This window comes from Sebastes umbrosus, chromosome 10, assembly GCF_015220745.1.
Source record: "Sebastes umbrosus isolate fSebUmb1 chromosome 10, fSebUmb1.pri, whole genome shotgun sequence".
NCBI lineage: Eukaryota > Metazoa > Chordata > Actinopteri > Perciformes > Sebastidae > Sebastes > Sebastes umbrosus.
Genome location: NC_051278.1, coordinates 4505086 through 5017327, shown reverse-complemented (window position 1 = coordinate 5017327; position 512242 = coordinate 4505086). Strand labels below are relative to the sequence as shown.

The 512242-nt window shown below is 38.7% G+C and overlaps 29 protein-coding genes and 4 long non-coding RNA genes across 86 annotated transcripts in view; 16 read left to right on the top strand and 17 right to left on the bottom strand.

Moving 5' to 3' along the window:
* LOC119495557 (synapse differentiation-inducing gene protein 1) overlaps window positions 1–3706 on the top strand; it is a 7440-nt gene extending 3734 nt beyond the window's left edge. For 2 of the 3 annotated variants that reach the window (XM_037782183.1, XM_037782182.1), the window contains exon 4: window positions 1254–3706. In XM_037782183.1, the coding sequence (XP_037638111.1) occupies window positions 1254–1412 (159 nt within the window). In that variant the 3' untranslated portion in view covers window positions 1413–3706. Of the gene's footprint in view, window positions 1–132; window positions 731–1253 lie in introns of those variants that run through there. The other variant, XM_037782184.1, reaches the window with a different exon arrangement.
* A 2738-nt stretch (window positions 3707–6444) lies between these two features.
* Window positions 6445–20569, top strand: LOC119495556 (GTPase IMAP family member 7-like). Of its 3 annotated transcripts, none has more exons than XM_037782179.1 (4): window positions 6445–6582; window positions 7767–7905; window positions 18124–18168; window positions 19243–20569. In XM_037782179.1, exons 2-4 carry the CDS (start codon window positions 7824–7826, stop codon window positions 20046–20048), a joined length of 933 nt encoding a protein of 310 aa, XP_037638107.1. In that variant the 5' UTR covers window positions 6445–6582; window positions 7767–7823; the 3' UTR covers window positions 20049–20569. The 3 variants fall into 3 exon arrangements, with proteins under 3 accessions (XP_037638107.1, XP_037638108.1, XP_037638109.1); XM_037782180.1 differs by lacking the exon at window positions 6445–6582 and adding an exon at window positions 7005–7101; XM_037782181.1 differs by lacking the exons at window positions 6445–6582; window positions 7767–7905 and adding an exon at window positions 17267–17352 and having other exon boundaries at window positions 18027–18168.
* On the bottom strand, window positions 12313–15784 carry LOC119495559 (GTPase IMAP family member 9-like). 3 transcript variants are annotated; one of them, XM_037782186.1, is made up of 3 exons: window positions 15260–15784; window positions 13725–13900; window positions 12313–13018 (listed from the first exon to the last, which is right to left on the bottom strand). In XM_037782186.1, exons 2-3 carry the CDS (start codon window positions 13735–13737, stop codon window positions 12393–12395), a joined length of 639 nt encoding a protein of 212 aa, XP_037638114.1. In that variant the 5' UTR covers window positions 13738–13900; window positions 15260–15784; the 3' UTR covers window positions 12313–12392. The 3 variants fall into 3 exon arrangements, with proteins under 3 accessions (XP_037638114.1, XP_037638116.1, XP_037638115.1); XM_037782188.1 differs by having other exon boundaries at window positions 12313–13015; XM_037782187.1 differs by lacking the exon at window positions 15260–15784 and having other exon boundaries at window positions 13725–14262.
* Window positions 20570–24272: 3703 nt separating the features above from the next.
* On the top strand, window positions 24273–27685 carry LOC119495566 (cystatin-F). Its single transcript, XM_037782197.1, has 4 exons — window positions 24273–24441; window positions 25625–25803; window positions 26469–26591; window positions 27488–27685. Exons 1-4 carry the CDS (start codon window positions 24390–24392, stop codon window positions 27587–27589), a joined length of 456 nt encoding a protein of 151 aa, XP_037638125.1. The 5' UTR covers window positions 24273–24389; the 3' UTR covers window positions 27590–27685.
* Window positions 27686–29461: 1776 nt separating this feature from the next.
* Window positions 29462–38422, bottom strand: LOC119495548 (adipocyte plasma membrane associated protein). Its single transcript, XM_037782170.1, has 9 exons — window positions 38160–38422; window positions 35919–36035; window positions 34495–34610; window positions 34016–34108; window positions 32974–33090; window positions 32365–32539; window positions 31632–31766; window positions 31293–31485; window positions 29462–30754 (listed from the first exon to the last, which is right to left on the bottom strand). The coding sequence occupies exons 1-9, from the start codon at window positions 38249–38251 to the stop codon at window positions 30545–30547; spliced, it is 1248 nt and encodes a 415-aa protein (XP_037638098.1). The 5' UTR covers window positions 38252–38422; the 3' UTR covers window positions 29462–30544.
* An 882-nt stretch (window positions 38423–39304) lies between these two features.
* Window positions 39305–43825, bottom strand: LOC119495533 (oocyte zinc finger protein XlCOF6-like). Of its 2 annotated transcripts, XM_037782138.1 has the most exons (4): window positions 43595–43824; window positions 41858–41946; window positions 41226–41587; window positions 39305–41142 (listed from the first exon to the last, which is right to left on the bottom strand). In XM_037782138.1, exons 1-4 carry the CDS (start codon window positions 43700–43702, stop codon window positions 39524–39526), a joined length of 2178 nt encoding a protein of 725 aa, XP_037638066.1. In that variant the 5' UTR covers window positions 43703–43824; the 3' UTR covers window positions 39305–39523. The 2 variants fall into 2 exon arrangements, with proteins under 2 accessions (XP_037638066.1, XP_037638065.1); XM_037782137.1 differs by having other exon boundaries at window positions 41226–41946; window positions 43595–43825.
* A 1810-nt stretch (window positions 43826–45635) lies between these two features.
* acss1 (acyl-CoA synthetase short chain family member 1) lies at window positions 45636–61562 on the bottom strand. The gene is made up of 14 exons (XM_037782143.1): window positions 61125–61562; window positions 58639–58735; window positions 56418–56617; window positions 55019–55194; window positions 54627–54779; window positions 52694–52841; window positions 52134–52271; window positions 51182–51274; window positions 50120–50232; window positions 47665–47791; window positions 47454–47581; window positions 47159–47222; window positions 46112–46233; window positions 45636–46002 (listed from the first exon to the last, which is right to left on the bottom strand). The coding sequence occupies exons 1-14, from the start codon at window positions 61468–61470 to the stop codon at window positions 45835–45837; spliced, it is 2073 nt and encodes a 690-aa protein (XP_037638071.1). The 5' UTR covers window positions 61471–61562; the 3' UTR covers window positions 45636–45834.
* Window positions 61563–64172: 2610 nt separating this feature from the next.
* Window positions 64173–70443, bottom strand: LOC119495539 (zinc finger protein 627-like). 2 transcript variants are annotated; one of them, XR_005208512.1, is made up of 7 exons: window positions 70004–70443; window positions 68923–69277; window positions 68469–68527; window positions 68311–68383; window positions 67601–68214; window positions 65962–66907; window positions 64173–64469 (listed from the first exon to the last, which is right to left on the bottom strand). XR_005208512.1 is itself a non-coding variant. In XM_037782148.1 (6 exons), exons 1-6 carry the CDS (start codon window positions 70130–70132, stop codon window positions 66308–66310), a joined length of 1830 nt encoding a protein of 609 aa, XP_037638076.1. In that variant the 5' UTR covers window positions 70133–70443; the 3' UTR covers window positions 65375–66307. The 2 variants fall into 2 exon arrangements, 1 of the variants encoding a protein (XP_037638076.1); XM_037782148.1 differs by lacking the exon at window positions 64173–64469 and having other exon boundaries at window positions 65375–66907.
* A 1105-nt stretch (window positions 70444–71548) lies between these two features.
* On the bottom strand, window positions 71549–78205 carry vsx1 (visual system homeobox 1 homolog, chx10-like). Of its 2 annotated transcripts, none has more exons than XM_037782174.1 (5): window positions 77625–78205; window positions 75719–75794; window positions 74930–75053; window positions 73531–73726; window positions 71549–72577 (listed from the first exon to the last, which is right to left on the bottom strand). In XM_037782174.1, exons 1-5 carry the CDS (start codon window positions 78067–78069, stop codon window positions 72264–72266), a joined length of 1155 nt encoding a protein of 384 aa, XP_037638102.1. In that variant the 5' UTR covers window positions 78070–78205; the 3' UTR covers window positions 71549–72263. The 2 variants fall into 2 exon arrangements, with proteins under 2 accessions (XP_037638102.1, XP_037638103.1); XM_037782175.1 differs by having other exon boundaries at window positions 73546–73726.
* An 18104-nt stretch (window positions 78206–96309) lies between these two features.
* entpd6 (ectonucleoside triphosphate diphosphohydrolase 6) lies at window positions 96310–112348 on the top strand. Of its 2 annotated transcripts, none has more exons than XM_037782157.1 (14): window positions 96310–96463; window positions 98317–98608; window positions 99757–99833; window positions 101116–101259; window positions 102591–102666; window positions 106361–106396; window positions 106656–106744; window positions 107103–107182; window positions 108439–108503; window positions 108881–108982; window positions 109077–109217; window positions 109344–109400; window positions 109702–109814; window positions 110654–112348. In XM_037782157.1, exons 2-14 carry the CDS (start codon window positions 98362–98364, stop codon window positions 110735–110737), a joined length of 1311 nt encoding a protein of 436 aa, XP_037638085.1. In that variant the 5' UTR covers window positions 96310–96463; window positions 98317–98361; the 3' UTR covers window positions 110738–112348. The 2 variants fall into 2 exon arrangements, with proteins under 2 accessions (XP_037638085.1, XP_037638084.1); XM_037782156.1 differs by having other exon boundaries at window positions 96325–96463; window positions 98314–98608.
* Window positions 112349–113532: 1184 nt separating this feature from the next.
* Window positions 113533–116072, bottom strand: LOC119495577 (barrier-to-autointegration factor-like). The gene is made up of 4 exons (XM_037782214.1): window positions 116043–116072; window positions 114825–114952; window positions 113962–114112; window positions 113533–113881 (listed from the first exon to the last, which is right to left on the bottom strand). Exons 2-3 carry the CDS (start codon window positions 114945–114947, stop codon window positions 113966–113968), a joined length of 270 nt encoding a protein of 89 aa, XP_037638142.1. The 5' UTR covers window positions 114948–114952; window positions 116043–116072; the 3' UTR covers window positions 113533–113881; window positions 113962–113965.
* A 5670-nt stretch (window positions 116073–121742) lies between these two features.
* On the bottom strand, window positions 121743–123920 carry LOC119495576 (barrier-to-autointegration factor B-like). The gene is made up of 3 exons (XM_037782213.1): window positions 123890–123920; window positions 122646–122773; window positions 121743–121925 (listed from the first exon to the last, which is right to left on the bottom strand). Exons 2-3 carry the CDS (start codon window positions 122766–122768, stop codon window positions 121779–121781), a joined length of 270 nt encoding a protein of 89 aa, XP_037638141.1. The 5' UTR covers window positions 122769–122773; window positions 123890–123920; the 3' UTR covers window positions 121743–121778.
* A 3826-nt stretch (window positions 123921–127746) lies between these two features.
* On the bottom strand, window positions 127747–137252 carry LOC119495574 (barrier-to-autointegration factor-like). 5 transcript variants are annotated; one of them, XM_037782209.1, is made up of 5 exons: window positions 130400–130582; window positions 130129–130198; window positions 129014–129141; window positions 128141–128294; window positions 127747–128020 (listed from the first exon to the last, which is right to left on the bottom strand). In XM_037782209.1, exons 3-4 carry the CDS (start codon window positions 129134–129136, stop codon window positions 128148–128150), a joined length of 270 nt encoding a protein of 89 aa, XP_037638137.1. In that variant the 5' UTR covers window positions 129137–129141; window positions 130129–130198; window positions 130400–130582; the 3' UTR covers window positions 127747–128020; window positions 128141–128147. The 5 variants fall into 5 exon arrangements, 4 of the variants coding, with proteins under 4 accessions (XP_037638137.1, XP_037638136.1, XP_037638139.1 ...); XM_037782208.1 differs by having other exon boundaries at window positions 130129–130186; window positions 130408–130516; XM_037782211.1 differs by lacking the exons at window positions 130129–130198; window positions 130400–130582 and adding an exon at window positions 136901–137063.
* LOC119495581 lies at window positions 127882–128382 on the top strand. The gene is made up of 2 exons (XR_005208515.1): window positions 127882–128019; window positions 128140–128382. It is a non-coding gene; the product is annotated as an uncharacterized LOC119495581 (long non-coding RNA).
* Window positions 137253–139006: 1754 nt separating the features above from the next.
* LOC119495573 (barrier-to-autointegration factor B-like) lies at window positions 139007–140138 on the bottom strand. The gene is made up of 2 exons (XM_037782207.1): window positions 140013–140138; window positions 139007–139434 (listed from the first exon to the last, which is right to left on the bottom strand). Exons 1-2 carry the CDS (start codon window positions 140136–140138, stop codon window positions 139288–139290), a joined length of 273 nt encoding a protein of 90 aa, XP_037638135.1. The 3' UTR covers window positions 139007–139287.
* A 2482-nt stretch (window positions 140139–142620) lies between these two features.
* LOC119495572 (barrier-to-autointegration factor-like) lies at window positions 142621–145472 on the bottom strand. 4 transcript variants are annotated; one of them, XM_037782203.1, is made up of 4 exons: window positions 145330–145472; window positions 144570–144627; window positions 143500–143630; window positions 142621–142985 (listed from the first exon to the last, which is right to left on the bottom strand). In XM_037782203.1, exons 3-4 carry the CDS (start codon window positions 143623–143625, stop codon window positions 142839–142841), a joined length of 273 nt encoding a protein of 90 aa, XP_037638131.1. In that variant the 5' UTR covers window positions 143626–143630; window positions 144570–144627; window positions 145330–145472; the 3' UTR covers window positions 142621–142838. The 4 variants fall into 4 exon arrangements, with proteins under 4 accessions (XP_037638131.1, XP_037638132.1, XP_037638133.1 ...); XM_037782204.1 differs by having other exon boundaries at window positions 145301–145404; XM_037782205.1 differs by lacking the exon at window positions 144570–144627 and having other exon boundaries at window positions 145330–145463.
* A 1578-nt stretch (window positions 145473–147050) lies between these two features.
* On the top strand, window positions 147051–162188 carry pygb (phosphorylase, glycogen; brain). Its single transcript, XM_037782136.1, has 20 exons — window positions 147051–147455; window positions 149478–149579; window positions 150133–150211; window positions 150889–150992; window positions 151127–151258; window positions 151354–151465; window positions 151721–151803; window positions 151975–152118; window positions 152606–152698; window positions 152849–152995; window positions 154031–154194; window positions 155117–155231; window positions 155680–155781; window positions 156051–156198; window positions 156375–156433; window positions 156507–156648; window positions 156777–156984; window positions 157999–158133; window positions 158311–158377; window positions 159872–162188. The coding sequence occupies exons 1-20, from the start codon at window positions 147213–147215 to the stop codon at window positions 160070–160072; spliced, it is 2580 nt and encodes an 859-aa protein (XP_037638064.1). The 5' UTR covers window positions 147051–147212; the 3' UTR covers window positions 160073–162188.
* A 1427-nt stretch (window positions 162189–163615) lies between these two features.
* Window positions 163616–179179, bottom strand: abhd12 (abhydrolase domain containing 12, lysophospholipase). 2 transcript variants are annotated; one of them, XM_037782172.1, is made up of 14 exons: window positions 179044–179179; window positions 177247–177409; window positions 168729–168850; window positions 167990–168095; window positions 167434–167553; window positions 167301–167331; window positions 167140–167185; window positions 166871–167003; window positions 166542–166579; window positions 166202–166281; window positions 166024–166106; window positions 164578–164656; window positions 164312–164439; window positions 163616–164083 (listed from the first exon to the last, which is right to left on the bottom strand). In XM_037782172.1, the coding sequence occupies exons 2-14, from the start codon at window positions 177405–177407 to the stop codon at window positions 164038–164040; spliced, it is 1173 nt and encodes a 390-aa protein (XP_037638100.1). In that variant the 5' UTR covers window positions 177408–177409; window positions 179044–179179; the 3' UTR covers window positions 163616–164037. The 2 variants fall into 2 exon arrangements, with proteins under 2 accessions (XP_037638100.1, XP_037638101.1); XM_037782173.1 differs by lacking the exon at window positions 179044–179179 and adding an exon at window positions 178778–179018.
* Window positions 179180–180275: 1096 nt separating this feature from the next.
* gins1 (GINS complex subunit 1 (Psf1 homolog)) lies at window positions 180276–184299 on the top strand. Its single transcript, XM_037782191.1, has 7 exons — window positions 180276–180471; window positions 181034–181098; window positions 181204–181302; window positions 181733–181823; window positions 182863–182979; window positions 183175–183249; window positions 184077–184299. The coding sequence occupies exons 1-7, from the start codon at window positions 180397–180399 to the stop codon at window positions 184143–184145; spliced, it is 591 nt and encodes a 196-aa protein (XP_037638119.1). The 5' UTR covers window positions 180276–180396; the 3' UTR covers window positions 184146–184299.
* A 1317-nt stretch (window positions 184300–185616) lies between these two features.
* Window positions 185617–220261, bottom strand: ninl (ninein-like). 6 transcript variants are annotated; one of them, XM_037782096.1, is made up of 31 exons: window positions 220083–220261; window positions 218504–218717; window positions 217921–218017; window positions 215011–215213; window positions 211290–211356; window positions 209902–210017; window positions 209680–209826; window positions 207568–207744; window positions 205802–205938; window positions 204583–204723; window positions 204063–204237; window positions 203677–203787; window positions 202626–202712; window positions 200479–200629; window positions 198067–198135; window positions 197770–197894; window positions 197545–197625; window positions 196705–196841; window positions 196489–196626; window positions 193943–195469; window positions 192663–192767; window positions 191303–191372; window positions 191054–191221; window positions 190829–190945; window positions 190201–190314; window positions 189967–190113; window positions 189104–189253; window positions 188910–189023; window positions 188623–188832; window positions 187693–187806; window positions 185617–187605 (listed from the first exon to the last, which is right to left on the bottom strand). In XM_037782096.1, exons 2-31 carry the CDS (start codon window positions 218684–218686, stop codon window positions 187414–187416), a joined length of 5370 nt encoding a protein of 1789 aa, XP_037638024.1. In that variant the 5' UTR covers window positions 218687–218717; window positions 220083–220261; the 3' UTR covers window positions 185617–187413. The 6 variants fall into 6 exon arrangements, with proteins under 6 accessions (XP_037638024.1, XP_037638025.1, XP_037638029.1 ...); XM_037782097.1 differs by lacking the exon at window positions 220083–220261 and adding an exon at window positions 219899–219996; XM_037782101.1 differs by lacking the exon at window positions 193943–195469 and having other exon boundaries at window positions 220083–220258.
* A 4666-nt stretch (window positions 220262–224927) lies between these two features.
* Window positions 224928–277888, top strand: LOC119495526 (NACHT, LRR and PYD domains-containing protein 12-like). 19 transcript variants are annotated; one of them, XM_037782104.1, is made up of 16 exons: window positions 224932–225406; window positions 225771–225872; window positions 226557–226635; window positions 226796–227024; window positions 227179–228982; window positions 229080–229253; window positions 252175–252348; window positions 253551–253724; window positions 267160–267333; window positions 268818–268991; window positions 269936–270109; window positions 271714–271887; window positions 273851–274024; window positions 274420–274593; window positions 276560–276606; window positions 276746–277885. In XM_037782104.1, exons 1-16 carry the CDS (start codon window positions 225156–225158, stop codon window positions 277297–277299), a joined length of 4632 nt encoding a protein of 1543 aa, XP_037638032.1. In that variant the 5' UTR covers window positions 224932–225155; the 3' UTR covers window positions 277300–277885. The 19 variants fall into 19 exon arrangements, with proteins under 19 accessions (XP_037638036.1, XP_037638039.1, XP_037638050.1 ...); XM_037782108.1 differs by lacking the exons at window positions 226557–226635; window positions 226796–227024; window positions 227179–228982; ... (2 more) ...; window positions 253551–253724; window positions 273851–274024 and adding exons at window positions 247515–247619; window positions 263885–263989; window positions 264668–264746; window positions 264907–265111; window positions 265266–267063 and having other exon boundaries at window positions 224928–225406; window positions 225768–225872; window positions 276746–277888; XM_037782107.1 differs by lacking the exons at window positions 268818–268991; window positions 269936–270109 and having other exon boundaries at window positions 225768–225872; window positions 276746–277884.
* Window positions 277889–283939: 6051 nt separating this feature from the next.
* On the top strand, window positions 283940–294167 carry sncga (synuclein, gamma a). 2 transcript variants are annotated; one of them, XM_037782200.1, is made up of 6 exons: window positions 283940–284291; window positions 289836–289877; window positions 290072–290199; window positions 290916–290942; window positions 293379–293435; window positions 293520–294167. In XM_037782200.1, exons 1-5 carry the CDS (start codon window positions 284171–284173, stop codon window positions 293433–293435), a joined length of 375 nt encoding a protein of 124 aa, XP_037638128.1. In that variant the 5' UTR covers window positions 283940–284170; the 3' UTR covers window positions 293520–294167. The 2 variants fall into 2 exon arrangements, with proteins under 2 accessions (XP_037638128.1, XP_037638129.1); XM_037782201.1 differs by lacking the exon at window positions 290916–290942 and having other exon boundaries at window positions 284018–284291.
* Window positions 294168–300117: 5950 nt separating this feature from the next.
* LOC119495547 (circumsporozoite protein-like) lies at window positions 300118–341116 on the top strand. Of its 5 annotated transcripts, XM_037782165.1 has the most exons (18): window positions 300118–300270; window positions 301563–301661; window positions 302801–302875; window positions 304463–304534; window positions 306149–306220; window positions 312533–312607; window positions 314198–314269; window positions 315302–315379; window positions 319278–319355; window positions 319822–319899; window positions 331272–331337; window positions 332543–332608; window positions 333639–333704; window positions 334714–334779; window positions 335963–336034; window positions 337423–337494; window positions 338883–338954; window positions 340637–341116. In XM_037782165.1, exons 1-18 carry the CDS (start codon window positions 300198–300200, stop codon window positions 340660–340662), a joined length of 1278 nt encoding a protein of 425 aa, XP_037638093.1. In that variant the 5' UTR covers window positions 300118–300197; the 3' UTR covers window positions 340663–341116. The 5 variants fall into 5 exon arrangements, with proteins under 5 accessions (XP_037638093.1, XP_037638094.1, XP_037638095.1 ...); XM_037782166.1 differs by lacking the exons at window positions 314198–314269; window positions 315302–315379 and having other exon boundaries at window positions 334714–334780; window positions 335961–336034; window positions 337408–337494; XM_037782167.1 differs by lacking the exons at window positions 319278–319355; window positions 319822–319899 and having other exon boundaries at window positions 334714–334780; window positions 335961–336034; window positions 337408–337494.
* Window positions 341117–342551: 1435 nt separating this feature from the next.
* Window positions 342552–345464, top strand: LOC119495563 (secreted acidic protein 1A-like). The gene is made up of 3 exons (XM_037782192.1): window positions 342552–342735; window positions 344828–345259; window positions 345335–345464. Exons 1-3 carry the CDS (start codon window positions 342708–342710, stop codon window positions 345385–345387), a joined length of 513 nt encoding a protein of 170 aa, XP_037638120.1. The 5' UTR covers window positions 342552–342707; the 3' UTR covers window positions 345388–345464.
* Window positions 345465–347412: 1948 nt separating this feature from the next.
* On the bottom strand, window positions 347413–357922 carry shld2 (shieldin complex subunit 2). 5 transcript variants are annotated; one of them, XM_037782139.1, is made up of 11 exons: window positions 357790–357922; window positions 352581–352748; window positions 350756–351693; window positions 350023–350173; window positions 349733–349840; window positions 349454–349648; window positions 349082–349228; window positions 348724–348933; window positions 348307–348550; window positions 347890–348005; window positions 347413–347713 (listed from the first exon to the last, which is right to left on the bottom strand). In XM_037782139.1, exons 2-11 carry the CDS (start codon window positions 352741–352743, stop codon window positions 347541–347543), a joined length of 2445 nt encoding a protein of 814 aa, XP_037638067.1. In that variant the 5' UTR covers window positions 352744–352748; window positions 357790–357922; the 3' UTR covers window positions 347413–347540. The 5 variants fall into 5 exon arrangements, 3 of the variants coding, with proteins under 3 accessions (XP_037638067.1, XP_037638068.1, XP_037638069.1); XM_037782140.1 differs by having other exon boundaries at window positions 347413–347707; XM_037782141.1 differs by having other exon boundaries at window positions 350756–351438.
* On the top strand, window positions 352643–355844 carry LOC119495589. The gene is made up of 3 exons (XR_005208524.1): window positions 352643–352782; window positions 354052–354113; window positions 354219–355844. It is a non-coding gene; the product is annotated as an uncharacterized LOC119495589 (long non-coding RNA).
* LOC119495543 (glutamate dehydrogenase, mitochondrial-like) lies at window positions 357656–379323 on the top strand. The gene is made up of 13 exons (XM_037782152.1): window positions 357656–358201; window positions 366388–366468; window positions 366734–366789; window positions 368744–368807; window positions 369372–369466; window positions 370321–370500; window positions 372874–373011; window positions 373951–374088; window positions 374232–374312; window positions 374874–374997; window positions 375200–375291; window positions 375646–375708; window positions 376038–379323. Exons 1-13 carry the CDS (start codon window positions 357784–357786, stop codon window positions 376155–376157), a joined length of 1650 nt encoding a protein of 549 aa, XP_037638080.1. The 5' UTR covers window positions 357656–357783; the 3' UTR covers window positions 376158–379323.
* Window positions 379324–381487: 2164 nt separating this feature from the next.
* On the top strand, window positions 381488–405296 carry nfkb2 (nuclear factor of kappa light polypeptide gene enhancer in B-cells 2 (p49/p100)). 4 transcript variants are annotated; one of them, XM_037782135.1, is made up of 24 exons: window positions 381488–381625; window positions 384323–384430; window positions 388249–388288; window positions 390404–390479; window positions 392064–392104; window positions 394287–394385; window positions 394747–394898; window positions 395427–395539; window positions 396147–396305; window positions 397240–397344; window positions 397592–397680; window positions 398026–398164; window positions 399222–399338; window positions 399512–399730; window positions 399854–399995; window positions 400118–400232; window positions 401002–401209; window positions 401569–401738; window positions 401990–402092; window positions 402355–402527; window positions 402654–402735; window positions 402824–402993; window positions 403086–403197; window positions 404105–405296. In XM_037782135.1, the coding sequence occupies exons 2-24, from the start codon at window positions 384414–384416 to the stop codon at window positions 404173–404175; spliced, it is 2712 nt and encodes a 903-aa protein (XP_037638063.1). In that variant the 5' UTR covers window positions 381488–381625; window positions 384323–384413; the 3' UTR covers window positions 404176–405296. The 4 variants fall into 4 exon arrangements, with proteins under 4 accessions (XP_037638063.1, XP_037638060.1, XP_037638062.1 ...); XM_037782132.1 differs by having other exon boundaries at window positions 399479–399730; XM_037782134.1 differs by lacking the exons at window positions 381488–381625; window positions 384323–384430 and adding an exon at window positions 385235–385304 and having other exon boundaries at window positions 399479–399730.
* An 8345-nt stretch (window positions 405297–413641) lies between these two features.
* Window positions 413642–463021, bottom strand: psda (pleckstrin and Sec7 domain containing a). Its single transcript, XM_037782103.1, has 19 exons — window positions 461489–463021; window positions 452201–454794; window positions 451447–451561; window positions 449115–449389; window positions 448461–448750; window positions 448051–448285; window positions 447707–447966; window positions 432999–433196; window positions 432833–432913; window positions 432149–432261; window positions 431339–431397; window positions 429924–430013; window positions 420517–420560; window positions 419187–419377; window positions 418411–418481; window positions 417761–417918; window positions 417188–417332; window positions 416891–417034; window positions 413642–415227 (listed from the first exon to the last, which is right to left on the bottom strand). The coding sequence occupies exons 2-19, from the start codon at window positions 454616–454618 to the stop codon at window positions 414907–414909; spliced, it is 5208 nt and encodes a 1735-aa protein (XP_037638031.1). The 5' UTR covers window positions 454619–454794; window positions 461489–463021; the 3' UTR covers window positions 413642–414906.
* Window positions 463022–471368: 8347 nt separating this feature from the next.
* Window positions 471369–475485, top strand: elovl6l (ELOVL family member 6, elongation of long chain fatty acids like). Its single transcript, XM_037782185.1, has 4 exons — window positions 471369–471545; window positions 473654–473785; window positions 474489–474640; window positions 474769–475485. The coding sequence occupies exons 1-4, from the start codon at window positions 471442–471444 to the stop codon at window positions 475197–475199; spliced, it is 819 nt and encodes a 272-aa protein (XP_037638113.1). The 5' UTR covers window positions 471369–471441; the 3' UTR covers window positions 475200–475485.
* Window positions 475486–478459: 2974 nt separating this feature from the next.
* aifm2 (apoptosis inducing factor mitochondria associated 2) lies at window positions 478460–487814 on the bottom strand. The gene is made up of 9 exons (XM_037782177.1): window positions 487707–487814; window positions 486324–486501; window positions 484467–484582; window positions 483738–483857; window positions 483554–483646; window positions 482961–483069; window positions 482712–482864; window positions 481535–481735; window positions 478460–478774 (listed from the first exon to the last, which is right to left on the bottom strand). The coding sequence occupies exons 2-9, from the start codon at window positions 486376–486378 to the stop codon at window positions 478623–478625; spliced, it is 999 nt and encodes a 332-aa protein (XP_037638105.1). The 5' UTR covers window positions 486379–486501; window positions 487707–487814; the 3' UTR covers window positions 478460–478622.
* A 2335-nt stretch (window positions 487815–490149) lies between these two features.
* LOC119495586 lies at window positions 490150–499899 on the top strand. The gene is made up of 4 exons (XR_005208521.1): window positions 490150–490164; window positions 490923–490932; window positions 498746–498906; window positions 499011–499899. It is a non-coding gene; the product is annotated as an uncharacterized LOC119495586 (long non-coding RNA).
* LOC119495587 lies at window positions 490626–491836 on the bottom strand. Its single transcript, XR_005208522.1, has 4 exons — window positions 491765–491836; window positions 491682–491684; window positions 490869–491021; window positions 490626–490729 (listed from the first exon to the last, which is right to left on the bottom strand). It is a non-coding gene; the product is annotated as an uncharacterized LOC119495587 (long non-coding RNA).
* Window positions 499900–512242: the final 12343 nt, after the last annotated feature.

Genomic DNA, 512242 nt, shown 5'->3' with positions numbered 1-512242 from the left:
AAATATCAATTTATGTCACATTGTATCAATATTAATGGCTACACTTTTTAAATATTATTTTTGCTACTTTTAATGGAATAATTATTTATCGAGTAATTTATTTATTTACTCATTTATTTTTTATTTTGGCAGGTTCCTTCCTCCATACCGAGAAAGATGTTCACTGGACTATGTGGCTCTTCAACTGTGTTATTTATTTCAGGCCGGAGCAGTTGTGACGCCTTTAGTTGTTGGAGATTTGGGAACATTTTGGGGGAAAAGTTTGAAAGTGTTTGAAAATTATATAAATTTCAATGGAGTTCTGTATCATGTGTGTGAAGACTCGGCGAACGGGAATACTCCGGCTGAGAGGTTTTTTAGTCGTCTCGTTGTTGTTGTGCGGTGGCGGCTGATCTGCTGCATGTGTTGTGGATGTGGTTTCCATGGTAACTGCACACCTACAGCTCCAAAAGAGACAGGGCTGGTTGCTAGTGGCAACGCATCCCACACTGAAATCCATCAGTGAACAACAGAAAGCTCTGCAGGAGGAGGAGGAGGAGGAGAGTCATGTTAAATAATAGTTCACCACAAACAGGAAGACATGACTGTCATCTCTCCTGTCTGCTGGGAGGTCAAAGGTCGTGTCATTTAAACATGTACATACTGTAAACACGAAACAGGCTCAGAGTGCGGTGTGTTGTCTGATAATCTGATGATCCAAGACTACTGAATAAAACATCTGCTCTCTGAATGATGATTCTATTTCTATCTGTTAGAAGAGAAGAACATCAGTAGAAGAGCTGATTAACTTTAGAGAGCCGGAGGTCTGAAACCAAACAGGATGTTTTGCTTCCTGATCACATCAGCTTCATTACAGACTGATTAAAGAGCAGAGGGACTGATGTTCTTCTTCTGCTTCTTAATCTCGTTTCTTCTTCTGTGGTTGTTTCTGTCTGTTAACCCTCTGAGACCCACAATAGATCCGTTTTAGTCTTTTTTTTAGGGGGGTAGATAGCAGGTCAACAGTAGATGTCACATAGAAGTGGTGTACGTCATCTGAAAGCTGGAACCTGGAGATTAATTTGAGATGATGCTCAGCACTGTGTGTCAAGTTCTTCTAGTCATAAATCAGAAATAAACATCAATTAATTAACTAAAATAAATAGTGAAAGTGTACAAGGGTTTAGAACATTATGATAGAAGTATATGATAGTCATTTCCATGCGTCTCAGTCTGGTTTCTACTAACTCCTCCCCTTCCCACTCCTCCTCTAGACCAATAAGGCGGTGTCTAAAGGAGACTTCCATCTGGCGAGCTCCAGCTCGAGGCGGGCTCTCTTCCTGGCAGTGCTGTCAATCACCATCGGGACAGGTATCTATGTGGGCGTGGCCGTGGCGCTCATCGCCTACCTCTCCAAGAACCACCACTGGTAAACCTCGTCGTCAGGGAGGAAAAATTACCCATCAGGCACCGGGAATGTGTTTGGAATCCTCACCTGGAGTCTCCAGGTGAGTCGGCAGGTCGGCCCGCTGCGATGAGCTGGAGGACGACTTCCTGTTTGCAGACAACGGCGGCGTCCGTTCAACCAAAACACGGCGAGACGTTTGTTTTTCTGCGTGGTGACGTCACTCGTGTCAGGTGACTCCTGAGACCTTTAAACCAATCAGATGGTTTGTTTTTCTCTCTGTTGGGATCCACTTCGTTTAATGAACATTTCCAGTGTGATTTTTTTAATTTAAACTTTAATACGACACTGAACTCTTACCAGATGAATAGTCTCCTCTATATCAGTGAAACATTGACTTTATGTAGTGAAACAGAGACAGGTGAGTTTTATTCTCGATGTTTCTAATTTGGATGATGAAGAAAGTTTCTGTCGCCGTTCCAATAAAAACACATTTTGGGATTCAAGAGGCTTCAAATGGCAAAAAACTGTGGAAACAATTGAAACTGAAGTTATTCAAACGCCACAGTAGAAAATAAAACAACAGACAGATTTGTGCAGTCTGAACCAAGCTGAAGCTGATTAGGACCTTTTTCATCATCTTACATTGTTTTCTTATTATTTCCTTCCAAACAATAAAAATGCACCAAACTTTGCAGAACAGTTATTATCTAGATCGCTGGTTCCCAGCCAGGGGGTCTCGACCTCCTAGTGTGGCTGTAAGGGGTTAAGGGGTGTAACGGCACGTTGTAACTTTTCACATGGCGCAATTACATACAAAGTCACGCGAATGGCGCGACACGAACACGCAAAATTTGCGTCATTTGAGTTGAAATATTTCAACTGAAGCGAGGAATTCGTGTGATGTTGTGTCGCGAAAGCCAACGGTGTCGCGAAAATTTGCTTCGCTCTTGGTTTGAACACTAATGAACTAAAAACAGAAACGGGATGTGGCCGATAAACAAAATCACACTGGAAGTAAAATTGAACACAACGAGATACGCATGCTCAGAAGAACTGGATCACTGGATCTGGATCTCTGGATCACTGGATTAGTGGATCACTGGATCTGGATCACTGGATCACTGGATCACTGGATCACTGGATCTGTATCTAGATCACTGGAACAGGATCACTGGAACGGGATCACTGGATCACTGGATCTGTAACTCTGGATCTGTATCTAGATCACTGGATCACTGGATCACTGGATTACTGGATCATTGGATCTGGATCTAGATCACTGGAACAGGATCACTGGAACGGGATCACTGGATCACTGGATCTGTAACTCTGGATCTGTATCTAGATCACTGGATTACTGGATCACTGGATCACTGGATCACTGGATCACTGGATCTGGATCCCTGGACTGACTGGTCCCTGTTTGTGTATCAGAACACAAAGACTGGATCGATCGTTGTAATCAAGACTCTTGAACTCGGTTTCTTTCTCTGTGTGGATTTATTTGGTTCTGCTCCAGTTTCTGTGGTTCTGTTCAGGTTTTTATCATAAACACACAGCTACTCAAATAATGTATATCACAGTCGTGCGTCATATATATATATATATATACTGTATATATATATATGTATATATATATATGCATATATATATATATGCATATATATATACTGGGCTAAAGGGCTGAAACCACCATCAGTCATGTTGTTGTATAGATTCACCTGCTGGGCTGTGATGTCACCCACACCTGTACACTTATTAACACCTGTGGCTAAATGTTTTCCTTTAATCAAACTCACACTTCTGATATTTTGGTAAATCCTGGAGCCCGCCAGAAGTCACATGGTTGGGAAATGTATTTTTTTATATATATATATATAAATATATATATATAATTTTATTTCTACCATGTGACCTCTGGTGCTTCAGCTGCGTTCCATTTGATGGAAATTTCAACTGCCTTGAAGTCCGATTTCCAATCCAATTTTCCAAAGTCCAATCAACTTCGTATGTGCAAAATACAGTGTAATGCATTGTCATCAATTAGTATTGCTAACCGTGGCTAAACTGGCTGGAGCTAACCACATTATGGTTTCTGACTTGTACTGGAATGACGCTCTGATCTGGTGCAACTTCATTGAGACGCTCTGATTTCTGAGGTAAATGGAACACAGCATTCGTCTCCGTGTGTCCAGTACATGGATGTATTAAAAGAACTGGATACAGCATTGGAAGCGGGGCCCCGTTCATTCCTATGAAAGTTACTCAATGGCGCATGAAGCCTAAATGGCTCCACTTCCGTCTGGAAAAGTACCCGGATCTTGGGCATATGGAACATGCGCAGTAGCGTCTGCTCGGTCACATGACTCGGTCACATGACTCGGTCACGGGGTCCCAACGTCACAGTCTTGGTCTCACTCACATGAACGGAAGAAGGGAAATAACTTGATTCAGCTATTAGTGCATTTTACAACTTTAAAAACGTAATTTTTTAAATAAGGGCTATTAGTGCGTTCGTACAGTTGATTCACCTAAAAAAAAAGTTATCCGCTGAGTTACAGACGTCTCTTTCCCAATGTAAGTCTATGGGAAAAAGTATTTTTGGACCCAATGGCATCACGTGACGGACACAGAAGTTGCAGTAACGCCATTTGATCGCTACGAAAGTTGGGATCGACGACCGGCGCACTTCCTGGGGGCTTGGTCAAGTACAGAGACAAGTCCAGGATGTGGTTAGCCTAGCTTAGCACAAAGATTGGAAGCAGGGGGAAACTGTTATCTTAGCTCCATCACAAGAGGAAAAAATACATTGAACTCTGCATTCACACACACACACTTCCTGCCCAGCTGGTAAAACAAACAGAGCTGCTCTGTGATTGGTTGTTTTTCTTCTTTTTTAACTCGCTTGCCAATAAAAATTAAATGTCGTATTTCCACTGAAGCGTTTGTGTTTGTGTTTAAAGAATCATTTTAATCAGGAGGGTCAGGTAACGTTGGTACGTTGGTCCAGACTCAAACGTCTCAACAACATCCATATCTCAACTGGTTTCTGATGCTGAACAGCGTCTATAAGCTCTACTGTTTCCACCCGGACAACAATACAGCTACACCCATTAGAGTAACACAATTGTAATTGGCCCCAGTGCAAATTGTTATTTTGGGCCGTCGTCCCAAACACAAACACACGCTCGTGTGCACACAACCACTCCAGACAACTGCTATGCCACCATAGAGAGGATCACCATGCAACTCCCATCCTGCAAACCAGCCTGTGATCAGCAACACGGACAGCAGCCGGAGCGCCAGATTTATCAATATTAATTTAACAGCCTGCCCTGAAGTAGCCCAATAGTAATCACAGACACAGATTACAGTAGATGCACATTTTCCAACATATGAGGGAAGGTTCTGTGTTGTATGTACAATGCGTTAAATGTATAAAATCAATAAATATATATATTTTTTTGAAGAAATAAGAAGTTTAACATAAAAATGCTGTTGCAGTGATCTTATTATTTAGTTATTTTCACTCTTTAAAAGTCACCAGTCTCTGAAACTAATGTTTCTGGAGGAGGACTCCCAGACCCCCCATCTTTAGGTAAGAAATTCTCCCTATTATTAAGGTCTCAAGGTTGGACAGTATGCTCATCTGGGGGCCATGAATGTCAAACACAATTTAAAAGTTTGGGCCATTCATGAAGTAAATGTTGAGATATTTCACTAGATAAGTGGAAACTTTGACCTGATGATGGCGCTGGAGGAAAAGTCAGAGGATCACCAACGTTACTACAGTTCATCCTGAATGATGAAGCACATCTCATCAACAACCATCACACAGATGTTGAGACGTTTCAGTCTGAACAAAGCGGCGAACCGACCGACCGACCCTCAGATCTGAGAAGCAGCAACCAGAGAATGGACGCCATTTTAGCTGAATAAATAACGAATTTGATAATCAAAGATGCATTTTTCATTGATCAACTAAACATTTCTTTAAGAGTGAAAAGGCGTCAGAAGAACTTCACTAACAACATCTTTAAAAACAGGTATCAGAGCTTGTGATGGTCCGGAAACGTTCCAGTGTTTCTGGTTTCAGAGCAGCAGCTGTTTCCTCAAAGCTGACGTCAACGTCTCACAATTAGATTAGATGAAGGTCTAATGAGCTCGGAGGGGAAATGAAGACAGACGGACGAGCAGTGAGCAGATCATAACAGCAGATAGATGCAGATTATTGCTGCATCAAACGTATGGTTTATTTACAAGCCTTTTATTAATCTGTTTGTATATTTTAAATTGTACATCATTTTTATAATCCCAGTTTTGGATGAACTGATTATACATTTCATTAAACTGTCCAGTGGATGACACACACACATATATATATATATATATATATATATATATAAAAACTACAAAGAAATAAAATAAAACAATATTATATCTCATATATACAATATATAACAACAAATAAATAACAATAGGTGCGATAAGCACATATTTTAATAATGCCTGTGTTTTTTAATAGAATAGAATATTTATGCATCGAGCGTATGGTTTATTTACAAGCCTACTTTTTATTAATCTGTTTGTATAATTAAAATTGTGCATCTTGTTTTTTGGCCGTCACCATGTTTGTCTTTGGCCATCGCCATCTTGGTTTTTGACCGTGGCCATCTTGGTTTTTGGCCGTCGCCATCGTGGTTTTTTGCCGTCGCCATGTTGGTTTTTGGCCGTCGCCGTCTTGGTTTTTGGCCGTCGCCGTCTTGGTTTTTGGTCGTCACCATCTTGGTTTTTGGTCGTCACCATGTTGGTTTTTGGTCGTCTCCATCTTGGTTTTTGGCCGTCGCCATCTTGGTTTTTGGCCGTCGCCGTCTTGGTTTTTGGTCGTCTCCATCTTGGTTTTTGGTCGTCACCATCTTGGTTTTTGGTCGTCACCATGTTGGTTTTTGGTCGTCTCCATCTTGGTTTTTGGCCGTCGCCGTCTTGGTTTTTGGTCGTCGCCGTCTTGGTTTTTGGTCGTCACCATGTTGGTTTTTGGTCGTCTCCATCTTGGTTTTTGGTCGTCTCCATCTTGGTTTTTGGTCGTCTCCATCTTGGTTTTTGACCGTCTCCATGTTGGTTTTTGGCCATTGTCATCTTGGTATTTGTCCATCACCATCTTGGTTTTTGGCCGAGACAAATCCAAAATTTCATTGGTAAGACTTAAAAATGCCCGTAGCAGCAGAAACACCAATGAATGTTTTTTACAGTCATGAATCTGTGCAGATTTTTTGTGTGTTTTCTATAATCTGTTTTAGTATTAGAATCATTCATCGTCTATTTTTATACTCCGATCGTACAGTTTATTAATCTGAGCGTACGTTTCATTCATTTGTGCATTATGTTTATTTCCTGTGATGTGGGTATTAGTTTATATATTGTATTTCTTAAAAGCCTCTAACTCTGAACTGTCATATCTGGAGTTTAACATCAGATGAAACAGAGCAGACAAACTGAGTTTTGTCTCTGAGGAGGCGGAGGAGGGTTCGAGGTTACTCAGGGTCACACAGCTCTGACTCATCGTCGTACTGAACGCGCTCAGTTCGGAGATAAAGATCTGTATGATAAACAGCTGTTACAGAGGCAGAGCTGGTGGGGGCTGATGGGTAATTAACCTGATGCATTGTGGTTGATCTGATGGGAAGGAGCAGCCATCCAATGCATTTATATGAACAGTGAGTTTGTCTAAATATCTTTGTGGGGACCTGAAGTTTAACCTTCACAGTGAGGACAGTTTCAGAAAGTAAATGTTTTTTGCAGCATCACCACGTCGGGGATTCTTTCACAACAATGACCGGCTCGCTGTACATTATCCCTTACATAAAAGTGATGAATTACAGCCAATATATCCATTATTACAGCCGCATACAGCTAGCAGGAAGCTGGCAGAAGCGGATATGTCATATGAGCGTGCAGGGCGGTGCAGTCCCGTGGGTCTGATGACCGTTCATTATGGCGAGGAAAATAACTCTGGATTCAGCTTTTAGTTTATTTTACAACTTTTAGTACATAATGATTTAAATGAGGGATATTTAAGTGTTCCTAATGGGAAGTTGATTTACCTAAAAAAAAAAAGATCCTCTGATTTACAGACGTCCCTTTATTCATCCATGGACACAGACTCATTGGCGTTTTCAGTCCAAAATGGCGGCGGCGCTACCGCAGCGCCATCTAGCAGAGTTTCATCTCTTTGCTTCTATACTCCTTGGTAGCATAACACACCACAATCTACCACACACTGTCAGAAGGAGAGGTGCATCGTGGGTAATGTAGGCGACAGGTTTAACCAGGAATAAGAATGTGGGGAATAGAAAAAGAGGATATAAGATGGTTGTTTTAGTTTCAGGCTGACCATCAGGAGGACTCCTTTAAGATCTGTGAGTGAGTGAACGCCCACATGGACCATCATCATCATCATCATCATCATCATCCGGATCTGTTGGGCTTCCCATTCCCATTGAGTGCTGCAGTCTGTGAAGGTAAGACAGAGTTTATTCAAGTTTAACTGTCTGAAGTAGAAGGGAAACCATTAATCTTTTAATCTATTAGTCTGTTGTGAGAAAATGAATCAATAACAGTATTAATAATCGATCACAGAAGTGTGTGGGTGAAATCAGTTTATTATAAAACTCTATTGGGTTAATGGAGCATGACATCATGAGGCGGGTCGGGCTTGGTACTGGACTGTTGTGGTTCAGAGGGAGCTGAAGCTGGTCTAAACCCTCACCTGGTGGTCCTCAGAGACTGGGAGAGGAGCTCAGATATCCTATTAGAGTCACCGGTCCAACATCTGATCCAGATCCTCCTGGACGCCTCCCTTTGTCCCTTTGGAGGTTTTCTGTCCAGCTGGTGGGAGACCCCGGGATAGAGATTATAGATCTGGCCTGGTCTCGGAACGCCTCGTTGTCACCCAGGACTATAGCACTTTACTAAAAACAATGTTTACAAAGTGCTTCATAGGATACAATAATGAGGAAAACGGATGCAACTAAACACACCAACGATGTAGAGGACAAAGCCTGCCAAAATCAAAAATAAATACATGACTCGATAAATAAATAAATGTCATCAAATGTAGCAAAAATAATATTAAAAATAAATGTAGCCATTAATTGATAAAATGTGACATAAATTGATATTACTGTTTTCATTTTATTTATTTGTATTAATTCCCTTATTTATTTACTCTTCTGTTTAATGTTCCCTTTAATTTATTTATGTATTTATTTTTATTGATTTAAAAATGTCTTTATTTACTTTACATTTATTTTTTATAATGAGGCAGAAATGCATAAAGAATTATGTATTTATTTATATTAATTTAAAAATAGATTTCTTTATTTTTGCATTTATTCATTTTTTTTATTATTTATTTTATAAAGGCTGTGGAGAAGGGGGAAGCCGGAGGTCCAGAGGAACACAGAGCTGGAGGAACTGAAAGCCAAATTCACCGGGGAGATGTTTGAGATGCAAAAAGAAATGCTGAAACTAAGATTTGAGGCTGAAGCAAGAGCTCGGGCTGAACAACGAAATGCTGTACAACCCCCCATCATAATGCCTCCAAACTGTGTAATCAGCTGAGCAGCTGAAGCTATCTGGTTTAACAGCAAGATACAAAATCTCTAATAATTGCTGAGCGTAATAAGAAAATAATGTTCAATCATTTATGATTTATTTCATGTACTGTAGTAGTGTTAAGACTGCTTTAGATAATCCACAGGTTACAGGCTTTTAATAATTACAATAAATAAACAAATATGACAGGAAATAAACATAATGAATGCACGTAATATATATATATATAAACATAGGTACGCTTAAACCACTACAGTGTTTGTTTATACATAATAAAACGGACAACGGATTATAAAAAATACACACAATTAATAAAAAATGCCAAAAAAGTTAAAAAGAAAAAAATGTCAGTATATAAATAATATTTATGACTGAAAAAAAACCTCATTATAATTGATTATTAAACAATATGCACAGTTTAATGAAATACAAAATCAAATAAACAACCAAAAGCTTGGATTATAAAAAATTATGCACAATTTAAAAAATATGCAGAGATTAATAACAAGTAGGCTCGTAAATGAGCAATACATAAAACAATATATACATGATTAATAAAATGTACACATGGATTAATAAACCATGTGCTAAATTAATTAAAAGTATGCATGATTAATAAAAAAATATTCATGAATTAATAAACTGTATGCTCGGATTAATAAAACGTGTTTTTGGAGTACACTCAGATTATGCAAAATACACACAAATAATCTAAATTTATCAATAAAACATACACTTGTATTAATAAACGGTTTAATTAACCTTTCACTTGGATTATGACAAATATGCATGAATACAAATTATGGTCTTAATAATAATAATAAACTGGTTTAGGGGATATTTTAAAGCACAACATCAGGATTATTTGTATTTATGTATTCAATATGTGTACATGTATCTGTATAAAAGTGTGTCTAAGTGTATTAAAGTGAAGCAGCATTTAATTGATTTACCAGCTGGATTAATCTGTGGTGTCGTTGTGTGATGCTGTTGTTTGTCTGTTGTTACCATGGTGACGGAGGGTTGTGATGGAGAGCAGTTGAAGAAGCATCCTGATGCTGGAAACGGTTTTAATAATCAATAAAATAACTTCAACTAAAGGTTTATTTCATGTCCACTGGGGAGAATCTCACCCATCATGCTCCAACATCACATTCACTGGCATTATAATGTTTAACAGGGATAAAAATGTGTAAACGTTGTGGAACAAACAAAGCAGGAACACAGATAATTACACAACTGTCCATGAATGTATTGCCCCAGTGCATGCTGGGAGGGTTCCCAACAAACCTACCTCATGTAACCCATAGACTTATATACATAGGCGCCACATTGGACGCTTCAGCCCGCTGTGGCGAAACGCCAACGTGGGCGCCATATTGGACAGGGCAAGACTTGCCTGTAACTCTATACAAGTGAACAGGGAAGTTTTTCTGGATAAAAAGCACTATAACGTCTACATTTCTCAACCGATTTCAACGAGTCGTTATTATATTAAAGGGTTTATGATCTACGAGGAGTAGACAAATAAAGTTTTGTCTCCAGTTACTTAGAATCTGGATAGTTGAGCTATAATCGCTGCTAGACGCTCAGGAGACGAGTGTGTACCGTAGGCTGACGTGAACTGAATTACTGACGGGATAGAAAATAATTAATTTATCAAAAGGAATTGTTAAAACTCACGTTTGTCAAGTATAACTTTGACTTATTTTCCTTGTTTAAGGTTAATACTTGTAGAGAGGTCCCTGTATAATATAATATAATATAATATGATGTACAATGAAATGTTTTTCTCTGTTTTAGCGATCATCAATCATTACCCCTAACACTGCTACTGCAGTTACTATTACGTTCATTTTCAGGCATTTATCATTAACATACTAATAAGAGCAATCAGAATAAGAGGCAAAGGAACGTTGTGTCTAAAGTTAACGTTACCCATGGCAAAATGACTTTAACTATTGTAACTTCAAAACCAATTGATGGCTTTTAAGTTGTGTAACGTTAGCTGCTAGTTAATCTCCACAACATGTTAGCGCACCTAAAGGAACTTAAGATAGCGTTGAATAAAAAAAATTAGCTAACGTTAAATATTGCCGAGAGTTAACGTACTGTTCAGACATGCCATCAGCTTTATTGTTTGCAATATTATGTTATGCATAACATATCTATAAACTAACAGCTTAACAATAACGAACGCTTATCTGATGAGCTAAGTTACAAACGTTTTGATAATGAGAACAATTCTGAAAGGAAGATGTCATATTACATACGACCCTTTAATAATGACCTATTAATTGATTGAATCCTACCATATCGAGGGACAGACCGGTGATCCATGGACCGGAAGCCAGTAATGTTTTGAACAGTTTTTCACCAAATGTTTTGGGAAAAGAAAAAAACAATCGCAACGTTAACTCAACGTTACTCCGCATGTATCATAAACGTTTGAATATAATAATAACAAATCAGTTGAGAAAAGTAGACGTTATAGTGCTTTTTATCCAGAAAAACAGCAGCTCCCCCATTCACTTGTATAGGCCAGTCTTGCCAGGTCAAATATGGCGCCCACGTTGAAGTATGATCCAGGACTCAATGCGGCGTCTATTTATATATGTCTATGATGTAACCACCATAGCTTAGCAGCCCAATAGTATCCCTGGAGGTTCGGCATCATAAGGTAAGTACAACAGGGTTAAGTGAAGCCTTGAGCGCCGACTGTTCCAAATACAGTCGTGCTAGTTAATTCTGTTAAAAACTGAGTCGGAGGAGCACGTTGAATACTCTGGAAGAGGTAAAGACATTTAGGATAGATGTTCATAATAATGGTAGATCTGTCCTATCTGTTTACTATTTTTTATTATAGTCTGAAGGCGCGACAGATTCTATTGTGGAAAATAAATTCCAGCTTAATGTAAGCTAACATTGGTAGAATGAACCATTTAATAACTGTCCTTTTCTGTACTAAACAAGAAGATAATGGTGACAGAAAATCAGGAACAGACGGAAGATAAACAGTAACTCGGATCAGTAGCCACTTAGTGGCCTAGAAACCACTGGAGTCTAAATAGGTAGCCGAAGGGGTAAAAGCCTGGCAGCTTGGAGACAATGGAATCTAGAGTTAATGGAAAAGTACCCAGTACTAATGGGAAAAAAATAGAATCTGAATAATTAGGACATTTATTTTTAGAAAATTTAAATATTTTTAGAAAGTGAGGACATTTTTAGAAAATTAGGACATTTCTTTTCAGAAAATTAAGACATTTTTAGAAAGTGGGGACATTATTAGAAAATTAAGAGATTTTTAGAAAGTGTGGGCATATTTAGAAAATTAAGACATTTATTTTTAGAAAATTTAAACATTTTTAGAAAGTGGGGCATTTTTTAAAAATTAGCCCACTCTCAGTGTTTCTTCTTCTGCTCTCTTGTACATCTCTGTGGTGTAGTACGTTCCGCCGTTGTCCTCGACCATCGCGTCTATCTTCTCTAGAAGCTGACTGACTTGAGACGGGTCGTCCACCTCGTTGTTGAAGACATGATAACGGCCGTGACACTTCTCAATGATGTCAGGCAGGTCTTTGCTCTTTGAAATGAACTCTTCAATGGTTTGTTTCTTCAGCTTGTCTCCATAAGTGAACAACACCATCGTGTATTTATCGGCGTCTCCACCAAAAGTCTCCTGAATCATTTTCACGGTTTGTCTCTCCTCCTCTGTGAACCGGCCCAGCTGAACAATCACCAGGAAGGCGTGAGGACCAGGAGAGGACATATCGATGCACATCTTGATCTTCCTCCACACATCTTCATGGGTTAAACTGGTCCCAAACAGTCCTGGAGTGTCGATCACAGCAACCTTTTGTCCTCCAACCTCTCCTCTTTCTTTCCTGCATTCTGATGTCACAGATATTGCAGAAAGTTCAGACTCAAAAGCTTCTCGACCCAAGATGGTGTTTCCTGCTGAACTCTTCCCCGACCCGGTCTTCCCAATCAGGACAATCCTCCATTCATCAGAACCTGCTGATAAAACAATACACAGTTCTTTACATGAGACAGTGTGAGGACTGATGAAACGCACAAAAACAGAAATCTAGATATTATAAACTGTCTCTGGAGGTCATCCAGGATTCAGAGAACTATAGTTAAGTATGTCTTTCTCGTTTGGAGTCACATTTAAAGAGATCAAGAGCATGTGACTGAAAGTATCTCTTGGTTGCGATGAGGCAATGAGATGCAGGACGTCGTCGGACATGGCCGAATAGGAATCGGGCAGGACGTTGGTGGGCACGGCTGACTTCCGGCACGGGCAGGTGTGTGGGAAAAAGTATTTTTTGGGCTCAATGGCATCATGTCACGGACCGCAAGTTGTAATTCCACAGTTTAGCCACTTCAAAAATTTGCCTCAAATCCCGGCGCTCTTCGGTGCTTGAGCTCAAGACTTATCTTCTTTAGATAGGCAGGAAGGACAACCGGTTCTAGCTGGTCTTTGTAGACATTACCTCTTCATGATGTGGTTATACAAGACAATTAAAGACATAAACTGGTGACCAAGTAGAGATCTTTACGTTTTTGGTGTTGGACGGTAGCCCCTCAAGGTAAAGTTAACCCAGTATTGCACTGGTGCCATATTGAGCTAAATTTGGTTGACTTTGACTAAAGTGATTAGATTTGAAGAAATCCTTTAAATCATTAGTTGATGTTTTGTTTCAGAAAAGAAATGTATTACCTGTTGATACCATGTCTCTCAGCTGGAACTGATTCAGAGTCAGACAGAGGGCTGGATGGCAGCGTTTTATCAAGCTAATCAGCTGAGCCTCCTCAGATTGATCAACAAACAGGATTGTTGGTCGCTGGCTGACAGATCGCTGATGATGAATAATGTCACAATCAGACGTCCTGATGCTGGAAAGGCGGGAACCAAAGCAGGAAAGCAAGATCTTCTTATTTTCAAGTTCCTCAATACATCATATATACAACATGCAGATGGAACGTACACATAAACAGAATATAAAGGCAGTAATAATAATGATAAGTTATCCATCCATTTATCCATTATCTTCCTCTTATCCGGGGTCGGGTCGCGGGGGCAGCAGGCTTAGCAGGGAACTCCAGACGTCTTTCTCTCCAGCAACATTTTCCATCTCTTCCTGGGGGACCCTGAGGCGTTCCCAGACCAGATATATAATCTCTCCAGCGTGTTCTGGGTCTACCCCGGGGCCTCTTACCAGTTGGACGTGCCCAGAAAACCTCCAAAGGGAGGCGTCCAGGAGGATCCGGAGCAGATGTTGAACCACCTCAGCTGGTCCCTTTCTACCCAAAGGAGCAGCATCTCTACTCCGAACACCCTCTGAATGTCTGAGCTCCTCACCCTATCTCTAAGGCTGAGCCCAGCAACCCTACGAAGGAAGCTCATTTCGGCCGCTTGTACCCGCGATCTCATTCTTTCGGTCTCTACCCAAAGCTCATGACCGTAGGTGAGGGTTGGAATGTAGATGGAATGGTAAATGGAGAGCTTCGCCTTCCGGCTCAGCTCCCTCTTCACCACAACGGTCCGGTACAGCGCCCGCATAACTGCTGACGCCGCACCATTATACCCTCACTGGTGAACAAGACCCCGAGATACTTGAACTCCCTCACTTGGCGCAGTGACTCACTCCCAACCCGTAGGGCGCAGTCCACAGTCCAGCAGCACCGGCCCAATCGGCCCGGTGGATAATCCGTGCCTGGCCTCCCTTTGAAGGTTTTCCAGGCACTTCCAACTGGTACGAGGCCTCGGGGTAGACCCAGAACACTTTGGAGATATTATATATCTGGTCTGGCCTGGGAACGCCTCAGGATCCCCCAGGAAGACCTGGAAACGTTGCTGGGAAGAGGAACGTCTGGAATACCCCGCTAAGCCTGCTGCCCCCGCGACCCAGCCCCGGATAAGTGGAAGATAATGGATGGATGATTTAAATTCTCATTAGTATATTTCATCACTATTTCACTGTCTAGTTACTATTGTCGTAGTTGATTTAATTGTCTAGTTTATAAATCTAATTATGAACCATCTAATCTCTAGTGAAATGATTGGATAATAACTGCGAGGGGACGATGACATCATCACTTTCTTCCCTCTACTTTGTTTTGCTGACTTACTTCTGCTCTGATCGATTAATAGTACTGTTATTGATTCATTTTCTCACAACAGACTAATAGATTAATAGACTGATGCTTTCACTTCTACTTCAGACAGTTAAACTTGAGTAAACTCTGTCTTACCTTCACAGACTGCAGCACTCGATGGGAAGCCCAACAGATCCTGATGATGATGATGATGATGTTTCCTTTGAAAATGAATGAATCTCTTCTTCCTGACTGCTGTTACATCTTTACATTTCTTATCTCCACGCGGGCGTTGGCTCTGCACAATGTGAGTTTTTGATCATGAGATGTGTGAATGTTGTTATCTTGAGGACTTTTGACCTGTATAAATTGTCTCCATTGTCACAAAAACTGCAGTTAAACATTTATTTTTGTGCACTGGGAGGTTTTTAATTGGTTACCTTTTTTAAATGATGGTTGGAGACCAGCGTTTCCCATAAAGGTATATATTATATTATCTTACAGTCACTTAGCGGTGACTGTAAGATAAGATAATATAAACCTCTACGGGAAATTGGGTTTGTTGCAGCTGCACAAGGAAAGAAGTTCAGATAAATAGATAGAGAAAGCAAAAGAAAGAAATAACAACCTGCTGGCCTCCAGTCTGCAGCTGCAGGGCTGTATGGAGCTCATTTAATGGACCAGGTTTAGTGTAATAGCAGGATGTGTATTTTAGTCAGAATAATGCCTGTTAATACCCAATGTGAATATATTTCGTACATTAATGTTGAAACAAGAAAAGGAATATAGGCTACCAGTCACAAACGTTTATATGATACATATTGAGCTAATTGTTTGAGTCATGGAGAAGGGGCTGAACCATTAGACGTATACTTCTTCCTACTCCTTTTTGGACGTAACGTTTATTTATGTTGATTATTTGTTTACTGGGTAAACAGTGGGTGTACCGGCGGTTATATAGGTAGGTAGGCAGGACCAGCATGCACCTGGGTGGGCTTATGTTTTTTTTTACCAGAACAAGAGCGGCAGTGACATCCATGTTTTCTTTGTGCTTCGTTTTCTGCTTTTTTGGATAATTAAATCATCAGAAACACAAACATTCTGCGTGGACAAGGGACTCTTTTGCCTGCGTAAACCACATTACCCATGGTGCATCAGTGGGCCTTTGATTTAAGGTTGATTTTTGCTACAAATGGCCACTAAACCATCACAAATAAACATGTTACAGATTAAAGTCTGAACCACTAGATGTCATGTTGTGTTCATGTTTATATGTATTACAGACTCTGATGGTTCAAACTCACAGAGGTTGATATCTTTTAATGTTGGAGACTGAAAAGTGAGCGGAGTTGTAGAAACACCCGTATATTTAATGTTCAGCAGCAACAGAACTGCCGTCACTGTGCAGGATGTTATAATTAGAGGTTTAGATCACTGACCTGCAACATGTCGCCACTCGTGATGAAGATGAAGATGATGATCATCATGTTGAGACTGCTTCAGTCTGACAGGTTTCTGATGAGACAGCTGTGCTGCTGAGCTGCAGTGCATGTTGGGATACGGAGGCTTCCTGTGAGGTTTGAGGATTCATGACTCAGCATTATTTCTGAGCAGGTACAGGAAGTGACATCACATGTGTGAGAAGAAGAAGTGAACCGGCCATTCCTGCAACAACAAACTGATCTGTGGTCAGAGCGTCGCCGCCTCACAGGAAACACAGACGAGTCCATCATACAGATCTTTATGTACGACGACGAGTCCAGATGTGACAGTTTGGAGTTTCAGGCTTTTATTCTGGGAAGATCTTTCCTGACAAGAAAAACAACTACGCACATGACAGGAAATAAACATAATACAAAATATGCACAAATTAATGAAACATTCGCTCAGATTGATAAACTTGGATAATAAAGAATTGAGGATTAATAAAAAACAACATACACAGATAAATAAAACGTACACATGGATTGAATGAACTCGTTCGGCAGATTGTTTGGTTTGTGCACAAAAATAAATATTTAACTGCAGTCAGTGTGACGATGACTGCTGTTGTACAGGTCAGGTCAAAAGTCCTCAAGATCATAAAGTTATGCAGTATGTAGACATATAATATCACCATATCTCATGATTGAAAACTCCAATTGTGCAGAGTCAACGCCCACATGGAGATAAGAGATGTGAAGTTTTAACAACAGTCAGTAAACCTCATCGTCCGGATCTGGTCCCATCGAGAGCTCGAGTCTGAGAAGGTAGGACAAATATTAATAACTATTTAATGTCTGAAGTAGAACTGAAACCATCAGTCTATTAATCTATTAGTCTGCTGTGAGGAAGTTAATGAACAATAATATTATATATGATCATCATCGTCACCTTGAATCTTTTTATATTGCTGCTGTACGACCAGAAAAAAAGATTTCACACTGCCTAAATCCAATTAATGAGTAGGCAATGAAATAAATGTTAATTCTTATAAAACTCTACTCAAACTTGATTCGATATGCTTTAATATATTCTGAGTATAATTTGAAGGCTTTTTTATTTATTTTATGATATATATGTTTCAGGATGACTAATAATTAATTAAATAGATACTCTATTTAGATAAATATATGTTTGATTATATTCCAAGTATCTATTTGAAGTTTTTATTTATTTCTCCTGCTAAGGGCCTTTTAATTTATTTTATGATACGTATTATTTCAGGACGAGTCTAATAAATAATGAAATATAGACAAATATGTGAGTATGTAGATACAGTAAAGAGACAGATTTATCCTTATTATTACTGCCTTTATATTCTGTTTATGTGTACGTTCCATCTGTATGTTGTTAAATTCAAACCTGTACATACGACGTCTGGAGGAACCTGGTCACAAAATAAGAAGATCTTGCTTTTGTGCTTTGGTTCTCGTCTTTCCAGCGTCAGGACTTCTGGTTGTGACATTATTCATCATCATCCATCCGTCAGCCAACAACCAACTGATTATCCGGATAAAAACGCTGCCATCCAGCCCTCATTCTGACTCTGAATCAGTTCCAACTGAGAGACATGGTATCAACAGGTAATGCACTTCTCTTCTGACATGTCTCCTCAACGGAGCTAAAGCATGTTGATCTGTTTTATTTCACCTTCATCTGAAAACAAAAAATATTTTATGATTGATTTAATCTTTATTCAATCAGGCAGCCTCACTGAGATTAAGATCTGTTTTCCGAGCGAGGCCTGTACTAGGAAGCAGCACTTAGGGTCAGCGAGGTAACTTCACGGTTTTCAGTCATACAACGGTGGATCACTTCTTACCGGGGTAGATCACCATGGTAACTGATGCTGAACACCTGACCTGCTCCGGAGCAGGTTATGTTCCAGATAAGAGATCAACTCGTATAAAATCTCCGCCTACTGACCAATCAGAGCTCGGTGATCAGATCGTGTGACAATATTAAACAAACATGACGCAGTTACAGTCATAATCCAGACTAAACACAGTTTAAACTGACAGATGCAGGAAGAACAACTGGCTGTATGCTGTGGATGTTTACCGCTTTGAATTATGTTTTTATAATGCTCTTTTATCTTGCTCTCAAGTCCGTTTCTATGGCAAGCCATTTTAACATTTAATAGCTAGACAGGATATTCATTAGAGATATCTGCAACGTCGTTTTGCCTAGTCAAAACTCTAATTCAAGATATCCCTAATTCTATTTTGACTAAACAAAACTCTAATTTTAGATATCCGTAATTACATTTTGAGTTGTACAATTCAAACTACTTTTGCCATTCATGTGTATTTTCTCATTAAGAATATCCACAATTCAGATGTGGATATCCGTAATTCACGCCGCCAACATCCTGCAACATCCTGCCCACCGACATTCTGTCCGATCCTCAGTCGTCCGTGCCCGCCGGTGACCTTAATTACACTCCCTCATCGCGACCAAGAATTATTGCCAGTCTCAGAGTCACACTCTTGATCTCTTCTAAAATATAACTCCAAATGAGAAAGACATACAGAACTTTAGTTTTCTGAATCCTGGATGACCTTCAGAGACCATTTGTAATGTCTGGATTTCTGTTTTCAGATCACATCAGTCCTCACACTGTCTCATGTAAAGTTCTGTGTATTTGTGTCTGACAGGTTCTGATGAATGGAGGGTTGTCCTGATTGGGAAGACCGGGTCGGGGAAGAGTTCAGCAGCAAACACCATCTTGGGTCGAGAAGCTTTTGAGTCTGAACTTTCTGCAATATCTGTGACATCTAAATGCAAGAAAGAAAGAGGAGAGGTTGCAGGGCGAAAGGTTGCTGTCATCGACACTCCCGGGCTGTTTGACACCAGTTTAACCAATGAAACTGTGTGGGAGGAGATCGGTAGCTGCATCGGTATGTCCTCTCCTGGTCCTCATGCCTTCCTGGTGATTGTTCAGCTGGGCCGGTTCACAGAGGAGGAGAGACAAACCGTGAAAATGATTCAGGAGACTTTTGGTGAAGACGCCGATAAATACACGATGGTGTTGTTCACTTATGGAGACAAGCTGAAGAAACAAACCATCGAAGCGTTCATTTCCAAGAGCAAAGACCTGCAAGACATCACTGGGAAGTGTCACGGCCGTTATCACGTCTTCAACAACGAGGCGGAAAACTTGTCTCAAGTCAGTCAGCTTCTAGAGAAGATAGACAAGATGATCGAGGACAACGGCGGGTCGTTCTACACCACAGAGATGTACCAGAAAGCAGAGGAAGAAATAAAGAAGGAGAAAGAACGAATCCTGAAAGAGTCGGAGGCTGAGAGGAACAAAGAGCTGGAGGAAATGAAAGCCAAATATGAAGGCGAGAGGCTGAGGATGGAACAAGAAGCTAAGAGACTCAGAGATGAGGCTGAAGCAAGAGCTCAGGCTGAGAGACAAAACACTGTACGACCCAAACGCAGATGTGTAATCCTTTGAGCAGCTGAAGCTTTAACAGCAAGAGCAACGGTTTACATAGAAATCGCAAATCTTTGCTGAGCGTAATGAGAGAATAAAGTTGATTCCTTTATTGTTTATTTCATTTCTTGTAGTGGTGTTAAGGCTACTTTAGATAATACCAGGGGTTTGACTCTGTGGCACCCCCCCACTCCTACTTATTTTTGTTACTACTATTATTCTTTGTCTTACTTCTGTTTAATAATGCTTTAAGTTTTGGAACTACAGTTCCCAATGAGAGATGTAAACAGGAAGGATAATGTCGCCCTGTTGTTTTGACCCAATTAAAGGAATACTTCACCCCACAAAATGACCATCTGTATATTAATTACTCACCCTGTGTTATCTTGATTCTTGATGAAAACTTTGTTTTTCTCTCTCAGGCCTCCACGGTGAACGGAGAATCCAAAAACAGACAAAAGTCAAAAATGTATTGAAGTGAATGGGGGCCGTATTTTACAACAGCAAAACTATATCAAAACATCCGCTTACAAACTCTCACACACCTCATGCAGTATAATATATCATATAATCTGTTAACAGATGGACAGCTCTACCATTATTATGAACATCCATCCTAAATGTCTTTACCTCTTCCAGAGTATTCTACATGCTCCTCCGACTCACTTTGTAACAGAATGAACAAGCACGATTGTATTTAGAACAGTCGGCGCTCAAGGCTTCACTTAACCCTGTTGTACTAACCTTATGATGCCGAATCCAGGGATACTATTGGGCTGCTAAGCTATGGTGGTTACATCATACCTATATACATAGACGCCGCATTGACTCCTGCCTGGATCGAATCGTTAAAGTCATTTTGGCATGTTTATTTATTTTTGCATTTATTTTTAATTTTGGCATTTATTTTTAATTTATTTATTTCTGCAGGATTCTCCCTTTGCATTTCACCTTATTTAGTTCCCCAAACTTTATTTCTGTATTCTTTTCTTTATACATTTCTTTATGCATTTCTGCCTCATTATGAAAAATAAATATAAAATAAATACAAAATAAATGAATAAATAAAAAATAAATGCAAAAAACTTTTTTTTTATGGACATTTTTTCATACTTTTTTTTCCCAACATTTTTCAAACTTTTATTTCAGACTTTTTTGCCCAACATTTTTCAAAAATATCCGTAAAAGAAAGTCTGAAAAAAAAGTTTGAAAAATGTCTGAAAACATTTTTGAAAAATGTTGGAAAAAAAAGTTTGAAATATTTTGGAAAAAAAGACTAAACAATATCTGAAAAAGGTAAAAAAAATAAATAAAAAAAAAAATCGGAAAAACGTCGGAAAAAATTGTCTGAAAAAAAAAGTTTGAAAAAATGTCCGCAAAAAAAAGTTTGGAAAATGTCTGAAAAAAAGATAGAAAAATGTTGGGAAAAAGTCTAAAAAATGTCTGAAAAAAAAAGTCTGAAAAATGTTGGAAAAAAAAGTCTGAAAAAATGTCCGTAAAAAAAAAAGTCTGAAAAATGTCTGAAAAAAATGTCTGAAAAGCTAAGTTTGCAAAATGTCCGTAAAAAAAAAGTCTAAACAATGTCTAGAAAAAAGTAAAAAAAAAAAAAAAAATTAAAAGTCTGAAAAATGTCTGAGAACATTTTTGAAAAATGTTGGAAAAAAAAGTCTGAAAAAAGTCTGAAACAAATATTTGCAAAATGTTGGGAAAAAAAGTCTAAACAATGTCTGAAAAAGGTAAAAAAAAAAAAAAAAGTCTGAGAAATGTCTGAAAAAAAAAGTTTGCAAAATATTGGGAAAAAAAGTATGAAATAATGACCGTAAAAAAAAGTCTGAAAAATTTCTGAAAACTATTTTGCAAAATGTTGGAAAAAAAAGTAGGAAAAAATGTCCATTAAAAAAAAGTTTGAAAAATGTCTGAAGATAATGTCTAAAACAAAGTTTGAAAAATGTTGGGAAAAAAAGTCTAAAAAAAATGTCTGATGAAAAAAGTTTGGAAAATGTCTGAAAAAAAAAGTTTGAAATATGTTCAAAAAAAAAGTCTAAACAATGTCTGAAAAAAGTAAAAAAATAAATAAAAAAAGTCTAAAAATCGTCTGAAAAAAATGTCTGGAAAAAAAAGTATGAAAAAATATCCGTAAAAAAAAAGTTTGGAAAATGTCTGAAAAAAAAGTTTGAAAAATGTCCGTAAAAAAAAGTTTGAAAAATGTTGGGAAAAAAAGTCTGAAAAATGTCTGAAAAAAAAAAAAAAAAAAAAAAGTCTGAAAAATGTCTGAAAACATTTTTGAAAAATGTTGGAAAAAAAAGTTTGAAATATTTTGGAAAAAAAGACTAAACAATATCTGAAAAAGGTAAAAAAATAAATAAAAACAAAAGTCGGAAAAACGTCGGAAAAAATTGACTGAAAAAAAAAGTTTGAAAAAATGTCCGCAAAAAAAAGTTTGGAAAATGTCTGAAAAAAAGATAGAAAAATGTTGGGAAAAAGTCTAAACAATGTCTGAAAAACATAAAAAGAAAAAAAAAAAATTTTGGGAAAAAAAAGTATGAAAAAATTTCCGTAAAAAAAAAGTTTTGAAAATGTCTGAAAAAAAAAGTTTGAAAAATGTTGGAAAACAAGTCTAAACAATGTCTGAAAAAGGTAAAAAAAAAAAAAAGGGAGGCGTCCAGGAGGATCCGGATCAGATGTTGGACCAGCGGCTCTAATAGGATATCTGAGCTCCTCTCCCGGTCTCTGAGGACCACCAGGTGAGGGTTTAGACCAGCTTCAGCTCCCTCTGAACCACAACAGTCCAGTACCACACCCGACCCGCCTCATGATGTCATGCTCCATTAACCCAATAGAGTATTACAATAAACTGATTTCACCCACACACTTCTGTGATTGATTATTAATACTGTTATTGATTCATTTTCTCACAACAGACTAATAGATTAAAAGATTAATGGTTTCCCTTCTACTTCAGACAGTTAAACTTGAATAAACTCTGTCTTACCTTCACAGACTTGAGGACTATTGACGTGTCCAACAGTCTCCACCGTCACACACAAAGGTTTTGGACTTGGTTTCATTTTTTAACAATGGTTGGCGACCAGCGTTTCAGGAACATAACACTGCTAAGTGACTGTAAGATAAGATAATATAAACCTCTACGGGAAATTGGGTTTGTTGCAGCAGCACAAGGAAATAAGTTCAGATAAATAGAGAAAGCAAAAGAAAGAAATAACAACCTGCTGGCCTCCAGTCTGCAGCTGCAGGGCTGTATGGAGCTCATTTAATGGACCAGGTTTAGTGTAATAGCAGGATGTGTATTTTAGTCAGAATAATGCCTGTTAATACCCAATGTGAATGTATGTTGTACATTGATGTTGAAACAAGAAAAGGAATATAGGCTACCAGTCACAAACATTTATATGATACATACTGAGCTAATTGTTTGAGTCATGGAGAAGGGGCTCAACCATAAAAAGAATACTTCTTCCTACTCCTTTTCGGACGTAACATTTATTTATGTTGATTATTTGTTTACTGGGTAAACGGTGGGTGTACCGGCGGTTATATAGGTAGGTAGGAAGATAGGACCAGCATGCACCTGGGTGGGCTTATGTTTTTTTTACCAGAACAAGAGCGGCAGTGACATCCATGTTTTCTTTGTGCATCGTTTGCTGCTTTTTTGGATAATTAAATCATCAGAAACACAAACATTCTGCGTGGACAATGGACTCTTTTGCCTGCGTAAACCACATTACCCATGGTGCATCAGTGGCCCTTTGAGTTAAGGTTGATTTTTGCTACAAATGGCCACTAAACCATCACAAATAAACATGTTACAGATTAAAGTCTGAACCACTAGATGTCATGTTGTGTTCATGTTTATATGTGTTACAGACTCTGATGGTTCAAACTCACAGAGGTTGATTTCTTTTAATGTTGGAGACTGAAAAGTGAGCGGAGTTGTAGAAACACCTGTATATTTAATGTTCAGCAGCAACAGAACTGCCGTCACTGTGCAGGATGTTATAATTAGAGGTTTAGATCAATGACCTGCGACATGCCGCCACTCGTTGTGATGAATATGAAGATGATGATCTTCATGTTGAGACTGCTTCAGTCTGACAGGTTTCTGATGAGACAGCTGTGCTGCTGAGCTGCAGTGCATGCTGGGAAACGGAGGCTTCCTGTGAGGGTTGTAGATTCATGACTCAGCGTTATTTCAGTCTCTGAGCAGGTACAGGAAGTGACATCACATGTGTGAGAAGAAGAAGTGAACCGGCCGGTCCTGCAACAACAAACTGATCTGTGGTCAGAGCGTCGCCGCCTCACAGGAAACACAGAGGAGTCCTGACAGAGACAAGAGCAGAGTGCATGATGGGACTGAAGATGTTGCTGCTGCTCGGCTCGCTGCTCGCCGTTCTGGGTAAAACACTTCCTGTTTCCTTCTTGTTTAACTTGTTTTAATGTTTAGTTCAGTCAAGTCAGAACACATTAATCCAGTTTTTGTACTTCACCAGAGTCACACTGAACATGAACCACAAACTGACTCACTGTTTAGTAAATCTAACACTAAAATTAGGTCTAAAGTTAGAAATGTAAAGTTTCCAGAAGTTGTTTGAAAAGTTAAAATGATTTAAGATGAATTTACGTTTGTACATCGATGTGATCAGACAGCACGTTGTCTCATCAGTAGGATACACAATACTGTAATAGTCAAACATCTTTACGTTGGTTTAACTGCATTTCTTTTCACAGTTTCTTGACTTATTGTCTCTTTATTATTATAAATTATTTATTTAGACATTTTTCACACTTTTTTCAGACTTTTCTTGTGCCTTTCTTCTGCCTTTCTTTCAGACATTTTTATTTTTTATTTTTTTTCATCATTTTTCACACTTTTTTTAAATTTATTTATTTTTTACATTTTTCAGACTTTTTTTCTGGAAATTTTAAGCTAATAATCTTGATTGTTTATATTTAGTTTTATTTGCACTTTTTCTCACTTTGCTCTTCAGCTGCTGAACAACCAGTTCCCTCTGAATTAATAACGTTTGATTTTAGCTTCAAAAGAGAAACAGGCTTCTTTTTCATCCAATAATAAACCTGCAGTTATTTAGTGATGATAAATAAAACACTTCAACAGGAACAAGACGGAGAATATTGAGAAGACTTTAACTTCCTGTCAATGGACTCACTGATTAATGGACTAATTGATTAATAGACTAATGGTTTCAGCTGTACTTGTATAAACTGTTGGAGGTTAATTTATAACTAAACATCAGATTTTATAAACTCTTCACATGTTTGGTGTGTAAGAGTCTGAATTAGTAAAGTAACTAAAGCTGTCAGATAAATGCAGTGTAGTAGAAAGTACAATAATACTTCAGATTTGTACTGAAGTTCAGTACTTGAGTAAATGTACTGTAGACGTCCTGCAGACTGAAGAATCCATCAGAACAAACGTTATTGAAGCAAATCTAACTGGATCTATTTGATATCTTTTATATTTAATTAACTGCTTCTGTGACAATAAATACGTTGAAACAAACAGCACCTTGTTGAGGTCAAAGGTCAGCAGAGGTGACTGTCCTCCTCTTCCCTTGCAGAGGTGAGGTTGGTGGTGAGCAGCCATCATGGCCGCTCCATGCCCGGGTCTCCCAGCAACGTCAGTAGGACGGACCCCGGCCTCTTGCTCGCCGTCCTCAGCGCCGCCGGCTTCTACAACAACCAATCAAACGACGCCTTCCTCTTCAAGCCCTCCGCCATCGACAGAGCACAGCGGCAGGTAGGACGCAGGAAACACCTCATGTCTGGGGGGTCAAAGGTCAATTATTTACCTTAAAATACCCTTACAGATTTATCCTGAAGTTACATTCAGGCCTAAAACTGAAAGTTAAACAACATTAACAACATGCCGCTTTCACAGTTTCTACATTAATCAGGAAACTCTGTAATGTACCCGTACTGATGATGTCATGAACGTACTGTGAACACTTTGTAACCTATCAAGAGATTTAAAGGATTTTTAACAGGTTAAAATCACTTAAATTAATCTATAACTTAAAGTGAAATCTGGAGTCAGCACTGTAATATTAATCCGTTCTATCTTATTATAATTATGTGTATTTAATGTAATTCTGTCCATCCTTGTTGAGTATGTGGAGGTAAAGGTCTGTGAGTGTCTTTGTGTACATATCATATATGTTATTATATTTTAATGTCACCCTAACTGATAGATTAAGGTCATTTTAAGATACACATTTGAATTTACTCGTCATGGTAAATGGGAAGTTATGAAGTTATGTTGGTGCAATGATTGAATGTTCACTAAAGGTGGAGCTGATTTTAATGACTTTGTAAATAAAAATATATACTCAAATACAGTACTAACATGAGGACTAACTAGTAGAGTAGTGAGTACTATGTTGAGGTACTTGTACTGTGTTTCAGCTGGTTAAGGGGCTCAAGTACATCGTAGATCTGGAGATCTCCAGAACCGTCTGCCGTAAACGAGACGACAACCACGACAATCTGTCCAACTGTGACCTTCAGCCTGAAGGTCGTCTGCATCAGGTGAGTCTCAACAGGAAGTAGAAGTCCGTTTGCTCTCCAGGCGAGTTCGATAAGATGAACGACTTCCCGGAGTCTTTTTGTACTGAATGAACAAACAAGATATAATGTGTTAAATAGAGGGCAGGATATGTAGTTAAAGGACTTTTAAAAGGACTGTTTATAAGAATCAGAAATTGCTTGTTAACAGCGACACCTGTGGCCGTTAAGTCAATGAAAGTCAGCGTCCTGTTGCTCGCGCTCGCGCTCGCTCTACATAGACATGAACAATCATCGCTCAAAACAGTGAGGCGACACACGTTAGCTAAAACCACAATATCACTCTATATATCAGCTGCTTGGCAGTAATGTTAGCTGACCAGACGAAGGTCTCTCCATGAATCACTGCTGATACTAGTGTTGGCTTTTCCTGCCTCAGCCTCCTGACCGCGGCCGGAGGGAACGGGGGAGACACCGGAGTTTTGGTCGGAGACGATAACGTTTCTCGCTGCGGAGCCCCGTCACTTCACAAGACACGGGAAACCTCTGTTGGTCTGGAGGAGCTGCAGCAGTTATTTCTGCACAAACGTCCACTGTACATTCACTAGATATTCTCAGAGCTACTAACTCTTCTTCAGTGTGGAGTGTGCGCGCATGCACGTGAGGTGGAGCGAGAACGAGCTAAGCTACGGTCTCCCACGCGTCCTCCGACCGCGGCCAACACTGTTTTCGAGACGGGCTTCACTAGATATAACTTTGCGGTTTTGGTGCTTCCGTGTAGTTTGTGTTGGAGTCTGAGTCTGAACAGCGTAGCCACACGCGAGCGCGCATGGGACACCGACCCGCAATGATTTATACGTTTAATAAGTTACAAACAGTCCCTTTAATGTGAAACTTGTACTTCCTGTTGTGTTTTCCAGACGTTTCAGTGCCACACTGAGGTCTGGGTGGTCCCCTGGGAGGGTCAGACCACGACTCTGAAGCTTAACTGTAAAACCAACCTCCATCATCTTCGCCTGTGATGCTGATGTTACATCCACCCGTCTGCTGCTGCTGCTCCTCCTTCTTCTCCTCCTCACCTGTAAAACCAAAATAAAATCAGCCTTTTCGATACTGAAGTTTTGCAGATTTATTTCTATATTTACTGAGACACTCGGCGGCGTTCAGTGAAGGAGAAACAGTCGTGTCTTTAATCCTCGATGACGCCGCCTGCTGGTCAGAAGGATGTACATATTGTATCAAATCTGACAACAATTTGAATTTGTGACATTCGTTTCAACATAAAAAAAAGTTATGCCACAGAAATGTTTAACATGCAACAAATCAGTATGTGAAGTCTGAAATAATTAGAAAAAAATACTTTTACTTTAAAATGTCTATTTGTGTCTATTACTTGATAATGTCCAGTCTACCACAGACATTATTTATTCTGAAATATTTAGTATGTAAATGAATGGTTTTCATTAAAACAGCAGATTTATTTCTGTTTTTATTTAAAGGAAGCTGAAAAGCTGCAGAACAGGTTCAAACAAACACAGATCCAAATAAAGGAGAAGAGAGTTCAGAGAGATATCATCTAAAAATACACATCAAAACTAATATGATGAAATAACACTGAAGCAGAAACAAAGGTTTGAGATGCTAAAAACAGAAAATTAAAACATCTTAGTGCAAAACAACAGAGACTTAAACTACATTTGGCAGCTGGTCTCCACAGCTCAGACATGAAGAACGTCTTCAAACACAACAGATGTGATCATCATCGGCTGCTTTCAGGAACAGCAGCTGCTAACGGATCGTTATCTTGACTTAGTCATCCACACTAGTTATCTCGAGATAATCAGCTCTTCTAATAATCAGGACTAAACTAAGGGGTCCACACTACGCTAGAAACAAGATGATTTTGGGCCTAATTCCTCCAGACGTTCTAAAGATTATCTTTCCAGATGTTTCTGTGCTGTGAGGTATGTTCAGGGTGTTTTTTACGATCAGATATCCTGTTGTGTCCTCGGGAAACACAACAGGATATCTGTATATTTAACATGTTTAATATTTGTTCAATAATTGAATTTAATAATTTGTTCATGTTCTGGTGTTGTTGCGGACATTTTTCAGACTTTTGTTCTTCCTTTCTTCCGTCTTTTTTCAGACATTTTTCTGACTTTTATCGGACAATTTTCAGACTTTTCTGCCTTTATTACGCTTTTTTTTTTTTTTTTTTTTTAAAGGTCCCATATCGTGTTCATTTTCAGGTTCATACTTGTATTTTGTGTTTCTACTAGAACATGTTCACATGCTGCAATGTTAAAAAAAAACTACTTTCCTCATACTGTCAGCCTTAATATGCCTGTATTCACCCTCTGTCTGAAACGCTCCGTTTTAGCGCATTTCGACAGAATTGCGACGAAATTGCAACAGAATTGCGTTGCTAGGCAACAGCTTGGGTCCATGTGTACTTCCTGTCAGCTGATGACATTCACATACACTGCGACCAGGAAATAAACTGGGACACATTTAGAATGTTTATGTTTAAATCTGTGTAAAGGGTCTAAATATTGTATATTTGTGACATCACAAATGGACAGAAATCCTGACGGATTTTTTCAAATTCAGAGTTTCTGAATACAGGCTGTGTGTATTTCCCTGTGGATTGAGCGTTTCGATACTTTCACAGTATTTATGTAGGACTTAAGCCTGCTTTATAATAAAAAAACATTAAAATCACACTTTTTTATAATATGGGGCCTTTAACATTTTTCTGACTTTTTTTGGACATTTGTCGGACTCTTCTTCTGCCTTTCTTCCACCTTTTGTTTGACATTTTTTCTGACTTTTTGGGTCATTTTTCAGACTTTTTTCCTGACTTTTCTTCTGCCTTTGTTCCACCTTTTTTCATATATTTTTCGGACATTTTTCTCTCACATTTTACACATCTGGTAAGATTGGTAGCCAGCCTTAAGTCAGGCTACCAGGACTGGTTGGTAACAGTAACTGGTCCTATTGGTGGGGACAGAACAGGAAGTACCAAAGCTTGTTTTCCTGAGATTATGCCAACATGCTAAATATGACACATGACAGTCGGGTTCTGACTATGTTACTACCTCTCTGAGCTCTGATTTATCTGACTTGGTGTCAGAAAACCAAACAAACATGGACGTCATTCAAAGTAAATCAACTCAAACTGATTAGAAAGGTTTCCGTAATTAGAAAATAAAATGATTGTTTAGAGTTACATTTGTATGCGACACTCATCCTTGATGACATCTGTCAGCTCAGGCTAGCTAATATATATTAAAGTGAGAAATGGCAGCAAGTAGCAATAACGATGCTAACCCAGTGAATACAGAGTTAGCTCTGGTAGACAGAAAATGACCTGCGGGTGACCCAAAACACCAAGGAAAAATAATGATGTCACCATGACTTAGCAGCAGCTTGCTAGTTAGCGGTACAATGAGCAAGCTAGCCCACAGGTGAATAAGCCAAATAGCTAGTGAGCGAGTTAATTAGATTGAGCTAGCTAGTTAGCTAGCACTGTTTTCAGCCGGTTAGTGCGAGATTCTTTTCTTTTCACCAGGTAAGCGTGATTGCAGGGCCGGGTATCGTTTGCCGATCAGAACCTGAGTTTCCGAACCAATACGCCAGAGTACGGTTCATGACGACCACAAAACAAAAACGGCTAACATGAACACAATGTCGGGGGATCCACTGCGATGGCTGTCGTGTTGGTGGCGTCACTGGGATTCACCCTCTGCAGACCATCGATGTTTCAATTTAATTTTGCGTTAATCCCTCAAAAATTTCACTCTGGAACAAATTCGTTGACCGACCGCCATCCGAGTCCGACAAACCTGTGACTATTTCACCTCCTGGTGCATCATGACATCACTGTTAGGAACGAACGCCGTGTCACGGTTTCAGACTAAGTCACAAATGTCCGTCTGTATGTCCGTCGATTGACTCAGCGTTTTCCTTTTTTTTTAGACCTTACGCAGGTCTAGTTTGGCGATGTACGGCGAGCGGAAGGAGCCCAGGTACAGATTCCCATCATGCTCGTGGACTTCGCTGACGTAGGCCGCCACCAGGCCGTTGGGGTCATGGAAGCTCCGAGTGCAGATGCCGCCGTCATGGAGCTCTGCCACCAGGCTGTACCGAGGAACGAACTTCATCAGCACCTCCTGACTGAAGAGCTGGAGAGGAGGGAGTGAAGGAAAGAAGGAAGCAGTTAGGACGGAAGGAGGAGGGATGGAGAGATGGAGGAAGGAGGGTAGGAAAGAAGTTTATTACATAACAATGTCCGTCTCTGAGAGGACACCTATGAGTCATTATTGTCTCTATGAGGACACCTATGGGTCGTTATTGAGTGTACGAGGACACCCGAGAGTCGTTATTGTGTCTACGAGGACACGTGAGTCGTTATTGTCTCTACGAGGACACCTATAAGTCGTTAATGTCTCAATGAGGACACCTGCGAGTCGTTATTGTGTCTACGAAGACACCTGTGAGTCAATATTGTGTCTACGAGGACACCTGTGAGTCATTATTGTGTCTACTAGGACACCTGCGGGCTGTTATTGTCTCTACGAGGACACCTATAAGTCGTTAATGTCTCAATGAGGACACCTGCGAGTCGTTATTGTGTCTACGAGGACACCTGGGAGTCGTTATTGTGTCTACGAGGAGGACCAGCTGGAAGCCTGGACCTGGTCTCTCTCTGTCCCTTTTTACCTTGAAGATGAGTTTCTTGATCCAGGGTCTCTGGGACAGGAAGTCCAGCATGGAGAAGCCGGGGTTTGGCCGCACAGCTGACATGGCCACCCAGTAACCTCCGGTCGAGCTCGGACGGATGTTGTCGGGAAAACCGGGCAGGTTGTCGATGAACGTGTCCATCCCACCTTTGTTTAGACCGGCAACATGGACTCTGACACGGAAACACGATAGAGACTCTTAACTGATTGTTGATACCCGAGTTTTTGTACTGATACTAAAACTGGACTTTTTCTCATACTTTACACCTGTATTGTGATATGAACCATTTAAGACATGTATTACATATACAGTACATACCTGCGTATCCGGGCCATGGTGGTCTCCGCCACCAGCACCGACTCCTCGTCGGGAAGCAGCTGGATGCCGTTTGGGAATCGAAGGTTCTCCATCACCACCGTCAGCTCTCTGCTCTCTGTGTCGTACTCCAACACTCTGACAGGAAACAACACATAACACACAGGTGGGCTTTTAATGTGAAAATTCAGCAGGAAGTGTGAAACAATTATCCATTAATTAATTCTACAGAAGAATCATGTCTGTTCTGGCGTGCTCACCAGAACAATTAATTTTGTTTTTTAAATTCAACTAATGTATTGTAAAATCACTTCAAATATATCATTTTGTTGTTGTGTCTGCTTTAATATGTACAGTTTACATTTATTGATCAATATAATTTAAACACGAGTCTTTGCTATAAAGACAAAAGTAGAAAGAAAAAAAAAGTTAAATTGAAGAGCTTTTTAAAAAAAATAAAAAACAATTAAAAGTGCATTTCTCTTCATTTCTTTTTTTTAATTATTTTTTTTACTATTCAACAGGCATTATAAATCTTCCATATAAACTTTGTATATTTGTGGAACTGGACATTATACTGAATTTATCTAGACGTCAGGTAAACATGGAGGAATTGTTTCTAGAGAGGACTCTCACTGAAATATGATCAGATATGAAACAAAGACAGTAGAAATAAAAGCCTGTAATATCTCTACTAAAAGAAGATTTAAGGTGAAGAAGCAGTGTAATCGTATACCGTCCGTCCGCCGTGGCCTCCATGATGAGGTGCATGTAGTCTCTGCGCTGCCACCGGCTGCTGGAGTCAGTGAAGTACAACTTCTTCCCGTCCTGAGTCACCGCCACGTCGTTGATGAACGACAGCTTCCTGCCGGCGACCTCCTGACCCCCCGACACCAACCGGGTCGCTTCACCTGCACAGAGGAACAACCCAGAGACGCGCTGAGGACGGAGATCAGACTCTAATGCTTCTGGTCATCAGAAAATGCTGATAGATTCCTCTTGATCTCAGCTAAATATGAAATATCTCAAAAACTATAAAACATGTTGACTCCGTGAACAAGTGATATGAGGAGAACTTGTTCTTTATAGAGAACATCGAACCAAACAAACGTCGCTAAAACAAGACACACTTACTACCACTACTGTAGTTGTTGCTGTTTAGGAACATTTTAATTATTTCACTTTATATTTTGCTTGTTTTATTGATTCTGTGTGATATTAAAATAGTTTTTATTGTTGTTGTTGTTTTTGTGAGGAGAACAGAATAAAGAAATAAACATGTTGACTGTTGAATGAACATGTGAGAGTCAGAACAAAGCAGGAAGGAAACAGAGAGAGATCCTACCTGTGGTGGGGTTGACCTCGAATAGACCCAGGTAGGCGTCGGCTACAAACAGAGTCCCGTTGGGTCCGACTCGGATCCCCAACGGCCTCCCACAGCTGGGCTCGTCCTCTTTTGAGCCTGCAGGACACACGGCAGGAAGAACTCAGGTTAAGATGTTCATGTTCCTCATCTCTTCATTTCAGAATAACCGCATTTATATTAAACATTTCACACACGAGAAGAAACTGTAGTAGATCTACATTAAAAATTTAATTAATTTAGTTTAATTGAACATTAAAGCCGTCATACACACCTGAATAACGAGGAGAAATGTGTATGTCTATATACAGTATACTGTGTATATATATGTGTGTGTATATATATATATATATGAATCGATTTCTTTCCCACCCCTAATTATCAGTGAGTTTCCTGTTTGAAGAACCGCCACAATAAGTTAATTTCAACCCTCAGAGAGTCAGACTGAACGCTGTGTCAAAATAAAACGCCTTCTTCCCTGCACTCACTTCCTGTTTCACAATAAGAAAACGCTCTCTTGTTGTTTGTAACCCGTCAGTGTTTGCTCCGTTAACGTTCTGTGTAAGGTGTCTTTGAGTTTTTAGAAAAGCGCTTTATAAATAAAATGTATTATTATTATTATTCATTCTGTGTTTTATTAAATTAAAAGATGAATTTCAAATAAAACCGACACACTTCAGTAATCAGAGAGTCTGTGACTGTGTTTGTGGTTGGCCCGGAGAGTTTACTGGACGTCACATGTTTGACCTGGTTTGTGTGTTTAGTGTTGAAACAGCAGAAAGTGAACAGTAAGCAGAAGCAGGTGTCAACATGGCGGAGCGTTTGTTCACTCGGTTGAGAAACTGACTGTTAAAACTACAGAGAAGAAACACCAGATAACTGAGTCAAGTGTAGCAGCAACCCCAGGCACCATGTCACCTAAACCTTTAAACTAAACTAAACTTTAAATTAAACTTAAACATATTTGAATGTTAAACTAAACCTAAAGTTAATCAAAGTGAATGTAAAGCTCAGTTTTTCTCACCACAGGGCAGTTTTCCGAGTCTCGTCACCGTGTGAATTCTTCGACCAACCAACTTCACGATCTTCCCGTCAGCTGTTCCGGTATACAAAACATCTGCAGACAGAAGAGACAAACATCTGTCAGCTCTCAGTCTTCTTCATGGTCTTCGTCCAACTAAACTAAACCTTTTGGATGTCAGGTTAAATATGAAGCCATAAAGATCTCATTTCATTGTGATTGTGTGCTCTTTCTGACCCAGACTGAGGCAGGACACTGACCTCTGACCTCTGAATGTTTCAAAATGTGATGAAACATTTTCAGTCAGACAGCAGCAGAGTTAGAGGGTCAGTGTGTTTCTGTTTCACTGGTTACCACAGTCACATTTTACCTCAACTAAACTAAACTAAACTAAACTAAACTAAACTAAGCTAAGCTAAGCTAAGCTAAACTAAACTAAACTAAGCTAAACTTGAACCTAAACTGGAAGGGATCCCACTGACCTCCGATGTTGACGATGGACTCTGGTCCACTGATCTGGTCTTCAAACAGTCTTTGAGCGTCTCGGAGCTTCAGGTTGGGCTCCCAGCAGCCCTTCATCACCGGAGGGTCCTTCAGACTGCAGCACACAAAACAACATTTACATTTTTATCTTTATTTCATCTAAATATCACAACTTCTTTCTCCAAGTATTACAGGTTCTTTTTTTAATTAGAACTTTTTTCTAGAAATAATGTGACTTTATTCTCAAAATATTACAACTTTTTTTCTCAAATTAACAACTTAATACTCAAAACACTGCAATGTAGAAATAATGCAACTATTAATATATATATATATTAATAAAATATTCCAACTTGATTTTTTTTAATATTACAATGTTACTCACGTTACCGTATAACAACATATTCTCAAAGTATTATAACTTTTTTCACTACATTTTAATTTTAATATTTTTCTCTCAAAACATTACAACTTTATTTTGGAAAAATTTAAACTATATTCTCAAACGCTAACAGTGTCCTCGACATTTCCGTCCATAACTGAGTCTTAAAGTCTGAGTTTATATATAATAAGAGAAAACTGAGTATGTCATTGGCTTCTAACACAAATCAACTTATTAGAATGAAGGGTTTTATTATTATTATTATTTTATAGAAGGTATTGACATTTATTTCTAGATAATTCCTGAAACAAATCGATGCCGGTAGGTTTTATTTTTGCTGTATAGATTAAAGTGTCAAGAGTGACCTGGCACAGAGGGCAGCATAAACTGTCTAATATATATATATCTATGTAGATATATAGATATATATATCTATATATCTACATAGATATAGATATATATATATATATATATATATATAGAGATATAAGATGTCTAATAATTTAACTGTAAAATAGTTTAGTTGTGAGTCCATCTCAGATTGTGTGTCAGGATAAAGTGTCTGCATCAGATGTTTCTTAAAGCTTCTTGTCGTGAATTATTAACCAGCAGAAGCTGCAGAGTCAGCAGATATTCACAGTTCAAATATTCACTGTGTGTTCACACCGTGTTCAGTCCTCCTGCACTGTGGCTCATCAGATACGTATAACTACAGCAATGTCATCAATATCAGTTTAAATAAAGATTCATATAATGTGAGATTATTATGATCCATGAAGAGGACCCTCTCCCTATGTAGATATGAAGGACTCATTCTAAGCTAACGAAAACACAGCGACTCTTATCAGGTGATTATACACTAAATAAAACATACTTATTGTTATTATATTACATTTCTGCCAATAGATCCCCCTAAATGTTACACACTGCTCCTTTAAATCCTCCAGGTGTTCTCAGGTCTGATGGACGTTACAGAAGTTGTTCTGTGACTGAAATGTTTGAAAGAATTAAATATCTTCTGGGGAGAGCAGACCAACTCACCTGAACGCTTCGGGGTGGATGGGAGACTCGAGGATGAGGATGATGACCAGCAGAGGAAGAAGCAGAAAGCCGCCCAGAGAGAGCAGAGTCACCTGGAAAACCTTCCCGCTGTAGGTGCTGAGAGAGGAAACAACACCTGAATACTGAGAACATCAACTTTATTATCATCTACAGCAGGGGTTCTCAACCTTTTGTAACTCGAGGCCCACTTCCGATTGTTAAAACATTTCCGAGGACCACCTACCCAAATAAATAACAAAGTGGGCTATAAATATGTGTGATGCCACCGTCAGGTGTAATGACCCACATAAATATTCAGCTTACCCTCACCCATCACTCCCTGCCATTATGAATCCAAAGTATTCAGGGTCATATTTCCTCACCAAACACTTTTACTGGTTTCAAAAATTACTGGATTTTGTGTCACTGCATCTGTGACATACGTATATGTCTGTAAAGGGGAGACTCGTGGGTACCCATAGAACTTAATTTCATTCACCTATCTTGAGGTCAGAGTTCAAGGGACCCCTTTGAAAATGGCCATGGCAGTTTTTCCTCACCAAAATGTAGCGTAATTTTGGAGCGTTATTTTGCCTCCTTCATGACAAGCTAGTATGACATTGTTGGTACCGATGGATTCATAGGTTTTTCTAGTTTCATATGATACCAGTATCTTCACTCTAGCTTTAAAAGTGAGCCCGCTACAACCTCTGAAATACAGATTAGCGGTTAATCTAACCATTTGGCAGCACCTTCGCGGCCCACTAGGTGGCTCTCTGAGGCCCACCAGTGGGCCCCGGCCCAGAGGTTGAGAATAGCTGATCTACAGTCGAGTGGCAGACAAAAAAAAATACATTGGCAGGAAGTGAAGAGTTAATTTCAGACCCTGTATATGACATTAAGATCTACAAGCCAAATGCCAACTACACAGTCATATTTAATCTACCGTATCTAGCTAAATGAAACCCATAATGTTAGCCTACCTTTGTGTCTGACTGTATACTTTATACACTACATTTAGTCTGTTTATTCTCTGTGCAGTGTTTTGTGTTATCTTTTGACACTTGCAGTAAACAGCCAGCGGATGGCTCCCTCACCCTTTATCCTCCAAAAATGGCCGCCATGCGGTCGCTGACGTCACGTTCCCATTCCCTATAATAATCTAATACATCGCCATTTATTAGCTGATCAGATTTAGTTTTAATAATCTGAATCTGTAGAGCCGTTAGATAAATGTAATGCAGTAAAAACAAAGATTAAGGAATCAAACAGACGACAACAGCCGCTGGCGCCATTTTGGACTGAAAACGTTTATTATATTTACAATATTTTATTATTCAACACAGGCTGTTTTGGTGGAAAATAAAAAATAGAATAGAAATAATTTAGTTTTACTTTTGTACGGCACTTTGTAGGCGGACGTTTTACTGGCGTCCGGTAGCCGCTTTCAGTCCAAAATGGCGGAAGCTTGGCTCTGCTGCTTTATTAAAAAGTAGTACAAAATAGAATAAAATAAAGTACAAGTACCTCACATTTTTAGTACAGTACTTTAGTTAGTGTACTTAGTTACTTTCCACCACTGTATTTAGCTGCTGCCTTATTTAATTATGTGGATCAGCAGGAAGCTAACAGGAAGCTAACAGGAAGCTAACAAGAAGCTAACAAGAAGCTAACAGGAAGCTAACAGGAAGCTAACAAGAAGCTAACAGGAAGCTAACAGGAAGCTAACAGGAAGCTAACAGGAAGCTAACAAGAAGCTAACAGGAAGCTAACAGGAAGCTAACAGGAAGCTAACAGGAAGCTAACAAGAAGCTAACAGGAAGCTAACAAGAAGCTAACAAGAAGCTAACAGGAAGCTAACAGGAAGCTAACAGGAAGCTAACAGGAAGCTAACAAGAAGCTAACAGGAAGCTAACAGGAAGCTAACAGGAAGCTAACAGGAAGCTAACAAGAAGCTAACAGCAGGAAGCTAACAGGAAGCTAACAAGAAGCTAACAGGAAGCTAACAGGAAGCTAACAGGAACCTAACCGGAAGCTAACAGGAAGCTAACCGGAAGCTAACAGGTAATCAATAACCAGTTTCCTGTTTGAAATCAGCTCGTTATGATCAATAATTCAGACGTAAACACTTCCGGTAATCTAATCAATAATCAATAATCAATCAGCCTCTGAGCTCGGTTCTCGGTGGGTCAGACAGCGGTCCCGGTTCTGTTCCGGTTCTGTCCCGGTTCTGTTCCGTACCTGGATCCCTTGTGTTGGTGCTCCGGCAGCTCGTCGGTGATGACATGCGGTCGGTGAACCCGCCGGTACCGGAGCCCCTCCGTCTCATTCATGACGTTAACCCGGTTCGGTTAGGCTCGGATCAGCTGCTGTGGAATTGTAGAGCTGGAGCGGCTCGCTGTGTTGATGTTTAACCCGGTAACAGAGGGAGTAAAACCGGAGAGAACCGACTGACCATCCTACCGGAGCGGTACACCTCACCGACCACTGACAGCTTCCGGTCTGTGACTTCAAAACAAAAGACCCACATCTTACATTTACAAAATTTACAAAAATAAAAACAAAACAGAAAAAAAAAAATTACTTAACAAACTTCATAATAATATATGTTTTAAATGAAATAAATATATAATAAATTATTTTTAAAAAAATATAGAAAATCCAAATTAATTAAAAGAAAAAGATATAAGAAAAAAGGAGAAAACAGAAAAAATAAATAAAACTAAAAAACGAATGAAATTGTAAAATTTGAAAAGACAAGAAATATTAAATTAAATAAAATGCAAAAAAAAAAGCACAAAAAAACAATTACAAAAGAATATAAAATAAAAACAAATCAGAAAAAAATAAATTAATAAATTGAAATAAATATATAATAAATTATAAATCAATTATAGAAAATCCAAATGCATAAAAAGAAAAAGATAAGAAAAAATTATAAAAAGTTTAAAAAAGGAGAAAACAGAAAAAAATAACACTAAATTTTTTTTAAAAGACTAAAGGAAAATTAAATTAAATAAAAAGCAAAAAAAAGCAAAAAAAAAAAAAATACAAAAATTACAAAAGATAATAAAAAAAACGTGAAAAATAATTAAAATTAAAAAAGACATGATTTTTTAATAAAAATAAAACATAAAAATGAAAACACTAATTACAAAAGAAAGTCATAAAAGAAAAAGTAATAAATGAAAAAGTGAAAAAAAACACATTCAAATTAAAATAATAAATAAACATCAAAAGTAAAAGCAAATAATAAATTAGAATAAATTAAGCAAAACAAATATTACCATAAACATGAAAGGGAGCTAAAAACATGTCATTTACATCATTAAATGGACTTTAAACTTTTAAATTCCGGGAAGAAAGTAGAAAATTAGGGACAGAAATGAATGTTGCATTTATTTATTTATGGTATTTACACACAATAACAAACATGTCTTTTCGGCCTGAACATATGGGAGATCAGTCTGGATGATGTCAGGGAGGATTTCTGATAAATATTTCCATCAAATAACTAATTTTTCACTCGATTTAGTCCCTTCACCCTCAAATTACATCCTGTTCCTGTCGGACTGTTCCTGTTGGACTCCTCCTGTCTGCGGCGTTCATTGAGCAGAGACACACTTGTGCTCCCGTAGGCTCCTCATGGAGGTGAAGCTCCGGCTGCAGGAGGAGCAGCTGAACGGTTTCTGACCCGTATGAACTAGCTGGTGAGACTTCAGGTTGTTGTTCTGACTGAATGTTTTCCCGCAGACGCTGCACTCGAACGGTTTCTCTCCGCTGTGGACGCGTTTGTGTCTGACGAGGTTTTGCGACACGCTGAAACTCTTCCCGCAGAACTCGCAGACATACGGTTTCTCTCCACTGTGTGTGCGCTCGTGCAGCTTGGCGCTCGCCTGCGTGGAGAACGTTTTCTGACACTGAGCGCAGCTGAACAGTTTCCCCTCCGAGTGGCTGCGTCGGTGCGTCTTCAGGTAGCTGAGCGAGCTGTAGCCGCGGCCACACACGTCGCAGGAGAACACTTTGTTGCCGGCGTGCAGCTGCAGGTGAGTTTTAAGGATCTGGGCGGTGGTGAAGCTCTTCCCACACTCGTGGCAGGTGTGAGCTTTCTGCCCGCTGTGAGCCAACTGGTGGCGTTTCAGCGACGTGGACGAGGAGAAGTTTTTTCCACACTCACTGCAGCTGTACGGTTTGATGCCAGCATGGCTCCGCTCGTGTACCAGCAGCGCGCTGCGCTGTCTGAAGCCCTTCCCGCAGGCGTTGCAGATGAACGCCCACTCGCCGCTGTGCACGGCGTGGTGTACCTTCAGGTGTCCCGCCTGCGTGAAGCTGCTGCCGCACACGTCGCAGCTGAACTCCCGTCGGCCCGAGTGGACGAGCCGGTGGCGGCGAAGGTTGGCCGACACGCTGAAGTTCTTCCCGCAGGTGTCACAGCTGAAGGCCTTCTCTCCGGTGTGGACGCGGCGGTGAACCGACAGGCTGCTCCGGCTGGAGAAACAGTTCCCGCACTGCTCGCAGGTGTGCGGCCGCTCACCGGTGTGCGTCTTCTGGTGAACTCTGAGGCCGCTCCGCTGGCTGAAGGTCTTCCTGCAGACGCTGCAGGTGAACGGCCTCAGTCCTTTGTGGACGGTCAGCTGGTGGACGTGGACGCTGCGGAGCGTGGTGAATCCTTTCTCGCACGTGGGACATTTAAAGGGTTTGTCCTTCAGGTGGACTCTCTGGTGTGCAGACAGGTAGCTGTGTTTAGAGAACTCCTTCCCACACTCCACACACCTGAACCTGTTGTTTGTCTTCTGACAGGTGAGTCTGTGCTCTCGGAGGCAGCACTTCGCCGCCAGCGTCTCGCCGCAGGACGAACACGTGAGCAGCCGGCCGCGGCGCCCCCAGCTCGACGTCTGGTGCGTCCTGAGGTGGCCGCGGGTCCCGAACGCCTTCCCGCAGTGAGAACAGCGGTAGGGCCGCTGCTTGTTGTGCACGGTGAGCTGGTGGACGCGGACGCTGCTGCGGGCGGAGAACGCCTTCCCACAGGTGGGGCAGGTGAAGGGCCGCTCTCGGCTGTGGACTCGCATGTGAGCGCTCAGGTTGGTCCGTCTGGAGAAGCTGCTGCTGCAGACGCTGCAGCTGAAGGTCCGCCCGCTGCCCGCCGGACCAGTCTGCTTTGATTGGCTGCTGTCACCTGTCGGAGCGTCTGATTGGTGGCTCAGCTCCACCTGAACGTCTCCTGCTGCAGAGGGAGATGAAAGAGAAGGAAGGATGAACATGTAGCAGCTCCTCTGATCACATGACGCTGGTTCATTGAGTCCTTACTGTAATTCTGCTCCTGGTTCTCCTCCTTCAGCTTCATCGGCTCGTAGTTCTCCTCCTTCAGCCTCCTCAGCTCCTGGTTCTCTTCCTGTAGCCTCCTCATCTCCTGGTTCTCTTCCTGCAGCCTCGTCAGCTCCTGGTTCTCCTCCTGTAGCCTCCTCAGCTCCTGGTTCTCCTCCTGCAGCCTCCTCAGCTCATGGTTCTCCTCCTTCAGCCTTCTCAGCTCCTGGTTCTCCTCCTGCAGCCTCCTCAGCTCCTGGTTCTCCTCCTGCAGCCTCCTCAGGTCCTGATTCTCCTCCTGTAGCCTCCTCAGCTCCTGGTTCTCCTTCTGCAGCCTCCTCAGCTCCTGGTTCACTTCCTGTAGCCTCCTCATCTCCTGGTTCTCTTCCTGCAGCCTCGTCAGCTCCTGGTTCTCCTCCTGTAGCCTCCTCAGCTCCTGGTTCTCCTCCTGCAGCCTCCTCAGCTCATGGTTCTCCTCCTTCAGCCTTCTTAGCTCCTGGTTCTCCTCCTGCAGCCTCCTCAGCTCCTGGTTCTCCTCCTGCAGCCTCCTCAGGTCCTGATTCTCCTCCTGTAGCCTCCTCAGCTCCTGGTTCTCCTTCTGCAGCCTCCTCAGCTCCTGGTTCACTTCCTGTAGCCTCCTCAGCTCCTGGTTCTTCTCCTGCAGCCTCCTCAGCTCCTGCAGCAGAGCCTCTCCGAGTCTCCTCATCACAGCCAGCAGCTCCTCCTGCAACACACACGTATACATATATATATATATATAAATTATATATATAAAGGGGATCTATTGTTGGATTAGGCTGATTTAGTTTTAACCAGGTGTTCCTAATAAACTGTGTAAATCATTCAGATTCAATATACATAAACAAGCAGAAAGTACATTTTATATTAAAAACATAAAAACCAAAGAAAACACACAGTCTGATTCTCTGTTAAATTCAATAATCCGACTCCCAGCAGAGAAAATGTGCATGTGAATTCACCATTTTTATCTCATATTTCTGGGGTTATCACCTGATTCTCACATATTTTCGGATTAAAATAATAATAATAAAAAAAACATCTCTCTTGTTAAAACCTCAGAACTTAAAATAAAATAATAAAATGTTGAAAGAAAAACCTAAACAGTTAACACACTGAATATGAAATGTGAAGATATGAGATTAAATATTATACATCATTATTGTAATAATAAAGTAACACGTCTGGATCAGTATTTGTACTGTGTTTCAGTTTTTAGTCTGTATTAAATAATATAATTAATGAATAACTAAAGCTAATAACCAGCGGTGGAGGAAGTCCTCAGGTCCGTTACTGCAGTGAAAGTACTACTGAGAGAGTACTACTGCAGTAAAAGTACTACTGAGAGAGTATTCAGGTCTGTTACTGCAGTAGAAGTACTACTGAGAGAGTACTACTGCAGTAAAAGTACTACTGAGAGTACTACTGCAGTAAAAGTACTACTGAGAGAGTATTCAGGTCCGTTACTGCAGTAGAAGTACTACTGCAGTAAAAGTACTACTGAGAGTACTACTGCAGTAAAAGTACTACTGAGAGAGTATTCAGGTCCGTTACTGCAGTAGAAGTACTACTGAGAGAGTACTACTGCAGTAAAAGTACTACTGAGAGTACTACTGCAGTAAAAGTACTACTGAGAGAGTACTACTGCAGTAAAAGTACTACTCAGAGAGTACTACTGCAGTAGAAGTACTACTGAGAGAGTACTACTGCAGTAAAAGTACTACTGAGAGTACTACTGCAGTAAAAGTACTACTGAGAGAGTACTACTGCAGTAAAAGTACTACTGAGAGTACTACTGCAGTAGAAGTACTACTGAGAGAGTACTACTGCAGTAAAAGTACTACTCAGAGAGTACTACTGCAGTAGAAGTACTACTGAGAGAGTACTACTGCAGTAAAAGTACTACTGAGAGTACTACTGCAGTAGAAGTACTACTGAGAGAGTACTACTGCAGTAAAAGTACTACTCAGAGAGTACTACTGCAGTAGAAGTACTACTGAGAGAGTACTACTGCAGTAAAAGTACTACTGAGAGTACTACTGCAGTAGAAGTACTACTGAGAGAGTACTACTGCAGTAAAAGTACTACTCAGAGAGTACTACTGCAGTAGAAGTACTACTGAGAGAGTACTACTGCAGTAGAAGTACTACTGAGAGAGTACTACTGCAGTAAAAGTACTACTCAGAGAGTACTACTGCAGTAGAAGTACTACTGAGAGAGTACTACTGCAGTAGAAGTACTACTGAGAGTACTACTGCAGTAAAAGTACTACTGAGAGAGTACTACTGCAGTAGAAGTACTACTAAGAGAGTACTACTGCAGTAGAAGTACTACTAAGAGAGTACTCAGCTGACCTCAGTCTTTGACTCTTCTTCTTCTTCTCTGTGTTTGAGTCGCTGACAGATTTCAGTCACCACCGTCAACAGGAAGTCCTCCAGCAGCTGCTCCACAGAGGAACACATCTTATAGCACCAAATAAAGATGAATTAAGAGGAATTAAACCTCACAGAGGATCAGTCTCTGGTGTTGTTGTCACTGAGCGGCCATTACTGCAACCTCACTGACGTCACATCCGGTTTTACGACAGCAGGAGTGAGCGGAAGTGCGCATGACCGCCCCCTGCTGGCCGGAAGTCAAACACACCACCACAACAACAACAACAACAACAACAGCAATAAAAGTACATCAATAAAACTCTATTTATAACCAACTGAGTACTTACATCAGTATTACACATTATTACCCATGATTATTACACAAAAGTTGTTTTTAAATTTTAAATATCTGTAATATATTAATTGTTATGTATTTGTAACTATAATATATACATATATATATATATATATGTATATATATATATATATATATATATATATATATATATAACAGACAGACAGCAATTTTAATGTTAATTGGTGAATCTTTATTTCAGTACGTTCATGACACACAGAGTTTCTGATCCGATCAATTGTCAATAAACCATTGGCAGAGCATTTTGGCAAATTGTTTTTGGGCGCTACCCACATAATCAGCTGTGCTGCTCATCCCAAAAATGCATGATCCTTACAAGTTTGACATCATTGTGAAGGTAAATAAACACGCTTTCCAACAATATAAAATACAATGCCAATTAGCATTGTAACAACAGAGAAATAATTCACCGAACACAAGTTTCTGAACTTTTTTTTCCAAGTTTATATATACATATAAATATATGTATAAACTCTAATAAGATGTAAAACAGACAGACATCAGAGTTTAAGTTTATTAGTGAATCTTTATTTCTGTAGGTTCATGATACACAGAGTTTCTGATCCAATCAACTGTCAATAAACAATTTCAGCTGCAAAACTCTAAATCTATAAAAATAAGTTCATGTTCACAAAATATTTATCTGTTAAATAGAAATCATCTGAAGAAAAAAGAGTCGAGGAAAATAGAAGAAAAGGACTTGATTCAGATATTTTTGGGCTCAAACTCTAAAATATATTTGAATTAAAATCTAATTTAAAATGAACAAATAATTAATATATTGTTTTCATAACCCAAAATACGATTAGAAATTTAAGTTTTGTTCAAAACTAAAACACAGGAGGCACCAACACTATAAAAAGTTTACAGTAAATTTGACATTTGAAATAAAAAAAAACGTGTTCTTAGAGGATTTAAGGCTGATGACACACACACACATATATATATATATATATATATATATATATATACATATATATATATATATATAGCTTAGCATAAAGACTGGAAACAGGGGGAACCACTTCCTCCCTGTGTTTTAAAGATGGCAGCAGGAAGTTCTTCTTCCTCTATCCTTCACTCTGCTTCCTGTACTTCTTTTTACTTTTCTTTTTTTATTGCCTTTATTTCACAAACTGGTCATACAGGTTCAATTACAAAGACATGTGCAAAACTGTAAAAGGAACAACAAGACAAAATAACAGATGCCAGGGGATAAACAGTTTACAAGTACAAAGCCAGGGAAAATAAACATTTAGATAAATATATTAAAAGGAGGTGCATAAAGTTACTGTCTTAATAGCTTTTTTGTTTTCGGAGGAGAGAATCAATTTCAAATCAATGTTCAAATACAAAAAAATGAAGGTTTAGATTTACTAAATTTGGATTTATATATATGAAATTTAGCTAAAAGAATAATCAGATTAATAATATAATCTTCTTTGATTTTTGTTTGTTACCTTTATGGAAACCAAACAAAACATTCTCTAGACATAGAATAAAATCAGGGTCATTATTATCAATAATGAATCTACTCAAGTCTTTCCACAGCCTGTTGCTATGGTCACAGTGCCAGAATAAATGAAGAAGAGTTTCTGGGAGTACATCGCAGAATGAACAGTTTACATTGATGTCTGGTTTAAATTTAACAAGATAATGACTTGCTGGATAATATCTGTGAAGGATTTTAAAGGATACTTCTCTTATTTTGTTTGTCGAAAGATACTTATAGGGTAGAGTCCAGATGTTCTTCCACTTGAGGTCTTTTACAAGGTTGTTCCAGTAATTGACAACATAAGGCACACAAACAATATCATTCTGAAATAAATGACGTATACCTTTATTATTTTTGCTTCCTGTACTTCTCGTGGGCCTCGATGATCTCCTTGACGACGGACGGGTCGTCCAGAGTCGACACGTCGCCGAGGTCACCCGTCATCTCCGTGGCAACCTTCCTGAGGATCCGCCTCATGATCTTCCCAGAGCGAGTCTTCGGCAGCCGCTTCACCACCTGAGGGACAACAGGAAATACTGACTCCTGATTGGCTGACAGGTGTCTTCATATCAAGTTAAAAAACACCTGGACTGATGTTCATCCAGGCGTTCCAGGTGTGCCTCACCAGGAAGTGCTCCGGGACGGCGTATCTGGCGATCTTTGTGGAGACGAGTTCTCTGAGCTGCTGGAGGACGACGGGGACGTCGTCAACGCAGTCCTCCTTCAAAACCACGAAGGCAAACGGTACTGAGGCCACACAAAGAAACACACGTTTTAAACACCGTTAACTTCACTACATCAACCAGCTGAAGCAATAAACTAAAGATTACGTTCGTCATTCAAGGACAGAAAGAACTACAAAATGCTGTAAAACAAAGATCTTCTCCTCGTCGCTGAGATTTAGAAAGCTTCAAAGATAACTCTCTAGATACATAAATTAATAAATTAATGTGATTAATATTCTGCTCTGTGATTGGCTCCTTATTATTAACATTAAACTGCTTTTACTGCTGGTTATTGCACTGTTTATCTCTTGTTTACATTTAAATACACTACTTGTATTTTTATATTTTTATATTTTTGCACTCCATGTTTGTGTTCATCCATCCTCTATATGTTCTGAGCTGTATATTTATCAGCAGGTTTACTATCAGACCAGCAGGAGGCAGCAGAGCGCCACTCATCAAACTTCATGTTTAACTTGAGCTCATCTGATTTTTACTGCACAATAACAAGCGACAGTGATACAGCAGACAGACAGCTGCAAACAGATGTTTAATGTTTAATCAGTGTCTTGAGGAACGGTTTACCACTGACGATTAGACTCTTTAAAACGTTTTTATTTTATTTAGTTGTTTGTTCAATACTGTTGTCTTGTGATTTTATGAAGATATTCTGTGTTTATTAATTATATTCTCTTATTTATGTCTGTGTTTTATTGACTCTCCTTAGTTTTTAAATGTGCTCTATAAATAAACTTATTTCACTGAATTATCTTCTTTCTTTTCTTTAGTTTCTACTCCAACGCTCACCTCCATACCTTTATTTTGAAAGTGCCAAAGAGCAATAAAGTTTTATTTTGTATTTGTGCTGACCCCATGCCTGAACACCTGACCAGCAGCTGACATGTTTACATAGAAACAGCAGCAGCAGAGGATCATGGGAGTCTCACCTTCTCCTTTGATGTCATGAGGGAATCCAATTACAGCTGTTTCTGGAACAGCTGGATGTTCATCCTGCAGAACCAAACAAATCACAGATATATTATTATTACTATTATTACTATTAGTTCTTCTTTTTACTATTATTATTTATTCTTCTTTTTGTCATTGTTATTATTAGCTATTATTATTAGTTAGTGCTTCTTCTTATTATTATTAGTTTAATAAATAATGTATCTACAATTCTTATAATCAGAGTGTATTTATATTTATATAAGATGTCTCCTGTGTTTTGTGGCGTCTCACCAGAGCGTCCTCGATTTCCGCCGTACCGAGTCGATGGCCGCTGACGTTGATGACGTCATCCATGCGACCGGTTATCTGGTAGTAACCGTCCTCTGACCGGTACGCTCCGTCACCGGTAAAATAATAACCTGACAGAATAAAAAACATACACACATCAGCTCACAGACTGAGATTATGAATATAAATACATATAAATAAATAAATAACTGACCAGGATACGGTTTGAAATATGCGTCGATGAATCTCTGGTGGTCTCCGTAGATGCTGCGAGCCATCCCAGGCCACGGCCGGCTGATACACAGAGCGCCACTGACGCCGCCACCTGACAGAGGTTCACCCTGACGACAACAGGACGATGGACATATACTCCGATAAATACACACAGCTGGAAACTAGATACTGTAGTGCTGGTAGCACTGTAGCGGTTAGAGTTTAGAAATATTACAACATGAGTCATAACCTCTGATCAGCCACCAAACTCTGTGGAATTTTCTTAGTATTTAAAAAAGTTGCAAAATTTCCCTTGTGACTTTTAGGTTGTAGCGGCTTTTAAAGCTAGAGTGAAGATACTGGTATCTTATGACACCAGGAATCCATCGGTACCAACCATGTCATACTAGCTTGTCATGAAGGAGTTTAAATAACGCTCCAAACTTACGCTAAATTTTGGGGAGGAAAAACTGTCATGTCCATTTTCAAAGGGGTCCCTTGACCTCTGACCTCCAGATGTGTGAATGTAAATGGGTTCTCTGGGTACCCACGAGTCTCCCCTTTACAGACATGCCCACTTTATGATAATCACATGCAGTTTGGGGCAGGTCATAGTCAAGTCAGCACACTGACATACCTACAGCTGTTGTTGCCTGTTGGGCTGCAGTTTGCCATGTTATGAATTGAGCATATTTTTATGCTAAATGCAGTACCTGTGAGGGTTTCTGGACAATATCTATCTATAATAATAATAATAATAATATTTTTATATTGTAGTATTTCTACTTTGACTGTGAATACTGCTTCTACCACTGAATAAACCACTAAATCACCTCTCATAAAACATTTCAGGGTCATTTGTTTCAGTAGAACCTGATCGACCGTCTATCTGGTCGGTCTGTTGGTAGATTTCCACGCTGAGAATGAGGCCAGCGTCAAACTGTCGATGAAACACATGACGGCCGCCGTTTGTGTTAACTCAGAGAGGATTGGAGTGAAAGTGAAGTGACCTCGACCTCCTCTGAGGATGAAGTGTGAAACTGAAGGAGGCCTAATCTAATCTAATCTACACTCAGTAACCAGCGATGATGAGAAACCCTCGAGCGCCCGCAGATTACAGTCCTTTAATAGAAGGAGGGAAATGGGGAAACTAGCGGATAATTAATTTGGGGGCGCGGTGATCATCCTGAAAGTCTGTTAATCAAAGCAAACAGATGCTGCTGGTCCTGTTTTAATAGAAAGATTAAACTGAGAGAAAGAAAGAGAGGGTGTCATTCTTAGGCTTGTTTGACCTCTTACATCTAAAGGTCAAGTGGGGTTAACGAGACGCAGGGATTGATGGGGGATCAGATCTGAAGCTGATTGGGGGAGGGCTAACTGGAAACCTATCAAATCAGTCTTTAAAACACACTTTCATCAACAGAAACTCAATATTTTCACTTATATCAACACTTTTCTTTTGTTATTTTCATGTCATGTGTCCAAATATTTTTCTTTAAAAATCTCATGTGCAGAGTCAAAACACCAATGAACTGATCCTAGTGACAGAAGAGTTGTCTGTGTATCTAAAGACTAAAATTAACAATCACAAAGAGACAAGAAAACAACCACAAAGAGTCTAAAAACGACCACAAAGAGACCTAAAGATGCACAAAACGACCACAATGAGACACAAAACGACCACAAAGAGACATAAAGAGACTCAAAACGACTAAAAAGAGACTCAAAGAGACTCAAAGCAACAACTAAGAGATGCAAAACGAAAATAAAGTGATGCAAAGAGACTCAAAACAGAGACATAAAGAGATGCAAAATGACCACAAAGAGACACAAAACGAACACAAAGAGATGCAAAACTACCACAAAGAGACTCAAAATTACAAAAAAGAGACACAAAACAACCACAAAGAAACACAAAAATCCCACAAAGAGACACAAAACGACCTCAAAGGAACACAAAACAACAACAAAGAGATGCAAAACAACCAAACTTAAAGGTAAAGTTCTACCTTTTTAGGATGTCCTTATATGAAGCTACAACCAGCGGCTGGTTAGCTTAGCTTAGCATAAAGACTGGAAACAGGGGGAAACTGCTAGCCTGGCTTATTGCAGAGGTAACATAATCCACCTACCAGCTCCTCTAAAGCTCTCTGATTAACACGTTATATATCTCTTTGTTGAATCTGAACAAAAACTGAAGTGTAAAAACAACAATCTGTGGTTTTATTCTTAGATAGGACCAGTCTAGAGTAGAGGTCTGGGACCAGGGTGTGACTATACATATACTTTACTAACTAAGTGTGAAGTTACTGGTGAAGTCCTAATCAGACGTTTGAACATCAGGTTCTCTGGCTATGAGCTCACAGTTGGTTTCAACAAACCAGCCAAAGACTGAACAGCTTTCCTTGTTCAGAGTATTTAAGTGTTGTTTTGTGTTGGTGCAGCTCTGTTTTCACCTCCTCTCCCATGAGATCAGGCTGGATACCGAAGAACGGCCTCATTGCCATCGCTGGGATGATGGCGGCTCCTTCCTCTGCAGGACGAGGGGCGATACAGACGCCACCGGTCTCTATACGGGGAGGAAGTGGACAGGATTTACTCCACAGAGGAGGAGGGTGTTACTCTGTGATATGGCGTTCGAGTGCAGCTGGGTTTGTTCATCAAATATTTGATGATAAATATTAAACCAGGCGTTAACGCACCTGCAGACTGACGTGCCTGCAGCAGGTAGGCGTGTTTGTAACGCTGAGGTCAGGTCATTCAAGATTTACTGTTGATATTAAAACTGATATTACTAGAGGCAGCCACAGTCTGAAGGGGACTACTTTAATGTTTGTTAATCTGTGTGATATGTATGAATATTTATTTCTAATCAAATACATAAAGTAAATATTTAACATTAATTCTATATGCAGCGGTTACCTCAGGCTGCCACTAGAGGGCCTCAGATGTTGCTTCTACATGCAGCTTTAATTTCCTTTAATTTCTTAATTTATTGGGGATTTTTCTCCTTTTAAGAGAAAGAAGCAGCTGGCAGAGAGTCTAAAGTCTGATTTAAAAACAACACACACACTCACTGGGTGGTGATTGTCGAGGAATTAGGTCACACACACACACACACACACTCTCTGTCAGTGATCCTCGACGATCTTGTCCTGGGGGGTTGGCGTTGGGTTGACGTTGGGTTGGCGTTGGGGGTCTAAGTGTGTTGAGGATTTGATCTTAATTCATTTTCTGCAGAGCTGCAGATGTTCTGCTGCTAATCGTTGAAATTAGGGTTAAAGCTTCAGTAAAGAGAGAATCAGGCGGACTTAAAGAGGAAACCACATCTGATGGTACGTGTCCACAGCCTCCGTCCTTCCAATTCATTGTCTATGTAAGCAGCCGTGCAATGCATTCTGGTAGCATGGCGGCGCGTTTCAAGAGACAGGTCGTCACGTCGCCCGCTCTTCATTTGCATATAGTTGAGGTCTAGGCTACTTTATGTACTGAGCTGACGACTACTCGTTATGTCTCACCTGTCTGCCACCAGGTGTCCACAAGAGGACAGCGTCCGTCTCCAACCACACTGTGGAACCAGTGCCAGGCCTCGTGGTTAATGGGCTCTCCCACTGCAAACACACACACACACACACACACACACACACACACACACAGTTTATATGGTTTCATAAAACTTACAACAGCTTCCAGTTTGTCCTTGTTGCTTCTAGAGCTGTTAATGGGATAATAACACATAAACGCAACTTGTGATTTTTAGGTTGTAGCCGGCTCAGTTTTAAAAGAGTGAAGATACTGGTAACATATGAAACTAAAGAATCCATTGGTACCAACCATGTCATACTAGCTTGTCATGAAGGAGGCTAAATAACGCTCCAAACTTATGCTAAATTTTGGTGAGGAAAAACTAGCATGGCCATTTTCAAAGGGGTCCCTTGACCTCAGACCTCAAGATATGTGAATGTGTGAGGGTTTTTGTCCAAAAAAATTTCCGAAAAATGTCCCAAAAAAATCGTCGTTGTTGTCGTAGTCGTTGTTGTCGTAGTCGTTGAAGTTGTTGTCGTTGTCGTCGTCGTCGCCGTCGTCGTCATCGTCATTGTCATCGTCGTCATCGTCGTCATCGTCGTCATCGTCATAGACGTTGTTGTCGTTGTCATCGTTGTCGTTTTTTTTTCCGTAGCCGCTGTCGTCGTTGTCATCGTCGTTATTGTTGTCGTCGTTGTTGTCGTCATAGTCATTGTTGTTATTATTACTATTATAATTATTATTATTATTTATACATCTTTTATAATAATCCAGATGTAGAACACTGACACTAATGAGTATTTTTGATACTTTAAATACATTTTGATGCCAGTACTTTATTTACTGAAGTAAATCTCTGAATGCATTACTTTTACATGTACTGGAGTATTTTAATGGTGTGGTACTGCCACTTCAGTAGAGTATCTGAGTACTTGTTGGTGGTACCTGATGCGAGCGTCCTCAGAGACGAGCGGTCGTACTTCTTCACCCAGCTCTCGTCGTACTTCAGCAGCAGACGCAGAGCCGTCGGCGCTCCGTAGAACTGGGTGATCCTCAGACGCTCCACCGTCTCCCAGTACCGGCCTGATGGACACACACACACATGAACACATGAACACACACATGAAGACACATGAACACATGAACACACTGTACGAACCAACAACAAACAGGTCAAAGGTCAAGCCCATATACTTCCTTTCAGGAACTCAGATGAAACCCGACAACAAAACAATAGAGGTGAGATAAAGAGGCAACTGAAGGTCATAAACATTACTGAGTAACCAGGAAGTCTCCATTCATTCATTCATTCATTCAGCACACCTCAGCTCTACTCTCAGCTGACTCTGAGAGGAGGATGAGGAGGAGGATTGGATGTTTGTTGGTGAAATGCATGTTGGGAGTCGTAGTAAACTTCTTTTTTATCAGAGAAGCAGATGTTTTCTGAGACAGCTGTTCCTGTTCTGGTGGTCTGGAGCCTGCAGGTCTCTGGTTCTGGATCTTACCTGGGTCTGGGTAAACCGGTGTGCTCTCAAACAGGACGGTGGTGGCGCCGTTGCTCAGCGGGCCGTACACCACGTAGCTATGTCCCGTTATCCAGCCGACGTCCGCCACGCAGCCGAACACGTCGCCGTCCCGGTGGTCGAACACGTACTGGAGAAATCACAAAACGACAACACGACGGTTAACGCTTCAGGTTCACATCGCTCGGACTACAACTGTCTGCTTCTAATAAACTACATCTCCCACAAGATGATAATGATGCAGTTTTTCTGCAAGAATTAAAAAACAAACAAACAGGATTTTTTTTGTTTCCATTCTGTTTGTTATTATTTATAATGCACTTTTTTGCAAAAATGATTGAAAAATTCATTGTACCAGCATTTCTATTTTTTTGGGTGGGAAGTGTTTGTGGTGGGATCACGTTTGAAAACGCCCTGATTAGTGGAGTTTACATTCAAGCGAATACTTTTGAAATGTTGATGAAAAAGAACGGTGAATTAGGAGCATTTCCATCAGCTGGTTTGGAGCAAATTAACTCGTCTACAGTGTAGTTTGGTCAGTAGTTGGCGCTATAGGCTGGCTGTACATTATACCGCTTATTACACGGCTACTTACTGAAGAAATCAATAATTTGACACAAAAATGGTCCTCCAGAGTTCGAGACCAGAACTGCACCCATAGCAACGGTCTGTTATACATAGCAACGGTCTGCTATACATAGCAACGGTCTGCTATACATAGCAACGGTCTGCTATACATAGCAATGGTTAGTTATAATGAGAATTATTATTATCAGTCGACTCAAATGATCCCAAAACACAACAGAAGTAGTGACCAATCAGTGATCAGAGAGTCTGATGAGTCCTGATGAATGAACCGTTCAGTGAACTCTGAATGTTTTAACTGTTTAGAGGAAAAATCTGGAGACAAGAAGAGACGTTCAGCAACACCTCCGCCCTGTCTGTCTCAGTGTCTCTGTCCCTGCTGTGGACTCAGCGGTCCTCGTCTCTCTCTCTGTCTCAGTGTCTCTCAGTGTGTGTCTCTCTCTCTCTCTCTCTCAGTGTCTCTCAGGAGCTCTCTCTCTCTCTCTCTGTCTCAGTGTCTCTCTGTCTCAGTGTCTCTCAGTCTCTCTCTCTCTCAGTGTCTCTGGCGTGAACTCAGTGTTTCTTGTCTTTTTCAGATAAAGCAGCTTTTGTTCTGTTGTTTCATCCAAACAAGCAGCGAATCAAAAACTCTGATCTGCTTTACAAATGACCACTGATGACTAGAGGGAGGGGGTTATTATGGTTTATGTTAACATGTAACATTACACACACACACACACACACACACACACACACACAGAAAGTAGATATTGCTGCTTGTCAATCAGAAAAAGCTAATTTAAAGCTATTCAGAGGCAGATTTATCCTTCTGCTCTTCTCTCTCCTCCTCCTCCTCCTCCTCTCTCTTCTCCTCCTCCTGTTGTATAACAGCTCCTCTTTGTCTTTATGTCCTCATTAATCACAACGAGCTGCTCTGTTGGTACTGAGTGGACGTTTGTGTTTCATTCCTACTCACCAAACTAAAAACTGACACAACCTTTTCAAAATAAATGTTCCACTTTCCACACTTCCTGTCTGTGTGACGTGAATGTGACAAACATTCAGATAAATATCACCTTAGAGATAAATATAACCTTAGAGATAAATATCACCGTAGAGATAAATATCACGTTAGATAAGAAGGAAAACATTTCTGTACCTCATGAGGAGGTAAGGAGAGATAGAAGAAGAGGAAAGATAGAAGGAGGTAGGGAAGGGAAGAAGGCCATACAATAGGAGACAAAGAGGAAGAGAAAGAAAGGAGAGGAGGAGGTGGAGAAGGACAGAAGGATGTAGGGAAGGATAGGAGGAGGTAGGGAAGGAGACGAGGAGGTGAGGTGTGAGGGAGTACCTGGTGTGTGAGAGAGGTGTACAGCAGGTATCCAGCCTGTGTGTGAACGATGCCTTTAGGTTTCCCCGTACTTCCTGATGTGTAGAGAAGAAACAGAAGATCCTCGCTGTCCAGAGGCTCCGCGGGACAGACGGGGGACACGGAGGACATCACCTGGAATGCAGGACAACAGGTAACTGTACTACTACTACTACTACTACTACTCATACTACTACTGATACTACTGCGGGACAAACGGGGGACACGGAGGACATCACCTGGAACGCAGGACAACAGGTAACTGTACCACTACTACTACTACTGATACTACTACTACTACTACTGATACTACTACTGCAGGACAGACGTGGGACACAGAGGTATTGATCAGGTGTATTGCTCAGGTGTCTCACCTCCTCCAGGGGGACGTCAAGCGGTCCCATCACAGCAGGCTTTTCTGTCCTCTGAGAGACGAAGACGTGTTGGACAGTCGGACAGATCTTCACTGCTGCGTCCACTGTAGCTTTGAGGTCGATGAGTCGGCCGCCTCTCACACCTTGATTACAGGTGACCACGGCTTTACACTGGGCTGCGAACGCAACACACACCTGGTTAATTACACTGAACTTCTCACTCTCTTCCAGAGTCTTTATTTTGTTTATCTACCTGCTAATCAAAGCTAAAATGAAGCATGACGTGTTCAGGAGTTGACTTGACTCCTGTTTAGCTTCACATGTTCTTCATATTGTTCCTGTAATAAACACCGCAGCTTCTAGCAACACTTTACTTTACTGCACCGCACTTTATCTCAAAGACTCTGCCGGTGTGTCCAGCTCATTCCTGCTCATACACTAAGCTAAACTCCCATCATGCTCTGCTTCACCTGCTGCTCAGCTGGGCGTGTAAACGCCGTGTTTGGGTTTGAAGGCAGCGATTGTTTCCAAAACACACAAGCCCTTGAGCGGCGTGTGTGACCTCCAGAGATCTGCCATGAGCAACTACTGAGAGCTGCAGCTCCGTTTATATCTGTGGACGCTGTGAATGACTGGTGGGTGGAGCCACAGTTACAGGTTCAGCTCCCATCAGAGTTCAGAGTGATCCTGTGTGAAGGTCTGGGAATATAATGGAAATAAGAATAAAAGTAAACAGCTCCTCCCCTCAGGTTCCTGCTGCTCTGACCTTCATGCTGCTGCAGCTGAAGGAAAAGTGTTCAGATAAACTTCTCGACGACTCTCAACATGAAGTTTTGTCCAATGATCACCTACTTTCTAGTACTACTTTAATACTACTAACTGACATTCAGAACAGGTCCGTAGCCAAGACTGTAGAAATACTATCATAGTATAATAAGTCCCCCACTGTGACAACGCTTACCCTAAGTAATGTTTGACCAATTTTATTTTTCAATATTTTCTCTATTAATTTAAGCACTAAAGTATGTTTTTGGCAAGTTTTTATCACCCTACAAATGTCCAATAAAAAGTCTGAAAAATGTCTGAAAAAAGTCTTAAAATGTTTATAATGTTAAAATTTGGGATGTGCGCTACCACCTTATATTGATTGAACAAGAATGATGAACCACATTTCATACATTTCAACCAGATATTTCACTAAAATATACAAAAGTCAACCTCATGGTGACAGGAAATGTGCTGCAAAACCAAACCTAGGAGCTAAAAGCAGCTAAAAAGCTCCAGATGCAGTCTCTCTAACATCCAGTCGTTGCTGCCCCAATAATACTCTGAGTTGAAGTGAATATGAAAACCCTCCTCAAGGTTTAGGTTAGAACAAAGGGCCCGGAGGAAGACTCACCATCCTGGATCCTCCCTGCTAGGGCCTCTGAGCTGAAGCCAGCAAACACCACGGTGTGCACCGCTCCGATACGGGCGCACGCCAACATGGCCGCCACCGCAAGTGGTGACACCGGCATGTAAATGGCCACCGTGTCCCCCTTTTGGATCCCATGGTTCTTGAGGGTGTTGGCCAGGCGGCAGGTCGTCTCCAGCAGCTCTCTGTTGGACAAACAACAGGACACTGGGTTGATGGTGATGATGATGATGATGATGATGATGATATCTTAATCGTCCTCCAAAGGAAAATGTATTGCATGAAAAGAAAGTACATAACTCAGATTCAGTTATGTAAAGCCAAGATTGCAACCCAAGCTGTCCAGTCCAATTCAAGGTAAGGTAGCCTAACAGCCATAAAAAAGAGAAACCGGCTATTATTTATTTTTTAATGTAGACCTAATTGAGAGAGTAGATGTTTTAGAGATGTTTTACAGATAGCTGTAGTTTTTATGGCCTTGTATTCTGACTAACTGCACTCAGATACGTAATACTTAAAGTGGCATTTAATACATTGAAGTTTGGCATTTGGCTTTAAAACGGTAAATGCGCTGGTATACTGTAAATACACCTTCCAAAAGTTAGAAGCAGATAAACAGTTAATAACATTATATCAGTCTTTGAAATCATCAACTATTCACTTGCAGGCACCTTCTGCACATCACTTGTATTCAAATAAATTGTGTAAAATAACTAACTAACATAAGTTATTCATTACCCAACTTGTGTGACTGTTAAACTTTACGAGCTGAACATACGTCTTTTGCACAGACTGCAATATGTTCCGTTACATTTATGGTGCTGAGATAACTTCAGGACAACACACTATGTAGATAACACAAAGACCTGTGTCATCTGCATACAGGAAGGATACAGCTAACTATAGAACAATAACACAATAACACAAGGTATCACTGCTCACTGCTTGACCTCTACTAAAGTAGAGACAAAAGTTTTGCCCTTTTGGAACTAATGGAATTAATGGGCATTAATTAATTAACTAATGGGCATCCTGGACTTCTAACCCCCAAAAGGCACAACTAGACCACACTGCCAACCATCATACCAAATTTGTAGTTCCTAAGTTAAATAGTTTTAGAGTTCTGCTCCGGAAACGAAAGAGTATATAGCGCTATATACCCCCAACTGTGTTGTCGCGGGGGTATAATAAAGAGCAGTATCATCTGCATAGTGGGAGGATATGAGACTTAAAGGTACTATATGTAACTTTTTTCATGTACTAATCGTTTTGTATTGCCAATGTGTGACCGGATTGTAATGTCACTTTGAAAAAATTAGATCTTCCTCGACTTTGTCGGTTGCCTGTAACAGCGTGTGAACTGATTTCTATATATAGGACTCTGGACTGTTTCCCAGGAAAATCCTGTAATGGCAATTTTCATATCTGCAGTTTAACACTGTACCTTTAGATAATCTCAGGGCCTCACATGTTCATCTTTGTCACCATAGGACAGTGACCTGACATTTTAGATCTCTGTAACTGCAAACAACAGATTGCTGAAATACTTGTTATGTCTTGTGATGCTCTGTTGTCTGCTGTGTGCTGACACATTGATATACTTTCTATCCTTCTCTTCTTTTCTTCTTTGCACTTATCTTCATGTTATGCTTTAAATGTATAAATACTGACTACTCTTTGTATTCGGGGCTCACTTGCCACAGTCCACAACAGGTGGCTGTGCTCGTGAGTCCATCTGCAGTCCATCTGCAGATGTTTTAGTTATTAATGTATCCCTTTTTATTAAATTCACTGAAAGACAAGTTGTTACGTTGGTTTGTGTCTTGTTTTAACAGAAACTGCCACCACAATCCAAAAGGATGTGATGTTCATGTGCGCTCCCGAGTGTCTTTCCTCCCTTCAGCTTCCCTACAGCGCCAACAGTGTGTAGCTAACACAGCAAAATACTGTCTTGAGTGGATAACATCAGCTAATTCAACCAGAAGTTATTCTAAATATGATATTTAGAGTAATTGCCGAATGCCCGATATCGCAATGTAGGAAAATAATGAATAATTTGTGTATCCACTCAGTGATTTGGATCTGCTCCAAAATATAAAGAGTTCTTCCGTGGCCCACGCTACAAAATTAGGGGCAGTAGTTTTTCCGTAATCCAGCTGACAAACCGAACTGAAAACATGACCTCCTTGTTTGCAGATGTTCATACCTGTAAGTGATCTTCACCTCAGTGCCCGGTTCGTCTCGCTCCCAGATCAGAGCCACTCGGTCCGGATCTTTCTCAACGTGGACGTCCAGACAGTTCACTGAAACATAAAATCATCTTCAGGAAGACTCTCAGTGTTGTTTACAGTATGATATCACTGTATTTTTACTGTCTTTAAAAACCTCTGACATTCATCAACCCTTTACATTTTCATCAACCTGTAGAAGACCATGTCAACTTTCAACTTAAGTGAAAACAAAAAACTCACATAGGTTTTATAATGATAATAATGTCCTTGCCTAGTTTCAAACATCTGCTATGAAACACTGGGGGGACGGGTTTTAACATTTAGTGTTTTTATCCTGTATCCTGCTTCAATTTAATGTATAACATTTGTTCTGTATGTCGTTTATAGTTCATTTTTTATTCGTTCACTTTTTGTTTCTGTCTGTATTTAAAGTTGGATTGAATCTGTGTGCCTTTGTTTGTTTGTTTTCCTTGATGAATGTGTGGAAATGTGTGTTATGTGTACGTTTATTTATGACAGAATAAAAACTTTATTTTAAAAGGGAAAAAAAGTAAAATTCCCGATTTCTGGCCTAATAGAAAAACCCCTGTGAGGTCAAACCTGGTTAGTGTAATGTCTGGCACGATGGCAAAAAGGAGCTCTGAAATGATTAATCGATTAATTGATTTATTGCTCAACATTGCCACATACTTTGATAATCAACGGATCATAAAATCATTAAGCACAAAGTCCAATCATTGTCCGTTTGCAGCGTCTCCAGTGTGATGATTTGATGTTTTTCTCTGTTTAATATCACCGTAAACTGAATATGTATTTGCTTTTGGACTAGTTGTACAAAACGAGACATTTTAGGATGTCGCTCTGAGACATTTTGAGAGACGTATTTTCACCATTTTCTGACATTTTATAGACCAAACAATTAATGTCTGTTGAACTGAAAAGAAAAATAATCTTTAGTAGCCCAACTGCACTGGATGTGAATCTGTGGAGCCCCAAATGTTGGCTTATGTCTCGTTGGTGACTCCGTAGAAAGAAAGAGAAAGCTTGTTCTATAAATCACATGTGAATGGAAAGACATGAGACCATGTTCTTCCCTGTATTGTGCAGTAATATCCCTTATATCTTGGAATTATTAACACAGTATATGTTGTTTTGGAAAATACAACAAATACACGTCTTCTCGTCTGAGTCGTGTTGAAAGTGATCCTGATGGAAACTGTCTTCATTTATTCTGTGATTGAAAATTAATCCTGAAATGGGATTAACACTGAAGATCCTGTTTGTGTCTCACGCAAAAAAATAATTTATGTAACAAGTGAAAAACAAAATCCTCCTGTATCAGATCGGATACAATACGAATCATCCAGCTGTGGTTATTGGAATATTATTGGATTATTATCAGAGACAGAAAAACAACAGAAAGGAGGATAAAGACACAAAACACTCACTGCACAAACTGTCTCTTTATGTACTATATATACTGGGTATATACTGTATATATATATATATATATATATATATATATATATATATAATTTTTTTTTTTTAAACTGTTATACCTATGGGCCAAGGGGCCATTGGCCACCCCACTTTACAGCCCTGACACACTTTCTTTTTAAGGTTATTAATCGTTGTATCCCTGCAAATACCCCTCTAGTTCAGCACAGTGTAAAAAGCCTCTGTGTGTCCGGACTGGAGGCTGTCAGAGTGTTTTTACTCTCCAGATATCATGTTAATGTGTTGAGCAGCTGTCTGCTCTACTCCATCTCAGCTGAATCTCACATAACCTGAACTCAACTGGCTGAAGTCTATTTTATTTTCGACATGAGGTTGAAAACTCTGAATAATGTATTTTTATAAACACTAAATAATATAAAAAAACACAGAATAATATTTTTAATAAACACTGAATCATATTTTTAATAAACACTTAATAATATATTGAATAAACACTTAATAATATTTTAATAATCCCTGAATATTTTTTTTTTTAAATCCCTGAATAATATATATTTTTTTCTAAACTGAAAAATATTTCTTAATAAACACTGAATTATGTATTTAATAAACACTTAATAATATTTTTAATAAGCACTGAATATTATTTCTTAGTAAACACTGAATAATATTGTAATAAACACTGAATAATATTGTAATAAACACTGAATAATGTATTTAATAAACACTGAATAATGTATTTAATAAACACTGAATAATGTATTTATCCACCTCTTGGAGCAGGTTTATTATTGTGATGCTGATACTTTAGTAACTTTTCAGGAGTTGTAGTACTTGTAGTATTTCTACTCTCTAGTACTGGTATTAGTACTTTTCCTGCAGCAGTAGGAGTTCTCAGCTTCCCGCCTTTACAAAGGGATTGGTTCTATTGATCTATTGATTATCGATCAGCAGACAGATTATTGATTATCGGTCAGCAGACGGTTTATTGATCATGTCTCACCGGACACGTTGAGCTTCCCTCCCAGGAACCAGCTGATCTTCCCGCTGCTGAGCTCGCAATCCCGGACCCGGTGGAACGGTTCCACCCAGCGGAGCCGGTCTGCGGCTGCGGATCCCCAGAACTGATCCGGATCCGAGACCGAGAGCCGGTACAGATCCCGGTAGGAGAGCCGGGACAGCCTGGAGCTCCAGGTGCCCGGTGGAGGAGGAGGAGGAGGTGGAGGTGAAGGTGAAGGAGGAGGCAGAGAGGACACACACCTGTGTTGACCAGGTCCAGTTCTGGTCCTGGTCTGAGCCGGTCTCAGGAGGGTCCTGAAGAGTCTGCTGCTGCTGCTGAGAGCAGCCATGTTGGTGTTCTGCAGTCAGAAGAGTAGCTGACTCAGACTCAGACTCAACCTCCCTCTGGCTCTGGCTCTGTCTCTGTCTGTCTCAGGTGTTCTCAGGTGTGGAGCAACTGTAGTGCGTGACGTCACGTGACGTTTTAAACCAATCACACGCAGCCTGCTGGAGCAAGTGACAGTCAGAGATGGACTAAAGTGACAAACTTTGCTTCTGACAAAGTGACTGAAACTGTTTTTGCATAAATCATTTTTTATTTTTCAATAAATTATTTTCTTTTTATATGATAAAGACTTTCTTACCTCAATTCTTTATTGTTTTATCTCATTTTATTTTATAAATTATGATTATATAATACATCACACATGTATTTAATTTAGTTTTACCAAAATATATCTTTTATCTTATCAAAATTATTTCCCTTTCATTTTCAATGTTATTTAATTGTATTTATATTTTAACACATTTAACAGTTACTGAAACTGTTTTGGAATAAATCATTTTCTTTTTTTTTATGATAAAAAAACTCATTTTATTTTCTATTTATGATTTAATTTATAAATTATAAAATACATCACACATGTATATAATTAATTTTCCTTTATTTAACTAAATAATAACAATGTATATTTTAATATATTTTCTTTATTTCTCCTTCATTTTCAATGTTATTTAATTGTATTCTTAATTTGTTTCCCGTTAATTTTGTTTCTCAGATCAGTTACAGGAGATTAATAACTGAAAACATCATGAATGTTGCTTTTGTGTGGAAAACAGCCACATTAATGTGGTCAAAACATGAGATGTTTTGAGACTCTAAACATCTCATGTTTAGAGTAAAAAAACACACCAAAAAACATCAACATCAAATAAAACAAGTAAAAATGTTCTTTGTTATTTTCCAGTATCTATATGTTTTCATAAACAAGATTCATATAATAATTGAAGCTGAATTATTCAGAAAACTTAAATCAGATAAAAGAAGTTCAGGTTGTTGACAATCAGATGACGTCATAGTAAACATTTATACTGAATCATAATGTTATTAAATCTGCTCTGACAGCTGCTGCCTCCTGTAGCTCAGCTCAGGAACTGCACTCTCAACATCAAACTGTTTTTATACTGTTTTTCTGTGTGAAGGACTGCCTGTTTGTGTGAATGGTGCTACATAAATAAACAGAGTTAAAACAATCTGATGAAGACTGTGTGATACGGTTGAAAGCTCCAGAACAAGACAGGAAGTGAGATTGTTTTGTTTAAACTCATGTTAAAAATTATATATAAAATGATAACACAACATTATTATTTAATACTAAAGTAACTCAAATAATAAGGTGTATTTTCCAATTTAACAATTTATCATCATCTATGTATTTATTCAACTTGGATTATTTTACATTTTTTTTGTATATTTATGTTTATTCATTTACTTATTTTCCTGGTGCATGCTCTGGATGTTATCATGGGTTTATACAGTGAATTGTCAGAGTTGTATCAACAGAAAAACAGAAATAAAAACACACAAATAAAAATAAATATTTAAAGTCTCAGAATCCATAAAGAAACAGAAACGTTGGATTTTATTAAAGCTGTTTGTTTTCACGTTTAACCCTTTAAGTAGATTAATTTAGTGCTGGTTGAACCTGCTGCTGGAAGCTGATTAGTTTGTTTTTAATGATGTTAAACCTGCAGATCAGACGGATCTGAATTCAGTTGTTATCACAACAATACATATATCTATCAATCTATATGTATCTATATCAATACATGTATGTAGATCAATACATGTGTCTATATCAGTACATGTGTGTATATCAGTACATGTATGTATAGAAGAAGCAGCATCAGGAGGAATGCTCTGAAGCATCTTCAGTTAGTTTAATGATGCTGAGCTGCTCATATAACATGCTCACTGTAGGCTAGCTGTTTCCACCTGCTCCCAGTCTTTATGCTAAGCTAAGCTAAGCTCTGAGAGAGAAAGAGAAGAATTGTTCATCAGATCAGTAAAGCTAGCCTGGCTCTGTCCAGAGGTAACAACCTACCAGCTCCTCTAAAGTTTACCACACGTACTGCATATCGTATTGTATTGTAGTTTTGTCTCGTGTTTTTATGGATAACAGGTTTGGTGTTTTTCTTTCAAATGCAGGAAGAACAATTTGCAGGTGAAGTTGAACAAATAATATTATTATTATTATTATTATTTAGGGCTGCAACTAATTGTGTTTTTCATTGTCGATTAATCTGTAGATTATTTTTTCCATTAATCAATTAGTTGTTTGGTCTATAAAATGTGGATCAGTCTTTCCCAAAGATGACGTCCTCAGGTGTCTGAAAGATATTCAGTTTACTGTCATAGAGGAGCAAAGAAACCAGAAAATATTCACATTTTTCTTAAGGAAAAATTACTCAAACTGATTAATGAATTATCGAAATAGTTGGCGAAATTTAATACAACTAATAGATTAATCGCTGCGGCTCTAATATTATTACTATGTTTTTAAATTAATTAATTAATTACATTTTGAAGTGTGTTCTTCCCGTCTCTTGTTTGGTTATACTATATCTTTGAAAATGATGCTTCACAATAGAAACAGTTGAAACAATAGATTGTCTTTTTGAACATATTAATGAGCGTCGCTGGAGGAGCCGGAGATCCAACGACTGTATCTCTGTGATAATAACAATATCAGTCTATAAATCACAGATTAACATGTTGTATGAGGTTTATTTAATCTGTTCATTCTCACTGAAGATCAGTGACTTCCTGACGTCTCCTGGAAATAAAACAGTGAAGTATCTGATGAGATGTGAATTTGTTGTGCTGCAGCTGTTCAGCGACCTCTGACCTCAGATCTGATGTGTGTCCATCAGATACTGTAATCTGTTTGAGCAGCAGCCTAATCGCTCATAATTCCCACTTTACTGCTGTCGGATGATAATTGATGCTGCTCTCTGTAATCCAGCGCTGACGCTCTGTCACTGTGTGTTTGTGTGTTTTCCTGCAGACCTGAGGTTAGATTAAAGGATGTATACAACCGTTAATCCCACCTACAATAGATTTAATCACCTTTATGACGTTTAATGATCCTGATGACTGATTGTTGATGTGAAAGATTAAACACAACAACAGGTCTCTTTACAATGTAAAAATCAATAAAAACAAGAAAAAAACAAGTAACACAAATAGATTTATTAATTCCATAATCATTGTCTACCACAGAAAGCTTCATGTGTCAACAAAGATTTGTTCTGTTGTTGAGATCTGTCAGGCTTTTTTGATATGACTTGGCATTATAAACTATTTTTTAGGCTTCCTGGCCACTGGAGCTCCAAAATTCATAATTCACAGTTTCAATTGTTAATATACGACGGAGTATTAGGGCCACATCGAGGGGAAACAAAATCTGATATTTCTAGAATAAAGTCATAATATTACGAGAATAAAGTCATAATTTAATGAGAATAAATTCATACTATTTCAAGACAAAAAAAAATCGTAATATTGCAAGAATAATGTCATAACTATGAGAAAAAAGTAATTTCCTCCTCCACAAAAGAGGCAGTTTCCCCATCAGGTCTGTGTGTTTTTTTCTTCGGAATAAACGCAGTTTCTTGCACAATCTTTTCAAGGTCCTGATACTGATGATGATGTGGTGCTGATGTGCCAAAAGATGAAGTATTTCGTTATTTGTGAAACCTAAACTAAAGTATAACTTCACAAGATGCTCCATGTTCCTCACGCTGCTCTATTTCCCCTCTAAAATAACACGTAAAATTACGTCTTTTAATATTATGACTTTATTCTCATACTAGGACTTTTTTTCTTGTAAATGTATGACTTTACTCTCTTAATATTACGACTTTTTTTCTCTTAAACTTATGACTTTATTCGCAAAATCTCAGATTTTTTTCCCCCCTCAATGTGGCCCTAAAACTCCGTCGTATTAACATGCCTATGTTGAAAAATGACATACTAGTTGTTTTTTTACTGCAATTTATATGGTCTAAAAAAATCGGATTTAAGCATAAATGGTGGGTTTTGATAAACTTGGCAACCCAGTTACAGAAATACAAAAAACAACAACAGAGCACCTCATCTGTTTGTTTCTCTATTAAAGGGACGCTACACCACCATTACTGTGGCGAGTCTGATCTGAGGTCAGAGGTGACACTCTGTGTGTTTTCCTGCAGGTCAGATTAAAGGATGTATACAACCGTTAATCCCACCTACAATAGATTTAATCACCTTCATGACGGTTAATGATCCTGATGGCTGATTGTTGATGTGAAATATTAAACTCAACAACAGAGCGCATCCTCATCCTGTTTGTCGCTCTATTAAAGGGACGCTACAATAGGGATGTCACGGTGAGGAAATTGTCCCACCGGTTAATCATTTTGTGACAACACCGGTGTTACCGATTACACCGGACATTTTACAAGAAAAGATGACGCTCAATATCTGTAGCTATATTGTAGCTGTGTCTGTTGATCTTTACCGTCGGGTGGCGGTTTGTCTGGCCTCTCCGGTCCAGCTTTCACTGCGAGGTCGCCGGTTTCACCAAATCCTCCGCCATCTCTCGGTCTGTCAACTCTCTCTCGTCACGTGTGTGAAATATGACACCTGCTACTCTGCGCTGAGACTCCGTATGGATGCATTCATGTTCAGTTTATAGCGTCCATCGTCTGACTATCTATTAATAGTCGTGGAAATGAACTAAATGGCTTTTATATTTGTAAAAAAAAAAGCAAAACAACGGTGGGGGCGGGGGGTACGTAATGTTATCAGTGTGTGCCCGACCACTGTGTAACACCGGTAACAACGACCACCGCGACAAGCCTACATTACACTACCGTTTCTACGATCGAGTCTGATTCGAGGTCAGAGGTCACTCTCTTCCTCTGCTGCACCTGCTTCAGGTGAGCTTTGGTCCGCCGGTGAGCCTTCAGGAAGGTGAGCAGGCGGAACTGCTTGCCGCAGTCGAGGCAGCTGTGCGGCGTCTCTCCGGTGTGGATGCTGCGGTGCCTCATGTAGCTGGTGGCCAGGTTGAAGGTCTTTGAGCAGAGGGAACACTTGTAAGGTTTCTCCCCAGTGTGGGTGTACCGGTGCTCTCTCAGCTGCTGCTTCAAACCGTAACTCTTCCCGCAGACTTCGCAGCGGTACGGCTTCTCCCCCGTGTGGCTCCTCTGGTGGATTTTAAACTGGGACGGGCTGGCGAACGTCCTGCCGCACACCTCGCAGGTGATGATGGCGTCTCCGGCGGACAGCTCGTCAGCGGGCAGCTCATGCGGGTGTTTGCTGATGACGTGGTTCCTCAGGGAGCGGTAGCTCTTGCCGCAGATGGAGCAGAGCGGTTTCTCTCCGGTGTGGATCACCTCGTGGCTGCGCAGGTTGGCGGCCTGGTTGAAGCCCTTCCCACAGGTAGAGCACTGGTACGGCCGCACCTTAGGGGTTGAAGAAAATATCCAAATAATCAAATATCATGATATTATGGTTTGTGATACTGTATTGATTCTCAAAAACACTGTATGGATTATAAATTATTAGTTTACAGTTTAGTCAATACTTAGAGATGTGCCCTCTGTTCTGATTGTATTAAAAAAGTCAAATGTTTTACTCAGATTTTATGCATATGGCAGTGTGTTCTTTATAATATCAGTTTTCATAACATTTTATTTGAAAAAAATCCCAATATATCGCCTTGCTTACAGTATCGCAATAAATCGCAATTTATTACACGGCTTTGTTGAATACTCAATTCTGAATGGTTAGTCATGGCATTCTGCGGTCTGTTTTTTTCCTTATAGCAGACCGTTGCTATGTATAACACACCGTTGCTATGAATAACAGACAGTTGCTATGAATAACAGACCATTGCTATGTATAACAGACCGTTGCTATGGGCGCAATTCTGATGTCGGACTCTGGTGGTCCATTTTTGTGTCAAATTATTGATTTCTTAAGTAATTAGCCGTGTACTAAGTGGAATAATGTACAGCTAGCGGGTCATTGTTGTGAAGGAAACCCTGACAGGACGATGCTCGCTGTATATTATTCCTTACATATTGAATCGTAACCCCTGTATCGTGATACGTATCGTATCGCCAGATTCTTGCCAATACATGGCCATAACGCACCTCGCGGTGCACCAGTTTGTGGCGCTTCAGGTGACAGGCGTGGTAGAAGCTCTTCCCGCAGACGTCGCAGACAAACGTCTTCTCGAAGTGGGTCATCTTGTGCGTCTTCAGCAGGCTGACACAGGAGTAGCCCTTCCCGCAGATGTCGCAGTGGCACGTTTTCTCTCCAGTGTGCCGCGCCTTCACGTGCAGGTCGCGGTGAGCTTTGTGGTTGAACGTCTTGTGGCAGTAGTCGCAGTTGTACGGCAGCAGCCCGTGCTCTTTGATGGTGTGCTGGCGGAGTCTCAGGATGCCCCTGAACGTCGCCCCGCACACGGAGCATGTTGGGTGAGACTTCTGGTGGTCAGAGAGTCGCTCTGCGTTTGGAAACATCATCCCACACTGCGAGCACTGGCAGGGACTTCCTGTTGGTTCTTTCAGAGACCTGCTGGGGGCTTTTTTCGGCCGTCTGCTGCAGGGCCGTTTCTTTCTGCGTCCTGCAGAGACTCCGCCCTCCACTGATGAGGCGATGCCGGGTGGCGGCCTAGCGTACTCGTGGTCGGGGAAATCAGCCTGCGGCGAAGGGGTGGAGGTGGAGCGCTTGTTGTGCAGAGTCAAGACAGGTTTATTCTCACCTGCAATACAAGAAACTTTGAGTTGGTACTTAACTCTAGAATCATCTTCCTGAAACGTACGACTGGTTATGAATGAATAAGGTCAGATAAACTCACCGTTAGCATTAGCATTAGCATTAGCATGGTTCGGCAGTGGCACCAGCACAAACTTGGAGTCGGCAGCAGCGTTCTACAAAACAGGAAACAGTACTGTGTGTTGAGTGTGATCAGAGCTCAGATATCTTCTCTCTGTTAGTGTGGATTCACTCACTGACCCTGTAAAACATGAAGTAGGTCTGTCCTGAGGGGGGGCGCCCACCTCCACCTCCTCCACCTGAAACACACAGGAAACACTCAGCGGGGCGTTTTATATTCACACTGTGCATATTATTTATTATCCTCTTTGTTTTAAACACTTTAAACTGATCTATTTGACATATTTTCACTGTAAATGCACTCCGCAATTACATACAAAGTTGATGCAAAGAGGCAAATAGACGTGAATAGCTAACTAAGCTCACCTCTAGTCTTCATGCAGCTACCTGTGGTGGGTATTTATATATTGGGTATAGCACCAATATAATATTCAAAAGAAGTCTATATGAATAACCCACTCTTGTGTCATTCATAATTTAGCAAGTGGATTTTTTTCCAGAAGTAAAGAGCTCCTGAGTTGGGATGCTAATGCTGGAGCTAATAGAAATCAGCTTAAGTAGAAATTCAGCTCACCTTCTGTCGCCTTCACTAAACATTTGCTGCTCTCATCAGACTCAGGTGGACCCTTAAGGTCTCCTGCTGGACCCTTAAGGTCTCCTGCTGGACCCTTACGGTCTCCTGGTGGACCCTTACGGTCTCCTGATGGACCCTTACGGTCTCTTGGTGGATTCTTACGGCCTCCTGGTGGATCCTTCAGGCCTCCTGGTGGATCTTTCAGGCCTCCTGGTGGATCCTTCAAGCCTCCTAGTGGATCCTTAAGGTTCAGGTCTCCTGATGGATCCTTCAGGCTTCCTGGAGGCTTGACCATCTTCAGGATTTTATCAACAGCTTGGACACACAGACTGTCCACCAGTTTTTTGAGTTTTTCCTGAAATAAAATGACATAAATCAGTGAAAGTTAACACATTATGAGCAGCTCTTGTTATTGTTTGTTAATAATGAACTCCAGTTACATATCTGTACATTTAATGCTGTTCAGCTACGAGCCAGTCTATTAAAAGGAAGACTTTATTCCTTGTATGAATCACGAGGAGTCACTGGTGAACCATTACACCCTTCATACTGGTCCTTGCACCATAAAATACAGAGTTTAAACAGCTGCGTCTCACTTGATTCAACTGAAACCAATTTAACCAGTAGACCATAAAAGTAAGTCAAGATTAATTCATAAAGCACTTCTCAACACATAGATAACAAAATACTGCTCAATAAAAGCAATGAAAGACAACATATAAAGGACAGGAAGAGGCACAAGAGCAACCACATAGAATTAAAACTATTGATATGACGCTGAGTGTAAAGTCAAGCTCTTGTTTGATATTAAGCTATAACTGTTAACTCCAAACTGAAAGTGCTTAAATTAGAAGATTTTTTTGAAAGGAGTTTGGTGTAACTACATGAGGACTATGAATACAGTTAAGCTCTTGTTTGATATTAGTCTATAACGGTTAACTCCAAACTGAAAGTGCTTAAATTAGAATGTTTTTGAATGGAGTCTGGTGTAACTGACTAACTGACGTTCTAACTGTCGTCAGACCGGAAGTGTGGTATCGTAAAGTTAGCTCTTAGCTACAGTTAGCTTCAGGTAGCTTACCTCGGTTTTGGGATTTTGTTTCCTCAAAGAGACTTTCTCCTTCGCGGTAAACATCTCCGTCATCACCGCCTCGGCCAGGTTGCTCACTATGAGCGTCAGGTCATTTTTTAAAGTGGTTAAATCGGCCATGTTTAAGTATTCCTGCACTTAGCAGCCGGCTAGCTTTAGCTTTAGCACAGTAACGGCTCGAGACAACGACGCGGATAAAGGAAGTGATGTAGTTGTCTCGTCCAACGGCTAATGGCCTCCAAAGTAAAAGCACCTGCTAAAACCTACAAAATAAAACGCAGTATTTGGGTTTTATAACAGTATTTCATATTTTTTTTACAAAATTCTTTTATTTTTTTTGATTATTTTTTTGATCATACAGTCCCGGTGCTGTTGTATGGAGAACTAAATGCCATTATATTAAATAAATGACTAAATTAAATAATTAAGAAAGAAATGCAGAAAAGCCTCAATTATCAACGATGGTGATTCAAATTTAATTAAAACATTTTGACAATCGTCAAATGATAAGTCCATTTCACTTTTTTTTTTACATTATGGCAGCTTTATTCCTACAGGAAAAATTAGTTGCTTTGCATTTTCATTCTTTCTGATCATATGTTAATTAAACGTAAATTAAAATATTCTGCAGTGTTTGTGTTGTGTTGAATGAGCAAAATAAAAAAAGACGTAATTGTCTCGTCCAACGGCTAATGCCCTCCAAAGTAAAATCACCTGCTATAACCTACAAAGTAAAACGCAGTATTTGGGTTTTATAACAGTATTTTTTTTTTTTTTACAAAATTCTTTTATTTTTTTGATTATTTTACTTTATTTGGTACAGTTCCGGTGCTGTGGTATGGAGGACTAAAGCTGCCATTATATTAAATAAATGAATAAATGATAAATAATAAAAAAAGAAATGCAGAAAAGCCTCAATTATCAACGATGATTCAAATTTAAATGGCTAATGGCCTCCAAAGTAAAATCACCTGCTAAAACCTACAAAATAAAATGCAGTATTGGGTTTTATAACAGTATTTTTTTTTTACAAAATTCTTTTATTTTTTGGATTATTTGACTTTATTTGGTACAGTTGCACCGCTGCAGTATGGAGGACTAAAGCTGCCATTATGTTAAATAAATGAATAAATGAAATGAGAAAGAAAGAAAGAAAGAAAAGCCTCAATTATCAACGATGATGATTCAAATTTAAAAGTCCAGTTTGCAAAATTAATTCAATTTTAAGTTTCAAATTTTTTGACAATCGTCAAATGATAAGTCCATTTCAATTTTTTTTAAACATTATGGCAGCTTTATTCCTACATGAAAAATTAGTTGCTTTGCATTTTCAAACCTGAAAATATAAATGAAAATTAGATTTCTGTACGCTGAGCTGAGACATGTATAATAATCAGTCTGTTTAGTGCTCATTCATTCTGATCAATCATATGTTAATTAAACGTAAATTAAAATATTCTGCAGTGTTTGTGTTGTGTTGAATGATCAAAATAAAATCCCAGTGATTCAAAAAATACTTTGTTTTTTATTCACCAATCTGCTGCTGTACATACATGATATTAATAACAATAATAATAATAATAATAATAGTAATAATAACCTTTTTAAATATTACATTTAAATTACATTCATTCACAGAGCTTCAGTGCTTGACAGACAGTCAAACTATAAAACACAACAGGAATAAAACATTAAATAGCCTCTTATTTCCCAAAAGATCACGGATATAAAACATACTCTCAGTACAATACGATGATGACAAACACACAGACAGAGACATTTACATCCTCCTCCAACAGTTCATAGGTCTTTTAGAAAAGACTCGACTCTCAGTCTGATTCCTCAAAGTCCGTCTGACTATGGCGGCGGTAGCGGCGCTAGCGGCGCTAGCGGCGACTTTACGTTTGCATGTTTTCATCCAGGGAGCACAGAGAGGTCGCTGTCTTTTAGCACACTGATGTTTGCTTCATTGTTGGGATGCTAAAATTACAGCTCTCTAATATTACATTTTAAATAAGCAGTAAATGTTTGTTAGTATAATATAATATTACCTAAAAGCTCATTTTTTAGCGTGCTAACCCAGAGTAGCATTTAATTTATATAAAATATATTTTTATTTCTCCTTTTTGTGAAAACATAAACAACAGAATGGTTGTTCTCCGATTGGCTGTTCCCTGAAAGAAGACCCAATCAGATCTCTGTGCTCCCGCTGCCATCGTCAGACAGTCACCGCGTTTCACTCATCCGACCTTCAGCTGCGTTCGTCCGATTCGCCAACGCTCTGCCGCCTTGGCGAGGAGGCGGACTTTACCCCGGCCTCCTCCTGCTGCTGCTGTTTGGATGAGCTGGACAGGTCGATGGCCACCTCCTCCTCCATATCCTCCATCTCCAGCAGCTCCTCCTCCTCCTCCTCCCGAGCCTCGTGCTGCACCTCCCGAGCCTCGCCGCTGCCGCCGCCTCCAATCCGTCGTTCCGAGGCGTCGCAGAACGAGTCGGATCGGGTCGAGTCCGACTCCCGAGGGCTGGAACACTTTTTGGATATTTCTAGAGACTTCTTGTGCATTCCTGTGAGGACAGAGACATTCACATACATTATTACGTATTATTACACCGATTATAACATTATATAATTATATGAATGCTGTGGTGTCAGTTATTGTTATTTATTACATGGCGCTGTTGAATACTCAATTCTGATTGGTCAATCACAGCGTTCTACGGTCTGTTATTTCTTTATGACAGACCGTTGCTACGTATAACAGACCGTTGCTACGTATAACAGACCGTTGCTACGTATAGCAGACCGCTGCTATGTATAACAGACCGTTGCTACGTATAGCAGACCGTTGCTACGTGTAACAGACCGTTGCTATGTATAACAGACCGTTGCTATGTATAACAGACCGTTGCTACGTATAACAGACCGCTGCTATGTGTAACAGACCGTTGCTACGTATAGCAGATCGTTGCTACGTGTAACAGACCGTTGCTATGTATAACAGACCGTTGCTATGTATAACAGACCGTTGCTACGTATAACAGACCGTTGCTATGTATAACAGACTTCGCTGCTCTAAAACAGTAGTAGCACAGTGAAGGCTACTGTTTTGGAGCGGAGAAGAAGAATAGATTTCCGGTTATGGATGGTATCAGATCCGTGCATAGACTGGCGCTCTCGCCGATACCCGGTGTCGAATTTTGGGCAGTATGGGATGCATTTCTGATACTGTATCGGTATCGGAATAACTCAAGGAGTATTGTCTTTTCCAGAACAATGGAAAAACTGGATATTTGTGCCTGTAAACGTAGTCACGGACAGGAAACTGACAGCTCAGATTTAAATGAAGTAAATGTTGATGGTGAGGCTATCCGGACCTTCTTGGTCACATGATGAATATACATGGAGTCTGTGACGTTGACCCGGTTTTAGTGTTGACGTGTGATGAAAACATTGAACTAATTTTTTATTTAAACAGTGTGTATTGATGCATGGTGTGGTGCATGTGCGTGGCACTGACGTGTATGCGGCTCACCGAGCAGCCAGGGGGCGCAGGATCCCATCATGCCGTTCTTGGCGGAGTTGAGGATGGACTCTGGCAGCGGGATGGAGTGTCGCACCATCGCGCCGTACAGGCCGTACTCCGCCATGACGCTGCTGCGACCCCAACACTTCTCACGCTTTCGCCACTTGGCACGCCGGTTCTGGAACCACACCTGGAAAACAATACGACAAAAATACACAAAAGTTCAAAACCAGTGCTTTAAAACTGTTTAAAAATATACATTAAATGTGCAGAATAGACGTGAAAATGTCAAAATTAAATTTGTGCACAAATTATATTAATATTGGAGTTATAAAGTAAACTTTAAGTTACTTTAAATGTACTTTTAATATTTATTTTCTCTGTATTTTATTTAGACATTATCAAATGTTTTCTATGTATTCCCAAACTTTTTTTCACAGGTTTTCTTTGCTGTGAGCAGTTTTAACAATACAATTCTGGTTTTACCTGAAACTTCTCACATTGTTTCATTTGAAATATTTTTTAATTAGAAATAAAACAAGTCAAATGATCAAGACCTTGATTTAGGATGTAGTTGTATTTGGTCAACCAATAATCATCTTACGACCTCTCTTTGTATCTTGTGACCTTCTGGCGGGGTCCTGAGCCACATGTTGGGAACCACCATTTATAAATACTGTGTGTGATACTTTTGAGACACTTTTCATATATTTTTCACGTATTTTATAATGTTTTGGGTTATTTTTCAGACATTTTTCATATATTTTACTATTTTTTTGGGATAATTTTACAGACATGTTTAATATATGTTTCATGCATATATACACAATTTTTTTTTTTAAATGTCTGACAAATTTATGAAAACATCCCCAAAATATTAGTAAAATATGTGAAAAATTTTAGTGAAAAATGTCTGAAAAATATCCCCAAAAATATTTTTAATTATGTGAAAAATATATGAAAAATGTCCAGAAAGTATCACACACGTGGTTCCCAACATGGGGCTCAGGACCCCTCCAGAGGGTCACAAGATACAAAGAGAGGTGGTAAGATGATTATTGGTTGACCAAATACAACTACATCCTAACTCAAGGTCCACTCACTTGCTTTTTCTGTAGCTTTCAACCACAACTCATGGTCTTCTTCAGTGGATGAAGATTTACTATTCCCAAAGTCAAGGATGAACATTTATACTCAAGATTATATTTATATTATATATTAATTCATTTTTTATCATTAAAAATATGAATATATGTTTAAGTTTATTATTAAGAGTCTAAATTTCTGTCAAATAATGAATGCAGTTTCTGTCCAGCTGCAGACAGATGTGTCTGTGGTCAGTGATGATCAGCTGTGTGTATATATATATATATATTTATGTGTGTGGTCTCACCTGTATTCTGTCCTCAGGCAGCTCCGTCTTCATGGCGAGCATCTCTCGGGCGTAGACGTCTGGGTAGTGAGCCTCATGGAAAGCTTTCTCCAGCTCCTCCAGCTGGTGGGACGTGAACACCGTCCTGAAGACACAACACAACAACATCAGCTGCTGACAGACGGACGGATGGATGGTTAATCTGAAACTAACAGGAAGCTCAGCCTCTGTTATACAGAGGACATTTATTCTGTTTCTTTCCTCAAACATCAAAACACATTTACATTTCTTCATCTGCTTTTATTTACAACCAAAGTTTAAAGAAAACACATTTTATTATATATTTTTATCTTTATTATTTATTTTGTCCTTCTTTATCTGATACATTGTCTCTAATTGCTCTGGTATAGTTTCTATTTCTACTTATATTCTTATTTTAGTTGTTTACACTTCTAAATATCTATTTATTTTAATTTCTCTATCTGAACTCATTTCTGTCCTGAACTCCCCTCTGGACATAAATAAGGATTTATCTTATTTTATCTTTTATATATATGTTTATGTTGTGTTTATTTTTCCTGTATGAGGATGAGTCATCTTGTATGTATTTTATATTTGCTCATTAAATCATAATAGTGTAGTCTGATAAGAGAGAAAGTCAAACGCTTATAAATTCAGTGAAAATATATAAATTAATATTTAACCATGAATTAAATATATAAATTAATAAAAAATATATGATTGTTTTGATTTTTTGCTGTGATTTCTAAAAGAAAAAATAATGAATAATAATAATAATGTAATAATCACCTGTGTCTCCTCTTCTTCCTCTTCTGAGAATTGTTGGAGCTTTTGGAGTCGTTGCGGTCAGAGAGACACTCTTCATCTGAAACAAGAAAAAACTCCTCATTAGCTCTCATCTAGTCATATTTACTGAAACTCATCTACTGGTTTAATAAAACATGTTTCGATTGAATCGAAATGAAGCAAAAAAAACACCAATAAAACCCTCTGATGATACAATCATTAAATTAATTTAATCAAACATTATAACATTAGTTAGTGAGGCTTTTTAAATTGTTTTTATTTCAGGAGCTTTTTAAGAGATAAAAAGCGAAACGAAACTGACAGTGAAACCCGAACTGAGCCGAACCAAACCGAACCGGACTGAGCCGAACCAAACCGAACCGGACTGAGCCGAACCGAACTGAACCGATCTGAGAAAATGTAGTTACAGAACCACAGCCAGCAGTCCGTCAGGACAAATACTCAGTTAAAAGATAAAAATAAGAAAAAAAGATAAATAGATCCAGCTGTTAGAAAAACAAGGAAAAGGTTTCAAAACCCGAACCGAACTGAGCCGAACAGAAAGATAAAATCAAAAACAGTTTAGAGAAAAAGAAAAAACGAATCAAACAAATAATTTAAGTTTAATAAAGAATAAAATGTTTAGTTTACTTTAGAAAAGAAGAGAAAAATTTGAGGAAACAGGAAAAATGTTTCAAACCCCGAACCGAACCGAACCGAACTGAACCGAACCGAACCGAGGTCCCGTTTCAGCAGGTATACCACTTTGTTTTTGTTGCTGCATGTGTTTACAGTTTCAGAGCCATTGGGCCTCATTCATGTTTGTGCACACAGATTTGATTTTAACTTTTGCATTTGCACCGTGATATTTTAAAAACGAAATATTGATATCATGTTAATAATACACAAATGATAATATTGTGTAAATAATCTAACGCCTCTTAAATTAATTTTTATATATCCTATACAGTATAATGGTTGGAGACTCTCTCTCTCCACCTCTCTACACATTTGCAAAAAAAAAACGACAAAATGCACAATAAATAAAGTTAAAGATGAATTTGACTGACAGTATTATTATTCTGTTGTATTATTACAATAATATTGTTATCATGCAGAGCCAAACTGAGCCGAACTGAGAACATTTAGTTACAGAACCACAGTCCGTCCAGATAAATACTCAGTTTAAAGAAAAAAATAAGGAAAAAGATAAATCAATTTAAAAAAACAAAAGCTCAGTTTGAAAAAGAGGGAATAACCCGAACCGAACCGAAAGATAAAATCAAAATCAAAGTTTAAAAGAAAAAACGAACAAAATGTTTAAAAACTTTTTTTAAATAAAAATTAGAGAAAAATATCATATTATAAAAAGGTTAAAAAGGAGTCCTGATTCAGCTCCACTTTAACTCCTATATTGAATATCCTTTTTCTGCCTTTTAGTAAGAGATGTTGTGAATGAGGAAATAGAGTGATTTGTACATTATGGTGGTCTAAGACCTGCTCTATATAAAACGCGTCTTGAGATAACTTCTGTTGTGATTTGATGCTTTATAAAAATAAATTGAATTGATTTGAATTAAACACTTCGGAAGAATAAAACGGTTCGAACCGAACTGAGAACATTTAGTTACAGAACCAGCCAGCAGTCCGTCCAGATAAATACTCAGTTTAAAGATAAAAATAAGGAAAAAGATAAATGGATTTAAAAAAAGAGATAAAAGAAAACGGAAAGATAAAATCAAAAACAAAGTTTAAAAGAAAAAACGAACAAAATGTTTAAAAACTTTTTTTAAATAAAAATGAGAGAAAAATATCATATTATAAAAAGCTTGAATAGAGGTCCAGATTCAGCTCCACTTTAAACACAGAGTAGAAGAATAAAACGGGTCCGAACCGGACCGGGTCGTACCGGAGTAGTTGTCCCTCTGGGCCTCCAGGTTCTGCAGGTTCTGCAGATAGTGGCTCTCGGTCCGGGTCTGCAGTAGAGGCAGGTGACCCGGCAGGAAGCAGGGACCCCCTCCGGGCTGCTGGGCCGCCAGGCTGCACAAGAACCCGAGACCCAGCGGCAGAGACCCGCCCGGGAACGAGAACCCGCCCAGACCGGAACCGGGAGGTCCGGGAGGCTCCATCCCGGGTACGGAGGAGGACAGACCCGAACCCGGACCCGAACCCGGGGCCAGGCCGGCCGGCTGCCGGGCCTGCAGGTCTGACTCCAGACCCAGCAGGTCGGTGATGGCAAAGCCTTTGGACCGGAACCCGGAGCCATGCAGCCGGGATTTATCAATCCCGAACCCCGGAGACAACATCCGGACTTTGGGTTTCTCTTCACTCAGCTGGTCCCGACCGGTCATCATCAGGAGACTGGACCGGGTCCTTCTGGAGACAGGAGACTGGACCGGGTCCTTCTGTAGACAGGAGGATGAGACTGAACCAGGTCCTTCTAGACTGGAGGATGGAGGAGACTGAACCAGGTCCTTCTAGACTGGAGGATGGAGGAGACTGGACCAGGTCCTTTTGGAGGATGATGGACACACCGGGACGCCCCGGGTGGCGGGCTCTCTTTATGTGGCCTCAGTCTCCGGAGACCAGATCAGCATCCAATCAGAAGAGAGAGATGCTGCTGGGGGGGTTAGAGGATTAATTGCCTCCAATTTCCCGCCAATCAGATCCGGATTTCCTCTCCGGACACAAGAGGAGAAGTTTTCATTTATTTATCTTTGATCACACAAAGTAATCAGTTACATTATACTGTAATCAGTTACATTATACTGTAATCAGTTACATTATACACAGTAATCAGTTACATTATACACAGTAATCAGTTACATTATACTGTAATCAGTTACATTATACTGTAATCAGTTACATTATACACAGTAATCAGTTACATTATACTGTAATCAGTTACATTATACACAGTAATCAGTTACATTATACTGTAATCAGTTACATTATATTGTAATCAGTTACATTATACAGTAATCAGTTACATTATACTGTAATCAGTTACATTATACACAGTAATCAGTTACATTATACTGTAATCAGTTACATTATACACAGTAATCAGTTACATTATACTGTAATCAGTTACATTATACTGTAATCAGTTACATTTTAATGTAATCAGTTACATTATACTGTAATCAGTTACATTATACTGTAATCAGTTACATTATACACAGTAATCAGTTACATTATACTGTAATCAGTTATATTATACTGTAATCAGTTACATTATACTGTAATCAGTTACGTTATACACACACTGTAATCAGTTACATTATACACAGTAATCAGTTACATTATATACATTGTAATCAGTTACATTATATACACTGTAATCAGTTACATTACACACAGTAATCAGTTACATTATGTACTGTAATCAGTTACATTATGTACACAGTAATCAGTTACATTATACACAGTAATCAGTTACATTATACACAGTAATCAGTTACATTATACTGTAATCAGTTACATTATACACAGTAATCAGTAACATTATACACAGTAAGCAGTTACATTATACTGTAATCAGTTACATTATACACAGTAAGCAGTTACATTATACTGTAATCAGTTACATTATACACAGTAATCAGTAACATTATACACAGTAAGCAGTTACATTATACTGTAATCAGTTACATTATACACAGTAATCAGTTACATTATACTGTAATCAGTTACATTATACACAGTAATCAGTTACATTATACACAGTAATCAGTAACATTATACACAGTAAGCAGTTACATTATGTACACAGTAATCAGTTACATTACACACAGTAATCAGTTACATTATACACAGTAAGCAGTTACATTATACTGTAATCAGTTACATAACATTGATGTTGACATAACTTCATTATTATTATTGTTTTCATCAAATAGGAATATACTATAATAATAATAATAATAACAACAACAAACATAATAATAATAATAATAATAATAATAATAATAATAATGATAATGATAATGATAATGATAATGATAATAACAATAATAATAATAATAATAATAATAATAAGGACCATATAGCAGATTTTATTTTTCTGACCTGACATCCTCTGAACTACCTGAAAAAACATCCAACATTTGTTTGTCTGCTACAAGTTAATTATTATTATTATTATTATTATTATTATTATTATTATTATTATTATTATTATACATCTTCCAGATTTTTCTGAACACTTGTTCTATCAGCAGTTCTACAAACTGGTTTCTAATAATAAAACGACTCTTATTTAATTTCTCAAATATGAAACAAAAACAGGTGAATAATGTTTCAATTCAATTAAATTCAATATAAACATTTAACACCCTGGTCGTTATATTTAGACTTCCCTTTTTCATATTATTTTAATACATATATATAAAACTCATCTTTGAGAAGCAGCTGTGTCCATTTAAATTAATTATTTCTAAATATCAAATGCATTTAATAAAGGCAATTATATATAATTAAATACATAAACACAATACATAAAGGAACAAACTCAGTTCATTAAACAACCAGAGACTAAACTATAAACTTTAAATTATTATTACACACATTTATTTTAAATACACTATGTATAATATAATATAATATAATATAATATAATGTAATATAATATAATATAATATAATATAATATAAAGTATAAAGGAGTGAGATAATAGAAGGACACTCTGAGAAATAAAACAAATAAAGTAAATGAAGTCACATGTTAGATTGTTTTCACACCCATTAAAATGATAATTGTTGTATCATTTAATTATTATTTAATTATTTTGTTTTCTAGCTTTTTTGTTGACGAATCAGATTAAATCTTGTTTAAATTTAACATTAAAACATTATTATTATTATTATTAATATTATTATTATTAATAATAATAATAATAATAATAATAATTAACAAAAATAAAAACAGATTAAATTTGCTTCAATTATCTGTGATAAGCAGATTCCTCTCATTGTTTGATCATTTTTACCTTCACACACACACACATAGACACACACACACACGCACACACGCACACACACGCACACTGCCAGCCTGCAGTCAATCCCGAGGGATTAAAAGCCAACTGACTTTCATCAGGAGGAGCTTCGTTATTTGATTCTGACATTAAGACATTTACTCACATATTGTAATACATATATTGAATAATAAAACAATATGTATTATACAGTATTTGTATTATAATATACTCATATATTATAATACATATACTATATGATAAAACTACATGTATTATACAATATATATGTATTATTATAATATACATCCTGGTTCACAATTACAAATAGATTTCATGCTGACCACGAAAAAGACATGAAATTTGTGTCTTAACTTCGTGACTATTTGATAAACTGCTGTGCGACTGGGCTGAATATTTATCTACTGGAGAGGTTAAATGTCAACAATCCTGCTTTTTAAATATTTCCCTTTTTTCTGACATTGATTAAGTTTTTATTAATCTTAACTAAAATACTTTTGATACGAGGCATTAAACATCTTCACATTATTTTATTGCACAATACATAACTTTACCTTAAGTACTTTAAGTATATTTTACTGCACAATACATACTTTTACTTTAAGTATATTTTACTGCACAGTGCATGCTTTCACCTTAAGTACTTTTAGTATATTTTACTGCACAATGTCTACTTTTACCTTAATTACTTTAAGTATATTTTACTGCACAATGTCTACTTTTACCTTAAGTACTTTAAGTATAATTTACTGCACAATGTCTACTTTTACCTTAAGTACTTTAAGTATATAGTAATGCACAATGCATACTTTTACCGTAAGTACTTTTAGTATATTTTACTGCACAATGCATACTTTTACTTTAAGTACTTTAAGTATATTTCACTGCAAAATGCATACTTTTACTTTAAGTACTTTAAGTATATTTCACTGCACAATGCTTACTTTTACTTTAAGTACTTTAAGTATATTTCAATGCAAAATGCATACTTTTACTTTAAGTACTTTAAGTATATTTCACTGCACAATGCTTACTTTTACTTTAAGTACGTTAAGTATATTTCACTGCACAATGCTTACTTTTACTTTAAGTACTTTAAGTATATTTCACTGCACAATGCATACTTTTACTTTAAGTACTTTAAGTATATTTCACTGCACAATGCTTACTTTTACTTTAAGTACTTTAAGTATATTTCACTGCACAATGCATACTTTTACCTTAAGTACTTTAAGTATATTTTACTGCACAATGCTTACTACTATTGCATTCTATGTCTCTGTTACTCTGTTTATTGTGTCTTCTGATTCCATGAAAATGAACAGACAATGTAACCACTAAAACACACACACACACACACACACACACACACGCACGCACGCACGCACGCACGCACGCACGCACGCACACGCGCGCGCACACACACACACACACACACACACACACACACACACACACAAACACACACACATAAAGTTGAGTTGTAATAAAATGATGACGCAGCTTCAGAGTTTTTGCAGATTATAAAAATAAAATCAGAACATCAGTTTTCTGGTGTAATCTGAAGAGAAGGTGCTGAGGTTGGATTAAAGTCAGTGTGTGTGTGTGTGTGTGTGTGTGTGTGTGTGTGTGTGTGTGTGTGTGTGTGTGTGTGTGTGTGTGTGTGTGTGTGTGTGTGTGTGGACGTATGCTCATTTTAAAACTACGTGGATTACCATTATATATCTGAGGAGGGACACTGATTGATTATGTGGCTCTGAATAATCTTCAGATTAAGGGCCGCTATTCTTTATCCTTGTCCACCGTTTTTTGATCTCCGTCCTTCGTGTCTCCGTTGTTTTATTTCTTTTGTAATTAATCTGCAGCGACTGAGTGTTGCGTGTTGAAGGACGGTAATCGCCACTGATCAGAGGTCAGCTCAGAGCTCTGTCAGGTGATGTGGCGGCCATGTTGGACGTCTTTTTATTCTGGTTTTGGTTTATGTTGTTAAAGAGCTTTAACAACCAGCCGTGGAGGAAGTACTCTCATCTTCTACTGCAGTAAAAGTGCTAGTACTCACATCCTCTACTGCAGTAAAAGTACTAATACTCACATCCTCTACTGCAGTAAAAGTACTAATACTCACATCCTCTACTGCAGTAAAAGTACTAAATAAGTCCTGCATTCAAAACCTTACACTAAAGTAAAAGTGTATATCAGCTAAATGCACTTAAAGTATTTAAGGTAAAAGTATGTATTGTGCAATAAAATATACTTAAAGTAAAAGTATGCATTGTGCAGTAAAATACTTCTGTAATGTACCTCTGTGATGTAGTGGAGTAGAAGTAGTAGAAAGTAGCAGAACATGGAAATACTCCAGTAAAGTACAAGTTTCTTAAATGTATGTAATTAAAAAGTAGTTATACACCAAACAGGAACCACTAGAACAAGATTAAACACTAAATCCAGACGAGGTTTTCCTGCTGAACGCAGCAGATCAGCTCATTTAAAAAGCTAATATTAATTAATTAAGCTAAAGTATCCTGTTGTGATTTAGCATAAAGAAGGAAACAATACAAACGTGCTGATGAATATTGTTGCTATGGTTACTAACTGCACTGATAATAATAATAATAATTTAAGACATCATTTCTCTGTAAAGTTGTGAAAGTAATGTTGAAGGCAACAATCTGGTTTTATGTGTTAAAAATAAAGAACTTTAATGATAGTTTTTTTTGTGTGTATTTTCATAAAGCAGCTGGACACGTTCAATTACTTATTCATGACGTCCTCCCTCATTGATTATCGGTGAAAAGATGAGGGCGGGTTGGTTCCTCTGACGACTCTTCAGGGAATAAAAGACGTTTGACATAAAGCAGCAGCAGCCGGTCTGGTTCACTCATTCATTCATTCACTCATTCATTCATTCATTCATTCATTCATTCATTACAGTCAGTGGGACTGTTGAGGCGAAAACAGGCTGTTAACTCATCAACTGTTTACTGTGTTTATATCTCTCATTAGTTAACAGGAAGCTATAAAAGATGATTATTTATTAAACATATCTGCATGTTTTACACCCACTTTTTCTTCTTCTCTACTTTCTCAAAGCAAAGCTGGTTCTGGCTTTTATTACCGAACGTACGTCATCATAAAAAGATGAGCTTTATTCACATGTTACGACTCGGCCGGTCAGTATCTGGTAGGACATAATGAGGACCTGTAGATGTTCATGGTGACAGTTAAAGCACATACAGTATGTGGATCTAGTGAATTTATCCTTCAGCTCAAAGTGCAGCCAAACCTGAGATTAGGCTCCAGAATCTGACACAGCTCCTTCCTTTAAACCAGAACCAGACCAGTTTAAAGAACCAGAACCAGACCAGTTTAAAGGACCCGAACCAGACCAGTTTAAAGGACCACAACCAGACCAGTTTAAAGGACCACAACCAGACCAGTTTAAAGACCAGACAAGTTTAAAGAACCAGAACCAGAACCAGACCAGTTTAAAGGACCAGAACTAGATCAGTTTAAAGTACCAGAACCAGATCAGTTTAAAGTACCAGAACCAGACCAGTTTAAAGAACCAGAACCAGATCAGTTTAAAGTACCAGAACCAGATCAGTTTAAAGCACCACAACCAGACCAGTTTAAAGGACCAGACCAGTTTACAGGACCAGAACCAGTTTAAAGGACCAAACCAGTTTAAAGAACCAGAACCAGACCAGTTTAAAGGACCAGAACCAGTTTAAAGGATCAGAAGCAGTTTAAAGGACCAGAACCAGTTTAAAGGATCAGAACCAGTTTAAAGGATCAGAAGCAGTTTAAAGGACCAGAACCAGTTTAAAGGATCAGAACCAGTTTAAAGGATCAGAACCAGTGTGTGTTTGTCCTGCTCATCATCAGATTTTAAAGTTTTGATTCATTTCTCTAAGAATCTCTCCGTGTGAAACTTTCTGCAGCAACAGGTTGATTTATGGATCCGTCCTGTTGTCCCAGTAGTCCCAGTTGTCCCAGTGGACCGTGTCCAGCTGCTGGCGGGTCACCAGCGTGTTAATGAGCCTAATTAAAGCAGCAGCTGTAATTAGAGGCTGGTGCTGCAGCAGCTCGCCGCCTGTAAGCGATAGCAGTAATTCAGGCGGCAGACGGCTGCAGCTCCCCGCCGTTTTGTTGTTCATTGTTTTCTCTGCTCTATTGTTTACCGCCGGCAACGGCAACAATAGTCTGGCCACGCGTCCCCCCCCTCAAACCTCCACACCCACCACCAGTCCCCACCAGTCCCCACCTACAGCCCTCTTTGGCCCACTAATTATTCATAAATGCACATTTATGCAAATAGCGCTGATAGATTAACCTAATTCAGTGATGTAAACAACTCCTGGGTCGGGATTACAGTTTTTAAATTAGACTGTCTGGAAGTCTGGACCATATACTCTTATACACCCCCCTCCCTTCATTTACATTTAGTAATCTGGGCCCTTAAAGTGCACGAGGCCAAGCCAGACAAACAAGCAGAGAAAGCTAGAGTCTGTCTGCTGCCATTAGCACTAATGGCTAATGATTAAAAGATTTAATACCGTACCACCATCAGGCGTCACGCCGCCACCGCCGCCACACGGTGCCAACGCGTGCCGCTCCGCTCTGTGAGCTACATTATGCTAATTTAAAACCTCGACCCAAAAGCACAACTACATGTGAGAGAAGTTTTCTTTATGTATCAGTCAGTGACTTCCTGAGACGATGAGCTGCTTATTAAATATTGAAATGATGATTCATAACTTCTACTTTCTCAGCAGATTCACAGTTTCACCGTCTCCCGGAGGATGAAGACACTTTCCCAAGCTGAAACCTCTGACCTTTGACCCTGACCCTTCACTCCTCCCAGCCCTCTTTCTGACCCTAATCCTTCAGCTGCCACTCACAGTTGAAGGTGAGTGTTGTGAGTGTTTTCAGTTAAAAGATGAAACTCGATTACTGAAAAACAGCATTAATAAAAAGGAAATAAAACATTTAGTAAAAGTGATCAAACTGTTTTATTTCCTGTTTAAATCTGCTCACATATTGATGCTCAGCTTCCAGTTTGTTTCCCCAACGACTGCTACTTTCTTCTGATCTGATTCAACTGGTGCTCAAACTAAACTGCTACTACTAAACTAAATAACATCTATTAGTAAAGAGGACTTTCTACCAGCTGAAAGCACGAAACACCAATCAGACAAAAAACTATTAGTAAAATATGTGAAAAAATAGTGAAAGATATCAGAAAAATATGAAAAAAACATCTGGAAAATATTCGTATTCAAATATGGGAGAAATATCTGAAAATTTTTGGTAAAATGTGCTTTAAAAATCAATCATGAAAAAATGTCTGAAAAATATTTGAAAAATGTCTGTAAAATATTTGAAGAATATCCAAAAAATATTAGTAAAATATGTGAAAAATATCTTGAAAATATCCAAAAAATAAGTGAAAAATTTCCAAAAATATCAGAAAATGTCTGAAAAATATTAGTAAAATATGTGAAAAAATATTAGAAAAATATTAGAAAAATACGAGGAATGAGTGAAATGTATAGTCAAATATTTTTAAAAAATTTTTAAAAATATCTGAAAAATGTCTTGAAATTATTAGAAAAATATCCCAAAAGATATATGAAAAATGTCCGAGAAATGTGTGAAAAAAATTCCCAAAAATGTCAAATAAATATGTGAAAAAATATTTGAAACATATTAGTAAAATGTGTTTTTTCACATATTTTACTAATATTTTTCAGACATTTTTCTAATGTTTTCCAGATATTTTTCTAATATTTTTCAATTGTGAAAAATATCTGAAAACTATTCCTCTCAGCTATCTGAGTGGACACAATCATGCTTTGTGGAAACACATTACCTAGCTAAAAGATAACTCACTGATGAAATAAAATATGTCACCAGTTTAAAATTATGTATATTAAACAGTTCATAAAGTATCAAAGCGATAAAACAACGTTCAGTGTGATTTTATGTTCAATATTAATATGAAAACATCCACTGAAGGTTGTGCAGGAGGAAACAGAGAGGAGGCACGAGACATCTGACACGAGCCTGGCATCATGACAACCTGCTCCTCTTCATCAGCATCATCATCACCATCACCATGACACCCAGCAGGACTCTCTCTGTCTCTGTCTGTCTGTGTTTCCTCGAGCCTGTAAATAATCCCAGAGCTCCTAATCTGCTGTAAACTCTGCAGGTGCAGTTTTTTACTGTAATCTGACGAAACCAGCAGAGAGAGAGAGCACGCTTTGTTTTATTTAAGAAGGGGGGGGGGAGTAATTTTGTTGATTACTGGTATTAAGTTAAAACCATATGTCTCCCTGTTTGCATGCTTCAGTTTGTAGAATATTAAATAATCCACAAACGAAGACGATTTAGCTGCACAGAATTGCACTTTTCCACTCTTCCTCTCTCCCAGCATGCACCAGCTGTCTGCCACCAGATGTCACGTTTATCTTCAGCTTGTAATAGTAATAATAATAATAATAATAATAATCTATTGTGTTGTTAATGTCTTACTTATTGCTTCAGTCAAAGGGGTGGATTTGTTTTTATGATCTTTATCTATAATCACTTTCACTCATTGTTGATTTATTTCGGTTGAATACTTTTATTAAGAGGTGAAAGAAGTATTCACATCTCTCACTTGAGCAAAAGAATTATAATTAAATAAAAAAAAAGAAAATGCACAATATATTATATACAATACATTACAAATGATAAAGAAACAAATGATGAAAAGTAAATAATATATAATGAATAATAAATAATATGCAATTTATAAAAAGAAAAAGAAATATACAATATAGACTTCATTATAAATGATAAAACACAATAAAAAATAAATATAATGAATAATAAATAATATGCAATATTTAAAAACAAAAATAAATATATACAGTAATATACACTACATTATAAATGATAAAAAACGATAGAAAAACAAGTAGTATATAATGCATAATAACTAATATGCTATATATGAAAACAAAAATAAAAATATAATATACAATATACAATATACCATATATAATATACAACAAATTATAAATTATTAAAAAAGCAAACAATAAAAAATAAATAATATATAGTGAATATTAAATATAATATGCAATATTTAAAATGAATATATATAACATACACTACATTATAAAAAACTATAAAAATAAATAATATATAATGTATAATAAATAATATGCAATATATAAAAAACAAAATAAATAACTAATATACAACATACCATATATAGCCTAATATACAGTGTCTGTCTGCAGGATCGGTGTTGCCTTCAGGGTCCGTGACACACTTCCTGTCAATAAAACCCAAATTAAGCAAATTGCAGCAGAAAGAGAGAAGCAGGTTCTCCTTCATCTCTTCATCGTTGCTGCTGCTGATCTCATTGTAGCCTCCAATCCAAGTTAGCAGGGATTATCTCCATGGAAAGGGCATTAAGAGGCGGATAACCTCAGCTTGGAGGCAGTTAATCTAGTAGCATGTTAATGAGTCTTGTAGTGGATTGCTTAAATTAAAAGCAAATATCAACAGTCATTTGGCTAAAGGAGGCGAGTGGCTGGCCTCAATAATATGCATTAAGTGATTTGAGTCGCTCAGTAATCATGTAATGTGAGTGAAAAACAATAAAATTAACAGGTTATCAGGAGATGAAGGCGCTGAGGGGAATTTAGGACTTTTTTATAAAACCTCATCTGTTTACAGAACAAACTTTGATTCCAGTTTCCGATGCAGTAACAATAATAATAATAATAATAATAATAATAATAATAACGCAGTTATAATGTGTTATTAATGGTTTTATTAATGGTTAATAAAGGCTATTAAAAGAGACAACTTCTGGGTCGTTGTTGTCGCTGACGTCCAGCAGGACATCTGAACCAGAGACCACTCATTAAATCTATAACATTAACACCTTTATTACACTATTTATTGATGCATCACAAACACATATAAACACGTAAAACACATGTTTTTATTAATAGAGAAGAACTGCTCTATGAAGCATTATTAAATGATTTATTAACCATGAATTAGTAACAGTTTATTAAAGCTTTATAAAGACATAAAAAGATGAAATCAGAAACATTTCTGAAATGTTACATATTAATAATTGTAATCAAGTAATCAGATTACTAATTACACAACAGTCAAAGTAATTAGTTACATTACTCTTATAATACTTTCAACAACTTTTATAAGTTAATAAATTAATACGTTTTCTCAGTGTTTTCTGGTTTAAGTGATAAATGTTTCACTCTGATGTGAAGCGTAGTCACTTCCTTTTTCCTATCTATCTCTTTTTTTCCCAGAATCCTTTGTGTAATTTGACCTTTAAGTGACATGAAATGATGCAAAAGTTGAGCTTTGATTTGATTAAGTTTGAGTTGAAGCTTTGCGACCGCTCCAATCGTCATGCAGCAGATTGTAAAACAATATGTAATCTAACAATATAATCTGACTTCATATTAATCTGTATTCAAACATCATGTCTGAAATATGTTTTCTGTCCCGCTGCAGAAAAATTATGATTAAACTCTGAGGATTTCATTCTCCTCAAGCTGCAGGCAATGTTCATTTACACACAGCTGGAAGAGAAGAAATAATAATGTGCAATGTGCAATATATAATACAAAATAATTAATAATAACAAGTCATAAATAATATGCTATAAATAATATACAATATGCCATATTATAATATACAATAAAATATACAACATAAACATAAATAATAAAGAATATGCAATATATATTAAATAATATACCATAGTATAATATACAATAAAATATAAAAAAACAATAAATAATGTACAATATATAATAAACAATAAAAAGAAATAAATAATAAATAATAAATAAATAATATACAATATACCATATATGATATACAATAAACTATAGAAATAAGCAAGGAACAATACATAATATGCAATAAATAATAAATAATATATAATACACAATGAAAATAATGAATAATAAATAATGGATAACAGATACTTTATAATATACAATAAAGATAATCATATATAATATAATCTATAATAACATATAATTATGTAATATGTGCAGCTCCTGTCACAAAAATTAAGAATGTAAAAATGGATTTGATCTGTATTCTATGATCAAATATGAATTATGATATTAATCATAACAGTATAATTGTGCCGTTAATGTTGGATCAGACTCGGCGGTGATTTTATAGCTGTTGGTTATGAAATTGTGAGGTGGAGAAAATATCAGAAACACATAAATAAATATTACGTTGGTGGAAGAAGTATTCAGATCCTTTACTGCAGTAAAAGTACCAATGAACTATGTACAAATACTAAAGTCCTGCATTTAACATCATACTTAAATAAAAGTACACAAGTATTATCAGCATGTGCTAAAAGTATTAAAAGTAAAATCGTCTGTTACGATAAATAACATTATTAATACTGAGCTAGTTTTAACTTCAGGGAGCAACCGAGGGGATGACATCACTGTCACCTGTTGTCCCGATAAGCCAATCAGGACAGATTATTATTATTATTATTATTATTTATATTCTGGTCTGTGTTTGGATGTCAGACTGACTCTCTGATGATGAACGACAGTAAACAGCCTGTGGATGTTGTTTACTATATGTCTATATATGTCTATAATAAGAGAAGTGTGTGTCTGTAGCATCTATACGTGTGTGTGTGGGGGGGGGGGCTTAGTGCTGCACTATGAATTGTTTTCTGTCTCTTATATATGAGCTTATTGAGGAGAAACTGCAGCTGTCAACATCTGGACTGATGCTGAACACACGCAACATCTGCATTAACTCACACTGATCATCACAGACCCAACAACACGAGGCCTTCTCTCTCAGAACATTAGCTTAGCTTAGCATAAAGACTGGAAGCAGGGGGAAACTGTTAGCCTGAAGCGTCAAGTGCGGTGTCTTTGTATATACTATGTCTATGTATATAATTTATGTCTATGGCGCTGACCATCTGCCGACAGGAAGTTGATATTGGACGTTCTGGTTTTCACAATAAGAGACAGCTTTCTGAAACAGCACTCTGAGGGTCAACAGAAGAATTAGAGCAGAGCATTAATGGATAATTCAGTGTGCAGACGCTGCATTCTTTATAATGTAGTGGAGTAAATATACCAGTAGTTGAGTACATGTACCTGTTAGTACCCGTCTGGCTGACCTCAGTGGAGGATTAGCTGTTTGGGCTTCTTTCATTTTTCAATCTATTTTAAACAATGCCTTCAGATTAGCCGTCAGAGTCAGAGTGCATCAAATAAAGAAAATTGCATTAAATTATCCCATTAATATTATTATATTTGCTGCTCCGACATTATATAATGAAACAAAGTGGTTTTAGTCACTCATCCCCTCAGCTCTCATCCAGGAAGGAGCCATGCTAGTAAATGGAAAGTGGATTGGCCTGTTATAATGAAAACAAATAGAGAGGACGAGGACGCCGCAGAGGACAGCAGGAAGTCACTTTATTCACTGAAGACGCAGAGGACGCGTCAGTCAGCTGCACGACGAGCAGAATGATCTCTATAGTCATAAATGAAATTTGGCAGGATTCCCTCGTTGTAGTTAAAATTAAAAATAAACATATAAATAAATAAAAGAAGTGATAAAAAAAAATAATAACAGCATAAAAACATATAGCGGCACTTAATTTTAATTTACACATTTATAAATGTGCAAATTTACAAATTTACATATTTGCAAGTAAACTTTACTCACAGTAAACTACTAGTTCAATAGTTTTTATACTGCAAGTATACTAACTTATAATTAAAAATATATCTTGATCGAAAGATTAAGTACAAGTATAAGCCAAGTATACTTAGACTTTTTGTATACTTGTATATACTTGTAGTCCACTTTATAGTTTATGAGTGCACATTAACGTATATTCAGTACTAGTTAAATAGTTTTTATACGTATACTAACTTATTATTTTCTTAAGTATATCTTGATCAAAAGATTAAGTACAAGTGTAAGCCAAGTATACTTAGACTTTTCTGTGAACTTGTCCGTATGAGCCAAGTGCACTTAAGTATACTTTTGTTAAGTATATTTCTGATAAGTACATAAAAAGTAAAGTGAAAGTATACTCTTATTTTAAGTATAAAAGAAGTATACTAATAGCACACTTGAATAAACTTCTTTTTGGTAAGGGTAGCTAGTTACTTTCACATCCGCCGTTCATGGATGTATTTATGGCGCTGTTGCACGACATGACGCCTCACAAAGGAGATAACGGCGAACACTCTGACGTCACAAACCAAAAACTCTGTTTTACAAGAGCTCCGATTTTAGTGACCTACCCAGGACGCCGTTTGGTGGACAAAAGGTCAAAACACATCTACAAAAATCCCTGTGTGGACAAGGCATGAAACTGCGACCAAAACAGAAGATGTGAACATCTCACTGAAAAACTGTGACTGTTATTTAATTTTGTGTTTCTTTGACAATTTTTTTGAACGTTTTTAAAGAAATAATCCTCCTTCAGTGCTGAAAGTGTCCTGCAGGTTTATTTCTGTCACTAATGGCTTGTTTTCTGGACTAACCAGCAGAGTTAAGCCCTCAGAACAAGAACACGCTGAATAATAATGAAAATAATGGATAAAAACCCTTTAATCTGCCTCTTAATGTAGCCACAGTCGTCTAATCCAGATCTTATTTGTTCTGTTTTCCTGCGGGATGAGATGGTGTTTAATCGACTTTGGGAGAATTAGTCATTCCTTATTACCGTCGTGGTTTTTACAGGACTTTCCTGGAAAATCCTATTCAACACACATTTTAATTTCATTTCAGCGGCTCAATCATGTTGAGGGCAATGTAAATAATCCAATAACATTAATCATCATTTCTTTTCCTTTTTGTCCTCGTTGTTTTTTCCTACGAAAATAGACCAGCGGCCGGCGGATTCACTCTCCTTTATTGGTTTTTAGAAGCTCTGATGGTTTTATAAAATGTCATCATGACCCCAATTACTCAGAATATTTCTTCTGTTAATCTGACAAACACCAAAAGCTTCTGCTTCCATCCAGTTAATGTTAAAAATCAGAAATATTCTCATAATCCAGGTGGTTTATTCTCTTTATTTCTTTCTTAAATGAGAATTTACTAAATCATCATATTAATGTATCGAGATTGTAATTCAGCAGAATAAATTATGGCACTATGAGTTAGTAATTCAAATTATTGACCTTTTTCGGTATAATTATCTGTCGGCTGTTGTTAATTAACTCTCTAAGACGCGCGATTCCGACCAACTTTACTGCCGTTCAGAGTCTCCAGCAGGTTCAGTTTTGAAACTAGAAAACCTAAAGAATCCATCGGTACCAACCATGTCATACTAGCTTGTTGGGAAGGAGGTTAAATAACGCTTCAAACTTTAGCTAAATTTTAGCAAGGAAAAACTGGCATGTCCATTTTCAAAGGGGTCCCTTGACCTCTGACCTCCAGATATGTGAATGTAAATGGGTTCTATGGGTACCCACGAGTCTCCCCTTTACAGACATGCCCACTTTATGATAATCACATGCAGTATAAATGTGTTATTTTCTCCTATTCTAAAATGATTTGTTTGAATATTTCTGCATACTCGGGTCCCTAAACAGTCTTGAATTACATAAATTGGGTATCACTGTAAAGCTGAGACTCTTGTGGATCCAATGAGCCCAACTGTATTCATGTGTGATAATGTTAGTTCCCATATTAGCCAGTAGTTTCATTGTAGAGAGACCATTTTTTTAAACGTGACCTAACTGTATAAAATGACTTGTGGTGACCTCTAGGATAATCACAGCCTCATGAAACTTTACAACCACAAACTAGAGACCTAGAGCATTCAGAGGATGGATGGCTTTACTAAGTAGATTGACAATAATGGGGTTTCTGAGCAGTTTACACAACAGAAGTGTACATACATACATACTTGTTTTTTTTGATTATTTTTTGTTATCTTATTGACATCATTATTGATCTTATTTGTTATTATCTAAGTTTTACTTGATCATACTTTTTGATACTTTTTTTATTGATTTTATACTGTGCTCAATGGTAGAATGTGATGATGCACAGGGTAAATGTCATGGCCAAAGTCTCCATTGTGTGCACATAGCCTCCTGTAGTGGATATCAGTAGTATTTTATAGCCAGATTACCTTTCAAGAGGTACACTTTGGGTATCCAAGTGGCCAAATGGAGAGTCCGCCTGGTCCTATCCTTACTAAAACCTTTGTAGACTCTATGTGCTTTGTGTTATTTCTATCTGCTTTGGCACAGTTGTAGTCGAGGAGTTGCTGAATGAATTCAGTGGCATCTCTGTGCATGGCATCATTGCTATAATGGTGTTATCCACTGTCTAATCAAGGATAAAAATTTACATTTTTCCTTTGGTTCATCACAATTTACTCAGGCATAGTAACAGTCACAATGTTACTGACACTGGGGATGAATTCTCTGTGGTCTTATCTATCGTTAGAGACCAAGATCATGCATATAGACCTGGTAGTTGTGGAGCTATTCTTGATGTTTAATTTTACTTGTGCATGTACAACGGAGCTTCTGCACATTTTAAAATGTCAGTTAATCCATTGAAACTGTCTCCCAGCAGGTTGTGTTGGTGTGTTTCTGCAGCCCTCCGTGACAGGATGACCAGTGTGTCGTCTCTCTGCAGCTGCTGCAGCCTGCAGATGATGATAATAATCAGAGATAAATAAGATGCAGCAGCCTAATAAGGCTCAGAAAATAAGGCAGCTCAGTCCAGATGTCCCCGCTGCGTCTCCTAATCCACGCTCAACTCCTACAAGATGAAAGTACAATCTTCTATCAATTATTATCCAAACATACTGAATTATAGCTCCAGAAATCCCTCAAATTATTCCCTAATAATCCTCCTGATGGGATCACATGACCCAGATACATCAGTCCCATGACCTGCAGCTCAGCCTCCTCTTCATCTCCACATTTATATCAGAAAGTATCTGATCAAACAAACAACACTCATTTATCTATTTAACATTTAGCAGAATTTAACTTCATTAGTGGCTCATTAAGAGTAAATTAACCCTAATTATTACATGTTCTCTCTATTCATGTTGGTCTTTATTGACTTTATTATTTACTCCACATTCATGGTGTCTTTTATTCAGTCTGACTTCTCATTCAGTCAACGTTTAAAGCTGCCAGTTCTTGTAAAAAAAAAAGAATTCAAGAACAATGACAAAGAGGTCTATAAAAATATACAAATGTTAATGAAAATGTACATGAACAGTTCAAAGTTGTAAAAGTGTCTGAACGTAAAAGTGTCTGACTCTGCAGGACGACGACGACGATGAGGATGTTCTGTCCTCCATCACTGTGATGAAGATTACACAACCATTAACCTCCATTAACTGATCATATAAAGAGCTGCTTACAGGTCACATGACAGGAAGAGGAGCAGGACGAGGAGGAGAGAGGAGGAGGAGGAAGAAGGAGGAAGAGAAGAGGAGGAGGAAGAAGGAGGAAGAGAGGAGGAGGAGGAGGAGGAAGAGGAGGAGGAGGAGCAACAGGAGGAGAGAGGAGGAGGAGGAAGAAGGAGGAAGAGAGGAGGAGGAGGAGGAGGAGGAGGAGGAAGAGGAGGAGTTTTTTAAACCCTCAGATTTGTTGCTTATTTGTTATTTGTTAAATTTATGACTTTACACTCATAATATGACTTTTTTTCTCGGAATATTATGACTTTATTCTCGAAATTTCAGATTTTTTTTTTTCCCTCAATGTGGCCCTAATACTCCGTCGTAGAAATCTGAAGGATTGCCACCAAAACTGAAAAGAATTTGTATTTTCTGTTTTTTTTTTATTTCCATATTACAATAACTTTCTTGGCATCAGACTTACTAAAATAATATAACATTATAATATACAAATAATACAAAAATGTGTCCAACAAGTAAAATAATCATATATGTATATTAAAAAAGAATCATAAAACAAATGTGTTATTATTTTTTTCAATAGACTTTAAAGGTCCCATATCATGCTCATTTTCAGGTTCATACTAGTATTTTGTATTTCTACTAGAACATGTTTACATGCTGTAATGTTAAAAAAACAACTTTATTTTCCTCATAATGTCTGCCTGAATATACCTGTATTTACCCTCTCTGTCTGAAACGCTCCATTTTAGTGCATTTCAACGGAATTGCAACGGAATTGCGTTGCTAGGCAACAGCTTGGGTCCATGTTTACTTCCTGTCAGCTGATGACATGCACATACACTGCAACAGGAAATAAACTTGGACACATTTAGAATGTTTACGTTTAAAACCCTGAAAGGATCTATATATTGTATATTTGTGACATCACAAATGGACAGAAATCCTATAACGGCTTGTTTCAAACGCACAATTTCTAAATACGGGCTGTGTGTGTTTCTCCGTATATTGAGCGTTTTGATAGTTTAACAGTATTTATAAAGCACTTAAACCTGCTTCATAATATAAAAGACATGAAAATCTCACTTTTTTACAATATGAGACCTTTAATGTAAAACAGAAGTGTTATTGTTCTCGTGTTTTCAGCCACGTTACCAGCTCCGTTCAGAGTGACGTCATCAGACGGCGCCGTGTTGTTGTCAGTAGAGTCCAGTAGAGTTTAGTAGAGTTCAGCAGCAGTAGAGACACAATGAAGTGATTATTTAACGGAGCAGCTGCTGACGGGTTCGGCTCGGTACGTAAACACCCGGTTCTCACGGTTTGTCCTGTTTCTCCAGCTGTTAAAGCTGTTAGCATGCTGCTAGTTAGCTCCTCATGCTAACATGCTAACCTTCAGCTAGCTAACTGTTAGCATGCTGCTAGTTAGCTCCTCATGCTAACATGCTAACCTTTAAATGTCCTTTAAACAACTTTCACGATATCAAGACAGGGCAGCTTTATGTGTGGAGCACATTTCAGCAACAGGGCAATTCAAAGTGCTTTACATGAACATTCAAGGACATTAAGACATAATTAAAACCTTAAAAAAAAACATAAAAACATTAAAGATTAGAAAATAAAAGCTGGGATAGAAGCTAAAATAGAATATAACACACAAGAGTAAAGGCTCTAGTGCAGTATATAAGATCATTATCTGGTTTAATAAAAGGCAGCAGCAAACAGGAAAGTTTGAAGCTTTGATTTAAATTAGTAGTGCTGTCAAAATGTTCACTTTCTAACATCATTCATATGAAAAAATAAAGACATTCGATATAAAAACAATAGGACTATATTCTATTGCACATGGTTTAATAATGGAATACTGACAGTTGGCCAATTACTTAATAAAAATGGTTATTTATTATTATATAAAGAATTTCTTGCAAGGCACAAGACACACACACAAATCCAATCATGACAAAAACAGTCAGGAATTTATCTATTGTATGTTACCTCCTTCTATCCCATGCTTTAGAAAGATATTCAGAAAATACAAAAAACATTATCAAAAAGATTAATTCATGGTTTATTTAATAGGGACCAATAAAATGTACATAGACAACTTAAAAACAGCTATCTGATGCCAGTGGCATAGGCAAGGCAAGGCAAGGCAGCTTTATTTGTAGAGCACATTTCAGCAGCAGGGCAATTCAAAGTGCTTTACATAAACATTCAAGAACATTGCGATAACGTGCAGAAGAACATTAAGACATAATTAAAACAGTTATAAAAACATTAAAGATTAGAAAATAAATCAAGCTAAAAATAAAAACTAGGATAGAAGCTGAAATAGAATATAACACACAAGATTAAAATCTCCAGTGCAGTATAAGATCATTATCAGGAACGTTTTAAGCTTTGATTTAAAAAGAACTCAGAGTTGGAGTTGATCCTGCAGGTTTCTGGGAGCTTGTTCCAAATATTTGGTGCATAAAAACTGAACGCTGCTTCTGCATGTTTAGTTGTGACTCTGAGGACTCTAAGCAGACCTGATCCAGATGACCTGAGAGGTCTGGATGGTTCAGAACATAGCAGAAGATCAGAAATGTATTTTGGCCATAAACCATTTAGTGCTTTAATAAACAGCAGCAGTATTTTGAAATCAATTCTCTGAGAGACATATAGATATCTAATGGACGTTTTGAAACAAAAGTGAGTGAGTTAATATCCTGTTATAATAGTAGCTACTTACTAAAGTTTAGTGACTAAACAGAGCAACTTATTATGATTCCATGCCAAACTCCATTCAAATATCTGCCAATTTAATATCATGTATTCTGTTCTTATTTTTATCCAATTTTATCAGTTAAAAAACTTTTCCAGGAAATAGTTTTAATGACAGAAATGGCTAGCTGCTAACTGGTTGCTGTTTTCAGGTTTCTCAGATTTTTCCAGCTACTAACTAGCTTTCAAGAATTCAAAGAATCCAAGTTGTTCCCTCCTCCTTGAAACACCTCGTGTGAATATATGTAGAGTATGTATGATGCAGTAGTCGCAGCTCCTTAATAATCAGAGCAACTTGCATTTACACACAAAACACCAAACAGATTTAATTTGAATAGGTCGTATTTTCAGCAAACCAAGTATTTTCTTTGATTCCTCCAGCAGACTCTCAGGATGCAGCTCTTGTAGCTCCACACAGAATGAGTCGTGATGAAGAGACCAAAGTTGGCCGGAGTGTTCCTCTTTGTGGGCTGCCTGCTCGCCTACCTGATGTTTGTGAAGCGTCACTACTCCGCCACAAAGCCCAGACTACCTCCCTACTACCAGCCCGGCTCGGACCAGCTCACAGACGATAGGCCCGCCTCTGCTGGACGGAGCTTCCAGTATGGCATCATGTTTGACGCTGGGAGCACTGGGACCAGAATCCATGTCTTCAAGTTCCAGATCGAGAACAATGGTACAGTAGTGGGATATTGTATTAATATTGGCATATCTTCTTTAATTCATCCAATAGGCAAAGTGAAGCCCAAGATGCAGCTGTTTTAACCCAAATTGAAATAATTCAAGTGAATATTTTAATGTCCTGTTGCAGTAAACAGAGCAACTAATATGATTCCATGCCAAACTCCATTCAAATATCTGCCAATTTATTATCAGCTTGCATGAAAATTGATGAGGAATATTGGTGTATTTTCTTTAATTCCTTAATTAATGCCTATTTGAATGTCCTGTTGCTGTTGTGATTCCACACCAAACTCCATTCAAATATCTGCCAATTTAATTATGTGTTGTAACCTAAGTATGCAGTGTAGATCAGAGCACAGTACTGAATGTAGCAATGCTTTCTGGGACTTGTAGTTCTCCTCTCCTGAAGTTTTCTGAACTTTTGTTTTTAAAGTTTTTTGGGGGGGGTTTCTTTATGTTTTGGGAGCTGACTTACTAATATTTGGATCAGATACTAATATTGTGAACAGAGGCTGATATGAAACAGGATATTTGGAGGTTAAACCTCTGTAGTCGATGCTAAATGGATTCATATGGATCCTTTCAGATTAAATTGTAAAGGTTTATAGAGCAGGCCTCACTGAACTGCTTTTAGTGTATTTAAAATCCAAACATTAATTACCAGCTGTGAATCCCAGCAGACAAGAGGAGCTTTCAGCTGTAAGTCCTGCTCTGCTGTGGAGCTGCTGCCAGAGTCAAAATGGACACAAACTCATTAGTGCGTTTTAGAGGTTTTTGGTTTATTAGGCTTAGAGAAAGTTTCCTGCGGAGCTCGGCCAAATGCCTTCGTTATCGCATTTAACTGCTAAGCTAAATCACACAGGCTGAGTGCTGTTTTGGCTCCTTTGTTAGCATCAGAGCTAACCGGACTAATGGAAGCACCTGTTAGTTATACAGACTGGGATTGTCATTAAGAGCTTAATGACAGCTCAAATGTAGGCGCAGGTCCAGGGTCAGCCAGTTAAATTAAATGTGGTTGTAAAACACTGAGGCATCAGGACTTATTGCCTTTCTTTCATCATTTCAGACACAAACCGAGCCCTTTAATATCTCTTTATGGTGAAGCTTATAGATGTGTGTTTTATGTCATGTTTCCTGCAGAAGCTCCCAAACTGGCCCACGAGACTTTCAGAGCCATCAAACCTGGACTGTCTGCGTACGCTGATGAGCCAGAGAAGGTCGGTTTTACTACTTGATGGTATTTACTTGCTAAATGAAATGAATTTTGGGTACAACAAAAGACGGACTGTCCACCAGTGAATTCCATTTCTGAACTGAATGAGATAAATTAGCAGCTATACGAATGCTGTAGAGCTGAAACGGTTAGTTCAATAATCAATTAGTCGATCGCCAGAAAATTGATCCGCAACAATTGTGATGATCAAGTCATTTTTTTAGCAACAATGGCAAAAGTTGAAGAGCTCCAACTTCTAACATGTCAACATTTTCTGGTTTTCTGTAAAAAAAATATGACAAAAATGTCCAAAGAATAGGTGTGAAATATCCCGAAATTTTGCAAAAAAACGTTTTGAAAATTTTCTGAAAATGAGTAGTAAAATATGTGAAAAATTATTGGAAAATATCCTAAAAATATGTCAAAATGTGCGAAACAAATCAGAAAAACAAGTGGAAAATATCCTAAAGATATGTGAATAATATCAGAGAGATTAATGTAAAAAATCTGAAAAATATGTGAAAAATGTCAGAAAATTATTAGTAAAATTTGTGAAAAATATCAGGGAAATTATTGGAAAATGTCCTAAAAATATGTGAAATTAGTTTGAGAAATATGTGAAAAATATCTGAAAGTTATTGGAAAATATCCCAAAAATATGTGAAAAATGTGCAGAAAATATGTGAAAAATATCTGAAAATTATCCCAAAAATGTCCTAAGATTATTAGTAAAATATGTGAAGAATATAAATGAGAAATGTCAGCAAAATATCAGAGGAGACAGTTTGGATTAAACTAGAAACTTGAATGTGCTAATGATGACAAAACTACAAAATATACATAGAATTAATATATAAAATGTATATGCAAATTATGTCTGTCAAACTTAACACATAACATTCTGTTTTTCTTCTATCACGGTAAACTGAATGTCTCTGAGAGAGTTGAAGGGAGGCAAAGATACTGAAGGAGGTGAATTTGAGTCAAAGATGGAGTCACAATTCGGTGAAACAGGAAACACATGTTGATATCATTCAGAGTGACTTCATCATCTCTGATGTCATCACAATAAACGTCCAGAAACCCACTTAGAAATCAAAGAGAAAAGCAGTTTTCTTCAGTCTCACAGTAATCCAGTGATAGTTGTCTGTACGGTGACACTAAGACAGGAGCTGATCACAGATCACAGATGTTAATGGAGATGCTTTGACTACATGGAGGCTAATATACACTAAAGGGCACCTCGCTGTAGCTGACCTCCTGTCTGTCTCCTCCCGTGTGTCCAGTGTACATCAGGAATCACAGAGCTCCTGGAGGTGGCCAAGTCCAGCATCCCATCCTCCATGTGGACCATCACCCCCGTGGTCCTGAAGGCCACGGCGGGCCTGCGCCTGCTGCCTGGAGAGAAGGCCAAACACCTGCTGGACACGGTGAGACTCGCAATCCAGTTTATTCACAGTTTATTGTCTGAGGAGGTCTTCCGATCCGACACAGACCTGTTGAACCTGAACCTGATGTGCATGGATCGACTTAGAAAATAAAACATCCCCCGATCCTAAAGGGGCCGAGGACAGTCCCAGACCTGATCCAAACTGGCAGCAGGGTGATGGGGACAGTATTTTTAACTGAACACAGCAGTTTTTTTACAGCAACATGTTAAAGATCAAATCAAACATCCGTCCTGAAGGTGATCAATCACTTAAACATCCGTGTATAATAATCAATAATCTGCTGGTGTTCTCCATCACATTCAGCTGCTCTGCTGCATTATGCAAGTAGTAGAGTTGCTTTAGCTAATATCCTCACAGGAAGCTAATGCTGATGATGAAGAGGAGGAGGAGGCTCTTCATCATCGTGATGTCCAAAAAAGAGAAAGTCTATTAAAGCTTTTAAGTAATCAGTAATAACAGGACTACAGCAGTGAGCCAGAATGTGATTTAATCTGAAGCTTTGCTCTTATTATCAGACTGGTCTTGAATCAGCCAAACACAGAGCTGATTACACAGAGAGGGGATATAAATATGATTATATTAAAATATAATAACACATTAACACAGAGATATGTAATGCACCGCATGTCTTTGTGGTTCTTTATCGTGAAGAAGAAGTGGAAAAATTTCCGAAAATTATCAGAAAAGTATTGGTCAAATGTGTTAAATAATTCCCAAAAATATGTGAAACATATCAGAAAAATAAATTAAAAAATGTGCAAAATATATTAAAAATATGTCAGAAAAATATGTGAAAAAAGTCTGAAAATGATTAGTAATATATATGTAAAGTATACAATAAACAACTTATTATGACCACTTTCTGTAAGTTTTATATATATTGTTTGAAATCAGTCACAAAAAGTCTTTGTTTTGTTTTGTTTTCACTTTTTAGTGTGTTATATATAATATATAGTTATAGTTATTATATATTATTATATACAGTATATTATAGTTACAGTTAGTTATATAAAAGAAGAAGAGTGTTTCACTAAATGTTGAACTGTTCCTGTAAGAGTGAAAAAAAACACACACACAAAAACACAGCCATTAGTAATAATTTGCTAATGACACTAATAATGTAAAATAGCAGATATAAACAAATGTTTGAATTGCAGGATGTTTGAGGACCCTCCACATGTTTGTACCACCTCAAAGTCTCACTTTATTTTCAGTCTTAAAGTTCCCAGAGAGAGAGGTTTGGTGTTTAGGTTTATTAATTAACAATCAGCCAGTTAATGCGTTTACTCTGTGCTTCCCTTTGTGTCCAGGTGAGGACGCTGTTTCTGGAGTCTCCGTTTCTGTCCAGAGACGACAGTGTGTCCATCATGGACGGCACCGATGAAGGTACGAAGTCCTTAAACCGTCTATAAAGTATGTTTATATAATAACATATATAATGTGTGGTGTGTTGACGCTGTTCACTACCTGCTCAGGTACTCTGTTTACTACCTGCTCAGGTGCTCTGTTCACTACCTGCTCAGGCACTCTGTTCACTACCTGCTCAGGTACTCGGTATACTACCTGCTCAGGTGCTCTGTTCACTACCTGCTCAGGTACTCTGTTCACTCCCTGCTCACGTACTCTGTTCACTACTTGCTCAGGTCAGGTACTCTGTTCACTATCTGCTCAGGTCAGGTACTCTGTTCACTACCTGCTCAGGTACTCGGTATACTACCTGCTCAGGTGCTCTGTTCACTTCCTGCTCAGGTACTCTGTTCACTACCTGCTCAGGTACTCTGTTCACTACCTGCTCAGGTACTCTGTTCACTACGTGTTCAGGTACTCTGTTCACTACGTGTTCAGGTACTCTGTTCACTACCTGCTCAGGTACTCTGTACACTACCTGCTCAGGTACTCTGTTCACTACGTGCTCATGTACTCTGTACACTGCGTGCTCAGGTACTTTGTTCACTACCTGCTCAGGTACTCTGTTCACTACCTGCTCAGGTACTCTGTTCACTACCTGCTCAGGTACTCTGTTCACTTCCTGCTCCGGTACTCTGTTCACTACCTGCCCAGGTACTCTGTATACTACCTGCTCAGGTACTCTGTTCACTACCTGCTCAGGTACTCTGTTTACTACCTGCTCAGGTACACTGTTCACTACCTGCTCAGGTACTCTGTATACTACCTGCTCAGGTACTCTGTTCACTACCTGCTCAGGTTCTCTATTCACTACCTGCTCATGTTCACTACCTGCTCAGGTACTCTCAATCCTTGCTCAGGTACACTGTTCACTACCTGCTCATGTTCACTACCTGCTCAGGTACTCTGTATACTACCTGCTCAGGTACTCTGTTCACTGCCTGCTCAGGTACACTGTTCACTACCTGCTCATGTTCACTACCCGCTCAGGTACTCTGTATACTACCTGCTCAGGTACTCTGTTCACTACCTGCTGGTTAACATAGTGAAGTATTTAGCAGCTGAAAAGACAGATATTTCCCTCAGAAGGTGGTGGAGACCAAAAACAGAGAGAATATTGGACTCAGATTCTTCAGGTGACACAAACACAAAGTCTCCTGATGAATCATCACGTCTTTCTACAAGTTTAACATAAAACCACCATAAAATCAGTTAGTGTAGCTTTAATGTAACCTGAAGAGACAGAAACATAGAACAGTATTAAAGTAGATCATATAAAATTAAAAACGTTGGTATTTCAAAGCTGATCAGCATTAATGTATTAATATTAATTAATGTAACCACTGTGTAAAAACAGCTGAATGTTCCTGTAAGAGTTTCCTGTGACCTCTCATACGGTCTCATACTGAACATGATCCTCATCTCTTTATAAGTTTATTAGATTATAGAGACTTTGTGCGTCTCTACATCTCCTCATCGTTTCATTTGTTTAATCCGTGAAGCCGCTCGCATGATTCTCCTCCTCCTCCTTCTGTTCCTCCTCCTCAGAGGTCCCACTCTGATTTCCCCAACGAAAACCGCCAATATGGAGGATTAAACAATATGGAGGATTAGAATTAGTGAAAAATGTCTGAAAAATATCTGGAAAATATCAAAGAAATATTAGTAAAATATGTGAACAAATTTGTGAAAAAAATTCCCAAATTATGTGAAAAATATCCCCAAAAATGGCGAAAAACAAATGTTAAAAAATATCCCAAAAATATATTAAAAATGCCTGAAAATTATTAGTAAAATATGTGAAAAAAGTAGTGAAAATATTTCCCAAAATATCCAAACAATATCAGAAAAATATGTTAAAATTATTAGTAAAGTATGTGAAAAAAGTAGTGAAATTATTCCAAAAAACACGTGAAAAATATTCCAAAATGTCGGAAAAATATGTTGAAAAATATCTCAAAAATATGTGAAAATTATTAGTAATGTATATGAAAAAAATAGTGAAAAACTTGTGAAAAATATCCTAAAAATTTCAGAAAAATATTTTTAAAAATATCCAAAAATATGTGAAAAAAGTCCTGAAAAATTTATGAAAATTGTGTGAAACATATCCAAAACATGTCGAAAAATTGTGTAAAAAAGTTCCAAAAATATATATAAAAAATGTCAGAAATTATTAGTAAAATATGTAAAAAAAGTAGTGAAAAACAAATTGCTGCGTTTATAGTTTTGTTCAGTGTATGTATATTTATTAAAAACTGACATTTGTAGACAGTCAGCCAATGGTGAAATGATGCAGACTTCGAAGAGTTGCTTTATATACCTGAGGTAGGTGGAAATGACCTGTATAGTAGATACAACAGTGATGATATTCACATGTTGAAAACGGTGTATTTAAACTGTAAAAACTATAATTTCCAGGTACAGTGGGTGTTTAGTGTTACAGGGTTACTGACACTATGTGGCTGTGTTCATCAGACTGATGTTAGTAGTTTGATTCCTGCTTCCTTTATGAACTTATTGATATTATTATTATTATTATATGGATCCAGATGGGAACCCCTCAGCTGCCAGATGTTGCCTCCTGGTTGACCTTTCTTCTTCTTCTGTGCCATCACAATGCACAGAGGACAGAAGATATATATATATAGGAATGTTGGTTCTGTGCTTTAAATGCTCGCTCTGTATGGACACAAAGCTCGCCCACTTATAATCCAATCCTTTTTAAAGTAGTTCATACAAGCAATTATGGCCGTGTGGGATAATGTCCCACTTAATCTTGAAGAGGGGAGGGAGGGAGGACGATTATCTCCCCGTTTATTCCTGAGGCTGAAATGTTTTCTCCTTCCCTCTGAGTGGGATCAGCTCGTTACGCCCATAAATGTCTTTTAATGATTACTGAATTAACTTCTTATCCCGCTCCACTTTTCCTCTAATGGACAGATTCCTGCTCCCTTTCAGGAGTCCGAGCGGCTTCCATCAGCCTTATTACGGCTGCCACAGTCTGCCGTTCTTGGCCTGGATGCTGCTCATCCCTCGCTGAGATTACCCTCCGAGCGCCCCGAATGGAGGCGACTTATTGTTAATGCAGGGGGCGGCGGGGTGCTAAGTGCCGGTGTTTAGCTTCCTGACCTAAAGCCGAGTCTCTCTCCGGCGTTCGCTCTTGTTTGTTTTGTTTGGAGAATTGCTTCTTAGAGTTTAATGTTAAAGCTCGTATGATACAGTTTCTATGAAGCCCTTTAATCATCCGCGGCTGCATGCGGGCGGGGTCAGAGGTCGCTGGTAAAAGGCTCTAATGCACGTAGCTGAGTGACTGACACTAATGTTGTCTTTGAGTTGACCTCAATAAGCAGATCTCTCTTTAGATCTTTTCACTATTCATGTTTAAATTATTAACTTTATCAAACGTCTCCTCTGTGTATACAGGAGGAGGACACAGTCTCATGAACTCTAAATTACTGATTAATCGATTAGAAAATTGATAAATGTCGAGTAACGTTCAGCTTTTATATTGATGTTCTTCTTTCCTTCAATAATAACTCTTCTAACAGAGATAAAAACTAGCGCTAACATGTTATTATCACGTTTACTTTGACAGCCCTAGTTGAAATATAAAATATGAAGCATCTTTGAATTTAAATATTGTTGATTAAACTCTGTTTTCTCCGTTCAGGGATTTCTGCCTGGATCACCGTCAACTTCCTCACTGGTGAGAGCACACACACACACACACACACACACACGCACACAAACACAAACACAAACGCACACACACACGTACACACACGTACACACACGTACAGTATACACTAACAGGAAGAGGAAGAGTTGGTGTGTTCTCATGCAAGAGTGGTTGTAAGATTAATGTTGTGTGTAACCAGATTAATGTGGACCACAATAGTGATTACCTGTTATTGGATTATACTGCAGCTCTCTGTTTCTCATAATCTCCCCCCCCCCCCCCCCAGGTGATCTTCACAGTACTGACTCGTCCACAGTGGGGATGTTGGATTTGGGGGGTGGGTCGACTCAGATCACCTTCAGCCCTCAGGACGAGGTGAGGTTCTCTCTACCATTGTTTTCTTATGGGGGAGAGCGTTGGCACCCAACTAGGACCCTTGGTGTGGCACACCATATAAAATTGTCGAACGCTGCAAAGTTGAATTATTTCAACTCAATTGGCGCTGACCTTTCACAGCTCAACCAATGAGATGTCAGCTGTATTTGGCGTGTAGAGAGTGATGGAAAAAAAACATTCTCCTGTTGCACAGCGAGACGTTTCATTCACCCCAACTCAAAATTTTACTGACTTTTTTTTTTTTTACCTTTTTTTCAGACATTTTATTTAGTAAGAAATTACTAATAATTAATAATTAAATCAGCTCAAAGACTCATGATTTTGTTTTTGTGTGCAGAAAACCATCCAGATGTCACCCATCGACTACATCAGATCCTTCCAGATGTTCAACAACACACACACTGTCTACACTCACAGGTACACACACACACACACACACACACACAAACACACGCAAAAAACATTGTTTTTCATGCACTGGTCAGTTTACAGATTTTGGGCTATATAGCTTCCATAAGTGGTCTTCTTTCAGACTACTGAAAAAAAACATTTATTTTACTACTTTGTTTATTTGTGTCTGTAGATTTCTACTGAGGGGGTAATATAGTAAAATATGTGATAAAATGTCTGAAAAATATAAGTAAAATTTGTAAAAAAATGTCTGAAACATATTAGTAAAATATGTGTAAGATGTCCGAAAAACATTAGTAGAATAAGTCCTGAATATTATTAATAAAATATGTGAAGAATGTCCAAAAATTATTTGTAAAATATGTCCGAAAAATATTTTTGAAAAATGTCTAAAAAATATTAGTAAAAATGTGAAAATTGACAGAAAAATATTTGTAAACTGTCTTGGAATATTAGTAAAATATGTGGAAAATGTTCGAAAAATATTAGTAAAATATGTCCCAAAAATATTGGTAAAATATGTGAAAAATGGCTGGAAAATAATAGTAAAATATTGCCAAAAAATACTTATAAAATATTGCCAAAAAATACTAGTAAAATATGTGTAAAATGGCCAAAAATGATTAGTAAAATATGTGAAAAATGTTCGAAGAATATTATAAAAATATTGGTTAAATATGTGAAAAATGTCCATCAAATATTTGTGAAAACTCTCCGAAAAATATTTGTAAAATATGTGAAAAATATCCCCAAAATATTAGTAAAATATGTGAAAAATGTCCGTAATATATTACTAAAATATGTGAAAAATATCCTGAAAAATATTAGTAGAACATGTCTGAAAAATATCAGTAAACTATGTGAAAATATCCGAAAAATATTAGTTAAATATGTGAAAAATGTCCAAAAAATATTAGTAAAATATGTGAAATATCCGAATAATAAAACCAAAAGTTAGCATTAGATAATGCCTCATGTGCATATTTAAACATAACATTTTCAGAAAACTTTTAATGCAAAAAAAATATTATCTTAGTGTCAGTAATCAACCGGTGAATGGTGATATCATCATCATGGTGATAACTAGTAGTTAAACCTGGAGTGTCTCCTCTTAATAACTGAGATAAAGATGATGACTCTGACTTTAGGTTTCTTTTGGTGTGTAATTTAAGTGTTAATCAAAATAGTTTCAGATGAATTCTCTGTTGATTGAGTTATTGATTTATAAATAAATAAGTGATAATGATAAATCCTCTCTGCAGTTATCTGGGTCTCGGTCTGATGTCGGCTCGACTCGCCGTCTTAGGAGGCGTCGACGCTTCACCCCGTACGTACCTTTATTCTTACTCTTGTTTTTCAGTTTGCTTTCATCTCTGCCTTTTATAACCCCCCTCTCTCACACACACACACACACACACACACACACACGCGCGCAGAGATAAATAAGCCATTATCTAATCTTTTAATAACACAGCAAGATTAATTCCTTGCCTGCCAGCTGTTGCTGCGATTTAGCTGCTGTAAGAAGCTGCAGCCCAGATCCACTCTGCTGTCTGTCTGTGTGTCTGTCTGTCTGTGTACAGAGAGTGGACAAAATAACAGAAACACCATCTAGTTCATGACTTTGTGTTTCTTTTGCTGAGTAATCACATGTTTTTATATATATGTGTGTGTGTGTGTGTGTGTGTGTGTGTGTGTGAGCAGTAGGGGGCAGCACTGAGCTGGTCAGCCCCTGCCTTGCTCCAGAGTCCTCGGGCAGCTGGGAGCACGCTGACGTCATCTACACTGTGAAGGGACAGAAGGCAGGTGAGGTCCATAGAGTGATTTGATTGGTTGTTTTGGTTACCCATCATGCAGTGGGAGCGTGTAGGAACCCTGTGTTTGTGTGTGTGTGTTTCAGGGGAGCCGGTCTACGAGGCGTGTCTGACCAAAGTGGAGAAGGTTCTGTACAGGAAGGTGGTGAAAGTGTCCGAGGCCGCAGACGTGGACTTCTACGCCTTCTCCTACTACTACGACCGTGCCGTCGACCTCGGGGTCATTGGTACGAAGCTAATGCTAATAATGATAATAATAATAATCTGTGATGTATTCAGGAAAGTCTCCTGTTTGAATCATCAGAACTAAACATGAACAGCTGAGTTAGAGATGTGATGTGTTGTGTGTTCAGAGGAGAAGAAGGGAGGAACCATTCAAGTGGCCGATTACATCAGCGCAGCTAAAAGAGGTGAGCAGACGGCGCCATCCAGCGGTCAACACGGTCAACTACACTATGTTTGTTATATTTTTCACATATTTTACAAATATTTTTGGGACATTTTTCACATATTTTTCAATCATATTTCACATAATTTACAAATATTTTTCGGACATTTTTCACATATTTTACTAATATTTTTGTCATTTTTCAAATATTTTTCAGACATATTTTACATATTTTTCACATATTTTACTAATATTTTTGGGATATTTTTCACAAATTTTTCAGACGTATTTTACTAATAGATCAACATGTGATGTTGTCTCAGTGTGCAGCGGTCGGCCCCTTAGTTCTCTGCAGAGTCCCTTCCTCTGTCTGGACCTGGTCTACATCTCAGTCCTGCTGCAGGAGCTTGGATTCCCCCCAGACAAACAATTCAAGGTGAGGAACACCACAGAGTCTGGACCAACACAGAGTCTGGACTCAGAGTCTTTTTCCACATATTTTACTGAGATTTTTTCACTAATATTTTACTAATATTTTTCACAAATATTTTTCACGTATTTTATTATTATTTTTCACATATTTTTATGACATTTTTTTTTTACAAATTTTACTAATATTTTTATGACATTTTTTATATATTTCACTATTATTTTTTGGATCTTTTCAAATGTTTTACTCTTTTTTTTTTTTTTACATATTTTCCTAATATTTTAAAGACATTTTCACATATTTTACTATTTTTTCAGACATTTTCCACATAATGTAGTATTATTTTTTGCACTTTTTCAAATATTTTACTTTTTTTCTGAGATATTTTACTAATATTTTTCTCTAATATTTTTCTGATGTTTTTTAACTGATTTTAGTCAGATTTTGGGGATTTTTCTTTTCACAATATATTAGCAGTATTTTTTGGACATATTTTACAAATATTTTTCACAAATATTTTACTCATATTTTTAGGACATTTTTCTACATATTTTACTAATATTTTTAATATATTTTACTAATATTTTTCACTAATTATATTTTTAGGATATTTTTCACATATTTTACTATTTTTCACAAATATGTTTCTAATAATTTTCAGACATTTTTCACATATTTTACTAACATTTTTGGGAAAGTTTTCACATATATTACCAATATTTTTTGGACAAATTTAACAAGTATTTTTGGAAATTTTTTGGATGGAGTCTGGACCCAGAGTCCGGACCATAGTGTGTTTAATCAGGGTCTAACCCATCTTCTGTGTGTGTGTTTGTGCGTTGCAGCTGGCGAGGACGATCAACCAGGTGGAAACCAGTTGGGCTCTGGGAGCAACTTTTCATTACATCGAGTCCCTGAAGAGACACTGAAGCTTTTATTGTGAAAAACCTCACAAAGATCCTGAATGTCCTGAGGAGATCCTGGACTTCTCAAGGTGACCTCATACAGTACCCACACACATGACATCAGTATGACATCATGTGTGACCGTCCAATCAGATGCTCTGCTGCTCCTCCGACTGTTTTCATATTTAAGCTCTGAACAAAGTGACCTCATGGAAACACTCAACCTCAAAGGCAGCCGTGGAAAGTACTCGGTAGTACTGTAATTTTGAGGTACTTGAGTATTTCCATTTTCTGCTACTTTACTTCTTTACATTTATTTAACTGACAGCTTTAGTTACTTTTCAGGTGAAGATTTAACGTGTTAAACATGTGATCAGTTTAAAAGATATGATGCTTTCTTATAAATTAAACTACATTTAAGGATATAAAATAGTTATAATTAGTTCTACCTGGACAACATTAAAATGCTGCTTACATAAATGCATCAATAATAATATTCTAATAATATATATAGAACACTGAGTAGGGTCACTTTGAATAAGGAGTATTTTCTAAGTACATTTTGATGATAATACTTTTGTACTTTTACTTTAAAGCATTTAGGGGGATCTATTGGCAGGAATGTAAAATAATATTCATAACTATGTTTTCATTAGTGTATAATCAGCTGAAAATCAGAATCATTGTGTTTTTGTTAGCTAATAATGAGTCCTTCGTATCTACATAGGGAGCGGGTCCTCTTCACAGAGTCCGTCATGTTTCTACAGTAGTCCAGAACGGACAAACCAAAGTTTCAGTTGTTTACAATCCGCAAATGTATTGCTAGATGTCACCAGATTCTAAACACTGCTCCTTTAAGATGAATGCATGTTTCACAAAAATCACAAGTTGCGTAAATTTACAAGTTTTATTCTCTTAAATTTACGACTTTAATCCAACAGAATATCTGAGTTTTTCTTGTAAATTTACGACTTTAATCTCACAGAATATCTGAGTTTTTCTTGTAAATTTACAAGTATTTTTCTAGTAAATTTGTGACTTTAATTTCATAAATTCAGAGTTTTTCCTCTGAATATTACCCTCCTCCTCTGGCTCTGTAATATATATATTTTTACCTACAGTGTCGCTGATACGCCGTCGTAGTATTCGGCCGATCTGGTTCATAAAGGGGGATTATAGCAGCATGTCTTTATTTTGAATCTGTTCATTATTTGTACTGATATTGAATGTTTGTGCCAAAAATATGAACCGTTTTTTTTACAGATTTTACTGACAGACGTTTATAACATCATTTATGACTCTAACATATTTGGAGGATCGTTTATTTAAAACGGTCGCTCTGTGAAAACACAGTAAAGAATCGTTAATTAGAATCAGATGTCACACAGTCGTATTGTCGATCATCTCACACTCTCCCAGTTCAACCAGTAAACAAAGACACTGGGTTCATGTCTCTGACCTCATGATGATTTACTCTGTTTGATTGTTTTCACGATGAAGGACTTCCTGTTTTTATGTGTGTTTGGTACAAAATCTGCAATAAACAGACGTGAATGTTTCTCTGAGCTTTGGTTATATTTAGATTTTATTTCAAACATGTAAGAATAAACAAGAATAATAAACTAAATAAATCCATATTACATGTCTGAAGTTCTATGGTCCTAACCCTTTTCTATAACTTCAATAATTAACTTAATGTTCATTATATCCAGCATAACTGAACTATTTACCTTTAGTACATAGCTTAAATAATTCCCAAATATCTCAACTAATATAATAATATAATAATAACTACAGGACGTTGAAAGAAAAGGGTTTAAAATTTTCAGGCTGATAGAAAATAATTATTTCACTAAGATACTAAGATACGACACTACATTTACAGTACCTACAGTACATATTGATGCCAATACTTCTGTACTTTTAAACATTTTGAATGCAGTACTTTTACATGTAAAGAGTACTTTTACACTGTGGTAATAGTACTTTTACTGCAGTAAAATATGGGAGTACTTCTTCCTCCACTGGCTGATATCTGTAAAGGCTTCTTGTTCTGGTCACAGCCACCGAGGGGCGCTAACATGGCTGTGGACTATTATTCTGTAGTTTAGCATCAGGAGGTCATATATGGAGGACAGAACCTGCCAAAAAAGATAAATAAATAAATGACTCAATAATTAAATGTTATTAAATGTGGAAAAAATAATATTAAAAATAAATGTAACCATTAATTAATTGATAAAATGTGACAAATTGATATTTGTTTTAATTTGTTTCTTTATTTATTTATCATTGTATATATTCCCTTATTTATTTACTCCTCTGTTTAATTTCATTTATTCATATATTTATTTTTAAATGTATTTATATATTTTTGCATTTATTTTTTAATTATTTTATATTTCTTTTTAAATGCATGTTTATACGTTGATAAATAATAAATACGTTTGGGGAAATAAATAGGGTGAAATGCAAAGGGAAATCCTGCAGAAATAATTAAAAAAAAAGCAAAAATACATAAATATTTACATGCATTTACTAAATAAAGTAATTAAAAAATGTATACAAATAAATACATAAATAAAAAGGAAAATTAAACAGAAGAGTAAACAAATAAGGGAATTAATACAAATATAAATAAATAAAGAAGCAAATTAAAACAAACACATTTTTCTCACATTTTATCAATTAATTAATGGCTACATTTATTTTTAATATTTTTTCTACACAATTATCAACTAATTTATTCATTTATTTTTGATATTGGCAGGTTCTGTCCTCCACAGACACAAGATGGACAAAACAGAAAAATACTTCTCTATTGTACAACATTTATTTAGTGTTGCTTCTTTTCTTGTGAAATACTGCAAACTGAATGAAACACGACCTCGTTGACGTTGATTTAATGTGTCACCAGCTTACAGGTTCCGTAGAGACCCTGAACGCACCACCAGCTATTCAGACACAAAGCTTTTATTCAACTTTCCCCAAAGAAACAAGCTCATAAAAACAGAAAACAAACACCTGTGATGTCACAGCGAGCTGGCGTCAAGCCGGCTGAAATGCTTTAAAGCCAACAGAGTTATGAGCTGTAATTGAAGCTTCAGACGCAGGAAGTGAGGAGCTCGGGATGAACAGGAAGAGGCGGGGTCTCTGGTGAAGAGGCGGGGTCTCTGGTGAAGAGGCGGGGTCTCTGGTGAAGAGGCGGAGTCTCTGGTGAAGAGGCGGGGTCTCTGGTGAGGAGGCGGAGTCTCAGAGGTTGTTGTCACACCACTCCCTCAGACAGTCATAGCACAATCCGGCCTGACGGATGGTCGCGCCGCTGGCATCCTTCAGCCAATTGGTAAACCCCCCGCGGTCTCTATTTAGCCTCAGGAACTGACCCAGAACTGCGTCGGCCTGGAAACACACAGAAAATACATTAATTATACACAGTAAATACATTACAATCACACAGAGAACATGAAAAAAAACACAGAAAATACATTAAAAAAATCACACAGAAAACATGAAAAAATTTAAAATACATGGAAAAAAACGTAGAAAATATATATATAAAAAAACACATTTAAAACACAAAAAAAACTGGGAAAACAGAAAAAAAACAAAAATTCAAAACCCATAAAAAATAAAAAATTCACGAAAGACACAAACAAAAAAATACATCAAAAACACAAAAAACGAGACAAACACAAAAATATATATATAGAAACAAAACACGCGGAAAACTAAATGAAAAAATACACAAAAAAAACATGCACACAAAAACTCACATTAAAAAAAAACATGAAAATCACACACACAAAAAAAGAAGAACGTGGATCAGATTCATCAAAGAGTCTGAGATTCAAGTTTACAATAAAAGTTATTAAACTGATTCAAATTTGAATTTATAAAAAGGTCTTTATTATATGAGTTTACATGGCTGAAAGCCCTGGAAAAGGCAAATAAGTGGACCTTTGAGTTGGGACTGTCAGGTTTACTGACACAACTCAGAGTTGAATATGAATTTTATAGAGAAAATATCGACAGTTTAAAACGATAATAAAATAATTGATCATCTCAAATACATGACGGATGTAAACGCCGTAGTTTTGTGTGTTTCGTTCACCCTGTTGAAGCCCTGCTGCTCCAGCTTCGACGCCCGACTCTCTCCGATGCCCGGCAGACACCTCACCGACTTGTTTCCCATCGGCTCGCTGACAAACAGTCGGTGTTTCAGAGTGGTCGACATCCTCGCTGCAAAATATTAAAATAGGTAAAAACTACAGCAAGACGTCACAACAGATGATTGAGTCCTGACTGCGTTATAGATTATTAATTAATTTAAATAATTTCTCTAATAAAAATAAGATCTGGTTCCAGTTTTTGAAATGTTCAGATTTGTTAATTTTCTCTGTTTCATCTCAGTTTAAATAAAAAGTTGAACATTTATAATCTTTATATTTCATAACTAGAGTTTCTCTGATGTGGAAATGTGCTGCTTTTCTCTGTTTTCTGTGAAAGTAAAACAGCAAATATTAACGTGTGAGAAACATTCAATTAAAATATTAAAACCGAAACAATTCATCAATTCTCTAATCAATTAATTTCCTGTTGATCAATATTTTCAGCGCTAATAGGAGAAAAATTTTATTATTAGTATTTAAATGACTACTCAGGCCATAACTAAATCTTGAAAAGAAAATTATATAAAAATATATCAAATTAAAAGGAATAAAATAATTTTTTAAAAAGGATGGAAAAACGTGTTTGTAGATTTTAGGTTTATATTTTTACTTTAATATTCAGATCAGATTTTACGTCTGTACAGGAAAAAAAACTCTCTTATATAAGTTTATTATAATTTAAAGCATATTTCAGATGCAGTGGTGGAAGAAGTACTGAGATCCTAGTACTAGTACCACACTGAAAATACTCCACTACAAGTAAAAGTTCTGCATTCAACACTTTTTACTGGATCATCAGATGAATGTAGTTGAGTAAATGTAATTAGTTACTCTCCAGTACTGTTCAGTCATGATGTCATCACTAGCTGATCAATCTGATATTAATTATCGATTTATCAGTTGTTTAGGGCTAAATGGGGCTTTTATTTTGTACTACAAAATTAAACAAATCAGAGATCAGACAGCTGGAGTCTCTCTCCCAGTGAAACCAGTAGAACCAGACTGCAGATCTCCTGCTGGATCTGGTTCAGACTCTACCTGCTGGATCTGATTCAGACTCTACCTGCTGGATCTGGTCCAGACTCTACCTGCTGGATCTTGTTCAGACTCTACCTGCTGGATCTTGTCCAGACTCTACCTGCTTCACAAAGAGGCTTTACCTGCTGAAGGTTGACCGGTTTCACGTGTTGAGGATCAGGTTGGTTCAGACAGACAGACTGACAGAGACACAGAGACAGAGAGAGACAGAGACACAGAGACAGACACACAGACACAGAGAGACAGAGACAGAGACACCGACACAGAGAGACAGAGACAGAGACACCGACACAGAGACAGAGAGACACAGAGACACAGAGACAGAGACAGAGACACCGACACAGAGAGACAGAGACAGATAGACAGAGACACAGAGACAGAGACAGACACAGAGAAAGAGACACAGAGACAGAGACAGAGACAGAGAGACACAGAGACAGATACACAGACAGAGACAGAGAGACACAGAGACAGAGACACAGAGAGAGAGACACAGAGACAGAGAGACACAGAGAGACAGAGACACAGAGACAGAGACACGGAGACAGAGACACAGAGACAGAGACACAGAGACACAGAGAGACAGAGACACAGAGACAGAGACACAGACAAAGACACAGAGACACAGAGAGACAGAGACAGAGAGACAGAGACACAAAAACAGGTTAAACTTCATCACAACTGAACTCAAACTATAAATAACACATTAAACATCACCTGAGAGTTACCTGAAGCGGCAGGAAGCGGTGTGACTAAACTGAGACTCAGAAAACACCTCAAACTCCTCGAGGAAGCCTCCCGCCACAAATAAACTTTACTTGTTCTAACAGAACAGGTAGACGTTTTATTCTGAAGCCCGGAAAAACGAGCCGCGTCAAGCTGACTCGTTGAAAGATAAGATCAGATATTCCTATATTAGTCCCACAGTGGGGACATTTGCAGTGTACAGCAGCAAAAGGGATAGTGCAAAAAACAAGATGCATCAGCTAACACAGTAAAAAAGAGCTAAACAAGATTGATAAAAAAAATCCTCCTCTGCTACTATCGGTATATGAATAAATGCACCAAACCTGACTATATTTTTGACTAAATCTAGACTGCTGTCTACGGTGCACTGCAGGGGGTTTTAGAGTCTTAAGAAAGTTTTCAAACATGATTAATTGTTAAAATTAAGTAACATTTTGAGATTAAATATACTCCGAATTAATGTCTGGTACCTAATCATGCAAAAACTATATGGGTCATGCTTTTACAGGATCAAGTGGGTTCAGACCGACAGACTGACAGAGACACAGAGACAGAGAGACAGAGACACAGAGACAGAGAGACAGAGAGACATAGACACAAAGACACAGAGAGAGAGACAGAGAGACAGAGGCAGAGAGACAGAGAGACAGAGACAGAGAGACAGAGACACAGAGACACAGAGACACAGAGAGACAGAGACAGAGAGACAGAGAGACATAGACACGAAGACACAGAGACAGAGAGACACAGAGAGACAGAGACAGAGAGACACAGAGAGACAGAGATACAGAGACACAGACAGAGAGACACAGAGACACAGAGACACAGAGACAGAGAGACAGAGACACAGAGACACAGAGAGACAGAGACAGAGACACAGAGACAGACACACAGAGACAGAGACACAGAGACAGAGAGACAGAGACACAGAGACAGACACACAGACACAGAGACACAGAGACAGAGACACCGACACAGAGAGACAGAGACAGAGACACCGACACAGAGACAGAGAGAGACACAGACACAGAGACACAGACAGAGACAGAGACAGAGACACAGAGAGACAGAGACACAGAAACACAGAGACACAGAGACACAGAGACAGAGACAGAGACACCGACACAGAGAGACAGAGACAGAGACACAGAGACAGAGACAGACACAGAGACACAGAAATGGAGACACAGAGACAGAGACAGAGAGACACAGAGACAGAGACACAGAGACAGATACACAGACAGAGGTAAATAAGGAACTTCTTTCAGTGCTGATATCAGATCAGTTTTGTCTCCACAGATAAACATCAGCTGCAGAGCAGGCAGTTTTTAGATAAAGATCTGAACAGGAAACAGATTGTGAACATTCAGGATCTGTCAGTCCAAAAACAACATTAAACACAAACTTATAGGACATAAACCAGTTCCTCCTCAAAGGTTGCTGCTTTAACACTGACGTTAATGTTATAATTTATCTTCACTGTATTCATCCTCAGCCTTATCTTAGCTTCTACTTTCTTTAATATTATTATTATTATTGCATCATAATTTTGTTGTTTTGAAATACATCTTGTTTGGAGCATTTAAATTATTCTTTAAATTGATATTTACATCTATAAGACACTAAATAATCCTGATTCTTCAGCCGAATTAAACAACAGTGACTCAGTAAATATGCAAAGTTACAGCTCTCTTCATACATCATGTTCTTTGGTCGATAATTGAGGAAATATTAAAATTGTCGGATAATTGAATAGAGTCTGATCCACTTTCCCCCATACAAGACCTTAATCTCGCATGAAGGACAAGCCAGACTCTATTCGCAATATTAATCTTAAATGCATGCAATTTAAAATACAATACTTAAGATAGAGATTGATAAAAAATCCTCCTCTGCTACTATCGGTATATGAATAAATGCACCAAACCTGACTATATTTTTGACTAAATCTAGACTGCTGTCTACGGTGCACTGCAGGGGGTTTTAGAGTCTTAAGAAAGTTTTCAAACATGATTAATTGTTAAAATTAAGTAACATTTTGAGATTAAATATACTCCGAATTAATGTCTGGTACCTTATCATGCAAAAACTAAATGGGTCATGCTTTTACAGGATCAAGTGGGTTCAGACCGACAGACTGACAGAGACACAGAGACAGAGACAAAGAGACAGAGAGACAGAGAAAGAGAGACAGAGAGACAGAGACAGAGAGACAGAGAGACAGAGAGACAGAGACAGAGAGACAGAGACACAGAGACACAGAGACAGAGAGACAGAGAGACAGAGAGACAGAGACAGAGAGACCGAGACACAGAGACACAGAGACAGAGAGACAGAGAGACAGAGACACAGAGACACAGAGACAGAGACACAGAGACACAGAGAGACAGAGACAGAGACACAGAGACAGAGACACAAAACCAGGTTAAACTTCATCACAACTGAACTCAAACTACACAAATAACACATTAAACAGAACCTGAGAGTTACCTGAAGCGGCATGAAGCGGTGCGACTCACCTGAGACTCAGAAAACACCTCAAACTCCTCGAGGAAGCCTCCCGCCCCAAATAAACTTTACTTGTTCTAACAGAACAGGTAGGCGTTTTATTCTGAAACCTGGAAAAACGAGAAAAACAAGAAGCATCAGCTAGCACAGTAAAAAGGAGCTAAACAAAGTGTAACAAAATACAAAATATGAACCATTTAAATAGAAGGAGTATAAAAATAGGAGCAGTATATACAGTATTGACAATAAACAGACTATTAACAAAATTGCACAAGTGGAAAATGATATTGCACAGTGAGAATGAATGAATGAATGAATGAATGAAATTCCAACAGATAAAATATCAGGTTATTGTCAGTTTTTTGGTGTGTAAGTGTAAGTGGTCTACTGGGAGCAGTGCTGGTTGTGGAGTCTGACAGCTGCAGGAAGGAAGGACCTGCGATAGCTCCTTGACACACTTAAACTGATTTTTCTACTGCATGAGAGAGATTTGTTTGTATGTGATTTTTTTACTCAAATACTGTACAATTCTGAGGTACTTGTACTTTACTTGAGTATTTCCATGTTCTGCTACTTTCTACTTCTACTCCACTACATCCCAGAGGGAAATATAGTACTTTTTACTGCACTACATTTATCTGACAGCTTTAGTTACTTTAGATCACGGGTCAGCAACCTTTACTATCAAAAGAGCCATTTTAAGCAAAAGCAAAAAAAAACAAATCTGTCTGGAGCCGCAAAACATTTAATCATTGTGATGAAGTTAACACAGTTTATGGTTTAAGTATATAGTATATAAGTCTAATGCAGTGAGGGCCAAAGTGCAAATGTGCGACAGAGTATTAGGGCCACATTGAGGGAAAAAAAATGTGAGATTTCCAGAATAAAGTTATAACTTTACGAGAAAAAAAGTCGTAATATTACGAGAATAGTCATAACTTTACGAGAAAAAAATAAAGTAACACGTAAAATTACTACTTTACAATATTATGACTTTATTCTCAAAGTAGTACAACTGTTTTTTTCTCGTAAACTTGTGACTTATTCCTGGTCCCTCCAGGCCCCGCCCCCTCAGTACCAGCTGGTCTCCTCTGTGGGCGTGTCTTCGCGGCTGCGTGTTGTTCTTCTTGCTCTACCTGCCAGGTGATCATCTCTACCTGACAGGTGATTCTCCTTCACTCCAGCGGCTTGTCCTCACCTCCCAGTCCGCTCTCCGTGCTCCTCCTGGCAGCTGTCTCTGTGTGAACATGGCGGCTCCGCTGACCGACCAGGAGAAGCGGAAGCAGATCAGTGTCCGCGGCATCGCGGAGCTCGGTGACGTCGTGGAGATCAAACGGAGCTTCAACCGACACCTGGAGTACTTTTACACTGTGGTAATAGTACTTTTACTGCAGTAAAATATGGGAGTACTTCTTCCTCCACTGGCTGATATCTGTAAAGGCTTCTTGTTCTGGTCACAGCCACTGAGGGGCGCTAACATGGCTGTGGACTATTATTCTGTAGTTTAGCATCAGGAGGTCACAAATGGAGGACAGAACCTGCCAAAATCAAAAATAAATAAATAAATGACTCAATAATTAAATGTTATTAAATGTGGCAAAAATAATATAAAAAATAAATGTAACCATTAATTAATTGATAAAATGTGACAAATTGATATTTGTTTTAATTTGTTTCTTTATTTATTTATCATTGTATATATTCCCTTATTTATTTACTCCTCTGTTTAATTTTATTTATTCATATATTTATTTTTAAATGTATTTATATATTTTTGCATTTATTTTTTAATTATTTTATATTTCTTTTTAAATGCATGTTTATAAATAATAAATACGTTTGGGGAAATAAATAGAGTGAAATGCAAAGGGAAATCCTGCAGAAATAATTAAAAAAAAAGCAAAAATACATAAATATTTACATGCATTTACTAAATAAAGTAATTAAAAAATGTATACAAATAAATACATAAATAAAAAGGAAAATTAAACAGAAGAGTAAACAAATAAGGGAATTAATACAAATATAAATAAATAAAGAAGCAAATTAAAACAAACAAATTTGTCACAATTTATCAATTAATTAATGGCTACATTTATTTTTAATATTTTTTCTACACATAATTATCACCTAATTTATTCATTTATTTTTGATTTTGAGCAGGTTCTGTCCTCCACAGACACAAGATGGTCAAAACAGAAAAATACTTCTATTGTACAACATTTATTTAGTGTTGCTTCTTTTCTTGTGAAATACTGCAAACTGAATGAAACACGACCTCGTTGATGTTGATTTAATGTGTCACCAGCTTACACGTTCCGTAGAGACCCTGAACGCACCACCAGCTATTCAGACACAAAGCTTTTATTCAACTTTCCCCAAAGAAACAAGCTCATAAAAACAGGAAACAAACACCTGTGATGTCACAGCGAGCTGGCGTGAAGCCGGCTGAAACGCTTTAAAGCCAACAGAGTTATGAGCTGTGATTGAAGCTTCAGATGCAGGAAGTGAGGAGCTCGGGATGAACAGGAAGAGGCGGGGTCTCTGGTGAGGAGGCGGGGTCTCTGGTGAAGAGGCGGGGTCTCTGGTGAGGAGGCGGAGTCTCAGAGGTTGTTGTCACACCACTCCCCCAGACAGTCATAGCACAATCCGGCCTCACGGGAGTTCGCGCCGCTGGCATCCTTCAGCCAATTGGTGAACCCCCCACGGTCTCTATTTAGCCTCAGGAACTGACCCAGAACTGCGTCGGCCTGGAAACACACAGAAAATACATTAATTATACACAGTAAATACATTACAATCACACAGAGAACATGAAAAAAAACACAGAAAATACATTAAAAAAATCACACAGAAAACATGAAAAAATTTAAAATACATGGAAAAAAACGTAGAAAATATATATATAAAAAAACACATTTAAAACACAAAAAAAACTGGGAAAACAGAAAAAAACAAAAATTCAAAACCCATAAAAAATAAAAAATTCACGAAAGACACAAACAAACAAATTCATGAAAAACACAAAAAACGAGACAAACACAAAAATATATATATAGAAACAAAACACGCGGAAAACTAAATGAAAAAATACACAAAAAAAACATGCACACAAAAACTCACATTAAAAAAAAACATGAAAATCACACACACAAAAAAAGAAGAACGTGGATCAGATTCATCAAAGAGTCTGAACAGTCTGAGATTCAAGTTTACAATAAAAGTTATTAAACTGATTCAAATTTGAATTTATAAAAAGGTCTTTATTATATGAGTTTACATGGCTGAAAGCCCTGGAAAAGGCAAATAAGTGGACCTTTGAGTTGGGACTGTCAGGTTTACTGACACAACTCAGAGTTGAATATGAATTTTATAGAGAAAATATTGACAGTTTAAAACGATAATAAAATAATTGATCATCTCAAATACATGACGGATGTAAACGCCGTAGTTTTGTGTGTTTCGTTCACCCTGTTGAAGCCCTGCTGCTCCAGCTTCGACGCCCGACTCTCTCCGATGCCCGGCAGACACCTCACCGACTTGTTTCCCATCGGCTCGCTGACAAACAGTCGGTGTTTCAGAGTGGTCGACATCCTCGCTGCAAAATATTAAATTAGGTAAAAACTACAGCAAGACGTCACAACAGATGATTGAGTCCTGACTGCGTTATAGATTATTAATTAATTTAAATAATTTCTCTAATAAAAATAAGATCTGGTTCCAGTTTTTGAAATGTTCAGATTTGTTAATTTTCTCTGTTTCATCTCAGTTTAAATAAAAAGTTGAACATTTATAATCTTTATATTTCATAACTAGAGTTTCTCTGATGTGGAAATGTGCTGCTTTTCTCTGTTTTCTGTGAAAGTAAAACAGCAAATATTAACGTGTGAGAAACATTCAATTAAAATATTAAAACCGAAACAATTCATCAATTCTCTAATCAATTAATTTCCTGTTGATCAATATTTTCAGCGCTAATAGGAGAAAAATTTTATTATTATTATTTAAATGACTACTCAGGCCATAACTAAATCTTGAAAAGAAAATTATATAAAAATATATCAAATTAAAAGGAATAAAATAATTTTTTAAAAAGGATGGAAAAACGTGTTTGTAGATTTTAGGTTTATATTTTTACTTTAATATTCAGATCAGATTTTACGTCTGTACAGGAAAAAAAAACTCTCTTATATAAGTTTATTATAATTTAAAGCATATTTCAGATGCAGTGGTGGAAGAAGTACTCAGATCCTAGTACTAGTACCACAATGAAAATACTCCACTACAAGTAAAAGTCCTGCATTCAACACTTTTTACTGGATCATCAGCTGAATGTAGTTGAGTAAATGTAATTAGTTACTCTCCAGTACTGTTCAGTCATGATGTCATCACTAGCTGATCAATCTGATATTAATTATCGATTTATCAGTTGTTTAGGGCTAAATGGGGCTTTTATTTTGTACTACAAAATTAAACAAATCAGAGATCAGACAGCTGGAGTCTCTCTCCCAGTGAAACCAGTAGAACCAGACTGCAGATCTCCTGCTGGATCTGGTTCAGACTCTACCTGCTGGATCTGATTCAGACTCTACCTGCTGGATCTGGTCCAGACTCTACCTGCTGGATCTGGTCCAGACTCTACCTGCTGGATCTTGTTCAGACTCTACCTGCTGGATCTTGTCCAGACTCTACCTGCTTCACAAAGAGGCTTTACCTGCTGAAGGTTGACCGGTTTCACGTGTTGAGGATCAGGTTGGTTCAGACAGACAGACTGACAGAGACACAGAGACAGAGAGAGACAGAGACACAGAGACACAGAGACAGAGAGAGACAGAGACACAGAGACAGACACACAGACACAGAGAGACAGAGACAGAGACACCGACACAGAGAGACAGAGACAGAGACACCGACACAGAGACAGAGAGACACAGAGACACAGAGACAGAGACAGAGACACCGACACAGAGAGACAGAGACAGATAGACAGAGACACAGAGACAGAGACAGACACAGAGAAAGAGACACAGAGACAGAGACAGAGACAGAGAGACACAGAGACAGATACACAGACAGAGACAGAGAGACACAGAGACAGAGACACAGAGAGAGAGACACAGAGACAGAGAGACACAGAGAGACAGAGACACAGAGACAGAGACACGGAGACAGAGACACAGAGACAGAGACACAGAGACACAGAGAGACAGAGACACAGAGACAGAGACACAGACAAAGACACAGAGACACAGAGAGACAGAGACAGAGAGACAGAGACACAAAAACAGGTTAAACTTCATCACAACTGAACTCAAACTATAAATAACACATTAAACATCACCTGAGAGTTACCTGAAGCGGCAGGAAGCGGTGTGACTAAACTGAGACTCAGAAAACACCTCAAACTCCTCGAGGAAGCCTCCCGCCACAAATAAACTTTACTTGTTCTAACAGAACAGGTAGACGTTTTATTCTGAAGCCCGGAAAAACGAGCCGCGTCAAGCTGACTCGTTGAAAGATAAGATCAGATATTCCTATATTAGTCCCACAGTGGGGACATTTGCAGTGTACAGCAGCAAAAGGGATAGTGCAAAAAACAAGATGCATCAGCTAACACAGTAAAAAAGAGCTAAACAAGATTGATAAAAAAAATCCTCCTCTGCTACTATCGGTATATGAATAAATGCACCAAACCTGACTATATTTTTGACTAAATCTAGACTGCTGTCTATGGTGCACTGCAGGGGGTTTCAACTCTTAAGAAAGTTTTCAAACATGATTAATTGTTAAAATTAAGTAACATTTTGAGATTAAATATACTCTGAATTAATGTCTGGTACCTAATCATGCAAAAACTATATGGGTCATGCTTTTACAGGATCAAGTGGGTTCAGACCGACAGACTGACAGAGACACAGAGACAGAGAGACAGAGACAGAGAGACAGAGAAAGAGAGACAGAGAGACAGAGACAGAGAGACAGAGAGACAGAGAGACAGAGACAGAGAGACAGAGACACAGAGACAGAGAGACAGAGACACAGAGACAGAGAGACAGAGAGACAGAGAGACAGAGACAGAGAGACCGAGACACAGAGACACAGAGACAGAGAGACAGAGAGACAGAGACACAGAGACACAGAGACAGAGACACAGAGACACAGAGAGACAGAGACAGAGACACAGAGACAGAGACACAAAACCAGGTTAAACTTCATCACAACTGAACTCAAACTACACAAATAACACATTAAACAGAACCTGAGAGTTACCTGAAGCGGCATGAAGCGGTGCGACTCACCTGAGACTCAGAAAACACCTCAAACTCCTCGAGGAAGCCTCCCGCCCCAAATAAACTTTACTTGTTCTAACAGAACAGGTAGGCGTTTTATTCTGAAACCCGGAAAAACGAGAAAAACAAGAAGCATCAGCTAACACAGTAAAAAGGAGCTAAACAAAGTGTAACAAAATACAAAATATGAACCATTTAAATAGAAGGAGTATAAAAATAGGAGCAGTATATACAGTATTGACAATAAACAGACTATTAACAAAATTGCACAAGTGGAAAATGATATTGCACAGTGAGAATGAATGAATGAATGAATGAATGAAATTCCAACAGATAAAATATCAGGTTATTGTCAGTTTTTTGGTGTGTAAGTGTAAGTGGTCTACTGGGAGCAGTGCTGGTTGTGGAGTCTGACAGCTGCAGGAAGGAAGGACCTGCGATAGCTCCTTGACACACTTAAACTGATTTTTCTACTGCATGAGAGAGATTTGTTTGTATGTGATTTTTTTACTCAAATACTGTACAATTCTGAGGTACTTGTACTTTACTTGAGTATTTCCATGTTCTGCTACTTTCTACTTCTACTCCACTACATCCCAGAGGGAAATATAGTACTTTTTACTGCACTACATTTATCTGACAGCTTTAGTTTACTTTAGATCACGGGTCAGCAACCTTTACTATCAAAAGAGCCATTTTAAGCAAAAGCAAAAAAAAACAAATCTGTCTGGAGCCGCAAAACATTTAATCATTGTGATGAAGTTAACACAGTTTATGGTTTAAGTATATAGTATATAAGTCTAATGCAGTGAGGGCCAAAGTGCAAATGTGCGACAGAGTATTAGGGCCACATTGAGGGAAAAAAAATGTGAGATTTCCAGAATAAAGTTATAACTTTACGAGAAAAAAAGTCGTAATATTACGAGAATAGTCATAACTTTACGAGAAAAAAATAAAGTAACGCGTAAAATTACTACTTTACAATATTATGACTTTATTCTCAAAGTAGTACAACTGTTTTTTTCTCGTAAACTTGTGACTTATTCCTGGTCCCTCCAGGCCCCGCCCCCTCAGTACCAGCTGGTCTCCTCTGTGGGCGTGTCTTCGTGGCTGCATGTTGTTCTTCCTGCTCTACCTGCCAGGTGATCATCTCTACCTGACAGGTGATTCTCCTTCACTCCAGCGGCTTGTCCTCACCTCCCAGTCCGCTCTCCGTGCTCCTCCTGGCAGCTGTCTCTGTGTGAACATGGCGGCTCCGCTGACCGACCAGGAGAAGCGGAAGCAGATCAGTGTCCGCGGCATCGCGGAGCTCGGTGACGTCGTGGAGATCAAACGGAGCTTCAATCGACACCTGGAGTACTTTTACACTGTGGTAATAGTACTTTTACTGCAGTAAAATATGGGAGTACTTCTTCCTCCACTGGCTGATATCTGTAAAGGCTTCTTGTTCTGGTCACAGCCACTGGGGGGCGCTAACATGGCTGTGGACTATTATTCTGTAGTTTAGCATCAGGAGGTCACAAATGGAGGACAGAACCTGCCAAAATCAAAAATAAATAAATAAATGACTCAATAATTAAATGTTATTAAATGTGGCAAAAATAATATAAAAAATAAATGTAACCATTAATTAATTGATAAAATGTGACAAATTGATATTTGTTTTAATTTGTTTCTTTATTTATTTATCATTGTATATATTCCCTTATTTATTTACTCCTCTGTTTAATTTCATTTATTCATATATTTATTTTTAAATGTATTTATATATTTTTGCATTTATTTTTTAATTATTTTATATTTCTTTTTAAATGCATGTTTATAAATAATAAATACGTTTGGGGAAATAAATAGGGTGAAATGCAAAGGGAAATCCTGCAGAAATAATTAAAAAAAAAGCAAAAATACATAAATATTTACATGCATTTACTAAATAAAGTAATTAAAAAATGTATACAAATAAATACATAAATAAAAAGGAAAATTAAACAGAAGAGTAAACAAATAAGGGAATTAATACAAATATAAATAAATAAAGAAGCAAATTAAAACAAACACATTTGTCACAATTTATCAATTAATTAATGGCTACATTTATTTTTAATATTTTTTCTACACATAATTATCACCTAATTTATTCATTTATTTTTGATTTTGAGCAGGTTCTGTCCTCCACAGACACAAGATGGTCAAAACAGAAAAATACTTCTATTGTACAACATTTATTTAGTGTTGCTTCTTTTCTTGTGAAATACTGCAAACTGAATGAAACACGACCTCGTTGATGTTGATTTAATGTGTCACCAGCTAAAAGGTTTCGTAGAGACCCAGAACGCACCACCAGCTATTCAGACACAAAGCTTTTATTCAACTTTCCCCAAAGAAACAAGCTCATAAAAACAGGAAACAAACACCTGTGATGTCCCAGCGAGCTGGCGTGAAGCCGGCTGAAACGCTTTAAAGCCAACAGAGTTATGAGCTGTGATTGAAGCTTCAGACGCAGGAAGTGAGGAGCTCGGGATGAACAGGAAGAGGCGGGGTCTCTGGTGAAGAGGTGGAGTCTCTAGTGAAGAGGCGGGGTCTCTGGTGAAGAGGCGGGGTCTCTGGTGAAGAGGCGGAGTCTCTAGTGAAGAGGCGGGGTCTCTGGTGAAGAGGCGGGGTCTCTGGTGAAGAGGCGGAGTCTCAGAGGTTGTTGTCACACCACTCCCCCAGACAGTCATAGCACAATCCGGCCTGACGGATGTTCGCGCCGCTGGCATCCTTCAGCCAATTGGTGAACCTCTGGCGGTCTCTATTTAGCCTCAGGAACTGACCCAGAACTGCGTCGGCCTGGAAACACACAGAAAATACATTAATTATACACAGTAAATACATTACAATCACACAGAGAACATGAAAAAAAACACAGAAAATACATTAAAAAAATCACACAGAAAACATGAAAAAATTTAAAATACATGGAAAAAAACGTAGAAAATATATATATAAAAAAACACATTTAAAACACAAAAAAAACTGGGAAAACAGAAAAAAACAAAAATTCAAAACCCATAAAAAATAAAAAATTCACGAAAGACACAAACAAAAAAATACATCAAAAACACAAAAAACGAGACAAACACAAAAATATATATATAGAAACAAAACACGCGGAAAACTAAATGAAAAAATACACAAAAAAACATGCACACAAAAACTCACATTAAAAAAAAACATGAAAATCACACACACAAAAAAAGAAGAACGTGGATCAGATTCATCAAAGAGTCTGAACAGTCTGAGATTCAAGTTTATAATAAAAGTTATTAAACTGATTCAAATTTGAATTTATAAAAAGGTCTTTATTATATGAGTTTACATGGCTGAAAGCCCTGGAAAAGGCAAATAAGTGGACCTTTGAGTTGGGACTGTCAGGTTTACTGACACAACTCAGAGTTGAATATGAATTTTATAGAGAAAATATCGACAGTTTAAAACGATAATAAAATAATTGATCATCTCAAATACATGACGGATGTAAACGCTGTAGTTTTGTGTGTTTCGTTCACCCTGTTGAAGTCCTGCTGCTCCAGCTTCGACGCCCGACTCTCTCCGATGCCCGGCAGACACCTCACCGACTTGTTTCCCATCGGCTCGCTGACAAACAGTCGGTGTTTCAGAGTGGTCGACATCCTCGCTGCAAAATATTAAATTAGGTAAAAACTACAGCAAGACGTCACAACAGATGATTGAGTCCTGACTGCGTTATAGATTATTAATTAATTTAAATAATTTCTCTAATAAAAATAAGAACTGGTTCCAGTTTTTGAAATGTTCAGATTTGTTCATTTTCTCTGTTTCATCTCAGTTTAAATAAAAAGTTGAACATTTATAATCTTTATATTTCATAACTAGAGTTTCTCTGATGTGGAAATGTGCTGCTTTTCTCTGTTTTCTGTGAAAGTAAAACAGCAAATATTAACGTGTGAGAAACATTAAATTAAAATATTAAAACCGAAACAATTCATCAATTCTCTAATCAATTAATTTCCTGTTGATCAATATTTTCAGCGCTAATAGGAGAAAAAATGTATTATTAGTATTTAAATGACTACTCAGGCCATAACTAAATCTTGAAAAGAAAATTATATAAAAATATATCAAATTAAAAGGAATAAAATCATTTTTTAAAAAAGGATGGAAAAACGTGTTTGTAGATTTTATGTTTATATTTTTACTTTAATATTCAGATAAGAATTTAAATCTGTACAGAAAAAAAAACTCTCTTATATAAGTTTATTATAATTTAAAGCATATTTCAGATGCAGTGGTGGAAGAAGTACTCAGATCCTAGTACTAGTACCACACTGAAAATACTCCACTACAAGTAAAAGTCCTGCATTCAACACTTTTTACTGGATCATCAGCTGAATGTAGTTGAGTAAATGTAATTAGTTACTTTCCAGTACAGTTCAGTCGTGATGTCATCACTAGCTGATCAATCTGATATTAATTATCGATTTATCAGTTGTTTAGGGCTAAATGGGGCTTTTATTTTGTACTACAAAATTAAACAAATCAGAGATCAGACAGCTGGAGTCTCTCTCCCAGTGAAACCAGTAGAACCAGCAGATCTCCTGCTGGACCTGGTCCAGACTCTACCTGCTTCACAAAGAGGTTTTACCTGCTGAAGGTGGACCGGTTTCAGGTGCTGGAGGATCAGGTAGGTTCAGACAGACAGACTGACAGAGACACAGAGACACAGAGACACAAAGATAGAAAGATAGAGACACAGAGACACAGAGACACAAAGATAGAAAGATAGAGACACAGAGATAGAGACACAGAGACAGAGAGACAGAGACACAGAGACAGAGAGACAGAGACACAAAAACAGTTTAAACTTCAACACAACTGAACTCAAACTACACAAATAACACATTAAACATCACCTGAGAGTTACCTGAAGCGGCAAGAAGCGGTGTGACGAGGCTTCGGAGCGTGTATCGAGTGATCCAAGGGGTTTTCCGCGATGCGCGTATCTGGGCTTGTATGTTTTATACCAATGACGTCATGATGACATCCGAAGCCCCGCTGCCCGGACATACCATACCGCTGACTGGTTCATGAAGTGGTTCAGATCTTCACTGGTTCAACCAATGCCACTTTCCAGAAGTGACACAGAACACTAATATTACTCCTCCTGCAATTATTATATTATATTACACTACAATACAATTATTGACCAAAGGATTGGTTTACACACATAAGATGCATTATTCACAAAACAATTACAGTTTATTATACATGTATCTTATATACTCATAATATACTTACTAAATAGACATTTTATTATATATGATATATATATAAATTGATTACATGGTAATAGATTTTTTTTCATTGTTTATAGTCATTCCCAACAGCCTTTACTGGCGCAAAATACAGTATATCACAGATCTGTGGTCCCAGTAGACCACAACCAGCACTGCTCCCAGTAGAGCACTTACACACCAAAAGCTGACAAACTGACAATAACCTGATATTTCCAGGTGTATTTTCATTCATTCTCACTGTGCAATATCATTTTCCACTTGTGCAATTTTGTTAATAGTCTGTTTGTTGTCAATACTGTATATACTGCTCCTATTTTTATATTTCCTATCTTTATACTTGGTTCATATTTTGTTACATTTTGTTTAGCTCTTTTTTACTGTGTTAACTAATGCATCTTGTTTTTGGCACTATCCCCTTTGCTGCTGTACACTGCAAACGTCCCCACTGCGGGACTAATAAAGGAATATCTGATCTTATCGTGGTTAAGATCATATCTGTCTGATTTACACTCTTTGACCACCAGGTGGTTTCGTGAGCACATGAAGCCTCGAGCAATGAACCCTTTTCCGAACCAATTTGTTGGAAAGCTTCAAAGCTTCTTGTGGTTTCATCTCGCCATCACTACCAAACTCCTCGAGGAAGCCTCCCGCCACAAAGAAACTTTACTTGTTCTAACAGAACAGGAGGCGTTTTATTCTGAAACCCGGAAATACGAGCCTCGTCAAGCTGACGCTCTGAGTCTGACGTCATGACGCAGACAGTCAAAGATAGTTTGTGATGAAGATGAGTCACTCGGTGAAAAGATAAAATAAGATATTTCTTTATTAGTCCTGCAGTGGAGAAATTTGTAGTGTACAGCAGCAAAGGGGATAGTGCAAAAACAAGAAGCATCAGCTAACACAGTAAAAAATAGCTAAACAAAATATGAACCAAGTATAAAGATAGGAAGTATAAAAATAGGAGCAGTATATACAGTATTGACAATAAACAGACTATTTACAAAATTGCACAAGTGGAAAATGATATTGCACAGTGAGAATGAATGAATGAATGAAATTCCACCTGAAAATATCAGGTTATTGTCAGTTTTTTGGTGTGTAAGGGTAAGTGGTCTACTGGGAGCAGTGCTGGTTGTGGAGTCTGACAGCTGCAGGAAGGAAGGACCTGCTATAGCTCTCCTTCACACACTTAAACTGATTTTTCTACTGCATGAGAGAGATTTGTTTGTATGTGATTTTTTTACTCAAGTAATGTACAATTCTGAGGTACTTGAACTTTACTTGAGTATTTCCATGTTCTGCTATTTTCTACTTCTACTCCACTACATCTCAGAGGGAAATATAGTACTTTTTACTGCACTACATTTATCTGACAGCTTTAGTTACTTTAGATTAGGGGTCAGCAACCTTTACTATCAAAAGAACCATTTTAGGCAAAAGCAAAAAAAAAAAAAAATCTGTCTGGAGCCGCAAAACATTTGAGTATTGTGATGAAAGTAACACAGTTTATGGTTTAAGTATATAGTATATAAGTTTAATGCAGTGAGGGCCAAAGTGCAAATGTGCGACAGAGTATTAGGGCCACATTGAGGGAAAAAAAATGTGAGATTTCCAGAATAAAGTTATAACTTTACGAGAAAAAAGGCGTAATATTACGAGAATAAAGTCATAACTTTACAAGGAAAAAAGTCGTAATATTGTGAGAATAAAGTCATAACTTTACGAGAAACAAAGTCGTAATATTACGAGAATAGTCATAACTTTAAGAGAAAAAAGTGGTAATATTGTGAGAATAAAGTCATTACTTTACAAGAAACAAAGTCGTAATATTACGAGAATAAAGTCATAACTTTAAGAGAAAAAAGTCGTAATATTGTGAGAATAAAGTCATTACTTAAGGAGAAAAAAAGTCGTAAAATTACGAGAATAGTCATAACTTTACGAGAAAAAAAGAAAATAGCACGTAAAATTACTACTTTACAATATTATGACTTTATTCTCATAATATTACAACTTTTTTTCTCGTAAACTTTTGACTTTATTCTCGTAATATGACTTTATTCTCGGTCCATCCAGGCCCCGGTCCCTCCAGGTCCCTCCAGGTCCCGCCCCCTCAGTACCAGCTGGTCTCCTCTGTGGGCGTGTCTTCGTGTCTGCTTGTTGTTCTTCCTGCTCTACCTGCCAGGTGATCTTCTCTACCTGCCAGGTGATCCTCCTTCACTCCAGTGGCTCGTCCTCACCTCTCAGTCCGCTCTCCGTGCTCCTCCTCCCGGCTGTCTCAGTGTGAACATGGCGGCTCCGCTGACCGACCAGGAGAAGCGGAAGCAGATCAGTGGAGTGGAGCTCGGTGACGTCGTGGAGATCAAACGGAGCTTCAACCGACACCTGGAGTACTTTTACACTGTGGTAATAGTACTTTTACTGCAGTAAAATATGGGAGTACTTCTTCCTCCACTGGCTGATATCTGTAAAGGCTTCTTGTTCTGGTCACAGCCACTGAGGGGCGCTAACATGGCTGTGGACTATTATTCTGTAGTTTAGCATCAGGAGGTCACAAATGGAGGACAGAACCTGCCAAAATCCCAAATAAATAAATAAATGACTCAATAATTAAATGTTATGTGGCAAAAAAAATATTAAAAATAAATGTAACCATTAATTAATTGATAAAATTTGACAAATTGATATTTGTTTTAATTTGTTTGTTTCTTTATTTATTTATCATTGTATTAATTCCCTTATTTATTTACTCCTCTGTTTAATTTGATGTATTCTTTAATTATTTTATATTTATTTTTAAATGCATGTACATACGTTGATAAATAATAAATACGTTTGGGGAAATAAATAGAGTGAAATGCAAAGAGAAATCCTGCAGAAATAATTTTAAAAAAAAAAGCAAAAATACATAAATATTTACATGCATTTAAAAATAAATACTAAATTAATTAATTACAAAAAGTATACAAATAAATACATAAATAAAAAGGAAAATTAAACAGAAGAGTAAACAAATAAGGGAATTAATACAAATATAAATAAATAAAGAAGCAAATTAAAACAAACATAAATTTGTCACATTTGATCAATTAATTAATGGCTACATTTATTTTTAATATTTTTTCTACACATAATTATCACCTAATTTATTCATTTATTTTTGATATTGGCAGGTTCTGTCCTCCACAGACACAAGATGGTCAAAACAGAAAAATTCTTCTATTGTACAACATTTATTTAGTGTTGCTTCTTTTCTTGTGAAATACTGCAAACTGAATGAAACACGACCTCGTTGACGTTGATTTAGTGTGTCACCAGCTAAAAGGTTTCGTAGAGACCCTGAACGCACCACCAGCTATTCAGACACAAAGCTTTTATTCAACTTTCCCCAAAGAAACAAGCTCATAAAAACAGGAAACAAACACCTGTGATGTCCCAGCGAGCTGGCGTGAAGCCGGCTGAAATGCTTTAAAGGAACTGTTTGTAACTTTTTAAGCGTATAAATGTACCGGGTCGGGACACATACGCGTTCGTATATGTGCGCTCGCGTGTGGCCGGAGCCTCGTCCCCGCTCCTCTGCCTGCTTGCCTTCACTCAGACAGCGTGCGCGTTCTCGCTCTCTCTCTCCACCTCTAGACGTGAACACGCGCTCACTCCACACTGCAGAAGAGTTAGTTTAGCTCTGAGAATATCTAGTGAATGTACAGTGGACGTTTGTGCAGAAATAACTGCTGCAGCTCCTCCAGACCAACAGAGGTTTTCCGTGTCTTGTGAAGTGACGGGGCTCTGCAGCGAGAAACGTTGTTGTCTCGTTACCGACCGGGTGCCGGTGTCTCCCTGTTCACTCCGGCTGCGGGCGGAGGGAGACGAGTTTCTCGCTGCAGGGCCCCGCTGCTGAAGCCTGCGCTGAGGCAGGAGAAGCAAACACAGTATCAGCATTGATTCATGGAGAGACCTTCGTCTGGTCAGCTAACATTACTGCCAAGCAGGTGAAATATAGAGTGATATTGTGGTTTGAGCTGACCTGTGTCGTCTCACTGTTTTGAGCGATGCTCGTTCATGTCTATGTAGAGCGAGCAAGCGCGAGCCCAGCGCTGACTTTCGTTGATTTCACGGCCACAGGTGTCGCTGTTAACAAACATTTCTCAAAGTTACAAATTAAAGCCAACAGAGTTATGAGCTGTGATTGAAGCTTCAGACGCAGGAAGTGACGAGCTGGGGAAGAACAGGAAGAGAGGGGGGTCTCTAGTGAGGAGGCGGAGTCTTAGATGAAGGGGACACACCACTCCCTCAGACACTGTTCGCAGGCTCTGGCCTGTTGGGCGTTCGCGCCGCTGGTGTCCTTCAGCCACTTGGTGAACATCTCACTGTTTTTCTTTTTCAGCAGGAACTGACCCAGAACAAGGTAGGCCTGGAAATACACAGAAAATACATTAATAACACACAGAAAACATGAAAAAAACACAGAAAATACATAAAAAAAAAATCACACAGAAAACATGAAAAAACTGAAAATACATGAAAAAACACGTGGAAAATATGTATATAAAAAAACACATTTAAAACACTAAAAAAACAGGGAAAACAGAAAAAAACAAAAACTCAAAACCCACAAGAAATTTAATTAAAAAACAAAAATTTCACGAAAGACACAGACAAAAAATACATAAAAAACACAAAAAAAAAACGAGACAAACACAAAAATATATATATAAAAAACAAAACACGGAAAACCAAATGAAAAAATACACAAAAAAAAACATGCACACAAAAACTCACATTAAACAACAAAATCACACACACACAAAAAAAGAAGAACATGGATCAGATTCATCAAAGAGTCTGAACAGATTCAAGTTTACAATAAAAGTTATTAAACTGATTCAAATTTGAATTTATAAAAAGGTCTTTATTATATAAGTTTACATGGTTGAAAGCCCCGGAAAAGGCAAGTAAGTGGACCTTTGAGTTGGGATTGTCAGGTTTACTGACAACAACTCAGAGTTGAATATGAATTTTATAGAGAAAATATCGACAGTTTAAAACGATAATAAAATAATTGTTCATCTTAAATACATGACGGATGTAAACGCTGTATTTTGTGTGTTTCGTCCACCTTGTCGAAGTCCTTTAGCTCCAGCTTCCGACCCAGAATCTTTCCGATGCCCGGCAGAAACAACACCGACTTGTTTCCCATCGGCTCTTTGACAAACTCCTGGTGATCCATCCTCGCTGCAAAATATTAAAATTAGGTAAAAACTACAGCAAGACGTCACAACAGATGATTGAGTCCTAAATGCGTTTTACATTATTAATTAATTTAAATAATTTCTCTAATAAAAATAAGATCTGTTTCCAGTTTTTGAAATGTTCAGATTTGTTAATTTTCTCTGTTTCATCTCAGTTTAAATAAAAAGTTGAACATTTATAATCTTTATATTTCATAACTAGAGTTTCTCTGATGTGGAAATGTGCTGCTTTTTTCTGTTTTCTGTGAAAGTAAAACAGCAAATATTAACGTGTGAGAAACATTCAATTAAAATATTAAAACCGAAACAATTCATCAATTCTCTAATCAATTAATTTCCTGTTGATCAATATTTTCAGCGCTATTAGGAGAAAAATTGCATTATTATTATTTAAATGACTACTCAGGCCAGGGTCGGCGTCAGAGTGTCAGGGGCGGAAGGGCAATCAGCTTTGACAGGAGGGGCATTTTTTTCACCTCATGTAGCATTTTTTAAGTGTATCTTTAACATGATCATGTTTCATGAAAGAAATAAACTGACAGAGAGGTGTATACATACTGCCTCTTATGTGCACAGGCGCGCACGCACGCATACACATGCTGTTATGTCCACAAAATCAGGTTATAAATTAACACCTTGTCCTAACTGGATGCGAGAGTCTGTCCACTGAATACGTTAAATCTGCACTTCTGTTCCGTCATGTAAACAAACCAGGAACATATCAGCTGTGAGCTCCAGATCAGACTGGAGCTGGAGACGTAACCACTTAAAAGATGGGTTAGTAGTACTTGTTATATTCCTACGTTCGTACTTTTTTTTTTTTATCAGAAAACACACGTTTTATTTGTGATATATACTGGAAATAACTTACGATATAGCCAAGAGCAAGTAGGTTGTTATGTAGTGATCTTCTCCAGCCAACTGCCACCTTATTATGGTTTCTGTAGTGAAATGAGGAGGTACTGGAGGCTACAGATAACTCCTCAGTATTGAAAGGAGGAGGTACTGGAGGCTACAGATAACTCCTCAGTATTGAAAGGAGGAGGTACTGGAGGCTACAGATAACTCCTAAGGCCAGCCCTGCGTCTTGCCAGTGCCAGGGTCAAATGTGCACACACACAGGTCCGGAGATACAGTAAACAGGGAGTTAAACAACACATTAATCTAACAGTCTGACTGATTTCTTCATAACTATAATTTAAGTCAATAAAGACTAAATGTGGATTTTTCACTCACCAGTTGTTGTCTCTGCTCAGCCTGCTGTAGTGTAACATTAGTCCATTGTTTTATTCCACAATACTGAACTGAATAATCCAAACAGGTAGAAAAAGTCAGATGTGAAAGGAGCACAAGATGCTTTTTACTCTCTTGGTCCTAATTGTGCTTTAATGCACCAGGTTTGTAGGTCTACTTTCTCTCATTTTTTCCTATTGAGCTAGATTTTAAAAAAATCAAAAAACAAACACATAAACGTTATACGCAAACTCTGACAGGTAGCTGGTAATTAAGTTTCACTAGTGAACTTTATTACATATAACTGCGAGCGTCCATGCCTGTGCTGAAAGTGTCAGTAATCAAGTTAATATTTTCATTTACATCCAGGACAACTGACCCGGTTTTCTCGGCTCATTTTATCTAAACTAATCAGCCTTTCCTCTCAATATGAGTGACAGGAAAAAATAGGAACCGTGTATCTGATAGAAGTTCAGACAAAGCCATGTCGCTCGCGGCCAGTTAGGACACTCCAATAGAAAACAATGTAATCAAGCCCAAGTACATGTCCTAGTGGTTTCCTAAATGCAAAACTATCACTGTTTGTGCTTTATTTTGCATTGCAGTGTTAAGTCCTTCCATTACCAAACTGTATGACTTAATTTTACTTATAGCTTAGCTGTTATTTCAGTTTAGTTTTTTTGTCAGGAGAGAATTCAACTGAGGGGGCACAGTGACCTTTTTGGACGGGCCTGGACCCCCATGGCCCGCCTGTAACGCCGACGCTGATGCGGAAAGTGTAACAAAATACAAAATATGAACCATTTAAATAGAAGGAAGTATAAAAATAGGAGCAGTATATACAGTATTAACAATAAACAGACTATTAACAAAATTGCACAAGTGGAAAATGATATTGCACAGTGAGAATGAATGAATGAATGAAATTCCACCTGAAAATATCAGGTTATTGTCAGTTTTTTGGTGTGTAAGGGTAAGTGGTCTACTGGGAGCAGTGCTGGTTGTGGAGTCTGACAGCTGCAGGAAGAAAGGACCTGCGATAGCTCCTTGACACACTTAAAATTATTTTTCTACTGCATGAGAGAGATTTGTTTGTATGTGATTTTTTTTACTCAAGTACTGTACAATTCTGAGGTTCTTGAACTTTACTTGAGTATTTCCATGTTCTGCTACTTTCTACTTCTACTCCACTACATCCCAGAGGGAAATATAGTACTTTTTACTGCACTACATTTATCTGACAGCTTTAGTTACTTTAGATCAGGGGTCAGGAACCTTTACTATCAAAAGAACCATTTTAGGAAAAAGCAAAAAAAACCAAATCTGTCTGGAGCCGCAAAACATTTAATCATTGTGATGAAGGTAACACAGTTTATAGTTTAAGTATATAGTATATAAGTCTAATGCAGTGAGGGCCAAAGTGCAAATGTGCGACAGAGTATTAGGGCCACATTGAGAGAAAAAAAATCGGAGATTTCCAGAATAAAGTTAGAACTTTACAAGAATAAAGTCGTCATATTACGAGAATAGTCATAACTTTAAGAGAAAAAAGTCGGAATATTTTGAGAATAAAGTCATAATATTACGAGAATAAAGTCATAACTTTAAGAGAATAAAGTCGTCATATTACGAGAATAAAGTCATAACTTTACGAGAAAAAAAGTAATAGCACGTAAAATTACTACTTTACAATATTATGACTTGATTCTCATAATATTACATTACTGAATGAAACACGACCTCGTTGATGTTGATTTAATGTGTCACCAGTTTACAGGTTCCGTAGAGACCCTGAACGCACCACCAGCTATCCAGACACAAAGCTTTTATTCAACTTTCCCCAAAGAAACAAGCTCATAAAAACAGGAAACAAACACCTGTGATGTCACAGCGAGCTGGCGTGAAGCCGGCTGAAATGCTTTAAAGCCAACAGAGTTATGAGCTGTGATTGAAGCTTCAGACGCAGGAAGTGAGGAGCTCGGGATGAACAAGAAGAGGCGGGGTCTCTGGTGAGGAGGCGGAGTCTCAGAGGAAGGTGTCACACCAGTCCCTCAGACACTGTTCGCAGGCTCTGGCCTGATGGGGGCTCGCGTCGCTGGCGTCCATCAGCCACTCGGTGAACATCTCACGGTCTTTCTTTAGCAGCAGGAACTTACCCAGAACTACGCAGGCCTGGAAACACACAGAAAATACATTTAAAAAATTAAAAGAAAAAAAAAATCAAACAGAAAACATGACAAAATACATGAAAAAACAGAAAATACATGAAAAAACACGTAGAATATATATATATAATAAAAACACGCAGAAAATACATATAAAAAAACACGCAGAAAATACATTTAAAACACTAAAAAACAACAGGAAAAACACAAAAAAAAAACCTCTTAAAAACAAACCCCACAAAAAAATGAATGAAAAACACACATTAAATTCTGAAAAGTTTGACATTCAAGTTTACAATAAAAGTTATTAAACTGAATTAAATTTGAATTTATAAAAAGGTCTTTATTATATAAGTTTACATGGTTGAAAGCCCCGGAAAAGGCAAGTAAGTGGACCTTTGTGTTGGGATTAAAGAGAAAATATCGACAGATTAAAACGATAATAAAATAATTGTTTGATTCAAGAGAGACGTTATTAAACTCGCTATCATCTCGTCTTGACGTGATGTTTAACTGAAATAATCCTGACAATCATCTTAAATACATGACGGATGTAAACGCTGTAGTTTTGTGTGTTTCGTCCACCTTGTCGAAGCCCTGCTGCTCCAGATTCTGCCCCTGAACCTCTCCGATGCCCGGCAGACACCTCACCGACATGTTTCCCATCGGCTCGACGAGAAAGTTCTTGTGTTTCTGGTACGTGGTCGTCATCCTCGCTGCAAAATATTAAAATTAGGTAAAAACTACAGCAAGAAGTCACAACAGAAGATTGAGTCCTGACTGCGTTATAGATTATTAATTCATTTAAATCCTTTCTCTAATAAAAATAAGATCTGGTTTCAGTTTTTGAAATGTTCAGATTTGTTAATTTTCTCTGTTTCAACTCAGTTTAAATAAAAAGTTGAACATTTAAACTTCTCCAGTTTAAACTTCTCCAGACAATTGCCACCTTATTATGGTTTCTGTAGTGAAATGAGGAGGTACTGGAGGCTACAGATAAGTCCTCTATATTGGAAGGAGGAGGTACTGGAGGCTACAGATAACTCCTAAGGCCAGCCCTGCGTCTTGCCAGTGCCAGGGTTACAATGCACACACACAAGTGCCGAGATACAGTAAACAGGGAGTTAAACAACACATTAATCTAACAGTCTGACTGATTTCTTCATAACTATAATTTAAGTCAATAAATACTAAATATGGATTTTTCACTCACCAGTTCTCCCTGCTCAGCCTGCTGTAGTGTAACATTAGTCCATTGTTTTATTCCACAATACTGAACAGAATAATCCAAACAGGTGGAAAAAGTCAGATGTGAAAGGAGCACAAGATGCTTTTCACTCTCTTGGTCCTAATTGAGCTTTAATGCACCAGGTTTGTAGCTCTACTTTCTCTCATTTTTTTCTATTGAGCTAGATTTAAAAAAAACAAAAAAAAACAAACACACAAACTTTATACGCAAACTCTGACAGGTAGCTTGTTATTAAGTTTCACTAGTGAACTTTATTACATATAACTGCGAGCTTCAATGCCTGTGCTGAAAGTGTCAGTAATCAAGTTAATATTTTCATTTACATCCAGGACAACTGACCTGGTTTTCTCGGCTCATATTATCTAAACTAATCAGCCGTTCCTCTCAATATGAGTGACAGGAAAACATAGGAACCGTGTATCCGATAGAAGTTCAGACAAAGCCATGTTGCTCGCGGCCAGTTAGGACAATCTAATAGAAAACAATGTAATCAAGCCCAAGTACATGTCCTAGTGGTTTCCTAAATGCAAAACTATCACTTTGTGCTTTATTTTGCATTGCAGTGTTAAGTCCTTCCATTAATATTACAACTTTTTTTCTCGTAAACTTGTGACTTTATTCTCATAATATGACTTTATTCTCGGTCCATCCAGGCCCCGGTCCCTCCAGGTCCCTCCAGGTCCCGCCCCCTCAGTACCAGCTGGTCTCCTCTGTGGGCGTGTCTTCGTGTCTTCGTGTTGTTCTTCCTGCTCTACCTGCCAGGTGATCTTCTCTACCTGCCAGGTGATTCTCCTTCACTCCAGCGGCTCGTCCTCACCTCTCAGTCCGCTCTCTGTGCTCCTCCTGGCAGCTGTCTCAGTGTGAACATGGCGGCTCCGCTGACCGACCAGGAGAAGCAGAAGCAGATCAGTGTCTGCGGCATCGCGGAGCTCGGTGACGTCGTGGAGATCAAACGGAGCTTCAACCGACACCTGGAGTACTTTTACTGCAGTAAAATATGGGAGTACTTCTTCCTCCACTGGCTGATATCTGTAAAGGCTTCTTGTTCTGGTCACAGCCACTGAGGGGCGCTAACATGGCTGTGGACTATTATTCTGTAGTTTAGCATCAGGAGGTCAAATATGGAGGACAGAACCTGCCAAAATCAAAAATAAATAAATAAATGACTCAATAAATAAATGTTATGTAGCAAAAATAATATTAAAAATAAATGTAACCATTAATTAATTGATAAAATGTGACAAGTTGATATTTGTTTTAATTTGTTTCTTTATTTATTTATCATTGTATTAATTCCCTTATTTATTTACTCCTCTGTTTAATTTTATTTATTCATATATTTATTTTTATAGATTTTTAAATGTATTTATATATTTTTGCATTTATTTTTTAATTATTTTATATTATTTTTAAATGCATGTATATACGTTTGGGGAAATAAATAGGGTGAAATGCAAAGGGAAATCCTGCAGAAATAATTAAAAAAAAGGAAAAATACATAAATATTTACATGCATTTAAAAATAAATACTAAATAAAATAATTAAAAAATGTATACAAATAAATACATAAATAAAAAGGAAAATTAAACAGAAGAGTAAACAAATAAGGTAATTAATACAAATATAAATAAATAAAGCAAATTAAAACAAACATAAATGTGTCACATTTTATCAATTAATTAATGGCTACATTTATTTTTAATATTTTTTCTACACATAATTATCAACTAATTTATTCATTTATTTTTGATTTTGGCAGGTTCTGTCCTCCACAGACACAAGATGGACAAAACAGAAAAATACTTCTCTATTGTACAACATTTATTTAGTGTTGCTTCTTTTCTTGTGAAATACTGCAAACTGAATGAAACACAACCTCGTTGATGTTGATTTAATGTGTCACCAGCTAAAAGGTTCCTTGGAGACCCTGAACGCACCACCAGTTATTCAGACACAAAGCTTTTATTCAACTTTCCCCAAAGAAACAAGCTCATAAAAACAGGAAACAAACACCTGTGATGTCACAGCGAGCTGGCGTGAAGCCGGCTGAAATGCTTTAAAGCCAACAGAGTTATGAGCTGTGATTGAAGCTTCAGACGCAGGAAGTGAGGAGCTCGGGATGAACAGGAAGAGGCGGGGTCTTCGGTGAAGAGGCGGAGTCTCAGAGGAAGGCATCACACCACTCCCTCAGACACTGATCGCAGGATCCAGCCTGACGGGAGTTTGCGCCGCTGGCATCCTTCAGCCACTCGGTGAACATCTCGCGGTCTTTCTTTAGCAGCAGGAACTGACCCAGAACTACGTAGGCCTGGAGACACAAAGAAAATACATTAAAAAAAATAAAATAAAATCACACAGAAAACATGAATAACCAGAAAATACACATAGAAAATGTATGTATATAAAAAAAACACAGAAATTATATTTAAAACACAGAAAAAAACCCACAAAAAAATAAATGAAAAACAAACAAAATACACGAAAGACACAAACAAAAAATACATGAAATACACAAAAAAAGAAGAACATGGATCAGATTCATCAAAGAGTCGGACATTCAAGTTTACAATAAAAGTTATTAAACTGACTTAAATTTGAATTTATAAAAAGGTCTTTATTATATAAGTTTACATGGTTGAAAGCCCCGGAAAAGGCAAGTAAGTGGACCTTTGAGTTGGGATTGTCAGGTTTACTGACAACAACTCAGAGTTGAATATGAATTTTATAGAAAAAATATCGACAGATTAAAACGATAATAAAATAATTGATCATCTTAAATACATGACGGATGTAAACGCTGTAGTTTTGTGTGTTTCGTTCACCTTGTCGAAGCCCTGCTGCTCCAGCTTCTTCCCCAGAACCTCTCCGATGCCTGACAGAGACGTCACCGACTTGTCTCCCATCGGCTCGCCTACAAAGTCCCGGTGTTTCTGAGACGTGGTCGACATCCTCGCTGCAAAATATTAAAATTAGGTAAAAACTACAGCAAGAAGTCACAACAGATGATTGAGTCCTGACTGCGTTATAGATTATTAATTCATTTAAATCATTTCTCTAATAAAAATAAGATGTGGTTCCAGTTTTTGAAATGTTCAGATTTGTTATTTTTCTCGGTTTCATCTCAGTTTAAATAAAAAGATAAGCATTTATAGTCTTTATATTTCATAACTAGAGTTTTCTCTGTTTTCTGTGAAAGTAAAACAGCAAATATTCACGTGTGAGAAACATTCAATTAAAACACTTAATCAATTCTCTAAATTGTTGCCAATTTATTTCCTGTTGATCAATATTTTCAGCGCTAATAGTAGGAGAAAAATTGTATTATTATTATTATTTAAATAAATCTAAAAAAGATCTTGAAAAGAAAATTATATAAAAATAAAAAGGAATAAAATCATTTTTTTAAAAGGATGGAAAAACGTGTTTGTAGATTTTATGTTTATATTTTTACTTTAATATTCAGATAAGATTTAAGATCTGTACAGAAAAAAAAAATCTTATATAAGTTTATTATAATTTAAAGCATATTTCAGATGCAGTGGTGGAAGAAGTACTGAGATCCTAGTACTAGTACCACACTGAAAATACTCCACTAAAAGTAAAAGTCCTGCATTCAACACTTTTTACTGTATTATCAGCTGAATGTAGTTGAGTAAATGTAATTAGTTACTTTCCAGTACAGTTCAGTCGTGATGTCATCACCAGCTGATCGATCTGATATCGATTTATCAGTTGTTTAGGGCTAAATGGGGCTTTTATTTTGTACTACAAAATAAAACAAATCAGAGATCAGACAGCTGGAGTCTCTCTCCCAGTGAAACCAGTAGAACCAGACTGCAGATCTCCTGCTGGATCTGGTCCAGACTCTACTTGCTTCACAAAGAGGTTTTACCTGCTGAAGGTGGACCGGTTTCAGGTGCTGGAGGATCAGGTAGGTTCAGACAGACAAACTGACAGAGACACAGAGACACAGAGACAGAGAGAGACAGAGAGAGAGAGAGACAGAGACAGAGACAGAGACACAGAGAGAAAGAGAGACAGAGACACAGAGAGAAAGAGACACAGAGACAGAGAGAGACAGAGAGAGACAGAGAGAGAGAGAGACAGAGACAGAGACACAGAGAGAAAGAGACACAGAGACAGAGAGACAGAGACACAGAAGGACAGAAAGACAGAGACAGAGAAAGAGACAGAGACAGAGACACAGAGACAGAGAAAGAGACAGAGACACAGAAACACAGAGACAGAGAAAGAGACAGAGACAGAGACACAGAGACACAGAGACACAGAGAAAGAGACAGAGACAGAGAGACAGAAACACAGAGACAGAGACACAGACACAGAGAGACAGAGAGACAGAAACACAGACACAGAGAGACAGAGACAGAGACACAGAGACAGAGAGACACAGAGACACAGAGACACAGAGAAAGAGACAGAGACAGAGAGACAGAGAGACAGAAACACAGAGACAGAGACACAGAAACACAGAGACACAGAGACAGAGAGACAGAGACAGAGACACAGACACACAGAGAGACAGAGACACAAAAACAGGTTAAACTTCAACACAACTGAACTCAAACTACACAAATAACACATTAAACAGCACCTGAGAGTTACCTGAAGCGGCAGGAAGCGGTGCGACTCACCTGAGACTCAGAAAACACCTCAAACTCCTCGAGGAAGCCTCCCGCCGCAAAGAAACTTTACTTTTTCTGACTGAACAGGAGGCGTTTCATTCTGAAACCCGGAAATATGAGCCGCGACAAGCTGACGCTCTGAGACTGACGTCATGACGCAGACAGTCAAAGATAGTTTATGATGAAGATGAGTCACTCGGTGAAAAAAAAGATTTTTCTACTGCGTGAGAGAGATTTGTTTGTATGTGTATGTGATTTTTACTCAAGTACTGTACAATTCTGAGGTACTTGTACTTTACTTGAGTATTTCCATGTTCTGCTACTTTCTACTTCTAATCCACTATATCCCAGAGGGAAATATAGTACTTTTTACTGCACTACATTTATCTGACAGCTTTAGTTACTTTAGATCAGGGGTCAGGAACCTTTACTATCAAAAGAACCATTTTAGGAAAAAGCAAAAAAAAAAAATCTGTCTGGAGCCGCAAAACATTTAATCATTGTGATGAAGGTAACACAGTTTATAGTTTAAGTATATAGTATATAAGTCTAATGCAGTGAGGGCCAAAGTGCAAATGTGCGACAGAGTATTAGGGCCACATTGAGGGAAAAAGAAATCTGAGATTTCCAGAATAAAGTTAGAACTTTATGAGAGAAAAGGCGTAATATTACAAGAATAAAGTCATAACTTTACGAAAAAAAGTCATAATATTACAAGAAAAAGTCATAACTTTACGAGAAAAAAGGCGTAATGGTACGAGAATAAAGTCATAGCTTTACGAGAAAAAGTCGTAAAATTACGAGAATAATGTCATAACTTAATGAGAAAAAAAGTCGTAATATTGTGAGAATAAAGTCATAACTTAACGAGAAAAAAGTCGTAATATTGTGAGAATAAAGTCATAACTTAATGAGAAAAAAAAGTTGTAATTTTACGAGACTAAAGTCATACCTTTATAAGACAAAAGTCGTAATATTACGAGAATAAAGTCATAGCTTAATGAGAAAAAAAGTTGTAATATTACGAGAATAAAGTCATAACTTAACGAGAAAAAAAGTCGTAATATCACGAGAATAAAGTAATAATTTAACGAGAAAAAAAGTTGTAATATCACGAGAATAAAGTCATAACTTAATGAGAAAAAAGTCGGAAAATTACAGGAATAAAGTCATAACTTAATGAGAAAAAAGTTGTAATATTGTGAGAATAAAGTCATAACTTAATGAGAAAAAAGTTGTAATATTACGAGAATAAAGTCCTAACTTTACGAGAAAAAAAGAAAATAGAAATATAGAACTTTATTCTCATAATATTACAACTTTCATTTTTCATAAACTTGTGACGTTATTCTCTTAATATTACGACTTTCTTTTCTCGTAAACTTGTGACTTTATTCTCATAATATTACAACTTTCATTTTTCATAAACTTGTGACTTTATTCTCATAATATTACGACTTTCTTTTCTCGTAAACTTCTGACTTTATTCTCATAATATTACGACTTTCTTTTCTCGTAAACTTGTGACTTTATTCTCATAATATTACAACTTTCATTTTTCATAAACTTGTGACTTTATTCTCATAATATTACGACTTTCTTTTCTCGTAAACTTCTGACTTTATTCTCATAATATTACAACTTTCTTTTTTCATAAACTTGTGACTTAATTCTCATAATATGACTTTATTCCCGGCCCCACCAGGCCCCGCCCCCTCAGTACCAGCTGGTCTCCTCTGTGGGCGTGTCTTCGTGTCTGCGTGTTGTTCTTCCTGCTCTACCTGCCAGGTGATCTTCTCTACCTGCCAGGTGATTCTCCTTCACTCCAGCGGCTCGTCCTCACCTCTCAGTCCGCTCTCCGTCCTCCTCCTCCCGGCTGTCTCTCTGTGAACATGGCGGCTCCGCTGACCGACCAGGAGAAGCGGAAGCAGATCAGTGTCCGCGGCATCGCGGAGCTCGGTGACGTCGTGGAGATCAAACGGAGTTTCAACCGACACCTGCACTTCACCCTGGTGAAGGACCGGAACGTCGCGACGCCTCGGGACTACTACTTCGCCCTGGCCCACACCGTCCGGGACCACCTGGTGGGCCGCTGGATCCGGACCCAGCAATACTACTACGAGAAGGACCCCAAGGTAGAGCAGCAGAACATGTGCCGAACTCCACTGAAAAAATGCGTAGTTTTCAAGTTTCACTAATTATCTGCAAAATGTCAAAGCATTGGAAGCGTGATTCATTTAGTTTTTGCATGATAAGGTACCAGACTTTAATTCGGCGTATATTTAATCTCCGAATGTTACTTAATTTTAACAATTAATCATGTTTGAAAACTTTTTTAAGAGTCGAAAACTCCCATGCAGTGCACCGTAGACAGCAGTCTAGATTCAGTCAAAAATATAGTGAGGTTTGGTGCATTTATTCATATACCGATATTAGCAGAGGATATTTTTTTATCAATCTCTGTGTCTCTGTGTCTGGGTCTGTGTCTGTGTCTCTGTCTCTGTCTCTCTGTGTCTCTGTCTCAGTCTGTGTCTGTGTCTGTGTCTCTCTGTGTCTCTGTCTCTCTGTCACTCTGTGTCTCTGTCTCTCTGTCTCTGTGTTTCTGTGTCTCTGTCTCTCTGTCTCTGTTTTTCTGTGTCTCTATCTCGCTGTCTCTCTGTCTGTGTCTCTGTTGCTGTCTCTGTGTCTCCGTCTGTGTCTCTGCCTCTCTGTCTCTGTGTCTATGTCTCTCTTTCTCTCTTTCTCTGTGTCTCTGTCTCTCTGTCTCTCTGTCTCTGTGTCTCTGTCTCTCTATCTCTGTGTCTATGTCTCTCTTTCTCTCTGTCTCTGTGTCTCTGTCTCTCTATCTCTCTGTCTGTGTCTCTGTCTCTCTGTCTCTCTGTCTCTGTGTCTCTGTCTCTGTCTCTCTGTCTCTGTGTCTCTGTGTCTCTGTCTCTGTCTCTGTGTCTCTGTCAGTCTGTCGGTCTGAACCCACTTGATCCTGTAAAAGCATGACCCATATAGTTTTTGCATGATTAGGTACCAGACATTAATTCGGAGTATATTTAATCTCAAAATGTTACTTAATTTTAACAATTAATCATGTTTGAAAACTTTCTTAAGACTCTAAAACCCCCTGCAGTGCACCGTAGACAGCAGTCTAGATTTAGTCAAAAATATAGTCAGGTTTGGTGCATTTATTCATATACCGATAGTAGCAGAGGAGGATTTTTTATCAATCTCTATCTTAAGTATTGTATTTTAAATTGCATGCATTTTAAGATTAATATTGCGAATAGAGTCTGGCTTGTCCTTCATGCGAGATTAAGGTCTTGTATGGGGGAAAGTGGACCAGACTCTATTCAATTATCCGACAATTTTAATATTTCCTCAATTATCGACCAAAGAACATGATGTATGAAGAGAGCTGTAACTTTGCATATTTACTGAGTCACTGTTGTTTAATTCGGCTGAAGAATCAAGATTATTTAGTGTCTTATAGATGTAAATATCAATTTAAAGAATAATTTAAATGCTCCAAACAAGATGTATTTCAAAACAACAAAATTATGATGCAATAATAATAATAATATTAAAGAAAGTAGAAGCTAAGATAAGGCTGAGGATGAATACAGTGAAGATAAATTATAACATTAACGTCAGTGTTAAAGCAGCAACCTTTGAGGAGGAACTGGTTTATGTCCTATAAGTTTGTGTTTAATGTTGTTTTTGGACTGACAGATCCTGAATGTTCACAATCTGTTTCCTATTCAGATCTTTATCTAAAAACTGCCTGCTCTGCAGCTGATGTTTATCTGTGGAGACAAAACTGATCTGATATCAGCACTGAAAGAAGTTCCTTATTTACCTACACTTTGTGTCCCTCTTTGTGCAACGTGTGTGTGTGTTTCTGAGCATTCAGTCATTGCTTTGTGTGAACCTGTTTATTCAGGAATATGCATCCTGTTAGCACAATCTAAACTGACATGCTAAAGACTTTAAGTGTAGATTTGAACTCCTCTATAATACGAGTTAATATAACAATGCATGTGTTGTCTTCATCATTTCAGTTTACATTGTGCTTCTGTTGTTCCCCACTTTCCCTGATCGGTAATCAATAATCTGATCTGAGGTCTGTAAAGTGTAATAATCAGAGATGACTGTGTGTTTGTCTTCAGAGGGTTTACTATCTGTCTCTGGAGTTCTACATGGGCAGAACGCTGCAGAACACCATGATCAACCTCGGCCTGCAGAGCGCCTGTGATGAGGCCATCTACCAGGTAATATGCATCAGATGAAGCAGGACTGATGTAATGAACCTTTGTGAGCACGTTTTAGAAGCATTTAGAGATCATTACATTTCACGTTTTAGTTCATTTCCAGTGAAATGTGACCCTGAAAAGAGAAGACGAATAACGAACAACGACCCCGAAACTGAACTTAAATTAAACAGAGAAATTCAACTGCTTCCTGCTTTTGTTTAAATTTAAATTTGTGTAATAACTCTACTTCCCATTGACATTTTCTCGACCCAATCGAGCGATTCATCCGTGTTTGTAGTTTTTCTGGTTTTCTGAGGCGACCATGAAGTTTTAAACTCTCTTTCAATTTCCTGGTTGTTTCACCACAACCAGGAAGTCGACACAAAACACACTGATAACAGCTGTGTGTGTGTGTGTGTGTGTGTGTGTGTGTGTGTGTGTGTGTGTGTGTGTGTGTGTGTGTGTGTGTGTGTGTGTGTGTGTGTGTGTGTGTGTGTGTGTGTGTGTGTCTGTGTGTCTGTGTGTCTGTGTGTCTGTGTCTGTGTGTCTGTGTCTGTGTGTCTGTGTGTAGTTGGGTTTGGACATGGAGGAGTTGGAGGAGATCGAGGAGGACGCTGGTCTGGGCAACGGAGGACTGGGACGACTGGCAGGTAAACATTCACAATTTCTGTTTACAGGCCGACTCTAGAGAACAAGGACCTTTTGTAGAGCGCGAGGACGACTGTAGAGAGCGAGGACCTTTTGTAGAGCGCGAGGACGACTGTAGAGAGCAAGGACGACTGTAGAGAGCGAGGGCGACTGTAGAGAGCGAGGGCGACTGTAGAGAGCCAGGACCTTTTGTAGAGAGCGAGGCCGACTGTAGAGAGCCAGGACCTTTTGTAGAGAGCGAGGCCGACTGTAGAGAGCGAGAGCGAGGCTGACTGTAGAGAGCGAGGCTGACTGTAGAGAGCGAGGCTGACTGTAGAGAGCGAGGACTGTAGAGAGCGAGGACGACTGTAGAGAGCGAGGGTCTTTTGTAAAGAGCGAAGATGACTGTAGAGAGCGAAGACAACTGTTGAGAGCGAGGACCTTTTGTATAGAGCTAGACTGACTGTAGAGAGCGAGGACGACTGTAGAGAGCGAGAACTGTAGAGAGCGAGGATCTTTTGTAGAGAGCGAAGACGACTGTAGAGAGCGAAGACAACTGTTGAGAGCGAGGACCTTTTGTAGAGAGCTAGACTGACTGTAGAGAGCGAGGACGACTGTAGAGAGTGAGACCGCGTGTATGTAGAAACTCTCTACAAAAACGTCTTCACTCTCTAAAAACTTCCTGTCTTCGTCTCGGCAGCGTGTTTCCTGGACTCCATGGCAACGCTCGGTCTGGCAGCGTACGGTTACGGTATCCGTTACGAGTTCGGCATCTTCAACCAGAAGATCAGAGAGGGATGGCAGGTATACACGCACACCCCCCCCCCCCCCTCCCCCCACACACACACACACACACACACACACACAGAAACACAGACAGAAACACGAGGTGTTCAGGAGGTGTGTGATTGGCTGACGTGTTGCTCCGCCCCCATCAGGTGGAGGAGGCAGATGATTGGCTGAGGTACGGGAACCCCTGGGAGAAGGCCAGACCGGAGTACATGCTGCCGGTTCATTTCTACGGCCGAGTGGAGACGACAGAGAGCGGCGTGAAGTGGGTCGATACTCAGGTCAGATATGATCAGCTGATGTTATGACGTCTGATCGTTGCCGGTCACTGTCAGGAGAGAAATGACATGTTTGAGGTGTTGTCGTTGTTGTGTAGGTAGTGTTGGCGATGCCCTATGACACTCCAGTTCCTGGTTACCATAACAACACTGTAAACACGATGAGACTGTGGTCGGCTAAAGCTCCAAACGACTTCAAACTGCAGAACTGTACGTCTTCATCATCTTCATCATCATTAAGAATTAATCTGCTGATTATTTTCTCCATCAATCGATTTTGTAAAGATAGTGAAAAAATGGCGTCACAGTGACCCGGAGCCCAAAGTAACACCTTCAAGTACCTCAAATTAGTACTAAAGTGCAGTACTTCAGTAAATGTATTTACATTGTATTACTGGTAAATACCAGCGGCAGGTTCAGTAGTGGTTCTTCAGTCTGAACGGACTCTGTGTCTCTGCTTCACAGTTAATGTTGGAGATTACATTGAAGCTGTTCTGGACAGAAACCTGGCGGAGAACATCTCCAGAGTCCTCTACCCCAATGACAACGTGAGTACACGTTTGAGCTACTGGTACTTTACTGGAGTATTTACTTGTACTTCCACTTCATCTCAATCATTCAAAATGATTAAATTGGAATAAACGTTTCACCACTGAGCTCCGTGGAGTCTCTATAAATGTAGAAACATGCTGGATGATAAAGAACTGATCTGTGTGTAGTTTTTTGAGGGGAAGGAGCTGCGTCTGAAGCAGGAGTACTTCGTGGTCGCGGCCACGCTGCAGGACATCATCCGCAGGTTCAAATCCTCCAAGTTCGGCTGCAGAGACCCGGTGAGGACGTGCTTCGCCACGTTTCCTGATAAGGTGAGAAAAAGACTCCAGTATTTCCATGTTCTGCTACTGTCTACTTCTACTCCACTACAGTACATCTCAGAGGGAACTATTGTACTTTCTACTACACTACATTTATCTGACAGCTTTAGTTCCTTCCTGTCCAGGTAAAAACAGGTGTATCCAGATGTGTTGATGTTGAATGTTTGTGATAAAGAGGAAATCCTCCTCGTCCTCCTGAAGATCAATAAACTCTTTAAAAAGCCCCTTGAACCAGCTGGAAAATGTGTTGTCACAAAACAGCAGAGATACGTGGTTCTCACAGGACACCTGATGATCTTATAGACCATGATGCATTGCTGCAGATGAAACCAGCCAACAGGATATGAAGGAGTTAAAATGCATCAGACACATTAATGCAGCAGTAATATGAATAGAATAGGAACTCACTGACCAAGGCTGTATAAAGCTGTTTCTTCTTCTGTGGTGGTGGTGACTCCTGTGCTTCCTGTCCCGCCAGGTGGCGATCCAGCTGAACGACACCCACCCGGCTCTGGCCATCCCTGAGCTGATGAGGATCCTGGTGGACATCGAGAAGCTGGACTGGGACAAGGTCTGACTGACAGTGACAGAGTACTGTAAGGACCTCTGGTTCATGTCGGCTTATGATTGTGTATTCTACCTGTGTGTGTGTGTGTGTGTGTGTGTGTGTGTGTGTGTGTGTGTGTGTGTGTGTGTGTGTGTGTGTGTGTGTGTGAGACAGGCGTGGGACATCACCTCTCGTACCTGTGCGTACACCAACCACACGGTGCTCCCCGAGGCGTTGGAGCGCTGGCCGGTCTTCTTGTTCGAACAGCTGCTGCCTCGACACCTGCATATCATCTACGAGATCAACCGGAGACACCTGGAGGTAAGACTCTACTGGGCTCTACTGGGCTCTACTGGGTTCTACTAGACTCTACTAGACTCTACTAGACTCTATTGGGCTCTACTGGCTCTACTAGACTCTACTAGACTCTACTGGGCTCTACTGGCTCTACTGGGCTCTACTGGGCTCTACTGGACTCTACTGACTCTACTGGACTCTACTGGGCTCTACTGGGCTCTACTAGACTCTACTGACTCTACTGGACTCTACTGGGCACTACTGAGCTCTACTGAGTTTTACTGAGCTCCACTGGACTCTACTGTACTCTACTGAGATTTACTAGATTCTAATGGGCTCTACTGGGCACTACTAGACTTTACTGAGTTCTACTGGACTCTACTGGACTCTACTGAGCTCTACTGGGCTTACTGAGCTTTACTGGACTCTACTGACCTCTACTGAGCCCTACTGGAGTCTACTAAATTGTACTGAGCTCTACTGGACTCTAATCGGCTCTTCTGAGCTCTACTGAGCTTTACTGGGGTCTACTTGGCTCCACTGGGCTCTACTGGACTCTACTGAGCATTACTGGGCTCTACTGGACTCTACTGAGCTTTATTGGGCTCTCCTGAGCTCTACTGGACACTACTAAGCTCTACGGAGCTCTACGGAGTTCTACTGAGCTCTACTTTATAAATATACTGACCTTAAAACAGGATTCTACTGTTTCTACTCGATTCTATGACAAAAATGGAAACAATGTTTGAATTAGCGTCTATTAAAACATAGACATTAGAGGACATTAGACTCTACTGTTTCCACTGACTTCTACTGAAGTAAACACAGACTTCTGGACATTAAACTGAACTCTACTGATATAAAACACTGAATACACACACCTTGATACATGACTCTAGTGTTTTTACTGACTTCTACTGAAACATCTGGATGTAAGATTCTACTGAGCTCTACTCTATAATCTATTATTGTCCTTCTTTGCTCTCAAACACAAAGAGAGCTGCCAGCCCTCTGTGTATAAATACACATTTTAAAGTATTTGTACTGCGTCTCTGTCAGAGGGTGGCGGCCATGTTCCCCGGAGACGCCGACCGTCTGCGCCGGATGTCTCTGATCGAGGAGGGAGAGCCGAAGAGGATCAACATGGCTCACCTGTGCGTGGTCGGAGCGCACGCCGTCAACGGAGTCGCTCAGATTCACTCGGACATCGTCAAGAACACTGTGTGAGTCCAGGAGACGACCAATCAGAGCAAAGACCGATCACTGGTCGTTACAACCAAGTACATTTACTCTAGTACTGCTTTCTACTCCACTACATTTATCTGACAGTTTTAGTTAGTTTACAGATTAAGATTATTAAAATAAATAAATATAATCAACTAATAAATAATGATGTCTTATTATAGATTAAACTACCAGCAGTATATAAAGTCATTCAAAATAGTTCCACCTTTACCAGCTGCAACATTAAAGTGATGAACAAATAAAAAAGCAGAAAAATATATTTAAAAAAATTATTAAAATAGAATATCATAAAAATATAAGTTAAATATCAGAAAATTATTAATAATTTATCAGACAAAAATTAATAAAATATGCGAAAAATATTCGTAAAATATCCTGAAAAGTCATTAAAAGTAGCTTCACCTTTACCATCTGCAACATTAAAGTGATGAACAAATAAAATATCCGCAAAATAGTAGAAAATATTAGTAAAGTATCAGCCAAAAATGGTAAAATATCCAAAATAATAACAGTAAAAAATCCCAAAAGTTATTAGTAGAATATCTTAAAAATACAAGTTAAATATCAGAAAAGTATTAATAAATTATAAGACAAAAATTAATAAAATATTTGTTCAATATCCCCAAAGATCTTTAAAAGTAGCTCCATCTTTGCCATCTGCAACATTAAAGTGATGAACACATTAATGCATCAATAATTATAATGCTATAATATAGATTATTCTGTATAATTAATAACTTTTGATACTTTAAGTATATTTTGCTGATAATACTTTTATACTTTTACTTAAGTAACATTTTGAATGCAGGACATGTAATGGAGTATTTTTATATTGTGGTACCAGTACTTTTACTGCAGTAAGTGACTCGGTGTGATGTCTGAATAATAATGTGGCTGCAGGTTTAAAGACTTCTACGAGGTGGATCCTGAGAAGTTTCAGAATAAAACTAACGGCATCACTCCTCGCCGCTGGCTGCTGCTGTGTAACCCCGGCCTGGCTGACATCATCGCTGAGGTACGAACACACCTGAGACTCACCTGTACAGGACGGACCTGTAAATCCACAGCTGGCTGGATGTTCAGGTTTTATGAATTGATTGGAGATGAGCCAGACGAAGCGAGGAACTACAGCTCTTCCTCACAGTCTTCATCAGTCAGCCTGCTGCTACGAATAATGATTATTTTCATTATCAATTAATCTGCCAATTATTTTACTGATCAATTGATTCATTTTATTCATTGTTTGGTCTTTTAAATGTAAAATAAAATAGTGAAAACCTCCTCAAAGCTCAAGAAGATATTTACAAACTGCTTCTTCAATAAAAATATTCAGATTATTAATAAATAAAACAAAAGAAATCAGCAGACCTTCACTGAAACGGTTGATTGATTATCAGAATAGCTCTATAATAATAATACTAATACTAATAATTGATGAATGCATTGATTGATTGTTGCTGCAGAGGATCGGAGACGACTTCCTCACTGACCTCTACCAGCTGAAGAAAATCATCCAGTTTGTCGACGATGAAGCTTTTATCAGAGACGTGGCCAAAGTCAAACAGGTACAGAGACACCTGTCTGTCTGTCTGTCTCTCTCTCTCTGACCCGTCCCTCTGTCTCTCTCTCTGACCTGTCTCTCTCTCTCTCTCTCTCTCTCTCTCTCTCTGACCCGTCTATCCCTCTGACCCGTCTGTCTCTCTGACCCGTCTGTCTGTCTCTCTGTGACACGTCTGTCCTTCTCACCCGTCTGTCCCTCTGACCCGTCTGTCTCTCTCTCTCTCTCTCTCTGACCCGTCTGTCCCTCTGACCCGTCTGTCTGTCTCTTTAACAGGAGAGTAAGCTGAAGTTTGCGGCCTTCCTGCAGAATCAATACCAAGTTCAGGTGAACCCGGACTCCATCTTTGACGTCCAGGTGAAGCGAATCCACGAGTACAAGAGGCAGCTGCTCAACTGTCTGCACGCCGTCACGCTCTACAACCGTAAGACCGGCCGTGACTTAGACATACTGCATATACAGACATATATACATATAAGACCGACCGCCTGGCCGTGACTTAGACAGACACATATACACACTGTACATATATACAGACATATACTGACCCTCCGACACGTCCTCCGTCTGAACTACCTTGATGTGTTTGTTTGTGTTCAGGAATCAAGCTGCAGCCCAACAAAGAGTTTGTTCCCAGGACGGTGATGATCGGAGGAAAGGTGATTAGTTTATAATCAATATGAATCCATATTGATACCTGACAACAGAGTTTAACCCTCTCCTCCCCTGCAGGCGGCTCCCGGGTACCACATGGCCAAGATGATCATCAAACTGATCACCTCGGTGGGTCAGGTGATCAATAACGACCCGGCGGTGGGAGACAAACTCAAAGTGATCTACCTGGAAAACTACCGAGTGTCTATGGCTGAGAGAGGTGAGGAGGAGGAGGATGAGGAGGAGGAGGAGGAGGAGGAGGAGGAGGAATAATAATAATAACTGTGTCTTAATAGATGTTCTGACGTGTTGTCTCTCTGTTTGGGTGCGTTTGCTTCGGTCACCCAGTGATTCCGGCTACTGACCTGTCGGAGCAGATCTCCACTGCAGGAACCGAAGCTTCCGGAACAGGAAACATGAAGTTCATGTTGAACGGCGCTCTGACGGTCGGCACGATGGACGGAGCCACGGTGGAGATGGCCGAGGAGGCCGGGGAGGAGAACCTCTTCATCTTCGGCATGAGGGTGACGGACGTGGACGAGATGGACAGGAAGGGGTGAGGAGGAGGCTTTACATCACTTCCTGTCTGGTGTCATGTGGTGATGCATTTGAGAGCAGGAATAAAGAACGTATATTTCAAAATCAGTGCCCAGCAGCAGAGCTACGCGTCTGCCATTTTGGACTGAAAGCGACTAACAACACTACAAAGTGCCGTACAAAAGTAAAACTAAATTATTTCAATTCTATTGTCATATTCTACTTAAATGGCCTGAATTGAACGATAAAACATTATAAACATTATAAACATTATAAATATAATAAGAGTTTTCAGTCCAAAATGGCGGCAGTGGCTGTTGTCTAAAAACACCAGTTTCATCTCTTTGCTTCTTGACTCTTTGGCAGGAACTCTTCTTCATGGTGCATTCAAGGACACTTTGAAATTGTTGGGTTCCTCCGTCTTTAGAACACTTTATGATTCTTTCTTTTATTGATTAATCTGCCGACTCTTTTCTGATTTATTGAAGAATCGTTTGGTTCATAAAATGTCAGAAAACGGAAAAAATGTCCAAGAAGACATTTTAAATGTCTTTTTGATGTGCTGTATTAAGAGTTTATAGAGTTTATTATATATATCTTATTATTATTATTATTATTATTATTATTACTGCTAGGGAATTTATACTTGTGTTAACAAGCTGTGTTTTCAGAAACTAAAGAAGACGAATAGAAATAATAATGACGACTGAATAGGAAGTTTAATAATTATAAATAAATAAAATAAATAAGCAAATTTAAAACATGATTTATTTATAGTTGCATTCAAAATAAGGAAATGCATTATTATAAAAAAAATGTATACAAAATTCTAGATGTTTTGGATGCTTGTTCAGCAGCTGACTCTCAGATGTCCCGAGTTTTCTTGAATGCACCTTTGCTCTCAGCTGCATCACCTGATGGTGGCGCTATAGAGGAAAGGTCAGAGGTCATCAGAATGACTCAGGCAGGAGCTCAAAGATCTGAACTAAAGTGTGCAGTGAATGACATCACTTCCTGTTTACCTGTCCTGCAGGTACAACGCCACAGAGTACTATGAGCGTTTGCCGGAGCTGAAACTGGCTGTGGATCAGATCCAGGCGGGCTTCTTCAGTCCCACAGAACCTGAACTCTTCAGAGACCTGGTCAACATGCTGATGAACCATGACAGGTAAACATCACCTGTGTGTGTGTGTGTGTGGAAGCAGGGGGAAACTGTTAGCCTAGCTCCATCAACAGAGCAAAATAATGCAGCTTCCAACAACTGCAAACAATTATATTTGTTATTTTAAGACAGTTACACTGTTAAAACATATGAAACATTAACATGAACATTTGTGTGTTTCAGGTTTAAAGTGTTTGCTGATTTCGAGGACTACGTCAGGTGTCAGGAGAGAGTCAGTGAGCTGTACAAGGTAACACACCTGTTTACTGTTCGCTGTGGTCAAACCTGAAGAGTAGATAATGTTCTCTTTCTTTCTGAGAGTGAGATGTTGAGATGGATATTAATATCATTCACAACTGTTCCTGTAGCAGCCAAATGAATTTTTACACTTAAATATTATTAATTTTTGTTGATATTTCACCATAGTTGCTTCCATTCCTAGAATATTCTGTTCAACTAAGGTCTTCTCTGAGCTGTTATATTTTATTTGTGTGACTGATAAGAGCTGTGATTTTATGAGACAAATAAAATGTTAAATAATATTAAATAATAAAACAAGATACAAATAAATACAATATAGAAATAGAATATAAATTATAAATAAACGGTTGCATTTTCTATTAAAATCTTTATTTTTATCCAGTTTATTTTTGTATTTTCTGTATTTATTCCTCTATAAGTGGAGTCACTGACTATGTTTACATTCACAAAATATTCGGTATTTTGTCCTTATTCTGAAAAAGCCAATGTTCCTACTAAGCCGTTTTAAAATGTAGTTTTTGGTGAGAAAATGTAATAAATCCAGTTGTTTGTAGATGTTTTCACATCAATATAAAATAAATAATAGAGAGAGAATTATTCTCAATTTGACTTCATAACTCTAGCTGCTCTAAACAACTTATAATATGTTATGAAAACTACTAATGCCAAGTTTTTTTTTAATCAAAGCAAATATTTAAATACAAATAAAATCGTTTATTTCTTAATCAATTGAATTGTGTTTTTATGCAAATAATGTTTGTTTATTTATTTTGCACACATTAAGACTACACAAATATAACAAAAACCTAGAGACAAGATTAATATACAGAAATAATAATATGACTACATAATAGTGATGACAAACAATTCGAACAAGATATAAAGAATAACAATACAATATATAAAAAAAGACAAGACTAATAATCACTAAATAACCACAATAACAAAGTACAGTACCCTCCCACCCCCCAAAACAGTTCTCCCCCAGAAGCTATGGTGTAATTCCAACACTGTAATTTACCATGTATATAATGTGTTTATGTAAAATATAACAAACATTGAATGACATCAGATCTAAAATGTTATTCCTTCATTTAGCGCAGAGATTTCAAAAGTGGCGGATAAAATGTCTGAGTGGCAGACAAACTAAAATACTTCCCTACCACAGTGGCAGGAAGTGAAAAAAAGTAGATTTCAGACCCTGGAGGTGTTAATGAATTACTAAATTATTCCTGATCAAGAACCAGAAAGTGAAGTGTTTGATCAGGTTTCTATAAAGTGTAATCTTGAGCTTCAGAACAGCTCTGTGATTGGATGTTTCTTGGTGAAATGCACCCTGGGAGTTGTAGTCTTTGACTTTATTTTTCTTTTATCAAAGAACTAGATATTTTCTAAATCAGTTTTTCTTCTTTTGTTCTGATGATTCAAATGAATTACAACAAACCCTTTGAACCAACAACCAGTGTTTCCTGTTTCCTTTCAGAACCCCAAAGAGTGGACCAGGATGGTGATCCGTAACATCGCCGCATCCGGAAAGTTCTCCAGTGACCGGACCATCTCCCAGTACGCCCGCGAGATCTGGGGGGTCGAACCGTCTGCCGTGAAGATCCCGGCGCCCAACGAACCGTTCGAGTCCCGTAACGGAGGAGCCGACCTGCAGCGCCTTCCTGCAGCAGGTATTTGATCGAGGATCAGGGTCAGAACCTGAATGTCTCAATCACCGAACACAATCTGGAAGGAATAACTCGCCCCGAGACATTTAACTTTAGTCATTTTTCTTTCTTTACTTTCTTGCCCTCGTGTCAGTCATGCCAGTTTGTCCGAGAGGTTTAGCCAGCAGCTCCATGTTAGCCTTCTAAACAACTAAAACTAACATGAACTAGAAAATAAAACTGGAAAAAAAAAAGGTCAGCGAACAGCAACAAAGTCCAAGAGTTCTGAATCTGAACATAATATATATTTACACAGTATTTAGCACAAGTCCTCATTTATTGATTGCTGTTTATGAAAACACTTTCTAATTTCTAGGTTTAAACTCAAACAAACATCTAAAAGCTTAAAGTTCAAATTTGTAAAAAGTCATTACAGGAAGATTATTTGGAATAATACATCTCCTGGATGGAATTTAGTAAAAGGTTTTCCATTAATTTCCAATTCTCATCTTTGTTCCATTGACTTACAATGAAACTCTTTGCTAAGTATTCACAGCTGGAAGTCAAATATATATATTTCACTGATGTAGAGATTCTTTAGCAGATAAAAAAAGCTCTCCGTTGACTTTCAGTTAAGCTGTGATTACTATATAATCATATTTACTTTGATGCCTTACAGTAGTAACCTTGCGAGGCAGCTGGATTCGCGATATCGAGATATAATGTGCAATCACACGTGAATCACGAGATCACGCAAGAATTGCTACCGCGGTGGAAACGGTATTGCCAAATCTCTACCGGTGGACACATTTTTACCGTCGCACGGTTTCATAGCGTCATATTGCCCATCCCTAATTAAAAGTAAAAATAAGATATCCCATTATTTTGCAGTACCTTACTGCTAGTTCTCATTCTTACATGACTTAAAAACAAAGTATCTATCCCATTGATTTTATATACCGTAGAACTAAAATAAGTTTGCCATTGACTTTCAGCTTCATTTTTACATTTGACTCCAAGTCAATATGTGAAGTCGATATGTGTTCCACTGATGTAGACTTTAGAAGATAAAAGTTTGCCATTGACTTTCAGTCAAGCTGTGACATTACTACAGTATTGTCATATTTACTCCAGTGCCTTACAGTAGAACAAAGTTTGCCTTTTAAGCCTCCAGGAGAATCTGACCCATTGACTCTCAGTAATGTCCTCTATTTCTTTAGTTCTACTTCAAATTACAGTGGAGTGAACATTAAACTGTAATTTTTGTTCCAATGACTTTAGTTACAATTTGTAATTTTTCTATTGACTTCAAATAGTTGTATTTACTCCATTGACATACACTGGAAGTTGGTGTGCTATTAAGTATACAGTGGAGAACAATCTACCCCATTAACCTACAGTGGTTTCCAACCTTGAACTGAAACTAAAGATTTTTGTCCCTTAACTTCCACTGACTGATCAGCGTGTTGTGTTTTTGGTGATTTTCAGTATAACTCAAAATGTATTCCTTTGACTTCCTGTACGTTTACCATTTACTTTATTCCCCTGGCTTTCAGGTGAAGATAATGTTGTTTGGGATTATTGTGTTTTTCCGGGAACGTTTTTTCTGCACTTTATAGCTTCATTTATACAGCTGATGGCGCAAATGTTGCATTCAGGTCATGTGGGATTAAAGTCAATGTTTGGATTCACATTTATGACTTCACGTCATCGGGCAACAATTGGTCGTGTGAAGGTTAAAAATACTGTGAATTAACAATATAGCACTATATTGTTATTGCTGTCCATTAAATTTTGTGTTTAATAACCTTGAACGACAGATTTTAGTGGACATTTAGTTTTCATAATTATTTTAGTTTTTATACGCACATTTTTAAAATTTCTTTCACGACTTGGATGTTGACGTGAACGGTGTTTACAAGTCTGAAACTGACAATGATGGTAACTCCAACATGACATGAACGCAACACAAAGGCCTCAGTGTTGCATTAAATGCGTCTTATGGGTAATGTAGTCCATTCAGAAACACTGTTTACTCAACATGAATGTCAGTCTGACTCAAACTAAAAAGCTTTTGTCAGTTTATTAAGTACTGTATCTGCTGCATTCATGTCTGTTGCTAAAAATAAACTTTGGTTGCGCTTGTAACGTGGTCATTGATGTTATATTGTATTTATATGCTCGTTTTAGACTTTTACTTGCTGTTATAGCCTGTGTGTTTATGCACTGACTTTTTTTACTTTTTCGACATACTATACTGACTTTTTTTACTTTTATCGAAACACTATGCCATGACTATTTTTGACAAACTATATTATGGCAGTTTTGTGACTTTTTTCGATATACTATAATTTTTTTCAGCCTTTATTTGACATACTATACTATGACATTTTTACATTTTTCGACATAATATCTTATGACTTTTTTCGGACTTTTTTTGACATACTGTACTATGACTTTTTTATACTTTTTGGAAAAACTATACTATAACTGTTTTTTGACATAGTATAGTATGTCGAAAAATGTCATGGAAAAAAGTCATAGTTTAGTATGTCGAAACATTTAATGAAAAAAAGTTACAGTATAGTGTGTTGACATATTTTATGAAAATACTATGATTATTTTTTCATAAAATTTTTCAACAAACTATACTGTGACTTTTTTCGTCATAGTATACGATGAAATTTTTTGATATCTGTCACATAAGGATTGAACCAACAACCTTCAATATTTCAAGAAGTCATAAAGTCAAAAAAAAGTACAAAAAAGTAAGTATGTTATGGCGAAAAAAAAGTCAGTATAGTATGTTGAAACAAAAGTCATTGGATAGTATCCAGAAAAAAAGTCATAGTATAGTATGTTGAAAAAAAGATTATTATTGTAGCATGTCAAAAAAAATCATATTTCATTAAAAAAGTCACAGTATAGTGTGTCAAAAAAATTATAAAATCGTATAATATGACGAAAAAAGTCATAAAAAGTAATAATATAGTATGTCAAAAAATGTCATGAAAAGTCATAGTATAGTATGTTTTGATTTTTTCTACATGCTATACTTTCACTTTGTTTCATGAAATTTTTGAATAAACTGTTTTTCATGACATTTTTTGACATACTATACTATCACTTTTTTTCATGAAATTTTTCGACATACTATACTATGACTTTTTTCCATGAAATGTTTTGATATGACTTTTTGACATATTGTACTATGATTTTTTTTAAAAACTTTTTTCGACCTACTATACTGACTTTTTATTACTATACTATGACTTTTATGACATTTTACATATTACATACTCTGCCTTTATAATCTTTTATGACATACTATATTAGACTTTGTTTTAATCTTTTATGACATGCTATACTATGACTCAGTCAGACTCAAACTAAAAAGCTTTCGTCAGTTTATTCAGTACTGTATTTGCTGCCCTCATGTTGCTGAAAATAAACCGTTTGCACTTGTAACATCATTGTTGATGTTATATTGTATTTTTCTAATTGTTTTAGATTTTTACTCGCAGTCATAGCTTTAGTGTTTTTCTCTGCCACCAAAAAATCAATAAAACCACAGCTACATAAAACAAGAAATATTTAATTCATAATTCAAGTCATAACAGGCCTTCAAGCTGAGAAGACATTTATTAAAAACAAACTGGATCTCGAAAAGAGTCAGACATGAGCAGATGGACCCCAAAACAGCAAACAAAAATTTAAATCACACAGATTGTGAAGAATCAAGATCATCAAAATATTAAAACAATAAAAAGTCTCTGTTCGTTCTACAGTTTGGTATGATCATTGTCGGAGTCCTCCTCCTCGCTCTGCACAACCTTAAAAACTGTACCTTGTGAAGCCAGTGTTGGTGTGAGAGGAATGGTAACGCAGAAATAAAAAGGAATGATGTGTTTGTTATTCAGTTCATGCGAGAATATTCAGTCCGATCAGAAAACAAACGGTAATGTGTGTTTGTGTTCGCTCCACTAAGAGTCTGTTTTCAGGCTGAATCGTCCGTCTGTTGGTGAGCTGTTCCGAGGAAATCACTACAACAACAAAACACAGACAGAAATGTTAGTGGCACCTTCAGGAGGTCCAAACAAGACTAATGTCTCAGTAACACCAACATTTAAAAATAGCAAAATTTGGTGGACAATTGTCTCATTGTGACGAGCTAAACTCAGGTAACCAGGAGACAGAACGTCGGACTGTTTCTCAGAGTTTTAATGTGGTATTCTGACAGTGGTCTGTGGTCGTGGTTGTGTTGCTGGTACCTGAGGATGTTTGGCAGCTCTGGGCTCCTGTAGATGAACTTGTGCTTGTAGGCCAAAGAGGAGGGGAAAGGAACAAACTGAACCTTGTGACCGCTGAGGCTCTTTGACTGGGACGCCAAGTTGTAAAGCTGCAGGAGGAGGAAGCAAGCAGCCGCAAACCACACAGCATTTAGTTTACTATTTCAACAACTGAAAGACAATTCAATGAATTAAATTATTCTATAAAAATATCTTGGTTATAAACTTGAGGTAAAACTCTCTCCAACCTTTTTGCCGAGATGGAAAGGAACGACACTGTCGTCCTCAGCGTGGAGGATCAACACAGGACAGGAGATATGATTCACACTGAATAAACACAAACAGTTTAATGTTACATTCAGGGATGTTATGACATTACTCTGTTATGTAAAGTTACATTCAGGGACATTATTATGTTACTGTTGTGTTATTTAAAACCAAACATCAGCAGTAGAGGCACTGGAAGAATAAGCTGTAGAGTTTTATATGAAGTTTCAGCTGCAGTTTGTCTAACAGCCACTAGATGTCACTACTATTTATATTTTAACTGAAATTATATATATTTTTTCGACTCACTATACCATGACCTTTTTCAGATCTCTTTCAACACACTATACTATGACTTTTTCACAAAATTTTTTGTAAAAATAAATCAGTACAGTATGTCAAAAAGTTCGCGAAAAAAGTCATAATATAGTGTGTTGAAAAATGTCATTAAAAAAAGTCATAGTATAAAATGTCGAAATTAAAAAACAGAAGAAACCGTAATTTTATACATTTACATATGTATATATATATATATATACACAAATATATACATTTATACTATGACTTTTTTTAATGACATTTTTCAACATACTATATGACATTTTTTCACTCAATTTTTAGACACCCTATACGAAAACCTTCTTTCACAAAATATTTCAACACACTATACCATGACTTTTTTTGCGAACTTTTTCGGCATACTGTACTGATTTATTTTTACAAAAATTCATAGTATAGTGTGTTGAAAAAGATCTGAAAAAAGTCATGGTATAGTGTGTTGAAAAAAGTAAAAAAAAAGTTATAGTTTAGAGTAAAGAGTGACTTTTTTTTGACATACTGTACTGTAACTTTTTTTTGACTTATTATATCATGACTTTTCTCAGATTCTTTTTCGACATAGCATACTAAGACTGTTTTATTTTTTGTGACATATTCTGACTTTTTTTTTTTAACTATACTTTGACTTGCTATTATGACATACTCTGCTTATTTAACTTTTTTTGACTTATTATACTATGGCATTTCTTTTTTTTTTTTTTACTTTTTTGTGACTTTCTTTTTTTTTGTGACAGATTATGTTATGACTTCTTCTTTTTACTACTATACTTTTTTGTGACCCTCAACGTTTTAAATTTTTTTTTAATTTTGTATTCTTTTTTTTCTCATTCATCTGATTTAATAAGAAATGTCCCCCTGCCCTTCTAACTGTGCTATTTGGGGTGGTTGAGCCAGGTAGAGTGAAAGAAAGGTACGAAGCCAGGCCATCTCTCTATCCCCACAGCTAGCCAGAAAGCTGTTGCCAACGTTTGATATGTGGCCGATGGAATTAGGAAATGTATTTCATCTAAAGAAAATTAGATTTACTATGTCAAAATAAGTCTCGAATAAAGATCCTAAACATGATTAAAAAAAATGGTTTCACGTACTTCTCATCGCTGGCGAAGCGGATGTTGTTGGCTGTGATGGTGTCCAGGAAGAACCAATCAAAGCCGGGCAGGTATCTGTACACCTGGAACACACACACACACACACACTGAGTACTAACCAAACACACACCTGCACCTCCTGTAAGTGTGTGAGTGTATGTGTGAGAGTGTGTGTTACTATGGAGAAGGGGTGGCTCTTGGCCTCCTCTCTGATGTTGGTGAACGGAGACTCTAAGATCAGCGCGTCAGGAGGACTTCCTGAAAATAAAATGAGAAATATTACTGCCGCCCTTCAACATATGGATCCGTTATTTGTTGTTCTTTAGACATTGAGTGTTTTTATTAATGTTGAACACTCATGTACGGATCAATTAACCGGCCACATGTCATTTTGTCCAGTTACAATTCCAATAAAGTTTATTCAAACAAAAAGACACTGTCAATCAGCTGATATGTTATTGATGCATCAGTGTGTGTGTGTGTGAGTGTGTGAGTGTGTGAGTGTGTGTGAGTCTGACCTCTGTCACACAGCCTTCTGACGAGGTTGGTGGCAACTCTGAAAAACAATCATATTTAATTATAACACTGCTACTGAACCGACTGCGTGTGTATTTATTTATGTGTGTGTATTTATTTACATATTTATTTATGTGTGTATTTATTCATTTATTTATGTGTGTGTGTGTATCTATGTGTGTACTTATTTATTTATATATTTATGTGTGTGTATTTATTAATGTGTGTGTGTGTGTATTTATTTATGCATGTGTGTTTGTGTGTATTTATTCATATGTTTATCTATATGTGTGTGTGTGTGTGTGTGTGTGTGTGTGTGTGTGTGTGTTACCCCGTCCCCAGAGAGTGTCCCCAGATGTAAAGCCGTGTTTTGTCGTCCATCCGCCGTTTCAGCCAATCGTAGATGAAGAGAGCGTCTGACGTCATCTCCTCCTCTGACGGAGAGCCGTCTGAATCCCCCCACCCTGCACACACACACACACACACACACACACACAGACACAGACACACACACACACACACAGACACACAGACTCTCTCTTCAGATGTGCTGTCAGTATTAAAGCAGCTTTGCTTGTTAAACGTGTGAATGACTCTCACCTCTGTAATCAAACGTGATCACGTGGTAGCCCAACGAACTGAGGACCTGAAGGAAGACAGACAGGAGGAGAAGAGTCACACCTGCCCTCTACAGGTGAACAGGTGAGTCACACCTGCCCTCTACAGGTGAGCAGCAGCAGCTACACCAGGTGTAAACTCACCTTATACAGTTGGACTCGATGGTCTCCTCCTCTGCACAGAAACACAAACAGGTCAAAGGTCAAACAGGGACTGACGGAGGTGTGTGCGTGTGTGCACTTGTGTATGTTTGTGTGTGTGTGTGTGGGAGGTCACCTTGTCCCTGCGTTTCCATGGAGATAGAGGATGGCAGAGTGGGTGGAGCTGAACATGGAGTCGTACCAGTCGCCTCGTTTCCCCTGAGCTTCTCTCCACATCTGAGCAGGAACTGTGTGCCTGAAAACATGATTCAAATTATAAATCAAAACATCATCAAACCTAAATATTATAAACCTACTGTCATCTCAAATGTATGTGATATCTGGATAGATGTGTAACGTTAGCCCACTGCTGGTGTTGGCCAACAATCTGACCTCATCATGACGACGACGACTCTGAAAAGGGTCTATAAACTCTTCATATGTTTTGTTTGTAAAAATCTTTAAAGTTAAAAAAGCTGTCAGATAAATGTAGTGAAGCAGAAATACTAAAGTAAAGTACTAGTACCTCAGACTTGTACTTTTATACTGAAAAGATACTTTTTGTGGTGTGCAACACGTGTGAGAGGTTTGACTCAGCTGTGTGTGTGTTTCTGCTGCGTCAGACCAGCTTATCAGTGTGTGTGGTTGTGTGTGTGTGTGTGTGTGTGTGTGTGTGTGTGTGTGTGTGTTACCAGACTCCGATCTTGAGTCCGGTGTCCGGCTCCAGGTAGAAGTTGTGTGTGTGGTTCAGTCCCTGGTCCAGAGGTCTCTTCAGGTCGATGAAGTAGGGCAGCCTCACTGAGAGAGGGGGGGCAGAGGTCAAGGGTCACTGACATATCACATGACTTTCTGACACACTTGTGTTACACCGTAGAGGCAGGCGGCGTGCGGAGGGAGTTTTCTAACATTTTCCAGATTTTTTTCTGACTTTTTTGCACACATTTTAGACATTTTTCGAATTTTTTGGGGGCATTTTTTATGACATTTTTCACTTAAATTTCTCACATATTTTATTAATAATTTTGTAATTGTTATTGACAAATATGAATATTCTGTGCACTTTAATATTTGATTTTGTTTTGACTGTGAACTTTGTTGAATACCCCCAGCTGCACTTCCTCATTTACAAAATAAATCATATTGTGTTTATAAGTTTTGTAATGCTGAGCCTTTTTGATTACTGAGAACACTCAAAACAGTGCGGTTTTATTCTCACGAATTATATATATATATATATATATATATATTTGCAATTTTCACTAATCCTGCAATTTTATTGCAAGAAAACACCTAAAAAACATCACAACTTCCTGAAATTAGGAATTTTAGCCCAGAAAAAGCCTGTGAAATCCTGGAGGGACTGAATGAAAACTAGGGACAGATGAGATCAGTCTGAACCAAAGTGAAACAGGATTAAAGTTTGTGTCTCACCAAAGTTGAGGAAGACGAGTTTGGCCTGGATGGACGGACAGAGTTTGATGATGAAGGGGATGGAAACGTAGACGACCAGCAGCCACAACATGATCTTCTTCAGCTTCCCCACCAGACCCAACCTGAGGACACACGCCGACACGTCCACGTTACTGTTACTTTACCAGAGGTTTACAAAACAAACGCACCAAGACATTCATTATGTTCAGCTTATGTATTCCTTCATATTATTGAACATGAAATTAAATTACTATATGACTCTCTTCAGTTTTATTTTTTAATTCGCTTATATTTACTTTTTCTTTTAAAGAAATATACAGTTTTAGACATTAAATAAAATAATAAAGTGCAGCTTTACTGTTTGATCTGGCTCACTGAAGGAGCCTCGCTGATCTATTTTAAATAAAGGAGATATTTGAGTCTCTCGGTGTGTTTGTAAGCTGAGCGCTCACTCTGATAACCTGCTGTCACAGGATCCAGCAGCTCTTTCATTATTCAGTCTGCTGCGTCTGCAGGACCTCCAAAACCTTTAAACTTATTTATGTCACACTTGCATTTCTACATGTTTAACACCAACAAATATAAACACCTTGCACTTTTTATTCCTCTGGAGCATTACAGAGTTCCTACCTTACTTTATTTACATCATTATATTTGGAGACTTGGACATGTGGACAGGAGGAACTGGAGGATACTTGAATATACACTACTGTTGAAAATGTATGAATCTCCTGCCACAAAGGCTTGACTGGGTACAGACAGATGGCTGAAAGGACTATTTTTCAGATATATTTTCAATATTTTACTCAATTTTCAGATATTTTCAACATATTTTACGAAGAAATTTCAGATACTTTCATTTAGATTTTTCACATTTTACTACTATTTTTGAGATATTTTTCAGATATTTTTTACATATTTTACAAATAATCTTTCGGATATTTTTCAGACATTTTTCACTTGTTTATTTCACATATTTTATAAATACTTGTCAGATATGCTTTGGGATATTTTTCACTTATACATTATACATTTCTTCAGAAAAAATTTCACTTTTTTCTTTATAATTTTCAGATATTTTTGGGACATTGTTCACTATTATTTTACATATTTGACTCAATTTTCTGCTACTTTTTGGTAATTTTTTACCATCTTTTTCACATATTTTATTAATACTTTTCAAAAATATTTCACTTTTTTGGGGCCTATTTCACTTTATATATATATTTATACATATATATAAATATATAATTTTTTTTTTTTAACATTTTTCAGTTTTTTAAAAATATTTTTGCAAAATAACTTTGACATTTTTCAGATATTTTTCACAAATTTTACTAATAATTTTTGGACATTTTTGGGATATTTTTCACATATGTCTGAATGTTGTTTGATGCTTTCAGCTTGTAGAAAGTCCTCTTTACTTATAGATGTTATTTAGTTTAGTACATGGAGAACAAAACGCTGTCCAATGGTTCAACCAGACTAACGAGTGAAGGAGACGTTGATCCCTCGGAGCACCAGTTGAGTCAGAATAGAAGAAATCAGCAGTGATTGGTAAAAGAAACCGGAGGCTTAGAGATTTAGACAGGAACAGGTTCCTGTTTCAGTGTCAAGGTCACAACAATGCACAACAATGCAGCCTAGAGACGACTACAACAAAACGCAGCTGCAGCAGAGTTCTAACAAAAACAAAGAAACCTGGAAACGTTAGTGTGTTTTAATTATTTTATGCAAATTCTGACTATTTATTCCTCATTCAGGAGATCATCAGAAAATACTGCAGTTTGTCTGTTTATTTATCTGAGCTGACACAGAGACACAGTAGAATCAGACTGATTTCTACTGTTGAGTCAACAAACTGTCACCTTCACTGTCAGGGAAAAGGTCTGGAAAGAACAACACCAGCAGATACTCTGCGATAAACGCTGACATGTTGAAGCTAAAGGAAAGGTCACAATATCTCTTCATCCAAAACACACAGACACAATCCAGTCATTAAAGTACGTTATTTATAAAATATTTATTATATGTTAGATAGTTGGTTGAAAGATTTATTTTACTTCATGTTGATAAATCTGATTCCATATTCTTATATTTTTCACACATTTTACTAAAATTTAGGACATTTTCCACTGTTTTTTCCCCACATATTTTACTAATAATTTTCGGATATTTTCAGACATTTTTCACTTAAATTTTCACATTTCGCTAATATTCTTCAGGTATTTTTCAGACATTTTTCACAATCATTTTTCACATCTTTTACAAATCATTTTCAGATATTTTTCAAAAAAGATTTCACATACAGTATTTCACTAATAATTTACGGACATTTTTCAATATTTTTCGGATATTTTCCTCTTTTTTTTAAAAACATATTTTATTTATCATTTTCAGATATTGTTTGGATTTTTTCCCAATTATTTTCACATATTTTAATAATAATTTTCGGATATTTTTCACTTATATTTTTCACATTTCACTAATATCTATCAGGTATTTTTCACATATTTCAGTGATAATTTACGGATATTTTTCACATATTTTACTAATATGTTTTGGACATTTCCAGACATTTTTCACTATCATTTTTCATATATTTTACCAAGATTTTCAGATATTTAAATTATATTCTTCACATATTTTAATAATAATTTTCAGGTATTTTTTGGGGTATTTTTACGGGTTTTTTCCCCCCACATATTTTACGAATAATTTTCGGACATTTTCAGACATTTTTCACTTATATTTTTCACATTTCAGTAATAATTTCCATATATTTTTCCACATATTTAACTAATATTTTTCGGACATCTTTATTTTTTTCCTCATATTTTACATATCATTTTCAGATATTTTTTAGACATTTTTCCACATATTTTACTAATAATTTTGGGAATATTTCTGGAAATGTTTTACGTACTTTTCGGATATATTTCTAACAATGCTTCAAAATGCAAATAAAATATGTGAATGGAAACACGGCTAAGAGAACAGTGTCTATCTGCACACTTCAGTCATCACTGCATCTTAGAAGGTGGGCTGTTCCTCCTAACTGGCAGAAGGGAGTTGTATTGCAGGTTATGTATCTATAATTTAACTCTGCTCTCATATAAATACTTAATGTCAGATCACAGGATGTTTGAACATCAGTTAGAGTTACACCGACTGCATCTCCACTTTATAAACCTCCTTCCTGCCGTGTGTCCTTCAGGTTTGAGCAGGAATTCGGTTTCCACAGTCGAGGAAACTTCAGGGAGATTAATTCCCTGCACCAGCACCACCACACACACTCACACTGTGTTACTGTGTGCAGTATACTGAGTGTGTGTTACTACAGCTCTCCGGGGCCGGCTGGCCGGTCGTAGGAAGCTCAGCAGCAGCTGGCGGCGAGCCTGCAGTATTATTAGCTGATGTCACGCTGCGTGCCGCAACCTCAAGGTCACACAGAGGTGAAGCCACCGCAGAGAGGTGGAGGAGGGACTGCAGGACACACTGAAACTCCATCAGTCACCACAGAAGAAGTGGAGGTTGAAACCAGTACAGTCGAGAGCATTTTATGGTATTTTCAAGATATTAGATCACGTCTACGCAAGTTATTATTAGGTGCGTTTTCATCCACCGGTTTTCAAGTAACGTATAAAAAAAGTGAGTGGAAACGCAGAAAAATTAAAAACATCTTGAAATATCGCAAAAAAGTTTTTACGCTTGACTGAAGTGGAAAAGAGAGAAAAATATTAAAACTGATCTGATGGAACCTTCCTCACATTAACACATGAAACTAACACTAATCTCACATTTATGTCCAGTTTGAGCTTCGACTGGCGCTCTTTTAATGACGTCATCTTCTTCTTTGGTGGTATAAATGTTTCCACGTACTGCTGATCTCCATGAACCAGCTCCTGATAATCAAATAAACTAGCCTTTCGTTCACATTTTCTTTTGACGATTTTCTTGAAATTCCGTGAAAATTTGAGCTACATTTGGATAGAAACAGGTTAGTATCATGTTAAGAAGATGTGTTTTTTCCACATATTTTACTAATCATTTTCAGGTATTTTTCAGACATTTTTCACAGCTAATTTTCACATATTTTACAAATAATTTTCAGATATTTTTTGGACATTTTCAGATATTTTATTAATATTTTTCAGACATTTTCCATTTTTTCACACATATTTTACTAATCATTTTCAGATAATAGAAACGCAGAAAATTAAAAAAAATCTTGGAATATCGCAAAAACGTTTTTAGGCTTGACTGAAGTGGAAGAGAGAGAAAAATATTAAAACAGATCTGATCTCTAACACCAGTGGGAGATGTAACACTTTAAATACAGAAGTTCTCCTTCTAAACGGAGTTTCTCTCCGACGCCTCACGGTCTGACACACTGAGTCCATCCGTCATCTCCGGTATAAAATAAACGATGAAGCCTGTCAACACTTAGTCTGAGTGCTGGACTCTTATTAGGCCTGCAGCCAACAGACTAAATCCTCCATTATATAGACTCTTATAGAGGATGACTGTGCATCCAGCTGAGCTCTGCAGAGACTCCCAACATCTAACTGTTAGAAAACAAACCTGAACAACACAAACAGAACAGAAACCAGGTTACTGAGAGAAATCAGGTTCCAGTAGGACACCTGAGATCTGCTGCAGTGACCTGGTTACAGCTGCAGGACACGGAAAGATGCTGAGTCGTAATTAGAGCTGAACGATAGTTAGAAAGCGAGGAAGAAAACAAACACTGAGGTATTTTTATGTACTACATTCTCTAGCTGCAGCTGAAAACACCTCTGCATGTCTCACTGAGAGATTCCCACAGGACTACAGGTCAGTGAATGCAACACAAACTATGCATGAGGAAGACACTACAAGATGAAATTCAGCTACGTTTTGGTCCGTCTCTCAATACTGTCTGACTTCCTGTCTGTGGCCCATTGGTTCCTACTGAAGACATCAATCTTTACAAACACAAATATATAGTTTTATCTGTAATTTCCCAAAACATCAGGTGCTCTAGTGAGTACGGCTGCAACTACCGATTAATTTCATTATCAATTAATCATTATATAATTTTTTTAATTAATTGATAATAGTTAATTCCATGAAAATGTCCATCACAGCTTCACGTGACGTCTTCAAATGTTTTGTTTTATCCCACCAAAAGTCCAAATACCCCAAAATATTTAGTTGACAATGACATGTGACAAAGAAAAGCAGGAAGTGATCTCATTTGAGAGGCTGGAATCAGACGATACTGGAGTCGTTTCCCTGTTTCTGACCGAATAAATGACTGAAACGATTAACTGAATCTCAAAATAGTTGCCAATTAGTTTTCTGTCAATCGACTAATTGTTTCAGCTCTAGTGAGTATTAGTGTCAGCAGGACGGTGGCTGTGGGATTGAGTCAGAATAAACAACAGTGTGTTCATGATGATGAAGGAACATGTCACCCAGTGACACAGTGAGGCTCACTGATGTGGTTTTACATATTTTACTAATAATTTTCTGACATTTTTCATATTCATATTTTTTGAACATTTTTTGTATATTTAAAAAATATATATTTGTATATTTTTCACATATTGTTTGGATATTTTTCCGACATATTTTCAAACATTTTTCAGACATCTTTCACATGTTGTTCAGACATTTTTTTCGGATATTTTTGGGGCATTTTTTGTATATATATATATATTTTTTATTTTAATTGTATATTTTTCACGTATTGTTTGGGATATTTTGCACACAACTGTGGGACATTTTTCCATCACATCATATTATTTGAAAAACATCTGAAAAGGACTTTAATTAGCAAAGATTTATGACACTTGTAATATTAACATAAACTTCTATGTAAATTGTACATTTCAATCAATTGTTGTATTCCGGCCTAGATTTGAAACTTGGATGTATTATACAATCTTTGATTTTATCTTTTTATCCTTTTCATTTTTTTAAGTATGAATATTGATATCTAATAGGGGAGGTGTCTTCATCAGACATTTAACATCTCATCATGTTGCCTTGTAGAAACATCATCTTTACAGCTAAAGCACACTCATAAATACTCAGCAGAAAGAAAAACTACAACACGCAGCAGGACAGTAACTGCATGCAGGAAGCAACGTGGGGAATTGAGAGGTTTTGAGACGCTGATTCAGTGAAACGGAGAACAAACTTCTTCTTTCACTCTTAAACCTAAAAGACGTGACGAGACACTCAGTGAATCAAACTGCAGCGAAGGCTCAAACATTGAAGAGCTGATGCTGAAAATAAAAGTTATTCACATTTAATCTCCAACAGTGTGTCACTTCCTGTCAGTTCTTTCTTCACATGACTGAGATCTAATTTTAGACGTAACCTCTCTTTCAACCTGCAGCACTATAAAGAACAGCTTTACTGATGAGAACAGAGCTGGAAGAACTTTTTCTGCAGTAAAAGTACCAGAGTGTAGAAATACTCTGTTACAAGTGAAAATCCTAAATTAAAGTACAAAAGTATCACCATCAAAATATACTTAAAGTACCAAAAGTAAAAGCACTCATTCTGCAGAATAATCTATATTGTATTATTGTATTATAATTATTGATGCATTAATGTGTTTAATTGACTGGATATATAAACTAATTAATCAGTAAATACTTAATATTCTTTCAGATTATTTTCTACTTTAAACTCTTTAAACTGCACTTTAAAACTCCGCTATAGATCATTAAAATAGGGCCCATAATCTTTTGAAACAAACTGTTTTTCTTGTGGAGCTCAACGTCTGCCTGCTGTCATTTTGTATCACATATTTTTCGGACATTTTTCACTATTTTTTTCACATATTCTACAAATAATTTGGGGATATTTTTCAGATATTTTTCACATTTTTTATAAATATGTTTTGGATATTTTTCTAATATTTTTCAGGCATTTTTCACTATTTTTTCCACATATTTTACAAATATTTTTTGATTATTTTTCAGAATCTTCAGACATTTTTTACATAATTTTCCCATATATTTTACAATAATTTTTGGATATTTTTCTAATATTTTTCAGACATTTTTCATTATTTTTTCGACATACTTTACAAATTATTTTTGGACATTGTTGTAATACTTTTCGGACATTTTTCACACAATTTCTCTTTGATATTTTTCGAATTTATTTTCACAAATTTTACAAAATATATTTGGGGCATTTTTCTAATATTTTTTGTGTAACAGCTACAAGCATAGCTCTGCTGATGTGCGCTGATGTTGCATTGGTTAGCAATATACGTTGTATGGTATTAATGTGTTCATATTGACCAGCATGCACTGCTGCAGCGTCCTATCTCTGTCAGCAGGTCAGTCTGGTTGTTCAGGTCGACCTTGTGTCAGAGAGTAAGCTGCTGCTGCAAGGCTCTAATGAGGATTAAACAGAAGAAGAAGAAGAAGAGTGAACCTGACAGGAGAGCTCTGGGTTAAACGTCTCTATATATACAAACCAGACTGAAGTAAATACACATAACATGTGTGTAATAAATGTGTACAATGGGAGAACTGAGAACTATGATGAGTAAACTGGGTCAGAGTTGAAGACTGATGGATCAGTGTGGTGAACTGGGTTGAACTGGTTTGTTAACTTCCTGTCTGACCTCTGGCATTGCCTTCATGGACTCCACAGTCACCAGATATCAACAGAAATTGTTATTTTGTACTTATTTAAATATTTACTTTGTTACTAGTTATATTTTTCAGCTTTTTATATATTTTATTTAATTTTTTCCCACAGTTTTGATTATTTATTTATTGAATAAATGTAGTACAACAACAAGATAAACACAGTTCAGCACTTTAATGTTACTGTTTTTGTGAATGAGCTCAATTTCTGTATTGAAACTATTTCCTATTTTTCTGATTAAAATCCATGACTAATAAACTAATAAACTTTATATCATATAACCTTTCAGTCTTTTTATTATCTCCTAATACAATGTTTGTCCATCATGTTGTTTTTCTTTAGTAAAGACGAATAAACAGACAGACAGTCCAGGTGCTAACACACCTTTCCCGGTCCCGGTTACTTTCTTATTAGTTATATTTTTCAGCTTTTTAAAAATATTCTATTATATATATATATATATATATATATATATATATATATATATATATATCCCACAGTTTTAAGTTTTGATTATTTATTTTTCAGCTTATTTATTTATTGAATAAATGTGGTACAACAACAGGATAAACACAGTTCAGCGCTTTAATGTTACTGTTTTTGTGAATGAGCTCAACTTCTGTATTGAAACTATTTTCTATTTTTCTGATTAAAATCTAACAAACTGACTATTACTATATACTGACTAATAAACTAATAAACTTTATAGGCTATCATATAACCTTTCAGTCTTTTTATTATCTCCTAATATAATGTTTCCATCATGTTGTTTTTCTTTAGTAAAGAAGAATAAACAGACAGAGAGTCCAGGTGCTAACACACCTGTACCTGGTCCCGGTCCTGGTCCAGGTCTTACCTCCTGAAGGGTTTCCCCATGCTCCGGTCCTCTCCCGGGCCCTGCCGGCCGCCCGCTGCGGGCACCGCTGCTCCCCTGCCGGGACGCTGCTTCAGGTCCGGGTCGCTGTCCAGCAGAGTGCCGGTGGTCCCGCTGTCCTCCGAGTTATTCCGCTTTCGCATCACTGGAACGTTAAAACAAGACAAAAACAAACGTTAAACGGACTGAACGACGAGCCTGTAGTGCGGGCCTGTCAGCGGTGAGAGGCCGTTAGCTGCCCGGGCGGTGGAGCGCTGAGAGCCGCTGAGGAGGAGCCAAGTCCCCGCTGTGTTCCTCCAGCAGCTGGAGCTCTCTGCTGTACTGAGATCCGCAGAGAGCAGCTGATCAGCACCGGCTGTCGCAGCCAATCAGAGGGCAGAAACACCACCACGTGGTTGTCACTGTGCTGCGTCCACGGTCTCCGGAGAGCGTCGGAGCAACGACAACCAAAACAAAAACCGATTTATGGTTAATGTGAGAAAACTAGAGAAGACAGGCTGTGTCAGCTCCGTCCACAGAGACAGGTGGAGACAGAGCAACATTTCCTGCTACAATGTAGCACATATGAAGAAATTAGGAAAAAAAGCTTTACAAAAATTAAATGTAAACTCCCAGATGTTGATTCTCTCTCTGACCAAAATAAAATCTACTTGGAGAAAATAGTGTCATCGCCATTTTTCTGACATTTTTCATTAGTTTCTTCACATATTTTACAGATACTTTTTGGATATTTTTCACTAGTTTTTTCACATATTTTACAAATACTTCTCGGACATTTTTCTAATATTTTTCTGACATTTTTCACTATTTCTTCCACATATTTTACAAATAATTTTGTATATTTTACATTAGTCTTTTTCAAATATTTTACAAATACTTTTTGGACATTTTTCAAATATTTTTCTGACATCTTTCACTAGTTTCTTCACATATTTTACAGATAATTTTTGGATATTTTTCTAACGTTCATCACATAATTTTCAGACACATTTTTTCCACATATTTTGAATATTTTTTCTAATATTTTTCACAATTTTCTGACATTTTTCACTATTTTTTTCACATATTTTACAGATATTTTTGAGACATTTTTCTAATATTTTTCTGACATTGTTCACTAGTTTCTTCACATATTTTACAGATATTTTTTGAACATATTTCTAATATTTTTCTGACATTTTTTACTAGTTTCTTCACATATTTTACTGATAATTTTTGGATATTTTTCTAACATTTATCACATACTTTTCAGACATTTTTTTCCACATATTTTGGATATTTTTCTAATATTTTTCCACAATTTTTAAACATTTTTGTAACAACAAGTTTTGGACATTTTTCTAACGTTTATCACATCATTTTTCACATTTTTCTCCACATATTTTGGATATTTTTCTAATATCTTTTTGGATGTAACAGCTACAAGCGTAGCTCTGCTGCAGGGCGCTGATATTGCGATGGAACGAGTAACGAGTGGTTACATGTTGAACTCAAAACAAAACAAGATATTTACCATTTCAGAGCCTCTTTTCTGTCACTTGAATGCAGCATTCCACAACAATATCTCACTTTGTTCTACAGGTCTATAACAACAGACAGAGTCCGTGCTGGAGTCGGTCTCCGGGTCTCCGGTGAGTCTCTACCGGCAGTAGAAGCTGTCTGACGGGTTTATTTTTAGCTGTTTGCTAACCGGAAGTCAGACTTCGGGTTAAAAAACAACTGAGATAAACTGCGCTCTTCTGCTTCCAACTACACTCATAATATACCACACATCCTTACCTCTCGGTCTGCTGGGAATAAAGCGGCTTCACAGCATGATTATTATTAAATAAAGGTTAATATATAGCGTGTGTCTGGGAGAGAGAATCTCGCTTCGCTAGTTTGAAGTTTGTCCCAACGCGGCCGCCGGAGCGTCAAAACTAGTGATGGGAATTTCGGCTGTTTTTAGTGAGTCAGATCATTTGGCTCAGCTCACCAAAGAAGAGTCGGCTCTTTCGGCTCCCAAACGGCTCTTCGTTTTACTTCACTTCTGCCTTTTAGAATTCAGCCAAATTTAGCTTTAGCTGTTTTGACCTATGATTAGTATGTGTGCACATATATCACTTAAATTATTCAATATAATTATACTAAACCTTATAATTTCCAGAATATCATAATTTTACATGCTGCTTAGTTTCCGACTGTCACTCATCTTGTCTGTTATTCTGCTATTTCACATATTTTACTAATACTTTTTGGACATTTTTCTAATATTTTTTTGATATTTTTCACTAGTTTCTTCACATATTTTACAGATAATTTTTGGACATTTTTCTAATATTTTTCTGACATTTTTCACTATTTTCTTCACATATTTTACAAATAATTTTTGATATTTTTTAATATTTTTCACATATTTTTCATTATAATAATAATAAGTAATAATTTCCAGAATACCATAATTTTACATGCTGCTTCGTTTCCGACTGTCACTCATCTTGTCTGCTATTCGCGCATCACACTCCTCTCTCTTTCTCTCCTCCTCTCCCTCCTGCTCTGTACCTGTAGACCGTCATCCCCGCCCCTCCCTGCTTGATCGTATGATGCTTGTCTGTCATCACCTGATTTGTCGCACGAACGTCATGAACACAACATTCAGCACGCTGACGGTCTACAGGTACAGAGCAGGAGGAAGAGGAGGAGAGAAAGAGAGAGAGGAGTGCGGTGACAAGATGAGTGACAGTCGGAAACGAAGCAGCATGTAAAATTACGATATTCTGGAAATTATAAGGTTTAGTATAATTATATTGAATAATTAAAGTGATATATGTACACACATACTAATCATAGGTCAAAACAGCGCTAAATGTGGTTGAATTATAAAAGGCAGAGGTGGTAAAACGAAGAGCCTTTTAGGAGCCGAAAGAGCCGGCTCTTCTTTGGTGAGCTGAGCCAAATGATCTGGCTCACTAAAAAGAGCCGAAATTCCCATCTCTAGTCACAGCAGAGCGTCACGTCAATTTGTCACGTGATCACAACATTCCGATTTTTGCCGCGAAAAAAACCCCGAGCTGAAGTCAACACAGCGAGACTCAGTAAAGATCTAGTTTATGTGATATTCTGCCGGCTGTGTTTGTATTTAACGGTGCCGGGATGTTCTGTGAGAAAGCCGTCGAGTTAATCAGAGAGCTTCACCGAATGAGCGACGGACAGCTGCCCGCTTTTAACGTGAGTGACCTCCCGGTAACCCACCGGTAACCATCAGTAACTGCGAGCTTCATTCAAATATCTCACATTTTAACTCTGTCTTGCTGATCAGAAGATACACAGACGTCTTAGAAATGTTTCAATAGACGTTTAGAAAACACAAGAAGTCCCTTCACAGTTCGGCTCAAACAAAACACACCAAACACTTATTATAATAGAAAAACAGACAACATTTATGTCAGTAATCGGTAACAACAAGGCGAAAAAAGGTGAATGTTAGAGTTTATATTCATTAATATTTAACGTTGCCTGGTGGTGAATCACATACTGTGAGGGCCGAATCAACCGACTGCTGTTAATGTATCGATAGATGTGTCAGGTTCGTGTTTTAGGTCAGTACATTAATAGTAATAATGATGTAAACTTAAAATTGGCAGAATTTTGAATGGAGTTCGGATTCAACAAAAATCATTTGGGCTGAACAACTTTTCTCATAAGTCTCAAAGTCTCATAACATCAGATGAACTCTAGTAGAATCAGTTTAAATCAGTTTGATGTTGTTGTTGTTGTTGTTGTTTTTCAGGAGGATGGACTCCGGCAGGTTCTGCAGGAGATGGAAGCTCTTTATGAACAGAACCAGACTGATGTGTGAGTCCTGAGAGACAGAAGATAACTGAAGAACAGAGGACAAACAGTGTGTCTGTATTTTAATGCTGTTTTAGGTTTTACATTTTGACTGTCTGTGTGTTTCAGTAACGAGGCGAAGGCCGACGGTCGAGCTGAGCTGATTCCCTCCATCAAACTGCGTCACTGCTGCCTGCTGAGGAACCAGCGCTGCCTCACCGCCTACCTGTAAACGCCTCACACACTTGTAACCCCCTTCACGCACCTGTAACCCTCCTCACGCACCTGTAACCGCCCCACGCACCTGTAACCGCCCCACACACCTGTAACCGCCCCACACACCTGTAACTCCCCTCACGCACCTGTAACCCTCCTCACGCACCTGTAACCCTCCTCACGCGCCTGTAACCCCCCTCACACACCTGTAACTCCCTCACGCACCTGTAACCCTCCTCACGCGCCTGTAACCCCCCTCACGCACCTGTAACCCCCCTCACACACCTGTAACCCTCCTCACGCACCTGTAACCCCCCTCACACACCTGTAACCCTCCTCAAGCACCTGTAACCCCCCTCACACACCTGTAACCCTCCTCACACACCTGTGCATCATGTGACCATCAGTCTGCTGTTCTATTGAAGATGTTTTCTCCCGTCAGCTACGACCGCCTGCTGAGGATCAGAGCTCTGCGTTGGGAGTACGGCAGCGTGCTGCCCGCTAACGTCCGCTTCCACATGTGTGCAGAGGAGGTGAGTGTGACATCACTTCCTGTTTAACAGCGCGGGATAAACACTGATAATATTGATTACTCAGAATTTAAATTCATCTATTGTCGTTTAATTCCGTTCATCGTGAAGATGAACGTTTCGATGGAAGTCGCTAACATGAAGCTACAAACTGGCGCCCGACGCTACGCGACGCGCTATAAATAAAGACACGGTCACACATACACAAAATTAATATACGCCTCCCATTCACTTCCATTCTGTGCGAGCGAAGGGGCGAAAAAAACATTTGCTTCCGGTGGCAAAGAAAATTTTCATTTTGTATTCATTTGAAGTTCAACTTTGGTGAACTTTCAGTGTGAATAGCACCTCGACAGGTCACTCGCCTGCATTTGGTCATGTGTGACCGCGCCTAATGGTACATGTCCACAACCTCCGTCCTTTCCACGCTAACGTTGAGGTCTCGGCTACGTTATGTGATCTGGGGCATCCGGCGTGACTCGCTGCCTCTGGAAACTCCCTAGAAACTTTCAAACTAACTGTTGTCGATCCAAAATAAAGATTCATCAATGTGGATTATTTCTCTCATAAAATGTTTTCAGAAACGCATTTCAGTGAAACTATTTTCATGATATAAGAGAAGAAAGTTTCCAAACGAGCTGCCATGTTGGTTCCGGTTTGAAAGTTGGGAGCAGCAGCCCACGAGGGAAAGAGTTTGTCCAATCAGGTGTCTAGTGGCAGCCCATCAAGCGACCAACGCTGGGAAGCGAGGCGATCCCTCGCGATAAAAAAACGCTACTGTGGACACGAACCATCAGAGTTGAGCTGGTCTCCACTTTTTTCAGCGCTCCAATGACGCAGTGAAGCGTCAACCAATCATATGTTTCTGTTTCACCTTGTTCCGTCAGCCGGTCCCCAGCGTTATTTAACGACATAACCACGTCAACGAGCACTGGAGCAACACTTCAATGGCACGTTCCTGGAGTGCTTTTATTGTGAAAGGACGTGTTTGAGTTTAATGAACAGGAAGTGAATCATTGTGTGTTTGTGTGTGTGTCACCAGGTGCAGTGGTTCAGTCAGTATAAGAAGTCTCTGGCGTCCTTCATGCGATCTCTGGGGGGGGGCGAGGGTCTGGACATCACTCAGGACATGAAGCCTCCAAAGAGTCTTTACATCGAGGTGAGATGCTCTTCTGATGCATGATGGGAAATGTAGTCTCGTCTGTCAGGAGTTCATTCTGGTTCTTTTTTGCCGAGTTTCATGTTTGTCTTCATTCAGCAGCTTCTAAACCGTCTCATACATATCATATATATATATATATATATATATATATTATACATATATATCCATATGACATCATAAGGTGTTTTCCAGGTGAGATGTTTAAAGGACCACGGAGAGTTTGAGATCGACGATGGAACTGTGATCCTGCTGAAGAAGAACAGTCAGGTCAGAACAGGAAGTTGCTTCTTCTTCTTCTTCTTCTACTTCTACTGCTGTAAAATACACATCACGTTACATTTTAGATTATACTGTATAATGTCAACATGTTATACTGTCTTACTACTATATATACTATAATATATTTTCTATATTAGCAGAGATAAACACCAAGTATCATTAAATGGTGTCATATTATTCTTACACTAAGACTGCACTGCAGTACAACAGAAACACTAGCCGTGGGTACTGTGTGCATTTATACTGCTTGCCTGGTAATTTTGATTTTAAATGCTCTTGTATAGTTTCTATTATTCATTTACATTTTATGTACTTCTAATTATTTATTTTAAGCTGATTATTTTGTTTATAATTAGATTTTATTATTTGCATTGTGTAGAAACAATATTTATTATTATTATAAATAATAATAATAATAATAATAATAATGCAGAAATCTGTAGGACAACAGTGACAGTCTATTATTTATTTACATTTTATGTACTTCTAATTATTAATTTTATCTGAAGACTATTCGCATCGTGTGGAAACAATATTTAATCATATAACAATAATTAATTGTATTAATACATTTAATAATAATATATATAAAATAAATATAATTTTTAATAATAATATATAAACAATAAATATAAGAATACATTTAATAATAATAATAATAATAATGCAGAAATCTGTAGAAAGACAACAGTGACACGGAAATGTGTTTAAGAAGTAAAAAGGTGCGTGTTCCTGCAGTCTGTCAAAGTGAACCTAGTCAGACAGGAAGTCATCTTACAGTCTGTCTGTCTGTCTGTCTGTCTGTCTGTCCGCAGCACTTCCTGCCGCGGTGGAAATGTGAGCAGCTGATTCGTCAAGGCGTCCTGGAGCACGTCTTGTCCTGAGAGGACCGAGTGTTCTCATTGACCGACAGCAGAGGAGGATTCATCCAATGTTTTCTTTGGAAGCTCTAAAGTCCTGATTCACATCGTCCCCTGATCGCAACAGACCGTTGATTTAAATTCTGATGTAAAAATAAAATATTTCTTTTCTTAAATATTTTGTTTCTTTTAGTCTGTTGCAGTAAATTAACACATGTAAAGGTGTTCTTCACCTCAAGAAGTACTCTAATACATTACTGCAGTAAAAGTACTAATACCACAGTGAAGTAATACTCTGTTACAAGAAAAAGTTCCAATTTGAAGTAAAACAAGAATCGGCATCAAAATATACTTAAAGTACCGAAAGTAAAAGTACTTGTTCTGCAGAATAATCCATATTGTATTATAATTATTGATGCATTAATGTGTTCATCACTTAATTGTTGCAGCTGGTAAAGGTGTACTTTTAATGACTTTTTGTGATATTTTATGAATGTGATTGCATATTTTATTAATTTGTTTGATAATTTATTAATATTTTTCTGATATTTGACTTAAATTTTTCTGATATTCAACTATTTGGGGGGATATTTTACTAATTATATTTTTTTCAGTACATTTTACTAATATTTTTTACAATAGTATAATATATATATTATATATATATATATAATATATATATTATATAATAATATATATAATATATATATACAAATATGATATATATATATATATATAATATAATCATATTTTTATTTTTGTACTGATATTATTTAGGATATTTTACCATTTTTTGTCTAATACTTTACTAATATTTTTCTGCTATTTTTGGTATATTTTATTTGTTCACCATCTTGTTTTTTTGCAACAGAAGTGGCACGAGAGGGTGGAGCTAAGGACAACCGAATGCTGAATAAGACATTTTTAGGTGACTAAACATGTTACAATTAACTGATGAAGTGAAAACACACTGTGAAAGGGTTAAAGTTGTGAGACGAAAATACGGACAACACCGTGGTAGCAACCTGTCAATCACAAGGTAGCCACGCCCTAAAGCATCCCTGCTTTATGGTCTATTTGACTCTAAATGGGACCATAATTTACTAAATGAACATCATGCTGTATTGAAGAAGACTTGAAACTAGTGATTGAGACCATAAACTCATGTTTAAAATGTTTACTGAGGTAATAAATCAAGTGAGAAGCAGGCTCATTTTCTCATAGACTTCTATACAATCACACTTCTTTTAGCGACCAGAGGAGTCGCCCCCTGCTGGCTGGTAGAAAGAATGCAGCACAGGATAAAATGTTTTGATTATAGTGTAAATACAGACGATGACCTTTAGTTTAGTGTGAAACTAACTAGTTACAACCTGCAGTTAGTTTTAATTTTAACGTCCAGCTGATGTTTTAAGAGCAAATCGTTTCACTTGTTATTGACTTCATGACAAATAAAATATGCTTAAAAATGACTTTAAATGAGAAAACAGTAGAGTGCGATAAAAACAGATAATTTAATGTGGTTCTCATGTTACATTATCATACATGGAGGTCTGTCTCACACGTCGGTCCACAGACAGGTGTGATGTGTTTTGTTGTACCTGAACAGGAAAGATTATCAGAGCTGAGTGGAGGAGCAGGAGGTCTCACTCTGACGGGAAAATACAGACTGAAACAGAATCCAGAAAAGCAAACGTGTGTTTCCTGCAGACACTAAAACTTCACAAAAATAAAAGTCTCACTTTGACATTAAAAATAACAATAAAAATATATAAAACATAAAGTAACATAATACCCTCATGGTTGAAATACTTCAGAGTGTGTGTGTGTGCGTGTGTGTGGTCAGACTGGTTTTCCTTTGTCTTTCTTAAAGAAAACAAACGTTCAGTTTGTGTAAAGCAGCTTCAGGGAGGAGAACCTGTTGAGTAGATACAGGTGTTACAGGTGAGGCTGGTGATGACTCATGTATGAAAAGGCCACGCCGACAACACACACACTGACCCTGACACACCTTTTTACCTGTGAGTCAAACTGCACATCGACATCTCACCTGGTTATTAATTTTTACAGGGTGAGATTAGACTATTTCCTCAGGTCACTTTAAATTCATCATTATTAAAATGTAATCTGGTGGAAATCACAACATGATGCTGAGACATCTGAGAGAATCATTATGATGAAAGAAAGATTTACATTTTAGGGGAGATGTTGAAGTAAATCTGGATAGAAAGAGAGGAATTACACATTAATAATCAAACACAGTTATACTCTGCTCTGATTGGCTGATCAGGTTTTTATTTTTCTGACAGATTATTTATTTGGTGGTTTAGTAATTATATTATCTTAACATTATATAACCCTGCGCTGCTTTTATTCTGAATGTCAGGGATCACATATCTGAACTCGATTTGACTCCAAGTTAGTTTCTCCTGATAGTTTATTAATCTGTGTGCTCGGATTAGCGTTCAGTCACCAATATCAATAAATATCTGTTTTCTACCATATCGACACACTCGGCATCGTCACACGATAACATCAGCATCGGGACTTTGAAAAGACATTGAAGCCGAGAGCTGGACCGATTTAGAAGAAAACAGCAAACTGATTTGAGTTGTTTTTTTTCGTAAAGTTACGACTATAATCGCAGAGAATATCCAAGTTTTTTTCTCGTCAATTTGTGAGTTATTTCTCTTAAATGTAACGCTTTAATCTCAGAGAATATTTTACTCATAAATTTACGACTTTAATCTCAGAGAATATTCAAGTTTTTTTCTCGTAAATTTGAGTTATTTCTCGTAAATTTAACGCTTTAATCTCAGAGAATGTCAGTTTTTTTCTCGTAAATTTGCACCTTTAATCTAGTTATCTTCTCTGAATATTACCCCCCTCCTCCGGCTCCGTAATATATAGATATATTTTACCTACAATGGCTCTAATGATAGTTTATAACGATGTAATCTTTTCTAATTTGATGTTGTTGTTTAGTGTCTGACTGGATCTCACTTCAACACGTTCTCCCTGTTGACTGATGTGTTTCTGTTCATCCATAAATGAATCAGACGGGTTGACGAGTCCTTCATCGTCTTGTTCTCACTTTGAGGACGTGGCCGAACATGAACGCCACACACTTCTCACCTGTAACGAGAAAGAAACATCCAACATGTCTGAGTGCATCTCACTGAGGTTTGAGAAATCTTTCCTGTTTTCAGTTTCACCCGACGTCCTGAAGCTGCTTTAGTGAAACTGATCTCAGACCAGCTGCCGCAGCGTCACAATGTCTTTGGTTCAGCAGCTACGTGGCGAGCGACGCCAGGACGACCTCTCGCAGCAGCTTGTTCAGAGCGTTGACTTTGTCCTCCAACAGGAAGTTCTTCTTCTCTGCGTTTTTCTGCCGCTGCTCGGTGACCTGCAAAGCCTTCATCAGCTGAGAGTTCTCCACATACAGATCCTTCAGCAACGCGCTGGACTTTGTGTTCTTCGCCAGCTGCAGACGAGATGACAACGCATCACACTACTGTAAACTACTTTAAGGGCGTGGCCTAACGTGTGGTGGACAGTGGAGAAGACTGACCTGATCTTTGAGCTGCTGGACTTTCTCCTGCAGAACCAGCTGGACTCCCTTCAGTTTGGTCTCCAGCTCCTCCATCCTATGCTGCAGGGCGGACATCGCCTTCTCGTACTGATCCTGGACACAACACACACACACACACACAGATACTGAGATGTATGAGCTGAGATCAAAGTGTTCACACTGACATCTGAGGAGCTGCTTCATGTGAAGGTCACAGCTCAGTGCAACATCCATAGAAGGATTTACATGAATTTTATCATGAAATCACATTATCTTAAAAATGTCTGAAAAATATGAGAAAAATATCCAAATATCCCACACAAAAAATCAGGAAAATATCCCAAAAATAATAGTGAAATATGGGGAAAAATTAAAAAATGTCCCAAAAATGTGAATAATATCTGAAGAAATATGAGAAAAAAAATTTGGAAAATATAAAAAAAATATTAGAGAAATATCCGAAAATTATTAGTAAAATGTGTGAAAAAATTAGCAGAATGAGGAAAAAAATGTCAAAAAGTATTCTGAAAAAAAGGGGAAATTATCCAAAGAATATTAGTAAAATATGAGGAAAAAAGTGAAAAATGTCCAAAAAATGTGGAAAATATCTGAAGAAATATGTGAAAAATATCCAAAAGCAAATCTTGAAAATATGAAAAAATACCCGAAAATTATTAGTAAAATGTGTGAAAAAAATAGTGAAAAATATCCCAAAATATGTGAAACATACTGATCCTTAACAGAACACACAGACAGATACTGAGATGTACAAGCTCTTCAGATGTTTTGTGTGTGATTAGTAAAGTAACTAAAGCTGTCAGATAAATGTAGGGAAGTACAAAGACTCTAGACTAAAATACAAGTACCTCAGATTACAACGTAAAGTTACAGTAAATGAGACCCTGTGACCTTTGACCTTAGAGTGTCTACCTGCTTCATGCTGATCTGGGAGCTGCTGTGCTGGGCCTGAAGCCTCAGCGTCTCCTCCAGCTGCTGACTCCTCCTCTGCTCCTCCAGCAGCCGGGCCTGCAGCAGCTCCACCTGCTCCCTGCAGCCGTCACCCGCCCGCTGCTGCAGCTCCTGCAGCTGCCTCACGTGCTGCACCTGAACCAGACTGAGCGCCGTGTCGGCCCGCACCGCCTGCACACATGGTTTTAAATATCAAACTCTGATTTCAGTGTTTCCTGTCAGATCCTTCTGTTCGCTGTAGTCCTGACCTGGTCCTGAGCCTGTGTCCGCTCCGTCTCCAGCTCGTTCAGTTTGGTCTTCAGGTTCTGCTGCTGCTGGGTCAGCTTCTGGACCTCCAGACCTCGGACCTGCAGCTCCGACAGCTGACAAACATCAAGCAGTCAGCTTCACTTATCTTGGATCACACTCAGACTGAGGCAGTTTATTGGTCGGTGTCTGGTACCTTGTGTTGGAGCTCCTGGTTCTGGACTCTCAGTTTGTGGGACTCCTCCTGCAGAGTGACGGAGGTCTGCTCCTCCTGCTCCTCCAGAGCCTGAGCGAGCTCCTCCTTCTCCCTCATCAGCCTCCTGAAGCTGCTCTCCAACTCCTCCACCTGACAGAAACACGAGACAGGAAGCTGTGAATTTAACTGCTTAAAAATATCCCAAAAATATTAGTAAAATATGAGATATTTTTTTGGAAAAATGCCCAAAAGAATTAATGAAAAATATCCGAAAAAAATCTGGAAAATGTAAAAATAATTAGAAACATATTTTAAGAAATATGTGAAAAATGTCCAAAAAATAAATGAAAAATATCCCCAAAACATTTGGAATATATCAAACAAATATTAGAAAAATATCCAAATATTAGTAAAATATGTGAAAAGTAGTGAAAAACGTCCAAAGAATATTTGAAACGTGAAAAAATTAGTGAAGTGTACGAAAAATATGTGAAAAAAATATTAGAAAGATATTCAAAAATTATTAGTAAAATATGGGAAATTTGTTTTGAAACATATCAAATATATGTTAAACAAAATGACAGCAGGCAGGCGTAAAGCTCCACAAGAAAAACAGAGTTTGTATCTAAAGATTATGTCACAGATGTGTTTCATGGAGCTTTAAATCCTATTAATTAAAGTAGATATTTAGATAACAGTGTCTACACACAGGAGAAAACATAGAATCATATTAAAGAGATTTACTACTTCATTATATGTTGTATTATATTATATGTATTGTATTATATATAGTAATAGTTTTGAGAAGCTTGAAGAATTAAAACTATAAAAAGCGATCTAGGATCAGTGGTATATGTGATGACCTTGCTCTGAGCGTCCTGCAGCGTCCTCTGCAGCTCGGTCACTTCCTGGGCGTGGCCGAGTTTCTCGTGACTGACGGCGTGGAGCTGAGAGCGAAGCAGCTCGGCCTCCGACTCCACACAGAGCACCGACTGCTGCAGCTTCTCCACCTGATGGAGGACAAACATCACACCCTGCGGTGAGGAGGCTGAGCTGATTATTGGTGGTTGTTGCAGTCTGAGTCTGTGAGTCGTCACCTTGTTGTTTCGGTCGTCGGCTTCTCTCAGCAGTTTGGCTTTATCCTCCTCCAACCACTGCAGCTTCAGAGTCACGCTGCTGAGCTCCGCCTCCAGCTCCGACAGACGACCCAGCTGAGACATTCAACATAATGTCATTAAATAATGTGCTGCCAACATATTCAACTGTTTCATTCCTCTGAAACTTCCTGATATATTGTGAATTCTATAGTTTCACTACACGTTGTCCTGTGTACGAGACAAATAAATGTAATTTAATACAAAATAAATGTAAACCTCTTTTCTGTTAGTAAACATGATGAGGTATTTTGTGGGCGGAGGCAGAATAATTCTCTGAACACGTTAGTTAACGCTGGCTAGCAAGTATTGTTGTGTATCTGGATTCTGGCACCCAACAACACAGCAAGATGACATTTTAGATGTGTAATTTTAGCCCACTGCTGGTGTTAGCCTCCAGTCTTTCCTTTGTTTAGCCTCCAGCTAACACCGTGACGTCATCATGACGTTGACACAAAAAAGAGTCTATAGTTCCAGGATCTAAAGGAGCTAAACGTCCCTGTTGCACCACGTCATGAAGGAAAATGAGACCAATGATAAATATGTAAAAGGATGGCGGCGTTTGAAGCACCTTCTCCTTGTAGGAGCTGAGCTCTCTCTCCAGCAGCCGTCTCTCCTGCGTCCAGACGGCCTGCTGCTGCAGCTTCTCTCTCTCTAGCTGCTGCGCCGCATCCTGCAGCCGCCGCACCTGAAACCACAACCATGACTCTTATGGCGATATCAAACATTTAAATACAACAACAGTGGAGAGTCACAGAAACACCGCGAAAGAGACATAGAGGAAGGAAAAAGTCACCGTCGTTCCCTCCTCCTCCTGCTCCTTGGAGACCGTCGCCAGGCGCTCCCGCAGCATCCGGACCGACTCCTGGTCTCCACGGAGACGGGCGCTCAGCTCGGCGTTGTCGTTGCTGAGCTGCAGGTTCCTGCTGCTCAGATCCAGTACCTCCTCGCGGTATCTGGAGTTCTACAGACGCACAGAGGAGGAGGATAAGAAAAGTTGAACAGTCTACCTCACAGAGGTCAGAGGTCAGTGTTAGTTTCTCACCTCTTTGTGCAGCCTCTCCTCTTCTTCTCTGCTCCTCTCGTGTTCTCTCTCCATCTCCTCCAGTTTCCTCCTGACAGAAGAAGAAGAAGAAGAAGAAGCAGTTTTGTTTATTTCATCACGGTAAAATCATCGAACCGCGTCCAGGAAAAAATCTAGAAAATGATTTCATTCCACCAAGAACCAGAGCTGGTGACATTTATAAATGGTCAATTGAAAGTTAATTAAACCATGGCAAACTGCAGCCCAAAAGGCAACAACAGCTGTCAGTGTGTCAGTGTGCTGACTTGACTATGACTTGCCCCCAAACTGCATGTGATTATCATAAAGTGGGCATGTCTGTAAAGGGGAGACTCGTGGGTACCCATAGAACCCATTTTCATGGGTTCACATATCTGGAGGTCAGATGTCAAGGAACCCCATTGAAAATGGCTAGGACAGTTTTTCCTCGTCAAAATTTAGCAACACCTGGGAGGTTTATATTATCTTTACATATTATGTTAATATAACGACCCCAAACATATTAGCTAACAGTTTATGTTGACAACTCCATAACTCAAAGAAAAATATGATTAAAATATCAGAAAATGATTAGTAAAATATGTGAAAAGATTAGTGAAAAATGTCTGAATATTATTAGAAAGATATCTGAAGAAATATGTGAAAAATGTCCAAAAAATATTAAAACAAAATCAGTAAAACAAAATCTGAAAAATATAAAAAATATTAGAAAATTATCCAAAACTTTTTTAGTAAAATATGAAAACACTTTTTTTTTTTTTAAATGTCCAAACAATTTGAAAAATATCTGAAGAAATATGTGAAAAATGTCCAAAAATGAAAAATATCCCCCAAAAATTATCAAAATATGTGAAAAAATAATGAAAAATGTCCAGAAAATATGGGGAAAATATTAGAAAAATATCTAAAAATTATTAATAAAAAATTTGAAAAAATAGTGAAAAATATTTGACAAATATTCAAAAACTTAAAAAAGGAAAAAAAAGAGTCTCAACCCTAAAAAATACAAATATCTTTTGATCCAAATGATTAGTGGTCTGTTGAGCAGTAAGTGTTGTAAACAACCTCCTCAGCTTTTAAAGAAAATGTTCTTTGTACGTGCAACATCCTCAATGAACGTCCATTTCTATGCAGATGACTCTGCTGATGATCCTAATCTTCTCCTCACACTTAATTACTGATTTTCAGTGGTTAACAAAAATATCTTACTAAAAAAAACTCAAATGGCAGAATGATTATTCCAAATTCAATAGTTTGAAATCTCGTCACATGAATGATTATAGGACGACCGATCTGCAGGGTCAGAGAGCTGCACGTTAAAGCTGTTATTGTGTTTTCTCACCTCCTCTTGGAGACGTCGTCCTCCATCTTCTGGACCTCCTGCTGCAGGACGCTCAATCGCTCCTGAAGAGCTCCGTTCTCCGATCGAACGTCCTCCAGCTGAGTCCTGCAGCCAACAAACAACAACAAACCAGCCGACTCGTCATCAGGAATAAAAATCACTCTCTGGGAAACGTTCCTGATGGAACTAAAAATTTGATTTCATGGCTGAAATCAATCTGAAAGAGATATGTTGATTTAAAAGTGTTTAATTTGAGTATCTAAAGATCAGGAGGCTGAAGGCTTCAGTCTGCTTCAAACAAAGAGCTCGACGGATCGTCAAACAGCGTCCAACACTGAATGTAAATGTCCGATTTAGAGAAGAGCAGCTGATTGGTAAAGTTGATATGAGGAGTTATCCGATACGATACCTCCTGATTTCCCTACAGAAACCTAGATAAGGAGGCAGCTGGCTAGAGGGAGATCACCTGGAAGTTTCCTACTTGCTGTTGGCTATATTTATGTCATTTCCAGTAAATATCACAACATAAACATGGGTTTTATCACCTAGTGGTCATATCTCCAGTCAAATTTGGAGCAGACAGCTGATAGGTACGTGTTTTTTTTACAGGATGTAACAGAAAATGCATATTTAACCAACTCAGTGTGGACAGAGAGCGTCCGATGTTACTATAAGTAAATAATAATCTTCTTATTCTGTCAATAAGAGACACAAGGTCAATATTATTCATCATTACAATAAATTACTGTGTTATTATTAAAAATACATAGATAATATTTAAATCCTACATGCATTTTTGGCTACAGCCACTGGGGGGGTTCAGTGAGACCCCTGAACCAACACAGACTGACCCTTTTCTTTTGAAAATGAAGCGTTTTATGTTACAGCTCATTTTAAGCAAACTGAAGCTTTAAATCTTTGATTTCCAACAGAACAAAAGAATCATTATCCTGTTAAAATAAGATGCATCAACGCAGAATTTAAGCATTTAACATCTGAGTTTCAACGCTAAGAGAAAACAGGAAGCGTGATGATGGACATGATGACTGAACATTGAGTTATTCACGTGTGTCATGCGTTTGTCATTCGGTTAGAGATGAGGTGAAGAGTTAAAGCATTCCAGACAGAGCGGGTCGGCCGCCGTGACAAACTGAGCAGCAGCGTTTCTACCTGTGGAAAGGTCACATGATCGATGCAGTTAGTCAATCAGATACTCAGAGAGTTAGTCATCATTTGGACCAGGATTTGGATCTCCCGAGTCGGTCTCATGCTCCACAAACCTGTGTGGACTGGCCGGGTCCATCACCTCCTCCAGGGCCAGGACCAGCTTCTCAAGCTCCATCAGCTGCTGCATCATCTTCCTCTTTTCCTGCTCAAAGTCCTCCTCCGCCGTCCTCAGCTGGTCCTGGGAGTCCTGCAGGTCCTGCTGCAGCTGGAGGACCTGCAGTCTGCTCAGATCCAGGTCTTCGTGCTTCGCTTGCAGCTGGTTGGTCAGGTCGTTGTGATGCTTCTCAGAGGAGGCTTTGGCTTGCCGTAAGAGATCGTCGCCGTCCGCAACTTTGGCCAGGAGCCGATCCACCCCACTGGTTTTGGAGTTCAGCTGCCTCCGGAGGTCCAAGACCAGGTCTGCGGTCTCGTTGAGCTGGGAGCTGAGCTCTCTGAGATGGTCTCTGAGCGTGGAGATCTCCTCCTCCATCTCTACGATCTGGTTGGAGAGCTGGTCCGCCATCCTGGCGTAGCTCCTGTTCTCTTGGCTCAGACGACAGACCTCCTCCTTCTCTTCGTCCAGACCGGACAGTATCTGCGAGGTCCTGGTCTGCTCCTGCTTCAGAGCCTCCTGGAGACCCTCCTCGGCGCTCCTCCTCCTGTTCAGCTCCTCAGAGACGCCATCCAGCTCCAGCTGCAGGTTGTCCACAGCCATGGCCTGGTCCTTCAGGTCCTGGATCAGCCTGGCGCGGTCCGTCTTCAGCGAGTCCAGCTCAGCGGTCAGTTTTGACAGACCCTCTGCTCGGCTCCTCGTGGCCTCCTGCAGACCCTCCAGCTCCGCCCTCAGGGCGCTCGCCGTCTGCTCTCTGGCTCTGAGCTGAGCCTGCTGCTGGATGAAAGCGTTGGAGAGGCGGCTGCAGTTATCGGCCACCACCTCCCGGTCCTGCAGGATGCTGTCGGACGCAGCCTGGAGGTTTCCCAGCTCCTCTTTCAGCTGGGTCACCTGAACCAGGAGCTGCTCCTTCCTGGTCATCACCTGCTGCAGCTCCTCCTCCATACAGCTCTTCTCTGAGGCTAGCCGCTTACTTAAACGCTCATGAGACTCCAGGAAGGCGATGCTCTCCTCCAGCTGATTGCAGGCCTCCTCCAGTCTGGCTTCCAGATCAGAACAGCGCCCACGAGAAGCTTTGAGATCGTCCTCTAACTGACCACAGCGCCCACGAGAAGCTTTAAGATCGTCCTCTAACTGACCACAGCACCCAAGAGAAGCTTTGAGATCCTCTTCTAGCTGACCACAGCGCCCTCTGAGCTCCTCCAAGCTGGTCTCTGATTGGCTGATCTGCAGATGGGAGTTGTGTATGAGCTCCTGTAACCTGGAGACCTGCTCCTCCAAGCTCTTCTTCTCTGAGGACTGACTGCAGATCCTAGCCTGCTCCTCCTCACACCGCAGCTTCTCCTGCTCTGATTCAGCGAGCCGCTTCTCCCAAAATCCTCTCTGCTCCTGCAGCTGCTGGCGCTCCCAGTTGAGGTGGTGGAGGAGGCGGCGCTGACCCTCGGCGTGCTGCAGCTTCATCTGAGAGAGCTGCTGCTCTGTTTCCTCCCTGCTCACAGTGTTCATCATCATACAGCAGTACGTTACTCAGTGTTAACGAATAAATACACCCGGTGTTAACGAAGAAATACACCCGGTGTTAACGAATAAATACAACCGGTGTTAACGAATAAATACACCCGGTGTTAACAATATACACCCGGTGTTAAAGAAATAAATACACCCGGTGTTAAGGAAGAAATACACCCGTTGTTAACGAAGAAATACACCCCGTGTTAACGAAGAAATACACCCCGTGTTAACGAAGAAATACACCCCGTGTTAACAAAGAAATACACCCGGTGTTAACGAAGAAATACACCTGGTGCGTGAGACACTTCCTATTAACGAATAAATACACCTGGTGTTAACGAAGAAATACACACGGTATTAACGAAGAAATACACCTGGTGATAACGAAGAAATACACTCCGTGTTAACGAAGAAATACATCTGGGGTGTGAGACACTTCCTATTAATGAATAAATACAAACACTATGTATATATATATATATATATATATATATATATATATATATATATATATATATATATAATATGTATATATACACACATACATGCACACACACACATATACAGTATATATACATATTATATCTATATAGATATATATATATATATATATATATATATCTATATAGATATAATATACATACATACATTTATATATATATATATATATATATATATATATATACTATTTATGTATTACTTCTCATTACACATATACTACTTTCCTGTTTACATTCACTTTATTATCTATATTTTAAATTCTGCACTATTTTATTTGCATGTTTTTATCTTTATACGTATTTAATGAGCGTTGTTGTTGGAGGAGACTGAGATCTAACGAATGCTTCTCTGTAATTGTACCGGAAACCTGAAACTTGATTAAAACTTTCCTGTAAAAACGTGTATAAAACTATATGTTTTGTAAAGTGAATGTGTGCCTGAGCATTCTGGGTAATCAACAGCAGATAGAGGCTGAGGTACTGACTCTCCACCCACCTGACCAGCACCACCTCCTGGTCCATCTTCAGCTTCAGCTCGGCCTCCAGCTGGTCCTTCTCGGCGCTCAGTCTCTGGACCAGGTTCCCGATCTCTCTGGCAAAGTTCTGCTCGAGCTCCGCCCGCTCCCGCTGCACCCTGGGAAAACATGTTTAACCCAAAAGGTGACTCCTCTCTTCAGTCAGACGACATTGTTTCTGCAGTCGTCTTCCTCACCTGCGCTCCTGCTCGTTGCTCCACCCTCCTCCTCCTCCATGTTGGATCTGAGAGTGCAGTTTGTCCAGAGTCTCCTTCAGCTGCTTCACCTGCTTCTCTGCCTCAGTTTTCTGCTCCTCCAGCTCACTGATCTCCATCTGACCGACAGACGAGTCAAATATGTGTTTATAGTGTTTTAACGGAATACCGACTTGGAATTATCGACTTCTGACTTGCAATGGATTGCAGCATTAGTGTGGAAAAAACAGGTAAATGGCTGAGTTTGACACTTCGGTACCAATCCCAAGTAGTCAGCGATAAAAGGAGGCTGCAGAATACGTGAATAGTTACCATGGCAACAAGTGACAACTGACGTTAGCACGTATTAGCTGTCTTAACTTAATCATCTGAAAATTACAATTCGGCATATTTAAACAAAACCAACAACAACTACCAACAGCCATAGTCTTAACAACCTAAACTAATGTTTTGTCACCGGTTAGATTGTCAAAATGTTAAAAAAAATAACAGCTTCAGTCCCTGAGGAGCTACGTTAGCATCTTAGCATTAGTGACAGATGCGACCAGTTACCTAAACGTTATAGTTCCATTAAAACACTGTAAAATCAAGATGAGCATCAGAGGGGATTTAGAAGTGGGTGTTCAACTGAAAAATAAGGAGGTATATGCCGTATACCTGTGTTTTCCCTGGCAACCACTTGTTGTGAAGTGAATACAATGGAGCAGAGGAGGGAGAGGGAGACATCTAGTGGCTGAATTGTATTAGTGTTATTAATAGTATCTTTAATACTGTTGTAGTGTGAAGATGTAAAACATTCAGCATTATTTGTCTTATTTTTACCTTGAAGGCCTGAGAGATGTCTTTACGCTCCACCTCCATGCTCTGCCTCATCACCTCCAGGCTGCGCTCATAGTAGTTCACCTGGAGGAGGAGGAGGAGAGAGAGGAGAAAGAGGAGTATATAAACTGTAATATACTGTATATAATGTGTGTCACCTATAATATACTGTAAATAAACATTAATATACCGTATATAAACGGTAATATACTGTATATAATGTGTCACCTGAGTCTCCAGCTTGATGTGCAGCTGCTGCAGCTCCTGGTTGTGTTTCTGCTTCAGCTGCTCCAGAGCCAGTTCAGTCTGGATGCTGACAGTCGGACCAGAGGCGCTGTCCAGTGAACACAGAGCTGAGAGAGGAGAGAGATGGAGGTTAAACTGAAGCCTCTACATCAGAGCAGAACTGTACTGAAGTGAATATAATATATATAGAATATTTGTTGTGGCAGTGTTTGGCTTGATTGACAGGTGTCTCAGCCTATCACACACAATACCACCAGTGTCCGTAGACGTGTTTCTCACCTGTCTTGTCTGCCGGCTGCAGCTTCTTCCTGACCAGAGGAGACGATCTGCGCTTCATGTCCGACTCGTCTGCACAAACACAAACACTGTGAGACAACAACTCAGACTGTTCCTGGAATAACAACTGAAAACAAAATCAGTAAAACTGAGACTTACTGTGAGACATGATGACTGTCGACTAACCTGCACTAACACTTGGAAGAAGTATGTGTGTGTGTGTGTGTGTGTGTGTGTGTGTGTGTGTGTGTGTGGTAGTGGGTGTGTCCATGTGTCTACCTGAACACATCAAACCTGCTCAGCAGATACTGACTTCCTGTTAAAAATCACACTGCAGATCTTTAACTGACAGTTTTTTTCTTTTATTTGTGTGAACAAATCTGTATTTATTGAATTGTTAACATAACTTTTAGGGTTGTTTGAGGTTTTAATATCATTCTGAATCTTCCCAGTGGTGTTCCTGATGTATTAAAATCCCAACATTCACATTCTGGTCAAAGTTTGTTTTAACGTCAAAATGCTATTTTCCCTTCAAGTCCTTCTAAAACCGTTTTCCCACATCGGGACCTGACGTAGGTTTCTGCATGATGACGCTGCTACATGTACAGTATATATACACATCCTTATAGTCAGTGTATTAATACAATAACTTATATGATGATGCTGCTACATGTACAGTATATATACATCCTTATAGTCAGTGTATTAATACAGTAACTTAGATGGCGGTCGGCGTGCTCCCAGTTTGGAGAAGCAGACAGGAGTACCGACAGGAAGCTAAGCAACATACTGCTGTGGACGCCACAGAAAGTCACACAATAACACAAACTAACTAACCGATCAATGCAGCGGTAGACCAGCAACTCCCCTGTTCTGAGAGGTAAAATTACTGGTTTTGTCACATTTTAGTCATTTTTATCCTTCATAGTTTTAGTCGACGACAACTCAAAATATTTGAGTCCAGTTTTACTCACCGAAAAGTCATTTGATTTTCTCTCTTTATCTTGTCACCTTTTTTTTCATTTAATCTTAGTCCTGTTTAGTCATCAGATTATAATGAACATTTCTGTCATTCTATGTCACATACAATTTAATCTCATCATTATCTAATGAAAAACAGGTTGAATGATTCAGAATGCAGCTTTGCAGTTAGTTCGAGCCACTGATCTATAAAACTGCACTATGTTTTACACCTGAATTTTATTTAAATTCAAACAACTTGTTTTCATATTTAAAGATTATTTTTATTGTAAAGCTGCATCCTGGTTTTCTATGTTTAGATACTTGATGTTTAACACACATATTGTTTGTTTACCTACAGTCAATAAAACAGCACTGGTTTTGTATCACTGTAGGTTTTACAAGGAACCTGAATGACTCAAAGAAAGATCTCTTTAGACCTAAAACGTCTATTAATTGTTCAGTCGATTGGCAAATAAATAGCAACCATTTTGATAATAGATTAATTGTTTTAGTTATTTTTCAATCTCTCTGTTCTCTGATGTGAGTTTTAAATCTCAATAAACTAAATATCTTTTGTTGGCTGAACAGTTTTTACTGTTTTGTTATATTTTAAAGGCCAAACGGTAAACTGATTAATCAAGAAAATATTCCTCAAATTAATCAATAATGAGGATATTTGTTTTATCTAATTCAAAAGGATGACACACTTCTTCATTTTAAACAAACCTAACATCAATGTGAATGAGCTGATCTTACTTGTGATTGGAGGGTAAATTAAATCATCACATCTCATTAAATGACCCGACAGCCAATCACAGCTCTGCATTGTGTTGATTAAAACCAGGTCAACTGGCTCCACCTCTTGTCAAAAGCATGTTACTGCAAACTCTCGGCTCACAAAGTACATTTCTGAGGTACTTGCACTTTACTTGAGTATTTACGTGTTCTGCTACTTTCTACTTCTCCTCCACTAAATCTCAGAGGTAAATATTGTACTTTTTACTGCTTTACATTTATCTAACAGCTTTAGTTACTTTACAGATTCAGATTATTAAAACTAAATATAATCAACTAATAAATGATGTATTATTATAGATCAAACTACCAGCAGTATATAAAGTGATTAAAAGTAGCTCCACCTTTACCAGCTGCAACATTAAAGTGATGAACACATTAATGCATCAATAATAATAATTCTAATATAATATAGTTTATTCTGCAGAATGAGTACTTTTACTTGTGTTACTTTATTTTGATGCTGATACTTTTGTACTTTTACTTAACTACATTTTGAATGCAGGACTTTTGCAGGATATTTTTACACTGTGGTATCGGTACTTTTACTGCAGTGAAGTATTTCTTCGTTCCGCAGCAGTTTAATCATGGTGTGTTTGTGTTCTCCCTCTCAGTGTGTATTATGTGTGTTGTTGTTGTTGTGTGTTGTTGTGTTACCAGAGTCTGACTCGGTGCTGGCGGGTCGTTGTTCGGTCCAGCTCAGAGCGGCATCGTCGTCTCCTGCAGATCGTCTGGACTTCCTGTCGCCCTTCTGACTCTTCAGCAGATCCAACTCTGAGCTCAGCTCATCGTTTCTGTCCCGCAGTTCCTGAATGCAACACACACACACCTTTAGCATCTAGCTAATATAATAAAGGTAGATCTACCTGCAGACACACAAACCAACACATATCAACCAGAGCACCCACTGGTCACAGAAGAGTTACATCACTTATAATGTCAGCAGCCAACAAGTCTCACAGTTCCACAGTTATATTTACTATACTACTACTGTATATAGTATATTACTACAGTAGTACTACTACAGTAGTATAGGGGGGATGCAAAGGGCAAATAATACATAAATAAATAATTTTTAAAAAATGAATTAAATACATAAATAAATACATAAAATACATTTTAAATAAATATATGCAAAAGTAAATTAATTCAAAAAATAAATAAATGAATAAATAAAAGGGAAAATTATAAATGAAAGTAAATACATAGGGGAATTAACACAAAGGGAAAAAATAAATAAATAAAAGGGAAAATTAAATAGGAAAGTAAATACATAGGGGAATTAATACAAATGTAAATAAATAAATAAAAGAGAAACTTAACTAGGAAAGTAAATACACAGGGGAATTATTACAATGGTAAATAAATAAAAAAAGCCAACTAAAACAGAAATATCAATATATGTCACATTTGATCAATTAATGAATGCCTAAATTTATTTTAAATATTATTTTTGGTACATTTAATGACATGTCCATTTATTTATCGAGTCATTTATGTATTTATTTATCATTTTGGCAGCTTCTGTCCTCCATAAACCAGTTCTTTGAGGGAAAAAATAATTATTTATGGATTAAATTCATCCACGATCACACTGAAAATTAGACAAGAAGCGGCAATAAAACAACATTAATGAAAAAGTAAGATAATTTAGTATGATCACATTAACGTTACTCTCAGTCCTTCGTGTCTACAGACTCTCAGTAGGATTAATGTGGGCTGTAAATCGACTAACGGATTAAATCTGTGTTCATGTGACCTGATGTTTGAGCTGCTCGTCTGAAGCTGAACTCAGTGAACGATGGTCCAGCTTCACCACTCCAGCAGCATCACACATACATATACACATGTACTGTACATATACACATACAGGTATAAGCAGACTGATTTGTGTGTTTTCAGGTGTTCTCACCTTGATTTTCTGTTGAACCAACATGAGGCGTTCAAGTGCACAAACAAAAACAGATATTAAAACTTTCTCACCTCAGTCAGACCACTGAGCATGTTTGAGTTGCTTTACTTTTCCTACATGGAGCAGATTTGATTTACACTGATAAATCAAAAAGCTAAATAATTTAGAAAAAAACATATCAACTCAAGGTCCACTGACTACGCAGCAAGAGCCACTGTGGGTAAAAAAAAGTCATACATTTATTTACGAGAAAAACTCCCAAAAGTCTGTGGTGCAAAGCAATTTTTCTGAGTTTTTTTTCTCATAAATTTGGGACTTTAATCCCAGAGAATTTGTGTGTTTTTCCCTGTATATTTCTGATTTAATAATCTCAGAGAATATCCAAGTTTATTTCTCATAATTTTAGTTTGTTTTTTTTATCACTTTAATCTCAGAGAATATCCAAGTTTATTAAAAAACTATAAACTATAAAAACAAAACAATTTTATTTTTTTTTTACCTATAATGGCCCTAATATGCTGTTGTAACTTACAGACTGTGAGATGTGGTTGAAAGCTAAAAAAAAACAACAACTAGAAGACGGACCTTGAGTTAAGATTATTCTCTCTTAGTTTTAGAATATTTGGGCAGAAGGCAACAACAAGCCTCTCTGAGTCTCTCACCTTCACTTAAAGTTGTACTTTTAACTTGTATCTATTATTTGAATAATAATAAACTTTGAAATCCAACATTTCATTGCAGCACAACATGAAAACATTCTGCAGTGGCAACAACAAATACACAGTTACTGAAAAACTGCCCAATAGAGGAAATAAAAGTTTAACATGTAAAAATATGAACGTGAATTAAGATGAGAACACATACAAACACATTGTGTCTCTGTGTCTCTTACCCGGCACTGCAGTTCGTAGTCTTTGACGATTTCGGAGAATCGCTCCTCGTGACTCAGACCAGCGCCCGCCGCGTCCAAGCTGCCAAACTGTCAATCAGAACCAACACGTTATTGGTTTAATGGAACCGTCAATCAACCGATCAAAAGTCATCTTCATCAGTCGGAGCGAAGAAGACAGAGAATGAAATGAAGTCACGGAGGGAACTCTCCTCAATAATTTATCAGCTACAAGGAGACGAGTTACCCGAGTACACCTGAGTGTGTTCTGGTGCTTCTATCTTTGTGAGGACTAATGTTACTCTGATGATGAGGACATTTAGTCTGGTCCAACTTTAGGATTAAGAACTGTGTCCAAATGAACTCAGTGCTGCAGATACAAAACACTGGTTCATACTGGTTTACATCCCAGTTAAAGGAAGTATGAAGTCGACAACCAGCTGCTTCCACATCCATCAGTCACAGAGCAACATGATGATTCATTAAGAGTCTTTGTGTTTGTGTCACCTGATGAATGTCAGTCCAATATTCATACAACTGGATTTATTCAAGTTTCTTACCAAAACTACATTTTACGAGATTACATTTGAACACATCATGATAACGTTGTAATTTACCTTCACCCAATACACATTTTTACTGAGCAGAGTTTGAACGCCTCATAATAATAACTAAATGGCCTATGTTAACGTTAGTAGCTCCGTTATTTAGCCAAGCAGAACTGTGCTGCTAACGGCTGCTAACAGCTAACATTACTAACTCTCCTCCTGCTGAACTTCCTGCTGATGCCGATACTGCAAGTTCAGGTATCGGAATCGGTATCAGGAAGGAAAAAATGGTATTGTATCATCTCTACATGTAAGCTATTATAATTAAACGTGGAGCTCAAAACGACACGTTTAACTAGCAGCTAAAAAAGGCTAAAAAGCTCTGCAGAGCTGCAGAAATAGAGAGATTGTTAATATAATAAATATTGATCAGAGCAGCTATAATAACTCAGAAGTGTTGAGGCTGATGGAGGACGATCAAACAGGTTAAAGGCATGTTTTGTTACCTTGTCGTGCAGCAGCTGGTCCAGGTCTCTCTGCAGTCTGTTCACTGAGCTCTCTGCTTCAGTCAGCTTCAGCTTCACAACACTCAGGTCCTCCTCCAGACGACAGTTCTCCTGAAGATGCAACAAATCACACACTTTAAGGGTGCTTTCACATCAGGGAACCGGGCCCGGATCCGAGCACACTTGTTCCCAAAGTCCAGTTGGTTTGATTAGTGTGAACGCTCCGTACCGTAATAAAAAAATAAGAAAATGACAGCATGTAAACAGAAACCATAAAGTATCTCTTGAAGGCTATACAGTAAATACACAGCAGATACAGCAGAAAAGCCATGTGCTGCACATAAAGGAATATGTAGACGGCGTGCAGGTGAGAGACGTGAACTCACCTGTGTGGTGCTGCAGAGCTCCTCCTGTAGCTCCGCCTCCTGCGCTCTGAGCAGCTGCAATTCGTCCTGCAGCGTGCCACGCTCTCTCTCCAGCTGCTGCATCAGAGCCTCGCTCTCCTGCTCCGACTGGCTGCGCAGAGCCGTCAGCCTATCACGGAAGTCCTGCTCCAGGTCCCTGCCAATCACAGAGTACATTAAGTACAGTATATGTCCAGTAAATGTCCAGTAGAAAGACCAGGATAAGACCACTATAGGACCAGTATAAGACCAGTATGAAGACCAGTATAAAGTCCATTATAAGACCAGCATAAAGACCAGTATAAAGTCCAGGATAAGTCAAGTATAAGACCAGTATAAGTCCAGTATAAAGTCCAGTATAAATCCAGTATAAAGCCCAGTATAAAGTCAAGTATAAGACCAGTATAAATCAAGTATAAAGTAGAGTATAAGTCAAGTATAAAGTCCACTATATGTCCAGTATAACACCAGTATAAGACCAGTATAAACCAGTTTGTCTGACCTGATCCTGCTCTGGTTGAGGGTCTCCATGCTGGCGTGGCGGTCGTCCACCTCTCTGACCAGCTGCAGGTTCCTCTGATCAGCCTGATCCAGGTCGACCTTCACCTTGTCCCGCTCCCTGCAGGCCTGCTCTGTGACCAGCCTGAACACACACACACAGGAACTGAAACCAGTCTCACACCAGTACAACCAGTCAGATAACACTGGTGACCAGCTCTGCCTTGCTCATGAGCACCTCAGCAGTGGATGTAAAGCACAGCTGTTTTTGTTTTGTTCTTTTAAATCACCACACAGAGAAAGTTGATGTGATGTGAAGATTTTTCTCATATATTTACCAATTTAATCTCAGAGATTATCCAAGTTGGTTTTTTTTTCATAAATTTACCAATTTAATCTCAGAGTTTATCCAAATTTTTTCTCATAAATTTGTGAATTATTTCTCATATATTTACCAATTTAATCTCAGAATATCCTAGTTTTTCTTGTAAATTTACCACTTTAATCTCAGAGAATATCCAAGTTGGGTTTTTTTTCCGTAAATTTACCAATTTAATCTCAGGGTTTATCGAAGTTTTTTCTCATAAATTTGTGAATTATTTCTCATATATTTACCAATTTAATCTCAGAGAATATCAGTTGTTTTCTTGTAAATTTACCACTTTAATCTCAGAGAATATCCAAGTTTTTTCCCGTAAATTTAAGACTATAATCTCAGAGAATATCCAAGTTTTTCCTTGCAAATTTGTGAGTTTTTTCTCATATATGTACCATTTTAATTTAAGAGAATATCCAAGTTTTTTCTCATAAATCTGTGAATTATTTCTCACATATTTACTAATTTAATCTCAGAGAATATCCAATTTTTTCCCGTAAATTTACGATTATAATCTCAGAGAATATCCAAGTTTTTTCCTGTAAATTTACGACTATTAAAAAAGGGAACAGAACGCAGATGGAGCCTTTAAGTACAAGTTCAAGGTACATGTACTTTACTCAGCAAAGTATTGGAGTGAATGTACATAATTACATTCGACCACTACAGAACTCTCGATTGAAGACGTGGCCTCATTTTCTCTGAAGCTTAATATTTGTCAGCGGTGTAATAATTTCCTGTGACGTTAGTGGAGACGCTCAGTGTGTCAGGTGACCTTATGAAGCACTGCTTCAGTCTGCAGCTGTGGTTGAAGCTGGCTAAACAGGACAGACTGGAGGAAACCTACTGCAGGTGCTGGATCTCGTTCTTGTAGGAGATAAGAGCCGCCTGGTGGATGCCGTTCCCGCTGACCAGTAGCTCGTTGTCCAGAGCCAGAGTCAGGTCCGCCAGACTGAGGCGCTCCTCCAGAGGAAAGTCCAGAGTCTGCAACAGAAAACATGGATTCAACTTCACCTGCAGAGAGAAGTATTAGCATCAAAATCTACTTAAAGTACCAAAAGTAAAAGTACTCATTCTGCAGAATAATCTATATTATATTATTGTATTATAGTTATTGATGCATTAATGTGTTCATCACTTTAATGTTGCAGCTGGTAAAGGTGGAGCTTCTTTTATTGACTTTTTGGGATATTTTACTAATATCTTTGCATATTTTATTAAGTTTTGTCTGATAATTCATTAATATTATTCTGATATTTCACTTATATTTTTATGATATTATACTAATACTTTTTGGGATATTTTACTGATATTATTTTGGATATTTTACCATTTTTCATAATTTATTAATATTTTCTGATGTTTAACTTATATTTTTATGATATTTTACTAATATTTTTTGGGGACATTTTACAAATGTTTGTCTGATACTTTCCTAATATTTTTCTGCTATTTTACTAATATTTGTGGGATATTTTATATGTTCATCACTTTAATGTTGCAGCTGGTAAAGGTTGAGCTACTTTTAATGACTTTATATACTGCTGGTAGTTTAATCTATATTAATACATCATCATGTATTAGTTGATTAGATTTTGTTTTAATGATCAGAATCTGTAAAGTAATTAAAGCTGTAAGATAAATGTAGCGGAGTAAAAAGTACAACATTTTCCTCTGAGGTGAAATGGAGGAGAAGTAGAAAATAGCAGAACATGGAAATACTCTAGTAAAGTACCACACATTAGCACTGAAGTACAGTACTTGAGTATGTACCACATGTTTAATACATACTACTATAGTCTTCTGATTAAAAACCTGAACCTGAATCTCAGAAACATGTGGAGGTGAGGAGGCCGACAGCAGATCCAGACTATATATATATATATATACACATACACACATATATATATATAAATGTATATAATATCTGCTGAAGAGAATCAGCTTGTTGCTCGTCTCACAGGAATGTGAGAAATCGGAGGTTGTGTAAAGAATCAGAGGAATGAGGAGGAGGAGCTGCTCCGGATGATGATGATTAGGTGGTTTGGCTGAAGCTCAATGACAGATAAAGACAGTGTTCATCATGAGAAGAGATAGAGACGACGGAACAGTCAGAGAAGAGAGATTAATATACTGAGAGAGCTTCTATCTGTCTATCTATCTGATTTACACCAGAAGTGGGTCTGTCTGGACTGGAATCACATCCACGGCCTCATTATCTGCGAGGCTTATTGACAGAGTCTGGGACCATTTACCATGCACTAAATGGTTACTCTAAAAAGCATTTGCGATGAAAATCACCAAATGTTTTGCATTGTTACTATATTTACCAATAAAAAAGTGACAACACATCAAAGTTTCGTTAAAAGTTTCTTTACCCTCGGAGCTTTGAGGGAGTCCAGTATTTTAACAAACCAGGAACCAGATTCAAAATGAGAGACAAGTCTGGATGCAAAAGATCAGCAAAAGAGACACATTTCTTCATAAATTAAATTTGAAAACACTGAACTTTACGCCAGAAAAACAGACCAAACTCACTACTTTCTGTCCGGGTCTGGTAGCAGAACTCTAAAGGACCTTAAAGTGATTCTGAATGAAGTGGTATGTACTGACCTGCAGGATGTTCCGGCTGTTCCGGATGCCCTCCTCGGTCCAGAGGGCGACGACCCTCTCGGGGCTGGTGCATCCTGAGCCCTCGTCCAGTCGGCTGAGGACTCTCTGACCCACCGTGGCCGTCAGCAGGGAGGGCGAGGTGGAGCGAGCCGAGCGCTCCTCTAACGGCGCCTGAGACTGCATGGGCGATATGAGACCAGAGTCAGACGTCAGGACGCTTTTTAAACTAAAGGTTCTGTTCAACACGTGAACCGGTTTCTACACACAAAGCAGCTTATGAGCAGCAGTAATGAGCACATTTCTTCTGTTTGGGGCAACATTTAATCTGGATTAGCCCTCTTTCACTCAGAGCCATGCAGGGCTCAATCACCAGGTCAGAACCTGCTGCCCAGCAGTACATGAAGTAGTACGTGTTTGCCTCTGGGGATCAGTAAAGTGTTAATATAATAATAAAACACTATTAAATTGTTGTTTATATTTTGTATTATTAATTTGAATCTACAAACTATCAAATAAATGTTGTGGAGTAAAAGTATAAAGTATCAGAAAATGAAAACACTTAGAGTACAAGTACCTCAAAATAGTACTTAAAGGGCAGGTCCAAACGCCAATAATATGACAATAATGTGACCGCTAGCACTAGCTGAGTCAACGTTAGCTGTGATCAGTTTGGAAATAACTAAAAGAAGTGGGGTTGTAAATTTACGTAAAAAATCTTGGATATTCTTTGAGATTAAAATGGTAAATATTTGAGAATTAACTCAGATTTACGAGAGAAAAAACTTGGACATTCTCGGAGATTATAGTCGTAAATTTATGGGAAACAACTGACCAATATTAAGGTTGTGACGTGGGTTGAGGTAAAATGACTGTTTTTGTGAATGGAGTCTGGTGGCTTTGAAGAGCTCAATATTGCGGCTTCAGTTCAGTGTTAATTTTGGCAGCTATTTTAGATTTAGTCTCAGTCTTAAAATGAAAATGCTTCTTAGTTTTAGTCACTAGTGTAATTATTTCTGTCACACATATTATTCACTTTGAAGATCATCAACCGAACAACATCTGAGAAAAAACTCAAAGCAATCAGAAATATTTAAAGTTCTTTGAAAGAGACGAACAGTATCAACCGTTCTGTGATGTTATTTTAGTTTCAGTGTAGATCTGTCCCACATAGACTGTGCAGGTGTGAATGAACCCTCTCTACATCACCTGAGAGTAGCAGTAGGTCCTGGTTTTGGTCCTGGTTTTGGTCCTGGTGTCGGTCCTGACCCATGTTAACAGACCACAGCCTGAGATCAATCCTGACGGGCAGTACATGCTTGACTTCTACCTGTCTGTCTACCTGTCTCAACAGCTACCTGTTGTCCTGAGTCCCTCACACCTGATTGGACTGATGACTGCCAGCTGCAGCAGAGCCTCAGAGTTGGCTTGGTTGGAGGAGAGGTGACGCAGCATTCAGGAGCGCCTCGTAAACTCAGAAACTCTCTGTGGCTGTGGTTCAGTTTTAAATATGAAGAGGTTTCACTGTATCTGTTGTTAGTTATAGTAGTTTTGCATACATTTTTAGTAGTTTTGCATCTTTATGTAGTTGTTTTGCATATATTTTTAGCCGTTTTGCATCTTTATGTAGTCATTTTGCATCTACTTGTAGTCGTTTTGCATCTATTTGTAGTCGTTTTGCATCCTTTAGTAGTCGTTTTGCATCTTTTTGTAGTCGTTTTGCATCTATTTGTAATCGTTTTGCATCTTTTTGTAAATCTTTTTATAGTTATTTTGCATGTCTTTTTAATAACTCTGTGTCTCTTTTGGTCATTTTACGTCTGCTTGTAGTTGTTTTGCACCTCCTTGTGGTCATTTGTGTTGTTATTTTTCAGCGTTATTTTGTGAGTCAGGACCCCTGATCCCCTGGGTCCCTGACCCCCTGGGTCCCTGGGCCCGGGAGGCCCGTTCAGTCCCCCATCCATGCCCACCACAGCTCACAAACTTCATGTCAGGTTCCCACCGACAAATTGGCTCACAGCACCATCAATCAACAAATCAAACTGTGCCGTGCAGTACATCATTTTAACTCTGCTAGTGTTATATGGTAGTGCATTATGTAAGCGAGTGTCTGACCCAGTGTGGCGTCCTCTGAAGGTCAGCTGATCGTACGGGGGTGGAGCAGGAGACGGGGGCGGAGCCACGTAGAACCTTCTGGAAGTCCCTGACGCTGACTCTGCCGTCCAGGTTGGCATCCAACTTCCTGAGCAGCACGTCCAGATCCTGTTTCAATGTTCACAGCTGTTACTGATCATCATAAAGCATCACATCAACGTCCTTCTGTGGGCGGGGTCTCACCTCTGTGTTGAGCTGCTGTAGGTCCAGGTGATCACACACCGCTGTCAGGACGCCTCCACCTCCTCCACTGCCAACGACAACCCCCAGCTCCACCTCCACCTCCTGCTGCTGAGGACCTGCAAACATAAATAAAACCATTAGAATCAATAAAGCCTGAATTAAAAATTAAATCCAGGTTATCATCAAGGTCAGGGGTTTCATGGGTCAACTTATAATTAACAAGATTAACTACAATAACCTACAATCAATTAAAACTTAGTAAATCATTTCATACCTCATATATTATTAGATGGTATGTGAGGAAACATCAATCAAGTGCTGCACTTAGGTTCTATTTTTTATACTTTTTACTCCACTACATACAAAATATAATCAACTAATAAATGATGATGTATTATTATAGATTAAACTACCAGCAGTATATATAGTCATTAAAAGTAGCTTCACCAGCTGACACATTAAAGTGATGAACAAATAAATTATCCCAAAAATAGCAGAAGAATAATAGTAAAGTATCAGACAATTTTTTTTAAATATCAGTAAAATATCCTTAAACATTAGTAAAATACCTGAAAAAATGTATTGGTAAAATATCATAAAATTATAAATTAAAAATCTGAAAAAATATTAATTATCAGAAATTATTAAAATATTCGAAAATATTCGTAAAATATCACAAAAAGTTATTAAAAGTAGCTTCACCTTTACCAGCTGCAACATTAAAGTGATGAACAAATAAAATATCGCACCAATATCAGTAAAATAAGAGAAAAATATTAGTAAAGTATCGGACAAAAAAATTGTAAAATATCAGTAAAATATCCCCCCAAAAATATTAGTAAAATATCATTCAAATATGGGTTAAATATCAGAAAAATATTAAAAAATTATCAGACAAAAATTTATCAAATATAAAGTGATACTGGTACCACAGAGAGAGACACTTGAGAAACATCTTCAACTCTACAAATAAAGAAAAAGCTTTAAAATTACAGATCAAAATATCGTCAAAGAGTCTAGAAGCAAAGAGACAAAACTACAGTGTTTTTTTGACAACAGCCGCTGCCGCCATTTTGGACTGAAAACATTATATTTATAATATTTTATTGTTCAACACAGGACATTTCAGTAGAGACATTAAATATGACAATAGAATAGAAATAATTCTAGTTTTACTTTTGTACGTCACTTTGTAGACGGACGCCAGTAAAACGTCCGTCTACAAAGTGACGTACAAAAGTAAAACTTTCAGTCCAAAATGGTGGAAGCGTAGCTCTGCTGCTGGACAACGACTTTGCAATGTAACCATCAATTGACTTTCACTTCTTATCAATATACGCTCTTTGATTAAACTACAGGGAAACGTGAGTAAAGATTATAAAGAGTACCTTTAGACTGAAAGTCTGGCTGGATGTTCTCCTTCGGACTTCCTGCCTCCTCGTCAGACTTCAGGCTCTGCAGAGAAAACATGGAGGTCAATGACAGCCTGTAACACACTGTGTGTGTGTGTGTGTGTGTGTGTGTGTGTGTGTGTGTGTGTGTGTGCGTGTATCTATGTGTTCACCAGCCCATTAAACTAGTCTGAATAAACAGCAGAAAGTGTTATGAAAGAGTGTGTTCAGCGTGGACAAGAGAATGCTGGGAGAAAACTATAGAAGTGTGTGTGTGTGTGTGTGTGTGTGTGTGTGTGTGTGTGTGCGCACAGTAATGTCAACAGACCAAACAGTGATCTGAAGGATTCCTGAGCGGTCATTACTTCTGCCAGACTGAACATAATGTATGAGCTGAGAGTGTGTGTGTGTGTGTGTGTGTAGACGCCTGGTTGTCACGCCGAAGAGCTTAGCATGTGAAACGTCTGAAACTGAACCTGTGACTTTTCCTCTCACACCAGAGTTTATTATTTATGTTCAAACCAGATTCATTTAAAGGAACAGTTGAATTCTAGCACTCCTTCACCTCCGTCGGCTCTTTATGGTCCCAGAAAAGGTTTCTATGGAATAGCGTTCAGGGGAGCAGAGTGCCCGAAAAAATGAAAACAAACAGACTTTGACGGAGGCTGAACGAAGCAAATTTGTTTTAACGCCACTAATTTTCTTTAACGCATTAACACAACTTCTGATTTTTAAGTTGTAGCGGGCTCAGTTTTAAACCAACCATGTCATACTAGCTGGTCGTGAAGGAGGTTAAATAATGCTCCAAACTACCCACGGGTCTCCCTCACAGGGACCCCTTTGAAAACAGCCATGCCAGTTTTTAAAAAATTTAGTGTAACTTTGGAGCATTATTTAACCTCCTTAAAAGGTGTATTTATATACAGTATTTTCTCCAAAACTAAAATGTGAATTCAGTTGTGTGTTTCTTGCTAAACATTTTGACATGACGTCTGCTTTTCCAAAACAAACAAACAAACACTACCACAAAAACAAGCAGTACTGCACCAACTATGATGTCTCCCTGTCTTCATACTGTAAACAGCATCTGTCTCTTTAAGCCCTTTATGTAACTGACTAAACGCTGAAGTATTTACAGAGATTTCAGCTGCTGGAGCCAAATGAAATCCACAGTGACAGCTGAGAGAGTTACAGTATTTAATCTGCAGGCTTCACAGAGCACAGTTACATAAAAACTCTTCAATATTTTAAACAGAGAGACCCAGAAAGTAGAGTCACTCCGATGATGTAACAGCAGCAGATAGAAACATTGCTGACTGTACTCTCCTCTACTCTGTCTCTATTCTGTCTTTACTCTGCTCTACGACTCTGGGCCCTATTTAACCCATATCCGAAAGATATGTGAAACAAAATCACAGCACGCAGGCGTTGAGCTCCACAAGAAAAACAGTTTGTTTCAAAAGATTATGGGCCCTATTTTAACAATCTATAGGTCATGGTCTAAAGTGCAAGGCGCATTTAGGGAGTGTCCAACTCCTCATGAATGAAAAAACAATGTCCAAAAAATTTGAAAAATATCCAACAAAAAAATCTATATTAGATTAGAAAAATATCCCCAATTTTTTTGTAAAATATGTGAAAAAGAATTGTGAAAAATATTTTAAAAATATCAAAATTATTAGTAAAATAGCAGAAAAAATAGCAGAAAATGTCTGAAGAATATTAGAAAAATATCCAAAAATTATTAAAATAAATATAAAAATGTCTGAAAAATATGTGAAACAAAATGACAGCAGGCAGGCGTTGAGCTCCATTAGAAAAACAGAGTTTGTTTCTTAAAGATTATGGGACCTATTTTAACGATCTATAGCGGAGGTCTAAAGGTAATTTAGGGCGTGTCCAACTCCAATTTTGCTTGTTAAGCGGGGCATAATCTGGGCGCAAAGTAAGGCACAGGGGGCAAATGAATTGTATTTATTCTCTTAATTAATTAATTCATGTTTATTTCTGATTTATGACTAGAAGAACATGGCATTCAGTGCTGAGCTGCATCTCAAATTACTCTTCAGGTTCCCATCTTTCAGATGATGTACACCACTTCTATGTGACATCTACTGTTGACCTGCTATCGCCCCCTAAAGACCTCCTGTACCCCCCTAAAAAGACTAAAGCGGGTCTATAGTGGGTCTGAAAGGGTTAAAGATCTGTCTGCACTCAGCCGTGAGGGAAGAAGCTCCACTCTGTTTCTGTAATTCCAACAACTCCAACAGAGTGAGACCTCTTCTCTCTAGATGATCTCACATCACATTCTCCAGTTAAACTTTATATCAGATAAACTTATAAACATTACGGTCAATGTAAGTATCAGATGGATATTAAAGGACTCAGATTGTGATCAGTGTTGAAGAAGAACAAGAAGAGGAGGAGGAGGAGTCTGAATAAAACAACAGAGAAAAGCTGCAGTTTTGTTTAAAGAACATGAATCCAGCTGCTGCAGTCAGAAGCTCACAGAAGAAAACTGTGTTTTTATATCATCACTAAAAAGCAGCTGAGAAGCTTCTTTTTCCACCAAAACAAAAGAAGAAACCGAGTGAAGCATCTTTGATCTGCAGCCAAACCAGCACAGAGCGTCTGCCAGCAGCCACATTCCTCACAATCCCACTTCCTGAAAAACCTCCAACGCCCCCAAAACCACCAAACCTCCCCCAGCCGGCTCCTCCCTCCTCCTCCTCCTCCTCCCCCCTTCAGGTATTTCACGGCCTCGACTGCAGAAACTGCAGCAGAATCGCAGCACGTCGGATATCTGAGACGAACCAAAGCAGCCAACACAAAGACACACAATGAGCTTTCAGACAAAGTGTGTGTGTGTGTGTGTGTGTGTGTGTGTGTGTGTTCATGGTGAGTCTCAGCTGGAGCCTCCTGCTTACTTTCACATCATCATCATCATCATCATCATCATCATCATCCATCAGCGCCACACAGTCTCAGCGAGGAGGTCAAACAAGTGGAGTAAGCTTTGACTCCTTTATCACAATCAGCAGTACTCAGGTCAAAGGTCAGAGGTCACACAGCATCATGACAGCGGCAGGAACATGATGTCATGACGATAGGAAGATGATGAAGGAACAAAAGGAACAAATGTTTTTGGAAATGAATAAATTAGGGCTGTCAAGTTAACGCCATTATAACGCGTTAGCGGAAATTAGCTTCAATGCCACTAATTTCTTTAACGCATCAACACAACTTTTTAGGTTGTAGCGGGTTCATTATTAAACCAAGAGTGAAACTAGAAAACCTAAGGAATCCATCGGTACCAAACATGTCATACTAGCTTGTTGGGAAGGAGGTTAAATAAAGCTCCAAACTTATGCTAAATTTTGGCGAGGAAAAACTGTCAAGGCCATTTTCAAAGGAGCATATTGTTTATGCTAAATGCAGTACCTGTGAGGGTACCTGGACAATATCTGTCATTGTTTTGTGTTTTTAATTGATTTCCAATAATAAATATATACTGTACATACATTTGCATAAAGCAGCGTATTTGTCCACTCCCATGTTGATAAGAGTATTATATACTTGACAAATCTCCCTTTAAGGTACATTTTGAACAGATAAAAAATGTTCGACTGATTTGCGATTAATCCTGATAAAATATTTGAACCGATTGACAGCCCTAGAATAAATATGTGAAGAGGAGGACGTAAACTGTGCATCTCACCTCAACACTCTCCAGAGACGTCGACCGTCTCAGTTTAGCCCTGCGGACGCCAGAAGGTGATGAGTCTGTGGCCTCGGTTCTGGACGGCGGCGAGTCCTCCGAGTCGCAGGTCATCGCGGCATCGGGCCTACTGTCGGGACGGGAGCGGCGGCCATAACGCTTTGTTCCCTTCACGAACTTTGGCTTCACCTCCTCTGGGACAACTGGAGACACAAAGGCAGACAGACAGGTTGTATGTAGGTCAGTGAGGCTGCAGAGTCACTGTGGAGACTCAGAGCCAGAAACAAGGAGCAAATTAAAGGTTGGAGCCAAAATGTGTCACACAGGAATCCTCAGCAGCAGAACCAGAACCAGAATTTCTTTAACCAGACTGAGACCAGCACAGAGCTCCCAACACACCCACTAACAAACTGGGACATTCTTGGACCAGAAGGAGCCAAAGACAGCAGGAAATAAAACTCAAATCCTCTGATTTCCTTCAGTATAGAGTGGATGCTCATACTGTATATAGTATTCTAGTTTTTAAGATAACGTATCTACGTATACTCTGCATCTGCTCATGTACGTCTTTTTGCTGCAGTAACACATGAGCTTCTCAGCATGGGATCAGTGAAGTTAAAAGGTTTCAATCCAGCAGCTCTTTTTCTTATAGTTTCAAGCACACAACTCATTCATATGTGAGGCAGATCCAGACGGCATCGTTTACAATCGCAAACAATTCTCCACAAAACCTCCAAAATAAAGAAAGCCACTATGAATAAGACCTTCACGTCTCCAACATAATTCATAAATCACTGACAGAACAAATGTCAGTTTTACCAATATTCTTAAAAAAATTGACTAATGTTTTTTGAATATATTTCACATATTTTTTCCGACATTTTTTACTAATATTTTTCAAATAGTTTACCGGTATTTTTCTGATATATTTCTCATATTTTTTGAATAATTTTCCCAATATTTTTCAAATATTTTACTAATAAATTTAAAATATTTTTCACATATTTTCTGAATATTTTACACTATTTTTTTTATTTCACTTGTTAAAAATATATAATATGCATAGGGAAATATACAATTGTGAAAATGTCAGAAGAATATGTGAAAAATATATGAGTCAAGATGTGAAAAATATTAGTGAAAAATGCCCAAAAAATATCTGAAAAGGACAACAATAGAGCTGTATGGCACAGAGAACCTCAAAAATAAAGAAAACCACTTTGAATAAGACCTTCAGGTCTCCATCATAATTCATAAATCACTGACAGAACAAACGTCAGCTTCCCTGAACGCACCCAACAGGAAGAGATTTTAAAACCCTCCCTGTGTTTTCATAAGAAAGAAGAAATAAAGTAAAAGGACTCAATGTAAAACCTAGTGAGACAGTTTAGATCAGCGCTAATGAAAAGCAAACCTGAATGGCAGCTAAAACATGTGAAAAACACAGATCCATGGTTCTTTCAATGTGAAGCACAGCAGCTGATCAATACTGATCAGTCCCACAGTGATGATGTCATCAGACTGTTACTGCTGCAGCATCAGCCAAAACTACATTGTGCTGTTTTACTGTAGCTGTGGTGAGAAGATGGAGCAAAAAGATACAGAAATAGCTTCAGTGTAATAAGGACCCAACATCCAACATGTCTGCAGCTCAGCCACCACAACCACCACCGTCCCTGACGCTTATACTGCTGGATATACTGTATATATATACAGTATATACAGTACACTGTAGTGGTATTGTGTACTCTAGTGGTGCTGTGTACTATAGTACAGGGCAGCCAGTACTCACAACAAATAGTTTTCTAGTTTATCCATCTGAACAAGATAGATAATTCTGAAATCAGTCTGCTGTTATTCTATATTTTTCTAATTGTCAACAAATCAAACAACATGTTAGTGCGTCTCTCAACACTGTCTGACTTCCTGTCTGTGTCTCTCAGCTCCAAGCCCATTGGTTCCTACTGAAGACGGAAATCTTTAAGAACAAAAATATATAGTTTCATCAGTAATTCCCTCAAACCGCTGCTCACTGTAGTTTCTATCAAAACAACAAGAGGAAATAGCGACTTTGTTTGGGACTACTAATCATTTTCAGATATCTTTCATATATTTTTCTGAAATTTTTCCACATGTTTTACGGATAATTTCCAGATATTATTCGTAATAGTTTTCCGACATTTTTCACTCATATTTTTTAAATGTTTTACTAATATTTTTGGGATATATTTCACATATTCTTCTGACATTTTTCACAATTTTTTTCCACATATTTTAATAATAACTCTCAGATAATGTTCACATATTTTTCAATAATTTTTCAATTTTTTCCCCCATTATTTCATACATATGGCACTGATGTTTTTTGATCATGTGTCACTTATATTCATCAAATATTTTACAAAAAGATTTCGGATTTATTTCACACATTTTTCCGACATTTTCCACAAATTTATCCACATATTTTAGTAATAATATTCAGATTTTTTCAGACATTTTTCACTCATTCACTCACTTCAAATATCTTACTCATAATTTTCGGATATATTTCACATATTTTTCTGACATTCTTCACTAATTTTTCCACATATTTTACTAATACTTTTAAGATATTTTTCACATAATTTTCCGACATTTTTCCCACATATTTTCCAAATATTTTATTTTTATTTAAGTATGAAAATTGCTGAAAATTATTAGTAAATATGTGAAAAAATATTAGTAAAAAATCTCCAAAAAAAATCCAAAGAGGACAACTATAGAGCTCTATGACACAGAGGAAGAAGATATATGAGGCTGTGATACACACACAATACTCGTTAGTAGATCGATTCACTGCTGGATTGAGTCTGAACATCCTACTTTTCTAGGATAGAAACCACCAACCCTGGTCTCTGTCTGGTGTCTTACCTGGCTCCAGGTAGCTGCTGTCATCCTCTGATGTGCTGAAGTCCAGAGAGCGAGACAGAACGGCCACAAAGCCTTCTTTAAACTCCTCAAAGTTCACCTGAAGGTCAAACAGTTTATTTGTTTAATACAGCTCTAACATGTATTCATCTTATAAAGTAGTCGTGTTTAACATGTGACAACATGATGATTCATTAGGAGTCTTTGTGAAGTCTAATATTCACTCTCTTTTAGCTCTGTTTGGCCTCTGGTGTCTCTAGCAGGTAGTGTACAGTGGCTTTATCAGAAAACCAAAACAAGAAGCTAAAAGAGGCTAAAAAGTGAGAGCTGGTCATCAACGAAGAGTTACAGTATACATTTAATCTAAATAGGAGTAATTTAAGGACATTTTAAGGCCCAATCTATGACCGTCAGGAGTCAAAGAAGTATTCAGATAATTTACTTACGTAAAAGTAGGTGGAGCTCATTTAAACTATTTCATACAGGCTACTGTTAGTAGTTACCTCTGGAATGATGTATTGTATTTTATAAACTGCTAATCTTGTGTTTAAAGTCCAAACGTAACCAGTAACAGTGTGCGTGTTACCCTGGCGTAGGGGCGTCCTCCCAGCAGTGTGTCGAGGAGCAGCGGCAGGTGAGCGTCCAGCTGCAGTTTCCTGCAGAGCGCCGTCAGCTCGTCTCGGTCCAGGAAGCCAGTGGCCGTCGTGTCGCAGCTGTCGAACTCCACCTTCAGCTGGGCGACGTAGTGGCTGTGCTCCGCCTCCTCCATCACAATGCATCACGCTGCAACGTTGAAACACCTGCAGGGACAAATATCCCAGGACATTTACTGAAGAGGAACAATCACAACATTTACTGAAGCTGTTATTCAGACAAGAGACAACACGACATGATGTAATATATGATAATATGATATGAGATAAGATGAGATGACGTGGAATAACATGACATGACATTATATTAGGGCTGACCCGAATGCTTCGAAGCTTTGGCTGTTGTCATGGTAATCGACCACAAAAATCAGTATTCGAATGCTTCGTTTTTTTTTTGTTTTTTTTATATACTGTATATATATAAGTACAAGGGCTGCACAATTAATCGACTATCGTGATCACGATTTTGGCTTCTCACAATTAAATGAACAGGATCGACTGCGATGTTTAAAATGCTCTGTTTTGGCTTCACTTTTGGTCATCGCCCTCTTGGTTTGTGGCCACATAAAATATAACAAAAAGTCATTAAAAGTAGCTCCACCTTTACCAGCTGCAACATTAAAGGGATGAACAAATAAAATAGCAGAAAATAGCAGAAAATATTAGTAAAGTACCAGAAGAAAATGGTTAAATATCCCCCCAAAATATTAGTAAAATATTCCAAAAAATAGTATTAAATATCATAAAATATAAGTTAAATATCATATTGATAAATTATTAGACAAATATTTATAAAAAATAAGATATAAAACATCCCAAAAAGTCATTAAAAGTAACTCCACCTCTGCCAGCTGAAAAATTAAAGGGATGAACAAATTAAATATCCCAAAAATAGTAGAGTAAAGTATCAGAAGAAAATGGTTAAATATCCCCCCCAAAAATATTAGTAAAATATCAAAAAATATCAGTTAAATATCAGGAAAAATATGAATAAATTATCAGATAAAATAAGAAAAATAATATGAATAGATTATTGTGCAGAATGAGAACTTTTACTTTTGGTACTTTAAGTATATTGGATGTTAATACTTTAGTACTTCTACTTCAAAAATAAATAAAAACAAAATAAATAAGTGAATTAATACAAAAATAAATAAACAAAGAAGCAGATTAAAACAGAAATATCAATTTATGTCCCATGTTATTAATTATTTAATGGCTACATTTATTTTTAATATTATTTTTGCAACATTTAATGATTTATTTATTTATTTATCAAGTCATTTATTTAAATAAACAATAAACAACTTCAAGAGAACAGTAAATACCTCCGTGACTGATGCAGTCTAACGTGATAAACAATAATATAAACACCGTTAAAACGTCCTGCGGTCTGTCCGGTGAGTCTCGCGAGCTGATGAAGCTTCACCATGGGAACGGACGGAGCGCGAGGAACAAAAGACGGTAACGGTAGACGTTAACGGTTAACTGGCAGTAAGTTGCGTTTCTCACCTCCTTCTTCTTCTTCTTCTTCCTCCGGTTCCTCTCCGGTAAAAACTTCACGGTTCCTCCATGAATGTGTTCCTGGAGCTCCCGGACAGTCCGCCGTTAAAACCACCGACACGAACCGAGAGTAACGGGGCAGGCTGGCACCGACACCGACACCAACCGACAACAAACACATGAAACTACCGGAAATACACGGGGAGATACTTCCGCTTTCAAAATAAGACGCGTATAAAGCATGCTCAGTTTATTATTAATATTAATATAATACAATTAATTAATTCACTCGTTGTTTGACTTATGGTTCAACAGTTGCTTATTTTACGGGTCCAATATTTTCTAATAATTTCCCAGCACGTTTATTGGAAAGAACTGTGTAGTTTGGTGCTAATTATTAATAATAATAATATAAAGCTGTATTTTCTTTTAATACAGGCAAACTACACATGACAAACACGACAATATGCTGACAATAGAACCTAACAAAAAGAGAAAAAAATAAGGAAAACACTTAGACAGAAGAAAAATAGATAAGTAAATAAATATAAAATAAATAAAATATAAATAATAAAAATAAAAGGAATAGGATCTCTTCAGTAATTCAAATAACCAGGTTGACAGTACCGATCCATTTATAAACTTATATATACATATGACGTATTAAATATTTGTTTATATGTAACATAAAGTTCTGTTAGTTGTGTTCAGTTTAAAAGCAGCTGTTGATCTGTAAAATAATTTCCTTGAAATAACAGTTCCATTTAATAATCTATTTATCGTTTGTTTATTTATTTATTTTGTATTGTTTGTTTGTTGGGAAATTATATTTGTTAGTTAGAATATATCTGCATATATAACAAAACGTAAAACATATTACATTAAGGTTTTTTTAAGGACTGTGCTGGTGAGATTAAATAGACATGAAAGTAAATAATCATAAAACACATTAACATAACATAGAGAAGAAAATATTAATAAATAAATAAATAAATAAATATATTTAGGCCTACTGACAATAAAATAAACATGACAGACAATAGAAAATATGCTCTCATATACGGTATGTTGCCTCTTTTATGACATACTGTGCACTCACTAAACTACTCCATAGGTAGCAATTCATTGGAATTAATTAACAAGAAATGTAAAACTGTGTTTATTGTCCCTGTAATTAATACTAAATATCTGCAGATATTATTCTATAAATGCACAATAAACACACATAGTGTTTCAGTTCTGGTTTGTTAGTCTGATACTAACAGACATAACACTGGTACAATGTGCAATTGTATCTTTATTTTAAGTAAATATTAAGGTTGTATTTGCAAGCAGCAGACTAAAGTCATGAACGGTTTATTTTTGCTTTAATTTTTATAATTTTTAAGGGTAGATTGTTTTTCAAGCAAAAACGTTTTTAGGCTGTTTTATTTTGAATAAAATATAAACATCTCTTCCGGTCTTTACTGTGTTACTATGGCGACTAGACGATGCGCTGACTGCAGTGTGGAGTTCAGCTGCTGGAGGGTGCTGCTGCCTGCAAATACAGACAGATAATATTTACTCACAATAAAGATCATTTAATCAGCATTCACACTACTGAGGCAGCACTTAATATTTTTTATTTCCAAACTTTATTAAGTAATATTACAATACAAATAACAGTACAGGGAGTATTAGATAAAAACACAATGAAATTAAATTAAAAAGAAGTAAAAAGATACAGAAGTTAAGAGAGAAGAAAAGAAGACGTATACAGCTTAAAAGTGAATAAACAATAAATCATCTGACAATGTTGTACATAATGTTTAGATATCTTTGAAGCTTTTTGGTTTTTAAGAAACTTTACAGACAATATAAAACAAGTATTTGTTGGGAAGAAAAAGAAGAAATCTGTCCTTGTGAGTATGATGTTTGACCAGAAGACACAACAACTTAATCAAGTTATCAACTTGATTGTTGTTAGACTCTACAATCAAAAATAAGACGGTACTTTCTTATGAGTGTCCCAGATGAATGACGAACTGTGAGTCCAAATGTTCCTAGACTGAGTAGAGACATCAAATACATGAGAATAGGACTCAGACGGAACATAATCTAAACTTGGGAACGGATTTATTTCACAGATATGAAATTCTTTAACTTTATTGAAAGTACTTATTTATTTAAATTCAGTCCGAACATTCCTGCTGATGTTATGAAAAATCCCTTTCCAATGATGAACAGAGTTGAGCAACGGATTGTCATAAAACGGGTCATATGATTTCTCACAAAAAGTTATTCCTCATTTTTAAAACAAAACTAACTACTTAGTTATGTTGAGGCAAAAAACGACTTAGTTAGTTTTTGGTAACAAAACTATTGAGTTATGTTGAGGCAACAAAACTACTTAGGTTTAGACAACAAAACAACTTAGTTAGTTTTAGGCAACAAAACTACTTAATAATGTTGAGGCAACAAAACTACTTAGTTAGGTTTAGGCAACAAAACTACTGAGTTATGTTGAGGCAACAAAACTACTTAGTTATGTTGAGGCAACAAAACTACTTAGTTAGGTTTAGGCAACAAAACGACTTAGTTATGTTTAGGCAACACAACTACTTAATTATGTTGAGGCAACAAAACTACTTAGTTAGGTTTATGCAACAAAACTACTTAGTTATGTTGAGGCAACAAAACGACTCAGTTAGGTTTAGGCAACAAAACTACTTAGTTAGATTTAGGCAACAAAACTACTTAGTTAGGTTTAGGCAACAAAACTACTGAGTTATGTTGAGGTAATAAAACCTTCCGGCCTTCATCCTGTCCACAGAAGACATCACATGGACTTGTGTTGTCCTTTACTCAGCACTTTTCACATGTTGTCCTCCGCTAAACCTTACACAGAGAGATTATCTCTCTTATCGAGTCTCTTTCTCTAAATGTGGCGTCATGTCTGAATGAGGCTGTAAGGAACATCAACATAAATCTCCTTTGTCTGAATGACTAAATGGTGTCACTTTATCAAATACATGAAAACAGCAACGTTATGTATTTAATGTTTGAAAGGGGCTTTAAAGACCCAGTCTAACCCCTGTGGTTTAAATGGACCAGAACCACTGATGGTTTTTATCTCTAACAGGTCAACAATATGAAACCTTCCTGCTGGCTTCATTTCCAACCCTGGAGGTGAATTCATGTCTCCTTTTAAATCCAATAACAGTGTTTCAGTCAGTGATGAGGAGCTTTATTTGTTCTCAGGGTTGTTCCAGTGTGACAGAGTCGTAGCAGGATGCTGCTGTGAGTTAAACTTTAACATGAATCATATAAAGTCATATAAACATGCAGCAGTTGATCTTTGAACTGAGTGCTGCAGGTTCAGACTGGTTCATTAAAGTGTTTGAGTGTGACAGCAGCCTGCAGACACAGAGGACCGATGAAGAAGCAGAGGAACAGAACAGAAAACTCTTCTTCTACACAGACCTGGTCCAGACAGCAGAGAGCTGCTGTGTTGAAGTTCATGAGAAGAAACTGAGTAAGTGGAACTTTGATTCATTCCAGTCTCTCATGTTTTATGACAAACAAGCTGCTCTCTGTTGGTTCATGTGTTGACCTCCTGTCTTTGATAATGACTCTACAGCACAATGTTTATCTGACAACAAATACTTGAAACTACAGCTCGCTGTCTTTAAAGTCTACATGTAGAAACAGATTTGATTTCCTGATGAGACACAAATCAAATGAGACTGAAGACTAATGATGAACCCGTCTGTCTGTCTTCATCAGGTGGCTGCAGGTTATCACCAACATGAAAAGGTATCACACTCAACACTTCACATTACATTTGATACTGTTTTACCCTTCAACATATTCATTCTTATAAACTTGCTGTTTACTGTTTATCTGCTCTGTTACTTGAACATTGACTCATAATAAATCTATAAACCTATAAACCTATAAACCTATAAATCTATAAAACAGATACAGACGTTAGATTGTGTTCTGATACTGGATTTCAGTTTGGACTTTGAAACTTCACTTAGTTTATGAAGGCTCATATTTCATGTTTATTGAGACCTCTGTTGTTTAAAGTGCGCTCAGCGATCGACTGATCATTTCTACTCTGTTAATTAATAACTTAATAAACTCAGTGACAATGTGTTATTATGATGAGTCTTTAAAGTAAGAACCCATGTATTCAGAGAGATCTAGGGACAAATTAAGTGGACAAGGGAATAGTTGCAGGTCTGTCTCTCTGCTCTTTCACTTGAATATTGACTCATAATAAATCTATAAAACAGATAAAGTCGTTAGATTTAATTCTGATACTGGATTTCAGTTTGGACTTTGATACTTCACGTATTTTATAAGGGCTCATATTTCATGTTTATTGAGGTGAAGTGTTCATTCATTTTTATTACACGGCTGTGTTGGATACTTGATTCTGATTGGTCAATCACGGTGTTCTGCGGTCTGTAATTTCTTTATAGCAGACCGTTGCTATGGGAGCAGCTCTGATGTCAGACTGGCTGACCGTTTTCGTGTCAAATTATTGATTTCTTAAGTAAGTAGCCGTGTAATAAGCGGGATAATGTTGAGCTAGCGGGTCATTGTTGTGAAAGAATCTCCGTCAGGGCGATGAGAGACCTGTAGGGAATGACCATCTCGCTGTACGTTATCCCTTACATATCATATATATACTGTACATCACATTATGTGTCTGTTATGCTGTCTGAAGCAACAGACTGATCACATGTTGCATAAATTGTTCATACAAATGCTGTTCGGAGCCCTTTAGACACACTCTGAGATGGATCACAGGTCCAACACTTTGACATATGTCATGCTGTATCCATGACGAGTGAAGTTCTCATGTTAACCCTCTGGTCCCAGCAGTGGCTCAGTCTTAACCTGATAACAGTGAGCATTTAAACACATCACAGTGTGACTGAAGTCTGTGGAGGGCTCAGTGTGCAGGTCCAGAGGCTGGAGGTTTGTGTTTCAACAGCAGCTACTGAGCTCCCCCTGGTGGTCAGTGAGGTTTACAGCTGGTCTCAGAGTTTCCGTCAGTCCACTATGATCCTGTGAGATGGAGCACAGTTCATGTCCAGCTGTGATTGTTTCTTTATAACATATAATATATCTCCATGTCACAAAGACTACCCTGAGAATGTTTCTAAATGTGTGAGCTTTAATGAATTGCTTTTGATCAGGATCCATCAGAGTCCAGGCTGTCCTGAACCTGAATCTGAACCTGAATCTGAACCTGGACCCAGCTGTCTGTCCATGAGGAGTGACCGGTCTATGGGTCTTCCTATATTATTCAAAGATGGACGCCACTCTGTTGATCAAAGGTGAGGATTTCAAACTGATAATGAAAACAAAAATGATGATTTCAGATGTAAGGGAACTTAAATATAGGAAAGGACACTCAGTTAAAACTCTGCTTTGAACCCACGTCCATCCTGTTTTTATCCTTAATGGACGGCATTGCTATTCAACCATCATGGTCACCCCAGAGCATCATTTCCTGCACACTGCACCGAATACAGCTTTAAAATATACATTGAATGAAACATTGAATTCATACAAAATGTGACCAAAAATTACCAGGATACAAATATACTGCGTAGAGTTAGGTGTATTAAATCATTGACAGGTTTTGTCTCAGTGTGTTGTGGGTGCAGTGCAGAATTTATCTTGTGTTTCTATCAGCAGGAAGCTGCAAGAACCTGAACCCAGCTGTGTGTCCATCAAGAGTGACTGGTCTATCGATCGTCCTATATTCTTCAAAGATGGACGCCACTCGGTTGATCAAAGGTGAGGATATCAAACTGATAATGAAACCAAATTGTGTTTTTATCAAGCGGCAACCTTCGCTGCTGAAAAATGGAGCCACCAGAAGCTCCTACTGTCAGACTTCTACTGGTGTTAGGAAAAGTCCAGATTTCCCTAGTTGAGGCTCCATGCCAAAAGGATGTTAATTTGACTCTACACACATGTGAGCAAACTATTTATCAAAGTTGTTGATCACAGGTGAGGATCTCAAACTCTTAATGAAACGAAATTATGTGTCTTTATCAGACTCTCAGCTGTGAGATCTCCAGTTTTTAAACCTTACTACTCTGTAGGAAGATGAAGTTCAGACTGGGAGCTGCCCAGTACAACCGGTCTGACACTAAGCAGCTCCACTGGAGCAGCTAGAGGTTCTGGTTGCCTTGCTCTAGGGGACTTCAGCAGTGTACATATGGAGGGGATTGGTGAGAGCTGTAGGGACTAAACCAAACTGACCGGTGAAGAAAACACTGAGCTGAAAGCTCCTTACAGCTTCAGACTGAGCTGTTGATTCTCAGTGGGATCAGCAGGACTAGTAAACCTTTACCACTACAGGGAGTCATCTGATTCACTGCTCACATCCAAAAATCACTTCATGGACCTTTACCTTGTGTTTGTTTCTGTGTGGACAGACATCATATGAGCTAATCCTTCATGATTCCTCCACAGAGTGGACCAGGAGAGCTCAGAGATTCCCAGTGGTCAGTCTGCCCAGCAGCATCAAACACACCTGGACTCCATATTTATGGTCTGTACATGTACAACAACTACTTTTACATCTATTCTGTTCACAATCATCTCCATGCTGCACTTTTTAGACCAGTGGATTGTCAGTCTGTCCAACATGGATCTGATGTTTGGTTCCATGATTTTAGTCTGACTGTCATTCATATAATATTCTGTTCCAGCTGCTGGAGGAGAACATCGTCACTTTTGTGAAGAACGAGCTGAAGAAGATCCAGAAGGTTCTGAGTTCAGATTACCCAGAATGCTTAGAGAGTCAGAGGGAGGATGAGGAGGTGGTGGACGGTGAGGATGAAGAGCAGAGGAGGAGCAGCAGAGAGGCTTTTCTGAAGATCACACTGCACTTCCTGAGGAGAATGAAGCAGGAGGAGCTGGCTGACTGTCTGCAGAGCAGTAAGAGGATTTCTCTAAAGATTTAACATGCTGGATAAATGGGACGTTTACTAATGTCTCAAGAGATGGACCAAAATATATTCATATACTCATTCTTTGAGGAACTGAAATGTTCAAATATTTTCTTATTGATCTTCTTTGTGTGTTGATTCAGGAAGTTATTCTGGAGTTTGTCAGCGTGAACTCAAATCTAACCTGAAGAAGAAGTTCCAGTGTGTGTTTGAGGGGATCGCTAAAGCAGGAAACCCAACCCTTCTGAATCAGATCTACACAGAGCTCTACATCACAGAGGGAGGGACTGCAGAGGTCAATGATGAACATGAGGTCAGACAGATTGAAACAGCATCCAGGAAACCACACAGACCAGAAACAACAATCAGACAAGAAGACATCTTTAAAGCCTCACCTGGAAGAGATGAACCAATCAGAACAGTGATGACAAAGGGAGTGGCTGGCATTGGGAAAACAGTCTTAACACAGAAGTTCACTCTGGACTGGGCTGAAGACAAAGCCAACCAGGACATACAGTTCACATTTCCATTCACTTTCAGAGAGCTGAATGTGCTGAAAGAGAAAAAGTACAGCTTGGTGGAACTTGTTCATCACTTCTTTACTGAAACCAAAGAAGCAGGAATCTGCAGGTTTGAAGAGTTCCAGGTTGTGTTCATCTTTGACGGTCTGGACGAGTGTCGACTTCCTCTGGACTTCCACAACAATGAGATCCTGACTGATGTTACAGAGTCCACCTCAGTGGATGTGCTGCTGACAAACCTCATCAGGGGGAAACTGCTTCCCTCTGCTCGCATCTGGATAACCACACGACCTGCAGCAGCCAATCAGATCCCTCCTGAGTGTGTTGACATGGTGACAGAGGTCAGAGGGTTCACCGACCCACAGAAGGAGGAGTACTTCAGGAAGAGATCCAGAGATGAGGAGCAGGCCGACACAATCATCTCCCACATCAAGACATCACGAAGCCTCCACATCATGTGCCACATCCCGGTCTTCTGCTGGATCACTGCTACAGTCCTGGAGGAGGTGTTGAAGACCAGAAAGAGAGGAGAGCTGCCCAAGACCCTGACTGAGATGTACATCCACTTCCTGGTGGTTCAGTCCAAAGTGAAGAACATCAAGTATGATGGAGGAGCTGAGACAGATCCACACTGGAGTCCAGAGAGCAGGAAGATGATTGAGTCTCTGGGAAAACTGGCTTTTGAGCAGCTGCAGAAAGGCAACCTGATCTTCTATGAATCCGACCTGACAGAGTGTGGCATCAATATCAGAGCAGCCTCAGTGTACTCAGGAGTGTTCACACAGATCTTTAAAGAGGAGAGAGGACTGTACCAGGACAAGGTGTTCTGCTTCGTCCATCTGAGTGTTCAGGAGTTTCTGGCTGCTCTTCATGTCCATCTGACATTCATCAACTCTGGTGTCAATCTGATGGCAGAAGAACAAACAACATCCCAGAAGTCTCAAAGAAGAAAATTCAAATCTGCAGCGACACATCTCTACCAGAGTGCTGTTGACAAGGCCTTACAGAGTCCAAACGGACATCTGGACTTGTTCCTCCGTTTCATCCTGGGTCTTTCATTAGAGAGCAATCAGACGCTCCTACGAGGTCTGCTGACACAGACAGGAAGTAGCTCACAGACCAATCAGGAAACAGTCCAGTACATCAAGAACAAGATTGATGAGGATCTCTCTGCAGAGAAAAGCATCAATCTGTTCCACTGTCTGAATGAACTGAATGTTTATTCTCTAGTGGAGGAGATGCAACAGTCCCTGAGTTCAGGAAGTCTCTCCACAGGTAAACTGTCTCCTGCTCAGTGGTCAGCTCTGGTCTTCATCTTACTGTCATCAGAAAAAGATCTGGACGTGTTTGACCTGAAGAAATACTCTGCTTCAGAGGAGGCTCTTCTGAGGCTGCTGCCAGTGGTCAAAGCCTCCAACAAAGCTCTGTAAGTACAGAGATAGTTGGATTCATATATCATAACTTAAATACTCTTCTGTCTTTTCAACTTATTGCTTGTTTTTTCTTCATTATTGTCTCTTCAGACTGAGTGACTGTAACCTCTCAGAGAGAAGTTGTGAAGCTCTGTCCTCAGTTCTCAGCTCCCAGTCCTCTAGTCTGAGAGAGCTGGACCTGAGTAGCAACAACCTGCAGGATTCAGGAGTGGAGCTGCTGTCTGCTGGACTGGGGAGTCCACACTGTACTCTGGAAACTCTCAGGTCAGGATTCATCAACATGTTCAACTGATGGGCACTTAAATCCTGATTTACATTAATGCATAAACTCCCAACCGGCATAAGATTGTCTCTGCTTATATGATTCAAACCAGTTGAATTTATTAAGATTTAATCTCTGTACATGAAAATGTTTTATATTCTTTTTCTCACTCTGTTGGGACTTGAAACATTAGAGAGGAATCAGAGTGCTACCAGTAATGTTGTCCTATTGTTCATTGGCATTAGTGGGTGTTTGGTTGTGACTAGAGAAAGATCAGTAAAAATATTAGTGTAACCTCGCTGTAGCCGACAGTATCACAGTACTACAGTAACCTCCAGCCCTCACAGTACCCTCAGATTATGTGATATGCGTGTTGTTTTGTGTGTTTGCAGGCTGTCAGGCTGCCTGATCACAGAGGAAGGCTGTGCTTTTTTGGCCTCAGCTCTGAGCTCCAACCCTTCCCATCTGAGAGAGCTGGACCTGAGCTACAATCACCCAGGAGCCTCAGGAAGGAAGCTGCTGTCTGCTGGACTGGAGGATCTACACTGGAGACTGGAAACTCTCAGGTATGAAGAAGCCTGTTGCAGCCACAGAAACTCAGTCTGATAGAGGAGGTAGAGCTGGAAACTTTTTCTCTGTCACACTGTCAGCCTAGCTCATGTGACCCCGACACACAAAGCTGACCTCAAACAACCAGAGCTGATAAACACTGACTCGTCAAACTGTTTGTGTCCCACATCAGACCATCAATACAGACAGAAGAAGTCAAGGAACAGTAGCCTGGATGTGTCAAAACAGGGAGGGAAGGTGATGAAATGCTGTTTTTCTGGAGCGTTGTCTAGTTTCAACATTAGAAAATAGGATAGTTGTGTATCCTGATACATTGTCAGGTATCATGGTGGGCTGATATGCATCAACATTGTCACGCTGCAGGTTTGTGGGCTCATATCAAACAATAGTTGGATGTTTTGATGCTCGTCATCTGCCACCAGTGTGTGTTGCCCTTTAGTCCAGAAATTGTTGTTAAAACAAAGAAACAGAAAAAGACCATTTTTATGTAACAATGAATCTGTTTAAGCGTTCTTGATAAATTATCACAATAGTAATGTTTTGCTGTTTTAAAGGAGTTTATCTTCACCAGGTTTTGGTTTGTTTTGCACTGAGAGCGAGTTCCATGGCTGATAAGAGTCAACTTGTTGCAGGACTTGCCACAGAAACTACAGGTGACAGTCAGCCAAAGACGCTCAATGAATAACCAACAACTGATTATGGACATAGTGTGTCAGAGCTCAAAAAGGTTTACTTAGCACTGGACCAACATTATAGGGGGACATAGGAAGTGCTCTGTGGCTGCACACGGACCTTACCTGTAATATCTTTACCTTTAGATTACAGATAATAAAAACCAGTTTTGACTGTTGCTAGGAGACGGGATGTGAACAGTGTCAAAGTCAGACACAATGAAAACATGAACGTTTTGTCTCACTGCGTTTACTGCTGCAAAGTATTTACTGCACGTTGGATGTAATGATGAAATGAAACTGAGAGCGTCTGTCTCCACGGTAAATCATCTGTTGAGTGTTTTATGGTTATTTATTTGTGCTTCAGAACGTAACCGCTGTGAAACAATCAGAAAATAACTTTTTATTCTCTCATTCACAGCACCGCCATGGTGTCTGTCTCTTCTACCACTCGCCCTCTCAGCTCGCTCACACGTTCTCTCTCTCTTTTTTGTCTCTGTCTTCTTTAAAATGAGTCAGGAAGCCGACAGCAGATTCTAACCTTACTTTTAATGTTAACTTTTTGGGGGGTTAAAAAGACCCTCAGACCCTGGTCCCTGGTCCCTGGTCCCTGCGGTTGAAACGCAATGAGTTCCTAAAAAGGTTCCTAGTACCGGGGGAAAGTTGCTGCGGTGGAAAAGGGGCTTTCTATTATATATCAGGTGACACAAACAAAAAGACTCCTGATGAATCATCATGTTGCTCTGTAACTGCTGGATGTGGAAGCAGCTGGTTGATATCATGTTAGACACAACTACTTTATAAGCTGATAATATGTCAGATGTTGTGTTTACAGCTTGTTTTCACTGAACCACAAGTGGACAAAGATACCAGTTGATGCAGGTTTAAACATTTGATTTACTGACTGACTGGTTGAGGAAACTGAGTCTGAAATGTATGATGATTGTCAATATAATACTGATAATAATATATCATGAATAAGTGAACATAATGAGCTGTAGTCATTGGCCAATCAGAAGAAGCTCCACTGAACTAAAAGAATAGTAGCTGACTAATAATAAGCGCTCCATGTGAACATGTGAGTCCATTTGTGTAGAATAACAAAGGTGTGGCTGTATTCAAAACCGCCTACTACATACTAGTAATGTGTCGGCTGCAAACGAGCCGGCTTAAAGAGACCTTTTTTTTTTTTGTAAATTAATTCAAGGCAGAATGATAGGATGATATTCTCCGTGCCACGGGCACTCCATGCACTGACTGTGACTGAATGTTGTGTTAATGACTTCTGTGAGACCAATCACGTGATGACAGACAAGGATCATACCATCAAGCAGGGAGGGTATAGGGTGCGCGGCGCGCTGACGGTCTACAGGTACAGAGCAGGAGGGAGAGGAGAAGAGAAAGAGAGAGAGGAGTGCGGTGCACGAATAGCAGACAAGATGAGTGACAGTCAGAAACGAAGCAGCATGTAAAATTATGGTATTCTGGAAATTACAAGGTTTAGTATAATTATATTGAATAATTTAAGTGATATATGTGCACACATACTAATCATAGGTCAAAACAGCGCTAAATTTTGCTGAATTATAAAAGGCAGAATTGGTAAAATGAAGAGCCGTTTGGGAGCCGAAAGAGCCGGATCTTCTTGGTGAGCTGACCAAATGATCTAGCTCACTAAAAAGAGCCGGAATTCCCATCACTACTACATACTACTGAGGAACGCAGTATGCAGTATACAGTACATACTGCATACTGCGTTCCTCAGTAGTATGTAGTATGTGACGGTTAAAGCGATGTATTTTGCTGTATGCTAGACGAGGCTTTAGCCTTTAAACCAGCTCTTAAAGTACTGGACAAAAAAACAAACTCGTACCACTATTGCAATATTATCAAAAAATTCAACTTTGATTTTGTTGTTTATGTTGTTTGTTTACTTTATAAGATACTGCAGGTTTTAACTATTTATTCTAACAGCTCAGAGTGAAGTCAGACAAACAGGATCATCAAGGAGGGGAGACGGGAAATATAAAATATTGAACCACAAAATTTACGTTACTCAAACTGTTTTTTCAGTTACAGCAACTAAACAGAGGACTGATCTCCCTCCCTGATATTAGAGTAATGTTAAAAAGGGTCATGTTGCCCTGTCAGAGGCTGCTGTTTCCATCTCCTCTTCCCTCTCCTCTTCCCTCGCCACTGTGCTGCTCTGTGGCCGGCTCTCCAGTGAGCTACGCCCGTGGGCGATTGTGGAGCTTATCAACTCCAAAAAGGCAGATAAACACAGGTTCCTGTTAATTTATAATGGACATCCGTGTTGTTATATTTAAACAAACAATCCGTCAACAAGGAAATAAAAGCCTCTTGTCTACGAGACCAGTCTCTAGAGAGCTCCAGCCAGCTCATAGCAGGTTCTCTGAGCGTGACCCGGCTGGCTGGCAGCGACTCCAGCAGGCGCTAGCTAGCTGTCACGGCATTTTGTACGGTGAACAAATGTTCGATTCGCCATCTAACTTCGTAAAACTGCCAATATTAAAAAATCTACACAGTTGATTTCTCACCTCAAAAACTTTTTAGAAGTGAATTTAGTGATGAAATAGCTCCGAAAAATAAAAAAAAAACGAGCCATTTTTTACTTCTGTTGTCGTAACTGTAGCGGTCCAGCGCTTTGCATTGTGGGATACAGTAGGCAAGATAGACTGATCCGATGCATACTGGAGATTTTTTCCAAATCAGTACGACATCTGGGTACTTTTGGCATACTGGAGATTTTGCTTTTGTTCGCATACTGCATACTACACACTACATACTACATTTTGGCCAAATCAGTACGTACTACCCATATAGTATGCGGTTTAGAATACAGCGTGTGTATCAAGCTCCCAGGGAGTGCGCCGGTCGTCGATCCCGACTTTCGTAGTGGCCAAACGGCGGTACTGCAACTTCTGTGTCAGTCACGTGATGCACTGGGCCCAAAAATACTTTTTCCCATAGACTTACATAGGGAAAGAGACGTCTGTAACTCAGCGGATCATTTTTTTTAGGTAAATCAACTCCCCAGTATGAATACCTTAATAGCCCTTATTTAAAAAAATAAATGTTTAAGTTGTAAAATGAACTAATAGCTGAATCCAGAGTTATTTTCCTCAGCATAATGAACGTGCATCAAACACACGAGACTGCGTCGCCCTGCGCGCTCATGTGACATATCTGGGTTCTGCCTGCCAGATTCCTGCTAGCTGTACGCGGCTGTAATAATGGATATATTGGCAGTAATTCATCACTTTTATTGTCTTATAATACACCTATGGGCTGTATGCTGTAAAGCCTGTGCTGTGAATGTATTCATGTATTCCGTTAATATAACATACGTTAATTAACATCTCCGTACCCAAACAACTGTGTAGTAACTAGTAGGTAGTAGAGTAGCACAACAAATGGATTTAACATATCTGTAGGCTATTATTATTATTATTATTATTATTATTATTATTATTATTATTATACCTAATGCAGTTAAGCACGAACTGAGATTCTCACACCCTTTGACAGCCTGAATTAAAGAAATTACGCATTAATTTCTTAAACTTACCTTTACTTCCAAAAGCAACAGAGGTTCACTTCAAAGTAAAGTATTTAGTGATAGCTATATCATTCAGAAGAACTCCTTAGACAAACGTCATGATGGGAATATAGCACTTTGAAGGGAGCTGGTTCAACATTGACCACAATAGCTGTATATTCTGTTATGAAGAAATATCTCCTATTTTTCTTGGTGTGATGTATGACTGGCTAGAATCAAACATCTTTTCTCTCTCCCATTTTACCCGAAGTTACCGGTAGGCTATATTACATTTGGGGTCATAGTGGAGGATAAGAAAACTAAATTTCTGTTGAATACTTTACACAACCCTTATTGTTTGTTTTTATGAGATAACTAGCACTGTATTGCAAATCACTGAAGTATATGAAAAAGAAAGCAGCAAAAAAACTTCAGAACATTATTGATGCCTTTGCGTTATTAGAAGAGCCCCTTAAGCTATTTTATTACTTTACTTTTTTGTCTTTTATCAGATTATAATTCGGTTTACATTGTGTGCTCCGTTTTCTAAAGAGCCTACTACTACTGAGGATATATCACTTGCCATATATTGTACATTTTCCTCTTAAATTTAAAAAAAGCCCTACTGTCAGTTGTAAACTCGTTGCTGGTTATATATATATTATGTAACAGGATGAGGTGCAGTCAAATTACCATTGCAACACCGCTGTCTCCTAAACAAACACTAGCTGCTGCGGTTAGTAGGCTAGGCTACTACAGCAATAGTACCAGTCTACCAGACTGCTAGCTACCGCTAGCTACCAGCTAGCTACGAGCGAGCAAGCTCATGAACGCTACGTAAACTGGTGTACGCTACGTTCATTTTCTTTTACATTTTTTTTATTTCAAAATGACAGTATCCATAGTAACAGCAGAAAACATTAAAATCATTTACATACAGAAGAAGCATAGCGAAACATAAACAAAGAGCTGTGACAAACATAAAAGGACAACAGAAATGAAACAAAATCAACATAAAATTTAAAAAATTTAAAAATTTTAAAAGACAACACGAGAGTATGACAATAATTTCACTAAAAAACATTAAAAATATTGCATACATTCATTGCCTTTTTGTTTTGTGAGGAAGAATTTGTTGACAGATATAATTCCATTTCTTTCATAAATACAAAGAAATTACGTTTTTTTTGGTAAATTTACACTTGTGAATGTGGAACTTCGTGAGAATTAAAATTAAATTAATAAGAAAAAATACATTACTGTCTTTGTCACTGTAACCATAGCAACCAAATATAATATTTCTATAGTACAGTGCAAAATCTGAGAAAATGTTAACAAGTATAAAATTCTTGACATCTTTCCACAATTCACATGTAAATTTACAGGACCAGAATAAATGAGAGCGAGTTTCAGGATGTGATTCACAGAAGGAACAATTTACATCTATATCACTCTTTAACTTTTGTAAGAAATGTTTCACTGGATAGAATCTCTCGATCAACTTAAATGACACCTTTTACCTGATTTGTTAGAAGGAACTTTTGCTGTAAGGACCAAACTTTCTTCCAGTCAATATCACTAACAAGATTACTCATATAAAATGTTGCTGCCGGAGTAGAAACCATGCTGTCCTGAAACAAGGCCCTTATCCTGGAGTTTACACCTCTATTAACAGACAAACAGACTTTAGCTAACGGAGATTGAATTGGGTCAGGGGGCTACAACCTTTCTCTGTTTAACTGCCGGAGACTGAGACGGTGTGATGGGAAGAGGTGGAAAATCTTCTTCCATCATCGTTACCTTCACTGCGTTGGAATCTGAGCCGAGATAGTCGTGCATGTTGTCGATGAGTGTGTTCTTAGCTTCAGTTTGCCTATCAAGAGTCGTTGTAGCAGGTATGCTAGCAGAGTTAGCAGAAGTTAACGCCCTCCTAGCGTCGGCCTTTCTTTTCTCTTAGCTTTTCATTTTGGTTTATTAACATTAACCAAAAGTAGTCGGGTAGAATTACAGTCGAAATACAAGTTAAAATAGTTGTTTTGCCCGCACTATATGTAAAAAAAAACAGTTAGGTTTGCGGAGCTCATCCAGACACGACTGCTCAGAGCGCCATCTTGCGCGCCCCTGTACGCTACATGTGAACAAGCCGTGACAGCGGCACGACGCAGTGTGACGCAGCGTGACGACTGTGACCCCGTGACCGAGTCATGTGACCAAGCGGACGCTACTGCGCATGTACCATGTTCCCGAGAACCGCCAAGATACGGGTACTTTTCCAAGCCATTTAGGCTTCATGCGCCAATGAGCAACTCTCATAGGAATGACCGAGTCCCGCCTCCAACGCTGTATCCAGTTCTTTTAATACATCCATGGTGTGTATGAGAGCGATGTAATGTCCATGTTTCCATGCTGAAAGAGGAAGTGCTGCTCTGACCCCCCTCCTCCTTTCAGGGTGGAGCCTGCTGGAGACCGATGGTTGACACCAGGTCTGAGGAAGTGTAAGTGTGTTTTTAATTTGATTCATGAAACATTCAACCAGCTTCAAACTGTGACATCACTCATTCAGATCTCTGATGTCATCATCAAAGATGATAGATTAATAACTGCAGCTGTATTGTGTCTTGTTCTCTCCATCAGATTCCTGTGAACTCACACTCGACACAAACACAGTAAACAGAAACCTCAAACTGTCTGACAACAACAGGAAGGTGACACGTGTGAATGAGGCTCAGTCATATCCTTATCATCCAGACAGATTTGACCGCTATCCTCAGCTGCTGTGTAGAACTGCTCTGACTGGTCGCTGTTACTGGGAGGTCGAGTGGAGAGGAAGAGTTTATATATCAGTGAGTTACAGAGGAATCCGCAGGAGAGGAAAAAGTAAAGACTGTAGGTTTGGAAGGAGTGATCAGTCCTGGAGTCTGTGGTGCTCTGATGGTGGTTACTGTGTCTATCACAATAACAGAATAACATCCTCCTCCTCCTCTCCCTCATCCTCCTCCTCCTCCTCCTCCTCTGGTAGAGTAGCAGTGTATGTGGACTGTCCTGCTGGCACTCTGTCCTTCTACAGAGTCTCCTCTGATACACTGATCCACCTCCACACCTTCAACACCACATTCACTGAACCTCTTTATCCTGGGTTTGGGTTCTGGTTGGGGTCTGGTTCAGTGTCTCTGTGTTCTCTGTAGGAGGGAGAGTCTCCTCCTGTTAGAGAAACTCTCTCACTGCTGATAGTTCAGTCTGTACAGGATCACACACAGCTGATGTTAGTTCGTACCAACCTGATCTCTCAGTGGTTTTAAATGCAGTTGGAGCAGGTGAGGGGTACCTGAGCTGGGCTGGAATCGGGGGGTTGAGAGCTCTCTGGGACTTGTGGTGTTACCGATGGACGGCTGAAAGAGCTGAGCGAGGTCGATGTAATTACCTGAAATGATCTGTTGTCTGAGAGAAGGCGTGAAACTTTTTTTTTTTTAATTTTGTGTATAAAACTGAACTTTGTTGATTTGTGTGAAGAAACACCTTCAAATGTCAAACAAGAGTCTTTCAGGATCAAATTCAGCATCTGTGGAAAAATACTTCCAACTTGTAAAGAGTTGGTTTGATTAGAACAAACTAAATTAATCATCTTTGGTCATCGTGTGACAAATGAACAAACTTTGATAAGTGACGTTGAAATAAAAATAAATCAAAGTTTTAGGATGATTCTAGATAATAAATGATGGAAATCACATATAAATCATGTCAAAGCAAAAATCAATCACAACACTGTATAAAATGGAGGATTTATTAATTAAAGCTTCATAACTCACGTTGTATTGTTCACTTTTACTTCTATACTTCACTGACTGTGTGGTCGTTTGGGGAAACTCATAGAATCAAATCAGATTTTTATATTTCAGAAGAGACAAAAGAAGTTTGAACCAAACTACTGATCAAGAACCAACTCAGCTGTTTATTAAATGAAAAGCTAAATAAATCTTTTGTTTTCTACTCAACTGTTTTTTTCTTCTTTGTGTTAATTTTTAATTTCGCTTCATTCTCCCTCCAAAGTTTTCCTCCAGTGGTCAGAGTGAGTAACTGCAGCACTCTCCATACAACACTGTTCATATTAATACACACATCTACACAACAGCATACTAGCATTTCCTGTGAATCCTTTCAGAATAAAGTCCCACATTTCCTGTCTGTGTTCCAGTTTGTAGCAGCAGAATGCAACATATATCAGTCCTATAAACACCAGAGAAGAAGAGACACAATCTATTTCTGACTTTATGAACTACTGAGCAGAGCTGACATGATGTAACATTTAAAAAGTCCTCACATCAGGACAAAATCATCTCTAACTGTTTATATTTGGATAATTTCCAAACATTGAAAACCGCCTGTAATCTGAGTCACTTCAACTGACAGGATGCACTTCATGTTTGTGGCACTAGAGGGCGCCAAATCCTCCTCCATGACGAGTAGCACTCGTCCATTAAAGAAGATCTTAGCTCCATTATTCCGTCATTCTTCTTCAAAACAACCATCAGGACATTCAACAGTGGTTTTAACTTGTGATATCAAAGACAAACTATCAGTAAGTCATTCACACGAGACACATTTCTGTCTCTGGTCCAATGTGTCAAACATTTCCACCAATTATGAGCTACTTGTACTTTACAGGAGTATTTCCATGTTGTGCTACTTGTGCTACATCTCAGAGGTACATGTTGTACTTTTACTGCACTAGTCAGGTGGAAGGTGGGTGGAGCTGTGATGGGAATTATGGGATGTCACCAAATTATTTTAAGTAGTAAAATTGCCCCGCCCCAACAGGTAGCCTGAAACCAGATCAACAAGGTGGAGTGATGAATAAAAACACTCTCATGTCAGTCTCTGTTGTCTTAATGAAGGTTTTTATTCAAGTTGTGGCCAAGAAGCAAAACTCTACACAACAGTGACTACAAAGGTTTCTGATTGATCATCTGTTCCACACTAGTCTACATATATACAAGAAAACAAGGTGACAAAGACGGCTGTGCATGGACCCTTTAAACTATCTGGTCTGGGGCCTGTTTCACAAAAGCAGAACAAAGGTATCCAGGATAAGAGAGAAAGCGAGGCTTGACCTAGTCTAGTCAGTTCATCCTGGCTTAATTGGTTTCACGAAGGCCGAGCCAGGCTGAGGAGGAGCGACTAGGTTGAGCCAGGTGTAAGTAATTCAGATAGATGCGCGTTCACTGCTTTCCTCAATAGACCACGAAGTCGATCTCAGATCTACTGATGCTGAAATGGAGTAAACACTTTTAATGGAAGATTAGGAGGAAGTTAAGCATATAATATCTAGAAGAGGAGATACGGCCGTCGGCTGCTGTAATAAAACAGCGAGATAAAAACGTGGCAGACAATAGCAGACCGACTCAATGCGTAAGTAGCCTAAATATAGGCTACATAACGTTACATTCACTAACCACTGCTGTTAACTGAAACCGTCATAATTAAATCATTCAAGGAGTTACTGTCACTTCACCTTAAAAGTGAGCGGTGGAAGTTATTATATTATTTAGGAAATTTACTATGAAGATTAATTACAACCACTAATCCACAATGCTAGAATGCAACGATACCATATACTGCATATATAACAATGATTAATACATTATGTTACATACTGTACATGCTTACAGTGTGAGCTGGAATGATCACTTACTTCTCTTTCTAATCTCCTCAATGTCTTCCTTTTTATCTCCATATCTCGGTCCAAGTCCTGCAGGTTTGTTTTGTGGTTTTAAACGTTGACTCTTTTTAAATAAATCACTTTTTCAATTGATATTTGCACCTCTGCAAACTATATTTGCTTTTTTACGTGTGTGCTGTTGCCTACAGACATCTGACAGTTTGTCAATTCTTTAAAACACATTAATTAGCACAGAAGGAATTGTGCATGGTCGGCCCTATTACTACCATTATTTATAAAGAAAGAAAGAAAGGAAGAAAGAAAGAAGGCTGGATGTAGCCTATGTCAATGGAAATACTTATTTAGTCCATAATGGATAAGAAGGCAGTGATGTGGTGCTAATGGAAAACATAATTTTTAACAGGACCCAGATACTGTACAGTCTGAGAGCAGCCTGGCATCGTAGTGAGTGTAGGACATCCACACCATGCAGATTTAACAACTGATGTGTTTTACAGAATTCACAAACTGTCAGATGTCTGTACAGCACACACTGAACAATACAAACTGAGGGGATTAGAAAGAGAAGTAAGTTATAATTTCAATGTGCACTGTAAGTATACACAGTAACGCAATCCATTAATCATTGCTGTGTGTTTCTCCCCCAGCAGACCAGTGATCCAAGAAAAATAAAAGGTCAAAGCATCGTGGTGTCCTCTCCCTGTTGTTTCATGAATATACAGAACACTATATAGTTACTGGTCCAGTGAACTTTATCAGCCATTTCTAATCAATGATATATGCATCAAATCTCTAACAACAATATGAACAGCAGTCTTCATAAACACAATATAACCGTAATAATGATTATCACATGAATGATTATAAAAATTAAAATGAATGATGATCACAATGTTAAAATAACAGTACTAAACTGAATGGTGGTATGTATTCAGTTAGTACTTATTTGTATTAGCCTGCATTAAAATATGGTATTTGAATGCAGGCTAATAAAGATAAGCTAAATACATGCATAAGATCATGGACTAACTGTAAAAACACACTGGTTTCTGATCGGAGTGACTGCTGACTGAACAGATCAGACAAGAGGATAAATCAAGCCTGGCTGTTATTCTGGTCTGGAGCAGGCTAGCTGCACAGAATAAATCTCCATGGTAACTTGTGTGCCACTGCGTTCGTGTAACCGAGTCAAGGCTAAACTGAGCCAGGATAACTGGAAAACCCAGGCTTAATTCGTTATCTTGGTTTTGTGAAACAGGCCTCTGAACAACAGAATCCAGGCTGTTGTCAAAGCAAGTCTTTACACGTTGTGATTGTAGCTGCCAACTGCTACCGGGGTTCACCTCAGCACACAAAGTCAATGGGAGGCCGTATCCAGCTCTCCTGCTTTTTATTAAGCACACACACAATACACAGTTTCAACACGGGCGCCGTGCGCTCTGGCTGCACACAAACTATACAATATTTGATTAAAGAGGTCGTATCTCAGTGGCACGCTCTTGAGAGCCTGTCCCAGGCATCTCAGGCCTCCTGTCCCAGCCTGCCCTACTGCATATAAGAGAGCCAAGTCCTCCCAGCTGTGCCCAATTAACTCACCTGAGCACTGCTCCCTGAGTCACTCCACCACTCTCTCCCCTGCAGCTGAGCAGTGACCACGCCCTCCCTCCACAGTGATGATTTTTCCACAGATGCTGCATTTGATCCTGAAAGACTGTTGTTTGAGCTTTGATGAGTTTTCTGTTTATCAAATTTTTTTAAATATTTGTATAGTTGATGTTGTTTTGCACAATCTTGTGAGCACTGCCACTTTGCATTTCGCTGCAGATCCTGTATGAGTAACGTGACAAATCAAACTCTTGAATCATGAATCTTGTTTAGAGTAACATTTGATCCTGTGAGCGCAGCTCAGACTCCGTCCAACCAGTCCGACTGCATACTTTCACAGTGAAGTCAGGACACACACACCCTCTGATGAAGGACAGAGGCGTCACTTCACTTCATCTGATGGAAGTTGAAGTGAAGTACGAAGCTCCTTTTCTACACAGACCTGCTGAAGACAGAAGAGAGCTGCACGCTGATGAAGTTCATGGCTATAAGTTCAGTAAGTGGAGCTGTGATTGGTTGAGACGATGTCTTTGATTGTTGTGGTTGGAGAAACGGTTGAATTGATAGTGAACGTGTGATTGTTTAAAGCTGCTTTCAAACACAAATGTCAGCTGGGAAACAAGTTGGCCGCCTGTGAGCAGGCAGAGAGAAGCTGCGGTTAGTTTGAATGTTGAAGTCCAGATGAAGTGTTGCTTTGAAAGATGACACTGTGATGAAGAAGATGAGTTCAGGCTGATCTGGGGTCTGTCAGGGCTGTTATTGATGTGGAGGGGAAGGTAGTAACTCTTCCAGCACTAGGACCCAGCAGGGATCAGAGAGCTCACCTGGGCCTTTGTTCCTGCACAGAAACACACCTGAGAGACACTCTTTGGGTACGTCCCAAAGCTCTTAATTTTCGTTTCCTCGCTCCTCGCTTCTCGCTTTAACCGGAAGTTGTTCTGGTGCGCCATCTTGAAGACCATCCCAAAGCCCTTATTTGTGCATCGAGGATCGAGGATCGAGGAGGCTTGCCGGAGGAGCTGTGAGCGAGGATACACCAGTGTATCCTCCACGGAAGTCTTTTACCGACCGACACGCCCCCTTATTGGATATCAGTCACTGCTTGGACGCTGCTGATCAGACTGATCTGATAACTTTACCTCTCAACATCACTGGAGTTTTATACCGGAGTGAAAACAGATCACAGATTAAACGTTTTATAGTTAAGTTGTCTTCTGATTCATCATCTAGTTAAAATCTGTGTTAACTGAAGCTCTGAACAGCAGCAGAAGGACCTGCAGTATCTCTCCTTCACACACTTTCAGTGAAGCAGCTCGACACTGAGAGGGGTTTATAATAACTGATGAACTGATTCAAAATAACTTTCTGCATTTTTTAGAAAGATTTGTCTTTTCATGATCTGTTATTTCCCCCGTTAACTTTTATTAATGAAACTATTTAAGTCAGAGAGAAAAGGAGAGTCTGTCTGTCAGCAACAAACACCTTTTACATCATTTATCCTCATTTCCAGGCTGATAATTCCTGAATGTCGGGTTTGATATAAGTTACATCATTTACATTTTCCCTTTAGCCTAATAAATAATGTCCAGTGTTCAAAAAACACCACAGTCATATTCTGGGTTATTAAATAATTAACTCACAATCAGAATATCAATAACTACAGACGCTAATAATGAATAAATAGTATAAAGAGCACTTGTCTTTATTAGTATTAGTACAGTTCAGACATAAACAGCTGTTAAAGCTGACTGACAGCTGATCCAGCTGTGATCAGCTGCTGCTGTCATCAGAAACGGACGTCGCTTCACGTGACGCTTCAGAGGAAACGACCGTCTCATGTCGCTTAAATCGTATTTCCTCGTTTCCTCTCTCCTCGCATGGTTTCCTTGCTTCTCTCCATGCTTCCCTGGTGGGAGGGACTAAGACGCAAGGAAAAGACGCAAGTGAGGGAAACAGAGATGCATTAAGAGTTTTGGGACGCAGCTACAGACAATTTCCTGGATTATTCGACACACACTCCGAAGCGTCGACACAGCGCGTCACATCACTACTTTAAACTATCTGGTGAAAACAACAGAATCCAGTCTGTGTCAAAGTGAGTCTTTACAAGTCGATTTTTCCACAGATGCTGAATTTGATCCTGAAAGACTGTTGTTTTGAGCTGTGTTGAGTTTCCTGTTTACAGTAACATTTGATCCTGTGAGTGCAGCTCAGACTCTGTCCAACCAGTCCGACTGCTTACTTTCACAGTGAAGTCTGGACACACACCCTCTGGGAGTTAAAGTTGAAGTGAAGCACGACGCACCTTTTCTAAACAGACCTGCTGAATACAGAAGAGAGCTGCACACTGATGAAGTTCATGGCTATAAGTTCAGTAAGTGGAGCTGTGATTGGTTGAGACGACGTCTTTGATTGTTGTGGTTGGAGAAACGGTTGAATTGATAGTGAACGTGTGATTGTTTAAAGCTGCTTTCAAACACAAATGTCAGCTGGGAAACAAGTTGGCCGCCTGTGAGCAGGCAGAGAGAAGCTGCGGTTAGTTTTACTTTCGAATTACAGATGAAGTGTTGCTTTGAAAGATGACACTGTGATGAAGATGAGTTCAGGCTGATCAGAGGCCAGAGGCCTGTACTACGAAGCAGGATTTGCGGTTATCGAGGTAACTTCAAGGTTAACTCTGGGCTTTCCGTCCTACGAAGCTGGTTTACTTCCTACCGAGGTAGATCTCCATGGTAATTTATGCTGAACGGCTAACCTGCTCCGGAGCAGGTTATGTTCCAGATAAGAGATCAATTTGTATAAAAGCACCTCCTACTGACCAATCAAAGCTCAGTGCGAGGATTATATGATAATATCACACACATACGAATAAATTTAAGTCATAATCCAGACTAAAAACAACACAGTTTGAACTGACAAATGCAGGAAAGACAGCTGACTTTATGTTGGGGGTGTTTACTGCTTTGAATTACATTTTTATATTTATTTGTTTTTACTTGCTCTTGAGTCCGTTTCACACCGCCACGCAGCTGAAAGGATTTTTAAAAACTCATAGACGCTATTCGATACTCGTAAGGTAAAAATAAGTGTATACCATTCATCTATTATTATTGTAAACGCTATTTATATTTAGACAAGTACACTTTACTTTGGAATATTCCGTTAAATTAAGAAATCTGTTAAAGGGACTATTTGTAACTTTCAGAAATGCTTCTTAACAGCGACACCTGTGGCCGTGAAATCAACGAAAGTCAGCTTCGGGCTCGCGCTTGCTCGCTCTAAATATACCTGAACGAGCATCGCTCAAAACAGTGAGGCGACACACGTCAGCTAAAAGCACAATATCACTCTATATTTCAGCTGCTTGGCAGTAATGTTAGCTGACCAGACGAAGGTCTCTCCATGAACATGATTTAGATCTGGTCCTAGTGTTGGCTTTTCCTGCCTAAGTGCAGGCTGAGGTAGTGGGGCTCTGCAGCGTGTCTCCCTGCTCTCTCCGCCCGCAGCCGGAGAGAGCAGAGGAGACACCTGCACCCGGTCGGTAACGAGAGGGTAAAGTTACTCTCTGAAGAGCTCCGTCGCTTCACAAGACACGGAAAACCTCTGTTGGTCTGGAGGAACTGCAGAATTTATTTCTGCACAAACGTCCCCTTTGCATTCACTAGATATTCTCAGAGCTAAACTCTTCTGCAGTGTGAAGTGAGCGCGCGTTCAGGTCTAGAGGTGGAGCGAGACAGCGAGGACGCGCGCGCATTCTGAGTGAAGGAGAGCATGCAGCGGAGACGAGGCTCCAGCCACACGCGAGCGCGCATATGCGAACGCGCATGTGTGACGACCCGCTACATTTATGCGCGTACAAAGTTACAAATAGTCCCTTTTAATTTACGCATTCCCACATCCGGAGTTTTTTCTTTTACCAGCTGTTCTTCCTGCATTTGGCAGTGTTACTTTTAGTCTGGATTATGTGTTTAATTTCTTTGTATTTGTCTAATATAGTTTACTCTTTGTTAAATGTGCCGCTCTGCCTGTCTGTCAGTAGTCTTGTTCATGTCTGTGATTGGTCGGATGCTGCAAACACCTCCTTGTTCATGTGAACGCGCTCATTGTTGACAAATTATTGATTTCTTAAGTAGTCGTGTAATAAGATGGATAATGTTCAGCTAGCGGGTCATTGTTGTGAAAGAATCTCCGAGATGGCGATGAGAGACCTGTCGGGAATGACCAGCTCGCTGTACATTATCCCTTACATATCATATATATACTGTATATCACATTACGTGTCTGTTATACTGTCTGAAACAGCAGACTGATCACATGTTGCATAAATGTTCATACAAATGCTGTTCGGAGCCCTTTAGACACACTCTGAGATGGACCACAGGTCCAACACTTTGTCATATGTCATGATGTATCCATGGCAATGATTGAAGTCCTCATGTTAACCCTCTGGTCCCAGCAGTGTCTCAGTCTTAACCTGATAACAGTGATCATTTAAACACATCACAGTGTGACTGAAGTCTGTGGAGGGCTCAGTGTGCAGGTCCAGAGGCTGGAGGTTTGTGTTTCAACAGCAGCTACTGAGCTCCCCCTGGTGGTCAGTGAGGTTTACAGCTGGTCTCAGAGTTCCTGTCAGTCCACTATGATCCTATGATTTTGTAAAAACTCTTGGAGCTACAAGCTTTTGCTTTGGGGCAAATAAACTTCTCTTGAAGAAACTGTTAACTCAGCACTGCTGTCTCAACATCAGAAGGTTCAGAGTTTGATTCCCTCTCACGGTGGCTTCCCTCATGGTTGACACTGCAGAGTTTCACATGTGAACACAGCAGCTCAAACACCATCATGTTGCTGTTTTTAAGGTTGAATTTAGTTTGATTTAAAATAATTGAAATGAGTGACATCATGCAGTTTCCCTTTGTGCCACCAGAGGGTAACAAACCCACTAACAGCCTCATTCAAAGGAGACATTAGTGGTGACTCCACCAGTGATGATCAGGATGTAAAGGATGTCAAGGATGAATGATCAATGATTGGACTGATGATCTCTGTGTTGCCTCTACAGATGAAGGTAGAAAGTCTCTGGGAGCTGATGTGGATGTGAATTCAGCAGCAGCTAACAAGGTAACAGGATTGATTTGGGATTATTGGACTAGCTCTCACTGCATGCTCTGACTGGATATAGTAGACCTGGAAAAAGGGGAACATTTCAAATGTTGGAGGGCGTTTCAAAGTCAGTCAAATATAAGTGAAAAGTGATGTCATCCCCAAAGAAACAGCAACCTGAGGTGTATTCCTCTAGTCTTTAAACAATCCTAAAGACTAGAGAGCATTGTGAATGTCATTTCACAGATAGGACTCTGCAGCTTAAAGGGCCAACAACATAGAAACTGTCCTGTGAGTGTATTTAGTATCGAGGTGTCGTGATGAAGAGAAATAATGTGTGAGCTCTCCCAGCAGGTTGTTGTGATTGTGTGAAGGTGTGGGCTCTGCTATGAATCAGGGTGAGGACAGAGAGGAGGGAGTCCCTCCCTCTAAAACCTCTCTGTGTGGGGAACATGACAGCCAGACCAAAGCTCAGAGGTGAGATGACCATCTCTAACTGTCCACGACTCTTCTCCATGTCACAAAGACTTCACTGAGAATGTTTCTACATTTGTGAGCTTTAATGAATTTCATTCTATCAGGATCCATCAGAGACCAGACTGTCCTGAACCTGAACCTGAACCTGAACCTGAACCTGAACCTGAACCTGAACCCAGCTGTGTGTCCATCAAGAGTGACCGGTCTATGGATCGTCCTATATTCTTCAAAGATGGACGCCACTCAGTTGATCAAAGGTGAGGATTTCAAACTGATAATGAAAAAAAAACTTTAGGGAACTTAAATATAGGAAAGGACACTCAGTTAAAACTCGCTGCTTTGACACAACGTCCGTCCTGCTTTCATCCTAAATGGACGACATTACTATTCAACCATTATGGTCAGCCCACAGCATAATTTCCTGCACACTGCACAGAATACAGCTTTAAAATATACAATAAATTAAACATTGAATTCATAAAGAATGTGACTACAAATTACCAGGATACAAATATACAGCGTGGAGTTAGGTGTATGAAATCACTGACGGGTTTTGTCTGTGTGTTGTGGGTGCCGTGCAGAATTTATTTTGTGTTTCTATCAGCAGGAAGCTGAGAAAACCAGAACCCAGCTGTGTGTCCATGAGGAGTGACCGGTCTATGGGTCTTCCTATATTCTTCAAAGATGGACACCACTCTGTTGATCAAAGGTGAGGATTTCAAGCTGATAATGAAAACAAATTATGGCTTTTATCAAGCGGCAACCTCCGCTGCTGAAAAATGAAGCCACCAGCAGCTCCCACTGTCAGACCTCTACTGGTGCTAGGAAAAGTCTCTCGAGCTAAGGCTCCATGCCAAAAGGATGTTTATTTGGCTCTACATTAGGGATGGAACGGTTTCAGGTAAAAAATCCGAACTGTTCGGTTCGCTAGTCACGGTTCGGGTCATGAAATCCGAATTGTTCGGATCATTTGAAATAAGTTATGAGGCAGATTGTGTATTTGTTCATGTATAGTTAGGCTCCTGTTTTTTGTCACATGAGAAATCAAGGCCTATTGAAGGAGGCTGGAACACGGGCGGACAGGTAAGGGGTTTAACACATGCGCAGTGTAACTGAAGCTGCATTGTGCGTTGCTATTGGCTCAATTTCGGCGAGTGCAGACCAGATTTTATTGTGCATGTGTTGATGAAGCGTGACCCAGCCTCCTTCACAGTGGAGAGTGCGGCTGTCACTCAGATAAGGAAATGGCACGACAGTAGACACGATAAAGTACAGTTAGAGGATACACCAGCATCGTTTGGCTCTGCTGTATGGGAGCATTACGGATTTAGTGTTACCATGAAAATGACGGAAAAAAGTGGTGGATAAAATGGCGACTGTGTGTAAGCACTGTGCAACACGTGTGGTTTATATTAGCGGCAACACTTCCAATATGATGAACAATTTATGAAGACTTCACTCCAGTGTGTCCGTCGATAGCGTAAGGAGGAGAGAGTCGGGTAGGAAAGAACAACTCCTCCCCGCAGCATTTAAACAGGATCTACATGCAAATTCAGACAGGGCAAAAAACAGAACTACAGCATTGGGGAGGTTTATAGTGAAAGATATGCAGCCTTATGCAGTTATGGAGGACGCTGGATTTCAGCATATGATTACGTAACGTTACTTGAGCCACACTATACACTTAAAAGCAACACAGTAATTCCAGCAGTACAATCCCTGTAATGTGTTTTATATTTATTAATTATTTTTAAATAACACTGGCACAGAAATCCAACTGTACTCCTTTCCAAATACTGCACTTTTTGAGTGGAAAAACTAATTTTTCAATTAAGAGCTGATAATCAGGGAATTGAGACATATGTTAAACTGTTCTTTTTTTATAGTTCTGGTTGAGCTTATGCTTCAATTTATGTTGATGGCCTTAGTCTATAATCACATCATACTTATATGAAAATAACAAAGCTGCATTTTTTGTTTGCACTAATTACTGTAGAATACCTATTCTTTCAATTAAGATTTGAGAATGAAGAAGTGTTTATGTTCCTTATGTAAGCCATACTTTTGTTAAGGCAAACCTTTGTTAACTTATTTTTGCCAAATAAATGAAAAGCATGTTGAAATCAGAATATGACCTCCTCGCTGTAACATAAATGAACCGAACCGAAAACCGTGATATGAACCAAACCGTGAATTTTGTGAACCGTTCCGCCCCTACTCTACATATATGTGAGTAGGGGTGCAAACTATTTATCAAAGTTGTGATCAAATGTGAGGATCTCAAACTCTTAATGAAAAAAAAATGATGTGTTTTTATCAGACTCTCAGCTGTGAGATCTCCAGTTTTTAAGCCTTTACTGACTCAGTTGAAGATGAAGTTTAGCCTGGGAGCTGTCCAGTTCAAGCAGTCTGACACTAAGCAGCTCCACTGGAAGAACTGGAGGTTGTGGGTGCTTTGCTTCAGGGCACTTCAGCAGTGTACACATGGAGGGGTTGGTGAGAGCTGTTGGGACTAAACCAAACTGACTGGTGAAGAAAACACTGAGCTGAAAGACACTAACAGCTGCAGTCTGAGCTGTTGATTCTCAGTGGGATCAGCAGGACTAGTAAATCTTTACCACGACAGAGAGTCATCTGATTCACTGGACACATCCAAATATCACATCATTGACCTTAACCTTGTGTTTGTCTCTGTGTGGACAGACATCATATGAGCCTATTCTTCATGATTCCTCCACAGAGTGGACCAGGAGAGCTCAGAGGCTTCCAGTGGTCAGTCTGCCCAGCAGCATCAAACACACCTGGACTCCATATTTATGGTCTGTACATGTACAACAACTACTTTTACATCTGTTCTGTTCACAATCATCTCCATGCTGCACTTTTTAGACCAGTGAATTGTCAGTCTGTCCAACATGGATCTGATGTTTGGTTCAATGATTTTAGTTTGATTGTGTCATTTATATAATATTCTGTTCCAGCTGCTGGAGGAGAACATCGTCACTTTTGTGAAGAACGAGCTGAAGAAGATCCAGAAGGTTCTGAGTTCAGATTACCCAGAATGCTTAGAGAGTCAGAGGGAGGATGAGGAGGTGTTGGACGGTGAGGATGAAGAGCAGAGGAGGAGCAGCAGAGAGGCTTTTCTGAAGATCACACTGCACCTCCTGAGGAGAATGAAGCAGGAGGAGCTGGCTGACTGTCTGCAGAGCAGTAAGAGGATTTGTCTAAAGATTTAACATGCTGGATAAATGGGACGTTTACTAATGTCTCAAGAGATGGACCAAAATATATTCATATACTCATTCTTTGAGGAACTGAAATGTTCAAATATTTTCTTATTGATCTTCTTTGTGTGTTGATTCAGAAAGTTATTCTGGAGTTTGTCAACGTGAACTCAAATCTAACCTGAAGAAGAAGTTCCAGTGTGTGTTTGAGGGGATCGCTAAAGCAGGAAACCCAACCCTTCTGAATCAGATCTACACAGAGCTCTACATCACAGAGGGAGGGACTGCAGAGGTCAATGATGAACATGAGGTCAGACAGATTGAAACAGCATCCAGGAAACCACACAGACCAGAAACAACAATCAGACAAGAAGACATCTTTAAAGCCTCACCTGGAAAAGATGAACCAATCAGAACAGTGATGACAAAGGGAGTGGCTGGCATCGGGAAAACAGTCTTAACACAGAAGTTCACTCTGGACTGGGCTGAAGACAAAGCCAACCAGGACATACAGTTCATATTTCCATTCACTTTCAGAGAGCTGAATGTGCTGAAAGAGAAAAAGTACAGCTTGGTGGAACTTGTTCATCACTTCTTTACTGAAACCAAACAAGCAGGAATCTGCAGGTTTGAAGAGTTCCCGGTTGTGTTCATCTTTGACGGTCTGGATGAGTGTCGACTTCTTCTGGACTTCCACAACAATGAGATCCTGACTGATGTTAAAGAGTCCACCTCAGTGGATGTACTGCTGACAAACCTCATCAGGGGGAAACTGCTTCCCTCTGCTCGCCTCTGGATAACCACACGAGCTGCAGCAGCCAATCAGATCCCTCCTGAGTGTGTTGATAGGGTGACAGAGGTCAGAGGGTTCACCGACCCACAGAAGGACGAGTACTTCAGGAAGAGATCCAGAGATGAGGAGCAGGCTGGCAGCATCATCTCCCACATCAAGACATCACGAAGCCTCCACATCATGTGCCACATCCCGGTCTTCTGCTGGATCACTGCTACAGTTCTGGAGGAGGTGTTGAAGACCAGAAAGAGAGGAGAGCTGCCCAAGACCCTGACTGAGATGTACATCCACTTCCTGGTGGTTCAGTCCAAAGTGAAGAACATCAAGTATGATGGAGGAGCTGAGACAGATCCACACTGGAGTCCAAAGAGCAGGAAGATGATTAGGTCTCTGGGAAAACTGGCTTTTGATCAGCTGCAGAAAGGCAACCTGATCTTCTATGAATCCGACCTGACAGAGTGTGGCATCGATATCAGAGCAGCCTCAGTGTACTCAGGAGTGTTCACACAGATCTTTAAAGAGGAGAGAGGACTGTACCAGAATAAGGTGTTCTGCTTCGTCCATCTGAGTGTTCAGGAGTTTCTGGCTGCTCTTCATGTCCATCTGACATTCATCAACTCTGGTGTCAATCTGATGGCAGAAGAACAAACAACATCCCAGAAGTCTAAAAGAAGAAAACTCAAATCTGCAGCGACACATCTCTACCAGAGTGCTGTGAACAAGGCCTTACAGAGTCCAAATGGACACCTGGACCTGGTCCTCCGCTTCATCCTGGGTCTTTCACTGCAGACCAATCAAACGCTCCTACAAGGTTTGCTGACACAGAGATTAAGTAGCTCACAGACCAATCAGGAAACAGTCAAGTATATCAAGAAGAAGATCGACGAGGATGTCTCTGCTGAGAAAAGCATCAATCTGTTCCACTGTCTGAATGAACTGAATGATCGTTCTCTAGTGGAGGAGATCCAAGAGTCCCTGAGTTCAGGAAGTCTCTCCACAGGTAAACTCTCTCCTGCTCAGTGGTCAGCTCTGGTCTTCATCTTACTGTCATCAGAAAAAGATCTGGACGTGTTTGACCTGAAGAAATACTCTGCTTCAGAGGAGGCTCTTCTGAGGTTGCTGCCAGTGGTCAAAACCTCCAACAAAGCTCTGTAAGTACAGAGATAGTTGGATTCATATATCATAACTTAAATACTCTGCTGTCTTTTCAACTTATTACTTGTTTTTCTTGATTATTATCTCCTCAGACTGAGTGGCTGTAACCTCTCAGAGAGAAGTTGTGAAGCTCTGTCCTCAGTTCTCAGCTCCCAGTCCTCTAGTCTGAGAGAGCTGGACCTGAGTAACAACGACCTGCAGGATTCAGGAGTGAAAAAGCTGTCTACTGGACTTGAGAGTCCACACTGTACTCTGGAATCTCTCAGGTCAGATCAGAGTTAGGGTCTGGGTATCATCGGATAATCCGTTTTTCCTTTTGAATTCAGAAAGGAGAAAACGTTTTTTTATTTTTTGGTTTCTGAATCAAAAAATGAAAAACGAACCCAAACCGGGCCGTTTTTTGTTTTTGCGAATTCCTTTTCTCATTATTCGTTTTTAACTGAAGAACGGAAGTCACGTGGGTTTTTCGTTTTTTCTTTTTAAACCACAAACGAAAAATGGAATCATGTGGTGCTCTGTTTGTTTTTTGTTTCCAAACGAAAAACGAAAAACGAAAAAAACAAATTAAAAAAAACGATCCGATTTAGTTTCTTCAAGTTTCTTTCTGTCATTTTCTGTTTTGAATCGAAGAGCGGAGAACGGCAGTCACGTGACCCGGAAGTGAAGACAAACATGTCAAAATAAAAGAAACCAAAAACGAGAAAACGGCCGTTTTCTCGTTTTTGGTTTAAAACGAAAAAATAAAAAAACGTTTTTTCCTTTTTGAATTCAAAAGGAATAAGGGATTATCCGATGATACCCAGACTGCAGCCCCCGCGCTCGCGCGACTGCACATGGAGCAGAAATGCTCCCTCTCAATGATGCTTTTCCGCTCGCAGATACTGTTCTGTGTACGAGTTTTGATACTAATTAAACGCCATACAAGGGCACCTCAGTGATTGTAATGGGGGAGGGGCAAGCGCTGCTTTTACACTCTCCCCACCCAGATTTATCCTGCCAGTCCAGGGAATTGAACCGTTGACTTTCCGATCTCAAGCTTGCTTCTCTAACCTTTAGGCATCCACTGCCCATAATCTTACAATCTCTCTCTCTTTAACAGCAAAGCCTAACTTTGTATTTAACAGTAATTAACCACAGGAAATGTCCATCCTTCATCCTAATATCGATTCTACAGTACTTCCTGCATACAGTAGAGCACACAAATGAACTCTTGCACCAAAATTGGCAACTCCTGACTGGTTAAAATCTAGATGAAGTTTATACTGTATTTCAGTTTCACTGAACATATTTAAAGTGTTCTTGTTTTTGGCTCAGTGATAAAATACAGGTATCTTAGTTTCCTGTGAGCTGAACTGCTAACTGAGATCTTTGTTCTATCTGATTGTACTTTAGTCCAGACTCATTATCACAGACGATTACATTTTAAGACTAATGCTATTTTTCTTCTTCTTGATTATTGTCTCCTCAGACTGAGTGGCTGTAACCTCTCAGAGAGAAGTTGTGAAGCTCTGTCCTCAGTTCTCAGCTACCAGTCCTCTAGTCTGAGAGAGCTGGACCTGAGTAACAACAACCTGCAGGATTCAGGAGTGAAACTGCTGTCTGCTGGACTGAAGAGTCCACACTGTACTCTGGAAACTCTCAGGTCAGGATTCACAAACATGTTCAACTGATGGCCACTTAAAACCTGATTTATATTAATGCATTAACTCCTAACCTGCATAAGATTGTCTCTGCTTATATTATTCAAACCAGTTGAGTTTATTTAGTTTTAATCTCTTTCCATGAACATGTTTTATGTTGTTTTCTTGTCTTCTTCTGTTGTTGGAACTTGAAACATTAGACAGGAATCAGAGAGCTACCAGTAATGTTATCAGATTGTTGATGGACATTAGAGGGTGTTTGGTTGTGACTTGAAAAAGATCCGAAATAATGTTAATGTAACCCCACAGTAGCCCACAGTATCACAGTACAGCGGTAACCTCCCAGCCCTCACATTGCCCTCAGACTATGTGACATGTGTGTTGTTTTGTGTGTTTGCAGTCTGTCAGGCTGTCTGATCACAGAGGAAGGCTGTGCTTCTCTGGCCTCAGCTCTGAGCTCCAACTCCTCCCATCTAAGAGAGCTGGACCTGAGCTACAATCATCCAGGAGCCTCAGGAAGGAACCTGCTGTCTGCTGTTCTAGAGGATCCACACTGGAAACTGGACACTCTCAGGTATGAAGAGGCCTGCTGCAGCCACAGACAATCAGTCTGATAGAGGAGGTAGAGCTGGAAACGTTTTCTCTGTCACACTGTCAGCCTGGCTCATATGACCCTGATTTACCAAGCTGACCTCAAACAACCAGAGCTGATAAACACTGACTCATCAAACTGTTTGTGTCCCACATCAGAGCATCAATACAGACAGAAGGAGTCAGGGAACAGTAGCCAGGATGTGCCAAAACAGGGAGGGAATGTGATGAAATGGTGTTTTTCTGGAGCGTGGTCTTGTTTCAACATTAGAAATTAGAATATAGGATATTTGTGTATTCTGATACGTTGTCAGGCGTCATGGTGGGTTGACGTCATCACGCTGCAGGTTTGTGGGCTCATATCAAACAACCGTTGGATGTTTTGACGCTTGTCATCTGCCACCAGTGTGTGTTGCTCTTTAGTCCAGAAATGATTGTGAAAAGAAACAAAGAAACAAAAAAGACCATTTTCATTTAACAGTGAATCTGTTTTAACGCTCTTCATAAATCATCACAATAGGAAGGTTTTGCTGTTTTAAAGGAGTTTATCTTTACCAGGTTTTGGTTTGTTTTGCACTGAGAGCGAGTTCCCTGGCTAATAAGAGTCGACTTGTTGCAGGACTCGCCACAGAAACTACAGGTGACAGTCAGCCATGTGTCGGAGACGGAAGAGGTTTATTTAGGACTGGACCAACACTATAGGTGGGACAGAGGAAGTGTTCTGTGGCTGCAGAAAGACTTGATCTGTAATATCTTCACCCCCATATTAAAGATAATAAAAACCAGTGTGGACTATTGCTAGGAGACGGGATGTGAACAGTGTCAAGGTCAGGCACAATGAAAAAATAAACGTTAGGTTTTGTCTCGCTGCATTTACTGCTGCATAGTATTTTACTGCACGTTGGATGTAATGATGAAATTAAACTGAGAGCGTCTGTCTCCACAGTAAATCATCTGTTGAGTATTTGATGGTTAACCGCTGTGAAACAATCAGAAAATAACTTTTTATTCTCTCATTCACAGCACCACCACGCTGTCTGTCTCTTCTACCGCTCGCCCTCTCAGCTCACTCACACGATCTCTCTCTCTTTTTTTCTCTCTCTCTTCTTTAAAATGAGTCAGGAAGCAGTCAGCAGATTCTAAGTTTACTTTTAATGTTATCAGCAAAGAGAAATGCTCTCCCCTCATCCTAAATTGGTCCTAAATCAACATTAGAGTACTCCCTTGTTTTATGAAAGAAGTGGTACAGTTGAAGCAGCAGCGTTGTGTGTGTTTGACCAATCAGCGACGGTCATCCCTGCAAAACTGACGCTGAACGTTCCTGTACTTTAAGAAAGTACTTCACTCTGACCCTGGTCCCTGGTTCCTGGTCCCTGCGGTTGAAACACAATGAGTTCCTCAAAAGGTTCCTAGTTCTGGGGGAAAGTTCCTGCGGTGGAAATGAGGCTTTACATTCATCAGGTGACACAAACACAAAGACTCCTGATGAATCCTCATGTTGCTCTGTAACTGCTGAATGTGGAAGCAGCTGGTTGATATCATGTTAGACACAACTACTTTATAAGCTGATAATGCAGATGTTGTGTTTACAGCTTGTTTTCACTGAACCACAAGTGGACAAAGAAATCAGTTGATGCAGTTTTAAACATTTGATTTACTGACTCACTGGTCGAGGAAACTGAGTCTGGAATGTATGATGATTGTCAATATAATACTGATAATAATAATTCATTAATAAATGAACATAATGAGCTATAGTCAGAAGAAGCTCCACTGAACTAAAAGAATAGTAGCTGACTAATAATAAGTGCTCCATGTGAACATGTGAGTCCATTTGTGTAGAATAACAAAGCTGTGTGTATGAGAGCGATGTAATGTCCATGTTTCCATGCTGAAAGAGGAAGTGCTGCTCTGACCCCCCTCCTCCTTTCAGGGTGGAGCCTGCTGGAGTCCGATGGTTGACACCAGGTCTGAGGAAGTGTAAGTGTGTTTTTAATTTGATTCATGAAACATTCAACCAGCTTCAAACTGTGACATCACTCATTCAGATCTCTGATGTCATCATCAAAGATGATAGATTAATAACTGCAGCTGTATTGTGTCTTGTTCTCTCCATCAGATTCCTGTGAACTCAAACTCGACACAAACACAGTACACAGAGACCTCGAACTGTCTGACAACAACAGGGAGGTGACATGTGTGAAGGAGGTTCAGTCATATCCTGATCATCCAGACAGATTTGACTACTATCCTCAGCTGCTGTGTAGAACTGGTCTGACTGGTCGCTGTTACTGGGAGGTCGAGTGGAGAGGAAGAGTTTATATATCAGTGAGTTACAGAGGAATCAGCAGGATAGGAGACAGAGAAGACTGTGTGTTTGGAAGGAATGATCAGTCCTGGAGTCTGATCTGCTCTGAGGATGGTTACTCTGTCTATCACAATAAGAGAATGACATCCTCCTCCTCCTCCTCCTCTGGTAGAGTAGCAGTGTATGTTGACTGTCCTGCTGGCACTCTGTCGTTCTACAGAGTCTCCTCTGACACACTGATCCACCTCCACACCTTCAACACCACATTCACTGAACCTCTTTATCCAGGGTTTGGGTTGTGGTTCTGGTCCGGGTCTGCTTCCTCAGTGTCTCTGTGTTCTCTGTAGGAGGGAGAGTCTCCTCCTGTTAGAGAAACTCTCTCGCTGCTCTCCAGATAGTTCAGTCTGTACAGGATCACACACAGCTGATGTTAGTTCGTACCAACCTGATCTCTCATTGGTTGTAAATGCAGTTGGAGCAGGTGAGGGGTACCTGAGCTGGGCTGGACTCTGGGGGGTTGAGAGCTCTCTGGGACTTGTGGTGTTGCCGATGGACGGCTGAAAGAGCTGAGCGAGGTCGATGTAATTACCTGAAATGATCTTTCTGAGAAATTGTGAAACTTTTTTTTTTTTGTTTAACTTTGTGTATAAAACTGAACTTTGTTGTCTTTGTGTGAAGAAACACCTGAACACTTGAATGTCAAACAAGAGTCTTTCAGGATCAAATTCAGCATCTGTGGAAAAATACTTCCAACTTGTAAAGAGTTGGTTTGATTAAATTCATCATCTTTGGTCATCATGTAACAAATGAACAAACTTTGATGAGTGATGTTGAAATAGAAAGAAATCAAAGTTTTAGGATGATTCTAGATAATAAATGATGCTGGAAATCACATATAAATCATGTCAAAGCTAAAATCACACCACTGTATAAAATGGAGGATTTGTTAAATAAAGCTTCATAATTCACGTTGTATTGTTCACTTTTACTTCCATACTTCACTGACTGTGTGGTCGTTTGGGGAAACTCATAGAAGTAAATCTGATTTTTATATTTCAGAAGAGAGACAAAAGAAGTTTGAACCAAACTACTGATCAAGAACCAACTCAGCTGTTTATTAGATGAAAGACTTTAAAATTCAGAGAGTTGGTGGATTTTCAAACAGCACAGATCAGGTATAAAGTGAGAAACTAGTGAGGACCTGAAAGAGTCCAAATGATTTGAGAGGAATCTGCAGGTTTAAGGACTGATGTAAAATCACTTGTGTTAAAGAGGTGAACTTGTGGAGCAGCTGTAGTGAGGAAATCAATCATAAAGAATTATTTAATGAACAAATATAAAAGTGGTGTTAGTATAGTAGAGATGGTGTCACATTAGTCTGATGTTAACAGCCAAAAGACTCAATAATCTGCAGCTTTTCACTAAATAAATCTTTTGTTTTCTACTCAACTGTTTTTTCTTCTTTTTTTGTGTACATTGTTAATTTCACTTCATTCTCCCTCCAAAGTTTTCCTCCAGTGGTCAGAGTGAGTAACTGCAGCACTCTCCATACAACACTGTTCATATTAATACACACATCCGCACAACAGCATACTTGCATTTCCTGTGAATCCTTTCAGAATAAAGTTCCCCACTTCCTGTCTGTGTTCCAGTGTGTAGCAGCAGAATGCAACACATATCAGTCCTATAAACACCAGAGAAGAAGAGACACAATCTATTTCTGACTTTATGAACTACTGAGCAGAGCTGAGTCCACACATCAGGACAAAATCATCTCTAACTGTTGATATTTGGATAATTTCCAAACATTGAAAACAGCCTGTAATCTGAGTCACTTCAACTGACAGGATGCACTTCATGTTTGCGGCACCAGAGGGCGCCAAATCCTCCTCCATGACGAGTAGCACTCGTCCTTTAAAGTAGATCTCAGCTCCATTATTCAGTCATTCTTCTCCAAAACAACCATCAAGACATTCAACAGTGGTTTTAACTTGTGATATCAAAGACAAACTATCAGTAAGTCATTCACATGAGACACATTTGTGTCTCTGGTCCAATGTGTCAAACATTTCCACAAATTATGAGCTACTTGTACTTTACTGGAGTATTTCCATGTTGTGCTACTTGTACTACATCTCAGAGGTACATGTTGTACTTTTACTGCACTACATTTATCTGACAGCTTCAGTTACTTTATAAATCAAAGTCTCTGCACAGCCACACAGCTGTTTTCAATCTCTCTGGCTGATTACACCTCCAGTCAGGTGGAAGGTGGGTGGAGCTGTGCTGGGAATTATGGGATGTCACCAAATTATCTGCACCAATGATAAGTAGTTAAATTGCCCCGCCCCAACAGGTAGCCTGAAACCAGATCAACAAGGTGGAGTGATGAATAAAAACACTCTCAGGTCAGTCTCTGTTGTCTTAATGAATGTTTTTATTCAAGTTGTGGCCAAGAAGCAAAACTCTACACAACAGTGACTGCAAAGGTTTCTGATTGATCATCTATTCCACACTAGTCTACATATATACAAGAAAACAAGCTGACAAAGAGGGCCGTGCATGGACCCTTTAAACTATCTGGTCTGGGGCCTGTTTCACAAAAGCAGAATAAAGATATCCAGGATAAGAGAGAAAGCGAGGCTTGACCTAGTCTAGTCAGTTCATCCTGGCTTAATTGGTTTCACGAAGGCCGAGCCAGGCTGAGGAGGAGCGACTAGGTTGAGCCAGGTGTAAGTAATTCAGATAGATGCGCGTTCACTGCTTTCCTCAATAGACCACGAAGTCGATCTCAGATCTACTGATGCTGAAATGGAGTAAACACTTTTAATGGAAGATTAGGAGGAAGTTAAGCATATAATATGTAGAAAAGGAGATACGGCCGTCGGCTGCTGTAATAAAACAGCGAGATAAAAACGTGGCAGACAATAGCAGACCGACTCAATGCGTAAGTAGCCTAAATATAGCCTATAACGTTACATTCACTCACCACTGCTGTTAACTGAAACCGTCATAATTAAACCATTCAAGGAGTTACTGTCACTTCACCTTAAAAGTGAGCGGTGGAAGTTATTATATTATTTAGGAAATTTACTATGAAGATTAATTACAACCACTAATCCACAATGCTAGAATGCAACGATACCATATACTGCATATATAACAATGATTAATACATTATGTTACATACTGTACATGCTTACAGTGTGCACTGGAATGATCACTTACTTCTCTTTCTAATCTCCTCAATGTCTTCCTTTTTATCTCCATATCTCGGTCCAAGTCCTGCAGGTTTGTTTTGTGGTTTTAAACGTTGACTCTTTTTAAATAAATCCCTTTTTTCATTGATATTTGCACCTCTGCAAACTATATTTGCTTTTTTACGTGTGTGCTGTTGCCTACAGACATCTGACAGTTTGTCAATTCTTTAAAACACATTAATTAGCACAGCAGGAATTGTGCATGGTCGGCCCTATTACTACCATTATTTATAAAGAAAGAAAGAAAGGAAGAAAGAAAGAAGGCTGGATGTAGCCTATGTCAATGGAAATACTTATTTAGTCCATAATGGATAAGAAGGCAGTGATGTGGTGCTAATGGAAAACATAATTTTTAACAGGACCCAGATACTGTACAGTCTGAGAGCAGCCTGGCATCGTAGTGAGTGTTATGTGTAGGACATCCACACCATGCAGAGTTAACAACTGATGTGTTTTACAGAATTCACAAACTGTCAGATGTCTGTACAGCACACACTGAACAATACAAACTGAGGGGATTAGAAAGAGAAGTAAGTTATAATTTCAATGTGCACTGTAAGTATACACAGTAACGCAATCCATTAATCATTGCTGTGTGTTTCTCCCCCAGCAGACCAGTGATCCAAGAAAAATAAAAGGTCAAAGCATCGTGGTGTCCTCTCCCTGTTGTTTCATGAATATACAGAACACTATATAGTTACTGGTCCAGTGATCTTTATCAGCCATTTCTAATCAATGATATATGCATCAAACCTCTAACAACAATATGAACAGCAGTCTTCATAAACACAATATAACCGTAATAATGATTATCACATGAATGATTATAAAAATTAAAATGAATGATGATCACAATGTTAAAATAACAGTACTAAACTGAATGGTGGTATGTATTCAGTTAGTACTTATTTGTATTAGCCTGCATTAAAATATGGTATTTTAATGCAGGCTAATAAAGATAAGCAAAATACATGCATAAGATCATGGACTAACTGTAAAAACACACTGGTTTCTGATCGGAGTGACTGCTGACTGAACAGATCAGACAAGAGGATAAATCAAGCCTGGCTGTTATTCTGGTCTGGAGCAGGCTAGCTGCACAAAATAAATCTCCATGGTAACTTGTGTGCCACTGCGTTCGTGTAACCGAGTCAAGGCTAAACTGAGCCAGGATAACTGGAAAACCCAGGCTTAATTCGTTATCTTGGTTTTGTGAAACAGGCCTCTGAACAACAGAATCCAGGCTGTTGTCAAAGCAAGTCTTTACAAGTTGTGACTGTAGCCGCCAACTGCTACCGGGGTTCACCTCAGCACACAAAGTCAATGGGAGGCGGTATCCAGCTCTCCTGCTTTTTATTAAGCACACACACAATACACAGTTTCAACACGGGCGCCGTGCGCTCTGGCTGCACACAAACTATACAATATTCAATTAAAGAGGTCGTATCTCAGTGGCACGCTCTTGAGAGCCGGTCTCAGGCATCTCAGGCCTCATGTCCCAGCCCGCACTACTGCATATAAGAGAAGAGTCGTCAGACAAGTCCTCCCAGCTGTGCCCAATTAACTCACCTGAGCACTGCTCCCTGAGTCACTCCACCACTCTCTCCCCTGCAGCTGAGCAGTGACCACGCCCTCCCTCCACAGTGATGATTTTTCCACAGATGCTGAATTTGATCCTGAAAGACTGTTGTTTGAGCTTTGATGAGTTTTCTGTTTATCACATTTTTTTAAAATATTTGTATAGTTGATGTTGTTTTGCACAATCTTGTGAGCACTACCACTTTGCATTTCACTGCACATCCTGTATGAGTACGTGACAAATAAAACTATTGAATCATGAATCTTGTTTACTGTAACATTTGATCCTGTGAGCGCAGCTCAGACTCCGTCCAACCAGTCCGACTGCATACTTTCACAGTGAAGTCAGGACACACACCCTCTGATGAAGGACAGAGGCGTCACTTCACTTCATCTGATGGAATTTGAAGTGAAGTACGAAGCTCCTTTTCTACACAGACCTGCTGAAGACAGAAGAGAGCTGCACACTGATGAAGTTCATGGCTATAAGTTCAGTAAGTGGAGCTGTGATTGGTTGAGACGACGTCTTTGATTGTTGTGGTTGGAGAAACGGTTGAATTGATAGTGAACGTGTGATTGTTTAAAGCTGCTTTCAAACACAAATGTCAGCTGGGAAACAAGATGTCCGCCTGTGAGCATGCAGAAAGAAGCTGCGGTTAGTTTGAATGTTGTCAGGACTGTTATTGATGTGGAGGGGAAGGTAGTAACTCTTCCAGCACTAGGACCCAGCAGGGATCAGAGAGCTCACCTGGGCCTCTGTTCCTGCACAGAAACACACCTGAGAGACACTCATCATTAACATAACAGTTTAAGTTACATCTTTACAAAACATTTGCTTCTGTAGGTCATCAAATAGAGAGCTAGCGTTGTTATTATTATTAGCTAATCCTCGATCAAAGCTCATGTTAGCATAATATTGTGTGTATAACTTGAAATCTACGATATGCGTTTAATAGCACAAACAATAAAGCTGATGTCATGTTTTGGGTTTTGCATCAGTAATGCTAATTCTCAGCAAAATGAATTATTTTCCACCATGTAAGTAATTCAGTTCATGTACTGTTAGCTAACATTGATACACAGTCTTTTGAGCCTCTGGCAGTGATTATAGCCTAGTATCGAGATTTTGAGGAAGTGTGACAAAACTTTCTTTTTCCTTAGTAGACCATAAGTCCTTGAATAGAAAAACGACTCACTGAAATCAGTTGAGAAATGTAAATGTTATAGTGCCTTTTATCCAGAAAAACGGCAGCTCCTCCGTTCAATTTACAGGCCAGTCCTTACCTCCCCCATATGGCGGTAACGGTGACGTATCGCAGCAATGGGCTGAAGCCAAGTGTGTAACTCAGCGGATCATTTTTTTGAGGTAAATCAACTTCCCAGTACGAACACTTGAATAGCCCTTATTTAAATTATTAGGTCCTAAAATTGTAAAATGCACTAATCACTTAAAGGGACTGTTTGTAACTTTGTAAGCGTATAAATGTAGCGGGTCGGTGTATTCCTCTAGTCTTTAAACAATCCTAAAGACTAAAGAGCATTGTGAATGTCATTTCTCAGATAGGACTCTGCAGCTCAAAGTGCCAACAACATAGAAACTGTCCTGTGAGTGTATTTAGTATCGAGGTGTCGTGATGAAGAGAAATAATGTGTGAGCTCTCCCAGCAGGTTGTTGTGATTGTGTGAAGGTGTGGGCTCTGCTATGAATCAGGGTGAGGACAGAGAGGAGGGAATCCCTCCCTCTAAAACCTCTCTGTGTGGGGAACATGACAGCCAGATCAAAGCTCAGAGGTGAGATGACCATCTCTAACTGTCCACGACTCTTCTCCATGTCACAAAGACTTCACTGAGAATGTTTCTACATTTGTGAGCTTTAATGAATTTCTTTCTATCAGGATCCATCAGAGACCAGACTGTTCTGAACCTGAACCTGAACCTGAACCTGAACCTGTACCTGAACCTGAACCTAAACCCAGCTGTTTGTCCATGAGGAGTGACCAGTCTATGGGTCCACCTTTAGTCTTCAAAGATGGACGCCACACTGTTGAGAGGTAAAAATTTCAAACTGATAATGAAAACTAAAACAATGATGATATCAGATGTTAGGGAATTTAAATATAGGAAAGGACACTTTTTAAAACTTTCTGCTTTGACACAAAGTCCGTCCTGTTTTTATCCTAAATAGACAGAATTAATATTCAACCATTATGGTCACGCCACAGCATCATTTCCTGCCTATGCTGCACACTGCACTGAATACAGTTTTAAAATATACATTGAATTAAACATTGAATTCATACAAAATGTGACCAAAAATTACTAGGATACAAATATACTGCGTAGAGTTAGGTGTATTAAATCACTGACAGGTTTTGTCTCAGTGTGTTGAGGGTGCAGTGCAGAATTTATCTTGTGTTTCTATCAGCAGGAAGCTGCAAGAACCTGAACTCAGCTGTGTGTCAATCAAGAGTGACTTGTCTATGGAACGTCCTATAAACTATAAAGATGGACGCCACTCTGTTGATCAAAGGTGAGGATTTCAAACTGATAATGAAAACAAATTATGTTTTGTTATCAAGCAGCAACCTCTGCTGCTGAAAAATGAAGCCACCAGCAGCTCCCACTGTCAAACTTCTTCTGGTGTTAGGAAAAGTCCAGATTTCCCCAGCTGAGGCGCAATGCCAAAAGGATGTTTAATTGGCTCTACATACATATGAGCAAATTATTTATCAAAGTTGTTGATCAAAGGTGAGGATCTCAAACTCTTAATTAAAACAAAATGATGTGTTTTTATCGGTTGTGAGATCTCCAGTTTTTAAACCTTACTGACTCAGTTGAAGATGAAGTTCAGGCTGGGAGCTGCCCAGTATAACCAGTCTGACACTAAGCAGCTCCACTGGAGCAGCTGGAGGTTCTGGTTGCCTTGCTCTAGGGCACTTCAACAGTGTACATATGGAGGGGTTGGTGAGAGCTGTAGGGACTAAACCAAACTGACTGGTGAAGAAAACAGTGAACTGAAAGCTACTAACAGCTGCAGACTGAGCTGTTGATTCTCAGTGGGATCAGCAGGACCAGTAAACCTTTACCACTACAGGGAGTCATCTGATTCACTGTTCACATCCAAATATCACTTCATGGACCTTTACCTTGTGTTTGTCTCTGTGTGGACAGACATCATATGAGTCTATTCTTCATGATTCCTCCACAGAGTGGACCAGGACAGCTCAGAGGTTCCCAGTGGTCAGTCTGCCCAGCAGCATCAAAAACACCTGGACTCCATATTTATGGTCTGTACATGTACAACAACTTATTTTACATCCATTCTGTTCACAATCATCTCCATGCTGCACTTTTTAGACCAGTGGATTGTCAGTCTGTCCAACATGGATCTGATGTTTGGTTCCATGATTTTAGTTTGACTGTCATTCATATAATATTCTGTTCCAGCTGCTGGAGGAGAACATTGTCGCTTTTGTGAAGAACGAACTGAAGAAGATCCAGAAGGTTCTGAGTTCAGATCACCCAGAATGCTTAGAGAGTCAGAGGGAGGATGAGGAGCAGAGGAGGAGCAGCAGAGAGGCTTTTCTGAAAATCACACTGCACTTCCTGAGGAGAATGAAGCAGGAGGAGCTGGCTGACTGTCTGCAGAGCAGTAAGAGGATTTATCTAAAGATTTAACATGCTGGATAAATGGGATGTTTACTAATGTCTCAAGAGATGGACCAAAATATATTCATATGCTCATTCTTTGAGGAACTGAAATGTTCAAATATTTTCTTATTGATCTTCTTTGTGTGTTCATTCAGGAAGTTATTCTGGAGTTTGTCAACGTGAACTCAAATCTAACCTGAAGAAGAAGTTCCAGTGTGTGTTTGAGGGGATCGCTAAAGCAGGAAACCCGACCCTTCTGAATCAGATCTACACAGAGCTCTACATCACAGAGGGAGGGACTGCAGAGGTCAATGATGAACATGAGGTCAGACAGATTGAAACAGCATTCAGGAAACCACACAGACCAGAAACAACAATCAGACAAGAAGACATCTTTAAAGCCTCACCTGGAAGAGATGAACCAATCAGAACAGTGATGACAAAAGGAGTGGCTGGCATCGGGAAAACAGTCTTAACACAGAAGTTCACTCTGGACTGGGCTGAAGACAAAGCCAACCAGGACATACAGTTCATATTTCCATTCACTTTCAGAGAGCTGAATGTGCTGAAAGAGAAAAAGTACAGCTTGGTGGAACTTGTTCATCTCTTCTTTACTGAAACCAAAGAAGCAGGAATCTGTAGGTTTGAAGAGTTCCAGGTTGTGTTCATCTTTGACGGTCTGGATGAGTGTCGACTTCCTCTGGACTTCAACAACAATGAGATCCTGACTGATGTTACAGAGTCCACCTCAGTGGATGTGCTGCTGACAAACCTCATCAGGGGGAAACTGCTTCCCTCTGCTCGCCTCTGGATAACCACACGACCTGCAGCAGCCAATCAGATCCCTCCTGAGTGTGTTCACATGGTGACAGAGGTCAGAGGGTTCACCGACCCACAGAAGGAGGAGTACTTCAGGAAGAGATCCAGAGATGAGGAGCAGGCCGGCACAATCATATCCCACATCAAGACCTCACGAAGCCTTCACATCATGTGCCACATCCCGGTCTTCTGCTGGATCACTGCTACAGTTCTGGAGGATGTGTTGAAGACCAGAAAGAGAGGAGGGCTACCCAAGACCCTGACTGAGATGTACATCCACTTCCTGGTGGTTCAGTCCAAAGTGAAGAGCATCAAGTATGATGGAGGAGCTGAGACAGATCCACACTGGAGTCCAGAGAGCAGGAAGATGATTGAGTCTCTGGGAAAACTGGCTTTTGATCAGCTGCAGACAGGCAACCTGATCTTCTATGAATCCGACCTGACAGAGTGTGGCATCGATATCATAGCAGCCTCAGTGTACTCAGGGGTGTTCACACAGATCTTTAAAGAGGAGAGAGGACTGTACCAGAACAAGGTGTTCTGCTTCGTCCATCTGAGTGTTCAGGAGTTTCTGGCTGCTCTTCATGTCCATCTGACATTCATCAACTCTGGTGTCAATCTGATGGCAGAAGAACAAACAACATCCCTGTGGTCTGAAATGTTCAAAGGCAAATCCACACGTTTCTACCAAAGTGCTGTGAACAAGGCCTTACAGAGTCCAAATGGACACCTGGACTTGTTCCTCCGCTTCCTCCTGGGTCTCTCTCTGGAGACCAATCGGACTCTCCTACGAGGTCTGATGACACAGACAGGAAGCAGATCACAGACCAATCAGAAAACAGTCCAGTACATCAAGAAGAAGATCGACGAGGATCTGTCTGCAGAGAAAAGTATCAATCTGTTCCACTGTCTGAATGAGCTGAATGATTGTTCTCTAGTGGAGAAGATCCAACAGTCCCTGAGGTCAGGAAGTCTCTCCACAGATAAACTGTCTCCTGCTCAGTGGTCAGCTCTGGTCTTCATCTTACTGTCATCAGAAAAAGATCTGGACGTGTTTGATCTGAAGAAATACTCTGCTTTAGAGGAGGCTCTTCTGAGGCTGCTGCCAGTGGTGAAAGCCTCCAACAAAGCTCTGTAAGTACACAGATAGTTGGATACATATATCATAACTTAAATACTCTGCTGCCTTTTCAACTTATTACTTGTTTTTCTTCATTATTGTCTCTTCAGGCTGAGTGGCTGTAACCTCTCAGAGAGAAGCTGTAAAGCTCTGTCCTCAGTTCTCAGCTCCCAGTCCTGTAGTCTGAGAGAGCTGGACCTGAGTAACAACGACCTGCAGGATTCAGGAGTGAAGTTGCTGGTTGCTGGGCTGGAGAGTCCACACTGTACTCTGGAAACTCTCAGGTCAGATTAGAGTTGGTTTGTCTTAAATTATTTGAAATGTTTCTTTAAACTATCAGCACCATGCAGTCAACACTAACAGGTCACAGAGAGTGCTGGTCAACAACACCTTCTCCGACATCTTACACAGCTGGTTCCCTCAGGGCTGTGCCCTCTCACCCCTGCTCTTCATCTTCTACACTGACGACTGCAGGTCCAACCAGCCAAATTGTCCCATGGTCAAGTTTGCAGATGACACAGTCCTCCTGTCTCTGCTTTCAGGCCCCTCACAGCACCACAGCTCAGCTCTTAATGAATTTGTGGAATGGTGTGACAACTCCTGTCTGGAACTTAATGTGAACAAGACCAAGGAGATGGTAGTGACGTTTTCCAACAAGCAGAGGGCTCTGGCTGCGGCAGTCACCATTACTATAAATGGGAACCCTGTAGAGACTGTTGAGGAGTATAAGTACCTGGGCACAATCTTCGATAACCTGCTGAAATTTGCCTCCAACACAGAGGATATCCTTAGGAAATGCCAGTAGCAGCAATTTCTCCTGAGGAAGCTCAACTCTTTTCAGGTCAGCAAGGATATCCTCACCACATTCTACTACTCCTTCATTGAGAGCATCATGACATTCTCCATCACCTGCTGGTTCCACTCGATCAGCCTTCAGAACAGAAACCGCCTGCAGGGCACAGTCAAAGTCTGCTCCAAAATGATTGGACTTCCTGTTAGAGCCCTCTCCACCCTATGCGAGCAGCAGATGTTAAGTTCAGCCGGCAGAATCTTACAGGACCCCTCCCACGTCCTGTTCCCTGCATTTGAGTGGCTCCCCTCAGGACGCTGGCTTCGCTGCCCAGGCTGCAGGACTCAGAGGAGAAGGGCAACCTTTGTCCCCAAGGCTGTCCTGCTCCTCAACTCATCCCAATCCCTCTGCTCAACCAACTTACTACTTGTACTACTCTACGAGCCTCTACAATTGCCCCTCGGGGAGGAATAAAATGATTTGAATTGAATTGAATTGAATTAAAATGAGTCAGGAAAAAAAACAGCAAAGCATAACTTTGTATTTAACACTAAGTAACAACAGGAAATATCCATCCTCCATCCTGATATTGATACTACAGTACTTCTTGCATACAGTAGAGCACACAGATGAACTCTTGCACATACATAGAAGTTCTGGTCACACTGTTAAATTTCAAATTTTAATTTTGTTCAGGGGAGAACAGCAAGGATATTAGCCAGTGTGGAGAAAAGATTATACATCACCAAAATTGGTAACTCCTTACTGGTTAATATCTAGATGAAGTTTATACTGTAAGTTTCAAAGAACAAATTTAAAATGTTCTTGTTTTTGATTCGATGATAAAAATACAGGTCTCTTTGTTTCATGTGAGCTAAACTGAGACCTTCGTTCTTTCTGATTGTACTTTAGTCCAGACTCATTATCAAAGTTTATTACATTTTAACTTTTTCTTGTTGTTGATTGTTGTCTCTTCAGACTGAGTGGCTGTAACCTTTCAAAGAGAGGCTGTGAAGCTCTGTCCTCAGTTCTCAGCTCCCAGTCCTCTAGTCTGAGAGACCTGGACCTGAGTAACAGCAACCTGCAGGATTCAGGAGTGGACCTCCTGTCTGCTGGACTGGAGAGTCCTCACTGTACTCTGGAAACTCTCAGGTCAGATTAGATTTAGTTTGTCTAAAATAATTTGAAATATTTCTTTAAACTATCAGCTCCATGCAATTTAAACAGCCTCTCTCATGTTAAAACATCTGAATTAGTTCATCAGGATTTCAGATTTCATGAACCCCCTTTTGACCAGAAAGTTCCACGATCGAACCAGAGGAACTAATCTCAGGAACTAAAGTCGGGTCCAAAAGTACCTTTTGTGTGTTCATAACTGCGTTTCCACCGCATCAGAAGAACCTAGTAGAACAGGCAGAACTGCTGAGAGTTTGATAATTATTTATACTTAAGAAAGTAACCTACATGAACAATCAACAAATAAAGTTTTCTTTTTCTTTTTCACTCACTGTGTCCTCTCTACTGCCACTCTCTCTATCATTCAATCACTAGCTGGCTCGTCCTTTCAGCCCATTTACAATCTCTCTCTCTCTTTAAAATGAGTCAGGAAAACAACAGCAAAGCATAACTTTGCATTTAACACTAATTAACCTCAGTAAATGTCCATCCCTCATCCTGATATCGATACTATAGTACTTCTTGCATACAGTAGAACACACTGATGAACTCTTGCAGATACAGAGAAGTTCTGGTTACAGGGGTTACACTGTTAAATTTCAAATTTTCATCTTGTTTAGAGTAGAACAGCAAGGATTTTAGCTAGTGAGATTATATATCACCAAAATTGACAACTCCTCACTGGTAAACATCTAGATGAAGTTTATACTGTATTTAAGTTTCACTGAACAAAATTAAAGTGTTCTTGTTTTTGATTAGGTGATAAAATTCAGGTCTCTTTGTTTTCTGTGAGCTAAAATGCTAACTGAGATCTTTGTTCTGTTCTTTCTGATTGTACTTTAGTCCAGAGTCATTATCAAAGATGATTATATTTTAACATAAATGTTATTTTTTCTTATTGTTGATTATTGTCTCTTCAGACTGAGTTGCTGTAACCTCTCAGAGAGAAGCTGTGAAGCTCTGTCCTCAGTTCTCAGCTCCCAGTCCTCTAATCTGAGAGAGCTGGACCTGAGTAACAACGACCTGCAGGATTCAGGAGTGAAGTTGCTGGTTGCTGGGCTCGAGAGTCCACACTGTACTCTGGAAACTCTCAGGTCAGAGCGGAGTTGGTTTGACTCAAATCATTTCAAATGTTTCTTTAAACTATCAGCTGCATGCTGTTTAAACAGCCTCTCCCATGTTTAAACCTCTGAATTAGTTCTAGTTACCTTTTGTGTGTTCATGATTGCGTTTCCACCACATCGGAAGAACCTTGTAAACATGGTCTGAAATTAACACTTGCCAAATGCAGGGAGATTTTCTGTTTGGCGAGTAAATCTCAGAAGGCTATCCGCCACACTGACGGGTAGACATTTGTAGCAAAATAGTCATATCATAAAAAACTATAATCTTGGTTACACTGAGAGTCTTTACTGCGTTTTGATGTCATTTACGCTGCTTCTGTCCTCTGCACTGTGACAGAGTTTGACACACAAACACAGCGAGAGAACGAGAGAGAGAGAGAGAGAGAGAGAGAGAGAGAAATTACAGCTCATTGCTGTAATCGTATCATGAACAATCAACAAATAAAGTTTTATTTCTCTTTTCACTCACTCTGTCCTCTCTACTGCTGCTCTCTCTCTCTATCATTCAATCACTAGCTCGCTCGTCTTCTCAGTTCGTTTACAATCTCTCTCTCTTTAAAATGAGTCAGGACAACACCAGCAAAGCATAATTTTGTATTTAACACTAATTAACCACAGTAAATGTCCGTCTCTCATCCTGATATTGATTCTACAGTACTTCCTCCATACAGTAGAGCATAGAGATGAACTCAGATCAGAATCAGAATCAGAATCAGAAAGGTGTTTATTGCCAGGTGTAAGGGGTATACACGAGGAATTTTCTTTGGCTTTGTTGGTGCGAGACAAATAGTATAATAACAAAGAAATAGATAAAACATTAGAATAAAATAAGAATAAAAATGTACAATTTACAAAATAAGCTATAAAAACAAACATGATATAAACAGATAGTATAAACAGATAGTGCAAATATTGCCGGTGTGCAAACAAAACAATCAGGTATCAGAGGGAGAGAGAGGGAGAGAGAGGGATACTGTAGGGGGTGGTATTGAGAGTGTATGAGAGAGGGGGAGAGTCACTGTCGGGGTAGGGGGAGGGGGGGTAGTAGTGTGTGTGTGAGGGGGAGACAGTCACAGGGGGGCGGATGGGCTGTTGGAGAGCCCTACTGCCATGGGGAAAAAACTGTTTTTGTGGCGTGAGGTTTTGGTCCTGATGGACCTTAACCTCCTGCCAGATGGTAAAGTCTGAAATAGATGGTGTCCAGGATAGGAGGGGATGAGTCTTGTCTTCAGAGACGTTCTGGTTACACTGTTAAATTTAAAATTCTCTCTTATTTTAAGTAGAACAGCAAGGAATTTAGCCAGTGTGGAGAAGAGATTATATATTATCAAAATTGGCAACTCCTGACAGCTTAACATCTAAAGGAAGTTTATACAGTATCTCAGTTTTAGTGAACAAATTTAAAGTGTTCTTGTTTTTGGCTCGATGATAAAGGTCTCTTTGTTTCCTGTGAGCTGAACTGTTAACTGAGATCTTTGTTCTTTCTGATTGTACTTTAGTCGAGAGTTATTATCAAAGATGATTATATTTTAACCTAAAAATGTTATTTTCTTTGTTGATTATTGTCTCTTCAGATTGAATGTCTGTCACCTCTCAGAAAGAAGCTGTGAAGCTCTGTCCTCAGTTCTCAGCTCCCAGTCCTCTAGTCTGAGAGAGCTGGATCTGAGTAACAACAAACTGCAGGATTCAGGAGTGAAGTTGCTGTCTGCTGGGCTGGAGAGTCCACACTGTACTCTGGAAACTCTCAGGTCAGATCAGAGTTAGATTGTCTTAAAACATTTCAATTATTACTTTAAACTATCAGCTCCATGCAGTTTAAACAGCTTATCTCATGGGGAAACCTCTGAATTAGTTCTAGTTACCTTTTGTGTGTTCATGATTGCGTTTCCACCGCATCAGAAAAACCTTATAAACAGGGTCTGAAATTAACACCCTCCAGATGCAGGTAAACTTTCTGTTTGGCGACTAAATCTCAGAAGGCTATCCGCCACATTGACGGGTAAACATTTGTAGCAAAATAGTCATATCATAAAAAACTATAATCTTGGTTAAACTGAGAGTCTTTACTGCGTTTCGATGTCATTTACGATGCTTCTGTCCTCTGCTCTGTGACTGACACACACACACAGAGAGAGAGAGAGAGAGAGAGAGAGACAGAGAGAGAGACACAGAGAAAGAGAAAAGTTACAACATTACAGCTGAGAACGTAGCACTGCAGTGTGTGCACAGTTTAGGCTATTTATCGGTGAATAATTGCTACAAATCGTCAAAGGGCTCGAGCTTAAGGACGTCCTGTCTTCCCGGGCCAAAAAAAAGAGTAAAAATTGGGTAAATAAAATGACCCTGCTAACATTACAATGAACAGTGATGAAAATGACATATTGTGTAGCACATACAGTTCTTATTAAACCTCCTTGATAACATAAACACACACACAGCACATACCGCCGGCTTCTTCACGAGAACAGCAGCGGGTAATTATTCAGCTGAGTATTAATGTTAACGTTAGACTGTTTGATATTAACGGTAACGTTACAGTTAGCGCTCGTTAACGAGTCAACAGCCGATGTTCGCATTTAGTGAGTGAGCTGACAATAACAACGTTACTATGAGGAGTCAAAACTCTGCAACAGCTCAAATCCTGTTACTAATGTTAACCATTTATTTACTTACTTACTCCTCTTCGTCCCCTTTGGGCAATAAGGCTGCAATGAGATCTCCATCACATTTTGTCCTTGGCAACATGCTTCTCCTCTCCCCGGGACAGGAGCATCATGTCCTGCTGCTCCTATACAACTTTAAGACGCACCAGCTAGCAGGGCCGGTTCCAGCTAGCAGGGCCGGTTCTAGCTAGCAGGGCCGGTTCCAGCTAGCAGGGCTTTTTGGGGCCCCATATGAAAAATCTTGTTTTTTGACCAAATGCTACTTTTTACGCGTAAGAACATTATTTAAATTAATCTTAGCTGCGTTGTTAACATCAAAACAAGTTTTTTCGTTTAATTATTAATTAATTATAGTTCTCTAAGTTTATTTAACATAATACTTTATGAACTTAATGAAATGTACTGAAACAAATGTATATGTGACACAAAAAGGCAATTTAATATTCTGGCCGGTAAAAATATGTTTGGCCTTTTTTTTTTTTTATCTACCAGTCTCCTTGGCCGCCGAGTTAAAAAAGTTAATTTCGGACACTGTTGGTAGAACAGGCCGAACTGCTGAGAGTTTGATAGTTATTTATAATCAACAATCAACAAATAAAGTTTTATTTCTCTTTTTCACTCACTATGTCCTCTCTACTGCTGCTCTCTCTCGATCATTCACTCACTAGCTCGCTCATCCTCTCAGCTCGTTTACAATCTCTCTCTCTTTAACAGCAAAGCCTAACTTTGTATTTAACAATAATTAACAACAGTAAATTTCCATTCCTCATCCTGATATTGATGCCACAGTACTTCCTACATACAGGGGAGCACACAGATGAACTCTTGCACCAAAATTGCTAACTCCTCACTGGTTAGCATCTAGTTTCACTGAACAAATTTAAAATGTTCTTTTTTTTGGCTCTTTGATAAAATGCAGGTCTCCTTGTTTCTTATGAGCTGAACTGCTATCTGAGATCTTTGTTCTTTCTTCTTGGGCTTTAGGCCAGTCTAATCTAGTCTTTTCAACTCATTGCTTATTTGTTTTTCTTCATTATTTTCTCTTCAGGCTGAGTGGCTGTAACCTCTCAGAGAGAAGCTGTGAAGCTCTCTTCTCAGTTCTCAGCTCCCAGTCCTCTAGTCTGAGAGAGCTGGACCTGAGTAATAACAACCTACAGGATTCAGGAGTGAAGATGCTGTGTGCTGGACTGAAGAATCCGGACTGTACTCTGAAAACTCTCAGGTTAGGATTCATCAACATGTTCAACTTATGGCCACTTAAATCCTGATTTACATTAATGCATAAACTCATAACCTGCATAAAATTGTCTCTGCTTATATGATTCAAACCATTTGAGTTTGGTTTTAATCTCTTTGCATGAACATGTTTTAGGTTGTTTTCTTTCCCGCTCTGTTGGTGGAACTTGAAACATCATAGAGGAATCAGTACCAGCTACCAGAAATATTATCAGATTGTTGATGGACATTAGAGGGTGTTTGGTTTTGATTAGAAAATGATCAGTAATAATGTTAATGTAACCCCACAATAGCCGACAGTATCACAGTACTGCAATAACCTTCCAGCCCTCACAGTACCGTCAGATTATGTGACATGTGTGTTGTTTTGTGTGTTTGCAGTCTGTCAGGCTGTCTGATCACAGAGGAAGGCTGTGCTTCTCTGGCCTCAGCTCTGAGCTCCAACCCCTCCCATCTGAGAGAGCTGGACCTGAGCTACAATCATCCAGGAGCCTCAGGAGGGAAGCTGCTGTCTGCTGGACTGGAGGAACCACACTGGAGACTGGACAATCTCAGGTATGAAGAGGCCTGCTGCAGCCACAGACAATCAGTCTGATAGAGGAGGTAGAGCTGGAAACTTTTTCTCTCTCACACTGTAGGCCTGGCTCATATGACCCCGACACACCAAGCTGACCTCAGACAACCAGAGCTGATAAACACTGACTCATCAAATTGTTTGTGTCCCACATCATACCACCAATACAGACAGAAGTAGTCAGGGAACAGTTGCCAGGATGTGCCAAAACAGGGGGGGAAGGTGATGAAATGCTGTTTTTCTGGAGCGTTGTCTTGTTTCAACATCAGAAAATAGGATATTTGTGTATCCTTATACATTGTCAGGCGTCATGGTGGGTTGACATGCATCAACATTGTCACGCTGCAGGTTTGTGGGCTCATATAAAAAAATAGTAGGATGTTTTGATGCTCATCATCTGCCACTGTTGCCCTTTAATCCAGAAATTATTGTTAAAACAAAGAAACAAAAAAAGACCATTTTTATGTAACAGTGAATCTGTTTAAACGTTCTTGATAAATAATCACAATAGGAATGTTTTGCGTTTTAAAAGGAGTTTATCTTTACCAGGTTTTGGTTCGTTTTGCAATGAGAGCAAGTTCCCTGGCTGATAAGAGTCGACTTGTTGCAGGACTCGCCACAGAAACTACAGGTGACAGTCAGCTACAGACGCTCAATGAAGAACCAACAGCTGATTGTGGACATGGTTTGTCAGAGCCCAAAGAGATTTATTTAGGACTGGACCAACATTATAGGGGGGACACATTAAGTGCTCTGTGGCTGACTTTAGCTGTAATATCTTCACCTCCATTTACAGATAATAAAAACCAGTGTTGACTATTGCTAGGAGACGGGATGTGAACAGTGTCAAAGTCAGACACAATGAAAACATAAACAGTTTTGTCTCGCTGCGTTTACTGCTGCATAGTATTTACTGCACGTTGGATGTAATGATGAAATGAAGCTGCGAGCGTCTCCACAGTAAATCATCTGTTGAGTGTTCGATTGTTATTTATTTGTGCTTCTGAATGTAACCGCCGTGAAACAATCAGACAGCTGTGCTGTCTGTCTCTTCGACCGCTCGCCCTCTCAGCTCACTCACACGATCTCTCTCACTTTTTCTCTCTGTCTTCTTTAAAATGAATCAGGAAGCCGACAGCAGAGCCTAACTTTACTTTTAATGTTACCAAAAAAGAGAAATGCTCTCCCCTCGTCCTAAAATGGTCCTAAATCAACAGTAGAGTACTTCCTTGATTTATGAATGAAGCGGTACAGTTGAAGCAGCGGCGTTGTGTGTGTTTGACCAATCAGCGGAGGTCATCCCTGCAAAACTGACCCTGAAAGTTCCTGTATTTTCAGAAAGTACTACCCCCCGACCACCAGGGCCTTTTTGGGGGGTTAAAAAGAACTTTGGTCCCTGGTCCCTGGGGTCGAAAAGAACTGAGTTCCTCAAAAGGTTCCTAGTTCCGGGGGAAAGTTCCTACAGTGGAAAAGGGGCTTTACATTCATCAGGTGACACAAACACAAAGACTCCTGATAAATCATCATGTTGCTCTGTAACTGCTGGATGTGATTGATATCATGTTAGACACAACTACTTTGTAAGCTGATAATATGTCAGATGTTGTGTTTACAGCTTGTTTTCACTGAACCACAAGTGGACAAAGAAATCAGTTGATGCAGGTTTAAACATTTGATTTACTGACTGACTAGTCGAGGAAACTGAGTCTGAAATGTATGATGATTGTCAACATAATGCTGATAATAATAATTCATGAATAAGTGAACATAATGAGCTGTAGTCATCGGCCAATCAGAAGAAGCTCCACTGAACTAAAAGACTAGCAGCTGATTAATAATAAGTGCTCCATGTGAACATGTGAGTCCATTTGTGTATGAGAGCGATGTAATGTCCATGTTTCCATGCTGAAAGAGGAAGTGCCGCTCTGACCCCCCTCCTCCTTTCAGGGTGGAGCCTGCTGGAGTCCGATGGTTGACACCAGGTCTGAGGAAGTGTAAGTGTGTTTTTAATTTGATTCATGAAACATTCAACCAGTTTCAAACTCTGACATCACTCATTCAGATCTCTGATGTCATCATCAAAGATGATAGATTAATAACTGCAGCTGTATTGTGTCTTGTTCTCTCCATCAGATTCCTGTGAACTCACACTGGACACAAACACAGTACACAGAAACCTCAAACTGTCTAACAACAACAGGGAGGTGACATGTATGAATGAGGTTCAGTCATATCCGGATCATCCAGACAGATTTGACCGGTGGCCTCAGCTGCTGTGTAGAAGTGGTCTGACTGGTCGCTGTTACTGGGAGGTCGAGTGGACAGGAAGTGTTTCTATATCAGTGAGTTACAGAGGAATCAGCAAGAGAGGAAACATAGAAGACTGTGTGTTTGGAAGGAATGATCAGTCCTGGAGTCTGGACTGCTCTGATGATGGTTACTGTGTCTACCACAATAAGAGAATAACACCCTCCTCCTCCTCTTCCTCCTCCTCCTCCTCCTCCTCTGGTAGAGTAGCAGTGTATGTGGACTGTCCTGCTGGCACTCTGTCCTTCTACAGAGTCTCCTCTGACACACTGATCCACCTCCACACCTTCAACACCACATTCACTGAACCTCTTTATCCTGGGTTTGGGTTCAGGTCCTGGTCCAGTTCTGGTTCCTCAGTGTCTCTGTGTTCTCTGTAGGAGGGAAAGTCTCCTCCTGTTTGAGAAACTCTCTCACTGCTGACCAGATAGTTCAGTATGTACAGGATCACACACAGCTGATGTTAGTTCGTACCAACCTGATCTCTCAGTGGTTGTAAATACAGTTGGAGCAGGTGAGGGGTACCTGAGCTGGGCTGGACTCTGGGGGGGTTGAGAGCTCTCTGGGACTTGTGGTGTTGCCGATGGACGGCTGAAAGAGCTGAGCGAGGTCGATGTAATTACCTGAAATGATCTGTTGTCTGAGAGAAGGTGTGAAACAATATTTTTTAACTTTGTGTATAAAACTGAACTTTGTTGATTTGTGTGAAGAAACACCTTTGAATGTCAAACAAGAGTCTTTCAGGGTAAAATTCAGCATCTGTGGAAAAATACTTCCAACTTGTAAAGAGTTGGTTTGATTAGAACAAACTAAATTAATCATCTTTGGTCATCATGTAACAAATTAACAAACTTTGATAAGTGATGTTGAAATAAAAAGAAATCAAAGTTTTGGGATGATTCTAGATAATAAATGATGCTGGAAATCACATATAAATCATGTAAAGGAAAAATCACAACACTGTATAAAGTCAAGGATTTTTGTTAAATAAAGCTTCATTATTCAAGTTGAATTGTTCACTTTTTGTGTCGACGTCATGATGAGGTCACGGTGTTAGCTGGAGGCTAAACAAAGGAAAGACTGGAGGCTAACACCAGCAGTGGGCTAAAGCTACACATCTTAAATGTCATCTTGCTGTGTTGTTGGGTGCCAGAATCCAGATATCACAAACATTTGAGATGACAAACTGTGATTCGAGGCTCTAGCGAGCTACAATATCGGAGAAACGTTTCAGAGATGGAGAGTAAATGTTGTTAATATTTAGCCTTCTGCTAACCGCAGCCATGAGCCGTTTGGCTGCGGTTAGCAGAAGGCTAAACTATTAGCAACCCTTTCTCTCCATCTCTGAAACGCTTCGCTGATATTGTACGACTCTCTTTTTGACTGACTTTAATGAAGGATAGTTAACTATAGGCATCCAAACAAATCTGATTATTATATTTCAAAAGAGAGACATAAGAAGTTTGAACCAAATTACTGATCAAGATCCAACTCAGCTGTTTATTTAATGACGCCCGTGCGTCTCATACCGCCGCTAAAGGGTGCCTTATGCATCGGTATTCAACGCCAACAGCTGTGACAAATCATCGGTATTTGACGCCCTGGGAATGAGAACGGGCTGGCTATGCTTAAGTTCAATCGTAGTTTGAACGTAATGTCTAACGTAAGTCAGAGTTCACGAAATATTAACATTTTTATAGTTGCACCAACTGAAATAGTTCCAACGTAGACATAAGTTACAACTTAAATCTTACACCTAGCCCATAGTAGGTGTAAAGTCCTCCGTAAATTAGCGGTTGGCTAAATGGCGCATTGTTTTGAAAGGTGGGATAACTTTGTTGGATGAGGAGGAGTCTAAAAAAGTGCCGCTTTCATCCTTTTATCCGATGTGCTTGGCAGGTTGCGCTCCTGTCGCGCCTTGCTGTTACTAAGCAACCAAAAGTTGTGCGCTGCGATGACGATGATGATTAAGTTGCGGTAATTTAGCAGTAATTAAGTAAGCCAAAACCCCTCACAGTAGCTTTACTGCTTTGACTTTCATACAGCTGTGATCTGCTGCCTTCAGCTGAGTTACAGACAACAGCTCAGTGTGTGCAGGCTGCCGTTATACAACCACTGTGTGTCTGTCAGCAGACAATGGAGTCTTTAATTCAGATGAAAAGGAGGATAATACAGTGGAAAATCTGCTTCAACACAATGGCCCAAACACGACAGGCTTTTTCTCCATAACAGCTGACTTAATGTTTGAGGACACACACAGGAAAGTTACGTCACTGTGTCACAGGGTGATGCTGTTTGTCATGGATGTATAAAGAGAACTGGATTCAGCGTTGGAGGCTCCCATTCAATAGGCGTTAATGTAGAAATGAATTTGGTCGAAACTTACGGTGAGGCAGCCGAAGTAGCAGTAAAAAAAAAGCCAACGGAGGAAAACCTGTATTCTACTTTGTAGTTTTGGCTACGAAAGAGCAGCGGGGAAGAGACGTCGGGTCCTTAAAAGGACTGACAGCAGAGCCAGGACAAGGTGTGTAGGGAGGACACAGCATTTCTAGCGTCTGTTTAATGACAGCCAGTTACTTTATTATTTTCTGTACAGTTTAAAATGTAAAGCGGTTTATGGCACGGAGTGCAAGGCAGCATTAGACTAAAAATAGTTTAAGTACGATTATCTGTGTGTAGAAAAAAACAAAACTTTGTTACTGTGGAAGTACTGATCTGCCTCAGATTGTTCATCGCTTCACCGTCTGTAGTAACGGAGTCAATGAAGTAGCTAAATATGCTAGTGTACGTTATCTGAAGCTACTTCTTCAGGTCGTCCTCCCATCCCTCCATAGAAGAAAGCAGAGCTATGATCAGGTTCTTGGAGAGACGATTAGCGCACCTTTACCATGGGAAACGTTTCAGGTTCAGTGACACAATGCGTCGGCAGTTAGGCCCATAATTCACGCAAGGCATCATGGGGGCTGGGAATAAGGTGGATATGTGTCTTAAAAAAGGCAGTTGCTAACAAGTGTCTAAATGAGACGACTAAACGTCATCACTCCGACTCGTCCTCCTTTACAGCCTTGTGGTGTTTACTCGCGCTCATGTGACCGTGGTGTAGTCTGTTTATGGCCTAGTGTCATTTGTGGAGATTATCTTGATGAACAGAACGTGTCAGTATCATAAACGTGTGTTTACCACAGAGCTTATTTTCTGCAATAATCCAAAACCCAATGGAACAATCCCATTGGCTGTCAGATGATCACTTCCTGTTGGACTACAGAAATACGTCATCTCTGGAGCGCTCTATATGGACACTCAGTCTAAGACTGAGACTTGGAATAACTGTACAATTTGTCTATTTTTCACTGGAGCTTCCATTTACTTTTTACAAAATGAGTAAAAATGTGATAAAATTATTTTATGGAGACATCATAAACACTAATATTGAACTTCATGATCACAGTTAATCACAAAATTGTGAGTACCATCCTGTAAAATGTGTGAGAGTTAAAGGTTTGCTAAAAGAAATAAAGTTGAAGGCGTTGGATGAACAGTCGTATCAGACGGTGGACGGTGGAAGTGTTTTTGAGTGCAGTTCTCGGAGGATCTCAGGACTGGACAACTCGATCCAAATCACCTGTGTGAGGAATCCCACACCTGCCTGCTAATTGATAGTTGCAGCGTTTTAACGAGGGTGGTGGTGTGTGTGTGTTAGTTTCTCACATGCCATGGCATGAATGTTTCTGCAAACCCAGCAACAAGTCAACTCCAACGGGTCGACCGTCACCAGAGACGTAGGTTTTTAGCCGTGTGGCTGTTTAGACACTCAGCTCCGACTGGACTGTTTGTTCATTTTCTGTTTGTTAGTTCAGAATCTGTTTGTGGTGTATGTTTTTGAAACAGTTTTAATATAATAATGACACCCGATCTGGCAGATCATATCCATTTGACTCTTTTTTTGAGGACTAATAATCAAAAATACTTAATTTGGCTCATAATTTCACCTCTAGTGCAGCTTCTGAAATTTCTTTGACTTCAGGAGTCAAACTACGAAATCATCTAAATATCCATCAGATGTTTCCAGTGTTTTCCTTTTATTCTTAATATAGAGAGGTGAAGTCCCGCCCCTTCTGGTGGACCACCATAGGACTTTATTTTGAAAAAAACATAAACGGTAGTCAACGGAGAGACATCAATTATTTTTTTTATCCCGTATGAATTGCTCCATTAATCACACATATGATGTTTGTCAATTTAAAACATAATTTTGCAAGTCAAGAAAGTTTGTTGTAAAACTGTTGAAGTATCAGACTGTGAAAATACGTCATTAGAAAGACGACACACCCAAAAGTGTGGTAGTGACATCTCTCTCTCTGAAGCTACGATGCCTGGTTGTTTCCTACTTGGATGAACTCACACCAGCAACTGGTCTCGCTCGTTCTTTCTCTTCCCGACTGATAAAAAGATCAGGAGTCGCTTGATAAAACACATCAGGTCAGATAACGTTTCATCTGTGACTGGAACATAGCTAAGTTAGCTAGCTAGCTAGTGGTGACGACGAGAGATGTAGTTCACTGAGCGGTTTCACACAAAACTAAATGATGCTACGACAAACTGAGACTTTCTAGATTTGAAAAAATATTCTATATATTCTCCTAATTGAATTAAGTTTTAAATTGACAATCATCATATGTGTGATTCATGGAGCAATTCAAACGGGACGCTTCACCCCGTTGCGGCGATACGTCAACGTGGACGCCGTATTGGACAGGGCAAGACTGGCCTGTAACCCTATACAAGTGAACGGGGCTGTTTTTCTGGATAAAAAGCACAATAACGTCTACATTTCTCAAGCGATTTCAACGAGTCGTTATTATATTAAAGGGTTTATGATCTATGAGGAGTAGAAAAATAAAGTTTGTTCTCCAGTTACTTAGAATCTGGATAGTTGAGCTATAATCGCTGCTGGACGCTCAGGAGACAAGTGTGAACCGTTGATAATGTGAGAAATGTTTAAAGGAAAATGTGATATGAGTACTAAGTTTTTCATAATTACCTAATAATTGATTGAATCCCACCATATCGAAGGACAGACCGGTGATCCTTGAACCGAAAGCAGTGACGTTAACGTATTTAACAGTTTTTCACCAAAATCTTTCGGGAAAAGAAAAAAAAAACGTTTGTTAACTTAACGTTACTCCTCGTAGATCGTAAACCCTTTAATACAATGACGAGTCGTTGAAATCGGTTGAGAAATGTAGACGTTATAGTGCTTTTTTTCCAGAGAAACGGCAGCTCCCTCGTTCACTTGTATAGGGTTACAGGCCAGTCTTGCCAGGTCCAATATGGCGCCCACGTTGACAGAGTCAATGCGGTGTCTACGTATATATGTCTATGTATATACTGTATGTCTATGTATATACTGTATGTCTATGGTATAGCAACCATCAAAAACTTCACACTGACATTCTTAAAGAGGAATAAAACAGCATTTCCTCACATGGATCAATGACACAACTCATCAATAAGTGTGTGCGTGTGTGTGCAAGTCTGATGGTCAGTATTGATCAATGCCGTTTGAGGCTGTCATCCCCACAGTAACCCACAGCAGCCCATAATGTTGCTGCGGATCGCCCCCTCCTCCTCGTCTCCTCCTCATCCATCCTGGAAAAAAAAAGAAATGAAATGGGGTCTAAAAATAGACCGGCGCCGGCTGTTAGCCAATCAGAGAATGAGGGTTTGATGCAGCCAAGGGTGTGTCTGGGAGTGTGTGTGTGTGTGTGTGTGTGTGTGTGTGTGTGTGTGTGTGTGTGTGTGTGCGTGTGTGTGTGTGTGTGTGTGTGTGATGTGCTGAGTCACATCCAGGTTTCTGATGTCCTCCACCCTCGGCGGCCATTTGAGTGGTCATCACCGATTCAGCTGACTTTGTATTGATCACTGATCAGCCCATCAGCTATGCGGCAGGCGTATATAGTACCGTTTTTAAATCCTTCATCAGGCGGTCCTTGATTTATTTGATACGTGTGATTCAATCCCCAGAAAAATCTGAGTTTCATAGACTTTGTTTCCTGCGTTCTGGTGACTTCTAAAGAATGGAAATAGCACCGGTGGAGTCTGCGTTGGTTCAGGCGGCTCACTGAACCCCCCTAGAAATGCATCTATATTTTTATAATAACACAGAACTAATCATTTATTGTAATGAAATAAGGTTCATCAGACTTTGACCTTCAGCGCGCACTGGGGCGATTTGCAACCGAGTGTGAAAGGGGATGAGAGTCAGTACCTCCAAGTCTGAGGCCGTGGTTCTCTGCTGGAAAACGGTGAATTGCACCCGCCTGGTGGGGAGTGAGTCTTTGCTCAATTTGCCCATTCTGGTAAAGATATCTATCAGATATCTTACAGATACTATTTTTGATTTTCTTCAGAAATTTTACTGACATTTTCCCAACATTTTTCAGTTATTTTCCCAATATTTTTACGGGTACTTTACCTGATATTTGTTGTGTATTTTACTGACATTATTTTGTATAAGTTTTGTGATATTTTTCAAATTTATGTTACTGATACTATTTGGAAATCTTTCAGAAATTTCACTGATATTTTCCAAATATATTTCAGATATTTTTGGTGGACTTTCCCTGTTATTGTTTTTAAAAATATTTTACTGATATTATTTGGGATTTTTCAGATATTTTTCAGACATGTACGTCTCAGTACTGCATTAGTGCAGTAGCGTGTAAAATAACGTACACAACATCCTACAAGATAGCTAAAGCCCGGCAGACAATATGGATGAAATCCAGGTTAAATCCAGTTTTAACCCCGTTTTGTTTCCTCCTCTTCACTTCTTTTCTTCTTGTTTCTTTTCTGTCTCTTCTTTTTCTCTTTTCACCAGTCTATCTCTGCTCCCCTCTCTCTCTCTCTCTCTCTCTCTACTGCACAACAAGAGTCCCATGTTGCCTCCATATATCACCCTCCCTCTCTCCCTCTATCTCTCTCTACTGCACAACAAGAGTCCCATGTTGCCTCCTTATATCACCCTCCCTCTCTCCCTCTCTCTCTCTCTCACGTGCCCTCTCTCCACCCCTTCCCTCCCTCTCTCTCTCTCTGGTCCATTAGCTGGAAGAACAGATCACTGACAGACGAGAAGAGAAGAGACGACTGAGGCAGACAGAGCAGAAGAAGAAGAAGAAGAAGAAGAAGAAAGAGAGACAGAAGAGAAAACAACTGAATAAAAAGAGATAAGAAGAGAGAAGAAGAAGCATCATGGACGCTCTGAAGAAGGGATTCTCCATGGCGAAGGATGGAGTGGTGGCCGCCGCCGAGAAGACGAAGGCCGGCGTGGGTGAGGCCGCCACCAAGACCAAGGAGGGGGTCTTCTACGTCGGTGAGAGGGCGGATGGATGAATGGATGGATGGATGGATGGATGGATGGAAGGAAAGTGAAATTCAACAACTAACATTTTTGTTTTGTGGTGGAGGAAAAGTGACATTGTGAGGGGAAGAAGGGATGATGGAGAGATGAAGGGGTGAACTGGAAAAGGTTAAATGTGACGTGAAATGATCAAATCTGTGAGTTAGTTTTTTGATGGAAAGTGAAGGATGGAGGGAGGGATAGAGGGAGGACAAGAAGCTGAATCTTAAAATATTAAAATCATAAAAAAAGAAAGAGAGAGAGAGAGAGACGGGTGGAGGAAAAGTGCAATTCATCATGTCATTGTGAAGTAAATTTAAAGATATTTCAGTCTATTTTCAGCAGGAATGAGGGATGAAAAAGGATGGATGGAGAGATGATGGGAGAAAGAAGGATAAAAGAGAAAAGGTTGAATTTGAGGTAAAAAAAATGTAGGTCTTTTTTTTTTTAAAGGGATGGGTGAAGGACTGGTGATATTCAAGAACATACTGGGATGGATGAAGGAGGGATGGGTGGAGGACAAGAAGCTGAATCTTAAAATATTAAAATCAGTAAAAGAAAGAGAGAGACGGGTGGAGGAAAAGTGCAATTCATCATGACATTGTGCATTAAATTCAAAGAAATTTAAGTCTATTCTCAGCTGGAATGGGGCATGAAAAAGGATGGATGGAGGGATTAAAGGAGGGATAGGTGGAGGACAAGAAGCTGAATACTAAAATATTAAAATCAGACATAGAGAGAAGGAAAAGAGAGAGACGGGTGGAGGAAAAGTGCAATTCATCTTGACATTGTGCATTAAATTTGAAGATGAAGGGTGGATGGAAAGATGGAGGGATGAGGGGAGGGATACGAGAGAGGAAATGGCAGGAAACAAAGATAATTTTCACAATAAATGCATGTTAAAATTTCTGATCTGTGGTGGAAAATGAAGGAGAGATGGGTGGAGGACAGGAAGAGATGGAGGGGTGGAGTTCCGTCAGCTTCAGGAAGTGCTGTTAGCTCGTTGTTGGCGTGTTGACAGCAGGCCGCGGCATCGACGGCGCCATCATGAGGCCAAACAGGAAAACACAACATGACCTGCCGTCACCTGAACACAACACAAAATAAAGAATAGAAACACAAATATCACACTATGAAAATACTCTGTTACAGTAAAAAGTACTTATACTACACAGTAAATATACTCTGTTACAGTAAAAGTACTAATACCACACAGTAAATATACTCTGTTGCAGTAAAAAGTACTTATACTACACAGTAAACATACTCTGTTACAGTAAAAGTACTAATACCACACAGTAAAAATACGATGAGACAGTAAAAGTACTAATACCACACAGTAAATATACTCTGTTACAGTAAAAGTACTATTATCACAGAAGAAACAAACACACCTTTCACCATGTTCTGTATCTGCATGTGTGTGTTTATTCTTTGTTGACATGACAAAACAACCTGGGTCCACAGGAAGTGATGTCACACTCCCCTGTGGCGGTGGTTGTTGTGTTTCTCTACTGTCCTGCTGTTATAACACACACCTGAACTAACCACAGACACTCTACTGTCCTGCTGTTATAACACACACCTGAACTAACCACAGACACTCTACTGTCCCACTGTTATTACAGACACCTGAACTAACCACAGACACTCTACTGTCCCACTGTTATTACAGACACCAGAACTAACCACAGACACTCTACCGTCCCACTGTTATTACAGACACCTGAACTAACCACAGACACTACTGTCCTGCTGTTATTACAGACACCTGAACTAACCACAGACACTCTACTGTCCCACTGTTATTACAGACACCTGAACTAACCACAGACACTACTGTCCTGCTGTTATTACAGACACCTGAACTAACCACAGACACTCTACTGTCCTGCTGTTATTACAGACACCTGAACTAACCACAGACACTCTACTGTCCTGCTGTTATTACAGACACCTGAACTAACCACAGACACTCTACTGTCCCACTGTTATTACAGACACCTGAACTAACCACAGACACTCTACTGTCCTGCTGTTATTACAGACACCTGAACTAACCACAGACACTCTACTGTCCTGCTGTTATTACAGACACCTGAACTAACCACAGACACTCTACTGTCCTGCTGTTATTACAGACACCTGAACTAACCACAGACACTCTACTGTCCTACTGTTATTACAGACACCTGAACTAACCACAGACACTCTACTGTCCTGCTGTTATTACAGACACCTGAACTAACCACAGACACTCTACTGTCCTGCTGTTATTACAGACACCTGAACTAACCACAGACACTCTACTGTCCTGCTGTTATTACAGACACCTGAACTAACCACAGACACTCTACTGTCCCACTGTTATTACAGACACCTGAACTAACCACAGACACTCTACTGTCCCGCTGTTATTACAGACACCTGAACTAACCACAGACACTCTACTGTCCTGCTGTTATTACAGACACCTGAACTAACCACAGACACTACTGTCCTGCTGTTATTACAGACACCTGAACTAACCACAGACACTACTGTCCTGCTGTTATTACAGACACCTGAACTAACCACAGACACTCTACTGTCCCACTGTTATTACAGACACCTGAACTAACCACAAACACTACTGTCCTGCTGTTATTACAGACACCTGAACTAACCACAGACACTCTACTGTCCCACTGTTATTACAGACACCTGAACTAACCACAGACTCTCTACTGTCCTGCTGTTATTATAGACACCTGAACTAACCACAGACACTACTGTCCTGCTGTTATTACAGACACCTGAACTAACCAAAGACACTCTACTGTCCTGCTGTTATTGCAGACACCTGAACTAACCACAGACACTTCCTCTGTGGATCTGTGACATTCAGCCCTTGACGTTCAGGGGCTTATGGGAAATGGTGTTCATGAAATAAATATATTAAAGGGACCGTTTGTAACTTCTTACAGATATAAATCTACCGGGTCGGGATCCCATGCGCGCTCGCATGTGGCTACGCTTTTCAGACCGCTCCTCTGCCTGCCTGCACAAACACAACGCGCGCATTCTCACTCCAGCTCACGTTCATGCACGCTCACTACACACTGCAGGAGAGTTAGTTTAGCTCTTAGAATATCTAGTGAAAGTGGACGTTTGTGCGGAAATAAATGCTGCAGCTCCTCCAGACCAACAGAGGTTTTCTGTGTCTTGTGAAGTGACGGGGCTCCGCAGTGAGAAGCGTTACCGTCTCCGACCGGGTGCCGGTGTCTCCCTGCGGGCGCTGTCGGGAGGCGATAACGATTCTCTTCCTGCTTCAGCCCCGGCACCAACCCGCTTTTCCTGCTTCAGCCCCAGAGGCTGAGGCAGGAAAAGCCAACACTAGGATCAGCAGTGATTCATGGCTCACTGTGTTGAGCGATGCTCGTTCATATCTATGTAGAACGAGCAAGCACGAGCCCGACGCTGACTTTCGTTGACTTAACAGCCACAGGTGTTGCTGTTAACAAGCATTTCTGAAAGTTACAAATAGTCCCTTTAAATATTAAATAAACAATAACATTATTTATATTCTTTCATTAAGTCTTATAATCTTACGGAGCGAGCCACATGATATAGTGTTGATAAAGCTGATTTTTATTTATTAGAATTGTTATAAATGTTAATAGACTTTTGAATGAGGTTTTCTATTATTAACTCATTCTAAAGTGTTATTTCCTCGCCATCTTGGGACATTTCATACTCAGCTTGTTGTAGATCATCTAAAGGACGTTTGCCAACAGTTAAAACACAATAATTGTTGATTATAGTTGCACAGTCCTACTTGGCAGAAAGAAACGGCGTCCATCAGATGAGATAAAACCTGCAGCCTCATCAAATATGGATCATATGTGGTTATACCGTGAGCTGCCTTCCTGTAACTGACTCAACGTGCAGCAGAAACATCGGCTTCGGTTGGAATCCGCCGCAGTCGTTCCACACACAGTGTGTCTCTGTGCTGTTTGTTGTGTGAGCAGCAGACAAAGAGTCTGTTCAGTTTGATCCGTCACATGTCCGACCAGCACGACGCCCACTGGGAGAACCATCAGGCCCAGTCTGGATCTGGACCAAACTACAACAACAAGAAGCTGGCCGAGAGCTGGAGTCCACTAAGCACTGATCCATAATAACCTCACAGACACAGACGGTATTGTTTGGCTCAATTAGAGCCTGGAAAAGTAGGACAAATTGGAAATCTACATAAAACAAAATGAAGTAAGAATAAAATCCTAACGTGGGCTTCATGCTGCTGGTTGTGTTAAACTAGGTGACATGAATAAATAATTCAGTTGGTCTCTTCAGAGGAAACCAGGTCAGATCCAGAGTCATACTGAAACTAGAACTGATGCAGACAGATGGTTGTTTGTTTGTTTGTTGAGGCGTCAGGTGAAAGTGGACAAGAGCTATTTTTATTTCCTTCACATGTGACCCAGATCTGTTTCGGTTTTTTTTCACCTTAAAAAAATCACAGTAAATTTGAGGTTTTACTCCTGATAAAAAACGTCTCGCAGGAAGTGTTGGGTTTGTATCGACTGCAAAATAAAAAAAGGGCAGATCATAAAACAGGGAGATACGACGGCGTATCAGGACCATCGTAATCTCAGAGAATATCCAAGTTATTTTTTCACAAATTTCAGACTTTTATCTCAGAGGATTTTAAAGTTGTTGTTTTTTTGGTGAATTTACGACTTTAATCTCAGAGAATAACCAATTTTTTTTTGTTTGTTTTTTTCGTAAATTTACGACTTTAATTTCAGAGAATAACCAAGTTTTGTTTTTTTTATTTACGAATTTAATCTCAGAGAATGACCAATTTTTTTTTCTTAAATTACAACTTTAATCTCAGAAAATAACCATGTTTTTTCCCGTAAATTTACGTCTTTAATATCAGAGAATTTCCAAGTTATTATCATAAATTTATGACTTTAATCTCAGAGAATATCTAGGTTTTTTTCTCTTGAATGTACGACTTTAATCTGAGAAATTCATCCTTTTTTTTCTCTTAAATTTGCCACTTCAATCTCAGAAAATATTCAAATTTAGTTTTCGTAAATTGCCACCTTAATCTCAGAAAATATTCAAGTTTAGTTTTCTTAAATTTACTACTTTAATCTCAGGGAATATCCATTTTTTTTAACAAATTTACCACTTTAATCTCAGAGAATATTCAAATTTAGTTTTCGTAAATTTACGTCTTTAATCTCAGAGAACATCCAAGTTTTTTTCTCGCAAATATATTACTTTGATCTTGAGTTTTTTTCTGAATATTTCTCCCCTCCCCCAGGTCTGTAGTTATTTTTATTATTTTTTTTACCTACAATGGCCCTAATACACCGTTGTAGGGAGGACTCTTACTAACATATCATCAAGTATTCTTATAAATGGAAATTAGAAGTGAAAATGAATTTCAATTATAAGACTGTTTCACAGCACTGCAGGTAAATAATATCAATATTCAACCATGTTTTTTTTAATCTTCTCAAGGAAACAAGACGATGGAGGGAGTGGTGACCGGCGTGAACACAGGTAACTAACCACGACACTGAAAAAAAACAGAAATTATTTATTATTCAGTTTTCATCTCTGTTATTAATAGTTTTTATTGAAGGAAAGAAGAAGAACATCAGTAGAACAGCTGATGGTGTTTGAGACATGAGAAAACACATCTGCGATGCTAAACAGTATTTCTTTACGTCTTCTTCCTGTTTCCTGTCGTCCAGTCGCCCAGAAATCGAACGAACAGGCCAACGTCGTTGCTGACACTGCGGTTGCCGGGGCCAATGAGGTGGCCACGTCAGCGGTGGAGGGCGTGGAGAACGCGGCGGTGGCGGGTGGATTCATCAGCACGGTGAGTGATGACCCCAAAACACTGTTGTTTACCTTAGACAGGAGTTAATGTGGGCTTTTATTTCTGTGAAAAATCATCTATTAATGTGTTATTATATATTTAAATAGTGGTTATTGTAGTTTACATTTTAATGTTTTCTTTCAAATTTTTATAAATTCTGTTTTAATAAAATTTAATCAGTCAGTTGTCATTTTTAAATAAAACTTAAATAAAAAAATAAATTCTTTAAATTAAAAATAAATTAATTTAAATGCAGTTTTCATTAGAGTGTAAGTGTATTTAAGGTACATTAACAGAAATTCAGAATATTATTCTGGTATTTAAGAGGTGGTTGGTGCAGGTATTAGTAATATAAACAAAGTCTAAAATAGAAATGTATTTATTTACATTAATTTTTCTTTGTTCAGCCCAAAGTTACTTCTCATTTTCTACTCTGCATATTAAAAAAAAAAAACTTTTTTAACTTAATTTAAATTTGTAAGTTTTTAATTTCCAATGTTTCACATTTAAATAATCAATAAAAACATAAACAGTGAATATAAACAAAACATGGCTGCCTCTTAATATTGATTATGTTAATATTGATTCTCTGCCTCTGTCCCATCATGTACTGTATATATATATATATATTACAGTAATTCATATTATAATCTGTGTTGTGTTGATAACCTTCATTTTTTTGTCTTCACAAATCTCTGGTGATTGGATGAGAACAGGAGGAGGCGGCACCAGAGGCTGAGGAGGTGTCTGATTGGTCGGGGGTGGGGGAGGAGGGGTTGAGTGACGGACTGATTGCATTGCATGATGCTCGTTGCCTGATGTGACTTTTTGACGTTAAAATGCATTACAGGGATAATATTAATAAAATAACAATATTTCCTGCAGATGATGTCAGTGGAGTTTCACTAACATCTGCAAGAAATATTATATTTGAATTGATTAATGTTATTTAGATGTGTGTGTCATCAGCAGTAGTGGAAGTACCGGTACTGGTACAGTTAACCGGTTCTGATGGGGAGAATCCTTTAAGGCACGGTCACACATTTAGTCTGTGGTTGGCCAAAAAAATCTTAACATATTAAGTAATGAGTCTATAAAATACTGTAATCAGACAATAACTCATCGGTGTACTTCAGTACAAATGTTGTGGTTCTACTATATCTCAGAGGGAAATATTGTACATTTTACTGAACTACATTTATTTAATAATTTTAAATACGAATTACGTTGCATGTTCAGATTAATTATACAAAATATATAAATACATTATGGCTGTTAAAGTTAACGCGATAATAACGCGTCAACGCAAATTTGTTTTAACGCCACTAATTTCTTTAATGCATTAATGCAAATTGTGATTTTTAAGTTGTAGCGGGCTCAATTTTACTTGTACTGTAATCTCTGAGAATATCCACATTTTTTGGTTTTTGTAAATTTAAAACTTTAATCTCAGAGAATATTAAATTTTTTTTGTAAATTTACAACTTTAATCGCATAAAATATCCACGTTTTTCCCCACAAATTTATGACTTTAATCGCAGAGAATATCTTTGTTTTTCCAAGCAAATTTACAACTTTAATCTCAGAGAATATCCACATTTTTTTTTTTTTACATTTGTTTTCGTAAATTTACGACTTTTAGCTCAGAGAAAAAAAGTAAATTACATACACATACACATACACAATCACCAAAACAATCCCTGCGAAAAGCCAGGAAAAATGTGTCGGCCAGAAATGTGTCAGACTCAGGACACATTCTCTATAGTAGTAGTAGTAGTAGTAGTAGTAGTAGTAGTAGTAGTAGTAGCAGTAGTTGTTGTTGTTGTTATTATAGTAAGAACATAATGGCTTACAGAGCAGTAAACATTATGTAACTCACTGATATGACTAGACAGCTCTTTTATATGGCCAGACTTTTATTTGCATTACAAATATTTAAGCAGGAATACAGCATGGCTAGAAAGCTGATAATATCAATGTATGATAATGGTATCTACTCAGATTTATAAAACTAACAAAGCATGAAGGAGAAAGATGCATGGTATGTCGTTGGCAGAAATAAAAACATTGTTCTTTCTGCGAAAATCTGTTTGATGTTCGACATTATGCTGATGACACCCTTCTTTACTTTACTAACAACAACTGCTCCCTTTAGAGAAAGACCGGTTTACTTGTTTGATCTATTTTCAAACTCTATTAATGTTTGTTTAGTTCGGATCAATTTCCCAATGTTGATGATTATCACACTTGGCTAGTTGTGTTTTGAAATCTAGGAAACAAAGAAACGAGTCTAGAAACAAGAAACGATGAAGATCAGGTTGGAATTAGTTTTTAGGGGTGTAGAAGTGTTTCCTGTCACAGGATTTAGTCATCACATCAACAATGACTAACATGGCTGTTTCTTTCAGCTTCAGCTCATCTTTGGCTTCATCTCTGCGCTCCTGTTGTCGTACAATTGTGCAGATACAAAGTTATACTTCTCCCAAAGCAAATGGTGTAAATACGTACGATTCTTAAAGGGTTCAAACAGAAGAGACAATTAGAAAAGTCAGTTTAGTCAACAGGATAGAAAGATGTGTTAAATCTTCCGTTTATAAATTCAAAAGACAAACACATCTAAATGAAGTGCAGTCATTGTTCATGTTATTAGTTTCACCTGTGTGAAATTATCTATTAATGTATAAAAAATGTATTAGTTTTGTTTTAATTTAAATTTAACTAGCCAGTTGTCAACATCATATTTCTTTTTACAAACTTTTTAAAATTTGAGTTTATTTGAATAATTTAGTTTGAATATAAGTAAAAACAAAATGTAGCTTATTTTCATTAAAAAATGTTAATTTAACTTTTTTAAATGCAGTTTTAGTAATTATATATTTAAATAGTGGTTATTGTAGTTTACATTTTTTTATTAGTTTTCTCTTTAATTTAACATTTAAAATGTTACTTTTAAGAAGAAGAAAAGTCAGCTTTGTTAACAGGATAGTAAAATGTGTTTTGCAGGTTGAATATTCAGTTTATAAGGAACGCTTAAGAGACAAACATGGACTTCAGCCAGTATTCATGTTATTATTTGCACCTGTGTTGTTGTTCTGGGAGGAGTGTAGCTTTGCATATGACTGGATTTGTATGGAGGTGTAGTTTGGTGTCATGTGACCTCTGCTCTGTCTCTGCTGCAGGTCGACCACCCAAAAACAGAAGCAGGAGGAGAACAGACCGAACTGGCGGCACAGTAGGTGAGGTGGCTGAATTTCAAACCACACATTTCTATGTTCACACTTTAATTTAACCCCCTTCATTTTGTTTTCTTTCTGTTTCAGAATCTCGTCCTCACTTCCTGTTTCTTCCTGTCCAATGAGCAACGAGAGAAGAGGAACCTTTACATTTTAGCTGTCGCTCAACCCTCTGACCTCTGACCCTCCCTGAGAGATTCATCCCCATCTACCGCGTTTCACTTAACCTCATTAACCAATAGAAAGCCTCCTCTTCTTCCTCATTGCCTTCCCTCCCGTTGCCGTGGTTACACTGCCTCACACTCATCGTACACACACACACACACACACACACACACACACACATAAACACAATGATGTCAACATTCAGAATTTAATCAGGTCGTATGCGTCCATACTCTCAGCTGATTGGTCGGTGTGTGATGACATCACCCACCTGGCCGGGTGTTCACTTAATGATGCCGCAAGTGTCCTACAAGCCCCGCCCCTCTCCCTGTCAATCACCCTGCTGACCCCGCCCCCTGACTGACAGATATCTGAAGCCTTGTGAATGCATGTTGCTTTACTGACACACACCTAAAATACTAGAAAACACACACACATGAACTAATAATGACTCACACACACACACACACACACACATGAACACACACCTGCAGTCTGTTTCTGATATTAACTGAGCTGATTTCTTTTAAAAAAAAAACAGAAGTGAAATAAAAATTTGTTTGAAATCCACCTCTATGTTTCTGCTTCACTGTTACATTAAAATAGAATAAAATATACCATGTCAATACAAAAACAAACACAAAAAAGAGCGTACTGCTGTACTGGACCACAGTAAAAGTACAATGAATGAGTGTACTGCTATACTGGACGACAGTAAAAAGTACAATAAATGAGCATACTGCTGTATATATATATATATATATATGTAGTAAATCCTCTGTTGTGTACCAGGAGTATTAATGCAGCCAGCCAGTAGGTGGCGCATTGGACTAAATATCCAACTGTGGGAAGTGTAAAAATACTCTGTTACAGTAAAATTACTAATAACTGTAGATAATGCTGTTACTGTAAAAGTACTAATACTAATATGTTTACTTCAGTAAGAATTATTTATTTTAATATATTTAACCCTGAGGTACTGTGATTTTTACTGAATACTTCTTCCACCTCTGAGTATATTCAGCCCAGCCGCACAGCGGTTTGTGAAATAGACATAAAATTTAACGTATTGATTTCAAGTACGTAGACACATTTTTTTCGTGATGTTCAGCACAAAATTTATTCGAATGTAATCCGCGTAGTTGTGAACCAGGAAGTATAAAGAGCAGCGAACACAGTGTAGGGAGGAGGTCGGGATGGATGGGTGGGTTTAAAAACAGGAGACTTTCACCAGGAAACCGCTGTTCAATTCCCGTGTAAAAACACAAGTAAGCGTTGATTTATTTGTCACGTAACTTCCGTATTTAAGTTACGGAACTTACGGTGTTATTTTAACCCAAACCACGATCTTTTCCTAAACCTAACTAACCAGTTTTTGTCACGTAACTTTCGTACTTAAGTTATAGTACTTCTGGAGTTATTTTAACCCAAACCACGATCTTTTCCTAAACCTAAATAACCAGTTTTTGTCACGTAACTTTCGTACTTAAGTTATAGTACTTGTTATAAATTCTTTCATTGTCAAATGGCAGCCTCTGCCATGGACAGGATAACCTCATCAAAATCATTCCCCTGCCTGCTGGCCAATTACACACAGGTGGCCTCAATCCACTGAGGCCATTCATTCCCCTCCCCCTGATTGGCAACTGCAGTCAGGTGTGTTGCTCCAAAGACTATATAAGGCCCACAGCTGAGAGCAGTAGAGCTCTCTGCTGCACCATCCAACCATGCCATGCGTCCCTGCGAATGTAAGCCTGTTATTTGACCTATGTTAATTTGCAACCCCTTGTTTTCAAGCCAGTTATTGACCACAGCTTGTAATTGTTCATTTGTTATTTAGTATTTAATTTATATTACTAATTTGATTTATGTATTCTTTTGCACTGCAGAAACCATGGTTTGGATGCCAATAAACCCCCTTAAACTGATTCCGTCGTCCTCTCTCTTTAATTTGAGAATCTTAGGCGGTTGGCCCTGCCGGAACCCAAGAAAGTTTTATTAGTACTTCTAGAGTTATTTTAACCCAAACCACAATCTTTTCCTAAACATAACTAAGTAGCTTTTGTGACGTAACTTACATACTTACAGTAAGTACGGTAAGTATTTTTATTTTGAAAAGACTGGAGCGGAAATGCCATGTGTGTCACGTGTTGCTGGACATTCATACGAAAACGCAAAAAAAATACGTTGTTGAAAGTCGTGCTGAGCGTCACGAAAAAAAAAAAAGGGAAATTCGTGTCTATGTACACAAATCAGATTACATTTTTGTGACTATTTCAAGAACTGCCGTGAGACTGTATTAGTATATATCATGTCTACACTCTTTACTGTGACTTTATCTCTATTTATTTGATATTTTATTCACCTATTTGCTCTGTTTGTAACATTTATAGCACATTTATTTTAAATATTTTTTTTACATATCACCTACGTTATCTTATCATATGTTTTTCTATGATGCTTTAAATTAGTTTATATAATAAATATGTTGCTGCTTCAGTTCAAAATCAGTCACTGTCACTTTAAACAACCTGTAATTGTCTATAATTACACATATCCCAGTTATATCAGGTTAATAAATAGCTTTAGTTTTAATTGTAATTTGTAGTTTTGATACTTTCACCTGATCTCCAGACAAACGAGTACTTCCAGAAGTGTTGTCTGATGTAACTCAAAAAAATGAAACTAAACCTGCCACACAACAAAGACAGTTTCTCTGCGTGCAGCTGAACTATTTATGTGCTGCTTTGTGTGTAATGTTCAGCTGCGTGGAAGAACGGGAGGGTGTTTCCAAGCTGTCGGACGTCTCCATTGGTAAAGATGAATGCCCAAACTTTGTACACAGTGTGCTCAAGTTTCATTTACAGACAATGGGTCATTCCTGTTATGCAGCAACATTTCTGTTCCCGTGAGTTACTTTTTAAAATGAAAATTTTAAATAATGCACATTAAAAATCTGGGTTTTTTTTAACCTCTAGTCCATCTAACTTCTGATATATATATTAGGAAGAACTATAGATTTTTTTTTTTAACATTTACTAGACTACAAGACTACAATTCCACTGAGACCATTTTCAGGAAGTGACATCATTTTTGTCGCAAATTATTGATTTCTTCAGTTTGTAGCCGTGTAATAAGCGGGATAATGTCGAGCTAGCGGGTCATTGTTGTGAAATGATGCTTTGCGTCGGGTTGCCACATCGCCCTGTCGAGGTTTATTTCACAACAATGACCGGCTCGCTGTACATTATCCCTTAAATATAAACCAGTCCACCCATAAGGATTATTATTTGAGTGCCTGAGATTGGCCAATATGTTTTCCTGACAGTTAAACCAACATGCCGCTTTGACATATGAAACTAGATAACCCAATGAATCCAGTGGTACCAACCATGTCATACTAGCTTGTCTAGAAGGAGGTTAAATAACGCTCAAAATGTCCGCTAAATTTTGTCGAGGAAAAACTGTCATGGACATTTTCAAAGAGGTCCCTTGACTTCTAACCTCCAGATAAGTGAATGTAAATGGGTTCTATGGGTACCCACGAGTCTCCCCTTTACAGACATGCCCACTTTATGATAATCACATGCAGTTTGGGGCAGGTCATAGTCAAGTCAGCACACTGACACACTGACAGCTGTTGTTGGGCTGCAGTTTGCCATGTTATGATTTGAGCATATTGTTTTATGCTAAATGCAGTACCTGTGAGGGTTTCTGGACAATATCTGTCATTGTTTTGTGTTGGTAACTGATTTCCAATAATAAATATATATATATACGTTGCATAAAGCTGCATATTTGTCCACTCCCATGTTGATAAGAGTATTTAATATTTGACAAATCTCCCTTTAAGGTACAATTTGAACAGATAAAAAAATGTGTGATTAATCGTGATTAAGTATTTTAATCAATTGACAGCCCTAATACAGTATATTTATGATTGGAAATCAATTAACAACACAAATGACCATGGCAGTTTTTCCTCGAACCCGTTTTCGTTCACATATCTTGAGGTCAGAGGTCAAGGAACCCCTTTGAAAATGGTCATCACAGTTTTACCTCGCCAAAATGTAATGTCCGACAAATGTAAAAAAAAAAATCTGAAACATGTCCGAAAAATGTCTGAAAGTGTCTGAAACAGTGTCAAAAAATGTCCGACAAATGTCCATAAAATACGTGAAAAATATATGAAAAATAGTCAAACAATGTGCGAAAAATTGTCCAAAAATAAGTTTTAAAAATGTCCGAAACAAATGCAAAAAATGACATAGTTAGTACCAATAGACTTGTAGGTTTTGTAGTTTCATATGATACCAGTATCTTCACTCTAGCTTTAAAGCTGAGCCCTCTACAACCTACGAAAGATCATCGTTAATGCGTTAAAGAAATTAGTGGCGTTAAAACGATTTTGCGTTAACTTTGGCAGCCCTAATTCATTAAATCATTCATTTTCCGTCACTCATCCGGGTCCGAGTTGTGCTTCCAGTAGTCAAGTCAATTTTATTTGTGTAGCTCAATATCACAGATTATACATTTTCCTCAGGGGGCTCTCTGGACATCCTTTATGACCCTCGATTCAGCCTCGATTTCCCCCAAAACCACAAGGAACCCTGACATTGGGCGAGAGGCGGGGTACACCTGGACAGGTTGTCACCCAGCTTGTTAGAAGACAGAACTGTAGATACTGCGACCGGTTAACATTCGCATATGTTTGCTTTTTTAAATTCACCTTCCCTCACTTTTTATGTATTTGCATATCAGAGCATCAAACTATTTGTTTTCAGGTGTCATTTCAGGTTAGACTCAGCTCGGAGACATCATGGAGACATGTTCAGTTTGTGCTGGGTGTGGCCGGTCATATTACACTTGCCCCGGAGCAACACCTGATCCTCCTCACTGCCAACAAAACACGCTGCTGTCATGAAGCAGGACGGCCGGTTCAACCACAACGTCAGAAACACCATTCACAACGACAGCTTCATCACAACTCCAATACAAGAAATAAAATACTGACAAAACACTCGCAGTGACCTGGACAAATAAAACAACTTAACACACAAATTAAAAGTTCATTGATTAACTGTGAATGTCAGCATTCAATGCATATCAGTCATTCAGGTCTTTATGTTTATTTAGTTAGTTTAGTTTAGTTTAGTTGTTTGAGAATTTTTCAAATGATCCAAATAAAGAAAAATACATTTTGGGCTTCACATAAATAAAAGGAACCATGACCAGGCTCTCTAAACTTTAATTATTATTATTGTTATTATTGTTAATATTATTATTATTATTATTATTATTATTATTATTATATAATAATAATAATAATAATAGTAATCTTTATTTATACAGCACTTTTCAAAGCAAATAATAATAATAATAATCTTTATTATATAGCACTTTTCAAAGCTAATAATAATAATAAATAATAATAATAATTTTTATTTAGACATTGCAAAAAATATTAACAATAATATAATAATCTTTATTTATACAGCACTTTTCAAAGCAAAAAGTAATACTAATTATTATTATTATTATAATAATAGTAGTAGTAATGATAATAATAATAATAATAATAATCTTCATTTATACAGCACTTTTCAAAGTAGATGCTTTACATGGTTAAACCAGGAATAAACACATTTCAGGAATAAAATGAATGAAAATGAATTCTACAATGCAATAAAAAATAATAATAATAATAATACAAAACGGAATAATAATAGGCATAAATATAAGATAAAAACAATAAAGACAGAAAGACAGAACTAAGCAATGGCCACAAATTAGCCAACACTGTACACACACACACATATATATAAATATATATATATATATATTCTTTCCTATACCTGACTTTATTAAAATTATGTGATTTTACATGCCGGTGGCGTTAACCAACCTGCTGATTAAACATTCAAGATTCAAGAGTTTTATCTGCCATGGTCACCTATAAGTACATTGGAATTCTGAATAGTTTACACCGAGTCAGCTTTAAGAAAAGAAAAAAGGTAGAAAAGGCAAAAGGTAATTACAGTGCAAAATAAGTAGCTCATTCAACTCAACACAATAAATAAATTATTAAAATATAAAACTCCCTCAGTGTAGTCAATAAATAAACTAAACTACCCTCTGCATAGGAACGATACCCCCACAATACAAATATACAGTATATATATATGCTCCATGACCATGTTAAAAGAACTTGTAACTCTCCAAAATATTTATAAAAATAAATAATTCATATATTTCAGACAATTAAACAGTGGAAGGCAGCATATTGCACAGCATTAGAGTCCATTCAGTTCAGGTGTATTGTGTGTCAATAATGGTATGCAGGTGAGGTGAGGTGAGGGGTATTTGTGTCCCTGTTTGACGATGATGTGTTTATATCTTTGTTTTCTGCTGCTGTGACGTCTCAGAACTGTGAGACAGGTTCACCCTGCAGACACACCTGATTCCTCAACAGGGCGAGACCAGAGAGCGTCACCTGCAGGGACACCTGCCTCTATAAGATCCGACTTCCTCCATCCATAAACACACTCAACACACACTCACATCAGCGGTTTGAGCAAGGCACCAACCATCGTCACAACAATGAATTTTTTAAATCAATTAAAAGAGAGTGATGTGTGTAAAACATACGGAGGCCAGGTGGCTGAAACAGTGGGTGAGTATCATTTTGATAGTCTCTCTGAGATTAGATCGTGTTTGAGTTTAATTAAAGATGTAGAAGTTGTTTGACTTTGTTTCCTCTCGACTGGCCGGGAACAGGTTTAAAGCAGGAAGCTCTCAACGGGAGCTCGAGTAGAAAGTTTCCAAAGATACCAAATAATAACAATAATAATAATAATAATAATAATAATAATAATAATAATAATAATAATAGGCTGAAATTTTGGGAAAATGTGTCTAAAATGATAATTATATATTTGATGTGTGGGTGGGTTTAGTAAAAGCAACAAGGAAATGTAAATGACCAAAGAAGATTAAAACCTGTATTTTCAAATAGATTTTATCAATTCATTAATGTATAGTTAAATTGGCTGTTTCATTGTGTTTTTGTAAATCCCTTTTAATTTTGAACTATTTATTGATGGATTCATATTTCATGTGTAAATTATTTTTATAATCATCTTTTTATTGCCCATTAAAATGTCAAATTACGAAATACTTTGTAATTTAGTCCATTTATTCATAGATTAATGAATCAGTTTGTTAACACATTTATGAATGCCTATTTTTATTGTACAATTGTACAAATTGTATATTAGTTATGAATCAATTACATGCTTTACGTGACTCTTGTGGTCCTCCATAATGGAGTAACTCTCCGTTTTACATTTAAATGACTTTTTGGAGATTTTACTGTGACAGCTAGTTGGTCGTCTGTCTCCTTCTCAAGTTAAAAAGATCAACATGTAAACAAAATAATTCTTGTAAATGATTTTCAGACGGAGAAACGGAGGGATCAGGCTATTCCCTGCAGTCTCCTCCAGTGTTAAATAAAACACCCACATAATTCAGTTAGTAGTCCCCACCCATCTGGTGCTCCAGGCAGGTTGAATCTAATGCAACTGCTGTTTTCATTGGAAATACTTTTAAATACTATGAGAGACGACCTGAAGCCAGAAGAGAATAGCTGACATGACAACAGGTCCATCTCTCCTGATGGCTTTAATTGTGTTCTGTCTCATATTGGTTCCCAAACAGGTCGATATATTGGTGTCTATCAGATTAATAAACATTTTTCAATTCCTCCATTTTCACACAAAAGTGAAATTTAACACTGAGCTGATGAAATGCAGCAGTATAGGGATTAAAATCACTGACCAGAGCAGGTGACGTTTAAATCACCACGCCTCCACTACAGACAGAATCCAGTCCCAATGGGGCTGCTACCTGTACATCACAGTGTGACCTCACCAGGTGTTGAGGAACTAACAGCTGTTTGTTCTGCAGGGGGCGTTGTCAAGGATCAGATAGAAGGATTTTGTGGTGTAGAAGATCACAAGGACCACAAGAAGGAGGACAAGAAGGAGGACAAGAAAGAAGGAGGAGGTGAGTCCTTCAAACTGACTTCTATCGTGGTCACAGCAGCATTTGAAATGGCGGCATTACACTGCAATTTCGATTTAATCCAGTGGAATTTATTAATTAGTTTCCCATTTTGGTGAACTCACAAATTTCAGACGCGAGCCGTCTGCTAATATAAAGTGAGCAAATAATAGAAATAATTATTATTATAATTGTTATTATTGTTATTAATAATATTAATGATAATAATATTTATATACAGCACTTTTCAAAGCAAATAATTATTATTATCATTGATAATAATAATAATAATAATAATAATAATAATAATAATAATAATAATAATAGTAATAATAATAATCTTTATTTATACAGCACTTTTCAAAGCAAATAATATTAATTATGAATAATAATAATAATAATAATAATAATGATAATCTTTATTTATACAGCACTTTTCAAAGCAAAGTGACAAAGTACTTTACATGGTTGAACCAGGAACAAACACATTTCAGGACTAAAATGAATGAAAATGTATTTTACAATGCAATAGAAAATAAAAATAATACAAAACGGAATAATAATAGACATAAATATAAGATAAAAACAATAAAGACAGAAAGAGAGAACTAAACGTCAGTCACAAATTAGCCAACACTGTACGCATATATATATATATATATATATATATATATATATATACTGCTTTATACATTTTTTATTTATTTGTTAAAACAAGTGCTACTGAAGTTGATCCTAAAAAAAAGTAGAATCTATTCATGGCTCACTTTTTAAATAATATATTTTTTAATCTTTGGGCTTGGGGGGAAGGTTTCAAGTATTTCCAAGTCAAAAGACTCAAGACCAGGTAAATTCACGAGTCAGTCGAGTTGCAAGGCTTTTTTTTATTTTTTAGAATCAAAGTCCTGTGACTCAAGTCCACACCTGGAAAACATTCGAAAAATGTTGATGTTTTCTCTGTTATTTATTTATTTATTTATTTATATTTTAGATAATACACACTTTCTTTGTTTTATCTAAATGACACATGAATTAATGGTCCTATTTAAAGCCAACGTGAGCGTGCATGAGACACCAACCCACAATGATTTATATGTATAAGAAGTTACATACAGTTCCTTTAACAGCTGTTTGTTTTGCAGGGGGCGGTTTCATGGATAACATTGGTAATGCTCTTGATTTTGGAGGAGATGACAGCAAGAAGAAAGAAGAAGGAGGTGAGTCCTTCAAACTGACTTCTATCGTGGTCACAGCAGCATTTAAAATGGCGAAATTTCACTCTAATTTCGATTTAATCCAGTGGAATTTATTAATTAGTTTCCCATTTTGGTGAACCCAGTAAATTTCAGTCGCGAGCCGTCTGCTGACCTTTCAGGAGCCAGACAGTCCAAAATGGAGGAAGCTATCGTAGCTTATTGTGCATCACTATTCTCATTTATTCATAAACCGCTCCACAAAAGAGGAATGGTTTGAAACAGGAGTCGGGCTGAAACATTCCTGGAAGATTCAAAGTGGAAACTTAACAGGAATTTATGTGAATTAACCAGGCAGCAACCTCCGGGTCTGAGAAGTGAAGCCAATGCTGAAGTGTCTTCAGCTTGCATTCTTTCTATCAGCCAGCAGGGGGCGACTCCTCTGGTTGTATAGAAGTCTATGAGAAAATGAGCCTATGTCTCACTTGATTTATTACCTCAGTCAACATTGTGAACATGAGTTTATGGTCTCAATCGCTAGTTTCAAGTCTTCTTCAATACAGCATGATGTTCATTTAGTAAATGATGGTCCCATTTAGAGTCAGATAGACCATAAAGCAGGGCATGCTTTAGGGCAGGGCTACCTTGTGATTGACAGGTCGCTAACACGGCGTTGTCCGGTCTGGAAGTTGTCCACGTTTTCGTCTTAGAACTTTAACCCTTTCACAGTGTGTTTTCACTTCATCAAAGTTAATTGTAACATTTTTAGGCGCCTAAAAATGTCGTATTCAGCATTCGGTTGTACTTAGCTCCACCCTCTCGTGTAACTTCTGGTTGCAAAAAAACAAGATGGTGACGTCAAAAACCAAGATGGTGATGTCCATACAGCTAACATGCAAATAATCAGATGGCACAATAGTTTGATATTGTCTGTTGTTTACAATGCCTAAGGTCAATAGAGATTCATAAATGTAGGGGGGATTTTTAAAAGAAATTCAGAGCAGTGCAAATCTGAAATATTCCTACTTAGTGCAGAAGACGGCCAAAAAACCAAGATGGCGACGGCCAACTTTCCAAAGATACCAAATAATAATAATAATTATAAAAATGATGTTGATGATGATGATGATAATAATAATATTAATAATAATAATAGGCTGAAGTTTGGGGAAAACGTGTCTAAAATGATAACTATATCTTTGATGTGTGGGTGGGTTTAGTAAAAGCAGCAGGGAAATGCAAATGGCAAAAGAAGTTGCCCTTTCAAATGCCTGATTAAAACCTGCATTTTCAAATAGATTTCATGAATTCATTAATGTATTGTTAAATTGGCTGTTTTATGATGTTTCTGTTCCCAAACAGGCCGATATGTTGGTGTCTATCAGATTAGCAACATTTTTCAATTCCTCCATTTTCACACAAAAGTCAAATTTAACACTGAGCTGATAAAATGCAGCAATATACGGATTAAAATCACTGACCAGAGAAGGTGACGTTTAAATCACCACGCCTCCACTACAGACAGAAATCCAGTCCCAATGGGGCTGTTACCTGTACATCACAGTGTGACCTCACCAGGTGTTGAGGAACTAACAGCTGTTTGTTCTGCAGGGAACGATCCCATGAGTATGGTGACAGGTTTTTTGGGAGGAGATGACGACGGCAAGAAGAAAGAAGAAGGAGGTGAGTCCTTCAAACTGACTTCTATCGTGGTCACAGCAGCATTTAAAATGGCGAAATTTCACTCTAATTTTGATTTAATCCAGTGGAATTGATTAATTAGTTTCCCATTTTGGTGAACCCAGAAAATTTCAGTCGCGAGCCGTCTGCTGACCTTTCATGAGCCAGACAGTCCAAAATGGAGGAAGCTATCGTAGCTTATTGTGCGTCACTATTCTCATTTATTCATAAACCGCTCCACAAAAGAGGAATGGTTTGAGACAGGAGTCGGGCTGAAACATTCCTGGAAGATTCAAAGTGGAAACTTAACAGGAATTTATGTGAATTAACCAGGCAGCAACCTCCGGGTCTGAGAAGTGAAGCCAATGCTGAAGTGTCTTCAGCTTGCATTCTTTCTATCAGCCAGCAGGGGGCGACTCCTCTGGTTGTATAGAAGTCTATAAGAAAATGAGCCTACTTCTCATTTGATTTATTACCTCAGTCAACATTGTGAACATGAATTTATGGTCTCAATCGCTAGTTTCAAGTCTTCTTCAATACAGCATGATGTTCATTTAGTAAATTATGGTCCCATTTAGAGTCAGATAGACCATAAAGCAGGGGATGCCTTAGGGCGGGGCTACCTTGTGATTGACAGGTCGCTACCACGGCGTTGTCCGGTCTGGGAGTTTTCCACGTTTTCGTCTTAGAACTTTAACCCTTTCACAGTGTGTTTTCACTTCATCAAAGTTAATTGTAACATTTTTAGGCGCCTAAAAATGTCGTATTCAGCGTTCGGTTGTACTTAGCTCCACCCTCTCGTGTAACTTCTGGTTGCAAAAAAACAAGATGGTGACGTCAAAAACCAAGATGGTGATGGCCATACAGCAAACATGCAAATAATCAGATGGCACAATAGTTTGATATTGTCTGTTGTTTACAATGCCTAAGGTCAATAGAGATTCATAAATGTAGGGGGGATTTTTAAAAGAAATTCAGAGCAGTGCAAATCTGAAATATTCCTACTTAGTGCAGAAGACGGCCAAAAACCAAGATGGCGACGGCCAACTTTCCAAAGATACCAAATAATAATAATAATTATAAAAATGATGTTGATGATGATGATGATAATAATAATATTAATAATAATAATAATAATAATAATAATAATAATAATAATAGGATGAAGTTTGGGGAAAACGTGTCTAAAATGATAACTATATCTTTGATGTGTGGGTGGGTTTAGTAAAAGCAGCAGGGAAATGCAAATGGCAAAAGAAGTTGCCCTTTCAAATGCCTGATTAAAACCTGCATTTTCAAATAGATTTCATGAATTCATTAATGTATTGTTAAATTGGCTGTTTTATGATGTTTCTGTTCCCAAACAGGCCGATATGTTGGTGTCTTATCAGATTAGCAACATTTTTCAATTCCTCCATTTTCACACAAAAGTCAAATTTAACACTGAGCTGATGAAATGCAGCAATATACGGATTAAAATCACTGACCAGAGAAGGTGACGTTTAAATCACCATGCCTCCACTACAGACAGAAATCCAGTCCCAATGGGGCTGTTACCTGTACATCACAGTGTGACCTCACCAGGTGTTGAGGAACTAACAGCTGTTTGTTCTGCAGGGAACGATCCCATGGGTATGGTGACAGGTTTTTTGGGAGGAGATGACGACGGCAAGAAGAAAGAAGGAGGAGGTGAGTCCTTCAAACTGACTTCTATCGTGGTCACAGCAGCATTTAAAATGGCGAAATTTCACTCTAATTTCGATTTAATCCAGTGGAATTGATTAATTAGTTTCCCATTTTGGTGAACCCAGAAAATTTCAGTCGCGAGCCGTCTGCTGACCTTTCATGAGCCAGACAGTCCAAAATGGAGGAAGCTATCGTAGCTTATTGTGCATCACTATTCTCATTTATTCATAAACCGCTCCACAAAAGAGGAATGGTTTGAGACAGGAGTCGGGCTGAAACATTCCTGGAAGATTCAAAGTGGAAACTTAACAGGAATTTATGTGAATTAACCAGGCAGCAACCTCCGGGTCTGAGAAGTGAAGCCAATGCTAAAGTGTCTTCAGCTTGCATTCTTTCTATCAGCCAGCAGGGGGCGACTCCTCTGGTTGTATAGAAGTCTATAAGAAAATGAGCCTACTTCTCATTTGATTTATTACCTCAGTCAACATTGTGAACATGAATTTATGGTCTCAATCGCTAGTTTCAAGTCTTCTTCAATACAGGATGATGTTCATTTAGTAAATTATGGTCCCATTTAGAGTCAGATAGACCATAAAGCAGGGGATGCTTTAGGGCAGGGCTACCTTGTGATTGACAGGTCGCTACCACGGCGTTGTCCGGTCTGGAAGTTGTCTGTGTTTTCATCTTAGAACTTTAAACCTTTAACCCTTTCACAGTTCGTTTTCACTTCATTAAAGTTAATTGTTACATTTTTAGTCTCCTAAAAATGTCTTATTCAGCATTCGGTTGTACTGAGCTCCACACTCTCGTGTCACTTCTACTAGTGTTAGTGGTTAGCTTGCCAGCTATAGCCGTTCACCAACTAGCCCACCGAGTAGTCACTACGCCACCAAGGTTCTGGTCCAAATACCACTTCCTGTGTGACCAGGCCTTAATGACGAGCTTTTAACCTTTGCCAAAAGTCAAAGAGTTTGCAGCTTTGGTTTTAAGCAGCTTTTAATCTGATCTTCTGGGGTCCATTTTGGTGTTTTGTGGGACTTTAATAATAATATTAATAATTAATATTCTCTTGTGTTTATGTCACTTTTCTCAGGACTGGGTTTCATGGGTTTCTAGTAATAGCCACCCTGCAGACCACATCCTGAAACTTTCAGCTTCAGTCCATCGATCCTCCACCTGCAGCGTCCTCAGAGAGGAGCAACTCCACCCAAACTGAAAATTATTGCTTTTAATATTTATAAATTATGTGTTTTTCTTTTACAGAGAACGTGACCCTACCTGTCACATCCACAAACTCATTGGGGTTGAGAAAAATTTTGAATATGAAATCATTAAAATCTATATATAAATATATAATATAACTCTTAAACTAAATGTTATCTACAGTAAATATGTTGCTTCTGCTGGGTGACGGACAATTTCACCAACTGGTAATGCACATGTTTATGTTTTCTTTACTGGTTTTACACCATGAGAATGTACTGAAAATGATCTGTGCTGAGGAAATCTGTTGAAAACATTACTAAACTGGGTTATTATATGGTATAATAAATAAATCTGTAATGCCACCTGGAGACGACCAGTATTTTGTGTCATTAATTCCATTAAAAAGTCATAAATTAAATGTATGAAAACACCAGTATTATGGTGCTAATGAGTGCTAATGCTAATCATGTTTCAACAACAGTTCGTCATGTTTTTGTTGTCTTTCACTAATATTCAACATCAGGTTCACATTTGATCGAAGTACTGTAAGTACAAATGTGAGGTACTCGTACTTTAAATCTTTTTACTTCTACTCCATTACATTTATCTGACAGCTTTAGTTACTTTACAAATTCATATTTTTTACACGAAAACATACGAAGAGTTTATAAAATCTGAGTTATAAATTAACCTCCAACAGTTTACAGCTGAATCCATTAGTCCATAAACCAACTCACTATTTCCCTTACGAAAAAGTACTATACTTCAAGATAATTTTATGAAGTAAAATTAAGTATACTGAAAAGTCTAAGTACACTTGGCTTATACTGACCTAACACTAATGTAATGCAATGACGCAATCGATCTTTCGGAGGTCGTAGCGGGCTCAGTTTTAAAGCTATAGAGTGAAAATACTGGTATCATATGAAAATAGAAAAAACCTAAAGATTAAACCTAAAGTATTATTATAAACTAATCTATCCAGCAGTAGCAGTCCCTCATTCTTTGGTACTTTGCTGTCAGTTCATTTAACAGAACGTCCCAGTTCACCTGAGTTGATTGGAGGTTATTCAGATCACCTGTTGGCTGCTAGTTGTTCCAGGAAACCGCTGTTCAATTTAAAAAATAATTATTTGTCACGTAACTTCCGTATTTAAGTTACGGAACTTCCGGTGTTATTTTAACCCAAACCGCGATCTTTTCCTAAACCTAACTAAATAGCTTTTGTGACGTAACTTACGTACATACAGTAAGTTACGGTAAGTATTTTTATTTTGAAAAGACCGGAGCGGAAATGCCATGTGTGTCACGTGTTGCTGGACATTCATACGAAAACGCAAAAAAATACGTTGTTGAAAGTCGTGCTGAGCGTCACGAAAAAAAAAAAGGGAAATTCTTGTATGTACACAAATCAGATTACATTTTTGTGACTATTTCAAGAACTGCCCCAAGACTGTGTTGGTATATATCATGTCAACACACTCTACAGTGACTTTATCTCTATTTATTTGATATTTTATTCACCTATTTGCTCTGTTTGTAACAGATATATCACATTTATTTTAAATATTTTTTTTACATATCACCTACGTCATCTTATCATATGGTTTTCTATGATCCAGTTCAAAATCAGTCACTGTCGCTTTAAACAACCTGTAATTGTCTATAATTACACATATCCCAGTTATATCAGGTTAATAAATAGTGTAGTTTTAATTGTAATTTGTAGTTTTGATACTTTCACCTGATCTCCAGACAGACGAGTACTTCCAGAAGTGTTGTCTGATGTAACTCAAAAAAATGAAACTAAACCTGCCACACAACAAAGACAGTTTCTCTGCGTGCAGCTGAACTATTTATGTGCTGCTTTGTGTGTAATGTTCAGCTGCGTGGAAGAACGGGAGGGTGTTTCCAAGCTGTCGGACGTCTCCATTGGTAAAGATGAATGCCCAAACTTTGTAAACAGTGTGCTCAAGTTTCATTTACAGACAATGGGTCATTCCTGTTATGCAGCAACATTTCTGTTCCCGTGAGTTACTTTTTAAAATGAAAATTTTAAATAATGCACATTAAAAATCAGTTTTTTTTTTAACCTCTAGTCCATCTAACTTCTGATATATACTGGAAAAACAAAGTTTGGAAACTTGTGTTTGGTGGATTATTTCTCTGTTGTTACAATGCCAATGGTCATTGTATTTTACATCGTTGGAAAGCCTGTTTATTTACCTTCGCAATGATGTCCCACTTGTAAAGATCATGCATTTGTGGGATGAGCAGCACAGCTGATTATGTTGGTAGCGCCCAAGAAAAATTTGCTCAGTTTAAACCGAGTCAGCTTCAGGAAAAGAAAAAAGGTAGAGAAGGCAAAAGGTAATTACAGTATAAAATAAGTAGCATATTCAACTCAACACAATAAATAAGTAAATTATTAAAATATAAAAACGCCCTCAGTCTAATCGATAAATAAACTAAACTACCCTCTGCATAGGAACGATACCCCCAGAATACAAATATACAGTATATATATATGATCCATGACCATGTTAAAAGAACTTGATCTTTGTTTTCTGCTGCTGTGACGTCTCAGACCTGTGGGACAGGTTCACCCTGCAGACACACCTGACTCCTCAACAGGGCGTCACCTGCAGGGACACCTGCCTCTATAAGATCCGACTTCCTCCATCCATAAACACACTCAACACACACTCACATCAGCGGTTTGAGCAAGGCACCAACCATCGTCACAACAATGAATTTTTTAAATCAATTAAAAGAGAGTGATATGTGTAAAAAATACGGAGGCCAGGTGGCTGAAGCAGTGGGTGAGTATCATTTTGATAGTCTCTCTGAGATTAGATCGTGTTTGAGTTTAATTAAAGATGTTTGACTTTGTTTCCTCTCGACTGGCCGGGAACAGGTTTAAAGCAGGAAGCACTCAACGGGAGCTCGAGTAGAAAGTTTCCAAAGATACCAAATAATAACAATAATAATAATAATAATAATAATAGGCTGAAGTTTTGGGAAAATGTGTGTAAAATGATAATTATATATTTGATGTGTGGGTGGGTTTAGTAAAAGCAGCAGGGAAATGCAAATGGCAAAAGAAGTTGCCCTTTCAAATGCCTGATTAAAACCTGTATTTTCAAATAGTTTTTATGAATTCATTAATGTATTGTTAAATTGGCTGTTTCATTGTGTTTTTGTAAATCTCTTTTAATTTTGAACTATTTATTGATGGATTCATATTTCATGTGTAAATTATTTTTATAATCATCTTTTTATTGCCCATTAAAATGTCAAATTACGAATTAGTTTGTAATTTAGTCCATTTATTCATAGATTAATGAATCAATTTGTTAACAAATTTATTAATGCCTATTTTTAATGTACAATTAGTTATTAATCAGTTAAATGCTTTATTACTATTTACGTGACTCTTGTGGTCCTCAATAATGGAGTAACTCTCCGTTTTACATTTAAATTACTTTTTGGAGATTTTACTGTGACAGCTAGTTGGTCGTCCGTCTCCTTCTCAAGTTAAAAAGATCAACATGTAAACAAAATAATTCTTGTAAATGATTTTCAGACGGAGAAACGGAGGGATCAGGCTATTCCCTGCAGTCTCCTCCAGTGTTAAGTAAAACACTGCACATAATTCAGTTAGTAGTCCCCACCCATCTGGTGCTCCAGGCAGGTTGAATCTAATGCTACTGCTGTTTTCATTGGAAATACTTTTAAATACTATGAGAGACGACCTGAAGCCAGAAGAGAATAGCTGACATGACAACAGGTCCATCTCTCCTGATGGCTTTAATTGTGTTCTGTCGTCACGTTGGTTCCCAAACAGGTCGATATGTTGGTGTCTATCAGATTAATAAACATTTTTCAATTCCTCCATTTTCACACAAAAGTCAAATTTAACACTGAGCTGATGAAATGCAGCAGTATATGGATTAAAATCACTGACCAGAGCAGGTGACGTTTAAATCACCACACCTCCACTACAGACAGAAATCCAGTCCCAATGGGGCTGCTACCTGTACATCACAGTGTGACCTCACCAGGTGTTGAGGAACTAACAGCTGTTTGTTCTGCAGGGGACGGTCTCACTAGTCAGATAAAAGGATTTTGTGGTGTAGAAGATCACAAGGACCACAAGAAGGAGGACAAGAAGGAGGACAAGAAAGAAGGAGGAGGTGAATCCTTCAAACTGACTTCTATCGTGGTCACAGCAGCATTTGAAATGGAGAAATTTCACTGCAATTTCGATTTAATCCAGTGGAATTTATTAATTAGTTTCCCATTTTGGTGAACTCACAAATTTCAGTCGCGAGCCGTCTGCTAATATAAAGTGAGCAAATAATAGAAATAATTATTATTATAATTGTTATTAATAATATTAATGATAATAATATTTATATACAGCACTTTTCAAAGCAAATAATATTAATTATGAATAATCATAATCATAATAATAATCATAATAATAATAATAAAGAACATTTATTTTACAATGCAATAGAAAATAAAAATAATACAAAACAGAATAATAATAGACATAAATATAAGATAAAAAACAATAAAGACAGAAAGAGAGAACTTAGCATCAGTCACAAATTAGCCAACACTGTACGCCTATATATATATATATATATATATATATATATACACTGCTTTTTATATTTTTTATTTATTCGTTAAAACAAGTGTGACTGAAGTTGATCCTAAAAAAAAGTATAATCTATTCATGGCTCACTTTTTAAATAATATACGTTTTAATCTTTGGGCTTGGGGGAAGGTTTCAAGTATTTACTCAAGACCAGGTGAATTCACGAGTCAGTGGAGTTGCAAGGCTTTTTTTATTTTTTAGAGTCAAAGTCCTGTGACTCAAGTCCACACCTGGAAAACAGTCAACAAATGTTGATGTTTTCTCTGTTATTTATTTATTTATATTTTAGGTAATACACACTTTCTTTGTTTTATCTAAATGACACATGAATTAATGGTCTTATTTAAAGCCAACGTGAGCGTGCATGGGACACCGACCCACAATGATTTATATGTATAAGAAGTTACATACAGTTCCTTTAACAGCTGTTTGTTTTGCAGGGGGCGGTTTCATGGATAACATTGGTAATGCTCTTGATTTTGGAGGAGATGACAGCAAGAAGAAAGAAGAAGGAGGTGAGTCCTTCAAACTGACTTCTATCGTGATCACAGCAGCATTTAAAATGGCGAAATTTCACTCTAATTTCGATTTAATCCAGTGGAATTGATTAATTAGTTTCCCATTTTGGTGAACCCACAAATTTCAGTAGCGAGCCTTCTGTTGACCTTTCAGGAGCCAGACAGTCCAAAATGGAGGAAGCCATTGTGGCTTATTGTGCATCACTATTCTCATTTATTCATAAACCGCTCCATAAAAGAGGAATGGTTTGAGACAGGAGTCGGGCTGAAACATTCCTGGAAGATTCAAAGTGGAAACTTAACAGGAATTTATGTGAATTAACCAGGCAGCAACCTCCGGGTCTGAGAAGTGAAGCCAATGCTGAAGTGTCTTCAGCTTGCATTCTTTCTATCAGCCACCAGGGGGCAACTCCTCTGGTTGTGTAGAAGTCTATGAGGAAATGAGCCTATGTCTCACTTGATTTATTACCTCAGTCAACATTGTAAACATGAGTTTATGGTCTCAATCACTAGTTTCAAGTCTTCTTCAATACAGCATGATGTTCATTTAGTAAATTATGGTCCCATTTAGAGTCAGATAGACCATAAAGCAGGGGATGCTTTTGGACGGGGCTACCTTGTTATTGACAGGTCGCTACGACGGCGTTGTCCGGTCTGGAAGTTGTTCACGTTTTCGTCTTAGAACTTTAACCTTTTCACAGTGTTTTTTCACTTCATCAAAGTTAGTTGTAACATTTTTAGTTCGGTTGTACTCAGCTCCACACTCTCGTGTCACTTCTGGTTGCAAAAAAATAAGATGGTGACAGTCAAAAACCAAGATGGTGACGGCCATACAGCAAACATGCAAATAATCAGATGGCACAATAGTTTGATATTGTCTGTTGTTTACAATGCCTAAGGTCACTAGAGATTCATAAATGTAGGGGGGATTTTGAAAAGAAATTCAGAGCAGCGCAAATCTGAAATGTTCCTACTTAGTGCAGAAGACGGCCAAAAAACCAAGATGGTGACGGCCAACTTTCCAAAGATACCAAATAATAATAATGATGATGTTGATGATGATGATGATAATGATATTATTAATAGTAATAATAATAATAATAATAATAATAATAATAGGCTGAAGTTTGGGGAAAACGTGTCTAAAATGATTATTATATATTTGATGTGTGGGTGGGTTTAGTAAAAGCAGCAGGGAAATGCAAATGGCAAAAGAAGTTGCCCTTTCAAATGCCTGAATAAAACCTGTATTTTTAAACTGTATTTTCAAATAGTTTTTATGAATTCATTAATGTATTGTTAAATTGGCTGTTTTATGATGTTTCTGTTCCCAAACAGGCCGATATGTTGGTGTCTATCTGATTAGCAACATTTTTCAATTCCTCCATTTCCACACAAAAGTGAAATTTAACACTGAGCTGATGAAATGCAGCAGTATACAGATTAAAATCACTGACCAGAGCAGGTGACGTTTAAATCACCACGCCTCCACTACAGACAGAAATCCAGTCCCAATGGGGCTGCTACCTGTACATCACAGTGTGACCTGAACAGGTGTTGAGGAACTAACATCTGTTTGTTCTGCAGGGAACGATCCCTTCAGTTTGGCGACCGTTTTTTTGGAAGAAGATGACAAGGACAAGAAGAAAGAAGGAGAAGGTGAGTCCTTCAAACTGACATCTATCGTGGTCACAGCAGCATTTAAAATGGCGAAATTTCACTGCATTTTCAATTTAATTCAGTGGAATTTATTAATTTGTTTCTCATTTTGGTGAAGCCACAAATTTCAGTCGCGAGCCGTCTGCTAATATAAAGTGAGCAAATAATAGTAATAATTATTATTATAATTGTTATTATTGTTATTAATAATGTTAATGATAATAATATTTATATACAGCACTTTTCAAAGCAAATCATAATTATTATCATTGATAATAATAATAATAATAATAATAATAATAGTAATAATGATAATCTTTATTTATACAGCACTTTTCAAAGCAAAGTTACAAAGTACTTTACATGGTTGAACCAGGAACAAACATATTTCAGGACTAAAATTAATGAACATTTATTTTACAATGCAATAGAAAATAAAAATAAAAATACAAAACGGAATAATAATAGACATAAATATAAGATAAAACCAATAAAGACAGAAAGAGAGAACTAAGCATCGGTCACAAATTAGCCAACACTGTACACCTATATATATATATATATATATATATATATATACTGCTTTTTATATTTTTTATTTATTCGTTAAAACAAGTGCTACTGAAGTTGATCCTTAAAAAAAGTAGAATCTATTCATGGCTCACTTTTTAAATAATATATTTTTTAATCTTTGGGCTTGGGGGGAAGGTTTCAAGTATTTCCAAGTCAAAAGACTCAAGACCAGGTAAATTCACGAGTCAGTCGAGTTGCAAGGCTTTTTTTTATTTTTTAGAATCAAAGTCCTGTGACTCAAGTCCACACCTGGAAAACAGTCGAAAAATGTTGATGATTTCTCTGTTATTTATTTATTTATATTTTAGATAATACACACTTTCTTTGTTTTCTCTAAATGACACATGAATTAATGATCCTATTTAAAGCCAACGCGAGCGTGCATGGGACACCGACCCACAATGATTTATACCTATAAGAAGTTACATACAGTTCCTTTAACAGCTGTTTGTTTTGCAGGGGGCGGTTTAATGGATAACATTGGTAATGCTCTTGATTTTGGAGGAGATGACGGCAAGAAGGACAAAGAAGGAGGAGGTGAGTCCTTCAAACTGACTTCTATCGTGGTCACAGCAGCATTTAAAATGGTGAAATTTCACTCTAATTTCGATTTAATCCAGTGGAATTTATTAATTAGTTTCCCATTTTGGTGAACCCAGTAAATTTCAGTTGCGAGCCATCTGTTGACCTTTCAGGAGCCAGACAGTCCAAAATGGAGGAAGCTATCGTAGCTTATTGTGCGTCACTATTCTCATTTATTCATAAACCGCTCCACAAAAGAGGAATGGTTTGAGACAGGAGTCGGGCTGAAACATTCCTGGAAGATTCAAAGTGGAAACTTAACAGGAATTTATGTGAATTAACCAGACAGCAACCTCCGGGTCTGAGAAGTGAAGCCAATGCTGAAGTGTCTTCAGCTTGCATTCTTTCTATCAGCCAGCAGGGGGCGACTCCTCTGGTTGTATAGAAGTCTATGAGAAAATGAGTCTACTTCTCACTTGATTTATTACCTCAGTCAACATTGTAAACATGAGTTTATGGTCTCAATCGCTAGTTTCAAGTCTTCTTCAATACAGCATGATGTCCATTTAGTAAATTATGGTCCCATTTAGAGTCAAATAGACCATAAAGCAGGGCATGCTCTAGGGCGGGGCTACCTTGTGATTGACAAGTCGCTACCACGGCATTGTCCGGTCTGGAAGTTGTCTGTGTTTTCGTCTTAGAAATTTAACCCTTTCACAGTGTGTTTTCACTTCATCAAAGTTAATTGTAACATTTTTAGTCGCCAAAAAATGTCTTATTCTGGATTTATGCTGTGGGTGTTTACCGCTTTGAATTATGTTTTTATATTTATATTTTTTTACTTGCTCTTGAGTCCGTTTCACACCGTCAGAGAGGGGGGAAGCAGCTGAAAGGAGGTTTAAATACTCACAGACGCAAATTCATATTCTCAGTGCAAAAAGATGAGTTATACATTCATCGATTACATTCTTTAACGCTATTTATATTTAGACGAGTACATCTGACTTTGAGTATTCCGTTAAATTAATTAGTCTGTTAATGTAGGCATTCACACATCTGGAATTTTTTCTTTTTCCAGCTGTTCTTCCTGCATTTGGCAGCTTCAACTGTGTTACTTTTAGTCTGGATTATGTCTTTAACTTCTTCGTATTTGTCTAATATAGTTTCTTCCTTTGTAAAATGTGTCTCTCTGCCTTGTTTGTCAGTAGTCTTGTCCATGTCTGTGATTGGTTATAAACTGCAAACACCTCCTCGTTCATGTGAATGCGCTCATAACCGGACAGAGAAACTCTGGGTTGGCTTACCGAGTTGATAACCAGCTTCGTAGTACAGTTTAGCTGGATCTCGTTTGTTAGGTTAAGTGAATCCAGATAACGAGAAGATACCCTGGGTATGTTGAACTCGCTTCGTAGTACAGTTCTCTGTACTACGAAGCAGGATTTGCGGTTATCGAGGTAACTTCAGGGTTAACTCTGGGTTTTCCGTACTACGAAGCTGGTTCACTTCTTATCGAGGTAGATCACCATGGTAACTTATGCTGAACGGCTAACCTGCTCCGGAGCAGGTTATGTTCCAGATAAGAAATCAACTCCTATGAAAGCACCTCCTACAGACCAATCACAGCTCAGTGCGGTGATTGTATGATAATATTACACACATACGAAGAAGTTACAGTCATAATCCACGCTTAAATTAACACAGTTTAAACTGACAAATACAGGAAGGACAGCTGACTTTATGTTGTGGGTGTTTAACGCTTTGAATTATATATTTATATTTATTTTTTTGTCCGTCAGTAGTCTTGTTCATGTCTGTGATTGGTCAGATGTTGCAAACACCGCCTCGTTCATGTGAACGCACTCATATCCAGACTGAGAAACCGTGGGTTGACTTACCGAGTTGATAACCAGCTTCGTAGTACAGTTTAGCGAGATCTCGTTTGTTAGGTTAAGTGAAGCCAGATAACGAGAACATACCCTGGGTATGTTGAACTCGCTTCGTAGTACAGGCCTCAGGTCTGAGAAGTGAAGCCAATGCTGAAGTGTCTTCAGCTTGCATTCTTTCTAACAGCCAGCAGGGGGCGACTCCTCTGGTTGTATAGAAGTCTATGAGGAAATGAGCCTACTTCTCACTTGATTTATTACCTCAGTCAACATTGTAAACATGAGTTTATGGTCTTAATTGCTAGTTTCAAGTCTTCTTCAATACAGCATGATGTTCATTTAGTAAATTTTGGTCCCATTTAGAGTCAGATAGACGATAAAGCAGGGGATGCTTTAGGGCAGGGCTACCTTGTGATTGACAGGTCGCTACCACGGCGTTGTCCGGTCTGGGAGTTGTCCGTGTTTTCGTCTTAGAACTTTAACCCTTTCACAGCGTGTTTTCACTTCATCTAGGTTAATTGTAAAAATTTTAGTCGCCAAAAAATGTCTTATTCAGCATTCGGTTGTACTTAGTGTTACTTCTGGTTGCAAAAAAACAAGATGGTGACGGTCAAAAACCAACATGATGACGACCATACAGCAAACATGCAAATAATCAGATGGCACAATAGTTTGATATTGTCTGTTGTTTACAATGCCTAAGGCCAATAGAGAATCATAAATGTAGGGGGGATTTTGAAAAGAAATTCAGAGCAGAGCAAATCTGAAATGTTCCTACTTAGTGCAGAAGACGGCCAAAAACCAGGATGGTGTTGGCCAACTTTCCAACTTAAACTGCATTTTCAAATAGATGTTATGAATTCATTAATGTATTGTTAAATTGGCTGTTTTATGGTGTTTCTGTTCCCAAATAGGCCGATATGTTGGTGTCTATTAGATTAGCAACATTTTTCAATTCCTCCATTTTCACACAAAAGTCAAATTTAACACTGAGCTGATGAAATGCAGCAATATACGGATTAAAATCACTGACCAGACCAGACGCCTGTACTACGAAGCGAGTTCAACATACCCAGGGTATCTTCTCGTTATCTGGCTTCACTTAACCTAACAAACGAGATCTCGCTAAACTGTACTACGAAGCTGGTTATCAACTCGGTAAGTCAACCCAGGGTTTCTCTGTCTGGATATGAGCGCGTTCACATGAACGAGGAGGTGTCTGCAGCATCTGACCAATCACAGACATGGACAAGACTACTGACAGACAGGCAGAGCGGCACATTATACAAAGGAAGAGCAAACTATATTAGACAAATACAAAGAAGTTAAACACTTAATCCAGACTAAAAGTAACACAGTTGAAGCTGCTAAATGCAGGAAGGACAGCTGGTAAAAGAAAAAACTCCAGATGTATGAATGCGTAAATTAACAGACGATTAATTTAACGGAACACTCAAAAGTCAGATATAGTCGTCTAAATATAAATAGCGTTTAAGAGTTTAATAGATACATAGATTACTCATCTTTTTACCCTGTATGATGTGTAGCATCTATCATTATTTAAACCTTCTTTCACCTGCGTCCCGCTCTCAGGTGGTGTGAAAAGGACTCAAGAGGATGTTAAAAAATATAAATAAAAAAATATAATTCAAAGCGGTAAACACCCACAACATGAATCCAGCTGTCCTTCCTACATTTGTCAGTTTAAACTGTGTTGATTTCAGCCTGGATTATGACTCTAACTTCTTCATATGTGTGTAATATTATCATACAATCACCGCACTGAGCTCTGATGGGTCAGTAGGAGGTGCTTTTATTCAAGTTGATCTCTTATCTGGAACATAACCTGCTCCGGAGCAGGTTAGCCGTTCAGCATCAGTTACCATGGTGATCTACCTCAATAAGAAGTGAACCAGCTTCGTAGGACGGAAAACCCAGAGTTAACCCTGAAGTTACCTCGATAACTACAAATCCTGCTTCATAGTACAGGCCTCTGGCGTTGAGGAATTTAACAGCTGTTTGTTCTGCAGGGGGCGTTCCAAATGATATGATCAGTAGTCTTTTTGGAAGTGGTGGAGATACGGATAAGAAGAAGGAAGGAGAAGGAGGTGAGTCCTTCAAACTGACTTCTATCGTGGTCACAGCAGCATTTAAAACGGCGAAATTTCCATGCATTTTCGATTTAATCCAGTGGAATTGATTAATTAGTTTCCCATTTTGGTGAACCCAGAAAATTTCAGTCGCGAGCCGTCTGCTAATATACAGTGAGCAAATAATAGTAATAATTATTACTATAATTGTTATTATTGTTATTAATAATATTAATGATAATAATATTTATATACAGCACTTTTCAAAGCAACTAATTATTATTATCATTGATAATAATAATAGTAGTAATAATAATAATCTTTATTTATACAGCACTTTTCAAAGCAAAGTGACAAAGTACTTTACATGGTTGAACCAGGAACAAACACATTTCAGAACTAAAATGAATGAAAATTTATTTTACAATGCAATAGAAAATAAAGAAGTTACAAACAGTCCCTTTAACAGCTGTTTGTTTTGCAGAGTGCAGTTTAATGGATAACTTTGGTAATGCTCTTGATTTGGGAGGAGATGACGACGACAAGAAGAACGAAAAAGGAGGTAAGTCCTTCAAACTGACTTCTATCGTGGTCACAGCAGCATTTAAAATGGCGAAATTTCACTCTAATTCAAATAGACCATAAAGCAGGGGATGCTTTAGGGCGGGGCTACCTTGTGATTGACAGGTCGCTACCACGGCGTTGTCCGGTCTGGAAGTTGTCTGTGTTTTCATCTTAGAACTTTAAACCTTTAACCCTTTCACAGTGTGTTTTCACTTCATCAAAGTTAATTGTAACATTTTTAGTTGCCTAAAAATGTCTTATCCAGCGTTCGGTTGTACTTTGCTCCACACTCTCGTGTCACTTTTACTAGTGTTAGCGGTTAGCTCGCCAGCTACAGTCATTCACCAACTAGCCCTCCGAGTAGTCACTACGCCACCAAGGTTCTGGTCCAAATATCACTTCCTGTGTGACCAGGCCTTAATGACGAGCTTTTAACTTTTGCCAAAAGTCAAAGAGTTTGCAGCTTTGGTTTTAAGCAGCTGTTAATCTGATCTTCTGGGGTCCATTTTGGTGTTTTGTGGTACATTAATAATAATATTAACAATTAATATTCTCTTGTGTTTATGTCACTTTTCTCAGGACTGGGTTTCATGGGTTTATAGTAATAGCCACCCTGCAGACCACATCCTGAAACCTTCAGCTTCAGTCCATCGATCCTCCACCTGCAGCGTGCTCAGAGAGGAGCAACTCCACCCAAACTGAAAATTATTGCTTTTAATATTTATAAATTATTTGTTTTTCTTTTACAGAGAACGTGACCCTACCTGTCACATCCACAAACTCATTTGGGTTGAGGAAAATTTTGAATATGAAATCATTAAAATCTATATATAAATATATAATATAACTCTTAAACTAAATGTTATCTACAGTAAATATGTTGCTTCTGCTGGGTGACGGAGAATTTCACCAACTGGTAATGCACATGTTTATGTTTCCTTTACTGGTTTTACACCATGAGAATGTACTGAAAATGATCTGTGCTGAGGAAATCTGTTGAAAACATTACTAAACTTGGTTATTATATGGTATAATAAATACATCTCTAATGTCACCTGGAGACGACCAGTATTTTATGTCATTAATTCCATTAAAAAGTCATAAATTAAATGTATGAAAACACCAGTATTATGGTGCTAATGAGTGCTAATGCTAATCATGTTTCAACAAACAGTTCGTCATGTTTTTGTTGTCTTTCACTAATATTCAACATCAGGTTCCCATTTGATCGAAGTACTGTAAGTACAAATGTGAGGTACTCGTACTTTACATCTTTCTACTTCTACTCCATTACATTTATCTGACAGCTTTAGTTACTTTACAAATTCATATTTTTTACACGAAAACATACGAAGAGTTTATAAAATCTGAGTTATAAATTAACCTCCAACAGTTTACAGCTGAATCCATTAGTCCATAAACCATCTCACTATTTCCCTTACGAAAAAGTACTATACTTCAAGATTATTTTATGAAGTAAAATTAAGTATACTGAAAAGTCTAAGTACACTTGGCTTATTCTGACTTAACACTAATGTAATGCAATGACGCAATCAATCTTTCGGAGGTCGTAGCGGGCTCAGTTTTAAAGCTATAGAGTGAAGATACTGGTATCATATGAAACTAAAGAATCCATTGGTACCAACCATGTAAATGGGTTCTATGGGTACCCACGAGTCTCCCCTTACAGACATGCCCACTTTATGATAATCACATGCAGTTTGGGGGCAAGTCATAGTCAAGTCAGCACACTGACACACTGACAGCTGTTGACTGATAAAAAATGTGTGATTAATCGTGATTAAATATTCTAATCGACAGCCCTAATGCAGTATATTTATGATTGCAAATAAATTAACATCACAAATGGCCATGGCAGTTTTTCCTCAAACCCATTTTCGTTCACATATCTTGAGGTCAGAGGTCAAGGGATCCCTTTGTCTGGCTGCTGCTGAACCGAGGAGCATCACCGCGGCACGCCGGCCAAAGTACACCAGAGGACGTTTTAGAGGTGCTAACACCGTCCACCAGCACCGGCCGCTCTCGCCTCAGCTCCAGCACTGACACCGCACCGGACTGCACTGTGATTCATGTATTTATCTTTTTTATTTTTTTTATTGCAAGACAAAAGACAATACATTAACACAACAACAAGAGGACAACAAGAACAGTGAATACAGGCCAGTTAGCACATTTCTGTGTGTGTGTGCGGGTGTGCCTTGGGGTGGGGTCTATAGGGTGGATACATGGAGAGAGGAGAGTTTAATAAAAAAAGATTTTATATATATATATACATACATATTCATACATGCATATATACATATACATACATATACATACACATACAGCATATACACAAATAAATACACAAATTTAAAAAAAAATTAAATTAAAAAAAATTAGTAAGTAGTTAACTAAGGCTAACTAAGGGGAAGCATAGGGAAGCAAATAACTAAATTAATGAGCAAGGAACATAATTAATTCTAATAATAATTAAACTAATAATAACAACAATAGAGTCAGGGGCGGCGCAGCCCCGTCCACCGGCAGAGCAGGTCAGCAGGGTCAGTTCGGCAGGGTCAACTAGGTTATTGTTTCATATTGTACTTATTGATTTGAAGTTGTATTTGTGCATCTATTCTATTTTATTTTTCTTTAATTATTTATTTTTGACTGAATGACCCAGCATTGGGCCGCCCCCAGACCCTTATAGGAGGGGGCTGGCCCATTGTGGGCATGATCCCTCCCTCATCCCTCAGTCATGTGATTAGGATGTGAAAGGGAGGAATAAGTTGACCCAGCCTTCCTTCCTTCCCGCTGCCGCCCGCTCCAGAGTGAACCGTCCTAGTGCCCCGAGCAGAGCCCCCGCCGCCAGGCACCGGGCAGGGCAAGACCCCGACATCCTCATATGTCAAAACTGCTACCACTGTCTTAAGGAATGATATTATTAATTAGTATGATATTATGGCGACGATAAAAATGCAAACAACTTGAGAGAAAAATTAAATGAATAAATACATTTTTAAAAGTAATAACTAAATAAAATAAAATAAGAGAAAATATAATAAAATAACAATAATAATGATAATAATAATACTACAGATCAAAAAAAAAAATACAAAAAATCAGTGAGTGAAGGGGCGACTACAAAAAGGAATAGAAACAATGGAAGATATAATATTCATGGTAGAAAATGAATAGATAAAATAAAAAAATATATATTTTAGCACGAAAATAATGCTCCAAAGTTACACAAAATTTTGGCGAAGAAAAATTGGCATGGCCATTTTCAAAGGGGTCACTTGACCTCTGACCTCAAGATATGTTAATGAAAAAGGGTTTTATGGGTACCCACAAGTCTCCTCTTTACAGACATAATGTTCTCGGATGCAGTGACACAAAATGAAGCAGGGTTTTGAAACTAAAAAGGGATGTTGGAGACAACCCTGCTCCAGTAAAAGCTCCAACGCGTGTGGTGAAGAAATATGACCCTGAATACTTTGGATTCATAATAGATGGCAGTGATGGGAGAGGGTAAACTGAATATTTATGTGGGTCATTACATCTGACAGGGACATCACACATATTTATAGCCCAGTTTGTCATCTATTTGGGAAGGTGGTCCTCGGCAATTGTTTATTAATCAGAAGTGGGCCTCAAGTTACAAAAGGTTGAGAAGCCATGGTCTAAAGTCTTGATTTGTTCTTGAGATAGGTGTGGTAGATTAATATTATTAAGGAATTTATGGATGTCTTCAATATTTGGGTTGTGATCTAAGGTGTATAATTTTTTGTAGAAGTTCCTAAATGTATAATTTATATCTTTAGAGTCATGGAGTGGCTTCCCTACTGAGGCCTAATAACTGTAATGGCTTATTTTTCCTTGTTTTGTTTAATTAGATTTTCTAGGTATTTACTTGATTTATTATTAAATTGAAAGTTGCTATGTCTGAGCCTCTCTATAAGAAATTGGGTTTTTTGTTTATGAGGTTGTTCAGTTCCAGTTTATGTTTTCTTAATTCACAATGTATTTTTTCCGTAGGATTAGTGGCATAAGAGTTTTCAAGTTGTTTTATTTTTTCTTCCAATTTAAGTTAAATTTCTGTCTTTCTCTTTTTATATAGGATGAGTATGAGATGATCCTACCCCTTAATACAGCTTTGCCAGCTTCCCAGAGAAGTATAGGAGATGTGTTTGGAGAATCATTAATTTCCGTAAAGTATGTCCAATCTCTCTCGAAGAAACTGTTAAAATCTTGGTTTTTCAGCAGAGATGTGTTAAACCTCCATCTGGTCGATTTCTGTTGGAGTTTATTGATAAGCTTAAATGAAACTGGAGCATGATCACTGATAGTACTCAAATGTATTTTTGTTTCTGAAATATGTGAGCGGAGGGAATTGCTAGTTAAAAAAAATCAATTTTGGAAAATGAATGATGAACTTGCGAAATATGGGTGTATTCTCTTTCACAAGGATGGTTTAACCTCTAATTATTGCCAAGGCCATAGACCTGTATGTATTGTTTTAGAATGACTGTGGATTGCCAAGATCTAATATTGCCTGCAGTACTTGATCTGTCTATTAATGGGTCTAGCACAGAGTTTAAGTCACCAGCTATAATTAATTCTGAGCTGGGGAGGTTGTTGAGTAGCGAGTAGAGTTTGTGAAAGAAGAATGGGTCATCTTTATTTGGGCCATATATGTTAGCAATTGTGAGCAACTAGTTGTGAATAGAAATATTAATAATGACAAATCGTCCTTCTCAGTCTTAGATTGCAGTGTTGTGAGTAAATTTAAATAAAAATGGTGACTCCTCTTTGTCTTGAATTATAATTGGCTGTGAAGATGTGGGGGAATTGAGATGACTTTAAAACTGTGCTTCTTGAGTCAGTTAAATGAGTTTCTCGAATAGACACACATCCACTTGCATTTTGGTGAGATGCCTTATTACTTAAATTTTTTTAGCCTGATTTCCCATGCCACAAATGCTCCAGCTAACAAACGTAATTGATTACATGACTAAATAACAAGTTAAAGGATGTGTTTGGGGTGTGTGTGTGTGTGTGTGTGTATGTGTGCGTGCGTGTACGTGCGCACGTGCGCGTGCTTGAAATGGAGTAGGAGTGTGGAGAGGAGGGGTTAATGAGAGGACAGGGGAGACATGTAACATAGAAGAGAAGAAAAGGGGGAATATTAAACATACAACAGTAAGTGAGAACGAGAGACATGTACACATGATTACTACGTCGTTGACTGACAAGTAAGACATGGTGGTTTGAGGGGCATTGGAGACTCGGGTGTTTATATTTATATGTGTCTTGTGACGGGTTGTACAGTTGCTTTAGAATAGCCAAGGTGTCAGCTCGCTGTCACGGAAAAGTTGTCCATCAACATACAGCTTGTCAACCGAGATGACAGTTTTCCTGTTTTTTTCGAGGAACTGTTTTGTTATCGGGAAAAGAGTTTTACGTCTCTCCAGAATTTCCCGAGGGAACTGATCGTTCATGCCAAAAATAGTTCCTCTTAGCTCCTTCCCTTGTTTTTTAAACAGTTCTTTGTGCTTATAATGTTCAAATTTGTCGACTATTGGTCTCAGTTGTTTTCGGTCCTTTTTAACAGCGCCGAGACGGTGAACACGGTGGAATGAGATTTGGTTGACTTTGTCTGATGGGATCTTAAGTTGGGTGGTAAAAAATGTTTTCACAGTCAATGTTTTTCACACCAGCTGCGTTTCTGCTGCTGCGTTTCTGCTGCTGCAGCTGCTGCAGCTGCTGCTGTCAGCCCTTTCTTTCTACATAGAGTTTGCCTTGCGTCATAAATAGGCGAGACCTCTATTCTATAAAAAAGACGCAGCTGAGACTCACCCGGGCAGTGTGGCTGCTCTAACATGTTAACAGGGACGCCGAAATAAAAAACAACAGGTAACGCAGCCGCCACGCGCTCCTGACGTTCCTGGTGTGTCCACACCGTTACACAGTTTCTTTTATTTGTTTGTTGTCTCTGGTGACGGCGGCTATTTCCTCAGTGAGATGTTGGACGGATATTTTTAACTGTTTGTTTTCTTTGGTTAATGTGAGGATCTGTTCTTGGCTGAACTCCAAGCTGTATTTTAAACCCTGAAATTCTTTGTGTAGTACTTGGATGCTCATCTTCGTTCCCTGTGAATTCCTTTTTTTCCCCCATCGTGCCAAGGTGGTCGAAGCAGTCGTCAATATAATGTTCCAGGTCCAGTTTCCAGTTTGCCAGTTGTGAAGTGTTATACAAGGGAGTAATTATGTCCTTAGGGTTGTTGTGAAGTGTTTAATTCAGCAGCAGGGCGCTGCCATGATGAATCACACACCGGGTCTCCTTCCTTTATTTCTCTAACGGGACTTTTCTCTCTGGTTTTCTCTTCAGTTGAAAGTTGTGCACTCCCCATCGTCCGGACCTGTTAGAGGCCTGCAAACCTCCAGTATCGGCTGCTTTCCGTTAATTTATCTCCAGCAGGAGGAGACGGTGAAGAAGAGAGCGAGAGAGAGAGAGACAGTCAGTGTGTTGTGTGAATTCTGCCTGTGGGATTTTGTGTAATTCACTGTGTTGGTTTCACCCGTTCACCACAGACACACCTAACTAGCTAACTAACTAGAAAGACAAACTGACAGACAGATAAACGAGTTATCAGTTTGCTGCTCGGACTCAAAGGAGCATGAGTGCACCTGCTGCTTGGAGGATAACCTTTGACCTGCAACTTCTACTATAGTCAGACGTCATATTTACATTTTACCAAAAAGCTTTACCAAAAAAAATTGCAAACAGTGTGGCTAATCAACTTAATCTGGAAATGACACAAATAAATGTGAGAGTTGTGGTGAGTCATGCATCCTTTTTTAAAATTATTTTAAAGGGAGGGACCAACACACACACACCTGACTCACCTTATTATAATGATGTGATTTTACATGCCGGCAGTGTTAACCAACCTGCTGATGTGTGTTTATATCTCTGTTTTCTGCTGCTGTTACGTCTCAGACCTGTGAGACAGGTCCACCCTGCAGACACACCTGATTCCTCAACAGGGCGAGACCAGAGAGGCGTCACCTGCAAGGACACCTGCCTCTATAAGATCCGATCTCCTCCATCCATAAACACACTCAACACACACTCACGTCAGGGGTTTGAGCAAGGCACCAACCATCGTCACAACAATGTCAAGCATCGAGGATTTTTTGGGCCGAATTAAAAAAAAAGCTATGGTCCAAGGGACTGACCTTGTAGTGAAGAAAGTGATGGAGAGTGATGAGGGTAAAGACTTCATGAAGGAAATGGTGGTTGACGAAGCGAGTGAGTATCATTTGGAAAATATCTCTGAGACTAGACCGTGTTTGAGTTTAATTAAAGATGCAGAAGTTGTTTGACTTTGTTTCCTCTCGACTGGACGGCAACAGGTTTAAAACAAGAAGCACTCACTTTTTGGAGATTTTACTGTGACAGCTAGTTGGTCGTCCGTCTCCTTCTCAAGTTAAAAAGATCAACATGTAAACAAAATAATTCTTGTAAATGATTTTTTTCAGACAGAGACACGGAGGGATCAGGCGATAAGCTGCAGTCTCCTCCAGTGTTAAATAATACACTGCACATAATTCAGTTAGTACCCCCCACCCATCTGGTGCTCCAGGCAGGTTGGATCTAATGCTACTGCTGTTTTCATTGGAAAAACTTTTAAATACTATGAGAGACGTGTTTGTGAAGGTTCTCAGTCAGGAAATGTTAAATCGGCAGCAACTGGACTTGGTTTAGGTTCTTGAAGACGTTTCACTTCTCATCTGAAAGGCTTCTTCAGTTCTGGCTGAATGGTAAGAATTTAACCTCTGTGGGGTCATTAGCAGGAATATAGAAACCACTCAGTACAACTGTAATCACAGGTTGTTAGAGTCAGCTGATACCAGGTGTGAATGGCTGCCACATGGGTTGTTGAAGTTGTTATAGTCAGCTGATACCAGGTGTGAATGGCTGTCGGGTAGGGATGTCACGAGAACTGATACTTCGGTACCAAGTCGATGCCAACATTTAAAAAAAATGACGGTACTCTTTTTCCAAGTACCAAAGGTACCGTAAGATGCCTGTAATGGTGGTTGGTATTGATGTGACAGAGGAAAATTCTCCAAATGGTTAATAAACTTGTGATAACACCGGTGTCACCAATTACACCGGACATTTTACAAGAAGGAATACGGTCAACATGTGCAGAGCGCTGACTCTGATCTTTACCGTCGGGTGGCGGTGTGTCTGGCCTCTCCGGTAGCGCTTTTGCTAGGGGGCTCCGCTGCGGGGGTCTACCTGGCGCCGCTGCTCCGTGCACATTTTATTGTCATCAAAAGAGTGTCCCTTGTCCTTCAGGTGTAGATAGACTGCTGAGATTAAACCTGAGGAGTTGACCGCACACCCAAACACAAGCAGAGTAACCTGGTGTATGCAGCCCATCGCAATGAGGAGTGCCCAGATTTGTACATTGGTGAAACCAAACAACCACTAAACAGATGGACGGCTCCACACAGATGGGCCAACTCCTCATGTTTAGACTCAGCAGTTTATCTACACCTGAAGGACAAGGGACACTCTTTTGATGACAATAAAATGCATATTTTGGACAGGGAGGAAAGATGGTTTGAAAGAGGAGTGAAAGAGGCCATCTATGCTAAAGTAAAGAAGCTATCACTCTACAGACGAGGAGGCCTAAGGCATCACCTGTCGTCCACCTACAATGCTGTCCTGGCATCCCTGCACACTTGACCTCATCTGACAGTCATTGACACCTGGTATCAGCCGACTCTAACAACCCTTGATACGGTCTTCACACCTGGAGCACCGTTGTACTGAGTGGTTTCTATGTTCCTGCTAACGACCCCACAGAGGTTAAATTCCTGGGTTCCCCTACCATTCAGCCAGAACTGAAGAAGCTTTTTCGGATGAGAAGTGAAACGTCTTCAAGAACCTAAACCAAGTCCAGAGACGACCTGAAGCCAGGAGCCAGAAGAGAATAGCTGACATTACAACAGATCAATCTCTCCTGATGGCTTTAATTGTGTTCTGTCGTCATATTGGTTCCCAAACAAGCCAATATGTTGGTGTCTATCAGATTAACAAAAATTTTCAATTCCTCCATTTTCACACAAAAGTCAAATCTAACACTGAGCTGATAAAATGCAGCAGTATAGGGATTAAAATCACTGACCAGAGCAGGTGACGTTTAAATCACCACACCTCCACTACAGACAGAAATCCAGTCCCAATGGGGCTGCTATCTGTACATCACAGTGTGACCTCACCAGGTGTTGAGGAACTAACAGCTGTTTGTTCTGCAGAGGACGGTGTCATGGATATGATAAAAGGTGTTGGTGGTCGAAAACATGAGGAGAAGGACAAAGGAGGTAAGTCCTTCGAACTGACTTCTATCGTGGTCATAGTAGCATTTAAAACAGCGAAATTTCACTGGAATTGATTAATTAGTTTCCCATTTTGGTGAACCCACAAATTTCAGTCGCGCTATTGTAGCTATTGTTGCTATCATAGCTTATTGTGCGTCACTATTCTCACTTATTCATAAACCGCTCCACAAAAGAGGAATGGTTTGAGACAGGAGTCGGGCTGCAACATTCCTGGAAGATTCAAAGTGAAAACAGGAATTTATGTGAATTAACCAGGCAGCAACCGCCGGGTCTGAGAAGTGAAGCCAATGCTGAAGTGTCTTCAGCTTGCATTCTTTCTAACAGTCTATGAGAAAATGACCCTACTTCTCACGTGATTTATTACCTAGGTCAACATTGTAAACATGAGTTTATGGTCTCAATCGCTAGTTTCAATTCTTCTTCAATACAGCATGATGTTCATTTAGTAAATTATGGTCCCATTTAGAGTCAAATAGACATGATAATTATATATTTGATGTATGGGTGGGTTTAGTAAAAGCAGCAGGGAAATGCAAATGGCAAAAGAAGATGCCCTTTTAAATGCCTGAATAAAACCTGTATTTTCAAATAGACATTATGAATTCATTAATGTATTGTTAAATTGGCTGTTTTATGGTGTTTTTGTAAATCTCTTTTAATTTTGAACTATTTATTGATGGATTAATATTTCATGTGTAATCTATTTTTATATTTCCTCTTTTGACCAAGTGATTGACCAATTCGTTGACAAAGCAGCGGGAGGTGATAAGCGTCAAGAAATGGTGTTAAAATTTGGCGTTAAAAAAGCGGGTGAGTATCGTTTTGAAAATCTCTCTGAGATTAGATCGTGTTTGAGTTTTATTAAAGATGCTGAAGTTGTTTGACTTTGTTTCCTCTTGAATGGAAAAAATATTTTTTTAATTCATCTTTTTATTGCCAATTAAAATGTCAAATTATGAATTACTTTGTAATTTAGTCCATTTATTCATAGATAAATAAATACATTTGTAAACAATTTAAAATTATATTAAAATGATAAAATGATCAAAGGCAGCAGTATACGGATTCAAATCACTGACCAGAGCAGGTGACGTTTAAATCACAACGCCTCCACTACAGACAGAAATCCAGTCCACATGGGGCCGCTACCTGTACATCACAGTGTGACCTCACCAGGTGTTGAGGAACTTAACAGCTGTTTTTTTTGCAGAGAGCGTTGTCAAGGAAAAGATGGGTAATGCTTTTGGTTTTGGAGGAGATGACGACAAGGACAAAGGAGGTGAGTCCTTCAAACTGACTTCTATCGTAATCACAGCAATTTTAAACGGTGAAATTTCACTGCAATTTTGATCTAATCCAGTGGAATTGATTGATTAGTTTCCCATTTTGGCGAACCTTTAGGGCGTGGCTACCTTGTGATTGACAGGTCGCTACCACAGCGTTGTCCAGTCTGGACGTTGTCCACGTTTTCGTCTTAGAACTTTAACCCTTTCACAGTGTGTTTTCACTTCATCAAAGTTAATTGTAACATTTTTAGTTCGGTTGTACTTAACTCCACCCTCTCGTGTCACTTCTGGTTGCAAAAAAACAAGATGGGGTTGGCCAACTTTCCAAATTAAACTGTATTTTCAAATAGATTTCATGAATTCATTAATGTATTGTTAAATTGGCTGTTTTATGATGTTTCTGTTCCCAAATAGGTCGATATGTTGGTGTCTATTAGATTAGCAACATTTTTCAATTCCTCCATTTTCACACAAAAATCCAATTTAACTGAGCTGATGAAATGCAGCAATATACAGATTAAAATCACTGACCAGAGCAGGTGACGTTTAAATCACCACGCCTCCACTACAGAGAGAAATGCAGTCCCACTGGGGCTGCTATCTGTACATCACAGTGTGACCTCACCAGGTGTTGAGGAACTAACAGCTGTTTGTTCTGCAGGGAACGATCCCATGGGTATGGTGACAGGTTTTTTGGGAGGAGGTGACAGCAAGAAGGACAAAGGAGGTGAGTCCTTCAAACTGACTTCTATCGTGGTCACAGCAGCATTTAAAATGGCGAAATTTCACAGCAATTTCGATTTAATCCAGTGGAATTGATTAATTAGTTTCCCATTTTGGTGAACCCAGAAAATTTTAGTTGCGAGTCGTCTGTTGACCTTTCAGGAGCCAGACAGTCCAAAATGGAGGAAGCTATCGTAGCTTATTGTGCGTCACTATTCTCATTTATTCGTAAACCGCTCCACAAAAGAGGAATGGTTTGAGACAGGAGTCGGGCTGCAACATTCCTGGAAGATTCAAAGTGGAAACTTAACAGGAATTTATGGGAATTAACCAGGCAGCAACCTCCAGGTCTGAGAAGTGAAGCCAATGCTGAAGTGTCTTCAGCTTGCATTCTTTCTATCAGCCAGCAGGGGGCGACTCCTCTGGTTGTATAGAAGTCTATAAGAAAATGAGCCTACTTCTCATTTGATTTATTACCTCAGTCAACATTGTAAACATGAGTTTATGGTCTCAATCGCTAGTTTCAAGTCTTCTTCAATACAGCATGATGTTCATTTAGTAAATTATGGTCCCATTTAGAGTCAAATAGACCATAAAGCAGGGGATGCTTTAGGGCGGGGCTACCTTGTCCTTGACAGGTCGCTACGACGGCGTTGTCCGGTCTGGAAGTTGTCCACGTTTTTCGTCTTAGAACTTTAACCCTTTCACAGTGTGTTTTCACTTCATCAAAGTTAATTGTAACATTTTTAGTCGTCTAAAAATGTCTTATTCAGCATTCGGTTGTACTTAGCTCCACCCTCTCGTGTCACTTCTGGTTGCAAAAAAACAAGATGGCGATGTCCAAAAACCAAGATGGTGTTGGCCAACTTTCCAAATTAAACTGTATTTTCAAATAGATTTTATTAATTCACTAATGTATTGTTAAATTGGCTGTTTTATGATGTTTCTGTTCCCAAATAGGCCGATATGTTGGTGTCTATCAGATTAGCAACATTTTTCAATTCCTCCATTTTCAAACAAAAGTCAAATTTAACACTGAGCTGATGAAATGCAGCAATATACAGATTAGAATCACTGACCAGAGCAGGTGACGTTTAAATCACCACGCTTCCACTACAGACAGAAATCTAGTCCCAATGGGGCTGCTACCTGTACATCACAGTGTGATCTCACCAGGTGTTGAGGAACTAACAGCTGTTTGTTCTGCAGGGAACAATCCCATGGATATGGTGACAGGTTTTTTGGGAGGAGGTGACAGCAAGAAGGACAAAGGAGGTGAGTCCTTCAAATTGACTTCTATCGTGGTCAAAGCAGCATTTAAAATGGCGAAATTTCATTGCAATTTTGATTTAATCCAGTGGAATTGATTAATTAGTTTCCCATTTTGGTGAACCCACAAATTTCAGTAGTAAGCCTGACCTTTCAGGAGCCAGACAGTCCAAAATGGAGGAAGCTATCGTAGCTTATTGTGCGTCACTATTCTCATTTATTCATACACCGCTCCACAAAAGAGGAATGGTTTGAGACAGGAGTCGGGCTGCAACATTCCTGGAAGATTCAAAGTGGAAACTTGACAGGAATTTATGGGAATTAACCAGGCAGCATCCTCCGGGTCTGAGAAGTGATGCCAATGCTGAAGTGTCTTCAGCTTGCATTCTTTCTATCAGCCACCAGGGGGCGACTCCTCTGGTTGTATAGAAGTCTATGAGAAAATGAGCCTACTTCTCATTTGATTTATTACCTTAGTGACAGTCAAAAACCAAGATGGTGATGGCCATACAGCAAACATGCAAATAATCAGATGGCACAATAGTTTGATATTGTCTGTTGTTTACAATGCCTAAGGTCTATAGAGAATTATAAATGTAAGGGGGATTTTTAAGAGAAATTCAGAGCATTGCAAATCTGAAATGTTCCTACTTAGTGCAGAAGACGGCCAAAAACCAAGATGGTGTTGGCCAATTTTCCAAATTAAAATGCATTTTCAAATAGATGTTATGAATTCATTAATGTATTGTTAAATTGGCTGTTTTATGATGATTCTGTTCCCAAATAGGTCGATATGTTGGTGTCTATTAGATTAGCAACATTTTTCAATTCCTCCATTTTCACACAAAAATCCAATTTAACACTGAGCTGATGAAATGCAGCAATATACAGATTAAAATCACTGACCAGAGCAGGTGACGTTTAAATCACCACGCCTCCACTACAGACAGAAATCCAGTCCCAATGGGGCTGCTACCTGTACATCACAGTGTGACCTCACCAGATGTTGAGGAACTAACAGCTGTTTGTTCTGCAGGGAACGATCCCATGGATATGGTGACAGGTTTTTTGGGAGGAGGTGACAGCAAGAAGGACAAAGGAGGTGAGTCCTTCAAACTGACTTCTATCGTGGTCACAGCAGCATTTAAAATGGCGAAATTTCACTGCATTTTCGATTTAATCCAGTGGAATTGATTAATTAGTTTCCCATTTTGGTGAACCCACAAATTTCAGTCGGGAGCCGTCTGTTGACCTTTCAGGAGCCAGACAGTCCAAAATGGAGGGAGCTATCGTAGCTTATTGTGCGTCACTATTCTCATTTATTCATAAACCAGTCCACAAAAGAGGAATGGTTTGAGACAGGAGTCGGGCTGAAACATTCCTGGAAGATTCAAAGTGGAATTTTAACAGGAATTTATGTGAATTAACCAGGCAGCAACCTCCGGGTCTGAGAAGTGAAGCCAATGCTGAAGTGTCTTCAGCTTGCATTCTTTCTAACAGCCAGCAGGGGGCGACTCCTGTGGTTGTATAGAAGTCTATGAGAAAATGAGCCTATGTCTCACTTGATTTATTACCTCAGTCAACATTGTAAACATGAGTTTATGGTCTCAATCGCTAGTTTCAAGTCTTTTTCAATACACCATAATGTTCATTTAGTAAATTATGGTCCCATTTGGAGTCAAATAGACCATAAAGCAGGGGATGCTTTAGGGCGGGGCTACCTTGTGATTGACAGGTCACTACCACAGCGTTGTCCGGTCTGGAAGTTGTTCACGTTTTCGTCTTAGAACTTTAACCCTTTCACAGTGTGTTTTCACTTCATCAAAGTTAAATGTAACATTTTTAGTTCGGTTGTACTTAACACCACCCTCTCGTGTCACTTCTGGTGGCAAAAAAACAAGATGGCGAGGGCCAAAAACCAAGATGGTGTTGGCCAATTTTCCAACTTAAATTGCATTTTCAAATAGATTTTATGAATTCATTAATGTATTGTTAAATTAGCTGTTTTATGATATTTCTGTTCCCAAATAGGCCGATATGTTGGTGTCTATCAGATTATCTCAGTGTATCCTCACCAGGTGTTGAGGAACTAACAGCTGTTTGTTCTGCAGGGAACGATCCCTTCGGTATGGTGACAGGTTTTTTGGGAGGAGGTGACAGCAAGAAGGAAAAAGGAGGTGAGTCCTTCAAACTGACTTCTATCGTGGTCACAGCAGCGATTAAAATGGCGAAATTTCACTGCATTTTAAATTTAATCCAGTGGAATTGATTAATTAGTTTCCCATTTTGGTGAACCCACAAATTTCAGTCGCGAGCCGTCTGCTGATCTTTCAGGAGCGAGACAGTCCAAAATGGAGGAAGCTATCGTAGCTTATTGTGCATCACTATTCTCATTTATTCATAAACTGCTCCACAAAAGAGGAATGGTTTGAGACAGGAGTCGGGCTGCAACATTCCTGGAAGATTCAAATTTGGAAACTTAACAGGAATTTATTGGAATCAACCAGACAGCAACCTCCAGGTCTGAGAAGTGAAGCCAATGCTGAAGTGTCTTCAGCTTGCATTCTTTCTAACAGCCAGCAGGGGGCGACTCCTCTGGTTGTATAGAAGTCTATGAGAAAATGAGCCTACTTCTCACTTGATTTATTACCTCAGTCAACATTGTAAACATGAGTTTATGGTCTCAATCTCTAGTTTCAAGTCTTCTTCAATACAGCATGATGTTCATTTAGTAAATTATGGTCCCATTTAGAGTCAAATAGACCATAAAGCAGGGGATGCTTTAGGGCGGGGCTACCTTGTGATTGACAGGTCACTACCACGGCGTTGTCCGGTCTGGAAGTTGTTCACGTTTTCGTCTTAGAACTTTAACCCTTTCACAGTGTGTTTTCACTTCATCAAAGTTAAATGTAACATTTTTAGTCGCCTGAAAATGTCTTATTCAGCATTCGGTTGTACTCAGCTCCACCCTCTCGTGTCACTTCTGGTTGCAAAAAAAACAAGATGGTGATGGCCAACTTTCCCACTTAAACTGCATTTTCAAATAGATTTCATGAATTCATTAATGTATTGTTAAATTGGCTGTTTTATGATGTTTCTGTTCCCAAACAGGCCGATATGTTGGTGTCTATTAGATTAGCAACATTTTTCAATTCCTCCATTTTCACACAAAAGTCAAATTTAACACCGAGCTGATGAAATGCAGCAATATAGAGATTAAAATCACTGACCAGAGCAGGTGACGTTTAAATCACCACGCCTCCACTACAGACAGAAATCCAGTCCCAATGGGGCTGCTACCTGTACATCACAGTGTGACCTGAACAGGTGTTGAGGAACTAACAGCTGTTTGTTCTGCAGGGAACGATCCCATGGGTATGGTGACAGGTTTTTTGGGAGGAGGTGATGACGACGAGAAGAAAAAAGGAGGAGGTGAGTCCTTCAAACTGACTTCTATCGTGGTCACAGCAGCATTTAAAATGGCGAAATTTCACTGCATTTTCGATTTAATCCAGTGGAATTGATTAATTAGTTTCCCATTTTGGTGAACCCAGAAAATTTCAGTCGCGAGCCGTCTGCTGACCTTTCAGGAGCCAGACAGTCCAAAATGGAGGAAGCTATCGTAGCTTATTGTGCATCACTATTCTCATTTATTCATAAACCGCTCCACAAAAGAGGAATGGTTTGAGGCAGGAGTCGGGCTGCAACATTCCTGGAAGATTCAAAGTGGAAACTTAACAGGAATTTATGGGAATTAACCAGGCAGCATCCTCCAGGTCTGAGAAGTGAAGCCAATGCTGAAGTGTCTTCAGCTTGCATTCTTTCTATCAGCCAGCAGGGGGCGACTCCTCTGGTTGTATAGAAGTCTATGAGAAAATGAGCCTACTTCTCACTTGATTTATTACCTCAGTCAACATTGTAAACATGAGTTTATGGTCTCAATCTCTAGTTTCAAGTTTTCTTCAATACAGCATGATGTTCATTTAGTAAATTATGGTCCCATTTAGAGTCAGATAGACCATAAAGCAGGGGATGCTTTAGGGCGGGGCTACCTTGTGATTGACAGGTCGCTACCACGGCGTTGTCCGGTCTGGAAGTTGTCCGTGTTTTTGTCTTGGAACTTTAACCCTTTCACATTGTGTTTTCACTTCATCAAAGTTAATTGTAACATTTTTAGTCGCCTAAAAATGTCTTATTCAGCATTCGGTTGTACTTAGCTCCACCCTCTCGTGTCACTTCTGGTTGCAAAAAAACAAGATGGTGACGGTCAAAAACCAAGATGGTGATGTCCATACAGCAAACATGCAAATAATCAGATGGCACAATAGTTTGATATCGTCTGTTATTTACAATGCCTAAGGTCACTAGAGAATTATAAATGTAAGGGGGATTTTTAAGAGAAATTCAGAGCATTGCAAATCTGAAATGTTCCTACTTAGTGCAGAAGACGGCCAAAAACCAAGATGGTGTTGGCCAATTTTCCAAATTAAAATGCATTTTCAAATAGATGTTATGAATTCATTAATGTATTGTTAAATTGGCTGTTTTATAATGTTTCTGTTCCCAAACAGGCCGATATGTTGGTGTCTATCAGATTAACAACATTTTTCAATTCCTCCATTTTCACACAAAAGTCAAATTTAACACTGAGCTGATGAAATGCAGCAATATAGAGATTAAAATCACTGACCAGAGCAGGTGACGTTTAAATCACCACGCCTCCACTACAGACAGAAATCCAGTCCCAATGGGGCTGCTACCTGTACATCACAGTGTGACCTGAACAGGTGTTGAGGACCTAACAGCTGTTTGTTCTGCAGGGGACGATGCCTTCGGGATGGTGAAAGGTTTTTTGGGAGGAGATGACGACGACGAGAAGAAAAAAGGAGGAGGTGAGTCCTTCAAACTGACTTCTATCGTGGTCACAGCAGCATTTAAAATGGCGAAATTTCACTGCATTTTCGATTTAATCCAGTGGAATTGATTAATTAGTTTCCCATTTTGGTGAACCCAGAAAATTTCAGTCGCGAGCCGTCTGCTGACCTTTCAGGAGCCAGACAGTCCAAAATGGAGGAAGCTATCGTAGCTTATTGTGCATCACTATTCTCATTTATTCATAAACCGCTCCACAAAAGAGGAATGGTTTGAGGCAGGAGTCGGGCTGCAACATTCCTGGAAGATTCAAAGTGGAAACTTAACAGGAATTTATGGGAATTAACCAGGCAGCATCCTCCAGGTCTGAGAAGTGAAGCCAATGCTGAAGTGTCTTCAGCTTGCATTCTTTCTATCAGCCAGCAGGGGGCGACTCCTCTGGTTGTATAGAAGTCTATGAGAAAATGAGCCTACTTCTCACTTGATTTATTACCTCAGTCAACATTGTAAACATGAGTTTATGGTCTCAATCTCTAGTTTCAAGTTTTCTTCAATACAGCATGATGTTCATTTAGTAAATTATGGTCCCATTTAGAGTCAAATAGACCATAAAGCAGGGGATGCTTTAGGGCGGGGCTACCTTGTGATTGACAGGTCGCTACGACGGCGTTGTCCGGTCTGGAAGTTGTCCGTGTTTTTGTCTTGGAACTTTAACCCTTTCACATTGTGTTTTCACTTCATCAAAGTTAATTGTAACATTTTTAGTCGCCTAAAAATGTCTTATTCAGCATTCGGTTGTACTTAGCTCCACCCTCTCGTGTCACTTCTGGTTGCAAAAAAACAAGATGGTGACGGTCAAAAACCAAGATGGTGATGTCCATACAGCAAACATGCAAATAATCAGATGGCACAATAGTTTGATATCGTCTGTTATTTACAATGCCTAAGGTCAATAGAGAATTATAAATGTAAGGGGGATTTTTAAGAGAAATTCAGAGCATTGCAAATCTGAAATGTTCCTACTTAGTGCAGAAGACGGCCAAAAACCAAGATGGTGTTGGCCAATTTTCCAAATTAAAATGCATTTTCAAATAGATGTTATGAATTCATTAATGTATTGTTAAATTGGCTGTTTTATAATGTTTCTGTTCCCAAACAGGCCGATATGTTGGTGTCTATCAGATTAGCAACATTTTTCAATTCCTCCATTTTCACACAAAAGTCAAATTTAACACTGAGCTGATGAAATGCAGCAATATAGAGATTAAAATCACTGACCAGAGCAGGTGACGTTTAAATCACCACGCCTCCACTACAGACAGAAATCCAGTCCCAATGGGGCTGCTACCTGTACATCACAGTGTGACCTGAACAGGTGTTGAGGACCTAACAGCTGTTTGTTCTGCAGGGGACGATGCCTTCGGGATGGTGAAAGGTTTTTTGGGAGGAGATGACGACGACGAGAAGAAAAAAGGAGGAGGTGAGTCCTTCAAACTGACTTCTATCTTGGTCACAGCAGCATTTAAAATGGCGAAATTTCACTGCATTTTCGATTTAATCCAGTGGAATTGATTAATTAGTTTCCCATTTTGGTGAACCCAGAAAATTTCAGTCGCGAGCCGTCTGCTGACCTTTCAGGAGCCAGACAGTCCAAAATGGAGGAAGCTATCGTAGCTTATTGTGCATCACTATTCTCATTTATTCATAAAGCGCTCCACAAAAGAGGAATGGTTTGAATCAGGACTCGGGCTGCAACATTCCTGGAAGATTCAAAGTGGAAACTTAACAGGAATTTATGGGAATTAACCAGGCAGCATCCTCCAAGTCTGAGAAGTGAAGCCAATGCTGAAGTGTCTTCAGCTTGCATTCTTTCTATCAGCCAGCAGGGGGCGACTCCTCTGGTTGTATAGAAGTCTATGAGAAAATGAGCCTACTTCTCACTTGATTTATTACCTCAGTCAACATTGTAAACATGAGTTTATGGTCTCAATCGCTAGTTTCAAGTCTTCTTCAATACAGCATCATGTTCATTTAGTAAATTATGGTCCCATTTAGAGTCAAATAGACCATAAAGCAGGGGATGCTTTAGGGCGGGGCTACCTTGTGATTGACAGGTCGCTACGACGGCGTTGTCCGGTCTAGGAGTTGTCCACGTTTTCGTCTTAGAACTTTAACCCTTTCACAGTTCGTTTTCACTTCATCAAAGTTAGTTGTAACATTTTTTGTCCGGTTGTACTTAGCTCCACCCTCTCGTGTCACTTCTGGTTACAAAAAAACAAGATGGTTAAGGTCAAAAACTAAGATGGTGATGGCCATACAGAAAACGTGCAAATAATCAGATGGCACAATAGTTTGATATTGTCTGTTGTTTACAATGCCTAAGGTCAATAGAGAATTATAAATGTAGGGGGGATTTTGAAGAGAAATTCAGAGCAGCGCAAATCTGAAATATTCCTACTTAGTGCAGAAGACGGCCAAAAACCAAGATGGCTTACCCAAATTAAGTAAAATAAATACGTAACAGAAGTATGGAAAACACGTCACAAACGTCAGTAAAAAACACGTAACTTCAAAATAACTCAACAACACTTTGTTTCTCGCTCTCTTTTTATTCTACTTCACCAACTCTGAGATTGGCATATTCACGCAGATGTGTTTACATTGCAGTCAGTACAGACTACATGGCGTTCAAATGACACGCCAAAAGAAAGAACGGCGTTCTATTGCACAAAAAATGACTTTCAGTTACAGTGTCATTCATACACCATTTAGTGCAACTGGGCTGTGCAACCCTAAACAGTACAAACATGACTTTCCAATAAACGTTGTGTACTTATTGTCCAACAATCCAACAAGTTCTCAAGTTTACAAACTGACTGTTAGCTCGTTATTTCCCCTCTTTATTAGCTCGCCAGCTACAGCCGTTCACCAACTAGCCCTCCGAGTAATCACTACGCCACCAAGGTTCTAGTCCAAATACCACTTCCTGCGTGACCAGGCCTTAATGACGAGCTTTTAACTTTTGCCAAAAGTCAAAGAGTTTGCAGCTTTGGTTTTAAGCAGCTGTTAATCTGATCTTCTGGGTCCATTTAGGTGTTTTGTGGTACATTAATAATAATATTAACAATTAATATTCTCTTGTGTTTATGTCACTTTTCTCAGGAATCGGTTCGTTATTTGGTTTCTAGTAATAGCCACCCTGCAGACCACATCCTGAAACTTTCAGCTTCAGTCCATCGATCCTCCACCTGCAGCGTCCTCAGAGAGGAGCAACTCCACCCAAACTGAAAATTATTGCTTTTAATATTTATAAATGATTGTTTTTCTTTTACAGAGAACGTGACCCTACCTGTCGCATCCAAAAACTCATTTGGGTTGAGAATTTTTTTTAATATGAAATCATATATACAGTATAAATATATAATAAAACTCTTAAACTAAATGTTATCTACAGTAAATAAGTTGCTTCTGCTGGGTGACGGACAATTTCACCAACTGGTAATGCACATGTTTATGTTTTCTTTACTGGTTTTACACCATGAGAATGTACTGAAAATGATCTGTGCTGAGGAAATCTGTTGAAAACATTACTAAACTTGGTTATTATATGGTACAATAAATACATCTTTAATGTCACCTGGAGACGACCAGTATTTTGTGTCATTAATTCCATTAAAAAGTCATAAATTAAATGTATTAAAACACCAGTATTATGGTGCTAATGAGTGCTAATGCTAATCATGTTTCAACAACAGTTCGTCATGTTTTTGTTGTCTTTCACTAATATTCAACATCAGGTTCACATTTGATCGAAGTACTGTAAGTACAAATGTGAGGTACTCGTACTTTACATCTTTCTACTTCTACTCCATTACATTTATCTGACAGCTTTAGTTACGTTACAAATTCATATTTTTTACACAAAAACATATGCAGAGTTTCTAAAATCTGAGTTATAAATTAACCTCCAACAGTTTACAGCTGAATCCATTAGTCCATAAACCATCTCACTATTTCCCATACGAAAAAGTACTATACTTCAAGTTTATTTTATGAAGTAAAATTAAGTATACAGAAAAGTCTAAGTACACTTGGCTTATACTGATTTAACACTAATTTAACACATTAACGCAATCGATCTTTCGGAGGTCGTAGCAGGCTCAGTTTTAAAGCTATAGAGTGAAGATACTGGTATCATATGAAACTAAAGAATCCATTGGTACCAACCATGTCATGTCATTCAGATGTGTGAATGTAAATGGGTTCTATGGGTACCCACGAGTCTCCCCTTACAGACAGGCCCACTTTATGATAATCACATGCAGTTTGGGGGCAAGTCATAGTCAAGTCAGTACACTGAAGCTGTGGTCATGTTATGATTTGAGCATATTTGTTATGCTAAATGCAGTACCTGTGAGGGTTTCTGGACAATATCTGTCATTGTTTTGTGTTGTTATCTGATTTCCAATAATAAATATATACATACATTTGCATAAAGCAGCATATTTGCCCACTCCCATGTTGATAAGAGTATTAAATATTTGACAAATCTCCCTCTAAGGTACATTTTGAACAGATAAAAAATGTGCAATTAATTTGCGATTAAATATTTTAATCGATTGACAGCCTTAATCGAAATATACTCAAAGTACCAAAAGTACTCGTTACACAGAATAACATATATTTTATTAGTGATGCGTTGAAGTGTTCATCACTTTAATGTGTCAGCTGATAAAGATAGAGCTACTTTTAATGACTTTTATATACTGCTGGTAGTTTAATCTATTATTAATAATACATCAGCATTTATTATCTTATTTTATTTTGTTTTAATAATCAGAATCTGTAAGTTGTAAACTGCAGTAAAAAGTACAATATTTGCCTCTGAGGTGTAGTGGAGGAGAAGTAGAAAGTACTCAAGTAAAGTACATGTACCTCAAATTTGTACCTAAGTATTGTACTTGAGTAAATGTACTTAGTTACCTTCCACCACTGAGGTCAGCTGCACCTGACATTATTCTAACAACACACAGGTGTGTGTGTGTGTCAGGTGACAGCAGAACAGGTGTAACAGGTCGATCCAGATTGCCGACTCACCAACGGGGGAGGGACATCTGAGAGAGACGAGGCTTCAGTCTCACCTGTACCTGCCAGAGGACACACTGAAGACTGTCTCACCACAGACACAGAAACTCATCAACAGACAGAAACTCTGATCGACAGACAGACAAAGATGGAAAAATGGATAGCAGGAAAAATAGGTGAGTAGAGAGAAGGGAGGAAGAAGTGTTTGCATGGTCCTGATTTGCATGGCTGGTCAGGTGGAAACTCTGCATCTCTAAAGTGTCCAAACTGAGATAAATTCTTTTGGGATAAAAAGTGATTTTTGCGGCAGAGATTCAGAGAGGTTGGAAACGAGTAACCCTTCAACAAAACTGGAGATACGGGTTTTTCGAAACGTTGAGGGTCTGGATGTGATGAGTTTAATGCTTATTTCTTAAATGTTGTTATATTTTTGGTTCTGTTTCAGTTCCATCTTTAACTGAAAAGTCTTCAGTTCACTTCTTATCTGGATTCATGTTGTTCATCTTCCTGCTGCTGGGACTCAAACATGTTAATAATAAGTGGGTTGTAATTGTGAAAAGTCAGCAACATCTTGTTTTTTGTTTTGTTTTTGTTTTTTTTCCTGTTACGGTTCCAGAGCTTCCTGTAGCGTACAGTAACTGGTCCGAAACTCCAGCCCAGTCAAAGGCAAAGCGTTTTAATAGAGCCACATGTCAGTGTCACATTTTGTGTCGCCGAGACATGAATATTACACACCTGTATGAAGGTGCAGTGTTTTGTAGTGACGTTTGTCGCGTGTTGTGTAGTGACAGAAGTAAACTTTAGAGCTAGTTAATATGTAGTATATAGACCAGGGGTGTCCAATACGTCGATCGCGATCTACCGGTCGATCGCAAAGGTAGTGTGGGTAGATCGCATGGCATTATAAAAAAAATAAAATTTTTTTTTTTTTTTTTTAAATAGACGTCAGCCAACAAATTGCAACACTGTTTCACCTGAACTCATCTGGAGTGGAGGATGAGATTTTGACACTACAAGCTGACATTCAGCTTAAGTCCAGGGCTCATGGACAGTTCTGGAACTTACTCACAGAGGAAAAGTACCTCAACATGAGGAAATGTGCTACCTCCTTCACTGCATTATTCGGCTCCACTTATTTATGCGAGTCAGCCTTTTCCCACATGAAGATTATTAAGTCCAAATACCGTTCCACCTTGACTGATGATCATTTGGAAGTGTGCTTGAGGCTGGCTATCAGCAGCTACTGTCCGGACTATGCATCCCTGGCTGATTCCATTCAGTGCAAGTCATCAGAGTAAGGTAATGACAAAAAATGTACAGAGTTATATTTTACAATATGGGTTCATGCAGTTATGCAAGGTACACCAACATATATTGTACATATAAAGAATACTCAATATATTTATAAATAAATATATGTTTTGCATTTTTATAGTAGGTAGATCATTTTGACTTGGTCATTTTATAAGTAGCTGGCATGCTGAAAAAGTGTGTGCACCCCTGATATAGACCCTTTTAGTGTCGACGTCATGATGAGGTCATGGTGTTAGCTGGAGGCAAAACAAAGGAAAGACTGGAGGCTAACACTAGCAGTGGGCTAAAGTTACACATCTAAAATGTCATCTTGCTGTGTTGTTGGGTGCCAGAATCCAGATATCAAAAACATTTGAGATGACAAACTGTGATTCGAGGCTCTAGCGAGCTACAATATCGGAGAAACGTTTCAGAGATGGAGAGTAAATGTTGCTAATATTTAGCCTTCTGCTAAAGGAACACTAAAGGAAATGGAAAAAGCACTAAAGCATAGTAGGCCATATACTAGGCTAATTAAATAAATTATTGGTGCATTCAAAGCTATCTCTGGTGCAAACTCTCTTCAGGAACAGATGAGATGCGTAAAACATACTTTGCTATCTGGAAATGAATTAAATGAGACAGCACCAAATAAAACCAACTACTAATTGTAAGCATCACAAAAGGGTCAAATTATCATACATTATGGCACTTTCGGCCTTATTTATTATACATCATACAGAGGGCAAAATGATTGTTTGAAAATGATAATTATCGTACACCTGGCAACGCTGGAAAGAGCCCTTAGCTGTAGCCCCAGCTGCCGTTAAAAATAATTATTCGCAAATAATCCACAGAATTTTGATCAGCTGGTAGAAACAGGTGATCGGAGCTTCAGGCAAACTTTCAAATTCACTTTCAAATATCTGCTCATCTGGTTTTCGTGTGAGCTGATGGTGTGATGCTGTTCTGCAGGAGATATGGTGGAGGATAAAGTGAAGGACTTCTTTGGTGGGGACAAGGACGAGGATGAGGACGACAAGAAAGGAGGGTTCTTCTCAAATTTCTTGGACAGAGACGGCGACGAAGAAAAGTTGAAGAAAATGAGGGAGAAGCAGAGGGAAAAGGACGAGGATGAGGACGACAAGAAAGGAGGGTTCTTCTCAAAGTTCTTGGACAGAGACGAGGACAAGGACAAGGACGACGATAAGGATCATTTCTTCTCAAAGATCTTCAACAGAGACGACGACGACGACGATAAGGGGAAAGAAAAGAAATCAGGGTTTTCAGGTCTGTTCAGTGAACTAGAGGGACCGAGTGCTGCCGGAGGCTACGAGGGAGGAGACATGGGAGGAGGTGGAGGAGGTGGAGGATGTGGAGGACAAACGATAGCATTAAATGATGGAGGTATGTATGGACAGAATGTCAAATCAATTAGTTGATTAGTTCATTATATCTAATTCAACTTTTGTTCTGTTTCAGATTTGTTCAATGATCTGATGAATGTGGCTGAAGAAACGAGTAAAGGGAAATAAAACGTCATCCTCACCTCTGAGAAAAATCCTGATTCTGCTGAAAAGATTTTTCCAACGACTAAAAATATTTCTTCATATTTAATGCTCGTTATTTCTCTTAAAGGATAATTTAACTTAACTTGAACACGCCAGAAGATGCAGTGAAATGGAGAATGTAATTTACCCTGGCATTTCTATTAATTCTGAACATAACGCAAAATGTCTTCTGTTAAAAATATATTACCTTTGTTTATGAATACTTTAAAGGGATAGTTCAACATATAGGATAACACATTTGAGAGTGAGATGTATAGACCCTTTTTGTGTCAACGTCATGATGAAGTCACGGTGTTACCTGGAGGCAAAACAAAGGAAAGACTGGAAGCTAACACTAGCAGTGGGCTAAACTTACACATCTAAAATGTCATCTTGTTGGGTGCCAGAATCCAGATATCACAGACATTTGAGATGACAAACTGTGATTCGAGGCTCTAGTGAGCTACAATATCAGAGAAACGTTTCAGAGATGAGGAGTAAATGTTGCTAATATTTAGCCTTCTGCTAACTATATTAATCTCATGTCTGTGTGTTAAATACAGAGCTGGATTTAAGACGGGGTTATCTCAATCTCTGAACCGATCGTCGCTCATTGTTTACAGTCCGATAAACCGATGGGTTAACGAGATTACATTTTGGCCAACCAAAGCCTGCTCTAACGTGATTGGTCAATACTACTCAGACTACAAACAGAAACCAGAACGCCTTCGATACCAAGATCTTGTTATGTTTGAAAACACAACTCCTGGCACCTCTAAAGGTCACTAATGAACAAGTTATATCTGGTTCGTTTAATCTGTACAGAGTTATGTGCTTAATTTCTTATCTCGTCCTGAATCCAGTTCCATATTACTTAATATTTACTTATATATTTACCAGTTCTTAATATTTCTCACAATGTTGATCTATTCCTTAACTTCTTTCCAACGTTATTGTAGCTTGCATACATTAACAGCTTGGTTTACTACAAACAGTTAGCATAACAATGGATATTTATTAATTGATTGCTGTGATTGTATTGTGGTCATTGATTTGTACATGTTTTCCATATTGAATATATTAGCTGTTTACTGTACACAGAGACTGATTATGAGCTTTTCATTGCAGTTTTTAAAGCACAAATGTGACGTTTACTCTGCTAAATCTTGAGGCAACAAAATTCCAAAGTAATGCATAAAATTGTATTAGCGACACCTGTATTTTTAGGAAATGTCAGCTTAAGCAATTAGTTGAGGGTAAATTAACGAACTAAATTAATGAACTAATTAAGTAATATAGATGTATTTTTAATTGTGGTGTTATATGAATGATATATAGTAAAGGTTTATTGTAAAATGCATTTAAAGCTGGGTGATTTAATATTGATAAAATACTGTAATGATAATGTGATATGAGTAGATGTCAGCAAAGACTTTGGTCACAATAATACTGTATACTGTAGCTCATACAGGTGATTTGATTATCTGAACCAACTGGATGAATAAAACAATAAATACAGTAACTGTTTATGTCATGGGTTTTTGTTGTAGTTTGTTTCCTGTTTTATTTTGACAAGTTCACTCCTCTTGTGTCTTGTCTGGTTTTACTTCCTGCCTTTGATTGTTTTCTGCCTTTTGTGATTATGTGCCCCGCCCTGTTTTGTTCCACCTGTGTTCAATCACCCTGCTGTCTTGGTGTATTTAGTCTCTATGTTTGTCAGTTCGTTGTCACTCCCCAGGTGTTGAGTTACACCCTTAAGAGAGTTTTTCCAGTTTTGTATTTCAAGTCCAGTACGTTTGCCTTTACTTTGTGGATTGACTTTTGTTACCCGTCTGCCGGACGAGCTGCATTTTTTGTTACGTGAGTTTTCTGTCATTAAATCATTGCACTCTACCTGCTGCCTCTGCATCCTTATCTACAATTGGGTCCAAACCTCTTATCCCCAAATAACCCTGGCAGTTTATTTAAAAAAATATTCTTAGAAATCAATAAACCAGGAATAAACATTTGTTTGCAGATGATCATATGTTTTATTTATATAACACATATCTATTTATAGTTTTGTCAAAATGGTTTTATGATATTCTGCTGATCACTTCAACACATTCCAACAAACCAAATCAGGTCTACGCAGTCCGTCAGCAGGGGAACTGAAGGTCCAGCAGTGTGATGTCCTGATGGATGGGGATGCTGTTTTCGTCGCACAGGAAGTTGCTCCGTACGATGATGATGAAGGTTTTTCTCGGGAGGGAGAGGAGGGTCTGGATCCTCTCTGCTGCCACCTGGATGTGCTTCACCTCCGAGCCTAGAGCTGAGAGACACACAGGTGAGAAAGACTCTCTAACCCATCAGAATGACCTTGGAGGAGGATCCCGACCCCCAGGTTGGTCGGCGCCGCAACATTTATTTTGTTCTAAACATCATGAGAAGCCAATAAAGTTTCACTGAGTTGAATTGAAATTGACAGAAAATCAGTTTGTGTCTCACCTGAGCTCCTGTGGAGTTTATCAGGCGGAGCTTCGAGGATCTTCTGCAGCGGAACAGGAGGAACCTGAACACACACCTGACGGCTGCCCTGCCCATTCACTGTCAACAGACCTGGCCTGAAACACACACCAATTCAATGAATTAACACAACACACCAGATAAAAATAACAAACTTTAAAATAAAATGAAAAGGATTAATGTCCTGCCATCTAATTAAAAATTCACATGTAAAAATAAAAAAAATATAATCTGAAAAATACACTTCATATAAATAGGCTAGCTAACTGGTTAGTTAGCGGACAGCGCTGGGTCACGGTCCCTCTGCCTCTCTCCTCACAGCTAGGAGACTACTTCACATTATATTATTTTATAATGTCATTATAAAAATAATAATCACCATGATGATTTCGGTCGTACCTGTAGTAGCGGCGTACGGCGGTCTGGGGCAGGCAAGGGTAACAGGGGCCGTAGATGCCGTTGGCGTCAGTATCGAGTTCAGCGGAGCAGCGCCCGCAGCCGGTGTATGTGATGTCACCACTTAGCGCCTCCAGGATACCATCCAGCGGTGTGGAACTGTCCAGGACCGGCTGAGGTGCGTTCTGGGAAGGCGGAGAGTCCTGGAAGTGGAAGGCGGTGACCTGGACTCTGAGCTCCACTTCACCTGGTGGAGGAGACAGCAAAACCTTTTCAGACGCTGTTCAAATTGTTAACATTTTTATCGCATGTATTCAACCTTAATTTACTTGTAGTGTTTCTCAGAATTACATTTTACGAACCCCCTGCTTCGCCTTGAGATCCTGGTTAATCTGCACTCAGTGATGCTCTCAGACTCACCGCTGTATTTCTGAGACAGCAGCGTGTCGAGGTCCAGCTCCAGACTGCTGCTGTTTCCTGTTCGGACGGGTCGTGGTTGGAGGAACTCCTGCGCCCGGCGGTTAGCAGGGTCCAGAGGCCGGACTGAGCTCCAGGGGGTGGAGTGCAGCTCGGGAAGGTCAGAGGTCAAACCTTCCCTCACCAGGAGGACGTGGAAGTCCCAGACAGCCGCTGAAGGAGACAGAGGATATATTACTTTTTATGTGATAAAGGTGAGTTGACCCTTTAAGATTTCTTCACACATTTATAGCAGCTGTGTGTGAGTGTGTGTGAGTGTGTGTGTGTGTGTGTGTGCGTGTGTGTGTGTGTGTTTGTGTACCTCTGTCTCTGTTGAAGCGAGGCCGCCAGTCCACAGCTGCTCCCCACAGCAGCAGCACCCCCTGCTGGCCGTCCGGCTGCTCCACAGTCAGAACGGCCTGCAGCTGAACAGCCGACCTGCAGCGAGACTCCGCCTCACTCCGCCACGCTAACAACCATCCAATTTCATAAATATACGTCATATAAAAATGTCTAAATCAACCAATAGACCCTTTTTGTGTCGACAGTCATGATGACGTCACGGTGTTAGCTGGAGGCTAAACAAAGGAAAGACTGGAGGCTAACACTAGCAGTAGGCTAAAGTTACACACACTATCATCAGTGTATTAATAAGACGTCCACATCAGGGACAATAAACCTGTGACCCACTCACCTGCGCTGATGTGTGTGTGCGTGACACGCAGCAGAGCGTGAACCAGCGTGTTGACCCTCAGTGACCTCAGGGTGGCGTAAGGGAGGCGGTTCAGGTCCTGAGGGGGGCGGAGGTTCAAAGACACCAGCAGGGGGCGCCGCTCCCGAAGAAAGCCACACAGAGAGCTGAGATCGCGGGCGTTAACATGCTGAGGAGCTGGAGAGTGAGAGAGAGTGAGGTGATTGGACCAGAGGCCAGGAGAAAGGCTGCTGATTGGTCGCTGGTTGCGTTTAGTCGTACCTGGTGGTGAGGTGGAAGCAGTGATCTGTCCCAGGTTGAGCAGCTTGCTGCTGAAGGTGGACTGCAGCACCGTCTCTCCTCTCCACCTGTCTTCATTCACCTGCAGTCCTGATTGGAGACAACAGCGAGGGAAGCCGCCGCCATGTGTGACAGTACGTCTGAGACTAAGCACCAAGTCGCACCACAATCACATTAATTAGCATCACGACATATGTGGTGTCACATTCCCCATTCCCTATCCGACGAGCACTTAGTCTGACACCATCATCATCAAAGCTGTGTTTCTGTACCTGTGATGAGCAGAACGTCTCCAGGAATCACGGTCAACGCCCAGAACGCCGCTTTCCGCCACAGCACCACCTTCATCTCAACACTCGATTGGTCCGTTACCACGATGGACGCCAGAGGAACGGAGGTCCCTGCCGCCGGCCCGGACTTCACCTTCGATCCAACAAATCAAACGGCACGAGATGTAAAGTATGAAGAAGTTTGATAAATTAAAGAAAACATCCAATATTTTATTCAGGCATTACTTCTGGTGCACATTTTAGATTGTAAATCTCAGTATTTCGCCACACCAGCTACGTGGTTCTGTGGTTGTTCTACCACTTTGGACCAGACTGTAATAACTCAACATCGACCTGATGGATTGGCAAAAACATAAGTACGGACATTCATGTTCCCCAGAGGACGAATCCTACTCACTTTGATGACCCTCTGACGCTTCCTATAGCGCCACCATCAGGTTAACGTTTTAATGTGTCGAACACTTTACTTTATGAGTCACGTCACAACTCGTGAACTCGGAGCTTTCAGAAACTTTCAACTTATGAGGTCGTGAATCCCACAAGAGGGGGGCGTTCATGTGGGCTCTTCTGGTGAACGCGGCCACATTTGAAGGCACCATAAATCTGGTTAAATATTTCAATAATAAGACGTGAAAATCTTTCTTAACAAAATTATGCTGAGGTAATTCTTTACATGAGGTCTCGTCGGACAACAGGTCGTAACATCTCCACTCACCTTGACCTCCTTCAGGTGACAGGGGTGAACCACCGCCACCAGAACCGAGTACCGAACCCCCCGTTTGTCACAGCGGATCAGAAGTGTGGTGGGACCTCTGAGCCCGGTGACTGTTGTGGCGGTGAAGCCCGCCAGCGCCACAGACGTTTCTGTCGTGAGGTTTTCTGAGGTTCGAGCTTTCTTGATCTCTGGGGATTTGGTGGGCGAGTGTTGGGCGGTCGTGGCTTCCTGTTGCTCGGCCTCCTGTTGCTCGGCCTCCTGGGAGCAGAGCACCCCATCTGCAGTGGCTTCGACCACGACGCCCCCTTCCTCTCTCCTTGGGGTCATGCAGGGTTGGCTGAAGAGCTCGGCGGAGGCTCCAGGTGACGGGGTTACGGGACTGAAGAGCTCCGGGGTGCTGGAGGAGACGGACGGAGGTGTTTGGGCGTGTTTGGGTGGAGTTTGAGGAGGCGGGGTTTTCTCAGGGCTGGTTGCTGATTGGACTCCACGCCTGCCTCTCAGGATTAATGCCTGACTCAGAGTCCAGGTGGTGAGGTACTGAGTCTGGGCGGACAGAGGAGGAGCTGTCGACTGAGAGCCATGTGGAGGTTCAGGTTCTGGTTGAGCTGCAGGGAAACAGCTGTCCAGATACTCATGAATAGAAGCCGAACACTGAGCTTCCTGTCCGGAGTTTGATTCTTCATCTAGGCTCAGGGATCTCTCTGCAGGTCTGTGATCGGCGGAGCCGAGATCTTCCTGATCGGCCTTAAGTTTACAGCCAGATCTCGTCGCTCGTTCCCGTCCGTGTGACACCTCTGTGGTCCAATCAGCTTTAGAGGACGAGTCGTCCTCATCAGTCTTTGGTTCATCGTCCTGGATTTTTAAACGCGGCATAGATCGGTCAGCGTCTACGTTTTCTCCGCCTGTTCTTTCCTCCACCAGACGATTTCCAGCATTGTCTGAAAAATGAGCAAATCATTTGTATTTTTTCACTTCATTTTGGAAAGTACATAAATAGCTTAGCTTAGCATAAAGACTGGAAACAGAGGGAAACAGCTAGCCTGGCTCCGTCTAAAGGTAATAAAATAAAAATGTGTGAATAAATGTGTAAATACAAGAATACAGAGATAAATAAGTTTGGGGAAATAAATAAGGGGTGAAATGCAAAGGGAAAATCATGCAGAAATAAATAAATGGTTTAACACATTAATAAATACATACATTGAAAAAATCTGAAAATAAATGCAGAAATAAAAGTAAATGCAAAAATATTTTTTAAAAATTAAAAATGTATAAAAATCAATACATAAATAAAAGTGGAAATTAAACAGAAGAGTAAATAAATAAAGGAATTAATACAAAGGTAAATAAATAAAAAAGCAAATTAAAACAGAAATATAATTTTTGCTACTTTCAATGACATATTTATTTATTCATTTAGTTACTCTTTTTATTTATTTATTCATTTTATTCATTTTGGCTGGTTCCATCCTCTGTATTTAAATAAATAAAAATTGTATTTTAACATTTAAGTACTTTTGAAAACCAGAACACTAGAATTCATTAAATGGGAATAAATTAATTATTTCCAATTAGTAACATACAGAAATACAGACAAAGTGAGTAAAATATATGTTATAAGCAATATAAAATTCTACTAATATATTATAAATGAATAAATAAAATAAAATAAAATAATAATAAATAAAAATAAATAATAATAATACAACAAAATGTAAAATACTAAAAAACAGCATACTATGACACTCAACACAACATACATACACATATAATAATATACTAATGACTGTTTCTGTCCTTCCTGTTGGGTCCCTGAACGCCTCACCTGCTGCAGGCCTCAGGCGTCTGTTCTGCCAGGTGAGCTCCAGGTGTCTCCAGTCGGCAGGAGGACGCTCCTCACCCTCTGGCCCAGCTCCAGGCACCGAGGCTGGGCAAGAGGAGGGAGGAGGAGCCCCCAGGAAGACGTGGATCTTGGGCCGGTCACACATAGCGTCTGCCGAGGAGGAAAATTATGGAAGTTTATTCAGGTAAAACAGATTTGAGCTCTCTGAGAGAATGCAGGGACTTACATTTGTATGATGTTTTTTTTTAGTAATATTAACCCTCTGAGACCCACAATAGACCTATTTTGGTCTTTTTTAGGGGGATACAGGAGGTCTTTAGGGGAAGATAGCAGGTCAACAGTAGATGTCACATAGAAGTGGTGTACATCATCTGAAAGCTGGGAACTGGAAGATTAATTTGAGATGCAGCTCAGCACTGTGGGTCAAGTTGTTCTAGTCATTAATCAGAAACAAATTAGTGTATACAGCTTTAGAACATTATGATAGAAGTATATGATGTATATTCCCATGCTTTTCTCTAATAAATGAATGAATAAATAAATTACTCGATAAATAAATCAATATGTCATTAAATACATCAAAAATAAAGGTAGGCATTAATTAATTGATCAAATGTGACATAGATTGATATTTCTGTTTTAGTTTGCTTCTTTATTTCTATTTATCTTTGTATTAATCCCCTTATTTATTTACTCTTCTGTTTAATTTTCTCTTTTATTTATTTATTTATTTTTATTAAATTTCTAATTTATTTATTTGATTTTGCATTCATTTTTTATTTATTTATTTGTTTTGCATTATTTATTTATTTACTTAGCATTTTTTTATTTTTTTATTAATTAATTAATTAATTAATTAATTAATAAATTAATTAATAAATGCATTTATTTATGTACGATTTCCCCTTCCATTTCTGTATTCTTTTCTTTATGCATTTCTGCTTCATTATGCAAATGAAGGGGCTGTCACATATTTATTAATTTATCGAGTAATTTATTTATTTATTCATTCATTTATTTTGGATTTTGGCAGGTTCCGTCCTCCATAGTTACAGTGAGAAAACTACAGATATTCAAATACACCATTTTAGAATAGGAGAAAATAACACATTTATACCTACTGCTTGGAAAAAACTGCATGTGATTATCATAAAGTGGGCATGTCTGTAAAGGGGAGACTCGTGGGTACCCACAGAACCCCTTCGAAAATGGCCATGACAGGTTTTCCTCGCCAAAATTTAGTGTAACTTTGTAACTTTGCTCTTTTAAAACAAAGAAGGTTCAATTATTTTTTCATATTTGACTTTATTTTTAGATTATTATTTTAATTGTATTGTTTTTTTTTTTGCATACAGTCTATGTATGTTGATAGTTTTTCATTTATATACTTCTTTGTGGTTAAATATTGGTTAATAATAAAGTTCTTTACTAATAAACTTTAATTAATTCACAGGCTGTGCACTGACTCAACGCTCTGAGAGAGAAGCCTGGGCTGACACCAACCAGACTCCACAGGTAAAAGAACATCTGGATCTCTGGATGTTTTCCTGCATTGTTGTGTTTTTTTAACGCCGTAAAAGAAAATGTTCTCATGTCAGACATTACACAACCATGACTCAGGTCACGGTGAGGAGGATCAACATGCATCCGTCATGCCGACGGATGCAGACGACCGACCAGTGTGTTTCACAGCTGGGAGCTAAAACCAGGCAGAGCCGCTGACCAATCAGACGGCAGGCTGCTGGGGGAGGATCAGCTGGTATGGGACTTCTTCTGTTACATAATCATTTAAAGTCATTATTAAAGATGGTTGTGATATTTAAATAAAACACATATATGAACAAAACACATAAAGAGCAATATCAGACTTGAATTGAGAAAAATTTAAGTTGATTATAATATTTAATCATATTCTCCAGGTGCTTTTCCAGATAGGCTACTTCATATATATCTTACTGATATTACTGGGCAGAAACCGGCCTCCATATTTATCTAAATTACTTCTAAAACACAGTGAAGTTTATGAGATGTGACTTCGTGGTGTGAGCCACTGAGACACAGACAGACGATATAAATGTGTCATTTAATGACCGAGGACTCTAAATTTAGACAAGAAGACATTTAAAACCGCCTCATTACACGCACACACACACACACACACACACACACACACACACACACACACACGCACACACACACACGATGCTTCCTAATGTGACTTTATTTTTAGATTAGATTAATTCCCATTAGTTCCCCTACTACCACACTGTTTATATTGATAATAATGATAATAATAATGATAATGATAATAATGATAATAATGATAATAATGATAATGATTATAATAATATTATGTTTCATACTGTTTATAATAAACTTTATTGGCTGAGTCAGATATTTTGATTTGGAAGAAGCGCGCTCCCGAGGCGCTGACGGGAACCCGCATGTAAAAAGAATTTGGTTTCAAAATAAAAGCGATAACTATATGTGTTTATGTATAGACGTTTAAAATGACTAATAGGCCACTATAGAAATAAGTAATATTAATTTAAAGTGTATTCATCCTGCGTCATGCTCCAGTTTTATGCATTAAAACTTATTTGTGTTACATGCTATTAATAGATTGTTTTATTCAATTTTGATTTTTTTGTGTTTGTCCCACGTTGGATTGAATCTGTGTTTTTCTTTTCTTTTTGTTGAATATTTCGACGTGTGATCTGTGTATGTTGCTTACTTTGACGATTAGGAATGGCAGAATCAAATAAACCAAATAAAAACTGGTATTTAATAGGCTGACATTAGACTGTAGTTTGTCCATTTTGCTCCACAGTTACTCAGATGTGTCTACAGGTTTTCTTTATTTATTTATTTCATGAACAATCAAAGAAGTTAATTTACATATAATTTACGACTGTATGTTATTTTATATTATTTATTTATTCTTTTCATTCCACTGTATCAGTCGGCTTCTCAACCTCACATCGGTTACACTTCTTTTCTCTATTTTTCTGTTTTTTTTCAGAGTCGTATATACAGAATTCAAGACAGTCCAGAGTCCAAGTCCCCCAAAACCCCATAAATAAAATGTAATTTATTATTAAAGAACTTTACAATTACTGTCTACCACAAATATATGTTATTTATTTTAAATATGATATATGTTACATTTTATCGCTATTTATCTTAACTTTTTTATTCTATTTCATAGATTTTCATTGCCAAAGACTGTAACTGTTATGCACATGATAATGAATAAATACGTATAAACTTTAGTACAGCCCTCCTGTTTTTGTGTGTATATATATATATATATAACTATATTATTAATAATTATTATTACTTTAAACTTCATTTGGTAGTTACAGTACAGCCCTCCTGTTTGTATTTGTAAGTAAATACTATATATATATATATATATAACTACACTACTACATACTCAACTGAATTGATTTTCTGATTGTGTTGGAATGTTTAAAGTATTAATTGAGGTATGAATATTTCACCACATTCACAACATTCAAGTTTTATCAATTTATGCTTTTATTTTGAATGTTGGAACCGGAAGTTTGATGTATACCCATTCTAGCTAGCTTCACGCTATCTTAAACAGCCATAAAATGACGGAAAACATGTGAAATAAGTTAAAAATGAGCGTGTTTGAGATGTAATCTTCAACATCTACATCGTACAGTCGTGTTTAAACGCGTGTTAAACGGGTTTAAAGTGCTCCAGATACGCAGCTTTTCCGGGATGCTGCTGCAGTTTGAAAACGGTCCCGGGTCGTCTGAGGTTACTCTAGAGATGTGTTGTCCCGAACGAGCCGGTTCAAAGAGCCGGCTCTTATAAGTGAACGATAAGAGCCGGCTCCCATCCGAGAGCCGTTTTTTTTTCTTTTTTCTTTAATTAATTCAAGGCAGAATGACAGGACGATCTTCTCCACGCCACGGGCACTCCATGCACTGACTGCGACTGAATGTTGTGTTAATGACATCCGTGCAACCAATCAGGTGATGACAGACAAAGATCATACTATCAAGCAGGGAGGGGCGGCGTGTTGATGGTCAACAGGTACAGAGCAGGAGGGAGAGGAGGAGAGAAAGAGAGAGAGGAGTACGGTGCGCGAATAGAAGACAAGATGAGTGACAGTCGGAAACGAAGCAGCATGTAAAATTATGATATTCTGGAAATTATAAGGTTTAGTATAACTATATTGAATAATTTAAAGGGACTGTTTGTAAGAATCAGAAATACTTGTTAACAGCGATACCTGTGGCAGTTAAGTCAACGAAAGTCAGCGTCGGGCTTGCTCGCTCTACATAGACATGAACGAGCATCGCTCAAAACAGTGAGACGACACAGGTCAGCTAAAACCACAATATCACTCTATATTTCAGCTGCTTGGCAGTAATGTTAGTTGACCAAACAAAGGTCTCTCCATGAATCAGTGCTGATCCTAGTGTTGGCTTTTCCTGCTTCAGCCTCCCGACCGCGGCCGGAGGGAACAGGAAAGACACCAGCACCCGGTCGGAGACGATAACGTTTCTCGCTGCGGAGCTCCGTCACTTTACAAGACACGGAAACCTCCGTTGGTCTGGAGGAGCTGCAGCATTTATTTCTGCACAAACGTCCACTGTACATTCACCAGATATTCTCAGAGCTAAACTAACTCTTCTGCAGTGTGGAGTAAGCGCGCGTTCACGTCTAGAGGTGGAGCGAGACAGCGAGAACGCACGCGGTGTGTGCGAGTGAAGGCAAGCAGGCAGAGGAACGGAGACTCCGGCCACACGCGAGTGCGCATGGGATCCCGACCCGGTAGAATTATACCTGTAAAAAAGTTACAAACAGTCCCTTTAAGTGATATATGTGCACACATACTAATCATAGGTCAAAACAGCTAAAGCTAAATTTGGTTGAATTATAAAAAGGCAGGAGTGAAGTAAAATTAAGAGCCGTTTGGTGAGCTGAGCCAAATGATCTGGCTCACTAAAAACAGCCGGAATTCCCATCACTAATAAAGTTACTCTGTTTAAACACGCGCAGCTGGACGTGTACACGCACGCAGCAGGAAGGAGGAGCCCCCCCCCCCCTCCACCTCCACCAACCTCCACTTCCTGGCCTTTACCCGACAACCTCTACTGTTACCCGGCTCACACGTCGGCAAACGTCCCTTAAAACATCCTAAAACATGTACCGGTATCTCGGAGAGCTCCTCGGCCGTGGAGCGGGCAGCGTCCTGGCCTCCAGCGGCTCCTCCACCGCCTCCACCGCCGCGGACTCCGCTCTCCCCGCCGCCGCCTCCCTGCTGCGGTACCGCGGCTACAGCCAGGCCGTGGACCGGGACGACGACCCGAACTTCTTCACCATGGTGGAGGGCTTCTTCGACCGCGGAGCCGCTATCGTGGAGGACAAGCTGGTGGAGGGCCTGAAGAACCGGGAGACGCCCGAGCAGAAGAAGAAGCGGGTTCGCGGGATCCTGAGGATCATCAAGCCGTGTAACCACGTCCTGAGCGTCTGCTTCCCCATCAAGAGAGACAACGGAGAGTGGGAGGTGATCGAGGGCTACCGGGCTCAGCACAGCCAGCACCGGACGCCCTGCAAGGGAGGTGAGACCCGCACCACGACCGGGACCGGGGGGACACTACCGGGCTGGAAAATATTAGTACAGTATCTGACAAAACTTTGTAAAATATCAGTAAAGCATCCTAAAAAAACATTAGTGAAATATTCACAGATAGTTGTAGTAAAATATTTGTAAAATATCAGAAAAATGTAAGTTAAATATCAGAAAAAATATGAATAAATTATCAGACAAAAATAACTAAAACATGCAAAAACTATTCGTAAAATATCACAAAAAGTAACTCAACCATCACCAGCTGCAACATTAAAGTGATGAACAAATAAAATATCCCAAAAATATTAATAAAATAGCATAAAAATATTAGGAAAGTATCAGAAAACATTTGTAAAATATCATAAAAATACAAGTTAAATATCAGAAAATATGAACAAATTATCAGACAAAATTACTAAAATATGCCAAAAATATTTGTAAAATATAACAAAAAGTCATTAAAAGTAGCTCCATCATCACCAGCTGCAACATTAAAGTGATGAACAAATAAAATATTAGTAAAATATCAGAAAAATATAAAATACATATGCAAAAAATATGAATAAAATATCAGACAAAAATAACTAAAATATGCCAAAAATATTAGTAAAGTATCACAAAAGTACATTAAAAGTAGCTCCACCATCACCAGCTGCAACATTAAAGTGATGAACAAATACAATATTAGTAAAATATCAGAAAAATATAAAATACATATGCAAAAAATATGAATAAAATATCTGACAAAAATAACTCATATGCCAAAAATATTCATAAATTATCACAAAAAGTCATTATAAGTAGCTCCATCATCACCAGCTGCAACATATAAAGTGATGAACAAATAAAATATTAGTAAAACAGCAGAAAAATATTAGTAAAGTATAATAAAAAAATATTTTTAAAATATCATAAAAATATAAGTTACATATGCGAAAGAAAGTTGAATAAAATATCAGACAAAAATAACTAAAATATGCCAAAAATATTAGTAAAATTTCCCACGAAGAAATTCGTAACATATCCCAAAAAGTAATTAACCTTTTTCAGCTGCAACATTAAAGTGATGAACACATTAATCATCAATAATTATAATACAATAGTATAATATAGATTTTTCTGCAGCATGAGTACTTTTACTTTTGGTACTTTAAGTATATCTTGAGGGTAATACTTTACTTGTAACAGATTGTTTTTACACTGTAGTATTGCTACTTTAATGAAATAAAAGGTCTGAATACTTTTTTTACCATGGAGAATATTTCATGATTATTGTAGGAATGAGGTGAGGAAAGTGACTTAGTACATTTACTCAAGTACTGTGCTTAAGTACAGTTTTGAGTTTTTTTTTTTTTTACTTTATACCATGTTATATTTCTACTCCACTACATTTCCACCAAAGAGGGATTTCCCCTCCAAACTTCTCAGGTGATTTCATTTAAATAATTGACGCCCAAAGATGGAAAATTAACTAATATTTTACAAAAAAACAGACATATTAGAGAAAAGTCTGAAAATGTAATACACATTTATGTATTAGAATTAGTTTTTTTCTCCTTTATTCTTCCATTAATAATAATAATCTCACGACCCCTCAAATTTATCTGGTGACCCTTTGGAGGGGCCCGACCCATAGGTTGGAAATCAATATCCATCTAATAATATAATATATTATAATATATTATAATAAATCAGCCATTATACCGCAGAACCAGTACTCTTACTTTGATACTTCAAATATATGTTGCTGGTAATACTACTAGTACTTTTACTCAAGTAGGGTTTTGAATGCAGGACTTTTACTTGTATCAGTATTTTAACATTAATGTACTTTTACCTAAGAAATGGATCTGAGTACTTATAGTGAACGATTAATCAATTAGTGGATCTCTGAATGAATCAGTGACTGTTTTACGCAGCTGTAGACCAGCAACTCCCCTGTTCTGAGAGGTAAAATCACTGTTTTTGTGAATGGAGTCTGATGGATTTGGAGAGAGCGATATAACAGCTTGAATTCCCCGTCACAAAGGGCTGTCTGACAGCTAGGTAAAGCGGTGAAAATGTTCTTAATAGAGCGTACACTTAAACTGATATTGAACAGCAGCCCTTCTCTCCTGGTTGACGAACATGTTTCAGCCTCAAAAACCTTCAGAATGAATAAACAAACTGTCCGACTGGTTCATTGTCGTTGGAGTTCAGAACCAGATTTTGGGCGTCATCCTTAATATTATTATCAGAACAGCTACAATAAGTTTAAAGCTGCAACTAATGATTATTTTCACAATTGATTAGTTATTTTATTGATTACGCATTTGTTTTGTAGCTATAAAACAACATAAAACTGTACGGAAATGTAACGTATTTTCATCAAATGTCGCTTTTTGTCCAAAAAACAGTTGAAAAAAACAAAGATGTTCAGTTTACAGTGATTAAAACAAAATCAGTGAAAAAACAAAATCTAATTTTTTTTTTTGTTTAATTAAATTTTTTATGTTTGGAGCTGATTATATTCAGGTTTTAAGAGCTTTTACATGGTTTTTCTACATAGTTGTATGGTTTTAGTGAGACAGTGTGTGTGGGCGATGGTATGCAGGGGTGTGTAATCCACATTGAATGCGGCGTCGTGCAGGTTTAATGTGTTTCTAAGGTGGTGAGGTTTCCTCCCCTGGCAGGAATGCTGACAGTCCGGTCAGCTTGTTCCTGCAGAGTTTGTGTTCATCCTGAACTACAGGATTATGGGTCCTGTGGTGAAAACATGCAGACAGATGCACACGAGTCTGGCAGTAATACATGTTAGTAATGAGAAGGGATGGGCAGCATTTACATACTGGTGCAGGAAACTTGTTTTTCTTTTCGTCAATCAACAGAAGTTAAAGTTGTCAAAAGTTAAATGTCGTCTAAACACAAGCAGAACGTTGTCTCAATGAAATATAGTTTAAAACCGGAGAAATAAGGATTTAAATCACAAACTATTTGACCATTTGATAATGTAAACAGACCACAGTGTGCAGAGATGAGCTGGTTTATTGAGTTTGTGCCAGATCCTGTTTGAAGTACGGCAAACACATCGTTCTTCAGTTGATGGTTCTTCTTTTAGTGAAAACATACCGTCCAGTTCCTTCAAAACAAAGCTCCACATTGGCTGCAGCCAGTTTTAGAGAACGCCTCAACGGTGCTCCTCTTCAGGTTTTTCATCTCAAACGTGCACCTTATTAGATTACTTGTTATTGGCCCGACACATCTGGAGGAGGACCAGACAAACCTGGCAGAGCAAATAAAACCTGAGCTCACAGATTGGTCTTGTTCCAGGCAAACATTCAACGTGCTTCACATGAAAACACACCAGTGTACAGTACAGTATTTAATTATACAGTATATACATAAACATATGCACAACATATACATGCATATAAACAAGCAAAAGAGAACAGGAACATTTTAAGTAAACATTGTTAATATTGCAGAATATCTCATAAAACGGGCAAAAATATTCAAACTAAAAGCTGCATCCTCAACGTCTGATTGAACCGTCTGAACAGCTGGAAGACCTTCCAGATGTGTTCCCTTAGAATCATCTCAAATGGTCAGTTAGGGCTTCATAGACGCTGGGCCTCGTGCAGCAACATCCTGTTCAATTTCATCTTAATTTTCTGTTAAGAAAAAAAATGTAAGAGAAGTCAACTCCTGAAATGTTCTCAACCATCCAGGTTAGCTGAATGATGAATCCCACCTGATCATAAATTGGAGACGTGTGGATGATTGTTTATTATTAGCGTAGGTAACGCCCCCTAAAGATGATATAAGACAGAATTAGAGAGATGCTACCAAAAAAGGCTATAATAAGAATAATTTAGAGATAGAGATAGATAGTTTTTGTAGTCTTAATGGGATCAGTGGACCAATATTATTTCTTTAAAATCCAATCATTATGAATTGTTTACATATATTTGTTTTAGCATATTTTATTAAATGGTGTCTGATAATTCTTTAATATTTTTCTGATATTTAACTTATATTTTTCTGATATTACAAAAAATTGATGATATTAAAAGAATCAGCATCAAAATCCACCTAAAGTATCAAAAGTAAATGTCGGCAACCTACCAACCCATTATAAGTTATTCATAGATTCATAGTTATTCATTCTAGCCTTTTCATTTTTTTCTCACAGTGCACCAGATTGATGCACTTTGAGAGTATCTTTAGAATGTCGGCTACAACACGTTCTTTCTAAATGCACAATGTTTCCAAAGTCGACGAGTAATCGTGTTAAATAATCGTGATTATGATTTTTGCCATAATCGTGTAGCCCAACATACAGTAGTGCAGCGTATAGCTGGTTGAGGTGTGTGTTTGAGGCGTAAAGCAGCAGCAATGACTAACTGTGTTTGTTCTGGTAGTGTCTCCAGCTGTGGAGGTGACTGTCCAGCAGGTAACTGATCCTGTTGAACTCTGCTGCTGCTGCTGATGTGGTGGTGTTTTACTTTAGTGTTGTAGCAGGACCTCAAGACAGGAAAACATTCTTCACAGCTAATTTTAAGTTTGAATATCCGACCATAGCGCTCTGTTTAAAGTATACGTCTGGTGTTGTTCTGTGTTATTCTCTAGCCGGCTCTAGCCCCTTATTATTGGAAATCAATCAACAACACAAAACAATGACAGATATTGTCTAGAAACCCTCACAGGTACTGCATTTAGCATAACAAATATGCTCAAATCATAACATGGCAAACTGCAGCCCAACAGGCAACAACAGCTGTCAGTGTGTCAGTGTGCTGACTTGACTATGACTTGCCCCAAACTGCATGTGATTATCATAAAGTGGGCATGTCTGTAAAGGGGAGACTCGTGGGTACTCATAGAACCCATTTTCATTCACATATCTTGAGGTCAGAAGTCAAGAGACCGCTTTGAAAATGTTCATGACAGTTTTTCCTCGCCAAAATTCAATGTCCAACAATTGACCAAAAAAAATCCGAAAAATATCTACAAATGTCCGAAAAATATGCGAAAAATGTCAGAGAAATGTACGAAAAATGTCTGAAAAAAGGCAACAAATGTTTTAATTCGTTACGTTTTCTAGTTTCATATGATACCAGTATCTTCACTCTAGCTTTAAAACTGAGTCTGTTACAACCTAAAAATCACAAGTTGCATTAATGTGTTAAAGGAATTAATGGCGTTAAAACGAGTTTACGTTGACAGCCCTAGAAATAATATGACTACGTAATTGTGACAAACAATTAGAACAAGATATATATATAACAACAATAACAATAAATCTATTTTAAAAAAGACGACTTAAGATGAAGGTTTAAAAGTGTTGAGTCAGTTTCACTACATCGAGAGTTACAGGGGTGAAAAGTGTATTTCTGTCTTTATTTATTTGTTTGTTCATTTATTACCAAAAAGCAGAAATTGAGGAGGGCGTCTACCGGCATTTATTTCTTAAAATATAAAAAAAATTTAGAGGGTGACCAGCCACATAGTGGCGTCCTAGGCAACCGCCTATATGGCCTATGCGTTAAGCCGGCCCTGTTTACTGTTAACTAATCTCATATTTAAACTCTCATAAACCAGTCTGTGTCTCACAGCTGCACTGGTTCCTACTGCAGACGTTAAAAACACTAATATGCAGATTCTTCTGTAATTCACTGATACAGCTGCTCGCTGTAGTTTCTATCAAACAAACAGGAGGAAATAGAGACTTTGTTGGGGACTATTTTCTGTAGGCGGATTAATCCACATGTGGTGCTCTACATGTGTGATTAGAGTGCATCGCAGGACAGATAATAAACCTGCTTATTACCCTCTGGCGACATTATCATCACTCATCATCATCGTCTGACATGGTTATGATCCTGTTTATGCTCCTCAGGTTACCTGTGGTGCTGCGTGTCCTCAGGTGTGTTCTCAGAGAAGCTGGTTATCTGCTCATTTGTTTAGTGTCTGTCGGTCTGTGTGAAGAGTCTTTGCTGTTGATTCTTCTCTGTGTAAATGAAATAATTCACCAAGCTGTAAATATTTAACACAAGCGAAATATGCGGCGCTCCCTTTGCAAAGAATTTAAAAAGAAAAAATATGAATGTGGTGGTTGGCTTGTAAATAATGCGGTTATTGCGACAGCCGACCCCAAGAAGTTTTGTCTCCTTTCTCACACCTTTTTTACACATTTCTGTATCAGAACTTTGGTTCCACCTTTACCAGCTGCAACATTAAAGTGATGAACACATTAATGCATCAATAATTATAATATAATAATATAATATAGATTATCCTGCAGAATGAGTGCTTTTACTTTTGCCCCTTTCGATGCTGATACTTTGACTTGTAACAGACTATCTCTACAGTGTCGTATTACAAAGATGTTGTGTGAAGCTCTCATGTTTTTACTGGTGTAGTATTTGCAGAGCGTGGGGGTGGTCTTTAGTTTCCTGGATATGAATGTGAACATGAGGAGAGTTGGAGCAGATGAAGGGTGTGGTTGTTAATGAAACTCTTTGTACTGATCCTTTTAAATGAGCCAAGTTGTGATCGCCACACCCAGACTGACTCACTCCTCTCAGCCCCCAGGTCTTTCTGCTTCCTCCCTCTTCCTCCCTCTACTTCTTTATCTCTATTTTCCTTCCTCTCGTCTCTTCCTCCTGCTGCTGTCAGTAAAATATAACCATCATTTGAATCCTTGTTTCTTTACAAAAAAACACACATATAAAAGAGAGTGACTAACTTTTTGTTTTTCCGTTGGTCGGCCTGTCTGAGCTGCAGCCATTTTGTGTCGTTTCCCTGCAGCAGGCTGATGTGTGTGAACCGGCCTGCATGTGTTGGCTCTACTCCAGACTCATTTACTGCTTCACACTCAACTTTCTGTCGTTTTTTTTTTATTTTCCACCGGCAGCTACTTTCAGCAGTAGAGGGAACATACTTTAAAGGGAGAGTTGTGATGTTTCTCAGTGTGGTTGCATGAGGTTCTTCTCCGTAGTCAGTGTATTTCTACAGTAGATGGAGAAATAGACAGGAGTACCAGCACGGGAGTAAAGCAATGTACACTTAAGACATTTAAAAATATCAGTTTAACTGTACGCTATATTTAGAATATGTTCACAGCTTCACCTCACCGTCAGACAGCCCTTTCTGATGGGGAACTGTCTACGGTCTACCACTGCATCGATCGGTTAGTTAGTTTGTGTTATTGGGTGACGTTGGTGAATCCGAACTAACCCTTTAAAACACCAAATTCATATTATCAGGGCTGTCAATTAAAATAGTTAATCGTGATTAATCACACATTTTTTTATCTGTTCAAAATGTACCTCAAAGGGAGATTTGTCAAGTAAATTAATACTCTTATCAACATGGGAGTGGGCAAATATGCTGCTTTATGCAAATGTATATATATATTTATTATTGGAAATCAATTAACAACACAAAACAATAACAAATATTGTCCAGAAACCCTCACAGGTACTGCATTTAGCATAAAACAATATGTTCAAATCATAACATGGCAAACTGCAGCCCAACAGGCAACAACAGCTGTCAGTGTGTCAGTGTGCTGACTTGACTATGACTTGCCCCAAACTGCATGTGATTATCATAAAGTGGGCATGTCTGTAAAGGGGAGACTCGTGGGTACCCATAGAACCCATTTACATTCGCATATCTGGAGGTCAGAGGTCAACGGACCCCTTTGAAAATGGTCATGACAGTTTTTCCTTGCCAAAATTTAGTGTAGGTTTGGAGCATTATTTAACCTCCTTCATGTCAAGCTAGTATGACATGGTTGGTACCAATAGATTCATCAGGTTTTCTAGTTTCATATGATACCAGGATCTTCACTCTCTCACAAATGGCTCTATATTTTTGTGGATAGTGAGATATTTGTGGATCATTCCAATAAAAACGTCCATATATAATCCTTCTGTGGAGAGGGACCTGAATGTCCGTTAGTTAAGGCCTCCAGGAGGAATCGAAACGGGGAAGTTGAGCCACAGAGATGTCATGTTTCTTTAGTGATCTGGACTGAAGATTGCTATTTTAGGACGGTTAGGAAGTCCGAGCTCGGCAGGAGCTGAGGTGGGATAGGAAGTCCAGACCTGACACCTGTCTTTGGGTCCGACTCAAGTCTTTGCTGTAAAATGTAAAAAACACTGATGTGTTACTGTTTGTGTGTCTCAGGTATCCGTTACAGTACAGACGTGTCTGTAGACGAGGTGAAAGCTCTGGCCTCGCTGATGACCTACAAGTGTGCTGTCGTCGGTGAGTGTACACACACACACACACACACACACACACACACTCTGTATGTTGTATTTAAAGTCAGAATCAGGTTTATTATTAAGGTTTTCACATGCACCAGATTTCCCTTTTTGTGCATGATAATAAACACAGTCAGAGAAAATAAAACTAAAACAAGTTCTGCAAAAGTGAAGAATCGTAAATATAAATGAAAACATAACAGACGATGGTATGTGCATCATGTGGTATGTGGTCACATAGTGAAGCAGCTGTGATTTTTTTCCAGATGTGCCGTTTGGTGGAGCCAAAGCTGGAGTGAAGATCAACGTGAAGAAATACTCCGTAAGTTCAAACACAACGTCTCTCATTTTCCTCCACCACATATAATAATTTTCACCACGGGGGGGGTGAAAATTATTATGTGAAAAATATGTGAAAATAATTAGTAAAATGTGTGAAAAAAAATGTGAAAAATTTCCAAAAATATGTGAAAAATGTCTGTCTGAAGAATATGTGAAAATTATTTGTAAAATATGTGAAAAAATACTGGAAATGAAAAGTGAGAAAAATATCTGAAAATGTCCAAAAAATGCTTCAAAATTATTTGTAAAATATGTGAAAAAGTACTGGAAAAGAAAAATTACAGAAACTTCTGAAAAATGTCTTAAAAGTATTAATAAAATATGTGGAAAATAGCTGAAAAATATGAGACAATTATTAGTAAAATATGTAAAAAAGAAAATTGTGGAAAATGTGAAAAATATCTGAAAAATATGAGGAAAGTATTAGTAAAATGTGTGAAAAATATTTTATAAAATAATGCTAAAACTGTCTGAAAATAAGATGTTTGAAAATTATTAGTAGAATATGTGAAAAAAAATAATGGAAAAAGATTGTGAAAAATATCAGAAAAAAATTGCTAATACTGTCCAAAAATGTATGTATATGTTTATTGTTAGAAATCAATTAACAACAAAAAAAATGACAAATATTGTGATGATAATATGTGAAAAATGTCTGAGGAATATGTGGAAATTATTAGTAAAATATCTAAAAATATCTGAAAAATAATTGGAAAAATATCCGAAAAATGTCTGAAAAGTATTAGTAAAATATGTGGGAAAATCAGCGGAAAATATGATAAATGTCCTAAAGATATGTGAAAATTATTACTAAAATATGTGAAAAAAAATAGTGGAAAAAAATTGGGAAAACCTTTAAAAATATTTGAAAATTTGCTTTAAAACAGCCTGCTTCAACCTAAAACTCACAAGTTGTGTTAATGTGTTATGTGTTAAAAGTATAGATATTATAGAGCAAAGAATGAATTAATATCGAGAACATAATTGACAGATTAAACGATAATCTTTAGTTGCCCTAAACCAGAGAAAGTATTGATGTTGTTAGCATGCTAATATCTCCTAATTATCAGTAAACACACAGTACAGCTGGGGCTGATGGGAATGTCATCAGTTCTGCAATTTTTTTCTGTTGATCGACTAATCAATAAATCAGCACCTAATTTGATAATCAATTAATCGGTTTGAGTCTTTTTTTTAAAGAAAAAACTGCTAAATTCTTTAAAGTTTTTCCAGTGTGAGGTTTACACATTTAATATATTTGGGAACAAAACAAGACGGCTTCTTGGACTCTGGGATGCACATTTCTCACAGCTTTGTGCTGTTTTATAGAGCAAACACAGATGAATCGTTAGTCGCAGCTCTAAACCAGAGAAGCTATTGATGATGCTAACATTAGCCGGTTAGCAGTGGAGAGGAGGGAGATAACAGCAGTGTGTTCCTTTAGCTGCTGATAACAGTGTTGACAGGAAACACTGAGCCATCAGCTGGATTCATGATGAGTCGATGACTCTCTCTCTCTCTCTCTCTCTCTCTTTCTCTCTCTCTCTCTCTCTGGCTGAATGTTTGCTCGACCTTCGCTCTTCTACATTTTCTCTGCTGCAACAACACGTCGGTCTTCAGCTCTCTGAGGCCTGCTGACCTCTGACCTCTGACCTTTTGAAATGGAGGAATTCCCGGAATCAGATTCAATTTACAGACACGTTCAGATGTGTTAAACACGGAGCTAGAGGACGTGGTTAGCTTAGCTTAGCATAAAGACTTGAAACGGGGGGAAACTGCTATCCTGGAAATACACCCACCAACACCTCTAAAGCTCCCTGAATAACATGTTATATCTTGTTTATTTAATGTGGACACAAACAGAAATGTAAAAAAACAGTTTATGGTGTTTTAGGAAGAATTAGAACTTAAGTGAGTTGTTTTTGTGTTTTCAGGACAACGAGCTGGAGAAAATCACCAGGAGGTTCACCATCGAGCTCGCCAAGAAAGGCTTCATCGGTGAGTAAACAACCTCCAAAACAGGACTGCCACTCACGTTTTCTAATGCTCTAGATTTTATAAAATAACAAGAAAAAAGGCTGGGATGCAGGGATCGGTATTGAGGGAAATCTCCAACCGTCACTTTCCACCTCAAGACCTCGTAACATTTCACGGAAAATGTGTTGTGAATGGAAGCTGTAATATTTCACATGGAGCGAATCAACCAATCACAAGACTGTGATGATGATGTATTTGAATCCGCAACTTATGCCAATGCTTTCGCAAACAGGTGATTTGATAACCAACAATAAATAAATATGTGAAAATTATTAGTAAAATATGTGAAACAAAATTGTGGAAAAGAATATGTGAAAATTGTAAGTAAAATATGTGAAGACAAATAGTGGAAAAAAGTAGTGAAATATGTCCAAAAAGTATGTGCAAATTATGAGTAAAATATGTGATATGTTTTATGACGGTTGCATTATACGCCATCTGGCGTATAAAACATTTATACACTTGACTGAGGTGTTTACAGTATAAGCTGTTGGTTGTGTTGTTGATGTCTCGGTGGTTCTGCAGGACCTGGTATCGATGTTCCTGCTCCCGACATGAGCACCGGGGAGAGGGAGATGTCCTGGATTGCCGACACCTTTGCCACCACCGTGGGCCACAATGTGAGTCTGTTGATCTGGAATTTACCATAAAATGACTAAATCTCAGGTGATACAGGTGACATGAGTGAAAACATGCCGAGGGAACATTAAACAGGAAGCTGTTGTTGCAGCTTTGCATACATTCAAATCAATCAGTCAGCTTCGTTTGAATGTAAAAACAGCAACGCAGAGTTAAAATAACACGTTAAATGTAGTAAAAACATCTGGAACCACTGCTGTGTACATGAACCTTTGCAGAATAGATAAAACATTTTGTTGATGATGGTAACGACGAAGTTTTGGAGCGTCCAGGTGAAGACGAGGGAACGACAAAATGAAAATGTGTATTAAAAACAGGTGGATGGAAACACACCTAGTGTCTGTTTATGATGCCACGTTGAGGCTTTACGATAAGAGACAGTTTTGTTTGTACCAATAAACCTCTTGAAATCTCTGCAGCCTAAACAAAACTCCAGTCGTTTACACTGAGAGGAGAGGCGTTGCCGTGGTAACACAGGATGTGCAGCAGCGTTCTTGGTGCTGGTTGTTTATGTTTTCCTCCCCTGCCCTTTCACTTCCTGTGTTTGGTTGCCAGTTTAATGGGAAAAACCAATGCAACAAAGATGCAGAAGGTTTATTTAACAATATCTACAATAAGACACATTATCATTAGTTATCAACTCTGTTGAATTGGCATTAGATTGTACAGGTCTTTCTATTTCCTACTTGGTTGGCAGCTTCTTTTTAAAGAGTCCGTTATTCATGTAAAATGTGTTTATTCACTGACGTTTTTCTGTTATTGAATTATAAGATATTTTGGAGTTTTTTCTGCGCTACAACCTCTGATGTTCTTTTTATTTCTATTTTCTCTGCAGGACATCAACGCTCACGCCTGCGTCACCGGGAAGCCCATCAGTCAGGGAGGAATCCACGGTAGGATCTCCGCCACCGGCCGAGGAGTTTTCCACGGAATCGAGAACTTCATCAACGAGGCGGCCTACATGAGCCAGCTGGGGATGTGTCCCGGCTTCCACGACAAGACCTTCGTCATCCAGGTACGCTCCCTCCTCTTAAAAAAAACTTTACTGGAATAAAACGTTTTACTGTTTCTGTTAAGCAGTTATGTCAGGGCTGCAGCAAACAACTCTTCAACTTAAACTTAATTAGATTTGTCTTATATAGATATACGTACAGGGACATACATGAAATTTCACCTTTGTATTTAACCCATCATTCTTTTCATTATTGATTAATTAAACGCATCAGAAAACAATGAAAAATGCTGGTCGCAACATCCTGACGTCATCCAATGTTAACATTTTTTATTCTCCAATATCTACCTTTTTTATCCTTCAATATCTATATTTTTATCCTCCAATATCTACATTGTCTACATTTTGCTAATGTCTAATTTTTTTTATTATCCAATATACATTTTTCAAAAAACAAAATCTAATTTTTCGGATATTACTCAGGCTTATTTCACAATTGTTTTCACATATTTGACACAAATTTCACACATATTCCACATATTTTACTAAGAATTATTTTTTTCACAAGTAAGATATGTGAAAAAATAAGTAAAATATATCCAGAAAATATGTGGAAAATGACCAACGAATATTAGTAAAATATTTGAAATATATTAGTGAAAAATGTCAGAAAAATTCTAGTCAAAATTTTTAGTGAAAATGTCTGAAAATATGTCAAAAATATTAGTGAAAAATGTCTGAAAAATATGTGAAAAAATATGTAAACTCACTTCAATGAGCCTCACTGTTCCTTCATCCTCATGAACACACACACACACACACACACACACACACACACACTGTAGTTTATTTTATCCACCATCCTGCTGCCACTAACACTCACTAGAGCACCACATGTGGATTAATCCGCCGCTGAAAATAGTCCCCTACAAATGCATTCCTCCAGTTTGTTTGATTAAAAACTACAGTGAGCAGCTGTTTGAGGACATTACTGATGAAACTATATCTGTAAACAGTAAATGTAGGTTTCAAAGCAGTCAGAATCGCTCTTTCCTCCCTGTAGTCCTCGTGTGCTCCCATCATCCCTAAAATCCTCAGTGGTGAGTCATCAGTGACTCATCTGAGGCCGCAAGTTTTCCTCCAGTTAAATTACAGTGAGAGCGACCCACAACACAGAGACCTCAGGATTTTAACCAAGACTCATATTTTGAGGTTTGTAGTTTTCCAGTGAGTGGACAGTCTGACCCACTGAGAGACAGACTTAGGGCTGTGTCCAACAAAGCGTTTATTCTCTTCTGAAAACGCTCAGCTTCGAGAGCTTGAAAGCGGTGCAGCTGAGACGTTTTGGTTGCTATGATACGGAATATGCGTGGAATAAACATGGTAGCACATGATGAAGGGAAGGCTGAAACACGTAGGGAGAGAGGACGGACCTGCTGATCTATGTGGGTTCATGAGATTTTGTGGATGAGGAAACATCTTGGCGAGTACAACCTTTTAGTTCAGATTCAGATCAACTTTATTATCCAACACAGTGACATTTGTTTGGTCCAGTGCTCCAGACAGAACAACATAAACTCCAAAGTAAAATCAATAGCATAGCATACATAATAAGAACACAACATACTACTTTTATTAATACTACTACTACTACTAATAATAATAATAAACACATTTGATCATGTCTTTGTGGTAGGCTAATTGTCCCACCCCTCCTCCACTGTGGACGGACGGCTGGGTAAAAAGTGACATTGACGAGCGCAGCGTTTTACCCAAAGTTGAACATTTTTCAACTCTCAGCAACCTGAAAAAAAAACGCCAAACGTGCAGCGCTTCGTCATGCTGCTGGCGTTTTTACCATAGCGTGAATTTGCGATGATCCCATTGCAAAGCATTAAAAAAATATGCTGGCCTCAGGAAAAAACGCTTTGGTCATGAAGAGGTCACGGTGTTAACTGGAGGCTAAACAAAGGAAAGACTGGAGGCTAACACTAGCAGTGGGCTAAAGTTACACATCTAAAATGTCTCTTAACCGCAGCCGTGAGCCGTTGGCTGCAGTTAACAGAAGGCTAAACTATTAGCAACCCTTTCTCTCCATCTCTGAAATGCTTCTCCGATATTGTAGGACTCTCTTTTTGACTGACTTTACTGAAGGATAGTTAACTATAGGCATCCAAAGATTTATACGCCCTAAATTTATCTTTACAGCGCTGCCGTTGGCCACCAGCCCGCTGGTCGGACGGCCGGCTACTTGGCTAGCTTAGCCTGCTAATTCCGCCATGCTGTTAGTCGTACAATATCGGCGAAGCGTCCTGAGACTGACAAGACATGAATGTCTGAACCACATTTCATCACAATCCATCTAACAGATGTTGAGCTATTTAGATAAGAAACTAAAATGTTGTGGGTTTAATGTGCCCTCTGTTGTGTCTGCAGGGTTTTGGTAACGTGGGTCTTCATTCCATGCGTTACCTTCATCGCAATGGGGCGAAGTGCGTCGGAATCGGAGAAATGGACGGAAGCATCTGGAACCCCAACGGCATGGACCCCAAAGAGCTGGAGGACTACAAACTGGTCAGTACTGGTGATAAAGTAACAAATAGGACTACAAACTGGTCAGTAATGGTGATAAAGTAACAAATAGGACTACAAACTGGTCAGTACTGATGATAAAGTAACAAATAGGACTACAAACTAGTCAGTACTGGTGATAAAGTAACAAATAGGACTACAAACTGGTCAGTACTGATGTTAAAGTAACAAATAGGACTACAAACTGGTCAGTACTGGTGATAAAGTGACAAAAAGGACTACAAACTGGTCAGTACTGGTGATAAAGTAACAAATAGGACTACAAACTGGTCAGTACTGGTGATAAAGTAACAAATAGGGCTACAAACTGGTCAGTACTGGTGATAAAGTAACAAATAGGACTACAAACTGGTCAGTACTGGTGATAAAGTAACAAATAGGACTACAAACTGGTCAGTACTAGTGATAAAGTAACAAATAGGACTACAAACTGGTCAGTACTGGTGATAAAGTAACAAATAGGGCTACAAACTGGTCAGTACTGGTGATAAAGTAACAAATAGGACTACAAACTGGTCAGTACTAGTGATAAAGTAACAAATAGGACTACAAACTGGTCAGTACTAGTGATAAAGTAACAAATAGGACTACAAACTGGTCAGTACTGGTGATAAAAGTGACAAATAGGAACACAAATTGAATATTGCAGCTCTAAATCAAACATCAACATGCAGTAGTAAATATAAAAGACCAGCACGCCACCTGCTGGATTAACAGTGTTGTTACTACAGTGAAGTCTCATACAGAAGGTCCCTTTTAAACCAAACAAAGTTTTAATCTAAGTTTAGTTATCCTACATAATTTGGCCGTTTAATTGTACTTGTTTCTCACCTTGTTTTGGGGATTTATGTGAAGTACTAATAAAGCACTCAATCAATCTTTCTCTCGAACTAACAACATTTTTTTATTTTCTGACTCCAGGAACACGGGACCATCGTCGGCTTCCCGAACTCGACGCCGTACGAAGGAAGCATCCTGGAGGCCGACTGCGACATCCTGATCCCCGCCGCTAGCGAGAAGCAGCTGACCAAGAGCAACGCACACAAGATCAAGGCCAAGGTAACACCGAGTCGATAATCAATCATCTGTAGCTGAGTTTCTGCAGAAATCTGACTGTAACCTGGTTACTGTAAACACACCGACCGTGTCCTGTTTTCCCATCATGCCTCAGTAATCTGACCTGGTGTCTGTGGTACTTTCAGATCATCGCTGAGGGAGCGAACGGTCCGACCACACCCGAAGCCGACCGCATCTTCCTGGAGAGAAACATCATGGTGATCCCGGTCAGTGGACTCTTCGTCTGTTGATAAAGATGATAAAAAGTCAACGGAACCTCTGATTTATTCAGTTTTTAACTTCATTAGTATAGTTGTTATAACGCTTTTATTTTATTCTGTTTCCTCCTCTTGTTTCCTCTCCTCGTTTCCTCTCTTCTTTTTGTTTCCTCTCCTCTTCTTGTCTCCTTTCCTTGTTTCCTCTCCTTTTTCCCTCTCCTCTTCTTGTTTCCTCTCCTTGTTCCCTCTCCTCTTCTTGTCTCCTCTCCTTGTTTCCTCTCCTTGTTCATGCTCTCATTGTTCTCCTTTTGTCCTCTCCTTGTTTCCTCTCCTTGTTCTCTCTCCTATTCTCGTCTCCTCTCCTTGTTTCATTTTCTTGTTTCATGCTCTCATTGGTCTCATTTTGTCCTCTCCTTGTTTCCTCTCCTCTTCTTGTTTCCTCTCCTTGTTTCCTCTCTTCTCCTTGTTTCCATGTTTCCCCTCCTTGTCTCCTCTCCCGGTGTCCTTATTTCCTCTCCCGGTGTCCTCGTCTCCTCTCCCTGTGTCCTTGTCTCCTGTCTCCTCTGTCAGGACATGTACCTGAACGCCGGCGGTGTGACGGTTTCCTACTTTGAGTGGTTGAAGAATCTGAATCACGTCAGTTACGGTCGACTCACCTTCAAGTATGAGCGAGACTCAAACTACCACCTGCTCAGTAAGTGAAACATCCGTCCATCCCATAATCAATCAATCAATCAATCAATGGATCGACTCATCGTCATGGAGATGGTGGAGCATTGTTAGTCAATAAAACAGGAAGTGGACAATTCACTCTGTCTTTCTAGTTTAGCAAAGTGTCAGCTCAGTTCACCTCCTCTTCATCCTCCTCACCTCCTCTTCATCACCTCTCTCTTTAGTGTCGGTTCAGGAGAGTCTAGAGAGGAAGTTTGGGAAACATGGCGGTGCCATCCCCATCGTCCCCACCTCTGAGTTCCAGGCCAGGGTCGCTGTGAGTACACACATACTACTACTACTACTACTACTACTACTAATACTACTACTACTACTACTAATACTACTACTACTACTGCTAAGTACTACATATTCTACTTCTTCTTTTTCTTTTCTATGTGAGTACACACATACTACTACTACTACTACTACTACTACTTTTACTACTACTTATACTACTACTTCTTATACTGCTACTACGTCTTCTTCTTCTTCTGCATCTTCTTCTACTACTACTACTACTACGTCTTCTTCTTCTATGTCTTCTTCTACTACTATTACTACGTCTTTCTCTTCTTCTACTACTCCTATGTCTTCTTCTTCTTCTTGTAAACATGTGTTTTGGTTGCAGGGAGCGTCTGAGAAGGACATTGTTCACTCAGGGTTGGCCTTCACCATGGAGCGCTCTGCCAGGGTAACACACACACACACACACACACACACACACACACACACACACACTCTTCTTAACGTTAAGGCTGTGTATCCCGTCAGTCTCACATCTGAATCAGTCACTTTAAATCTTTACTCTGTCAGACTTGAAACATTTCTGTGTCACTTTCAACCAGAGTCCAGTTTAAATTTAATACATTTAACATGTTGTTTTCCAGATTAACATCAAATATGTAGAATCTCCTCTCATCCTCACAGACAGTAAACTCAGTTTAATAAACAATGAAACAGAGAGATTCCTCTCATATCAGATCAAACTGTGATGTTTGTCTCCTCCTCCCTCTCATGCAGCAAATCATGCGAACAGCCAACAAGTATAATCTTGGTCTGGACCTGCGGACGGCGGCGTACGTCAACGCCATCGAGAAGGTCTTCCAGGTTTACAACGAGGCCGGCCTCATCTTCACATAGAGGCACCCCTCATCCACCTGTCTCTCTGTTACCTGTCTCTCTAACTTTCTACCTGTCTATCTACCTGTCTCTCTACCTGTCTACCCGTTTATCTACCTATCTACCTGTCGGTCTGTCTGTCTGTCTGTCTTCCATCACCTCAGCAGGACCCAATCAGAGTCCAGCGTTTACAGTTTTTTGCACAGCAGCAGTGTGAATGAATCTCTGTGTGTGTTCATTCCTTCTTCATCACGTCTGTTTACCTTCTTCTTCTTCTTTTTCTTCTTCTTCTTCTTCTTCTTCTTCTTCTTCTTCTTCTTCTTCTTCTTCTTCTTTTTCTTTTTCTTCTTCTAATGAGAAATTGAAACAAACCACAAAAACTTACGGTTTTACAGCTTTAACGCCGCCATGCTGCTTTATACACATATCAACTTATCTCGATATATAAAAGCCTTAATGAGTTTACCTGCAACGCGCCGTGTGGCCAAACGTATGTGGACGCCCTCAGTCACAGACTTCAGTGTTTGGACTCGAGCTGAAACGATTAGTATCTGCTTCCAGCTTCTCAAATGTGAATATTTCCTGATTTTCTTTGTCTTTTCTGACAGTAAACTGAATCTCTTTGGACATCTGAAGACTTATCATCTACAATTTTCACTACAGCTGCAGCTTCAAATATCATGTTTTTAAGTCCAAAACATAAAAATATTTAGTTTACTGTGATAGAAAACCAGAAAATATTCACATCTGAGCAGCTGGAAATGGATAATTTTTGCTTTAAATCATGAAAATCAATTAGCTGATTATCACAGTAGTTAAATATCCAGTGTGTTGTGACGTCTTGAAACGTAGTTTGAATGTAAAACACCTGAAGTTATCCAGCGATTGTTGGATTATCACAAGGCTGGAAGGGCAGAATGTTATCAGGCGTCCACAAACTTTAGTCCACATGTTTGTCTCTATAGATTTATCTTCTTTTTATTATATAATGCAGTGCACATGTGCCTCAGGACTTTAAGCTTTAATAGTTACTGCCTTTTGGAGTTTAGAGTTACTTTATTAAAGGATCATTCTGGTGTTTTGTGTGTGTTTTAATTCCAAATCATCCGTCAGAGTTTACATCAACTTCCTTTCTTTCTGTAACAGTCAACCTGCAGAGAGAGATGATTAGTCAGTTTAATCAAGTTTATTTGTTGTTTAAAGTACTTTAAATCCTTCAATCTACACGTATAACTGCCTCTCCTTTTTCTGTTTAATATTTTTATTAAGAAATATGGTGCATGAAAAGACGAGAATCAAAAATAGAAACATAATAATAATAATAATAATAATAATAATGAGTCAAAAGAAAAAAATTATAAAGTTGTAAATTTGTGAGAAAAAAGAAATCAGAATTATCTCTCTCTGAATATCTTGTCTTCTCTCGCTTTAGAAAGGACATTATTATATTATTATGTGAGCACAGAAAATTGACAAATCAAAAACAGATAAAATACCAGTTGGTTAAAACATAAAAACCTCTGGAATGATCCTTTAACTGTTAGCTTCCTCTGCTAGCAGAGACCTTTAGCTCTTGTCGTTATATAAAGTTGAAATTAAACCAAAAAACTTGTGTTTTCAGATTTCAGGTCACGACACAATTGCAGCTAATACTTATGCTAATCTATGCAGTTAAACTTGTTACAGACCCGTCAACACGATGATTCTCTCAAAGTTCTGCATCAGAAGAAAGATTGATGAATACAAACTCGTCCTCAGTCAGTGTGGGAAGTCTGTCACAAAAACAGGACTTTTTACAGAGTATGTAAACGCACAGAAACGCACAAAAAACATGTGTACATGTAGCATGATGGCTGATGATCCTCCCAGAGTTGAATTAATGGTGCTCTATGTAAAACATCCTGTATTATACTGAGAGGAACCCACTCACCATCTCATTAAACAAATATGTAATAATCGGTTAAAAAAAACTGACAGAAAATGAATCTTCAATCATTTTGAAGTCATTTTTACGATGGCATATTAGGGCCATTGTAGGAATAAAAACAAATTTTATATATATATATGTATATATATATATGAATATAAATACACAATATTGAGCGGAGGTAATATTTCGAGAAAAAACTGAGAATTTCTTAATTTTAAAACAGAAATTTACGAGAAAAAAATCTCTGAGATTAAAGTGGCAAATTTACAAGAAAAAAAAATCAGATTTATGAGAAAAGAACTCAGATATTCTTTAAGATTATAAAGTCACAAATTAATGACAAAAAAATCGAAAATTTGCGAGAAAAGAAATCAGATATTTTCTGAGATTATAAAATCGTAAATTTGTGAGGGAAAAACACAAAAAGGTGGTAATTTATTTTTCTGAGTTTTTTCTCCGAATTTCCCCCCCCCCGGCTCCGTAATATTATTTCTTTACCTATAATGGCCCTGATACGTTGTCGTATGTCTTTTATGACTTTGGAATCTGTGAATTTATAATTTCACTACAGCTGCGACTAACGGTTATTATTTTCATTATCAATAACCATCGAGATTAATAATTTAAGTCCATAAAATGTCAGAAAAAACAATCGACACTACAGACTGGGAACAGAATCAACTGCCCTTCAGTCATCATTTTCAACTAAGCAAAAGTGGATTTATTGTTACAACTGCTGCTACTAACAAATATTTTTAGGTAATCTATTGATTATTTTCTTAATAATCAAAGAAAACCTGAAAAATAGTGAAAAATGTCAAGTTATTACGTACAGTTTTTTTTTTTTGTTTTTTTTTTTGAAATGTCCTGTATTCTACTGAGATCTTCTATCTGAGCGATAATTCTTTCTGTTTATATTTTCATCTGATGCTGAACTTTCTGAGAGTTTCATCTCGACGTAACTATGCAAACCAGTCTGATAACTGGTGTCCGAACTGGTCGAACTGGTCAACAGATGCACAAATCAAAGAGGAGAAACTGTGTTGTTTAGTGTCATAGCGCCCCCTCGCTGCCACGCTTCAAACTGCAGCTCACAGTTGACATTGTTAACTAGATTAGAGCTTCATCTCTCAGGGTGGGTCGTTGGGACGCCGGGGGGTCACGTGATGTTTGATCTGTCTATCAGCTCTTTGGGATTCTGTGTTTTTACGCCTTTTTGTTAAAATGTTACAGCAAAAATAAAGTTTAAAAAAGTCACATGTTGAGTGTTTTTATTAATTATTGATTGAAGTTTTGTTACAGATGTTGAAAAGAATAATCAATTTAATTTGAATAATATTCTAGGAAATCTTTGAGTTTTTTCTTGTAAATTTACGACTTTATAATCCCAGAGAATATCCAAGTCTTTTTCTCGTAAATTTGAGTTTTTTTCTCACAAATTTATGACTTTATAATCTCAGAGAATATATATATTTTTTCTCATAAATTTGTGAGTTTTTTCTCGTAAATTTGCCAATTTAATCTCAGAAAATATCCACGTTTTTTTTTTTTCTCACAAATTTATTTAATTTAATTTTTTCACCTTTGACCAGCGCTGGAAGAAACATCAAGATGTTTTACTGAGGTAAAATTACACAAGTACTCTTAGTGTGATGAGTATCAAAAGTAAAAATACAGAAGTAGAAGTGTAAAGTAGCATAAAATGGAAAAACTCAAATAAAGTACCCCAAAATACCTTTGATAGGTGGCACTGTACAGTCAAACCTTCAGTCTGTAAAAAATAAATAAAATCAGTAGTTTTGTTTGAAACCAGATTTTATACATTTATAAAAAACTTTCACATAACATAACTTCAATTGAATTTAATGAAAAGCAGTAATTCATTTTGAAATAAAAAATCTAACTTAAGAATAATTTTTAAGCATACAGGTTCAGATATTTAAATTATTTTGTGGTTATTATAATTAATTCACAATAAATATTTTCACAATATTAATATATGTATTATTATATCATTTTTATTATTTTATCAGTTGCTGATAATCCTCTGAATTTACTCAGAATTCAAAAAAATATTCATAATAAATAATAATAATGAATAATTATTATACCTAAATATGGGCGGGGCTATGTTCCTGTTTCCACCAATCAGCGGGCTGTATTTGCCACGTGGCGCCGGAATTCCCCTCCAGCTCCGGGGCTTTCCACTCTGACTGACAGGCCGCTGGTTACCGTGACAACCGCCAAGGTGCATCCGGTTGAGAGAGCTGACCTTCAAATTAAAAGCGTTTATCTACTGAGCAAGTGGTGGAGCAGCTTTCAGTAAAATTACTTTAAAATAAAACACTTTGGTGACTTAAAACTAACTTATTTCCTATAATGTTTACTTCACTCTCTCGATTAAATATTTCTTTGTATATTTGACTTATTGCATTTTTTTTTTTCAATTTTCTTTTTACATAGTGTACTTTTAGATTTTTTATATCATTTGAAGGTTAGATTTACAACAATTAAGATAGAAAAATAAAGTAGATTTTTTTTTATTTTTAAATTGTATTTGTTTACATATATAAAAAAAGTGCAAGTTGATTTTACATAAACAACAACAAATGTGATGGAGAGATGCAAAAAAACCCAGAGGGTCTATCAGTGCTCTTTCCAGTGCATACATCATCATGAAATAAATAAAATAGAAAAATAACAAATGAAAATAAAGATACAGGAATAATAAAAGAAAAGACTGGATAATTTTTTTTATTTGTAATCATTTCAAAACTAAACACAAAACCTTTTTCTTCCCACAATAATACTTAATATAATATATAATATTAATAATGGAAATTTGGTGTGTGTGTGTGTGTGTTTGTATATATATATATACATATATATATATATATAGGGTTGCAAACTCGCATTTTTAAATTGCTTTTAAAAACTCACTTTTTTAGAATTGCTTTTCTGTGATTTTATTTATGTTATCTGACATTTTAGTTGTTTTACTTTATGGGGTTTTAGTACATTTCGTTATTCTTGTGTTTTAAATATGTTCTGTTTTTAATGAAACACACTGTAACTTTGTTTTGAAAGGTGCTATATAAATAAAGATTATTATGATTATTATTATATATAATTTAAGTCTTTTTTATAATAAATACATTTAACTAAAATGTTCTATATAGATAAAGATCATTATTATTATTATTATTATTATTATTATATTTACAATTTAAAAAATGTAATACTAAATACATTTAATAAAAATGTGCTATATAAATATATATTATATATATATATATATATATATAATATATATATGGAATTAAAGTGCTTGCTTTCATTTTTAAAATAAGATGTAATTTAAAAACAACACTGCAAAAACTACAAATATCAGACTAAAAGTAATAAATAAGGAACATAAATAAAAGTTCCCCTTTCCAACTGATTTTATTTTGAAAAGCTCATACAGGAAGTAGCCTCAGGTGTGTTGCTGCTGTTCTGGTGGTTGTTGAGTTGAGTTGAGTGTTTTTCGAGGAAGCAGGCGGTCAGAGCTGACAGACAGGTAATTAAAACTCACCTTTAAACTCTGTATTTCTGTTGAATCTCAACACAAACTGATCGATCATTGATCAATAACACGATCAGCTGCAGACACCGAGTTAAATGGTTCATATTAACTGAAAATATCAAACTGAAAATGTGACATTTTAGAGTAAAAACGACTGAATTTGATGCTCAACAAACCAAAGCAAAGAACTGACTGATGCTCAACATCTTCATGTTTACTCTGTTTATTTTAATCTGCATTAAACTCACTGAGCTCTGGTTCATATTAAAGTGAGAACAGCTGATTGTTCTGAACACAAACATTTTAGTTAGTTAATTAATTAATTAAATGTGCTGCAGAAGGAAAAACAGAATTTATTTATTGAACAGAAGTGAGATTAAATCAGAATAAAACCACTGCAGTTTGATCAGATTGTGTAACTGAGAGGAAAACTACTGAAGAGACTCTGCTGCTGTTTGCAGGAATTCAAGTTAATTTAACTTTATTTACCACCTTTTTAATGTAACTGTGAGTTATTCCTGTTGTTTCACATTTCAATTCTTTATTAGATTCTCACTCATCACTTTCTACTGTCAGTAAATATTGTTTTATATTCAAACCGACTGAATTTGATGCTCAACAAACCAAAGAAAAGAACAAAATGTTGCTCTTCAGTTTAATGTCACATCTTCATGTTTACTCTGTTTATTTTAATCTGCATTAAAACTCACTGAGCTCTGGTTCATATTAAAGTGAGAACAGCTGATTATTCTGAACATAAACAGCTGAGTTAATTAATTAATTAATTAATTAAATGTGCTGCAGAAACAAAAACAGACTTTATTTATTGAACAGAAGTGAGATTAAATCAGAATAAAACCACTGCAGTTTGATCAGATTGTGTAACTGAGAGGAAAACTACTGAGACTGCTGCTGTCTGCAAGAATTCAAGTTAATTTAACTTTATTTACCAGCTTTTTAATTTAACTTGAGTTCTTCCTGTTGTTTCACATTTTAATTCTTTATTAGATTCTCACTCATCACTTTCTACTGTCAGTAAATATTGTTTTAAAATAAAAAACGACTGAATTTGATCCTCAACAGACCAAAGAAAAGAACAAAATGTTGCTGAGCACTGTTAGTACCTTTAGCTGTTAACACCTTAGCATCTTAGCAGGGGCAATAGAAACTCTCCTAATTTCGCATTTAACACCTTTAACTGACAGATCATTGAAACTTAAAATATATATATTTAATATTTGACAGTTTTAGAGACCGATGTTGTGTCTCAATTTGCGTATTTCTGTACTTACAATTTCTCTTTTGAGTGCATAAGTGCGGTTACATAGCAAAATGCAGTGTGCTAGGAGTACCAAGGCCTATAGAAAGGACGCTGGGTCACGCGTCATATCTTAGGGGATTTTACACATGCGCAGTAAATTCTTGAAATTGAGCCAATCGCGACGCACAACTGCAGCTTCAGTTACACTGTGCATGTGTTATATCCAAGCCCCCAGGAATTGCACCGGTCGACGATCCGGACTTTCGTAGTGGCCAAACGGCGTTACTGCGACTTCCATATCCGTCACGTGACGCCGTTGGGCCCAAAAAGACTTTTCCCCGTAGACTTACATTGGGAAAGACACGTCTGTAACTCAGCCGATAATTTTTTTGAGGTGAATCAACTTCCCAGTACGAACACTCTAATATCCCTTATTTAAAAGATTACGTTTTTAAAGTTGTAAAACGCACTAATAGCTGAATCCAGAGTTATTTCCCTTCCTCCGTGAGTGAGACCCAGACCGTGACGTTGGGACCCCGTGACCGAGTCATATGACCAAGCGGACGCTACTGCGCATGTCACAGTTGCCCAAGATTCGCCAAGATCCGGGTACTTTTCCAGACGGAAGTCGAGCCATTTAGGCTTCATGCGCCAATGAGCAACTCTCATAGGAATGACCAGCCTCCAACGCTGGATCCAGTTCTTTTGATACATCCATGGTTATATCCCACACCCCAAGACCCATGTCCGCCCGTGACCCAGCCTCCTTTCCATAGGGCCTTGAGGAGTACCCGGATGTTGTACTCATAACAGTCTGAACGGTTGCCATCTTGGCTCCGTAGCAGAAGGGGAGGTTCCAGCGGCGGTTGCTGTTCCTGCTTCCAGTCTTTGTGCAAAGCTAGGCTAACAGTTTCCCCCTGCCCAAGGCCTATGGAAAGGAGGCTGGGTCACGGGCGGACATGGGTCTTGGGGTATGAGGTATAACACATGCACAGTGTAACTGAAGCTGCGGTCGTGCGTTGCAATTGGCTCAATTTCGGCGAGTGCAGACCAGATTTTACTGTGCATGTGTAACCCCCGAAGATATGACGCGTGACCCAGCCTCCTTTTCATAGGCCTTGCCCCTACCTCCAGTCTTTGTGTTAATCAAGGCTAACAGTTTCCCTTTGCTTCCAGTCTTTGTGCAAAGCTAAGCTAACCACAGGGACTCTGGTGGAGAGGAGAAATGTCAGCTTGTTCCTTTAACAGAAGAAGCAGTTTGTTGTTTGTTCAGTCGGTCTGGAAATCGAGGATTTCCCCAAATAATCACAGAGGAGGAGGAGGAGGAGGGGGAGGAGGAGGAAGAAGAGTGGAAATTCCCACTGATGTGTTTAGATATGACTCCATCGCACACACACACTCCTGATTAACTCCTGATTTGTCGTCTGCAGGAAAAAACCCGGGAGAAAGGAAGACCAGATCAGCCTCCTCTTCCTCCTGCAGGGAGCTGAGCCTTCATCATCACCTTTATCAGTGTCAGTCATGGCGGGAGCCCTCAGGTACATTTCATTAATGTGTTATTAGAGAAATCCCATGAAAAATCAGACTTTTATCAATAGACTCTTTTAGTGTCGACGTCATGATGAAGTCATGGTGTTAGCTGGAGGCTAAACAAAGACTGGAGGCTCACACTAGCAGTGGGCTAAAGTTACACATCTAAAATGTCATCTTGCTGTGTTGTTGGGTGCCAGAATCCAGATATTATTTAGCCTTTAACCGCAGCCAATGGCTCACGGCTGCGGTTAGCAGAAGGCTCTCCATCTCTGAAACGCTTCGCCTATATTGTACGACTACAACTATAGGCATATTTTCCTAAAATATAGTATAACATGTAATATAAATCTAATTAAATATATAGAAAACACAATAGTCCCATCATGTGCCCAAAGATTAAATATAGTACGATAAGAAAAACTCACTTTTTCAGCCAAACGGTTTGACCGATTATTTAAAATGTACTCATATTTCCACCAGAGGAAATTCAACATTTCAGTTGCGAGCATAAATGTGTTGAGATGAAGAAACATTTCATCATGTTGATAGAAATGTGAAGCTGAGCTGTTTCAGAGAAACAGAAAAGTAGATCCTCCTGCAGAGGTCAGAGGTCACACAGAAATACCCCGAACACAAACTTTCCCCTCCGGGTTTTCTCTCCTCTGATTCTACCTGCTGCTGTGGCTTCATGTTAATGAGCAGCCGCCACCTGATTGGCCGCCGTCCTCAGGGGGGCCGTCCCACCTGACGGTTCAGATCAGATTTGAGTCAGACTCTGCAGTGAGGCGGGTTTTTCTCTGATGCAGTAACAGGAAGTCAAAGAGTCTAACCATAAACCACCAGAGAGCCGAGCGGAGAGGAAGTTAAGAGAAGCATCAGGTCTGTGTTTGTTATTCACGCGTTTGTCCTTTAATTCTGCTGCAGTTTGTTTAGAAGTTGTTGTCTTTATTACGTCTTTATTTCAAATTAATTTGTTGGGTGATTTCATTTAGTCTATAAAATGTCAGAAATAATTCCAGATGTGTGTCTTAGATTCTCATTATCATGCTCGTCTATTTATCCTCACTCCTTCAGATTATAGAAAACAACTAAATATGTTAACGTATGCAGACGACACACAGATTTAGTTGTGTTTCCATAGAAGCATAGAGCAGGTGCATTGAACAAATCACTGACTACGTTTACATGCACACTAATATTCCTCTATCATTCTGAATATGACAGTGTAGTGAATTTAATACGGGTCGTTTAAACAGCATATTCTGGTTGGATATTCTCAATGGAGCATTTTCAGATGAAGACATGTGTGATCTGCTGATATTATTCAGGTTTTATGCCGTGTTCACACCAAGAGCGAAACAAATTTTAGCCTCACTTTACTCGCACCAGTTGGACCGCCGGTATCATCGCGCTAGACGCGCCGGAGAGGAGGAGGAGCTTGTCTCCATGGATACCAACAACTTTTCTTTCTGCCATTTGGAAGAAATAACCACTGTCGTTGCTTTGTACATGTTGTCGAAGTCCCAGATATGTCAGAAAGCCAAACCCTGTCGTGTCTGGGTTCATAACATCACCCCGACGGTGAGCTGTATTCACATACAGTGTCATTGCACTGACTGTATCTAGCAAGCCACGCATCGCTACTGCGGTATGAACCCAAAATAAACAGATTGTGCTGTGATTTAATTGCAATAAACGGATCAAAAGGCTGCCAAAATAACTACATAATGATGTTGATTTGTAAAAAGTCTGACTTCATGCTTTGTCAGGTCTGTTACCAAGACGACAAGCAAACAACTTTTAAAATGCTTGTTTTCTGAATGGAGTTTGGATGAAATATTTCAACTCCTGCAAATACGTGAATGACGCGAATTTTGCGTGTTCGCGTCACCTGCCAATTTGCATCTATTCGTCTCTTTGCATTGACTTTGTGTGTAACGTCATGCGAAAAGTTCGCTTCGCTCTTGGTGGGAACGCACCGTTAGGGGCATTCTCTGGACATCTCTCAAGTGAGTCTCAATCAGGGTTATTACTGTAGTTTGTGACACGCAGTCTCTCACCAGTTTACGCCGTCGGAGTCTGTTCTCGTGCATCGCCGTAAAGAGAAAAGCTTGAAGAACACAGTTTGGTGACGGCGAGACAGTTTAGTAGAAATATTGTCTTTGTGCATGTGAACGTGGTAAAGTTCCCTCCAGTTAAACAACTAAATAAAAACTTAAATAATTGTTTCTGGAGCCAAAGAAGAACCATGAAATGTCAGAGTTCAGCTTCAACCTCAATTTTAACCTCATTTAATTAACTGCTCTATTAAAGCTGGAGTAGGCAGGTTGGAGCAAATATTAATAACAGTTACTTTTATAAAACGGTAATTATATCCTGATACCAGTCTACTGAAGTGCTCGCCGTCCAATTGCTGAAAAATGCAATTCTTGCAGAAATCTCCAAATGTCCAAATTTTTTCATCCCAAATCACAGCATGGCTTTTTCTATGGTGTTCCTCAAGGTCTTGGTGTCTTAATGTGGTATTTTGGAGGGATAATTGCTACATTTGTATCAATTCTCCAGTGGTAAAAAACCCGGTTAAATTTAGCACCAAATCTGTGTAACAGATGGTAACAACCCAAAAATTTCCGCAACAATTTATGAGTCATAATGGAGCATGGGGATGACCATCATATACTTCTATCATCATGTTCTATGATCTTATACATTTTCACAATTTATTTATTTATTTATCTATTTATTTATTTTTTAAAATAGTATATTTATTGATTTCAAAAGAGTCGAACAATCAAGGATTAAGGAGCATAATACAAATATATGTACCCTCTTTTCCAACTCACCCTCAACACAGAAAATTAAATAAACAAAATAAAATAAAATATATAAATTAACAATAAATAAAATAAAAATATATAAATAAACAATAATAAATAAAATAAAATAATATAAAAATAAAATAATAATAAAATAAAAAAATATATACATGTGCTTCACTATTTATTTGAATTAATTCATGTTTATTTCTGATTTATGACTAGAAGAACTTGACACATAGTGCTGAGCTGTATCTGAAATTAATCTTCAGGTTCCCAGCTTTCAGATGATGTACACCACGTCTATGTGACATCTACTGTTGACCTGCTATCTCCCCCTAAAAAAACCCTGTACACCCCTAAAAAAGATAGGTCTATTGTGGGTCTCAGAGGGTTAATAACAAATCACTTCCTGTCAGCGGAGGAGAAACTCGTCTTTTCTTTCCTGGTCGGGTCTTAAATCAACAGTTTCCTGGTTACCTTCATAGAAAACCTTCTTCTTCTTCATCTGAGTGTATTATGTATTATCAGTAGCTGCAGCAGCAGCAGAATGACATCATCACCAGTAGTCCCGCCCCCCTCAGATCTGGAATTCTGGGGGTTTTCCTCGCCTCGGCCACTTCCAGGAAGTGACTGAGAACGGGCCTCGGGGAGGGGAGGAGGGGTGAGACAACACAGAGAGAGAGAGAGAGAGAGAGAGAGAGAGAGAGAGAGAAGAGGAGGGAGGGTGACAGAAAAACAACAGAGCAGAAGAAGAAGGAGAGAGAGTTGTGTGTTGTGTTTGAGGCTCTCTCGTCCGTCATGTGAAAGTGAAACTGCTGCAGATTTGATTGTTTAGTCGTTGTTTGTTTATTTTATCACGTCGGGACTTTTACTCTTCAGACGCGACAGACGAGGGGATTTAAAGTGACTCAGGTTGGAGTGCTTCCTGTTTCCTGTTGAGACTCTTTCACATTTGAAGCCTCTAACTGTTGGTTTGTTTGTTTGTTTGTTTGTTTGTGCTGCAGGATGACTGAAGCTCCGTTCATCAACGTCTACGACAACGAAGTGAGTCCTTTTCTATTTGAACATTCACTCTGCAGACTAGTGGAAAATAATACTTCACTTACATTTACCTGCTTTTTTCCTATATTGTTATCTGTCCAGCTTTATATTTTATCGTGTTTTAAATACGCTGGTTTTAGCACAACATGCCAAACACATGTCACGTTTCTTTGATTTTTATTTATTTATGTTTTTGTTTTTTTTACACATCATACAACATTTTACACATCGTATGGTATTTTTATTTATTACAACTGTCCTCGATTCAATTACCTGAAAATTAATGACTTCCTTAATTAATTAGTATATTGATTGTAGTTTTGTCCTGTTTATGGGCTCACTGACAAGTTCTTTTTACATAGTAAGATGAATTAGTATAATGAACATTTCATGCTTTTCCGTTCATGTTGAGCATCATTTCTAATGTTTGTGAGAGATGTCATGTTGCTTGTCAACAGTGTTGTTGTTTCCTTTTGTTGTGATTGATATAAAAACTATTCTAATAACATTTGAAGACCTCCCGCCAGCCAGTTTTACATCCTGTTTTTTGGTCAACGTTTTTTTCATTTATTACCATTCATTACTATCACCATTGCAACCAGATTGCATCGTTTTGTTCAACCCAGTTTAGATGAATTTACTGTTTATCAGCCCACAAATGAGACAAGAATTATCACAACACACCGACTCTCTCTCACTCGCTATCTTCTTCACCGTCTCCTCCTGGCGAGGCGGCCGTCTGGCTGCTGCTGCACTGAGGAGCCGCACCGCAGCACGCCGTCCATAGCGTACCGGAGGACGGGATATACATGTCGCCGTGGTCCGCCGTTTGAAATGCGGGTTTCTGAAATGAGGATGCTTTGGAGGTGCACCGTCCACCAGCACCGGCCGCTCTCTCCTCAGCTCCAGCACCGACACCGCACCAGGCTGCTCTGTGATTCGTTTTCTGAAAGTCGTGCTCCCCGCCGTTCGGACCTGTTAGAGGCCGACAAACCTCCGGTATCGGCTGCTTTCTGTTAATTTAACTCCAGCAGTAGGAGACGGTAAAGAAGAGAGCGAGTAAGAGAGAGACAGTCAGTGTGTTGTGTTAATTCTGACGGTGGGATTTCATATAATATACTGCGTTGATTTCACCAGTTCTCTGCACACACAGGTGTCATGGTGAAAATAAACACACTAAACAAAGGTGGAGGGAACTAAATAATAAAATGAAAACCCTCAGTTAGCTGATGCAACAAGTTGGGTTAGCTAACTAACTAGAAGATAAACTGACAGACAGATAAACAGATTTATCAGTTTGCTGTTCAGACTCAAACAAGCATGAGTGCGCCTGCAGCTTGGAGGATGACCTTTGACCTGCAGCTTCTACTATAGTCAGACGTCATATTCACTTTTTACCAACAACAACTTTGAGCACAGTTATTTGTCAAGTTATTTGTCAAAAAAAGCCTAAAAGGTTGTCGACAAAATCAGGCAACAGATAAAACAATACTGAAAACAAAAATAACAAAGATAACAATTTAAAATTCCTTTAACTTACATTTAAATTATTTCACAACCTCAAGGTCGTATTATTTGAGTTCATACGAGTGTTTGTTTCCCTCCACAGATGAATAGAGTTGCGTGGAAAGATGTAAAAATCGAATGCTAATTAAAGAACAGAGTGAATGTGTGACTAATATTGTGATAAGCACTGCGACTCTTATTTTCATTTTCAGTTCCACGTTGATTAATAACTTCCTTTGAAATATTCAAAATAGCGTTTTTTTTTCTTCAGGTTGTTTATTTAATGTGACAAAAAGTCCAAAAAGAGATTCAGTTCATTAAACGTTCTGGAATCAGATCATGTCTGGGGTTTTTTATTGAAGAAATAATTAACATAATCAATGAGATGATCATTTTGATACCTCATACCAGAGATTTGAAATTTTCCACTGATGATTGATTCACCACAAGACAAATGTGGAGCCTGAAGTCTCTCTTGTGTCTCGCCCTCGAGGCTCCATAGAAACCATAAAGATCCAGATTGATACTGATTGATTGTTTGATTGCTTGTAAGGTGCGTTTAAACACTGACGAATGTTTTAGATGTTGAAAATATTTTTTCTTCTTCTTCAGCTGCAGATGAATTTGATGCCGTATGACTACATTCCTCCAGTGGACATAAAGACTGAACCCTACATACCTGAGACAGGTACGCAGACCGGTGACAAACACGGTGTTGTCCGTGTAGTTTAGACAGATTTGTTGCCTAAAATTCATCAGTCAGTGCCCCAAACACAGATGACTCAAACCATTATTGTATTCTAACCCACAATAGACCTGTTTTTGTCTTTTTTAGGGGGGTAGAGGGGGTCTTTAGGGGGAGATAGCAGGTCTACAGTAGATGTCACATAGAAGTGGTGAACATCGTCTGAAAGCTGGGAACCTGAAGATTAACAACCATAGAACACCATAGAAAAAGCCATGTTGTGATATGGGATCAAAAACTTTTAGACATTTGGAGATTTCTGCATTTTTTTGCGATTAGATGTTGGACTTTGTAGAACTTTGTTTGTACCTGGAAACATAAGCTCACCTTTTCGTTAGATCTAGTACGAGAAATTACATAGGAACTGTTCTCAGGAGGAACATTGGTGTAAACTTCGTAGAACCTTGTTTGTACTTTGAAACACGAGTTGAGTGTGAATACCTGATCAACGTCTAGAACTTCCTGTCAGTTTGTGGAACTTAAATGTAAGTTTTGTATAACCTGGAAACAAGTACTGAGACATTTTTAGAACTTCCTAGACCCTAAACATTTAGATCTATTTTCAGAGCTTGCAAGCCCCTATGAACCCATGCTCACTTACTCTTAAAGAGGTTCTCACTTTCTAGAACCTCTTTTAGACTTCTCAGAACCTTTGTCCAGCCCTCTGCTCTTTCCAGAACCTTATCTTGATAGCTGGATAGTAATTTCTGGGGGCATTTCCGAGCCTTTATTACAGAGAGGCAGTTCATGGTTTGCGCCTTATCCCCCAAGCCACGGGGGCGACCCGATTCCTGTCACCTTGTACTTTTTGATGTAATGTTTTATTCATAAATGGAAATGAGGACAGCGACATTTCAGACCCAACAGTACTCATCAGTACTTGGGAACCCCGACCTGAATTTTCTAGTATTGTTATAAGAAACAGAGACGTTTGTCTACAAACTGTGAACATCACTTTCTAAAACCTACTAATCGGGAAAACACCTTCATCTACCTGTTTACTAAGTCCTGTAGCTGGTGAAATAGTGAAAGTGGACGGTGACGTTCATAATAGAGATGCACCGATCCCACTCTTTAAGTCCCGATAGCGATACCTGGGCTTTGGGTATCGGCCGATACCGAGTACCGATCCGATACCAGTCTTTATTAATAAGCTGTGTGACTCACTGTGTGGTAGTCACTGTTCTTTTATGTGTAAGGCAACATCAGGCTTGACTTAAACATTGTTTTCTCAAATTTATAAAAAACTAAATGTAACAAATAAATACAATTTTGGTATTTTATTTATACAAATTGAATTTTTATTTTTTATTAAAATAATAAATCGTACACCAACAACTTAGTAAAAATCTTCAAAAGTAACAGACTTTTTATTTATTATTAAAATAATATATCGTAAACCAGCAACTTGGTAAAAAAATCTTCAAAAGTAACTTTGTTATGAGTCATTGTGACCACTGAATTTCAAGGCTAGTTCAGTAACCGTTCCTCTCCAAGTCATTAACTAAACTTTAATTTGTGTTTCAGCTCATGGTCCTTACATTCAAATCATCGAGGAGCCCAAACAGGTGAGACAAATATTTTACTTCCTGTGTCTGTAGTAAGTACAGTACAAACTTACAAATTCACATTTAGTGAATTGTTGGCATTTAGTTTTTAGTCTTACTCTGCAAAGTGACTCTCAACAGTACATTAAGTTTGTGGACTAGTTGGTCTAAAAGTAACAAATAGAAAGGAAGTTAAAGGTTAGAACATTTAAAATGAACTCTTATGTATAAATATAGAAACCTTTTTGGACAATGAATAAAGTCTTAAAACAGGGATCAACATTAGGCCCCCTGCCATTTACAATATTTATTCTTTAGTCCAACTTCAGCATTGCGATGTCCACTTTTATGCTGATGATACCGTCTTGTATGTCACTGAACTCCACTGCAAACCTTCTCCAGCTTACAGTCTGATGACCTCCGTTAATTAAAATTAGTTCTAAACTCTTAAAAGACACAATGTTTGCTTTCACAAAGTAAAAAAGATAAAACTTTATTGATCCCTGAGGGGGAAATTCACATGTTTCAGCAGCACAGAGACGGACTGAGAAGGTAAGAAAACAGATAACGAACTCTTTGAATTAGATAATTTACAAATAATTGATTAAAACCAAACCAAAAAATTACCAAACTTTAAACTATATAAATGAATTGTGCAAATATTTATGTCAACTATGTATGAAGTATAAGTATATAGATATGACTAATAAATATAATATACATAGTAATATATAATAAATAAAATGTTATATATAATACATGTGTAGTTACGTGTATGTTATATACACACTATAATAACAATATGTGGTAATACTGGATTATTATGCAGTCACGCATATATACATATAGTATTATATAAATGCACAATAATAACGATATGTAGTAATACAGTATTATTATCATGATATAAGTAGTATAATGTTATGTAAATATATTAATAAATATGTAACAAAAACAATGAAGTATATATATCATAGATACAACTTATAGTATTATAATATCAATGCATAATAAGAATATGTAGTAATACAGTGTTATTATATCATGATATAAGTAGTATAATGCCATGTATATGTATGAATAAATATGTAATATATAGTCAGGGATATGGTGTTTGATACGAGTTAAAAACATGAAGCCAAATACTGGTCTACAGGTGTTGTTTTGGGAATTAGAAGAAGAAAATGTGACAACAAAAGTCCTTTAATACCTTTATTACATGAACACACAGACGGACACTGTGAGTTAGGTTGATCCACATGTTACTGTAACAGTCCCTTCCTTTAATCCTGGGTTTTCCCAACAGTCATATAACATCATGGGACTGACTAGAAGAGCACAAACAGGGAGTTTCTGCAGCTGAAGGTCATGTGACTCCACAGACATAAATCAAATCAGTCAGTTGTGCTCTGAACACAAAAGAAGAACCAGGTTTACGCAATCAATGGACGTACAAATAAAATGACACAAAGTGAGTGTTACTGCAGCTGAGGCTCAACACGGACTTATAACGACATGGATCACATATGAAGAGAGAAGTCAAGAGTTAACATGACAGGTGTGATCATAAACAAGTAGAAGTAAAATAACAGAAATTAAAAATGTAAATGCATGAAACAATAATGGTAATTTATTAATTATGCAACACTTTTCAAAACAAAGTTAATGAAATGCTTTACATGGTTGTCAGGATTAAAACATTTAAAAGAATATCAATTTTAAAATATATTATGAGACAATAAGATCAAAATTATAAAAAATAATAACACTGTATGTGAGCATTACTAAAAATAATTTATTTTTAAATAAATAAATAGAATCATAAAATACATGATGATCACAATATGTCCATAACGTCCGACCAAATAAATTAATTTAGAAACACTGACAGCGAGTTTTATTCGTCTGTGAATAAACCATAAAGGACACAAAGACGGTACTAATTTCTAGAAGAATAAACAGTCGTTTCCAGCATTATTTGAGACATTGAATTGCATAAATATGCAGATGATCGGTAGTTCGTCATAAACAGAGAGCACCAGAATCTGCAGTGGTTTACATGTGACGGACCCGTAATCAAGGACAGAGAGAAATGTGGACTATAGAAGTTGTTTCCTCTGAAGAAACTTGCAGTATTTGTAAAATAAAGCTTCAGAGTATCAACAGAAAGACAGTAAAACTTGGTGTGTGTGTGTGTTCCCAGAGGGGCTTTCGTTTCCGTTATGAGTGTGAGGGTCCATCCCACGGCGGGCTCCCAGGGGCCTCCAGCGAGAAGAACAGGAGAACCTACCCGACCGTGAAGGTGGGTAACACCCAGAGAACGCTTCAACAACATGTCAACAACCGCTGCTTCACTCACAGCCGCTAGTTCTCTACTTAGTATCTCATTATTCTGACATAAGAGGTCCACATTTTTAACTTATTATCTCAAACTGATGTAAAAACAAAATAGATTTAATCTTTGTATCATGTTTTGATGTAGAAAGTGATAATTTTGACTTATTTAGTCTTTTTTTATATATATAGTTTCAATGCAGGTCTTTTACTGCAACAGAGTATTTTTACTGTGTCGTATTAGTACATTTGCTGTAACACAGTATTTTCACCGTGTGTTATTAGTACTTTTACTGCAGTAAAGTAACTGTGTTGTGCCTCTGTCTCAGATTAATAACTACGTGGGTCACGCCCGGGTGGAGGTCCAGCTGGTGTCCCACTGTGATCCTCCTCGTGTTCACGCTCACAGTCTGGTGGGACGTCACTGCACCGAGAACGGCACCTGCACGATCGACGTCGGCCCCAACGACCTCACAGCCTCGTAAGTGTCCAATAACGTCACTGCATTTTTACCGACACTTGAACTGAATAACAACAAAAAAAGCTAACGAGGAGTCGGACAGGAAAGTTTTTATTCCTCATCAGACGTTCTGATTATTTTAGAGAAAAACTCCAAAGAAGAAGTCAGAATTTTCTTTTTTACATTCATGTTCAAAGTTCAGGAAACATTTATGGAATATTTTATTGACAGTTAACAACTTTTTCATGTCACACTATACAATGACTGTTTTTTTCATAAAATGTTTTGACATACTATACTTTATGTCTAAAAATTTAATGGCAAAAAAAGTCATAGTATGGTATGTTAAAAAATTTAATAAAAATTCAATTTTTATTCAATTAGAGAACGCTGTGATTGACCAATCAGAATCGAGTATACAACAAAGCCGTGTAATAAAGAGATATATTATACAGTATTTATGAAATGAGACAAAGTTTGTTACGGATTTAAAACAAAAATCAGTGAAATATTCTGATAGATTGTGCTGTCTATACTACTATACTGTAGATTCAGTAACCTGGGGATCCTACATGTGACCAAGAAAGGTGTGGTGGAGGTTCTGAGCCGGAGGCTGAGGGACGAGAGGAAGAGACTGAAAGGAGCTCACTGTCATATCACAGGTAAACTCACCTGAAACAACACATTGTTATCTCACATAAATCTGCCCAGGAAGGACTTGTAGCTGCGCCTCAGAGCTGGACATCCTGCCATTCCTGAGTGGTCCAGTGTACCACAGAGCAGTCCGGGCTCAGATTGGTCTGTTCAGCCATCTGCACTCTTACCGAAATCCCCAAAAATGAGACATGTCATCGTCATCATCAACTATGATGGACGAACAAGAGAAGAATTATTTTAGTCACATCTTGAGGAGGCTTTCACATCAGGGACCTGGGCCTGGATCCGAGTACACTTGACCCCAAAGTCCAGTTTGTTTCCGTACTCAAGTCCACTTGAAATGGTGGTCTGGTGTACGGTTCGCATCAGGTGTGAAAGCCAACCGTACCGAAACATGGAAGTGGACTGCTATTTAACACGAGTAACGTTTGCAGTTAGCGAGTAGTTGTGAAAGGGAAATTGTGGGTACCCATAGAACCCATTTTCATTCACATATCTGGAGGTCAGAGGTCAAGGGACCCCTTTGAAAATGGCCATGACTAAGACCAGAAAAGCAACACTTTCATCAGGATGTAAAAGCATAAAATAAAACTGCTTCTGTGTTTTCTTTAGATTCAGAGGAAAGCGGTCTCCTGAAGGAGGCCAAGGAGCTGGGGAAGGTGATGGACCTGAACATCGTCAGGTTAAAGTTCACCGCCTACCTGCAGGACAGCAACGGAGGGTTCACCAGAGGGCTGAAACCCGTCGTCTCCAACCCTATCTACGACAGCAGTGAGTCCAAACATCCCAGAATCTGACTGTTCAGTGTCAAAGCTGGTAGCAGCTGAGAAACTGTCACTTTTAGAGACACTTTTAGTGATGATTAATCAATAAAATAATCAGCAGATGAATCGATAATAAAAATAATATTTGGTTGAGGCTGTACAATAAGCGACGGAAGCCCTGAGAGGCAAGTGAGGAAACTTCTGGTGATCAATTTATTAAGTCTGATCTTAATTGTTGGTGAAAAAAAAGGTTTTGCCAGGATAATCTCCTTACTTTTGTTTCCTTACATTCAAATCATTTTTCTAAGTTTTTCTTCTATATACAATTTATGTAAATTAAAACTCACCTGGAAGAAAACATGAATGCTTTTAGTCCTAGTTAGAACATGGGGTTGTGGTGCACTACAGCCTCTTGTGGCCGAAATGAGTATTACAACAACAGACACACAAATGTCGGAGAAACGTTCAGAGATAAATAGAGTAAATGTTGCTAATATTTAGCCTTATGCTAACTGCAGCCGTGAGCCATAGGCTAAGAAAGTCCTAAAAATGTCGGGAAAATGTGCAAAAAAAATAGTAAAAGAAAATGTGCAAAAAAAAATCAAAAATAAGTCAAACAATGTCCGAAAAAATGTGAAAACTGTAAAAAAAATTTAAAAATAATTTAAAAAAAAGTAAAAAAAATGTGCGAAAAATCTCCGAAAATAAGTTTAAAAAAAATGTGAATAATGTCTGGAAAATTTCAGAACAATTGCAGAAAAAAATTACATGGTTGGTACCAATGGATTCTTTAGGTTTTGTAGTTTCATATGATACCAGTATGTCACAAGTTGTGTCAATGCGTTAAAGAAATTAGTGGCGTTAATGCGTTATCGCGTAAGCTGACAGCCTGACCAAGAACACGAGTCACACACTAATAATGAATCCTGTTTTATCTGCAGAGTCACCGAACGCTTCCAACCTGAAAATCTCTCGGATGGATAAGACGTGCGGCTCGGTGCTCGGAGGAGACGAGATCTTCCTGCTCTGTGATAAAGTCCAGAAAGGTGAAAACATTAGATTTGATCCGACGTGTAAATCTGATTTTTTTGTTTGTTGGTGTAAAGTGAAGTTTGTTTCTCTAGTCAGTAAAGTTAGTGCAAGTGATGGTGGACAAAGAATTATTGTTTGTTTAAATCAAGCTGGTAGTGGATAAAGACTAATTATAACAGGTGGTTTAGTTTATTTTATTGTTATTTTACTGCTCTGAAACTGGAGAATTATCCCATCATGCCTCTGTGCTGCACGTTACAGATGACATCGAGATCCGTTTTTACGAGGAGGACGACGAGGGAGGCTGGGAGGCGTACGGTGATTTCTCGCCTACCGACGTACACAAACAGGTAACAGAGTTTACGTGTACACACAGTAAATCTTCTAATAAATAATACAAACCAAACATAACTACATTTTAACAAACATTTTGTATCTTACAAATGAAACATTTAGTCTTTCAGACTAAAATGAGAGCTGCAAATATATATTTTTATTTCTTATTTATTTGTAATTTTGTCTATAAAATGTCAGAAAATAGTGAAAATACAAACAGGCTCAAAAAAAGTTACATACGATTTAGAGTTTCAAGAAATTCTTTGTAAAAAGTTATTAGCTGTTTAAAACTAGTATTCTAATTTATTCCAGATCTAAAGTTAATCCTGAGTGTTTAATCCTCATCTCTCTCTCCTCAGTACGCCATCGTGTTCAAAACGCCGCCCTATCACAGCGCAGAGATCGAGCGGCCCGTCACCGTCTTCCTGCAGCTGAAGAGGAAAAAGGCCGGCGACAGCAGCGACCCCAAACAGTTCACCTACATACCGCACGTACAAGGTCAGCCATCAACATCAAGACCGTTTTTACAGTTTATAAACAAGGACGACGTACGTTCGTGTGCGCACGCAGGTTAACAATGGAAGTACAGCGGAGTGCAACAGCTTGTCAAGATATGGAATGACATTAACCACCAAACATCAGGAATGCAACATAAACAAACTGACTTTCCAGATCTGTGTGCCGTTAGCGAGTAGAAGACAGATATAAACACTTATTTGGTGGAGAAACCAGCGTGTAACGTTAAAGCAGCGATCATAACGAGCATACAAAAGATGCTTACTGTACGACTACATTATCTGTGGTCGTGTACAGAACGTCAAATACCTGGACAGACTCCTCAGTTTATTGAGTTTTAAAATAGGCGCTACAAACATAGAAACTACAAAACCTAAAGAATCCATTGGTACCAACCATGTCATACTAGCTTGTCGCGAAGGAGGTTAAATAACGCTCCAAACTAAGGCTAAATTTTGGTGAGGAAAAACTGTCATGGCCAATTTCAAAGACCTTGACCTCTGACCTCCAGATATGTGAATGAAAATGGTTCTATGGATACCCACGAGTCTCCTCTTTACAGACATGCCCACTTTATGATGATCACATGCAGTTTGAGTCCACTATTGGATTATCAATTGTGACAACCGAACACGCAACAATCAGACACTTTGATGAAGGTAACGGTTTTAATTCAATGTTTAAAGCTCGCCAACTCGTCTGGATGACTGCGGCAAAACGCCACATCCGTTGCCAACATGCATATTTTTGATGACGTCGTCTGTAAAAGAGTTTATTTAATGTGTTACCTGTAAATCCCCAGGAAGTTTGACAGGAAGATGTTTGTTTTTTTAAGGTTTATGATCACAGTTTTGGGGTTTCCCTCAGTGGAAACGGCTGGTTTCAGTCCTCACCTACTCATTCACATCTTCATCATGCAGCAGATTCATGACGACGAAGAAAAAATAACAGGCGGAGAAAACATGTTTTTTTCAAGTCTTCCCACTTGTACTTTGATTACTTTTTAAATGTCAGAACTTTCTTCTTTGCTCTCTTTCAGACAAAGAGGAGGTGATGAGGAAAAAGCAGAAGCCGCTGCCTCACTATGAACCCTGGAGAGGAGGAAGAGGTGGAGGAGCCGGGGGATTTGGAGGAGGAGGAGCTGGAGGAGGAGGAGGTAGGGATTTTATTTCAAATATAGTCCATTTCCAATCATCTCAATTAAAGGATTATTGTTCACCCAGAAATCATGCTGCAGCTGCTCGGGATCATATCATACTGGGAAAACTGGGAGTTCAACTTTGTTTCCTTCTGCAGGATTCCAGTTCAACCAGCAGATGAATGGAGGAGGAGGAGGAGGAGGAGCAGGAGGGACGGGAGGAGTTTTCTTCAGTGGCTTCTCAGGCTTCAGTGGAGGGGGAGGAGGAGGAGGAGGGGCTCAGATGTCAGGCTCCACCCCTCAGACCGGGGTTACCCAGCAACAGACAGGAGGACAGACGGGAGGACAAACAGCAGGACAGACAGGAGGACAGACTGGCTCGCCACTACAACAGCAGCTGTTTCAGATCGGTAGGAGACGATGTCCTGTTCTGATCCTTCGCTGATGATGTGACGCTGCTTGTGTACGAGGTCAAATTAATATTTGATATACTCGCTCTTAAAAAGTCCTGCTCTGTGTTTTTGTGTTTCCAGCCGCCGCCCTCCACAACAGAGCCTCTCAGAGCGCCAGACAGACGGCTGCTGCCCTGCTGCAGTATTGCAGCACCGGGGACGCCCGGGTCCTTCTGGCAATCCAGAGACATCTCTGTGGCGTCCAGGACGGCAACGGAGACACGTGAGTTTTTTTTACTTAATTTTATAATATTTTTTGTCCTACAAACTCAACACCAGACACACGTTTGACTCTTGTATCATCTGCTCAGAGGTTTGATGTTGTGTTCTTTTGCTTACCCACAGTCCTTTGCACCTGGCCATCATCCATCAGCAGACAAGTGTGATCCAGCAACTGATCCACACCCTGCTCAGCAGCCAGCAGCAAAACATCCTCAACACAGCCAACCACCTCCGACAGGTAATGTACCTCCAACAGGTAGCTAACCCTTAGCTAACTTATCTTATTACACGGCTTTGTTGAATACTCGATTCTGATTGGTCAGTAACAGACCGTTGCTATGGGCGCAGTTCTGATGTCGGACTCTGGCGGACTGTTTTTGTGTCATATTATTGATTTCTTCAGTAAGTAGCTGTGTAATAAGCAGGATAATGTACAGCTAGCGGGTCATTGTTGTGAAATAAACCCCTTCTGAGCGATGCTTCGCGTCATGGTTTATTTCACAACAATGAGCGGCTCGCTGTACATCCCTTTTTAACAGTGCTAACCACGCAATACTCTACCTTAACAAAATGAACCACCTCCGGCAGGCAGCTAACAGCTAACGTACCTTCGACAGGTAGATAATTCCTAGCCACCTCATCTCTCAACATAATAATCTACCATAGTTACTGCAACTCATTTACCATAATACAGCTTTTTACGTCAGAAAGTTAGTTAACTCATCTCTCAACACCGTAATTAATTCAACTATGACACCAAAATTAAGCTAACTCCTTGCTAACGACTAAGCACAACCAACAGGTGCCTAACGTTCGTCCTTTCGCTGTTCTGTATCTCAATATCTCAACAAAATAATCAACCGTAATTAATGAATCCAAATGATTTACCTGAAAACATCTATCTACCTGTAACAGGTAGCTAACTCGGGTATCTAATGTAAAACCCAGCGACCTCAGTCCCAGGTAACTAATGAAACCGACTAACTCACCTGCTGCTGTCTCTGCAGACTCCGCTCCACCTGGCGGTGATCACCCGGCAGGTGAAGGTGGTGGAGGTGCTGCTGAGGGCGGGGGCCGACCCCAGCCTGCTGGACAAAGACGGCCGCAGTCCCCTCCACCTGGCGGCGCTGGCCGGAGACACCGCCACGCTGCGCCCAATGCTGGCTCACCTGGGAGAACGCCACGCCCACCTGGTCAACACCCCTGACTACCACGGTGAGAGAACGAGTAATAACTGTGTGAAATATTTACCAATTACTGCAATAATGTATAGCTAGCGGGTCATTGTTGTGAAATAACCCCCTTCAGGGTGATGTAAGCATCACATCGCCCTGAAGGGGTTTATTTTACAACAATGACCCGCTAGCTGTACATTATCCCTTACTTAATCACACATCTGTTCAAAATGTACCTTAAAGGGAGATTTTTATTAAAAAAAAGAACTTTATTTATAGTAAGTCTCCACATGAATCTGACACCAAGATATTAATAATAAACTGCTTTTAGCGTTGCTGCAATACTTTATATGTTAACTTGTGACGTTAAATAGACTAAAGTATTTGTCTCCGTCTCAGGTCTCCATCCTCTCCACCTGGCCGTGAGGAGGGACGGCGAGCGCTGCCTCCGCCTCCTCGTGGAGGGCGGAGCCAAAATCAACGCACCTGAGCAGAAGAGTGGAAACACCGCCCTCCACCTGGCCGTAAGGGAAAACCTGTTCAAGGTGGCCTGCACTCTCATCACAGAGGTATGACACACCTGTACACCTGCTCAGCAGCTATAGGACGGCTGAAGCATATCAATACTCACCTGTACCTCAAACCTGCCTGCACTCACCTAACCTAGTTAACCTAGTTAATCTAGTCAGGTCGGGTCCGTTGAAGTGTCAATGACTAAAAACTAGTGAGGCGTTTGAGGTACCGGTGAGCATGATTGTTGATACGTTTCACCGCTAATAATCAGTGACATCACAGCGTTACTCACTCTGTTGTTTTACAGTTGAAGGCGGACGTCAACGCCAGCACGTTTGGAGGAAACACAGCTCTCCACCTGGCGGCCAGTGTGGGCTCCCCGACCCTCTGCTCCATGCTCATCGCTGCAGGTGAGAGGCAGTAAAAATACTAATACCACACTGTAGGAATACTCTGTTACAGTAAAAGTACTAATACCACACTGAGAAAATATTCTGTTGCAGTAATAGTAGTATAATCAGTAGAATGTAGTTTAAGTATTAAACAATTAACACTATTATTAACATTATTAACATCATTACAGGTACAATAACATTATTATTTTTACATGAGTAATAATCAGAATAAAGACGTCAACATACCACAGAGACTGAGTGAAGGTTGTCTCTTCAGGCGCTGATAAAAACGTGGAGAACGACGAGCCGCTCTTCTTCAGCTCCTCCTCAGACGAAGAGCCGGACGAAGACGAGCCAATCAGAGAGCGGGAAGCCGCCTCACAGCCAATCAACCCTCGCAAGAGACCTGCAGGAGGACACACCCCCCTGGACCTCGCCAAGTGCCAAAAGGTAGTTATCCTTTTAAAATAAAAGAACAGGACATATTAACACTGGACACTCAATCCTTTCAAAATAAAAGAACAAGACATATTAACACTCTCCTCACCTCCTCTCCTTGTCTCCTCTCCTCCTCAGGTGAGGAACCTGTTGAACTCGGGTCAGAGTCCTAAGTCGAGTCGTCCCAGCAGTAAGAAGATGAGGGCGAGCAGCAGTGAAGGTTCGTTATCTCAGTTACAGTAGAACACTAATGAAGAAGAAATGTTGACCAGGGTAGTGTAATAAACGAAGCGGTGATGACGTTGCAGAGGCGGAGTCTTCGGGGCTGAACGAGGACACGCTGTCCCGGCTGGTGGAGGTGCTGAGTGTCGGAGACGTTCCCTGGAGGAAACTGGCGGAGAAGCTGGGGATGATGACGCTGACTAACCTTTACGTGGACAGTCCGACGCCGTGCCACCAGCTGCTGAAGCACTACCAGGTAACAAGTGAACGCCGTCTATGTTCAATACTCATCACAGTGATGGTACAACGAAGTGTTACTGACCTGTCTCTGATGTCTCTGATGTCCAGCTGGGTGGAGGTCCAGTCGAAGGTCTGGTTGAAGCTCTTCAGTCTCTCGGTCTCACAGAAGGAGTCCGACTGCTGAGAAACACCGAGCTACGAGACGACAAACACAGCACAGGTAACACATGATCAACACCTAACCTCGACCGTCAGAGGTCAACGCTAACCTCAGCCGTTAGAGGTCGACGTCTAACCTCAACTATTAGAGGTCGACGCCTAACCTTGACCGTTAGAGGTCGACGCCTAACCTCAACCGTTAGAAGTCGACGCCTAACCTCAACTATTAGAGGTCGACGCCTAACCTTGACCGTTAGAGGTCGACGCCTAACCTCAACTGTTAGAAGTCGACGCCTAACCTCAACTATTAGAGGTCAACGCCTAACCTTAACCGTTAGAGGTCGACGCCTAGCCTCAACCATTAGAGGTTGACCCTACCCCACAACCGTTAGAGGTCGACGCCTCACCTTAACCGTTAGAGGTCAACATCTAACCTTAACTATTAGAGGTCAAAGCCTAACCTCAACCATTAGAGGTCGACGCTTAGCCTCAACCGTTAGAAGTCGACGCCTAACCTCAACTGTTAGAGGTCAACGCCTAACCTTAACCGTTAGAGGTCGACGCTTAGCCTCAACCGTTAGAGGTCGACGCCTCACCTTAACCGTTAGAGGTCAAAGCCTAACCTCAACCATTAAGTCAACGCTTAACCTCGACCGTTAGAGGTTAACGCATAACCTCGACGGTTAGAGGTCAAAGCCTAACCTCGACCATTAGAGGTCGACGCTTAGCCTCAACCCTTAGAAGTCAACGCCTAACCTTAACTGTTAGAGGTCGACGCCTAACCTTAACTATTAGAGGTCAATACCTAACCTTAACCATTAGAGGTCGACGCCTAACCTCATCCATCGAGAGTTTTGCAAATAAATAAAGTTCTGTCACTATAAATAACATTTTGTTACTATAAATCCAATTTAAATGTTACTATAAAAAAAAGTTCTCACCTCATTCATGTGTTTCTGTCCAATCAGACGCCACGGTCGACAGCGGCTTCGGCAGCCAGCCAATGGAAGAAGAGGAGCCGCCTGTGGCCAATCAGTGATGAGCAGGAGACAAAATCCCCTCTCGAGCAGCTTCAGGAACGTCATCGGGACTCTGCAGAGGAACCGGGACTCTGCGGAAGAACCGGGACTCTGCGGGGGAATCGGGACTCTGCGGGGGAAACCGGGACACTGCAGGGGAACCGAGACTCTGCAGGGGAACCGGGACTCTGCAGGGGAACCGGGACTCTGCAGGGGAACCAGGACTCACTCTGCAGAACTGGACTTTAATTAGCAGACTGACAGCAGAGACTCTGATGCTTCTACTCCCAGCTGAGTTGGACTCTGTTTGTTTACGTGCAGAGGAGACGAAGGCTGCATTCTACACGGACACAGAGATTAATACACAACATGTTACTTCATAGGAATTTGAGCGTTTTACCAAAAAAAGCCTTTTAAAGTTTTAAAAACTGATTTTAATTTTATGTTTTTAAAGTGGCAACAGACAACCTCCTCCAGTGTTTCCAGGTGGTATTATTGTTGGCGCCGCTGTCACAAAGACAACCGTATCTCTCTCCGTTACTACTAGCGACAAATTTAGTGACCTATTGAGACCATCAGCTTTGTTCAATCAACATTTACTTCATAATGAGTTAAAGCTAAAAAGGTGTCTATTGCCACTTTAAAGAAACAAACAGTGGGTTTGAAATGGATTATTTCACCGTGAGGCTGCATCATAGTTATACAAGTGTCTGTTTGTTTGTATTAATTTATATTTTGTTTTTATTAAATAGAGCTTAGTGGGCTGTGAATTTTCTGACGGACAATTTAGAGTCCTTGAATTTCACCTTGAAAGTCCTTAAAAACTTTAGCCGGCTGCAGAGAATTATTTTTATGATAATCAATTACCTGTTGAACACATTTTATAAAGAATTAAAGAAAGTGAAACGTTAGCTGTAAATCTGTGTTGTGTTGTGTGTTACCTCGAGCCGATCTGCTCCTTCATCTTGTAGGAAAGCGGTGGGATTTCAGATTCATCTGTCCGGACTGGAACGCAGCACGTCTCACCTGTTATCGGTTTCTCTGTTTATCAATACTTTAATCTCATTGATGCCGGGTAAGAAAAAGGTTTTAAATGTTATGAATGACAAAAACAATAAATACTCATTGTAAGTAAAAATGATGACGTGTTCAGTCGTATTGTGACGAATCAATGACTCAAAATATTTCAGTCCAAATTAACACAAACTAAAACATTCGTCAACATAAACGTAAACATGGTGACTAATACATTTTGGGCTTTTTATGATGCGCTAGTAAGTCAGTTATATTAAAATTATAAAAAAAGTCAAGATTATAACAATGTATACAAGTTATTTGGTCCAAATTATAAAACACTAAGGTCAACTTTATGACAACTTATTTAATAATTTTTTTATTTAAAAATTCTAAATATTGTCATTTTCTAAATTATGCAATAAGAAGCCAGTTAAATCATAATTGTAAAATAGTCAGTGTAAATTTTAAATTATAAAGTTTTAAGTCAAAATATTGAGACATATTTGACAACATTTGATAACATCAAAAACTGCAATAATAAACTAGTTAAATAAAATTATTGTTATAATATAATATAATATCAAATTATATAATATATATAATATATCATAATAATTATTATATTATATATACAATTATTATCATTATTAAGTTAAGTAAAAAATTATGAGATAGCAAGTCAGTTAAATCAAAATGATAAAATAGTCAAGATTATAAAAATGTATGAAAGTTTTCAAAGTTCAAAATATAAGACACTAAGATCAACAATTTAACATTTTTAACATAAAATTTGGACATTTTCAAAATGATGCGATAATAAGACAGTTATATCACAATTGTAAAATAGTAAAAGTTCATGTAAATTATAAAAGTTTAAGTAAAAATAATGAGACACCGCAAATTATGAGATAGTAAGTCAGTTAAATCAAAATGATAAAATTGTTAGTGTAAATTGTTTAATGTATTAAAGTTTTTTTGTCTAATTTTTTTTACAAAATGATTTGATAAGCCACTTAAATCATAATTGTAAAATTGTCAAAATAAATTAAAAATGGTTTCAAATTATATACAGTAGTTAAAAATATTTTGTTATTGGTTAAAAAAAATGTCAGTCAAAATTCAAATTAATTAAAAATTATGAGATAGTAAGTCAGTTAAATAAAAAGAAACATAATCATCAGAAAGAGCTGCAAGAGGGACAAAAAAGCACAAGCGGAGGAGCTCGCCAACAAAGCAGAGGCAGCAGCCAGGCAGAACAACGCAAGGGAATTGTACAAAATTACCCGACAGTTAGCTGGTAAGAACAAGAGCTTTAGCCGGCCTATCAGAGACAAACAGGAAAACCTTCTCACTAAAGACTCCCAACAACTAGAGCGCTGGAAGGAACACTTTGAGGAAGTCCTCAATAGACCTCCTCCAGACACCCCCCCAGACATTGAAGAAGCGAGACGAGACCTAAACATCAACTGTGAAAGGATATCAAAGGAAGAAATCAAAAGAGCCATCAAAAAACTGAAGCTCGGCAGAGCACCAGGAAAGGACAACATCCCCCCTGATGCACTGAAAGCAGACATCAGTGCCACCGCTGACATCCTCCACGGGCTTCTAAATGAGATCTGGGTAAAAGAGGAGGTACCCAATGACTGGAAACAAGGGCTAATTGTCACAATTCCCAAGAAAGGCAACCTCAGTGAATGCAAGAACTGGAGAGGCATCATGCTTCTCTCAGTCCCCAGCAAAATCCTCTGCCGAATCATCTTGGATAGAATGCAAGAACCACTGGACAAGATATTCAGGAAGGAACAAGCAGGTTTCCGGAAGAACAACTCCTGTACAGATCACATTGCATCACTCAGAATAATTGTCGAGCAGTGCATCGAATGGCAGTCATCACTGTTCATCAACTTTGTTGACTTTGAAAAAGCCTTCGACAGCCTAGACAGAAACATCCTGTGGAAGCTGCTCCGACATTACGGAATACCCATAAAACTGGTCAATCTCATTAAATGTATGTACAATGGATTCACGGGCCAAGTCGTTTCAAATGGCAAGCTATCAGACACCCTCCAAATAAAAACAGGAGTACGACAAGGCTGTCTTCTGTCTCCCCTGCTCTTTCTTGTTGCCATCGATTGGACTATGAAAAAGTCAGTGGATGGCCAAAGGACGGGGTTACAGTGGACTCCCTTCACACAATTGGAAGACCTCGATTTTGCAGATGACTTGGCACTGATCTCAGGAACACACACAAATGCAACAGAAGACAAACAAATTACATGAACACAGCAAACAGCTAGGCCTCATGATCAACGTTGGAAAGACCAAGGTTATGAGGATCAACACTAAATCCCACCAAGGAATAAATATCAAGGAGCAACCCCTAGAAAATGTGGCAGAGTTTGTCTACCTGGGAAGCAACATCAGCACAGACGGAGGAGCAGATAAGGATGTGGAGCTACGCATCAGCAAAGCAAGACATGCCTTCAGAACACTCCGACCTGTATGGCTCTCTTCCCAGCTCTCCAAAAACACAAAAATCCGAATTTTCAACTCAAATGTAAAATCTGTCCTTCTCTATGGCTGTGAAACCTGGAAAACCACAAACACAATCACCAACAAACTGCAAGTGTTCATCAACAACTGCCTCCGATACATACTGAGGATATGGTGGCCCAGAAAAATTACAAATACAGACCTGTGGAAACAAACAAACCAGGAGCAAATCAACAAAGAAATCAAAAGGAGAAAGTGGAGATGGATCGGGCATACACTCAGAAAACAAGAAACAAACATAACAAGACAATCTCTGGACTACAACCCACAAGGAAAGAGGAAGCCAGGGAGACCAAAAAACAACTGGAGACGGTCTATGCTTGACGAGTTAAACAAGATCGGGACCTCCTGGCAAGAAGCAAAGACCACTGCACAGAAGAGAGTGAGGTGGAGATCCATGGTGGACGCCCTATGCTCCCAAGGGGGCCAAGAGGACTAAGAAGAAGAAGTCAGTTAAATCAAAATTAAAAGTTTTTAAGTCTTGAAACACATTAAAATGATCATATACTACGGTTTAATAATAATTTTGACTCACCTCGAGTGTTTTTATTTTTAATTTAAAAACATTTTTAATATATTTAAGTTCTACATTTCTTAAACGTTGTCTCTCTAAACTAAATTTTGTTCTGAACTACATTAGAAACATCTAGCAGGCGGTGCAACAACATCATGTTTTATTAATATATTAACGAGGATTAATCGTCCTTCATTCTCCGTTATTTTCGTGTTGCTCTTTATGTAGTAGAGTGTCAGTAGAATCCAGTAGAGGCTATTTTTTACTAAGACTGTGTATTCACGTGGTTTCTCTTCTATAATTAAATATTAATTAACGAGACAAAAACGCTGCAAAAAAAAAAAAAGACTCTCAGCCCTTTTTGTTTTCAAAATGTTTTTATTTTTGCCTCTAAGCCTTCAAAATGATACAAACGTGTTGTTTGTGTTTCACTACGACCAAAACCTCACAGGATGTGGACAGTATGTACAGCTATCGATCGGCGAGCCGGCGGCGAACATTCAGACCGCAGCGAAGCCGCAAAAACAAAAAAACGTTCACAGAAACTAAAGTCAGTCTGTCGTCGATCAGAGCCGACGACCAACAGAATAAATAAAGAGGTGGGTTGAACCTCTGTGAGGAGGTTGAACATCTGCTGTCACTCTAAAATATCTAAACCAAAGTGCCCTAAGACGCAGCGAGCGCTAGCTAGGCGTTCAGCCCAACTACGATATGGCTTCTCAATGTGAACTTGTACATTTATTTACAAGGTTTGGACACAGACAAAGAGCTGAAAGCGGCCATGACTTTTAGACAGATTCATCCTATGCTGCTTTACATTGCACAGTGCGACAAATACACCCGAAGTACACAAGTGTTACTGGATATTTGAGGGATAAATACGAGCCGGCGGGGGTCAAACAGCTCAGCGGGGCGATGAATCTGAACCCCGCCGTCTGTTGGCGGTTCGATAGATTCCTGCTGCATCGACCAGCATGTTGATGTTCGTCTGATGGAGGACGAAGAAGAAAAGAGGGACGGATTCAGTCAGACGTCCTCTCTGATCTCAGCGTCACTGCGGTCCAACAAACCACAGAGGTCTTTACGTGTCAAGGTCCCGTTATGATGTCAAAGGTACTCGGTGTGAAATGTCGCAGGACATTTTAAAGTGATCGTCAGAAATCAATCAATCAATGAGACTGGAGGTTTGGACCCAATCAGAGAAAGACGAGAGGAAAGACAGACCCGGTCCCAACCAGGACGATTAAAACCATGAAGGTGTTCCAGATGTTTCCATCGTATCACGACTATTCACAAGATTTTATTAGAGCCATCTCGATGCCGTTCATTGTGAATTTAACCTGGGCTGCGGTCGAATAGTAAAAAAAAAAGACGTCCTATGTCCTTTCCTAACCACTTCTCCTTGACCTGGATTGATATTCATACACACACGGTGTTATTACGCATCTTGACATAACAAATAATTACCAAATAATGTGATTTAATAGAATGTATGAAGCGTTTTATGGGTCTAAACACCACTTTCCTTTATGTCCCACAGCTGTCTTATGATGGTGACGGCCAAAAACCAAGATGGCGATGGCCATAAACCAAGATGGCGACAGCCAAAAACCAAGATGGCTACGACCAAAAACCAAGATGGCGACGGCCAAAAACCATGATAGCGACGGCCAGAAGCTTCATCCTCCTCAGAGACAAAAGACCTTTTGAGTCTGCAGAAAGAGAAGCCAGACATCCGTCTTTGTAGCTACGCCCTCCAGCTCGTTCTGGGGGATCTTGAAGCATTGCAAGGCCTGATGGGATATGCAGTCCGTCCAGTGTGTTCTGGGTCTGAGCTGACTCCTTTCTCTAACTGGGAGTTCACACCACCAGCAAAGCAAAACAGTCCTCAGTCTGTTGGAGTTGATGTCGAACGCGTCGAACGCGTCGAACGTTAAAAACGCTCCAGAAATTTGGCTCGTGTCTGTGATCTTTCTGTCGAAGCTCATGAGCGCCGATCATGACTGAGAACCAGGTCGACTAGTGTGGCGTGCAACAAACGTGGAAGATTGTGGTTATCATAGCGTGTGCTGAGAAAGAACGAGCGAGATCGCGTGACAACAACTTTCTACAGACCATGATCTAAAAAAAAAAGTTCCTCATAGTTTCAGTTCTCTTCGTACCTTTGAAATGTTTGTTTTCTACAGTCCTCTGCGGCGTTTTTGTTAAAGCGTCTTTACAGTCTGAAGAACAACCAGAAAGAAACCCCTCTGAAAGCTCTGTGTTTCCGGCTGTACAAGAGGATAGTCAGTCCAGGGAGGTTTTAACAGCAGCAGCAGTGTTTGAAATCACAAATCACACTGATCTCTGGAAACAACCAAAAGAACAACAGTCCAACTTTGTTATTTTCTCCCCTCAGGAACTCAAATCTTCAAGTTTTCCCTCAGTGTTTTCAGGTTATTATTGTTCAGCATTAAAGAGGTTCCAGCTGTTTGGGTTCCTGATCACAAACATTTAAAAAATAATGCTTAATTATTAGCAAAGTAACACAGGATATAAAAGATGTCTTGAGGTTTTTGAGGATGAAACCTGGTGTTATTCTTTAACTTCTTTAAACACACCACATATGAAACCTTCAGAGTCCTGAAGAAGAAAAAGCATCAACAACCAGCTGCCCTCTGCTGCCACCTGGTGACGTCTCCTGTCATTACACCTGTTTTCTGTTTGAAGCTCCGTCTGTTCAGTTTGTAACCTAATTATTCATGATGAACAACCAGCTGCGTTGTTACATCACAGCAAGTAAATCAAAGATGACTGGATGTCTTTAGGTTTCAGATTCAGTGATACTGAAGTGTCCTAATATGGAGGTCCAAGACTGCCAATATTAATATAAATAAGTAAGGGATAATGTACAGTGTCGGGGTTTATTTCACAACAATGACCCGCTAGCTGTACATTATCCCGCTTATAACACAGCTACTTACTTAAGAAATCAATAATTTGACACAAAATGGTTTAACATCAGAACTGCGTCCATAGCAACGGTCTGTTATACATAGCAACAGGCTGTTATAAAGAAATAACAGACCACAGATTGCCGTGATTGACCAATCAGAATCAAGCATTCAACAACGGCGTGTAATAAATATTAATAATAATCCCATAACCTGTTCGTGGGGAGATTAATCTAATTAAATAGCTCAATTTAGACATTTGGTTTTGCAAATTAAGGCAAATAAATAACATAATATCTCAATGATGTTTTCTTAATTTTGCTGATTTCTTTTTTAAATGATGAATCATCCCCCAGCTCTACCTGAACAAAGTTTAACCCTTAATCTTCTAATTATCTTTCACAGTGGTGGAAAGTAACTAAGTACATTCACTCTCAAGTACTTTAAGTACAATTTTGTCTCAGAGGTAAATAAATGTAAAGTAAAACTAATAAATGCCGATGTATTATTATAAATTACACGGCTTTGTTAAATACTCGATTCTGATTGGTTAATCACGGCGTTCTACGGTCTGTTATTTCTTTATAACAGACTGTTGCTATGTATAACAGACCGTTGCTATGGGTGCAGTTCTGATGTCGGACTCTGGCGGACCGTTTTTTGTGTCAAATGATTGATTTCTTATTATAAAGTAAGTCTTATTTCTTAAGTAAGTAGCCGTGTGATATGCGGGATAATGTACAGCGAGCCGGTCATTATTGTGAAATAAACCCCTTCAGGGCGATGAGAGACGTGCAGCATCGCCCTGTCGGGGTTTATTTCACAACAACGACACGCTAGCTGTATATTATCCCTTACTTAAACTACCAGCAGTATATAAAGTCATTAAAAGTAGCTCCACCTTTACCAGCTGCAACATTAAAGTGATGAACACATTAATGCATCAATCATTAGAATACTATAATATAATAGAGATTATTCTGCAGAATGAGTACTTTTATTTTTGGTACTTTAAGTATATTTTGTTTCTGATACTTTTGTACTTTTACTTAATTATAGTTTTGAATGCAGGACTTTTTACTCTGTGGTATTACTACTGTGTGTACAACGTCTGGTGACCCCGAGTGGCAGCGAGAGGAAACTGCATGTGGAAGACTTCATGATCAGGAGACTCTAAAGATTTCACTTTTCAACGGTCGTTTTCTTTTCTTTAAGTTTCATCACGTTAACAAACAGACGATTAAAACTTCTTAACTCTCATCTCCAATCAATAAACCAAGAAAGATCATTTCAGCATATTACATAAACTTTAAGTAGAAAACAGGAGGAATGTAAAGTGGACGGATTCAGACATTATTCAGTTTCCAGCAAAGACAGGAAGTTCATTAACGACAAAACTGCTGAGGTGAAACCAGCCTGCAGGTCTGAGAGTGCCACTTAATTAATTTTAATTTTATTTGTTCAACTTTTCCAACACAATTACCCTCACTCTAATTTTTATATTTTGGTGACAAAATGTTATAAATCACAAACTTTCAGAAATCATGTCTCTTTAATACTTTAAGCCACATGAAGAAATAAATAAGTTCCATATTATATATTATTTGCATAATGTCAATGTCTTTACTTGTTATGTTTTGTATATTATATCCAATGTTTTGATTAAAAAAGCATCACTTTATTTGGCGGTGGTGTAATATTTTTTTTACTTTTGGAAAAAATTACAAACAAGGGAGGTTTCAACGTATCTGGGGCCAATTTATAAATTACGGATTGATTGATAATTACAGCATCTGTAATAGAGGTCATTTAAGTATCGGATGTAGATAAATGTAAAGCAATATAAGTGTTGAGTATTTAGGTATTGTAAGTGCGTCTAATGTAATGTTTATAATAATTATTATTAATATTATTTCACCATTTTTGTAATGGGAATTAATCTTATTTAACTATTTTTAATAATTTAATATTGTTTGTTCATTAATATGTTTGTATCTCTATGTATATGTTACTTTATATATATTATTATACAACACATTCTCACAGCAGTTTCTGAAATAGTCACAAAATTGAATCTATTTGATTCGTGTACATAGACACGAATTTCCTTTTTTTTCGTGACGCTCAGCACGACTTTCAACAATGTAGTTTTCCTACGAATGTTCAGCAACACGTGACGCATGTGTCAATTTCCGCCCCAGTATTTTCAAAATAAAACTACGCAATTGAGTTTAGGAAAATATCGACTTGGTTAGGCCACAAAACTACTAAGTTAGCTTTAGGAAAAGATCACGGTTTGGGTTATATAACTCTGGGAGTGGTGTAACTTAAGTACGGAAGTTACGTGACAAATAAGTCAACGTTGACTTCTGGTTTCTCACGGGACATGAACAGCGGTCTCCTGGTTAAAGTCCGGTGTTTTTTGACCCACCTGAACCCACGAGTTCGCCGCTCTTTATACTTCCCGGTTCACGATTACGTGGGTTACAAATGTTTTTTCGTGCTGACCATCACGATAAAAACATGAAATTCGCGTCTATGTACTCGAATCAATACATTTAATATCGTTACTATTTCACAAACTGCTTTGCTACTGGGTTGTATTATAATACTGGATATTTGTAAGTACACATACAAAACTTTTTTTTGTTTTTAATAAATTGTTGAAAATTCAATAAAGAAAAAAAATTGAAATTGGATATTGAAATTCTTTACCTCTATGGTTCGAAATAAGTGCAACAAAACCCACCAGTGAGTAATTTATCAAACACCTGTTGAACTCAGCCTGCAGATTGATTAAAGTTTGAATTATTATTTTTGTTTGCTCAGTCAGGAGTTTTTAGTCACTAATGATCTTCCGTACAGCCTGTTTGTTCCAGCAGTCACTCAGTGAGGAAAACAACATAAATAAAACCGACTGCAGTGACGCGTTGATCAGCCTTCAGTTAGTATTCACACACACACACACACACACGCGCAGGCACACACACAAACACACTGAAGTGCGGAGGAGGAGGAGGAGGTATTGTGTTCTGTGACGCATCATCATCACGGCGGCGGTCTGTTTGTTTTTTTGGCCGGGGGAGTCCTGACTCCAGAGTCTCAACCCCCCCCCCCCCCCCCTTCTCAATTACTCCCTCCTCCCCCTTTTGCTCGGTCGCCACGGCAACAGTCCCACGCGCTCCGTCCGTCATATCTGGTCGGCATGGCAACCTGCTCCCTCAGTTTGTTGCTAGGAGAAGCAGAGCGACGGACCGTGCAGGAGGTCAGTTTTTGTCACTCTGGGAGAAAAAAAAATAAAAAAAGTACCTACAGACTGCTGATGGCTGCTGCAGACTGATGAACGATTTCTCATATTTAAGCTCTTCATCCGTCAATTTAACAATAAAATGCTTTCAGAAAGTCCCTGAAATTAAAGATTTGACAGGAAATAAAGCTTTTACTCTGAAACTTTGACCTGCTGAAGTTGATGTTTGGACGAGAAATAAACGGACGCTCTTCAGACGCTCAGTAGTGTTTCCTGAACTCGTCCGCTCGGTCGTCCTCCTTCGTGACGAGCGTCTCCTCTCCCACCGACCTCGAACGTCTCAGCTCGGCTCTGGAGGAAAAACCACCTCAGCCAATCAGAAGAGGTTTAACAGAAAAGGTTTAAAGGAGGATGTCAGCCTGCTGCCCATGATGCTTCACGTCCGTCTCCAGCTACACACTTTGTATAAAACCTGATCCTCGCCGCCTTACGGCGCCTCTTCCTGTTTGCTGCTCTGTTGCTGCAGCTCCGGCTGCTGGTTGTTCCCGCTGCCGTTCTTCTTCTTGCTTTCCACTTTGACGCTGCTGCTGGTCTTGGAGGTCGAGGACGACGTGACCTTTAAGCTTTTTGACGTCTTGGCTCCGCGGGTCTTCTCCTTGATGGTGGCGTCTTGAGGCAGCGTGGGGCTGGAGTGCGCCCTCTGCAGGCCGCCGTCGTCAAACAGCCGCGACTCGAAAGCCGACAGGTCCTCGTCTCCGCTCGACAGTTTGGCCCGAAGCAGCATGGCGTACGTACCGTAGCGGGTTTTCTGTGGAGGAGGACGGAGACAGATAGACGCCGGGTTGGAACTGACAGTTTGAACTTAAAGTTTCTCTCAATCGACCTCATTCTCGGGGCGCTACTGTAGAAATGATAATGAAGTAGCAGAAAGCTAGTTAGTCCCATAGGCTAACGATAGTGGCGAACCGCTAACGGTGCTTCTTTTGAAAAGTAATTTGCCTTCAATTTAGAAAATACTGCTTTATTTTTAACAGATATTTAAAGGTAATATACGTAACTTTCAGAAAATTCTTGTTATTACTGACACCGATGGCCGTTAAGTGAACTGCAACCAGCATCCTGTTGCTTGTGCTTGCACTCCGTAGTCGCGAGCAATTGTCCTCGGCATCAGCCAAAACAGTGACGATAAATTACAATGATTGTCTACATTGACAACAACGCATTTGAGTGTGCAAAAGACGCAGCATGTGAACGTCCCCTAAATAATCTTCCTACTGAAGTAGAGAAAACGACAGGACCTGAACTCACCGCGTCTGTTGTTATTATTTGATTAGATTTCTGACTGAAGAAAGAAACAGGAAACAATAATAACCGTTCACTCTGCAGGTTGATTTGCAGAGAAGACTTAACTAGATGTAAAAACTGTTGGCTGATGAAAGTGATCAGCAGGAACAGAAAGTAAACAGCAGACTGGTCCTTTAACGCCGTGTTCCCGACACAGCCCAGCCTGTTTGACACCAGACTGATTCAGAGACAGTCTGTGATGAAGACGAGCAGAAACGAGACAGAAGGAGCTGCAGAGCAACTGTCACTGATTTTTACTGCACCATTAACTGCAGATAAAACATTATGAAGGGTTTTAACACCGTTAAGAGAGGAACAACCAAACCTAATAAAACACAAACATGATTGAAATGTTTACAGAAAGGCAATAACTTCATCTTCAAGTCAAAGTAGTAAGTTTCTCAGTGAGGCTGTATGAGCTACTTCTCCATAGTCAGTGTACTACTACAGTAGATGAAGTTTGGAGAAACAGTGAGCCCTTTCTGACGGGGAACTGAAGCCGTTATATCGCTCTCTTCAAAAGCCACCAGACTCCATTCACTAAACCAGTCATTTTCCCTCTCAGAACAGGGGAGTTGCTAGTCTACCGCTGCATCGATCAGTTAGTTAGTTTGTGTTATTGTGTGACTTCGGATAGTTCAGATTCACCAAATCATACGATAACACAGAGAGGTAAAATTACTGTTTTTGTGAATGGAGTCTGGTGGCGTTGAAGACGATATAACTGCTTCAGTTCCCTGTCAGAAAGGGCAGTCTGATGGCGAGGTAAAGCTGTGAAAATATTCTAAATATAGTGTACACTTAAACTGATATTGATTTCTCCTGCTGCTCCCGTCCACAGCTGCTTTACCTCGCCTTTCTGACGGGGAACTGAAGCCGTTATATCGCTCTCTTCAAAGCCACCAAACTCCATTCACAAAAACAGTAATTTTACCTCTCAGAACACGGGGGTATACATCCAACCCCACTTATTTCCAAACTGATCACAGCTAACGTTGACTCAGCTAGTGCTAGCGTTCACATTATTGATAACCTTATTGATTAGCTTCCTGTGCTAACCTACGTCACTGCTAACGGCTGAGTGGGCGTTTCCTCCTCCTTTTGTGTGTTTTTGTGAATCCTCTCACCTCGAACTCCAGGTACTCCTGTCGAAGTTTCTGCTCCTCCAGTTCACGACCTTTCACCTTCCTGTCCGGAGTGGAAGCCGTGAGGTCGGCCAGCTCGGAGGAAACCGCCCTGAACCGGTTCTCGTGACATTTGACCTGCTCTTCCTGTCGGGACAGACGATAAAACTCAACATGACGTCTGAATATTAAATCAAACTGGAAGACAGAAACAATCATGAAGCGGTGACTTTATCTGAGACGAATCCAGACCCGTTAATGGAGCTGGACCGTTATCCAGATGTGGATCATAGATTGTACCTGGGACAGTTTGGTGTTGGATCCCGGCAGCAGAGGACGGCTGAATCTCTTCTGGGAGCCGATCGCTGCCGGGAACGGCGGGGCAGAAAACATGGCCGCCACGACGTTGATGCGTGTGATCCACGACTGCATCTGTTCAGGGTTGCTGCAGGAGAAAAGGTGAGAGACACAAACAGTCAACCTGACGTCTTCCTCTGATTGGAAGACTTAATGAACTGTTGGTCACCATGACAACAGACGATGGTCCAGAGTCACTTCCTGTGATTCTACTGCAGACGATGACATCATCAGACAGAGTCACTTGATACAAACTGAGCTCATTACATAGAGACAGAGAGACAGACAGAGAGACAGAGAGACAGAGAGACAGAGAGACAGACAGACAGACACATTCAGAGAGAGAGACAAGAGAGACAGACAGAGAGACAGACAGAGAGAGAGAGAGAGAGACAGAGAGACAGAGAGACAGACAGACAGAATGATACACATTCAAAGAGAGAGACAGAGAGACAGACAGAGAGAGAAACAGAGAGACAGAGAGACAGAGAGACAGACAGACAGACAGGTCCTTACGGAGCCTGCAGCAGAAAGACTCTCCAGTCGGCCGTCCTCAGGTAGAAGACGTTGGGTCTCTTGCTGTAGTCGGCTGCTCTCATGGCCAGAGAGTGATGGATGGAGACGGCGTTCTTCACGTCTTCCTCCGTCAGATCTCGCTCCGCACGGTACTCATCCTGTCAGCCAATCACAGAGCAGCGCGAAAGCAAATTATTGTTTTAACAAGAAACATTTCTAACATATCATTTTATCTTATATATATCTTATATATATATATATATATATCACAAAACTCATGATTACACTAAATTAAACCAAGTAAACTTCTACAGTGTTTTGTCTTTATGCACTGATGGGATCTGTGTTGCTATAGCAACATACTAATTAATCCTGTTATAACAAGAGAAGGTTGTATCTTACGTATGGATTGAAAAGCTGAGTATTAAAAACAAAGTTATGACTACAGAAATGGTGTCAGATTTAAATCAACTACTTCACAAAAAAAGAGTTAAGAGTTTTAAAAACAGTAAAAACAGATCATTTCTGTCTGACCCAAATGATTGTCCTGTTCTCATATATATATTTGGGACACACAGAGTTAAAAATAGACCCTTAATGTGGAGAAACTGGCATGCATGGCTGCTGGGAAATGTGGTTGAGATGTTTACCTTCTGCAGGTAGAGCACCAGACCCTTCAGCATGGCGTAGAAAGACTTCCACCCCCTCTTACCCCGTGGAGCTGGGAAAAGCAAGGCATCATGGGATATTAAACATCACAAGTGCAGGAAAGAGATCACACCTCAGTCCACAAGTCGCGTTAAATGCATTTCAATTATTATTTAAAAAATATTAAATTAAATTAAAATTATATTGTTGTTGTAATTCCTTTTAATCTATCTGTAATTTCCTTAAAAATGTTTTATTCTTATATCCTATTCTAACCCTTTTCTACACTATATTATTTTTTTAAAAACAAACATTTTAAAACTGATTTTGTTGGTTTTGTGAAACACTTTGTAACATAGATTTAAAAAAAATAAAATAAATAGAGAATATTAAATAAATAAAGACTAATATTATTATAATTAGGGCAGCCAATCGATTAAACAAGTTAATCCCGATTAATCACACATTTTTCATCTGTTCAAAATGTACCTTAAAGGGAATTTGTAAAGTATTTAATACTCTTATCAACATGGGAGTGGGCAAACACGCTGCTTTATAAAAATGTTTGTATATATTTATTATTAATGGAAATCAATTAACAACACAAAACAATTACAAATATTGTCAAGAAACCCTCACAGATAGGCCTACTGCATTTAGCATAAAACAATATGCTCAAATCAAGGAGAACCGAAGAAGACGAAGATGAAGAAGTAGAAGGAGAAAAAGAAGAAGACAAAGAAGAAGACTAAGAAGAGTCAGAGTCAGAAAGACGTACTTCTCTTTCCGTCGGGGTCGGCGTGGACTTTGCGGACCAGGAAGCCGCTCTTGTAGAGCTCGCCGTCGGCCTGATGGGCGACATTCACCAACGGGTTTCCTCCACTCCCCAGTCGCTTCATGGTATGGGAGGCGGAGTCTGTTCGGACGTCAGCCAGCTCCGACATGGACTTCCTCAAGTCCTCCTCATCACTTCAGAAGATGAAGGACAGAACCGGTTATCATTCAGTTATAGTGTTATTTAATCATTATCAGCTATTAAGCTTCTACTAGGAACTTTCATTTTGGCGGTCCCTGAATATGTGCATTTATTTATTTACTTTATTTTATGTTAGGTATTATTATTCATATGTTATTATCACTATATATTTATTTAAGATGATGTATCATGTTTGCACTGTGAATTGAGCATCTTTAAATAAAAACAAATCTTTACCAAACAAAAAAGAGTCACCTCTAGTTTGCTTGTTTTTTTTTTTTAAATCAGCGTTAAGATCAACACAAGAGCGTAGAAATGTGCAAATATCATGAGAACCAAAGATCTTGAATAAAGTACGACTTCCCACCTACGCTAACCAATTTCCTGTTTATTTCATCGCATCATCACCTCATCTATTAAGTTAGTATATCTTTATTTAATATCCTCTTATATTTCATCATCTGAAGCTATCTCATCACATCGCCAGGTCCTATGAACTCATCTCTATTTAATTGTCTAATGTTTTATTTCCTGTGTCATTTATATATAATCACAACAGTTTTACTTAAATATTAAAATACTTAAAACCACTAAAAGTACACATGTTTAATTAAGTATAAATATTAAGTAGAAAGTACATTAATTGTGTAAAATATTAAATGTTTAACAGGTCTTACACTGTCTAATCTTAAAATATTTATTGAAACCAACCTGTAACTTACCTGATTATATACTATATACTATAGTTTAATGTAATTTTATAATGTAATCAGAACAGTTCTTTTCCAAATAGCTGCAGCACATTAAAAACCAAACAGAGAAAGACGTGAAGAGTTAAATAGACTGCACATGAAGACAGAGGTGTGTGTGTGTGTGTGTCCACAGTCAAGCATGGGCGTTGGGATGCTGACCTGTAATTACAGCGAGGAAAGAAAGCAGGAAACGGTTGCCGTGGCAACTGAGGCTTAAATAAGCGAGTCGGGCAGCAGGGACAAACACACACACACATAGAAATGTGCAGACACATTTCAACACACACACACACACACACTTCAGATGTTTGTACATGCTGTGTGTTAGAAACCAGTATAAACCAGATGATGGTTCATACTTGAGGAGTAGGGAGACTTACATGGTCCACTGAAGCTTCTCATTCTTGATGGAGCTGTAGAGAGTCTGTAGAGACACAACACACACAGTCAGATATATACGAGTGTCATGTGATGATCATGTTTCTGCAGACATAAACAACAACAAACTCGTTTTGTCTTTCAAGAAGGGATTGTGACACTGTGTAACACATACTAGAGCATCGTTGAATATCTACTCTGAATATTAGAGATAACTGGGAGACAGAACTCAAGATGGAAACATCCTACATAACTGGTATAATATAAGTAAGGTACAACAAGTGACCAAGTTGAGTTTAACTGAGTAGTTTAACCATTGAAGCCCCCACCCAGCAAAGTAGAATCGATAGTGTTAAAAGAGTCACTTCTGCTTTACGTTTTTTTCAAACACCGTTAAGCAGAAAAAAATTCTGCAAAAAATGTTTCAAACAATGAAGAAATGAGGTGATTTGATAAGATGACAGGGTAATGGAACATGAATAAATGATGACAAGTTAGAATCAGATGATGAGACATAACATTAGATGACATTACATTAAAAAATGTCCCAGCAGCAATATAAAAAATATTTCCCTTTCCTATGCTTTTATTGTGAAACTTTTCCAGGCAAAGTTGAGTTTGATTGATAGTAGCTTAAGCAATCAGAAAGACGGCAAGGTAGAACTGATTGGAAACAATCAATAAAAAACGTATTAGTGTTAAAAGAGTCACTTCTACTGCTGATTTGTTTTTTTTGGGCACTGTTAAGAAACTCAACACTTCCTGCACACATGTTTAACAAAGTAAAGGTATGATGAAATGAGGTGATTTGATAACATGGCAGGATAATGAAATATGAGCAAATGGTGACATTAATAACATTGAGAGTCTTTCAGCAGCTCTATGGACATAGTCCTTCTCTTTCCTTAGGCTTTTATTGTGAAAAACCTGCAGGCAAAGTTGAGTTTAATTGACAGTAGCTTAACAGCGATAAAACAACCCCCAGAAAAGTAGAAACAATTAATAAAAAAAATGTAGTCAATAAAAACAGTTTTTGCGTTAAAAGAGTTACTTCAACTTCAGCAGCAATATAAACAATATTTCCCTTTTTTATGCTTTTATTGTGAAACTCTCACAGTCAAGGTTGAGTTTAATTGAGAGTAGCTTAAGCAATCAAAAGTGGAATTGATTGGAAACAGTCAATAAAAACAGTATTAATGTTAAAAGAGTCACTTCTACTGCTGATTTGTTTTGGTGCTGTTAAGACACCATAAATGAAACTCAACACTTTCTGCACAAACGTTTATCCAGTAAAGGTATAATGAAATGAGGTGATTTTATAACATGGCAGGATAATGAAATATGAGGAAATGATGACACTGACAACATTGAGGGTCTTTCAGCGGCTCTATGGACATAGTCCTTCCCTTTCGTTAGGCTTTTATTGTGAAAAACCTGCAGGCAAAGTTGAGTTAAGCTTAACAGTGATAAAAACAATCAAACAGCAAGGTAGAATAGTATAATTAGCGAATACAAACATTATTATTAAACAGAGAAAGTGTTTTGAGTATGATTTGAGGTGACTTTATTGGTGAAGATCATTAATTAAATAATTATGAAGACCCCGTGAGGTCCAAATGGTCAGCCGATTAGACTGTTGTCAGGCTATTAAATAGCCGTTATCAGTTGCTATAACACAAAACACAGGGCGACTGGAGTTCGCATCCCGTGTGAAACCAACAATGTATAGTTGTCTTTGTGTTCGTAGTTATTTTATTCCAAAACCCAATGTTTTTCACTTAACTTGTTTTTTTTTGTTTAAACCTAAAGAAGTTGTAGTTTTGTTGCCTTAACCTAAAGAATTTGTAGTTTTGTTGTTTAAACCAAAAGAAGTCGTAGTTTTGTTGCCTAAACCTAAGGAAGTCGTAGTTTTGTTGCCTAAACCTAAAGAAGTCGTAGTTTTGTTGCCTAAACCTAAGGAAGTCGTAGTTTTGTTGCCTAAACCTAAAGAAGTCGTAGTTTTATTGCCTACACCTAAGGATGTTGTAGTTTTGTTGACTAAACCTAAAGAAGTCGTAGTTTTGTTGCCTAAACCTAAAGTCGTATTTTTGTTGTCTAAACCTAAAGTCGTAATTTTGTTGCCTAAACCTAAAGAAGTTGTAGTTTTGTTGCCTAAACCTAAAGAAGTTGTAGTTTTGTTGTCTAAATCTAAAGAAGTCATAGTTTTGTTGTCTAAACCTAAAGAAGTTGTAGTTTTGTTGCTTAAACCTAAAGAAGTCGTAGTTTTATTGCCTTAACCTAAAGAAGTCGTAGTTTTGTTGCTTAAACCTAAAGAAGTCATAGTTTTATTGTCTAAACCTAAAGAAGTCGGAGATTTGTTGCTTAAACCTAAGAAGTTGTAGTTTTGTTGACTAAACCTAAATAAGTTGTAGTTTTATTGTCTAAACCTAAAGAAGTCGTAGATTTGTTGCCTACACATACCTAAAGAAGTTGTAGTTTTGTTGCTTAAACCTAAGAAGTTGTAGTTTTGTTGACTAAACCTAAATAAGTTGTAGTTTTATTGTCTAAACCTAAAGAAGTTGTTTTATTTTTACTCAAAACATGAAGTCTAATTCAGTTTTACAACATGTTAGAATGTGTTGCTTTTAAGTTTCACTTTTACAACAGTTGGTGTAGTAGGCCCATACTTCGCTTATAGTGACTGACGACGTCTATTTAATGGCCTGATAACAGTTGAATTGGGTGAAACGGTTTGGAGCTTTAAACCATTATGTTGCATTTACGAGTGCCTGAAGAACGTTTTAACAACTTCTGCTTCTTTTTGTGTTCATATCACATGTTCCTGTGGCCTCCTCTTGTGGCACGTAAGGGAAATGTGAATAAAAATGGCTGCATATGTAGTGTCACTTCCTGTGTGTACTTCCGGGTTCTACCTTCTTCTTGCCCCTCTGCCGGTGCTGCTGTCCATCCTGGGTTTTCCCCAGCAGGTCGGGGAAGGCCAGCGGTTTGAGGGAGCGAGAGCGCGGGGTTCTGGGATACCTGAACGGATCGGTGTCCCTCGAGTCCCGCCCGCTCCGGACCGAGCAGAGCGACCGCGACCGCATGCGGCCTGACGAGTGGATGCTGTTGACGCCGATCATCGTGGTGAGTTTAGAGTTCAGACGAGGAGCATTTGATTTGAGTCCGACTGGACTTCAGAGAGTCTTTGTGGCCAAAAAAGACAGAACAATCCAAGGAAAGAGGAAGTCTTTAAGATGGTTTAAAACCAACACGTTTTTGGTTTCAGAGAGAAAAGGAGTTTTAAAAGGTGTCAAACCCACACCGATATGGCTTCTAGAAGAGACTACAACCTCTAGATGACCTCTAAATAATTAAAAAATATGAATGAAAATCAGGTATTTAACAGCCTCTTTGACCAGCTGCCAACTTCATGTTTATATGATCCGTTTATTCCCGTTCACATCAACTCAGAAACAGATCTGACTCCACTTTGACAACTTGGATTTTAGATTATGAAGGTTGTCCTGCACACTAAGTCTGGATGTTTTAAAATAGAAAGTGGTTACGAAGGGACTAACTCGGGCTGTTTCAGCCTGAATTGATTGTGTCCTCAGTGGATCTCCGCCTGCTGCATTATGGATCCAGCTCTATTCATTATGTATAAAAACACAGCAGCGTTTCATCAAGCTCATAATCCTGCTGGCTGACAGCCGGCGGCTCGCTCTGGTGTTTGGAGGCAAAAACGACGAAAACAAAAAGACGCTGCCAAGAACTCAAACTGCTGCAAGATTCATCGTTTAAGATGCTTCAAAGGAATTTTATATTGGAAAAAAATTGAAATCAGATTTAGGCAGCAATATCATACTGTGTAATTTTGAGGTTTAAATTAATCTGCTGCAAGAATTTATAGTTTAAAATTACTTTTTATGTTGAGTAATTTGTATTCAGGCAACTTCATACACAATTTTGTTGATTAAATTGAGACAAAGAGTAAATAATAGTTAAAATAAGGGTCACAAATGATAATTTAGTATTTTTTTGTAAAATAAGGACGGATTGACCAACAGTCAAAAATGTAACAATTCGCTGATATAAAACAGAAAATCTGTATTTTTATTGGTGTAATAACTTCAAAAACACAAATAATTTTATGATTAACATTGAATAAATTAAATGATTATTAGAGTCTAAAATATGTTAGACACTAATAGAGAAATATTTTCACTTATCAGACTTTATATGATGGTAATTATTATTGTTAAATTATTAAGATTAAAAGTTTTAATTTCGTTGTCAGAGTAAAGTCAGCTGTGACTTCCTGTTGACGCCTCATTAAACAACAGTGAGAGCGTCACAACATTATACACAATTTTGTTGATTAAATTGAGACAAGGAGTAAATTATAGTTAAAATAAGGTCTGCAAATGATAATTTTAAGTTATTATTTAGTAAAATAAGGATGGATTTCCATCTCACAGTGACCAACAGTCAAAAACGTAACGATTCGCTGAGATAAAACAGAAAATCTGTATTTTTATTGGAGAAATAACTTAGAAAATTAAATAAATTTTATGATTAACATTGAATTGATTAAATGATTGCTGGAGTCTAAAATAAGTTTGACACAAATAAAGAAATATTTTATCTTATCAGATAATTATTATTAAATTATTAAGATTTTGATTTCGTTGTCAGAGTAAAGTCAGCTGTTACTTCCTGTTGACGCCTCATTAAATGACAGTGAGAGCGTCACAAACACAAACTGTCTCAGTGAGTTTAATCCTCTCTAGAAGCACTGATGCGTAATTCATCAGCTCAAACTCCTGCAGGAGTAAACAGCTCAAACATTCAATGGAAAAATATCCAAACCACAACTCTGATCTTCTTCTTCTGCAGTTTTCCAAAAATGTGAGTTTTCAAACTGGCTGTTGAACGCAGCCTCCTGATGCAGCACCAGCAGCGGCGGCGGTGAAGGAGAATCCCTGGACTGCAAATAAAGCTGCGTGACGGAGGAAACGCATCAGCAACGCCGGCCGTTTGCTCTCACGTCCAAAACATTCAGCAGAAAGAGCAGAAAGACGAGGGCGAGCGAGCACACCCACACATGCAGACAGAGAGAGAGAGGGAGAGAGAGAGAGAGCACCCCCAAAACTGACGTCAGCCTCCTCCTGATGAAGAGGGAGGGATGATGGAGGTGGAGGAGAACAGAGAGGGGGGAGCTGATAGGGAGGAAAAAACAGCAGAGAAAAAGAGGAGAGTTTCTCCTGTTGCACTCTGGGAAAAAAAAGACAAAAAAGGAGAGAGAGAGAATCCCTCCTTCCTCCTCCTCTTCCTCAGATGTTGATCTCTTCGTCCTCCAACTTCACTCTTCTCCTCCTTTGCCTGTTGTCGTCTTCGTCCTGCAGGAGAATCCCTCCGTCAGGTGAGCTCACTCCTCCTCTTCTTCTTCCTCCTCTTCTTCTTCCTCTCCTCCTCCTCCTCTCTCTGCTGAGACTCTGAACTGTTGAGGAGTGTTGCCCTCCCTCCTCCTCCTCCTCCTCCTCCTCTTCTGTCTCTCTCTCTCGCTCTCTTTTTTCCCTCGCTCTCTCAATGCGCATTTTCTCTCTGCAACAGCAGCCAATCAGAGGGCAGGGTTGGGAGCTTCAGCCCGCCCCCCTGCTCTCCTTGGAGCTGTCAATCACACAGGACTCACAAAGCTGAATGTAAATGCAGCCGAGAGACGTTCAGCAGAAAAAGACCGAAAATCAGCTGGAACATCGAAATCATGACTCAGCAATATCTGAAGGAATATATGAATGAATATGATATGTACAGTGTGTATATATATATATATATATATATATATATACATACACACACACACACTGTACATATCTGTATATGATATATCTATACATATATATATATATGTACAGTATATATATATATTCGATAAAAATATTTAATCGCGCTTAATCGCAAATTAATCACACATTTCCCAACATAAAACAACGACAAAAATTGTCCAGAAACCCTCACAGGTACTGCATTTAGCAATATGCTGAAAGGTTATTATGGAATTTTTGCCCAATGATGCCAAAAATATACTGCCTACTGCCTCTTTAACCTCCTTCATGACAAGCTAGGATGACATGGTTGGTACCAATAGATTCATTAGGTTTGAATTTCATATGATGCCAGTATCTTCACTCTAAATTTGACAAAATTAATTTATATTAATTTATATTCAATTGTTACCATTTTGTATACTTAAATATTTTGATATTCTACATATCTAATATATTAAATAAAATAATAATAATGTTATATAATATAATGTATAATTATGTATTATATTATATAAATCCAATAAATATATAATGGACATTTCTTTGATATTTAAATATTTCTTCCATGTTTTAATATTCGATATATTTATGTATTTCAAACAAAGTCTACAACAGGATCAGAGACAAGATGAGAAAACACAAACAGGTGAAAAGAGGAGAAAAATTAATTATCAAATGAGAAGCACGCACACGCACACGCACACGCACACGCACACGCACACGCACACACACACAGTCCATTTCATTAATGAACAGCTGCAGATGAAATGGAAATTTCTTTATAAACTATTTTGTTGATTAAATTGAGCAAATGATGAGGATAAGGATGGATTTCCATTTCACGGTGACCAACAGTCAAGAACGTATTCGCTGATATAAAACAGAAAATCTTTGTTTTTTTTAGATATAACTTCAAAAATACAATAAATTGACGACACTGAAGACATGAAATGACTGTTGGAGTCTGAAATAAGTTTTGACACTAGTAGGGAAATATTTTCTCTAATCAGACTTTAATATGACAGTAAATTGTTTTAAATGATTAATATATTTAAAGACAGCTGTGACTTCCTGTTGACACCTCATTAAACAACAGTGAGAGCGTCACAAACACAAACCGTCTCAGTGAGTTTAATCCTCTCTAGAGGCACTGATGCGTAATTCATCAGCTCACAGATTCAACAAACATGAAACACGACGGATGGAGTTCAACCTGCTTCTGAAATCAGACCCACTACGTTCCTCATCATCGTGTCACAGGTTTCCAAAACCAGTTCACCAGTTGTGTTGTCTGACTGGAACACAGTAACAGGTTTCCTCCTCTGAATCAAAGTTAGCCGATGTTTTAATAATCTCATTGTCATAAAACGTCCCCAAACATCTCTCGTCTCCTTTCTGACGCAGTGCAAAACATATTTTTGTACTTTTTGCACTATTCGAGCCGAGCCGTCATGGTCCGGTGCCGCAGAATACGCGGTATGTAGATTGTAGAGGTGGGAAAAAAAATAGATTCACCTATGTATTGCTAATTATTTTTTTTTTTTTTAAGATTTTGAAATCAATTTTTTAATGGCAGAATCGATATATTTGCTTCATTTGTTCTACGTCACCTGACTTCCAGAGCGTCTATTAATGCTGCGGCATAAAATGACACGCAAAAAAGCCAAAATTTGTAGCGACAACACATGAAATGACTTAAGAAATTGTTGTGTTATTCATACGCTATTTGGTGAGACCTGGATGTATTGTGATTAGGGCTGTCAATCGATTAATCACACATTTTGTATCCGTTCAAAATGTACCTTAAAGGGAGATTTGTCAAGTATTTAATACTCTTATCAACATGGGAGTTGACAAATATGCTGCTTTATGGAAAATCTATGTATATATTTATTATTGGAAATCAATTAACGACACAAAACAATGACAAATATTGTCCAGAAACCCTCACAGGTACTGCATTTAGCATAAAACAATATGCTCCAATCATAACATGGCAAACTGCAGCCCAGCAGGCAACAACAGCTGTCAGTGTGTCAGTGTGCTGACTTGACTATTGATTGTGTGATAGTGTTCATCATAAAGTGGGCATGTCTGTAAAGGGGAGACTCGTGGGTACCCATATCTGGAGTTCAGAGGTTAAGGGACCCTTTTGAAAATGGCAATGACAGTTTTCTCTGAAAAATGTCAGACAAATGTCATAAAAAAAGTCAGAAAAATATCCTATAAATATTTGAAATATGGCATTGGAATATGTTAAAAAAAAATATGTCAGAACAATTAGCAAAAAATGTCCAAAAAAGTCTGCAAAATGTCCGTAAAATATGTGAAAAATGTCCAAAAAAAGTCGGAATAATGTCGGGAAAATATCATAAAAACAGTAAAAAAAAATGTGCGAAACTTTCCCGAAAATAAATTAAAAAAAGGTGAGAAAAAAGTCAGAAAAGGCAAAAAAATTCAAAAATTGTCTTTTTTTTTTGAAAAATGTCTGAAAATAAGTCAAAAACAATGTCCTTAAAAAGGCAAAAAAAAGTTAGAAAAAAACAACATGGTTGGTAACAATGGATTCCTTAGGTTTTTTCTAGTTTCATATGACACCAGTATCTTCACTCTACCTTTAAAACTGAGCCGCTACAACCTAAAAATCACAAGTTACATTAATGCGTTAAAGAAATTAGTGGCGTTAAAACAAATTTGCGTTAACGTGTAATTATCATGTTAACTTTGATAGCCCTTATTGTGACCTTTTTCCTTTTAGGGAAGTGTTTGTTCAGTGTATTACACAACTGTTTGAAATGTTCCTCATTGTTACAATGAAAATAGTTTGATAAAGTTACCAGAGGACAAAATGTTTCCTCAGTCCCTCAGCAGGAGGACTGTTTCTGTCTTTGACACTTGAACTTCTGTCTGTTCAGAATAAATGAAACCAAACAGATCCCGATGCTTTTTCCCACCGAACCGTGACTCCTGTGTACCGTCACACCTCTAATAAATAAATAAATATATAATGTGACTTATTAGTGACAACATCTCCTGGATCTGAATATCAGAGGATGAGTTTTTTTGTAATGAAACCTGAACATATAAAGACACTATTCACTCCGTCTGAGTGTAATTCACATTTCTCAGTAATAAATATTCTGCATTCAATGTTTTTCTTCCTCTCACTCAGAGTCAGAGCTGCTGCTGCTGCCCACACACACACACACACACACACACACACACATTAACAGAGTTAGAGAGAGATGATGAGGATGATGATGGAGGTGAAGAGGTGACGCAGATTCATGTTGATCGCTCAGAGGCTGAGATGGTAAAACTGAGATGGAAACAAAAGAGTGGGAGAAAGAGGGACTGAGAGACACGCAAACACAAACACACACACACACAAATACACAAGAACACACACAAACACACACGCATACACAGTCGTTCAGCCCGGCGGCCATAAAGAGCTGAATTTAATGCATCTCCCCTTTTCATTTTTCTGCGCTGACAATCACAAGCCAAGGATCCCTGTGGGAGTGTGTTGTATATGTGTGTGTTGTGTAATTGTGTATGTATGTTGTGTATGCGTGTGTTTGTGTGTGTGTCAGTCGTACCTTCAGCAGGTCTTTGGGGAAGTCTTTTCCATCATTGAGACCCTCCAGGTTGGTGATGAACTGACTGCAGGACATCCTCTTCCCCACGTTCTACACACACACACATATAATTAATCAGCTGTGTTTTATTATTTTTATTTTATTTTATTATTTATTTATTGCATTGTACTTCTATAAAGTTTGGAGACAAACGAGACACAATAAAAGCAGAACGGTCAAAGTCGAAGCAGCAGAAGCGGAGCTATCCTGACTTTAGTCTGTAGTAACCCGTAATCCTACATTTCCCATAATTCAGTTCCTCATGTCTGGGGACCCAGGTCTGTGAGGGTAGCGGCTAGAAGGGAGCCGACAAACGTGGGAAACTCTTGCGAGATTGTTGAGGTTAGGATAAGTCGTCGGGTGGTGACGTTTTTGCAGATGTCAGATCAGGTTACGCGGTTTGCGTGCTTCCTTCTTGACACGACCGCAAAGAGATAGATAATACTAAATAAAGATAATACTTTTACTTTAACCTCATTTAGATAATAATACTTTTACTACATTTAGATAATACTTTTACTTTAACCTCATTTAGATAATAATACTTTTACTACATTTAGATAATACTTTTACTTTAACACATTTAGATAATAATACTTTTACTACATTTAGATAATACTTTTACTTTAACCTCATTTAGATAATAATACTTTTACTACATTTAGATAATACTTTTACTTTAACACATTTAGATAATAATACTTTTACTTTAACACATTTAGATAATAATAATTTTACTTCAGTGAGGTTTTGAATGTAAGACTTTTACTTATCAGTAAATCTTTTTATGATTAATTTAAACTGGTGAATAAATGTCATCTCATTATATATATTAACACTCGGCTGTGACTCAGAACTGTTGCTCGGCGTGTGATTGGGCAGCTTGTTGCCGCGGCAACGGTCATCACTTCCTTAAACAAGTTGGCAGAAGTTATCGTCACCTCGGTGACTCCGTGTGTGCAGCGGGATGCAACAAAGTCTAATTATCACCAAAACTGATCTGGTCTCCATGACAACGGAGCAAACTCCATCTGTTGAGGAGACCATGATAGTGTACGTGATAGAGAGCATGTGAACGAGCATTAGACTATTCTAATTAGAATATGAATATATATATATATATATATATATTCTAATTAGAATATATATATATATGTATATATATATATTCTAATTAGAATATATATATATATATATACACACACATCCATATACACATATATATATATATATATATACACATCCATATACACATATATATATATACATATATATATATACACATCCATATACACATATATATACACATATATATATATATATATGTGCATATATAAATAATTATATATTCAATATTCAAATTAAATCAGACTCACGTTTCCATGAAGGTCTGTGTTCAGCAACATGACGGCACAGGTCAGAGTGTGGACACTGTCTGAGAGACAACGAGAGACAGAGAGACAGGTTAGAGAGAGACAGGGGAGAGACGGACAGACAGACAGGTTAGAGAGAGACAGACAGACAGGTTAGAGAGAGACAGGTGAGAGACAGAGACAGACAGGTTAGAGACAGGTCAGAGACAGGTTAGAGACAGGTGAGAGACAGAAACGTTAGCGACAGGTCAAAGACAGAGAGAGACAGGTTAGAAAGAGATAGGTGAGAGACAGAAACGTTAGAGACAGGTCAAAGACAGAGAGAGAGAAGTTAAACAGAGACAGGTGAGAGACAGAGAAAGACAGACAGACAGGTTAGAGACAGACAGTCAGACAGAGAGGTTAGAGACATAGAGACAGAAAGACAGACAGGTTAGAGACAGACAGACAGACAGACAGTTAGACATTCAGACAGACAGGTTAGAGACAGACAGACAGGTTAGAGACAGACAGACAGACAGACAGGTTAGAGACAGACAGACAGACAGACAGGTTAGAGAGACAGTTAGAGAGACAGACAGACAGACAGGTTAGAGAGACAGACAGACACATAAGAGACAGACAGACAGACAGATAGACAGTCAGACAGACAGGTTAGAGAGACAGACAGACAAACAGTCGGACAGACAGGTTAGTTAGAGAGACAGAGGAAGACAGACAGACAGGCAAGCAGTTAAACATTCAGTTAAACATTCAGACAGACAGACAGACACACACACACACAGACAGACAGACAGACAGACAGACAGGTACCTTCAGTGGTGAGGCTCTCTGGGTTACTCTGTCTGTATCTCCTGGAGAACTGAGCGAGGACTCTCTCTCTCTCCTGAGTTTCTCCCATCAGAGCGAACTGACTCAGAAACAACCTGAACACACAAAACTCACGTGAGCTTGTTTTAACGTATGTTTTATTGACGATGTATGAGGGCCATCGTAGGTAAAAAAAAATATATATAAATATAAATAGGTAGACGGGAGAGGGGGTAATATTCAGAGAAAAATTCAGAATTTAGGAGATTAATGTTATGAAGTACATTTGCAAGAAAAATCTCAGATATTGTGGGTAACCGTGGTAACGCCAGCCACCGTCTGAATATCATTACTCCTAAAGTAATGTTATTATGGTTAGGATGGCCTCTGAGCTATAAACTGCGTATAAAAAGTGATCGTAGTCACCGTGACGTCACCCATTGGTTGCCATATTGGTTTTTGGCCGTCGCCAACATTTTTTCTCATAAAATTTATGATTTTTGTAAATTTGACTTTTTTTCTCGTAAATTCTGAGTATTTTCTCTCAACGTGAACTCCCAGTCTAAATTAATCTGCATTTGATTGACCTCTGTTTTGAGATTTTATCTAGTTTAAAGTCATGTTGTCCATTCGTGTCTGATGATTTAATACCGTTATGTTAAACAGTAAGAATCGGGAGGCACTGACCTGAGAGCCTGATCGATGGTCAGACCGGTGAAGTGAAAGTTACTGAGATATTCCTCGGCCACCATCTGACTGAAATCATTACTGCAGATACAAACAGGAGAGTTAATATATCCAATCACTGTTGAATATATCAGATAACATATGTGATGAGGACAGGGACACTGACTTCTTGCCGAGGTGTCGAGCCACGTCAGACTTCTTGAAGCCGTCCAGGTTGTAGAGGCGTTTGGCGAGACGTTTGGCCGCCTGCCGGTCGGGCTTCGTGCCGTTCGCCAGCGCTTCGTCGCTGCCGCCGAGCGCCAGACGCTCCGCCACGTCGGCCTGCGGGTACAGCATCTCGGGTGGGCAGTTCACCGGACGCTCCCTGACAACACAAACACAAACACAGAGGGACGTTATTTCAGGACTTTCAGGTCCCTTTTTTGTTTTGCTGATGAACCACAGTGAGAATAGATCTGGTTCCTGTTCTCACAGTTCCTCCTTTAAACTACAGATGAACACAACTAGTGGTTAGTTATTCAGCATTTATTTTATTTCATGCTTTTTTTCCCCCTCTTTGGCCATCGCCATCTTGGTTTTTGGCAGTCTCCGTCTCCATCTTGGTTTTTGGCCATCGCCATCTTGGTTTTTAACCGTCTCCATCTTGGTTTATTGGCCGTCTCCGTCTTGGTTTTTGGCCATCGCCATCTTGGTTTTTAACCATCTCCATCTTGGTTTATTGGCCGTCTCCGTCTTGGTTTTTGGCCATCGCCATCTTGGTTTATTGGCCATCTCAGTCTCCGTCTTGGTTTTTGGCCGTCTCCATCGCCTCATAAATGTCAAGTTTAGACGTTTTCTTCAGTATCAGCAGTGATCCACTGATTGTCGTCTGTTTCCGTGGTTACAGTGCAAACAGGAACTGATAGCGGCTAAGCGCAGCATGACTTTTTTCATGATGAAGATTTAGCAAAATTAAATACTACATATAAAAAAGCAGGGATCAGCTATTAGCCCCTAACCCTTCAAAACCCAATGCATGATGGGAACTCTTGTCATTGTGAGCATGTTAGCATGTAGCACAAAGCACCTCTGTGTTTAAGTTCAGCCTAAGAGAGCTGCTAGCGTGACGTTTCCTGTTAATGATCAGCTGACAGAAACACTAATACTGAGACTTGTTCCAGATAATTTATCGGTTTACAGATTAAAGCTTGTGTCTCTATTTATTATCTACTATTAGAATCTACTGTTGAACTGGTCCAGCTGTTATTTCCACACTCTAAATATATTTCATAAACAAATAATACAACCAGCTCAACCGGTCCTCAATGCAAATAATCATACTGAGCCAAACTAAATGTAAAACACAGACGGTCAAACTTCACACATTTAATATGTTTCATTCATTCATTTCTGTCAACATGTTGCAACACTGGATGTGGTTCTATTTCCCTGAACAGCCTCACAGTCTATTAATAACTGCTGCATCGACCAGCGTCCCCTCAGGGATCAATACACTTTACTTTACTCTCACTTCAGCCGAGCCGAGGACAATCATTGTTCATGTAAACGCACCTATCATCTGTTGAGACGAGTCCGTTCTCCATCAGCTCTTCATCGCAGCCTCGCTTTAAATAAACAGAGTTACTCAGACAGTAACATGAAATCGACCATCGGGAGGAAATGAAGTCAGAGTTGTAAGTGAAAGTGGGAAGTGGTTGAACCACAGCGTGGACTCTACGTCTGCTTCCCTTAATGGACTCGCACTTCCCCTCAGTGGATCAGCTGCGATCAGGTGATCCAGGTAAACAGCAACTCACAGATACTCAGAGTCTTTACTGCAGTAAAAGTACCAATACCAAAGAGTAGAAGTACTCTGTTACAAGACAAAATCTTACGTACTGCAAGTACAAAAGTATCAGCATCAAAATCTACTTAAAGTACCAAAAGTAAAAGTACTAATTTTGCAGAATAATTTATATTATATTATTGTATTATAATTATTGATGCAATAATGTGTTCATCACTTTAATGTTGCAGCTTGTAAAGGTGGAGCTACTTTTAATGAATTTTTGTGATATTTTACTAATATTTTAGTAATTTTTGTCTGATAATTTATTAATATTTTTCTGAACATATTTTTGTGATATTTTACAATTTTTTTTAGGATATTTTACAAATGTTTTTTTTAGGATATTTTACTGATATTTACAATTTTTTGTCTGATACTTTACTAATATTTTTGCTATTTTACTAATATACGAATACGAATATTTCATTTGTTCATCACTTTAATGTTGCAGCTGGTAAAGGTGGAGCTAATTGTAATGAATTTATATACTGTTCGGTAGTTTAATCTATAATAATTAGGACTGTCAATCGATAAACATATTTACTTGTGATTAATCGCAAATTAATCACACATTTTTTATCATTTCAAAATGTACCTTAAAGGGAGATTTGTCAAGTATTTAATACTCATCAACATGGGAGTGGATTAATATGCTTGCTTTATGCAAATGCATGTATATATTTATTATTGGAAATCAATTAACAACACAAAACAATGACAAATATTGTCCAGAAACCCTCACAGGTACTGCATTTAGCATAAAATATATGCTCAAATCATAACATGGCAAACTGCAGCCCAACAAGCAACAACAGCTGTCAGTGTGTCAGTGAAGTTTGAAAGACAGTTCAGACTCGTTCTTGATCCTAAAGGCAAAAATTAACAGTCCTGTTGCCTTTAGGTGGCGCCACAGCATGAAACCGGCTGTCCATAATATCAATTAAAATCTCTTTTTCCTGTTCCCTTTCCGCACACAATCAGATACTTGAGAGCTCTGCAGACTGATCCTAGTTAAAACAAGGCCCAATGAAACCCATTCAAACACTAATAAATATATATAAATATATTAATTCGACCCAGAGGCGAGTACTGTGGTCTTTCTGTAGTATTTCCTCGTGTGTGAATGTATGTCCGGATGTTTCTGTCGGCGAGTCCTTCCTCCACCAACACAACCCATTCATCCAGGACAGAAATAACCTCTTCACTCAACAGGACGCCAGGAAAGGCTTGTTTTACCCAGCAGCCACTGGGGCCGGTCCATCTCTGATCTACTTCTACTGAGTCAACAGCCAAGTACAAGTTCAGATCAGACACTCAACCGATGACGGTCTGGTGGGTGGAGATTAGATTAGATTATTGATTATTAGATTACCAAACAAAAAGTATCTGCTGATTCTTTTATTACATTAACATAACCAAATAATATCATTTATTTGGGCAGTCAAACCAGAATAAAGGAAAGTTCTCAGTACGAATTGATTGAAACATCCGCCGAAATGCTGCGTTCATGTACGAATGTAATTTGTGACTGCAATGTTTTATATTTTAAATCTAAGACTAACGACTTATGCGACTAACGACTCACACGACTTACGACTCACGCATTTACGACTCACGTAACTATTACGTACTTAGTTTACGTACTTATTTTAAGATCACATGACTAACGACTCAGGGTGACAGGCGGGTCTGTTACACACTTTGGCGTGTAAACATTGATGCCTCACAACAAAAGTCCATCATTCAAAATAAATAAATCCTGAATTAATGGATGTAGAGTTACATTGTCAATGCAAAGAGTTTTAGCCCTCACACAACACACTATTATTATACTGGAATGGCACTCGGCGCAGACCTCCGCCAAGGCTGTTTTCATGAGTGAAAAATAATTTGTGTATCCGCCCTGTGATTTAGATCCACTCCAAATAGTAATGGGTTTTTCCTTGGCTCATCCACTAAGTTTCATGAAAATTGGGCCAGTAGTTTTTCCGTAATCCTACTGACAAACAAACCGAAATCATAACCTCCTTGGTGGAGGTATTAATCATATTATTGACTGCTACTGGCAGGGAGTGTAAATGCCCAAAACACAACACCAACTTCACCAAAGACTTAAACACTAGCAGAGAAAAATATGAACTAGATTCTTGACCCACATTAAGAATTAATTACAACCAAAGAAACCGTGGATCTAGAACAAAATAAAGAAGCCTGAACATCCCTGTCTCTGAGCAGAGATTGGTTCGATCCAGCGGCCGTCTCACCGGAGAGAGAGAGGCTTAAAACAATGACTCACTGACCGGCCGACAGAAAACAGGAGAGAAAAGACAGAATCAGAGATCAAAAGAGAAAGACAGGAAACAGAAACAAACGAAGAACAAATATAGAGAAAGAAAGACTGTTATTTTCCAGGGTGTGTCACTCAGCTTTCATTCATCCAGCCTGAAACCACATTAACCAAAACACCAAAACCCAGTCTGACTTCCTGTCTGTGGCTCTCAGCTCCAAGCCCATTGGTTCCTACTGAAGATGTAAACCTTTACAAACACAAATATGTAGTTTCATCAGTATTTTCCTCAAACGGCTGCTCGCTGTAGTTCTAATCAAACAAACTGGTGGAAATAATGCATTTGTTGGGGACTATTTTTAGCGGCGCATTAATCCACATGTGGTGCTTTAGTGAGTATTAGTGGCAGCAGGACGGTAGATGTGGGATTGAGTCAGACAAGTCTTGGACATTCTTCACTAATATTTTTCACTAATATTTTTTGTACATTTTTCACCAATATTTTTTTTTTTACATTTTTTGGGACATTTTTCACATATTTCTCGTTTTTTTTTTTCACTTCTTATTTCACAAATTTTATTAGTAAAATATGCAGAAAAATGTCTGAAAAAATATTAGTAAAATATGTGAAAAACATTGTGCAATAAGTCTGAGTTATATCAGAAAAATATGTGAAAAATAAGTGGAAAATGTCCAAAACGTATAAGTAACATATGTGAAAATTAGTAAATGGTTATCGGACTTGCATTTATATAGGGCTTTGTGACACAGTGAGGCTCATTGATGTCGTTTTACATATTTTACTAAAACATTTCCGACAGTTTTCCACCATTTTCACTAAAATGTTTCACATATTTTTCAGACATTTTTTACTAACATTTTAAAAATATTTTACTAATATTTTTTGGGTCATTTTTCACATATTTTCCAGCAGCGTGGTATTTCATATATGAGCAGCAGTTTCCATCCATCCATCCATCCATCCATCCAGTTACCATTTCTTCTGGTAAAACTAAAATCTCACATGTGTGACTTTAAAGCTCCTCTTTGATATCCGCTGAGGGTTTTGTCAGAAAGCAGAAGGCGGTAAACAGAGTTCAGCTCTCACATGTTCCACTCAGGCCTCACTGTGGAACGAGTGCTTGATCTATAATGGATGCTCGGTAGAGAAACTTAAAACGGCAAACTTCCTACAAAACTCCAGAGGAGATCCTCCGCCTGTAGGCGTTTTAATTCAGCAGAAAGGTCTGGACTCACTAAAAACACAGGAAGGTTCATAACGGATTCTGTTTGAAGTGATGCAGAGCGAAGCCTCCCAGCAGAGCCGAGTTACTGCTGAGTCAGATCACCCAGTTCGGCCTGTTTTACACTGAAACTGAACCGAATCAGGAGCTGCTCCACCAGGACGATCCAGACCTGAAGGTCAACATGAGGGTCAAACTGAAGGTCAACGTGAGGGTCAACCTGAGGGTCAACCTGAGGGTGAACCTGAGGGTGAACCTGAGAGTCAGCCTGAGGGTCATATATGGTCGAAATATCAATGGACTTTCAGTAAAGGTCAGTGCTGTCGTCCCTGAACACATCAGGAGCTGCTCCACCAACCTAGTTAAACCAGTTTGGGTTTCAAATGCCAATATCAAGGATTTTCACTGTTCAGTACCTGCTCAGGTAATCTGTACACTACCTGCTCAGGTACTCTGTAAACTACATGCTCAGGTACTCTGTACACTACCTGCTCAGGTACTCCGTACACTACCTGCTCAGGTACTCCGTACACTACCTGCTCAGGTACTCCGTACACTACCTGCTTAGGTACTCTGTACACTACCTGCTCAGGTACTCTGTACACTACCTGCTCAGGAGTTGGTAGAGACCAAAAACAGCTAAAAGAGAGAGAATATTGGGCTGACATTTATCAGGTGACACAAACTCAACAACTTGCGATGAATCATCGCGTTGCTCTGTAACTGATGGATGTGGAAAAAATAAACTGTTTACTCTTAATTTACAGTTTATAAACTGTGAATATTAATATGATGCTGTATTATATTAAATTAAATGAAACTACTCTGCAATAAAAACAGCTGATAGAGTGTGTGTTTCGCTGCAGGTTAACACAGTCTGGAGGCAGACGACTTCCTTCCTCCCCCACGCTGTAAATAAATCACCCTGACATGTTTTTATTGATAAAGCATCTAGGAGTCTGTCGACGCCGGCTGATACAAGAACAAGTAACACATGTTCTCCTGCAGGTCTGAATCACAAAGTAAAAGCTTCGGCGTTTCACTGAGTTGCATCACTAGAGCAAAACTGCAAAACAGTATCTCTTGAATGAAGCAAAGAGACAAACAGAAATGAGAAACATGCAACAGAGCCAAGAAGAAAAAAAACAAACAGCATGAGACAAGAGAAAAGTCGTCATGTTTCATCAGGAACCGGAGATCATTTCTTCTACTCTGATGGATTCAGTGGACAGAGCAGCCTGTAGACTGCTTTCAATGTGAAGAACCCGGGCCCGTTTCAACCGGGAAAATCCGTCGGATGTGATGTGACGTCATGCACGCTCGTGAGTGCCTTTATTTTCCAGCCGTCTACTCCTCCTGAAGTAGTCTCTAGCGGCGTAGGGGTCGACCAATCTGGTCCCGTTGGTTAATGTTAACTCTCTCAACTAACACTCGTGATCCTTGAGAGTGAGTGACAGAACATATTGAGAGAAACTAGTGTTTTCTTCAGCCAACAATACTTGCTAGCCAGCGTTAGCGAACGTGTTCAGAGAATTATTCTGCCTCCACTTAATGCTCCGCCAACAAAATACCTCATTATGGTTACTAACAGAAAAGGGGGCTATACTTTCTGGTTCACGATTATGTGGATTACATACAAATTGATTTTGTGGAATATATATACGAATTACAGTGCATTAACTTTTCGTAGGTATAGCTACGAACGGTGGATGAGTACAGCCTGAAGCAAGACATTTGACTTCACTGTGACGGACGTTTTTCAGTATTTTGTGACATTTCATAGACTAAACTAATAATTAATTGACAAGAAAATAATCAGAAGATTTATTTTAGTTCTTTATTTAGTTGCATCCCTAAAGGGATCCTTATAAGAACATGTTTTTAGGTATTTTTATTAGTGTTGTCAAAGTTAACGCCATAATAACGCTTTTCAGGGGTTGTAGCGGGCTAAGTTTTAAAGCTAGAGTGAAGATCCTGGTATCATATGAAACTAGAAAACCTAAAGAATCCATTGGTACCAACCATGTCATACTAGCTTGTCATGAAGGAGGTTAAATAAAGCTCCAAACTTGCGCAAAATTTTGGCGAGGAAAAGCGGTCATGGCCATTTTCAAAGGGGTCCCTTGACCTCTGAACTCAATTATTAAATGCTTAATAAATCTGCCTTTAAGGTACATTTTGAACAGATAAAAAATGTGTGATTAAGTTGCGATTAATCACAAATAACTATTTTAATCGATTGACAGCCCTAGTTTTTATTAAAACAATTAATATTGTTGGACATCATTGTTGTATTTTTTTAACCGGCTGGGTGAAAGGTCGACCCTGAGCAGCACACTCACCTGTACACGGCCGGGTAGGGCGGGGCGTACAGGTACCTGTCCTCCAGAGCCCCGCCCCCCCAGCACAGCAGGTAGCTGGCCATGTCAGCGTGGCTCCAACCACTCTCGCGCTGTCACCCTGTGATGTCACAGAGAGATAGAGCAGCCGCCAATCAGCCGACAGCCACAACATTGAAGAGGGAGTGAGGCGTCAACGAGGGCAACGGAGCGACGTCACTCGAGCCTTAATCCAATGACGTCATAAGAACACGACTCATCATCATCTGTTTCCTGTTATCCATCGGTCCGTCTCATTCAGATTGTTTTCCTCCTCCAGCAGCAGCAGCAGCAGCGTCTCCTCCTCCTCCTCTCTAATCCGTCTGTTTTTAGTCCTCCTCCCTCGTCTGCTTCAGTTTTCCTCCTCGCTGCTCAGTCAGCTCCTTTCTCCTCCTCCTCCTCCCTCCTCTTCCTCTCTGCTTCTTCCACACTTTAAAAATCTCAACGCCGGCTTTTCTTCTCTCAACAACTTCGCAGCACAACTTTCTCTCTGTCTGGTCAGTCGGATCTTCTCCTCCCTCCACTCCCGTCCATCAGCTGGTTATTTTGCTCCACTGAGGGGGGAGGAGGTATGCGTTTCCTCCCCCGTTTGACCCGGGACGCTCCTCCTCCTCCTCCTCCTCCTCCCTCTGTCCTCTCCTTCCCCTCTTCCTCTCTTTGTCTCCTCTTACCTTCCTTTCACTCCATCGACCTTCCTGGAAGTTTGTATCTGACTCTTTCTCTAGCAGCTCAATAAACCTCCGTTCTCCTGTTACGTTTACTGTGATTCACTGAGAAAACAAAACTGAACTACAACACGCCGTTAAAAAAGTTTAGTTCTTCATTTACGACTTTCACTTACTTTTACTATATGTGACCTCAGTTTTCAATCTCTCTTTTATTGGACTCTTTAAAAACATACCAGTATTTTCTGTCTTGGTGTCAATACATTATTATCACGTTAACTCTGACAGTCCTAATTATAATAATGATGGTAAAGAAATTATGACAAAATACCTAAACTTAATTTTAAAGTAATTTTACATGATTTAGAATTTAATAAAAAATTAAAAGTCTTGTTTACAACTCATCTCAACTTCACAAAATAAAAGTCTTGTCGGGAATTTTACTCCTTTTATTAACTTATTCATGGACTTAATACTATCATTAATAGTAGCTGTAATAGGAAGGAACGTCTACACGCTTCAATTCCTGAACCAGCAGTATCACCAGCAGCAGGTCAGAGGTCAGAGGTCAGAGGTCAGAGGTCCCAGCACCCAGAGAGCAGTATCGGTTCTCGTGACATCCCTAGTCTCTTTATGTGCATTTATCTTTTGTTATGAAGCACATTTTATTGCATATTTTGGTATGAAATGTACTATATAAATACAGTTTTTACTTATTATTATTATTATTATTATTATTATTATTATTAATAATAATAATAAAATAAAATACAAAATTAAGTTCAAATGTTTAGGCTTTTGTTAAATGTGCAGGGGAAAAATAATTAATTTAATATAAAAATGTTGGCTTTCTTTCTGACCATTAAACAAATAAATTATATAAATTGTGATGATGATTGTTTTATAATAATAATACTAATAATAATATAGAAGAATATTGAATAAATTATGACAAAATGTCTAAACCTAATTTTAAAGTAATTTCACATGATAGAATTTAAACACAACTCATCTCAACTTTATAAAATAAAAGTTTTGTCAGGAATTTTCCCACTTTTATTAACTTATTCAGTGACTTAATACTCATTAATAGTAGCTGTTATAGGAACGTCTACACGCTTCAATGCCTGAACCAGCAGCAGGTCAGAGGTCAGAGGTCACAGCACCCAGACGGCAGATGGTAAAGATCAACAGAGAGGAGGAGGAGGGTTCAGGGAGCGTCTCTTGTTTTCTGACAGGAGTGGGAGGTCTTTCTCTCCAACCCGTCTCTGAGACGCTGGCTGAATGAATCCATCTGGAATTTCCCTCTATAGGCTGATGAAAGTGTGTGTATGTGTGTGTGTGTGTGTGTGTGTGTGTGTGTGTGTGTTGGGAGGAGTCCCACTGCACTGAATGAAGAAGAAGAAGAAGCAGTTGATCACGTCTGAATTCTCTGCTTTCAGGAAACTTTCCCTGCGGTCCGATTTGTTTTTAAATGGAAACAATAAAGTTTGTGTTTGAATTTGAATTCTGTGTGTGCGTGTGCGTGTGCGTGTGCGTGTGTGTCCACACCCAGTGGAGGGAGGCCAAAGGAAAACAGTGAACTCCTCCAGACTGAAACTCTGATACTTTCCAGCAGCACTTTCACTCCTTAAATGCGTTTTCAGAGTTTTTCTGTTAAAGAGCAGCCGAGGTGGAGAGTCGACGCCTCGCCGTCCATGCCAGTGATGCTGAGGGTTGAACGGGTTAGCAGGTTCGAGGTCTCCTGGACACTGTACGTGCGGTCACAGTGACCCAGAAAGCTCGGCAGCGGCTCTACTTCCTGAGAAGAATGAGGAAGTTTGGCATGAACGCCAGTTTCACCATCGAAGATTTAATGACGGGCTGCATCACGGTCTGGTACGGGAACGGTTCTGCCCACAGACGCAGAGAGAGGAGCAGGAGGAGGAGGCTGGCAACGGTCTCCTGGTAGATGATACAGCACCATCAACGACCACCGTCCACCAGGCCTCTCAACTCATAGACTTAAAACTAGGGCTGTCAAAGTTAACAAGATACCACTAAATTCTTTAACGCAACTTGTGGTTTCTAGGTGCTAGCGGGCTCAGTTTTAAAGCCAGAGTGAACATGCTGGCATCATATCAAACTAGATAACCTAATGAATCCATCGGTACCAACCATGTCATACTAGCTTATCGGAAAGGAGGCTAAATAACGCTATAAACTTGGGCTAAATTTTGGCGAGGAAAAACTGTCATGGCCATTTTCAAAAGGGGTCCCTTGACCTTTGACCTCCAGATGTGTGAATGTAAATGGGTTCTATGGGTACCCACGAGTCTCCCCTTTACAGACATGCCCCCTTTATGATAATCCCATGCAGTTTGGGGCATGTCATAGTCAAGTCAGCACACTGACACACTGACAGCCTGTTGGGCTGCAGTTTGCCATGTTATGATTTAAGCATATATTTTTTATGCTAAATGCAGTACCTGTGAGGGTTTCTGGACAATATCTGTCATTGCTTTGTGTTGTTAACTGATTTCCAATAATAAATATATACATACATTTGCATAAAGCAGCATATTTGCCCACTCTCATGTTGATAAGAGTATTAAATACTTGACAAATCTCCCTTTAAGCATTTTGAACAGATAAGAAATGTGCGATTAATTTGCAATGAATCAAAAAACTGAAACTAACCAAGTACTGTACTTAAGCACAATTTTGAGGAACTTGTACATTACTAGAGTATTTCCATATTTTGATGCTTTCCATTACATCTCAGAGGGAAACATTGGGCATAAAGAGACACTTTAATGTCTGATAATAATGATGTAACAGACTGATTCACCGACAGACGTAAAGGTCTTCCAACGACACGATTCCAACGCCGGAGACTTAAATATTCACTTAACAAAGCGTCCTCTCTCTGAGTGTCTGAGGCTGAAACTACAGGGACAGTTTGAGGTTTCCCGAGGTGAACCTACATGGAGAGTGAATAATAAGATGCTGACTCACTGTTAAATACAGACTTCACTGGCTCAGTAATAGCAGACTAGCTCAACCAAACCCTCCATCACCGCTTCAACTGAACACACTGAGAGCTGCTGCGTGTCCCACCACATCATGTGACCGCTGTGGAGAGGATGTGGAACCAGAACGGATCGCCAAACAGTCCCAGACCAGATCAAGGAGAACACAGAGGAACATGGTGACATTAAAGTCCTGCAGTACTCACGTACACATGTGAGGTATTTGTACTTTACTCCAGTCTTTTGTACTTCTACTGCAATACTTTTATCCAACAGCTTTATTTTGGAGGTATTGGAGAACCATGTGTTGGTTCTGCTCAGACCTGTAGCTGATCATGAGACCTACCGTGGTTCTGGTCTGGAGAACCATGTGTTGGTTCTGGTCAGACCTGTAGCTGATCATGAGACCTGCCGTGGTTCTGGTCTGGAGAACCATGTGTTGGTTCTGATTCTCGTCAGACCTGTAGCTGATCATGTGATCTGCCGTGGTTCTGGTCTGGAGAACCATGTGTTGGTTCTGCTCAGACCTGTAGCTGATCATGAGACCTGCAATGGTTCTGGTCTGGAGAACCATGTGTTGGTTCTGGTTCTCGTCAGACCTGTAGCTGATCATGAGACCTGCCGTGGTTCTGGTATGGAGAACCATGTGTTGGTTCTGGTCAGACCTGTAGCTGATCATGAGACCTGCCGTGGTTCTGGTCTTGAGAACCATGTGTTGGTACTGGTTCTCGTCAGACCTGTAGCTGATCATGTGACCTGCCGTGGTTCTGGTCTGGAGAAACATGTGTTGGTTCTCTGCTCAGACCTGTAGCTGATTATGTGACCTGCCGTGGTTCTGGTCTGGAGGACCATGTGTTGGTTCTGGTTCTCGTCAGACCTGTAGCTGATCACGTGACCTGCCGTGGTTCTGGTATGGAGAACCATGTGTTGGTTCTGGTTCTCGTCAGACCTGTAGCTGATCATGTGACCTGCCGTGGTTCTGGTCTGGAGAAACATGTGTTGGTTCTGGTTCTCTGCTCAGACCTGTCAGGTGCTGAACCGGAACACAACTCCTCTCTTTTGTCTATTTTTAACCCCCAACCCCTCTGACATCTCACGCTCCAGGAAGTTAATCTGACGTTGCCGTGGTTACCGGGGCTGGCCGGGCGCCGGCTTCGATTGGCCGCCGGACAGGAAGGACCAGGAAGGACCAGGTATGACAACGCCACAACAAAGACTGGAGGTCAAAGAGTTTTCTTTATTTGTTGAATCTTTAAAGTTGATCATAAATCCTCATAAAGAAAACGTTTTTATCTAAACTGCACAGAGAACCAGATCTCTATTAGGAAAGTCGATATTTTAGTGAAAAGCCTCCCTGTTTGTTTTTCCTGCTTTAATGAACAAACTCAACAGTTATCAGTTTGAAACGGTCATTACATTCTCTCCACACACACACATGCTGTGAGTGAGTGTGTTTGAGGCTGAAAACTTCTCAACAATGAAGAATTAAACTCTGTTTTAATGAGGTTTTGTCATAAAACTCCTTCTGCTAAAAAAGCTTCTGTTTGTTCCTCAGCTTGAACAGATTGAAAACCCAAGGTCGGTCAGTGTCGTCGCCCTCCTCACCACCTACACTGTGTGTTCAGCTACACGTCACACTCTCTATAATTAAACTCATGTGTTGTTTCTCACAACCAGTCGAATCCTCACACACATGCATACAAACACACTCACACACACGTTTGTACTTCAATACTTGTGAGGACTTTCATTACATTCCTCAGCTCCTTCCCGTTTGATCCGTCACACAAGCTTTTCACGATTCACGGACACATTTTACGTCCCCACTTTGTGAAAATGTCCTCATTCAGGACCAAACAACGAGTCCTCACTTCCCTAAAATGTCTTCACTAATGGGGACTAAAACACAAACCGGTCCTCACAAAGATATACACCCACAAACACACACACACACACACACACACACAGAGGAACACCAACTGTAACCACATCATGTCTCTCTGGTGCCACCGTGTGGCTGATCTGAGTTACTGCAGCTTGATACACAGCACATATTCTGGTTTTTACTGAGATATTTAATTGTTTGCACTATAATACATTTTAATTAACCCTTTGGGACCCACAATAGAGGTGTTTTTGTCTGTTTTAGGGGGGTACAGGAGGTCTTTAGGGGGAGATAGCAGGTCAACAGTAGATGTCACATAGAAGTGGTGTACATCATCTGAGCTGGGAACCTGAAGATTATTTGAGAAATGTATAATAGTTTCGAACATTATGATAGAAGTATATGATGGTCATCCCCATGCTCTATTAGGTCTCATACGTTGTTGCAGCAATTTTTGCGTTGATACCATTTGTTAAACAGATTTGGTGCTAAATTTAAAAAACATTTACCACTTGAGAATTAATAAAAATGATCAATAATCCCTCCAAAATACCACATTAAGACACCAAGACCTTGAGGAACACTATAGAAAAAGCCATGCTTGTTATTTGGGATCAAAATCTTTGGAAATTTTGGAGATTTCTGCAAAAATTGCATTTTTTTTGGCGATTGGACGGCGAGCACTTCTGTTGTGTAAACTGCTCAGAAACCCCCTTATTGTCAATCTAGCTAGGAAAGCCATCCATCCTCTGAATGCTCTAGGTCTCTAGTTTGTGACTGTAAAGTTTCATGAGTCTGTGATTATCCTAGAGGTCACCACAGGTCGTTTTATACAGTGAGGTCAAGTTTAAAAAAATGGTCTCACTACAATATAATGGCTCCTATGGGGACTAACATCATCACACATGAACACAGTTGGGCCTATTGGATCCACAAGAGTCTCAGCTTTACAGTGATACCCTATTTATGTAATTCAAGACTGTTTAGGGACCCCGGTAACACCTAATAAAAGGTGGTATTAAGATATTTCAACAAGGCTCCTGTACCACGATTCAGTGGCCGTAGTTAAATGTTAAAAAGAAAAACAAACCTGAAATTAGGACACTTTGAAATGACAAACCGATGTTGTGAAATGGCATCTTGAAAATATAAAGTGAACTTTAATCTCCTGAAATGAGAATTTGAAAAGCTACAAAGTTTTTAAGAGTTAAGAACTTTACACACCGACACGAAAATGCAAAATACTCGCCTGCGAATATTTTACATCTAAACTATTCATACCGGTAGCGATGCGGATTATCAATTGTTGCAACACTTTGTCAATAAAGGTCTGAATAGATTCAAATGAAAAAATGTGACCTCAGAGCCTCTACAGTCTGTTTACCTGTTGGTAATAACCTCAACGTGAGCTCACAGAGCAACTGGAGCCGTCTGCTGGAAGCAGCACTGATTCACAGACAGACGCCGTTGAGTAGAACAACACATTTCTGGCCCAACTTCACCCTTCCAAAGGTGCACGGAGACAAGAAACAAACACTGTCCTCAGATTGGACCGGCGCCATCAGCTCTGACTCACCTGGGGCTGCTGTGGAGCGAGGGGGCCGAGCTCGCCTTGCGGAAGCCGTCTTTGAGGCTGGAGCGACGCCACGACTCTTTCTCCGACTTGGATCGAACCGGAGGGCCGGGTTCGTCTTTGGCGCCGCCGCGGAGCCCCGCCCCCGAGGCACTGAGGGTGATTTCGGAGCGAGACGTCTCCGAGGGGGCGGACGGGTCCGGACGGGCCAGCGGGGCGAAGCTTAGCTCGATGATCTGCTTGGCGCTCTCGCAGATCTGACTCTGAACACACAGAACACGTCAGCGTTACCGCCTGCAGTCACACAGGAAGTGGAGATGGGATCATTGTCAGCGTGGCTCTCCTACCTGGATCTCCGGCGTGAGGGTGGGCAGGTCGAAGGTGAACACAGACGTGGATCCGGATGTCAGAAGGTCGACGCTGTCCAGGCTGCTGTACGATGTGCCTTTGGCGCGGTGAGACTCCATGATGCTTTCAAAGTGGCGGCTGAAGGAGTCGAGGTTGCTCTCGGAGGGTCGGCGGGGGCTGCCGATGGAGATCGGAGACTTGAGGCCGCCGTGTGAGTCAGACTTCCCCAACGGCCTGCCCAAATATTTGCAAAAATTAAAAAGTTATAAGCCACAGCGTAACTCACTGAATCCATGGCAGCATTACACTTCCTGTTTACATTTCCTAGAGCATTATGGGAACTGTAGTTCCAAACCGCAGAGCATGATTATTATGGGGGGTCATGGGCTTTAACAGGTGGACCTCTCACCCCTTCAGCAGCAGACTGAACACCTCGTCCTCCTCCTTGGCGGCTCTTTGTCTCTGTCTGTCTCCCAGCATCCGGACACTGGCCCAGCTCACCACTCCTTCCTCTTCCTCCTCCTCCTCCTCGTCTTCCTCTTCTTCCTCCTCCTCCTCGTCCTCCTCTTCCTTCACGCCACCTGTCCGGGGTTTCGGGGAGGCGTCGGCGGGGCTGAAGCTAGAGTTTCCTAGGACGCTGCGGTTACTCCCAAAGGCCGAGTCCGCCTCCTCGGCTGCCTCGGCCTCCGCCCGCATCACCTACACAACAATGATTCAATATAATAAGGTTTATTACACGGCTTTGTTGAATACTCGATTCTGATTGGTCAACCACAGCGGTTATTTCTTTATAACAGATTGTTTATATGGACACAGTTCTGATGTCAGACTCTGGAGGGTCGTTTTTGTGTCAAATTATTGATTTCTTCAGTAAGTAGCCGTGTAATAAGCGGGATAACGTACAGCTAGCGGGTCATTGTTGAGAAATAAACGCCATCAGGGTCGTGCATCACCCTGTCGGGGTTGATTTCAACAATGACCGGCTCGCTGTACATTATCCCTTACTTATCGAACATTAAGACATTCTATATGAGATGAATCAGATGGGATGAAACCAGATCACCTCGTCCAGGTCGGTCTCCCGGTAGCACCGCAGCGGCACGGCGTCCAGATCAGTCTCAGAGTATTTGATGGTTTGGCGGATGATGCCCGTCTTTGGGGTGGAGCCTCGAGGGTCGGGGTTCACCAGCTCCACCTCAATCTGTCGCACCTCGTGTTGCGGCAACCTTGGACCCTCGCTGTCCCGCCCCGTCTTCTGATTGGCTGGTTTCAGACGGAGGGAGGAGGGAGGGGTGGGGCTGGGCGAGCAGCTGGTCGGAGGCGTCGTGGACGGAGCGTCTGCAGGAGGAAAGAGGATTTTTATGTTTTATGTCTGAAGTCCTAAAGATATATACAGTATATATAATATATAATATTAATATATATATATATATATATATACACACACACATATATATGTAACCAAATTTAAGGGATTCTTCTGCATAGTGAAAACTATTTGTCAATTAATTGATTATTTTATCGACAGGAAATGGCAACTATTTATTGGAGGTAAAGTTAAAAAAAAGGTTTTGCTTTTTTAAATCAACTAATGGGAGGTTAAAGGAGAAATATTAGGCTTCATATTTCTTTTTTAACACTCACATTCAATTATTTTTATAGTAAATAGTATAGTAATAGTATTACTCATATATCGTAATTGGTAGTTAATTAGAAAAAGTCTTTTCATACATATTTCAGAATACTTTATATATTCACACTGATAGCCTTGTTAAAAAAATTATAATTAATTATAATTTATAATACATTATATTTTATTTAGTTTTGAGATAATAATTCCTTTTAAAGCAAGAAAAGATATGTATTTTTATCTGTTCTGGATTAAAGTGACGAACCTGGTTTGTATCTCTTAAAACATTTACATAAACGATAAAACAAATTCGGAACTGAATTTTGTTAATTTCTCACTCCTGTTATCTGCTAAATTTGAGCATTTATAACCTTTTGCTAAAAAAAAGATAAAAATAGACATTTTTATTTCAGCAAATTCAAACTGTTGAAGTTAAATGTAGTAGTGGCACTTTAGATATACAGTACAAGTATGAATAAAGACATACAGTAGATATGATGGTACGATAAGACCACACATTTCCACAGCCAGCACACATCAATGACTTTGGTTAATTCAAAAATTGTTCGCTTGTGTCAAAGTGTGAAAAAGATGCTAAATAAAGAACAGGAAGTGGTAGTAGTGGTAGTAGTGTAGTAATACTGTGTAGTAATACTTGTGAGTAGAGCTGCATACTGTAAGACCTGTTCTAGCTGTTGTTAAGCTTCAGCTAATTGGCTTAGAAGACTGGAAGCTCCTGAAGCTGCTTGTTTACTTCACTGACTGGAAAAAACAATACGAGAGAAAAGACAGGAGGGCCCTTTAACCTTTGAATGCTGCTACTACCATTGCCAGTGTGAAGGTCTAAAACTGTTTTCGAATAAAACAATGATGTTTTGTTTTTTTTAAGTACAAGGATTTACGAAGGTTATAATAAACTATAATTTATTGTAAAAATATCAACTTTAATATAATAGTGGTGTTAAATAGCATCCAGTGTGAAATTTGGAACATGATTGGGGTCGACTTGAGTTCATGTCATCAGGCTGTGGGGGACTAAAAAGGTTAGGAACTATTGGTTCCTGAACCAATAGTTCCTAGCCTTTTTTGAAACTATTGGGTTAATAGTTCCTAAAGAGGTTAGGAACTATTGGTTAGGAACTATTAAACCAATAGTTCCTAAAAAGGTTAGGAACTATTGGTTAGCAACTATTAAAACAACAGTTCCTAAAAAGGTTAGGAACTATTGGTTAGCAACTAATAAAACAACAGTTCCTTACGTTTTTAGGAACTATTAAACCAAGAGTTCCTAAACACGTTAGGATCTTTTGGTTTAATAGTTCTTAACTGATAGTTCCTGACCTTTTTAGGAACTATTAAACCAATAGTTCCTAAAAAGGTTCAGAACTATCAGTTTAATAGTTCCTAACCAATAGTTCCTGACCTTTTTAGGAACTATTAAACCAATAGTTCCTAAAAAGGTTCGGAACTATCGGTTTAATAGTTCCTGACCCTTTTAGGAACTATTAAACCAATGGTTCCTAAAAAGGTTGGGAACTATTGGTTTAATAGTTCTTAATCAATAGTTCCTAACCTATTGATTTAATTAACCAATTGAACAGTCAATATCCGTCAAAATAAAATTGTATTTAATAACTATAATTGGGACTTTGTTGCTGCTTTGTTTCTATTATCCTTTTGCTCCCAATCATTCTTTCCATTTTTGTTTTATTGTATTTTGTTATCAAAGTGTAAACATCAATAAGAATACAAAATAAAACAGTACCTTTAGTGCAACGACTCTCCTCTGTTTGCCCTCCAAACAGGAACTCCCACTTTGCTCGGGCGATCTTCTGCGATCGCGAAGATGAAGACGGAGTTGTCGTCGAGCCGCCGTCCGACTGCATGAGGAGGAAAGACCGCAGTGAAATGAATTCATCTGTTTCTCAAAGAAATAATCTTGAAATATAGCTATTAGGGCACGCATGCTTTTGTGTTTGACCTCTTCTGAATTGTAACTAAACCCAACTAATACCTCCAGTAGTATTAGTAGTAGTTTTTATGCACTCTGCACCTCTATCTTCAAATTTTAAGGTGAATTAAAATTTCATGTAATTAAAATTTGAAAGTGTTAGTTTTAAAGATTGTACGTAAGTGACATTGTTACAATTACGGATTTGTCAAAAAAAGAAAAATAGTGTATCCAACAATCTGCACACTGAAGAGAAACAGTTTTTGTTAGCATTAAACAACATATCCCATTAGTCTCGGACCCAGAAGTGCTGCCAAAGCCTCATGGGAAATGTAATTGATAGAAACCCTTCATAAGAAAATACACTGAGGAACAGAAACTAACTCACTGGTGGGGAACAACTTTCTGTTACATATTTATTGTTATTGAGGTAAATGTGACAATAAGTCATGACGTGATGGGAAGACTCATCGACAAACAATCTCACCCTCCACATAGATTCAAAACATACACATAATCTACATGATTTCCTCCTCACACAACATACAACCAAAACCCTCAAGCCGACCTGCATCCCTGAGCCGGTGTCTGCCGTGTCGTGGCTGGACTGGCTCGAGGTTTCGGGGGACAGACTGTCGTTTCTGTCCATCTGGGAGTCTCCCATGCTGCCTGTTACCCCACTGGAGCTTTGAGAGGATGTCCCAGCAAACCCGCTGTGATCCTGAACCTCCTCCCTCTCGTCCTTGGACACACTTATAACTGGGGTCTCCTGCATTGACGTCTTTATTCCTTTATCTCCTCCGACTTTCCTATGACTCTCCTCTTTGCTTGACGTATAAACTCTAGAGGTTGACTGTCTGTAGTTGTCTTCACAGAGTTCGTCCCCATACTGGACCGGCCCAGCCTCTGACCACTGCTGGTGCTTGGAGGTCCAGCTCACAGGTAATGCTTCTGTGTTTTGGCTGGAGAAAAGTCTCCTGGAGAGCTCAGGGCTGTCCCTAAGTGATCTGTCAAAGAGGTGATCATACTTCCGCTCCATGCCAGGCGATTTGTGGTCTCCGGTGTACTGTGGTGGCTGGTAGCGGTGCAGGGCAGACGCGTCCTTTGTGGGTGATGAAACCCGTTGATGCCGTGGGTCCAAGACCGGTGATTGAGAGGTGGCTGCACGGTGCAACTTAGCCGGCAAGGCTGGAGATGCTGGTGATAAGAGAGGTGAGACGCGTCCTGGTCTGGTTTGAGGTATTGCTTTGTCCGTTTTCCATCTGTGGTTCTGGTTGTCGGCCTGTAGAGGGTCAGGGGAGCTTCGCCCATGAAGAGTAGCATAAGGTTGGGATTCTCTCAGGGATGACCCTCCCATCTTGGGACTCTCTGACCTCAGTGACTCAGCTTGAGAAGATGTTGGAGAGGGGGTTCGCCTTTCAGCAAAAATGGTGGACAGTTTGGTAGCCTCCACAGCTAACTTACCAGCCACTTCAGCATTTAAGGATGGAGAGATGTTTCTCCTGCCGTTGGTAGGGCTGACTGCGTCACTGGCTCTACTACTGCAGCGTGACGATTTGTAATGAGTCTTGCTGGATAAGTTATCATTAGTACTGTAGTGTATACTGTCTGCAGCATTATTACTGGTGTTGATGAGGTAAGTACTATAGCTACTATTAACACTGTGTTGGGGGTTCCCACTAGCCTGATAGCCAGTCCTGGAATAGTTGCTGGTGGGGAACATACTAGTTGGGATTTCATGCTGGATGTCCGTGGGTCTCCCTGCAGGTAAAGGTGGGTGAAATTTGCTAGACAATCTGGGGCTCTCGTCTCCCACCCATGGCCTCTGCTGGCTCTGGGGCGGGCCATGAGAGCGAAGAGTTGAAGTTGGAGCCACTGGGTGGGATGAGTAGCCAGTGTGGGCACACAGGTGGTCAGAAGCAGGACTTCTGGGTAGACCATTCACTGAACTACGGCAGACTCTGCTGTCCAGCTCCAGGAGCTGGGCCTTCGATGGCAGGGTGCGGGTGCTGCGGGGCAGGACGGGAGACCCCCCCAAGGACCGGCAGCGAGGGGACTGGCAGTGCCTTGGCAGGGTTGGGCTGTAGTTCTCTGGGATGTGACCAGCAAATTTGCGCCTAAGTTCTGGGGATCCAAACTCCCCCAAGGCCCTGTAGGTGGCATCTCTGGCAACTGTGTCTGGGGTAGCCCTCTGCAGGTAAGGCGAGCCCTGTGGGGACTGAATCCGAGACGGGTAAGGGTGACTCGGGTAAGGGTCACCCTGCCCTGGCTGCCCATTGTACCACACTGGGTCACTAAGTCTCTTCCGGAGTTGGCCAGGGAGGAGTTGCCCCTCCATTCTGTTAAGAGGATTGCCCAACTCACTTTGGCACAAAGAGGTACGCCGGCCCCCCATGCTGTTAACGTTAGCTTTCTCTATGTAGCCAAAGGTCACCACAGATGTCTTCCCCTCCTCACCCCCCACCGCTGGGACCTCATAGGACCTGCGGTTGCTGGTAGGTGTGGAGGGCACAGTTAGCATCCCAGAAGATGTAGAAGATGGGGAGGTAGGCACCCTTCCCCGGTGGAGGTCCATGTCAGAGGAACGGGTGCGTCCCAGTGACCCATGCTGGCCTGGACTAGTCGTTCCAGGCGTAAGGGCCTGGAGTAATTGACTTAAACTGTCATGCAACACATCCTGCCGGTGGAACTGGGTGGGAGACCCTGTAGCATCAGGGTTTTGGAGTTGGAAGCTGACTGAATGTCTGGAGGAAGACTTTGAGGGGGATAAGCTGTGGCTTACAACCCCAGTTTGGTGCTGAGAGACTGGGGAGTGATCATGATTGCGGTTGGGGCTGGAGCTTCTCTGGGATTGAGGAAGGACGTCTGGGCACTGAAGCATCAGGTGAGCAGTCCCATCATCTCTTATTTCCGGCACCTTCCCTTCCTCCTCAGCAACAGACCTCACCTCAACATACAGGTGGAGGACTTTACCTGCCTGGGACATGTTGGCACCTTAGCCACCTAAATGCCCTGATCTTCCTTTTTCTGTAGACCTTCGCTATTTGTGCAAAGGGTCCTTCGGCTTCCTGGTACCCCGTTAAGTGCCAAACTGTTTCATGAGGGTCAGAGGTGGAACAGGACTACCAGGACTGTCCTCCATCTGCTCATCGTCTTTTCAGCCTGCAACAGGAAAACAGAGATAGAGACAAAGTTAATATTACATAGTTTATTATCTACAGACATTTATAAGCAACTGGACAGCAGATAATCTCTAACTTTCAAGATCTCACAACACTCTTTTAATGAAACACAGCCTTCTCATTTCATTGAAAAGAAATCAAAATAAAAAGCAGACGGTAATAAATTTAAATAGAAACAAGATAATTTACAAAGCAAAATGGAGTAACAGAAAAGTGTGCTGACAGTTACAACTTCTTCCTACCCAGACCCTCCAAATCCCCAAGGTCCCTCAGTAGGATATTCTTTCTCACACATTCAAACACATACAGGTTCATGTTGTGTGCTTTGATACATGTAAAATAAACTGCTGTGATGAATAAGTTACAGATTGAACCATATGTTGGCTTTTTTCTTGCTGTTAACATTAACAGGAAAGTAGTCTACTAAAATGGGTTCCAGATAAACGTCATTCTTATGGTCTATACTCTAAGCAAAGTAGGTTTTCCATCCTTGAACCTTGTGTATTTGATCAAATTTGACCCTCAACACTTCAACAGTCCTCTGTAAATTTTCTATCTAGGTCAACTAATGTCCTCAGACAAACTGGTTCACTCCTACAATCGGAAACCAAAGGCCTCATGTTTTAATTATGACAGGCAGAGAGCAAGTCAAACACTACGGACAGCCTCATATGTAGTGGTAACGTGGGGAAATCTGCTCATTAAAACCAGTTTTTGAGGTTATCATCCATCGCAACTACGCAACAGGCTTCGACCCATTTCAACCCGCTACCGGGTCCGTCGGGCTAAGGTTGTAGTGTATTTTAGGATAGTCATTTCAGATGTTCTAATTGTCACCGAAGAGGTTCTAGTGATCCATTAAGAAGTTGAAGTGGTCAATGAGGATGTCATATTGGTCCTTTAAGAGGTTTTTAGGGATCCTTGAGGGCATTATAGGGGTCTTTTAAGAGGTTCTAGGGATCTTTGAGGGCATTATAGGGTTCTTTTAAGAGGTTCTAGGGATCTTTGAGGGCATTATAGGGGTCTTTTGAGAGGTTCTACGGATCTTTGAGGGCATTATAGGGTTCTTTTAAGCGGTTCTATGGATCTTTGAGGGCATTATAGGAGTCCTTTAAGAGGTTCCTGTGGTCATTTCGAAGGATCTAGGGGTCTTGTAGGATGTTCTAGGAGTCTTTTAATAGGTTATTTTCCACTAAAGAGGTTGTTGGAGTTCTTTAGGATGTTCTAGGGTCATTGAGTATTTTCTAAGGGCCCCTTTAAGATGTTCTATAGATTCTTCAAGAGGTTTTAGTTGTCATTGGGGAGGATCTAGGACACTATAGGACGTTCTGATGGCCCTTGAGGAGGTTCTAGGGATCCTTAAAGAGGTTGTAGTGGTCTATAAGGAGATTTTAGAGGTCCTTTCAGTGGTTTAACACAGGTGGCAGTAAGGCATTAGACAGCATTATCAAAACACCAAATGAGTGAATATCTTTTGAAAGAATACCGTTTGTCCCTTGAGTAAAGCTCTGCAGGAGAATCTATGGAGAACAAGGAGCACTGAAGCTGTTCTGAAAATCACTTTACTGACACACTTTAGGTCGGGTTTTATTTTTAATTTGTCACCCATCTGTAAATCAACTGAATGAAAAGTCTGCTGTTCTGCTCCTTTAAGACCACTTGTGTCCTTATCGTCTGATGAGGTCCACCGTTGTGCTAATTACATGTCCATTCATGTCTTTGGCGGTCCTCCAACATGAAGGCACAAACATGTGGGCCAGCGGGTGGCGCCTGGTTTGATTCGTCTATTAATAGACAAGTTAAAGCAGCTTGGAGGGTGTTCAGGTGACAACAGCTATCGTACAAGCTCTCTCATCTGCAGTTCATTCCAACAAATACTTATTTTCTTGATTTTATATTTTGCTTGTTGTTCTGTTGCTCCATTTTTGCTCTTTGCTATATGTCGTCCGTGTGAAGATAAATGGGTTTCTATGCCGTTTGTTGATGGAGGACAGCAGTTTAGATCATGCAGAACCTCGTGTGGATACAGTGGCGTGCTGTGGCCCGACACGCTGCACTCCGGGACTGGATCCCGGTGTGGGCGACAGACTGCTGCACACGTCCTTCAGGGCTGCTACAACAAGCTAACTGTTGCGATAGCCAACACTAGTAGCTAGCTAGAGCTCAATGAACAGGCCTAAATAAAAAGGATGTGTTTTGTTGTGTGTTTAAAAGTAGTTCACAATTTGTCCGTTATCATTTCTTTCCTAATATGCTGCTGTCTGATTTTGCCAGTTCATCACGTACAACACAGTGGTAGAGACTGAAGATGACATTTAGACATCGTCATTGGACCAATGTCAATCTTGTATTCTGCTGGTTGTTGATTGGTAACAAGGCCAAGGGAGGATGACCTCCCTTGGCCCTTCATTTGGCGTCTTTTAGCCAATTACAGTTAAGCATGAAAAAAATGAAATGCATTGTGTTGATAGAAGAGGTCCCGCCTCAAGGGAGGACATTGAATGTTAATATGTTATCACCTTAACTTTGACAGCCCTAGTTATTGTATTGTTTTTACTTTTGCTTCTTTAATCTTGCGTTTATTGACTTGTGAAGTACTTTGTAACACACTTTGAATACTGCTATATAAATCAAATATATTATTATTATTATTATTTATTATGAAGACCTGGTCTCGTTTAATCACTATAAACTGGTGAACAGAGTTGCTGAGGTCTGTAATCAGCACAGACAGACAGAAACTCAACACCAGCCGCTGTAAGACAACCTCAGGTTTCTATTTCAATCTATTTACAACAACGAGCATGATCTCCGGCCGCTGATCAACAGGAAACATCAAGGACAACCACATGGTGAACCAGTGGGTTTGAGGTTAAATGTTCGAGTCCACTGAAGCACCTGGACGCTGCGACGATTTGTTTATTCCTGCCGAACCGTCACAGTACGGGGTCACGGTCATGGAAGGGGAGTTGGTTGCATATAGACCAAGCACTGGGGTGTCTGCTGTCAGCCAATCAAAACAGTCTTGGACCAGGAAATTAGAATATAATTTCATTAATTATATAATATATATAATTGACTGAGCCAGAAAGTCCACTTTTATCTGCACATGTCCATCATTACCTTGAGGTCAGGGAGGTTATGTTTTCAGTTTGGTTTGTCAACAGGATTAAAAACTACTGGCTTGATTTTTATGAAACTTGGTGGAAGAATGTAGAATGGGCAAGGAAGAAGCCAGTACATTCAGGGACGTTCCGGATCACGCGGCGGATATTAGGGCTGGGACGATTCACCTATCTCCTGATTCGATACTATCCCGATACGTGGGTGCCGATTCAATATGTATTGCGATTCAATATTACGATTTATTCTGATTTTTGTGAACTTATTTAACACTAGACCACGGGAAAAAGTTGTATCATACACTTCTAGGGACTTCTACTTTGGAAAATATCTAAATTAACCCAGTAAAAATGTTTGATTTCCAGCATGTATGTAGTCAGAGATGTCCTGAAGTAAAAAATATCAGTCAGGAATTATTTATTGAATATTTTCCAGCAACCCAAAAATCAAAGAATAAAGACATTTCCCTCACAAATTAGTGGTATTTTCTTTTTAATTTATAAGGGACATGTAATGTTTTATACTTCTGGTGAATATAATCCAATCAATCTATCCATAGATGTATTTTTATATATACAGTTCCCTTTGTTAACACCTTATTTTGAAAACCGGACGTAGTCACACGTGTATACTTCCGCTAACTTCTCAAAGTTCGTCGCTAGCTCTCCCATCAGCTCCGTTCTTTTTATCTATCCATGTTCAGCTCCATCGGGGCCGTTTGAATGCATTTAACATAAATGTCAGTATATGGGTGCTCTACAGTCGTAGCGTTGGCTGATCTGACCACGGAGATAAGAGTGACGGCCGGCTTGACCGCACGTTACCGCTATACGATAACATTTCTTGTCCGTGACAGAGTTAGCATGCAGCTTTAGCCGTGATGTCTAGCTCTGCTTTTCCTGCAATGTGTGAAACCCAAAGTGTTTCCATCCTTCACTGGATGTGTAGTGTTTACCACGCTGGATTTAAAATGTGAGGGTGCAGGTCGTATCCACGCTGACCCTCAACCATTTTCTACTATCTCGTTTCTGCTCGCTGCGGTTTGTTTTGGATGACAGATACGGAACGGATATGACGTCACGTAACTGAGTCTACAACAATAAAAGCGGTAACTTCCTTCTACCTCAACATAGACTCAAATGAAGCAAATATATCGATTCTGGCATTTAAAAAATCCATTTTAATACATAGGTAAATTGATTTTTTTCCCACCCCTAGCGGATACACGCAACATCTTTCACTTATAGACCTTGGTGGAGGTCTCTGCTCCATCTTTTCTTTTGAGGCTTAAAGAAGAATAATTATACAGTAACTGGTTGAGGGTTCAGTTTCACAGCGAGCTGGAACTTCACAAAACATTCAGCCACTTTGACCTCATTATTTCAGTTATACTAAATTAGTTTTAAAGTGAAACCTGAACAAGGCTCACGAGATGATATCCTGCTCCGTTTTAAAGGTCATCAGATTAAAGTCGACGTTACCGTGACGATGATGAGGACTGATGTCTGAGCAGCAAAGCGGCTAAATTCAATAAACGCTGTCTATACACTGACTATTTAAATGGTTTGTAGTCCAACAGCTCTCTGCTGTGTCTTTGCAAATGGTTGGAGAAACTGTGGCTTGTGCTCGATAAATAACTTCTAATCCAGTGGTTCCAAAGCTTTTAAGGGGTGTACGACAACTTTTTAAAAAATATACAGTTGGCCTATAGCTCAGCATTTCATTCAGACGGAACCTGCAAAAATAAAAAATAAATGACTCGATAAATAAATAAATGTCATTAAATATAGCAAAAATAATATTTAAAAATAAATGTAGTTATTAATTAACTGATAAAATGTGACATAAATTGATATTTCTGTTTTAATTTGCTCCTTTTTTTATTTACCTTTGTATTCATTTCCTTTTTTATTTACTTTTCTGTTTAATTTTCACTTTTATTCATTTCTGCATTTCTTTTTATTAATTCTAAAATGTATTATTTATTTTTGCTTTTATTTTTATTTTTTATTTACTTATGCATGTATTATATGTATGTATTTATTTATGTATTTCTGCATTTCTGCAGGATTTTCTCTTTGCATTTCACCCCTTATTTATTTCCCGAGACTTATTTATTTCTGTATTCTTTTCTTTATACATTTCTTTTTACATTGCTTTATAGGGCTGTGTATTGGCAAGAATTTGGCGATGCGATACGTATAATGATACAGGGGTTATGATATAATATATTGTGATATACTGTAAGCAAGACGATATATTGCGATTTTTAAAATTTCATGAAAACGGTCATAGTGTAAAGAACACACCACCATATGCATTGAAACTGAGTAAGAATTGTACTTTTTTTATGCAGTCAGAGCAGTGGGATCTGCATTTGTATTTATCACTGTCTCTGTAACATCCAACATCATTTCATTTGCAAATGAAATGATGTTGTATTGACTGAGTTAATCTTCCCATGTAAACTATTAATCAAAAATCAATACAGTATCACAAAACACAATATCGTGATATTCAATATTTTCTTAAACGCCTATTGCTTTATGCATTTATTTTTTATTTTGGCAGGTTCCGTTCTCCATAAATGAATGTTTGGATTATTAATTAAGATATAAACAGGACCAGGACACGGTGATGACCTGAACACAAGTTATATTCACAGAGACTTCCCTCTCTGCTGAACAGCCTCGTCCCGCATTAGAAAAGTACGCAGTTAAAAACAAATAAAGAGCTGATAGAACAATGGCCAAGCGTCAATTTGTCAAAAATTACGTAGGAATGATTGTTAAAAATAAAAAAATAAAATACATTACACAGAGAATTGTATTAAAGGTTCCTAAAAAAACAGGAAAACTCATCTCTGATGCAACATTTACAGGAAGTAATCTGCTCCAAATTCATCCAAATCACTCGTTTTACACAAACTTCCTGCAGTTATTGTGTTCACTATTTGGATTAATTGTACAGTTTATCAGTTGTTCTGTTGTGTTGTTGTTATGCATTGAATATAATATGAAATATCCATAAAATAAGTCTGTTAACTCAATGATAGGGAAAAGGTTGGGAACCAAGTTGGTAATGAATAAACTGCCCTGATTTTTTACAGTGTGAAGCGTGAAAGATGTGGACGTCATGACTTTTATCTGACGTTGAACTCTGCACTCAGTTTACAGCCACGTAACTAAACTATTATAACTGGAGACACACATCTGAAGTCAGTCTTCACACTGACTTCAGATCAGCTGATTCAACTGTCAAACAAAACTTTATTTAGATCCTCAGAAAATATGACGACGAAAGCTGAAAAACGTTCCTGAAATGCTGTCACTCTGCAGGTGTGTGTGTGTGTGTGTGATAAGCACACAGTTAGCCCTACTTTTCCTGGACTCTGCTAATAGGATTCCTCCTCCCCCTCCCTCCTCCGCTTCCTCCCCCCTCCCAGCATGCACTGCTCAATCCACCAACACACACACACACACACATTTATAAAACCACACGTATGCAGACACATGTGCCAACACACACTCACACAGCAGCTGTAACCTTACCTGGGTGTCCTGGTGTCCTCGCCGCCGCCACCGATGCTGCTGCAGCAACCGTCCCCTGAGTTGCCGTGGTAACCTCCTTCTTCCTTCCACTCTCTCGTCCCGTCACTCTCTGTTATAACCTCGTTTTATCCTCCCTCGCCCTCCTCCTCTCTCTCTCTGAACACTTGTTGTCTGCAGCAGAGCCGGCTCATCGTGGATTTACAGACTCGACTCAGCTTCTCCACCTCCGACTCCTCCTCTTCCTCCTCCTCAACCCTCCTCTTCCTCCTCCTCCTCCTCCACTTCCGATACCCATCAATCAGCTGACGTCCCCGCCCCTTCTTCGAGGCAGCCTGCCAGCCAATCCCATCCTCCGCATTTCTTCCTACGGCCAATGATGAGCAGCTCTGACAGATGGTACAGCTTATTAGTGTGTGTGTGTGTGTGTGTGTGTGTGTGTGTGTGTGTGTGTGTGTGTGTGTCTGGGGGGGGTCTACTGGAGGGGGTCTACTGGAGGGAGTGCGGGGGGTTTCAGAGGGTCAGCTGACCCGGTCAGACCTGTCCTGTATCAGAGGGCGCTGCTTTACAGGACAATATGCAGGATTACAGTAGAGATACAGGCTGATTAAACAATAAACGTTCATTTGACCACGCCCCCCCAACAGTGATGTCACAATGCACTATAGTACAGCTGTAGGTCACATCTGTCTGACTGTGGTTAGTTCAGGTGTCTGTAATAATAGCAGGACAATAGAGTGTCTGTGGTTAGTTCAGGTGTCTGTAATAACAACAGGACAGTAGAGTGTCTGTGGTAGTTCAGGTGTCTGTAATAACAGCAGGACAGTAGAGTGTCTGTGGTTAGTTCAGGTGTCTGCTGATAATAAACTAAATGTGAGTTCTCACCAGTTTCACTGTAGCTTCTTGAACTTGTGCTTCTTGTTCGGGGATGTTTCTCTTGATGCGTTCGGTGCTGCATTTGTTTCTTTGATTGATTAAAAATAATCACACTAACGAGGATATTGACGACACTGAGTCCTCAGGTTTGTCATCCGTGGATGTCCGAGGGTTGGGTTGATAGCCGGCTCCATTTTAGATCCAGTTCCAGGTTTATAAAATACACGACAGGTCTTAGGAAAAATGTTGAAAACACTCATTTTGTGCCGTTACTGACTGTAACTCCTGCTGGTTACAGTCTGCTTCAGTCAAAGTGCTTCTTGTTGGATACCGACAAGCCAAAAATCCGGCCGAGTTCGAGTCCGACCGCAAACCTTTGCTGAATATCATTCCTTTTCTGTATCCCCTCATTCACTGTCTAAATAAAGCTGTAAATATGCACCTAAATTACTTTAAAATAAATACACTGAGGGTTGAATTCACAAAAGGATTGCGCGGCTTTTGCAGCCGCTAAACCTGCACAAATATGACAAAAAGAAACTGTAATTCTTAAAGCACCTCAAAGGCTGAAATGCACCTTTAACTGAGCTAACAGCGTCCCGGTCCTCCTGTGATATTTGCACGTATTTAAACTAGGGCTGTCAAAATTAACACGATAGTAACGCGTTAATGCAAATTTGCCTGTTGGGCTGCAGTTTGCCATGTTATGATTTGAGCATATGTTTTATGCTAAATGCAGTACCTGTGAGGGTTTCTGGACAATATTTGTCATTGTTTTGTGTTGTTAATTGATTTCCAATACTAGATATATACATACATTTACATAAAGCAGCATATTTGTCCACTCCCATGTTGATGAGAGTATTAAATACTTGAGAAATCTCCCTTTAAGGTACATTTTGAACAGATAAAAAAATGTCTGATTAATCGTGATTATATATTTTAATTGATTGACAGCCCTAGTTGTATTTATTATAAATGATTATATTTTCTATTTATTATTCTTGAATTTCTTTCTTTTCTCTCACTGTGTTTATTGTTAAACATAGTAAGAGACCAGAAACAGATCATTTCTACTTTCTTTTTATGATGCAGAATAAAACGACCAGCAGTCTGCGTGGTCCTTTAAGATACTAAATACAGGGTTGAGTCCAGGATATTTACAGCTGTACAACAAACAAATCAATCAGTCTGCAAGCTGAAGGTGTGTGTGTGTGTGTGTGTGTGTGTGTGTTGCAGTACCTCAGTGACAGGAGGCGGAGTCACGCAGGCCGACGGCTGACGACAGGAAGTCTGAGAGGAGAGAAGAAGAAGATCAGATCGACTTAAAGCAACACAACCTCTACGATGTCATTACACTTCTTCTTCTGCTCTTATTATTACAGTCAATACATCAACGGGTCCCAATGAGTGAATGAATAGATTTTAATTACATCTTTCATGGACTCAATTTTTTTATATATAAGATTTTTATTTAAGACATATTTACACAGGGAATGATGGTTCAAAATTAAGCAATAAGATTTTAAAAAATAAGTAAATAAAAATAAAAAATGTAAATAATGTAAATAAGCAAAAAATAAATAAATTAATAAATGAAACAAAAATAAAATAAAAGAAATAAATAAAGAATAAAAAAAAAGCTAGCAAACACATGATCTCAAACAATGGAAATAAATGAATAAACACAAACAAAACATAATTTATGCACCATGTCAGTTAAAACATTGTATATCTGACTCAGATCATAAATAAATAAATGAGGATTATATCTATCATAGTTTAACTGTTCCATGTTTTAGAAATATATTCATAAAAGCTGCAACGATTCGTGGATCGCCAACTATTTTGACAATCAATTAGTCGTTAAAGTAATTATTCATCCCAAAATGTTAGAAAATTATGTTTTCTGCTTCTTAAATATGGAGATTTGCTGCTTTTCTCTGTTTTATATCATACTAAACTGAATATCTGACAGAACAAGACATTCAAAGTAGAGCTGGGTGATATAATCAAACTCTTCTATCATGATATAGGTAATGACATATATACTGTATATTGTGAGTAAAATATGTAAAACCACATCAACGAGCCTCACTGGGTAACATGTTCCTTCATCACCATTTATTCTGACTCTAACTAAAGATATGCAATTAAAATTAATATAAAACATCTGAGAAGACGGAACCAGACAGTGGTTGTAGTTTTTTGCCTGATAAATTACTTAAATGTATAATTGATCATCGAAATTGTTGCCAGTCAATAAATTATGTTATTATCTATGTATTTGTTTTCTATTATATTTTTCATATATTTTAGTAATAAGTTTCAGATATTTTCCAGATATTTTTAGACAATTTTCACAAATATTTTTCACACATTTTACATAATTTTCAGCCATTTTCCTGATATTTTTGACATTATTCACTAATATTTTTTACATATTTTACTAATAACTTTTCAGACATTTTCCAGATATTTTTTGACACTGTTCACTAATATTTTTCACTTATTTTATATAAAATATTTATATTTTTCACAGGTAAATATCTGTGAAAAAAAAATACGTTAAGTAAAAAAGTAAATAAAACAATAAATATATAAGAAGAAATTTGTAAAAAAATTAAAGAAAAAGTGAAAATGTATGAAAAATATGTGATATATATATATATATAAATGTCAGAAAATTATGGGTAAAATATAATATCAAACCACATCAATTGCCTCACTGTGTCACTGGGTGACATGTTCCTTCATCACCATTTATTCTGACTCTGACTAAAGATATTAGATTAAAAAAATGTTTGCCTGATAAATTACTTAAATGTACAGTATAATTGATCGTCAAAATTGTTGCCAATCAATTAAAAATAATGGCAATACATTAAAAGAAAATAGCAATCAGAGGACATCACATCATAAAATATTGAATAGAAGAAATTATCAATACACATTACCGCTTATCATAGCACTAAATACACAAATACAAACACTTATAATCAAAGTGCATTAATCTATGTATTTGTTTTCTATTTCTAAATGCTTAAGGAACATGTTACCCAGTGAGGCTCATTGATGTGGTTTTACATATTTTACTCACAATATATATATTTCACATATTTGTCATACATTTTCATTTCACTAATTTTTCTTTAATATATATGTATATATTTATTTTACAAATTTCTTCACATATATTTATTGTTGTTGTTTTTTAAATTTCACATAAATATTATATATATAAATATGTGAAAAATATTAGTGAACAGTGTCCAAAATATCCATAAAATCTCTGAAATCTATTAGTAAAATATGTGAAAAATATTAGGTGAACAATGTCCAAAAAATATCCAGAAAATGTCTGAAAATTGTTAGTGAAATATGTATAACCACATCAACGAGCCTCACTAGGTAATATGTTACTTCATCACCATTTATTCTGACTAAAGATATTAAATTAAAAATAATATGAAACATCTGAGAAGCTGGAACCAGAGAGTGGTTGTAGTTTTTTTGCCTGATAAATTACTTAAATGTATAATTGATCATCAAAATTGTTGCCAATCAATTCAAAATAATGTCAATAAATTAAAAGAAAATAGCAATCAGAGGACATCACTTGACCCTGGTATTATTTGTGACATTTTAAAGACCAACTGATAAAATATTGAGTTGAAGAAATTATCAATAAACATTACCGCTTATCATCGCATTAAATACAAACACTTTTAATCAAAGTGCATTAATCTATGTATTTGTTTTCTATTTCAAAATGCTTATTTTCCAATAATCAGCAGCGAGTCATGTCATTTTAAAGGTTGCTCGACCTTCCACATCCCTGATCCTAATCCGGACTGTTGAACACAGAGGACTCGGTTCAGTTCAGACCGTTTCATGGATTATCTTTATTTTTTATTTTTTGTGCATTGTTCACCTAATATTTTTCCCATATTTTACTAATAAATTTCAGAGATTTTCCGGATATTTTGGACACTGTTCACTAATATTTTTCACATATTTTATATATAATATTCATGTGAAATTTAAAAAAAAATGTTATATATATATATGTGAAGAAATTTGTAAAGAAAATATATACATATATATTAAAGAAAAATTAGTGAAATGAAAATGTATGACCAATATGTGAAATATACAGTATATATATTAAATTAAAAATAATATAAAACATCTGAGAAGCTGAAACCAGAGAAATAATAGCAATAAATTAAAAAATATCACTTGACCCTGGTATTATTTGTGACACTTTAAAAGACCAACTGATCAAATATTGAGTTGAAGAAATTATGTTATTATCTATGTATTTGTTTTCCATTTCTAAATGCTTATTTCCAACAATCAGCAGCGAGTCATGTCATGTTAAAGGTTGCTTGACCTTCCACATCCCTGATACTGATCCTGATCCTGACTGATGAACACAGAGGACTCGATTCACTAATATTTTTCACATATTTTACTTATAACTTTCAGAGATTTTCCGGATATTTTGGACACTGTTCACTAATATGTTTCACATATTTTATATATAATATTTATGTGAATTTTTTTTTTTTTAATAAAACAATAAATATATGTGAAGAAACTTGTAAAAAGAAATATAAATATATTAAAGAAAAATCAGTGAAAATGTATGAAAAATATGTGATATATATATATATACATATATATATATTGTGAATAAAATATGTATTTTTTTCTATTTCTAACAATCAGCAGCGAGTCATGTCATTTTAAAGGTTGCTCGACCTTCCACATCCCTGATACTGATCCTGATCCTGACTGATGAACACAGAGGACTCGGTTCAGCTCAGACCGTTTTCATTAATTATCTTTACAGTTTGATCCATAAAACAAACATGCAAACATAAAACACTTTATATAAGAACAGGGAGGCGGGTATGTTTGACAATAAAGACCCGTTTCTGTCGCTTTTACGAGCTCCGACACCCTGCTGCTCTCCGGGAACCGCACGCACGCCTGAACTCCTTTCAAAAATGTGTCACTTTAACGCTCCTCTTGGTTATTCACCACATTTAATACAATCAAATAAGTAACTTAAAGCTTTTTATGAATCATAAAGCAATACTTTACAGTTCGGCGTGTATATAATCGACCAACTAGCACTGCCTTTTGCTGAAATGTCGACTTTTTCCAAGAGGCTGGCGTTGCTGCTCGCCACCTCTCAGCAGGCTGGACAGTAATTTAGAAACACACGAAGGGTTGTAAAAGTGGACGCTTTACACGTTTTACTAAAAGAAGCTGCTGTTTGCTGGTATGATATGTAAGCCGAATTAACGAGTAGATGCTATTAAGTCGGGGAAAATATTCAGTTATATTGAAACATTTGTATAATTTGGCTAATATCAAAAAAAGTTTCAAATTTAGTTTTTTTTCAAAGGAGTTTGGTACTCACCTTTTAAGAGATAGTGTGATGGAGCAGCTTTCTAGCGACCCGTCCAGCACCAGAACGGCACCGACGTGGACTCTGAGTCTCCCGGTGCCGGTGGGTCCATTTAAGGGTAATAACGGTGTCGGTAAAGTGCAGCTGGAGGTGAACCGACTGCTGTGGTTTCAGTGTTTCAGGTGCTTCAGTTTCTTCTTCTTTCTGTGTTTGTTAAAGAGGCTGCTGGTCATTAGTTTACGTTCTCCACGGTGACTTCAACTTCCGCATCGTTGACGTGACGTAACGACGACGTGAATATACGTCAGACCGGACCGCCCAGAATAAAATAAAAAAAAAAAACAATAATAAAGAAAAAGAAACACTACTACTACTACTACCATTAATAATAATAACAATAATAACAGTCATAATAATAATAATAATAATAATAATAATAATAATAGTAATAGTAACAATAATAGTAACAATAATAATAATAATAATAATAATAATAATAGTAACAATAATAATAATAATAATAATAATATTAGTAATAATAATGTAATCATAAAAATAATAATAGTAATAATAATAACAATAGTAATAATAATAATAATAATAATAATAATAATAATAGTAGTAATAATAATAATATTATAATAATAATATAATAATAATAGTAATAATACAATAATCATAATACTAGTAATAATAATAATAATAATAATAATAGTATTCGGATCCTTTACTGTAGATAAAGCACTTAATTAAAAATGTTATGACATATTGCGACTTTTTCTTGTAAAGTTACAGCTCTATCTCATAATAATACAATTTCTTTCTCAAAATATTTGTATTTTTTTTTTTTTTGGTATTCCATCATATATTTTCTTTTCGGATTGCTAGAAAAGTGGAAACAATTATTTTGTAATTGACCTTCATTCAAACTTGGAAATTAATTTAATTCATTCATTCATACATTAATAAATGAAATGCCTCAATATTAAAATGTAAGATATTAAGATATTATTTATTTTTATGATGTGAAAAAGAAGTAGATGTAGTTTCAGTTTACCTCCAGCAGGTGAAAGCAACATAAACGTCTGAAGTCTAAAATGAAACAATATGAGACTTACTTGAGTATTTCCATGTTCTGCTGCTTTCTACTTCCATATGGAGGACGGAACCTGCAAACAAATAAAAAATAAATGAATGAATACATAAATGACTCAATAAATAAATAAATACAAATAAATAAATAAATGTAGCAAAAATGATATTAAAAAAAAATTTAGCCATTAATTAATTCATAGAATGTGAAATAAATTGATATTTCTGTTTTAATTTGCTTCTTTATTTATTTATCTTTGTATTATTTCCCTTATTTATTTACTGTGATGAACACATTAATGCATCAATAACTTTTAGTGAAGTAACATTTTCAGTGCATAACTTTTACTTGTAACAGAGTATTTCTACACTGTTGTATTAGTACTTTTACTGCAGTAACACATCAGAGTACTTCTTCCACGTCTGCTTAAATTCAAAACCTTTGACGAGGGAGCAGAACCTGTAAAATGGAGGAAACAGACTAATTTAAACATCCTGATTGTTATCTCGATGAAGACGAACACAAACTGAAACTGGGCTTCCTTCATCTTGAGTTTCTCTTAAGGAGACACTGAGCTCCACCCGGACGAGGAAACAATATTTTACTTTCAGTGGTGGGATGTAACTGGGTGGGAAGTACATTTACTTGTACTTTACTTTCTACTTCTACTTTATCTGGCAGCTTTAGTTACTTCACTAATGAATATTTTTACACACAAAACATATGAAGAGTTTATAAAAATCTGATGTTTAGTTATAAATTAAACTCCCCAACAGTTTATACAAGTACAGTTGAAACCATTAGTCGATTAATCAATTACTCCATTAATCAATTAATCCATTAATCAATTAATCGATTGCCAGAAAATGAATACGGAACTATTTTGATGGTTCAAGTCATTTTTCATATAAAAACATTTGATGGTTCCAGCTTCTAAAATGTGAAAATTTGCTGCTTTTCCTTTTAATCATACTAAATTATATTACATGTTTTAAAAAATTTCGTGCATTTTGCTAATTTTCTGATATTTATTGGGACATTTTTCAATTTTTTTTTTTTTTTTTACATATCATTTATTTTAATTATTTTTTGGGATATATTTCCACATATTTAATTTATTATTTATAATGTTGAGGTTTGGACTGTTAGTTACAAACCAAACAATCAATCGATTAATGGAGAGAGTAATCAGCAGATTAATGTTAATAGTTTAAAATGAGCTCAAGCTCAACCAACTACAACAGTAAAATCCTGTTTTTACATTAATGCATGAATTATAATAATAACAATAATCTGATGATAGAATATGTAATAGTACAACAGTCACAGACATTTTACTGAAGGAACATTTTCAATGCAGGACTTATACTGCAACAGAGTATATCTACAGTGTGGTATCGGTACTTTGACTGCAGTAGAGGATCTGAATACTTCCTCATCCACTGGTTATCTTCCTCTCCTCGTGTCGAGTGATTTATTTATCTGTCAGATTAATTCTGTACTAAATGTTTACAACAGATGTGGAACAAACTGTTTCTGAGATCAGACTCAGTTTATCACTTTATTTTGTTCTCTGATGAAGTAAACACACTGATTCAGGTCAGAGAGGTCTCAGAAAAACAGCCTGTTTTCAGCTTTGTGACGACGCATTTTCCAGCTGATAAAAGAGCCTTTTTAAAGAGTTTATTTAGCTTCAGAAGGACAAGGAGGATTTTCTCAACACATAAAGGAACTGTACTTTACTAAGTTAGAGAAAATAAAATATGCATTAGGGGAGCTCCACAAAGACTTTTAATAAAGTATTTAATCCCCTTCTTAACTATATTAAAAAGAATAACCAGCTGTTCCATAAAATGGAAAACATCAGAATGATCCATGCTAGCTTAATACAGTTCTCTCTGCCCTGCAAGTTCTTTAAATTTTATTTTTACAAATACATATCTGAAAGCCTACTATTTGTTTTTATCTTGTCTTTTTATTTATTTGCTTTTTAAAATATTATTATAGTATGTGGCTCTTTTTTTTACAATCACCATGTTCCATTCTGTTTTTCTTGTCTTTTTATTTATTTATTTATTTTAAATATTATTATAGTATGTGGTTCTTTTTTATTATATATCTATTTTTCTTGTGTTTTCCGTGTACATAATATGTCACTGAATATATCATACAGTATTGTTAAAAATCACATTAAATTAAGTATACAGTTACATAAGATGTAAATACTCAAGTACTGTATTCGGTATTATTTACATTCCATCACTGTGTTCCAGTTATAATAATATTTATATTAATAATCACCTGTCTGGGTACTGTTTTATTCATTCAGACTTATTTTTTTCACGTCACTATTTGTCTTCCTTAGATCAGTAGTAGTAGTAGTAGAGACTGTCTTGATGAAAACAATAGAAAGGTGTGTCCTTGAAGCCACGCCCCCTGCTAATAGGCTTTAAATAGGACGGTGAGACAGGTGAGAGGACAGACTGCAGGAGGACAAACACACAGACAGAGAGAGGAAACACTGAGTTTATATGTTTAATTAAATATAAAGTGATAATAATAACCATGTTGGGGATGAATGAGACCGACTTCTACCTGCCTCTGTCTGAGTACAGCTTCGAGCGTCGGTTTGACGAGAGAGGAGCGATAGAGTGGATGCAAGCTAACTGGTAAGCTAAATTAATCTTTATATTTCACTATAAAATTTGATTTAACATTCTTATCTCACTCAACTCCTTCTACTGAGGGTTTAAATCCACTCAAAACAGTCAGAAATAGTAGAAACATCACGATAAACTGTGGTTTCTGCAAAATTGAGAAGCAACGCTCCGGATTCCATTAAAAAAACACCACATTTTAAGTGACCTTACTATAGTTTAAAGTGTCCACTGTTTAAAATGTTAATAAAGGCGGTTTCGGGATGATTCGGGTCCAGTCTGTAATTCGGCACACACCCAGTTCACCAAATAGCAGCCAATTCAAACACACAACACCTTAACCGGTTTGATCGATACTAAAAAATGCTCCAGTGCGAGCGATGAGAGAGCGTGAAGCGAGGCAGCGGATACAGCGAGTATCGAGTTAAATATGTGGTTTTGTGGGATAAAGTGTCTGTTTTTTTTGTATTTTGTTTATGCCGAATTGTTAAGCTAATATTACTTATGTAGAAAGGAAATCGTATCGTGTCTTTTGAGTGTGCGTAATTTACAGATAAGGTAGGTCATTTATAATCTAGCTATTTGTGAATGGGATTTGGTGAGGCGTGTTCTCAGAGGAATCTTGAGACACTGCCAAAGCATTATGCAAATCTGGTCAGTGAATGGTACAGGTGTACTACATGTGAGTCACAGTTAAGTCACACTTATGTATTTGTGGTATGCTGCTGTAGTTAATTTAGATCAAGTTATTCCAGTCAGTCAGTGATGGTATAGGTGATGAAATATCAAAAATATGTACCAGAAACTCACGAATAAACTGGAAATAACTCTTAAACCCTCCTTATGAGCTCATATAGGGACAATGTATTTTTATAAATTTATTCTAATATACGTTTTTTTTTTTATATCTGTATCTCATTATAAAACCAACTCACAGAAGTGTTTATTAATAATAATAATAATAATAAAAACAATCATGATTATACTGATACAATTGTTTCATTATACTAAAGCAAATGTGTTGAAATCACATGAACAGAAATCAGTGTGAAAATGAGATTAACCATCTGATGGTGAGTCAACAGTCAGAACAGGTAAAGCAGGTGATGCTTCAGGTGAATGTCACTGTCAGGTACACCTGCTGAAAAATGTAGCTCTTTGTTTTTGCTAAGAGGTGTGACTGTGAGTGAAAATGTCTATGAAAACATGATGGCAACAGCATGAATAGAGACTTTAAACTCAAATTAATTTATATCTAGAACAGAAACTCGGCTGTAAAAAAAAAAGAGTCAGTTTCTTCACGTTAAATTAATGTATTTAAAATTAAATCTAAATTAAGTTAAAGTACAATCTGACTTATTTTCTTTCTCAATTTAATCACTTGGGTCTAATGTTAATATTGGTATTTTAACATCGACATTTTAACATCAACATATTAACATTAGTAGGCTATTTTAACATTAGCATTTTAATATGAGCATTTAAACCTTTTTAAAATTAGCATTTTAATATTTTAAAATGAAATATACATTAAGTTAAAGTACATGATTTATTTTCTTTCTCAATTTGATCATTTGAGAAAAGAAAAAAACAAAATATATTAACATTTTAATGTCAACCTTTTAACTCAAGTATTTTAATAGTATTTTAAAGTTAGCATTTTAATATTAGAATTTTGAATCAACATTTTAACATTAGCCTTTAAACATCAGCGATTTGATGTCAACATTTTAACATTAGTATTTTCACATTAGCAATTTAATATTAGTATTTTAACATCAACATTTAAACCTTTTGTAACATTAACATTTTAATATTGGTGATTTAACATTTTATATTAACATTTTAACATTAACCTTTAACATTAGTCTTTTAAAATTAGTTTTTTTTGCATTTTAATATTGGCAAGTTGTGGGGGGGGGGGGGAAAGTGATCCAAATTAATGTTAACATTAAACATTAGTTGGCTAAAGTTCTGTTAGAGATTAGCTTGTTGTATTTGGTGATTAATAATTGTATGTTAAAGTCTTGACCACCTGACCTGTGTGTATCTATCATGTGTTTTTTTTTTTAATGTTAACATTTTGATATTAACCTTTGAACATTTGTTTCCTCCTTCAGGAGTAAGTCGTTTGTGTTCAGCGCTCTGTATGCCGCCCTGGTGTTCGCAGGTCAGCACTTCATGAAGCCTCGACCCAAAATGAACCTGCGGCGGCCGCTCGTCCTCTGGTCGCTCAGCCTCGCTCTCTTCAGGTAACAACACACCTTTAACACGCTCTCCGTTTGTGACATCATTATCAACTCATGTTGGCTCAAGTTTAATTCAAACTCTCAGAACTTTATTTTAAAGTAGGAGTGCTTATTCAAACTCTTAAAACTTTATTTCAAAGTATGTGATTAATTAGAAATGTTTCTGTAGTGTGTCAGATGCATAGATGGGATAGGTTCAGGGCCAAAATAACTTGATCGTGACTTCCCTCGTATCTCCTTTATTTTGCACTATTTGTAAGTCGGCTTGTTGTTACTTAGACATTACATGTAAAGTCAGTTGTTGATTGTATTTTTGGCATAAATCTTCTTGCAGCCATCAGTAATCATAAGATGCTGTTGGAGGAAACCAAACTGGTAGTAGCTGAGGTGTGTTGATTCAACGCTATGGAGACTAAAAATACATGCCGTCTTTGTGGTAACAAGCTGTCAGTTATTCCACCTGGAGATAATTACAGCTCAGGTGTGTTTGCTCTGTGTGTCGAAATGTCACTTTACCGGTCGCTGTCCTCTGAGAACGATGGAGAGCTGAATCTTAAGACCCGATGCCATCCTACAAACTGAACTGAAAACATAACGTCCTTGACGGAGGCAAAAATGTATCCAGCTGTATCTTCAGGGGTATTGGGGGTTTCTCTTTTAGCCATGATTTAATATCCTTGTCTGTCTTCTTCTTCTTGTCTCCCAGTATCATCGGTGCGATCCGGACCGGTTCCTACATGTTTCACATCCTGAGCAGCAGCGGCTTCAGACAGTCCATCTGTAACCAGAGCTTCTACAACGGACCAGTCAGCAAGTTCTGGGCCTACGCCTTCGTCCTGAGCAAAGCTCCAGAGCTCGGTCAGTCCTCAGACAGACAGATTATAAATATAATATAATGTCTAAAACTCAAAGATGTTGGTTCACTGTGATGGAACGGAGGAGAACCTTACATCAGATGAATTGATTGATTGGTTTGTGTTTCCTAGGCGACACAGCGTTCGTGGTGCTGAGGAAGCAGAAGCTGCTCTTCCTGCACTGGTACCACCACATCACCGTGCTGCTGTACTCCTGGTACTCCTACAAAGACATGGTGGCCGGCGGCGGCTGGTTCATGACCATGAACTACGGCGTGCACGCGCTCATGTACAGCTACTACGCGGCGCGCGCCGCCGGCTTGCGCGTGCCCCGGCCGTTCGCCGTGTTCATCACCAGCGCTCAGATCGGGCAGATGGGGATGGGGCTGACGGTGAGCTGGCTGGTGTACCGCTGGATGCAGCACGGAGACTGCCCCTCACGCCTCGACAACATCATCTGGGCCGCCCTCATGTACCTCAGCTACCTGCTGCTCTTCTCCAACTTCTTCTACCAGACGTACCTGCGCCGCCACAGCGACGCCAAGACCAGCAAGGCCGAGTAGAGACCAGGGGCATTTTGGGAGATCTGACCGACTGGACTTGAGTCGTACTGAAGCCGCTAACGTTTAAAAATTTTAATCTTTTTCATGTCAGAAGAATCTGAAATCAGCGTTTTTCCCATCGAACATCTGCAGGATGGAAAATTCTCTGAATCAGCAGGGAGCTGTAGATCTACACGCCGTTTGATTCATCACATCTGCAGACTGCAAGCCGTTTGTTTCATCACATCTGCAGACCGCACGGCGTTTGATTCATCACATCTGCAGACTGCACGGCGTTTGATTCATCACATCTACAGACCGCACGTTGTTTATTTCATCACATCTGCCGACTGCAAGCCGTTTGTTTCATCACATCTGCAGACTGCAAGCCGTTTGTTTCATCACATCTGCAGACTGCAAGCCGTTTGTTTCATCACATCTGCAGACTGCAAGCCGTTTGTTTCATCACATCTGCAGACTGCAAGCCGTTTGTTTCATCACATCTGCAGACTGCACAGCGTTTTGACTCATCACATCTGCAGACTGCACGGCGTTTTGATTCATCACGTCTGCAGACTGCACGCTGCTTGTTTCGTCACATCTGCAGCTTGCACGCCGCTTATTTCGTAACATCTGCAGACTGCACGCCGCTTGTTTCAGACCGACAGTTTCCTTGAATGACATCGTTCTTTCCAGGAAACAAGATTATTTGGAAATGATTTAAGAAATGACGGACGTGTAAACGATTTCTTCTCTCAGTTCAGATTTTTATCGTGTTTCAACTGAAAGTTTAAAGGACAAAAAAAAGTTGAGTCGTACAAACAAAAATGTATTTTGTCAGTTTGTTTATCAGAAAATGAATCAGCGTCTCTCAGTGACTGATTTTAGTTCATATAAAAATATTCATTTTTAAACCTGCGCATTAATTTATTGAATCATCCCGACTTTAAAAGTGATTCATCAGATGAAGCAACTATTTAGTGAAAAGCCTCTTCGTCAGTCTGGAAGCGTCTCACTCGCCCCCGTCGCTCCCAGCAGGCTGATGAAACCAGCCACTCCCAACTGGTTTAACTGGTTTCACCTCACCACGCCTCAGTTCCAGTCTGTGAGGCTCTTTACATAAATCTCAGCGGATGTCTGAGCCAGTTTTCTTTACTGTACATTTAGTTTCTGCACTGATTTAAAAACCTCCTCACTGATGTTTACAGACTCCACCGAATTTAAAAACCAACCTCTACTTTTGTCAAATTCAAAAGTTGCTACACGCTGCCTCCTTATGTGTTTTGTGTGCGAGGTGCTTCCTCAGGAGATTTGACTCGTATTGACTAATTCAGGGCTGCAATTTGAGACTGTTTTATTAGTGAATCGATCGGTTAATGTCTCGTTCTGTTCGACCAACAAAGATTCAGTTAACTGCGACTTAAAAACACATGAAGACTGCGATTAATCGTCGATCACTTGAATTTCTTTATTCTGTTTTCTTTGTCTACCGTGAGAAGTTTTAAAACAGTTTACATGTAAACTTGAATCTGTTTTAAGGGTTTTATCCAACCCCATATATTTATTGATTTACTGACTAGTATTTATTTGACGTATGATGGCAGCCAATCGGCAGCTGGAAAAGTCTCCTAACACTCCTGTTGTTTCGGTTCCACTAAAAGTTTATTCTTTATTAATATCACTGACATCATGTAAATCGCACGCTGAATATTTATGATTTTGTACGTTTGATATTTTGCACCAGAGAGTTTGATTTTTGTTTTACTAAAAGCTGTTAAGACCTCACAAACATTATTATGTTGTTTTTAAAGTGTGTGATTGTGAAAGTTTCTGAATTTTAAAGCAGGAGAAGCTGTTTGATTAACGAGTCGAATGAAAGCTGACAGATGACGATGATTTTTCTGTATGAACACACTTTTCTATTATTTTACGATATGAATGAGAACACATGAAGATATTTGGGTTTAAAATAGTTTTATTGTTTGAAAAATATAATAAAGAAGCTGTTTTATAAATTTGTGCTTTGTTTATTCTTTAAAAGCTGCAACTTGATTAAACACAAACAGGAAATGTTTAATATACAATAATTTATATCCAGAATGAGGTTTCTGTTGGTCCACAAGTAAATAACAACACATTTGTTCACATTTGTTCTCAACATGCTGTTGAGAACTTAAATTCATAGATTTTTTTGTAACTTTGCATCAACTCAGAGCTAGAATCCACAGTATAAATGTAGAAAAATTAGGGCTGTCAATCGATTGAAATATTTAATTGTGATTAATCATAATTTATTTGTTCAAAATGCTTAAAGGGATATTTGTATTTAATAATCTTATCAACATGGAATTGGGCAAATATGCTGCTTTATGCAAATTTATGTATATATTTATTATTGGAAATCAATTAACACAAAACAATGACAGATATTGTCCAGAAACCCTCACAGGTACTGCATTTAGCATAACAAATATGCTCAAATCATAACATGGCAAACTGCAGCCCAACAAGCAACAACAGCGGTCAAACTGCATGTGATTATCATAAAGTTGGCATGTCTGTAAAGGGGAGACTCATTTTCATTCACATATCTGGAGGTCAGAGGTCAAGGGACCCCGATGAAAATGGCCATGACAGTTTTTCCTCGCCAAAAATGTAATATCCGCCAAATGTTAGAAAAATGTCCTTTAAATATTCGAAATATGTTACGAAATATTTCCAAAGAAAGTCGGGAAAATTACCGAAAAATAGACCAAAAAATGTCTGAAAATAAGTAAACAACAATGTCTCAATCATAGACATACAACTCAAATCATAAATAGGCAACTATCCAAGTTATTTTTGTGATTTCAGAGATGTTGTACATAAAAAACCTGAGTGGAAACGCCGGAAATTAAAAAAATGATCTCACTGATGTCTTCCCTCTCGGCTGAGGAGTAACAGTTGGTGGAAGTGTAAACAGGTTTAGTGAATGAATGATGACGTACATGAAGCATCACTGAAGAGACAGAAACAGGTCTGATGAAACCTTCCTCACATTAACACATGAAACTAACTCTAATCTCACATTGACGTCCAGTTTGAGCTGCGACTGACGCTCTTTAATGACCTCATCTTCTTCGGTGGTATAAATGTTTACAGCTCCTGATAATCACATAAACAAGCGTTCATTCACATTTTCTCATAATTTTGGTCAAAATTTGGACGGGAACGTGGCGTGGCTCACCTCCCTGCTCGCCAGAAACCAGCTTAACGTACATTCAGCAAAGAAGAAACACGTGTTGTATTTAAGCATTTTATATTCACCAGCAGACATCTGAGATCATGACAGTAACTCTGAACCAGCGAAACGGTCCTCATGTCGCTATCAAGTCTGTGTGCTGACGTCACAGACTTCATGTAATCAGTGACGTCCTCACAAGTCTACAAAGCTGAGCGTGTGTTTCAGGGTTGCTGCTGCTGCATCTCCCTCCAGCTCTTCCACAGCAACAGATCTCTACTCTTCCCCAGGGTAACGAGGCAACGGGGCAACTGCCAGCCGTTATACTGACCGACGCCGTCATCACGGCCCATCGCCAGCAACATGGTGACGTTACCTAGCAACCAGCAACAACGTCAGTCAACCAAAAACACAGACAGGCAACCAGTAACACAACCAGCAACACAGACAGGCAACCAGCAGCAGACAGGCAACCAGTAACACAACCAGCAACACAGACAGACAACCAGCAGCAGACAGGCAACCAGTAACACAACCAGCAACACAGACAGACAACCAGCAGCAACGTCAGTCAACCAGCAGCACAGACAGGCAACCAGCAACACAACCAGCAACGGCAACTAAAATCAAAGGTGTGCAACTAAAAACACAGACAGTGATCTACAATCATAGATAGGCAACTAAAATCAAAGCTTTGCAACTAAAAGCATAAATAGGCAACTAAAGACAAACAGGCAACTAAAATCATAGATAAGCAACTAAAATCAAAGATAGGCAACTAAAAACACAGACATGCAACTAAAATCATAGGAAACTAAAAGCATAGATAGGCCACTAAAGACAAACAGGCAACTAAAATCATAGGCAACTAAAATCATAGGCAACTAAAAACACAGACAGGCAGCTATAATCATAGAGAGGCAACTAAAATCATAGGCAACTAAAAACACAGACAGGCAACTAAAATCATAGGCAACTAAAAACACAGACAGGCAACTAAAATCATAGATAGGCAACTAAAATCATAGATAGGCAACTAAAATCATAGGCAACTAAAAACACAGACAGGCAGCTATAATCATAGAGAGGCAACTAAAAACACAGACAGGCAACTAAAATCATAGGCAACTAAAATCACAGGCAACTAAAAACACAGACAGGCAGCTAAAATCACAGGCAACTAAAATCACAGGCAACTAAAAACACAGACAGGCAACTAAAATCATAGGCAACTAAAATCACAGGCAACTAAAAACACAGACAGGCAACTAAAATCATAGGCAACTAAAATCACAGGCAACTAAAAACACAGACAGGCAACTAAAATCACAGGCAACTAAAATCATAGGCAACTAAAAACACAGACAGGCAACTAAAATCACAGGCAACTAAAATCACAGGCAACTAAAAACACAGACAGGCAACTAAAATCACAGGCAACTAAAAACACAGACAGGCAGCTATAATCATAGAGAGGCAACTAAAATCACAGGCAACTAAAATCACAGGCAACTAAAAACACAGACAGGCAACTAAAATCACAGGCAACTAAAATCACAGGCAACTAAAATCATAGGCAACTAAAAACACAGACAGGCAACTAAAATCACAGGCAACTAAAATCACAGGCAACTAAAATCATAGGCAACTAAAAACACAGACAGGCAACTAAAATCACAGGCAACTAAAAACACAGACAGGCAACTAAAATCACAGGCAACTAAAATCACAGGCAACTAAAATCATAGGCAACTAAAATCATAGGCAACTAAAAACACAGACAGGCAACTAAAATCACAGGCAACTAAAAACACAGACAGGCAACTAAAATCACAGGCAACTAAAAACACAGACAGGCAGCTATAATCATAGAGAGGCAACTAAAATCACAGGCAACTAAAATCACAGGCAACTAAAATCACAGGCAACTAAAAACACAGACAGGCAACTAAAATCACAGGCAACTAAAATCACAGGCAACTAAAATCACAGGCAACTAAAATCATAGGCAACTAAAAACACAGACAGGCAACTAAAATCACAGGCAACTAAAATCACAGGCAACTAAAATCATAGGCAACTAAAAACACAGACAGGCAACTAAAATCACAGGCAACTAAAAACACAGACAGGCAACTAAAATCACAGGCAACTAAAATCACAGGCAACTAAAATCACAGGCAACTAAAATCATAGGCAACTAAAATCATAGGCAACTAAAAACACAGACAGGCAACTAAAATCACAGGCAACTAAAATCACAGGCAACTAAAATCATAGGCAACTAAAAACACAGACAGGCAACTAAAATCATAGGCAACTAAAAACACAGACAGGCAACTAAAATCACAGGCAACTAAAAACACAGACAGGCAACTAAAATCACAGGCAACTAAAATCACAGGCAACTAAAATCACAGGCAACTAAAATCATAGGCAACTAAAATCATAGGCAACTAAAAACACAGACAGGCAACTAAAATCACAGGCAACTAAAATCATAGGCAACTAAAAACACAGACAGGCAACTAAAATCATAGGCAACTAAAAACACAGACAGGCAACTAAAATCACAGGCAACTAAAAACACAGACAGGCAACTAAAATCACAGGCAACTAAAATCACAGGCAACTAAAATCATAGGCAACTAAAATCATAGGCAACTAAAAACACAGACAGGCAACTAAAATCACAGGCAACTAAAAACACAGACAGGCAACTAAAATCACAGGCAACTAAAAACACAGACAGGCAGCTATAATCATAGAGAGGCAACTAAAATCACAGGCAACTAAAATCACAGGCAACTAAAATCACAGGCAACTAAAAACACAGACAGGCAACTAAAATCACAGGCAACTAAAATCACAGGCAACTAAAATCACAGGCAACTAAAATCATAGGCAACTAAAAACACAGACAGGCAACTAAAATCACAGGCAACTAAAAACACAGACAGGCAACTAAAATCACAGGCAACTAAAATCACAGACAGGCAACTAAAATCACAGGCAACTAAAAACACAGACAGGCAACTAAAATCACAGGCAACTAAAATCACAGGCAACTAAAATCACAGACAGGCAACTATAAACACAGACAGGCAACCAGCAACAGACAGGTGCGTGTGTGTACCTGTGTGATATGAGGTCAGCTCCTTCCCGCTCAGACGGTTGACGATGTTGCTAACGGCGACGGCAGCGTGCAGCCCGGCGTGGTACGCCATCTTGGGCTCCTTCACGTCGGCGCAGTCGCCCACAGCGAAGACGTTGGAGAAGCCGTCGACCTGCAGGTGATCGTTGACCTTCAGAGCTCCGTTATCAGCCAGACAGCCGGCTGTCAGGAACAGATCACTGATCAATCAACTGATCGATTAACCGACTCTTTAGTAACCAATAAGATAGATGTTGATATGTCACGTGTCCAGATGGTGGCGCTACAGGAAACATTACATCATAGATATCCTCAGATGACGTCATGTTGAGAGGTCTCACTCGGATCCAAAATGATGGACGGAGAATAACAAACAAACACTGACCTCTACGTCTAACTGCCCTCCACAGACAAATATGAGACTTTAACACATTCACTCAAGTACTGTACTTAAGTACACATTTTAAGTGCTTGTACTTTACTTGAGTATTTTCTTTTCATGCTACTTTCTACTTCTACTCCGATACATTTATAATATATGATTATTATTATTATAAATATGATCCTGCTTTAACATTAATACATGAGTCATAATAATCTAATGATAGAATATATAATAGTACAACAGTCACAGTTTAATACTTTAACTACATTTTACTGATTATACTGAAATACTTTTACTGGAGGAACATTTTCAATGCAGGACTTTTACTGTAACAGTGTGGTATTAGTACTTTTACTGTAACAGAGTATTTCTATAGTGTGGTATTAGTACTTTTACTTTAACAGAGTATTTATATAGTGTGGTATAAGTACTTTTACTTTAACAGAGTATTTATATAGTGTGGTATAAGTACTTTTACTTTAACAGTGTGGTATTAGTACTTTTACTGTAACAGTGTGGTATTAGTACTTTTACTTTAACAGTGTGGTATTAGTACTTTTACTGTAACAGAGTATTTCTATAGTGTGGTATTAGTACTTTTACTGTCACAGAGTATTTCTACACTGTGGTATTAGTACTTTTACTGTAACAGAGTATTTCTATAGTGTGGTATTAGTACTTTTACTGTCACAGAGTATTTCTACAGTGTGGTATCAGTATTCTTATTGTAACAGAGTATTTCTACAGTGTGGTATTAGTACTGTGTGTACTCACAGAAGCTGGAGGCGTAGGCTGCAGAGTTGACCCTGAGTCCGGTGCAGCAGATGATCAGGTCCGTGGTCAGACTGGTTCCTTTGTCTGTGGTCACCACCGTGTTCTTCTGGGTCACATTCAGCTGCAGCTCCGACAGGTTGGACACCTTCTGACCTGAAACACACACACACACAGCAGGTTTATGAAACCCAGACAGGACCTGGTCTGAACCACGCACCTGGTCTTCAGGTCTACATAAGGTCTTCGTACCCAGCAGCAGCTCCACTCCTTTCCCCAGCAGAACCTCCTTCGCCTGCTGTCTGACGCTGGGCCGTAGCTCCGGGTCGGCCAGCGCGATTCTAGAGTGGATCAGAACCACCTGAACACGAGAATACACCTTAAAACTCTCCTCTACAAGAGTACAAACAGTATACACAGGAAGTACAAGAGCTTGGACTCGGGAGCAGTAAAAGTACAAGTACAATGAGTGAAGAAATGATAGAAGTACATGTCATACTAGTAGTAGCAAAAGTGGTTTTAGCAGCAGCAGTACTGGTCATAGCCATGTAGCATGAGTAGTAGTTCTAGTGCGAGAGAAAGTACATTTACTCAAGTACTGTTCTTTACCTTGTAGTACTTTAAGTATATCTGACTGTACAATGCATACTTTTACCTTAAGAACTTTAAGTATATTTTACTGCACAATGCATACTGTTAATTTAAGTATGTTTCATTGCACTATTAATACTTTAACTACATTTAGCTGATAATACTTTTGCTACAGTAAGGTATTGAATTTTACTTGTAGTGGAGTAGTTTTCAGAGTAGTAGTATTTTTACTGCAGTAAAGGATCGGTCGTTACCTTCTTGTCTGGGAACTCGGTCTTGATCTCAGCAGCCATCTCCACACCGGTCGACCCTCCTCCGACCACCAACACCGAGTCGGCAGCCTGGACCTGAACACACACACACACACACACACACACACACAGTAAATAATGAGCTCTTCTCTCTGCAGACCTCTCGGTATTCGTCTCGTTATCGTACCTGCTTGACGAAGTCCTCGTACGTCTGGACGGCTGTCTGATACGAGGCCACGGTGTTGAACTTCCCGGGGAACGCTCCATCAGTCCCAGTACACAGGATGAGGTGGGAGTACTGGATCTCCTGCAACACACAGGGACAAACTGGTCTGTAGTTTATACAGGATATTACTGTTACTTGATTAATAAATGTGTTTCATTTAATGAGAGATTAATACAAATATGGTGGAATGTGACTGAAGTACATTTACTCAAGTACTGGACTTGAGTATAATTTTAAGGTACTTTAGTTGAGTATTTTCATTTTATGCTACTTTATACTTCTACTCCACTATAGTTCAGAGGGAAATATTTATTTATATATAGTAACAAGTTGCTTTTCAGATTAAAACTTTACATAAAATAAATATATGTTTTTTGAAAGGGACATAAATATCAGTTTAAAATCTGATGCACTGTAAAAGATTTAACAACAAAAACAACAACTGGAGGTCTCACTCTGACATGTTTATACAGAACCAACGATGTCTCACTCTGACATGTTTCTACAGAACCAACAATGTCTCACTCTGACATGTCTCATACACACACACACACACACACACACACACACACACACACACACACACACACACATACACATATATATACATATATATATATATATATATATATATACACACACACACACACACACACACACACACACCACACTTCCTCCCTCTGTCCTCACCCTCCCGTCCTCCAGGACGACCGTCTGTCTGTCGGTGTCGACTCGCTGAACTCGACCCTGAACAAAACTGTCTCCAAACGTCTTAGCGTACGGGATGAAGGTCCTCTGAGCGAAGCCTGCAGTGAGACACGGGTCAAAGGTCAGATGTCAGAGGTCACACTCTGTGTACAGGGTGAGTAATGATGTCAGAGTGCACAGAGTGTTATTATTAGTCAGGAGTGTCATTGTTGGCCACACACTCATGTTTGATAAAGTTCATCTGTCTGAGCTCACTGTGACATCACTCCAAAGAGAGCTGACCCCCATCACCTGTGTACACACATACAGTAGAAGCACATGGATGCCCTCTACTGACGAGACCTGACCCCCATCACCTGTGCATACACATACAGTAGTAACACATGGACGCCCTCTACTGACGAGACCTGACCCCCATCACCTGTGCATACACATACAGTAGAAACGCATCTACACTGCATTAATTAATTAATTAATTAAATTATCACCCAATCTGAACTCTCACATTCTGTATATTAATATTATTCCACATCAACATATGGATCTTGAGTAAAAGAAGCAGTAGCACTCGCAGTAGTAAATCAAAGTACTAACAGGATGTTTGGAGGTTTATTGGGGAAATAATCAATTTCTTATCAATATTATCAATCAACTGATTGTGTATTTCATCCCTTCATTATTCGGGATGAAGGTCCTCTGAGCGAAGCCTGCAGTGAGACACGGGGTCAAAGGTCAGATGTCAGAGGTCACACTCTGTGTACAGGGTGAGTAATGATGTCAGAGTGCACAGAGTGTTATTATTAGTGAGGAGTATTATTGTTGGCCACACACTCATGTTTGATAAAGTTCATCTGTCTGAGCTCACTGTGACATCACTCCAACAATCATGATAAAAAGTATGATACATTATTAATTTAATCATTCTCAAAGATTAATAAATTGTAATAATAATAATAATAAATGTTCATATTTATATATTTCATTTGTTATTCAAATGTGTTGTTTTCTTTTTTATTCTGTAAAACACTGTATTAAAGGTGCAATATGAATAAAGTTTATAATAATAATAACCACAATAATAATACTAATGATAATATTAATAACAAAACTAAATATAGATCTATAAACAACTTGGGAAAAATAACAGAAAGGTTATTTAAAATTGTAAAATAAATAGAAAATTCAACAAAATCCTAGAAATATTTTTTGAAAAACTAAAAAAAAAAAATTCTAAACTTCTAAACAATACAAAAATAAAAATAAAAATACAGAGTAAATATATTTTTTGCAATAGACTTAATATAATATTTATGGGCAAAATATGTAAATATATAAATGTATTACTAAATATAAAATGATCCTAAAATAAAAACAAAAAACAATTACAAAAATTTAAATTAAAAAATAAAATCTCATAAAAATAAAAGTAAAACTAAAATTTTTTTTGGATTAAGTTAGAATATAAAGAAAAACTACATTATCATAAAAAATAAAAGTAAAACCTGAAAAAATAATGTAAAAAAAGAAACAAAATAAAATTCCCATGGAAATACAGGTAAAAATCTAAAAAATGAATATATTAAAAGTAAACGTTTACGAACAATCATAAACATGAAAATAAAACAAAAATTGGAAAATAAATAAAAACAAAATCATCATAAAAAGAAAAGTAAAACTTGAAAAAGAAAATGATCATAGGAATAAAAGTAAAACTAACAAACAAAAATTGGAAAATATTAAAAAAACTAAATTATTATATATCATAAATATTAAAAAAATTAAAATAAGAATGGAACAAAAAAAAATATGTTATTAAAATGAAATGTAGCTGAGTGTTACCGGGCTGCACAGACGCTCTGAGCGCCGCCACGTTGTGATGAAACGCGTCTCTCATGTCGATCAGAGTGAAGTTGAGTCCTCAGGATTTCAGATGCTGAGCCGCCGCGATGCCTCCGAATCCACCGCCGACAACCACAACATGGACGCCCTCTACTGACGAGACCTGACCCCCCATCACCTGTGTGCACACATACAGTAGAAACACATGGACGCCCTCTACTGACCAGACCTGACCCCCCATCACCTGTGTGCACACATACAGTAGAAACACATGGACGCCCTCTACTGACGAGACCTGACCCTCCATCACCTGTGTGCACACATACAGTAGAAACACATGGACGCCCTCTACTGACGAGACCTGACCCCCCATCACCTGTGTGCACACATACAGTAGAAACACATGGACGCCCTCTAGTGACGAGACCTGACCCCCCCATCACCTGTGTACACACATACAGTAGAAACACATCTACACTGCATTCATTAATTAATTAATTAATTAATTAATTAAATGATCACCCAATCTGAACTCTCACATACTGTATATTAATATTATTCCACATCAACATATGCATCTTGAGTAGAAGTAGCAGTAGTACTCGTAGTAGTAAGCCGAAGTAATAACAGGATGTTTGGAGGATTATTGGGGAAATAATCAATTTCTTATCAATATTATCAATCAGCTGATTGTGTCTTTCATCCCTTCACTAAATCTAAACGTGTTTCCTTTAAAGTAACGAGATTAATAAATATATGGTGGAATTTAACAAAGTACATTTACTCAAGTAACTGTACTTAATGGTATTTTTTAGATAGTTTATTTCAGTATTTTAATTTAATGCTACTTTATACTCTGCTACTCCCTTAACCCTTCACTGCCTTTATGTAACAAGCACAGTTAAAACCCTGCAGTCTGCACATCCTGTATAGAGAAGTACTACAGTATAAGGTAAAAGTAAAAGTACTGCATTCAAGATTTGACTTAAAAGTGCAGAAGTACTACATGTATCAACAAAATGTACTCCCTAAGGTAAAAGTTTACTTTCATTATCTTTATCCATTACACATTCCTTTCAGTGTGATACATATACTGTATATATAGGCTATACACTGTATATCACATGCACACACTACATACACATGTATATGCATATACATCTAGATATCACAGAGAAAGGAGTTGTCCTGCATAAAGAATACTGAATAAAGACTACATTACTACATTAGGCTGAGACTACTTCTGAACTGTCAGGTGAAACTTTGAATGCAGGACTTGTACTTGTACTGCAGTATTTTGACAGAGTAGTATTACTGAAGTAGTCGGTGTTTCCTCAGTCGGTCAGTCACGTGTCTACCAACACAAACAGGAAGTGAACTCACCTGCTGCAGGTAGAAGTGTTTGATCTCTGGTGGGTGTTAAAGTCTCGAGCCTTTCCTCCAGACTCACTGGACTCACTGCTTCTTGTTTCCTGCTCCTCTGAACGCCCCTCTGACGACACCAGCTCTCCACCAATCACAGCTCAGGGGGGGCAGGCTCTTGTGGTGCCTTCAGGTGCTGTAGGAAATGTTTTAGTCTTACATAAAAGTTCACTTTTTGGTCAAAATAATTCACCTTTGTAAAATCACAAATCAAACACATTAAAGTAACAATATGTTTGAAACAATAGGAAATAAAATAGGATCTCAGAAGACATCAAATATTAATAAAATCTTTTTTTTTCAAATGTCTTAATTTATTGATTACTGACATCACTATCTGATTTTTGAAGTTTACAATCAAGTTTTCTGTCATCTGAATATTTATTATTTTATCTTCTGCTTGTGAAATGTCTTTTCTTTTTAAAGCATCACATTTAATACATTTCACATGTGAATATTCACTCAGATATTCACATGTGGTGTTCAGATATTTCACATTTGAAAAACTGCTATTTTAATCACTAACTATTTCAAACCATTTCACTGCTTTATCTCGCCGTCAGACAGCCCTTTCCTTCTCCTTTCTGACGGGGAACTGAACTGAAAATGAAGCTTTTCTATGCTCCTTTCAAAGCCAGCAGGCTCAGATGACTAAAACAGTAGAGATACGTTTTAAAATATTCTAAATATAGCGTACACTTAAACAGATATCAAGTTTTTTAGGTGAGCCTTTCTTTTAGGTGTCTAAAATAAGTTTTTCTGCCGTCCCGTCCATAGCACTGTGTTGCTTTGCTCCGGTGTCGGTTCCTTGTCTGTTTCTCGATGCTGGGGGCACACCGACCGTCATCTACTGTCAGTAATACACCTACTATGGATAAGTACATCACACAACCCCACTTTAAAACACACAAACTATCCCTTTAAACCTGCAGATTCCTCTCAAATCATTTGGACTTTTTCAGGTCCTCATTAGTTTCTCACTTTATCTCTTACGAAAAAGTACTTTAAGTTTATTTTATGAAGTATACTTAATTAAAGCTCAATTATATATTTCCCAAGTATACATTATGTAGTAAGTATACTAAAATCAATGTCCTAGTAATATACTTTTAAGTGTACTACATTAATACTTCTTGGAACTAAATTGGCCCACTCTTTAGTTTATAATAGTATACTTTTAAGTATAAAAATAGCAAACATTGAGTACACAACTAGTTTACACCCAAGTTTTATTTCATACTGCAACTATATTATACGTATACTGATAGTTTACTAGTATTATACTTTTAGCACACGTTATAGTTTATGAAAGTGCACTTTAAAGTATACTCTCAGTAAACAACTAGATTAATAGTTTTTATACTGCAAGTATACTTGTAGCCCACTTTTTAGCAGAGATGGGAAAACGAGTCTGAGACTCAAGAATACTTAATTATACTTTAGTATATCTTGATCAAGAGATTAAGTACAAATAAGCCTATAAGCCAAATATACTTAGACTTTTCTGTATACTTGTCAGTATGAGCCAAGTATACTTTTGTTAAGTATATCGCTGATGAGTATGTGAAAACATAAACTGAAAGTATATTCTGTTGTTTTAAGTTTAAAAGAAGTATATTAACAGCACACTTGAATAAACTTTTTGTTGGTAAGGGATACCTGATCTGTGCTGTTTGAAAATCCACCAACTCTCTGAACTTTACAGCCTTTCATTTAATAAACAGCTGAGTTGGTTCTTGATCAGTAGTTTGGTTCAAAAGTCTTTTGTCGCTCTTCTGAAATATAAAAATCTGATTTGTTTCTATGAGTTTCCCCAAACGACCACAGTCAGTGATGTATGGAAATAAAAGTGAACAATACAACGTGAATTATGAAGCTTTATTTAACAAATCCTCCATTTTATACAGTGAGTTTTCCTTTGACATAATTTATATTTGATTTCCATCATCATTTATTATCTAGAATCATCCTAAAACTTTGATTTCTTTTTATTTCAACGTCACTTCATCAAAGTTTGTTCATTTGTTACACGATGACCAAAGATTTACAAGTATTTCTCCACAGATGCTGAATTTGATCCTGAAAGACTCTTGTTTGACATTCGAAGGTGTTTCTTCACACAAAGACATCAAAGTTCAGTTTTATACACAAAGTTTAAAAAAAAATAATGTTTCACACCTTCTCTCAGACAACAGATCATTTCAGGTAATTACATCGACCTCGCTCAGATCTTTCAGCCGTCTATCAGCAACACCACAAGTCCCAGAGAGCTCTCAACCCCCCCAAAGTCCAGCCCAGCTCAGGTACCCCTCACCTGCTCCAACTGCATTTACAACCACTGAGAGATCAGGTTGGTACGAACTAACATTAGCTGTGTGTGATCCTGTACAGACTGAACTATCTGGAGAGCAGCGAGAGAGTTTCTCTAACAGGAGGAGACTCTCCCTCCTACAGAGAACACAGAGACACTGAACCAGACCAGAACCCAAACCTAAACCCAGGATAAAGAGGTTCAGTGAATGTGGTGTTGAAGGTGTGGAGGTGGATCAGTGTGTCAGAGGAGACTCTGTAGAAGGACAGAGTGCCAGCAGGACAGTCCACATACACTGCTACTCTACCAGAGGAGGAGGAGGAGGAGGAGGAGGAGGGTGTCATTCTGTCATTGTGCCAGACACAGTAACCACCATCAGAGCACCACAGACTCCAGGACTGATCATTCCCTCCAAACCTACAGTCTTTACTGTTTCCTCTCCTGCTGATTCCTCTGTAACTCACTGATATATAAACACTTCCTCTCCACTCGACCTCCCAGTAACAGCGACCAGTCAGAGCAGTTCTACACAGCAGCTGAGGACACCAGTCAAATCTGTCTGGATGATCAGGATATGACTGAACCTCATTCACATATGTCACCTTCCTGTTGTTGTCAGACAGTTTGAGGTCTCTGTTTACTGTGTTTGTGTCGAGTGTGAGTTCACAGGAATCTGATGGAGAGAACAAGACACAATACAGCTGCAGTTATTAATCTATCATCTTTGATGATGACGTCAGAGATCTGAATGAGTGATGTCACAGCCTGAAGCTGGTTGAATGTTTCAGGAATCAAATTAAAAACACACTTACACTTCCTCAGACCTGGTGTCAACCATCGGACTCCAGCAGGCTCCAACCTGAAAGGAGGAGGGGGGTCAGAGCAGCACTTCCTCTTTCAGCATGGAAACATGGACATTACATCGCTCTCATACACACAGCTTTGTTATTCTACACAAATGGACTCTGTTACGGTCTCAGCGTGACCGTTCGTTATTGTTTATCTTGTTGTATGTTGCTGTGCTTCGCTCTCCCTGTGCTCTTTTCTTTTGGTGCGCTCTGCTGTCCCTCCGCTCTGAGATGACGTCACGTCTAGGGGATCCCCTTCAGGGCCACGCCTCCGGACCGCCCTCAGGTGGATGCCCTCAGTTTCCCGCCGTTTGTGGTCCTGCCTCCGATACGTCACCGCTCGTTATCCAATCACCAGCCGGCTATGCCGCGTGTCAAGATTTAAATGCGAGCTGTGACTAAGCTATGGCGGGCAGTGATTACCATTGATCTGTCCCCGTGCCTCTCGATTGTTAGTGAATTGTTAACTAGATTATTGTGTACAGGTCCAAATGGAGTCAGTGAACTTTAGAGTGTGTATGTTAACTAGTCTGAGGTACTGTTTGTGTTTATATTTCCTCGTGAGTAGAGCAGTGGTTTAGTTGTCTGTTTGTTAGGGATTATTCAGGGCTAGGGTGTGTGCCTTGTTTTCTCCTTTTCGGCCACCCGAAACCCTCGTTTTTGGTTATTATAATTCAAACCATTGTATGTTTTTTTTTGCTTTAATATTATTCACGGCAATAAAACAAGTGATTGCCTGATAACACCGGCTGTATGTTACTTCCTTTACCCCTACACCAACTCTGGGTTGTAACAGACTCACATTGACATTACATCGCTCTCATACACACAGCTTTGTTATTCTACACAAATGGACTCACATGTTCACATGGAGTACTTATTATTAATCAGCTGCTATTCTTTTAGTTCAGTGGAGCTTCTTCTGATTGGCCGATGACTACAGCTCACTATGTTATTATTATCAGTATTATATTGACAATCATCATACATTTCAGACTCAGTTTCCTCAACCAGTCAGTCAGTAAATCAAATGTTTAAACCTGCACCAACTGATATCTTTGTCCACTTGTGGTTCAATGAAAACAAGCTGTAAACACAACATCTGACATAATATCAGCTTATAAAGTAGTTCTGTCTAACATGATATCAACCAGCTGCTTCCACATCCAGCTGTTACAGAGCAACATGATGATTCATCAGGAGTCTTTGTGTTTGCGTCGCCTGATGAATGTAAAGCCCCTTTTCCACCGCAGGAATTTTCCCCCTGAACTAGAAACTTTTTAAGGAACTCACTGTGTTTCAACCACAGGGACCAGGGACCAGGGACAAGAGTCTGAGGGTCTTTTTACTCAAACTGATTGTCTGTGGCTGCAGCAGGCCTCTTCATACCTGAGAATGCCCAGTCTACAGTGTGGATCCTCCAGTCCAACAGACAGCAGCTTCCTTCCTGAGGCTCCTGTATGATTGTAGCTCAGGTCCAGCTCTCTCAGATGGGAGGGTTTGGAGCTCAAACATGAGGCCAGAGAAGCACAGCCTTCCTCTGTGATGAGACAGCCTGACAAACTGCAAACACACAAAAGAACAGACGTCACATAATCTGAGGGTACTGTGAGGGCTGGAAGGTCACTGCAGTACTGTGATACTGTCGGCTACTGTGGGGTTACATTAACATTATTATTGATCTCACAACCAAACACCCACCAATGTCCATCAACAATCTGACAACATTACTGGCAGCTCTCTGATGTTTCAAGTCATAACAGAGTGAAAAAAACATTAAACATGTTCATTGAAAGAGATTAAAACTTAATAAACTCAACTGGTTTGAATCATATAAGCAGAGACAATCTAGAGCAGGTTAGGCGTTTATGCATTAATGTAAATCAGGATTTAAGTGGCCATCAGTTGAACAAGTTGATGAATCCTAACCTGAGAGTTTCCAGATTACAGTGTGGACGCTTTAGTCCAGCAGACAGCACCTTCACTCCTGAATCCTGCAGGTTGTTGTTACTCAGGTCCAGCTCTCTCAAACTAGAGGACTGGGAGCTGAGAACTGAGGACAGAGCTTCACAGCTTCTCCCTGAGAGGCTACAGCCACTCAGTCTGAAGAGACAATAGTGAAAAAAACAAAACAAGCAATGACTTGAAAAGACAGCAGAGTATTTAAGTTATGATATACGAATCCAGGGCTGCACAGTGGTGCAGTCGTTAGCACTGTCGCCTTACAGCAAGAGGCTTCGGTGAAGCCGGAGTCTTTCTGTGTGGAGTTTGCATGTTCTCCACGTATTGGCGTGGGTTTTCTCCGGGTTCTCCGGCTTCCTCCCACAGTCCAAAGATATGCAGGTTAGGTTCATAGTTGACTCTAAATTGCCCGTAGGTGTGAATATGAGCATGAATGGTTGTCTGTGATAGTATGGCAATCTGTCCAGGGTGTACCCCGCCTTCGCCCAATGTCAGCTGGGTTCTGCTCCAGCCCCCCCCCTCCCACATGACCCCGAATGGGTTATAGATAATGGATGGATGGATGTATATATATATATATATATACATATATATATATATATATGAATCCTACTATCTGTGTACTTACAGAGCTTTGTTGGAGGCTCTAACCACTGGCAGCAGCCTCAGAAGAGCCTCCTCTGAAGCAGAGTATTTCTTCAGGTCAAACACGTCCAGATCTTTTTCTGATGACAGTAAGATGAAGACCAGAGCTGACCACTGAGCAGGAGAGAGTTTATCTGTGGAGACACGTCCTGAACTCAGGGACTGTTGGATCTCCTCCACTAGAGAACGATCATTCAGTTCATTCAGACAGTGAAACAGATTGATGCTTTTCTCTGCAGAGAGATCCTTGTTGATCTTCTTCTTGATGTACTGGACTGTTTTCTGATTGGTCTGTGATCTGCTTCCTGTCTGTGTCAGTAGACCTCGTAGGAGCGTCTGATTGGTCTGCAGTGAAAGACCCAGGAGGAAGCGGAGGAACAAGTCCAGGTGTCCATTTGGACTCTGTAAGGCCCTGTCCACAGCACTCTGGTAGAGATGGGTTGGTTCAGGTTTCACTCTGAAGAGTTTAGACCAGCGGGAGGTTGTTTGTTCTTCTGCCATCAGATTGACACCAGAGTTGATGAATGTCAGATGGACATGAAGAGCAGCCAGAAACTCCTGAACACTCAGATGAACGAAGCAGAACATCTTATCCTGGTACAGTCCTCTCTCCTCTTTAAAGATCTGTGTGAACACTCCTGAGTACACCGAGGCTGCTCTGATATCGATGCCACACTCTGTCAGGTCGGATTCATAGAAGATCAGGTTGCCTTTCTGCAGCTGCTCAAAAGCCAGTTTTCCAAGAGACTCAATCATCTTCCTGCTGTCTGGACTCCAGTGTGGATCTATCTCAGCTCCTCCATCATACTTGATGTTCTTCACTTTAGACTGAACCACCAGGAAGTGGATGTACATCTCAGTCAGGGTCTTGGGCAGCTCTCCTCTCTTTCTGGTCTTCAACACCTCCTCCAGGACTGTAGCAGTGATCCAGCAGAAGACCGGGATGTGGCACATGATGTGGAGGCTTCGTGATGTCTTGATGTGGGAGATGATTGTGCCGGCCTGCTCCTCATCTCTGAACCTCTTCCTGAAGTACTCCTCCTTCTGTGGGTCGGTGAACCCTCTGACCTCTGTCACCATGTCAACACACTCAGGAGGGATCTGATTGGCTGCTGCAGGTCGTGTGGTTATCCAGAGGCGAGCAGAGGGAAGCAGTTTCCCCCTGATGAGGTTTGTCAGCAGCACATCCACTGAGGTGAACTCTGTAACATCAGTCAGGATCTCATTGTTGTTGAAGTCCAGAGGAAGTCGACACTCATCCAGACCGTCAAAGATTAACACAACCTGGAACTCTTCAAACCTGCAGATTCCTGCTTCTTTGGTTTCAGTAAAGAAGTGATGAACAAGTTCCACCAAGCTGTACTTTTTCTCTTTCAGCACATTCAGCTCTCTGAAAGTGAATGGAAATATGAACTGTATGTCCTGGTTGGCTTTGTCTTCAGCCCAGTCCAGAGTGAACTTCTGTGTTAAGACTGTTTTCCCGATGCCAGCCACTCCCTTTGTCATCACTGTTCTGATTGGTTCATCTCTTCCAGGTGAGGCTTTAAAGATGTCTTCTTGTCTGATTGTTGTTTCTGGTCTGTGTAGTTTCCTGGATGCTGTTTCAATCTGTCTGACCTCATGTTCATCATTGACCCTTGCAGTCCCTCCCTCTATGATGTAGAGCTCTGTGTAGATCTGATTCAGAAGAGTTGGGTTTCCTGCTTTAGCGATCCCCTCAAACACACACTGGAACTTCTTCTTCAGGTTAGATTTGAGTTCACGCTGACAAACTGCAACAGGATATCCTGAATGAAAATACAACAAAGAAGATCAATAAGAAAATATCTGAACATTTCAGTTCGTCAAAGAATGAGTATATGAATATATTTTGGTCCATCTCTTGAGACATTAGTAAATGTCCCATTTATCCAGCATGTTAAATCTTTAGAGAAATCCTCTTACTGCTCTGCAGACAGTCGGCCAGCTCATCCTGCTTCATTATCCTCAGGAAGTGCAGTGTGATCTTCAGAAAAGCCTCTCTGCTGCTCCTCGTCTGCTCTTCATCCTCACCGTCCAACACCTCCTCATCCTCCCTCTGACTCTCTAAGAATTTTGGGTGATCTGAACTCAGAACCTTCTGGATCTTCTTCAGCTCGTTCTTCACAAAAGTGGCGATGTTCTCCTCCAGCAGCTGGAACAGAATATTATATGTATGACACAATCAAACTAAAATCATGGAACCAAACATCACATCCATGTTGGACAGACTGACAATCCACTGGTCTAAAAAGTGCAGCATGGAGATGATTGTGAACATAACAGATGTAAAAGTAGTTGTCATACATGTACAGACCATAAATATGGAGTCCAGTGTTTGATGCTGCTGGGCAGACTGACCACTGGGAACCTCTGAGCTCTCCTGGTCCACTCTGTGGAGGAATCATGAAGAATTAGCTCATATGATGTTTGCACCATAGACTGCTTACAGTACAGGATTTTAAAATAAAAAACTACATCAGTTAGTTAAAGATATTGTGTTCTGTCATGTATGATCATAATGAAAACAAGATGCAAACAACACTGTCAATGATGGACGACCAATTCTGTATCTGTGTAACAGCAAGCCCATCAGTTTCATCTGCTTTAAGTACTTACCCTGGGTCATAAGAAGGACGTCCATCTTTGAAATCAATCAGACCATTCTTAGACCGATCACTCTTCATAGACAGACAGCTGGGTACAAGGGACTTTTCCCCTGCTGACTGCTGGGAACTGATAGAAACACTGAAAATTACTGAATATACAAGATTTCTATTACTGCTTTCACTGGTTTTATTTGGCAGTGAAAGTTCTTTTACCATAAAGAAGTTGTGTCTTCTTTACCATTAAAGCATGTATTTAATGGAAAAGAAGACACAGCTTCTTTATGGTGCCTAATTGGTTGCTTATTCAACCAACTATAGGCATTACAATGAGACGCAATAACTAAAACTACTACAGTCACATCTTGTACTGGTTTGGCTTGGAGCTGGGGTGCCAGTCAGAGTTCCTAACAAAGATAAGATAGGTACCAGTCAACTCTACAAAGGACCCACGTCTTTCAGTACATGACCCTTGGAATAACAATCGCTAACAACCAGATATCTCAAAGGCGCTAGTAGACAACAACAAAACAAGTTCACCATTGTGTATTATTACCTCCGCCAAGGCCGAAGGCCTAGGAAGGAGGTTATGTTTTCACCGGTGTTGGTTTGTTGGTTTGTTGGATTGTATGTTTGTCTGTAAGCAAGATTACTCCATAAATCCGCGATGGATTTGAATGAAATTTTTGGAGTGGTGGGGTGTTGTGAACAGCTTTTGTATTAAGTCTAAAACAAAACCATTTTTTTTGTTTACTCGCTGGGATCCCAAAAGATTAGTTTTTTGATGAGATTTCAACTGAGATAAAGATTCATTCATTGGTGTTTGAATTGTGCATTTTATATTGACAACAGAATGAGCTAGAATTGCACTACGATTTCATTCGCAGACCTCCGCCAGCGTGTGACTTTAAAAACAGATCACAGCTCACAGCTGGCGGTTACGTGAGGTGGTCGGCTTATTATTACCAGTGTGTTTCCGTGTAACGTATCGGTGGATGCCTCTCTCATTAAGCAGCCTTGTTATATCTGTATAACGTTACACTACGTTGTCTGTCATCCCGTCATCTACAGCTATTTTCTTTCTCACCGCGGACGGCAAGCAGCTTCTGCACACACATTCGCACATGTGTCTCTCTGCTCTCAGAAGGAGGCGGGGTCATACGTCATCAACGCGTCATCTGTTACATTGCACATGTGTTATACCTTGTGGTTTTAATGCTCATGCTGATCGGAATCCTTAAAAATATTTCTGTATCCGGATCATGATCATAATGAAAACCAGATGCAAACAACACTGTAAATGATGGACGACCAATTCTGTATCTGTGTAACAGCTAGCCCATCAGTTTCATCTGTTTTAAGTACTTACACTGGGTCATAAGAAGGACGTCCATCTTTGAAGTCAATCAGACCATTCTTAGACCGATCACTCTTCATGGACAGACAGCTGGGTACAGGAGATTTTTCCTCTGCTGACTTCTGGGAACTGATAGAAAGACTAAAATTGACTGAATATACAAGATTTCTATTTCTGCTTTCACTGGTTTTATTTGGCACTGAAAGTTCTTTTACCATAAAGAAGTTGTGTCTTCTTTACCATTAAAGCATGTATTTAATGGAAAAGAAGACAGCTTCTTTATGGTGCCTAGTTGGATGCTTATTCAACCAACTATAGGCATTACAATGAGACGCAATAACTAAAACTACTACAGTCACATCTTGTACTGGTTTGGCTTGGAGCCGGGGTGCTAGTCAGAGTTCTAATAAAGATAAGATAGGTACCAGTCAACTCTACAAAGGACCCACGTCTTTCAGTACATGACCCTTGGAATAACAATCGCTAACAACCAGATATCTCAAAGGCGCTAGTAGACAACAACAAAACAAGTTCACCATTGTGTATTATTACCTCCGCCAAGGCCGAAGGCCTAGAGAGGAGGTTATGTTTTCACCGGTGTTGGTTTGTTGGTTTGTTGGTTTGTTGGTTTGTTGGTTTGTTAGTTTGTTGGTTTGTCTGTTAGCAGGATTACTCCAAAAGTCTGCGATGGATTTGAATGCAATTTTTGGAGTGGTGTAGTGTGGCACAATGAACAGCTTTTGTATTAAGTCTAAAATGAAAATATTTTTTTTGTTTACTCGCTGGGATCCCAAAAGATGAGTTTTTTGTTGAGATTTTAACTGAGATAAAGACTCATTCATTGGTGTTTGAATTGTGCGTTTTATATTGACCACAGAATGAACTAGAATTGCACTCGGAGAGCGCAGACCTCCGCCAGTGCGTGCCTTTAAAAACAGATCACAGCTCACAGCTGGCGATTACGTGAGGTGGTCGGCTTATTATTACCACAGTATGTTTCTGTGTAATGTATCGGCGGATGCCTCTCTCATTAAGCAGCCTTGTTATGTCTGTATAACGTTAGACTACGTTGTCTGTCATCCCGTCATCTGTAGCAATACTCAGCCTGCATTTAGCCTCTGTCTGAGAGATCCTGATTTACAGCCTGTCTCCTCCCACTCTGCTCTGATTGGTCAGCGTTTCTGTCAATCAAACGTCCTCAACAACACAGCGTCACGGATAGAGAGAGAGCTACCGGTAGCTCTGACAGTAAGGAGAGGGAGAAGCAGCTAGAATAATGTTTATAAACCACTTCAAAGTTTATAAACCAGAAACTTCACACAGCGCACGTTACCGGAGGAATCTGATCAGAAATCGGCGACAAATGATCAACATCTGCGGTCCAGATTCAGGTTTTCCTGACGGTTTCTCTCAGGTAAATAATGTTATTTATATCTCTGTTAGTTAGCTCAGTGTTTACCTTATGCATCAACTCTGTAAACCATAAACACACACTCTGTTTTACGTCTGTCTTTACAGATCCATCTGTGAGAAATGACTGACAGAATCATCCCAGAGGAGAAGAAAACATTAGCAGTGAGCAAATAGCTCTGTTTACATGGAGATACAGAGCTAACCCGTTAGCATGTAGCTACATGCTAACGGGTTAGCTACATGCTACCGCTATGAGACGGTGTGTAACCACAGCGACCATCAGGGTGGAAAATAGAAGATGTGAAACAGTAGTCAGTTCATTATTTCTGGTAAAGACACCTGATAAATGTATGGAAGATCAGAGTAATGGTATATTATTTACAGTAGGAGCTGTCTCTGTGTTACCATGACTACAGACCACCGGAGCTTAGTTTACCGGAGCTGAAAGACTTTCTCCTGTACCATGTCAGCATAACTGATGATTACAAATGCTGTGAATAATTAATATTGTCATCTGTCTACTCAAATAAAGTTTGACTGTGAAACAGAAATGTGTTGTGTTGCTTACAAGTCACTATTTATTACCTGTAGCCTACTCTTCTACATGCATGACATCAAATATATATGATCTATAAATATCACCTGTTGAAACAGTGTAATTACATAAAGCTTTTGTGAAGGAACATGTTATATTTAGATGATGGGAGTACATGAAGCCTGTTCTGCTGGTTCTTGCAGACTAACAGGAGCTACTTTGCTCATAGTTTGGTTGAGAGTGGGGGGCGGGGTCAGTTAGCTGAAGGTTCTGCTCTGGTTCGACCAGGAAACCCTTACATGGCTTGCAATTTTCTAATGACGTCAGAAGAGAAGGAAAAAAAGCTAAGTGATTTTCTACACCTATTTCCGGACAAACGGAGCAGGAGAAAAAGAGAGAGGATGGTCTTTTATGATACTATGGTGACCTGTAGACACACTGGGGACAGATATTGATGTTTAAAAGACATGGAAAAGTGCATTTTGCATAATAGGTGACCTTTAAGGTTAGTCAGGGTGTTCAAAAGATAGATTTTGTTTGTTGTTTTGGCCTTAGTTCACCCTGAGTTATATTGTCTCATTGTATTGTTTGTTGAATTGAGTTTAGTAATAAACCTTTTTTACTTAACTCAAAATCTAGCCCTTAGATTGTGATTTGGGGACCGGGGAGAGAATATTTTTTATATTTTTATGTTGCGCTCTGACCTCCCTAAACAGGGGCGTAACACCAACAAACCAACAAACCAGCGCCGGTGAAAAAATAACCTCCTTCCTAGGCCTTCAGCCTCGGCGGAGGTAAAAAAGAAATTCATCACTTGCACCGCAGCTCTCTAACACACTTCCAGTTGTTTATTTGAGAGGGATGCATTTTGATTTGTTGATGACATCTAACTGATGTTCTTGTTCAGTTCGATTGAACTTGTTGTAAGTTACTGTGGACTGTAATGTACTCTGTCCCTCATTGATTGCCTGAACTCATAACTTACTGTTACAATTGTAATTTGGTTACATATTAGATAACAAAACCCTTTTTAGTTTTAGCTAAAACCTTTAAATTTTAGCTTTACGCTATGGTACCTTCCCCCCAGCATGACAAAATAACAGCAGCCTCCACTTTTCATTATAGAGTTCATAAGTATCAACAGTAGAAGACCAGTTATACTGGGATGTTGTCAGGTACATTTCACATTTAATTTCTTCTTACTTTGCAGCAGAGATTTTTTGTCTTTTAAAATTGATGCCATGTTCATGTGACTGGTCAGTCTCGGGGGAAACACAGCTGGGTTCAGGTTCAGGTTCAGGTTCAGGTTCAGGTTCAGGTTCAGGTTCAGGTCCAGTAGAGTCTGGTCTCCGATTGATCCTAGCACACAGAGAGGAAGAGAGAAATTCAGTTTTTAGTCTTCAGCCTCAGTAGCTGCTGGAGAAACGAGCAGCTATCAACAAGAAAATTATCAACAAAGTTTTACGAGAAATACATTTCCTGAAGAAGATGTGTGTGAGTGCTGGGAATCCGAAGATTATGGCTAAAGAAGCTGTAATTTTGTTTCATTCATTCATTTTGGCTAAAATGAATGAATGAAATTGAACTGATGATGTTTAATCAAAAAGGTGCACACTGACACCCTAAGGTCTGAGACAGAGATGCATGTCTTTAGGCTGCAACAAACTATTAGATTAATGTTGATTAATAGTTTAATGTACAAATGTAAAATAAATAAATAAGAGCCTAAGATGACAGTGCAAAACCTAAAGATATTCAGTTTATAATGATAAAACATAGAGAAAGAGCAAACTGGAGAGAGAGCAACTCATAAAATTGGAAGAGATGTAATTTAATGAATGTTTGGCATGCTTAGCGTGACGACCGAAAGATAAAGCATATTGAAACATGAAAATGTTAATAAAGTTATTCCTTAATCCTTGCATGTGACGTCTAGGTCACTAAATAGTGAGACGCTTAATCTACGACTGGCCTGGATAAACTCACAGAGGAGAAACACAAGATGTGATACCCATTCTGACCATTTTAACTTGTTAAATGTTACAGGTCATCTGGTTTCTTCCCAATGATTTAGAGAAGTGCTGAAGACCAACCAGTAACACACTATGAACTGATGATGAGAATCAGAAAAAAACGAATTCTGCCATCAAAGTGTACATTAATTAATATGCTACGTTTAACTAACCACCTGAAAAGGAGCTGGCAAGCATATACTGGATAAACAAAACTAAAATACTGAGTAGGGCTTATGACCCCCTCCTACCTAGGTTTACGACTATTATTACTGAGATGCACACACATTGTGAATAAGACTATATGAAACTAACGTTTAGTGCAAATTAACATGTACTTTCATTGATATGTGATGCTGAACTAACATGTTTAAATAACAAGAAGTTTGTTGACATGTACATGCTTGTGACAAATGGGAAGATCAAATTATTAGATTGGCCTTCCCTTCCTCCATGACACAATCCTGCCATCCCCTTCTCCTCTCTTCTTATATTCTTTTGAAATACACATTTGTCACTAAGTTCGTTTAGATCAATTTATCGATTTTGGTTCATTTTAATTTATATAACTCCAATACTCATGCTAATAAATAAATAATCAAAGACTGTCGAAGCCTTAAATTATCCTTTGATATTAATCATGTGGTAAAATCCTACATACACAAACAGAAACTTGGATGCACATTCATGCCTCAATTAATCCTTATAGTTTTTATAGTCTCTTGTTGTAGATGAATTTTTGAGAAATGGTAAAACCTCTCCTTTGGTCTCTCAGCAGGTCAAGAGGCTGATCTGTGCCACATGTTGAGATCAATCGTATCCATTAATTTACCGTGTAATATGCACACATGCAGTATATCTACATGTATAGACCTGTCGGTTGTCGTGTTTGTATACCTACATGTTATGATAGCAAGGTTCATCTATGTTTTGTAATTCATGATAATTCAATTGATTAGGTTTTATTCAGTGGTTTATATCCTATAAGTGTTTGGTACCATTATGCAGCTAATACAGCCCAGTTGTCAGATATAGAAGAATTAATTATGTAAAGAGAATTAGTATTAATTCTGAAAATAAATTTAAATACAGAATCTAATCTTTAAGATCAGATGGTAGTGGTCAGCTGGACACACCAGTGACACTGAACCCTGTACAGAGACCCATAAAACTACCAGCAACACCAAGATCATGCACTTCTGCTTCCTGTCTTCCTCTGCTCTACTGCGTGGTACTGTGACGAAAGAGAAATTCATCAGTAACCGTGAGACCTAAATTAGATTACACTTAAATTCAGAATGAATATGAAACTGCTTCACAATCTTACGTGGTGCTTCTTAAACTCTGAGCTTCTGAATGGTGCGTTAAGAACCTAAATTTAATGGATAAACTGATTTAATAAACGTCAAACAATGAATTTAATTGATAGATATTAGTCACTGAATTGACCTGGTCACATTTGATTAGTTTCTATTCATAAACGTTCATTGTTGTATTCCCTGTATTCCTTCATTCATCCTTTATTCAGTCTATTATTTTTTTCTTTTGTTTTATCATTTATTCAATTATTTTCTGTTAGTAGTTTAGTCATGTAGTTAGTTAAACATTGATTTGTGTGTATATAAAACAACTTGAATCACTGTACACTATGCCCAAGAACTCCGTAGCACCTGAGATTATGAGACTCAATTAATTAATATCAAATTGATATCAAAAAGTTTTCCCTATTTTTCAAAATTGGGTGGCGTACTAACTTGAATAATTTCATTTGAATATGAGGTTAAATTCTGATATCAAATCTCACGGTGTATGATAGCTGAAGCTGCGTGCCATCACTCTACTTCAACTTTTACGACAATTCATGGCTTTATGATTCATAATTTGGAGTTATTAATTATAGAGACATATTTTGATATTTATTATTGATTGATTATTAATCTGTTTCAAGCAATAATGACACACATGTCTGCTTGAAAAATGACTAATGAATCTATCAAAATAGTTGCAGATTAATTTTCAGTTGATCATTTCAGCTGTACATGTCTGTAAAACAAAGTAAAACGTAATTAAAACAGGTATAAACAGGCATGTACTCAATGCATGAAATTTGGTTGGATACAAAATTGAAAATGATGTGGATGTAAAGGTTTGAAATCTCTGAGACAACGGCAGTGAATCCACACATCTCTGTGAGCGGGACAGTCTTATAAAAGCATTAAATTGAGTCCAATCACCTAACAGAACAATAATCAATAATTGGACCAGTTGAACCAGGAGCATCAGGGTCAACCATGAGGGAAGCCACCCTGAGAGGGAATCAAACTCTGAACCTTCTGTTGTTGAGACAGCAGTGGTAAGTTAACAGTTTCCTCAAGAGAAGTTTAATTTCCCCAAAGCTAAAGCTTGTAGCTCCAAGATTTCTACAATATTACTTACAGCAAGAGATGCTGAGCATGATGATATACTGTATATTATGTTTACACAGAGTTCAAATTAAGGAAGATATTGTAAGTTTCAGAAGGAGGAAGGCGAGGAAGGAGTCAGCCTACAGTTTATATGGCAGTGAATGAGAGCTTGACAGCGGTCTTCCTATCAATTAAAGTTTAGATCTTAAGAGCTGTAACTCCTGTTTGTTAGATGTTTATATTAGATAGACACGGATTATGGCTACATTTTAAGGTATTATATGTGCTTGAAGAGTTAAAATTGTGGACTGAGAGCAGTTTAGAAATGTTTTTTATCTAGAAAAAAACAATAAAAAATAAAAATAAAAATAAAATGTTAGAACAAAAGCAACTCTTGAATGATTTCTGCTCTTTCCTCACTCTGTCTGCCTTATAAAGAAACCGTCACAGCTGGATATGAACTGTGCTCCATCTCACAGGATCATAGTGGACTGACAGGAACTCTGAGACCAGCTGTAAACCTCACTGACCACCAGGGGGAGCTCAGTAGCTGCTGTTGAAACACAAACCTCCAGCCTCTGGACCTGCACACTGAGCCCTCCACAGACTTCAGTCACACTGCGATGTGTTTAAATGCTCACTGTTATCAGGTTAAGACTGGGACACTGCTGGGACCAGAGGGTTAACATGAGGACTTCAATCGTCATGGATACAGAATGACATATGTCAAAGTGTTAGACCTGTGATCCATCTCAGAGTTTGTCTGAAGGGCTCCAAACAGCATTTGTATGAACAATTTATGCAACATGTGATCAGTCTGCTGTTTCAGACAGCATAACTAACATTTTGTCTCTGACTGCAGAAAACATAAAAATCCATCAACACAGCTACATCAAAAAGAACTAGGCCTACATGGGGTTTTACTTCATAGATTAGTTATTTCATCATAATAATAATTTGTCATTGAGTTTATCAAGTAATAATTAACAGAGTAGAAATGATCAGTTGATCTATGAGAGCACTTTGACCAACAGAGGCCTCAATAAACATGAACTATGAGCCTTCATAAAATAACTGAAGTCCAGTATCAGAATTCAATCTAACAACTTTATCTGTTTTATATATTTATAGGTTTATTATGAGTCAATGTTCAAGTAACAGAGCAGAGAAACAGTAAACAAGTAAGTTAATAAGAATGAATATGTTGAAGGATAAAACAGTATCAAATGTAATGTGAAGTGTTGAGTGTGATACCTTTTCATGTTGGTGATAACCTGCAGCCACCTGATGAAGACAGACAGACGGGTTCATCATTAGTCTTCAGTCTCATTTGATTTGTGTCTCATCAGGAAATCACATCTGTTTCTACATGTAGACTTTAAAGACAGCGAGCTGTAGTTTCAAGTATTTGTTGTCAGATAAACATTGTGCTGTGGAGTTATTATCAAAGTCAGGAGGTCAACACATGAACCAACAGAGAGCAGCTTGTTTGTCATAAAACATCAGAGACTGGAATGAATCAAAGTTCCACTTACTCAGTTTCTTCTCATGAACTTCAACACAGCAGCTCTCTGCTGTCTGGACCACGTCTGTGTAGAAGAAGAGTTTTCTGTTCTGTTCCTCTGCTTCTTCATCAGTCCTCTGTATCTGCAGGCTGCTGTCACACTCAAACACTTTAATGAACCAGTCTGAACCTGCAGCACTCAGTTCAAAGATCAACTGCTGCATGTTTATATGACTTTATATGATTCATGTTAAAGTTTAACCCACAGCAGCTTCAATGTGAACAGAAGAGATTTTATTCATAAAGATTGTGTTAAATTTAGAGTAGAGTAGAAAGAGAGAGAGTAGAATTGGTTCAGGGGGTTGGTACATGAGTTTTATTTATTTACATGTTCATTTATATACAGAGTGAAAAGCTGCAGATATTTGAGTCTTTTAGCTGTTTGACGTCAGACTAATGTGACACCATCTCTACTATATTAACACCACTTTAATATTTGTTCATTAAATGATTCTTTATGATTGATTTCCTCACTACAGCTGCTCCTCAAGTTCACCTCTTTAACACAAGTGATTTAAGCTGCAGATTCCTCTCAAATCATTTGGACTCTTTCAGGTCCTCATTAGTTTCTCTCTTTATACCTGATCTGTGCTGTTTGAAAATCCACCAACTCAATGAACTTTACAGCCTTTCATTTAATAAACAGCTGAGTTGGTTCTTGATCAGTAGTTTGGTTCAAACTTCTTTTGTCTCTTCTGAAATATAAAAATCTGATTTGTTTCTATGAGTTTCCCAAAATTACCACACAGTCAGTGAAGTATGGAAGTAAAAGTGAACAATACAACATGAATTATGAAGCTTTATTTCACAAATCCTCCATTTTATACAGTGTTGTGATAGATTTTTACATTATTGCTTTGACATGGTTTATATGTGGTTTCCAGCATCATTTATTATTATCCTAAAACATAGAGACAGACACCATTCACACCTACAGGCAATTTAGAGAGGGGTTTATAAAATCTGACAACGAACGGCCCTCAATCAACTTTCTTCAATCATTAGAAAGAGTTTTCTTTTCATGATCTGTTATTTCACTCATTGACTTTTATTTAAGTCTGTTTGTTGTCAGGTTTTATAAACCCCTCTCAGTGTTAGACTCCTTCAGTGACGGTGTGTGAAGCAGAGATACTGCAGGTCCTTCTGCTGCTGGAACACTTCACCATCAACATGGTCCGTTTGTTGTTCACCCAGTTAACACAGATTATAACTAGATGGTGAATTAGAAGACAACTAAACTATAAATCTTTTAATCTGTGATCTGTCTTCACTCTGGTATGAAACTCAGTGATGTTGATGTATCAGATCAGTCTGATCGGCGCAGCGTCCAATCAATAACTGATATCCAGTAAGAGAGCGTGTCGGTCGGTGATAAACTTCCGTGCAGGAAACACTGGAGGATGCACTGGTGTATCCTCGCTCATAGCTCCTCCAGCAAGCCTCCTCGCTCCTCTCTCCTCGATGCGCATTTTATGAATTGGGACGTCCTTCAAGATGGAGGACTGAGATCGATTTCCGGGTCACAGCCGGAGGATCGAGGAGCGAGGAGACGAGGAGTCGAAAAATGCTGAAATGAGAAGCACCTATGGACGCCCTCTAGTGACGAGACCTGACCCCCCATCACCTGTGTGCACACATACAGTAGAAACACATGGACGCCCTCTACTGACGAGACCTGACCCCCCATCACCTGTGTTCACACATACAGTAGAAACACATGGACGCCCTCTACTGACGAGACCTGACCCCCCATCACCTGTGTACACACATACAGTAGAAACACATGGACGCCCTCTAGTGACGAGACCTGACCCCCCATCACCTGTGTACACACATACAGTAGAAACACATGGACGCCCTCTACTGACGACACCTGACCCCCCCATCACCTGTGTGCACACATACAGTAGAAACACATGGACGCCCTCTACTGACGAGACCTGACCCCCCATCACCTGTGTGCACACATACAGTAGAAACACATGGACGCCCTCTACTGACGAGACCTGACCCCCCATCACCTGTGTGCACACATACAGTAGAAACACATGGACGCCCTCTACTGACCAGACCTGACCCCCCATCACCTGTGTGCACACATACAGTAGAAACACATGGACGCCCTCTACTGACGACACCTGACCCCCCATCACCTGTGCATACACATACAGTAGAAACACATCTACACTGCATTCATTAATTAATTAATTAATTAAATTATTAAATGATCACCCAATCTGAACTCTCACATACTGTATATTAATATTATTCCACATCAACATATGGATCTTAGAAGTAGCAGTAGTACTCGTAGTAGTAAGCCGAAGTAATAACAGGATGTTTGGAGGATTATTGGGTAAATAATAAATTTCTTATCAATATTATCAATCAACTGATTGTGTCTTTCATCCCTTCACTAAATCTAAACGTGTTTCCTTTAAAATAACGAGAGATTAATAAATATGTGGTGGAATTTAACAAGGTACATTTACTCAAGTAACTGTACTTAAATGTATTTTTGAGATAGTTTATTTTAGTATTTTAATTTAATGCTACTTTATACTCTACTACTCCCTTAACCCTTCACTGCCTTTATGTAACAAGCACAGTTAAAACCCTGCAGTCTGCACATCCTGTATAGAGAAGTACTACAGTATAAGGTAAAAGTAAAAGTACTGCATTCAAGATTTTACTTAAAAGTGCAGAAGTACTACATGTATCAACAAAATGTACTCCCTAAGGTAAAAGTTTACTTTCATTATCTTTATCCATTTCACATTCCTTTCAGTGTGATACATATACTGTATATATAGGCTATATACTGTATATCACATGCACACACTACATACACATGTATGTGCATATACATCTAGATATCACAGAGAAAGGAGTTGTCCTGCATAAAGAATACTGAATAAAGACTACATTACTACATTAGGCTGAGACTACTTCTGAACTGTCAGGTGAAACTTTGAATGCAGGACTTGTACTTGTACTGCAGTATTTTGACAGAGTAGTATTACTGAAGTAGTCGGTGTTTCCTCAGTCGGTCAGTCACGTGTCTACCAACACAAACAGGAAGTGAACTCACCTGCTGCAGGTAGAAGTGTTTGATCTCTGGTGGGTGTTAAAGTCTCGAGCCTTTCCTCCAGACTCACTGGACTCACTGCTTCTTGTTTCCTGCTCCTCTGAACGCCCCTCTGACGACACCAGCTCTCCACCAATCACAGCTCAGGGGGGGCAGGCTCTTGTGGTGCCTTCAGGTGCTGTAGGAAATGTTTTAGTCTTACATAAAAGTTCACTTTTTGGTCAAAATAATTTGTAAACTTAAAAATCAAACACATTAAAGTAACAATATGTTTGAAATTATAGGAAATAAAATAGGATCTCAGAAGACATCAATTATTAATAAAATATTTTTTTTTCAAATGTCTTAAATTAAATGTTCTCTGTTATTGATTACTTACATCACTATCTAATTTTTGAAGTTTACAATCAAGTTTTCTGTCATCTGAGCATTTATTATTTTATCTTCTGCTTGTGAAATGTCTTTTCTTTTTAAAGCATCACATTTAATACATTTCACATGTGAAAATTCACTCAGATATTCACATGTGGTGTTCAGATATTTCACATTTGAAAAACTGCTATTTTAATCACTAACTATTTCAAACCATTTCACCGCTTTATCTCGCCGTCAGATAGCCGTTTCCTTCTCTTTTCTGACAGGGAACTAAACTGAAAATGAAACTTGTCTATGCTCCTTTCAAAGCCAGCAGGCTCAGATGACTAAAACAGTAGAGATACGTTTAAAAATATTCTAAATATAGCGTACACATAAACGGATATCAAGTTTTTTAGGTGAGCCTTTCTTTTAGCTGTCTAAAATACCTTTTTCTGCTGTCCCCGTCCATAGCACTGTGTTGCTTTGCTCCGGTGTCGGTACTCTTGTCTGTGTCTCAATGCTGGGGACACACCAACCGTCATCTACTGTCAGTAATACACCTACTATGGATAAGAACATCACACAACCCCACTTTAAAACACCCAAACTATCCCTTTAAACCTGCAGATTCCTCTCAAATCATTTGGACTTTTTCATTAGTTTCTCACTTTATCTCTTACGAAAAAGTACTTTAAGTTTATTTTATGAAGTATACTTAAGTAAAGCTCAAGTATATATTTCCCAAGTATACATTATGTAGTAAGTATACTAAAATCAATGTCATAGTAGTATACTTTTAAGTGTACTACATTAATACTTCTTGGGACTAAATTGGCCCACTCTTTAGTTTATAATAGTATACTTTTAAGTATAAAAATAGCATACGCTGAGTACACAACTAGTTTACACCCAAGTTTTATTTCATACTGCAACTAAATTATACGTATACTGATAGTTTACTAGTATTATACTTTTAGCACACGTTATAGTTTATGAAAGTGCACTTTAAAGTATACTCTCAGTAAACAACTAGATTAATAGTTTTTATACTGCAAGTATACTTGTAGCCCACTTTTTAGCAGAGACGGGGAAACGAGTCTGAGACTCAAGAATACTTAATTATACTTTAGTATATCTTGATCAAGAGATTAAGTACAAATAAGCCTATAAGCCAAATATACTTAGACTTTTCTGTATACTTGTCAGTATGAGACAAGTATACTTTTGTTAAGTATATCGCTGATGAGTACGTGAAAACATAAACTGAAAGTATATTCTGTTGTTTTAAGTTTAAAAAAGTATATTAACAGCACACTTGAATAACCTTTTTGTTGGTAAGGGATACCTGATCTGTGCTGTTTGAAAATCCACCAACTCTCTGAACTTTACAGCCTTTCATTTAATAAACAGCTGAGTTGGTTCTTGATCAATAGTTTGGTTCAAACTTCTTTTGTCTCTCTTCTGAAATATAAAAATCTGATTTGTTTCTATGAGTTTCCCCAAACGACCACACAGTCAGTGAAGTACGGAAGTAAAAGTGAACAATACAACGTGAATTATGAAGCTTTATTTAACAAATCCTCCATTTTTATACAGTGTTGTGATTTTTGCTTTGACATGATTTATATGTGATTTCCAGCATCATTTATTATCTAGAATCATCCCAAAACTTTTATTTATTTTTATTTCAACATCACTTATCAAAGTTTGTTAATTTGTTACATGATGACCAAAGATGATGAATTTAGTTTGTTCTAATCAAACCAACTCTTTACAAGTTGGAAGTATTTTTCCACAGATGCTGAATTTGATCCTGAAAGACTCTTGTTTGACATTCGAAGGTGTTTCTTCACACAAAGACAACAAAGTTCAGTTTTATACACAAAGTTAATGATTCACACCTTCTCTCAGACAACAGATCATTTCAGGTAATTACATCGATCTCACTCAGATCTTTCAGCCGTCCATCGGCAACACCACAAGTCCCAGAGAGCTCTCAACCCCCCAGAGTCCAGCCCAGCTCAGGTACCCCTCACCTGCTCCAACTGTATTTACAACCACTGAGAGATCAGGTTGGTATGGACTAACATCAGCTGTGTGTGATCCTGTACAGACTGAACTATCTGGTCAGCAGAGAGTTTCTCTAAAAGGAGGAGAATCTCCCTCCTGCAGAGAACACAGAGACACTGAGGAACCAGACCTGGACCCGGACCACAACCCAAACCCAGGATAAAGAGGTTCAGTGAATGTGGTGTTGAAGGTGTGGAGGTGGATCAGTGTGTCAGAGGAGACTCTGTAGAAGGACAGAGTGCCAGCAGGACAGTCCACATACACTGCTACTCTACCAGAGGAGGAGGAGGAGGAGGAGGATGATGTCATTCTGTTGTTGTGACTGACATAGTAATCATCATCAGAGCACTCCAGACTCCAGGACTGATCATTCCTTCCAAACATACAGTCTTCTCTGTCTCCTCTCCTGCTGATTCCTCTGTAACTCACTGATATAGAAACACTTCCTCTCCACTTGACCTCCCAGTAACAGCGATCAGTCAGAGCAGTTCTACACAGCAGCTGAGGATAGTAGTCAAATCTGTCTGGATGATCAGGATATGACTGAACCTCCTTCACACGTTTCACCTTCCTGTTGTTGTTAGACAGTTTGAGGTTTCTGTTTACTGTGTTTGTGTCGAGTGTGAGTTCACAGGAATCTGATGGAGAGAACAAGTCACAACACAGCTGCAGTTATTGATCTATCATCTTTGATGATGACATCAGAGATCTGAATGAGTGATATCACAGTTTGAAGCTGTTGAATGTTTCATGAAGCAAATTAAAAACACACTTACACTTCCTCAAACCTGGTGTCAACCATCGGACTCCAGCAGGCTCCACCCTGAAAGGAGGAGGGGGGTCAGAGCAGCACTTCCTCTTTCAGCATGGAAACATGGACATTACATCGCTCTCATACACACAGCTTTGTTATTCTACACAAATGGACTCACATGTTCACATGGAGCACTTATTATTAATCAGCTGCTATTCTTTTAGTTCAGTGGATCTTCTTCTGATTGGCCGATGACTACAGCTCATTATGTACACTTATTCATGAATTATTATTATCAGTATTATATTGACAATCATCATACATTTCAGACTCAGTTTCCTCGACCAGTCAGTCAGTAAATCAAATGTTTAAACCTGTATCAACTGATTTCTTTGTAAACTTGTGGTTCAGTGAAAACAAACTGTAAACACAACATCTGACATATTATCAGCTTATAAAGTAGTTTTGTCTAACATGATATCAAACAGCTGCTTCCACACCCAGCAGTTAGAGAGCAACATGATGATTCATCGGGAGTGGTAGTGTACAGGT

What these genes read in the sequence shown, in the direction of transcription:
- LOC119495556 (XM_037782179.1), top strand. Translation starts at nt 7,824, where the DNA reads ATGGACCATCATCATCATCATCATCATCATCATCCGGATCTGTTGGGC. An exon ending in GAGTGCTGCAGTCTGTGAAG is followed by an intron (nt 7,906 to 18,123) that starts GTAAGACAGAGT and finishes ATCCAGCCCTCA; the next exon opens with TTCTGACTCTGAATCAGTTC. An exon ending in GAGAGACATGGTATCAACAG is followed by an intron (nt 18,169 to 19,242) that starts GTAATGCACTTC and finishes TGTGTCTGACAG; the next exon opens with GTTCTGATGAATGGAGGGTT.
- LOC119495566 (XM_037782197.1), top strand. Translation starts at nt 24,390, where the DNA reads ATGATGGGACTGAAGATGTTGCTGCTGCTCGGCTCGCTGCTCGCCGTT. An exon ending in CTCGCTGCTCGCCGTTCTGG is followed by an intron (nt 24,442 to 25,624) that starts GTAAAACACTTC and finishes CTTCCCTTGCAG; the next exon opens with AGGTGAGGTTGGTGGTGAGC. An exon ending in CTGAAGGTCGTCTGCATCAG is followed by an intron (nt 26,592 to 27,487) that starts GTGAGTCTCAAC and finishes TGTGTTTTCCAG; the next exon opens with ACGTTTCAGTGCCACACTGA.
- LOC119495548 (XM_037782170.1), bottom strand. Translation starts at nt 38,251, where the DNA reads ATGAATGAGACGGAGGGGCTCCGGTACCGGCGGGTTCACCGACCGCAT. An exon ending in CACCAACACAAGGGATCCAG is followed by an intron (nt 36,036 to 38,159) that starts GTACGGAACAGA and finishes TTCCTCTCTCAG; the next exon opens with CACCTACAGCGGGAAGGTTT. An exon ending in GAGGCCACGGCGGACGGACG is followed by an intron (nt 31,767 to 32,364) that starts GTATACGATTAC and finishes GTTTCCTGTCAG; the next exon opens with AGTGTTGGAGTACGACACAG.
- LOC119495533 (XM_037782137.1), bottom strand. Translation starts at nt 43,702, where the DNA reads ATGTGTTCCTCTGTGGAGCAGCTGCTGGAGGACTTCCTGTTGACGGTG. An exon ending in AAGAAGAGTCAAAGACTGAG is followed by an intron (nt 41,947 to 43,594) that starts GTCAGCTGAGTA and finishes TGTGTGTTGCAG; the next exon opens with GAGGAGCTGCTGGCTGTGAT. An exon ending in GAACCAGGAGCAGAATTACA is followed by an intron (nt 41,143 to 41,225) that starts GTAAGGACTCAA and finishes CTCCCTCTGCAG; the next exon opens with CAGGAGACGTTCAGGTGGAG.
- acss1 (XM_037782143.1), bottom strand. Translation starts at nt 61,470, where the DNA reads ATGGCTGCTCTCAGCAGCAGCAGCAGACTCTTCAGGACCCTCCTGAGA. An exon ending in TTGACGTCCCCCTGGAGGAG is followed by an intron (nt 54,780 to 55,018) that starts GTGAGACACCTG and finishes CCTGCATTCCAG; the next exon opens with GTGATGTCCTCCGTGTCCCC. An exon ending in GGACACCTGGTGGCAGACAG is followed by an intron (nt 50,233 to 51,181) that starts GTGAGACATAAC and finishes CTCCCCGTATAG; the next exon opens with AGACCGGTGGCGTCTGTATC.
- LOC119495539 (XM_037782148.1), bottom strand. Translation starts at nt 70,132, where the DNA reads ATGGCCGATTTAACCACTTTAAAAAATGACCTGACGCTCATAGTGAGC. An exon ending in AACAAAATCCCAAAACCGAG is followed by an intron (nt 69,278 to 70,003) that starts GTAAGCTACCTG and finishes ATTTTATTTCAG; the next exon opens with GAAAAACTCAAAAAACTGGT. An exon ending in TGCTAATGCTAATGCTAACG is followed by an intron (nt 68,215 to 68,310) that starts GTGAGTTTATCT and finishes CTTGTATTGCAG; the next exon opens with GTGAGAATAAACCTGTCTTG.
- vsx1 (XM_037782174.1), bottom strand. Translation starts at nt 78,069, where the DNA reads ATGATGACCGGTCGGGACCAGCTGAGTGAAGAGAAACCCAAAGTCCGG. An exon ending in CCAGAGGGACAACTACTCCG is followed by an intron (nt 75,795 to 77,624) that starts GTACGACCCGGT and finishes TTCTTGTTTCAG; the next exon opens with ATGAAGAGTGTCTCTCTGAC. An exon ending in AGGAAGAAGAGGAGACACAG is followed by an intron (nt 75,054 to 75,718) that starts GTGATTATTACA and finishes TTGTGTCTTCAG; the next exon opens with GACGGTGTTCACGTCCCACC.
- entpd6 (XM_037782157.1), top strand. Translation starts at nt 98,362, where the DNA reads ATGAAGAGACCAAAGTTGGCCGGAGTGTTCCTCTTTGTGGGCTGCCTG. An exon ending in ACGCTGATGAGCCAGAGAAG is followed by an intron (nt 99,834 to 101,115) that starts GTCGGTTTTACT and finishes CCGTGTGTCCAG; the next exon opens with TGTACATCAGGAATCACAGA. An exon ending in CATGGACGGCACCGATGAAG is followed by an intron (nt 102,667 to 106,360) that starts GTACGAAGTCCT and finishes TTCTCCGTTCAG; the next exon opens with GGATTTCTGCCTGGATCACC.
- LOC119495577 (XM_037782214.1), bottom strand. Translation starts at nt 114,947, where the DNA reads ATGTCGACCACTCTGAAACACCGACTGTTTGTCAGCGAGCCGATGGGA. An exon ending in AGCAGCAGGGCTTCAACAGG is followed by an intron (nt 114,113 to 114,824) that starts GTGAACGAAACA and finishes GTGTGTTTCCAG; the next exon opens with GCCGACGCAGTTCTGGGTCA.
- LOC119495576 (XM_037782213.1), bottom strand. Translation starts at nt 122,768, where the DNA reads ATGTCGACCACTCTGAAACACCGACTGTTTGTCAGCGAGCCGATGGGA. An exon ending in AGCAGCAGGGCTTCAACAGG is followed by an intron (nt 121,926 to 122,645) that starts GTGAACGAAACA and finishes GTGTGTTTCCAG; the next exon opens with GCCGACGCAGTTCTGGGTCA.
- LOC119495574 (XM_037782211.1), bottom strand. Translation starts at nt 129,136, where the DNA reads ATGTCGACCACTCTGAAACACCGACTGTTTGTCAGCGAGCCGATGGGA. An exon ending in AGCAGCAGGACTTCAACAGG is followed by an intron (nt 128,295 to 129,013) that starts GTGAACGAAACA and finishes GTGTGTTTCCAG; the next exon opens with GCCGACGCAGTTCTGGGTCA.
- LOC119495573 (XM_037782207.1), bottom strand. Translation starts at nt 140,138, where the DNA reads ATGACGACCACGTACCAGAAACACAAGAACTTTCTCGTCGAGCCGATG. An exon ending in AGCAGCAGGGCTTCGACAAG is followed by an intron (nt 139,435 to 140,012) that starts GTGGACGAAACA and finishes GTGTGTTTCCAG; the next exon opens with GCCTGCGTAGTTCTGGGTAA.
- LOC119495572 (XM_037782203.1), bottom strand. Translation starts at nt 143,625, where the DNA reads ATGTCGACCACGTCTCAGAAACACCGGGACTTTGTAGGCGAGCCGATG. An exon ending in AGCAGCAGGGCTTCGACAAG is followed by an intron (nt 142,986 to 143,499) that starts GTGAACGAAACA and finishes TTGTGTCTCCAG; the next exon opens with GCCTACGTAGTTCTGGGTCA.
- pygb (XM_037782136.1), top strand. Translation starts at nt 147,213, where the DNA reads ATGGCGGCTCCGCTGACCGACCAGGAGAAGCGGAAGCAGATCAGTGTC. An exon ending in TGGCTGACATCATCGCTGAG is followed by an intron (nt 155,232 to 155,679) that starts GTACGAACACAC and finishes TTGTTGCTGCAG; the next exon opens with AGGATCGGAGACGACTTCCT. An exon ending in CGCCGTCACGCTCTACAACC is followed by an intron (nt 156,199 to 156,374) that starts GTAAGACCGGCC and finishes GTTTGTGTTCAG; the next exon opens with GAATCAAGCTGCAGCCCAAC.
- abhd12 (XM_037782172.1), bottom strand. Translation starts at nt 177,407, where the DNA reads ATGCGAAAGCGGAATAACTCGGAGGACAGCGGGACCACCGGCACTCTG. An exon ending in ACTCGTCTTCCTCAACTTTG is followed by an intron (nt 168,096 to 168,728) that starts GTGAGACACAAA and finishes CCCCTCTCTCAG; the next exon opens with TGAGGCTGCCCTACTTCATC. An exon ending in CAGAAGGCTGTGTGACAGAG is followed by an intron (nt 166,282 to 166,541) that starts GTCAGACTCACA and finishes TTTTATTTTCAG; the next exon opens with GAAGTCCTCCTGACGCGCTG.
- gins1 (XM_037782191.1), top strand. Translation starts at nt 180,397, where the DNA reads ATGTTCTGTGAGAAAGCCGTCGAGTTAATCAGAGAGCTTCACCGAATG. An exon ending in TCCACATGTGTGCAGAGGAG is followed by an intron (nt 181,824 to 182,862) that starts GTGAGTGTGACA and finishes GTGTGTCACCAG; the next exon opens with GTGCAGTGGTTCAGTCAGTA. An exon ending in TGCTGAAGAAGAACAGTCAG is followed by an intron (nt 183,250 to 184,076) that starts GTCAGAACAGGA and finishes GTCTGTCCGCAG; the next exon opens with CACTTCCTGCCGCGGTGGAA.
- ninl (XM_037782096.1), bottom strand. Translation starts at nt 218,686, where the DNA reads ATGGAGGAGGCGGAGCACAGCCACTACGTCGCCCAGCTGAAGGTGGAG. An exon ending in CGTCTCTGGAGAGTGTTGAG is followed by an intron (nt 211,357 to 215,010) that starts GTGAGATGCACA and finishes TTTTCTCTGCAG; the next exon opens with AGCCTGAAGTCTGACGAGGA. An exon ending in ACTACGAACTGCAGTGCCGG is followed by an intron (nt 200,630 to 202,625) that starts GTAAGAGACACA and finishes TGTTGCATTCAG; the next exon opens with GAACTGCGGGACAGAAACGA.
- LOC119495526 (XM_037782104.1), top strand. Translation starts at nt 225,156, where the DNA reads ATGTCCAGCTGTGATTGTTTCTTTATAACATATAATATATCTCCATGT. An exon ending in AAAGCCTCCAACAAAGCTCT is followed by an intron (nt 228,983 to 229,079) that starts GTAAGTACAGAG and finishes TTGTCTCTTCAG; the next exon opens with ACTGAGTGACTGTAACCTCT. An exon ending in TGTACTCTGGAAACTCTCAG is followed by an intron (nt 271,888 to 273,850) that starts GTCAGATCAGAG and finishes TTTTCTCTTCAG; the next exon opens with GCTGAGTGGCTGTAACCTCT.
- sncga (XM_037782200.1), top strand. Translation starts at nt 284,171, where the DNA reads ATGGACGCTCTGAAGAAGGGATTCTCCATGGCGAAGGATGGAGTGGTG. An exon ending in GGAGGGGGTCTTCTACGTCG is followed by an intron (nt 284,292 to 289,835) that starts GTGAGAGGGCGG and finishes AATCTTCTCAAG; the next exon opens with GAAACAAGACGATGGAGGGA. An exon ending in CGGCACCAGAGGCTGAGGAG is followed by an intron (nt 290,943 to 293,378) that starts GTGTCTGATTGG and finishes TCTCTGCTGCAG; the next exon opens with GTCGACCACCCAAAAACAGA.
- LOC119495547 (XM_037782165.1), top strand. Translation starts at nt 300,198, where the DNA reads ATGAATTTTTTAAATCAATTAAAAGAGAGTGATGTGTGTAAAACATAC. An exon ending in CAGCAAGAAGGACAAAGGAG is followed by an intron (nt 332,609 to 333,638) that starts GTGAGTCCTTCA and finishes TTTGTTCTGCAG; the next exon opens with GGAACGATCCCATGGATATG. An exon ending in CAGCAAGAAGGACAAAGGAG is followed by an intron (nt 333,705 to 334,713) that starts GTGAGTCCTTCA and finishes TTTGTTCTGCAG; the next exon opens with GGAACGATCCCTTCGGTATG.
- LOC119495563 (XM_037782192.1), top strand. Translation starts at nt 342,708, where the DNA reads ATGGAAAAATGGATAGCAGGAAAAATAG. An exon ending in ATGGATAGCAGGAAAAATAG is followed by an intron (nt 342,736 to 344,827) that starts GTGAGTAGAGAG and finishes GCTGTTCTGCAG; the next exon opens with GAGATATGGTGGAGGATAAA. An exon ending in GATAGCATTAAATGATGGAG is followed by an intron (nt 345,260 to 345,334) that starts GTATGTATGGAC and finishes GTTCTGTTTCAG; the next exon opens with ATTTGTTCAATGATCTGATG.
- shld2 (XM_037782139.1), bottom strand. Translation starts at nt 352,743, where the DNA reads ATGTGTGACCGGCCCAAGATCCACGTCTTCCTGGGGGCTCCTCCTCCC. An exon ending in GTCACCTGAAGGAGGTCAAG is followed by an intron (nt 350,174 to 350,755) that starts GTGAGTGGAGAT and finishes GTTGGATCGAAG; the next exon opens with GTGAAGTCCGGGCCGGCGGC. An exon ending in GCTGTCTCAGAAATACAGCG is followed by an intron (nt 348,551 to 348,723) that starts GTGAGTCTGAGA and finishes CTCCTCCACCAG; the next exon opens with GTGAAGTGGAGCTCAGAGTC.
- LOC119495543 (XM_037782152.1), top strand. Translation starts at nt 357,784, where the DNA reads ATGTACCGGTATCTCGGAGAGCTCCTCGGCCGTGGAGCGGGCAGCGTC. An exon ending in ACAAGACCTTCGTCATCCAG is followed by an intron (nt 370,501 to 372,873) that starts GTACGCTCCCTC and finishes TTGTGTCTGCAG; the next exon opens with GGTTTTGGTAACGTGGGTCT. An exon ending in CTCAAACTACCACCTGCTCA is followed by an intron (nt 374,998 to 375,199) that starts GTAAGTGAAACA and finishes CTCTCTCTTTAG; the next exon opens with TGTCGGTTCAGGAGAGTCTA.
- nfkb2 (XM_037782132.1), top strand. An exon ending in CAACCCTATCTACGACAGCA is followed by an intron (nt 396,306 to 397,239) that starts GTGAGTCCAAAC and finishes TTTTATCTGCAG; the next exon opens with AGTCACCGAACGCTTCCAAC. An exon ending in CAGGACGGCAACGGAGACAC is followed by an intron (nt 399,996 to 400,117) that starts GTGAGTTTTTTT and finishes GCTTACCCACAG; the next exon opens with TCCTTTGCACCTGGCCATCA.
- psda (XM_037782103.1), bottom strand. Translation starts at nt 454,618, where the DNA reads ATGTCCCAGGCAGGTAAAGTCCTCCACCTGTATGTTGAGGTGAGGTCT. An exon ending in ACACCGGCTCAGGGATGCAG is followed by an intron (nt 451,562 to 452,200) that starts GTCGGCTTGAGG and finishes CTCCTCATGCAG; the next exon opens with TCGGACGGCGGCTCGACGAC. An exon ending in TCGCTCCACAGCAGCCCCAG is followed by an intron (nt 433,197 to 447,706) that starts GTGAGTCAGAGC and finishes TTGTGTTGTCAG; the next exon opens with GGAGCGTCCGGTGAACTGCC.
- elovl6l (XM_037782185.1), top strand. Translation starts at nt 471,442, where the DNA reads ATGTTGGGGATGAATGAGACCGACTTCTACCTGCCTCTGTCTGAGTAC. An exon ending in GAGTGGATGCAAGCTAACTG is followed by an intron (nt 471,546 to 473,653) that starts GTAAGCTAAATT and finishes TTCCTCCTTCAG; the next exon opens with GAGTAAGTCGTTTGTGTTCA. An exon ending in GAGCAAAGCTCCAGAGCTCG is followed by an intron (nt 474,641 to 474,768) that starts GTCAGTCCTCAG and finishes TGTGTTTCCTAG; the next exon opens with GCGACACAGCGTTCGTGGTG.
- aifm2 (XM_037782177.1), bottom strand. Translation starts at nt 486,378, where the DNA reads ATGAGAGACGCGTTTCATCACAACGTGGCGGCGCTCAGAGCGTCTGTG. An exon ending in ACGAGGACTTCGTCAAGCAG is followed by an intron (nt 483,647 to 483,737) that starts GTACGATAACGA and finishes GTGTGTGTTCAG; the next exon opens with GTCCAGGCTGCCGACTCGGT. An exon ending in AGCCTACGCCTCCAGCTTCT is followed by an intron (nt 481,736 to 482,711) that starts GTGAGTACACAC and finishes TGTTCCTGACAG; the next exon opens with CCGGCTGTCTGGCTGATAAC.